This window comes from Aotus nancymaae, unplaced genomic scaffold, assembly GCF_030222135.1.
Source record: "Aotus nancymaae isolate 86718 unplaced genomic scaffold, 86718_ANA_hifiasm-v0.15.2.pri h1tg000076l, whole genome shotgun sequence".
In the NCBI taxonomy this organism is placed as follows: domain Eukaryota; kingdom Metazoa; phylum Chordata; class Mammalia; order Primates; family Aotidae; genus Aotus; species Aotus nancymaae.
Window position 1 is genome coordinate 3,724,809 of NW_026988491.1, and position 548,924 is coordinate 4,273,732.

The 548,924-nt window shown below is 47.4% G+C and overlaps 10 protein-coding genes, 3 long non-coding RNA genes and 3 other non-coding genes across 27 annotated transcripts; 7 read left to right on the forward strand and 9 right to left on the reverse strand.

Moving 5' to 3' along the window:
• Positions 1-3,789: 3,789 nt before the first annotated feature.
• On the reverse strand, positions 3,790-3,895 carry LOC135271363 (U6 spliceosomal RNA). The gene has a single exon (XR_010339461.1). It is a non-coding gene; the product is annotated as a U6 spliceosomal RNA (small nuclear RNA).
• A 6,341-nt stretch (positions 3,896-10,236) lies between these two features.
• Positions 10,237-181,150, forward strand: ZNRF3 (zinc and ring finger 3). Its single transcript, XM_021666151.2, has 9 exons — positions 10,237-10,539; positions 111,676-111,801; positions 166,808-166,882; positions 167,303-167,434; positions 168,769-168,879; positions 170,689-170,856; positions 172,361-172,463; positions 173,185-174,927; positions 177,230-181,150. The coding sequence occupies exons 1-9, from the start codon at positions 10,237-10,239 to the stop codon at positions 177,271-177,273; spliced, it is 2,805 nt and encodes a 934-aa protein (XP_021521826.2). The 3' UTR covers positions 177,274-181,150.
• On the reverse strand, positions 148,388-154,829 carry LOC135271302 (uncharacterized). Its single transcript, XR_010339417.1, has 4 exons — positions 154,745-154,829; positions 154,443-154,515; positions 149,060-150,446; positions 148,388-149,021 (listed from the first exon to the last, which is right to left on the reverse strand). It is a non-coding gene; the product is annotated as an uncharacterized LOC135271302 (long non-coding RNA).
• A 1,077-nt stretch (positions 181,151-182,227) lies between the features above and the next one.
• On the reverse strand, positions 182,228-196,264 carry CUNH22orf31 (chromosome unknown C22orf31 homolog). 2 transcript variants are annotated; one of them, XM_064367878.1, is made up of 3 exons: positions 196,198-196,264; positions 184,134-184,559; positions 182,228-182,775 (listed from the first exon to the last, which is right to left on the reverse strand). In XM_064367878.1, the coding sequence occupies exons 2-3, from the start codon at positions 184,437-184,439 to the stop codon at positions 182,335-182,337; spliced, it is 747 nt and encodes a 248-aa protein (XP_064223948.1). In that variant the 5' UTR covers positions 184,440-184,559; positions 196,198-196,264; the 3' UTR covers positions 182,228-182,334. The 2 variants fall into 2 exon arrangements, with proteins under 2 accessions (XP_064223948.1, XP_012320315.2); XM_012464892.2 differs by lacking the exon at positions 196,198-196,264 and adding an exon at positions 185,185-185,226.
• KREMEN1 (kringle containing transmembrane protein 1) lies at positions 195,535-265,671 on the forward strand. Of its 2 annotated transcripts, none has more exons than XM_021666175.2 (9): positions 195,535-195,631; positions 218,833-218,995; positions 223,375-223,466; positions 241,981-242,105; positions 245,497-245,650; positions 256,686-257,018; positions 257,938-258,147; positions 259,577-259,661; positions 261,452-265,671. In XM_021666175.2, the coding sequence occupies exons 1-9, from the start codon at positions 195,535-195,537 to the stop codon at positions 261,618-261,620; spliced, it is 1,428 nt and encodes a 475-aa protein (XP_021521850.2). In that variant the 3' UTR covers positions 261,621-265,671. The 2 variants fall into 2 exon arrangements, with proteins under 2 accessions (XP_021521850.2, XP_064223947.1); XM_064367877.1 differs by having other exon boundaries at positions 257,938-258,096.
• LOC135271368 (U6 spliceosomal RNA) lies at positions 253,425-253,530 on the forward strand. Its single transcript, XR_010339467.1, has one exon. It is a non-coding gene; the product is annotated as a U6 spliceosomal RNA (small nuclear RNA).
• Positions 265,672-308,481: 42,810 nt separating the features above from the next.
• Positions 308,482-357,088, forward strand: EMID1 (EMI domain containing 1). Of its 4 annotated transcripts, XM_021666168.2 has the most exons (16): positions 308,620-308,720; positions 317,340-317,453; positions 317,929-318,032; positions 327,327-327,410; positions 328,827-328,888; positions 332,675-332,795; positions 333,112-333,162; positions 333,247-333,336; positions 333,858-334,004; positions 334,977-335,066; positions 335,212-335,264; positions 335,753-335,815; positions 335,921-335,965; positions 341,021-341,065; positions 352,839-352,929; positions 356,315-357,088. In XM_021666168.2, exons 1-16 carry the CDS (start codon positions 308,620-308,622, stop codon positions 356,440-356,442), a joined length of 1,389 nt encoding a protein of 462 aa, XP_021521843.2. In that variant the 3' UTR covers positions 356,443-357,088. The 4 variants fall into 4 exon arrangements, with proteins under 4 accessions (XP_021521846.2, XP_021521845.2, XP_021521847.2 ...); XM_021666171.2 differs by lacking the exons at positions 333,112-333,162; positions 352,839-352,929 and adding an exon at positions 351,790-351,874 and having other exon boundaries at positions 308,482-308,720; XM_021666170.2 differs by lacking the exon at positions 333,112-333,162 and having other exon boundaries at positions 308,482-308,720.
• Positions 357,089-357,391: 303 nt separating this feature from the next.
• Positions 357,392-363,823, reverse strand: RHBDD3 (rhomboid domain containing 3). 2 transcript variants are annotated; one of them, XM_064367879.1, is made up of 7 exons: positions 363,589-363,823; positions 363,268-363,419; positions 361,321-361,510; positions 359,823-360,206; positions 358,231-358,393; positions 357,855-358,142; positions 357,392-357,765 (listed from the first exon to the last, which is right to left on the reverse strand). In XM_064367879.1, the coding sequence occupies exons 3-7, from the start codon at positions 361,466-361,468 to the stop codon at positions 357,588-357,590; spliced, it is 1,161 nt and encodes a 386-aa protein (XP_064223949.1). In that variant the 5' UTR covers positions 361,469-361,510; positions 363,268-363,419; positions 363,589-363,823; the 3' UTR covers positions 357,392-357,587. The 2 variants fall into 2 exon arrangements, with proteins under 2 accessions (XP_064223949.1, XP_012320363.2); XM_012464940.2 differs by lacking the exons at positions 363,268-363,419; positions 363,589-363,823 and having other exon boundaries at positions 359,823-361,412.
• A 267-nt stretch (positions 363,824-364,090) lies between these two features.
• On the forward strand, positions 364,091-394,048 carry EWSR1 (EWS RNA binding protein 1). 5 transcript variants are annotated; one of them, XM_012464935.2, is made up of 18 exons: positions 364,095-364,191; positions 368,024-368,060; positions 368,198-368,249; positions 369,540-369,663; positions 370,072-370,089; positions 374,258-374,441; positions 377,539-377,706; positions 381,122-381,333; positions 383,061-383,241; positions 386,007-386,044; positions 386,579-386,611; positions 386,929-387,047; positions 389,661-389,790; positions 391,433-391,555; positions 392,337-392,499; positions 392,838-392,935; positions 393,200-393,452; positions 393,648-394,048. In XM_012464935.2, exons 1-18 carry the CDS (start codon positions 364,179-364,181, stop codon positions 393,685-393,687), a joined length of 1,986 nt encoding a protein of 661 aa, XP_012320358.1. In that variant the 5' UTR covers positions 364,095-364,178; the 3' UTR covers positions 393,688-394,048. The 5 variants fall into 5 exon arrangements, with proteins under 5 accessions (XP_012320362.1, XP_012320358.1, XP_012320359.1 ...); XM_012464936.2 differs by having other exon boundaries at positions 386,010-386,044; XM_012464937.2 differs by lacking the exon at positions 370,072-370,089 and having other exon boundaries at positions 364,096-364,191.
• Positions 394,049-400,557: 6,509 nt separating this feature from the next.
• On the forward strand, positions 400,558-405,941 carry GAS2L1 (growth arrest specific 2 like 1). Its single transcript, XM_012464942.3, has 5 exons — positions 400,558-402,257; positions 403,613-403,720; positions 403,812-403,908; positions 404,001-404,172; positions 404,629-405,941. Exons 1-5 carry the CDS (start codon positions 401,625-401,627, stop codon positions 405,662-405,664), a joined length of 2,046 nt encoding a protein of 681 aa, XP_012320365.2. The 5' UTR covers positions 400,558-401,624; the 3' UTR covers positions 405,665-405,941.
• A 147-nt stretch (positions 405,942-406,088) lies between these two features.
• RASL10A (RAS like family 10 member A) lies at positions 406,089-408,880 on the reverse strand. Of its 2 annotated transcripts, XM_012464945.3 has the most exons (3): positions 408,206-408,880; positions 407,023-407,147; positions 406,089-406,707 (listed from the first exon to the last, which is right to left on the reverse strand). In XM_012464945.3, the coding sequence occupies exons 1-3, from the start codon at positions 408,422-408,424 to the stop codon at positions 406,440-406,442; spliced, it is 612 nt and encodes a 203-aa protein (XP_012320368.1). In that variant the 5' UTR covers positions 408,425-408,880; the 3' UTR covers positions 406,089-406,439. The 2 variants fall into 2 exon arrangements, 1 of the variants encoding a protein (XP_012320368.1); XR_001109369.2 differs by lacking the exons at positions 406,089-406,707; positions 408,206-408,880 and adding an exon at positions 407,394-408,169 and having other exon boundaries at positions 407,064-407,147.
• Positions 408,881-409,889: 1,009 nt separating this feature from the next.
• LOC135271303 (uncharacterized) lies at positions 409,890-413,369 on the reverse strand. Its single transcript, XR_010339418.1, has 2 exons — positions 412,849-413,369; positions 409,890-410,726 (listed from the first exon to the last, which is right to left on the reverse strand). It is a non-coding gene; the product is annotated as an uncharacterized LOC135271303 (long non-coding RNA).
• A 2,285-nt stretch (positions 413,370-415,654) lies between these two features.
• Positions 415,655-421,760, reverse strand: LOC135271231 (uncharacterized). Its single transcript, XR_010339346.1, has 3 exons — positions 419,595-421,760; positions 416,492-416,577; positions 415,655-415,856 (listed from the first exon to the last, which is right to left on the reverse strand). It is a non-coding gene; the product is annotated as an uncharacterized LOC135271231 (long non-coding RNA).
• Positions 421,761-423,132: 1,372 nt separating this feature from the next.
• AP1B1 (adaptor related protein complex 1 subunit beta 1) lies at positions 423,133-482,304 on the reverse strand. Its single transcript, XM_064367882.1, has 24 exons — positions 482,190-482,304; positions 480,118-480,243; positions 479,056-479,173; positions 461,086-461,149; positions 457,502-457,607; positions 453,948-454,083; positions 452,843-453,088; positions 450,776-450,966; positions 449,076-449,297; positions 446,168-446,288; positions 445,342-445,437; positions 444,262-444,377; positions 443,750-443,915; positions 437,631-437,729; positions 436,840-437,099; positions 435,990-436,191; positions 435,118-435,138; positions 434,367-434,510; positions 429,774-429,919; positions 427,295-427,424; positions 426,919-427,003; positions 425,885-425,971; positions 425,637-425,791; positions 423,133-424,158 (listed from the first exon to the last, which is right to left on the reverse strand). Exons 4-24 carry the CDS (start codon positions 461,120-461,122, stop codon positions 424,084-424,086), a joined length of 2,841 nt encoding a protein of 946 aa, XP_064223952.1. The 5' UTR covers positions 461,123-461,149; positions 479,056-479,173; positions 480,118-480,243; positions 482,190-482,304; the 3' UTR covers positions 423,133-424,083.
• LOC135271330 (small nucleolar RNA SNORD125) lies at positions 428,665-428,760 on the reverse strand. Its single transcript, XR_010339435.1, has one exon. It is a non-coding gene; the product is annotated as a small nucleolar RNA SNORD125 (small nucleolar RNA).
• Positions 482,305-503,767: 21,463 nt separating the features above from the next.
• Positions 503,768-537,203, forward strand: LOC135271230 (titin-like). Its single transcript, XM_064367880.1, has 29 exons — positions 503,768-503,791; positions 505,201-505,268; positions 508,167-508,315; positions 512,332-512,418; positions 514,055-514,119; positions 514,784-514,811; positions 515,321-515,388; positions 516,161-516,188; positions 516,704-516,771; positions 518,929-518,956; positions 519,471-519,604; positions 520,317-520,344; positions 520,859-520,926; positions 521,699-521,726; positions 522,241-522,311; positions 523,084-523,111; positions 523,626-523,696; positions 524,469-524,496; positions 526,395-526,465; positions 527,238-527,265; positions 527,781-527,848; positions 528,622-528,649; positions 529,164-529,297; positions 530,010-530,037; positions 530,552-530,619; positions 531,393-531,490; positions 533,613-533,650; positions 534,511-534,544; positions 535,969-537,203. Exons 4-26 carry the CDS (start codon positions 512,358-512,360, stop codon positions 531,462-531,464), a joined length of 1,299 nt encoding a protein of 432 aa, XP_064223950.1. The 5' UTR covers positions 503,768-503,791; positions 505,201-505,268; positions 508,167-508,315; positions 512,332-512,357; the 3' UTR covers positions 531,465-531,490; positions 533,613-533,650; positions 534,511-534,544; positions 535,969-537,203.
• The last annotated feature ends 11,721 nt before the right edge of the window (positions 537,204-548,924 follow it).

Consider the following 548,924-nt stretch of genomic DNA (forward strand, 5'->3'; position numbering starts at 1 on the left):
GCATACACTGTATATATAGTGTATATACAGTATATATCTAGACACAGTATGCAGTATATACTGTATCTATAGTATATACTATAGATGTGCAGTGTATATACTCTATATGTATATATACTGTATACATACATACAGTGTGTATATATAGACACATACTGTAAATGTTATCTATATACACACACACAAATACTGAAAATCTTTGCAGACCGTTGTGAAAGTATCTGTAGACTAAGAGTGGGCTTTCTTGATCCTCGTGGCTGTGGCTTCCAAGAGCCTTAAGGCTCTAGTTGACCAAAACCAAAGAAGGTGGCACTGGCTTGCACAAAGAAGACAAGGTTGTGTGATATCTCTCTTCCTCATCATGTCTGTGCTCAGTATTTAATTGTTGCCAGATAGCACCTCTGTATAAATGAGACCATGTAGGAGGCTGGGCACCTCCATGCTGTGTACTTTTGTTGATCTATTAGCTCGTTGTAAGTGCTAGGTCTTGGTTTTCTGATCTCTAAGGTGTCTTTCAGCAATAAAATGTGAGGCCTATTTGAATTCCATGTCACATTTGGAGATGACAGATTGGTCATCTTCTGCATTGTGAGTTATTTCTTCTAAGTGCCCTCAACTGAAATGATAAGGAGGCCAGACATGGTGGGTCAGGCCTGTAATCCAGGCACTTTGGGAGGCTGAGGTGGGAGGATCACTTAAAGCCAGAAATTTGACCACTTGGGCAACAAAGCAAGATCCTGTCTCTACAAAAACAAAAATAAGAACAGGCCATGCATGTTGGCTCATGTCTATAATCCCAGCACACTGGGAGGCCGAGGCAGGTGGATCACTTGAGGTGAGGAGTTCAAGACCAGCCTGGCCAACATGGTGAAACCCCATCCCTAGTGAAAAATACAAAAATTAGTCAGGCGTGGTGGTGCACACCTGCAATCTCAGTTACTCAGGAGGCTGAAGCAGGAGAATTGCTTGAACTTGGGTTGCACCACTGCATTCCAGCCCGGGAAATAGAATGAGACTGTCTCAAAGAACAACAACAACAACAAACCACACGCACAGACACAGACACACATGCACACACACACACACACACACACACGTTAACCAGGTGTGGTGGTGTATGTCTGTAGTTCTAGTTACTCAACAGGCTGATGTGGGAGGATTGCTTGAGCCCAGGAGTTTGAGGATATAATGAGCTACGATCATGAGACTGCACTCCAGCCTGGGCAACACAGTGAAACTGTGTCTCAGAAAAAATAAAATTAAAAATCAATAGTCTAGGTATTTGTTCATTCGTTCATTGACTTAATACACAGAGCCCTTCTTTATTTTAGGTTTCTGACTTTGGAATCTTTTTCATTTTTCTTGATTTGCAAAAGATTTTTTGAGAGGTACATACTAGAGTTGTACTATGTGAAACTATGTTTGGCTCAGCTGCTTTTAGCAAAGTTTGGGTTTCTTGACCCACCTCAATCTCAGTTTCTTTGGTTTGATGGTGCATATGTTGTAAGTGGGTGTCAACCTCTTATCACTACTGCTAGTCACTGAACTAGTCAGCTTTACTGCTGTATTTTTCAGGAGTCTTTTGTTACAGGGATGGATCCAAGTGCTCAATGGATGCAGCCAGTACCCTTCCTCTTATTTATCTCATCTCAGCTTGTCTCTCCTCCTTTTTCCTGCAGCAGCAACAGCAGCATTTTCTATGTGGTTGAGGAAAAAAGCCACAGTTTAAGTTTACATAATCCTTACAGTTTGAGATGCCAGAGGATAAGAAAGATCTCTCTCCCAAATTGGTGTAGATTAAATTTCAGGGAAGATTCTAATTGGTCCTGCCTTGGTCACATGCTCACTTCTGAACCAATGATCGTAGTTAGGGGAGTGGACTGCTTTGATTGGCTAGTCTGAGTCATATGCCCACTTGTGTTGGGATGCTGAGCTCTGTGATTGACAGCCCCCCAGAGACAGCATGGGCCAGGAAGGCGCGGTACTCCTAGTAAAGAGGAATGTTGAGTCAGTAATTCCTGTTCATTACTACTTCCCTGCAAGCTGATGTTGTTTCCCACTCACAGTGAATGGAGTGTATATTCTCACCCAAACTGTTTTCTTTCCTATTAACTCACCTCTGTGCTAAGCTCTGCTGTCTAATATTGTTGGACAAAAGCAAGTAATTGGCCTTTATTTCCTTCTGATGTTTTCTCCCAATTCTTTTTTCTTTATCTTCAAATAGGGACATGATCAGTGTAAAAGCAACCTGACTTCCCTATATTTTAAGGTCTAATGAGCCCTCATCCCTCATCAGCCTTTCTTGGCCAAGTAGGCATGTGATTACATTTCCACTTCAATTAAATGCTGCACCCTGAAGACAGATGCCTCTTGTGGTCAAGGGTGCTGCCCACAAATACAACCGTGTCCTATATATAGTGCAGTATTTATACTTCTGAGATCTTGGAACTTCTTCCTTTTCCTCACCTTAATAGCTTAGAAGTGATCATTTTACCACTTGGTCCAATCAGCGCCTACTTTGTCTAATTTCTCTTCTGTGTCTCTTGAGTCAAAAATGGCCTGTAAATGTATTCATTTAGCTCCACTGCAATACTAATCTTTAGAAATCTATTTCTAACATTTAAAAACTAGGAGACGCTACAGACAAATCTGGATTTTTGCTTCTTTTAAACAAATCAGAAGATCTGTGCATCTTGGGTCCACATTCCCCACAGCAATGACATGCTGGAGTGGCCCTCTGCACTGGCCATGCATTCCCCAGGCCACCACTCCCAAGGGTGTTCCCATTTGAAGCACTGTTGTCATTTACCATCTCACTTGCTGGTTATTTTTGCTTCCATTTGGCCCACTTCACTCAGTCACATTCCCTGCCTGGCCCCTGGAGCGCTGTTGGAGTTTGTGACTCCAGGTTGGGCGGTCATTGCAAATCAGGGGCAGGTTGAAGCAAGGTTTAAACCACTGATGAGTTGGGGCCTAGACTGGCTTTCTGCCTCAAGGCTCAAAGTAGACACAGATTGATGGCATACTTCAAAGGCCAAAGAGATACTTCTGAGAGTTTGAAAGAACTGCTGCTACTTGTCTATATAACATCTATTGTGCCTTTCAAGAGAATTATATGATGTTTAAATACAATAAACAAAAGTTTCCAGAAATAGATATAAATACTGTAGAAGAATGCTAACATATCTTACATCTGGATCACCTTAAAGAAGCAACATAAGGTTCAAAGTCTTAAGATGATTTTGTAAAATAGTGATGTGTACTTATATTTTATTAAAATCTTTTATTGACTTCTTTATCTGTCCCATATAGTAATAAATGTTTGCAGATGGAAGGAAGAAATGAAAAAATAGAGAACTACTGGTGCAGTGGCTCCGTCTCAAAAAAACCCACAAAAAACAAAAAACGAAAAAAGAAAGGAACTACTTGAATGCAGAGATTGGTTAATCCATTTTTTTAATTTAGTTTTTTTTTTTTTCTTGAGACGGAGTCTCACTCTGTCACCCAGGCTGGAGTGCAGTTGTGTGATCTCAGCTCATTGCAACCTCCGCCCCCAAGGTTTAAGCAGTTCTCCTGCCTTGGCTTCCTGAGTAGCTGGGACTACAGGTGCATGCCACCACGCCTGGCTAATTTTCGTATATTTTTAGTAGGGGTTCACCATGTTGGCCAGGCTGGTCACGAACTCCTGACCTCAAGTGATTCACTCGCCTTGGCCTCCCAAAATACTGGGATTTCAGATGTAAGCCACTGCCCCTAGCCCATTTTTTTCATTTTCTTTATTTTTAATTAAAATATATGGAACGCTTCAAGATTTGTGTGTCATCCTTGCGCAGGGGCCGTGCTAATCTTCTCTGTGTCGTTCCAATTTTAGTATATGTGCTGCCGAATCGAGCATTTTTTTTTTTTTTTGAGACCAAGTCTTACTCTGTCACCTGGGCTGGAGTGCAATGTCACGATCTCAGCTCACTACAACCTCTGCCTCCCGGTTTCAGCGATTCTCCTGCCTCAGCCTCCTGAGTAGCTGGGACTACAGCCGCCTGCCACTATGCCCAGCTAATTTTTTGTATTTTTAGTAGAGACGGGGTTTCACCATGCTAGCCAGGATGGTATCGAATTCCTGACCTCATGATTTGCCTGCCTCAGTCTCCCAAAGTGCTGGGATTACAGGCATGAGCCACTGGACCTGGCCCCCACCACCGTATACTTTAAATAATCTCTAGATGTTATAACACCAAGTGCAATGTAAATGCCATGTAAATAGTTGTTATGCTATTTTTGACAAGAAAAAGATCTGTATATGTTCAGTACAGACACAAACATCCATTTTTTTCTTGAATATTTTCTATTCATGGTTTATTGAATCCATAAATGCAGAACTCACAGAAATGGAGGGCCAACTTTTTCGAGAAATGTAAGTTTCCCTTTGTTCCTTGCCTCCCAGTCACCCAGATGCCTCTCCAGAAACAACCGTTAATTAGTTTCTAATGTCTCCTTCCATATATATGTAATGTTTGCAAACCTTCACATGTATCTGTTGTCTACTCACCCACCCCTCTTCTGTCTTAGAATTCCATATGCATCTGCATTTATTTAGCACAGATCCAGTCTCTTGTTTATGAATTTGAAATCCCTGAACTTCCCTATTTAGTCATATAAATAGAGTTTTGCTGGTAGAAAATTTCTTGAAGCTTTATGTGGTTTTTGGCCTAAGTCAGTGAGATTTGCCAAAGGTTTGGCAGCTTTAACCAATGCTGATGCACCTGTTCGCAGTTACTTTCTTCTGAGCTGTGTCTGATAAGGAAAGGAATAAGCTAAATTACACCCAGGATGATCTGCTAGGGATGTGCCACACAAAATAATGAATGTGCTTCATTTCTATCACTTGGCCCAGCTTGCGGATCCCTTCCTTGCTCTAGCTGATGGGTCTTATCTCTTATTTGAAGTTATTTTCTATCTCTCCTTGCTGCCTGTCAGATTTGGGTGAAACTTCATTCCTTAGTGAATACTTCCTTTCTGAACAGCTTCACACTGCTGAAAGATGAATCACGCTACCTCTGTGTTTCTGAACTATATCTTATTAACCCTATGTTTCTCTCTCTCTTTCTCTCTTTGAGACAGAGCCTTGCTCTGTTGCCCAGTCTGAAGTACAGTGGCACAATCTTAGCTCACTGCAGCCTCCAACTCCTGGGTTCAAGAGATCCTCCTACTTCACCCTCACAAGTAGCTGGAACCACAGGTGCTCACCACCATGCTTGGCTAATTTTTGTTTTTAGAGATGGGGGTCGCTTTATGTTGCCTAGGCCCCTTTTCCTTTTTCTTTTTCAGAGATGGAGTCTTGCCATGTTACCTAGGCTGGATTTGAACTCCTGTGCTTAAGGGATCCTCCTACCTCAGTATCCTGAGTAGCAGGGATTATAGGCACATACCACAGTGCACAGCTTTCATATTTTTCTTTTTCTTTTCTTTTTTTTTTTTTGAGACAGAGTCTTGCTCTGTCGCCCAGGCTAGAGCGCAGTGGCATGATCTCGGTTCACTGCGACCTCTGCCTCCCAGGTTCAAGTAATTTTCCTGCCTCAGCTTCCCAAGTAGCTGAGATTACAGCTGTGTGCCACCATGCCTGGCTAATTTTTATGTTTTTTAGTAGAAACAGGATTTCACCATGTTGGTCAGACTGGTATCAAACGCCTGACCTTGTGATCCACTTGCTTCAGCTCCCCCAAAGTGCTGGGGATTACAGACGTGAGCCACTGCATCCGGCCTTTTTTTTTTTTTTTTTTTTGAGATAGAGTCTTATTCTGTTGCCCAGGCTGGAGTACACTGTCGCGATCTGGGCTCACTGCAACCTCTGCCTCCTGGGTTCAAGCAATTCTCCTGTCTCAGTCTCCTAAGCAGCTGGGACTATAGGCGTGTGCCACTATGCCTGGCTAATTTTTTGTATTTTTAGTAGAGATGGGGTTTTGCCATGTTGGTCAGGCTGGTCTTGAACTCCTGGCCTCAAGTGATCAGCCCTCCTTGGCCTCCCAGAGTGCTGGGATTACAGACATGAGCCACCATGTCTGGCCTCATCTCTTTCTTTAAGCAGAATTTTAAAAATCAAAACTGGTTTGTTTTCTGACCCTTGTGTGGGTTTGCATCGCAGTTCTTGAGGAAAGGATGGTCAATCTTCTCCCCACTCAGAATTTATTTTGGTCCCATGAAGCCCAATGCTCCAATGCAGCTGTTAACAATCTGCCCCAAATGTTTGCAAAATGGGAGGGATACACATTGATGAGCTTATCACTCATTCATTTAGTCATTAATTTATGCATCAAATATTTGTTGAGTGTCTACTCTGGGTCAGGCAGCCTCGGCCTAAGTCGCCAAACAAAATAAAGATCTCTGTCATTAGAGGGCTAGTTCTCTGGCATGCATGCATGTGGGGTGTGGAGGATAGACAAAAATATATAAACAATTTATTTAGTATGTTACAAGGCGATAAATGCCACAGGGGTAGGGGAAGGCAGGCCAAGGGAGGATAGGAGTGGATGACAGGGGGCACATTGCAGTTTAAAATAGTATAGTCCCTGTTGAGGGTGTGAAATGTGCACTAAGACTTCAAAGAGCAGAGGATATCCTTATGCTGTATCCTGTGTGTGTGGGGGTGTGTGTGTGTGTGCGCGCGCACGCACGCACTTGCATGAAAATACCACTGAAGACAAAATTTTTTTTTTTTTTTGAGATGAGTTTAGCTCTGTCATCCAGGCTGGAGTGCGGTGGCACAATCTTAGTTCACTGCAGCCTCCGCCTCAGCCTCCTAAGTAGCTGGAACTACAGGCGTGCACCACCATACCCAGCTAATTTTTGTATTTTTAGTAGAGATGGGTTTTCACCATGTTACCCAGGCTGGTCTCGAACTCCTGACATCAAGTGATCCACCTGCCTCAGCCTCCCAAAGTGCTAGGATTATAGGCGTGAGCCACTGTGCCCAGCTAGAAATTTTTTTATCAGCTAATTTGAGATATAAGCCGGGCGTGGTGGCGTGCATGCCTGTATTCCCAGCTACTCAGGAGGCTGAAGTGGGAGGATGGCTTGAGCCCAGGAGCTCTGGGCTGTAGTGCGCTATGCCGATTGGGTGTCCGCACTAAGTTCGGCATCAATATGGTGACCTCCCGGGAGCAGGGGACCACCAGGTTGCCTGAGGGGTGAACCGGCCCAGGTCGGAAATGGAGCAGGTCAAAAACTCCCGTGCTGATCAGTAGTGGGATTGCACCTGTGAATAACCACTGCACTCCAGCCTGGGCAACATAGTGAGACCCCGTCTCTACAAAAAAAAAAAAAAAAATGAGATATAATTCACATACCAGCCAGGTGTGGTGGCTCATGCCTGTTAATCCCAGCACTTTGAGAGACTTAAGCAGGAGGATTGCTTGACCCTAGGAGTTTGAGTCCAGTGTGGGCAACATAGTGAGAACCTGTCTTTACAAACAAAAATTAAAAATTTAGCTTGGTGTGGTGGTGTGTATCTGTAGTCCTAGCTGTTTTTGAGGCTGAGGTTGAAAGATCACTTGAGCCCAGGAGGTGGAGGCTGCAGTGAGCTGTGATGACGCCATTGCACTCCAGCCTGTGTGACAGTGAGACCGTTTCTAAAAGAAAAAAAAATTCATATGCCATAACATTTACCTTTTAAAAGTGTACAATTGAGTGGTTTTTAGTATATTTACATAGTTGTGCAACCATCACCATTATCTAATTCCAGAATATTTTCATCACCCTCCAGAGAAACCCATTAGCAGTCACTACCCATTCCTGCCTCTCCCCATCCCCTGGCAACCAGTAATCTACTTTCTGTCTTTATAGATTTGCCTGTTCTTGGTATTTCATATAAATGGAATCATGAAATATGTGGGCTTTTGGATCTGGCTTCTTTCACTTAGCATAATGTTTTCAAGGTTCATCCATGTTGTAGCATGTATTAGTATTTCTTTTTTTTTTCTTTTTTTTTTTTGAGATGGAGTCTCACTCTGTTGCCCAGGCTGGAGTGCAGTGGCACAATCTTGGCTCACTGCAACCTCTGCCTCCCAGGTTTAAGGGATTCTCCTGCATCAGCCTCCTGAGTAGCTGGGATTACAGGCACGCACCACCATGCTTAGCTAATTTTTGTAATTTTAGTAGACACAGGGTTTCACCATGTTGGCCAGGCTGGTCTCAAACTCCTGACCTCAGGTGATTCACCAGCCTTGGCCTCCCAAAGTGCTGGGATTACAGGCATGAGCCACTGCACCCAGCCAAGTATTTCATTTCTGGATAGATAATATCTCATTGCATGGATAGACCACATTTGGTTATTCATTTATCAGTTGGTGGTGGGTGCCTTTGAATTTTAAATATTGCCAAGTGTCATCCATGAACTATAGAGATTTGCCCTCCCCCTTAATTAAGAACTGGATGGAGGCTGGGTGTGGCACCTGTAGTCCCAGCTACTCAGGAGGCTGAGCTGGGAGGATACTTGGGCACAGGAGTTCGATACTTGGACACAGTGAGCTGTGTTCACACCACTGCACGCCAGCCTGTGCAACAGAGGGAGACCCTGTATCTAAATGAAAGAAATAAAAAGATCTTGTGGGGGTAATTGTCAGGACTGATGGTGCCCTGTTGCAGTCAGCACCAGTTAGGCTCAGTTTTGGAGAAACTAAAAAGCCATTCCTTCCAGAGTCCCGCTTTCCCAGGTGCCTCCCTCCTGAGCGGAAGCTCTGGGTGGTCCATATGTGGTAATACAGATCTGTGGGTTTTTTTCAAGTGTGCTTTCTATTGCACATTAAAATTTTTTTCAGCTTTAAAATATAACCTTGGTAAGTTGTTTACTCAAGAAAATTCTCAATGAGTTTTCTTTCTTTCTTTTGTCTTTTTAACATTTTGGGTGTGGTAGCAAGTAGAAGCAGATTCATCCTAACCAAATATTTGCAAATATCTGAACAAAGCTGTTCTGGCCAGGGAAGGAAGATTCTACGGAGGAAGTGAGAATTGGATCAGGCTTTTCAAGGAGGGGTTCAATTCTCAGAGGACTAGATGAGGAAAGAAAAGACATGTTCTAAAAAGGGGCAGGGAATTAAAAGTTTATTTTCTGGGTGACTGGGAACCTCTGAGCCCTGGAGCACGTGCTTTAGATATGTTAGTTTGGCAGCCAGCAGTCTGTGCATAGAGGGTAATAATGATGTTGGACTCCTCTGGCTGCACGAGGCGAGGCAAAGTTTCCAGACTTTTTTGGGGTTGGTGTCTGAATTACAGTTTCTGGGGCTGCAGAAAGATGAACTCCATCAGAAGGTCCTGAAGGTCTTCCTCACTCCTTCAGTACAGACTTCAGACAGAGAAGCTGTCTAGGCGACACCTAGAAGATGTCTAGGCGACACCTGTGCAAGAACCGGACACGACCCAAGTTGCAAACTACCCCCGACTGCCCTGGCCTTCCCCGTTGGATCCTGGAGGTGGGGGTAGGAATAGAGCGCCCGGAGCGGGCGATCAAGCTTCCTGGAAACTGTAAATTGGGGCGGGGGAACCCGGAAGGACGGGGCCTTTCAAGACCAAATGGCCCTAACTCCCGCACCGGACCAGGACGCACGGCGCCTCCGGAGGGGGCGCGCATCGCCTGGAGCAGGTTGCCGTCCGAGTTCCCGCCGAACTCTAGCAACCGCGAGAAATGTCTGCCGTGGAGGGCGGAGCGCGGCGGGGGCGGAGCGAGGACGAAGGGGCGGAGTAGAGACGACGGGCGGGGGGCGGAGCGAGAATAATGGGGTGGAGCAAGACGGCGAGCGAGGGCGGAGCAAGGACGATGGGGCGGGGCGCAGACCGCGGGCGGGGGGCGGAGCTGGGGTAATGGGGCGGAGCGAGGACAAAGGGGCGGAGCGCAGATGGAAGCCGGGGCGAGGAGGGGCGGGGCGTGTTCGGTCTTCGGGCCCCGCCTCTAGCCGCAGGCGCGCCCGCCCCGCCTTCTCACTCCCCACGGCGGCGGCTGCGGCGGCTGAGGGCGGGGAGGGAGGGGAGAGCGGGTCACGACGCTGCCAGGGCGGGGATAACCCCTCACGTGGAGCAGATGAAAGGGCCGCGGCGCGACGGCCGGGGGAGCCGAGCAGAGCCTGCGAACCACAAAGCCGCCGCCGCCGCCGCGATGGGGCTGTGAGGCGTCCGCCCGCCTTCGGTCCTCAGCCGGCCAGCGACTATGCCCGGCCGCGCCCGCCCTCCGCGCCCTCCCGCCGCAGGACCATGAGGCCGCGCTCGGGCGGGCGCCCAGGGGCCCCGGGCCGCCGCCGCCGCCGCCGCCTCCGCCGCCGCCCCCGCGGCCTCCGGTGCCGCCGCCTGCCGCCGCCGCCGCCGCTGCCGCTGCTGCTCGGGCTGCTGCTGGCGGCCGCGGGGCCCGGCGCGGCGCGGGCCAAGGAGACAGCGTTCGTGGAGGTGGTGCTGTTCGAGTCGAGCCCAAGCGGCGACTACACCACCTACACCACCGGCCTCACGGGCCGCTTCTCGCGGGCCGGGGCCACGCTCAGCGCCGAGGGCGAGATCGTGCAGGTAGCTGCCCGCCGCCCGGGCCCCTCGCCGCTGCAGCCACAAGATGGCTCCGGGGGCTGCGCCCGCCGACCCCGCCGCGGGCTGGCTGACTGGCGGGCGGGCGGGAGGGGCGACCAAGAGGCCGGCGGCATCCCTCCCCTGCGGGCGGGCCGGCGGGCGGGACGCGGCCTCTGGGGCGCCGCTGCGGGGAGCAAGCGCACGTGGGGGCTCGGGCTCCCTTGAGTCCCGGAGCGGGAGGAGGACCCTGGGCCCGGCACCCACGCTGGGGCGGCTTCCTTGACCGTTTGGGTTTTTCGGTCTGCCTCAGGTGCAAGTCCTGGGAACTACCTGTTGAATGCCAACTTTGGAAAGACAAGTGATGAGGGATAGGTGGCTCGTTTCAGGTTGCAGGCTTTGCTTTCCATCCATGCATATTCTTTTTGGGTGCGGCCAGGTTTGTCTGAAGGGCTGCATAACATTGGGTTCTTCCCCGGAACCTGCCGCCCGCCTCACCTGGGCGCCGCAGACCCTCCTGCGGGTCTCTGGACAAGCAGCAGCAGGCCTGGAAGGAGGCGGAGCTGGTTGAGGAGTGGGGATCGGGGGTTCCACGCGTGGAGTGGCGATTGAAGGCAGCCCTCGCTGCGTGCCTCACATTATAGAGGGTGGGAGAGATACCTCCTGCCCTTCCCTCAGCCAAAGACTAATGCGAAGGGGCTGCAAATGGGGAGACGGGGTCTTTCACTGACAGGGCCTCCACCTTGGACCAAGTGAAAGAGATCGCATTCCGAAGGAAGCTAGCTGGGGAGAGCTTTGAGCTGTGCATACTCTTTGGAGGAGGGTCTCCCAACTGAAGCTTCTGAGGTGGTTAGCTGGGTGGATGTCTTACCGCTTCCTTGGCCATGATTTTATCAACCTGTTAGACGGCCAGCATACTTAACGGCGGTTAATATGCACACCTCGGATGGGGGCGATTTGTAAAGGTTGGCTTGTCTTTGAACCTTTGGGGTGATCGAATGTCTGCAGGGCCTAAGCTTTGTGGGCCTTCTGTGCTTTACTCTTGGGTGAGTTATGAATGAAAAGAAGGGGACTGCATGGAATGATTTGCATAGCAGCCTGCAGTGTAGACAGCCTCTTCCGTGGTGTCCTTTTCCCTCTTTGGGTGCAAGCCCTGCCTGCATAGGACAGGGAGAGTTGTGCAGCTTGACTCCTTAGGGGTGTGCCTTTACAAAACTGTAGGAGGCACCCAGGCCCATGCGATGTATCAGCAGCATTGCCTTAGCGGGCTCTTATCCCCATCTGAAAACTTGTGTGGGGTAAATAGAAGAGGAAATCCCTTCATTGAACCCTTTGACTATCTATGTTATAATGCTTTTAGACTTAAAAAAGTTATAATTATGATCTTTATAAGTTTTAGAGATGATGCTTTGCTGAAGAGTCCTGAACATTTCAGTCACCACCTTCAAGGATAGTTTGAATCTTAAGTCTTGCTCCTTGCAACTCCTTGTCTTTCTTTGAGGCTTTCATTGTGCCCTGATGGTTTTAGAAATGTTTGATTTATAGCCTTCTAAAAAAAAAAAAAGATGTTTTAGCGCGGCACTTGACTTTTTGAAGGAGACTTTTGAAGTTTGCGATTTTTATCTGCAGTGTTTTAACGTGTCACTCTTTCTCAACAGTAGTTTGCTGAGTGAGCTATCCATTATGAGTAGTGTTATGCTTTGGAGATAATCTTGGGTTCACCATTTAATACAAAATTAGCAGTTTAAACACCATTTGTAACTGTTTTATCCTTGTGAGTAGAGAGATAATATGTGAATTTGGTAGAAAGAACCTATTCTCTTTTGAAACTTTTTGAAGTGCTTATCTAACTCTTTTGTAGTCCATTAGCCTAGCCAAAAAAAAAAAAAAATTAAGTCAACAGTTGTTAAGTAAAGTGACTTAAATGGTATTTAATAAGTTTACCTGTTAAGCAATCACTAATAGGTGTCCTTAATTCCCTTATAACTGCAGTAATGTTGGTGAGTTTATCTGAGCTGTCTGAATAGTCATTTCATGGTGCACCTCGTATCTTTAGTAACTTTATTGTGGTGGCTGACTTGTTGAACCTCTCTGTTTCTGCAGACAGAGTGGTGTGGCTTTCAGGGATGTGTGTATACAAAGGCTAGTGTGCTTTTATGAGTTCTGCAAATACTGTTTGATTGAAGGAACTGGTGTGGACCTTGTCTGGCAGCCCTTAAAAAGTTTTTTTGTAAGGAAGGGTGATGTTTTAGGGCCGCTGAGAGGGAATATAACGTTTTCTTTTGGTGAGAAATGAGAAAGCAGAAGAAATAAATTAGTGTCCAACTTTGGATTAATCATGTTTTCTGAGTAACACAAACTTTTCAAGACCTCCTTTTATTTACTATCTTTAAAAAAACCTCCTTTTGTTTACTATCTTGAAAAACCTTTATAAGCTTTAGAGATGATGCTCTGCTGAAGATTCCCAAACATTTTATTCATAGTCTTCAAGAATCGTTTGAATCTTAACTCTTGCTCATTGTGACTTCTTGTCTTTCTTTTAGGCTTTCACCGTGCCCTGGTCTCACAATCTCATTGAACTTTTCAAAACCTTCTTTTATTTGCTATCTTAAAAAAATAGTGGCCAGGTGTGGTGGCTAATGCCTGTAGTCTCAGCATTTTGGGAGGCTGAGGCAGTAGGATTGCTTGAGCCTAGGAGTTGGAGACCAGCCTAGGCAACACAATTAGACCTGGTCTCTACAAAAAAAAAAAAAAAAAAAAAAAGCCAGGCATGGTGGCATGCACCCAGCTGCTTGGGAGGCTAAGAGGTGGGAGGGTTGCTTGAGCCTGGGAAGTTGAGGCTGCAGTGAGCTGTGATTATGCCATCGTACTCCAGCCTGGACAACAGAGTGAGACTCTCTCTCAAAAAAAAAAAGAAAAGAAAAGAAGAAAACCAAAATAGTGTGATTTTCTGCTTAGTGTTTTACTGTCTCAGAGCAGAGTTCATTTTCCTATAAGTGAAGCTAAATAGTAACTATAGCGTTGTTTCTGTTATTTCCATTGGGGTTCTGTAGCAGTATTGTTTATGGTTTAGGGGAGAAAATACCTGTTTAGGAGTCCCTCTCCTTTAAGAATTCTAAGATGAGAAATTGGTTTGTATTACTGATTTTTCCCCTTCTTTATTATATGCCAATGAAAAGTGTGTGCGTGTGTGTGTGTGTGTGTGTGTATGTGTATGTGTGTGTATAGTAGATACCTTATCATAGTCTGGTTTGCCCAGATAATTCTAACTAGAGTACCTGTTCTGGCATTTCCATGGGTTAGGGTAGGGGAAGCCTAGTTAAGAATTGTGTCAGTTTGTCTGTCAGTGTCAGAGACAGAGAGACAGAGAGAGAGAGAGAGAGAGAGAGAGCGTGAACGCGCGCGCACGAGAGAGCACGCTTGCAAGAGGGAGGGAGGTAGTAATTCAAACCTTAGGATTAGTCATCAGGAATCTTAATTCTTCTCTTGTGCATTTTAGGTTTAAATAACTATCCCAAGGTCACCAGTGTTATCTGAATGAAGAGATTTTTTTTTTCAATGTCTCCACCTCTGAAAGTTGTGGTGAAAATGATTTGTGGGTATGAAATGCTATTACTTTTATTACCTTTTTTATTTATGTAGTGTTAAAGCCCATTTGCTTGTAAGAGTGTCAGGCATACAGTTTGAATGCTGGAGAAATTAATTACACTTCTCCTGTAGTTATGAAGTGTGGGACTTTAAAGGGTTCTTAGACATATCGATATATATTTCATCTTTGAACCAATTTGTTGCTGTTAATGAGATCATTATCTGAAACTTTCAGACTTGGCTGTGCAACTCTCATGGTTGGTGATGTTAAATAAAGGCCCGATTAAACACTGGCTAGTTGTATGTGAATTGGTTAAACAAACAAAGAAAATTTGCATTGCTAGAGATGAAAGATTGTTTTAAAGTGGAAATGCATTTTTTTTTTTTTTTTTTTTGCTTGAAGTCAAATATTTAGAAAGGCTTGAGAAATTCATTTGTAGAAGGAATCTGAATGATAGTTTCTGTGTAACTTTAAATTCAGCCTTCCCAGATCATAGGTTAAATGTTGAATGAACTTGAAAACAGAGGGAAGCTGAGGACATTTAAGAACTAAGTCAGTTCCTTTAGCTATTAGGGGTGGGAAGAGAGCTAGGTGGTGGGTTAAAAAGGCCGATCAAGGTCCTTAAATATCCAGTGTTAAGTAAAGGTATCACAGAGAGTAATTTTAGGAAACTATTTCCTCTGCTTTGTTTTCCTGTCAGTGTGCTTCTGCAGTTTAGCATTTGATCAAACACTTTCTTTTCATGTCCATTTTAAGTTAACAGGCCTGCCTCTAAAAATTGACTTGGTCTAATAGAACAATTGTGTGCTGACAGCTGACCTGGATTTACACAGAAAGGGATTGCCCACTGTCTTCTCAGATGGGCCTTCATAGGTTTAAACCAAGCATTTGATACAGGGGGAAAAATTGGGGCTATATTTTGTGACATTATAAATTCTTAGAGCTTCTTATTTTCCATTTTGTTCCCTGAGATCTCATGGGAGTTATTAGTACAATTCTGAATAGGGATGAAGATGGGAGTGGGAGTTCAGTGTAGAGCTGTAGACTAAAGGGAAGGCAGTGATGGTTTCCTCTTATGTATGCGGAGGAAAACATCAAGCATGTTATGTTTTGGTTCATCTCATCCTGGCATTAACATGCATTTAGCAACTATTGTTAACCCATTTTACAGAGGAGAAAAACTGAGGCTGAGAGAAGCAAGTTGACTTCTCTGACTTCACATGGCTAGCAAATGACAAAACCTGGATTGATTGAAACCCAGGTCTGCCTGGCCTGCTTGTTCTTGTTTTTGCCAAATAAATATAACTTGGCCAGTTAGGATTTTGACATTAATTCAAGTCTAGTTTTTAACAACATAATATAGGGGTTCTTAACCTGAGAGTCACAGACTTTCAGAGATAGTCTATGAACCTCTGCAAGTATATGCATATTCTTGTCTATGGGCACTTACAACTTTGCCTCTTCAAGGGTTCTATGATGTGCCCCCCCCATCCCCCCTCACCCCGAGGAAAAAGGGAAGCTCTAATCTAGTAGAGCATCGAATAGTCCATTACCAAGAGTTTGAGTGGGGATCAGGCTGGCAAGTGTTGTAGGGAAGTCTACAGGTCTGGGAGCCTCCATTGAGCATATTTATTTCATAGACATCTATATCACAGCCCTATTCTGTACCAGACACTGTATTGCTGTTGGAGACAGACACATGCATGGATAAATGACAATTTTTCCTAAACGGTTTTTCCACCGAACTGAGCACTTAGGCCCTAAAGCATCCATTGTCTATAATGAATTAACTTCCCTCCTGTGCACTGTGCATCCTTGGGAGAAGTGAGAATATAGTCACTCAAAGACTTTTCTGCATTTATATGGCAAAGTGCAAGAACGCGACACTCTGAATGCAGGATGTGGGAAAGCAGAGCATTGATGTGTTCCTTTGCACAGTTCATTGAAAAATGAAACGGAGCACTTGTTGCTGTTGAAATGCCTAAAGAGCGGCTTCTCACACCTTCCCTTGTGGACCTGAACCCCATGGGGGTAGCTCTATTTTTGCTCATTTGTGGATCCACCCCCTGGGTTTCCACTGCCTGCTATGCATGAGACATTCAGTATTTATTAAATGAATGATGAAGAGTGGAGATCAGGCAGGCAGTTGGTTTTATGGATTATTTATGCTTTAATTATGAGAACAACTTCCTTTGGCTTGGCTAGTAAATTCTGGGATTATCTTTCCTTTTTGGTTGTTACTACCAGAAACTTGCTTGGCGGGAAAGGATGGCTCTCTCTGGTTCCCGTAGACCCACTGGTATTATAATACCAGCTTGTATGAAAGTGATCTGTGTGGAGTGTTTGTATTCCAAGGCAGGATACCTGGCATAAGAAAAGTCTAAAGGTGTTCTTTTCCTGATGAAACTGAGTATTGACAAAGCCTTAAAGTAGATAGGTTATGGAAGGAAAGACTCCTGAATTTCCAGTGTCTCTGGGAGTAACAATAAGGAGTTGGCATTCAGTTTCATCATTAACCTAAATATATGCCATGTGAAAAACTTTTCTTTCTTGTTTGCTTGCTTGCTTTCTGTCTTTCTTTCTTTCTCTCTGTCTGTCTGGCTTGCCTTCTGGCTTTCTGACAGGGTCTCACTATGTTGCCCAGGCTAGAGCACAGTGATATGATCATGGTTCACTGTACTCTTGGACTCCTGAGCTCAGGCAGTCCTCAGGCCTCAGCTTCCCCAGTAGCTAGGATTACAGGTGTTTGCCACCACACCCAGCTAGTTTTTAAATTTTTTATAGTTATAGGATCTTGTTATGTTGCCCAGGCTGATCTTGTACTCCTGGCCTCAAGTGATCCTCCTGGCTTGGCCTCTCAGTACTCTGGGATTACAGGTGAGGGCCCCCATATCTGGCCAAAAGTTTGCTTCTTGCTGGTGTTTTCCTAAGTCTGGATAATTTAGACTTCTAATTTGTGAGAAAAATGACATTTAAATAAATCTTCATAATCAAAAGAACCAGATTCAGTTCTTTAATGTATTAGAAAGGAGACTGAAATCCAGAGGAGTGCTTTGCTGAAGGCCACATGATAAGGTAGAGATGATCCAGGATTATTATTTGGGTCCCCTGACTCCCAGGCATGGAGCCCTTCTGTTACCCCTGGCTGTACCCTGGCTGAGTGTAGCAGGGAATACCAGATACAGGGCATGCTTTGTGATCAGATGTATAATTGAGGAAAGCCAGGCATTCTTAAATTGTATATTGGGTTTCAGAGGTTGCTTTTCTCCTCTAATTAATTTAGATTTTGAGTCTCTGAGTCTTCCTCCCTGTCAGAGCTTTTAAAAATAGCTACTAATGATCAAGTGCTTACTGTGTGCCAGGCACTGGGCACCATGCTTTGCTCACATTTAACAGACAAGGTAGATGGCATGTGCCAGGTTTTCAGATGAGGAAGCCAAGCGCAGAGAGGTAAAGTCACTTGTCAGAGTCACTGAGCAAGTCATTAGTGCAGCTGAGGTTCAAATCCTGGTCTGTCTGATTCTAAGCCACTTCTGTTTTCACAAGACTGCTTCACTTCACCCTTTTTATGATGAGGTTATAGGAACTGATGTGGAATTTAGAGTTGAGTTTAAACCCAAAATGATTGACCAAGAAATAAGTCTATGACTTCAACTGAGAAAATCCCCTATCCTTACAAAGATGTCTTTCCTTCCTTTCTTTTCTTCTTTCTTTCTTTTTTTAAATCACAGAAGTCTCATTCTAACTTGTTTTTTCCATAAAGAGCCAATCTGCCAAGTTTGGGAAGAGGGACCAGTGACTTGAAGTATACAACTGTCACTCGATGGCACTTCTGTTATTTTCAGCTATTGGGTAAGCTGGAAAGGCTGTAGTTTTCTGGCATTTAAAGGGATTTCTGGTGTGAGACACACCTCCTTCCTGTGGCTGACTTTTATAGCAATTTGGGAGTCTGCACGTCTTTCTCCAAAGAGGTTGTGTCCCATGTCCCATGTTTGTGACCTTTCTTACTTTGCACAGGCCCATTGCCTCCTCCTGGTTGTTAAAACTTACTGTGAGTGCTATATTCCTCAGTTGGCAAACATTCAGTGGTGCCCCCTGTCTATCAGATCCTTTGTGGGGGCAAGGCAATGAACACATGAGTAGGACTTGGTCCCTGCCTGCAGGCAGCTGAATGTAGGTGGCCAGACAGCAAGCAAATGGTGTTACCTTACAGTACAGTGGGACATGTCCTGTCTGGTAGGAAACAGCCTGTAGGATGCTGAAGAACACCTGGGAGAGGGAATCTGGACCTGGTGCTAAGTTTAGACCTGAGCAGCCTATTGTCTGTCACTGTATGAGCATTCTGGCCTTCCACCTCATTTTTACCTACCTTTGAGGTTAAAGCTGATAACCCCTTTGAGGAGAGGTGCCTTTATACCTTTCTAACAGCATAGCAAGGAGGTAAAGAGTAGAGCTTCTTTGTTCTATTTGTAGCTTGAATGAGATGTTTTAAAATCTGACTTTCAGTGGCTCTGTTTACTCATGGATAGTGTCAAAAGAATAAGGTCAGCTGGCCCATTGTGGTTCAAAGGACAGCATTTTATTTTTATTGCCCTTAAGATGTGTTGTAAGACTTGATATTCATTTCTTTCTCTCCCTAGTAGCCATTATAATATAGTTGTTTAGAAACTCAGTATAGAGTTGATTCTGTGAAAATAAAGTTTGATCCTAGAATTTTGATGGGAAACCGTATGTTAGAATGGGGACTTCTGGCCTCTTGGTGCAGAAGTACCTGCATTTAAAAAAATAAGAGTGAAATAGTACTCAATTAGGTGTGTGTAAGGTCCCATCCAGGATAGTAAGAATTTGATTACAACTTAATTTTCTACTTGAGTTAATTTAAATATGCTATCTGGTCAGCAGACATTTATTGAATATCTTCTGTAGATACCGTATAGAGAAGAAATGTAGGTTTTATGCACCCATGATATATTTAGTGCTTTTCAGATGTTATTTCTCTGATTTATTCCAGAGAGGTCAAGGCTGTAGTGAGCCTTGCAGGTAATGGTGTGAGCCACTGTGCCAGCCTTGGTTATTTTCTTTCTTTCTTTTTCTTCTTCTTCTTCTTTTTTTTTTTTTTGAGACAAGGTCTAGCTCTGTCTCCCAGGCTGGAGTGCAGTGGCGGGATCTTGGCTCGCTGCAACCTCTGCCTCCCAGGCCCAAGCCATCCTCCCACCTCAGTCTCTCCAGTAGCTGAGACTACAAGAGCACATCACCACACCCAGTTAATTTTTGTATTTTTTGTAGAGATGGGGTTTCTCCATGTTGCCCAGGCTGGTCTTGATTTGTGAGCTCAAGTAATTCACCTGCCTTAGCCTCCCAAAGTACTGGGATTAATGGGCATGAGCCACGTGCCTGGCCTGTCTTGGTTATTTTCATAGGATTTCTAGAATTAGGTTCACTGAGTTAAGTGGTATAAACAATTTTGAGGCTTTTGCTACATATTTTTAGATTGCTCTACAGGAGTGGTCTAGTTTATACTCCCCTACCAGGTTACCATGTATGTTTCCACACAGCACCCCTGCTCACAACAGATAGTATGTTTTGCTTTATTGCCCAGGCTGGAGTGCAGTGGCGTGATCTTGGCTCACTGCACCTTGAAATCTCAGGCTCAAGTGATCCTCTTGTCTCAGCCTCCCAAGTAGCTGGTACTACAGGCATGCACCACCATGCCTGGCTAATTTTTTTTTTTGTAGAGATGGGGTTTCGCCATGTTGCCCAGGTTGATCTCAAATTCCTGGGCTCAAGCAATTCACCCATCTTGGCCTCCCAAAGTGCTGAGACTACAGGCGTGAACTGCTGTGCCTTGCTGTATGTTTCTTAAAAAAATAAAATGTCATGAAAGTGAAAGGCTATATATTCCTATCATTTAGCAAATAGGAAAATACTGACTTTTTTTGGTCTGCCATGGGGATCTGAGTTTTGACTAATGTCTGCACTGAAGGGAAGGTACCTGGCGTGGCATCTTGGTGCCTCCCTTGTAGGTGTATCAGAGCATGATTCAGGAGCAGCAGGTTGCCCTTGTGTTCTGGGCAGGAACACGGCGCCTCTCTAGGCAGATGGCCATGCTTGGAGGCCTCACGGGGGGGACCACTGTGCTTTCATCACACCCTGTGGCAGCAGATTGTTGCCCAGGAGGGTGCTGCTTCAGTTGCTGGTTTCTGACCTGCCTCTTTCCCGTAGAGCAGGCTCTCTGCTTCTGAACAGGCTGGATTTAGAAAGGACAAATGAATCTGTCCTCGAATTCGGAGTGACATTGTCAGTTGGTGGTGGGCAGAGATGCAAGTTGAGCCAAACACCAGACTCTCAGGGGTGCATCTAAGCAGCTTCCAGGTATTTTGTTCCATCTCTGTTAAAAATCAAGAGATTTTACAGGAAAATGGGCTCTTCTCCAAAAAAAATTAAAGGATCTCACAACAGTGGGTCCATAGTCCCATGTGGCAATAGCCTGCCATAATGGAGTGCCAGCTGCCCCCTTCAGCAGGGGCACAGGCCCTCCAGTCACAAGTCCTTTTTGCATTACCCGAGCCCACTTCCCACACTGACACTTACATTTACCGATGCCTGGCCCTGTAGACATTGGAGTTGGCTATCCTTTCTGTCTCTGGAAATTTCGAAGTTGAAAGCTTTTAACTTATGCTTGGTGAGTCTCTTTTCTCCCCTTCCTCAACCAACCTGAGTGTGGGATGTTCATCAGTGGACCCCATGAGTCTCAAGTTATGCTACTGGGGAAGGCCTAGTCACCCCTGATGTGACCAGAGGGCTCTTTTTACTTTGGTGTAGGTGTTGAAGGCTTAAGTCTGGAGCCATTGGCCTGTGCCTTCATAAAGATCTTTGCCCCTTTTCTCTTTTTGGTTCCATGGTTTCTCTTAACTCTGAGACTTAACTATGCTGAAGGGCACCTTGAAAATGCTGTGACTCGGCTCTCCTTTTGCATTGAGGGAACTGTGGGCAAGGGCCTCTAGCCTTTGATCTTAAGAGCTGGGATTAGAACTAAGATCCTGGGGTTCTCTGGGGGTGGTCTTTCTGGAACGGCATTCTACTGTGATGGTTGAGTTCCAGAAAATCTTCCATGTGCCTGGTGCTTTAGGTTTCCTGGTGTACTTTCATTTCCAGTATCTTGGTTCATCCTTTCATTTGGGAGAGCCTTTTCTGGATTCTGCCCCCGGAAGGCTGTCTGCTGTTCAGATGGTCTGAGACAGAGTCTTGTTCTGTTGCCCAGGCTGGAGTGCAGTATTGTGATCTCGGCTCACTGCAACCTCCCCACTCCTGTGTTCAAGTGATTCTCTTGCCTCAGCCTCCTGACTAGCTGGGAATACAGGTGCCCACCATCACATTTGGCCAATTTTTATGCTTTCAGTAGTGACAGTGTTTCACCATGTTGGCCAGGCTGGTCTCAAACTCCTGACCTCAAGTGATCTGTCCGCCTCAGCCTCCCAAAGTGCTGGGATTACAGGCATGAGCCACTGGGCCCTGCTGAAAATGCCTTTCTTTGTACCTAATTTGTATACTTTTCCTTAAATGCATTTGATATCGTGTGTTTAGCACCTTTATGGGATTTCTGAAATATCGCTGGGTAGCTGGAGACTTGACATCTTTTCAGAAAGTGCCTCAGTCTTAGAGTAGGTGGTGAGCGACAACTAATGGCATGTAAAGAATGTTGCAAGGTTGACTTGAAAAGCTACTTCAAAATTTGAATAAAGGTAGCTTGTGGCTGAGTTGAAGAGAAATGGTGGTATCTTCAAGACAGTGCTTGACTTGCTCTGCCCCTTGCCAACTTCCCTTTTCATGCCTGATGTTGCCCAAGCTGTTTCCCTGTCTCTTATTCTCTCTCTTTTGGTTTGTATTTATTTTTCTTTCTTTCTTTCTTTATTTATTTTGAGACGGAGTTTCGCTCTTGTTACCCAGGCTGGAGTGCAATGGCGCAATCTCGGCTCACCGCAATCTCTGCCTCCTGGGTTCAGGCAATTCTCCTGCCTCAGCCTCCTGAGTAGCTGGGATTACAGGCATGCGCCACCATGCCCAACTAATTTTTTGTATTTTTAGTAGAGACAGGGTTTCACCATGTTGACCAGGATGGTCTTGATCTCTTGACCTCGTGATCTACCCGCCTCGGCCTCCCAAAGTGCTTTGATTATAGGCGTGAGCCACCGCGCCTGGCCCCTTCATTTATTTTTAAAAGAGACTAGGTTTCACTATGTTGCCCAGACTGGACTTCCACTCTCGGGCTCAAGCGATCCTTCCATCTCAGCCTCCCGAGTACCTAGGACTGTGCAGGCATGTGCCATTGCAGTAGGTTCTCATATTCTCTTTCTTTCCATTAGTTCTTCCCTTCCCTTCAGATTCGTCCTTCTAAAGTAATCTTTAGTCATATCAGTCTCTTGATCAAAATCTTTGGTGGTGTTCTGTTGCTTACTACTGAGCTGAGTAAAGAGGTGACCTAGCTGTCACAGTCTCTCATTGTTGCCTCTGGGACGGGGCCTGTGTGTTGCTGCCCTTGTTCCTGAATGGGTCCTGGGCTTTCTTCTCTCTGTGCTTTTCTTTCTTATTTTTTTTTCTTTTCTTTTTTGAATGGAGGGCAGAGCCTCACTCTGTCACCCAGTCTGGACTGTAGCGGTGTGGTCTTGGCTCACTGCAGCCTCCGCTTTCTGGGCTTAAGGAATCCTTCTGCCTCAGCCTCCAAAGTAGCTGGGACCATAGAAATGTGCCACTACACTCTGCTAATTTTTGTATTTTTAATAGATACAGGGTTTCACCGTGTTGTCCAGGCTGGTCTTAAACTCCTGAGCTCAAGTGATCCACCTGCCTCACCTCAGTGCTGGGGTTACCAGTGTGAGCCACTGCATCCTGCCTGTGCCTTTCCTTTTGGATTGCCTACTGGAATACATGCCTTCACCTCCATATTTTCGACTTGCATCTTTGCTTTCCACTATCTTTTTCCTGTCCTAACTCCTCTCATCTGCAGCCAAACTTTCAGTTCTTTCCATGAAGCTTTTTCCTGGGTTCCACCAGTGTGTTCCTTTGAACCAGAGCACTCCATCTCCTTATTAACTTGCATGTAAATTATTTACTGAACTGGAATTAGATCATACTACTTTGGGATAGCATAGTGAGAGGGATGTGAAAGGGATGTTAATGTGGCCAGCAGAAAAAAAGACTTGGCTTTTTTTTTTTTCTTTTTTTTCAGATGGAGTCTCACTCTGTCACTCAGGTTGGAGTACAGTGGCACAATTTTGGCTCACTGCAACCTCCACCTTCTAGGCTCAAATGATCCTCCCACCTCAGCTTCCTGAGTAGCTGGCTGGGACCACCGGCACACATCACCACGCCTGGCTAATTTTTTGTATATTTGGTAGAGATGGGGTTTTGCTATGTTGCACAGGCTGGTCTTGAACTCCTAAGCTCAGATGATCCACCCACCTCAGCCTCCCCAAGTGCTGGAATTATAAGCATGGGTCACTGTACCCACCCAAGACTTGGCTTTTTGAGGGAGAACTTTCTATGATTGTTGCAACTATTTGCAAGCGGTTTTCAGACATGGGTGTGTCCTAGGATTATTCCAGGTAGTTGGGATAGTCCAGACTCTCAGAATAATTTCACCTTGCCTGTGCTTCCTGGAGGTCTGGAGAAAGGAGGTGGTATGAGGAGGTGACACCCTCTAGCTCCTTCCAGCCTGGCTTGTGCCTGCCCTGGGAACATTGTTCAGAACACACTGGAGAAGAGAATATCACAGCCTGACTGTAGACTTCTGGGGATGGGTTTTATTTAAATATGTAAAATATAATTTTTTTTGTGTCACTTAAAACACTGAGACTTTTGGAGAAACAGCAGAAGTTGTATGTAGCTTCAGAATGACCCATCAGAAACAAGTGTATATGAGTCCTTACTTAAATTTGTACGATACTGCTTCCACCCAATTTTTTTCCCTTTGGGAGCTCTGGCATGGGCCTTGATCCTGTGTTTAAGTGCTGTATGGGAAGCAGAATTTAAAAGGACTGTAGTAGTATTTCTAAAGAGACTAGCAAGCTACATGTGAGAGAATTTTAGATTTCAGTTTAGCAAACATTTGATTTTCTAGTCTTTATGGGGCTGACTGTAAGCATTTGGGAAATTATTAAATTATTGCTTAGTTTTATATATGTTGGCATGTTGAAGTTTTTTTTTTTTTTTTGTTACTGTTGCTGTTTTTATGGGACAGTGGTGATTACGTGGGCATCAGGACCTTCAGGAGTATTCCAGAATATGTGATATGTCATATTTCACTTGTGCTAGAGGGTTTTCAGGCTGCCTTTTCATGTATGTTCACTCTAGAAATGCTCTAATGCCCATCAATAAATGTCACCTTCATCCTAGGAATTAAATGAAGAGATAATACGTAGTTTTGAAGTTTTGGTGTTATTAGGTTTAAATCTCTAGGACACATATAAACACACTTGTGGTATTAAATGTGCCGGGTGGGTGATTTCAAGTTCCATTGGCAGTGGTAATTTTTGCATTTCCTGACTCTTGTGTTTAAATTTGCAGTCTCAACATTGCATCACCATAGTTTTTCACATTTAATGAATATTTATGTTGAGCCGAGTTCTATACGAATGTGGTGGTTTCTGACTTGATTATAGCTTGCTGTGTACTGTGGCCAGGAGTGCCCTACAGACAACAGAGTTGGCACATGTCTCAGCATGCCAAGCCCCGGCGGATGTGGTTAGGGACCACGGTGACTGGGGCACTGGTTGCCATACCAACCTTGTTTTTGGAAGGGGAAAGCTCTGAAACAGCAATGGGATGGGGACAGAATAGTTTTGAATATTCCAAGTAAAATTTCCTATATGTTTCCTGCAAGAAGATGCTGTAGAAAACTATAATTCTTATTATATGCTCAGATAGCATTAGTTAATTTTCTTTCTTTCTTTCTTTCCTTCCTTCTTTCTTTCTTTCTTTCTTTTTTTTTTTTGAGACAGTCTCACTCTGTTGCCAAGGCTAAAGTGCAGTGGTGTGATCTTAGGTCACTTTAGCCTCCACCTCCTAGGCTCAAATGATCCTCCCACCTCAACCTCCCAAGTAGCTAGGACCACAGGCATGCACCACCACCATGCCCGGCTAATTTTGTTTATTTTTCGTAGAGATGAAATCTCACTGTGTTGCCCAGGCTGGTCTTGAACTCCTGGGCTCAAGTGATAGTTAATTTACTTTTGCAAGGCTGTTTTAATTGTCCTCTTGCAAAGGTGTAGAAGTTATATGGTGGGCCTTTCATGTGTGAATTTCTTCTCTACTTGTTGGAGGGTAAACAGGGATCTTCTGTCTCTTCCTATTACAGACCCCCTTTTCTCAACTCCTGCCAACCTCCCTTGCCCTCTGGTATAACCTAGTGATGGCTGATTAGGGGAGGGAGAAGGGAAAGAAAAATAGGAAGGATAAATGGGGGACTCCTCCCCTAGCTCCTTATCTACATTCCTCACTTTCCCCTACACCAAGAAGAGATTTCCTTGCTCCTCCCTATTCTTGTATATAAGCAAAGACCACAGTCGAAGGTGCCATCACCCATAAATGGGATCTTGGGATGTCCTGTTCATAAGCTTCGGCAGACAGAACCGGGATGAGAGGAAGGAAATGTCCCTGGCATCTCACACTGGAATGTTGTTACCTCTTTGCAAATGGTGCCTTGCACGATTAATGCTATGGTACTTGGTGTTGTGCAGTAAAATGTCTGGAAGGGAATTGATAAGGTCTAGTAAGCCAGATGGAAGCCCATAATGGCAGAGTGGGATGTGACTTGCGGGTGGCATCTGCTGTTCTAGTGCCTCTTCACCCCCCCACCCCCCAAGAGGAAGTCTATTCTCTGTCACCCAGGCTGGAGTGCAGTGGCTTGATCTCAGCTCATTGCAGCCTCTACCTCCCAGATTTAAGTGATTCTTCTGCCTCAGCCTCCTGAGTAGCTGGGATTACAGGCGCATGTCACCACACTCAGCTAATGTTTGTATTTTTAGTAGAGATGGGGTTTTGCTATGTTGCCCAGGCCTTTTGTGGTGCAGAAATAGCACTGCTATTTTGTGGGTATTCCTAATCACCAAGTTTTAAGTTAACTTTTTTTTTTTGGAGACTTAGTCTTGCTGTGTTACCCAGGCTGGAGTTCAGTGGTTCGATCTTGGCTTACTGGAACCTCCACCTCCCAGGCTCAAGCAATTCTCTTGCCTCAGCCTCCTGAGTAGCTGGGATTACAGGTGTGCACCACCATGCCCAGCTAATATTTGTATTTTTAGTAGAGACAGGTTTTGCTATGTTGGCCAGGCTGGTCTTGAGCTCCTGACCTCAGGTGATCCACCCACCTTGGCCTCCCAAAGTGCTTGGATTATAGGTGTGAGCCACTGTGCTTGGCAAGTTAAGTTTCAATAACTTGGTGTGGGTATAAGTTCTCTTTAGTTCTTCAAACTACAACGTTTAACCAACTGTATTTAAGAGCAGTAGTTTTCCACTTTGCTATGCGACACCCAGCATTTGCCAGGCCTTTTTTTTCCTTTTTTTGAGATGGGGTCTCACTCTGTTGCCCAGGCAGGAGTGCAGTGGTGCGATCTTGGTTCACTGCAACCTCCCCATCCTGTGCCAAATGATTCCCCACCTTAGCCTCCTGAGTAGCTGGGACTGCAGGCACCCTGCTAATTTTTGTATTTTTCACCAAGTTCCTTAAGCACGTTGTAAACTTTGTAGAACAAATTGGTTCTGGGTTTCCTTTGATGATGGGAGAGACTGCAGAGTGCTAATTGTGGAGCCAGACAGCTTGGGTTTGAATATGGACTTTGCCAGTTACCTGCTGTGGAAAGGTTGTTTTGCCTCTCTGGATTTCAGTTTCTGCATCTGTAAAATGGAGATAAATTTTTCCTAGAGTTGTTATGAGGATTACTTGGGTTACTCTCAGCATGCAGTTTGTGTTTAGTGGGGATGAGGTTGAAGAAGATACATAATTTCATGTGTCTCCTCACATATACCTAACGTTTATGTTGTAGTTCCCAAGTGGTTGGAAATTCTTATTCTAAAATGGTAGCTTATCAAAGTTAAAGGAATCCAAAAGTGCCATTTACTGAGAAGAGAAGTGATCATACCATGAGAATTTTTTTTTAACATGCTTAGCGCCTTTCTACTTGCACCTGTGGTCCCTTCTCTCCTAGTGTGAGGTCCATGGGCTCCCCAGACTGGCTGTTTGCAAGAGGTAAAGGCTGCTCATTTCTCCGATTCCTGGTCCTCCATTTCCTGGGAGGGATACTTTGCTGTAGCTTCACCTGCTCATCCCTGCTCTCTACAGCTAGATCATTGTCCAGGCCTTAAGCTCTGTCAGTCGGGCATGTGTGCACACACAGACACACACACGCACAGCTGGATGTAAATTCTGAGTCCAGTGTGTTTCCAGGCCAGCCTGACTGTTGTTCCGGGTTGCTCCCGAGGAAAGGAGGGTGACTGTTTGCGCCTCAGGATCCAGCTGGATGTGTGAAATGCTGTGTCGATGTACTAAGGGTCGATGTACTAAGGCTGTGCTCTGGGGGCCTAATTACATGGGACCTGTGGCAAGCACAGGTGACTTCAGTGCTTGGTTTGATCCAGTGTGTGATTTTGCCAAAGCAAATACTTTATTAATCTTAACCCCCCCAAATTAGACACATGGACTTTTTCTAAAAATGGGAATGATTGGAGAGCTTTATGTTTTTTTTTAATCCCCTCCCCCTCCTGACCCCCCCACCCCGGCCCCCGACCAAGACTGGGCTCTGCATTCCTCTCCTTGAATGGAGAAGGTGAGTTCCATCACTGACTACCTCCTCCTCTAACATTCCTGAAACTGGATAATAGAAAGATGCCCCTTTCTGAAGGTGTGTGTTTTCCCCAAGAGGTTCTGCTCCTTCCTACATCAAGGCCAAAGGAAGGATTTGCCGTCTTAATGGAACTTTTCCTAACTGGGAACTCGTCCTGGATTCCTTGGGATTCTGATCCAGAATTTGTATAGGAAAAACTGTTGGGTGTCTTCCTGTGGTGACCTTGAGTGTGTCTGGGAGGCTCAGCCAGAATTTCTTGTGTGGCCTGTGAGTGAGCTAGCTAGCAAGCCAGCGAGGTCAGTGGGCCTTCCCGCTCAACACCCTGTCTCTCTCCTCAAAGTGTCTTGGGTAAAGGGCATACTCACAGGGTGGCAGAATGAATCTGGCATTAGAGAGTGAGCTTGTTCTTATCTAGTCTAAACTGGGGAAAAAAATTCCTGTAAATAAGCAAGCAACCTAACTTCACCCCAGAAAACAACTCCTAGTTAGCCTTGGCTCCTCTTCACTTGGCCTCTGTCTTTAAGTCTGAGTGACCTGGTGGGATCGATCAGCTTTGAAGTCCTAAGGTGCTATTTTAATACTGTTCTTTTACGTTGCAGGTTTCGAGACCAATTTAACTAGATTCTGGAGGGAGCTTACATTACAGCATTCTTAAGAGCTCGAACAATCTTGAAAGAGTTAAACTCTAATTAGCTCATTCCTAAGGTATTTAATGCCCTTATTAAAACTCAACTGCTCCTTCACTTTTTTCTTTAGTGAATCAGATTTCTTGAGGAGCTGAGCCTTCGCTCCTCAGATCACAGGCTCACATGTTGAAGCTGGCAGTGCTAGAGGCTAGTTCCTATCTGTGTGACAGCATTTTTAATTTAACAGGACCGCCTTTGATGTTCCCAAATATTTATAGGCAGCTTTAGATCATTTCAGTGTGTGCTTTCTTTTTCTTCTCTCTCTTTTTTAACTGGAGCAAAAGTTCTTCCTCATGCAACAGCTTTCCTTTTATCCTGTTTAGTTTATTTTTGTTTCCTTTGCAGCTTTGGTGAAGGCTCTTTGGCTGCATTCACAACACACATGAGATTGACCCTTCTTTTTGCTTCTTTGGTAAAGGCTACCTCTCTGTATCATCCTGCCTGCTTGAGATTGCTTAAGGCACTTCTGTTCATTCCTTGACTTTCTTCAGGCTGATTTTTTTTTCTAATCTGGCTCAGGAATCTGTTCTTTGGCTGACCTGAGAGCTTTCAGGCTATCATGGAGACCTGGGCATTGTGTGAAGGTGTCTTTTTTTTGAGACAGGGTCTTGCTCTGTCACCCAGACTGGAAGTGCAGTGGAATGATCATAGCTCACTGTAACCTTAATCTCCTCAAGTGATCCTCCTGCCTCAACCTCCTGAGTAGCTGGGACTACAGTAGCATGTGCTACCACTCCCAGCTAATTTTTTTTTTGAGACACAGTCTTGCTCTGTCACCAGGCTGGAGTGTAGTGACGGGATCTCGGCTCACTGGAACCTCCACCTCCTGGTTCAAGTGATTCTTCTGCCTCAGCCTCCCGAGTAGCTGGGACTATAGGCACGTGCCACCACGCCCAGCTGACTTTTGTATTTTTAGTAGAGTTGGGGTTTCACCATGTTGTTCAGGATGGTCTTGATCTCTTGACCTCATGATCCGCCTGCCTTGGCCTCCCAAAGTGCTGGGATTACAGGCGTGAGCCACAGCACCTGGTCAATTTTTTCATTTTTTTGTAGAGATGAGGTCTCGCTTTGTTGCCCATATTGGTCTTGAATTCCTGGGTTCGAGCAATCCCCTGCCTTGGCTTCCCAAAGTGCTAAGATTACAGGTGTGTGCTGCCTCACCTGGCCTTGAAGGTGTCTCCTTATGGATGACCAGGCTGTAATACCCTACTGTGCTTGCCTGCATTGACATTGATGGGGCCTCAGCAAGTTGTGATTTCTAATGTATCTTTTGCAGATACTGTTATAGCTGAAGCAGGAAGTTCAGATAGACAGAACTCTCTCCTGATCATTTCAGGCTTGCTCTGTTTGGCTCTGCTAGACTTCTTGGCTAAAAATAACAGAGAATCAAAGATTTTTGTCTCAGGGATGGAAAAACAGGGTTGGGATGTATATTTGTTAAACCATTAAGAAAAAGAAAAAGGAAACTTTGTACCAATTAAAACAAATGGTAGAACAGAGGACAGGCTTCTTCCATCCTGGCCTCTGGGTAAACATTCTGCTTGTGAAACAATCCAGATTATCAAATTCTCAGCTGCTGTTACTGACCTGGACCTGGGAGATAGAAGGCCAAAAGATTTCATGGCTTCTTCCATCATTGCTGGCTGTGCCTCCTACTACATGAAAACCTTTTAGTGCTGAAGGTCTCATAGGTGGTTGATGAAATGTGTGAATGAATGAATACTGTGTAAGACACTATTCTCGGGACTTTATACTGTTTTTCTTACTAGATCCTTAAGAGGATTCTGAGCGATAAGACATTTCATATCTGTTTTTTAGATGAGGACACTAAAGTGCAGAGACATTTACATAGCTAGTGAATGGAGAAGCTGGCCTGGAGCTCAGGACTGTGTGTTATAGCCTCACCATTAGGTAGTTGGAGGCAGGTAAATCCAGTGGCAGTCTGCTAACCTCTTAGAGCTAAAAAATCCTCTTGAGGCTGAGTATGGTGGCTCACGCCTGTAATCCCAGCACTTTGGGAGACCAAGGCAAGTGGATTGCTTGAGTTTAGGAGTTTGAGACCAGCCTGGACAGCATGGTGAAACCTCATCTCTACAAAAAATATATAAAAATTAATCAAGTGGGGTGGTACACATCTGTAGTCCCAGCTACTCAGGAGATTGAGGTGGGATGATTGCTTGAGCCTGGGAGGCAGATGTTGCATGCAGTGAGCCAAGATGGCACCACTGTCCTCCAGCTTAGGTGACAGTGATACTCTGTCTCCAAAACAAAACAGAAAATTCCCAAGGCTAAAATCCACTGTATGTAGCATTCTGGGAGTTCAGAGCTGACCAGGCTCTGGCTATGTAAGGGGCACAGTGGTGGAGAGCACATCCCTGGGGTCAGATAGGCCTGGTTTGCATCTCAGCTCTGCCACTGCCAGCTCTGTGACCTTGGCCAGGTCATCCAACCTCTCTGAACCTCTGCTTCCTCATCTATAACATGGGACAGATAGCTTGTACCTCCAAAGGACTGTGAAAATTAGATTATATATATATAAGGTATACATTAAGTGCTTAACATGTGTTCAGTTGGTGTCTGTTGCAGCCACAGAATTGTCACTCTCAAAGGTTTTGTAGTCCTGCAAGAAAGCATCAGGTAAACCAGCTATTAGAAGACAACTTGGCAGCTACAGCAGAGAGACGTGCTGGTGCTGACTAGGAACCCAGGCAGAGCCACTGGCTTGGGTTTTTATTTTCTTTCATTCAGCAGATACGAATTGAGTGCTTACCCTGTGCTGGCAGAGCCACTGGATCACACTGATTGCTGCCAGCTCCCCGTCGCCCCCCAATTTTCTCTTTCCCTTAATGGGAGAATTTGAGCTAAAATGTTAATTGCCACCTGAAGAAAGATTTTCACAGAGTCATTTTCACGGAAAATGCCAAGGTGCCAAATGGCACAGCCATATTCCATTTGACCATTTATCTTATATGGCCTTGTGCTGTCCTTCAACTCTCATTTTAATCTTATCTAATTTCCTCTAATTTTTCTGATCCCTTCTACATGAGAACTTTACGGTCCTTGAGAATGTACGAGCGACTCACTGAGGGAGCAGGTGGTGGCCGCATGGGTCCCCACAGTGCGCAGATGGTGTCCGTGCCTTTCATGGTCTGGTTCCTTGGGGATTTGTTGATAAGATTTTGCTTTGATTTGGTTTTCCAACCCAGCACCATATTCAGATTTGATTACTGGCACTAGCTTTTTTCTCTGCAGAGTTTCATTGTCTGAGTCACCAACTATCTTGAAACATAAGTCCCATTCTCCACACCCCCCTACCCCTTTGCAATCAGTGGGGATGGTTGTATGGTAGAACTTTTTCCCTGCCCACAGCACATGGCACAGAATGGTGTCAGCATACTTTCACTTGCTGAGTTGATTGGTAACATATTTAATCTAGAACTAAGATACAATTGAAAAACATTTGTGGTTGTCTTTGTATAGTTACAAACCTCTAAAATAGATTTGAGGTCATTTCTATGTCTTTCATTTTTAATTAGCAAGCAGGCTTTCAGTGGGAAGTGGGTATTTTCTAAATGCGCTATTGATTTAAAGCTAACATGATGCTCTACTTTTGGACCATAAAAATAATGTTAATTTTTGATTTGGCTCTGGAGGGACCACTGGAGTGGGTCATTTATATTCAACTCTGTTATCTATGCTTTCTTTAAATAGCATATTTAATTTCACATTAAAACTAGCTTCTGTTCAGCTAAAACAACAACTGAAAAAATGGTTCAGAAGAAGGCGAAATGACAGAGAAAATGCAGCGTGCAGTGGAAATTGGCTGCAAGTCATCTCCGTAAAGTGATTGAGAATGAAATGAAGCCCAGCTTTCTTTCCAAATAACCCTCAACAACCCTCTATGTTAACTTAATTTCTCTTGGGAGTCTCAGTGGCCTCCTTTTGTCCTTGGTGTATGTTGCATGCCAATCATGCTGTGGAAGAGTAACGTCTAGAAACACATCTTGAACCAGTGTTGGGCTGTGTGCAAGTCACTTTTGGTGGGGATATGTGAGAATCACTAACTAGCAACCTTTAGACAAAAAGAAGTCCAGTAGGTTTGAATTAGTGCCACTGGGGTCTGTATGTGGTGATATTTGCTTTTTTTTAATGATCCTTATGGAGCATCATTTACCCCATGTCATATGGGGCATGTCCCTCCCGTTCCCTGGATGTCAAAACTAAGAACAGAAGCAAAATCTATCCTGCATTGGCTCTCCCCTCTTTAGGATTAGCTGGATTGCTGGATGTGCAGTCAGTTGGATGCAAATTAGCTTTTGCTAAAGAAAAAGAAGGCCTACTAAATTAGTAATACAGTGATAAGACCTGTGCTTTTAGTTTGTGTTTTTTAAAGCAGTGATTAGATTCGTCTGGGTGGAGAGCAAAGATGAAACTATTGGTCTAGTAGAGACCATTGGCCCCCCAGATGGCCTGGTGTCTCTCCATTGGGTTTTTTAGGCACACTTGTCTGAAGAAACTTTTTTGATTTTGAGCCACTTTTTAGAGCTTCCAAGCCCTTCCTGATCTTAACTGTTTGTTGCTACCTATGGAAAAGTTGCTCTTTGGGAATGGACATAAACTTGGAGCTAACAGCTTTTGTGCATGGACCTCTCCTGGGGCCGTAGTAGGCCTGTTTACTAACCCTTCTGTAGACTCTGCCTTCGGACCAGGATGATTTTCATTGTATTTTTTTTTTTTTTTTTTTTTTTGGTCAGAAAATAATCCAACCAAAACTTGCCCTTGCTAATACAAAGTGACTATGCAAATCAGGTCTGCATGCTTATGTTCCTAGAAATGCAGTTAGGTGAAAAGAAAACAGTGCCTTCCTTTAGCCCACGTGCTTTCCTCATTCATACAATGAATCTGATGAAACTTGATTTCACCCAGACTGGAGTGCAGTGGTATGATCTTAGCTCCCTGCAGCCTCCGCCACCCAGCTTAAGAGATCCTTCTGCCTCAGTCTCTTGAGTACCCAGGACTATAGGCGCATGACCACCATGCTTGGCTAATTTTTTTTTTTTTTTTTTTTTTTTTAGAGAAAGAGTTCCACCATGTTGTTCAGGCTAGTTGCAGACTCCTGGGCTCAAGCAATCCATTCACCTTGGCCTCCAAAAGTGCTGGGATTACAAGTGTGAGCCACCATGTCTGGTCATGCCCAGCTAATTAAAATTTTTTTTTCTAGAGACAAGGGTCTCCCCAAGTGATGGGATTCCAGATGTGAGCCACTGCACCTGGCCTGATTTGTATTTGGGAGCCTCATTTTCTCCATTAGACTTTTTTTTTTTTGAGACTGAATTCTGTTCTTGTCGCCCAGGCTAAAGTACAGTGGCACAATCTCAGCTCACTGCAACCTCTGCCTTCTGGGTTCAAGTGATTCTCCTGCCTCAGCCTCCTGAGAAGCTGTGATTATAGGCACCCACTGCTACACCCTACTAATTTTTAAATGTGTTTTTGGTAGAGATGGGGTTTCACCATGTTGGCCAGGCTGGTTTTGAACTCCTGACCTCAAGTGGTCTGCCCACCTCAGCCTCTCAAAGTGCTGGGATTACAGGCATGAGCCACTGCTCCCAGCCTCTCTATTAGACTTTGGATCTGGAAGATAGTAAGAAAAACAGCAAAGTAACTTAGTTCAGTCCTCTCCTTGTGGATATAAGCAGTCTTGAACTCTTCATGATGGTCCACTTTGTTACTGAATTATTGGGTATGAAAGTGAGGACTGTAACAGGCTTCGGATGTTTCAAGGTGTGTCTGGCTGTGGTTTGCTTTCTGAGTGTCAGCCTTAATGTCTTCTTATTTTCTGGCAAGTATTGATAGATATGGCACTGGATATTTTCTGAATAGTGTTCACAGAATCACCGAGTGAATGCCAGCCTCCTCCTGCGTGTCTGTTGAGGGAGGGCTTATGGTCCAGTGGGAAAGTCAGATGTATCCCTGAGATGGTGACAGTATAACATGCATAGGCTGAGTGCCAAATGCCTGGGGCCCAGAGAAAGTGCCTAGAAATCAGAGAAAGGTCTTGGGGGTGGACCTCCAGCTGGACTCGTAAGGAAGACTGGTGTTTGGATTTGCTCCTGCTGGCTCTTGCTGTGGGGAAGGTATTTCTTGCTGAGACCCAGGCGAGGTTGGCAACTAGTGGAGCTTTTTCTAGTTTGTGTAGACCTGGAGGCTGCCTGGCATAGAATGTGCCCATGGCAGGGTGGGGAGAAAGGAGAGGCCAAGTGAGGTGTGGCTGGGAGACAGGAGATCTGCTCTGCTCTCTGGTCTGTCATTTAAGTGGGATCTGTCAGAGTCGGCCTTTCTGAGCCTCAGTGTCCACATCTGCACACTGGGCATAGGGCTGGATGAGATTCTTGGAGGGACTCGAGGATCTGCAGCTGTGCCTCTGAAGGATGTCTGGAGATGGAAACAGGAGTGAGGAAGAAGCACCCTAACTAGGGAATCGGGGAGGGAAAGAACTTTGGAGGGCAAGTTAGGGGAGGGATAAGAGAGGCTTTGAATGCCAGAAAAGGGTGTTTGACTTTTATCGTAGAGACCAGTGGTCCCACAGCCAGAATATAGGTGATGTCTATGTGCATGGTCACATTTTGGTGACGCGATTTCCTCCTGCCCTGTGGTCCTCCAGCAGCATGGTATGTAATTGCAGCACTCATTGCACAGCAGTCAGGAGGTTCATTTGGGGGCAGTTTTCCAGCAGTCCCTCCTCTCCTGAGAACAGCCTGGAATGTAAGGGAGTAAGTGATGTTCTAGTGACAACCTTGAATTTACTTTATTAAAGATAAATAAATCACATGCCAACTCTGGCCTTTAGCTGTTATTAGTAACAAATTGCTCTCTACCCATACACTTGACCATTCATGACACCTTGGAAGAAAATTGCTGTGTGGCATTTGATCTTGGTTAGCACTTTTTTTTTTCTGAGAGTTTTTTTTTTTTTTTGTATATCATGAGCATGTAGAAACTTCTGGGGAGCAATTCCTCGGCTGCTTTTCAGGTCCTGCCCCTAATCTCTCAGTTTGGGTTCTATCTGTTGACTGCCCTGGGTTTCAGAAGGGAGATTGCAAGTGTGCTATCTTGAGCCTGGTCCTTTAGGATTAGGCAATAGAGTGATAGGTTGGTTTGGACATTTCTGGTTATTGACAGGCCTTACTGTGGCTTCTCCCAAATGAATGAGGAATATATTTTTCTAAATCCAGCCAGTGAGCCAAATGAGCCACACTGGGATAAACTTTGTTTGTTTACAAATTATGTAAGAGAAGATCCCAGCCATTAAATTCTTCTGAGCCAGAATTCCTACCCCTCTTCAAAGTTGTAATCAAACTAAACAAACACTTTCCACAGGAACTAACTCCCTCCTGAGAAACAGGAGCAGATGCTCCTGGGAGGCCTTCAGCAACTTTGGAATGTTTAAAGTAGAAATATGTAACCAAGGTGAAGTTGTTCCAGAAACATTGCCTGCCCTAGCCAGAACCAAAGCACGTGTCAGCTTTTTTATTAAGGGCAAGAGGTGCAGATTGGACTGGGCCAGTCCAGGCAGAATTTTCTCTAGAATGTTTAATTTTTGGTTTTCATCTTAACCCTGCTTCTCATAGTATCAGCTCCTTGTGACCTTTATTCCCTTCTGCTTAAGTAACTTTTTTTTAGCTTGATCTTATCTCTTATCTTTTAGCTATGCTGGATTACATCCAGGAGGAGCCCGCCTCTTAAAGCACTCAATTATTGCTTCTCTGTTCCTAGCAAAGATGTCAGCTGTAGCACAAACACTCCAGAGGAGGGAGGCTGAGGCTCGCCTTACCTTCATTATTGTCTGAATAAGATAGGGAGAATTGCCACTCTCCAGTTATTTGGGAGATCCACAAAGACTATCTATGTAGACTCAGGGACACAGTTTTCTTTTCTTTTCTTTTCTTTTCTTTTTTTTTTTTTTTGAGACAGAGTTTCGCTCTTGTTGCCCAGGCTGGAGTGCAATGGTGCAATCTCAGCTCACCGCAACCTCCAACTCCCAAGTTTAAGCGATTCACCTGCCTCAGCCTCCTGAGTAGCTGGGACTACAGGTGCCCGTCACCATGCCCATCTGATTTTTTGTATTTTTAGTAGAGATGGGATTTCACCATGTTGGCCAGGCTGGTCTTGAACTCCTGCCCTCAGGTGATCCGCCTATCTTGGCCTCCCAAAGTGCTGGGATTGCAAGCATGAGCCACCATGCCCGGCAGGGACACAGTTTTCAAATCCTTGCTGATTTGAGTCTTTACTGAGTGGCTTGATTTATTTTGGCTTGGGAAGTTGTGGATTTTTAGGACATCGGGTACACTTGTATTAAAATAGATGTATACTTTCTAAAGCCAAATGCAGATTTCTCTGGAGTATGCCCAAGATGTGCTTTTCTCAAGGCATCGCCTGAAGAACAGCAGTTCTGCACAGTGTTCTGTGGTGAAAGGGTTCTGCGAGGACCTATGCTATGTATTAATGGTGGGGCTCAGTAGTTGAGAAATACTGTTTATCCTAGTTTTCTCTTAGAGATATATTCTGCACAGTAGTGAATTAATGGCTCTGAGAAATTCTGTTGAAGAGCAGTCTTTCACTTTATTTAATCTGGTACTTCCCAAACATACTTTATCACAGAACTTTTTCTCAGAGGCCTCAAGGTGCTAGGGGACATGGAGTAGCAGGTAGCCAGTATTAGGTTGGTTTAGGGTCTGCACTGGTTCAGTTGGTGTCCTGTTAGATTATGAGGATGGAAGGCCAACACTATGTTAATTTCCAACTTTCCACAGGGCCCTGGGATACACCACCTAGAATGAATGACCTGAGCACCTTTGAACTGTGGTAGGACTATTTCTTCCATTGCAGCTTTGATTTGTGGTCTTCTCTCTAATTGGGTGATAGAGTATAGGGAGTTGTATAAAAGAACCGAGAAAGAGTGCTTCTCTTTCAGGAATTTAATTTCTACTGGAATGGGAAAATTCATGAAGTAGTTAAACAGTACCAGCATCCAAGTGGGTATGAAATCATATCAAAGTGAGTCCAGCTCCAAGCAGCCTGTCTTGTAGACATTTTGTAGCCTGTCTTGTAGGCAGGTGGGGGCTGCAGGAAGCAGGGACAGCCTTTATTGTGACTTTTCTTACCACGCCGTGGGGACTGTGATGGCAGGCAGATTAAGATAGTGGAGTCCCCCAACCCCTGCAGTCCTAAATGCCTCTTTGTTCACTTCGCCTCTGTGTGTAACAGATGTACTATGTGTAAAAATCTAAATCTTAGACTCCCCATGAAGTAGACATTTTAGAGTTGGATGAAATGCATAATAAGAACTCCCTGTGGTACTTCCCAAATGTATTTGATCCCAGAACTCCTTTTTCTCAAAAGACCCAAAGTACTGAGGAACATTTGATTTCTTCTGGAAGGGGAATTCCCTCTGGCTGATCTGCAGGCCCCCTCTGCTGGGTTGGCATCTTGGATTTGGGGGTAGCCACCCTCCACGACTATTAGGTCTTGAGTTTGGCTGTCTGGTTTTGGAGACCTGTTGCCTTGGAGGTGCTGGGTTGAGTTGAATGGATGTGCATTTTCCAGGTTAGTTTACCTTAGTTAGTGCGGCTCTGCTGACTCTAGTTGCCCATAGGAGGGATGTGTGTGACATGAGCATGGCTGAGATATCCCTCCATTGAGGTGCTAAGAGGAAATTGAGATGAGGAGTTTAAATTCTTCTCCAGCTATGTGTCATATTTCACAGACTATTGACTTAGAGCTTTTTTTTTTTTTAACTTTAAAAATTGGAGGCCAGGTGCGGTGGCTAATGCCTGTAATCCCAGCACTTTGAGAGGCCGAGGTGAGCGGATCACTTGAAGTCAGGAGTTCAAGACCAGCCTGACCAACATGGTGAAACTCGGTCTCTACTAAAAATACAAAAATAGCCAGATGTGGTGGCGCATGCTTATAATCCCAGCTACTTGGGAGGCTGACGCAGGTGAATTGCTTAAACCTGGGATACTGAGATCGCGCCATTGCACTCTATCTTGGGCAACAAGAGTGAAACTCCGTCTCAAAAAAAAAAAAAAAAGAAAAATTAGGGTTGACCTACCTGATGGATATTATTGGCAGCTGAGCTCTGTCTAGCCTGGGACCTGCAGCCATTTGCCTCAGTAGCTTTCGATGAGACCCCAGGCTCTGCTGTGCGTTAAGGGTAGGGCTCAGCCTCAGTTCAGGACCTATCCCCTGTCACGCTCCCCAACCTCAAAGGGGAGGCATTCTCTTTTTGCAGATGCTGATTATCAGAACTTGTTCTTCCTTTCACTGAACCAAATTTCTTCTGCTCCTTGGTTCTGGTTCTGCCTTCTAGAGTATATTAAGTGTCCTTTGGTTGCCATAACAAAGTACCACTGGCTAGGTGGCTTCAATGACAGACATTTTCTCAAGATTCTGGAGGCTGGAAGTCCAGAATCAAGGTGATGGCAGGGTTGATTTCTTGTGAGGCCTCTCTCCTTGGTTTATAAAGTGATGGTTTTTCTGTGTTTTCATGTGGCCTGCCATCTGTAACTGTGTTCAAATTTCTTAAGTACACCATTCATATTGTATTAGGTCCCACCTATATGACCTTGCTTTAACTTGGTCATCTCTTTAAAGACCCTGTCTCCAGATAGTCACATTTTGAGGTACTGGGGGTTAGGACCTTAACATATCAATTTTTGAGAGACAGAACTCTGCCCATAACACAGAGCCATTAAGACATGATGGCCCTCCAGATTTTTGAAGGTGGTTATCTTGTCACTCTCCCCCGAGCCACCAGTAAAACCAGTAAAAAATTTTTTTTCCTGGCTGAGAACCCCCACTTCTTTTCGTTCTTCATATGAGATGGTTTTGAAGTCCCTCATAATCTTGGAATCTTCTGGACTTGCTTTAGTTTTGGAGGGACAAAGTGGAACACCTTGGACTACTCGTGATATTATAGATAGAATTCATTCTAATGTTTGCCCTGCCAAACAATTTTAATGATTTCTGAAAAAGATTAAAAGGCTAAAAATCTGCCTGTAAAGTTTCAGTGGCAACTTTTAGATATTTATCTTTAATTTTGCCTGAATAGGTCTGACCACTGACACACGTGCATGGGCACAACCCCTGTACCCCACCCCACCCCATGCATCCAGTGCTAACTCTATGTCTTCTTTTGACTTAAGCATTTGTATTAGAGTTAGTAAGTGCTCAAGGTCTAAGTTTCTTCACCACTTTTCCTCCCTTCATACTTTTTTAGTTGTAGGAAACCTAGTTGGGAGGGTTATTTCAAAAGAATAAATGAATGTAGAGATTTTAATTTTTTTAATTAAATTAAATTTTTTGGAGACGGGGTCTTGCTTTGTTGCCCAGACTGGAGTACAGTGGTGCGATCATGGCTCACTGCAGCCTCCACCTCCTGGGCTCAAGCAGTTCTTCCATCTTAGCCTCCCGAGTAGCTGGGACTACAGGCAGGTGCCACTATGCCTGGTTTTGTGTATATTTTTTGTAGAGCCGAGGTCTCACTAGGTTGCCCAGGTTGGTCTTGAACTCTTGGACTCAAGGGATCAGCCTCAGCGTCAGCTTCCCAAAGTGCTGGGATTATAGGCATGAGCCACCATACCTGGCTGAGATTTTTATTTTTTAAATGTAATTGCTGTCTGAAGAGCCTAGAAGTAACTCAGTCACTGGAGTATAACTCATTTTAGGTTCTTAGTCTCATGCCAACCTGTAATATAATTAGATTTAAAATTATTAGATATCCTCTTCACTTTTGGAATTTGTTTACTATTTGTTGCCCTTCTGCACCAAAACTTGTGTCAAAAAAGCTCATCTGTTTAGTTCTTTGCATTTTCAGCACTTAGCAGAGTGAAGGTTAAAAAAAAAATTTGTTGAATGACTAAAGGCATCCTCTTAATCATCTTGTGTTTATTTAATCAGGAGCATCCTGTTGTGTCTTTGGTAGAAATGGCAGCTTGGGGTTTAGGGGTTATTATGGCCACTGTCCCTTTTGCTTTTGAATTGTAGAGCTTTCCACAAAGAGACCCTCAGTGCTGTTCACTCTTCTGCTAAATTGTGGTCTGTAAGTCTTGATTGATAGTTTCGACAGGCTTTCTCTCCTTACCTTAGTCTCTTTAGATGGAGTGTGATGCTCTTGGAGTTCCTTTCTTTGAAGATGCTTTGACTATACCGCCCAGGATTTCCAAATTGTAGCCTTTAGATGCCTAAAGCCCTGGCCCCACACAGCTGTTAGGCCCTCTCTATTCTGGAGGCCCGACAACATTAAAAACACCAACTATTTATAGCATACTTTTCAGTGTCAGTAAATTATAGGATGCCCTTGCCAGTGGATGGGGAGAACACTCATCTGCCTGCCACTGTGTGATTGCCTAGAAGTGTCGGCCAGGTGGCAGGAGCTCAGCCCCACCTGAATGCTTCCAGGTCCTCACCTGGCACTCCCACAGCAAACTAAGGCCTGCCTATTGCCCAGGGTTCTAGTAGAGTCCATGTCCTTTGTGATGGAGTGGTTGGGGACAAACAAAAGACACCTAGGTAGTGTGCTCTTGAGAGAAGCCCATTCTGATCTAACTGCCAACTCCCCAGGTGGCTGTGTTGTCAGCCGTCTGTGCACAGAAGTTTGCTGCATCACTGGTGAGCCGGGGAGTATCCTGTGTAATGTCCACTTAATCTTACTAGGAAGGATCCCCCCATTTCAACAAGGTAACGAAGAATGTTGAATCTAAATTTGGATAACTTATATTCTCTGTAGGGTGAAGAATTTGAAGGGCATATAAAACCTCTTGTAGCTGAGTGCTTGTAGTCCCAGCTACCCACAAGGCTGATGTGGGAGGACCCTTTGAGCCCAGGAGTTTGAATCCAGCCTGGGCAATAGTGAGACCCCCACCTCTTTAAAAAGAAAAAAAGCTTTTAAGAAGGCCAAAAGGGCCTAGGGTCTTTATCTTCCCTCAGCTGCCCCTTGGAAAAGATCTCCTGGCCTGCCATTCAGAGTACACAGTGAGGGGAGGCCCCCTTCACAGGGCACTGTTTAGAACAGGCTCAGTCATTAGAACACTGCTGAGGGCGTGCTGTCCCCTGGCCACCAAGCCAAGTTGGACTTTTGGGGTTAGGTTTTGTGGTGGTAGCTTTTGGGTTCTTCAGTTCTTTGCCTGGACTGAACAGTGAGCAGTGCTAAAGAGGCCTGTTCTGTTAGCTGGAGTTTCCATTGAAGTGCTAACTGCTGGATCCTTTGAACCTCTAGCCTGAGAGGGTATTTATAACCAGCTGTTTGCGTGCTTAGAGGCACTGAAGTCCTGCCTTTCTGTAGTGGTTTAAGAGCTGTGCCCTTGGTGTGGGCTGAAAGGGCAGGCCTGCCGAACTGTGGGGACTCAAACGCCCAACTCCCCACGACCTTGTTTGCCTTCCCCCTGCCCTGCCAGACCAGCGGCCCTTTTAGGGTTAACTTCTCTGCTTTGGAAGCAGCTGGCCAGTTTACACTCCTCCCTGGGCTGTACAAAAATACTTCCTTTGAAGTGTTAGGAGAAGCGGTGAAGGGTAAAACCTGGTGAAGAATAAAACCTGGAGTGGGGCTTGAATGTACTTCTCTTCCAGGGAGTTTGCTGGGTGACTGAGCCCCACAGCCTTCCTTGTAATCTGTAGGACTGAGTGGTTCTCCTCACATAGTTACAGCTTGGAGCCTAGTTGCAGCTGGTGTGTGCGTATGTGGGTGCCTGTGTGTATGTGTGTCTGCGGTGTGCATGCGTGTGTGTGTGTGTGTGTGTGTGTGTGTGTGTGTAAAGTATTTCTCCTCAAGAGAGATAGTTAGAATGCAGCCACCAAGCTTTCCTGGTGGCTGGAATCCCTTTGAAGGCACTTTTCCCTGGGGCGGCTCCAAGTGGGGGTGGTATCCTGGGGTACATGAGAAGCTGCAGGATTTCCACTTGGTCCTAAAGCGGCCAGCCCTGTTCTTGCTCCTTACTGTGGTAGGAAAGCTGCCACTGATCCCGTCTCTGATTCAGGTCAAAGCACAGCAGCCTAAAACAGCACCAGGCTCGGAATCAATCGTGCTGATTTCTCTTAACCTTGAGTTTCCCATCAGTAAAGTGGGGCTAGTGGAAATACAGGATTGGGGCACCTTGAGAAAGTGCAAGACACTTCTCTAATATAAGGCCTGCTGTTGAGCAGAAATGGCATTTAGGATAAAGAAGCCAAAGAGAAGAATGCCAGAGCAGAAATGAGACGGAACAAAGCTTGAATGTCTTCTTAATCCTTGAGTATTTGCAGCCAAGGAGGGGTTGGGGCGAGATGGGAGGAGAGGCAGCTGTTATTTTCTAGAGAAGAATGCCAACCTGTTTCTCCCCACAGAGGGGGCCACACAAGTTCTTTCCGAACTGGGGTTTGTAGTCCCTTCTTTCCTGGAAAATGCCTTCATATGGATTTCTTACATCTTATTATACTACTTCCTATCTCCGTTAGACAGAAATGTCCCTTAGACAGGTCTAAAATAATACCGTAGAGCTAACATTTATTGTTGGCTTTTGCCAGGCATTGTGTTAAGCACCCAACATTAATGATCTCATTTATTCCTCAGAACAGCCCTATGCTGGCAGCTGCTCTTATCCTCGTTATATAGGTGAGGAAAGGGAGGCTGGAAAAAGTGAAATGACTTATCCAAGGTCCTCTTACCTACTGATACAGGTATGGAAATACAGACCTGGTTAGGCTTTTAGCCCCTTTACTCTTAATAGATGTAAGTTAAAATAAGCGATGGAGGGTGAAATTTAATTCTGTGCCCCAAACCTGGTCATAAGCTGTTTTTAGGGAAAGAGGTGGAACATTGAACTCTGTTCATTCTGGCTGTTTTGACCCATGTTATGTTCCTCAGTGGACTCTTTATTTTATTTTTAATTTTTGAGTTGGAGTTTTGTTCTTGTTGCCCAGGCTGGAGTGCAATGGTGCAATTTTGGTTCATTGCAACCTCCGTCTCCCAGGTTCAAGCGATTCTTGTGTCTCAGCCTCTGAGTAGCTGGGATTACAGGTGCCCACCACCACGTGCAGCTATTTTTTGTATTTTTTTTTAGTAAAGACAGGGTTTCACCATGTTGGCCAGGCTGGTCTTGAACTCCTGACCTTGGGGGATCCACCTGCCTTGGCCTCCCAAAATGCTGGGATTATTGGCATGAGCCACCGCACCCGGCCATTTTATTTTTTTGTTTTGAGACAGAGTCTCACTCTGTTGCCCAGGATGGAGTACAGTGGCACAATCTTGGCTCATGGCAACCTCTGCCTCCTGGGTTCAAATGATTCTCATGCCTCAGCCTCCGGAGTAGCTGGGATTACAGGCGCCTGCCACCACAACCTGCTAATTTTTGTATTTTTAGTAGAGACAGGGTTTCACTATGTTGGCCAGACTGGTCTCAAACTCCTGACCTCAAGTGATCCACCTGCCTCTGGCTCCCAAAGTGCTGGGATTACAGGCGTGAGCCACCGCGCCTGGCCAGTGGACTCTTACTGATCAGTTATATTTCAATACATGTGAGTGTGTTTTGCCTCGTGGTTACTGAAAAGAAGCTTTTCTTATTTCTCATTCTCTGTGTTGTCTTTACAACAGTGATGTCTTTTCCCTTCTTATTAGAAAGGAGGGAAGATGGTTGCCTGTCTCTGTAACTGCAGGTTTGTTACCGTTGAAGGTCTTGATGTTGGGGATTGATGGGTAGCCTGTACCCCTTGAAATCCTTAGCTGTAGGCTTTGGTCTTTCCCCAGCCTAGAACCAGACTTGGCAGTTACTTCAAGGGGCTTGAGATCCTGTGCTTGACCCTCCTCAGTTCACAGGGGAAACCAAGGCCTGGGAAAGTTTGAGTGCTTTGCCTCCAGTCATACATGGGGCTAGACGCAGGGCCAGGCTGGCAGGTTCCCAGCCCACTGGCCACATGCTTCTCTTTTTCACCTGAATTTCAAACAGGAGGGAAGATGAAAGAAATAGAAGTGACCAGTCAGAGGAGTAGGAGGGCTCTCATTTGCAGTTTCTTTTGATCTTCGCCCCATTGTTTAAAAAATGCCCACCAAACCACAACTGGTAGCATGAGCACATGGTTCCCTCTGGTTCATTGAGGGGCAGTTATTTCTCTTTTAAGCGGAAACCCCACCCCTAGTGGTCTGTTTCACTTAGGGCCCCACACCTCCTCTCCCCTTCTGCTACTCGGCTGCCAGATGTCGTGCTCCCCTTCACAAATCTTTGAGAGCTTTTTACTGCTTGTAGGATGGAGTCTAACCCCGCCTTCCCCCAAAATTCTAAAGCCCTTGACATTTTGTGCCCAGTCTATCTTTGCAGTTTGGCATCCAACCACAGAGCCCCTTGCCTCTAGTCAAAGGGCTCCTCCTAACGGGCTTTGGCCTTTATTTGCATCTTTGCCCACATTCTGTCCATCTTTCAAGGCTGCTGCCTCCAGTAAGCTCTGTTGGAGTAATGCAGCATGCAGTTGTCTCTGCTGCCTCTGAATCTGAAACAATCTGGTCTGGCCACTCATTTGACACTTAATATTATTTTGTGTTGTTTAATTTGTAGGTGTGTCTGTCTCCATGACTAGATTGTAAGCTCACTGAGGTCAGTGGCATACCTTCTGTACTGCTTTGTATTCTCCTCTGAACTGCTTCGTATTCCCCCTTACTATTCCTTAGGGCCTAGGTTGGATGCTGTGCAAAGATCTGGGACTGAAGTCATCTTTCTAACTGTTAACAGGAATGGAAGAAATGAGTTTCCCCAAGAAGGAATAAAATGATGAACTAGAGATACTTTTTTAATGGGATCTGTACTACGTTAGGATTAATATATAGGTTGAGTATCCCTTATCCAAAATGCTTGGGACCAGAAGTGTTTCACATTTTGGAATATTTGCATATACATAATGAGATGTCTTGGAGATGAGACCCAAGTCTAAACATGAAATTCATTTGTTTCATATATACCTTATTCACATAGCCTGAAGGTAATTTTATACAGTATTTTTAATAATTTTGTGTATGAAACAAAGTTCCTGTTAAGTACTTATGTGTGGAATTTCCACTTGTGGTATCATGTTGGTGCTCAGAAAGCTTCAGATTTGGAAGCCTTTCGGATTTCGGGTTTTTCCGTTAAAGATACTTAACCTGTACTTCAAATTAGGTTACTTGAATGAACCAGGGAATTTTAGTGTTTTTTTTTGTTTGTTTGTTTTATTTGTGCAAAATTTTGCTGGCAAACAGTTTATAGCGAAATTTTTGACCTAGACCCCTTTAAGATGAAAGTAAATAAATGCATCTTATTTAAAATTTGCTGTTGTTGCTATTTAGCACCCTAGATGCTTGTTTACTTTTTTACTTTGTTGTTCTTACAACTTTTTCTCTAAGTAATTTATTTGATATCTATTCACACTGTTACAATTGTGTTCTTAAATATATTTCCGCCACAGCTGTGGGTAGAATCATGCTCATGTCCCAATACACCTTTTTTCTTTTTGGCATTTTTTTCCCTTTCTTACTCCTGAGTTAAATGTGTAGCAGAAAAGGTGTAAAGACACAGAGGCAGCATGAATAGTACTTCGTTTTTAAAATGTGGAAACTGGCTTGAAGTTAGGTGACTTATCCAAGGCCATACATCCAGTAAGGAGAAAAATTGGCCTTGTGACATAGCCCAGGGATGTGCTGTGCCCTGTGATGGCCCCATATGTTGGTGTTGGGAGTTCAGTGGCTCATCAAGTGCCTGTAGTTCTTGAAGGAAAGGAGTTGATAAAATGGAGCAACCTGGAGTGCTTACTGCAGGGGCTATTTCTAATCTGATTTTTGTGAGTAATGGATTTTAAGAGTAGGTTCTTATATTTCCTCCCAGTCTGGTGTGTTCATGGGTATTCTTCTGGAGAGATGGACTCTATATCCCAAAACTGGTGAAGATCTCCTGATAGAGGTGCTGCTAATGCCCCTACCTATGCAGGGATTGTACTGGAGAAGCTGCCTCTGTGGCCTGTACCTGCTGGAAGCTCCAGTGAGCTGGGCACATTAGAAAAGTCAGATGTGATCTACCCTCCCACCCACCTGTCTCAAATGGCTTTTTTTCCTTCTTAAAAGTCATTGAGGAATAAACTTTAAAAATAGCAAAGGGTTAGAGGTTCCTTTTTTTCAAGCTCTTATTATAGGAAATGTTACTTACATGTAGACTCCAATAGAACATGTTATGTACACGCCATCCCTCCATATACTCACCATCACCCAAAATAGTTGTCAACGCCCCACTCCACTTGTTTCACTTACACCCCCACACCACCCCTATGTTATTTTGAAGCAAAGCCAGCCATATCATTTTTTACCCCATAAATATTTCTAAAATATCTGTAAAAGCTGCTTTTTAAAAAACATGATCCCAAGGCTATTCCCACAAAGGGCAGCCCCATACTCCCTAAGAGCTGGTGTATGTGTTTGGCTGCCCATGCACTGGCAGCCAGGTCTGGAGGTTGGGTCTGGGGTGGAGCCCAAGTGGGTGGGGGATGAGTGGGCGAGGCCGTGGCTCTGCTGGCCGGGTAATCATGAAGATCTCGGATCCTGCAGTGGGCGCTGTGATGGTATCGGCTTTGCCCCGGGCGGGAACCACAAGATCAAAGGCGCCGTGCACCGGGGCGCTTCAAAGCTGGTGGAGCAGCCCAGATTGATGCCGAGAATGAGAGCTCTCTGCTGATGTAATCGTAGCCTGTGAGACAGGTTCTTTTTTTAAATTTAAACAAAGACACCCCTTGTTTGTTTAGCGAGGTGAATGAAGCATGTGCTGCAGAGGGCATGAAGCATCTGGAGGGCTCCACTCTGGCCTGGTGGGTCCATGGTAGGGCAGGAATGCTGCAAGTGACTAGAATTTTCAGGTGGGCTTGCAGATTTTCCATGAAAGACAACATGTTTCTGTTAAGAATCGTTCATTTTTTCTCCCTTTTTCAGGATAGTCAGGCCTGTTTCCAGATGACTTTCTTGAAATACTGAAAGTACTTTCCTCTGGTGGGGTTGTCAGGCTTTGGAACACCTGGTAAACCAGCTGGGAATTTAGATCAAAAAGTAGGTAAGCTGCCAGGGCATGGTGGCTCATGCCTGTAATCTCAGCGCTTTGGGAGACTAAGTGAGAGGATTGCTTGAGCTCAAGAGTTCAAGACCAGCTGGGGCAACATAGTGAGACCCTGTCTCTTAAAAAAATTTAGCTGGGTGTGGTGGTGTGTGCGTATAGTCCTGGCTACTTGGGAGGCTGAGGTGGGAGTATCACTTGAGCCCACAAGTTTAAGACTACAGTGAACTATGATTTCATCACTGTATTCTAGCTTGGGCAGCAAAGCAAGACCTTGTCTCTAAATAATAATAATAATAAAAATAATTTTTAAAAAGTAGGTAAGATGGCTGTCTTTGGTCAGTCTTTCCTTGGGTCTAGAAAGGAAGCTTAAGGCTGGCAGGCAGATCTCATCCTATTTGAAGGAGAGAGGGGTCTTCAAGAGTATGTCTGAGTGCCAGGATCACTACCACTCCTAGCCTGAATATTCTCCCAGTCTCTATAAAAATCATAGACATATGGCTGATTTTTCTGGGTGTTCCCAATTAAGCTGGTATCCCTGCCTTTAGTGGTTGATCAGTACACAAATCAGTGAAATCCTATACTATACATACCTCCATGAGTGAAATCATGGTCCTATTCTGTTTTCTTGCTTAGTATGTCTTGCTGACTGATAGATGAAGAAGCCTGCCAAACTGAGCCAGCTTGTTGGATGTTGATTTCCTTCCCAAGATCTTCTCTACATCAGAATTCAGGGTCAGTGGGGTCTGAGGCACTACTCAATTTAAGGTCATGGTGACTAAAGCCCTCTTCAGCATCTTACAGGTGTTCCAACCAAACCCAGCATGTGTAAAACCAGATTTCTCTTCTCTCCACAAACCTATTTCTGTTGGGTTCTTTTGTTACTCCAGCTAAAGTGTCATTTTAGACTGTATCCTAAGTGAGATGTCCCCTTCTCTGACCCCATGATGCACGTTGAATTGTCTGTAAACGCCTGGAAAGCAAGACTGGAAGGTTTTTTCCTTCCCTTTTAAACTACAAACGAGGTTTCCCCCATCTTCTATAAAAGCATCCCCCAATATTGTGAAGCACTTCAGACATGCAGGAAAAGGGAGAGTTTTGCAGTCAACACCCATATACCCACTACCTATATTCTACTGTTAACATTTTACTATACTTGCATACTTGCTTTCTCACATTTTTATCTATCTGTGCATGTGATGGGTTTTTTGAGAGAAGGTTTTATTCTGTTGCTCAGACTGGAGTTCAATGGAGCAATCATGACTCACTGTAGCCTCAACTTCCTGAGCACAGGTGATTGTCCTGCCTCATGATGGGTGTTTAATATTTGACAGCCAAGCATATGGGGGCTGAGATGTTTTAATAGATATGACAGAGTATGTAAGGTTTCCTTTTTAATTCGGTTTCTATCACTTTTAGATCCAGGTCTCCCCTTCTCTCCCTATCCACCTCCCCCCCGCCCCACTCATCCCATCCCTTGGCTAGGAATAGCTGTAGAGATCTTACTTCTTTATTCAGACACTCTGTGGAGAACCCAGGAAGTTGCAATGCCTGGAGGACCCACCTGGGGCATGGAGTTTGCTGTGGAGACTCTTGTGTTTGAATGACTTGCCATCCCACATTTCCTAAAGCCTACTGCCACTCTTCATCTTGTCCCTCTCTTTGCCTTCTAGTGCTGTGGCCTTGTGGCTACTGTGAGCATGTGCACATTTTGTTCAGAGACTGTACCTTTTTGCGCAAATGGAGTGGGGGTGCTACTGTAGAGCATGGAGCTAGCCACCTGGGTGGAACTTCTGCTGGGTTTTAAACAAATTGGTTTGAAAAAAAATCTCTAGTCTAAACAATATTTTGTTTTTTTTGATTGATTGATTTTTTAAAGAGATGATCGGGGCCGGTGGGGGGTCTTTCTGTGTTACCCAGGCTGATCTCGAACTCCTGGGGTCAAGTGATCCTCCCACCTCAGTCTCCCTGGTAATTCCAGCATATTTTAATTCCAGTTGGGATTGTAGGCATGCCATTGTGCCTGGCTTTTTTTTTTTTTCTTTTAAAGACGACTAGTCAAGTGCAGTAGTGAGAATAGGGGAAAGAGTAGAACAAAGAGTTCGATCTGTAACTGACTGTGAACAATCAATTGAGATAACTCACTACCTTCGGCCTAGCCTTAATTTTATTTTTTAAAATGAATAAAATGGGCCAGGTGCTGTGGCTCATGCCAGTAATCCCATACTTTTGGAGGCTGAGGAGGGCAGATCCACTGAGGTCAGGAGTTCGAGACCAGCCTGGCCAGTGAAAACCTGTTTCTACTAAAAATACAAAAATTAGCTAGGCATGGTGGTGCATACCTGTAGTCTCAGCTACTTGGGAGGCTGAGACAGGAGAGTCTCTTGAACCCGGGAGGTGGAGATTGCAGTGAGCCGAGATCGCACCACTGCACTCCAGCCTGGGCTACAAAGAGCGAAACTCAAAAAGAAGAAAAAAAAAGTGAATAAAACAAGTGGATGGGCGTGGTGCCTTATACCTGTAATTCACATACTTTGGGAGGCTGAGGCGGGAGGATCACTTGAGGTCAGGAGTTTGAGACCAGCCTGGCCAACATGGTGATACCCTGTCTGTCTCTACTAAAAATACAAAAATTAGCTGGGTGTGGTAGTGCATACCTGTACTCCCAGCTACTTGAGAGGCTGAGGTGGGAGAATCGCTTGAACCCGGGAGGCAGAGGTTGCAGTGAGCCAAGATCATGCCACTGCACTCTAGCCTGGGCAACAGAATGAGACTTTGTCTAGAAAAAAAAAAAAGGCCAGGCATGGTGGCTCACGCTTCTAATCCAAGCACTTTGGAGGCCAAGGCAGGAGGATCACCTGAGGTCGGAAGTTCAAGACCAGCCTGACCAACATGGTGAAACCCCATCTTAAAAAAATAAAAGAAAAAAGAAAAAAAAATAAAGTTACTTTTCTTGAGATTATCAATGTAACTTGAGTTTTAGCTGGTGGGGGCATTCCATTGGATAACAAAGTCACCTTATCTGAGATGTTGACCCTTTCATAGAAAGGCTTTAGCTCTCACTTGTAAATGTGCTCAAAGGATCTGAGAAGCCTAGAATATTTTGACTTATATATTAAATGAGTATGTTTTGCAAAGTTAAGATGAGCTACAACTCTTTGCACTTATACTGGCTTTCTATGAACTGTTCTTTTGCTTTGCTTTGCTTTGCTTTATATCCCCCTCCAAAACAAACTGATATGTGATTGTGTATGTGTTTGTATGTGTGTATATGTATGTGTGTTTAAAGTCTTTTAGAGTAGAAGCAGCATTCATCACCTTCATTGTTGTGAACAGGAGCTGGACAGGTCTACAAGCTAACTTGATTCTTAGAACAGACTAGAGTCGTAGACTAGATAAGCTCTTTATCACATGGCAGTGTATTTTAATTCCAACCTGTGGCTTCCTTGCTTACGGGGCTTGAGCTCAAATAGACTTCTCTTTTACTGGGAGTGTATGTGTGTCTGTATGTGTGCGTGCATGAGCATGCATCCTTAAAAGCATTATCTGATTTTGCAGTGGGCTCCCATGGCTTCCAGGATGCCAAGAGCTCTGTGACTCGAGCTACTTGGGTAGTGGGTCTGCTGACTGTGCCTTTTGTGCCAGTGTGTGCCTATTGTATTTTACCGTAGCTATAGAAGGCAGCTGCACAGGCGTTAAATAATGAACCCAAGACCACCATCTCCAGTTTGATTCTGTTGAGAGACCATTTTTTGTACAGTCTAGAGCCAGTGATAATTGCAAGTTGGTGTCTCCTAACCTTCTCTTTTGGTCTGTATTTAATTTTTGCCCAATCTTTTTAAAATTTTATTTTTAAAGTTTTTAAACCCACAGAAAAGTTGAATGAATGGTTGTGTGTGGCAAAATGTTAACACTCTCGATTTGCATACTCTCTTACATACACTTAGTTTTGATTTTCTTTTTTTACCCACCTTTTTACTCAATTTTTCTTTTCTTTTTTTTTTTGAGACCAAGTTTTGCTCTTGTTGCCCAGGCTGGAGGGCAATGGCACAATCTCAGCGCACCACAACCTCCACGTCCCAGGTTCAAGCAATTCTCCTGCCTCAGCCTCCCAAGTAGCTGGGACTACTATTGTCCTGGTGGATCCATGGTAGGGCAGGAATGCTGCAACTGACTAGAATCTTCAGATGGGCACGCGCCACCACATCCAGCTAATGTTGTATTTTTAGTAGAGACAGGGTTTCTCTATGTTGGTCAGGCTGGTCTTAAACTCCCAACCTCAGGTGATCTGCTTGTCTTGGCCCTGCAAAGTGCTGGGATTACAGGGGTGAGCCACTGCTGTACTCACTTTTTAAAACTGCCTTTTTAGGCTAGACTATTTGAAAGTTGCCAACATCATTACATTTTACCCCTTAAACTCCAACATACACACATCTGCTAAGACCAAGGACATAACCCTAACTGCTGTGCCATTATTATACCTCAGAACTTGACATATTTAAATTTCTCTAATTGTTCTGGAAATTCCTTTTATAGCTGATTTTTAAAAATTCAGGGCCCATGCAAGGTTCCCATAAGGTATTTAAAAGATTTCTCTCACAGTTCTACTACCACAGTAAACCAAACCAATTTCTTTTTCATTTCTCTGTTCTTTAAAAATGAAACTTTGGACAGATATTCTTTAGTTCACTTTTCTAACAATCCATGAGATAAAAAAAGAACACTGATCAAGACTGTGGTGCCGTTTCACCGCATAAGTACAAATTGTGGTCTTTGAAAGTTCTTGCTGAGGGATTTGGAGTTTTATTAAGAATACCAGGAAGCCAGTGGCCTTTGAGTAATGTTTGAAACAAGAGGAAAGAAATCAGTGATTGCTTTTGTTTGTTCAAAAGCTGATTTTATTGATGATATAACAGTGTCTGTAGGTCTTGGGATTCCTTTTTCCTTACTGTAGATGAAGTTTCTCCACCTTGGCACTGATGCCATTTGGAACTGGGTAATTTTTTGTTGTGGCTCCTGTCCTGTGCATTGTAGGATACTGAGCCACATCCCAGGCCTCTACCCACAGGATGTCAGTAGCAAAACCTCCTCCCAAGTTATGACAACTAGAAATGTCTCTAGACACTGCCAGATGTCCCTGGTTGGGGGCAGGGAGGGGCAAAATTGACCTTAGTTGAGAACTATTCTAGAAATTCTTTAGGACTTACTTGAGTCAAAAGTGACAGTGTTAGGTGATAAATTTCTGCAGAGGGACATTTTCTTTGATAAGAAGCCCTGTCCCAATTTGAAAACCCAGAAGTGTCTAAATGTCCACTGGCCAAGGGATTGAAATCAGTTGGCAGATGACAACTGTGTGTGTGCCTTTTCATGATTTTCACACTTTAGCGGAAGCCTTGTTATCTGATACTGTTGGGACCTGTAGGTGGTTGGGTAATTGAAAAAGGTCTGTTAAGCTGAAGCAGGGAATGATTTAAAAAGAGTCATCATTTGAAATTAAGTTTCAATTAAAGCTTATAAAAGGGCATTCAAGCTCAGGCCTTTGTGCATAGGACCACAGATTTGCACTCCTTCCAGTCTGTCATTAACCTCAACATTGATGTATCATTTGCAACATTTCTCTCAGTTAATAAAAATAGAAATAAAAAAATTTAAAAAGGAAAAAATGGAAATGTACATTTCTGTTGGGTTTTTTATTTGTTTTTTCAAAGCAGAGCAAATACTTATAGATACTTGTAAAGCTATCAGGAGCTATCTAGAATTTTGCTTTTTTTCTTGTCTTCAATTTTGCTTTTGCTGTTGTTTGTTTTTGTAGTTGTTTGCCGTCATTTAATCTTTCCTTCCAAAGTATATTCAACTTAGTTTTCATAGAATAAAATTGTGTATTTTGCATTGTTTAATATTAAATTCAATTACATAATTATAGGAGGTGAATCTGTATAAACAGATCTAGAAATGCATATAGTTCAGCTGGTGGGAGCAGTGGTATGTGGTGGTACTAGAGAGTAGTTTCCCAGCTGGGAGTCTGCAGTGCGTGCAGATCGAAGTTACAGGTCTGCTAATAGCCCCTGCCATATTCTGAAGTTCATGGAAAGGCCCCCAGAGGATAGTTCCGATTTGGGAGTTGGAAGATTGGGTTCAAGCTGCGGTTCTGTGGCTTTCTCCATGGTTTCGGGATAAGCCCTTCAGTAGCCACAAGCCTCGGGTTGCTTATCTGTTAAATGGGAATGATAAATGATAAATGCTTGTCTTGACTATGGAACAGGTTATCCTGCAGGTTACATGCAGGCCACATAACAGGAAATGCCTTTATAAATGTTCCATGGCACACTAGTATGTTATTAATGAGCTGGGTATTGCCGAGCCTGAGATGTGCACTTCTGGGAATGTGTTGGCTATTCTTTGCCCTTTGAGCACAGAGCACTTGAGCCTCACAGTGAGAGATCTAGGTCAGAAGAGGAATGGAGGGGGCCTTGCTCAATGCAAATCTATACCCACTGTTGCAGAAATAGCTTTGGGCTCCTGGCATGCTGAAGGTGGAGGCACATTGCATGGCTAGGTCTTTGTCATAGATTTTGTTTGAGTGGAGATTACTGGCTTCTCAGTGATAAACCCAGCGAGCAGGCAGTGGGTGAGAGTACCAAAGGTTTGGCCAGAGTGTGAGAGGCAGCCAAGGTTCTCATCACAAGTCCCTCACCCATGCTTTGACTTGTATACAAAATGAGTGACATCATGAAGATTGTGCCACCCTGGAGGAAAAGAAGTAATCATTTCAGTGCAAAACTTTAGGGTCTTCTGGAAAGTAAGAAAATCTGTTTATTTTTGCCAGTATGCCTCCTTTGTTCTTCCAGTGATTTGTCAGCAGGTTGACTAAGATTAAAGCTATGTGCTAGTCTTGTGCCATTGAATGGTTAGATGCATCTTGCACTGATGTTCATATCTTGAAGGACCCTTTGTTGTGGAATGTCATGCGTTAGAGAAACAACCTGTGTAAAATGGAGCAGATCCAGTTGCTTTTTGTAACCTTGCTCCCTGGGCCCCAAAGGAAGCTAGAATCTCCCAGTTTTGGCTCAGTAGGTGAAGATGTTACTTTGTGAGTACTTGTATAACCTGAAGAAGACTGAAATTGCATAGCAATTCTCATGAGGGAAACCCTGGGATTATTGGCCTAAGTCTCTTTTCAGTACAGCAGAAATTCTGCTGTAAGACTGGCATTACTGTCTTGATAAAAGGGGAAACAAAGAGGTTACTACTTTTTTAGGGAACCCCATCCATCTGGTGTCCACACACCCATCTGTCCACCTACCCATACGTCTGTCCATCTATGCTACAATACAAGATACTGTATAAGGTACTGGGAATGTTGCAGTGGAAAACACAAAAACCTCTGCACTGTGGAGCCAGCGTTGTACTAGACAAACCAGGGTCCTAGCACATTGTCATCCTAGAATCAGGAAGACTCTTCCTGCCCAGTTCCACAGGGCTAGAAATGTAAAGAGAGTGTGAGTAACAGCTAAGCTTTGGTCTTACTCAGCTAAAGTTTGGCCAAATGGCAAAATACAGGTGAGGTTCCTATGGACAGAGAAGGCAGACGGTATAATGGCGACATGCTGAGCTCAGTGATGCATCACTGTAGACAGCTTGAGAATACTAGGCATGGGCCAGCTTGGGACAGAGGCCATGGAAGAGACAGGTATGGTGTGTGGCACCTGTAGCTGAGGCTTAGATGACAACCTTACTCCTGCTGAAGCATGGAGAGGACCTGTTCAGCCACACCTGTGGACATCACTGAGGGCCTGTTTGTAACCAAGGTTGAAAGCATTGAAGCAGAGGTCTGCGTGATAAGTGGGAGGTGGAAGAGCTGATGGCTTATCTTAGCTGGGGAGGCTTCCCTCTCCTGGCCTTGGTTTCCTCACCTGTAAAATAAGGCCTGTATCTCAAAGGTCACCCAGGTTAAAAAAAAAAATCTTAATTTTGTTGAGTAAGAATGTAACCGGGTGCCTCTTTGATCTTTGATCAGTGATCCGCATGAGTGGAGGGAACCTGACTTTTCCTGGTGCCCGCTGCCTTTGGAGTGAGTGCAAAATGTCCATTTTGCTGATGAGGGACTCCCTCTTGGCATGTACAGAATCTCAGGCAGTGTGAGAGTGTAGTAGCCACCCAGCAACATGGGTCTTTGTGTGCATGTCCTTGTGATCTAACACCTTGCTGTTACTCATCTTGATCTAAGATACATTGCCAGTCTGCCCTGCGTTGACTCAGCTGAGAGGCAAAACTGGGCAGAAAAGTGGGCTTCTGCAACTGGAACCCCGAAAGCCTGGGCAGAGCTTACCCATGTTGCCTTGAATCCTTGTCTTGGGTGTTACTGGCCATGGTTGCCTCCCCTTAAGAACTGTCACAGAAGAAAGTCACCAAATGTCTGTCTGCTCATCAGGAGCTTTGCCAAAAGGCTGAGAAGAGATTCATCAGGAGCTCTGTAGCCTTCTCGATACCAGCAGTAAATCTTTAATACATGTCTTCTCTGAGAGATACTGTCTGTTCTCTCTCATCTTCCCCATGGCCCCTTCCTCTCCCTTCTTCTACCTTAATGAAAGAGCAAAACGGCTAATTATATGGAAACAAAGGTTGCCAAGGTTTATATTAGGATGAAGTGTGTGTGTTCCACCTATGATAATGACCAAATCTTCCAAAGTACATCATCTGACATTTTAGAATACAGACTTCCCTTTCATAGCAAACCTGTATTTTAATAGCTTGTGGTTTTAAAAATATCATCTAAACTCATGAACTAACTCATTCTTCTCAATTATATCCCAACTCTACCATCATCTTCTCTTTCTTCTCCTTAACTTCTCTGGAAATTATTGGAATCTGCTTTTAAACACAGGGGGATTGTATATTGTAGTTGTTTAAAAATGAATCAATTTAAGTTTTTTTTTTTTCTTTCTTAAGGACATTTAGAAGGATTAATCAATTTAAGTTTAAGCAATATGGTAATTCAGAGCAGTTTTAGGTGTCATTGGGATTTTTTTATAAAGAGCATTCCTGAGCCTGAATGAAGCAGTCAGTTTTCCTGATGAGCCCTGACCCCATTACATTAAAGTTCCAGTCTCCTGGTGCTCATGATAATGATTAAGGAGTTAATGTTACCTCTGCCATGTTTAAACATTAACCAAAGGGCTTCCTCTGCTATTATCTGTTATCAACAATTACTTGGAACATTTTCTGGCAGTGGAGCTTTGTTTTTCCTCCGAGGAGATGCTAGAACAGGATGAGAATAGACATTAGGCCACATCAAAGGAAGATCCTTGATTATATCCAGAGAAACTCCGGCCTTGTGGGTACGGAGAGTTTGCCTCCTTAATATTTTGTAAACTCCTATCACACCTACCCCCACCCCTCCATGTACTCTCCCTCTCCTCCCCTATACTCTCCCTCTCCCCCCACACACTCTCCATCTCCCCTACACACTCTCTCCCCCCCACACTCTCCCTCTCCCCTCACACACTCTCTTCACCCTCCACACTCTCCATCTCCCCCCAACACTCTCCCTCTCATTCTCCCTTTCCCCCCAACACACTCTCCCTCTCCCCCCGACACTCTCCGTCTCCCCCCAATACTCTCCCTCTCTCCCCTCAACACTCTTCCTCTCCCCCAACAACATGCTCTCCCTCTCCCCCACACATGCTCTCCCGTTCTCCACACTCTCCCTTCTCCCCACACCCTCTCCCCTTCCCTCCCTCTCCCCCACCCTCTCTCTCACCTGGGTCTGGGGAAGAGGGATGCAGTGATTATTTCACTGTATCATGGTGAGTGGTACCTCTTTTCTTATTTCGGATACTCAGTGGAGTTCCTCGATGGAGATGGAATGATGGTGGGGTGCACTTAAACACAGCTGAGTGCTTTCTGCTTAAGGACCTGATGTGTTAATGCTTTTCAGGTCATTCATATTTCAGGGGAGGAACAAAGGGGGTACTGCTCTACTGCAGATGTGTTCATTTGGTTATTAACAAAAGGCTGGGTGACCCAGAAACTTAAACCCTGAGAACAAAAGTACTTTCCAGCTTCCAAATGGGAAGATCTTGGAGACTCGAGTGGCTCCTCTGGAGTGCTTTCTTTACCACCTAGCTGCTTTGGAGCTGTCCATGCCTAATAGCTTCTCAGGCTAGAGGGCCCCATAAAATTTTAGCCTGTTTCTATATAGAGTGCTTTGGAGTGGCCGTTTCTCTCTGCCTCTTATTTACTCTCAAATACCCTTTAGAAAAAGAGCTGATGAGGTGCATTGAGACTTGGCATCAAAAGCCATTCATTGATAGCCATCGCTCAGCTCTCTTAGTTTTAAATTTTGTTAAACAAAAAAATGGTCTTAAAGAATTACTCCCGTTTCCCCTGAATGTTGAAATAAGAAAGAAAAGAATTACTCCTATAATGCATGAAGACATGCTCATTAAAATCTAAACAGCAAAAAAATATATTGATTAGGTGGGTGCGATAGCTCACACCTGTAATCCCAGCACTTTGGGAGACTGACCCAGGCAGATCACTTGAGGTCAGGAGTTCAAGACCAGCCTGGCCAACATGGTGAAACCCCATCTCTATTAAAAATACAAATATTAGCCAGGTGTAATGGTGGACACCTGTAGTCCCAGCTACTTGGGAGGCTGAGGCACAGGAATTGCTTGAACTTGGGAGGTGGAGGCTGCAGTGAGTGAAGATCATGCCACTGCACTCCAGCCTGGGCAACAGAGTGAGACTCTGTCTCAAAAAAAAAAAAAAAGTATATTGATTAAAAAGGGGAAACCCTCCCATCCTGTTCTTCCTGTAGATACCACTGGGACCAGCTGGGTTTCCAGTTTTTTTTTCAGTGCATTTCTCTATAGTCATACATGGTTTTGCATAAATGGGATTATCCTATATACCTGTTACTTGATTTGCTGGCCCAGGGCTTCTCTGAATGTAGGGTACACTAGATGTATGATAATACAACCCCCTCATGGCTTATAATTCAGCCACTTAGTATAAGCTGCTGAGTTTCACTTATCTTCTGGAAGCTTCCGGCATTGCCCCACTTTCTGGATATGCTGTGGTTCTGGATTTTTCCTTTTTTTTTTTTCCTCCTAAAAGGGCTCTTCTAGAAAGGAATTTCAGAATAACTTGATTCTTTCCATCTGAGACACAAGCACAGAGACCCCTTAATGGAAGGTTTTTAAGGTTGCCTGTGTGCCTGTTCTTTGCCCCTAGAGGTCCCACTGTGAGTGCCCCAGTCACATGATCCACTCCGGCCTTATTAGGCCAGCCCACCCTGGTGCCCATGTGGTGAAGCATGCTCGTTTGTCAGGTTTCCAGGCATCCCTCTCTGCTCTTAGCCCTGTTGTTCTGTGGCTTTGCTTTCTGGGTGCTCTGCCCATGTCCTCAGTTCATTTCTGTCATTCCAGGTTCTTTGCCTGAAATATCCTTACTGGACTCCACTCCTTGGGGTCAAGACCTCTATCTTTATGCACTTGGAGGCTGGCCTGTCTCTGTTGAAGTGATGTGTGGGTAGGGTGCCCACACCAACATCCCTGACACAGATCTGGTCAGCCACCTCGGATCAGCCTGCTACCTCCTCCCATCTTCTCTTTGATTTGTTCAAGTCTACTATTGACTGAAGAAAATTATTCTCTACAGTTCTCTCACTGTGGTTTATGATATAATCCATTTTCTTAAATCTCACATAGGATAACTTTCACTAGCAGCAAGGTAATCTCTTAGGGTCTTATCTAGGTGGCTCCCCCACCCAAATTCCCAACCATTCCACTAATCCAGAGGGTGGGGAGAGGTGAGTATATGATGATTTCACTTCCATAAGTGCTGCCTGTACTTCCCATCTGTCACCATTAGGATATGTTGAACCCCTCTGGCAGTCTTTTCTAGTGCCCTCTGTGATGCGAGGGGAGCTCAGGGGTGCAGAGGGAACATAGGGTAATTTAGGAAGCAAAGCTTCCCATGTTCTCCTTGGCACAGGTTTCTCTGTGTGGTCACTCTTTCCCAACCACCATAGTTTTCTTTCACCTTGGGGCTTTTATTATGAATCTCCACTTACTGGTGCTCCTAAGATTTTGCAAAGGTCTTTCAGCCATAGGTCCCTAATCAGGGAAAATGTTCTCCTCTCTGCACTCCAGTTTTATTTTCCTTATTCTCTGGCTGAGAGACCTGATGGGACTCAGCTATTCCCCAGATCCAGAGCCCTGGCCACCTTTCCAGCTTGGTCCATCTCTCACCTCTACTTATTCAGCCTGGGTGTCGTGGGCCTCATGCGCACCCAACATGCCACCATGTGTGGTCTCCTGCCTTGACAAGGTGTGTCCCCTGCCCAGAAGTACATCAGCTGGCAGCCCTGATGCCTTTCAGCTCCTAGTGCCCTGGCACCTCTCCTGAGATCCTGAAGTCCACTTGCTGGCTGCTCTGGCAGAGCAGCAGGCTCCTGGGAGCACCTGGGAATGTGGCCCTGGGAAGCGCGCTGAGTAGCTGCTTGGTGGTAGGTGGGTTATTTCTGATCAGTTTATATTTGCTGTACTCCAGCCCACCTTGGTTTTTGCATCCACAGAGTAGAAATAAATTAAGTAGCTTTAAGAAGTAGTGATTCTTTTTTAAAGGTTGGATTTCTGTGCTTTTCTCTACCAAGGTTTTTATAGTTTTACTAATAGACAAAAACAGTCCCTTGACTGCCTCTGAGACTGGAGCTGAAATAAAAATTCTATGCATCTTCTACAGTAGCTGGGAATCCTGCACTGTCCAAGGAGTCTCAGAATGTAGTAGGAGGGGAAGAAGCCAGCTGGGGATTGTAAATCTACCTGGACCATGAAACAGGATCAAAGAAGGGCAGTGAGCAGCCATCCCAAAGCCTCATGCTTGTGACTTAACATGACACCTCATTCATCTGAGCTGCTACTCTATCCAGGTTTAGGATTCTTTTTAAATTGTGCGGTTGAGTCTCTATCTTTTAAACTCTTAGTTGTCATGCCCTGGCTGGTGCTGTTAATATAAAATTGAGACTGGAGGCCATATATTTGAAGATGAAGACGATAATCTGCTGCCAACCTACCTCCCTCTTACTATATATATATATATATATATTTTTTAACAAAAGGGAAAAAAAACAACTCATGCCAGACTTGTTTGTCTGAGATTTATCACTGTAGGATGCCAGAAGCCCCCATGGAAGCTGGCTTTGGCGGTAGCTGGAGCTGGGGACTGGACAGAACAGGTCAGTGTGAGCTTGGGAACTAGACTGCGCCTGCCTCCTGGTACACATACTGTGTTTGGGCATGCGTCAGCTCTTAAAATGCTGCTCATCCGTCAACATACTGACCCCTTTTTCAAGTTTCATTGTTCTATTGTTATGACTATAAAAGTGGCACTTGTTACAAAACCAGTTTTTGTGATCTAGAACAGTGTTCTCAAACTTCAGTCTGCATCAGAATCATCAGGCCCCACCTCTAGAGTGTCTGATCAGTAGCTCTGGGGTGGGGCCTGAGAATTTGCATTTCTAACAAGTTCCCAGATGCTGCTGCTACTGCAGCTGATCTGGCAACCACCCTTTGAGAACCACTGATCTAGAAGGTACAAGGAAATAAACATCATCTTACCACTCAGGAGAGAACCACTGTCAACATTTTAGGGTATAATGAATATATTCATACATGTATGGACATATTTTTAAAAACAATGATTGTTTTGTGCTGTACATAGTGGTTTTTTTAAGAAAAAAACAACTTTTTTTCTTTTGGAATAGTTTTAGATTTGTGGAAAAGTTACAAAGATAGAACAGAGGGCTCCTGTATACCCTGCATCCAGTTTATGTTACTGTTAGTATCTTACACTATTATGGAATATATGTTAGAACAAAGGCGCCAACATTGATACGTTACTATTTTTTCTTTCATACATTACTATTAACTAAACTCCACATTGTTATTGCTTTTATTGAAAATACATGAATGTATTTTCATAGGATTCAAATATCAGAAATATATGATGACATAGAGCCTCCTCACTCCTACCATCCCACTTCCTATATATTTCAGAGTATTTTTTATATATTTATATACACATGTATTTATGTATGTACACACAGCCATCCATCTTATTTTGGGACATGCTTTTTTCATTTAAATATGTCTTGAAAGCTTTTCTACATCAGTATATCTTGATCTGCACCATTATTTTTTAATGGACTACACATTGTTTTGCACCCCTTTTAAAATATATCTTATCTCTTAATCTAGCAGATTAAAGGTGAGGTCTGGCACACTTCCCTTTTATCTTAAATTGAAGGTTAGAGATTATTTGCTCTTCTTTGTCAAGTACTTAGTGTGTTCCAGGTACTGCCAAGCACTTAGCATACATTATCTAACCCAGTTGTCAAAACAATCTTATGAAATAGTTATCATTATCCCTGTTAACAGATGAGGAAACTGAGGGTCAGGGAGGTTAAGTGAGCAAAACCTTTTGATGACTTTCTAACTGAAGCAGACTCTGGTATTCTAGGTGCCATGAGCCATTCAGCTAAGGGTGCACATTGCTTAGTTTATGGACTCTTCCTGTGTGTCACACCTAGCACCAGAATATGAAGGTGAAGAATATTCTTGGGGAACTCACAGTCTCATAGCTGAGGGGAGATGTGTATAAACAGAAGATTATGTGATAAGTATTACATTAGAGTTTGTACATTGTAAGATGTAAGGTGGGTTTTGGATGCCTTAAAAAAATTTACTGAAAGTGAGGTATGTGCTTGGAACCATGGCAGCATAGATGGAAGTGTAGCATCAGATTTGGCAATCAGACCCAAGTTCTAATTCTGAATATTATTGTTTAGCTGTGTGACTCTAGAGAAGGCATTTAACATCTCTGAGTTTTTGTTATGGATATCTCAAAATAGGCCAGGCACAGTGGCTCATGCCTGTAATCCCAGCACTTTGGGAGGCCAAGGCTGGCAGATTGCTTCAGGCCAGGAGTTTGAGACCAGACTGGCCAACATGACAAAACTCCGTCTTTACTAAAAATACAAAAATTAGCCTGGCATGTTGGTATGTGGCTGTAATCCCAGCTACTTGGGAGGCTGAGGGAGGAGAATCGCTTGAACCTGGGAGGTGGAGGTAGCAGTGAGCCAAGATTGCACCACTGCACTCCAGCCTGGGCAACAGAGTGAGGCTCTGTCTCAAAAACAAACAAATAAACAAAATCCTCAAAATATGCTTCATATGGTTGTTAGGGTTAAGATTAAATAAATACATATAAGAACTAGCTATTCTGCTTAGTAAATATATACATATAATGTGTTTAGTATATTTAGTATAAATGTATAATCGCTGCCACATCAGTTGCTGAGTTGAAACCTGTCTTTAAAGGTCCTTGGAAAGTTCCAGATAGAAACAAGGAAAGAACCAAATCCTCTGGGATTTTTTCTTTTAGACCAAATCCTGAAGCCCTGAATTTCCCTGTGCCCCCGTCTATGCATCCTCAGCATTCTCTTAATGAGCCTCACTCCCATTTACGTGTTGTCTTATTTGTACCATCTCTCCTCTGCAACTACAGTTCCCTGGAGGGCAGAATCTGTGGTTTTCATTCTTGTGTCCCTTGCAGTTTAATGGAAGCACATTAAATATCAGTTGGAGAACAAGATGCTGTAGAAAGGGCTCACATCCTACACCCCAAGTCAGGTGGAGCTTACATGTTACAGTTTTTGAAGGGTTTTTTTCACCTCTTCTAACTGTCCTTCCCTACTGGTTTTTTAGACGTTAGCCTTTGACACCCAAACTTGAGTTTAACACAGAAGGGCCATTTAACATTTTATTCAAAAAGATTTTTAATGAATTATATCTTGATATATGAGTAGTCTTCATTATGAATTAACTTAATCCTCAGGTCTTTCACTGGGAGGAAAGATTTATGGTGATATTTTCCCCCCACTTAGAAAAGCAGAACAAAACCTCAGCAGTCCTATGTCTTATATAGCCCGGGCAATTATTACTGACTGTCACAGGTTAGATGCCCGTTCTTTTCTTTTCCTGCTCATGCTTGGAGGAGAGAGCATTCTGGCAGGGCTTCTGGGCCAGTGAAGTTGGAATAATACCATAAAGAAGTTTTGGTTGAAGACAAGGCTAAGTGAATTAAGGGAAAGATGAGTTTCTTTGCTGTGTAATGGCTTGGAGAAGTTTCTGAGTTTGTCCTAGGAAGATTGGTGGTTAAAACATGTTCCATGTCAACCTGAACTGTCTAAATAGTAACCTTGAGAAGTATGTCAGTGCTATTTTTTTCTCCTTCTGGAAAATCAGCTAAACTTGTTAGAGTATATGAAAGTCCACTCTCCTAGATTTGAAGAGCAGAATTCTTTTTGGAGGGCAGTAACAGAGCCACACTAAGTTTCTGCTTTTTTTTTTTTTTTTAAATAGGAGATTGCTCCCTCTTAAGAGAGCCAACTATTTAGAAAACTTAATCACAGGTTCTTCTTCCATTCACACTTAATCTGGTCATTCAGAGGCTGTTGTCCTCCCTCCCCTTCAGAGACTGCAGCGCCTGACCTGGGGCCACGGAGGTCTTCCTCCTCAGCCTTCAGAAGGTTCAAAGGGCGGGAGTGAGTCTGATTCTTTGGGTAGGGGGTTGGGTTGGATCTTTAAAATTAATTTCTGGGTGTGAACTGTAAAAGAGACGAAGCAGTAGGGATTTACTCTCCTCCATAATTTACCATGGCAGCCAGAAGGCTGATGATTTCAGCCCCACCCCACCCCCAAAGAAAATTATAAAAATGATCAAAATGTTATAGAAATTTATTTCATAGAGGTTGTTCATTTTATAGTCTATTGTTCCTTTTTAAGCACTTTGGTCACCCCCCTGATTCCCCCTTTTTCTTTCCTCCCCCTTTTTGGCACTTCGGTTCCCTAGCGTGTATAGTGACCAAAGCCAAGGAGCTGTAGAAAGTTTTTCTTCATGTAAATAAGCACGCACATCTCTCCTATACTTCATTTTTCTCTGGCATTAAAGCAGGGAGAATAGAGTAGTGGACTTGGAAATCCTATCACTGCAAGAATGGTTGGCTTAGATGCCGCTGGTGGTGGTAGCAGCCAGGGAGGGTTATCAAGAGTGCTTTGCGTGCTGCCTAGGTGCACCTGCTTGTTTATTACATGCATGGTTGTGAGCTATCTGGAGTAGTGCCAATTAATATTTTTATTGATTTGAATTCAGAGGAGGTTTTGGGTCTTAATTTTAATTTATTTATTTTTCATTTTAGAAATTCAATTTCAGCTTCACCCTACTAAAATCCTATATATGCCATTCTAAGCTTGCCAAACTGATAAAATAAGATGATTTTATTACTTTTATTTTTTAAAAATTTCCCATTTTTGCCTTTTCCAGTTGGCCGAGGAAAAATACAGATAAAATCTTGGCCTATTGAAGAGCCATTAAAATGCTTTATTTTTGTTTCTAACCTGGGATGTTTTATATCTGCAAATTGTGGCAAAGCCATGCCCATTGATTAAAAACAGACTGCACGGCTGGGCCCCATGGCTCACACCTGTAATCCCAGCACGTTGGGAGGCCGAGGTGGGTGGGTTACTTGAGGCCCACAGTTCAAGACCAGCCTGGCCAACATGGTGAAACCTCGTCTCTACTAAAAATACAAAAATTAGCTGGGCATGGTGGTGTGTACCTGTAATCCTAGCTACTTGGGAGGCTGAGGTGGGAGAATCGCTTGAACCTGAGAGGTGGAGGTTGCAGTGAGCTGAGATTGTGCCATGTACTCCAGCCTGGGCGACAGAGCAAGACTCCAACTCAGAACAAAACAAAACAAAACAAAACAAAAAAAAACAGACTCCACAAGTCTTTGACTTCTGAGTGTTTAGGCCGGAATAACTCTCTAGTGCCATTTTAGTTTTGTCCTGCACGTGGGATGTGGTTCTTTGATGCATTTTCAGGCCTGAAGCCCTTGTATGTTTACCTCTAGCCTTGTGAACCTCTCACCTGTTTTAGCAAATAATTTTGAGCAAATCATACCTTCTTTGAGGATCTGAGAAGCTTCTCAACAAAGCTTGTTGAGCTATGTGATGTGACACAGACATAGAGAGCCTGGATGAGGCTGTACAGATGTGCCCAACTGCCTGACGGCCTGACTTCTCTGAAAACATACTAAGACCAACAGGCGGACTGTTCTTTTTTTTGGATGAGAAAAAAGACCTGGCGCTTTTGTATAGCACATCAAACCTTAGTAGCAACCAGAAACTAAGTGACAGTGCAAGCTTTTAGCCCCTTTCCTTCTTGTCCCTAGACCTTAGTAGTTGTAGCTTGTCAGTAGAAAGAATTTCAGCCTGGGAGTTGAGAGAAACTAACTGGGCTCCAAATGAGCTGAGTGACCTCGGGCAAATCTCTTCGTGTAGCCCAAGATCTTTCTCCAGAGTGAGAGAATGGAATTTGATTCTCTAGCAGTCTCTTACCCAGGAATCCTGCATGATTCTTAGGGGCCTGTGCTACGTCTGGGGTTGGAGATCTCAGATGTGAAAGAGACTATTTGAGGTGTCCACTTAAAAGCTGCAAACCCTATTGACACTTGCGTCTTTCAACTGGAAAAATGAGAGCAGCTTCTACTCAAATTAAGAGGTGCCCTCAGATTCCCTTATTTAAATGCTGTGAACCAGTGATAAGTCCCCTCTTCTATGTGATTGGTGTTGCCCTTTTGGGATAGGGACATTTTGGACCAAGGATTTAGAGATTTTTTTTTACCGAGACCGGATAGTGCATGTACTAAGATGTTCTTAAAGCTGGTACTTTTCCCTTTATCACTATGGCTGCTACTTCCAGAGCTGTGGGCTTTATCTGACGTCTTGCAGGTATGTTGAAAGATTTGACTAGCACTTAAAAGATATGTTCAGAAAATGCTATTTTCTGTATTTCTTCTTTACCCTATTTCCCCCTTATTGAACAGTGCAAAACTACCAGGTTTATGTTCCACTGGGCAGCTGCTGCTGGTCTGATGTTTTCTCTCCATCCCTCCTCCTCCTTCTGTCTCCCCTCCCCCGGAGGTCCTCCCCCAATGCCCTCCGCCCATTCTCGCTCAGCTCTGAAGGGAGCTGTACCTTTGTGGTTCTTCTGCAGCTGTTGGACTTTGATGGGGACATGCTTGCTGCCTCTACACTTGCTTCCCTTAGCAACCGATCCTTTGACGATGACCTCTTGCTGTTTGCCTGTTGTCTCTCATGTTGGATTATAGATGAGAGATTTACCAGGCTGGGGGTAGAGGCCTGCTGTTAGTACATTTCTTTTAGGGTTCCCAGCGTCTCTTAGCCTGCGTTTTCTCTCCCTAAAATATGAGGTTTGGAGAGGATGCGTGTGTGTGTGTGTGTGTATGTATGTATGTATGTATGGTGGGGATATTAGTGCTGAATCAAACAGTTTTAAGTTCATAGGATAGTCCTAGTCGTGAGCTAATTTTGAAATAGATGCCGTGGTGGTTACTGAAGCTACTTGATTTACTTCTCATTTTTATTATAATGTGATTAACACACATAGGAGGGGGAGGGGTGCCATTTGTTCCTCTTTACACTCCCCAAGTGTTTGTGTGTTGGCACTAAACTTGTTTCCTGGTGTAATCTGAGCTCTGAGAATTGCCAAATTACCTAAATCTCCACACATTTTAGCACCTTTATTTTCTCCCAAAGCATTAAGTTTTTGCTTCATTTCAAGTAGCAGTATTCCCAGACATGTGGCCTTTATCCTACATGGACAGCTTATGATGTCCTGTGTGCTACTAGTATGTGCATTTCTGTTTAGCTTGGTGGACTTGCCTTGGACAAAGTAGGGACAAGGACGTTGTGGGACAGCAAGAATTCCAAAAGAACCCTGGATTAAGGCCAAAAAGAAAAAAAAAGCCATTTTAAAGCTACCCAAAGAGCAGAGTCTAAAATAAAATTAACAATCGTTTTTATAAAAGGTTACAAGAAAATAGACACTTATATACTGCTGGTGGAGAGGGTTGCTTGTAGCGGTACAGTGTGTCAAGACTCTTAAAAATACTCATACCCATTGACTTAACAGTTTTCTTCTAGGAGTTTAGCCTTAAAAAAAGTCGAAGATGGGTAGGGCATAGTGTCTCCTGCCTGTAATCCCAGCACTTTGGGAGGCTGAGATGAGTGGATCACTTGAGCTCAGGAGCTCAAGACCAGCTAGCAACAGAGTGACACCCTGTCTCAAAAAAAAAAAAAAGTCAAAGATGCATATCTCAAGACTTACGTGTAAGGATGTTTACTAATATGTTATTTGTAATAGAAAATTACCACCAGTGAATATCTAACAATAAAGCACTAGCTACATGATAATACTTTTGTTCTTACTGTAGAATACTGTGCAGACATCTAGATTGTTTGGGAATACTTAATGTCAGGGGAAAATGCTTATAAGTGAAAAACAGAATTCGGAATATAAAGCAATGAGTCATATGATCCTAATTAAAAAAGAAAGAATGGGCACGGTGGCTCATACCTGTAATTGAAGCACTTTGAGAGGCCAAGGAGGGTGATGGTTAAAGCTCAGGAGTTCGAGACCAGCCTAGGCAACATGGCAAAACCCGTCTCTATTTAAAAAAAGAATTGTGTGGCATACACAGAAAAAGAATAAAATTCTATCCCCATTTGGCCTCTTTGGTGATGGGATTTTTGGTGCTTTCATTTTCTTCATATTTCAATTTCTTCAGTGTTTAGCTATCACAGATTGTATATCCTTAGTCTGAAAATCTGAAATCTGAAATGCTCCAAAATCTGAAACTTTTTGAGTGCTGACTTGATGCTCAAAGGCAGTGCTCATTGGAGCATTTCAGATTTTCAGATTAGGGATGCTCAACTGGTCAGTATAATGCCAATATTTCAGAATCTGAAAAAAGTCTGAAATCCAAAACACTTCTGGTCCCAAGCATTTCAGAGAAGGGACACCCCAGCCTGTAGCTTTATAAGCTGAGAAAGTTTTTGTTTTAATTGACTTCACCCCCCAAAAAGTATTTTGAGAATATTTTGACTAAAGCTAAGGGCTTAATAGATGAACCAAGAAAATGCCTTTTCTCTGTGTTTCTTGTTGTTGTTGTTAGAACATGTTTATGGGTTTGTGTTTTTTAAAATTAAAGCCACCTTTTTTCTTTGTGTGAGAGATAGCTTTGGGGTTTTAAGTTGCAGTGTTATCTGAAGGAAGTTGTGTCCCTTAGCAGGAACCCTGTACCATAATGTATCATTTTTCTATAATCATGTAATGATGCCCGACTTCAAAATGACTTACTAGTATTTGGAATTGGTGTTTGGACTGGTCATTTATGACAAAGTCCAGGTGGACCGTCCATTTGCTAAATATGGACAAATGGCGAGGGTCTTGGGAGCTTTCTCTTTGCTGGTGGTTGAAATCACTAGTTATGGATGCGCTTTACTTGGAAATGTTTGCAATTTGGGGAGAATGAGAAGTGTTAGCAGATGATGGTTCTGTGAGCAGGTTGTCTAGGAGCATCAGGTGGGAGGAGAGTGTTTTGGGGACTTACGAATGGGTTTCATTTGTGTTTGGCAGTAGCTGGTGATGACTGTTGATAGTTGAAAGATCTATGTTCTCTGTTGAGGAGTACTTGACTATGAAGTTGGTTAAGTCAGGGGATGAGTAGCTATGAAATCACAAGCTAACAAGCCTTATGCTTCCTCAGACTTCACTGTCACCAATTGCTTGGGAAACCTGTAAGAATGGGGGGAAGAGAAATTTAGTATCTACTTCCTGGGCAGGTATTGAGAGGCTAGTACAAAATGTTGGAGTATGGGTAAAATTAGAATGCCGTACTTATATTGGGCCCATCATTTGGGAGAGACTAGTGAGGGTAGAGTTGGTTCTCTTAAGAGGGTTTATTCTGTTTTTTTAATTAATTTATTTATTTTTTATTGTGCTTTAGGTTCTGGGGTACATGTGCAGATCATTCAGGATTGTTGCATAGGTACATACATGGCAATGTGGTTTGCTGCCTCCATCCCCCGGTCACCTATATCTGGCATTTCTCCCCATGTTATCTCTCCCCAACCTCCCCACCCCCACTGTCCCTCGTTTAGCCCCCCTCAACAGACCCCAGTGTGTGATGCTCCCCTCCCTGTGTCCATGTGTTCTCATTGTTCAACATCCACCTATGAGTGAGAACATGCGGTGTTTGATTTTCCGTTCTTGTGTCAGTTTACTGAGAATGATGCTTTCCAGATTCATCCATGTCCCTACAAAGGACACGAACTCATCGTTTTTGATGGCTGCATAGTTTTCCATGGTGTATATGTGCTGCATTTTCCCTGTCCAGTCTATCATCAATGGGCATTTATTCTTTTAACACTCTATTTTGAATCCTTTAAATAAGCACATATGGGAATGCACAGGTAGATATAATTTTCTTCCACTGATAACTTGCTATCAACCATGTATTACTGAATAGTATTTCATTGTGTGGATATACCACATTTTATTTATCCACTCTTTAGTCAGTAGGCATTTGAATTGTTTTCACTCTGTTCATTAACACTGCTGCTTTGAATGTTCATGTACAAATTATGATGGACATGTTTTCATTTCTCTTGGGTATATACTTAGCGGAACTGCTGTGTATGGCCATTCTATGTTTTGTGTCTTGAGGAATTACCAGATTGTTTTCCAACATATCTATACCATTTTACATTTCCCATCAGCAGTGTATGAGGATTCTAATTTCTCTATATCCTATTCTTTTTAATATGACTATCCTGTATTAGTAGGTATGAAGTGATATCTCATTATGGTTTTGGTTTGCACTTCCCTCATGCCTAATGATGTTGAGCATCTTTTCTTGTACTTATTGGCCGTTCATATACCTTCTTCGGAGAAATGTCTATTTAGATCATTTGTCCATTTCAGTTGGGTTACTTGTTTTGTTATTGAATCATGAAAGTAGTTACACTTTTAAAATGTTGGATCACAAAGAGATTTACCATCTGAGAAGTTAGAATTGAACATTTAAAGATATTTTAAAATTTATTTAAGAATGGTTAAAAACACATTACATGTTAAGGAAAATAACATTTTCTTTTCTTTTTTTTTTTTTTTTTTGATGGAGTTTCACTCTTGTTACCCAGGCTGGAGTGCAATGGTGTGATCTCGGCTCACCGCAACCTCCACCTCCTGGGTTCAGACAATTCTCCTGCCTCAGCCTCCTGAGTAGCTGGGATTACAGGCACACGCCACTATGCCCAGCTAATTTTTTGTATTTTTAGTAGAGACGGGGTTTCACCATGTTGACCAGAATGGTCTTGATCTCTTGACCTCATGATCCACCCGCCGTGGCCTCCCAAAGTGTTGGGATTACAGGCATGAGCCACCGCGCCCGGCCGGAAAATAACATTTTTTATTAAAAAAAATTTTTTTTAAAAAGATGTGGTCTTGCTCTGTTGCCCAGACTGGAATGCAGTGGCACAGTCATAGCTCCATGCAGCCTTGAATTCCTGGGCTCAGGTGATCCTTCGGCCTCAACTTCCCGAGTAGCTGGGACTACAGGCATGTGCCACCATGCCTGGCTATTTAAATTCTTTTTTTTTAAGAGACTGAGTCTTGCGTTGCTGCCTAGGCTGGTCTTGAACTCTTGGCTTCAAGTGATTATCCTGCCTTGACCTCTCAGAGTGCTGGGATTTCAGGTGTTAGCGCATCTGGCCAAAAATATCTTTTTGTTTTGGAAAATATAGTGAGAAGAAAGGCCTTGTTTTATATGTTTGCAAATCTCTTTAATGCCTGGCTTAGTAAGACAGTTGGATTCTTGCATCTACTTCTGTACCTAGTCTGTTGCAGTATGCTTTGGTTGAAGTATATGAAGAAAATCTAGCCTTACACAGATAAGTACTTGGAACAGGGAGGAGTATTTTATAGCCTGTTAAGATATTAATAATTATGAGTGTTATTTGATACTGTATATAAACTGGAAAGGTTATTTGCAATTTAGAATCCGAAACCATGTCAATTAACTCTCCCTACTCTTTCACTTTGAAATTTATTGGTCTCTGTTGTATTTTGAATGGATCTATTACTAATGAATGATTTTGTATTATCATCTCATGCATTGGTCATTTAGAAAATATTGATTCGAAGGCTCACGCGGTGGCTCCGCCTGTAATCCCAGCACTCAGGGAGGCAGAGGTGGGAAGATCATGAGGTCAGGAGTTCGAGACTAGCCTGACCAACATGGTCAAAATTTGTCTCTAAAAATACAAAAATTAGCTGGGCTTGGTGGCACGTGCTTGTAATCCCAGCTACTCAGGAGGCTGAGGTAGGAGAATCTCTTGAACCCAGGAGGTGGAGGTTGCAGTTAGCCAAGATTGCACCATTGCACTCCAGCCTGGGCAACAGAGTGAGACTCTGTCTCAAAAAAAAAAAAAAAGAAAGAAAATATGGATTCACTTGATCATATGGCTCTTCCAAATACTAATAAGTTTCATTAAAAATTCACATTTAATTTAATAATTTATTTAGGCAGAGTCTCACTCTCTTGCCCAGACTGGAGGGCAGTGGCACAATCTAGGCTTACTGCAGCCTCTACCTCCTGAGAGTGTGCCACTGTGACTGGCTAATTTTGTATTTTTTTTTTTTTTTTTTTTTACTTATGGGGTTTCACCATGTTGCCTAGGCTGGTCCCAAATTCCTGAGCTCAAGCGATTTTCCCACCTTGGCCCCACAAACTGCTGGGATGACAAGCATGCACCACCACACCCAACCAAAAATTCATATTTGTTCCCAATAGGAAAGTCTTAGGATTCTGTCAGACTCATAGTGGTAGATACAGATTTCCCGAAATTCTGATTTTTGCTTGAATGTTCAAATTTTATCATTGGCAAAAAAATATTATCAATTGTTTCCTTGAAGTGGTGGGCTCATTTCATTCATTTTTGAGAAAATATCTACCCTGCACCCATATATATAACTGTACTTAGTTACTCTTTAAGTAAAAATGGTGTTCCGTGAAAAAAACTGACTAGTTTGGCTTACAGCTAATAATCACACAAGCATTTTGTCTTGAGGCAACCATTGTGCTTTGGTATGCAGCAGAAGTGCTTTATGCGTACTTACCATTTCGTCACATAGAATATTTTTTTAAAATGTACTCAAGGGTTGAGATTTAATAAAGTTAATAGTTTTTTTTTTTTTTTTTTTTTAAGTTAATAGTTTTTATTGCTTCATCTACATTGTTTCATCAACATTCTTAGGGAAACTTTTATTTCAATTCCGAGCATACAGTGATCAAGGGTGCAGTTTGGTGTCACTGCTGTGATTCTTGCAGCAGTTTTTCCCACCATTGCTTTTGTACCTGAATCAGTGCAACTGTCAGCAGACTGTAAAAGGCAAATATTGTCTTTGTGTTACTACGAAAAAGGTTTTGCCCTCACAGATTACCTGGAAAGATTGAAGGACAAACCCCCGACCACCCCCGCTCACCCTCCCCACCCTCCACCTCGCCCTGGACTTGTAGATGGGATGAGAACCACTGGGCTAGACAGCAAGCATTTAATGGAAATGGGGATAAAATTGTTTTGAAGGTGCTTGCTTCTCTGTTATTTGAGACCGGTAGCATAAACTTGCATGGTGATAGCAGGAAAATGTGTATTGTGTTGTGTATCTTGTTGCATTGTTCTTTCCAGTCATTGGCAATATGCAGAATCACAAAGTACTAACCACTGAGGCTCCTTTGAAAATAGACCACTTCCTCATTTTCTTCTTTTCCTTTTTTTTCTAACAAGAAAAACACCTCTTCACCACCTACCTTGTCAGATGTGCTGTTTCCCTTATTTCCTGTTTTGAATTTTAAAAAGGCAGTAGCTCTTTAGGGCCTTCCTCCAAATCTCTGTTTCTGAGGATACTCCTTATACTGAGAACCCTTGACTGATGTCTAGTTCAGGCCCAGACTGGTGGCTGGCAATGACCTGATTCTTGCCATGTAAATCCTTACTGAATGGCATGATACTCCAACTTAGCAGTTCATGGAATTGTAAGGTGAGCCCAGTTTCCCAGCCAATTATGACTCCATCTAAAGCTGTAGCTGGGCCATTAATGTATTTTGCGCCTTGTCCTCTTTTATATCTTGCCAAACTCTGAGAGTCTACTGTATAGCCACTGGCAACAGGCCTCTGCCAAAACAGTCTATGAATGTATCATTTTACACTCATTTTTCCTTGTTTCCCCTGTGATGGCACCTTGCCTGTGTTTCTCCCACATCTTTCCACCCACTTAAAAAATTATTCATTTAACTTTTTACTTTATTGTGATATTATAGACTTTTGGCTTCTGTTGTTACTTAGTGTGAAAGAAATGCTGAAGAATGGAAATGCTAATATCTTCTTATAGCGCTCTTCCTTTTTCAACCACCAGAGGTTCTCCTAAGAGCCCTCTTCTGAGTTGAATTGTGTCCCCCCAAATTTGTATGTTGAGACCGTAACTCTCAGCACCTCAGAATGTGACCCTATTTGGAAATTGGGTCTTTAGGGAGGTAATCAAGTTCAAATGAGGTCATTAGGGTGGGCCGTAATCCAATATGACTGGTATCCTTATAAAAAGAGGAAATTTGGACGTATGCACACACACCAGGAGTGCACCAGGTGAAGATGGAGGCAGTGATGATTCCACTAGCCAAGAAACACCAAAAACTGCCAGCAGCCCACCAGAAGCTAGGGAGAGGCATGGAACAGATTCCCTCATAGTCCCCAGAAGGAGTCAACCTTGCTGACACCTTGATTTTGGACTTCTAGTCTCAACTGAGAGATGACAAATTTCTTTTTTACCCAGTTTATGGTACTTCATTAAGGCAGCCCTGGGAAATAGATAGGGACTCAAAGCTGACTGCTATCTCCCATGGCCCTGTGGTTCTTTTGCTTACCTTGGACCTTTGTTCTCCAGCCTTTGTTACACCATGGCTGGTCTTCCAGGGTGACCTGTGTGCCTACTGTGAGGTTCCTCCTCAGAGCAGTGCTCTGTGACTTCTCACATTAATGAAAAATGCAAGGTTGAGGACTGTGTTTTCTGGAAGGATGGATAGAGATGGTTTAGGAACCCAAAGACAGGCGACTCCATGTACCTGCTCCCATCCCGTCTGGCCGAACCTCTTCCCCTGCATTGATGAGAGGTGTTAAAATCTTACTGGCCTCCACTTGCTCCTCTTCCCTGTGGAGCAAGGAATACTGAGCCAGTATGGGTATATCTGGCTTTCTTTTCTCCAATTGCATTCTCTATGGGACCCTCCTGTGGGTTCCCAGCTGACCGCCGGTTTGTACCACACAGCCAGGAGAAGTGGCCAAGAAAAGCGAGCTGCTGGAATGCTCAGGGCCCCGAAACATTACTCTTCGTGGTAGTTTGGTTCTTGCCAGGATGTCCTTGTAAAACTTTTATGAAGATGTTGTTGTACTTGCATTGGAGGTTGAAAATTGCTGTTAACCTTGCTAAGTCCCATGTCCCCCAGGAATGTGGAACGCTAAGGAAATGCTCTGGCCCTCCCTTCTGGAGGAGCGCTCCACTACAGCAGCTGCTTGCACAGAAAGTTGAGCTGGCTGGCTGGATTAAGGGACATCAGCTAGGCCTTTGTTTAAAAATATTTAAAATATGTTTGAACCTCCCTTTATCAACAAAGAACAGTTTCTTTCAGCAGAGAGAAGTTTTTCATTTCCATTTTTTTTTTTTAAAAATCTTTTTTTTTGGTTCTTTTGTATGTTAGCAACTTTGGAAAAGTGTTCCCATTCACAGTTTGAAAGCCAAATATAAAAGGCATCGCATCGTTATTTTCTATTTTGCTTAAGAGAAAAGAGCAGTTTGCTTCTATTAAGAACATAATGTTTATGAAGATAATCTTCTGGCTTGAGTTAATTTTTTTCTGGCGCTGAACTTTGACAGTTAAAAAGCAAGAACGTGTTTGTGAATGTATTTAAAACATCTCTGGAATTAGGAGTTCATGGAAGTGTATTAGGTAATGAGAATGAGCTTTGGAAGGTACAAAGAAATGAAAGAAGTTCTTGTGTTTGAGTCTGCTAGTATGAGAGCCAGGAGTATTAACCTACTGAGGATCCTTGGCTATTAGGTCTTTCGAGTTAAGTTTCAGAATAAGGTAGCATTTTTCTAAAATAAAATCCAGGTTTTCCCTTGCCTGCCTTTGTGATGATCATAGTGTGTATCAGGTTTCTGCTTAACTTCAGATCTTCTTTGGGCATCTTCCCAGTGTTATTAGAAACCTGAGATACTTCCCTACATACTTGCAGGAGGAGCCAGCATGTTGCACAACTCCAGGGGCCCCATTCATCTTAGAGTGTGCGGATTAGACCAGGGTGTCAAGGGCCCTAGGCAGTGTGCAGCACTATGTGCAGGTGCTAGCAGGGAAGGCGTGGTAGGTGAAGGTTCCTGTTTCTTGGGTGCATTAATATGGAATGATTTTTTGAAATGGATTCTAGCCATACCCCTGTTGTTCTGTGTTTTTAAACCTGATCATTCATCTTGAGGAGTATTTGGCCAACTCTAGGTACAACTTTTCCTCTAGCTCCTCAGCCACTGCTTAACAGGGTTGTGAGGCCACAGCCTGTGAGAGATCAATCTGAGAATTATTAGTTGTCTCTTAAATTGTTTTAAAATTACTTGTAGGTCAACCCTGAAGTTTAGGAAAAGCGTGTGCTTGTGTTTCTCCTGTTTACTCCTTTCTCCTCCAAGTGTTCTTGTCCTTCAGTTGTCTCAGGAGACTGGAATATCAGTAAAGAACATGAAAGGGACTTTAGTTAAACATTAGAATCTTTCAAGTTTCAGGGCTTTCACCTGAGCTTAGTGACATGACACTGATGACCCAAGGTTCCATTATATCCTGCAAGGATATTTCTCTAAGGCCAATTAGGCATCAATCATTAATCAGACACTTTATGAATGGCACTTATATTAGGTTGAATCCTATGACCTTGGCAGTTTTGTAGGTCAGAAATGGTTGGATATTGGCAATTTCCCATGGTTTTACCTGGAGTCATCTGGAGAGGCCATGTAGCGTTGTGCTTTAGAACAAGGACCTAGGACCTATATGTCTTGTGCTAGACTGAAATTTTCACCTTGGCAATTATATGTATGTGACATTGGACAGGTCACCCACTGCCATTGGACTGACATTGATTGCTCTGAAGATGTGGTAATTGTGGTTCTACATCCTATGATTGTTTTTAAGATTAAATATGGGCCAGGCACGGTGCCTAACGCCTGTAATTCCTGCACTTTGGAAGGCTGAGGTGGGTGGATTACCTGAGGTCGGGAGTTCAAAGCCAGTCTGGCCAACATGATGAAACCCTCTCTACTAAAAGTACAAAAAATTAGCCTGGCGTGCTGGTGCGCACCTGTAATCCCAGCTACTCAAGAGGCTGAGGCAGGAGAATCACTTGAACCCAGGAGGCGAAGGTTGCAGTGAGCTGAAATTGCGCCACTGTACTCCAGCAGGGCCTGGTACATGGCTCACTTTGTGTGTTGTTTTTTCATGACTTCTTCATTCTTAGGACCTTCACACCTTCACAGTTTCTGCCACATCTGTGTGCCTCCTGTGTAGTCATTGTCTTGGTCAGCATAGGCTGCTATAACTAAATACCACAGACTGTGTGGTTAAACAGACATTTATTTCTCATAGTTCTAGAGGCTGGAAGTCTGAGATCAGGGTGCCAGCATGATTGGGTTCTGGTGAGGGCCCTCTTCTGGCTCACAGAGCTGTCTTCTTGCTGTGTCCTCTTGTGGCAGAGAAAGCGTGAGTGAGTGAGCAAACTCTGGCATCTCTTCTTAGAAGGGTTCTAATCTCATCATGGCCCCACCCTCATGACCTTATCTAATCTTGGTTACCTCCCAAAGACCCCATCTCCAAGTGCATACTGGGGGAGTTAGGGCTTCAAAATATGAATATTGGGGGGGACCCAATTCAGTCCATAGCAGTTATTTAGTGTTTTTCTTTAAAAGTGACAATTTTAAAAATAGGAATAACTTATTTTTTGGTTCTTGGATGCTTTTCTTGTTTTTGTATATCATCTCTGAAATTAGAATGTCCTTTATTTTTTTTTTGACTCACTCTGTTGACCAGGCTAGAGTGTGGTACATGACCATGGCTCACCATAGCCTCTACCTTCTGGGCTTCAGCAGTCCTCTTGAGTAGCTAGGACTACAAGTGTGTGCCTCCATGCCCAACTAATTTTTGTATGTTTTATAGAGACAGGGTTTCATCATGTTGCCCAGGCTGGGCTCAAGAGATCCTCCCACCTCAGCCTCCCACAGTGCTGGGATTATAGGCATGAGCCACCATATGTTGGGCACTGTGGGAGGATATCATAAAATCCGTGGCATGTCCTGTTTTAATTTTTTTCTTGTCTACTAAAAGATATAATGGCTGATGGCATCATGGATTTGGTGGAAAATGGTATTTTGGTGGGTTTTTTTTGAGGCAAGGTCTCACTCTGTTACCCAGGCTTGAATACAGTTGTGCAATTATGGCTCACTGCAGCTTTGACCTCCTAGGCTCAAACAATCCTCTTGCTTCACCCTCCAGAGTAGCTGGGACTACAAGCACATGCTACCATACCCAGCTAATTTTAAAAAAATGTTTTGTAGCGATGGGGTCTTGCTTCGTTGCCCAGGCTGGTCTCGAACTCCTGGGCTCACTCAAGTGATTCTCCTCCAGCCTCCCAAAGTTGGGATAACAGGGATGCGCCACCATGCTCAGCCCCTTTAAAAAATGGTGTTTTTTAAAGGAAATATTATCAAGAGTTTGTGCTAGTTAACGTTTTTCCAACTCATATTAAAATGAATAAATGTCTTGTTTTAAAAAGTCCTCCTGTGTGCCACCTCACAGTCTCTGTGGATCAGTAGTGGACTCCTGGCCTATCCTTTGGGAAACATGAATACAGTGGATGGTTTTCGAATCATGTTTTATGGAGCAGCCTCTTCAGCCAGCGTGGCTCTGCTTTGGTTGGTTTCGTGCACTGAATTTACTTAAGGTTTGGATTTTGGGAAGGGCTTTCACTACTAAAGAGGTTGGAAAAGTACACATTTTGGGAGGCTGAGGTGGTAGGATCCCCCAAGCCCAGGAGTTCAAGACCAACCTGGGCAATATGGTGAGACCCTGTCTCTACAAAAATTTAAAAAAAAAAAAAAAAAAAAAAAAATTGCTGGGCACGGTGGCTCATGTCTGTGGTTCCAGCTGCTTGGTTGGCTGAGGTGGGACAAGGCTTGAACCAAGGATGCTGGGGCTACAGTGAGCCAGGTTCTCACCACTGCACTCCAGCCTGGATGACAGAGAGATCTTGTCTCAAAAGAACACCACAGCAGTAAACCATCTTCTCGTTTGCCCCACTAACATCCTGTTGAAGTCCCACAAACTAAACGGGATCGGGAGTGTGGAGGATTATCCCCTCTAGGAGCAAGTTGCCCCATCTGGTTGTGAGAGAAGAGGTTCTGTTACCACTGGAGCATGTTGGGTGCTGCAGAGATGGCTGGTGACTGGGATGTCTGGCCTGGCAGATAGAGCCTTCATGGAGGGAGTGTGCTCATTGCAGGCTGCTTTCTTTCTGGGATGGGAGTAGGTTAGTAATGTGATGTGTGGGGCCTTCCCTGAAATAGAAGGCACTGGACAGGCATGTAGTATGGATAAGGTATAGAGGGTGTTGGTTAGTTCTGGCTCATACCTACCTGTAGACGTTCCTTGTAAGGTGGGCGTGTCTGGCGGCATTTTTTAGATTTTCTGAATGGCCTTTTTTTCTTTTCTTTTTTTTTTTTTTCAAGCTGCAGCCTTTAGCATTAAATGAAACCCCAACAAAGGGCTTTCATAACTCTTCCTCCCTTCTCTCGTCCATGGCTGGTGTTTTTTTGTGTGTTTGTGACTGACATCGCAGCACGGAGTATTTGGAGAAGCTAGTTTTGCCTTTTCTCCTACAAGAAGAGGAGTTTGTCTGCAAAGAAAGGGGTCTGCAGTCCTTTGAAGCCACCTGGTCTCACAAAGACCATTTTCTTGTCCCTTTTTGTACCTTGAGCTGAGCAAAAAATCACTTAGTTGCCAAAAGCAGGTCAATGTAGAGGACTTCATGCACTCTTGCTTTGACTTCATCTGCAAGAAAGCTTGGGAGCAAGCAAGGCAAACTCTTCTTCTTGAGACTTCTGGGTGTGGCATGGCATCCTGTCGAGGAAGGGCTCCATTGCCTCATGCCATGGGTATAAACAGTCCCAGAAGGCTTTGGAATCAGCCTGGGTCAATTCTGGAGGAAAAATAAGGCCTAATAAGCATGCCTTCTTTCCATCCCAAAATGTAGCCATAGGGGTCTAAGCAGCTGATTTGGATCCAGGGCCACCAGGAGTCTTGGCTGGCCAGCATATCTTGACTTGTTAAAAAGGGGGATTTGAAATCAGTCTAGAGGAGATAACATGCCTATTGGGCAGAATGCAGGGCTTTTTGTTCAAGTCTGTCTCCATTTGGAAGTCGAATGACAAAGCAGTGTAGATTTACACAGAGCATCTTTCAGTCTGTTAGAACCTTAAGTTTTATGGTTTCAAGCCAGGACAGTGCTTCCCATATTCTGTCTTTGTCAAGGGGTTTTGCAGTCCTGAGATTTTACGGTTGTAGCACTGGTTATGAGATAAGACTCATATTTACAAAATTCTAAACTGAGGATTATCATCTAGAACCACTCCACAGTTGGATCCTTGGGCTGACTCTTCACTGTGTCACTCACAGTGCCTGTCACAATGCATGTATGTTACCAAGTGGATGTTCAGTAAATTTATTGAATGAGTTTCTAAACTTCCAAATTGCTTTCTGATTGGATAATAATGATTGTTATTTTTGAGACCTTGGCCATTATACTGAATCCAGTGAAGTTTCTTGAGACTGTACAATGATTAGGGGTGGGAAATAAATGTTTTGTGCTGTTTTAGATCTGGAGAATTTTGTGGGAGTGAAGAAGAGTCAAGAAGGATGCTTTGAAAAGCATGACTCTTCTGTCCAGTTGTTAACGGGGGAACAATGAGTTTTGTCTTTTCTGAAACTTAGTAGGCACTTGGTCTATCAACAACTATTTGAGTAGTCTAGTAGGTAGGCAATAAAGCAGTGATCGGTAGATTTGGAGATGAATAAAACAGTTGGTTTTACTTTCACTCCCTTCCTTTTGGGGAGGGAAAGGTATATGATACAGTGATTAAGAGCATTAACTGAGGCGGGGGCAGTGTCAGAGTGCCTTGTTTGAACGTGGGTCCAGCTGACTCTGTGTTTCTTTGGGTATATGACCTCCTGAGCCCAGGTTCATCAGCCCATGGGGCAGTAATCACTCTCCTGCCCACCTTACAGGGAGGAAGTGTGAATGTGACCTGAATCATGGGTTGTAAAGACTGAACACCGGAAATGATTGCCACTGATGGAGAGAGGGTATAAGAGTGGCCCTTTTGGAGCCCAGAGGATACCAGGAGCCTCAAGCTCATGACTGGCCTCATTTGGTTCTCCTACCCTCCTTGTGTACCAATCACCCAAGGAAGGTGAGTCATTAGACTTCATTAGACATACTTCCCAGTTCAGCTTCTCTCTTAGCTCAGAGTAAACAAGTGACTCTCTGTTTAGAATGAAATGAATTACATCTGGTACTTTTAGTCCTTGCGTCTTAAAGCGAAGATTAGATGGTACTCTGGAGGCTTGGCAAGATGAGACTGACTTTATCACCAGCAAAGAATAGAGTCACTTGGGAGGGAGCACCCGTTCTGGTATGAAGTAACTCCTGATAACAAGTGCTTCTGAAAATTAACCTTTTGTACACTCTCATCTTTCTCAAGGAAAGGCTGAATTGCTTCTCAAGTTTGGTTCTGCAACTTTGGGTGAGAATTCTGGTTTTGTTGCAAAGCTAGAGCTCAGAAACAAGAAAGTACAAGTCAATTTTTCCTGGAGAAGAGGGCAGGCAGCTCACATGAGCATCTGACCCAGCAGCCCATGGCTCCCTGTGTGGGAAGTGTCCCCTTAGCTGTGGAACCCAGGCATGTAGGTGAACACCTCACCGTATGACTGCCACATCTTACGACTGCCCGTTAGCTGCTGTGTCCCCTTTTCTCCTTCTCTTTTCTTCTCTTTTTGGAAGAATAGTCTTGTTCAGGTGGGAGATGAACCTCTGGCCTGGGAAGACCTCTTTCAAATCAGAGTATGCCTATCTGTGGCTTAAGAAGTTACTCATTCACCAAGGCACATGCTTGTGTAGAAGTAACACCATCATATTACTATAATAATATTAAGTAGAACGTATACAAGTACCATTTTTGTAAATAAAAATCAGGAAATAGTAACCATTTCATATGATAATTCCCAGTAACTCTTGAGAATCCAAGTTGTGATTTCTGTCACATAGACAGGTATGATGGACTGAATATTCATTTCCCTACCAAATTCATGTGTTGAAGCCCTAACCCCCATGGTCACAATATTTGGATCCATGGGAGGCAGTTAGAGTTAGATGAGGTCAGTTGGGTGGGACCTTCACGATGGGCTTAGCACCCTTATAAGAAGGGACACTAGGGAGCTTGCTTTCTCTTTCTCCCCTTGTATGCACAAAGAAGAGGTCATGTGAACATGCAGGGAAATGGTGACCACTCCGCAAGCCAAGAGAAGAAGCCTCAGAGTGAAACCTGCCTCGGTGGCACGTTGATCTTGGACTTCCCAGCTCCAGAACTGCGAGAAAATTAAGTTTCTGTTGTTTAAGCCCCCCAGTCTAGGGTACTTTGTTATGATAGCCTGAGCAGACTAAGATACTTAGTTCAGATAGAAAGTGAGAAGCTAATTTGAGTATGTTCTTCTTCTGTTCTTGGCCTGTTTTCTTTGGTCTGGGCAAGTAATTTTCAAGGTATTCTGTGGAGTTCATCTTCATCAGAATCACTTGGAAAGCATGTTAAAAAACCAGAGTCTGAGTCCCAGCCCCAGAGATTCTGATGGGAGTTATATGTGTGGCTGGATGGTGCATTTTTTGTTTGATCGTTTGTTTTTTTCTTTGAGGTAAACTTTACATGGAGTGAAATATACAAATCCTAAGTATACTATCTCATGGGTTTTTAATAAATGAGCCCCTTGTGAAACCCAACCCCTGTCAAGATAGAGAACAACGTGACTATTGGCCCAGAAAGTTCCCTGGTGCCCCTTCACAATCAGTCCCCACTGGGGATCTTTAATGGCATCCCAGAGCTGCTTGTTATGGTGGCAGTAGCTAGAGAGCCACTGTTAATTAATTTGAACAAGAATGCAACCGAGAAGTTTGATGTAGCGGGGAGGTCTGGGACTGCCATCCTGAAGTCAAGGTTCTCAAATCCTGTAGCTCTTGGCTCATATTGATGGGGGCCATATTTTTAAAAAGGGATAGTTGGGCAACTGGTTAGAAGGAAATTGCAATGAGTTCACCTTTGGGCCTATCTTACTGCCCCCTTTTGAAATTGGGGTGTTTCCATTTCTGGATGGGAGGCTGCATTGTTGTTCTGAGTCTCAGATTGGAGCCCATTACCTGCCAGGCTCCTGCTCATTCTTACCTCCTCTTGGAGGGATCCCCTGCAATTCCAATTCCACTAGTAGGGTTTCCCAACTGCTTAGTCTTCCCTAGCTGTTCCCAGTTATTCTAAGTGTAGAAGCTACATCATCCTTGGCTTCTGCCTAATGGCTCACTTGACTGCATCATATCACTTCACTTCCTCATGTTGCTGTTTATCTTTTGTAACATAAAGTTTTATTATTATTTGACATACTATCTCAGTCTGTTCCTTTTGCTATAACAAAATACCTGAAACTGGGTGATTTATACATAATAGAAATTTATTTCTCACAGTTGGGGAGGCTGGGAAGTCCAAGATCAAGACACCAGCAGATTTCGTTTCTGCTGAAGACTCACTTTCTGATTCCAAGATGGCACCTTGTGGCTGTGTCCTCATGTGGCAGAAGACAGAAGGGCAAAAGAGACAATTCTCCCTCAAGACCTTTTATAAGGGCACTAATCTATTCATGAGGGAAGAGCCCACATGTTTTAATTGCCTTCCAAGAGCCCCCACCTCTTAATACTATCACCTTGGGGGTTAAATTCCAGTGTGCATTTTGGAGGGCCACATACATTCAAACCATAGCACATGCATTATCTCATTTAATCCAGACTAATGGTTGACATCCCACCTTCCTGTTGGGGCAAGAATACATGTGATAGTTGGGCTTAGAGTGTCAAAAATCACTTAGTGTCAAACATTAGTGACAACTAAGTCTCAAAAATCACTCAGAGCTGGAGTGATTAGTGACAACTAAGTGTCAAAATCACTTAGAGCTGGAGGGTTCTGGAAAGATCATGTGGAGGCAATGGTGCTAGAGCTGGACCATGAAGAATGGATGGGGCAGAGAATCGGCAGGCAGGAGAATGGGGGATAAGGACCTCCTAGTGACTTAGGTGAATTTAGTATGACATCTTGCTTTTATGAAATAAGTAGCATTTGATACTCTTTAGTCTACTTCACTTTTTCCTTCTAACAATTCTGTGAATTAGATGGGGCAGGTGGTTAAATCCTATTTACTGTTGAGAAATTGAAGTCCAGAGAGAAAAAATAATGCTTTACACCAAGACACACAGTGAAACTAATGGCAGCCTGACTTCTCACCCTTGCTATTTGAGTCCCTCATGTCACCTGACCACCCACTGGTATCTGACCCCAAAACACCTTCCTTGCTGACTTCCTGTGGTGTTTTATTTTGTTTTGCACAGCATGGTGCTGCTATTAAAAACCAAATCTTTTAAAAACAACATTTCCTCAGTAGCATCAAACACATTCATCTTCTTGATTCAGGCTGGTCCTGACTTTAATTTGATGCCTTTATGATAACTTGAGAATAGGGTTAGAATACGTGTAGACTTTCTTTCTTGAGAATCTAGGGAAGTATTAGATTTCAGAGTCTGATGTTAACCCAGTGGTCACCAGCCTAACGTGATTATTTAAATTTGAGTTAATTAAGTACAACTTAAAATTCAGTTCCTGTTTGCATTTATCACATCCCAACTGCTCAATAACAACATGTGGCTTGTAACTCCTACATTTTCTGTATAGAAATAGAACATCGCCATTATTGCAGAATGTTCTATTGGACAGCTCTAGGCTAAAGCTACTGTCTCAACTAAGTGACTTCTCTGTAACCTCTGACCCTCTGTAACTTCTAACCTCTAACTTCTCTGTAACCTTTGGCCTTACAAGGTAAGCTTGGAGTGCAGAGGGGTGCAGTGAAGTTGTCTGTGATACTGATGCTTGTCTCAGGCTATGCTGTAATGTTCCCTGGGTCATCTCTCCAAAAGACACAAACAGTCACTTGTTTTTCAGAGAGAACCTCTGATTCTAGCTATTATGCTGACTCTTGTAGAGGTGCTATAGGCAGGCCATGATAGAATCTAGAGCCAGTGTGTTTTCATTTCTTCCATAGTTATAGATGGAGTGCTCCATATGTCATTGGTCATTTACACAGTTGTGTGTGTCTGCTTTAGTGTCTGCCTATGAAGATACATGCCAGTATTTGCGGAGGGATGCAGAGGCAGACAGCTGCAGCCCAAAAAGCTCTTGTATGAAGGAATGAGCTGCCATATTGATGCTCTGTCCTTAAGAACGTTCTCTGTTGTGGTTACTGATCTCTTGCTGGAATTTGGTAGGTACATTCTTTGAGTTTGCAAGAATAAAAGCCTAAGTGCAGCGTTAAGGGTAGGGGACTGCTGTTAATGCAAATGCATTGAGGGAAGTCGTTTTATGCACAGTGGCTTGTACTGTGACATCCTTTTGAAAAGACAAAGCAAAGAAGGTTATTGTATGAGTTCACCATATACATGGCCTGACTGGATGGTAAAACTGTTGAATGGAAGGTTGAGTAGATTAGAGTATGCTGCCTAAAGACAAAAGGGCTCTGGCCAGGGGCCCAATACTACTATGAACAGGTTGCAAATAATGGTGGCCTCACAGGAGATACAGTGAAAGGGGAGTTGGGTGGGACTGGAGCTAACTCCATTTGAGGTCAGCAAGACCATGTAATGAAGCAGGAAATGCAACACACAGAGTGCATGAAAGCAGGACACAGTGATGAATCCCGAGTGGGCAGAGGCCCCAGAGAGGGAGATGGTGACTTGGGTTCTTTAAGGGCTCACAGCTGTACCCACAGGCTACAGATTCACCTCATTCCATCCCCTGCTTCTCTGTAATTGCCCTGGTGAGTTTTCAAATGAAGGGAAAGAGCCAAGAGCTCTTTAGGAAGAGATGCACTAGACGAAAATCACCTGATTAAAAGATTGCTGTTAATTGCAGGAGAGGGGGATAGGGAGGGAAAAAAAACCACAGACTCAAGCATTCAAAGCAATAAATTATATGTTAGACTTTGCCACCAAATTTGACCTTGGGCAAGTCACATAAGGCCCCATTCTCTCTGATCCTGGAGCAGGGGGAATGCCTGCCACCTACCTACCTCATGGGGGTTTTGGGAAGATTAATGAGATCATGTCTGAGCTGTGCTTTGGGCTCCTTGGAGACAGCCACTGTATATGAGGAATTACTAGCACAAGCTAGGACAGTTTCTTGCCCTTTTTTAAGATGGAGTTTCACTCTTGTTGCCCAGGCTGGAGTGCAATGGCATGATCTCAGCTGACTGCAACCTCTGCTTCCCGGGTTCAAGCAGTTCCCCTGTCTCAGCCTCCTGAGTAGCTGGGATTACAGATGCCCACCACTACGCCTGGCTAATTTTTGGTATTTTTAGTAGAAACCCTGTGGTTTCACCATATTGGCCAGGATGGTCTCGATATCTTGACCTGGTGATCTGCCTTGGCCTCTCAAAGTGCTGGGATTATAGGCGCGAGCCCCTGCGCCTGGCCTTTTCTTGGCCATTCGTTACCTCATTAAGCTACCTGTGCCTGATTACATCTGCTCATAAAAGTTCCTGCTCAGAGAAGAGTGGACTGGGAAGGTCATAACCCAGGCTGGGTCTTTCCTTTTCATTAAAGACATTCCCTAAACCCACACTTATCAGCAACAGGGCACCTTGAAAGCTTAGTACAGTGCCCAGCATCTAACACCAGAGATGGATGGTTAAAAAGAAAAGAAAGAAAAAGATCTTGTAGACTTTTTGAGCTTCTGTGCTCTGTGTTACTGCTACCAACCCATGCACATTCTAGTGCACCTAGGGGAGTTGACTGCCAGGTTGCAGGGGATGAGGGACAAGCTCCAGGAGTCTTCAGCTACTCAGTCTAAAAACTGAGTTTTTAGCTGTCAGATGGATGGACAGGTTTCTTTCAGTGTCAAATTTTAAGGCAACCAACTAAAGAAACCAGTGGCTCCAAATTCACATACCAAGAAACCTGTTTTTATTGTGTTTCTAAGTGAGGGCAAGACCATGATGTGTGAATGTGTACTATGTATAAAAGACACAAAAGATTATATTCAGTATGGATCTCTATCCTTAAAGGTCTTCATCCAGTTAGATAAATTTGACATTTATTCAAAGAAAGTTCACTAGCTTTGATATATAGATCAGGGGAGAAGTAGATTAGGGGATCTAAGCACTTCAGGTCAAAGGATTCAGAGGCTGAGCCTGGGCCAGGGGCAGAGGGGTGAGGGGAACAACTCAGCTACCACGTCCTTGAATGTATCCAGAGGCCATCCAGGCAGAGGCTTGAACCACAGCACACAGGAGGCTTGGCAGGCGCCTGTGATCCTCCTGGAACAGGAGAGGACAGGAAGATCATAAGGTACACTTCAAGGCCATCTCCCACTCATCTGCTATCTTCTGGGAGACTGTCATGAGACAGTGTCTCATCACCTCCCAGGTTCTGATGAGGATGAACTTCTGTACTCCATTAGCCTCAGAATAGAGTTGCAGAAGGTAAAGCTGCTTAGCTGCTACAGTCTCCGGTAGACTCCTCAGTAACAGGGTATCCCTCAACTCACACTGCAGTCATCTGGCCCCTTCTGTTCCAAGGTCGTACCTTTTTGGTGTGAAGGAAAAAGCCGTGGGGAGCTGGGACCTTTGGCCACTCTTTCTTTTGCAGTCTGTGTAAGTAATAAACTACCTGAATCCAAAAGTGGCTTGTGATACCTTTACCAGCTGAATTAGTAAGGCCATGTGGCCTTGCCTTGCCCTGCATGCTTGATAAGAGGATGTGCCCATCTCTCACCTCAACTGCGCCAAAGCTTTAGGCCAGAAGGACAGAGCTGCTTCCTAGGGCCTGTCCAAAGATAAGGGAGCAGGACTGAGGGCAACCAGCAAAGCTTTCAACTCAAGCAGACCAGTGCCACCTGGCTCAGCCATCCTGTCACAGCTGGAATTCTTTCCATCTTTGTATCAGTCACACACGAGGACACTAATACTGACATAAGGTTGTTGTTAAGATTGGGGATTATGTATGTTATACTTCCATAGCAGTACCTGACACAACTACTAAAACAGACAATAACAGCCACTAACGTTTATTGTGTGCTTGCCAGCACTGTTCTACTAGTTTTATAGGCTAGCTCATCTGACCCACACAACTACCTTTGAAGTAGGTATTCTTGTTTTATATAGATGAGGAAGCCAAGACAAAGAAGTTTAGAAATTTGCTCAGGGTTACACACAAGTTAGTGGCAGAGCTGAGATTTAAATCCAGGCAGCCTATGAGCCTGGGTTCCTAACCACCCTGCCTCAGTGGACATCAGACATGTTCCCATACTTTGTTGCTGAAAAGAAATTAACATTTTATCCAGTCTAAGTGCTGAGAACATTTCCGGTCTCCCATATCTTAGTATCTGGTTGAGCTTGAGTAGAAGGTAACAATGAGACAAGGACTGGCAGGGATCTAGATAGAGAAGACTCTAAAAGTAATGGGTGATCTGGCCCACAGGTGGTAGAGTATGTACTTGGTTCATAGTTAAGGAGAAGGACAAATTTCAAAAGCTCTCTCATAAGTCAAAGACCCCAATTTAAGAATATGCAAGTGTTGGTAATACATTTAGTGAAATGCTGGACAAATTAAGCTAGATGTAGCAGTGGACATGAAAATGCCAAATTCAGGATGGTGATCACATTTTGCAGGAAGAGGGAGAGAAATACTACTTTTTAGGCTAATATTTGATGTATTGTTACTGTTTTATACCTCAACCCCTTGATTTCTTGAAAAAGTATAAACTTGATGACTTTACTGCATAATAAATCCACCCATCGCACCTGCATTGCAAGCAAGCTCTACCCACTCCATAAATTGGTGATCTTCCCACTACATCTCCTGTCTTCTTTCAGATATTTTCCCCAAAGCCCTGATGGGCAAAAGCCTAATTCTGCCCTTTGTAAAGATCTGAGGTCCTTATCTAACTAAAAAGGAAAAACATTAAAAACTAAATATTTAAAATTCAACAGAGTGAACAGAGTGAAAACTACTGACTATGGTTGTGTGTCGCATATGACGTTTCGGTCAACAACAGACCACATATACAACAGTGGTTACTTAAAGATTAAAATGGAACTGAAAAATTTCTATGACTCAGTATTTTTTTTATTTTTATTGTTATAGTATACTATATTTTTATTGTTATACTATACTATATTTTTATATAGTATACTATATATATAGTACATATATACACACATATATACTATATATAGTATATAATATATAATATATATACTATATTTTTATTGTTATAGTATACTCTTCTACTTATTAAAAAAGAAGTTAGTGGTAAAATAGCCCCAGGCAGGTCCTTCAGGAGGTATTCCAGAATAAAGCATTGTTATCATAGGAGATGACAGTTCTATGTGTGTTACTGCACCTAAAGACCTTCCAGTGGGACAAGATATGGACCTGGAAGAAGTGATATTGATGATACTGACTTTGTGTAGGCCTAGGCTAATGTGTATGTCTTAATTTTTAATGAAAAAGTTTAAAAAGTAAAAAAAAAAATTTAAATAGAAAAAAGCTTATGAAATAGGGATATAAAGAAAAAAATTTTTGTACAGCTGTACAATGTGTTTATTATTAGAGTGTTATTAAGGGTTATTACAAAAGTTAAAAAAATTAAAAAGTTTATAAAGTAAAAAAATCACAGGCCGGGCACAGAGTGAATTTATGGATTTAATACATCCTGTTGAGACTGGGTGCAGTGGCTCACGCCTGTAATCCCAGCACTTTGAGAGGCCAAGGTGGGTGGATCACTTGAGTCCAGGAGTTGGAGACCAGCCTGGGCAACATAGTGAAACCTTGTTTCTACAAAAAAGATGAAAATTAGCCAGGCGTAGTAACACACACCTGTAGTCCCAGCTACTCAGGTGGGACTGATCATGTGAGCCCGGGAGGTTGAGGCTGCAGCGAGCTGAGATCGCACCACGGCATTCCAGCCTAGGTGACAGAGTGAAATCCTGTCTCAAAAAAAAAAAAAAAAAATGTTTATGTGTATACACACACACACACACATACGCACATATATATATACTTATATGTATATGTATCTCTGGTGGAGCAAAGCGCTCTGTTTTTGGTCTGAAAACTTATGTTTTATTTCACTTCTGGAAAGTTCATAGCCTTCATCTCTCTGAATAGGGTGGTCTGCCACCACTCTAGTACTCTTCCCTGGATACCTATCAAAGCTGTGTTAGAGGCTTAGGTCTGCCCTCTGTGTCGCTCATTACTTTTTTTTTTTTGAGATGCAGTCTCATTCTGTTGTGATCTCAGCTCACTGCAACCTCTGCCTCCCATGTTCAAGCAGTTCTCCTGCCTCAGCCTCCTGAGTAGCTGGAATTACAGGCACCCACTACCACACCCAGCTAATTTTTGTATTTTTAGTAGAGATGAGGTTTCACCATGTTGGCCAGGATGGTCTTGATCTCTTGACCTTGTGATCCACCTGCCTTAACCTCCCAAAGTGTCAGGATTACAGACGTGAGCCACTGTGCCCAGCCTTATTTTTATTCTTCTACTGCATTCTGAGTGACTTACTCAGCTTGTCTTCCAGTTCACTAATCCTATCTTCATCTTTGTCCAGTCTGAATTATTATTTAAGATTTAAATTTCAGTGTCTGTTTTTTATTTCCAACATGTATACATTATTTTTTTTAATATCCATGTATTAATATTTTCTTTCTGCCTGTTGTGTTTCATATTTCCTTATTCTTTCTTACAGCCATAATTTTGTTTTTCATATCCCATAATTTCTAAAACATATTTAAAAGTCATTGTCAGCCCAGGCATGGTGGCTCACGCCTGTAATCCCAGCACTTTGGGAAGCCAAGGTGGGTGGATCACCTGAAGTCAGGAGTTCAAGACCAGCCTGGTCAACATAGTGAAACCCCATCTCACTAAAAATACAAAATTAGCCAGAAGTGGTGGCACACACCTGTATAACAGCTACTCTGGAGGCTGAGGCAGAAGAATTGCTTGAATCCAGGAGGCAGAGGTTGCAGGGAGCTGAGATCTTGTTACTGCACTCCAGCCTGGGCAACAGGAGTGAAACTCCGTCTCAAAAAATAAATAAATAAAACAAAACTCATTGTCAGACTTCCCTGTTTTCATTTAATCTCAGATAAGTTAACCCCCCAGTGTTAATTTTGTTGGCTCTCTTCTTAAGTTAGTTTTCCTTTGGTGTTTTGGAAATTGGGTTTGCAAACTCAGAGTCAGAGTTAGTTGGAGGAAGTGGTCTTCTCTGTACCATCGCTCCCCTAACAGCTTTGTGGTTACTTCTCCAAGGATCTTTAAGCAGGTCTCATATTGACAAGTCAGAACCCCCCAGGACATAGAGACACAGATAAACTTCAGTCTTCATGCCTCCAGGTGGCCTTAGCTCACATGTGAGCTGTAGATTGTACATGCTTCTTTGTAACATCCTAGGCTTCACTGTGAGCTGTAATTGTCAGATGTTTTCAGTCTTCTTTCATAGCTGGGGCAGCCTAGCCCAAACCTTGGTTTTAAGTAAGGACAGTGGCTCCCATCCCTCCCCACTTGGGCTACTTTTAGTTTCCAGTCCACCAGAATAGAGTTCCTAGCACCACCACCTACTTTCATTCAGACTCAAAGCGCAGCAGGACTGTGGCTTCAGCATTCATCTTTGCTTTATTCTGTTCTGTTCTTCACTCCCCACCCCCAGATATGTTTATCTTGTTTTAAAGTGTAATGTACACCTTTCATTTTATTTTTATATTTGATGTTTGGAATGGAGGGGAGGGAAACTGAATCAAAAATAAACTTATACTCTGAGCAGAAGGTGATATGTAAAGGAGGTAAGGACAGAGTCAAGCCTAGGGGGGAAATTATTCCAGGCAGAGGGAACAAGAGCAAGTGCAAAAACCCTATGATAGGCAGGTCTGGCATGTGGGTGGAACAGAAGGGAGGCCAGTGTAGCTGGATAGGGTGAACAAGAAAGAGACTGGCAGAAGAGAGAGGAGAAAGGTCATCGCAGATCAGACACCCAGGGTTTTCCAGGGATTCATAAGTAGCTAGGAAGCCAGTGGTAACTTACACAGAGTAGTCACCTGGTGTGATTATATTCTAACAGGATTGCTCTGGCTACTGTATTTGAGAAAAGACTGGGGAAGGGGCAGTGTCAGAGAGTGGAGTTGTTGAAGGGAGAGCAGTTAGGAGCTCTGGCAGTAACCCAGAGGAGAAGTGAAGGGGTCTTGGAACAGGGTGGAAGTAGGGGAGGTGGTGGAAAGTGGTTGGATTCTGAATAGATTTTGTAGGTAGAGCCAGCAGAATTTGCTGAAGGGTTGGATGTGGGTAGGGGAGAAAGGAGTTAAGGATGACTCCAAGGAATGAAATGCCATTACTTGAGAAGTGGAAAATGACAGAATAGGTTTGTTTTGGAGGAAGCCCAGTTTTAAATAGTGAAATGAAAATTAGGTCTTCTTACCTGACTATAAAGATATGATGATTACTGTAAGACTCAAAAGAAGACTGAAGACTTATTCAGAATATAGAAGGAACTCTGAAAATTCAATAAGTATTCAACCCAATTAAAAGCAGGTAAATGGTTTGAATAGAGACTTTACAAAGAAGAGATAGGGATGGGAAGTAAACACATGAAAAGTTGCTAAACAACGTTAGGCATCAGTAAATGCAAAATAAAACCACAATGAGATACTGCTACATGGCACTAGAATGGCTAAAATTAAAAGGCTGATAATAAAAAGCGTCAGTGGAAGCGGAACATTGGGAACTCTCATACCTTACTTTTGGGAATCCAAAATAGCACTGTTCCTCTGGAAAACAGTTTGGAATTTCTTACAAAACTCAACATACACCTACCATGTGACCCAGACATTCCACTCCTAGGTATTTATAAAAGAGAAATAAAAACATTTGTCTGTGCAAATCTTCTACTCAAATATCCATAGCAGCTTTATTTGTGATAGTGAAAAAGTGGAGACAATCCAATGTCCATCAACGGATGAGTAGATGAAAGGTGGTGCACCCATACGGTGGACTACTACTCTGCAGTAAAAAGCAGCAAAACACTGGTAAATGGATGAACCTCAAGAACATGATGCTGAATCAAAGGACACAGGGTTCTTCCCTTCCCCTCAAAAAGAGTACGTAATTCATGTTTCCATTTACGTGGAATTCTAGAAAATACAAACTAACTTACTTAGTAACAGAAATCAGATCAGTGATTGGGTATGGGCTGGAAGAAGAAATGGACCACCAGGGAACAAGAAGCTTTCAGGGATGATGAAAATGTTTTGGATCTTGATAGTGGTCATGGTTTCACTGATGTCTACACTTGTCAAAACTTACTACACATTGTTATCTGTAAATGATTAGTTTATTGTATGTAAAATACCTCAGTTAAGTCTGTGTTTGTTTTTTTGGGTGTGGTGGCGTAAGCCTGAAGTCCTAGCGAGTTGGGAGGCTAAGGTGAAAGGATTGCTTGAACCCAGGAGTTTGAGGCTGCAGTGAGCTATGATGGCGCCACTGTACCCCAGCCTTGGCAATAGAGCAAGCTCCTGTCTCAAACAATTTTTTTTTTAAATTTCTGAATTCAGGCTATGAACGATGAGAGCATTCTTAGAATAAGAACTGTACTGTGGAGCGCTACAACCCAACCAAAAGTCACAAGAATTCCAGTGCTGACCACTTGATTATCACCAGCAGCCTCAGTTATATAGATGGGCTTTTAATTCATAAACAGATGACCCGGTGAAGAAAAAGGAAACTGTTCTTCTGATTCAGGTCTGGCTCAGAACTAGGCATTAAAAATCCAAGGACCGGCCGGGCACGGTGGCTCAAGCCTGTAATCCCAGCACTTTGGGAGGCCGAGGCGGGTGGATCACGAGGTCAAGAGATCGAGACCATCCTGGTCAACATGGTGAAACCCCGTCTCTATTAACACAAAAAATTAGCTGGGCATGGTGGCGTGTGCCTGTAATCCCAGCTACTCAGGAGGCTGAGGCAGGAGAATTGCCTGAACCCAGGAGGCAGAGGTTGTGGTGAGCCGAGATTGCGCCATTGCACTCCAGCCTGGGTAACGAGCGAAACTCCATCTCAAAAAAAAAAAAAAAAAAAAATCCAAGAACCTAAGATACAGTGCCCTTTTAAGACAGCTGGCATGAAAGTGGTTCTTTTCCGTGCCTCATAAGCCCTAATCATGGTAGAATAAAGACTGACATCCCACAGGATGTAAGACTTGTGTTTATTAAGGACATTGACTTGTGCGATCTCACTCAGGTGGGGCTGGCACCATTCTTACTTTACAGATGAGGAAACAACCTTGGGGAAATAAAGTAATTGCCTGGAGTAGTGGAGCTCAGCTGCATTCTTTTTTAAAATAAGAAAATTTTAAGAGATGGTTTCTCTGTCATTCAGGCAGGAGTGCAGTGCACCACAACAGGTCACCTGTCACCTTGAACTCCTGGGCACAAGCAATCCTCTCACCTCAGCCTCCCGAGCAGCTGGGATTACAGGTTTATACCATCACACCTGCCTTATTTTTTGTAGAGACAGCGTTTCTCCGTGTTGCCGAGGCTGGTCTCAAACTCCTGGCTTAAGTGATCCTCTTGTCGTGGCCTCCCAAAGTGCTGGGATTATAGGCATGAGCCACTGCGCCCAGCCTGTTCTTTTCATCACATGACTCCACTGGTGATAATTAGAGTCTTGCCCCACTATATTTTTCCCTTTCTCCCCATTTACCCTTTATTTGCATAATTCCTTAATAACAGCTTTATTGAGATATAATTCACATACCATATAATTCACCTATATAAAGTGTATAATTCAGTGGCTTTTAGTATATTCAGAGTTGTACAGCCATTACCACAATCTATTTTAGAATATTTTAATCACCTCAGAAAGAAACCCTGTACCTTTAGCTCTCACTCCCCTGTCCTCCCATTCTTCTACCTCCCCAGTGCTAAGTAACCATGAATTGACTGTCTCTGTAGATTTTCCTATTCTGGGCTTTCATATAATAGAATCATATAAGATGTCAACTTCTGCGACTAGCTTCTTTTACTCAGCATGTTCTCAAGGTTTATCCCTGTTGTAGCATGTATCACTACTCTGTTCACTTCTGTGGCCAAATAATATTCCGTGGTGTCGGTTAACCACACTTTGTTTCCGTTCATCAGTTGGTGGACATTTACATGGTTTCCACTCTTTGGTTATTATGAATAATGCTGCTATGAACATTCATGTACAAATTTCTTTGGCCATGTTTTCTTTTCTCTTGAGTATATACTTAGTAGTGGAATTGCTGGGTGTCATATGGTCTCTCTATGTTGAAGCCTTTGAGGAGCTGCCAGACTGTTTTCCAAAGTGGCTGCTCCATTCTGCATTGCCATCAGCAGTGTTTGAGGGTTCTAATTACTCCACATTCTAGCCAACACTTGGTATGATATGATATCTTTATAGTGTTGATTTGCATTTCCTTGATGGCTAATGATGATGAGCATCTTTTTATGTGCTTGTTGACATTTGCATATCTCTTGGAGAAATACGTATTTAGATCCTATGCCCATTTTTAATTGAATAATTTGTCTTTTTATTATTGAGTTGTAAAAGTTCACATATATTTTTTTCTGTGGGTTTTATACTTTTAAATTATTTACTTATTTTTTTAAATTTATTTTTAGAGACAGGGCCTTGCTGTCTCCAGGCTGGAGTGCAGTGGCGCCATCATGGCTAGTGCAGCCTCAAACTTGTGGACTCAGTCCTCTTGCCTCAGCCTCCCAAGTAGCCAAGATTACAGGCATGAACTGCCACACCTGGCTAATTTTTAAAATTTTTTATGGAGACCAGAATCTTGCTATGTTACTTAAATTGGTCTTAAACTCCTGGGCTCAAATGATCCTCCTACCTTGGCCTCCCAAAGTGCTGGGATTACAGCATGAGCCACGGTGCCTGGCCTTTTTTACACTTTCTTGATGGTGTCCTTTACAGCACAAAAGTTTTTAATTTTGATGAAGTTGATTTTGTCTATTTTTTCTTTGGTTGCCTATGCTTTTGGTGTGATATCTATTGCCCTACTTTTTGCATGCCAGGTACACGGGCCTCTTTGTATCTAATCCTCAGAAATATAAGCAGAATCAGCAGGATCAGGACTGCCCTTCAGATGAGGTTATGTGACTCTAAAGTCACACAGAAGAGGCAGTACTGGGATCCACCATGGTTCAGTGTGGCTCAAAGCCCTTGTTCATCATAGCACATCACAGCATAGCATAATCAGGGAGCGGAGAATCAGAGGCTCTGCCTTAGGCCCTTCACTAAAGTGCCTGCTCTTAACACTGTGTTGAGAATCCCCTACTCAGAATGGTTACTTGGCACATGTTGAATTATTTATTCCATTTTTGTTTCTATGTTTTTCCAGTGAAAGAAATTTTTAAAAAGAAAAAGGAATGAACTTAAAATCTTGATTGAAAGGTAGTGAACCTGCCTCTCAAGGGCTTGCCTTCCTTTTGCATTCAGAAAACTACTCAAGGTTACAACAAACCAATACATCCCATTGGTTCCTTATAAGAAATTCCCCAAATATCAGGAATCCTGGTGGGAAAGGAATGCATCTGTTTGACAATGCATATTACTACTTAATATTGCCATTTGTTACTTTTAAACCGTGTTATACATAGAGCCAATTTATGGGAAAAGCCCTGGTTAGCTTCAAATTTTGGTCACCTGTCCTGTCAACAGATGCATATACATTTTATAATTGTTTCCAAACTCCTGATTAAACATTACAGTAAAGGAAGGCTCAGGTTTTAAGTACTGTTCCTTGCCTGGGGTCCAGCCACAAGGTCAGTACTCAGCAAATGTTGGTTTGAATGAGTAGTAGAATCCAAAAAAAGAAAAAATCTTGTACTATTCTTACTCTCCAGTCCGTTAACCTTGAAAATTCTTTGTTTCCTTTTAGTTTTTCTCTAGATACAGATGTGATTTTTTTTATTTTTTTTTATTTTTTTGAGACAGGGTCTCACTCTTGTTGTCCAGCCTGGAGCGCAGTGGCCAGATCTTAGCTCAGTGCAGTCTCAACCTTCCATGCGCAAGCAATCCTCCCACCTCGGCCTCCCGAATAGCAGAGACCACAAGTGCATGCCACCATGCTGGGCTAATTTTTTAATTTTTGTAGAGACGAGGGCCTTACTGTGTTGCCCAGGTTAGTCCCAAACTCCTGGGTTCAAGTAATCCTCCCACCTTGGCCTCCTAAAGTGCTGAGATTATGGGCAGATATGATTTTTAAATCTGCACATTAACTTTTCTTAAAATTTCATACTTCGAATACTATGTTATCTTCATCATTATCCTTATTGTGGTACATATATCCCATAAATTATAAACATTGTTTTGTTTGATTGTTTGATTATATAGTCTTTGGGAGAACTTTTTTTTTCTTTCTAAGTTTTCACGGTTTAGAGGAGGGCTACTTAAAGATTTCATCATTTGAAGTTACTGCTTTGGCTGGGTGCAGTGGCTCATGCCGTTAATCCTAGCACTTTGGGAGGCCAAGGTGGGCAGATTACAAGGTCAGGAGTTCAAGACCAGCCTGGCCAACATGGTGAAACCCTGTCTCTACTAAAAATACAAAAATTAGCTGGGTGTGGTGGTGCATTCCTGTAATCCCAGCTACTCGGGAGGCTGAGACAGGAGAATCACTTGAACCCAGATTGCAGTGAGCTGAGATCACGCCACTGCACTCCAGCCTGGGCAACAGAGCAAGACTCTGTCTTTAAAAAAACAAAAGAAGGGGCCGGGCGCGGTGGCTCATGCCTGTAATCCCAGCACTTTGGGAGGCCGAGGCAGGTGGATCACGAGGTCAAGAGATTGAGACCAACCTGGTCAACCTGGTGAAACCCCGTCTCTACTAAAAATACAAAAAATTAGCTGGGCATGGTGGTGCATGCCTGTAATCCCAGCCACTCAGGAGGCTGAGGCAGGAGAATTGCCTGAACCCAGGAGGCCGAGGTTGCGGTGAGCCAAGATCACGCCATTGCACTCCAGCCTGGGTAACAAGAGTGAAACTCCGTCTCAAAAAAAAAACAAAAAAAAACAAAAGAAAAGCAGACCTCGGGGTCTGTTCGAAAATTGAAATTGTTGGGGGAAAGACATAAGAAGCTTGGGCATTGTCTCATTGCCAGACCGTTTCCCCCCAAATCGAGCCAATTTGCAGCATGACCAGAATGTGTTTGTCCCAGGGGTTTAGCAGCTGTTTTACTTGGCTGATTTTGCTCTTGTATTCATCACCAATAAGGTGGATGGTGATTCTGTTTTCTTGCTATAAATTAGTTGTGTATATCCCTTAACTCTCGGCCATTTCATTCCTTGCTGTGTATCTTCGTTCTGTACCTGCTCATATGGAGAAGTTTTAAAAATACATTTGTACTTTCTGCCCCCACTGTCACCATCTAGTTCACTAATTGTCCTAAAGGAATTGACTTAGCTCATATTGCTTCATCATTTTTCACAATAACTTAAGGATGACCGTACTAAGTCTTTCTCTCCTTTGCTGTTCCCCATCCGAACAGGATTTATTAATGATTTTTAAATATATCTTTATGTAATTCCTAGTCCATGTCATGTTAAGATCTTATAAAAACATAAATGAGGCAGAGGTTGCAGTGAGCAAAAATCATGCCACTGTACTCCAGCATTGGCAACAGACTGGGACCCTGTCTGAAAAAAATCAATAAATAGACTGGGTGTGGTGGCTCACACCTGTTATCCCAGCACTGTTGGAGGCAGAGACGGATGAATTACTTGAGCCCAGGAGTTCAAGACCAGCCTGGACAACATAGCAAGACTCTATCTCTACTAAAAATACAAAAATTAGCTGGGCATGGTGGTGCATGCCTGTAATCCCAACTACTTGGGGGACTGACGCAGGAGGAAGTCTTGTCTGCAGTGAGTCAAGATTGCACCTCTACACTCCAGCCTGGGTGACAAAGTGAGACCTTGTCCCAATAAAAAATAAATAACTGTAGCTTTGGAATTTCTTTTTCACTTATTTTCTAGTTTCAGTTCAGCATCATGTAGTTTGAATGATTTGTTGTTTGATAGTATTGCATTTCATCTTAATTTAGTAACTCTTTGGTGTGTTTAGGCACCTAATCCTTTTCATAGTAAGAATGATCAAGTGTCCTTTATTAGTTAGTTGCCTTGCAATTTGAAGTAAAACTGTGTCAGTGAATTTCTATGTAGAGAACAATACTTGTCATCTGGTAGGCACATGAGTCACTTTAAGAATGAATTTAGCTTTGGGAGGCTGAGGCGGGTGGATCACGAGGTCAAGAGATCGAGACCATCCTGGTCAACATGGTGAAACCCCGTCTCTACTAAAAATACAAAAAATTAGCTGGGCACGGTGGCGCGTGCCTGTAATCCCAGCTACTCAGGAGGCTGAGGCAGGAGAATTGCCTGAACCCAGGAGGCGGAGGTTGCGGTGAGCCGAGATCACGCCATTGCACTCCAGCCTGGGTAACAAGAGCGAAACTCCGTCTCAAAAAAAAAAAAAAAAAAAAAAAAAGAATGAATTTAGAAGAATTAATTTAGCTTAAGGTTTCTATAGTCTGCTGGATACTTTTTAAAAATTTTAACTTACAAAGCGCCTATTTGAAACTAGCAAGTCATTCTAAGCGAGGGTTTGTAAAGTCAGACATGAGATATGCATGGGCCGTACATAAGTTTCAACATAATTCTCTGACGAAATTCCAGGGCATGGGAGATACTCAAGAGAGACGGTGGATTTGAAATGCTTGCTGCTTCCCCTAGTTTCTGACAGGTCACTTCTCAGTTGTTCATTTGATACAGAGAAGTCAAATAGGGATAGAAGCTCTTCTTGTTTTTTCTCAAAAAAAAGTGATACCCACTGGGGGAGACTCTAGCTGAGTGTTCTGAAAGCCAGAGTCGTCAGCTGAGAGAACTCCGCAGTCCTCAGGCAGTTCCCGGCTGGAATTCTCTATGAAACAGCAGCAACAGCCAGCAGCTTTTTGGTGTCTGGGGCAGTTTCTGACCCATCACAGTTACCCTCATTGCTATGACAACAGGGAGAAAAACTGTATTCAGGTTCTGATTCTAGATCCAGAAAAAGGTTTATAGGCTGTTTGTTCAAAGAGCAAAAGAATTGTCCGTTTCTTTGTATATAGAAGAGGAAATAAAAAAATCCTTAGGATTGAAGAGAAAAATGGGTGGGGTTGTCCTTCTATTCCTTCACATAAATTATAAGTCTTGGTTCTAGCCACCACACCTTTTAAGAAAAGGTCTGGGACTGATGTGAAACTGTACCACAGCGACACCCTACCCTAGCTGACAGTGGCAAAAGAACAAAAGGAAGAAAGTTTCCCTTTTAAATCCCTAGGAATTTTTTGATGAGATAATATTACAGAGTGAAATGTCTCGTCCTTCTATTAGTTTAGTGTTTGGCTCCTGTGTAACAGTAACCCACTTAGAAGCAGGCGGCTCTTTTGAAGTTATTTTAAACTCTCAGCCTAGTGTAGAGATATTGTAACCTTGGATAAAAGCACCACTAGCCCTAGTTTCAGTTTTGCCCTTTCAGGCATGTGGAAAGTGTACCAGTATATCTCAAGAATTTTGTACTGAAAGCTTCTTAAAGAGCTGGTCTTGGTTTCAAAGTTTGGCTTGATGTACCATACTCAAGGGAACATAGTCTTTTTCTCCAGATATTTAACCTTGTCTGACATAGGCCTTTGGCTTCAAAGTTCCCCTAGCTTCTTTGTCCATTAATAAAACATGAAACCACCTGAAACCATGATAGTCAATCTCGTTGGGCTCTGAGAAGTTGAAGAAAGTTCATCTTCATATTTAAACATAAAACTAGTTGTTTGATACCCGGTACCAGAGATGGTCAGGTATATGCATTGCTTGTTTGTAACATTTTGCCTTAGTAACTATTCAGAAATGCAAGTGGGATGTTCAGTGCCTCTTCTAAAGGTTATATTGTGTCTGGGAGAAAATTGGAGCTTCTCAGAACAATCACCCTGGTTATTGTGTCTGCTGTCTCTGTAACACCCAAATCTTTATCACACTCTGATGCCACTTGGGAGCTATTTTTGGTTGTGAAGGGTGCTGGTTCTTTCTCTTACCATGTCTCCCTGAATCATCCCCAGCCCACGTCCTGGATGGCTCCCAGAATAGCCATCTCAAAGTCTCCCTTCAGATGTCTGCTCCCCAGTGCAGGGAGCTTGTGGGGGTATCTTTTGGGCCTGATGAAATCCTTCCCTGCCTTTTCCAGTGAGGACCCATAGAATCTACTGGAATACTTGGAGGAAGGGACTTGTTATTTCCAGTAGTGCATAAATTTTTTGATCAAAATAGTTCACATATCTGTTTATAATAAAGACAAAACATACATCATGGCTTATAATAAAAAAGAGCATTATCTTGTTCCACCTTCACCACCCCTGATTGCTATTCCCAGAGGTAACTATTTTCAATTCTTTAGTGGCTTCTTTTGCTCTTCATCTCTGTGAATCTTTCTAAATTTCTATGAGTAACTCTTTTAGTCAACTGCAGAATAATTTGTTTACCTCTTCCTGTAGAAAAAGATTTTTTCGCTCTACTCTTCTCCTTCCCCCGTTTCTCATTCCTGCATTCTTCCAATATAGTTATATCACAATCATTATTTAGAATGAGGTTTGCTTTTTTTTTTTCTTTTTGCTCTCTGTTGCCAGGCTGGAGTGTAGTGGTGTGATCTCAGCTCACTGCAACCTCCATCTCCCAGGTTCAAGCGATTCTCCTGCCAGCCTCCCAAGTAGCTGGGACTACAGGTATGTACCACCACGCCCAGCTAATTTTTGTATTTTTAGTAGAGATGGGGTTTTACCATGTTGTCCAGGGTGGTCTCGATCTCTTGACCTTGTGATTCACCTGCCTCAACCTCCCAAAGTGCTGGGATTGCAGGTATGCACCACTACGCCTGGCCTAGGTTTGCATTTTTATGGCTATAAGTATTCTCTTTCATGCCATGTAGGTCATACCCTGATTATGGGCTACGAGCCTGCTTTAACTTTTTCATTTTTTCTGGAGTTAGTCATTGCTCCCCTCACCCTGGCCCTCCTTTACTTTAGTTTGCCGTAACTATCACTTGTCATCCTCTTGTTCAGAACTGTAAAACTCTTCTCAGTACCTTCTAACCCACTGGGTAATGATTCATGTTTTTGTTGTTTTGTGTTTGTTTGGCTCTCCTGTAGCCTTACCCTTCTGGTACCATCTGGACCTGTCATTCAACAAGCTGCTTGCAAAGTCATTGTCCTGGGATTTCTTTTTCTTTCTCTAGTCTGTGGGAGTCCCTATGCTTGGATCCCATGCCTGCCTTTTCCTTAGTTTTATTTCCTTGTTTTGTTGTGGCTGACAGCAATGCCTGAGCTTGGACATAGCTGGGAAAATTTGAGACTTGCTTTTTTTGGGGAGAACATCTTCTATTCTCCCTCCCCTTCTTCTGCCCGTACAAGGTGCTGTCATGGTGAAGGGCAGCAGTGTTGTGGTCTCTGTGTGTAGAAAGCAGTAGCCACCCAGAGTGCTTGGGCTGCTGTGGCCTGACAGCAAGGCCGAGGAGGAGCAGCCATTGCTTCTAAATCCATTGCCAGTAAATAATTTTTGTCCTGGGAATGTCTTTGATGACAGTAGTCAATAACTGTAAGAGGTAGGTCTTTCAGAGTTCATGTAGCAAGTTGATTAAATCCTGACCTGTTTGCCCTGGTCCCTCACTTAGCAGTGCAGAGACCCAAGTGACTCACCAAAACAGCAAGAGATATGGTAGCAGGCCTGCTTCCAGGCCAGAGGCCATTTGTTTAGCCAGCAGTCATTTATTGAGCACCTGTTGGGTGCAAGGCTCTGGGTAGGGTGAAAGAAGAACTTCTCAGTAAGACTGCCTTTCTAGAAGTAGGTGCCCATCTTAGCGGGGAGGCTGTAGGAACCAGTAAGCACCATACAAAGCATCTGAGAAACAAGAAGTATTAGTGCATTCAAGAAAGCTCAATGGAAGGGGTGACATTTAAGTTGGTCTTGAAGGGCAGAGAATTCTAGGCAAAGGCATAAAATGCAAATGAACGTGACAGGTCTAGAGAAGGTGAAGGAGAACTAGTGTTACTGTGTTGATGTATTTTAACTCATTTAATCCTTAAGTATGTCTGTCTCTGTCCATATCAGTTAAGGCAGATGCTACAGTCTCCATTTTACAGATAAGATCCATATGGAAAACAGATAGGGACATAGAGTATGGAAGTACAGGCACTGGAGACTCAGAAGGATGGGTGGAAGGGAGTAGATTATGGGAAATTACTTAATGTACCATGTACATTATTCAGGTGATGGATACACTAAAAGCCCAGATTTCCCCATTATACAATATAGCCATGTAACAAAAATTGCACTTCAATTTATACAAATAATTTTTAAAATCAAGGTTTATAGAAACCAACTCATCTGCCTAGGTAATGTGCCTCGTAAAAGGCAAAAGTGAGATTTCAACACAAGATTGCATGATCTCAAATCTCATCCCTTCCTTCCCAAAATAGCCCTTGGAACAAAATAAGGAATGAGAGGGTAAGAGCCACAGTTATAATAGTCTCAAACTCATGATAAAGGAGTGAGTAGGCATTTTTCCTTCAATTGACTTAAGCAAGATGTTGAGTATCCCAAAGTTATTGCACAAAGACCAAAAGTAGCACGAAATCAAAGTTATAACCCAGGACATATTTTCTGTTACATCCTTGGACTTTCATTGTAGCTTATTAATTATTTGCATCAAGTTCTTCTGTGGATCTGCCCCAGAAGTTTTGCTTGTCTTCTCATTTCAGGCCATCCTTCCCCTTCGTATTCTCTGTTCGATGGAGTCTTTGTCAAGTTCCAGTCTAAGCTTAGTTTCCATATCTATTTGATTTTTTTCTCATGCTTTCATTAGTAGTTCTTTCTGATGTTCTTGAGTTCTTACACACAATTTGTCTGTTTTTAACTTTCATAAAAATAGTAAGGCAAAAACTTACTTACAAAAGTAAGTAAATAGTAAGGTAATAGTAATGTCAAGCATCTGACTAGGAAAGCCCTACCCATCCAAATATTTTAAGAAAATAAACTGAGAAATGCCTGTGACTTTTAAATGCTTAAATGCTACATTAAGTTCAAAGTTAACATGCTTGAACACCATACACTGAAGTATCCTATGATGAATGTTGAATGATTAGGCATTGAGAACCACACACAGGTCTTGTATGTAGTCACTGCCTCTACGTCACTGGCTGGTGTCAGCATGTGTGAATAACGCCTGGTTTTTACCTGATGACTGCAGGGATGGTGTAGAAGCGGTGCCTAGCCAAAACTCTGAGAGAGTATAGGAATTTCTTATGGAGAAGGTCCTTATTCTCTATAGATGATTGTTATCCAGATAAGGACCTTGGGATATTTTAAAATTAGAGGCTAATCATTCTTTTTTAAAAAATTGAGGCTGGGCACAGTGGCTCACGCCTGTAATCCCAACACTTTGGGAGGCTGAGATGGGCAGATCACGAGGTCAAGAATCGAGACCATCCTGGCCAACATGGTGAAACCCTGTCTCTACTAAAAATACAAAAATTAGCTGGGCATGGTGGTGCGCACCTGTAGGCCCAGCTATTCAGGAGGCTGAGGCAGGAGAATTGATTGAATCCGGGAGGCAGAGGTTGCAGCGAGCTGAGATTGTGCCTCTGTATTCCAGCCTGGTGACAGAGCGAGACTCTGTCTCAAAAAAAAAAATTGAGGCGCAGTCTTGCTATGTTGGTATGTTGGCCAGGCTGGTCTTAAACTCCTGGATTCAAACCATCCTCCCACCTAAGCCTCTCAGTAGCTGGGATTATAGGTGTGTGTGTCATTATACCTGGCTTAGGCCCTAGTATTTCTTAGGAGATGGTAGAAATAAAGGTTTCATTGGGGCTGTATCTTGAAAAATAAAAATGAAAGTAATGGTTTATTTTTAAATTTAAATTATAATTGCAGGCTTGTACTGATTTTTGAGAAAAAGAATGAATCTGTGTGGGCAGTGTTGGGATATTCTCAGCTAAATTGTGTAAGACTGTGGATGTGGCATCCTTCACTTATATTTGACTTCAGCAGCATAATCATCAAGAGTTGTTTTCTAGCCAGGTGCGATGGCTCACGCCTGTTATCCCAGCACTTTGGGAGGCTGAGGCAGGTGGATCACCTGAGGTCAGGAGTTCGAGACCAGCCTGACCAACATGGTGAAACCCTGACTCTACTAAAAATGCAAAAATTAGCCGAGCGTGGTGGTGGGCACCTGTAATCCCAGCTACTCAGGAGTCTGAGGCAGGAGAATTGCTTGTGAACCCAGGAGGTGGAAGTTGCAGTGAGCCAAGATTGCGCCACTGCACTCCAGCCTCGGCAATGGAGACTCTGTCTCAAAAAAAAAAAAAAAAAAGGGTGTTGTTTTCCAGGTGAGAGGACTCTCATTTTTTCCAAAGGTCTCCCTTAATCCTTTGATCATTCTCTGTGGAAGCTCCCATCCGTGTTTCTTCTTCTTTAATCCTTAACTAGATTGTTTGCCATTGGCTTTGAGTAGAATCCAGTTGTTGACTAATAGGACTTTTATGGACTCCGTTAAATTCTGCATTGGTTGCCAATTTACAGTTTTAGTTTGCAACTTATCTACATAGTTTAGTTACTATATCATCTGATATTCCAACAATCAGCAGGAGTTTGCTGTTGGATTAAATATGAGATTAAAATGTGTAAATTGGTCAGGCGCAGCAGCTCACACCTGTAATTCCAGCACTTTGGGAAGCTGAGGAGTGGAAGGATTGCTTGAACCTAGGAGTTTTGAGACCAGCCTGGGGAACATAGTGAGACTTTGTCTCTACCAAAAAAAAAAAAAAAAAAAAAGTCAATAAACGAGGTGGCAGGATTGCTTGAGCCCAGGAAGTCGAGGCTGCAGTAAGCTGTGATAGCACAACTGCACTCCCACCTGGGTGACAGAATGAGACCCTGCCTTAAAAAAAAAAAAAGTTAACATAGTAGATGTCCAATTAATGGGAAACACACCTCTTTCCCGGTCCCATAAAATGCAAACAAAATAGTATGTTCATTTGCATTTTATGCCTTTACCTAGAATACTCCATCCTTGGGACAGGTCAGTTCACTAAGGAATATTTTCACATGAATTTTCTACATATTTCACATAAATATCATAACTACTTCTACTTCCCTATAAAAGTATCTCCTGAGCTCATAACTTGGAGCCCTTGGGAAAATTTCCACCCTTTCTTAGGGTGGAGATGACTGGAGGCCTGGGGTGGGAGTGATTTCCAGAAGCTGATAGTGTCATCAGGGGCAAGCTGACAGAGACCTGAATCATATAATATGGCATTCAGTAGGTGGGTCAAAGGAACCTGTTAGATTAAATTCACAGACTTGCACTGGAGATGTAAGCTAGAATAAGGAGCCCAGGAGAGAAGGAATTTAGGGTAGAAATGGGAAGGTGGAATGGATGGCGAGGTAGGTTTTTTATCCTCTGAGATGCAATCTTGGTGGCTTTGTTACCCTCCACAAGAGGGTTAAAGCATCCCTCCCACTGGCACTTTAGAAAAATTCCTTTTGGTTTTAAAGGCTTTCATTGTTGAGCTGCTAACATTCACCCCAGCGTTGGGAAGATTTGATAGAGGAGTTTGGAGGACAGTGGGAAGGAATGACTGCTTAGGAAGGGAGAGATCCTGGCAATGAAGTGCAGCCCAGGGTGCTGGCCTGACAGCCTGAGGGGACCCTGATGACCCTGAGGGACCCCTGGGTGTGTTTGAGGCTTACATAGTTCAGATTTCTGCATGCCTGGACTCGCTCTCCACATGCCTTTCCTGAGGCCGTGTGTTCTGCTCCTCCAAGAGAGTAAGCCTCCAGCCTGGTCAGGCCCACTTCTGCCTCACTGGCTGCAGCGGGTCAGATCTCGTCTTTGGCTCCAGCTGCCTCTTGGTTCCCATTCCTTGTCTTCTCCCTGTCCTTCACATCTGCTGCTTTCCCAAGTCTCACCTTTTCTTCAGCTGCCCTCGACTGCCTCTCCATCTCTTTCTACCATAGCCTTATGTCTTTGCATCATGGATGTTAAGCACTTGCAGACATTTAGCTTTGCCTCACATCATGTTTACTGTAGCTTTATTGTCATGCGTGTGTATGTGTTCTCGCTAACTTAGCATCTCTCAAAGTGTGTCCCATGAAATCATGTGATCAGAGTAAATGCAAAACAAGTTTATAAACAAAGGGTAGGCAATGGTTGTTTTAGCAAAGGTTAAAAGCCTTTTTAGACCATAGGCCACTGCAGAGCTTTAATTGACACATGTGGATCCTGAGTCCCTATGAAGAGTTTCTCAGTGTTACTTACTTATTTAAGAACCTGTTTTTCATCTTGTGTGGTAGGTAGTATTCTGCAGGACACAGTTTCCTGAAGGACTTCTGTAATTCATGTAGGCTCTGGAAGGGTAGAAACTGCATTGTCCTTCACTGTGAGATCCCCATGTTAGCTGAGGGCAGTGCTAGGCAGGGCGTAAGTCATTCCTGAGTAAGCTCTTAGGAGAGTTGCTTTTTTTTGAGATGGAGTTTCATTCCTGTTGCCCAGGCTGGAGTGCAATAGCGCAATCTTGATTCACTGCAACCTTCACTTCCCAGGTTCAAGCGATTCTTCTGCCTCAGACATCCTGAGTAGCTGGGATTACAGGCATGTACCACCATACCTGGCTATTTTTTTGCATTTTTAGTAGAGATGGGGTTTCACCCTGTTGACCAGGCTAGTCTTGAACTCCTGACCTCAGGTGATCCATCCACCTTGGCTTCCCAAAGTGTTGGGATTACAGGCGTGAGCCACCATGCCCAGCTTTTTTTTTTTTTTTTTTTTTTTGAGACCGAGTCTTGCTCTGTTGCCCAGGCTGGAGTGCAGTGATGCAATCTTGACTCACTGCAACCTCTGCCTCCCAGGTTCAAGCGATTCTCCTGTCCCAGCTTCCTAAGTAGCTGGGATTACATGTTCCTGCCACCATGCCTGGCTGATGTTTGTATTTTTAGTAGAGACGGGGTTTCACCATTTTGGTCAGGCTGATCTCAAACTCCTGACCTTGTGATCCACCTGCCTTGGCCTCCCAAAGTGCTTGGATTACAGGCATAAGCCACCGCATACAGCCAGTTGCTTTTTTCTTTTTTTAAATCTTTTAAATTGTGAAATTCATATAAAATTCACCATTTTAAAGTATGAAATTCAGTGGCATTTAATATGTTCATGATGTTGTGCAATCTTCACTACCATCTAGTTGCAAAACATTTTCTTCACCCAAAAGGAAGCCCTGTACCCACTGAGCAGTCACTCCTCGTTTGCCCCCTCCCTGTTGCTCTTACCAACCACTAGTTTGCTTTCTGTCGATTAATTTGCCTCTTCTGGACATGTAATGGAATCATACAATATGTGGTGTTTTGTGCCTGGCTTCTTTCTTTAGTAAGGTTTTGATATAGATGCAAGGTCTCAGACCCGGATGATACCTCTGCTCCTCCAAAGCAATATTTTATCATTGGCCAAACCCCATAAATGTATAAGTAACCAGCCGGGCACGGTGGCTCACACCTGTAATCCCAGCACTTTGGGAGGTGGAGGTGGGAGGATCACCTGAGGTCAGGAGTTAAGACTACTAGCCTGACCAACATGAAGAAACCCCATGTCTACTGAAAATGCAAAAAAATAGCCAGGTGTGGTGGCACATGCCTGTAATCCCAGCTACTCAGGATGGCTGAGGCAGGAGAATCACTTGAACCTGGGAAGCGGAGGTTGCAGTGAATCAAGATCGCACCATTGCACTCCAGCCTGGGCAACAGGAATGAAACTCCATCTCAAAAAAAAAAAAATGTATAAGTAACCCAAAGCAGCCATTCATCTGGCATCCTCCAAGTTGTGTGGCCAGGTTAAAAATAACCTGGAATACTAGTTCCCATTACCATGATTTGACCTGGTACTTTGGGAAGCTGGCTTGAACTATGGTGGAGTGAGCTGGGTCTAGAGCCCTTTCCTGGAGGTCAGAGGTGCCTGAGCTGTTGACATAGTTGGTTCATCTGTCTTGCTCATCCTTTTTCTAGTCAGAGGTCTCAGCATTTCAGACTACTCATTGTTTAATAACTGTCGAACATTCTTGAGTGGGCTGAGTTCCGCAGGGGCATCCTGGGGAAAGGTTGCACCACCCATGGCACCGCAGAACCTCCATTGGCCCTTCAGGCAAACTCTGTGAGCCTGAAGGCTCATGCAAAATTGGACAAGACAGTGTCTCGTCCCAGGGCTCTCTGTCTCACATCTTGGAATTCCCAAGGGGTGGGATATCTCTCACCCACTATAAAGACAGCTGCTGGCTGCCCCTTGTAGCACCCTGTGCTCAGCAGTGATGACCTCTCACCTGCCTTATGAGCTTGTGCAACCCCTTTCCTGTTGTTTCATTGAATTGTCAAGGATCTCTCATCTTTGGCGTGCACCCTTTGCCCTCTACTCATTGCTATCTCTGGAGTCCAAAAATACCACTACTGAAGAGAATTACCTGCCTGCCTAAAATAACGTCTTTCAGTGCACCATCTTCTGCCTAAGAACCTGTAATACCATCGTGGCGTCCAGACTTTCTCCTGGTTTTTGAGCCCCTCTCTTTCCTTCTCAGTGTAGACAGTGACCCTTCCTACTCATCAAACTGGATAAATTCTTCTCCCTGTTCTACATCATCTCTTAGCAACTCCTCGCCAAGCTTGGAACCGATTTCCCTCTCTCATTTAGCCTTGATAAGTCTAACTCTGCCTTTGAAGCTCACTTGAGACTCAGCTGCTGCACAAAGCTTCCCCAACATTCTAGCAGCTCTTGCTGCCTGCACTAAACTCATGTTACACTTGAATACCACAGGGTTTAGAGCTGGAAAATTTTTTTTTCTAAGGATTTTATCTCTTAGTCTTCCCCCTTTGGATAGTCAGCTCTCAGAGGAAGGAAGGATAAAGTAAACAAGTGGCATGGGAAGGATTGTGAATCCAAGGGCCTGGTCACCTCTGGGTATGCCACTTGCTGCCTGTACTTATCTTGAATTTTTGTTCTCATCTGTAAAACAAGTAGGGGATAAGGTGGGCATATTAGTTTCCTATTTGCTGCTATAACAAGTTTCTACAAACTTAGTAGCTTAAAGCAACACAATTTATTCTCTTACAGTTCTGGAGGTCAAAAGTCCCAAACGGGTCTTCAGGGCTACATTCTTTCTGGAAGCTTGAGGGGGGAATCCATTTTCTCATCTTTGCCAGCTTCTAGAGGTCATCCTCAGTTCTTGATTAATGGCCCCCTCCTCCATCTTCAAAGCACATCAGCCTCTGCTTCTGTCATCACATCTCTTCTCCGACTTTCTCATGCTTCCCTGTTTCCCTTAAAAGGACCTTTGTGATGATTGTGTTGGGCCAACCTGGATAATTCAGGGAGTCTCTCTATCTCAAACTCAATCACATCTGCAGTCTCTTGCTATGTAAGGTGACTTATGCACAGGTTCTGGAGATTAGGACATAGATATCTTGGGTGCCATATTCTGCCTACAGTGGATTCTTAGGTCTCTTGTGTTTCTAACTTGTCATGACTCTAAAGACGTATTTCTTTCACTTATTTAAGAGCTTAGCACACACAGTGCTAGGCTTATCAACTTCTTGATAAGTTATGTTTATCCCTGAGGATTTCCTCTTCTCAGATTGTTATTAGGGATTCTAGGGCCTGGTACCACTTAATAATAGAACTGTGAGCAGAAAGCTTAGGGTTGTTCTGGTTTGACTGCACTTTTACACACAGCAGTTTGACACTGCCTATCTACCCATCTTTGATTTTGAAATTTTGATTTGCAAATTTTGCTTTGCAAATTTTGAAAAGACCTCAAAGAATTTTATCTGTTTCCCAGTAACCAGTGGTAGCCTTTAAGCAGCCTGTTAATTACACTGGTGATTTCTGTTGTATTTCTAGTAGTCTCTGCATAAAGTCGGGGATGTGTTTCCAGATCCTCTTGTGTAAGTTGAAGTAGACATGTTGTTGAGGTCTAGAAGCCAAACAATCTTGGATACTAACTTAGCTAGTCTCATCTGTAATTGCTACTTAGTGTTAAATTTATGGTATTTCACAGCAATTTAGATTGGCATTTATATGGGAATTGTGCTGTTTTCTTTCCCTCCATCCTATTGGGCAGTTTCCACTTTGGATCACCATCACTTACAAGGCAGTAAAAAAGCTTGCATGACATACATTTATAATGGCTCAATTGTGTTCTTCCCAGTGCTCAGCTCATTGTGCTGAAATACGATTCCCCTTGGGTTGAAAAACTGTCCCGCTCTTAAAATTTCAAGTTTTGAGGTTACTTTTGGCTGTAGTAGCTGAGAAATACACAGTGTGAGTCAGGCAAAAGTGTAGCTTGCCTGCTGAAGTTTTCTTTCCATTTTATCTCCTAGATGCACCCACTGGGCCTATGTAATAACAATGACGAAGAGGACTTGTATGAATACGGCTGGGTAGGAGTGGTGAAGCTGGAACAGCCAGAATTGGACCCGAAACCATGCCTGACTGTCCTAGGCAAGGTAAGCACCGGGCCCTTGGATTCACCGCATTTCTGGTTGGTGTTTTCCACTCTTCCATTTCAGCATTCCTCAAATAGCTGATTATGGAGAAAAGCCATGCCGGCACAGTGCTCTTTCCCAGCTGAAGTTGTATGACGTGGGGACTGAGACATGCCTTGCAGTGGCCCAGGCCAGTGTTTACAAGCCCAGACTCTGAGAGAGACTGCCAGTCTCAGAGTGGGCTCTACCTCTGGTCCACTGTGTGGCCTTGGGCAAGTTGCTTTCCCCCCAAGGAGTCTCAGTCTCTTGTCTGTGAAATGGGTTAATAATAGAGATACTTTATCTTATACTCTGGGCCAGATGTTTCAGAATTCTGAGATTTGGGGGATTTAGAAAGGCATTAAGGGGTATAGATTTTATATTAAGTAACCTCCAAGGGACCTGGGGAAGCACTTAGTAACCAAACACATTCTCATTTGTATAGCAAACCATAGGGATCTTCACATTAAGTGGGATAACTACAATCTAAATAGCCTCGTGTTAGTTCACGGCAGCTTTGCCTCCAGATGAGTTCAGGTCCTTTAAGTTTTGTTGCCGAATAAGTTATGGAAAAATGTTTGGGTTTTAGAGCTTTTTTTGGTTTCAGAATGGCAGACAGCAATTATGGTCCTGTATTAGAACTTACCTCATAGGTGGTTAGGAGGTGAGAGGAGATGCAAACGCCTCACACAAGAGTAAGTCCTCAGTAAACGTTTGCTGCCATTGGCTACCATCACTCCATTTAGAAGGACTGAAAAAGACTTTTTAGCCAAAAAGGTCAGCATTACTTTGACTGCAGTATAAGATATAAATTTACTTTGGAAAGCCACTCATCAACAGTCTTAAAATATGAGAGGTAATAGCCTGTTTTAAACTGGATGATTTTGTTTAAACTGCCTCATTTTGTAAAAAGGAAAGGTTCAGAGAAGGCGATTTGAATTTTGATTTTGTTGGGAGAAAGGTGTTCTCTCCTAAGGATAGTAGTACTTGCTGGATATCTTTTGTATTCTCAAAAGCTACCATTCTAGGTACCTTGGGGAGAGAGCTGGGACAAAAAACTGTCCTGGTTCCTGACCTCTGAAGGTTCTCTTGGGAAATCCAGGAGAAAGAAGGGGTGGTTGTGAAGCAGAGTGCTAGAGAGGGAGCCTTTCCCAGACTTGAAGTAGCCCCTGCCAGTGTCTCCTGAAAGACCTTTGACCTCAGGTACCCTTACAGGTCTAATCTGTTTGTGTTTTTTGCATCCCTCTTGTCTTCTGAATAATTTCAAGTCATTTGTCAAGTTCTCCTGCCCTTCATTGGAAAAAATAACCCCACAGGAATTATTAGCTGTTTGGTTTACAGTTCACAAAGTTGAATTGAGGTGTTTTAGGTGGCTCAGGCCCTGATACTTCATCGTTTAAATAATTGGCCAGAGTTGCTTAATGGTGGTAGGAGATCAATGACCCCCTTGAGAATATTTTAGTGTTTTCCTAGGAGAAATGCCAGCTACATCTACAGGGTAGGAACAGTGCTTTCCTTGTAGGTATTATACTCCTAATATAACATTTTCTCCTGTACCTTAACTGCTGCTATGCAGGAATCGGTTCCTTAGCTTCGTTTGCTTTGCCCCAATCTGATGGGGCTCCATCTTTGTGTCTCTTGCATCTATAATTGGGTTGGAACAGGGATCACAGGGTTACCCTATAGTTCTCCCATGGTTTAGCAGTGGGGGAACTTGTTGAAGTCACTCAGAGAACCCAGCTATTTCCTCCTCCGCCTGGAACAACCATGTAGTGGTTTTACTTGGATAGTTTTGTATGATTTGGCCTGCTGGCCCGTGAAGCCAGGGGGAATAAAAAACCCTAGGCATATATTGAATCATTAAGTGCTTCTTGAGTTTATTCATTCACCAAATATTTATTGAATGCAGAGGCCCAGAAACTGAGCGTGTGGTTCTACCTGCTTGCAAGCAGCAACCCCCACTGTTTCTCTGGGAAAGGCTGGTGGCAGGCAGCATTTACACATGGTTAGTCACTGCAGTTTGGCTTCGAGTTTACACCTGAATAAAATCATTAGTACAAAAGCTTGGGCCAAAGAAAGGCGGTTTCACATTTGTTTAAAGCCTGGTCCAGTGTGGGAGGTACCATGAATCAAGATCTCTCTGTTTCTCTCTTCATCCCTTTCTTGCTCTCCTGCTGCCCCTCTCTCTTTCTCTCATCATCTTCTTAAAGTGTGGTTGTTCTCAGTCTCAATTTCATTAACTACGACAACTGCGTTTTCTTGTTTTCTGAGCTCCCAAGGGCTGGTAGCAAAAAACTAGGGTAAAGGAAGGCGAAGTGATCCCCGTGGGCAGCTTAGTCCCTGCAGACTTCATGATTTTCCATCCATTTCTTGGCTCTTGGCTATGGCAAGAAGTGGGCAGTAGAGAGAGGCAGAAAAGGCATAGGCGGAAAGTTCAGCCAAGCTAGGTTGGGGGTGGGGGCTCCTTCCTGTGGATGTTGAAACTTGATGAAAACCCACGAAGGGAGGACTCTGTCCGCTGCAGGTGGGCCAGGCATTCGGAAAAGCCTGTGGGAGAATAGGGGTGGCCTAGACGCAGGCTAACCCCTCCCCAGGACCCACCCACCCACTCACAGACAATGCCACAGGGCAAACCTTGAAATAAGAGAGGAATGTCCTAAATGAAAACACGTAAATGCCTCTCCAGGAGTTCAAATAAAGTTTCATTTTAAAAGCAAAAGACATAAACTTGTCACCTCAGTTTATTACTGAGTGCTTTTGAACTTCTCAGAAAAGAACGCTATAAACTCAGGAGAGAAAAATGATTTATGATCCCCTCCTTCTCATCTTTTCAATTCTGTGGGAGGAGGTACCGACAGGATCAGCTAGGGAGGCAGAGTTGGGATGAGGGCAAGCCCCCGGGGGAGCAGCAGGCCAGGGCTCCAGGCCAGGCCCTACCTCAGACCAGGCATGGGCATATCTTTCCAGCTTTCTGGGCCTCTCTCTTGCACTTAATGTGAAGAGGCTGTTCTGGGTTCCTTGTACTTCTAATATTTTGAGCTCCTGAATCATCTTTAAAATCTTTCCTTGATATTCTGATTTGGAGAGTCTAGGTACAGCATTGAAAGACAGACTCTGTTACCTGTGACAGTTTAAGTCCTAAGAAGTTAAAATATAATAAAATTGACATTTCTTAGAGTTTGCTATTAAGTAAAGGTTTTGGCCAGGCACAGTGGCTCACACTTGTAATCCTAGCACTTTGGGAGGCTGTGGCAGGCAGATCACTTGAGGCCAGGAGTTTAAGACCAGCGTGGCCAATATGGCAAAACCCCGTCTCTACTAAACATACAAAATTAGCTGGGAGTGGTGGTATGCTCCTGTAGTTCCAGCTACTTGGAAGGCTGAGGCAGGAGGATTGCTTGAACTTGGGAGGCGGAGGTTGCAGTGTGCTCTGATTGTGCCATTGTACTCTAGGCTGGGTGACAGAGAAAGACCCTATCTCAGATAAATACATAAATACATACATACATAAATGAAAGTAAGGGTCTTAAATCATCCCCAAAGCACAGGAGTCTACGTTTATGCCCGGGAATTTTAGCCCTTTAATTCAATTAGGGTTTATTAAGCATCTTACGGAGCTCCTAAGAATTTTGAAGGTTAGCTTCACCGGTGGAGAGTCTCATGGCAGGGAACACCAGAGGTGCTGGTGTTTCTAGAAAAGCCTAGTTGGCTCTGATTCTGTAACTTGAGGCAGAATAAATGCCTCACAACCACCAACCCATGTTAGAGAAGATTCTTAGGGAGAATTTTGGAAAACAGCATGGGCTGGGCATGGTGGCTCACACCTCTAATCCTAGCACTGTGGGAGGCTGAGGTGTGTGGATTGAATGAATTCAGGAGTTTGAGACCAACCTGGGCAACATGGCAAAACACCATCTCTACAAAAAACACAAAAATTAGCCAGTCATGGTGGCACGTGCTTGTGGTTTCAGCTACTTGGGAGGCTAAGGTGGGAGGATTGCTTGACCCAAGGAGGTCAAGGCTGCACTGAACTGAGAGTGTGCCACTGTGTTCCAGCCTGGGCAACAGAGAGACCCTCTCTCTCAAAAAAAAAAAAAAAAAGAAGAGCATGATCAACAGGCATGGCCTAGCTCTCTCAAGGCTTAAGAGTACAATGTGGGGAAGTTTCTTAATTTTTCTTAAATGACAAGAAAGGGAATTTCATGTCACAGAGACCCAACCTTGGCTGACTGACCTCGGAAAGGGTACTTTAGTTCTCTGTGCTTTCTTGTCTGTCAGTGTTGTGAGGGGTCTGTGAGATATTTGTGGAGCACTTAGCTCAGAGCCTGGCTTATGGGAAATGCTGGATGACCACATAGAAGTCAGCCATCACGTGTTGAGTGCTTGCCAAGTGCTGAGAGCTTTACCTGTGGCGTCTCCTTTAATTATTAAGGCTAATTTGAGATCCTATCCAGATTTCCATTTTACCATGAGCAAATCAAGTCCTAGAGAGTTCTCTGCATCACCTGAGATTGAACGGCTCACAAGAGCCAAGATCTGAAATAAGACCCTTCTGCTGCATTGATGTTGGTTTCTTCTCTTTGCCTCCTTTTGTCTTCACCAGTTTTTCTAGATAAAAATGGGATGCTCATCTGGGCACGGTGGCTTGCACCTGTAATCTCAACACTTTGAGAAGCTGAGGCAGGAGAGTTGCTTGAGGCCAGAAGTTCAGTGAGACCTCCTCTCTGCAAAAAAAAAAAATAAATAAAAGCAAAAAAAAAAAAAAAAAAACTGGGCATGGTGACATGCGCCTGTAGTACTATCTACCTGGGAGGCTGAGACAGGAGGATCGTTTGAGCTAAGGAGTTTGAGGCTGCAGTGAGCTATGATTGTGCCATAGCATTCCAGCCTGGGTTATAGAGTGAGACCCTGTCTTCCCACCTACTCACCAGCCTCTTGTAAAAAAAAAAAAAAAAAATCAGATGCTTTTCAGTAGTCACAGGCTTAGTTAAAACTGTTAGTTCCTGGCTGGGTGCCCCCAGCACTTTGGGAGGCCAAGGAGGGTGGATCACGAGGTTAGGAGTTCAAAACCAGCCTGGCCAACGTAGTGAAACTCCATCTCTACTAAAAATACAAAAATTAGCCAGCCATGGTGGTACTTGCCTGTAGTCCCAGTTACTCAGGAGGCTGAGGCAGGAGAATCACTTGAACCCAGGAGGGAGAGGTTGTGGTGAGCCGAGATCACATGACTGTACTCCAGCCTGGGCAACAGAGCGAGACTCCATCTCCAAAAAAAAACCCAAAAAACTGTTAGTTTCACATAATAGAAACCTAGCCTGAGCTCTGTTGAGCAAAAAGATGAATTTGCTCTGAGGATTCTGGGCTATGTCACAGAACCCATGACTGGGGTACTGATGTCCTTTCACAGCAGCTGACTTCAGGGCTTAGATGCTAGTAGCCTTTTCAGGTCTCTTCTCCACCCATTCATCTGCTTTATTCCTCACCGCCCATTTGGCAGGAGACACAGCCCCCGAGTATCCCTGGGCCTGAACTCTCTGGGTTTTAAGTCTGAAAGATTCCAGAAAAGGGATTCATTGGCCCATCTTGGATCAGGGGCTCATCCTTAGGCTAGTCAGCTGTGCCCCAGGGGCTGCCCTGCCATAGGTGGGGAGCAGGAGGAAGATGTGTTCTCCAGAAGAGACCTGGCTGGGGGCAGTGCTGGGCTGCCATCCTCATAGCAGGCCCCTGCAGTCACTAAGTCATGTATGTGATCCTGAGCTTGTGGGTGACGTCCTCAGTCTATCCTGAGTCATTCAGAGAGGGTTCAGTTGGAAGGAACTCATGATCTATATGTACTACATGGAGTCAAATTCTCTTCTTCCCCTGAACACAGAGAGTAATTGTGGTGAGTGAAAAGTGAGTTCACGTGGACTGGAGGAGTTGGGCAGGTTTTACGGAGGGGGTGCTGTGTGAAACAGAGGTAGGAGGAGAAAGGATGAGGTGGGAAAAGAGTCTCCAGAACAGGGCAGACGAAAAGGGAGCAAGACATTTTTCAGGGGGCATTGAAAGCTGCTGGGGAAGGAAGAGGCTCTCAAGTTAGAGTTTGGTCTTCATTCTCTAAATAGTTGGGAGCCACTGAAGGCTTCTGACAGAAGGGAGGTGTTATAGGATCTGTGTTCTGGGAATGTTTGCTTGGCAGTGGTATGTAGCCTGGTTTGAGAAAGATCAAGTTACCCTTTGCCACTGGATGTTTTGAGGAACCCAGTCGACCCAGATACCGATTCTTTTAAATGCTTTGGTGGAGCTCAAGCCAGTGAAATTACTGAGGTACGAGGAGAGCTGGTTTTCACTCCTGGCTCTTCTGATAAGCAGCGCAAAAACCAAGGTACAAGGAGTGGATGGAAAACTAAACCATATGGTCAGCCCACTAACCCATGTCCAGCCCTTAGTGTCTTGGGAACATCTATGCAAAGAACAAATACAGACTCTGGTAACCAAAATGACTGAAAGACAGAGAACAGAGTCAAAGGAAGCTTGACTTTTCAAGGTGGCTAGGGGAGGGGGAGCATGTAAGGGTTAAGACTTGGTTTATTCATCATACTAACCCAGGTTTCAACCCCAGTTCTAACTCTTTTTTGAGACAGGGTCTTGCTCTGTTGCCCTGGCTGGAGTGCAGTGGCACAATCATGGCTCACTTCAGCCTCAAACTCCCGGGCTCAAGTAAACCTCCCACTTCAGCCTCCCAAGTAGCTGGGACTACAGGTGTGTACCACCACTCCTAGCTAGTTTTAAAAATTTCTTGTAGAGACAGAGTCTCAATATATTACCCAGGCAATAGGCTCCTAGGCTCAAGTGATCCTCCCGCCTCCCAACCCTTCTAAGCTTCGTGAGCTCCTGCAGTCACTTAACCCATCTGCATGTTTAGATGGGAACAGTCACTAAAGGAGATAATGTATATCAAATGTCGATCACATTTCTAGCACAACCAAAAGCACTAAATAAAGGTTGTGACTCTTACTGTCCATCGTCTCTTCCTTTTGCTCTCCCTCCCTTATTATCCTTCAGTTGTTTTATCACTCAAAGTGGTATTACTTAAGGAGTCAAATCCATAGAGACAGAAAGTAGAATGGTGGTTACTGGAGTGGGGTAATGAGCAAGGGGTGTTGTTTAATGGTTGTGAAGCTTCTATTTGAGAAGGTGAAAAAGTCTTGGAGATGAGTGGTAGCATGGTTGGATGACAGCGTGACTATGCTTAATGCCACTGAACTGTGCACTTAAAATGATTACAGTGGCAAATTTCATGTTATGTATATTTTATCACAGTTTAAAAAACAATGGTATTACTTAAATCATTTTATAATATATGGAAGTTCATGGCAGTGGGTATTAAAAAAATAAGCAATTTTTTCCTGAAGTGATGGAGCATAGTTGCTCCGGGAAAAAAGTGGATGACATTACTGAATCCTGGGGGAAAGCAAACCCTGCATCCCATGGAATATTATTCCCAGCCGGGCGCAGTGGCTCACGCCTGTAATCCTAGCACTTTGGGAGGCCGAGGCGGGTGGATCACGAGGTCAAGAGATCGAGACCGTCCTGGCCAACATGGTGAAACCCAGTCTCTACTAAAAAAATACAAAAATTAGCTGGGCATCGTGGCGTGCACCTGTAGTCCCAGCTACTGGGGAGGCTGAGGCAGGAGAATTGCTTGAATCTAGGAGGTGGAGATTGCAGTGAGCTGAGATTGTGCCACTGTACTCCAGCCTGGCACCTGGCGACAGAGCAAAACTCTGTCTCAAAAAAAAAAAAAAAAAAAAAGAATATTATTTCCAAGGAATGTTATGGATAATCTAGGTACAATGAGGACAGAGGCCAAACCCTTCTTTGTGCATCAGGCTACCCTGGGGAAATTTTCTACTTGTTTTTCAAAGAACAACTCCCAAAATAGAGAATTTTGGGGAAGGGAAGACAAACTTTTATTTGTATCCTCTCTTCATGACAAAGTGGATGGAGGACAGGAAAATGAAACTAACTGAAATTCAAAGATGTTTGAATTTCTTCACTAAATAGTAGCCAGAACCCGATATGTACCACAGTGATGGAACATAGTTGGTGCTTAAAGGAAAAAGGACTCAGGAAGAATCCAGGAAGGGGGCAGTCATCGCATGGTGGTGAATAGGTTTTGCCAGATCTCTCAGAATTAGGCTTTTGTTTTCTGGCCATTGTCTCACTGGGTTCTCTGATGAAAGTTAAAGCTCATAAAATTACAGTGTAGGTGTTAATCTAGCATAGCAGTTCTCCAAGTGTGGCTAGGAGCTGGTAGGGATTCTCAAGGTCCTTTCCAGGGGGACCCACAAGATCAAAACTACCTCTTTTTTTTTTTTTTTTTTTTTTTTTTTTTGAGATAGCATCTTACTCTGTCGCCCAGGCTGGAGTGCAGCAACACTATCTTGGCTCACTGCAACCTCTGTGTCCCAGGCTCAGGTGATCCTCCCACCTCAGCCTCCCGAGTAGCTGTGACTACAGACACATGCCACAATGCCCAGCTAATTTTTCTACTTTTAGTAGAGATGGGGTTTGGCCATGTTGCCCAGGCTGGTCTTAAACTCCTGGGCTCAAGCAGTCTACCTACCTTGGCCTCCCAAAGTACTGGGATTACAGGCATGAGCCACTGTGCCAGGCCAAAACTGTTTTCATGTAATGTTTAGTTTATTTTTATTTTTTCGAGGCAGGGTCTTAATATGTTGCCCAGGCTAGTCTCAAACTCCTGGCTTCAAGCCATCCTCCTTTCTTGGCCTCCCAAAGTGCTGGAATTATAGGCATCAGGTACTGTTCCCAGCCTGTTTTCAAGGTAATGTTGAAGTGGCATTTGCCCTTTTCACTCTTATTCTCTCACAAATGTATGGTGAGGTTTTCCAGAGGCATCATTGTGTGTGGTGACTTCATCACTCTGACAACTAATGGAATGTATGCTTGCATATTCTGTGTTTTAAAGATTTCTCAGATTATAATTCCTAATTTGATAAATATCAATAGATATAACCTAATCCAAAGTTCTTGGGGTTCTTGATCATTTTTGAGAAGTGTAAGGAGACCTGTAATCTGAGTTCATTGAGCTGTCATTATGGTCTCACTCTAGAGATCATCTCAGAGAGCTTGGTTGAGGTAGAGAAACTCTTATAAAGTTAGTGGAAATGAGCAGGAACTAGAGGACAATACAGGGAGTAAAGGTGAACTATTCTGTTCTGCAGTACTGGAGCCAAAAGAATGTTGGTTCTGAAGTGATAGTAATTTGAGTAAAACCAGTGGGTTGCAGTTTTTCACATTTAATAACAACCAGACAATGAATCTGAAGAACTTCAGTGAAGAAGATGTCCATATCTTTGCTGCTTGCATTGGGATATTAACCTTCAGCCTTGACCTAGAACAGGGCTTAACTTGGATAGGTCTTTACTTCAGACAGGAACTTGGGTAAAGCTACAGAGTTGTTTACAAGCCATATAGCTATTGGGGGGCTAAGGGGCCATTTCCTTCCACATGCCATTCTCATCTGGGGTTTTGGTCACAGATATGTATTTCCTCGGATACCTGAGTGCCCTGGGCTTTAACCTGAGTCCAGCTTAGCACTCCTGTGTGGTGAGATTCTCAACTCAAGGGGGACAGTTGGGCCGGAATCCTTGGGTCTGATTTGCTGTGGGAAGGGGGGAGAAGAGGCTAATCCCATGGACCCAGAGGCAGCTGTTCCACATCATAGGCATTGGCCTTGCCAGGCCTTCTCTGGTCAGTGAAACAAGTAGGTATTTGTCACGTACCTGAGCACAGGGTACCGTGACTATTGCTTATTGCCATGACATCCCTGGAAGCACTCTGCAACTATTTGGGACTGACCTGTATCATACTTTCCCTGGTCTTCTTATCACATTGTTTCCAAATGCGGGCAATTTTCACCCCAGGGGACATTTGGCAATATCTGGAAACATTTTTGGTCTTCAAAAATGTCAGGGGTAGGGGGTGGGAGTGGGGGTGCCTACTGGTATCTAGTGGAATTCCTCTTCCTCCTTCATTCTTTTCTCTGCCCCATTGCCTGCCATGAACAACACGTTCCTGGTAGCCTTTGTGCTGCGGTTCCGTTGGGAATTGGTGCTCTGGCACATTCGTCTTTCCATCTGAGGAGTGAGAAGAGCTTAGATGTTAAAGCCCAATAGCCGTGGTGCAAGTGATAGTTCTGTTCAGTAGGAGCTGGGTTATTTTGGGCCAGTTATCCTCTCTCTGCCTTTGTTTCTCCATACCCACCTCTGTAAAGAGAATTTTGATAATTAAAAGAAGAATCATGTGGCTTAGTGCAGTGGCTCACGCCTATAATCCCAGCACTTTGGGAGGCAAGAGGATTACTTGAAGCCAGGAGTTCAGATCAGCCTGGGCAACAAGTGAGACCTCATTTCTGCAAAAAACAAAAAAAATTACTTGGGTGTGGTGGCACATACCTGTAGTCTCAGCTACTCAGAAGGTTGAGATGAGAGGTTCATTTGAGCCCAGGAGTTTAAGGCTGTAGTAAGCTACAATCACACGACTGAGAGTGAGACCTTGGATCTTAAAAAAAAAAAAAAAAAAGGTATGTGAAGTTCTTGGAATATGTGAATATTCAACAAACATCACTATCAATTTCTAAACATACTCCTATGAAGCAGACGGAAGTCCCCTTTTCTAAAGTGAGCAAGATGGGCTTCTTGTTGAGGAGGAAGTTTGGAAAGCTCTTCATATTTATTTTAAGGAGCACTTGGGTATCTGTCGCCTACAATTGATTAAAAATGAATGCAAGCAAGAAACTTAGTAAAGGAAATCAGATTAGAAAGAAAAGATTGGTGTGATATAAATGGAAAAACTCAGGGAATACCAGTTTTCTTCTAAGGTCATATGTATGATTTGAAAATCACAAAATTTTAATTTGATGCTTTTCATTTACACCTAAATCTTCCATGAACCTCTTGGTTAAAAGGCTATATTAAGCACAATACTTTTTAAAAAAATTAGATCAGAGACATTTTTAGCTATAAAAGGCTAACTGAAACCATTATTTCGGATCCTCTGGGAGGCTTAGGAGAGTTTTAAAGATAGAGTGAGTGAACAGAACAAATAACATGTCTGCCAAGCTAAGGAGCACAGGCGGCTGGCCACTTCCCAGGACTGGGGGAAGCCTAGCTCTAAATACTCCTTCCTCCCTGCCACTGTCCCCATCCATTGAACCAGGCTTTTGATACAACAAGGATCACAAATGAGGCTAAACCAGAAAACTAGAGATGGTATGACTGGTCAGCTGAAAAGCCCATCAAAAATAGCATTGACGCTGGGCGTGGTGGCTCATGGCCTGTAATCCCAGCACTTTAGGAGGCCAAGGCGGGCTGATCACTTGAGGTCAGGAGTTTGAGACCACCCTGGCCAGCATGGTGAAACCTCGTCTCTAATAAAAATACAAAGAAAAATTAGCCAGGTGTGATGCTGGGTACCTGTAATCCCAGCTACTCGGAAGGCTGAGGCAGGAGAATCGCTTGAACCCGGGAGGCAGAGGTTGCAGTGAGCCAAGATCCTGCTGCTGCAATCCAGCAAGAACAAGACTGTCTCAAAAGAAAGCTACTGAAAACAAATTAGCCAGGCATGGTGGCACATGCCACCTAGCTACTTGGGAGGCTGAGGTGGGAGGATCGCTTGAGGCCAGGAGTTCGAGGCTGCAGTGAGCTATGATTGTGCCACTGTACTCTAGCCTGGGTGATAGAGCGAGACTCCTGACTCTCAAAAAAAGCTACAGAACTTGTCTACTTTTGAGATGCCATTTTGAAGGATAGAAGAAGTGTCAGTACCAGGTCGGTTGGCCAGACTCTCTCATTCCTGGAGACAAGCCCAAAAGTCCCATCTGCTTTCGTTCTCAAATAGAGGGGCCTCGTATACACCTGGCCATGCATATATGTTATGCCAACCACAACAGTGGGCAGTCACTCGAGTGCATTTCAGATTGCTGGAGCTACCGTGACAGTGACTGCACATGATTGGTTTTCTGTCTACCAAGCTCCTGGAAAACCTAGACATTTCTGGAGCTTCCCCTCCCTCTCAGTGTACTTGTATAGCACCTGTGCAGGAGAGTACCACACCCCTCACTGAGTGCAGAGACAGAAGGAATGGGAACAGCAGAGAGAGCTTGTCTATGAGTCTTGGTCACAAGACCTTCTCAGACTACAGAGAAGTGCAATTACTTTTCTTCTGTCCTTTTGTGCTTCCAAAAGCACCATATTTTATTTGATAAAAGGTACAGGGGACCATGCTGCTTTTGTAATATTGTTTTCCAAATCAAACATCAGGCTCTGTGGTCTGACTAATGCTTTTATGTACTGAGTATTAACTTTGAGACAGTCTAAACAATTCCTTTGGGGATACTGAAATACTTTAAATTTTGCATCATTTTTGCTAGTTGTAAAAATAATAAAAGCATTTCAGCACATTCCAGTTGTTATGAGCACGGTTGGATTAAATAAAATTCTGGTCCACCTGAAGAACGTGGGCTATTTTTTATGGTATATATAAAGGTACGTGGCCTTTACTATTTCACATTAATGTGTTGCTGTAGGTTTTCACAAATGTATCAATTCATAAAAGAACCTCAGAGAAAAGAATGTGAAATATGCAAGGAATTTTTGTTACTTTGGCTTGACTTAGAAGTTGAATTTTTAAATGTTTTAGCTTTAAAAGCTTCCTTTTTCATCTATTTGTAAACATAATCAGTTATTTTCTTGGTGTTTTCTGATTTTTTGAGTTTTAATTGATAAAATATTAACATTTTTATAATCTAATTGTAAAGATATAGTTAAAATTTATAGCATTAACAATTTTACTATTTCAGTTACTGTGTTAGTCCATTTGCTTTAAGGAATAGCTGATACTAGGAAGTTTATAAAGAAAAGAGATTGAATTGGCTTATGGTTCTGCAGGTTATACAGGAAGTGTGTTGCCAGCATCTGCTTCTGGTGAGGGCCTCAGGAAGCTTACACTTACCACAGAAGGCAAACAGGGAGCTGGTGTATCACATGGCGAGAGTGGGAGCAAGGTAGAAGTGGGATGCTACCAGGCTGAAGTGCAGTGGTGCAACCACAGCTCACTGCAGCCTCGACCTGCTAGGTGATTCTCCCATTCAGCCTCCTGAGTCGTGGAACTACAGGCACACGCCACCACACCTGGCTTATTTTTAGATTATTTTTTGTAGAGACAGGGTCTTGCTATGTTGCTCAGGTTGGTCACGAACTCCTGGTCTCATGATCTTCCCGCCTTGGCCTCCCAAAGCTTTGCTCATTTTTTAATTGGCTAATTTTTCCTTTCGTTATCGAGTTTATTGAGTTATGAGTTATTTATATACTCTAGACATAAGTCCATTATTAGCTACATTATTTACAGTATTTTCTGCCATTCTGTGGGCCTTTTCACTTTTTTGATGATATCCTTTACAGCACTATGTTTTTTAATCCTTTTTTTTCTCTATCGCCCAGGTTGGAGTGCAATGACACCATCTTGGCTCACTGCAACCTCTGCCTTCTGGGTTCAAGCGATTTTCCTGCCTCAGTCTACCGAGTAGCTGGGATTACAGGCACACGCCACCATCCCTGGTTAATTTTTGTACTTTTTCTTAGAGGTAGGGTTTCACCATGTTGGCCAGGCTGGTCTCGAACTCCTGACCTCCACTTATCTGTCAGCCTTGGCCCCCCAAAGTGCAGGGATTACAGGCGTGAGCCACTGCACCTGACCAAAAGTCTTTAATCTTGTTGAAGTCTGGTTTATCTATTTTTTCTTTGGTTGCTTGTGCTTTTTGTGTCATATATAAGAAACTATTGGAAGGCACATTCTGTCACTGAGATTTGCCAGTTGTCCTTACTGTAGTATTTTACATGGTGATACATTTAAGGTCCATCTGAGATTCCTAAAAAGATTTAATTCCCTTTTTCCCTTCAGAAGCTTTTAAGTTGTTAGAGGGTCTGGAAGTGTTGGTCTGTCTTCATCACTTGTCCTTATCCTTGCCTGCCATAAAGCAAGATCCCTTGATTTCACCTGGGATGTCTGAGCCACAAAAGTCTCTATATATCCATCGGCAAGAGGATGGTAGATCCTTATGTATGCCAATGATCAGGATTCTTTCAGTTCCAGGTCAATAGCAGAGTGGCTGGTTAAAAATGTGGAAAGATGGGAGAGCCACTGCCTAACCTCCTCCCGTTTTTAGCTAATGATGGTTCTGGAAGAGACTGTTTCCTACAATCCCAGAAAGTATTTATGAATGTAAATGCTGCTGCTGACCAGCCTCAGGGAGGGCCCAATTTCTTATGGGGTTAAAGTTATCTTCCATCAAGTCTAAGTAAGAGAAGATAAAAGCCTATCAAAATAAAGGTAGTAGAGGTGCCATTTTGAAACCTAATGCTATAGAAAGGATGTAGGCAAGTGACAGCTGTCAGTAAGCTTCCCACCCCTGCTGTGCTTTCAGTGCATTTCAAAAGAGAACAATTCCAACGTTCCATTTTAGAATGTTAAAGATCTAAAAAATATTTCCAAATTAATTTTTCTCTCAAAGGTTTGCTGATGTGCACCAGACTGAAAATAATTGCCCTAACTGATGGCCAGGCCCTTGTTTTCAGAAGTGGGTGTAGGTGTCTTTGTGAGGTGGGTACCCTTAACCAGGATCTGTGCTCCTAAGAGCAGCAGCAGCAGACAGTGCAAGGACCTTCTATTGAATTCTACCCATAAACCACAGCCTGTCTGGAAGGTCTGACTCCAGGCCACTCAGCCTTGGCAAGCATGTGCTTCCGAAAGTGCCTGGCAGAAATGGGAGCTGATAGACAGGCGCACATGGCAGGGGGAGATGGTTGTGCAGTGGCTTCACAATAACTAGACCAGAGACTGTTTCCCACGTTCTTTTTCATAACGCCAGAAGCACCAAGGAAAGGAAAGAAAAAAATTGCATTTATTTTTGGGTCTCTTCTATCACATGAAATTCATCTGAAACAGTTCACATTTTGTTTGATGTTTTAGCACACCATTTTTTTCTGTTATATTCCGTTTCTCTGCAGATCTCTAATGCAATTGGCTTTTATATCATGATTATGTTTTAAAAAATAAAATAAATGGAGTTGACTACCACACGGAAATTTTACTTGGCATGGAAATTGACCTCCCTAAAGGTCAAAATAGAATCCATTTGTTTGGCAAAAGGATTGCCTGTAAAATTGCTTTCAGCCATCCACACTACCCTCTCTCCCTGACAAACACAAACACACAAAAGACAAGTTGGTGTACACCCAGATCTTGGGAAGTGACTGAATGCTCATGCCTGTAATCCCAGCACTTTGAGAGGCCGAAGCAGGAGGATTGCTTGAGCCTAAGAGTTGGAGACCAGCCCGGCCAACAGAGTGAGACACTGTCTCTATAAAATTTTAAAAAATTAGCCAGGTGTGGTGGTGCACGCCTGTGGTCCTGGCTACTTGAGGCTGAAGCGGAAGGCTTGAGCCTAGGAGGTGGAGGCAGCAGTGGGTGGTGATCATACTACTCCAACCTGGGTGACAGAGCAAGACCCTGTCTCGAAAAAAAGAAGGGACTGAATTAGATAAAGCTGGATCTCTTATCAGCCCCCTGCACACCCCAATCCCTCTGTCTTTGCTTAGGTTGGGCTCTCTTTTATGAATAGAAAATAAGAAAATTGCCTGTTTTGGGCAATCCAGGTGTGTTTCAGAGATTTGGAGTTAAAAAGTCAAGTAAATATTTTGGCAACCCAACAAAGGTAAGAAAAGAATCATGCACCTAACGGGCTTCTCGAATTACAGGCTTGTCCAAACACTGCCTTCCTCAAGAGACGCTGGTCAGGGACGAAGCCTGCCCTGCTGTCAGCAGCAAGGCCCGACTGAGAAGTGGGCTTGCTACTCTCGCTGCTTCTGGCCCTGAGCCAGATAGGACACTGTTTGAATTTGATTCAGTCTGACCCAAGAGAAAATAACACTCTTCAGCAAGTGGAGGATCTTTCCTCCTTAACAGACTTTAGTCAGATTGCTTCCTCTTCCTTGCTGAAAAAAAACCCAGATAGCTTTTTCTCCCCTGTTAGATTGGAATCCTGAAGTTCGGAGGCACAGTATCTCAGATACTCTCAGATAACAAGAGACCTTTTTTCAGTCAAAAGACACTTTTTTCATCTATCTTGAGGGTTGGGAGGCAGACAACTATGAAAGAAGACCCAAAAGTAGCCGGGCACTATTTTTTTTTAGGCTCAGAATCTGGGCATCGCAAGTGTACCCCAAGCACGCCAGTCTAGGTGGCCCCTCTGTCACCTGGTTTAAGAACAGGCATCTCAGAAGGAAGGAGCTCTGACCGGCTAGTGGCATGTCTCCTTTCAAGTTGTGCTTTGTGTCTCTTCAGCAGAAAGGCAGACATCAGAGAACTGCCTCTCTTCCTCGCCCTCCTCCAGTGGCTTCCCCTGGATCACCTTGGCAGGGCCTCATCCTGAGGAGGGCGGGCAGAGGAGGAAGGAGGGCGGGTGGCGGCTGCAGTGGCGGCTCCTTTGATCACCTCCCGCCCGGTTCCAGTCCCCGCTGCCAGCAGGCCAGCCAAAGGCCCGGCTCTACTGATCTGATGAGGTGCTGAATAGGACCCGAGGGGCAGGGACAGAGCAAGAAGAAAGCTTCGGGAATGAAAAGGAAACCCCGTGAACCTGCTCGGCTTCATTGGCCGGATTTTCCTACCAGGGAGCCGCTCAGTTCCTGCCAGCCAGGGACTGCCTGCCCCTCACTCTGGCCCCTCTTGTCTCCGCTTTTCAGACCTTGTGTGTGTTTTGTGTTTGAATCACGGCTGCTCTCCCTGGTTCTCAGGCTGGGAACCCACTGCGCCTGTTTCCATGGTCACTGGGAAGCTCTTAGCGCCATGTGCTTCAAAGAGAACCTTTCCCCTCCCAGCACTCGCTGCTGCCTGCCCCAGGCGGGCTCACAATAAGCGGCTCCTCCAAGCCAGGCCTCTGACCCTCGCTTGCCAGGAGGAAAACCTAGCCTTTGCCAAGCGAGGCTGTGCAGCCTCACAGAAATATTCCTCAGCAGAGTATGCAGATGCGCACATACTAGTGGCGTGTCAGTCCTCACGTGCCCACTTGTAGATTTTTATGAGATGTAGAGATTATAGATTGGTGAGAGAGTGTTAACTTTCCTCACATCCCTCTGTTTAGGAACCTTTCTGAAACTGAAGAAAAGAGCAAAGCCTAAGACCCTTGTAGGAAAAGAGATGGGCTTGTTTTAGGTAGGAGGAGAGGAGGAAGAAGACCCGTGTCTTTTGGATCAGCAGAGAACCGAATTGAAGCAGGTGGCTCTGGGCTTCCTGTCCCTGCAGCTGGAGTGGTGAGGGTGGTGCCTGTTCACTCTTCCAGGGCCAAGGATGCCCGAGCAGTTGCCCACCAGGCTTGACATTTGGCTGCGCTTATTTGTTGAATAATGCAAGGGAATGAAGCCTCTCACATCTGACTGGAGAGTCAGTGGTCTAGTGATCTTAGAGGGCTGCTACATGATGACACTGGAATTAAAAGGTGACTGTCCTCTGAAGACCTTACATTTTAGATGCAAAGCCTGCTCCCCTAGGTTGGAGCTCATAATATTAATAATCTGCCTTGGGCTTATTGCACTACATAGAGCATGTATGGGAAATTGGACACTTCTCCAGTATTATCAGTGATCGAGGTTCTTATACCTTCAATTGGGCTCTTTTAACCCCTGATATTCCCTTTCCTTATCATTCCTGGTTCCTTGTCAGTCTCCAGGCTGGCTATCCCTTTCCTGCTGTTGGAGTGTGGGTGGCTCCCTGCAGAAGACACTCTTGAGTAGTTCTGCTACATGACTTTCTGTGTAGTGATGGGAATTCCAGGGCCATTTCAGATATGTCCTTTATATTACTAGAACAAAATGGACCTATGTGGTATTAACTCTAATTCTGTAACTCATCCTTCTGGAAAAGATTTGTAAACCTTGCAGAGTTGAAGCTTCCACAGGTATACCAAAATCTGTCTTCACTGGCCACGTGTAGCATTTTAAGTGAAGGTTTTGAAAAAGTCTTAGCCCAGGAGCCGCAGCATCCCAAGATGCTTTCCTGTTAGCACATGCATACACAGACCTAAAAGTTAGTACATTTGGCATGCCTGTGAAAAGCAAACTGAAGGAGAATGCTGGCTACCATAAAACAGGTGTCATGATTGCATTCCTACTGTGTATCAGGTGTTTTCACACTTTGTCCCAAATCTTTACAGTACCCCAGGAGAGAATTGTTATTAGATGATCATTTTGCTGCCAGTGCAGAGATGAGGGCACAGAATAACTTGAGTAACCTGTATTGTCATACAGCTGGTCTGGGCAAAAGTGGGTGGGACCAAAGGCCCCTGGCTCCAATGGATGGTCTTCACAGGGGTACTTACCAGTGGTTGTGGGATTACTTTAAATAGATTCTGCGGGGGGAAAGTTTGGTTAAATTTAGGTACCTGGTTTCTCATCATTTGGGTACTTGGGAACCTAATAAGTGGACAAAGTGTCTCACTGAAATTATCTTGTTCAGGCCATACACAGTGGCTCACATCTGTAATCCCAGCACTTTGGGAAGCCAAGGCAGAGGAATTGCTTGAGGCCAGGAGTTCAAGACCAGCCTGGGAAATATGTCAAGACTCCCGTCTCTACAAAAAAATTTTTTTTAACTAGCTGGACCTGGTGGCACCCACCTGTAGTGTAGCTACTCAGGAGGCTGAGGCAGGAGGATCGCTTGAGCCCAGGAGTTTGAGGCTGCAGTGAGCTGTGATTGCACCACTGCACTCCAGCCTGGGCAACAAAGCAAATCCTCATCTCTGAAAATCAGATCTCTCCTATAGCTTTTAATTTGCTACCAATCTTTCCCTTTTGTAATATTTTTATCATAGCTCCCCTTTTCTTTTGTTCATTTGCCCCTTTCATAGAAATTTTATTTCTTTCCTTTTTGCAAAATTACCTGAAATTGTACTTTTCTCATTTGTATTCTCAAACAATGAGGAAGGAAATGAGAGAGGTTGGCACAATTAATCTGTGTTCAAAAATGTCATCATCACTGTGTCTCATTTGATAAGCAGATTGTATTTTTACTAGTGAGAGTCAAAGATCCTGAATAGTTCAGAGTCTGGCCAGGGCACCACAGCCACACATTTCAGAGCACTGGGCCGTGGCTGTGAAGTCCCCAGAGAACGAGTTTGCTGATGACCCTGTTTGCGCTCTCCCTGACAGTGATGGCTTTGCTTATTCCTTGCTCTGAGCCAACTCTCCCAAGATTCTTTTATCTAAGATGACCTGCAGAAATTAATGGTGGCATGATTTACTTTGACTGTTTTAGATGCCAGATGCGTGTCTTGAAGAGACTAGGAAAGAGACTTCAAGGCTGAATGAATAAGTTCTGTTTTCCTTAATAGGGAAAGGGAGGAGATGGCCTAGGACTCATTCACACCTGTGCATGTGGAGAGCACATTGGTGATTGATCTTGACTTAATTAGTGGTTTTTCAGGAGATTATTGGTTTTTCATTGGTAACACCAACAACTATACTTGTTGGCAGCTTTAACCAGAAGGACTAGGGAAAGTTGGACATCCCGTACCACTCACAATTGATTCTCTAATGCAGTTCTGTTGTTTAAATTCTGTAGCTGTGGCTGGACACAGTGGTTCGTGCCTGTAATCCCAGCACTTTAGGGAGGCCGAGGCAGGCAGATCACAAGGTCAGGAGATTGAGACCATCCTGGCTAACATGGTGAAACCCCGTCTCTACTAAAAATACAAAAAATTAGTCAGGCATGGTGGCACGCGCCTGTAGTCCCAGCTGCTCAGGAGGCTGAGGCAGGAGAATCACTTGAACCCGGGAGGCCGAGGTTGCAGTGAGCTGAGATCGCACCACTGCACTCCAGACTGGGCGACAGAGCGAGATTGTGTCTCCAAAAAAAAAAAAAATCTGTAGCTGTGATAATCTAGGTAGTCAGTTACTCTTTTTTGTTGACTAAGAAGATTTATACTGCTGTTGGGCTAGGGTTTATAATTTAAGATGTGGACATGTCCAGGATGTTAAATTCAGCTTGTGTCTCAGAACTAGAGCTAGCCAAACATTTTTTTGCTATGGTTGCCCTGATCCCTTGACGTTCAGCAACCAGCTTTGTAATGCCCACAGCACTCCAGCCTCCCTCCTTGGTACGGCAGGGCCACTGTGAGGAAGGAATCAGGACAGGATCCTTCAGATCTTGGTTCAGATCCTTCAGACTCTTTTTCCTAAAGGTCTTTCTGGACCAATAGTGTGTCAGCAAGGATGGCTTCACAGAAGAGATGAAACTCAACTTTTAAGACTGGCTGGGTTTGGAGTAGGGAAGAGATGAAGAAAATTCCAGGAGTAGGGCAGGCAGGAGCAGCAGTAACATGTGGCATATCCCAGAGCCAGTCAAGAAGAGCAACTTGACTGGGCCTGGTGGTTTAGTGGGCAGGAGGAGGTCCCCTTGATAAGGAAGGCATTTCCAGGGAGTGCATCAAGAGCCATGCAGAATAATCTGTCACAAGAGTAGAGTTTAAAAAAACAAATTCAAAAAAAGAGGCATGCAGAAGAGTAGTGTGCAGTGGAGGGAGGAAACAGGATGTGCTTAGGCCTAGAAATAGATTGCCACTCTGGTCATTTCCATGATATTGCTGTGTATTACTGTTTTGTAGAAATTTAAGTAAAAGAGAGGAATAAAGCTTTGTAATGTATTAGAGACCTTAAAACTTAAAATCCAAGAGGATTTTTATATAAATGAACTAACTTGGGACTTGGTAAAAGTTGCCCAGTCAACATAAAAAACAAACAGGCCTCTAATTTCCGCCCCCCTCTGTGGTCCTCTTTCTTTCACCTTGAATCTTCTCTCTCTCTTTAAAATTGTGATTAAATATACATCATATAAGCTTTATCATTTTAAGGACCTTTAAGTATATGAGTTCAGTGGCATTAAGCACATTCACTCTGCTATGCACCCATCATCACTGACCATCTCCAGAATGTTTTCCTTTTCCTAAACTGAAACTGCTTACCTGTTAAACACAGACTCCTCATTTCTGCCTCCCCACAGCCCCTAGCAACCACCATTCTACTTTCCTTCTCTAGGAATTTGATTACTCCAGGTATCTCATGTGAGTGGAGTCCTTTTTTTGTCCTTTTGTGACTGGCTTCTTTCACATGGCATGATGCCTTCAAGGTTCACTCTTGTTGTAGTATGTATCAGAATTTTATTCCTTTTTATGGTGGAATTATATACATCTCATTGTATCTATATACCACATTTTGGTTATTCATTCATCTATCTATGGACACTTAGGTTGTTTTCACCTTTTGGTTACTGTAAATAATGCTACCATATATATTCTGTGTATTGATCCCTTATCTGATATATATGAAATGTTCTTTCTCATCCTGTGACTTGCCTTTTCATTCCGTTGACAGTATCATTTGATACACAAAAGTTTTTCTCTTTTTTTGTTTGTTGAGACAGAGTCTCACTCTGCACCCAGCCTGGAGTGCAATGATGCCATCTCAGCTCACTGAAACCTCCACCTCCCAGGTTCAAGCAATTCTCGTGCCTCTCAGCCTCCCAAGTAGCAGGGATTTCAGGTGCCTACTGCCATGCCCAGCTAATTTTTCTATTTTTAGTAGAGATGGGGTTTCACCATGTTGGCCAGGCTGGTCTCCAACCCCTGACTTCAAGTGAGTCACCTTGCCTGGCCAAAAGTTTTTACTATTAATGAAGCCCACTTTATCCATTTTTTCTTTTGTTGCCTGTGCCTTTGGTATATCTTCTCTTTTTTATTTGCTTGCTCCTTAATTCATCTTCATCTACCTTTTTTTGTTTTAAACACATAGAAGGTTACACAAACATATCTTCCTACTCAGCATTGGTTTATAATTTACTATTGTCCTGAGAATTTCAGAAAGGAAAAGAATTCTCGCTTCCCTGGCTAGCCTCTTGGAGTCTTGATGTGCAAGAAGAAATGCTGTTGTGAATACAAAGAATGATGAGGAAGTGTACAAAAGTTGCCCTAGGCTGGCTGCAGGGGTCCAGCAGGCTGGCTACACTATTCTGTGGTCAACCTCTTACAAATGGGGTGCTCCTGTGCGTCTCCATGGCCAGCTGCCACCAGCCCCATGGTGTGAATGGCAAGGAAGTAGGGACTGGCGGCTGGCTGAACTCCAGGATGCAGCCTTGGCTGGCAGAGAACCAAAGGCCGAGGGGGAAAAACACTCTTGTGTATGAGAGAAATAATGCTAGCTCCAAAACCTATAATTCACAAGTTTAAAAAAAATTTTTAAATATAAAAGATTTTTCAACCAAACTATGCTTTTATCTTTAGGTTCTGAATGGGAGATTGTTCACACAGCTAAGCTGACTGCAGAAGCCAGGCCAGTTAAAACAATATGCAGGCAGCTCTCCTCCAAGTAACCAGAAACTGTTGGCTCAAAGGAGCCTGAACTGAGGAACCAACCTGCTGGGAGACGTTTTCCAAGCAACAGCCTGAATGTAAATCCTCCCGCTGGGGAATGGCACTTTGGCAAATGAAGACCCTAATTAGAGATGGAAGGGTTTCTATTTTGTTTTTCTTTAATCCTTACCCTGGGGCCTTTGCAGGGCCACCATGTCTCTGCTTGTGTGCAAAGAAATTTCCAGCTTCTCTTTGTAACAAGATCCTCTTTTGGGAAAGAAGCAACAAGCCGACAATGTGGGCCCACCACAGCCGGGGGACCCCGCAACCAGCCTAATCCAAAACAAAAGGCTTGGTCTGGGCTGGAGCAGCTGGGTCACCTGGATTGGCCAAGTCGTTTGAAGTTGCTGGCCAAGTTGGGTCTTATGTTGCCCCTGCCCCATGAGACACTCAAATCCGTGCTTAGAGTGCAAGTGAAGTTTCCTAACTTCCAAAGGAGAACAGCAGTGTGAACAAAATGCAAAACAGCAAGGGAGAACTGTAGCTCTGAGACACTAGGGCCAAGGTCCAATTGAAATGGGTGCAGAGCCCTCTTCTCAGCCTTCCACTTGGGTCTTCACTATTGGATCTAAACAGTGAGGCAGAGGGACTATACTCTCTTTCAAATTGATCACCTTAGTTCTCAGAACATCCAGAAGTATTGCATGTGTGGAGAACCTGCCCACGCCAGTGTTGTTTTGTTGTGGGTGCATCATTGACTTACCCAGTATCCTCAGGGTCTTAGAACTGATGATTCTGCTCAATATCATTTCTCTGTGGCCCTGGAAAGGCAGCTGAGTAGAGCTTTTTGGGCACAAAGTATTGAGCTGGTCAGTGAATGATAGAATCAATTTTAGATAGTTGTGGATAACTGAAGTGAAAACAAGGATGTACCTTTCAGCATCCTTCACATTCATAGGTATAGGAAGGGCCCCCATCGAGGGCTGTTAACTTACTTGTTAAATTCACTACTTACTACAGGATGCTTGTGTCTAAGTGACTTCAAAAACTTGTGAAGGGGAATTACACATTTTTTAGTCTAATATAGAAAGGATGCTTCTTCCTAATCACAGCTCCATGCTGAGTCTCAGGCAGGGCTCTGTCCAGACAGAATCATCTCTAATATTTATAATTCTGTGAGCTGGTTGATACACTACACTGCTTTAAAGATGAGTACATTGAGACTCAGCCGGGGCAGGAGCAGGGGGAGTGCTAAGCCACGGACACTAGCCATGCCTCTGTCCCAGGTTAGCTCCAGACCTCCTGCTCTTTTCATCAGTTCTGTCCTTTGAGTTACTTTTTTTTTTTTTTTTTTTTTTGAGACGGAGTTTCGCTCTTGTTACCCAGGCTGGAGTGCAATGGCGCGATCTTGGCTCACCGCAACCTCCGCCTCCTGGGTTCAGGCAATTCTCCTGCCTCAGCCTCTGCGTAGGCAGAGTAGCTGCGATTACAGGCACACGCCACACAGCTAATTTTTCGTATTAGTAGAGACGGGGTTTCACCATGTTGACCAGGATGATCTCGATCTCTTGACCTCGTGATCCACCCGCCTTGGCCTCCCAAAGTGCTGGGATTACAGGCTTGAGCCACCGCGCCCGGCGGTCCTTTGAGTTACTTAAGCCTACTGATGGTAGACTACATGACAGACTGACAGGTTCCTGACCAACAGTCTGCCCCTACCCCCTCATTGTTGGGAAGCCCAGTGCTGTTGAAGAGCTGCCCATTCCTGGTTGCCACATACTAGACAAATATGTCCGCTGCATTTATTTCCCAGAAGTCCTCAGCTTGCTCATGCTGTCTAAAGTTAGCTTTCAGGGAATCCCAAGATGTTTCTTTTTCAGCTCTCTGCTTGTGGTCAGGCCGCTTCAACTTGGGAGAAAAATGGCCCATTCTGTTTGTTGTTGGGCAAAATGATGACTATGAAGAGTATCCCTTCCATGCCAGTAACTTCCCCTGTTCTGGCTTCTCAGTTTAATTTTCAGTGAAGCTTCTAGAAACCACTTAAAGTCATTGGGAAACAGTAACATCCAGGACTATAAAGAAAACTGGGTTTGTAGATGCAGCATTGATCCCTCTAAAAAGATAAGGCAAGACAACACATTACCCTTTTGTCTTTGATTTTATTCCTTGGTTCCTTGGGACGTGTGCTGATAAAATGGGAAGATGCGGTGGCAAGTTTTACCCTTTGTTATTATTGAAAAAATCTTTGCCAAGTTACACTTACAGATAATTTAAAGCTGTATCCAACCAAAATGGTGTTAGTAGAAGTGTTAGCTGATAATTTGGATGTCAGCTTGCACTTGTACCTAATGAACAGCTTGACTCATTCCTGGCTAAATTTATGACAGTGTTTGAAAGGGGACTCAGATGTCAAGAACCGGACTGTATCACAGATTTTTAGATTACCTGTATAGGCCATAAAAGTGTGATTATATGGAGTAAATTGAATAATACTGGATTTTTGGCAATGCTGCTTCATTAGCATGAGGCACTGGATGGGGTAGGCCTAGAAGCCTGGTTAGGCTGAGCGCGATGCTCTAACATAAGCAACCACGGGCTTCACAGAATATTGGTGGTAGCCTTTCCCAGGATGGTCTTGCATTGCTAATAATGTTTAAAATGTCTGTGTTCAGAGAAAAACATTATGAAAGTCTTAATAGTCTCAATATTATCCCATAAATAGCTTTTCCCTGGATTTTTCCATCTGTCCTGGTCATTTCTGTGTCACTGCTGTAAAGTCATACAGCCATTTCAAGTGTTGCTGTGACAACAGTAAGAATCCCAGCCAAAATCTTGTCCTCAGGAAGAGCTGAGACATGTCACTCTAATTGTCACTGATGGTTTTCTTGCTTTGGGGTCGTGTCTTATCCCTTACCCCCTCATTTAGTGACATATTTGGTGATATTGAGTCATCTGAAGTCACTTGTTTATGCCCTGAATGTCTCTGCTGGTTCCCTGAGTGGCTACAGACCCCTGGCCTGCAGGAGTCGTAGTACAGGCTTGGGTGATGTGATTCCTGATGTAGGTGGGACCCCCTAAACCAAGAGCAGTTCAGCAGCTGCAACTGCTCAGAAGCTAGGCTTACAGACCATCTCCCTGCCACTCCATGTCTGAAAGAAAGCAGAGATGCTTCAGCCTCCTGGCTGCACTTAAAGGTAGCCTGGATGCAGTGAGCTTGACTAAGTATTTCCCTTTTGTAGCTCAGTGTAAAGTACAGACTCTGTTTTTTGTATTTCATTCATAAGCACTGCTGATACAGTACTTATTAAAGTAGATAAGTTCACAGCCCTCCTGGGGCTCCTGGTCAGTAGAGGGGACACAGAGATAACAAGCAAGTAAACACAAACACAACAAACAGGGCAACCGCAGATTGTGATGCAGCTGCAAGGCCAACAAACAGAGTGAGTGGGGCATTTCTCTGCATAGGTTGCCTTGAGCCAAGAGCTCAGAGTCAAGGTTCCTGAAAGAAGAGAGGGAAAGTTTCCCACCCCCCACATCAGAGTTTGCCTGCCTCCGCTCCCTCATCTGTTCTTTGACACATCTGCAAGCTGGGGTGTGCTCTGATGCTTCCTGCCATTCTGTCACTTTCTAACCCATCAAACAGCACTTTGCTACCATATAAGTATTAGTATCTGCCTCCTGTCTGCTAAATAATAAAATGAAGGCACTCAAGTTTTACAGAAGGTTGGCTGCTTTATTTTAGGTATCTCGTTAAATATTCTCTACTTGACTATTGTGTGGCAGTTGCTTTTAAATCCTCTGAAATTTGCATAATATGCTATGTGATACAAAAGGATGCATATGTAAAACCTTTATTTTTCTAATAATCGCCTATAATTTATCAGTTTGAATTGTTTTAATGTTTAGTGTAGCCTAAGAAGTCCAAAGTTTAATTGAAATTCAGTTTTGATTTTTTTTGCTTTGGGTTAATACTCTTACTTCCAGGCTGGGCACAGTGGCTCATGTCTGTAATCCCAACACTTTGGGAGACCAAGGTGGGCAGATCACCTGAGGTCAGGAGTTCAAGATCAGCCTGGCCAACATGCCAAAACCCCATTGCTATTAAAAATACAAAAATCAGCCAGGCATGGTGGCACAAGCCTGTAGTCCCAGTTACTTGGGAGGCTGAGGTGGGAGGATCACTTGAACCTGAGAGTTGAAGGTTCCAGTGAGCCAAGATTGCACGACTGCACTCCCACCTGGGTGATAGAGCAAGACTCTGTCTCAAAAAAAAAAAAAAAAATTCTTTCTTCCAGATTTCTTTCCCTCTTCCATGGTTTTAAGAAGGGAAGGAACGCCAGTAATGATGGCTCACACCTGTAATCCCAGCACTTTGGGAGGCCGAGGTGGGCAGATTGCTTGAGCCCAGTAATTCTAGATCAGCCTGGCCAACATGGTGAAACTCTGTCTCTACAACAAATACAAAAATTAGCAGGACGCAGTGGTATAGTCTGAGCTACTCAGGAGGCTGAGGCAGGAGAATTGCTTGAGCCCACAAGGCAGAGGTTGTAGTGAGCTGAGATTGTACCACTGCACCCCAGCCTGGGTGATAGAGTGAGACTCTCTCAAAAACAAACAAACAAAAAGGTAGAGGAGGGTAGGAAGGAAAGGAAAGGCCAGGCATGGTGACTCATGCCTATAATACCAGCACTTGGGGAGGCTGATGCGGGAGAATAACTTGAACCCAGGAATTCGAGACTAACCTGGGCAATATAGTGAGACTCTCATTTCTACTCCCCTCAAAAAACAAAAATGAAGAGAAGGAAGGAAAGAAAGAAGGAATAAAAAAACTGATCAAAACTGAAACTGGCTTGGCTGATAAGAGTTTTATCTTATACTCTGAAATGAATAATGTTGCAAGAGATCAAGTGATCATTACTAAGTGATGCCTCTGGTGCTAGTGAAGATTGTTATCATAGTTCATGCAGACCTGCACAGTGCATTGACCTCATGTTCACATGAAGATCTAAAGACCAGACCAAAGAAGTATCCTCTCAGCCCCTGGCAGGTGCATTCTGGGAGGTGAATTGGTATATGACCACCTTGAAGAAAGGTGAAAGCCTAGAGACAGGTTGTAATGGGTTAGAAATTTCTCTTTAGAAAATAGTGAATTAAGGAAACAAGGTTTTGCTAGGGCAGAGGGTGGGAGCTCTAGCAAATAAAAGGTTCTACCAGAACCCACTTACTTTGTTCTACTAAGTAAAGTCTTGCTAACACTGAATAATTATAATAGAGAAAGCCTGAATGAGACCATCCTTTTACTGGTTCAATAAAGGTTAATTTAAGGACCCAGTGGGACTTGACAGAGCTTGAATTTAGGGATTTTTGCAGATTACCTGTTAAAGCCATGAAAACAGAAGTGTATTTGTTCTTTAATATGTGTATGACCTCTTAGTATTTAAGAGTGATTACTGATTAACCAGAGAGTTTCAAAGGAGATGTTTCCATATTCAGATTTAAAGAAGTTGCCAGCAGCTGAGAGAGCTGGCTTATGTTGGGATGAGCTACGAGCATAGTAGGGCTGCTGTGTTTCAGAGCATTGTTCACCTGGAGAAACTTCTTCCTCTGTCAAGCACCTGTAGCATCCTAGGGGTTGTGCCCAGTGTTGCACTAAAGCCACCTCTGCAACATGTTTTCATTCAAGAAACGAAGTGGGAAGGAAAAGTAACACTTGCCTAGAAAGGAAGGTTGTCTGCTTCCTATATTCTCTATGAAATTCAGACAGCAACTCTTTTTCCCCCACAGATGGCATTAAGGACAGAGCCATTGAGTGTCAGAGACAGGCTCAGCCTCTGGAGCCTACTTGTCTGTTTCCATTTCCAAAGGCGGGATGTTTTCCAGGCAGAGATCTGTCAGTTTTATGAGGGCCAAAGATGCATTAGCCACATAGGATACACCTGTGTAGTATTTTAAAGTGTAAATTAGTTGCCAACACTTGAATTGGAAGATTTAATATAAAAATCCACATTTCTGATCAGGCACAGTGGCTCACACCTGTAATCTCAGCACTTTGGGAGGCCGAGGTGGGCAGATCACCTGAGGCCAGGAGTTTGAGACCAGCCTGGCCAACATGGTGAAACCCTGTCTCTACTAAAAATACAAAATTAGCAGGGTGTGGTGGCGGGTGCCTGTTACCCCAGCTACCTGGGAGGCTGAGGCAGGAGAGTCACTCGAAACCCAGGAGGCACAGGTTGCAGTGAGCCGAGATCGTGCCATCACACTCCAGCCTGGCAGACAAGAGTGAGACTGAGTCTTAAAAGAAAAAATCCACATTTCTACCTTCTCTTGAAAAATCAGAAGGTCTGGCAGTGCTGGTGCCCCATTCCTCCTAGTAAAGGAAGCCCCAGCTGCCTGGAAGTCGCCCCCATCAGGCAGGCGTGCACTGTCCAGTATGCCACGGTGCCCACCACTCTGCTGTCTTCCTCACACTGCAGCAGCACATCCATTGCCACGAAGCTTACATGTGGCCCCTGTGGACAATTGAGTTTGCGCTCTGTGTTGTGTGATTTTTAAACTGCAGTGAGGAAGACCATCCAGGTTGTGTGTGGAAAGTTGAGCAAATCAAGTGTGAACACAGACAAATAATTTCTGACAGTCAAACAATAAATACGAAGAGGGACCAGAGAAAGGTTGAATTAGCAGACTTGTATACTCTGATTGTGTCAAGCACTGTAAGACCAATTTAGGGTGACCATATCTTTTGTCATCCAAGCCGAGACACTTTTGAGAATGGAAGGGGATGCTATTATTATTAATTATGGTGGGAGGAGAAATGTAAACTGGGGCTGTCCTGGGCATGCTAGGAAAGAAAATGTGGCCACCCTAAGCCTACGAATGGGACATGAAAACAGAAAGCTTACATTCCATCAACCAGGGTGAGTGGAGAAAATATTCAAAAGAGGGGCTCACACAGAGGCTACACTGGTATGGAAATGGTTATAGAAAAATAGGGCAAGGTTTTGCAGAGAAAAGTGCCTTTTAGATGTGTCCTTAAGCATGGGAAGGACTTTGAGAGGTAATGAAGGGTCCAGGAGAGCAACTGAGGTAACATGAATAACCTGTGCAACAGCTGGAAGATGTTTGCTGTAACTTTTCAGAAATGGGGGAATTGTGTGGGTGGAGCATCTGGTGCTTAGAGGGCAAATAGTGTGGGCACGGAGGGCAGACTGGTAGACTGGATCCAGACTGGACCTAAAGGAGAGTCTTGAACATGATAAGGAATTGAGACTTGAATCTGAGGATGAGAGGACAGCTCAGGGCATCATGTATGGAATGAACTGGAAAAAGGTTGGAGACAGAGAAACTGCTGCATTACAGGGTAGCAGGGATGCAAAGGGAGAGCCCACTTGAGAGTGATTCACTGTGGAGACGGATGTGGAGAGAGGAAGGGGAAGTGGTAGAGAGAGGCGAGGAAGAAGATTTGGGTTTCTAGATTTGCATGATGGTGATTCCTTTAACCCAAGACAAGCAATGTAGGTTTGGGAGAAAGTTGGCGACTCTGACTTTGATCACGACTAGAGCCCTGACTTTGACTTTGAACTGGAGCCCTCTGAACTCTAGCCCCAAAAAGGGTCCTGGGTAGAGATGAAGGTTGAGAAGTCATTAGATAGGGGAGTGTGTATTCAAACCAGGAGTCTGGAATGAGCTTGTCCAGAAAGAGTATAGAGTAAGAAGAGAAAAGGGGCCCAACACAGGACTTCAAGGAAAACGAGTGAGTGGGACCATGTAAGAGTCAGTAAAGGGAACCTGAAGACCTCAGAGAGAAGAAAACAGAAACAGGCTTAAGAGCACAAAGCAATGTAAACAGGCTGGTAGAATAGCACTAGTACAGACAACAACACGGGTGAGGTAGAATTGCATTGTGTATTCATTTAGCACAGGTGTATCAGTTAGCCTTTGCTGCATAATAAACTGCCCTTAAAACGTAGCACCTTAAAAACAACAATCATTTTCATTGCTCATGATTCTGTGGGTTAGCTGAATAGTTCTTCTGATCTGGGTCAGCCTGGTTGATCTTTGTGGTCAGCTGGTGGTTCCTCTGGGACTGAGTGATCTAGGATGGCTTCACTCACGGGTTTGGGGCCTCACCTAGGACAGCCGGGCCCTCTTAACATGTGGTCTCTTATCCAGTAGACTAGCCTAGGCTTCTTATATGATAGTTCTCAGGGTTTCCAGCAGCAAGAGAGGGCAAGCATAAACACCTATAAACTATTTGATCTCCACAAGCACTTTTCACGCTTCTGCTGGCATTATATTTGCTCATGTCCCATTGGCCAAAGTGACTCATGTGGCCAAGACTAAATTCAAGGGGTTGAAAAATAAACTCAATTTCTTGTTGGAAGGAATCATAAAATATTGTGGCCATTTTCTTTACTCCAAGAGGTGTGAATGTCTTGTGACACTTGGCAGGAGAAGATATTTGATACTTTGTGTCAATCATGTAACTTCCTTCCAGTTGAGCTAGGAAAGATTGAAGATTACAACAGAACAACTTAAATTCTGAAGACCCATTTGTTATATATTACAGAATTATTTTAGTTCTGTTCCATCTGAAAGGTGAAGGTAGTGCAGGGAAAAACAGTACCACTTGCATTCATGACACAAAGCTAAAGCGATTACTAAAGAAATTGATAATACCCAGTTCAAAATTCAGAGAGTCCTTTTTATCAAAGCAGTACTGTCTGATTTGCAGCAATTAATACCTTAGTGCCATGATTTATTTAATACTAGGTCAATGATTAGTAATCATTAATTGGTGCCTACCATGTACCCAAACTACACCAAGTACTTTACACCCATGAACTATTTGATCCCCTCAAAACCCTATAAAGGACAATCACTGTCTCAGTTCTACAGATGAGGACACTAGGGATCAAATATTAAATGTTTCACCTTAATTCTTGCCTGAGGATATCAGTAAGGGTGATAGAACTGGAAATAGGACGCAGGGATTTCCCTCAGGCCACTGGGCTCCCTTGACTGTGGGCAGGATTAGCAAGTATGCACTCCACTCCTCCACCTTGATTATCCTTATCTTGATGAAGTACAGTTGTCCCTTGACATCCATAGGAGATTGGTTGCAAGACCCCCCCACACACACACCAATGGATACCAAAAGCCATGGGTGCTCAAGCACCTTATATAAAATGGCGATAGTATTTGCATATAACCTATACACATCCTCCTGTAAACTTTAAATCATCTCTGATTACTTTATGATACCTAATACAATGTAAGTAAGTGCTATTATTAATAAATAGTTGTTATAATGCATTGTTTAGGGAATAAATGACAAGAAAAAAGTCACATTTAGTACAGACTTATTTATTTATTTATAAATCTTATTTATTTATTTATTTATTTATTTTTTCAAGACAGAGTTTTGCTTTGTCACCCAGGCTGGAGTGCAATGGCACGATCTTGGCTCACTGCAACTTCTGCCTCCCGGGTTCAAGTAATTCTTGTGCCTCAGCCTTCTGAGTAGCTGGAACTACAGGTGCACATCACCATGCCCGGCTGATTTTTTTGTATTTTAGTAGAGATAGAGTTTCACCATGTTCCCCAGGCTGGTCTCTTAACTCCTGAGCTCAGGCAATCTGCCCTCTTCAGACTCCCAAAATGATAGGATTACAGGTGTGAGCCACCTTGCCTGGCTGCAACCGTCCTTTTTCTTTCCCGAGTATTTTCCATCCATGGTTGGTTGAATCCACGGATGCGAAACCCACTGATAAAGACATTCCACTGTATACTCATGTCTGCTGACCTGGGGTCTGCCTGACTCCCAGAGTCCAGCCGGGGTCTGTTCTGATGGTCTAACTTACCCATTCATCCAGATTTCATTGAGAAGGGCTTTGTTTTAAAATACCGTAATCCCAGCTACTGGGGAGGCTGAGGCAGGAGAATCACTTGAACATGGGAGACGAAGGTTGCAATGAGCCGAGGTCATGTTATTGCACTCCAGCCGGGGAAACAAGAGTGAAACTCTGTCTCAAAAAAGAAATAAATAGAATACTGAGTCAGTTTTAGTAGATACCAGAAGGAGGTATTAATTTGCTTGGTCTGCATAATTTTTAAAACTGGCTTTGGAACTTTCCTATATTAACTAAAATTAAATGCTTTCACATGGTAAAAGGTTGTGTCAAAATAGTTTTGCTTTGAAGTAATAAGGGGCAATAATGGAAAAAGAATAGTTGAGGATTCTCTCCTTGTTTTAATTTTTTTTTTGAGACAGAGCCTCTTTCTGTCCCCTAGGTTGGAGTGCAGTAGCACAATTTTGGCTCACTGCAACTTCCCTCCCGAGTTCAAGAGATTCTCCTACCTCAGCCTCCTGAGTAGCTGGGATTACAGGCATGCACCACCACGCCCGGCTAATTTTTGCATATTTAGTAGAGGCTGGATTTCACCCTGTTGGCCAGGCTGGTCTCAAACTCCTGACCTCAAATGATCCACCCACCTCTGCCTCCCAAAATGCTGGGATTACAGGTATAAGCCACCTCCCCCAGCCTTGTTTTAATCTTTATTGAAGTGTAATAGACATGTGATAAACAGCACATATTTAAAGTGTACAATTTGATAAGGTTTGACCTACACACACACACACACACACACACACACCCATGAAACCATCACCCCAGTCAAAATGAACGTATCTGTCACTCCCCAGAATTCCCTCAGTTCCCCTTTAAAGTCCCTGCCTCCCTTTCCTGGCTTCCCTGCCAAATCCCAGACAACTACAGATCTGCTTTCTCCTACTGTACACTAGTTTGCATTTTATAGAATTTTACATGAATGGAATCATGCAATATGTACTGCTTATTCTGGTTTCTTTGACTCAGCATAATTATTTTGAGATACATTCATGTGGATTGTGTATTATATCAGTAGTTCATTCCTTTTAAGTACAAAAAGAGAACACTGCTTTCTTTACTCTGATCTTGGGCCAGGACGATTGAAGTTACCTGCAAATTGTACATTAACCAACTAATGGCAGTGAAAAGTTAATCTGTAACTTCATCTGTTAGCTGTTAACATGACCCCCAAACCTAACCTCCTCTTGATTATCAGATCCTGATCCCAGACACACTTTCTCTTAAGGCTAAAACTGAAGTAGGACTGCAGACTTGGGGAGCCTGGTATTTCTGAGTCTTGGTTGGTCCCTGCCCATCACTGGATCTGGTGTAGCATGTTCTCAGGATAGCGTGAGAACAGGGTTAGGTATGTGACTGTGTGTCCAGCAGTTAAAAACCCTGACTTTATATTATTTTGTGAAGTTTCAGATTGGGGAAAAAAACCCACAACCCTGACTTTAGTCAGCTGTCCGTCTTATAAGTTTGAGTTATGCAGATGTCCCAATCCCCTTAGAGGCAATCTCAGTAGGCTGGAGAATTTATTGTTGTTACAGAAGTACTCACTTTAAAATTTATTAAGTAAACTCAACTGGTATATTTGAAAATATTTTAATTTACCCTTCTTTTCAAGATTCCATTTCCCTTGTAAGCTGCCATACACCTGCCTGCTAGCAGGTCCTTTATAGTCAATTTCCCTGTAACAAATCACAGTGTTTTGGGTATAAATTTATGGGGTACCAGTATGATTTTGTTACATGGATATATTGCATAGTGGTGAAGTCAGGCCTTTTAGTGTAGCCATTACCTGAATTATGTATATTGTGCCTATTAAGTAATTTCTCATCCTCCACCCCCCTCCCACCTCCAACAAATTGGTTTTTAAAAAATTCTTTCTTTAAATGCTTGGCTTCAAATCTCCTGGTATAGGAATTCTGTAACTCTGATAAAAATTGCTTGAAATAATTCACAAAATGTTTATGTGTTTACTAGTAGACCCCGATTAAATATATTTTAAAGTTATTTTTGAAAAACTAACATTGGAGTCCCCTAAATTCTGATTTATTTCCCCCAAAACAAAAAATCTTCAATATTATAAAACTTAATGGACTTGACAGAAGTGGGGGCAGGGTTGACAGGAAGCAGTTGGCTCTGATGGAACACCCTCCCCTGCTGCCAGCACACTCTGACCTCAGGAAAGTCATGCCTCCTTTCCAAATCTTGGGCATGGGACTAGCTGTGCTTTCATCCCACTCCAGGACTGAGGGACATTTGATTCAGATGGACCATAGTCAAGGTCCCTGTTGCCTAAGAGACCCTCTTTGTCTCCCCGGCATGAGGACTGCAGTGACTTTCAAGTGGTCTACATTGGCTCCCAGGAGTGGAGAGCAGGCTGTTTCCCTTGCATGGGATACATTAACTCCCAGGCATGGAGAAGTAGGCTCGGTTCCCTAGGGTGGGCTATATTAGCTCCCACGAATGGAGAAGCAGGCCTCAGTCTCTCCTTGGGTGTGCTGCATTGTCTCCCAGGAATAGAGAAGCAGGCTCAGTCTCCTCTAGTGCACCACATTGACTCCCAGGTCCAGGAGAAGCAGGATCAGTCATTTATTCCATGTGGGGTCATCTGGCCAGAACTCTTCCCTCCAAAGGGAGTGGTTTGTGGTCCCTCTTCTGGATTTGGCTCACCAGTCTTTCCAAATGCCCCAGCCACCTGGTAGGTATGCAGTTTGATTTATTTAGCCTCAAAATACCATCCAGTACTCCATGCCTGCCTGATAGCTGGGTGCCTCTTGAGCCAATGTTGGCATATTCTACAATTACCTGCTTATTCGTGGGGTTACATAGTGCTTGTAGTTATAGCTCTCTTCACTTACCCACAAACCAGACTGCCAAACTCCTGGATCATAAAACAAAGTGTAAGCACCCTGGATCATGACCCAGCTCTTTTCCTGTTCTTCTTTTGAGACTTCCCTAACAGGAAAGGCTCTGGGTAATTGATAGAGATTATCCCTGATTCCCTTAATGTAACCTTTTTACTCTTTCCTTTTCCTGGGATTAAGCTGTTCTTTTGCAAGAAGTCCTTTTCTTTTTTTTTTTTTTTTTTTTTTTTTTTTGAGGCGGAGTTTCGCTCTTGATACCCAGGCTGGAGTGCAATGGCGCGATCTCGGCTCACCGCAACCTCCGCCTCCTGGGTTCAGGCAATTCTCCTGCCTCAGCCTCCTGAGTAGCTGGGATTACAGGCACGCGCCACCGTGCCCAGCTAATTTTTTGTATTAGTAGAGACGGGGTTTCACCATGTTGACCAGGATGGTCTCGATCTCTTGACCTCGTGATCCACCCGCCTCGGCCTCCCAAAGTGCTGGGATTACAGGCTTGAGCCACCGCGCCCGGCCAGAAGTCCTTTTCTTAATGACACAGTCATTCACCTATTATTGACCAAAGGAAGCGTTCCGACCCAGCTCCACCTTTCTGTGGTTCAGAGTCCCTCGAGTCTCCTTCATTATAACGACTTTTAAAGGCATTAACTGTTTTTTTCTTCAATTTTCTGCACTGTTAAAGGCTGTCAAACTATACTTTAATCTGTCTTCTTGAAACAGTAATTGCCCCTGTATTTGTTGGTGAATATAAGTGTTAATATTGAGTAGATGTTTTAATATTTGCTGAGGGTTCCCAGGCAGTGTGGGTTGCTACTGAGGTTTGCTGTTCACAGGGTAACAAGCTGAGGTCTGATACAAAGTGGAGAGGCATAGGTCCAGTCTTCTCCCTTTCTTCTTCTTGGAGTCCTGTGATGCTCCTCTCCTTCAGGGCACTTACCTCTGGCTGTGCATTTAGGATCCCTAGTATAACTACTGGAACTCCATGAGAAGAGACACTAGATCTTTTAGGACTAGGTTCTTTTGGTATACCTTCATGATATATGCTCAATAAGTATTTGTGAAATTAATGAAGTTTTGCCTGGAAGCACATAGCCACAAGACTGGGCTTTGGTGTAGGGGTTAGGGAACCTCTTCCAGAAAAAAATAAAATTTCAGGTAGTAACCTAAAAATGTCAGTAAACCATAGTGACTGCTTGGATGCTGTGTGCCAGAAACTAAACTGTGGGCATGACAGCTGCTACCAAAAGAGAGGGTAATCACTAAATAGTTGTTAAGTTTATGTGATGGTCATGTGAATGGATGATAATACCAACCATGTAACCCTATGCTGCCTTTTTTTTGTTTTTTTGAGAAAGAGTCTCGCTCTGTCACCCAGGCTGGAGTGCAGTGGCACCATCTTCGCTCACTGCAACCTCTGCCTCCCAGGTTCAAGCAATTCTCCTGCCTCAGCCTCCTGAATAACTGGGATTATAGGTGCCCACCACCACGTCCGGCTAATTTTTGTATTTTTAGTAGAGAAGGGGTTTCACTATGTTGGCCAGGCTGGTTTTGAACTCCTGACCTCAAGTTTTCCACCAACCTTGGCCTCCCAAAGTGCTGGGATTACAGGCATGAGCCACTGCACCCAGCTTCTATGCCACCTTTTGCTAACCTTTCCCCTTCATGCTACTTGGTGTGTCTGCTGCTTCCTCCAGCACGTTGGATATCCAGCTGCTGGCTGGCCTTCTCTTCCTCTTCATTCTGGCAGCTTGGTCTCCATGAAGTTTTTCCTGACTATACCAGCCCATGGCACACATCACCCCTGTCCTGCTCCTCCATTGCAGAACTGTATTGTACATCCTTCAAAATAATCCTACCCAGTTAAACTCTTAATCCATTTGTTGCCCTTGTTGGTCTAGTTCCCTTTTTTTTTTTTTTTTTCCATGGAGTCTTGCTCTGTCACCCAGCCTGGAATACAGGGGCATGATCTCAGCTCACTGCAACCTCCATCTCCTGGGTCCAAGTGATTCTCCTGCCTCAGCCTCCTAGTAGCTGGGATTACAGGTGCAGGCCACCAGGCCCAGCTAATTTTTTGTATTTTTAGTAGAAACAGGGTTTCACCATGTTGGCCAGGCTGGTAAACATGGTGAAATCCTGTCTCTACTAAAAATACCACAGGTGATCTGCCTGCCTCAGCCTCCTAAAGTGCTGGGATTATAGGCATGAGCCACTGCGCCCTGCCTCTAGTTCCATTTCTTTAACCTAGTGGATTGCAAGCCCCTCACTGCTTTGCAGCCTGAATGGGGCATTAATGGGATTGTGAACATAGGACAGAAAGTAGTATTAATAATTGTTGCTGTACCCCAGATGCCTGGTAGGGATGCTTGAAAGCACCTTTTTTCTCCAGCTAGCATCAGCTTTTGGGCTGAGGAAGGCTAGCTTGATGACTCTGCCACTTTTCTCCTTCCCCCTCCATCATCAGCACCATTGTAATGACTATTTATTGAGTACCAGGACTGGAATGCATTTGGAAGAAATAAAAGTATAGATTTGACACAGCCTTCATTCTGTTAGCCTATAGAAAGGTGATTATGGCACTTGTTATTTGAATTAGACCCGAAAATATAGGACATTTTTGGGTCTAATTCAACATAGGACATTCTGGGTTTAACTTATGTTTTATAGCCTAACTCATGACTGCTATGGCCAGTATCCCTTCTCCCACACCCCCAGACCCCATCAGTAAAATTGTTTCTAATGGCAGAGCTATCACCACTTATCGCAGAGAAGTGAATATTAGTTGGGCAGTTGACATACAAGTTCTGTGACTTGGTTAGCTCAGTTCAGACTATGTTTGAGGGCTTACTTCAAGAAAGCGTGTGTTTGTTTTTGAAAAATAGGACTTAAACCTGAAAATGGTGTCCTTGAGATTCTCATCTTTCTCCATTTTTATCCTGTTATCTCAGAAGACCCATCTAGAACTTGCATCAGTTGGTCTATCCTACTCAGGGTAGAGGCTCCTGTGCAAGAAGATCCTGGGGACTCCTGTGGCGTAGGGGCCAAAGGCCTGGACCCAAAGGTCAGGAGGACTTCTACCATGAACCCCAAAAGCTTGCTCCATATAAATGATTGCTCTTGTGCCCATGGCCATGTCCCCCCCACCCCCCTAGCATCTTCATGCCTGCTGGGTTCCAGGTGCCATGCCAACACCTGGTGACCAGAGGCTGCCTGTGATCATTGTTGTTTAGAGGCTTTGAATTGTGAGGGATCCAGACTTCTGCTTTGGGGGTATCTTTCCCCAGATACCACAAAAAGCTCAATTGTTTATTCCCTTGAAAAGACATTTCTCTTTAACAAGCGCTTTCCTTAAGTCTGAGTTAGAGTAGCATAAGTGTACAGAAATGTAGCTGAGAAAGGAATTGGGCCATTCTAGAAGGGGAAGAACAAGGGCTTGATGGGTTAGATTAAGAAGCACATTCCCAGCTCACCATCTCTCCCTCTCTGACTGCCTTAGCATCTTGGTCTGTGGTTACCCATCTTGGCTGCACTAAGAATTGGCCTGAGGAGCTTTCAGACCTACAAAGGCTAGATCTACCTCCGGTCCAGTTCCCCTCAATCAGTCTCCAGGGAGGAGTCTGCCCTCTTATTTTTTAATAAGCTCCCCCAGGCATTTTGATATACCACTGGGCTGACAGCCACTAACCACCCTCTGCCAGACTCATGCCATGGCAACATTTCTTGGCCTAAACTGGGATGTCCCTGCATGTATATGAAGTGTAGTGTGGTCATGTCGACTTCCAGAAGCCTTCAGGAGATAGATTCAATGTCATCCCCATTGCACAGATGAAATAAAACAGAAAATTCATCACAAGTTCACAGTCACAGAGATGGGTTGGTGAGCTAGGATTTCAGTCCAAGCAGTGTGAGGTAGCCCCTTTTCTTCCTGCCCTTCCACTCTGGCAATGCTAAAAAGAGCCTGGGTTGGCCAGCTTGGCTTTGGTAGGGTGTCATCAAACTGACTGCACCCAAATAAGAATAGTATGGCTGAGGGGGCCATGTGACTGCCCTTCTCTAGAGAAAGGGGTTTGATTCTGTAGCTGTTATAAATGATTTTGGTTTAAGGTGAAGAGATAATGAAACTTTCCTTAAACTCTACTAATACAAAATCACGCAAAAGATGTCAGTACCATAGGGTACACAGGGGACCATTTTGCAACAACTTAGGTCCTTAAGAATAATTGGCCGGGCGCGGTGGCTCACGCCTGTAATCCCAGCACTTTGGGAGGCCGAGGCGGGTGGATCACGAGGTCAAGAGATCAAGACCATCCTGGTCAACATTGTGAAACCCCGTCTCTACTAATACAAAAAAATCAGCTGGGCATGGTGGCGCGTGCCTGTAATCCCAGCTACTCGAGAGGCTGAGGCAGGAGAATTGTCTGAACCCTAGAGGCGGAGGTTGCGGTGAGCCGAGATCGCGCTATTGCACTCCAGCCTGGGTAACGAGAGCAAAACTCCGTCTCAAAAAAAAAAAAAAAAAAAAAAAGAATAATGAAGGATGAAAGTTGTAGTGTTGGTGAGCTTGCACTGGCTAATATGGCAATTAATATAACCCCTTTGGATGAAATAGTCTTTGACTAAATAGACCTCAATTTTTAAGCAGGTAACCCTATACAAAAGTAAGAAAATGTTCCACCCTGCCACCTCCCAGGGAGGGCCAGATGTGATGTAGTGAATGTGATAGGCAGCGAGGGGAGAAAAAAAAAATCCTTCCTTATGTTGACTACATGAGCTGCATGACATTTGTAAAGAGATATTTCAAGAGGAGGGAGACCAAATGGGTTAGGATAAGAGCCATCTGGAATTTCCTTGTGTTACCAGGAAATATAATACTTACATAAGCTATTAATGGAATGTTTGGAGGTTCAGCATTCATGTTGATATATGTGGATGTATCTCCATTACACTTGACTTTAGAACCCCCTGGGACAACATGAGTATTTCTCTGGCCTGGGATTATGGAGAGAGGCTTAGGTCAAATGTAAGCTCTTCACTTTGTGGCTGAGTGACCATAGGCAAGTTATGTAACCTTTGAGCCTCCAGCTGTAAAATGGGGATCAACACCACCTCCCTTGCAGACTTGCTCTGCAAATTCAGTACCATTTGAAAGCACTCAGTGCCTTGCCTGGCACATGAATAAGCACTTTCCTTACCTTCCCTCTTGGAGTCTCAGTACCGCTCCATGACCAAGCAAGGGGGACCATGCTTTAAGGCCCCCCTTTTAAACCTTCTGGACACAGGGTGAGGAGTCCAAGGGGAAGCCCCCATCTAAACCATTCCCAGCATCCCTAAACTCCCTTTAAATGACCTTGTGGTGGCTTCCAGCACTTACAGACCCTCTTCTAGGACCATCCTCCTGGAGGCACTGTGCACTGGCAGCATGCCTTTCTTCCCAAGGATGTAGACACAGCTTGGCCTGGGGTGTTCACCTGCATGTGTACAAACCCCCTCAAAGTGCAGGGTGGGCGAGGGGGTCAGCTTTCTCCACACTGACACTCTCTGGTGAGGAGCACCAAGGAGTTAGAAAGCTTGCCTGGAACCTATGTTTTAAGTTCTTATGAAGGTACATATGTCAAGATAGAAGAGTACGATACATTTTTTTTACTGGTTAGTCCTTGTCCCTTGTCCTGTGAGTGTTAGAAGCAAGCCTGCTTCTAGCATGCAAAAATGCTTTCATCCAAATTACTTTCCTCTTCATAAAAAGAAGAAAATTGTGTAATCAAAATCATCTTTTGCCTTTTCAATGAGTTTACCACCCGATTCAGCAGTTTTCTAACACCTTCCCTTGCCTCATTGTAAGTGTTGCCAGAGGGTGTTGGTTAGGTGGCCTCTAGTTCTACATCAGTCCAACCGAATCAGGAGAGGAGTTTTAGCATATGCATTGGACAGTCATACCAGAGGCCGTGTGCGATTTTAGCTTAGATTAGTGGTTCTCTGCCCTGCCTAAATTTTAAAATAACTGCGGAACTTCTTAAAAAATATTGCTGCTGGGGTTTCATCCACATAGATCAAATAATCATCTCTAGGGGTAGGTCCTGGGCATGAGTTTGTTTTTTCTTTAATTTCCCCAGTTGCTTCCTCAGTGAGACAAGGTTGAGAAGCACAACTGCCCCCGTGAGGAACTCAGCCTTCAGAGAGAGCCTGCCGGCCACCTCTCATCCTCCAAAGAGAGGCTGTAGGGTGTCCAGACTATGCAGGCACTGTGGTTGCTCGTTAAGCCTGATGCTGCCACCTAATTAACAGTTGTTTATATTAATTAGTTTCCATATGCATTGAAGGGGGGTGGTCCTTTTTGAAGTTTCTAGTTGCTGACTATGTAAGATTTGGCCTGAAGTGGGACTTCTGGAAACTCAGCCAAGATAACTGGCTTCCAGATTCTTCCAGAAGCTTATCTTCCAGGCATAGACAGGTAATGAAACAACCCAACTGCAGCTTTTCCATAACACCTTTCACCCCACAGTATTGATGGAACAGGAGGATGTGGACAGGCTTTCCTGGGTTTTTGGTGCTCCTTGTCAGGTGTTAAAACAAAGAGGATCTTTGTGTTTCTTGGAACTGGCCTAAACGTCCATGTTTAAGATTAAGATCTAGGGAAATACATTTCCGTTTGACACCCACTAGTTTCTGATTGTGAAAAGGGTACCAACCTGTGTAATGGCGCCGCGATACGGCCGCGGACTCCAGCCTCTTCAGTCGGGTTCCTTTAATTAGGAGAAATTAAGTGGGGCTGCTACATATTTTGAGAATAAGTAACACTGTTTAAACTTAGGCAGCCTTAACCACTAACTTAACCGCTGAATTCTCGCTGCTACATGTCTCCTAAATAGATCAGCATAATCTTAACTAGGACTTAAAATGCATCATCTTCGTTCCGGAACTCCGAACCTGCAGCCGACGGGAGCCTTTGGAAGCTTAATGACTTTAATTACGGCGAGAAATATCTTCTCCCAGTGGGGAGGGGCGCGGCTAGTGGCGAGAAGGGCACTTTCTCGGGTCAGAGAAGGCCGGATGGCAGCCCGCCTTGAAAGTCCTGGCCCGCTGGGTTGGGGGTTCGGGGGTGGGGAAGCAGTGCTGCTGCAGGGTAGGAGGGACCCTGTGGGGCGGTGCAGGAGGGGGGAGGAGGAGGGCTCCTGGCGAGGGGAGGAGCCGCGGGAGGAGGGATGTTGGCCTCAGGGCCTCGAGTTTTGAGCTGTGTTTGTGGCTTCAGCGCTTTGATCTCCTGCCAGGGAAACCTGGAAGGTCAGGCCGGGCTGCAGCCAAGCCCCGGAGCGAGGAGCCGGTGGGTGGAGCGGGCAGCACTGCGCCACCCACCCTCACCTCCCAGTTCCCAGGGCAGCCCTGGCCTCCCGCCTCCCCCTTCCCCTTTACCTCTTGTGTGTTGGTCTCCTGTAGGACTTAGATTAAGGGGCTCCAAGTCGTGAAAATAAGCCAGCCAAATGCCCTGCAAGTTTGACTTAGTAAAATCATGTAGGTTGTATATACTTTAAAAGAAACCAGATTATTTTTTTAAGCTGTGTGCGTCCCTTTCCTCCACCCTCCCCACCCCCACCCTAGTACAAATGACCCAAGAATCGCAGGTGATTCCCCCTGGTGGCTGAGTGTTAGGTTCTAGTTTGCCTCCCCACTTCTACCACAACCCCCCTCCCTTCCTGGCACCAGGATTTTCTCACTGGTTACCCATGTGCTCTGGTGTGTGACCTCATTTCCTATGGAATGAAAAGTTTCTGTCGGAAAACAGGGCCCTTGGTGAGACAGACCTTGGGAGCCCCCTTGCCCAGAGAGAATGTCCTGTGTCATGCAGTGACTCATGCTTCAGAGAACAGCAGCTGACCAGAATGTTCAAGAGCCTGGTGCCTGGGTGGTCACTACCAAGTGAAGAACTCGAGGAGGAGGAAAGGAAAAAGTGAGGAGTGAGGATTTAAAATCCACTTAGCGGCCTCCAGAGGGAGGGGTATAACAGGACTCAAAGAGCCTGGGCTCTCTGGATGGGGTAGGACCTGCCAAGAGGGACCTATGGGCGTCAGGCGTGGCCAGTCCCTTGTACCAGCTGGGTGCTCTCCATCGTGTTAACCGCCCTTTTCCCCTCCCTGACCGCAGGAGCAGGCCCGGCAGTGGCAGCAACAGAAACAGGGCTGGTTCCTGCCGCCTTGCATTTCAGCAGTGACATGTTCCAGGCTCTGGCCTTAGATGGCTGTGTCTCTCAAGCCTATGCTTTGGGTCTCTTGTTACCCCAAATTAGGCACCATTGAGTTGTAGATTTTGAAGCTGTGGTAGATTTTGCCACCAGTTCACCCAGAGAGCCAAGCTCTAGAGCTTCACACCAGGTAGGGAAGGCAGCCAAACCTGCACTTTCCTGGGGTTGGGCCCCTGTGTGGTGTGGCTGTATCTCTCCAAAGGTTGCAGGTTGTACTCCATCAGTCTTTTAGGCTGGAGGAAAGTCAAGGCCCCCTAGTGATTAATGGGAGGAGGCTGTAAAAATTCACATTTCCATGCAGCCTGTTCTTGTGGACATGGCCAAGGGTAGTCATCTGGCCAGCTTTCTTTTGGTAAAGGTGCTGAGGGAGGCCCCCATTCCTGCTGAATGGAAGGAACAAACACTGCAAGTGGTTGGGCTTGTTTTCTGAGAGCTTTGATATCCAGAGATGAGCACACACGGAGGCCTGGGACCTGGTACAGATCCGCAACAAGGCCAAGCCACTTTTAGTGCCAGGGGTCGAGGTTGGCCAGAGGAGACACAATGTCTGCATTTGAACTGACAACCAGTAAAAAGGCTGTCAGAAAATGCTACAGCAGAAGATGGTACCAGTAATAAGAAACCGAATCCTGAGAATCTAAGGTGTGCAGAATGTTGTGTTCCAAGAAGACTTGGTAGAAAGCAGGCCTTTCTCAAGAGTCAAAGGGTGGAGACAGGTGGCCTGCAGTGAGCTGGAATCAGTGCTTTCAGTAGCAGGGCCCAGAGTGTTTGATGCTAACCCCTAGGGCAAAAGCTGATCTTTTAGGTTAATCAACAAACATTTCTTGGCCATTTACCCTGTGCCAGGCCTTTTGCTGGGTTCTGGGAATTCAGCAGGAAAGAAGTCTGACACACTGGCTGCCCTTTAGTGAAGGAAGCATTTAAAGTAAACAATGACAGTGTGACATCATAAGTGCCACAGTGGCAGAGCACAGCATAAGGCCACTGGGCACCGATGCCTGAGGGAATAACACCTGAGCAGAAAGAGAGAAGCGATAAAGATGAGCCCCATGTGTGTGGGGTGGGGAGGGTAATGTACTACTCATGGCTGGTCTCCGATTGCCCCAAATTAGGCCACCACTGAGTTTGGAAATTTGAAGAGAACTAAAAGCAGCTCAATCTAGGCTGGGTGTGGTGGCTCATGCCTGTAATCCCGGTACTTTGGGAGGCTGAGGTAGGTGGATCACCTGAGGTCAGGAGTTCAAGACCAGCCTCACCAACATGGCAAAACCCCATCTCTACTAAAAATACAAAAAATTAGGCCAGCTGCCGTGGACATGCCTGTAATCTTAACACTTTGGGAGGCCAAGGTAGATGGATCACCTGAGGTTAGGAGTTCAAGACCAGCCTGACCACCATGGAGAAACCTCGTCTCTACTGAAAATACAAAGTTAGCCAGGTGTGGTGGCACACACCTATAATCCCAGCTACTCGGGAGGCTGAGGCAGGAGAATCACTTTAACCCAGGAGGCAGAGGTTTCAATGAGCTGACATCGTGCCATTGCAATCCAGCCTGGGCAACAAGAGCAAAACTCCATCTCAAAATAAATAAATAAACAAATACAAAGAATTAGCCAGGCATGGAGGTGCATACATTTAATCCCAGCTACTCAGGAGGCTGAGGCAGGAGAATTGCTTGAACCTGGGAGGTGGAGACTGCGGTGAGCTGAGATTGTACCGCTGCACTCCAGCCTGGGCGACAAAGCAGAGACTCCATATAAAAAAAAATAAAGAAAGAACCTCAGTCTAGTTTGTTTGACTTAGGAGTTCAAGTGTTGCCACTAATTGCAGCACAGTCATTGGAGAAGGATGGTGCAGGTCAGATCCATGATTGAGATCAGTCCCTCTGCTACTGCATAGAGACTGCTGGGGAGGGTGCGGGGGGCGTGCAAGATGGGCTGGGTTCAGGAGCTCCCAGAGGAGAATGTTGTTGGGACTCATGTGAGAAATCTGGTGTCCTGGACAGGGTGGCAACAATGGGGATGAACAAAAACGACAGATGGATTTGGAAGCCAGAATCAGCAAAATGTGGTAAGCCATTGGGCATAGGTGAAAAGGCAAAGGGCTGCAGTTTTGACTTGGACCTGTGGGTGGGAGAATGGAGGAGATAGTGTACCTCCTTGAGGAGGAAGCCCAGGTGGTAGGGAAGTAAGGATTGTATGAAGAGCAGGCCCATGGCAAGATACCTTGCACCCACATCTACCTGAGCAAGAAATGACTCACAGATGCCCAGGACAATGTGCTCTGCTCTGGGAATAGCTGCAGACGTAACTTGGGGACCCAAACTGAAGCAGAATACTGATGCCAAGTCCTGAGAACCAAGCCCTGGGACTCTGGTGCCATTTCAGATTCTCCATGAGCATGGTTTCTGCCCCCTTCCATCACACTACTTATGTGTAACTCTGTCAGAGAAGAGCCCCAAGTGAACACTCACTTGGATAAGAAGGGAAGAGACCTCAGTGTCCTCATGCTGCTGCTTGCTAAGCAAGATCTCTTCACCCAGGACAGCAGCAAGTGTGCTATGACAGACAATTCCAGAAGGTCCTGGCTTGTGTCTTCCTTGGGATGCCTGGCACACAGCTGGCTCTCTTCAGTAGTTGTCAAGTGGAACTGTATACTTGAATGTTTCCATACTGATAACCATCTCATTTAAATTATGGGTGCATATGCCATTTAGTAATTGGTTTCCAAATGAAAATGTAGGTCTTCTGTCACATCCTTTAGCCTTCTACCTGTGAGTTAATGTGAGGGGGAGTGGGCTAAGGGGATGATACGCCTCTCACCTTGGCATACCACGTGTCATGGAACACTGAGTCCTAAAGCCTGCTGCATGGAAGGGAGAGTGTTAACAGGAGTTGCTGCAAATAGGATTTGTATCTGAAAAAATCCTAAGATGCTGGGTGAAATAGGAGCCTCTAGCATATTAATGATGTAAATGTCAGGGACAGCTCTGGAATATGCAGCATTTCTCAAAGGACACTGACCAGGAAAATTGTTCCCTTAGATGCACCTTGGGAAAGGCTACCATAGAGATATGAGGCAAATGAACCCATGTTCTTAATTTCTTACCCATTTGCCCTTGGAACTAAATGCACATGCTCTTCCTTATGACTCTCCTGGCCTCTTCAGAGAGGGCTCTACCAACACCACGAGCAGGGTGTGTGCTTGGTGAGGACAGAGGTCTGTGACCATGCTTGCTGCTTGCTGCTGTATGAGGTCCCAGGGTCTAAAACACATAGCAACCAGGTAATAACTTGTGGAACAACTAAATTAATAAATGGTTAATGCAAATAGAATTTGACTGTGTTAATTTGAGTATGAACCATCCCCAGGGCAGTCTGCTTTGTTAGGCTTTTTTTTTTTTTTTTTTTTTTTTAAATAAGAGTCTTGCTGTATTGGCCAGGCTGGTCTCAAACTCCTGGCCTCAGGCGATCCTCCCACCTCAGCCTCCTAAAGTGCTGGGATTACAGGTGTGAGCCAACACACCCAGCCATGTTAGGCTTCATGGGGCGTACCAATGTGGTCAATAAGGCCTCCCTCCTGGCTCCTGGAAGTTTCTGTTAGTCTCCAAGGGTATGCCTGGCACCCAGGCAAGGCATTTATATATAGGACTCTATACCCTTTGACTCAGCAGGACCACTTGTAGCTATTTTGAGGACAGATGCCACCAGAATATGAATACAAGGAATAAATACAGTACTGTTTATAACAGAGAAAACATAGAAATCCACTACATGCCTGTCAGAAGCTCTGACAGGAGCTCTGAATAACCATATAATGGAATGATACGTATAGATGACAGGAAGAATGAACATTTTCCCATATCAATGCATATAAATATTGTTGAGTAAATTGTTAAGGGGGGAATAGAGTTCAGAACAGTATATGTCCAATGTATTTATTCAAAAATTTTTTTTAAACAGATGGGGTCTATGTTGCCCAGGCTGGCCTCAAGCTTGGGCTCAAGCAATCCTCCTCAGCCTCCCAAGTAGCTGGGATTATAGGTACTTATCCAGCATATTTTAAAGTACATTTTGGTGTGTGTTTTATTGTTTTTATTGTTTTATTGTTGCCGAGATCCAGGTTTAAAAAAAATGGAGGATATAAACCACACTGTTATGTTAAAAGGCTGGGATATAGGGAGTAACAGATGAGTTATTTTTTGCTTTCAATTTCTGAGTTGTTTTAAATTTTTCATATCACGCACATATTACTCTTATAAATAGCAAAAATTCTAAAGATGATCGTATTTTCAGGGGAAATGCATCACAGGAGTGGTAAACAACAGAAGAGAAACCCTAAGATATTGGAGCTTAGAGAGAGGTGTCTTACCTCTCCTTTGGCTGAGGAGAAGCACCATTCGTTTTATGGAAAAGGCTGCACAGGAACTTGATGTTGAAGGATTAGTAATATTTGTATTAATACGATCAACTCATTCTGGTTCATTCTAAAGTGTCTTTCTGCCTGTGAAGTATCATCATCTAGAGAGTTATTCTCAAACTGATTTATTTCTCCTTCCCACCCAGCTCATCAACAGGCCACCTAACCCAGAAATTAAATCTGTTGACAAATTTACCTGCATTGTCTGTGCCAATCTGTCTATCTTGTCATTTATGCAGATAAATAAGAGTTGGATGGGTATGTAAGGAGGGACATTAAAATTCAGTGTGGATTTTATTGAGATTCTTAATAATCTCTGTATTCTTTGGCACAGGGCCTATGTCCTGTGGAAACTAGAAATGAAAACCAGTATCTATTCAAATGTAGTATTAATTAATCAAATAAACCAATACAGTATTAATTAAAATTTAAAAAACTGGAACAACCCAAATATCAGAAATACATGTGTAGAGTATAGAAAAAAAAAAATCACAGCCATTTAAAATATTTACAAAGAATTTTTTAATAACTTAGAAGTTTATGATAAATAAAAAAGCTAGAATGCAAAATTGTATAGGCAAATGCAGAAATGTATAGGTAAAATGCAAAAATGTAGAGGCAAAAAAGTCTGCTTGGGGCTCCCAGAAGTCTGCAGCTTTCTGTAAGAGGTTGAAGACACGTCTTCATGTTAGTGCTAACAGTCCAACTTACGTGGTTATCCTATGGTCCGGAATGTGGGACAAATGAGATTTTTAGTCAACTTTTGGGTAATTTCCTATTAAGTTGGATTCTGTCACAGTTTTCCTACAATAAAGGGTAGGCATTAGGGATACCACATCCAAGAGCTTGACAAAGGAACAGGTAAACAGGTAAAAAATGGAATCTGTACCCCAGAGACTCCAGGGAATGGGTATGGGGCGTGGGTCCAAGCCCCAAACCAAGTCTGGGTATAACTAGTCACACTGGGGAGAATGCCAGGTCCATTCCTGAGTGGAATTCCTGGTAAGTGGTCGGCTCTAGACTTTGCGTTTTCCCACCCACAAAGTGGTAATGGGACAGTTCTCATCATTATTGGTACATTTGCATTGGGACCTTCTAGACTCAATCTAATAAAAGCACATCTTTATAAGAAAACCACGTCACATTGACAGTTGGGTAGCACTTTCTTTTTATCAGTAGTAACCCAAGTATGGTACCAGGCAGACTTGCTTTCATTTATAATAAACATTTATTGAATAACCATAGGAATGGTAAGTGCCAACCACAGTAGGGCCCTGTCTTCTAGAGGTTGAATTTTGTACTTTGCAAGTGTATTTTAAGGGCGCCAGCAAACTCTTTTGCTACTTGTCTCAATGGCTAAGACATCGTCTAGTCTCGGGTCCTGCAGCCCTGGGAAGGTAAATAAAGGACCGTGGCAACCTTTATTCAGCACTCTACACTGGGTTACTGGTCACCTGCTGGCTGGTGCCAATTTGCCCTGGCCCCAGCAAAGATGGAAGTAGCAAAGGTGATGAAGGATGTGAAGATACCCTTGTGGGTGGGGATAAGGGGAAGGGCACACAGAGGTCAGCAAGACAAGGCCTTTGGCTGTTTCTGGGAGGCCTTGCCAAAACTTCCCACCTGTGTTCTGCTGCCATGCCCTTCTCTTAATCTTGCACTCCAGGCTGTGCAGTTTAGGGATAACGGCCCTCTCCAGCTACAGGCCAGTTTACCAGTGATGTTCATGCAACCATATTCACCAGGCTACATCTTTACCATCCTTTCTTTGAAAGGGCCCCATCTTCAGAGTTTTGGACGTTAAGTATGTGACTTAAAGATCCTAAAGATAGGATTTCTGGTGGTCACAAGACTGTGAACTCCTAACTAGGGTCTAGGTTTGTTTTGAAATAATCTGGTCCATACTTGAGTAAGTAAAATGATGAATGATCTAAGAGAGTGATTGGTTCAAGGAATATGCTTCATCAATTTTTAAACTCAAAATACAGGGCAAGGGGCAAAGTATGACCAAGTAATATTCTGTTTCTGGTTTGTTTTTTTTTTTTTTTTTTTTGAGACGGAGTTTCGCTCTTGTTACCCAGGCTGGAGTGCAATGGCGCGACCTCGGCTCACCGCAACCTCCGCCTCCTGGGTTCAGGCAATTCTCCTGCCTCAGCCTCCTGAGTAGCTGGGATTACAGGCACGCGCCACCATGCCCAGCTAATTTTTTGTATTTTTAGTAGAGACGGGGTTTCACCATATTGACCAGGATGGTCTCGATCTCTTGACCTCATGATCCACCCGCCTCGGCCTCCCAAAGTGCTGGGATTACAGGCGTGAGCCACTGCGCCCGGCCTGTTTGTTTTTTTTAAAGGGAGAAGGGGTGTGTGTTTCTTTCTTTTTTTTTGAGATGGAGTCTCGCTCTGTAGCCAGGCTGGAGTGCAGTGGCACGATCTCGGCTCACCGCAACCTCTGCCTCCCCGGTTCAAGCAATTCTTCTGCCTCAGCCTCCCGAGTAGCTGGAACTACAAGTGTGTGCCACCACGCTCAGCTAATTTTTGTATTTTTAATAGACACGGGGTTTCACCATGTTGGCCAGGATGGTCTCGATCTCCTGACCTCGTGATCCACCCGCCTCGGCCTCCCAAAGTGCTGGAATTACAGGCATGAGCCACCATGCCCAGCCTGTTTTTTTTTTTTTTTTTTTTTTAAGACAGGGTCTTGCTCTGTCACCCAGGCTATAGAGTGCAGTGGCACAATCATGGCTCACTGCAGCTTCAACCTCCTGGGCTCAAGCAGTCCACCTCAGCCTCCCAAGTAGCTGGGACTACAGGTGAATGCCACCATGCCTGGCTAGTTTTTAACTTTTTTGTGGAGATGGTCTTGCTATATTGCCCAGGCTAGTCTTGAACTCTTGGCTTCCAGCAATCCTCCTGCCTCGGCCTCCGAAAGTGCTGAGATTACAGGCATGAGCCACTGCACCTGGTCTGTATTTTTTTGAATCTCCTTTCAGAACAGTATAGTAAAGGTATCCTTTTCTAAATATGGGTTATTCATGGCCTATTGTAAATCCTAAGCTGGCTTCTGACAGGCAAGTTCCCAATAGGATCTTAGCTTGGCTCCCCTCCTCTCCAGTCCTAGTATGTGCAGGAAATACAAACTTATTTAAATAGTAGTTTACATTAAATATAATTTTAAAAGTAAATCACCTGTGCGAGTGAAGCATTTTCTTAAACAAGATATGTGTCCTTAGATCCCATGCATTAGCCTGGTTGTATTGGAAGTCAAGGAGTAAATGGAATTTAAGCACCTTAGAGATATGTATATGTACACACATACACACATTTGAGACAGGTTCAAACTCCTGGGCTCAGGTGATCCTCCCGAGTAGCTGGTATTACAGGCACTTGCAGCTGCAACCAGCTGCCTTATATATTGTCCTGCCCTCTTCAGTGTAAAAACCAGAAAACATATCACGATGTCCTAGATTTTGTGAAAAATGTCTTTTGTGTCTCTCGACTGGATCATGCTTCATGATCCTTGAGACCTCCACGTTCTGGTGGAGCAGGGAAGCCTGAACTTTAAAAGGCCACGTGGCTAAGTGGCTTCCCTGAGGCCTGCCTCTCCTAGGAAGGCATTCCCTACCCCAGATCCTGCAGCCTTTCATCCCACGGCCATTACACTTTCCAGGTGCACCCGCATCAAAGCACAGGTACCGTGCTCCTGATCTGGACTTACCTGAATTGCACGTTCCCCAAGGGCGCTGTTTGATGTGCTTGATTGTGGAATGAAAGCCAAATAAAGGAATGAGAGGGCCTGTTTATTTCCTCATTTTTAGTGCTTTTCCTCAGGGCCCTTCTATGTCTGGAGAAGGAATTTATGAAAAAGCCTGGGATACCACCTAAGCGGAAAACACCAGCATCTATTTACAATTACATTAACTCTGGCATCCATGAGCCATTGGCCTCAGGCAGAGGAGTCTGTGTCCCTAAAGAGCTGTATGGATAGCCAGCGCGGTGGCTCATGCTTAAAATCTCAGCACTTTGAGAGGCTGGGATGGGAGGATCACTTGAGCCTAGGAGCTCAAGACCAACCTGGGCAACATAGACCTTATCTCTAAAAAAAAAAATTGCCTGGCATGGTAGCATGCACCTGCAATCCCAGCTACTCAGGAGCCTAAGGCAGGAGGATCATTTGAGCCCAGGAATTTGAGGCTGCAGTGAGCTATGACCACACTACTCCCACCTGGGTGGCAAAGCGAAAGCCCATCTCTGATAGAAAGATAGCTCTATGGTGGAGGAAGGTGATGCCACCCTGACCTCACACTTTGTCAGCTCTGTCATCAGCATCCTCTCTTCCTGGAGGAGGGTGACAGGTCCATTGCAGTTCCGAGTTGCTCTGACAGCCCACTGCTTCTCAGTTGAGTGGCCAAGACTGGGAATTTGGAAGGGACCTAGTCATAACATAGGTGGCCTCCCCGACCCTCCCCCACCCTTTTTTTTTTTTTTTTTTTTTTTTTGAGCCAGAGTCATACTCTGTCACCCAAACTGGAGTGCTATGGTGTGTGATCTTGGTTCACTGCAACCTCCGCCTCCCAGGCTCAACAGATTTTCCTGCCTCAGCCTCCTGAGTAGCTGGGAATACAGGCACGTGCCACCACATCCGGCTGATTTTCTGTATTTTTAATAGAGACAGGGTTTCTCCATGTTGGCCAGGCTGGTCTGAAACTCCTGACCTCAGGTGATCCACCCACCTCAGCCTCCCGAAGAGCTGTGCTGGGATTACAGGCATAAGGCACTGTACCCGGGCATCCTCCCACCCACCCCTGCTTTTTTTTTTTTTTTTTTTTTTTTTTAACATGGGAAAACTAAGGCTGAAAGGGATTCAGTGACTTGTCCACTGTTAGCAGCATGCCAATGGCAGGGGCAGGAATAGCTCCCAGGATTCACGCCTGACTCCTAGCCTAGCCATTTGGTGATGAAACGGTGTGGTGGACAAATCGGCAGAGACTTTAAATGCATTGAATCTCCCTTCAAAAAAAAAGAGTCCCCTGCAAGACAAGGACTGATTGTCTAGGGTGCCAGAACTTCTTAAACTGCCAAGGAACTTGCAGTATACTGAAGATTTTACTGAAGTTGCTTTTGGTACTGTTTGGAAGCAATTGGTTTGTTGTAAAAGCTATGTGGTGAGACTGCCCTCTAGTGGGCCAGTGGAGCCATTGGTCTAGCTGTGTTCTGGGCAACATTGCATTCTCACCCCATGTTAATGTAGGGTGATTATTCCTATTGAAAGGAATTTCAATTTTATTTCTCAAGCACTCTGGCCAATAGTAACTCTATTGATCTCTAAGCAATAGCCATCATTTGCCCATCTTATAGAAGGCTGGTTTTGCCCTCTATACATACACACATTAGAAGTGTCTTACTTCCCTAACAAGATTCAGGCTCCTAAAAGCCAGGGTGGGTATGTATGTATGTATGTATATATACATGTATTTTGTGGCGACAGGATCTCACTCTGTCACCCAGGCTAGAATGAAGTGGCGCAATCACAACTCAGCCTCTACCTCTTGGGCTCAATCAAACCTCTTGCCTCAGCCTCCCGAGTAGCTGAGACTACAGGCGTGCCCTGCCACACCCGGCTAATTTTTTAGAGATTGGGTCTCGCTATGTTGCCTAGACTGGTCTCGAACTCCAGCCAGGCTATATCTTAAGTCTTATTTTTCCACAGCTTCTACCTTGCTGTCCCCTTAGCTGGATATGGAATTAGAAGGTTCTTTGGGATGGAAAGGAATCCTCCCCCAAAAAGAATCCCATCACTTCTCATTTGTTCCTAAAACATTCTAATCTCATCTCTCTGATCAGTAGTTCCCCAAGTGGTTGAATCATCTGAATCCCCCAGAAAGCATACAGAACTCAGTTTCCTGGGCCTGACTCCAGCCCTGCTCAATCAGTCTCTGTGGTTTGAGCCAGGAAATCTGCTTTACAAACTTCCCAAGTGGCTTTTGATGTGTATCCAGGTCTGGCAGCCAACTGCTTCAAAGCCCCATTTATAATTATTTTTCACAGCTCCCACCACAGACAGTGTCTCCAGAGGTCTTCAGCTTGTGTCACTTATTAAAATTAACCATTTTGAGACTCATTCAGAAATATTCAATATTCAGAAATATTCTAACTGGGTGATAGGGGAAGGAAGAAGGAACCACATGAGATGGGCCAAAGGCATTTGCTTTGGTTGCCAGTGGCTCTGAAACAGGAAATACTGAAACCAATACCTCTATACTGACTGGGCAGGTTGTTGATGTGTAGGTTGTTTTCAGTATTTGGGCTGGATAGGTATACAAAAGTTTGTTAAATAATCAATTTCAATTATGTATTTTCTCCTATTCTTTTTTTTTTTTTTTTTTTTTTTTAAAGACAGAGTCTTACTCTGTCACCCAGGCTAGAGTGCAATGGCACCGTCTCGGCTCACTGCAACCTCCACCTCCTGGGTTCAAGCAATTCTCCTGCCTCAACCTCCCAAGTAGCTGGGACTACAGGCATGCACCACCACACCCTGCTAATTTTTATATTTTTAATAGAGACAGGGTCTCGCCATGTTGGCCAGGCTGGTCTTGAACTCCTGACCTCATGACCTCATGATCTGCCTGCCTCAGCCTCCCAAAGTGCTGGGATTACAGGTGTGAGCCACTGCACCCAGCCATATTTTCCACTATTCCAAGTCATCTGACCTCACGAATACCATACAAGGTAGGTGAAATTGTCCTCTTTAAAAAAAAAGTTTTTAAATCGACAAAATAATTTTACATATTCATGGGGTACATAGTGATATTTCGATAAATATAAGGTATAGTGATCAGATCGGGGAATTAGCATATCTATTATCTCAAACATTTAGCATTTCTTTGTGTTGGAAATGTCTTCCTTTTAGCTATTTGAAACTATATACTATTGTTAACTCTACTCATCAGTCCCCTTCTTTATAGATGGGAAAATTGAGAGTTAGGGAAGTGAGGTAACTTGCCTGAAGTCACATAAGTTGGTAACTGTCAGATTCTGCATTTGATTACAGGCCTGATTGTCAAGGCCAGCTTTGGAAAGGTAAGAGGACCAGAGGGCCAACCTGCTCTTTTTTACTCTGGCAGGCCAAGCGAGCAGTACAGCGGGGAGCCACTGCAGTCATCTTTGATGTGTCTGAAAACCCAGAAGCTATTGACCAGGTAAACTCCTCAGGCCATGCCAATGCTGCAGCCTCCTTGAGAAAAGCACTTCCTTTAGTGAGCTTGGCTTGTCCTGGTCATGTCACTGTCATCTCAGGGCATTTGCTCTTGTCTTCTGAAGTTAGATGTCCACATTTGGACATAATCTCCAAGGGAGATGTACTGGGAGAGGTTAACAGCCAGGAATTGGGGCACAGGGGGCATTTTCTAAGACCTTTCTGGGCCTTCTGCTTGCCCAGTTCATCCCCAAACAAGCATCATTCTCAGCCTTGCTCCTCTGTGAGCTCCAAGGCTGTAATGTTGGAAGAGTTGGAGAATTCCAGACAGGTATTCAGTGTTCCCTCCCTGCAGCCTTTCCTTCTCTCTACTGCTTTTCAAAGTAAGCACACCTTTTAACCAGGGCCCTCTCTTCTTCCTTAGCTGAACCAGGGCTCGGAAGACCCGCTCAAGAGGCCGGTGGTGTATGTGAAGGGTGCAGATGCCATTAAGCTGATGAACATCGTCAACAAGCAGAAAGTAGCTCGAGCAAGGATCCAGCACCGCCCTCCTCGAGTGAGCCTCTGCACTGTTTGACCCACACTCGGGGCCTTCTCTGCTACTACCTGTCCCTTTATTTCCCTTGGGCTCTAGACTTTCATTCCTTACTCTGTCTAAAATGCTGGCCTACCCCCAGGTTCCTGGAGGTTTCGATCAGCTATTGGACTCAAGGCCAGGGAGAAATTTTACTCATGGTCCTTTAGAGCAAATTTGAAAAATTCTACCAGAAATAGATGCTTTTGTACTAAGATGTCTCTGGCCTCTTCCACCTGACATTCCCTCTTGGCGATCTCTCACCTTTTCTTTTCCATCCCATCTCCCTCTGCAAACTGAGGAGGATTGAAGGGATGGGGCACCCAGCACTTGGCCTCCTGTGTCTTTGTACTTCCATCTGACTTAGACACTAGAGAAGGAAGTACTTCCTTCTTCCTGTAGAGTAGTTTACCTTATTGAAACTACTCAAGTTAATTTGAGTGTGGAAAAGTTAGCTTTCAACTGGGATTGAGTTTGATGGCTAACGAATAGCACACTACTGGCCACTAACTCTTAACTGGCCTCTTCTGCTCAAACCTCAAGCTGAAGAATTCTAGGAACCTTGGGCTGGTGCCCTGTATTGATATTATTTCCTCCTCACCAATATTGGGACATTCCCATGTAGGATGATTCTTTCCCATGCACGACATATCCAGATACGTACAGCATCGACTTTGCAAAGCTCTATCCCCATTGGCCAAATGCACATCCCAGATAAGGTGGCTTCGAGGTTTTGGGAGGTAGTGTGCTATGAGGAAAAAGGTAAGAACTAAAACTAGAGGGAGTTTGCAGACTGACTTGCTGGCTTCATTTTAAAGGAAAGAAAAAAAAAGAGCACTTTGGTAAATATGACTCATTGTAGTGGAAGCTGATATTTGTGGAAGCAGCATACAATTTTCTGAGTTGTTGTAAACCATTAATTATATGGTTAGTAATCGCTGTTCCCTCAAAACATGACACTCACTCTTTTGTCCTATAAATGTGATTATTTGTGTTTATTTGGAAGTCCTTTCTTACCAGTTACAGCCAACTTTGCCGTATTCCACAGGGAGCCAGGCTTCACCAACAGAGTTCCCTTGGCTCTTGGGGGGCCTGGCTGAGATCGCCGCAGGCCTCCCCCAGCCACACCGAAGGCAGTACTTGAGCCTAGGGAGCACACCATGTGCGTATGAGTAGAATCTCAGGAGTTTCCTGCAAACTGAGGGGAACCTCACCCTGGTCACCCCATCTTGATCCTGACCAAGCCAAGTTAACCCATGTGCCGATTACCAGGCTGGAGGGAGGCTGTGACTCACTGTGTTTGTGTTCCATTCCAGCAACCCACTGAATACTTCGACATGGGGATTTTCCTGGCTTTCTTCGTCGTGGTCTCCTTGGTCTGCCTCATCCTTCTTGTCAAAATCAAGCTGAAGCAGCGACGCAGTCAGGTAGTGCCTCTGTGTGTAGCCCATGAGCAATAACCACTGTTGCCCCAACACTGGGGAAAACCAGGACTCTCCTCACCTTATTTTTTGATGGTGCAACATGGAGCCTCACAGCCGTGGACTCTGAGCTCCACAGCCTGTTCCCAGTGGCCTACAAACACCAAAGATGGAAAAAAATAAGAGCAAACTAGGCCAGGCACCGTAGCTCATGCCTGTAATCCCAGAACTTTGGGAAGCCAAGGCAAGCAGATCACTTGAGCTCAGGAGTTTGATGACAGCCTGGTCGACATGGCAAAATCCCATCTCTACAAAAATTAGCTGGGCATGGTGGCGTGCACCTGTAGTCCCAGCTACTCGGGAGGCTGAGGTGGGAGGATCACTTGAGCCTGGGGAGCAGAGGTTGCAGTGAGCTATGATCACACCACTGCACTCCAGCCTGGGTGACAGAATGAGACACTGTCTCAAAAATTTAAAAAAAGAGAAAAGAAAAACATACAGCCCAGTGCCTTCTCTGTTCTAAAAGGGCTAGTCCTACAAAGGCTGAGCATTGGGAATGTCTCCAGCCAATGTTTTGAAGGAAGTGTTTCTTTTATTTTTTTATTTTTTGAGACAGGATCTCACTCTGTCACCCAGGCTGGAGTGCAATGACGTAATCTTGGCTCACTGCAACCTCCACGTCCCAGGTTCAAGTGAGTCTTGTGCCTCAGCCTCCCGAGTAGCTGGGATTACAGGCACCCTGCTAATTTTTGTATTTTTAGTAGAGACAGCGTTTCACCATGTTGGCCTGGCTGGTCTTGAACTCCTGATTTCAGTTGATCCGCCTGCCTTGGCCTCCCAACTGGGATTACAGGTGTGAGCCACCATGCCGAGCCCAAAGGAAGTGTTTAAATCAATGTTAATACGTGTTGTATACACTCCACAGGTCTAGAAGATATGTGTTGTGGCAGTCTGAGTTTTGAGTGCTTTCTCAGAAGTCTATTCTGGCACAATAGAGGCACGTTTGCCTGTCCCAGAGCATCAGTTGGCGCCCTAGAGCCTTGGCCCTCTGATAGCATCTGTGGTCCAGCAGCAACAGCAGCACCTGGAAGCCTGATAGAAATGCAGAGTCTGAGGCCCTACCCCAGACCCACCCAGTGTACCAGGCTTTCCAGGTGATGCTTGATAAACAGTAACTGCTATAGCACTGCAGCCACCACATCACTTTGTGCTTGTAGGAAGGAGAGACTCAAGGGTGGAAGGTGGTGAGAGGATAAGCAGAGATATGGACCCCCAAATGTATGGCAGGGTCATGTCTCAGGGGAGAGATGGTGGATCCTGGCAGGCCATCTGTAGAGAAGAGAATCACCAAAGTTCTCATGAGGGTTGGGCGACCACTCCCAACATGGTGATGGCTTGTGAGCACAGCCTATTTGCCAGGTGCTAAGCACTTACACATTGTCTATTTACTGTCACCACTTCCTTCAACAGAAAGAGGAGGAACCTTTGGTGTAGAACAGGTTGATAACTCAGGGTCTGGCAGAGTTAGGAGGCAGCAGGTTTAAGTAATTGGTGGAGACCCCTGCCTTCAAATCAGAGAGACTCCTGCTAGTCTTGCCACTTGGGAAAAGCCTAGGTTGATGTGGAGGCTCCACGGGTCTGGAGAATGTGTGCTGTGGCTGCCTGAGCTTTGAGCGACTTCTCAGAAGTCTGTTCTGGCACGATAGAGAAGTGAGAAGTGTCTTCCTGACCCAGTGAATCGAGTATCACGTCCCTGGGGTGAGTGCCACTGTCATACATACTGGACCCTCACACAGACCACATTTTACTGTGCAGAATTCCATGAACAGGCTGGCTGTGCAGGCTCTGGAGAAGATGGAAACCAGAAAGTTCAACTCTAAGAGCAAGGGGCGCCGGGAGGGGAGCTGTGGGGCCCTGGACACACTCAGCAGCAGCTCCACGTCTGACTGTGCCATCTGCCTGGAGAAGTACATTGACGGAGAGGTAATGGTAGAGGCAGGCCCGTCCTGGGTGGGGAAAACTTAGGCAGGTCAGCAGAGGTGCCCAAGACTTAGAAAGGACTGGGCCCCATGTCCTGTCACACATATCAACTTTTAGAGTCACTCTTCAGAAAATTCTGAGACTTGACTTGATACTTGACTGGGTGTTTTTACTTACAAAGAGACAAAGGATTTGATATCCCTCACTTTTTTTTCTTGTAGCTTTTTGAGAATTTTAGGTCTAGTACCGTGCCTATAGTCCTAGCTACTTGGGAGGCTGAGGGGAAAGGATCACTTGAGGCTAGGAATTTGAGGCTACAGTGAGCTATGATTACACCACTGCATGCCGGCCTGGACAACAGAGTGAGACCTTGTCTCTCTTGGAAAGAAAATTTCAGACCTTCAGAAAAGACTAGTACCATAGATGATTTATGTCACGGACCTAGAATCACCCATGATTAACATTTTGCTGCATTTGCTCGCTCTCCCTCTCCCTAGACAGATGCATACATACACATATTTGGGGGTCAGGGAGCAAACCACTTGAGAATTTCAGACATTTGATGCCCCTTTGCTGAAAATCTTCCACTGCTGCATAGACTGTTGGATGGAAATGGAGTTTTTGCAGAATAGAATAATAGATTCTTGGATGGACTCTGGGTTCTTATCCTGGTCTTGGTGGATTTTTGCTTTGTGATCCTGGGCAAGTGACTTCATTTTCTTGTGACATGGGCCCAACACTGACCAGCATTCCAGGTGATCATGAAGCTTCCATGAGAAGATCCAGGTAGACCTTTTGTCATTTTATCAGGCACAGTGTTAGGTGTGAGATGGAATATTATTGTGCTGGACAGGTCAGAAAATGGAAAGACAAAGTAACACAAGCAAATTTGGAAGATGCTTAGGCTTAGGAACTCTGGAGGTGGTTCTGTCCCAGTAACCCCATCTCTCTAGATAGGCTGCTTTTCTTATAAACCATGTGCTGCCATGACGAGGTTCAGGGTCCAGTAAAGGAGGGGACAGCAGAGCTTTGCCCCTTTGCTGCCCCACCTGTCAATCATGAGTCCCAGGCATCTTCCTTTCTACTCATGCCCATTTGGGGTACCCAGGGTCAGCCAGCACCTCAGAGAGGGAGCATATCTTGGGGTATACCCGGCCCTCTCTCCATACCCCCAGGGCTCCCATCCTCACTGGCACAAGGCCTTGGTCTTCCCTGTATGGAGGCACAAGGGTACGAGTGTGCATGCCCTCCTCCAGCTACAGAAAAGACGCCTGCCTCTGCATGTTCCCACTCCTTTAACACTGAGGACTGTGACTGGGGCTGGCTGCTGGCAGTTTCCTTCTCCCTAGAACACATGGGTGGGCCCTGCTTCTAGGGAACTGAGCTGACCCCTACCTGGAGGTGGGGAGGAGAGTTGGGAAGGGCACTGGCATGGTGTGCGGGGCTCTGCAGGAGGGCACACCTGTGAGGCTGAAGGCAGACCTGTGTCCCCTCTCTTCCTGCCCAGGAGCTGCGGGTCATCCCCTGTACTCACCGGTTTCATAGGAAGTGCGTGGACCCCTGGCTGCTGCAGCACCACACCTGCCCCCACTGTCGGCACAACATCATAGGTAACTGTCACCTGCCTCAGCCACTGCTGAAGAGTCAAGTGAGAGGACACTGTCCCTACCAAGCACCTAGCTAGAGTGTGACACACACTGCAGGCTTGGAAGTGAGCAGAGCCACCACAGCTCTGTCCTCTGGACTTGGAGGCCTGGCAGCCTTGAGTTTTGGAGGTTGGCTGCACAACCCTTAGGAGACCCTGGCATTAAGAATTGCCCTGAGTTCAAGTTTGGGCTTCATGTTAAGCAGCTTCCTGACCTTGGGCAAGACATCTGGCCTCTCCCTGAGGCCCCTAATCTCTTTAGTGTCAATGACAGTAATGGTGTTTGCCCACACCCCGTACCACGGGGGTGTTCCTAGGACCACAGAGACGATGAGTGTGCAGTGGCCGGCTTGTGCTGTTGCTCCTATGTCACTGTGTCATTAAATAGGGATGGAGGAACGCTGGCATCTTGGAATCCGATTCTTTGCAGACTCCTGTGGTGCCCTGTCAGGCAGAGCAGTGGGGAGGTGAGAACGGGGCCCTTACAGGAAATGGGCCATTTCACACAGAGAGGCAGGTCAACCTCGGCTGCTGCAGATGAGTTTGGGGGCAGGGTTGTGAGAATGGGCACCTTGGCAGGTGACCAACTCTGCTGCTTCAGCCTTTGCCCAGTTTAAAAATCCCCTCTAGCCCTTGACACCAGTATGCTCAGCCCTGCCTACTCTGTTTCCTCCACCTGTCCCCAGAACAAAAGGGAAACCCAGGCGCGGTGTGTGTGGAGACCAGCAACCTCTCACGTGGTCGGCAGCCGAGGGTGACCCTGCCGGTGCATTACCCCGGCCGTGTGCACAGGACCAACGCCATCCCAGCCTACCCTACGAGGACAAGCATGGACTCCCACGGGAACCCCGTCACCTTGCTGACCGTCGACCGGCACGGGGAGCAGAGCCTCTTTTCCCCTCAGACCCCCGCCTACGTCCGCAGCTACCCACCCCTCCACCTGGACCACAGCCTGGCAGCTCACCGCTGCGGCCTGGAGCACCGGGCCTACTCCCCAGCCCACCCCTTCCGCAGGCCCAAGTTGAGCGGCCGCAGCTTCTCCAAGGCAGCTTGCTTCTCCCAGTACGAGACCATGTACCAGCACTACTATTTCCAGGGCCTCAGCTACCCGGAGCAAGAGGGGCAGCCCCCGCCTAGCCTCGCGCCCCGGGGCCCGGCACGTGCCTTTCCTCCGAGTGGCAGCGGCAGCTTGCTGTTCCCCACCGTAGTGCACGTGGCCCCGCCCTCCCACCTGGAGAGCGGTAGCACGTCCAGCTTCAGCTGCTATCACGGCCACCGCTCGGTGTGCAGTGGCTACCTGGCCGACTGCCCGGGCAGCGACAGCAGCAGCAGCAGCAGCTCCGGTCAGTGCCACTGTTCCTCTAGTGACTCTGTGGTAGACTGCACTGAGGTCAGCAACCAGGGCGTGTACGGGAGCTGCTCCACCTTCCGCAGCTCCCTCAGCAGCGACTATGATCCCTTCATCTACCGCAGCCGGAGCCCCTGTCGAGCCAGTGAGGCGGGGGGCTCAGGCCAGGGGCCTGCACTGTGCTTCGAGGGCTCCCCGCCACCCGAGGAGCTCCCGGCGGTGCACAGTCATGGTGCTGGGCGGGGCGAGCCTTGGCCAGGCCCTGCCTCTCCCTCGGGGGATCAGGTGTCTACGTGCAGCCTGGAGATGAACTACAGCAGCAACTCCTCCCTGGAGCACAGGGGGCCCAATAGCTCTACCTCAGAAGTGGGGCTCGAGGCTTCTCCTGGGGCCGCCCCAGACATCAGGAGGACCTGGAAGGGGGGCCACGAGGGGCCATCGTGTGCCTGCTGCGGCGAGCCCCAGCCCTCCCCACCCGAGCCTAGCGCTGGAGCAGCTGGCAGCAGCACCTTGTTCCTGGGTCCCCACCTCTTAGAGGGCTCTGGCCCCGTGGGTGGGGAGCCCCTGCCAGGAAGCTCCCAGGGCCCGTACGGCCTTCATCCCGACCATTTGCCCAGGACAGATGGGGTAAAATATGAGGGCCTGCCCTGCTGCTTCTATGAAGAGAAGCAGGTGGCCCATCGCGGCGGAGGGGGCAGCAGCTGCTACACTGAGGACTACTCGGTGAGTGTGCAGTATACGCTCACCGAGGAGCCCCCGCCCGGCTGCTATGCAGGGGCCTGGGACCTGAGCCAGCGCATCCCCATCATTCCAGAGGATGTGGACTGTGACCTGGGCCTGCCCTCGGACTGCCAAGGGACCCAAAGCCTCGGCTCTTGGGGTGGGACACGGGGCCCAGACGCCCCACGGCCCCATAGGGGCCTGGGAGCAACCCAGGAAGAGGAGCGGGCTCTGTGCTGCCAGGCTAGGGCCCTGCTGCGGCCTGGCTGCCCTCCGGAGGAGGCGGGTGCTGCCAGGGCCAGCCTCCCCAGTGCCCTCCAGGACATTCAGGAGTCCAGCACCACGGCCACTGAGGCTGCAGGTGAGAGAGCAGGAAATGGCGGTAGGCCAGAGCAGGAGTTTCCATCATGGTCGTCTTCTCTCTTAGGCATTTTCTGAATGACTTCCTTTGGCTTTAAACACCATCTGAGGCTGAAGACTTCCAAGGGTTACTCCTCAACCTGGCCCTCCCTCGGAGTTCAGACCCATTGAGCCCTCTGCTTGCATGACCTCTGGATGTCTCCCCCATATGCCTCCAGCTGGTCACGTCCACAGCAGTGCTCTCATTCCCTCCTCTGCCCTGCTGCCCACCCGTATGCTCACACCAAAAACCTAGCACCAGTTGGGCATAGTGGCTTGTGCCTGTAATCCTAACACTTTGGGAGGCTGAGGCAGTGGACCACTTGAGGCCAGGGGTTGGAGACCAGCCTGGCCAACATGGCGAAACCCCTTCTCTACAAAAAAATACAAAAATTAGCAGGATGTGGCAGGCGCCTGTATTCCCAGCTACTCAGGAGGCTGAGGCAGCAGAATCGCTTGAACCTGGGAGGTGGAGGTTGCAGTGAGCCAAGATTGCACCACTGCACTCCAGCTTGGGCGAAAGAGTGAGACTCCATCTCAAAAAAAACTAGGCCCTGTCTCTGTGCCCACCTTGCCCCTTGCGCTTCAGCCTCCTGGGCTTCTCAACCTGTCTGTGAAAGACCCCAGTTGCTTGTTTTTACCTCAGTCCATGAAAATGAATTCCCAGAAAATGAAACTTAGCAAAAGACATGCAAGATACAAGTCCAGATTTTTTATTGTTAAATTCAGCAGACATCAGATACCTACAGGATTTCCAAACGTGCTGCCTCAGTAATGAACTGTGTAGTCTGGCACCTCTGAGTAGCACTGCAACAAGATCTACCTGCAAAGTACATCCCAAATGCATCTACCTCTCTTCACCCCCACTGCTGTCCCCTCAGTCCAGCCCCATTTTCCTCTCTTCAGGGCAGAGGCAGTATAGCCTCTGACTGGTCTGCTGTCACTGGTCTTGCCTTCTATTCCACTTGGAGCCTGAGTGGCCTTTGGTGAAACATAAGTTGATGTCTTTGTGCTAGAAAACCCTTCAGTGACTTGCCATTACCTTTAAAATCTTAAAAATGTTAACTCCTGGCCTAGTGCTTTGGAAGACCAAGGCAGGAGGATCACTTGAGGCCAGAAGTTGGAGACCAGCTTGGGGAACTAGAACGAACCTATCTTAAAAAAAAAAAAAAGGCATTGTGACACATGCCATTAGTCCCAGCTACTCGGGAGGCTGAGCCCAAGAGATTGAGGCTCACCAATCTGCACTCCAGCAGAGTTAAGATCTCACCACTGCACTCCAGCCTAGGCAACAGGCAACACAGCAAGACCCTGTCTCAAAAATAATAATAAATGTTAGCATCTCACCCAGTTCTGTGTGATCCAGCCCCTGCCAACCCATCTGATGAGCTCCTGGTTCACTCTCCTTGCTTGCTGCTTTCACCCACTGTGGTCTTTGTCCCATTTTCCCCATGTGCCAAGCTCATTCCAGCCCCCAGACCTCTCCACTACTTTTCTTCTCCAGATCTTAGCTTAAGCGACACTCCGGCTCCCTCTGAGATCACCTGCATACCCTCTGTTCATTTCCTGTCATCCTTTTGCTAAATTACTTTGTCTCAAGGTCTGTAAGCTCTGTGAGGGGGTCCTTCTGCTTTTCCCAGGGCCTGACACATACTGGGCACCCAGTTAACATCACTAATATATTGGATTTTCATGCTACCTAAGGGCTTCTATTTTTTTATTTTTATTTTTATTATTTTTATTTTTATTTTTTGAGACGGAGTTTTGCTCTTGTTACCCAGGCTGGAGTGCAATGGCGCGATCTCGGCTCACTGCAACCTCCGTCTCCCGGGTTCAGGCAATTCTCCTCCATCAGCCTTCTGAGTAGCTGGGATTACAGGCACGCACCACCATGCCCAGCTAATTTTTTGTATTTTTAGTAGAGATGGGGTTTCACCATGTTGACCAGGATGGTCTCGATCTCTTGACCTCGTGATCCACCCACCTCGGCCTCCCAAAGTGCTGGGATTACAGGCGTGAGCCATCGCGCCCGGCCCCTAAGGGCTTCTAGAAAGCTCTCTACATCCAAAAGAGAGAGGCTGGCTCTCCAGAAGGCACCTGTGCTCTCAGCACAGATGGAGCCCCTCTAGGAAGAGGAGCCTGCTTCAGCCCTTAAGCGTACACAGGCCTGCCACACGCTGCAGATAGGGCCACCTGAGTCCCTTGTCTGGTCTCATGTGTGGTGCCAGCTCCCTCCCCTGATGATTGTTCTCTTTCTTTCCCAGGACCGAGATCTCGCTCAGCAGACAGCAGCAGCCCAGGAACCTGAGTTCAGAAGGAACTCTTACCTGCAAATTCGGAATTGTGTGGAGACTCCAAACTGACTTCCTTCAGAAAACTAAAACAAAAAATTTTTTTAGCTTTGACAAACACACAAAAGTGGTAATAAAGAGAGCCCTCCTTCTCAACCCAAAATGTGAGCCCCCTGTGGCAAAACCACCCCCTGCCCCATTAACAAATCAACAGACAAAATTCTCCGAGTCCGTTGCCTCTTTTGATAACATGTTCTGTTTTGTAAAGTGTGTGTGCTTGGAGTTCCAAGGTGTGGGATTGAGTTCTGTTGTTTTTTTTTTAAGATATTGTATGTAAATGTAAAAAGTTATTTAAATATATATTTTAAAGAACCCTAACCGCCAACTTTTGCTGAAAAAGAAAAAAAAATCACTGCTGCATTAAATGAACCACATCATGTGTAGATACTGTTGTCTCCCTGGAGGGAGCTCAGGCCTTTGAAAAGCTCAGGGCTTCACCTGCCTTAGAAAATGAACCAGAAACTTGAAGTAAAGCTAGTTGATATGGGTACAGGCTCTGAGGAGCAGTGTAAAACTGCCTCTTTCTTTCTCGTGGCAATCCCAATGTACACGATGTCAGGTCCCCGACGCCATGCCTCTCCAGCCCACGCCCTTAGGCAGGTGATGGAAGCAGCTAGGAATAGGGTGTACAAGAGCTGCAGCCCTGCAGAGCCTGGCCAAGCCGCTGCTATGAAAGTGATGGGGACGATTCTGCCCAGTGTCCTCGATCTGTCCCCTTGGGTCATGGTCCCAAGTGAAACAACAGAGTTCACATCTCATAGTAAGGGCATGTTCTTGGGGCCCTTGATCTGAACTCTGACCCTCAGGGCAGGGAAGAGGAGGCTGTCCCCCTTGGTTGTCCTGACTTTGGAGTCCTTTGCAAAAATATATTGGGCTCCCTGCCACTGGCTGCAGAAATGGCTTGACGGGGTGTGTGGGGGCAGACACCCAGAAGGAATGTACTTTTGTGGCCTTGGTGTCCGATGGGGCTGGGGGAGAGTGCTCTCCACTGACCCAGCAGCACACCAATGTGCAGTGCGTATTCGCCTCTGTGGGGCAGCCGCACCCCTCGGCTGCTGCTTCCTTGGGCTGCCTTTCTGGGGGCACGTGCCCAGACCCAGGAGGTCTGCACTGAGCTCCATTTGAATGATACCTTTCCTATCCCATTTCCCCACGGAAGCACTGCTTCAGGGTTATTCAGTCTTCTGCCTCATGGCTGAAATTGCTCATTTCGCCTGCAGATGTCTACTATCCTATCTACCTAATGCACTATTATGTATTGATTCTCCATGAGACAGAGAGAGAGAGACTATCAGATAGTTTACATCCAAAGGGTAGGTTTTTGTATATTTTTCCAGCCTTTTTTATTAAGGGGAAGGGGAGAGTTTAAAAACCCAAACCGCTGCGGTTTTAAGGTGTTTCATTTTTAAAAGGGAGAGAGAATCTATTTAAAGCTATTTCAGATCAGGGATTGTCATCCTTTTTTGTCCAATGTATTCCTTGTTCTTTAAAAATAATTTTTTTATAGGAAACTAATGATATTAGCCCTTGTGTTCACTAACTCTTCTGGTCACTTGTATTTGTTCATTCATTCATCAGATGTGTCGCCATCTGAAAGAATTGGCTCATTGGGTTTGCCAGCTCACTTGCGGAATAGGAAACTTGGGACCTGACCCCCTGTAGGTAGGAGGACAGGGACCGCCTGGGTTGCCAGGTGACAGTGCTGGTCCTTCTCTAGTCAGTTTCACAGGAAGTCAGCTCAGAATATTTTGAACGAGAATCTCGATCTATCAGAATATATTTTTCTTAAAAACCTTAGCGTATGATGAGGAAATTTACTTATCTCTGGTTAGGATTTGACAAATTCCAACATAAAATGATCAAACTATTTGCCATCGAGGGACTCACTGGTGAGATCTGTCCTTCAGCCTCTGGGGTACAGTCCCTTAGGGGTCTGCTTCTCAGACTGTGGCCCACACACCTGTTGCTGAGGGTGTGAGAAGCGCCTAAGCTGGTGACATGTGATCTGGGATGCTTTTATTTCTTGGGCTAGGAGTAGCAGCTGCTAAGGACAGCAGCTTGCATTACATGGTTTTAGGGAAGCGGGGTCTGGGTTTTAATATGAGCTGCAAAAAGCAGCTTCTCGTTGAGATTTTTGTTGTTGTTTGTGAGGTTTTGTGTTTTGTTTGTTTTGTTTTTAATGCCTTTGAGTGCATATTATCTTCCTCATCTGAAACCTAACTCCCAAAGTGGCTTTCTTTAGCCCTGGCTGGAAAACCACTCCTCAATAGCCTTAAGCAATAAATAGATGAGTAGAGAATGTGGCTTCCACTGGGCTTATTAAAATAAGTGTGTCTAGTTTTCTTTTCTTTTCTTTTCTTTTTTTTTTTTTTTGAGACAGAGTGTCACTCTGTCACCAGGCACCAAGCTGGAGTGCAGTGGCGTGATCTCAGCTCACTGCAACCTCCACCTCCCGGGTTCAAGCAATTCCCCTGCCTCAGCCTCCCGAGTAGCTGGGACTACAGGCGTATGCCACCATGCCCAGCTAATTTTTTTGTGTGTATTTTTAGTAGAGACGGGGTTTCACCATGTTGGCCAGGATGGTCTCGATCTCTTGACCTCGTGATCCACCCACCTCGGCCTCCCAAAGTGCTGGGATTACAGGCGTGAGCCACGGCGCCCAGCCTCTAGTTTTCACTTGAACAAGTGATAGCTGCAGATGGCAAAAGAAACTCATTTAATTTTTGTAGCTTACAGGTGGTAGAAACAAAAATGCAATTTCAAAACCTTAAATACCAACCATTGTCTTTTAAATTTGTGTTGGCTTATCAGTCAGGGGGATCACCATAATAAAAAAACCAATGATCTTATTTTGTCACACATAAATCAAAAGAAATGTCCTCTTTGAAGCTGTAAGACTCCACCAATGACACACACCCTTTTTGGTGGACTCTGAGTGGTATGTAGCGCTTTTATAGCCATGGAAACTGGGAGTATCTCATTTTACACTGAGAACCCCTGCCTCCAATCCCTCCAAGTTGGGGTGTGACCGTTGGGCATGGTCAAGTGACCCAGCCCTGGGTGTAGGACAGCCACGTTCAATGTACAGTTCTAGAACCAGCTAAAAATGGAAGTTTGGGTGTTTACCAACAAGGTACCTCTTTATGGACACAGCCCCAGTAAGCTGGCTTTAACTCTCAGCCCCTTCCCCCTCCTAACCCAAGCCCTTTTGTAAAATAAAGCCCCATCTGTCCCACTGCTCACATCCTTCTGTGCTGCTAGTTTCTACTCAAAGTTCATGCAGGACTAATGCTTTTAAAATGAGGTCTAAATAATTAATCTAGAATATCGTTCTTTAAACAGAACTGCCTTTTTCTACTCTATGTAAACTTTCTATGGTGTTGGTCTAACGAGGCACTATTTTTAATTTTTTTAATTTCTCCCATAGCACTTAAAAGAGATTTTGTAAAGACTTTGCTGTAAAGATTTTGTAATAAAATGGTCTAAGGGCTCTTTTTTCCAACATTACCATTTTAAAAAAATGTTTTAAAAGCTAGAAAACAACTTATGTATATTCTGTATATATATAGCAGCACATTTCATTTATGGAAATACGTTCTCAGAATATTTATTTACTAATATATTTATCTTAAGCCATGTCTTATGTTGAGAGTGTGACATTGTCGGAATAATCATTGAAAATGACTAACACAAGACCCTGTAAATACATGATAATTGCACACAGATTTTACATATTTGCAGACCAAAAATGATTTAAAACAAGTTTTAGTCTTCTATGGTTTTGTAACAAATTGTACAAATGACTGTAAAAAAAATACAATTTTATCAAGTATGTGTTATATCTTGTCATTGCTCTGTTCGGTAAAAGTCTACAGATTCAACGAGGGGAGGTTTGCAGTATTTTTAACTTCAACTTGCCCATTGAAGCATTCATATAACTTTGTTAATCTAGAGTGCAGGTTATTGGGGGTTTAGGCAGTGTCACAGGAGAGAATCTGTTATAGGGTGTGTGAGTTTATATCCTTGTGAGAATGGTAGGCTTTCTGTTCAGTCCTATGTAGAAGGAGCTAGGGAAAGTGATAGTAATCAAGCCTAGCAGTCCACTTTTTAAAAATAGGGACCCATATGGCCAGGCACAGGAGTTCATACCTATAATCCCAGCTATTCAGGAGGTTGAGGCAGGAGGATCTCTTGAGGCAGGAGTTGGAGACCAGCCTCAGCAACATAGTAAGAAAAAAAAAAGCTAGGCATGGTGTGCACATGCAGTCCTAGCTACTCAGGAGGCTGAGGCAGGAGGACTGCTTGAGCCCAAGAAGTCAAGACTGCAGTGAGCTATGATCATGCCACTGCACTCCAGCCTGGGCGACAGAGCTGTCTCAAAAGAAAAGGAAGGGAAAGAAGGAAATAGGGAACCATAGCCTGAATTTAAAACATCTGCTTTATCTGTCAAGCCTTTTCCTACCTGGAAGACTAAGAGACCCTCAAGGCCTTGGAGGAAAAATACTCCAAGCATCTACCCCTCAAAATTACCAAATCATGGCTGGGCGTGGTGGCTCACGCCTGTAATCCCAGCACTTTGGGAGACCAAGGCGGGTGGATCCACCTGAGGTTGGGAGTTCAAGACCAGCCTGGCCAACATGGAGAAACTCCATCTCTACTAAAAATAAAAAACAAAATTAGCCGGGCTTGGTGGTGCATGCCTGTAATCCCAGCTACACGGGAGGCTGAGGCAGGAGAATCACTTGAATCCAGGAGGCAGAGGTTGCAGTGAGCAGAGATCACGTCATTGCACTCCAGCCTGGGCAACAAGAGTGAAACTCCATCTTGAAAAAAAAAATTACCTAATCATGAGTGGAGAGGCACCCATGGTCTTGAGCGAATCTGGTACCTCTTTGTCTGTTTCCCTGAGAGGGTGTTGCTAATTTGTAAAGCACTCTGAGATGACACGGAAGGTGCAAAATTGTGTTTATTTCTCAGATCTCTAGCAGAGAATACCCTAATCCCATGAGTTCCTGTTCCTACTTTTTGCTCTTGAATTTGGGCTGTTTCTCGAGTACAGGCTCCTCGTGGACACCCGGCCGCTTCCTGCCAGGGAAACAGTCCTTCTGAGCACCTTCAGCGATGGCACCTTGATTGCACAGAGCCTCCCAGAGCTTTTGTTTAATGGCCTTGCCCAGCTCCAGGCTGTACCTCTTGGGGGTCCCTGAAGGATTCCACAGCATTGGCTCCACCACAGCATGGTACAGAGCCCGGTAACCCTCTGTGGAGAGACCGTGGATGGTTAGCATGTCCTCCGACAACTGGTGTCTCCTGTGGGTTTCCGGAAGCAACACTTGGCCCTTCCAGGCTGCCGTCCCACTGTCCTGGGGTAGTGCTTGGGTGGCAGCCACATGTTCAGCATATCTGTCCTCAAGATCTTGGCGGACTATTAGTTTTTTCTCCTTTGAAGTTTCTTTACTCTAGCCAGGAAGAAAGCAGAGAAGTGAAAGCTAAAACTTGAGAGGGGAGCTCAGAATAATTATCTGGGATTTGTGTCCCAGAGTCTTGGTTACAACAACAACCAACATTTGTCTAGTATGTTCTAGTTTACTGAATTCCTTTATGTACATACCACTGCGTGTGTTCTCCAGAACCCTGTGAGGTCAGCAGGAGACAGCTTTAAAGACAAAGAGATTGGAATTGGTTTGCCCAAGGCCACACAGCTAGAAGGTTAATAACCACAGCTGTCATCTATTGAATGCTATGCAAGATCCTAATTATTTACCCTCTGCCAGCCTCTATTCAAAAGGCTTTTAAATGTATTAACTTATTTAATCTTCACAAAGCTCTATGAGGGAAGGGCCATTATCCCACATTTAATATGATAACATCAAGGCACAAAGAAATTAGGCCCGAGGTAGTCCTCAATTATAGTCAGAGTTGGGATTTGAACCCTGATGGCCTAGCTCCAGGGTACACTGAGCTCTACTGGCCACCATGGGGTAACAGACCTGGACTCCAGTCAGGCCTCCAGAGGCCAAGTTCTCCATGTGGACGCTCACAGTCCAGATCTATAGCTGACCACCAGTGTGTGTGTGCGTGCACACAAACACATACTACCCATATCCTAGCCTTCCTTCTCGCCCTTATTTTTTCCTTCGTGTCAAGTCTGTGCTTATGAAAGCCATCTCATCCTTCTCTAGAACTAACCATAGTATAAATAATAGCATGACTGCGACATCCGAAGCATTCTTCCACTCTTTCATGCTGCACCTCTGCCCTACATTCTGTCTTCAACTTTAGGATTTCCTTCACTTGGTGTAGTTTTTTTTTTTTTAATTTTTTTTTTTAAATAAAGACAGGGTTTCACCATACCAGGCTGGTCTTGAACTCCTGACCTCAGGTGATCCACCTGCTTCGGCCTCCCGAAGTGCTAAGATTACAGGTGTGAGCCACCACGCCCAGCCTGGTTTTGTTTTTTTGAGACAGGGTCTTGCTCTGTTGCCCAATCAGGAATGCAGTAGTGCAATCACGGCTCACTGCAGCCTCAACCTCCTGGGCTCAAGTAATCCTCCCTCCTTAGCTTCCCACGTAGCTGAGATCATAGGCGTGTGCCATCATGCCTGGCTATTTTTTTTTAGTAGAGATGAGGTCTCCCTATGTTGCCAGGCTGGTCTTGAACTCTCTGAGTTCAAATGATCCCTGCTTGGCCTCCCAAAGTGCTGAGATTACAGGCAGTAGCACCATGCCATATATATGTCAAGTGTTAAGTGTTCTCTGGTTTTACCTTTTCCCTCCCCCACCCATTACATTTTCCCCACCACTGGCCATCATCTACCTCTCTGATGCCTCCTGCAGGCATCCTATGCCCTGCTGACAGCTTGCTCTTGGAACTGATGGAGTTTCTTCTCCTGGCCCGCTGGGTGGCTTTCATCACTGAATTGTCCTTGTGTTTTAATCTCTTTGAGAGTTTTGTTTCTCCAAACTTGCATGGTGCTGGGCAGCACTTATTCTTCAGTTGCCGCCTGAGTACAAGCTTACCCAGGGAGAAGGAACTGGCAATTAATGGGTTCCTTCCAACTTCCCAATAAGTGGTAGCTGGTGCTGGGGCATTAGTGTTCTGCTTTGCACATGTTCTGGCCATCCAGATGTTGGTGAGAGCCGGTGAGTCCACATAGCAGTCCTGAAGCCTGGTGTTTAATAAGATGGACTGTCGGAGTCCATAGATGGGGATGCTGGGGTCTCGTCTCACATGGATTGGGTGCTAGAGTTATAAGAGGGAGAAATGAATTTTTAAAAGACTGTTCTCCAGCAGAGAATAAAAGGTCTATTTTGAAGGCAAAATATTAACATCTTTTATAGGCCATTCCTTCCACCCAGTTCTTAGAAATCTTACTATATGTCCTCTCCTTCTCACCAAAGCCTTTTATACCAAGTAGGGAGGAGACAGTAACTCCACAAGGTTACAGTAATATTCAGCCTCTCAAAGAACATAGCATGCTGGGACAGGAAGCAGGGGGTCAGGGAGGGTTCTCAAGGAATCGAAGACAATTCCTGCCTGCTGGAAAGATAATGAAGACAGGGTCACTCAGGACTTCCATGTGAGCTCTAGACACTCAACCATGCTGCAACACAGACATGACAGCAGGTAAGTTCTGCCAAACCCTGAATACGCTTTCTAACCAACGGCCATGCGCCAAGAGCCCATTCACAGGGAAATCAGTATACTCTGGGGACCATAAAAACAAGACGAAAAGGTAAACGATGCTGGCCTCCATTTCCTGGGACCAGCTAAGAACAACAGAACAATTTGGATAGATTAGAATCACATATTTAAAGAGAACTGGCTTTCTAAGAAATGTCATCTATAAAAAGTAAAATCACCTTACCATATTTCAGTTGCCTTAAATTTTATTTTCACTAGCTTAGTAGGGGGAAGATGTATGTATTTTCTCTTCCCTTTTTTTCTCTCTCTTTTTTTGTTTTGTTTTAATATTTCTAATCACCTGTCTTTCTCTGCCTCAGTCAGTATGGGCAAATTGCTGTTCGTTTAGATTTGGGCTCAATGCAGGCAGCTTTGAGCCATTATCCCTAGTATTTGTGATGTCACTTTGGTTTGTGATGTGGGTGTGAGTGGGTGTTACATCATCAGATTTTATAGTTAAATTATGTGGGAAGATGTTCTATATGGTTTTGCTTCTAGCCTCAGAAATTTCTGAAGTTCTCATTTCCCCTAAATGGCTTGGGTGAATTTTGAAGATCTTCACGTTCTTTTTTTTTTTTTTTTTTTTTGAGACAGAGTTTCATGTTTATTACCCAGACTGGAGTGCAATGGTGTGATCTCAGCTCACCACAACCTCTGCCTCCTGAGTTCAAGCAATTCTCCTGCCTCAGCCTCCCAAGTAGCTGGGACTACAGGTGCGTACCACCATGCCCAGATGATTTTTGTATTTTTAGTAGAGATGGGGTTTCACCTTGTTGACCAGGATGGTCTCAATCTCTTGACCTTGTGATCCACCCGCCTCAGCCTCCCAAAGTGCTGGGATTATAGGCGTGAGCCACCGCGCCCGGCCCTTCACGTTCTTAAGAAGCATGTTTTGCAGGAAATGTAGTCAAATATGCTGATCAGATTTGGGGATACAGGTAGTGAGATGCAACCCTACATGTGCAAAAGTGCCCTCCTTCATGCACATAAAGAAAGCACTGTTGAATTCTCAGAATAGCTGCCAAGGTTAGGGACCAGAAATGAAAGAACATGTTCCTGCAGCCCTGAGCATCTTTCCCTGCATGTCTCTCCTGGGAAGACTACATGGTTTCTGGAATGTGGTTTTATTTGACATCCCATGGCAAATGCAGTAATTAGAGCTGTTAGCAGTGTCAAGGGCTTGAAACGAGAACAAAGCCGCCTCTTCCTGGGAACTCTTGGGCAATGCCTCACTCCTTATCAGGTGCTCGTCCTGTTGGTGGGTTTGATTTTTTTTATTTGCAAAATGCCTCGGGAGGCTCCCTCGTGAGGGGGAGGAGAGTGAAATGATGGAAAAACAGAGTATGAATCTGGCAGGGGCTCCTGGAATCGCATGTGTTGCCTGCTTGAGTTTTTAAGTGTTGTCCCTGGGGTGAATCAAAGCCTGCAGGCAGACCGCACCACAGGCTGTGAACCACCTCCAGGCCTATGGCAGCTGGACCCACAGACACTTGGGAGGACAATGGCGCCCTTTCAGTGGTGAGCCCTGGCCTCACCTCCTAAGAGCTGGGTCAGTTTTAGAGCAGAGCTTTGGAAAGGGTTTGTCTTTGGGAAGAGTTTGCGAATGTCTGGAGACTGGGCAGGCAAGTATCTTTTCAAAGCTGGTGAATCGGAAAAATGGCACCAGGCTCCTGGGCTACCTGGAAATTACCATCTGTCTTTACTCTGCAAAGCAGGGACGGGGGAAAATGTCAAGCAAAAAAGGCATAGTAGGAATAGCTCACCTGTTTCTCTTTTCTCCTTCCCCATCTTGAGTTTGGCTTTTCTGCACCTCCTCTTTCCAGACACTCATCTGTTAGATTTACTTTGCTAGGTCTTTTACTCAATGACTCTGCTAGGTCTTTTACTCACTCTGTCACCCAGGCTGGAGTGCAGTGGCGAGATCTTGGCTCACTGAAACCTCCACCTCCTGGGTTCAAGCGAATCTCGTGCGTCAGCCACCCAAGAAGCTGGGATTACAGATGCGCACCACCAAGCTCAGCTAATTTTTGTATTTTTAGTAAATACAGGGTTTCACCATGTTGACCAGGCTGGTCTCAAACTCCTGACCTCAAGTGATCCATCTGCCTTGGCCTCTCAAAGTGCTGAAATTACAGGCATGAGCCTGTGCCCGGCCTAGCCTCCTTCTTCCAGCACAGAGCTGTTCACAGGGGCAGCACTTGATACATACTCTTCAAGTTCTACCAGATTTGGCCTCTCCCTTCAATGTAACTCACTTCAATTGACTATGCCACAACAGGTAACCCTCAACCTTCCTTAGAACTAACCCAGGGTACCTTGGTCTAAGCTATTTCTCCTATGTCAATAAAACTAATATTTATTGAATGCTTCCTGAAAGCCAGGCACGATTCTAGCCACTTTACTAGCATCATGTCATGAAATGCTACCAAGAGTCCTATGCATTTGGATTGTTCCCTGTTTTACAGATAAAGAAACTGAGGCACAAGTTCCTCAAGTATCATGCCCCAAGTAACCAACAAAGGCTGAACCCAACCAAGGTCTATACTGCCCTTGTTCTTTTTTTTTTTTTTTGTCTGAGATGGCGTTTCATGCTTGTCACCCAGGCTGGACTGCAATGGCACGATCTCGTCTCACTGCAACCTCCACCTCCCAGATTCAAGCAATTCTCCTGCCTCAGCCTCCTGAGTAGCTGGGATTACAGGCATGTGCTACCACACCCGACTAATTTTTGTATTTTTAGTAGAGATGGGGTTTCACCATGTTGGCCAGGCTGGTCTCAAACTCCTGACCTCAGGTGATCCACCCGCCTCAGCCTCCCAAAGTGCTGGGATTACAGGTGTGAATCACCACGCCCGGCCCTACTGCCCTTGTTCTTAAGCACTCACAGTTATCACCGTGATGTTTGGCCTCTGCTGGTCAGCTCATCCATCTACCATACCCAGGCCCAGTTCTAGTCCTGTCATGAGAATTTCTCTAGGCTCAGGTGAGAGTCTGCCTGTGCTGGCATCCCAGATCCATCTTTCAATAGGCAAGTGAATTCATACTCCTGAACTTTGATTTCCTCAGCTGTGAAATAGGCCTAATCATAGCCTCTACCTAAGGATTATTGTGAGGATGAAGTGGGACAATGCATCTGAAGTACTAGCACTTGGCATGGCTCCTGGTATGTAGTAAGCACTTAATAAATATTTGCTTTTTTGTGTTTTTGTTTTTGTTTTGAGACAGGGTCTCACTCTGTCACCCAGGCTGGAGTGCAGTGGTGTGATCATGGCTCATGGCAGCCTAGACCTCCTGGGCTCAAGCAATCCTCCCACCTTGGCTTTCCAAGTAGCTGGAATCACAGGCATGTGCCACCATGCATAACTAATATATATATATATATATATTTTTGGCGGGGGGAGGGGGTAGAGATGAGGTCTCCCTATGTTGCTCAGCCTGGTCTGGAACTCTCGGGCTCAAGTGATTCTCCTCGGCCTCTCAAAGTGCTGGGACTACAGCTGTGAGCCAACACACCCATCCCATATGAACGTTATTTTTTATTTATTTATTTTTGAGATGGAGTCTCACTCTTTCACCCAGGCTTGAGTGCAATGGCATTATCTCAGCTCACTGCAACCTCCGTGTCCCAGGTTCAAGCAATTCTGCCTCAGCCTCCCGAGTAGCTGGGATTATAGGTGCCTGCCACCACACCCGGCTAATTTTGGTATTTTTAGCAGAGATGGGGTTTCACCATGTTAGTCAGGTTGGTCTCGAACTCCTGGCCTTGTGATCTGCCCGCCTTGGCCTCCCAAAGTGCTGGGATTGCAGGCATGAGCCACTGCGCCCAGCCTCCATGCTTTGTTAAAGGGAAAGGGAAGCAGGTAGCTGAAGATAAGATAAGGAAGTGGTTAGTCTTTAGCAGAGATTGTCCCATCGAAGGTTGTTTAGAATGATAAAGTCAGGATAGAATGATATTTGGTCCAGGGTACTAAAACCATGGCAAGAGTTTCCATCACAGGTGCCAGTACTTGATCCGGGGACTCGGGGTTGAAGCAGTAGGGCTTCCATGTTGCTGAAAGACCTGTTCCTTAGCTTGATTCTCCCATGAAGCTTCTTTATTCTGCTGAGCTCAGTCTCACCTTTATTTTCCACTCATCATTTGGGGCTGTGCTTCCTGACATATCTAAACCACCACTTCTATTTGGAAGCACATCTGTCCTTCTTTGATGTCTAGCCAAACTTTCCTCACAGTATTTTTAGCACCTATAATCTTCCTTCTTTCTTTTTTTTCTTTCCTTCACTACTACCTTTCTTCTTTTCAGCTTCTCTTAGCTTTTATTCTCTTTCTGGTGGATCAGCCAATAAAGAAGAAATTGAGTCAATTTCTATTCATTCTTGTCTTCCGCCTTTATGGCCCTGCCCCACCCAAGCAATTCTAGTGGAATTTAGTTGTTTTTAATTTCCTCAGATGTTTTTATTTTAACACCCAAGCAGTAAGCTTCCATACCCATGTGGGAACATATCTGAGGTTCATGATGCAGAAGAAGAGAAACACTTTGGATGAGAAAGAATTTGAAAAGATTCCTGAACTATAATGCAAACTCCGAGGACCAATGATTTAGACCGCATGTGCTAAATATGCACCAATAGTGGGCCAAGTATGTGAAATAATGGTGTCCTGTCTCCCTTCCCACCAATTCTCACCTGAGTCCTGCAGATGCCTCACGCTTCCTCATTTCTAACCCAAACCCTATCATGAGTCTTCAGAGGTGCCCACCTGAGTGCCCCACAGACACCTCTAACTCATTATGTTCAAGACCAGATTCTCTCTCTTCCTTCAACCTCATTAGAACAAGCAAATGACTGCCTCTCTTGAATTTCCCATCACTAGTTGTCTGAGCCAGAATCCTGGGAGACCGGCTTAGTAAGGATATAGAGCAGACCTAAGCCCGAGGCTAAAGGAAAATCGGGAATACAGATCCTATCTTCATTTAAATTTGGGATACTCTGTTCATAATGGATTTTTTAAATTCATTTAAACTTTAAAAATTATTTTTAAAAATTGAATTAAATATTAATTATTAAATATATTTATTAGATATATAAAATATCTATTAAATAATATTTATCTTGATGACTGGGTTTTTTACTGTGTTTTCTAAAAATCCTCTTAAACTCTGTGCCTGAAGCAAATACCTCAGTTGCTTCATTCCAATCCCAGCTCTGGACCACTCTACTGAGCATTTGGTGACAGAACCCTATTATTATATTTTTTATTAATCATTATTATTAATTTTCTTTTTTTTTTTTTTGAGACGGAGTCTTGCTTTGTTACCCAGGCTGGAGTGCAGTGGCATGACCTTGGCTCACTGCAACCTCCACCACCAGTGTTCAAGCCATTCTCCTGCCTCAGCCTCCCAAGTAGCTGGGATTACAGGCATGAGCCACCATGCCCAGCTAATTTTTGTATTTTTAGCAGAAATGGGGTTTCACCACATTGGCCAGGCCAGAAACGGGGGTTTACCATGTTGGCCAGGACTCAAACTCCTGACCTTAGGTGATCTGCCAGCATTGGATTCCAAAAGTACTGAGATTACAAGCATGAGCCACTGCACCCAGCCTATTATTATTCATTTTAGAGACAGGGGCTTGCTTTCTTGTTGCCCAGGCTGGAGTGCAGTGGCTCTATCCTGATTCACTGTAACCTCAAGCTACTGGGTTCAAGTGATCCTCCCACCTCAGCTTCCCGAGGTGCTGAGATTACAAGCGTGAGCCATCACACCTGGCCTAATGACAGAACAAGGAGGCACCAGGTACAGTAGCAAGCACTTGTAGCCCCAGCTACTGAGTCATCTGAGACGAGAGGATTGCCGGAGCCCAGGAATTGGAGGCTGTAGTGTGCTGTGATTGTGAACATTCACTGCACTCCAACCTGGGCAACATATCAAACCCTGTCTTTTATTTTTTTGGACAGAGTCTCACTCTGTTGCCTGGGCTGGAGGACAGTGGCACTATCTGCTCGCTGCAACCTCTGCTTCCCAGGTTCAAGTGATTGTCCTGCCTCCGCCTCCTGAATAGCTGGGGTTATAGGTGCATGCTCCCACTCTTGGCTAAATTTTGTATTATTATTATTATTTTTTTTGTACAGATGAGGTTTCACCATGTTGGCCAGGCTGGTCTCGAACTCCTAACCTCAAGTCATCCACCCACCTTGGCCTCCCAAAGTGCTGGGATTATACCGCACCTGGCCTCAAGACCCTGTCTTTAAAACGAAAAAGACAAGGAGGTGGCTCAGCCTGGTACTTACGAGGGTAAGACTGGGGTCCCACTGCCTGGGTTCAAGGCCCAGCTCTACCACTATGTCACCTTTGATCAAGTCATTTAACCTCTCTTTGTACTGGGATGGGTGTGGGGCTGGTAAGAATGCCTCCCTCATAGGCTACTGGGAGGATTTTCTGAAATGCAACCGTACAGCCTTAGTAAAGTCCTCAGTAAACGTTTGCTATTGCTGTCACTATAAACAGGCCCCCTCCTCCAGGGCTCTCTCCATAAAATGACTGCCCTTTGAACAGAAATCATGCCAACTGGAGTTTCAAAGACACTAGAATGACCCAAACTCCAACAGTGTAGGTTGCCCAGCTTCTTGGCAAATCCTGCTGCCTTCAGAGGAGGAAAGGTGCCTGAGTTGTACAGAGTGCAAACAGACAGACAAATGGACACCAACATCTTTCTGGAGGCCCAGGAGCTGCATTCAGTGTCCTCACTCTTTCCATGAAATAAAGCTGCTAAACACCCCAGGCATGTAAAGCAATGAAATGAATATCCCAGGTCGCTCCCTGCCAGAGGCCAAGACCACATAGCAGAGCAAAAGACCTTGAGCTGTTAAGCACCATGACCTAGACACACTGGGCTGTATTTTTAGCCTCTTGTGCACTGTTTCCATCACCTGTGCTGGGCTTTCAGCTGGAAAAGAGCAGGTGGGGGTGGAGAAGGCTAGAGGGATGTTTCTCACCGCAGCCAGTGCCAGGAGGAGCTCGTACACGATTTCCAAGTCCTGTTGTGCAACATGGCCAACTTCATGGGTGTGCAACCTGTGTATCGACATAGGTCCCCTTGCTTGGAAGGGTCCCACACATGCTTTATCTTTTTCTTTTCTGTGAGATGGAGATTCGCTCTTGTTGTCCAGGTTGGAGTGCAATGGTGCGATCTCAGCTCACTGCAACCTCCGCCTCCTGGGTTCAAACAATTTTCCTGCCTCAGCCTCCCAAGTAGCTGGGACTACAGGTGTGCACCACCATGCCCGGCTAATTTTGTATTTTTAGTAGAGACAGGGTTTCTCAATGTTGGTCAGGCTGGTCTCAAATTCCTGACCTCAGGTGATCCACCCACCTCGGCCTCCCAAAGTGCTGGGATTACAGGCATGAGCCACCACGCCCGGCCCATTCTCTTTTTTTTTTTTTTTTCTGAGATGGAGTCTTGCTCTGTCAGTCAGGCTGGAGGGCAGTGGCATGATCACTGCAACCTCCACTTCTAGGTTCAAACAGTTCTTCTGTCTCAGCCTCCTGAGTAGCTGGAATTACAGGCACCCACCACCTCACCTGGCTACTTTGTTGTTTTTTAGCAGAGACGAGGTTTCACCATGTTGACTAGGCTGGTCTCAAACTCCTGTCCTTAGGTGATCCACCTGCCTTGGCCTCCCTAAGTGCTGGGTTTACAGGTGTGAGCCACAGCGCCCGGCCTGTCATGAAATTCTTAAGTTCGGACAAAGGACATACATTTTCGTTTCTCACTGTGCCATGCCAATTATATGGCTGGTCCTAGGCAGTGCACATGACAGAGAGAGCCAATTGGATGAGGAGGCTGCAGCCAGCCCCGGAGGGGTGCCTTCCCGCAGTAGGCAGGACAGACCAAAGCTACTATCACAAATGTTTTCAGTCTCCTGGGTGCCCTTCCTATTTTCTCCTCTGAAACCCAAATGAGATGCAGAAGAACCTTGTAAACTGTAGAGAACTGTGCCCTGCTTTGCTAAAGTCTTTCTCAGGCATCCTATTTAAAGTAGTCCAAAGGTTAGCCAAGTGTGGCGGCAAGCCTCTGCAGTCCCAGCTACCCAGGAGTCTGAGGCCAGAGGATCGTTGGAGCCCAGGAGTTGGAGGCTGCAGTGAGCTATGATCTCACCACTGCACTCCAGCGTGGGTGACAGAGGGAGACCCTGTCTCCAGAAAAAGAAAAAAAATCCATAGAGCTTTCGGTTAACATCACTTTCTTGTCTTTGTAGTACTTTTTGTTCTCTGGAATTTGCGTGTTTTCAGGTTGACTAGAATGTATGTTCCAAGAGGAAGCTTTGGTCTTGATGACTGTATCCTCAGCCCTTGGCATGTTCCTCGTTGAATATTTGCTGAACAAAGGAAGGTTCGCCTTTATTGAGTGTTTGCTTTGGGCTGAGGACTTCACCTGCATCTTCTCTTCATTTCATTCTCTTCAAAGGCACTGCTGTCTGGGAGGGCACAGAAGTACCAGAATAAGAGTTCTCAGGTCTTGTAGAGAAGGTGGGAAGGGCCCAAAGTGGTGGAACAGGGTAAAGCTGGACAAAAGTGGAGGTCATCGGTGGGACGTGGTGGTGAGGGTCCCCAGGACAGAGGCTGGCTGGGTGAGGGGATGGTGGGTGCCCCTAATCTCCAAGAAGCCCAGAGGATCCTTGAACTCGGGAATGACACATGAAAACAATGACTGAACAAGATTCTTCTTGCTACGGCGCTGAGTCGTGTGGGTGGAGAGGGACAGAGATTGAGAGGCCTCGTGGGAGGTAGCTGCGCCCTTGGGGCCCGGCTCTGCGAGCAGCCGTGGGTGGGGAAAGGAGTTTGGGGGACGCGGGCTCTGGGAGTGGGCGAGGGGGCGGCGCCCGGGGGTTGAGGGGGCCCAGGGACGAGTGTACCCAAGGCAGGCAGGGGAGCCCGCGGGGCCGGTCCCGCCCAGCAGCGCTCTGGGTGCGGCGAGTCTGCACACTGGGGCAGATTTTTCTGCCGCCGCGCCGGGCGCAGGTCTGCACTTGCAAGCCCGGGACCAGGGACTTGAAAGCGCCCGGCACGCTGCCCGGACCTGCCCCGCCGGGCGTCACCGCCACGCTTTAGGCGGGAGCCGTAGGAAAATCCCCTCTGCCTGGGGGGAGTGCAGGGGAGGAGCGCGGCCCACTACCGACCCCGGGTGCGGCAGGGGAAGACCTTGCCGGGGTGGAGGATGGTGGTGGGGTGGGCAAAGGGCCTACCACGCGGAGGACGAAAGTTTAAGCAAGCCACGAGCTCTCTCATCCCTAACATCCCAGGCTGTAGAATAAGCAGCCCTGTCCGGTCCATTTCTGGACTTCGCGTTGGGCATTGTACTTGCTTCTATTTCATCGAATCCTCTGAAGGCCTTTTATTATTCCTATTCTGCAAACCGCCGAGCCTCAGATCAGGAAGCTTACCCTAGTTGGCGCTGGCTGCGTGATGGGATACGGAACCAGGGGTCAGTATGTGACTGCAAACTTGGGGTGAAGAACGGAATTCAGCATTTGCTGAGCTCCTACTGTGCGTGCGTAGAAGTTTCCGAGCTTTCATGCTTTTTTTTTTTTTTCTTTTTAAACACAGGGTCTTGCTCTGTTTTAGTGCAGTGGTGCGAACAAGGCTCACTGCAACCCGGACCTCCCAGGCTCAAGCGATCCTTCTGCCTCAGCCTCCTGAGTAGCTGGGACCACTGATTGGTGTTTGTTGTTTTTTTTCCTGTAGAGATGGGGGTCTCGCTGTGTTCCCCAGGCTGGTCTCGAACTCCTGGCTCAAGAGATTCTTCCATCTCAGACCCCCAAAGTGCTGGGATGATAGGAGATAGCCACCGCGCTGGGCTCCAGGCATTCTTATTTAGTGCAACCGCTCTGGGGAGTAGTAGCTGTTATCACCTTCATTTAACAGATGAGGAAATTGAGATAAAAGCTATTTTTCCTTCAAACCTGCCCAAGGTCTTACAGGTGACCGAATGGGATGTGAACTCTCCAAAGCATTCCTTTTTAATCATTACGATGAGCTAAGCAAGGGAAAACAGTTTGCAAACTGCTGTTCTAATTATTGCCGCTGTAGCTGAGCCCACGCGCGGGTCACGACCCGAGTGAGGGTGGAGCAGGGGTCACTGGGAGCCCGGCCTATTTCAGCCCCGCCAAACAGCTTGGTGACTCGGAGGCTAGGCCGAGGCCCCGCCCCTCACCTGCTGATCCCACCCCTGGATGGGACAAACAGAGCGCTCTGCGGGGCGGGCCCAGGTGTGGGGAAAGGTGGGCGGGGCCTGATGCATGAGTGGCAGGAGCGGCGAGCGGCCGGGGCGGGGCGTGCGTGCGCAGTGGGTTCCGCCCCCTGGGCCTCTCCGCGGAGCCGGGCGGGCCCCAGGCTGCAGGGGCGGTGGCGGCGCTGAGCGGGGCGGGCCGGGGCGGGGCCACACTCGGGCCCCGTGTCCCGCTCCCATGGCCGCCCCCGGCTCCCCGTGCTGCCCCCTTTCCCCCGGGCCGCGCCCCGGGGCCCCGCACTGACGGCCCATGGCGCCGCCCGCCGCTCGCCTCGCCCTGCTCTCCGCCGCGGCGCTCACGCTGGCGGCCCGGCCCGCGCCCAGCCCCGGCCTCGGCCCCGGACCCGGTGAGTGTGAGCGACCCCCCGCCGCCCGCCCTGCCCGGAGCCCACTCGAGGAGCGACCAGGGGACCCCTCTCCCGCCTCAGGACCTTCCGGACCCCTTCCCCGAGCCCCTTGGCGACGCCCCTCAGGCCGGGACGGTCCTTCCCTGAGACCCGGGCTCCCCCCGCCAGGCCCCTCAGCGACGCCCCCGGGCCCGGTGCCTTCCCCCGGCTGCAGGACCCGGTGCTCCTCAGCGACGACCCTCAGCCTAGGACGCCCTCTCCGCCTTGAGACCTCCAAGCCCCTCCGCGACGCTCCCTGGGCTGGGACATCTCCTCTGTCTCGGGACTCAGGACGCGCTGCTCGAGTCCCTCAGCGACACCAACCAGACCCGAACGCCTCCTTTCCCCGGTACCTCCTGGGATCCCGCCCCAAACCCCTCAGCGACTCCCCACTGGCCGGGACGCCTCCTTTCCCCGGTACCTCCTGGGATCCCGCCCCAAACCCCTCAGCGACTCCCCCCGGGCCAGGACGCCCCCTCTCCCCGGTACCTCCTGGGTTCCCATCCCCAAGTCCCCCATCGACGCACCTTGCACCGGGATGGCTCTCCGGCTACAAGAGGCTACACCCCCGTCTCCAAGACCCTCAGCGGCATCCCTACCCCGGGCCAGGGTCCCCTCCCCGAGCCTCACTACGACGCCCCCGCATCCCCCCGTTCTCTCCTCCCTCCTACACCGGTGGAACCCGGCGCCTCCCCGCGTAGAGCCGAGTGGAGGCGGGAGGAGCCGGCGCTCAGCCCCTTTTCCCGAGTCCTTAGCTGCACCCGCTTGGGCGGACATTGTAACTTCTGCCTCGCTAGGAACGGGATTGACTTGCTCGCCCTGCTAAAGGCAGGTTAGGGTCCTGGGACGACCCTGTACCCAGACGGGACGGGACGTGCCCTCTCTCCTCTGGGCCACTTTGAACGTCCGTATGACTCAGGTGATGGCTCAGCAGGGGGAGAGGAAGAAAGGAAGGGGTGATTGGAAACTTCTCCCCTCCTGAGCTTAGGGTGCTCTTCCTGAGGGTGCAACTCCGAGCTCCGTGTTTCGGGTTACTCCATGCCTTAAACAGGCCACTCACTGCCCAGGCCAAGCCCAAGGCCAGGTCTTCCTGAGGTGGGGCCCTGGACCAGGATGAAGCTTGGACTTCACTTCACTTCCACACACAACCTTGTAGCTGAATCCTTTCTAAGTTGAAGAGAAGGCAAGAGGGAGTTGCTTGGCGCAGTTACATTTCTCTGCAGGTTGTTTGGGTGTTGAGTTTAGGACGTTTGTGAAAGGGATGGGAAGAGTTTATTACCCGTCTGCGGGAGTAGGAAAACCCGCCTGTGGGTTCTCCACCCAACGTCGCAGACTGATGTTGAAAAGATGGGATTTTGCTTGTGTAAGAAAACTCAGAGTTGCCTTGTTTACTCATTTGCTTGGATTAGCGAAAAAGCTAGGACTTGGTGTTGTCACCGCATGACTTTGGGCCATGCCTTCAGCTCTCTGAGCCTCAGTTTCCTCGTCTGTAAAGAGAGGATGATAACTTCTTTGCAGAGTGTTGTGAAGATTAAATGATACACTGTAGGTAACATACCCACATATAGGAGGCAGTCAATAAACATATTTCAATAATACTTTTATAGGGCCTCACAGTTCATCAAGTGCCAGACACCTCATTTACCCTGGGAATGCTAAGAGCTTTCTGTCTGATTAATTTCTGTAAAAGGCAAAGCTTGGCTTTAAATTGGTAGAACTGGGGTCTCCAAGTGTTGTAAACCTGAGGCTCGGTACGTGGTTTCTGAGTGATCACCACCTTTTATGGGACTTCTACAGTATGATCATTTCTACTGTTGTGAGGAGTGAGGGACATTCCGAGAGCCAGGATATGTCAACATAACTGTAACCTAGTAACCCCTTAGCTCAACTTTGCTATCTGTGTGGTCAGGATTTAATGTCCCCTACAAAGAGAAATGTATGGGTGGAAATAGACTGCCTCCCCTTCTGGAAAGGGCAGAGTCATAGCTCTGAAAAGCATCAAGTGAGCCAACTCTGCTCATGCTTGTTGGAAGGTATTCTTTTCCCAAGTATCTTTGCTTTTTTAAGGTCAAATGCAGCAGCTCTTAGGAAGTTTGCACCCAAATCTTGGTGTGCTTTTATTTAAGAGTCTGGGGTAGGGGCAAATAAGCATTGTGAAATGATTTGTGATAAGTGGTCCAAGTTCCCAGTTCCATGAGCCTTGCCAGCTTGGTGTCTTACCACCTGGTAAATCAGTGCTTTTTTTTTTTTTTTTTTGACTTTCCCTGTTTAGTTGCAGAAGCAGTTTTAGGGAGATACCACATGGTCTTCAGCAACATATCCCGTCTAGATCCTACCCACTAGCTTTTAAAATCCTTTCCAATAAAACACACACACACACACACACACACACACACACACACACACATTTTACTCTGAGGATATGCCAAGCTTACCATTTTATATTTTTTGATACTGTAATTTTCTCTAAAATTTTGTGGATGGAAAAAATTATTTCAATATTTATATTTTGCACAATTTTGTAATATTTAAATTACTGGTGGTTTGCATTTTTGAATGCTGACTTTATAAAAACAGTTAGCTCATTCCCCATCAATCCTACTTGTAATTACAATGTGTAGCCAACCCCAAATGATCTCCCTTCTCTTCATTCTTCCTTTAAGATTCTCTTCCTTCCTTCACAACTCATAAGAAGGAAGATAGAGGGTAATGGAATCTAGATTTTCCTTCAAGGAGGAGTGCAACTAGGGCCATAGGGTTGATGGGTTCTCTGTAGTGGGTCCCATCTGGAATTTATGGAATTTATGTTCTACTCAAATTGGGTGTTTTACTGCCTTTAGGGTCTATCAGATGTGCATCAACAGAGCTTCTCCTCTCAGGTTATGTTTACTGTGAATACCTTCTATAGGTTTATAGATTGATGCCCATTCTCCTTTAACTCCTCATCTGGAATGTGTCCCACTAGCCAGTAGTGTGTTTGCCATAAAACCTGTGAGTTCAGTTAACAGCTAGAGCATCATACTGTCTACCAATTCTTGGCCCTCTTGGGGGCTTCATTAATGTAATAGAATTACCTGTAAACAACATGGGGGCTGAATCAGTGAAGGAGTGAAGGGTGCATACCAGTTATTTGTATGCTCTGAGTATTTTAAGAAACACCATTTCCACCTGGTATCAGAGACCTCTGATATTTTTGTGAAAATATATTTTGGCCCCTAGACAAACTGTTTAAATCTTTGAGGCCAGGCGTGGTGGCTCACACCTGTAATTCCAGCACTTTGGGAGGCCAAGGCAGGAAGATCACTTGAGGTCAGGAGTTGGAGACCAGTCTGGCCAACATGGCAAAACCCCATCTGTACTAAAAATACAAAAAATTAGCTAGCCATGGTGGCAGGTGATTGTAATCCCAGCAACTTGGGAGGCAGGAGGATCACTTGAACCCCAGAGGCGGAGGTTGCAGTGAGCCAAGATTGCACCATTGCACTCCAGCCTGGGCAACGAGAGCAAAACTCTGTCAATAAATAAATAAATAAGATAGGCAAAATGAGCCCTTTTATAAATCTTAAAGCAAAAGAGCATTCCATTTAGGCTCACTACTCATAAACAGAAAGTTGATGCACTCAATATAGATGTTATTGATACACTCATGGCTTAGCATAGTTAGACCAAAAGCATAAATGAGTAACATAAAATATATTGCTTTAAATAGCTTCACAATATACAGATTAGGGATTTTTGGTGATGGGGAATATACCATCTTTAATTTAGAATTTTTGAGTCTGGAATGTCAGCTGATGATCTAGGTCAGGTGTGGGCAAACATTTTTTGTAAAGGGAAGACAATAATATGAGATTTGTGGGCCTTATACTATCTCTGTTGCAATTATTCAACTCTTTAGGGCAAAAGCAGCATAGACAAAAAGGTAAATGACTAGGCATGACTGTGTTTCAGTAAAACTTTACGAACACTAAAATTTGAATTTTCTATAATTTTTTTTTTGTTCATTTGTTTTGAGATGGAGTTTCTGTTTGTTGCCCAGGCTGGAGTGCAGTGGCATGATTTTGGCTCACTGCAACCTCCACCTTCGAGGTTCAGGTAATTCTCCTGCCTCAGTCTCCCGAGTAGATGGGATTACAGGCATGTATTGCCATGCCTGGCTAGTATTTTATTCTTTGTAGAGACGGGGTTTCACCATGTTTCCCAGGCTGGGAATTTCCTATAATTTTTATGTTAACAAAATATTGTTCATTTGATTTTTTTCAAAACTAATATTTTTTAAATTATTTATATATTTTAAGTCTCAGCTTGTGGGCCATACAGAAACAGGCAGTGAGCCACAGGCTGTGCTTTGCCAAGTTCTGCTCTAGGTCCATGTCTTTTGATTTTTTTTTTTCAGTATTCACTGATCTAGAAAAGGTGACAAGGAGGCTTGATTTTGGTGAATGAATGAACCTTTTACCATTTACTGTTAACTAACTTTGAGATACATATGGGAGAAATGATTAAAATGGTAAATTTTACGTTTTATTTTACTCAATTTTTTTTTAAAAAGATACATAAGGGAGAAGTTCACACACATACATTTGGGTCTTTAATAAGACTTTTAGACCAGGCTCAGTGGCTGACACCTGTAATCCCAGCACTTTGGAAGTTCCAGTTGAATGGATCCCTTGAGCCCAGGAATTTGAGACCAGCCTAGGCAACATACTGAGACCCTGTCTCTATAAAAAATAAACAAAAATTAGCCGGATGTTGTATAGTTTTAGCTATTCAGGAGGCTGAGGTGGGAGGATCACTTCAGCCTGGGAGGTCAGGGCTGTAGTGAGCTGAGATTGTGCCACTGCACTCCCACCTGGGCCACAGAGTGAGACCCTGTCTCAAAAAAAAAAAAAAAAAAAAGACTTTGAAAACGCCCTAAAGAGAAATTCAGTGTGGTTCAGTGTGCACTACATAAATAGTGCCTGCCTTGGAACTGGCCTATGGTCTGTTCAACTATGCCTGCAGATGTTGCTTAGAACAAACCATTGAGAGGTCCATTTCTCAGAGGAAAGCCCAGGCAGCAGCAGGTGGCACCAGCCCTGAGACAGAAAAACAGCCAGGAAAAAAAAAAAAGAAGACAAACTTCTGTCACTTTGCTAAGCAGTTAATTTTTATTTCCATGGTTCTATTGTCATATTTAAAGTGGTTTTAAAAAACAACAATGTGCTTAGCATGACAGATTATCTTGTTTTAATTAAAACATTTCTGAAAAAACAAAACATTCAAACATACCAAGTTGATTGTGCTTGTACTGTGGAACAGTTAATGCAAAACACTTGAGAAAGGCCGGAAGTTTGGATCTGTAGCTTTTGCCTGAGCGTGTGCCGCCTGAATAAGGACAACATAGTAGGAAGTGTATGTGTCCCTTAGAAAACTACCTCTATAGGTTTTGAAGTGAGATCCAGACCCCTGACGCCACTTGGCTGGTTACTTTCTGGCCGGCTCACTGTGTAGCCTCCTCATTGGTGAGAATGATGACTGACATTCCTTCCATATTCAGTTTTACCTTGAGAATCCAGCTGGAACTCGTAAGTATCAGTCTAGGAGGAGCAGTCTGAGGTCACTCTTTTTCCTCTCTCTCTTATCTTCATAGTCTGCCTCCCAAGATGGCAGCGCTTCCCTCAGCCTTCACCTCACCTCTGAGATTTTGTCTGGATTTAGACTGAGGAGGGAAAGGAAAGAGGCCATCGTAGAAAAATGTCAGATGGGTATCCATACACCTCACAAATTACTGCTTCACAGAAATGTGACTTCTCCTCCTCTAAGGGAATCCTTCCCCTCTTTTTAAATGCTCTTTCTAGGTAAACACCTCCCTAGCCTGGAAATGTACCAGTTTCAAGAGGAATGATTTGGGGTTCTAGGGAGTACCTTGGCAGACAAAACGTTTTAGGCCACCTCACATGCTAAGTTGCCTCTCTCCCTGCATTTATACAACAGGACCCTCTCAGAGCTGCCCCTCTGCTGGGCCCAGCTTCCCTTGCCACGGATTTAATCCCTGGCAAGTAGCCAAAGCATTAAACTTTTATTGTTCAATTTGCCACAAGGGCAGGGCCCTGCTTCTAGTGGGCTGAGGAGGCTGCAGCCGCTTCCAAACCCAAGTGTCACACTACATTAGCAACTGCAGACTTTGAGGGCTGGATTTCTTTCAGTTTGGTTAGATTCTTGGTTAGAACCAGAACAGTATACTCACACTCAAAATTTTAAAGCTAGAAAATAGTAAAAACAGTGTAGGCAACTTTTAAAGATGATTCAGAGTGGTTGTAGCTATCAGCATGTATGATTGACTCTGCATGGTTTCTTCTTCGCTTCCAAACAGACATATTAGATGCCTGTGCATGTGCCTTAGTGTCCTAAAGTTGGATGAAAACATGGCAACCAAGTAGTTCCCTACTAGACTAGTGGGGATTGCTAACCAATCCCATCACAGTATGTAAATTACTTGCTGCTGTTCAATCTATAAAAATTCATCTTCAAAGAAAATTATTGGGCTGGTAAAAAATATTTTTAATAATGACCACAGAAGCCATATTTGTTTTTCTTTGATGTTCTTCCGAAGACCCTTCTGGTTCTAATCAGATTGTTCCCACATAAAATACAGTGGAAATCTACAATAATAAAATCCCTATTCCTATGTCTATGGGGAAATAAACAGGATGGGGACTGTCCTTTTAAGGGGCTTTCCCCTTTCCTTTCCCCAGACTCAAAGCCTCTATTACTGGTGGGTGTTTTGGCATCAGTTAAGGGCCTTCAATCCTTCCCTCCCTCCATGTTTTGCTCTTTCATTAAAGTGTTTCTGTTGTCTAATTATATCCTTTCAATCAAATTAGAGACTGTAGCATCTGGTGAGGGCTGTAACTGCTGCCATCTGCACCTCGTATATACAGGCCTTTTCAGCTGAGAATCACTCAACTTCCAAATGGCAGGAAGAGATTTGGAAAAAGTTTAGTTGGAGGGGAGATTAACTTAAAAGGAATGTCTTCAAAGGCTGGGTGTGATGCCCTGCTTGCTGTGATGTGTGCATGACCATGCAGAGCTTCATTGGCTTGGCTCACCAAAGATTCTTCTCTAGCGCTTCTGGCAGAGGAAGGGTTTCTGATTGTCTCAGCTGAAATGACTAGACCGTCTTTGTTAGGGGCTTGGAGGGGCCAGGGGCTGAGCTGAGAAAGTCTCCCTTGAGAACGATCTTTAGTTATATGACCACCAGTTAATGGATGTGACACTTTCTGTTTATTTGACCATTTCTTCTAACTCAGTGATTTCAACTGGAGGAAATTGTGCCCCCAGGGGGCATTTTGCAATACTTGGAGGGAGGCATCTTTGGCTGTCACAGCTAAAGAGGTGCTACTGGCATCTAGCAGGTAGAGGCCAGGGATGCTGCTGCTAAACATCCTAGAACACACGGGAGAGCCTCTACACCAAAGAGTTATCCAGCCCAAAATGTTAGTAGTGCTGAGGTTGATAAACCCCATCCTGATTGTATTATTCTTTTGTCCTTCTTTTTACTGTTAGTTGCCTACCCAGAAACAGTTGATACTGATCAGCATCTTTTTTCACTCTTAAGAAAGCAGATTCTGGCCGGGCGCAGTGGCTCACACCTGTAATCCCAGCACTTTGGGAGGCCGAGGTGGGCAGATCATGAGGTCACGTGTTCGAGACCAGCCTGGCCAACATGGTGAAACCCCCATCTCTACTAAAAATACAAAAATTAGCCAGGCATGGTGACATGGGCCTGTAGTCCCAGCTACTCAGAAGGCTGAGGCAGGAGAATCGTTTGAACCCAGGAGGCGGAGGTTGCAGTGAGCTGAGACCGCGCCTCTGCACTCCAGCCTGGGTGACAGAATGAGACTCCATCTCAAAAAAAAATAAAAAGCAGACTCTTCATTATCCACATCTAACCTCTTTAAGCATTTCTGTGGACATTGTTTCAGAAACCTTAATGCAGGAAGGGGGTCTGTGATTCACTGTATCTTTTTATTCTCTCTAGAGTATAATTGTCAGATAAATTATAGGATGCCCGATTAAGTCTGAATTTCAGATAAACACCAAAGGATTTTTTATAAGTCTGTTTCTTGCAATGTTTAGGAATACTTGTCTTAAAAAAATTCTTTGGTATTTATCTGAAATTCAAATTTAACTGAGAATTCTGTTTTTATTTCTTAAATCTGGCAACCCTAATCGAGCTTCGTGGAACACTCCATGAAACTTTAAACCTTTGACAATCAGAATTAATCTGTTGGCCACTGTCTGCTCTTATTCTGATTGGTCCAAGTGACCGGAGATGATAGTTTCGTTTATAAATCAGTGTTATACTGAGCCTTTCCCTCTGCCCTAAACTGTCTCCCTGGCTAGAACTTATGAAACCCATCTCTTGAGTCATATTTTTATGTTGGGAATGATTAGCAAGTGCTTATCAAATCCCTACTGTGTGCTCAGCATCTCTGATTAGGACTTATCCCTATGCCAGTTGACAGAAGACTGCGGTATTGTTGCTTCAGGTTTTACCTTGAAAATGTACTCTAGCAATATATGGTCTACCTGGTATCAGCTCCTCACTCAGGAGCTCTTATATTATTTGTCTATCCCATATCAGCCAAGGGAAGCTGAAAAGCCCAGAGTCTGGCTTCCATGGAGTGTATTGGCTGCCCTCCAGGACTCTATTATTGGGGAACTTTCTTGCCATCTGACATTAAGCATAGGTCATAGGCATTGCTAACAAAACTTGTCTAGAAGCTGGATTATATCAGTTTATCTCCATTTCGTCTAATTGAGAACTTCAGACAGTATGGAAAAAGGTTGCTCACGTGATAGTGAGGCAAGGTGTAGGTTTGAGCTGGGTGCCTTCTGCTTAAAGCAAACTAAGAATATGAAATTCATATTTTTATTTTATTTTATTTTATTTATTTATTTTTTTGAGATGGAGTCTCGCTCTGTAGCCTAGGCTGGAGTGCAATGGTGCAATCCTGGCTCACTGCAGCCTCCGCCTCCTGGGTTCAAGCAATTCTCATGCCTCAGCCTCCCAAGTAGCTGGGATTACAGGCGTGTGCCAACACACACAGCTAATTTTTGTATTTTCAATAGAGATGGAATTTCATTATGCTGACCAGGCTGGTCTCGAACTCCTCGCCTCAAGTGATTCTCCCACCTGGGCCTCCCAAAGTGCTGAGATTACAAGCATGAGCCACTATACCCAGACACCATCCATTTCCTTTAAATAGCAGAATCCCCTGGTTTAAATCACAAATATTTGATTTCCTTGATTTACATAAACTTTCCTAGAACTTCTCATAGGTATTGCTAGGTAAGTTTTGAAGCTGGCCTAGAGGAACACATTGGTGAAGAAACTAGGGCACCCTGAATGTACCTGTAATGGAGTTTTCCCCTAGCCCCTCATTCACCAGCTTCCTTCATTCAACACACATTTTGCCAGGCACCTTCTATGTGGTCTGTAGTTGCTGAGGATACGAAGGTGAGTAAGATGATCAAGAAGCTCACAGTCTATTGGAAACAGGGCCATGTGCTTCTTGAGCAATTACAATTCAAGGTAATCAAATCCTTTAAGAGCTGTGGCAGCAGGCACCGTGTGACTTGTTTCAAAACCCCTGGTTTCTCTAGAAGTTAGTGCTACCTATTGTAGACCCTGAGCCTTTTGTCTTTTTATTTTCTTTAGAGCTGGCATATAATGAGCCAAGGTATTGTCCATCAGCAAGCGGGACTTTCAGCTTTAAAATATCTCAACATTTCCTGTATCCTTATGAGAAAACTTTTTTTTTTTTTGAGACAAGTTCTTGCTTGGTCACCCAGGCATGGTTACAGCTCACTGCAGACTTGACCTCCCAAGGCACAAGAGAGCCCCTTGCTTGCCCCAGCCTCCCAAGTAGCTGGGAGGCACCAAACACTACGCCTGGCTAAATTAAAAAAAATATTTTTTGGCCGGACACAGTAGCTCACGCCTGTAATCCTAGCACTTTGGGAGGCCGAGGCCGGTGTATCATCTGAGATTGGGAGTTCAAGACTAGCCTGACCAACATGGAGAAAATACAAAATTCTGGGTGTGGTAGCACATGCCTGTAATCCCAGATACTTAGGAGGCTGAAGCAGAAGAATTGCTTGAATCTGGCAGACAGAGGTTAATGTGAGCCAAGATAGTGCCATTGCACTCCAGCTTGGACAACAAAAGCAAAACTCGCTTCTAAAAAAAAAAAAAATATAAATATATATATATATATATATATATATATATATATATATATATATATGTAGGGACAGGGTTTCGCTATGTTGCCAAGGCTGTGAAAACTTTCTAGTATGAAATTTTATTTCAAGATTCTGGAAGATATTTATAAATAGATAAGGTAGATTTATTTGTATTCACATATTATATTGAGAGGTAAAATGCTTTACATCACCAAAGTATAATAGAGTATATTCTATTGATATTGGAAGTGAAATCCATCAAGGTGCTTTGGTTAATAAGGGAAATGTTTTTCTTAGAGTTCTGCTGAGTCTGTGACTTCTGACTATTTGAATGAGTCCATTCTTTAACTGAGGTTTAATCTCTCTCTACATATTATAGACCTGAATGCTGATAGGTTAATGGACTTTTTTTTTTTCTCAAAAAGTATCTTTTGGGCTTCAGTTTGATGGTTGTGATACTAGAAAGGGGTCGTTCTCTAGTCCCCAAAAGAAGGTTCTTGGATCTTTCATAAGAAAGAATTCAGGGGCTGGCTCAGTGGCTCACGCCTGTAATCCCAGCACTTTGGGAGGCTGAGGCAGGCGAATCACTTGAGGTCAGGAGTTTGAGACCAGCCTGGCCAATATGGTGAAACCCCATCTCTACTAAAAATACAAAAATTAGCCGGGCATGGTGGTGGGTGCCTATTATCCCAGCTACTCGGGAGGCTGAGGCAGGAGAATCGCTTGAACCTGGGAGGTGGAGGTTGCAGTGAGCTGAGATTGCACCATGCACTCCAGGCTGGGTGATAGAGCGGGACTCATATAAAAAAAAAAAAAGAGAGAATTCCAGGCGAGTCCATAGAGTAAAGTGAAAGCGAGTTTATTAGAGAAGTAAATGAACGAAAGAATGACTACTCCAGGCCGGGCGCGGTGGCTCAAGCCTGTAATCCCAGCACTTTGGGAGGCCGAGGCGGGTGGATCACGAGGTCAAGAGATCGAGACCATCCTGGTCAACACGGTGAAACCCCGTCTCTACTAATACAAAAAAAATTAGCTGGGCATGGTGGCGGGTGCCTGTAATCCCAGCTACTCAGGAGGCTGAGGCAGGAGAATTGCCTGAACCCAGGAGGCGGAGATTGCGGTGAGCCGAGATCGCGCCATTGCACTCCAGCCTGGGTAACAAGATTGCGAAACTCCGTCTCAAAAAAAAAAAAAAAAAAAAAAGAATGACTACTCCATAGGTCCATAGGCAGAACAGCCCCAGGGACTGCTGGTCGGCTACTTTTATGGTTATTTCTTGACCATAGGCTAAACAAGGGGTAGATTATTCATGACCTTTTGGGGAAACGGGTGAGGAGTTCCCGGAACTGAGACTGAGGATTCCTTTTTCTTTTATTTTCTTCTTTTTTTGAGACGAAGTGTTGCTCTGTCTCCCAGGCTGGAGTGCAGTGACGCGATGTCGGCTCACTACAACCTCCGCCTCCCGGATTCAAGCAATTCTCCTGCCTCCGCCTCCCGGATTCAAGCAATTCTCCCAATAGCTGGGACTACAGGCGCCCACCACCATGCCCGGCTAATTTGTATTTTTAGTAGAGGGGGTGGGGGTTTCACTGGGTTAGCCAGGATGGTCTGGATCTCCTGACTTTGTGATCCGCCCGCCTCGGCCTCCCAAAGTGCTGGGATTACCGGCATGAGCCACCACGCCCGGCCCAGGTTCCTCTTTTTTTGGACCATATAGGGAACTTCTGGATGTTGCTGTGGCATTTGTAAACTGTCATGGTGCTTGTAGGAGTGTCTTTTGGCATGCTAGTATATTATAATTAGTGTGTAATGAGCAGTGAAGATGACCAGAGGTCGCTTTTGTCAGCATCTTGGTTTTGAGGGGGTTTGGCTGGCTTCTTTACCGCATCTTGTTTTATCAGCAGAGGCTTTGTGACCTGTGTCTTGTGCTGACCTCCTATCTCATCCTGTGACTAAGAATGCCTAAAGTGGGGATGTAGCCTAGCAAGTCTCAGCCTCGTTTTACCCATCTGCTATTCAACATGGAGTTGCTCTGATTCAAATGCCTCTGACTATTGTATGGGTTTATAACATGGTAAATGATAAATAAAAATTCCTCAAGCACTAATGCGTATTCATGATGACTGTTCCTGGCAAAAACACACATGCTTCACAGTGACAAGCATGGCATGTTTTCCAGTGGGTCCTGCCTGGGTAGGAGTGGAGCATATTCAAGATGAGAGCCAGATGGGAAAAGAGTGCTACCCAAGCCACTGCATTCTGGACCTTCTCTGCCTTCGTAATTATTTCTTTTTTGAATTTTTATTTAACAAATAAGGTCCCCTCTCTGAAGCATTTTCATGGTTCTTCTGAATTCAAACATCTGGTTTTATGTTTACTGTAAGTTCAGTTTTTCTTGGAATGGTCTTTTAAGTAATTAAATATTTCATCTCTTGGTAGAGATAAATGGGAGATTCAAATAGAAGACCTCAAGTCCCCTTCCAAAAGTATAAATTCTTTAGTTAAAGTAACTTTGAGAGGCATGGCCTTTCCTTCCATACTGTTTTGAAGGACACCGTCTCCTTAAAAGGAAAAGAAGATCTAAAAGGTATTTTAATGAAAAGCTAATACTTAAGACATTATAGTGATTTTTGTTGTAGTAATTCCACTTTGGGCAAAAGTGCAGCTTGTTCTATGGTCATTTGGCACTGTTAATACACAATCCAAGAACATGATAATGAATGTCAATTTTTACTTTAGATGACTAACTTTATGGCTGAATTTGTTTATAGTTCTTGAAAAAAGGCTAAGGTAGATTAATTTCAAAATAACATGTTAGTAACTATTTTCAAGATGTTCTTTGAAAATTTTTTATTATGGGAAACTTAGGACACAAATAGAGAAGAGAATGTAAGGAAGTCTCACGTATCTGTCTCCCGACCTCCACGATTATTAACCATGGCTAATGTTGTTTCCCCTATACCCTCTTCATTCTCCTGACTATATTATTTTGTAACCAATTTGAGATATGTCACCTCATCTGTAAACATTTTAGTATGTATCTCTAAATGCTAAGGATTCCTTTCAAAAGCGTAGTAACAGTACCACTATTACACCTAAAATAAACCCAGTAATTCCTTAATGCCATCAATTACCCAGTCAATGTTCAAATTTTCCTGGTTGTCTTACTAGTATTTTTTACACTTTAGTCAGGATCTAACAGGATATATTTAGATAATATGAGTCCTAAATTTCTATTAACCCTTAGATTTCCTCTTTTTTCTTTTCTTGCATTTTACTTATTGAAGACGTAATTTCTTTTTTTTTTTTTGAGACGGAGTTTCGCTCTTGTTACCCAGGCTGGAGTGCCATGGCGCGATCTCGGCTCACTGCAACCTCCGCCTCCTGGGTTCAGGAAATTCTCCTGCCTCAGCCTCCTGAGTAGCTGGGATTAGAGGCATGCGCCACTGTGCCCAGCTAATTTTTTGTATTTTTAGTAGACATGGGGTTTCACCATGTTGGCCAGGATGGTCTCGATCTCTTGACCTCATGATCCACCCGCCTCGGCCTCCCAAAGTGCTGGGATTACAGGCGTGAGCCACCGCGCCCGGCAAAGATGTAGTTTCTTTTAAGCAAGAAGAATGCCTCAGTAGGCTGGGCACAATAGCTCTTGCCTGTAATTCTAGCACTTTGAGAGGCAGAGGCAGGTGGATAGAGTGAGACCAGGGGTTCAAGATCGGCCTAGACAACATAGATCTCATATCTACAAAAAATTTAAAAATTAGCCAGGTGTGGTGCCACATGCCTGTAGTGCCAGCTGTATGGGAGGCTGAAATGGGAGGATCACTTGAACCTGGGAGGTAGATGCTGGCCACGGTGAGCCAGGATTGCTCCACTGTACTCCAGCCTGTGTGACAGAGCAACACCCTGCCTAAGTGCCTCTCAGAGGGAAGACCCACATGGGAGGTGAGTTTGTTTGTTTGTTTACCATAGAATTCTTACTTCCATTAGAGAAACATAAAATGAGACAATTTTAAGCCTGGAAGAGATTTTTAGCCATTAGTTCTTTCCAGTCATATCACCTCAGACTTTTGAACTTGAGTTTCATTTTGTTAGATCTTGAACTTGAAATTGTAGACATTTACAGTGAAGGGACATTGAGATAATCTGGCTCAACCCTCCTAATTTCACAGATGAGGAAATCAAGGAAGAAACTGAGGCCCAATGACATGTCTGGGTGGTTTGTTCAAACCATAATGTCAGCTGCTTCTCTGATATATTTCCCCTTTATTGCACTGATTTCTCCATACGTACTATGTGTGTACGGGGTTGTTTTTTCCCTAAACTGTCCTCTTTGTAGTCTAGATCTGATGACATTCCTCTATGTAATTGTAGAAATCACTGGTCTTGGAGAGCCATTTTTGAAGATGGGAGTGTGTCCTCTCATATCCTCAATGGTTTTGGGTTGGAAAAAACTGGGAACCCCTGCCTTCCCAGGGCCACATGCCCCTTTACTACAGGGTTTCACATAACTGAAGTAAGCTTTTCCATAGTGCTTTTGAGTATCTGAGGGCAAAGGGTAGTCTGTCCAGGAGCTTTGAAGTGGTGCAAGTTCCCACTGGGCACCAATCTGTATTTGAAACCCAACAGGGCAACAGGTGTGTTCTGTGAATATTTGACAACACTGTCATGTTGCCCTCTCTCTATATATATTTTTTGAGATAAGAGTCTCACTCCATCATGCAGGTTGGAGTGCATGACCATGGCTTACTGCAGCTTTAACTTCCTGGGCTCAACTGATCCTCCCACCTCAGCTTCCCAAATAACTAGGATTACAAGCACACACCACCATACCCAGCAAATTTTTAACTTTTATTTTTATTTGTAGAGATGGGGTCTCCCTATGTTGATCTCAAACTCCTGGGCTCAACTGATCCTCTTGCCTTTGCCTCCCAAAGTTCTGGGATAGGCATGAGTCATACCTTCTAAATATTAAAAAAAAAAAAAAAAAAAAAAAAAAAAAGCATTTCCACCTAACCCTTAGATTTCTGTAATCTATCTACCTACCAAGTTTCATAGACATTTTTTAAAGAACAGGATATTCTCATTGGAATGTGTTATCTGCTGTCTTGCTTTTAAGATGCTGTAATTGAATTTAATGTGTATTGATTCATGTTGATTTCAAGCCAGGCTAAAACCAGCCAGATTCTTCCAACATAAGATCAGTAGAAGTGCTAAGTGGTCCCACAGAGAACAAAATTCTCTCATAGAATTTTGAGAGAACAGAGACTTAACTTTGGTGGATAAAAAAAAAAGCAATGACTCTCACAAGCATTGTTAATAGAGATCTAACTAGTAATTCTACCAGAAAACCAGGAATATTCTAGATTCAATATGAGAAAAGTGTTATATTTCTCAGTAGTGTGGTTTGGGATAAATTAAGAATTAACTAGTTATAGAGCTTTATAGAAAGCATATTCTTCAGCTTTATTAAATCTTACCAAAGATTAGGATGTCTTTTAGATTAACTGCTGTTTTCCTACCACTATCTTATACATGACAAGTTATTATTATTATTATTATCATTATTATTTTGAGACAGAGTTTCGCTTTTGTTGCCCAGGCTGGAGTCCAATGGTGCGATCTTGGCTGACTGCAACCTCCGCCTCCTGGGTTTGAGTGATTCTCCTGCCTCAGCCTCCCAAGTAGCTGGGATTACAGGCATGTGCCACCATACCTGGCTACTTTTATATATATATATATATATATATATATATATATATATATATATTTTTTTTTTTTTTTTTTTTTTTTTTGAGACGGAGTTTCGCTCTTGTTACCCAGGCTGGAGTGCAATGGCACGATCTCGGCTCACTGCAACCTCCGCCTCCTGGGTTCAAGCAATTCTCCTGCCTCAGCCTCCTGAGTAGCTGGGATTACAGGCACGCGCCACCATGCCCAGCTAATTTTTTTGTATTTTTAGTAGAGACAGGGTTTCACCATGCTGACCAGGATGGTCTCTATCTCTTGACCTAGTGATCCACCCGCCTCGGCCTCCCAAAGTGCTGGGATTACAGGTGTGAGCCACCGCGCCCGGCACTTTTATATTTTTAGTAGAGATGGGGTTTTAACCATGTTGGTTAGGCTGGTCTCGAACTCCCGACCTCAGGTGATCCACCCACTTCGGCCTCCCAAAGTGCTGGGATTACAGGCATGAGCCACCCTGCTTGGCAACTGTTAATTATTTTAAAAGAATACCTTGTAGTTTAAGCATCAACTTTAAAGCTGCAGAGCAGGTATTATACAACCTGGCAGTTTTTTCTGGGACTCTATTAACTTGTATTTTTTTCACTTATGATTAGTATAAACATTCAATTATGTGATTTTAGTAGCATAAATAAATGAAGATGTATTTTTATAATATTTATAGCTGAAATTTTGATTAAGAAAAACCTACTTGCTCCTCTGTATCTTTTTCCTTTACTGCTTATCCACTGAATGCTCGGATTCAACACAGGAGTCAAACCATATACCATATATATATGTTCCATCTTGATGGTAGCCTAACTTTTTTTTTTTTTTTTCCCCGAGATGAAGTCTTGCTCTGTTGCTCAGGCTGGAGTGCAGTGGCGTGATCTCGGCTCACTGCAACCTTCACCTTCTGGGTTCAAGTGATTCTCCTGTCTGAGCCTCCCAAGTAGGTGGGATTACAGGCATCCACTACCACACCCAGCTAATTTTTTTTTTTTTTTGTCTTTTTAGTAGAGACAGGGTTTCACCATGTTGGCCAGGCTGGTCTTGAACTCCTGACCTTGTGATCCACCCGCCTTGGCCTCCCAAAGTGCTGGGATTTCAGGTGCGAGCCACTGCGCCTGGCTGATGGTAGCCTAACTTTAAACAGAACTGTAGTAGGGTGATGTGCTCGTATAGTCATGTTATATTGCCTTTTATAACTAATTATTTTGTGGACCAGAATAACGTACGTTCACACGTATATATTTTGCGATGGGGTCTCACTGTGTCACCCAGGGCATAGTGCAGTAGTGTGATCTTGGCTCACTGCAACCTTCGCCTCCCAGGCTCAAGTGATCCTCCTACCTCAGTCTTTTAAGTAGTTGCAACCACAAGTGCACGCTGCCATGCTTGGATAATTTTGTATTTTTGGTAGAGATAGAGTTTCGCCATGTTGCCCAGGCTGGTCTCGAACTCTTAAGCTCAAGTGGTCTGCCCGCCTAGGCCTCTCGAAGTGCTGGGATCACAGGCGTGAGCGACCATGCCTGGCCTCAGAATAACCTATATTATCATGATGCTTATAATATTTCTAAGCTTATATAAAGTTTGATTATTTTTATACCTTTACGATTGTACAATAATAATTTTTGGATACCTACCATGTACTGAGTACTTTACTTACACACCTTCCAATTCTTCTAACTGCCCTGAGCTGTAGATAATCAAATCCCTCATTTTACAAGTCAGGAAACTGAGGCTCAAAGAAATTAGGCAGGTGCTTGTAGCTTGTAAACTGATAAGCTGGGGTCTGGCTCTAGAACATATGCTTTCTGCACTGTACCACATTGTTGCTAGAGGTTGTGTGTGATAAAGAAAAACAAATTACTGAAAGAGCTTTCCTAGCTTTTCTCCTACCTCACAGGCTGTACTTTCTCAGTCATCATTGCGAAGTGTGATATGTTGGAGGACCCCAGGGCTCAGCCCCAGATGTCAGGGCTGATACACACAGTATCCTATTCTCTCTACACATAAGTGCTGGGGACCATATTTCTAGCTTTAGCCTCAGCATTTTTTTCTCAACTCCAGACTCATGTAGCCATTTGCTTACTCCACATCTCCACTCAGTTTTCTGAAGATGTCAAGCTTAACCTATCCAAAACCAAACTGTTGATTCTATCCCAAAACACTCTGACCTTCCTGAGCCCTCCCTATTATAGTAAATGGTATCACTTCTCACCTGGTTGCTCAGGCCCCTTTGGTGTTCTGTGTGACCCCTCTGTCTCTCAGACCCTGTATCCAAACCCCCAGCAAATACTTTTGCCACTACCTTCAAAATATGTCTGGAATCTATCTACTTCTCACCACCCCACAGCTGCCAACCTAGTCCAGGCCATGCTTCTTTCTAGCCCATCCTTCTACAGTAACTACCTACTTTTCTCCCTGCCTAGTTCCTATCAATGGTTTTTCCTCCACCCAACAGCTAGTCAATTCTATTAAAAGATAAGTCACAAAAATAAATAAATAAAAATAAAAGATAAGTCACATCATGTCATTCCCCTGCTCAAAGCCCTCCAGTGGCTTCCCCTTACACTTACAAAAAAAGCCAAAATCTCATTTATCTAACCCTCAAGATCTTACACATCCTGGCCTTGCCTGCCCTTTCCTACTCATTCTTCTACTTCAGTCAGATTAGAGGAGCAGCTTTGTAGCTCCCCAAACCTGCCAAGCATATTGCCATTTGCAGGGGCTTCGCATTTGCTGGACCCTCTGCCAGTTACAAACCTCCCACCTCATTCACTGGGTTTGCTTCCTCCCTTCATCCACATCTCTGCTCACTAGGCCTTCTCTGACCCACTCTAAGAGAGAACCCTCCCCATTCCATATCCCTCCCTTTACTCTGCTTCATTCCTCCTAATAGCACTTATCACTATCTGATGTTAATTTTGATCAGTTTATTATAAGTATGTAAGCTCCATGAATACAAGATCTTCGTTCATCTCTGTAGCCCCAGTGCTGTCAACAGTGCCAGGCACATAGTATTGAATAAATATTTGCTGAACTAATTAATGAATAATTTCCTAGACATTAGATCTCTTGCCTTCACTCATTCTCTTTTCACTGAATACATAAACAGTTGGCCTGTTTGTGTGTGTGTGTGTGTGTGTGTGTGTGTGTGTGTGTTTCTTATTCGTTTAAGCCACTCCTTGCTTATTTAGCCAAAGCTTACATCAGTTTCATAGCAGTAGAAAATAAGGGAGGCTGGGAGCTAAATGACAGAACTTAGGAACACAAGGAAACAATAGACACTGGGGTCTACTTGAGGGTGGAGGGTGGGAGGAGGGAAAGCAGCAGGAAAGATAACTGTTGGGCACCTGGGTGATTAAATAATCTGTGCAACAAACCCCTGTGACACGAGTTTACCTATGTAACAAACCTTCACATGTATGCTGGAACCTAAAATAAAGTTAAAAAAAATTAATATAATCACTATAGAAAACAGTATGGAGGTTCCTCAAAAAAATTCAAAATAGAATGACCATATTCCAGCAATCTCAGTTCTAGGTATATATACAACGGAAATAAAATCACTATTTTGAAGAAAAAAAAATAAGGGAGGTAGGGTCTTATTTACCTAATACACATCCTAGTATCTGATGAAATCAAGATGCACAGATGACTTTAAATCCAGAGCATTTTGCAGGGTGTAGTGGCTCACGCCTATAATCCCAGCACTTTGGGAGGCCAAGGAGGGCAGATCACGAGATCAGGAGTTTGAGACCAGCCTGGCTAACATGGTGAAACCCTGTCTCTACTAAAAATACAAAAATTAGCTGGGCATGGTGGTGGGCCTCAGGAGGCTGAGGCAGGAGAATTGCTTGAACCTGGGAGGCAGAGGTTGCAGTGAGCTGAGACCACAATATTGGACAGCCTGGTGACAGAGTGAGACACTATCTCAAAACAAAAAAATCCAGAGCTTTCAGGTTTGTTTTCCTTGCTTTTCTCCACAATTGATAAGTACTGGGCAAGGCTGGTCAAAAAACAATCACAGAATGTGTTACACTGCCTCAGTTTCCCCAGTGTAACTGAGAACAAGATTGGGTCTAAGAGGAACAGACCCAAGCAAACAAGCCTGCACTTTCCCACTTCCACTCTCAGATGCCATCATGTCTTCATTCATAAAGACAGTCATGTGTGTGGATTCTTTTTATTACACATCTGCCACATTCTTTTGTATTACAAACCAAGTCATCCAAGTCTCAGGACCCCCTCCTGCCCCGCAGGTTGCTATGTATAGCTAAGACCTTCCATTGATATATTGAGTTGCATTTCTGGCTGCCGGATCACTCCTTACACTTTTTAAAACAATTTATTTTTATCCTATATATTTAAGGGGTACAATATGATGTTTTGCTATACAAGTTCTGATAGGAGAAAAAGATATATTAACACATAGCGATTAAAATTCTAGCAATTGGCATTTTAGAAAAAGACGTATTAAAACATAGCAATTAAAATTTAGCAGTTGGTTGGCTTGATATTCTTAGAATCATCTAGTCTGGCGGTTCTCAAACCTGATTACTTAACAGAACCACCTGAGCTCCTTTTCAAAAATACAGGTTTCAGGTCCTACTTTAGCTCTGGGGTTGGAATAGGGCTCTGGTGTGTCTGGTATCGTAGATCCCACACACATTCTCTGTCTCTCTCTCTCTGTCTCTCAGATCACATATATTCCTTGTGATAGTAAGTGTTGTGAAGCAAACAAGGGGTAGAAAAATAGGAGTAAAGATGATGGGAAGGGCTTTCCGAGGAGGTAGTATTTAGTCTGTGATGGGAAGTATTAGGGAAAGAACATTTTGGGCAGGAAATAGCGTAGTGTACTCACAGAATTAAAAGCAGACTAGTGCGTCTGGAGTACAGCAAGTGAGTAAGGGAAGAGCTCTGCTTCAGTGGGAGGAAGGGGCTGAGACTGCATCACAGAGGCCTTGCAAACACCGAGGAAGAGTTGGTTTTGTTCTGAGTGTCGTCATTCTCTTAAGAACTATGGGAAATGGACTGTAAGAGAACAGAAGTGGAAGCTGTGAGACCCAAACCATTCTCTGATGATAAAGGGAACTATACTGTTGGCATCAAAGATGGAGAGGAGAAGGCAGTTTCAGGGTATAAGTTTTAAGAAAGTCAACAGGACTTGCTGATGAATCGGAAGTGGAGTGAGGGAGATAATGGGGAAACAAGGATGATGCAAAAGGGGTTTCATAAGAGGCAGCATAGGGTGTGGTTGAGTGCTCAGTTCCCTCATCTGTAAAATGGGGTACTAAGGTACCTCTCTGGGTTGGTGGTAAGTTGACATTTGTAAAGCACTTAAACAGAGCTTGGCACATGGTAAAACACTGTGTAAATATTAGAAGTGATTTGGATGATGTTTATTCATCCAAGGTCGCACAGCTGGTCAGCAGCAGGTCCAGGACAAGAAACCATGACTTAGTCTCTTGGTTTAGTGCATTTTATGCTGCACTGAGCTGCCTCTTTCAATTACCTTTGAACTTATTTATGCAGACTCTTGGTTGAGGGTTTGGCCTCATGGTACATGAAGAGTTGCTCTTATCATAACACATGAGCTTTGCACCAGACATGATACATTGCTAGGGTTGGCCAGATGCGGTGGCTCACGCCTATAATCCCAGCACTTTGAGAGGCCAAGGTGGGCGAGTCATTTAAGGTCGGGAGTTTGAGACCAGCCTGGCCAATATGGCGAAACTCTATCTCTACTAAAAATACTGGCTGGGCATGGTGGCAGGTGCCTGTAACCCCAGCTACTAGGGAGGGTGAGGCAGGAGAATCTTGAACCGGGGAGGTGAAGGTTGCAGTGAGCTGAGATCACGCCACTACACTCCAGCCTGGGCAACAGGGCAAGACTCTCAAAAAATAAAAATAAAATAATAAATAATAAAAAAAAAAATTGCTAGGGTTTTTTGCATAGCTGGACATTCAGATTATTTTGGCTATCCATAAAATGGTGCCATTCCAGACAAAACACAGGGCCTGTATGGTCAGAGGAAGAGGGTACTAGAAGAAAGATGTTCTGTGGATAGTTTGAAGTGTTAAAAGAAATATCTTCCAGAATGTGCTCGTGTTGTTCACATGCTTAGAATAGAGTAGGCACATGGACAACACTAAGAGATGGCATTAAGAGTCCTTAATACCGGAAGTTAGAGGTCAGTGCATGCCAGGAGAAGGAAAGAAATACAGCTGAGAATGCTAGTATAAATCCCCCAGATTGTCAGTTTTCTAGTGATATATCTTTAAAAAGTGTTTGAAGTGCTTCTATCTGTCAGTTTCAACTAAGCTACTTTCTAAAAATTGTTCTTTGTACTGTGCTTGTCTCCTGAACCTCTTCAAGTTTAATGCATGCAATATGTGGGTGAAAATCCTATCAGCCTCAGTTCCTATCCCCCAAAGTCTGAGAAGCAGATTTTAGAAACACATTGTTGCACCTTCGAGGATTTGTCATTTTATTAAATTGGACCTGAGACGATTTTCATTGTGCCTTGTAGAAAGAATTTCAGAAAGAGGTGAGAGAAAATGCCAACTCAGCCCTTCCTCCCTCATGTTGACTGTCTGTTTTGTTGCACCTCTATCTCAAACAGCATAGGGAGGACTGTTCTTCATTACCAGGGAATGTGAGTCATTCCCAGATTTGTGTGATTGGGATTCCAAAGCATTGCTGTATCCGATGGTCTTATTAAATCCAAGTGTCAGTGCAGCTTTTCAGACTGTAGGGGAGAGCTCAGTTACAGCTGGTGACCTGGTTCTAGTTACCACACAGAGAAACTGGCGAGAGCAGTGACCCCCTCCGAGTACCCAGAATTCCACATGGATGGCTGTTACCAACTGTTCCCAGATTTGGGGGTTTCCTGGTTCACTTCATGGGCTTCAGTACACTTCAGCTCTCTGTTTAGATCCTAGTTGGGATCTGTATGCTTTACAGGAAAATGTTCTACTGTCTGTAGACAAGCTAGTGCCAAGATTAGCCTGGCTTTTTGAGGGTACCTAGTTCAGATTTATTTAGCCCCAGAAGTGTTAACTGCACTGTGTCCAGGATCTAGCAAGACATTATCCATTTCCAACTTGGTCCAAACAAAACAAAACATCAACCAAAGAGGGAGGAAACTATGAATGTTGCCAGAAAATTAGTTTGCTCTGTCTTTTCTTTCTCCTAGAGTGTTTCACAGCCAATGGTGCGGATTATAGGGGAACACAGAACTGGACAGCACTACAAGGCGGGAAGCCATGTCTGTTTTGGAACGAGACTTTCCAGCATCCATACAATACTCTGAAATACCCCAACGGGGAGGGGGGCCTGGGTGAGCACAACTATTGCAGGTAAGATGGGGCCACGCAGTACTTTAAAAAGACAGATTTATATCTGGTCTCTTCTTCGAACTCCTTTCATCCCAGCTCACAACTTGGGAAAGACTTTTGGTCACCTCAGAGACTTATTTTGTCAGCTTTTAAAATATTTCTCCCACACTTTACTCACACACACACACACACACACACAAACACAATTTGCCACTCTTTTCAACACTCTTTTCACTCATTAACATGCTTTAATGCTGGTTTTCAAAGCTCTGCTTTTCTGTCTGATCACTTCTTGTCTCTTTGGGAGGGTTTTCTCAGTTAGCCCTACCACCAGTGGACAATACACAGTTAGAAGAGCAGCCTACGCTACTGAGAATGTCATGGCCAAACAGCACCATCTGTGACCCAAGCCTCCTGCTTCTGAGCAAAGGAAGCTGCCTACATTATTCTACCTCCGGCCAGCCCAGGATAACCTTGCTCTGGGAACAGCTGTATCCATCAGATGTGTGTGCTGTTTACTTCCTTTTAGTAGACTAAGTGTTTCTTTGCTTTTCACCTCCTGTCTGATCCTAGCAGGGAATCTTAACTTGACATCCGTGGTACTTCAGATGTGTATTCACAATTCCTGGGGATGATCTATAGCTTTGATCAGCTTCTCAAAGTCATCTGTGATTGAAAACAGGTTCAGAATCACTGGTATGTAGGGCCCAGAAAAAAGATTGTAAGCACTTCTGGTTACACATTTGTGCTGCTTGTGCCCAAGATCCTGGTAATGAGACTCATGGTTCAGCAATGCACTGAATTTAATTATTATTAGGACAGGTGCAAAGGCAGCCTCTTGAGCCCTTGGGACAGGAAAAAAATGATTGTTGAACTATACACCATGTCCCTGGTTCTACATATGTTGGGATCTCAACCATGGTGCTATTGACCCAGCTGAGCCAACATACATTTTCCTGTATTGTGTGGGCCACAGTGTTTACCTTCTGCCCTCTACATACCTTTGCTAACACTCTAGGGACCTTGTAGTTGTCTCAAAGTCACCAGGCCTTTAGTCTATGTTCTCTTTATCCCCATACCTTCAGCACTTCCTTTCACCTCTGTCCTATCTTGTATCAACTGACCATTCCCTCCTAGTCGCCATTAACTTATTTTGTGTGTTATGAAAGTGTTAAAAGCTTGTTCTTTAAAAAAACTTCTCAAACACTACAGATGTATGTTGTTTAAATAGTTAAAGTTCCCCATTTTACCCATTTTTCTTGAAACCCTCCCCACCAAGTCCCAAGTCCCAGAGACAATTTATGTATTTGCCATGTCACATTTTGCTATCTGTTGTATTTCCTTGTTAAAGTTACACGTGCTCATTAAATAATTCTTTCATATTTTATTTTCAAACTTATACATATTTTTTTCATTAATTAAAAAATTAGTCTCACCCCATTTTTTATTTATTACCTTACCCTAGGTTTTCTATTTATAGGAATAGTTGGGTTGGGTTGAGAAGAGTGTTTAGGAAGAGAAACAAGTATTTGGTTTTTGTCTTTCCATAGTTACTTATCTTCTTTTTCCAAAGTGTCTCTTGGTAGTAGGCTGTTGGTTTATTCTATTGCTCTGTTACTTCCTATCAAACAAATCTTAGAAGAGCTCCTGTTTTTAAGTCTGACTTTTTTTTTTTTTTTGAGATGGAATCTCGCTTTGTCACCCAGGCTGGAGTGCAGTGGCATGATCTTGGCTAACTGCAACCTCCACCTCCTGGGTCAAGCAATTCGCCTGCCTTAGCCTCCTGAGTAACTGGGATTAGAGGCCTGTGCCACCACGCCCGGCTAATATTTTTTTGTATTTTTAGTAGAGATGGGGTTTCACCATATTGGCTAGGCTGGTATCAAACTCCTGACCTTGTGATCCACCTGCCTCAGTCTCCCATAGTGCTAGAATTGCAGGTGTGAGCCGCTACACTCAACCTTAAATATGACTTTAAGGTAAATTTTAAGTTTCCAGTGAGGCCTAATTTATGTGAAAAAACTTTTCTTTCTTATGGATTAGCACCCACTTCTACCCACAGGCTCCTAGAAATGCACCCATAAACTTCCATTAAGAGAGCAGTGAGAGCCAGGAGGGCCAACCTTTCTCCTTAGCCCTGGGCAGCCATCACATCAAACCCTCTCCTTTGATTTGATGGAATGCAGGAGACCTGAACTATTTAATACCAGTTTATACTTTGGAAAAGGGAGGCTGAAATTGTGGATTATTACATCAAAGAGTCCAGGCCTTTTGTTTTAGCACTGCAGCAAAGTCAAGGATGAATTTGCTTGTTCTTTATTAAGCTATTCTGATGCTTTTCAGTATGGCTTTGACATTGATAATAAACAGTTGTTTTCTAAGGGCTTTACCAAATAAATACTACATCAAAGCTGAACACTGAATAGAGGAGGAAAATGACAGTGAAATATTGTTTAAAGAAGGGCTTTGTACAAGTTCTCCTACTTTGATTTCTCAGCTGACACCCGACACCATGTTTGTCTTGTGTGACTTTTTCAGACCCATCACATTAGAGATGTCTGAGAGTTGGTGAGTGATGGGAATGCACTTTTCTGGGCTCAAAGTAACTGGCTTAGAAGGAAAGCAGAGAATGGGGAAGAGCGGAGTTGGTGCTGGCACCTGCCTTTGGGCACAAGAAATAAAAGGACGCTTTGTGCTTTGGGAAAGCTTATCTTCCAGGCCACACGGTAGGCTTAGCCCGCTCTGGCCTGATAGGGTTTGTTCCCCGGCTCCTGCGGGTCTTTATGCCCATTTCCGGCCTAACCAGAGTGTCAGGTTTCCAGTGTTCTGAGTCTAAATAAAAGGGGCTTGGAAAGCAGTGGAGTCTATTCTGTGTGTCCAGTAGCCCCTGCCGTTTTATTTGTCTGCTTCAGTAGTGTTGCTTGTTATTGTTATGGCATCTGTGGGTTGAAAAGACCTTAAAGGGTATTTATTCCAGGCTATTCTCATTTAGAAATGTGAAATACATCTTTAAAAATATCTCCATATCAGAAATTGGTACCGCATGACAGGATCACAAGTTCTAACTGAAACTCTGGCGCAGTTTTCCTCAGTATTCTCTGAGGAGTCAGCATTTTGAGGAAGGAATAGCACCCATTTCTAGCAAATGTGAGCCTGATCCTGATGAAAGCTTGTCAGTGGAGTCTTTATTAAGTGAATTGTATTTTACTGTTTAAAAATTACACCATTGGAGTATTCACTATCGAGGAAACAATACCAGAAAAGAAAAAAAAAATGAAATCACCAATAGTTCCAGTGTCTAGAGATACTTTATAAGAGTTTGGTGTACATTCCTCCTTAAGTACATCTTTTCAAAACATGGGATTGTGTCATCTATTGGGTTTTATAACTACCTGTTTAAAAAAAAAATCTAATAAGGCTGGGCACAGTTGCTCACGCCTGTAATCTCAGCACTTTGGGAGGCCGAGATGGGCAGATCACTTGAGATGAGGAGTTGGAGACCAGACTGGCCAACATGGTGAAAACCCACCTCTACTAAAAACAAACAAAAAAATCAGCCAGGTGTGGAAGTGTGCACCTGTAGTCCCAGCTACTCGGGAGGCTTGAGGCAGGAGAATTGCTTGAGGCTGGGAGATAGAGGTTGCAGTGAGCCGAGATCACGCCACTGCACTCCAGCCTGGGTGACAAAGTGAGAGTCCATCTCAAAAAAAAAAAAAAAAGTCTAATAAGGCATTGTGAATATATTTGCAAATTAATAAGACTGGTTTCTATACCACATTTTCCCTAGCTCCCTAGTATTCCCTTCTATGGATATACTATTTATTTAACCAATCCTTTATTGTTGGATATTTGCTATTTCCACCTGTTTTTTATATTATAAAAGTGTTTTGCTGAACATCTATATAGGTAAGATTTCCTTAGAATAAATTCCTAAAGAGGAAATTGCCAAGTAGAGGGTTTGCATATTTCTAGGGCCTTTGGCTCTAATTACCAAATTGCTGCTCTGACTGGTTGTGTCAGTTCGCATATTCATCAGCAGCACTGAGAGTCCCTGTGCTCACTCAGCCTTGGAATCTCCATGTTCACAGTCAAGGTGCCAGTGCTATTTGGCATGATGTGTGCAGTGGTCATTTGTCCTAGTTAAACTATAGTGAATTTACCTAAACATATATTACCTTTGCTCACTTTCCTCCATACTCTGAAGTATATGTCATGGTAGATACGTTTGTTCTTGTAATATTACCATATTTTCCTTTTTGACAAGAGATGGCACTGAGATACAGACCAAGTATTAGAAACAATACAGAAGCAAAGCATTTCCTTTTCTGTAAAACTGAAAAGCAATGAACCAGCTGAGTTAACACATCAGAAATCATCAATTTAATCCTTTTCCCCAACAGAAACCCAGATGGAGACGTGAGCCCCTGGTGCTATGTGGCGGAGCATGAGGATGGTGTCTACTGGAAGTACTGTGAGATACCTGCTTGCCAGAGTAAGACCGCAATACCCAGTGTGATGGTTTACAGGACTGAACACTAAGAGTGCAGAGAGGGAAGCCCCTGCCTGAGGTCAGGTAGTTCAAGACAAGCCTGGCCAATATGGTGAAACCCCGTCTCTATTAAAAATACAAAAAAATTAGGTGGGCGTGGTGGCCGGTGCCTGTAGTCCCAGCTAGTTGGAAGGCTGAGGCAGGAGACTTGCTTGAACCCAGGAGGCAGAGATTGCAGTGAGCTGAGATCATGCCACTGCACTCCAGCCTGGTGACAGAGTGAGACTCCATCTCACCAAAAAAAAAAAAAAAAAAAGCCAAAAGAGCTCAGTGCCTACAGCTGAAGAAAAAGACAGTGCATTCATAACCTGCAGACCTAGTACTCACCTTTTGTAATTTAAATGCCCAGATGTCAACACTGCCTGGCAGTTAGGCCTTAGCTTCACTGTCCTTCCAACCTGAGTGTGCCTTAATCCAGTCCCCAAATTGAGAAAACAGTAAAGAACAGAAGAATGGGCTTTTGCTCAGTCTGCTTAATCAAATTTTTAAAACAAAAAACATCTCATTTGCCTCTAGTTATGTAAAGAAGAAAGAGGCAGAGGGAGAGGAAAGCAGATTTTCCTCGGTCCATTTGTTCAACACAAAGATGGTCTTTTAGTACCAGCCTGTGTCATTCTCTTGGGAGTGGTAAAGAGGGGGGTTTCAATCTGGGCACTTTTATTTGGAAAGATAATCTTCAACTTGCATTTCTAAAATACAATCTGGGCCAATAGTAACTGATTCATGTGGTCATTGAAACCAGGTTCTAGAGGAGAGAATTATAACAAAATGCTACAAACAATTTAGTATGCCTCTAATTTGTAATATTTACCATATATACTTTACTGTTCCAGAAAAGGAAAATTAAATATTATTTCAGTTTTTCTGTGGCCCCTTGATAACTCTCTCAAATCTCTAAAGCTGGCCTTGAAGTGGTCTGGGCAGAGAGATTTGTAGAAGTTGGGAATGAGAGCTCTATAGTACCTGCTTTCTGGGGATAGAGGATGGGCGGTGTCTGGCTTTGGTTCTTTGGAAAAACCTTCAGTTTACCCTGTGGGCAGCAGGGCTCCCCATCAAGCCGGACCTCAGACATTGAGTCTGGCAGAATATTGTGCTTCTAGCATGTCTGATTAACATAGTTGAGCAAAAATTCTTGTACTGTTCATAGCAAGAGACATTGGTAATTGCCTGGTGGATTTAACCAAGATACAGCCTGCCTATTTTAGGCCACTTTTGTCCTATTTCTGGATGTGAAGTCACAATTTTCATGAATAATACTAACCCTCTGCATGAAGCCTGCTATTCATGATTAGCATTGAACTTGTCATACAGAAAAAGGCCTGTGACATGATCATATTCCTGGAAAGTTCATATCTGAATATAACAGACCCAGCAGGAGCCAGGGGGAGTGAATGTGTAGGGACAAAGCAGAATGTGGCTGAATGGTGGGCCATTGTATGGAAACCAGATCTCTGCCCCTTGTGTGTTATGTGTAGAGCTACAACAAGCAGGAGGCAGACCTGAAGTGCGACTCAAATGGGAGCAGAGAGAAATCTGAACTGTACTCTTGACCTGCAGAGCACGGATTAGAACTTACCGTTAAAAGAACAACTCGGAAGTAATTGGATTTACCCCTGAAACTGCTTCTGCCAGTATGTTTCTCAGAAACCCCAAGTTCTTATTGCAGCCAGGAGAAATGCAGACTTCAAAAGCAAATTCCAATGTTATCAGGTTTATGTCTCTAGATCTCACGCTTTAGATCTCTAGGGCCTGTTGGTTTGACTATTGAGAACTATTTTTTGTTTGCTGAAAAACATTCTCCCCACCAATTTCTACAAATCCAGCTATAAAAATTCATCTTTGAAACAGGGAAATTTGAATACAGACTGAGTATTAGATTATATTAAGGAATTACTGTCAATTTTATTAGCTACAATAATGGCATGGTGGTTAAGTCCATTAAAATTACAGATACATACTGAAATATTTGTGGTTGAAATGGCATTATATTTTGGATTTGTTTGAAAACAATCCAGCCCCCCCGAAGAGTGACTAAGTGAGGGTGAGAGAAATAGATGAAACAAGAATGGTTTAAAAAAAAGTGGATATTTGTCGATGTTGGGTGAGGGGTTCTTTATTCTTCCCCACTTTTGTGTATGTTTGAAACTTTACATAATACAATTTAAAATTAATTTTATAATATTTTAAATATGAAGAATACATAAACACAGCATTCTGAGTATCTAGATTCAAATATGTAACATGATTAACCTAAATTGTAATGCTTTTCTTTTTAGACAGAGTCTTGTCCTGTCATACAGGCTGGAGTGCAGTAGCAAAATCTTGGCTAATTGTAGCCTCTCCCTCTTAGGGTCAAGCAGTCTTCCCACCTCAGCCTCCTAAGTAGCTGGGCCTACAGACATATGCCATTACACCTGGATAATTTTTGTATTTTTTGTAGAGACAGGGTTTCGCCTTGTTACCCTAGTTGGTCTCGAACTCCTGAGTTCAGCAATTCTCTTGCCTGGGCCTCCCAAATTGCTGTGATTACAGGTGTGAGCCACTGCGCCCAGCCAATTGTAATACTTTTACACATAACCCACAGGTATATCTGATGTCACTGTTAAAGTTAGTTATTAAAGTTATAGTTATTGAACTTGTTAAAACTATTAGTTATTTAAGGGCCAGGCACGGTGGCTCATACCTGTAATTCCAGCACTTTGGGATGCCGAGGTAGCAGATCATGAGGTCAGGAGTTCAAGACCAGCCTGGCCAAAATGGTGAAAGCCTGTCTCTACTAAAAATAAAAATAAAAAAATTAACTGGGCATGGTGGTGCGTGCCTGTAATCCCAGCTACTTGGGAGGCTGAGGCAGGAGAATTGCTTGAACTGGGACCTGGGAGGCAGAGGTTGCAGGAAGCCGAGATTGCATCATTGAACTCCACCCGGGGCTACAGAGTAAGACTTCATCTCAAAAAACAAAAACAACCTATTAAAGCTAATAAATAAAGTTTAAAATCACAAGAACTTGGCTGGGCACAGTGGCTCACGCCTATAATCCCAGCACTTTGGGAGGCCGAGGCGGGCGGATCACGAAGTCAAGAGATTTAGACCATCCTGGACAACATGGTAAAACCCTGTCTCTACTAAAAATACAAAAATTAGCTGGGCGTGGTGGCACACGCCTGTGGTCCCAGCTACTTGGGAGGTTGAGGCAGAAGAATCGCTTGAACCCAAGAGGTAGAGGTTGCAGTGAGCCGAGATTGCGCCACTGCACTCCAGCCTGGCGGCAGAGCAAGACTCCATCTCAAAAAAAAAAAAAAAAGTTATTAGTTGTGCCAAATGACATTTCTTAAGCTCTGACCATCTGTCAGGACTTGTACAAAATGGGGGACACAAGGATGGTATGTTCTGCAGCCTGTGGGGAGCCCTCAGTCTGGGACAGAAGACAGACACATGAACAGATAAGCATATGCAAATTACTCTATAATAAATGAGGCGAGCAAAAGGTTGGGAACACCCAAGAGGGGCATCTGTCTGGCATGGCAGGGAGGCAGGAGCTATTGTCTGTCAAAGAGGGCTTCTGGAAAGAGAAGGGTCTTAGTTTAGGGCTTCTCCACTTTAAATTATATCCAATCACCTGGAATCTTATTACAGATTCTTAACATTAGGTCTAGAACAGGCCTGAGTGTCTACATTTCTAACAAGCTTGTGGGATGCCAGAGCTGCAGGACTACACTTTTAAGTAGCAAGGTTCTAGATGTTAGGGCTGGGTGTGGTGGGGGTAGTGAGGGCATTGGAGGCAAAGGAAACAGTTTGCACCCGCATGTGCGTATGTGCGCACGTGCACACACACACGCACACGCACTGATGAATGCCAAGCAAGTTGGTGCTGCTGAAACATACATTTTAAGGAGAAAGGGGCAGGAGATAAGGTCTGAGAAGTAAACAGGACTAGATGATGTCAGGTCTTATGGTCTGGGTATGAAGCCTGGGCCTGATCCAGGAAGATGGTGATGAAGCTGAGGTGAGGGCTGAATGTCTGAAGGAGACATTTCCCCATAGTTCCTTAAACCTCTATTAGGGATTTGGATCAAGATTGCCCGCTTTTAACCTATAAGAAATTCTCTAGTGATTGTATCATTCACACAGATTAGCCCTAAGAGGATGCTAGCAGTCACATCTCTGCAATACGTGTGGAACCTTAGGTCCATCTCAGCTGGTAACCTCACTGGCTTGGGTTTCTTTTAACTAAATAATACCTGGACCTGTTAAAAATAGATTTCAGATGTTAGTATTTGCCTTACAAAAATCAGCCCTAAAAGTAGGATGTGAAAGCTTCCTATTATGAACCCTGATAAGACTTTTTAAAATTGTGTGTAGAGTTTGAGTAAAAAGCCAAGGGCGCTGCGGCAGTGGTGGTCAGGGCAGTTTCTCAATTATAGAAAATGTTTTGTTTCTGTCAGCACTTTCTGTGTTTCAATGTCAGCACTGCTTTTTAGTATGTTTCAGCTATTGCTGAGTGCCTACTATGTACAAAAAGCCACTTATATTCACATTATCTTATTTAACCTTTTCAACAATCCTATGAAGCAGGCGGCATGCCTACTCTCCCGCCTCCATTTCTCAGATAAGAAAATTGAGCCTACATGGTTAAGTGATTTGGTGAGGATTATACTCTGAGTCAAACAGGATCTTTGACTAGGACAAGACCAGTGCCTTTTCCTTCTAGTACTTGAGAACAGTCCCATTTCCTTTATTTCCTTGAAAACAGGGGCTCTGGGATGGATTTGGGCTACTGTTGAGGTCATTCTTCAGAATTTTCTTTGTCAATTGTTTGGGAATTAAAGTTTGAAATTCTGATAGTATGGTGAATTATTAAGATTGCTTTTGTGACATTGTGGAAACCAAAGGATTAACTCAGTGGCGACAGAGGGTCTGCAGTTCATGCTGTTAGCTCTAAGTCATTTTCTTTTCTTCTTTGGCTTTGGGAAATCCCAAGCCCCAGGAGTAAAGCAGGCTGAGACAGGATCTGGGAAGCATTTGCTGCCCAGCAGAGCCGCTCTGCAGTATGCTGGGCTATCTCTGTGGGTGTTCCCAGACCAGCTGTTTTCAGCTAGGAAAGGGCTCCCCTGGGGTTGGACCCACTGCACAAAACAGTTCATCAGCAGCTTTGTCCGGGCCCTAGGTTCTCTCCCAATACCATGTTGTCACTGCTGTGGGCTGAAGTTCACCTTCTCTAAAGTGGCACATCCCTATGTCCCATTTATACTTTTTGGGTTTTTTTTGAGACGCAGTTTTGCTCTTGTTGTCCAGGCTGGAGTGCAGTGGCACAATCTTGGCTCACTGCAACCTCCACCTTCCAGTTTCAAGCAATTCTCCTGCCTCAGCCTCCTGAGTAGTTGAGATTATAGGCGCCTGCCACCACACCCGGCTAATTTTTGTATATTCAGTAGAGATGGGGTTTCACCATGTTGGCCAGGCTGGTCTCGAACTCCTGACCTTGTGATCCACCCGCCTCGGCCTCCCAAAGTGATGGGATTACAGGCATGAGCCACTGTGCCCAGCCATGTACCATTTATACCTTACAGCTAAAGTGAAAACTCCCAACTTTCGTTGATAGCCAAAGCGGTATTGAAATGAACATTAATAGTCTGGGCAAGGTGGCTCACGCTTATAATTCCAGCACTTTGGAGACTGAGGTGGGAGAATACCTTGAGCCCAGAAGTTCAAGACTAGTCAGGGCAACATAGGGAGACCCTGTCTTTATAAAAAATTTAAAAATTCACCAGATGTGGTAGCATACGCTTATGGACCCATCTTCTCAGGAGGATCGCTTGAGCTCAGGAGGTTGAGGCTGAGCTCACATCACAGACACCCTTGTTTTGCTTGATTGTACTTTTATTTGTGGACGAGTGCTGTTGGAATTTATGGGGGCTTTACCCTGTCAAGCCACTCCTTGGTAGCCATTAAAAAGAGCTATATATTTCAACAATCTTTCCCACACCTAGTACAGTGGGAATTGTATAAGTGCTTCCTAAATATTCTTTCTTGGTTGGGCGTGGTGGCTCACGCCTATAATCCCAACACTTTGGGAGGCCAAGATGGGCAGATCGCTTGAGCCCATGAGTTCGAGACCAGCCTGGGCAATGTGGTGAAACTCTATCTCTACGAAAAATACAAAAATTAGCCAAGTGTGGTGGGCATATGCCTTTAGTCCAGCTACTTGGGAGGCTAAGGCAGGAGAATTACTTGAGCCCAGGAGGCAGAGGTTGCGGTAAGCCTAGATTGCACCACGGCGCTTTAGTCCGGATGATGGGAGTGAAACCCTGTCTCAAAAAAAAAATTCTTTCTTGATGCCATGAAATCTTATCTCTTCCTCTCTTCCCATAAGAGACAACACAAGCTGGTGGAAAGATGAAAAGAATGTGGACATCTGAGTCATACCCAGTTAGGTTTGAATCATTATCCACTTAATAGCTTTAGAACAATGACTCTCAGTTGTGCCTGGGTTTCCTCATCTGTGCCTTCCAGGGTTATTTTGAAGATTAAATGAATAAAGTGCACACACTACCCCAAGTCCTAGCACATATCAGGTAGACATGAATGTACCAGCAGGTATTGTGATGGTATGCTTTTCTCAGGGAATGGACTATCGTTAGTATATCCCTGTTATCTAATTCCTAGAATACATTATTCATAACCTGCATTTTATTTCTGCCCATCCGTTTTTTATCTGGCTGACCATGGGTCTTAATACCAGGTGTCAGCTGCTGCAGTGGCTGTTCCCTGTGGCCTGCTGCAGCACTGAACTCAGGGAACACAAGAGGAGCCATGTTTCTTGGTTTGTTTGTTTGTTTATTTGTGACAGGGTCTTGCTCTGTTGCCCAGGCTGGAGTGCAGTGGCATGCTCATGGATCACTGCAGCCTTGACCTCCCAGACCCAAGTGATCCTCCTACCTCAGTGTCCCAAGTAGCTGGGACTACAGGTATGCACTACCATGCCCAGCAAATATTTTTACTTTTTGTAGAGATGGGGTCTTGCTGTATTGCCCAGGCTGGTCTCAAACTCCTGGACTCAAGCAATCCTCCCACCTCTGCCTCCCAAAGTACTAGGATTATAGGTGTGAGCCACTGTGCCTGGCTCCCACGTTTGTTCCTACAATGCAGTTTTATGGTTTCAGATCTGGCATGTACTCTGTTATTTTTTGGTTTTGCCAGTGGGTATTATCTAATTTTCCATTTAAAAAATATAGACTTTCTGAACCAAATGGATATTGGTTCAGTGACAGATGCAAATGTTCTAAAGCACAGTTGTGTAAAGCACACTAGTGACTTAAAAAGGAAAACTCATTCAAACTGATAGGGATGCCTTCACTGAAAATCTTTATACCAGCACTTGCCTGTAAGGAACATACATAAATGTAAGAAATAGCCCCTCAATCTTGTGATGTAATTGGGAATCTGAGTTATAAACCTAAGAGAAAATTGCAGATGAGCACACCAATTATATAAATAAGTGTTGAATTATGAGGTAGAGTGTTGTGAGTTTTGAAGACAGGACGACTCAGTATTGTGGAAACTGGGAAAAAGGTGGCTGGTGGCTGGTGGCTGGATGGGTCAGGGAATAGCAGGACAGAGGCTTGTAGGAAGCACAGACTTGATTTGTGTGGGTTGGGATCCAGGCTTCCTGAGTAGAGGAGTGGACAGAAAGAAACCAGGTCAGACCTAGAAAGCAAGAGTTGATTAGATGTGACTAATATGCTGAAAGCCCTAGTTTAAGAAGAAAAGCAAGCCCAGTGTCATTTAAAGGACAGATCAAAGGAAGAAAGTTTGGGAAAGAGAGGATGGGTGTAGATTTCTAAACTCAGGAGATAAGATCCTGAGCTGTGATGGCAGCAGTGAGACCAGACAGGAAGGATTAAGTCCAAAATATGTTTAGGAAGAACACAGAGTTTGATGACAAATGGAATGTATAAGGGATGAAACAGCAGGAAGAGGTTCCTTGCCTGGGATATTTGTGGTGTCCCTGAAAAAAAGTCCAAGTCAACAAACAAGCTTTTCTTCCCAGGGACACAGCGGTTATCTTTCCTCTTGAACTGGGACTGACCTTTTACCAAGTAAGCTGTACTAGTTGTTTATTGCTGTGTAATGAGCCATCCCCAGTCCTATTGGCTTAAGCACCAGTAGTTATCATTTCTCCCAGTTCTGTGGGTCAACTGAGTTTCAGCTAAGCGGTTCTGCTGCTGCTGTCACCTGGGCTCAGTGACGTGCCTGCATTCAACTGGGACCTCTGCTGGCATTCAGGGGGGCTTCAGACCTCTATCCAGTGTCTTCTCTCCACAGCAGTGTATTCAGACTTCTTATATGGTGACTGGCTTCCAAGAGAGAAGAAGCAGAAGCTGCCATTCCTCTAGAAGGTGTGAACTCAGAAGTCCACTACATTCTATGAATCAAAGCAAGTTGCAAGGCCAGCCCTGATTTAAGAAGTGGGGACATCTAATAAAGTGGGAGCAACACACATATACAGGGAGGGTAGAAATTACTAGAGCCTTTTTTGAACTCTACCATATTAACTCACCAGAAACTAAGTTTCAGAGAAGGAACTCACACAGGAGGGAATTACTGCTGTGATATGTCCTGGCCTTACGGGATCAGGATCTTTAGGAACTCTTACTACCTCCCGCTAAGGGCAGAATTTCACAGGGGAAGAAAAGGCTGTGCTTATTTATTTATTTGGATGTGTTGCTCTAAAACTCAGGGGCACAAGTAAGACTGCTTGAAGAATCAGAGTGACCGAAAAGGAAGTTTATGTTTAGAAAGTTATAGTGGTAGGGTGGGGCCATATTGTGAGAAGGAGTTGGACCAAGATGGCAGCTGTCAGATTTGGAATGGAAGTTGAAGATGAAGTTTAGTGAGCTTATGGTCACGGGTCTGAGGGTGTGGATGAATCTACACTTAACCTGTTGATGCTTTGAAAGAAGTATTCAAATAGATTGGTCGTTGAATAGGATACCAGCTGCTGCACTTCAGGTGTACATAGTTTTTGTTTCCATGGAGGGGAGAAATCAGCTACTGAAGCACCAATGTGGGGTCCTTGAAGCAGAAGATAGTATTGACACAGGGTTAAATGACATTTAAAATCAGCAGAGAAGCACTTTGGGAGGCTGAGGTGGGAGGATCATTTGAGGCCACAAGTTTGAGACCAGCCTGGACAACATAGCAAGACCTCATTTCGACAAGATACACAAACAATTAGCCAGCCATGGTAGTACACACCTGTAGTCCCAGCTACTCAGGAGGCTGAGATGGGAAGATCACTTGAACTCAGGAGTTCAAGGCTTCAGTGAGTATGATTGCATCACTGTACTCCAGCCTGGGCAACAGAGTGAGAGCCTGTCTCTATTTAAAACAAACAAAAAATCAACAGAGGAATTGTATCATTTCTGAAGAAGCAGATTGTACTTATAAGAAAAAAAAAGGAGTTCTGCAGAGCCTTGGGAAGAGTTTTCTAAGACAGAGGACAAGAACTTAGCTTCTGACTTCTTAAAGCAAATATCCCAGATCTGGTCAGAGCAGTGGAATAGAAAACACAATAGTCAGTGCTGATTCTTAGTAAATTACCAAGTGAAGATTTGGATTCAAACTGAGCTTTTGCTATGATGGGCATGCCTTCTGTCTTCAATAGGAGTGATTTGGTTACCAGGACTAGAACTCACTCAAGCTAACTTGAGCAAAAGAAATCTATTCAAAGACCATTGGGATATATCACAGAACCCAACCCCGGTGTCCCAAGAAACTAGAAAGAAAGCAGGCACTTTCATCATCTCTTTCTGTGGCCACTTCGTCTCCCATCTCTGCCTCCCTCTCAGCTTGTTATCCATTCTTCTTCCTCTTTGTGGACCAGCAGAATTGGCTCACTCACCCACTCACATGGCCCAAACTTGAGTTTGGTTGCCTCAACTCCTACTTGACAGATCTCTACAATTTCAGTGCCTGCATTCACTGAGTGGATCCCAATTCCAGCTTCCTAAGAAAGAGAATGTGGTCGCCCCAGTGTGTGAGGCAGCTGTGGCCAGAGGATGGAGCCCTTTGTCTTGGTCCCCAACCAGCAGCAGTTTTGGGAGCAGATTCTCTGAGAAGCAGCTGTGGGTAATAGGTGGTTCTCAGAGAAGGGCTGTCAGCCATGGAGGCCCCCATGGAGGTGTCAGTAGCACCTTCACAATGAAGCCACAGTTGTATTCAGATGTAACAATGTTTAGTGAGCCTGCCTGATTGCTTCCCAGTTGTTTCTTATGATAGTAAAAGAATAATAGTTCCTGGGTTAATGTGAATGGAGGACCATCTCTCTTTAACTCCTCTAAAATTTTTATCTTGAACATCTGAGTGTTTGTAATTAATGTTCATGAGTTTTGAAGCCTCAGCTATGATAAACAAGGGGTCCATTTGTAAAGATAATTTTTTAAAAATTGAAAGTGATGAAGCCTCTTTGGTAAGAGGAAAAATGCATGAGCAAGCCACAAGGACTTCAGAGTAGGCTTGAAATGAAAAAGGAATCTGAGGACAAATATCCTTTTTCAAATTGACTTTTCCTCCCTGCTTCTGGGAAGAGCTAAGGGTGGGACATGATCTAGAAATCCACTCAGTTGAGTAGTCATGCTTTTGAAGACAACATGACGTGTCTTCTCTGGCTAGACTTCGAGCCACACTTTCCAGGACAAGTCAGAGGGCAGTGGCCCCCTCAGAGGCTGACTGTGACCTCAGAGGCTTCCCTCATGGTACACAGAGTGTTGAAGGACTAATGTGTTTGAGAATTCAGTCTTGAATCTCAGGGAGTCACTTTCATTTAGTTGCCCAGACTGGTCCTATAAGAAAGGAGTCAGAGACATGGGTAAAAAAAAAAAAAGAAAAACCATGGAATGGGAGCCTGCAACCCTGGAGCTTACCCTGACTCTCCAGTTCTGTCTTATGTGTCCCCATACAAGGCCCTTAACCTTGTTAGACTGGTTTCTTCTTTGGCCAATAGGAATAATATCATCTGTCCTGGTCTTCCTGAAAGGGCTAGAGCTTCCTATGAGCTGACTTATGTGAAAATGCACTTTATGCTATACAGATGTAAGAGATTAATATTTTAATATCTGGAATCAAACCATTTTCTGAGGTGGCTGCCTTTGATTTTTGTCTTTTAAATCAGTCTATTTTATTTTTCTATTACTCAGCAAGTTGTTTGTGTGGTGAATGATGAAAGCATTATTGTATATAATGATAATAAACACTATTTATTCAGCACATTCTTTTCTGCCAGGCCTTGTGGTATTTACTTTATTTACATTATCTCATTTTATTTCTCAAAAGAACCCTTTGAGGTCTGTATTGATTCTCATTTCGCTATTGATGAAACTGAGCTGAGAAAGGCTGTGATGGAGAGGCCAAAATTTACCCTAGGGTTTGTCTCATTGTAAAAGGCCAGCTGCTCCTGGACACATACATGATGGTAGCACCAGTGCCCTTCAGAACATTGCCAAGTCCTAGGAAAGGGGCAAGCAAAACCCACTCCTGAGCCACAGTGTGGATGGCAGAAAGTGAGGAGCATAAAGGCCCTCCCTCTTTTATTTTTATTTTATTTATTTATTTTGAGATGGGGTTTTGCTCTTGTTGCCCAGACTGGAGTGCAATGGCGTGATCTCAGCTCACTGCAACCTCAGTCTCCCAGGTTCAAGTGATTCTTCTGCCTCAGCTTACTGAGTAGCTGGGACTACAGGCATGTACCACCACGCCCAGCTAATTTTGTATTTTTAGTAGAAGTAGGGTTTCTCCATGTTGCTCAGGCTGGTTTCAAACTCCCGACCTCAGGTGATCTGCCCGTCTTGGCCTCCCAAAGTGCTGGGACCATGCCCAGCCCCTTCCTCTTTTAGAAGCTGCATGTTCTATTTTTTATACAGTTTTTATAAGCTCCACAGTTTTGTTCTAAGCCTAAGAAGCAGCAAATTAAGAAGAGGATAAGCAAAGACTGCAGGCACTGACAGTAATAAGAAGTAGATTCTTTCAGAGACCCCTTTCAGTTCTAATGTTCTGAAGTCACAGCAGCCTTGACAGCAAACAACTGTTTTAGACTAAATGTTTGTTTCCCCACTCCCTCCCAGCCCCCACTATTCTTATGTTGAAGCCCTAATCCTGCAGTGTGATGATATTTGGAGATGGGGCCCTTGGGGAGGTAATCAGTTTAGAGGAGGTCATGAGAGTAGGACTCCCATGATGGGATTAGTGTCCTCATAAGAAGAGGAAGAGAAACCAGAGCTCCCTCTCCTTCTGCTATGTGAAGAGACAGCAAGATTTTGGTCTACAAACCAGGAAGAGAGCCCTCATCAGGAACTGAAACTGCCAGTATCTGGACCTTAGACTTCTCAGCCTCCAGAGCCATGTCCATTGTTTCAGCCATCACCCTATAGTATTTTGTTATAGCAGCCTGAGTTGACTGAGACAGCAACCAAGGAGACAACAACTAAAGTCAGACATTGGAACATAAAAAAGCACACCAGTCTGGGGCCATGTTAAAGCATATTTGATGACCTCAAGTTACCAAGAAAAATTTAAAGTAGGCTAAATTGTGTTAAATTTGTTTAAGAAAGATCTAATGCAAAGATTTCATCCAAAATGAGTAAGATAAAATGTTAAGTTTTAAAGTTAAGCTTTATGGAAAACTCGGTTATCCGGAATGATGTTTCTACATAGCCAAAGAAGACTGTGAGAAGAATGGAGTCAAAACCAATTGTTCCTAGCTATAAGTGGATGTCATTATAGTGCTTTCCACTTTCACTCTACCCTGTTCATTCACTCTGCCAAAGAAGTACCTTTATCCACTCTAATGGCATTCGTAGAAACCTGGATGGGATTGACAACTATTATTACAAGTGAAGCTACTCAGGAATGGAGAACCAAACGTCGTACACTCTCACTCATAAGTGGGAGCTAAGCTATGAGGATGCAAAGGCATAAGAATGACACAATGGACTCTGAGGACTCAGGGGGAAAAGGTGGGAAGTGGGTGAGGGATAAAAGACTACAAATTGGGCCGGGTGCGGTGGATCACGCTTGTAATCTGAGCACTTTGGGAGGCTGAGGCAGGCGGTTCACAAGGTCAGGAGATCAAGACCATCCTGGCTAACATGGTGAAATTCCATCTGTACTAAAAATACAAAAAAATTAGCCAGGCGTGGTGGCATGCACCTATAATCCCAGATACTCGGGAGGCTGAGGCAGGAGAATCACTTGAACTAAGGAGGCAGAGGTTGCAGTCAGCCAGGATCGTACCACTGCATTCCAGCCTGGGCAACAGAGTGAGACTCCATCTCAATAAATAAATAAATAACTAGGCGGGTGCAGTGGCACATGCCTGTAATCCCAGCACTTTGGGAGATTGAGGTGGGCAGATCACGAGGTCAAGAGATCGAGACCATCTTAGCCAACATGGTGAAACCCTGTCTCTACTAAAAACACAAAAATTAGCTGGGCGTGGTGGCACGTGCCTATAGTCCCAGCTACTCAGGAGGCTGAGGCACGAGAATTGCTTGAACCTAGGAGGTGGAGGTTGCAGTGAGCTGAGATCATGCCACTGCACTCCAGCTCTGGCAACAGAGCGAGACTCCGTCTCAAAAAAAAAAAAAAAGATTACAAATTGGATGCAGTGTATACTGCTCAGGTGATGGGTGCATCAAAATCTCACAAATCACCACTAAAGAACTTACACATGTAACCTAACACCACCTGTTCCCCAATAACCTATGGAAATTTAAAAAAAAAAGAAGTACTTTTATCCACTCGTTCCATGATTTCAGTGGGTGAAGAAAGTGCTTGTTCATTCAGCATATAGTCCTAGAGCACCTGCTTTGTGACCTGGGAATAAAGGGTTGTGTGGAAGATACAGTCCTGCCCTTAAGTTGTTCATAGTTATTCAGGTAGAGAGACAAGTAAACAGGTGTTCAGAATCAAACTCAGCATAGACTGCTGTAGGACTACACAGCAGGGCATGTAACCGTCTTTCTTGTAGGGGACAGGGTGGGGAGGATGGGAGGGCTATGGGGCTTCCCAGGGGAAAGGATGTCAGGCTGAAATCTTAAGAAGGGAAGAATATTCTAAGCATAGGGAACAGCATGTGCAAAAATCCGGAGACCAGAGAGCAAAGTGCAGTTGGGAAACTTGCAAATACTCTACAGTTTGGCCTCTGTATAGAATGTGAACTAAAGGGTAGAGAGGTCATGGTGGAGGGAGAGGGGAAGGAGGAGCAGCACAGATGGGGTGGGTCTTTGTATACCGTGTGAGAAAGTTTGGACTTTATCTTAGGGGCAACCAGAGAGCTTTGAGGGTTTGGGGAAGGGCTCCACTTACCTCTCCAGCTGCTGCTGCTTTTCCCTTTCTCTGCCACCAGTCACGCTCACTTCTTGTAGTTCCTGCCAAGGCCACAATCTTTCTTGCCTCAGGCCTTTGCTCTTCTGTCTGGAATGTACTATAAAGATTATTCTGGTTGCAGTGTGTTAACTAGATTAGAGTAGGGTAAGCCTAGAAATGGAGACAGAATAGGAGTCTGATGCAGTGGTCTAAGTGACAGGAGACGGTGACCCAAACTGGAGAAGTGGCAGTGTGAACAGAAAGGCAAGGGCAGATGTATGTGATATTGTAGGAGGTAGAATTGACAGTGTCACAATTGGCAAGTCATTGCCTTGGGGGGCAAGTTTGATACCTTAGGCCGTTGAAATTCAAATGGGATAGAAGGGCAGTAGGCTTTGGTCTGATTCCCATTGATCTACTTCATGATGTGTTTCAAGACCTCACTGTCCCATTGGAACACAAACCACCTGGATTTGCTCAACAAATTAATAAAGCTTAGAGGTTCCAGCTGCGTTAATGCAAGCCATGACCTTGTTTATATCTAACCTTAACATATGATTATATGCCTTAGGCTCTCTGTAAACTAATACGTAATAACATGCTTACTTATAAGCATAATGGAATAAATGAGACAAAAATCAGAGTAAATGGCCAAGATGATCATCATCAAGTAGCTCTTATTAAGAACCGTTAAATGCCTGGCTCAGGTTTCCATGCACAAGATCCCTTTAACAAACTCAGTTTATATCATATGCTCTTGACTAGAGAAGCTTGACTCATTGCAGTTGTTTAAACCCTAAAACCCAGACATTCCCAAGCCAACCCCCGCCACCCGAACCCTGGACTCCTAGTGCATAGAGCTTTTCTGTTTACATTTGCTACTATAGAGATTTAGTTTGTTTCCGAAGGATGCATTTTAACTTTTGTGTGGTAAGCCACATTTGTTATATTTGAACCATGTGTGACGCAAGGGAGAAAGATAAGCATTTGGCTTAGAGGGGGAGGGGTGAATCTTTAGGTTAACAGAGGTACTTCCTGCCAATTTAAAATGAGCTGGTTAAAATGTGTGTGTGTGTACATGTACACATACACATGAATATATTTTTATATGCCCAAAAAACTAATGTGGATATAAAGCTTATTAAACTACACTATGCTGTTTTCCAGTCTGAAACATCAAGGAAAAAAAATGCTATCTCAGAGTCTATATGGCTGTCACTTTGGAATTGTATGATATATAACTCTCAGCTGACCTAGAAGTGCTTCTGAGACCAGGCCTCATGTGTGTTTTGTTGTATCTTCAGTTATATAAACCATGAGGAACAAATGGAGAAAAGGAAAGGACTTCAGCTGATAGATGGAAAACTAAGGTCCATAGAGATTCACTGTCCGTGACCCATGATGAATTGATTTCTTTACTCAATAAAGCTATAAGCTATATTTAGTATTATAAGGCATATTAATGATCTATTACTGCCTAACAAATTACTTCAAAACTTAGTGGCTTAAAACAACACAAGTTTATTATCTCATACATTCATTCCATGGGTCAGGAAATCTGGGGTATGACTTAGCAAGATCCTGCTTCAAGATCTCTCACAAAGCTGCAATCCAGGTGTCTGCCAGGGCTGGAGTCTCATCTGAAGGCTCAACTGAGGAAAGATCCACTTGCAACCTCACATAGTTATTGGTAGGATTTAGTTATTTGTGGACCATTGGGTGAAATTCTGTTTCTTGCTGGATGTTGGCTGAAGGCCACCCTCAGTTCCTTACCACACAGCCTCTGGCATGATATTGCTTCATAGAAATATATAAAGCCATAGGCTTAAAAAAAGAAAAAAAAAGAAATATATAAAGCAAGAAAACAATAGAAGTCTGCAAGCAAGATGAAGTCATAATCTTTTGTAACCTAATCCCAGAAGTGACATCCCATCAACTTTGCCACATTCTACTGGTCAGAAGCACATCAGCAGTCCAGCCCACACTCAGGGGGAGGAGATTATAAAAGGGCATGAATACCAGGAAGGGGGGATCTTTCTTAGGCAGTTTGGGCTGCTGTAACAAAATACCATAGAGTGGGTGGCTTAAACAACAGACATTTATTTCTCACAGTTCTGGGGGCTGGGAAGTCCCAGGTCAAGGTACTGGTAGCTCGGTGCCTGTTGAGGCCTTTCTTTCTGGTTTGCTGAGGGCTACCTTCTTGCTGCAGAGAGAGAAGGAGTTCTGGTCTCTTCCTCATATAAGGACAGTGATCCTATCATGGGGGCTCAACCCTCATAACCTCATCTAAACCTAATGACCTCTCAAAGGCCTCACCTCCAAATACCTTCATATTGGGAATTCAGGCTTCAGTATATTAATTTTAGGGAACATTGGGGGAAAGATCTTTTCCCATACATTCATACACTTCTCTTCTGACACCAAATGGATGGATTTGTCTCAAACCAGCCAATTCTCCAAGTCTCCAGACACCACCTGGGAGTCCTACAATTAAGTTATGGTATTACCTAACTCAGTCCCACAAGACTGCCCCCCACTTCAGATGCCAGTTACAAGGAGTGGGCCCCAACTTAGCTACAAAGTGGGAGTTCCCACAACCTCCTCCTCTGGTTTGAGAATTTGCTATAATAGCTCACAAAACATAGGGAAACACTTATACTTACCAGTTTATTATAAAGAATATAGGTGTGGCTGGGCATGGTGGCTCATACCTGTAATCCCAGCACTTTGGAAGGCTGAAGCAGGAGGATCTCTTGAGCCTAGGAATTCGAGACCAGCCTGAGCAACATAGTAAGACCCCATCTCAATTCAATAATAAAAAAATTAAAAGGCTATAGGTGAACTGCAGATGAAGAGATATATAGGGTGAGGTCAGGAAGGATCCTGTACACAGGAGCTTCTGTTCTTGTGGAGTTCACCATACCTGGCACAGATGTGTGTTCACCAACCCAGAAACTCTCCAAACTGTATCTTTTAGGAATTTTAATGATGGCTTCATTACATAGGCATGATTGATTATTAACTGAATTTCTAGACTCTCTCCCCTCCCTAGAGGATGTGGGGGTGTGGGACTGAAAGTTCCAAGCTTTTAATCATGGTTTGATCTTTCTCTTGACCAACCCCCATCCTGAAGCTATTGAGGAGCCTACCAAAAGTTGCCTCATTAGAACGAGAGATGCTCTGGTCAACCAGAAAATTCCCAGAGAGTTGCTCTGTGCCAGGGCAGAGACCAGGTGTCACAGGGCTTTGCAAACATCTAGTGCATAGCAGAATCATTGAAGTCCTTTTTTTGAAAGGTGTCTACCAGAGTTCGTACATATAATCTAGCTTTCTTTGTTCTCAGCTACAGCTTTTTCTACTAGACCAAATCATCTGATGTGTGGCTGTGAAACATTAATATGCTCGGTGTGGTGGGCTGAAGAATGGCCCTCCAAAGATGTTCCCTTGAGCCTCCAAAGATTATCCCCTTGAGCCTCCAGGAGGAGCTTGGCTTTGCTAAGTAACACCTTGAGTTTAGCTCCATAAACCCCACTTAATACTCCTGACCTCCAGAACTGAAAAATAATAAATTTATGTTATTTTAAGCCACTAGGTTTGTGGTAATTTGTCCTAGCAGCTTTAGGAAACTAATATACTCACCAAAAGTCCTTGAGGAAACCCACTTGTGGAATTTTTTAAGGAATTGGGGGCTTACATAGAAGATATAGGATAATGGGCTTCTGAGGGCTTTTCCTACCCTCTGGTAACTCTGAAACATAATTTACATTATTGGAGTCTTTCTGTTCTTAGAAAATTGTTCCTAGTTCTCTTCAGTACTAAATCCTATCAATATTAAGCAGTTTTTTTTTTCTTAAGTATTTGGTTAGTTAAAGATAGACCTAGGTCTCACCTCCTCTTCAAAATAAAACAAAAACATGGTATTTATCAGAGGACACTAAGGCTTCCATTTTTAAAGCTGGTTGCTTATTGTTTATTTGTACCTCAGGAGTGGAAATACTGGCTGAGATGAAAGTACTTACCACAAATTGCTTTTCCTTCTTGGTGTTTCACAGCCAGATGTTGTGACATTCTTTTGTTTTTCTTTTTTCTCTAGTGCCCGGAAACCTTGGCTGCTACAAGGATCATGGAAACCCACCTCCTCTAACTGGCACCAGTAAAACGTCCAACAAACTCACCATACAAACTTGCATCAGTTTTTGTCGGAGTCAGAGGTTCAAGGTGATGACTCTGTGGCCAAGTAACTATAGAAAAATATAAAGCTGTACATGCATTTTGCTGAGATAACTTAAAAATAAGTGCTAAATAAAATAAGCCAGACACAAAAGACCACATATTGTAGGATTCCACTTAAATGAATTGTCTAGAATAGGCAAATTCATAGAGATAGAAAGTAGGTTAGTGGTTGCCAGATGGTGGGAGGCGGGAGGAATTGGTACTAACTACTAATCAGTACAGAGTTTCTTTTCGGGGTTACGAATGTTCTGGAATTAGATGGTGGTGATTGCACAACACAGTGACTATACCAACAACCACTGAAATATACACTGAAACAGTGAATGTTATGTGAATTACGTTTCAATTTTTTAAAAAGCTAAAACAACTAAACTTCTAGAAAAATAAAATCCTAAAATATTGGGTTAGACAAAGATTTCTTAAATTGGACACAAATCATTTTTAAAAGTTGGTGAAAATATTATCTTCAAAAAATAGAGTTAAGAATATGAAAGGCAGGCCACAGACCAGGAGAAAGTAGTTGTTAAATATATATCTGATAAAGGACTTGTATGCAGAATATATAAAGAACACTTACAGCTCAACAATAAGATAACTTGATTTTTAAAGTGAGCAAAAAATTTGAAGAGACATTTTATCCTCTAAAAATATATAGATGGCTATTAACCACACAAAGAGATGCTCAGCATCACCAATATTTGTCAGGGAAATACAAATTAAAACCACAATGAGATACCACTGCACACTACTTCAGAATGTCTGAAGTTAATACTTAAAATACTAAGAACTGATAAGGATGTGGAGCAACTGAAACTCTCATAGACTGCTAGTAGGAATGTAAAATGCTACAGCCTCTCTGAAGAAAGATCTTAAAGTTTCTTTTAAAGTTAAATATGCATATACCTTAAAACTCAGCAATATCACACCTGGATAGTTACCCAAGATAAATTAAAACCTGTGTTCACACAAAGACTTATACATGAATGTTCATAGCAGCATTATTCATAATAGCTCCAAACTGTAAATAATCTAAACATCCATTAACTGATGAATGGAGAAACAAAGTATAATATATCCATACTGTGGAATACCACTCAGCAATAAAAAGAAGAGACATATTAAGACATGCTGATACACACCACATGGATGAATCTTTAAAACAGTATGCCAGTTGAAAGAATTTAAACACAAGACTACATACCGAACTCAAAATGGATCCTAGATCTAACTCTAAGATGTAGAACTATAAAACTTCTAGAAGAAAATATAAGAGAAAATCTTCATGACCTAAGTTTAGGCAAAAAGTTCTTACATGAGACACCAAAAGCATGACCCATGATGAAAAAAAATTGGTACATTTTAATCTGGACTTCACCAAAATTTAAAGATCTTGCTCTGTGAAAGATACTTTTAATAGAATGAAAGACACACTATAGCCTGGGAGAAAATAGTTGCAAATCACATATGTGACAAAGGACTTGTATCCATAATGTGTATAATTTAAAAAAAAGCCGAACAACTCAACAGTAAAAAAACAAAACGAACAAAAAAAAAAAAGCAATTTAAAAATGGGCAAAAGACTTGAACAGCTACTTTGCTAGAGAGGATATACAGATGGCAAATGAGCACATGAAAAGATAGTTGTCTGGGCATGGGTGGCTCACGCCTGTAATCCCAGCACTTTGAGAGGCCAAGGCAGGAGGGTCACTTGAGGTCAGGAGTTTGAGACCAGCCTGGTGAACATGGCAAAACCTTGTCTCTACTAAAAATACAAAAATTATCTGGGCATGGTCGTGCACCTGTAGTCTCACTTAATCAGGAGGCTGAGGCATGACAATCATGTGAACTTGGGAGGCGGAGGTTGCAGTGAGCCAACATCATACCACTGCACTCCAGCCTGGGTGACACAGTGAGACTCCATCTCAAAAAAAAAGAAAAAGAAAAGGTAGTCAACATCATTAGCCATTAAGGTAATGCTAATTAAAACTGCAATGAGATACTACTACATACCTATTAGAATGGCTAAAATAAAGTATACTGAAAATAACAAGTGCTGACAAGGATACAGAACAAGTGGGACTTTCATAAATTGTTGGTGTGGATCTAAAGTCATTCTGTCTATAGTCATTCTGGAAAAGTTTGGCACTTTTTTATAAAGTTAAATATATATCTACCATATGACCTAGAAACTCCATTCCTAGTTGTTACCCTAGAGAAATGAAAACTTATATTCACATAAAAATCTCTACACAAATGCTTATAGCAGTTCTATTCATAATCATGAATAACTAGAAACAGCCCAACAGATAAACAAGCTGTGATACATCCGTACAACGAACTCTGCTCAGCAATAAGAAGGAGTAAACTATTGATACAAACACCAGTTTGGATGAACCTCAAAGACATTATGCTGACTGAAAGAAGCCAGTCTCAGAAAGATTACATACTGTATGATTCCATATATATGACATTCTCGAAAAGACAAAACTATGATAATGGAAGATGGTTCAGTGGTTGCCAGGGGTTCTGGGGGAGGGGGCCTATAAAGCAATAGTGCAAAGAAAATTATCGGGGTAATGCATCTGTTCGGAATCCCTGATTGTACTGGTGGTTGCACAAATCTTTTTTTTTTTTTTCTTTGAGACAGAGTCTCACTCTGTTGCCCAGGTTGCATGCAACAGAGCAATCTCGGCTCACTGCAACATCCACCTCCCGGGTTCAAGCAATTCTGCCTTAGCCTCCCAAGTAGCTGGGATTACAAGTGCCCACCACCATGCCCAGCTAATTTTTATGTTTTATATTTTTAGTAGAGACGGGGTATCACCTTGTTGACCAGACTGGTCTCTAACTCCTGATCTCAAGTGATCCATCTGCTTCACACTCCCAAAGTGCTCGGATTATGGGCGTAAGCTACCATGCCTGGCTGTGGTTGCACAAATCTATACAAGTGTTAAAATGTACAGAATTATATACCAAAATACTATGTAGTAATATAAAAACCAAATTGTAAAATGGGGCCTTGAGGGTTAGCCATAAAGCACTCACTACCTGACACATAGTAAACAGTCAATAAAATGTTTAGCTGTTACTCATGTTTGAAGTTTATAAGATTTTCTCCCTCTTAAAACTTACTTAAGTGCAGTAGAAACACAAACATTAAAAAGGGATGCTTGCTGACAGGAAAATACAGTGGTGGCTACGTACTTATTGGTCAGCTTGGAATTAAGTGTTACAAGAGTCGAAGAAGCAGGAGGCCCCAGGGGAAGGGTCCCTGGGAAGATGAAGCTGACTGCTGGAAGCCCACCCTGCCAGGCTTCTTCCCACCATCTGACATCCCTAATCATGCTTACCGTGTGCTGCTTCTCTGTTGTGGCAGTTTGCTGGGATGGAGTCAGGCTATGCTTGCTTCTGTGGAAACAATCCTGATTACTGGAAGTACGGGGAGGCAGCCAGTACCGAATGCAACAGCGTCTGCTTCGGGGATCACACCCAACCGTGTGGTGGTGACGGCAGGATCATCCTTTTTGATAGTGAGTATGCCCTGTGCTCATCACTGCCCAAGGCACAGGAACCCTTGGACCAGAGCAAGGAGCCTGCCCACCCTCCCTCCCTTACATGCGTTCATTCATTCACTTGGCAATGGGCAATACTTGTGACTACATCCTGGGAATATAGCACAATGCATGAAGACTAGCCCCAGCCTTGTAGAAGGGAGAACAGACACTTAACAAGTGATTAGCTACAGTCATGCCAAATGGTTTGATGCAACATGGCCTATTGTGTGATACTTACACAACCTGGAAATTATAACCTTTCCATAGACACTAATATAACAATTCAGTATCAGCTTTATTATCCTCTTGCTTTAATATAATTTCCAAGCCCTTTTTCCTTCTTTTTTATTGGCATTTGGGATTTACATCTTATTGTGATACACCTGAGAAGAGAACATAGCTCTAAGTTGTTTTTCCAGGCCTGGCATTGGGTTTGCCCTGACCCACCTTCTCTCTAAACTGCCGAATTTGTGAGATGCTGGCCAGGGGCCAAGTGTTTTCAGAATGGGAGTGGACCCAGGGTCTTGACCTCACCAACATCGTGTTCTAACCACTGAGCCAACTGATTCCTCGTCGTAATCCACCAGCATCCACTCAGTGGCAGTGAGACTTTATGAGAGTTACAGCACTAGTGCAGCACCAGATTTCAAGATAGTGGAGGCAGACAAAATAAAAGGCTTGAGATTACCAAGAAATACTCCAGTGTCTGTGGTATCTTTAACCTTTAGGCTAGAGGAGGTACACTCCTGAAATCTCAACCAGGTAGTGTGGCCAGTTTTGAGCAAAAATGTCATATGGTCTATTAGTTTCCTAGGGCTTCCATAACAAATTATCACAAACTGGATGGCTTAAAACAATGAAAATTCATTCTCTGACAGTTCTGGAGGCTAGAAGTCCAATATTGAGGTGTCAGCAGGGCTGTGCTCTCTCCAAAGTAGCCTTCCCCACTTCTGGTGGTTGTGGGAGATCCTTGGCATTTGTTGGCTGCACCACTCCAATCTCTGCCTTCTCCTTTGCATGGCCATCTTCCCTCTGTGTGTGTCTGTGTGTGTGCGTCTCTGTGTGTCTCCTTAAAAGGAACCAATCATTGGATTTAGTATAGGCTCATCCTAACTCAGTTACATAACATTCACAGGGACCAGGTGTTAGGACTTGAACATATCTTTCTGGGGGACACAGTTCACCCACTATATATGGTGACTGTAAAACCCAGCCCAGGTTTGTAACTGAGCCTTTTGCATGTTATAGCTTAGACATTGTCTAAAGTGTGTTTGTATTTGGGGTGGGAAGATGGGGGAAGGATTAATGAACAGAACTCACAGTCATTTGGTTTTTTTTAGCTAAGTGTGCCCATTGGAGATTGCCAGTTGCTTCCTATACATCCTGTTATGTCCAGACCAATGCTTAGTTTGATACCTTTGTTTTGGCTAAAGACCGAACTTTGGCTAATGATTAAGGAATCTTGCTAATGCTTAGTTGGCAAATAATTATGCACTGCACATTTGTTTAACCTTTTGTTCTAGAGTTCATTATTGTAAGATTCTCTGCCTTAACACTCTAACTCAGGAGAGTAAGTTTTCTGAGCTTGCAAAATGCCTGGTATATTCTTAAGTGAAAAGGAAATAAACATTTTTTGTGTACCTAGTATGTATGAAGGCTTTCTCTAAATTATCACATTAGGTCCTCTTGGCACCCTTCTGAAGTAGGGGTTATTGTGATTACTCTCATTTCACAGAAGAGAGCCTTATGACATGGACAGGATAAATAACTTGCTGGGATTCACACTGCCAAGAAGCCACTAGAGAGGTGCTAGAGAGGAAACAGGAGTAGAGTGTGAGGGTTTACTACCTGTTTTTCTACTTTAAATAGAATGCAATGTCAATTAAAAAATGGAAAATGAGTGTTCACAGATATATGGAGAAATTGGAACCCTCATACATTGCTGGTAGGAATGTAAAATGGTACAGCTGCTTTAGAAAACAGTCTAGCTGACTCAAGAGTTCTGACTTTTTTTATTATGTTAAAAAAAAGAAAACAGTCTGGCATTTCCTCAAAATGTGAAGCAGAGAATAACTGTATGACCCAGCAATTCCACTCTTAGGTATATACCTGAGAGAAATGAAAACATGTTTCCACAAAAAACATACATACCAATGCTCCTAGCAACATTATTCATAATAGCCAAAAAGCAGCAGCAACCCAAATGTCCATCAGCTGATGAATGGATAAACAAAGTGGATATCCATTTGATGGAATATTATTCAACCACAAAAATAAAGTACTGATGCATGCTACAACATGGATGAACCTTGAAACCATTATCCTAAAGGAAAGAACCAGATGCAAAGGGCTACATATTTTATGATCCCATTTATATGAAATGTCCAGAATAGGCAAATCTACATAAACAGAAGCCAGATTCCTGGTTGCCAAGGGCTGGGGAAAGGGGAAGAATATGGAGTGACTTCTTAATAGGTACAGATTTTCTTTTCACGGTGATGAAACGTTCAGGAATTAGATAGGGATGATGGTTGTACACCATTGTGAATATGCTAAATACCACTGATTCATATACAGATGGTCCCCGACTTAAGATAGTCAATTTAGGATTTTTCAACTTTACGGTAGGTTTATCAGATAATTAAATGCATTTTTGACTTAAGATATTTTCAATTTACAATGGATTTATTGGGACATAGCCCCATTGTAAGTCATCTGTATTTTAAAATGGTTAAAATGGTAGATTTTAGATCAAGAAAAAATAGAATATAGGTTTTATATGACAATCTTTCATTTAGCACATTTTCATTGTGCATCTGCTGTGTGGCAGATAAAATTATGTTTTCTTTAGTATAATGCCTTTACTGGGGGTGTCAAGTAGAAATAATTTGGATTAAATTTTAAATGCAGCACTGTAGAAATGATCCCTAAAGTATGTATGAAGTAGCATCTTTGGTACTACTAGGAAATAGTACTGGTCCTCCCATAAAAATGCACTAAAATGAATTAATTACAACAAAAATTATTGCTATTTTTTTGAGTGCATGCTGTGTGCTAGACTTGATGCCACGCGCTTTTGTGTATTTTATGTTATTTAATCCTTGTAGCAGCCCTGTTGATAAGAAAACTATGGATCAAAAGATGAAGTCATTTGTCTGTGCTAGTAAGTGCCACAGCCAGGATTCAAACCATGGTTTGCCACATTTGAAATTTTTCTATTTTCAGCAGCTAAAAGCCCTTTTATTAACAAAGTAAAATAGATTATAATAATGGATCCAGTTTTATGCTTTAAAGGTATATGAATAAAGTATTCCCAGTTCTCATTATTACCACATTGGCCCCTTGTGCAGCTTTCCAGAAGCTGCCCTTTCTGGCCTGCACTTGCTCAAGGACTAAGAAGGCTGGCATTCTGAGAGGCTGCTCACGGCATCCTCCAGAGGCCCAGATGTGTGTGGACTACAGGAGCCCTGACAATAGCCAGTTCTGTAACTCACAATGCAGCACTGTAGAAACATTCTCTAAAGGTGCATCTAGAGGCCGGGCTTGGGTGCCCAGGCCTGTAATTTCAGTTACGTGGGAGGCTGAGGCAGGAAAATCACTTCAACCTGAGAGGCAGAGGTTGCAGTGAGCTGAAATCACGCATTGCACTCCAGCCTAGGCGACAGAGTGAGATTTCATCTAAAAAATAAGGTTTGTCTGGTAGAGAGTGAAATAGTTTGCATAGCTCAAGTACCGCCCCTTATGACTCATTGAACAAGGCTGAGCACTTTGGATGGTGACCACAGACTGTTCCATGATTTGGGAGGGTGAAGACGTCTCCCTAAAGATATTGGCGAAGTTAGATAGTGAGAAATGACCAGGTTACAGTCTATTTCCCAGAATATGAGGCCCTGCTACCAGTGTGTCTCGAATCTGGGTCTCAGTCAGTGTGTCAGCGAGGTCTTCCTGTCCTCTGCTGATTAGAGGAATACCCAGGCTCCTCTGCACTAGAAGCACTCAAGCTCTGTTTACTCTTCGGGAGAGAGATGACGGGGCTAGCGAGGGTGGGGGGTGAGGGGCAGCTGGCAGAAGCTGTCTGCTTGGTCATCATTGCTACATGAAGTAATTTGTCACAGATTCTCTGGCTGATTTTTCAGCAAGCTCTCATGGACTTGGAGAGGTCATTGAGGTGAGCTGTGTGTTGTGTGTAAACACAACACTGACGGGGGCTTCAAAGCCTCTGTTACCCCTCGGATTATAATTTATTGAATTAACAGAACCAAATAGAAGAACATGTAGGTCAGAATCAACAGTGGGTCACAGGGACTGCCCAGGCTGGCCTCTTGGGACTCCCTCAGCTTGCAGGCCCTGAAGGGAGGAGTCAGTCGTCTGGATTGGGCCTCATTTTGTAGCATTAGTTGAACACTTATCATTGACAGGGCCCTGTGCTATTCAGTTTACATCCATTGTCTCCCTTATTCTCACAGCACTGTGAAGCAGGTACTGTTATGCTTATTTTACAGATGAGAAAACCGAGGCTCATAAAAGTTCAGTAATTTGCCCAAAGTCCCACAGATAAAGATTCTGTCTTCATGGAACTTATATTTTAGTGGGAAGGGAAGAGATTAATTATGAAAATGATTGAGGGTCTAAGGATGGGTAGGGTCTGGCTCCTGGGACTGTGTTAGCAGCTGTATTTCATAGACTCTAAGATGCCTCAGTTCTGAGGTGCAACATTATTTTATACATCATTAAGGGAAAAAATTTCCAGTTTAACAATGGCATGCATTGAGTAAAAGATACATCCCAGTTTTAAAGATTAAAACGTATCTGTTAGAATTGATGAAGTATGGTACCAGCTGTTTTTCTTGGGTATCAAGAAAGAGTGGAATCTTTCCATCCTGAGTGGGATCTGATTCATGGCCGGGACCCATGTGGTTGAGGTTTGTATCCTGAGACACGCCCATTATCATTTCTGTCTAGAAGCCAAGCACTCAGCTGGGGCTCAGGGAAGCTGCCTGTCCTGACTGGTGCCTGAGGCTTTTTCCCAAAGAAGTGGACTCAGCTAGCATTGAGGAGGAGCAGGAAGATTGAATAGAAATCACAGAAGGCAGGAGGACACCAGCTCCCTGCCATGGAGGGCTTGCCCAAGTCTATCCTGGGCCCTCCACTCATCCAGATTGTATATGTCAGGCTAATCTCTCCTTCAAAAAATAAGGTCTTGACTACTGTATTTCAAGTTTCCTGTTGGATTATCACTGATTTTTAATAATCTATCATAAGTATCATCTGTTTATTCTCAAAATTGCTGAATTAGATGTGCTGTCAGCATGGAATCCAAAGTTTTAGGTTTAAGGTCTGCCCTTGCTATTGAAAACTACCAGTTTAAGCTGGATACTTTATTCTTTCAAATAATAGTAAAAATGGAATAGCCAACACTTACAGAGCTTATACTGTGTGCCACATCTTATACTAAACCCTTTATAAGCATTACTCATGCTAATTCTCATGACCCCATGAGAGAGAAACTATTATGATTTTCATTTTATAGATTAATAAACTGAAATACACAGAGGTTCAGAATCTGCTCAAATTCATAGTTATACATGGTGAAGTCAGGATTAGAACTCAGGAAGTCTTTCTCCAAAGCTTATTTATTTATTTATTTACTGAGTTTCGCTCTTGTTGTCCAGGCTGGAGTGCAATGGTGTGATCTCAACTCACCGCAACCTCCACCTCCCAGATTCAAGTGATTCTCCTGCCTCAGCCTCTTGAGTAGCTGGGATTATAGGCACGCACCACCATGCCCGACTGATTTCATATTTTTAGTAGAGACAGGGTCTCTCTATGTTGGTCAGACTGATCTCAAACTCCCAACCTCAGGTGATAAGCCTGCCTTGGCCTCCCAAAGTCTTGGGATTATGGGCGTGAGCCACTGCACTCAGCCTGATTTTTTCTTAAATTAGGTTTTAATTTTAGGTATAATTTACATGCAGTAAAAATCACCTTCAGTTGTATAGTTCAGTGGGATTTGACAAAAATCTAAGCAATCAAGATTAGGTCATTTTTATCATCTCAGAAGTTCCCTCTGCTCCTTTGTGTTCAGTTCCCTTCTCCAACCCAACTCCTCAGCAACAACTGATCTGTATTCTGTTCATATAGTTTTGTATTTTGCAGAATATCATATAAATGGAATCACAGCGTTTAACCATTTGTATCTAGCTTCTGGCTTCTGTCCCTTAGAATAATGCTTTATGATTCACCTATGTTGTTGCCTGTATCAGTCCTTTCTATTGCTAAGAAACATTCCTTTGTACAGATGTATCGAAACTTGTTCATCCATTCACCAATTGATAAACATTGGTCCATCTATGATAAAGCTGCTATAAACATCCAAGTACAGGTGCTTATGCGGACATATGTTGTCATTTCTCTTACATACCTAGGAGTGGGATTGCTGGATCATGTGCTAAGTGCATATTTAGCATTATAAGTCAATGCCAACTATTTTCCAAAGTGGATGTGCCATTTTGCATTCTCACCAACAATAGTAAGATTTCCATTTGTTCCACATTCTCTCCAGCTACAGATACTTTTGTGCGATCTGTTTTTAAACGTGATCCATTCTAGTAGGTATGTAGTAGTATCTCATTGTGGTTTTAATTTGCATTTATCTAATTACCAATGATATTGAACATCTTTTCATATTTGTATTTGCCATCTGGTATATTCCTTTGCCCTAAAGAAATTCCTTTAGCAGTTTCTCTACTATGGGTTGACTATCAATGGCTTCATTCAGCTTTTGTTTTTAAAAGCTTTATTTCACCTTCATTTTTTGTAGTAATTTTTGCTGGGTATTGATTTCTGTGCTGACAGCATTTTTCTTTCAGTACTTCAAAGATGTTGCTCCATATTCTTGTGACTTGTATAGTTTATAGAGATGTCTGCTCTATGTTTACTCCCCTGTATGTAATCTTTTCCCCTTCCCTGCCTGCCTTCCAGATTTTATCTTTGTTTTTGGTTTTCAACTTTTTTTTGTTTTTGTTTTGTTTTGTTTTGAGACGGGGTCTTGTTCCGTCACCCAGGCTAGAGTGCGGTAGTGCAATCATGGCCCACTGCAGCCTTGACATCCTGGGCTCAAGCAATCCTCCTGCCTTAGCCTCCTGAGTAGCTGGGACTACAGGCATATACCACCATACCCAGCTACGTTTTGAATTTTGTGTAGAGACAAGGTCTCTCTATGTTACCCAAACTGGTCTTGAACTCCTAGGCTCAAGCAATCCTCTTGACTTGGCCTCCCAAAGTGCTAGGATTACAGGCATGAGCCACCATGCCCAGACTGGTTTTCAACGTTTAACTATGATGTGTCCAGGTGTGTCTTCTTTGTTTGTTACTTGGTTTCTTTCTTCTTCTTCTTTTTTTTTTTTTTTGCTTTTGTTTTAATTTTTAATTTTTTGTTGGTTTGCTTGGGTTTGCTGAGATTCTTGAGGCTGTAGTTTGTTACCTTGTATTGATTTTGGAACATTTTTCACCATTATTTCTTCAAATATTTCTTCTGCTCCATTCTTATTTTCTTCTTTTGGCACATCAGTTACACATATGTTAGACCATTTGATATTGTCCTATAGCTGTTGGGTGCTCTGTTCTCTTTGTTTCATTTTGTTTTCTCCTTTGTTTCATTTGGGGATAAAGTCTATTGACCTGTCAAGTTTATTGATTCTTTCCTCAGCTATGTCTAGTCTGCTGATTAGCCCACCAAAGGAATTCTTCAGTGGTTGTTTCAGCAGCACATATACTAAAATTGGAACAAAACAGAGTAGATTAGCATGGCCCCTTGCAAGGATGACATGCAAATTCATGAAGCATTCTATAATTAAAAAAAAAAAAGAATTCATCACCAATATTATTTGATTTCCAGTAGAGTCTTTTTTTAAAAAAAGAGACAAGGTCTCACTCTGTCACCCAGGCTGGAGTGCAATCGTGCAATCAAAGCTCTCTGCAGCCTTGACCTCCTGGGCTCAAGTGATCTTCCTCCTTCAGCATCCTGAGTAGCTGGGACTACAGGCACACACCACCATGCCTGGCTAATTTTAAAATTTTTGTAGAGATGGGTTCTCACTGTGTTACTCAGGCTGGTTTTGAACTCCTAGCCTCAAGAGATCCTCCTGCCTTGGCCTCTCAAAGTGTTGGGATTACAGGCATTAGCCACATGCCTCGCCTCCAGTAGATTCTTTACTGTATTCATCGTGTAGTCTCTGTCTGATAATTCTAGCATCTGGGTCATTATTGAGTCTAGTTCTGTAGATTGTTTTATCGCTTAACAATAAGTCTTTCCCCCTTCCCACCCTTGCTTTTATATGTATGTTGTAATTTTTTTATTGACTGTCATACACTATGTATAGAAGAACACTAGGGACTGAGATAGTGTTTACACTTGGGCAGATCTGCATAGTATAGGGACTGAGCCAGACTGTCAGAGGTTGAGCTGGGTTGTTTCTGTCACTACTCTCAATGCACATTAGGCTTTAAATTCCTCCTGCTATCAGTTTGTGCTTAGTGTGAAGCCTAGGGTACCCATGTGTTTTCCTCAGTAGTCCTGTTCCATCCTCAGCTTTGAGGTGTTCTCACATGCCTGTGCCAAAGAGGAGCTCTTTCTCCACCCTCCCTCAGTGGTAGGCTATTGCTGCTTGTTACCTGGCTGTACTCATGGTGAGGTCATGGGGCTAGTTCTTGGTTGTCCTGCCCTGTCCTCAGTCTTAGACAGGATGTGAAAAGGCCACCAGCCTGAGGTCTTGTTAGCATTCCCACACCCTTCTCTCTCTGGCAGCCAAACACTGCCTTGTGTCTGTGGTAGATCTTGGAAAAGAGAATTTCCTGCCTTCCCTCCGGGAGTAGTAGAGCTCTACTTTGCATTGGCTGCAGGATCTTGGGCTCAAGAGGGCTCAAGGCGGGCCAGGTGTGGTGGCTCATGCCTGTAATTCCAGCACTTTGGGAGGCTGAGGTGGGCAGATCATGAGGTCAGGCAATCAAGACCATCCTGTCCAACATGGTGAAACCCTGTCTCTTCTAAAAATACAAAAAACTAGCCGGGCGTTGTGATGTGCACCTGTGGTCCTGAGTGTTCCGGAGTCTGAGGCAGGGGAATCGTGTGAACCCAGCAGGTGGAGACTGCAGTGAGCCAAGATCACCCCACTGCACTTCAGCCTGGCAACAGAGCAAGACTCCATCTCAAAAAAAAAAAGGGCGGGGGGCTCAAGGCAACCAGGGACCAATGGCTTTTGCTTCTGCTCTTCCTCCAGAAGCAGCGGATCTTCACTTGGTTACTTTAACAGGAAGAATTTCTCCCTCCTTCCCCCAGAGGCAAACAGATTTTGCTTCTGCCCGTTTTCAGTGGCCCTAAGAGTAAGAGGATTTGCTTTTCCTCTCCTAGCAGCTGAAGGCTTTTACTTTCTTTGAGAGAAGAGTCCCCTCCTGCAGGTACAAAGAGGAGGAAGTGGGCAATATTTCATGCTTGTCCCCCAGCAGCCTGTCACCTCCTGCACACTCATGCCACACAGGGGAATTGTGGTTTGCTGCCCAACCCTAGTTACTTGTGAGAGCACTGAGTGGAGTCTGTGCAGAAAAGCTCGCAAGTGAGTGCAAAATGCCCATTGTGTCTGGGACTCCCAGTTGCCCTAAAGCTGAGACACTCACTCACTCTCAGCCTTTAAGAGTTTGTTAAAATTTTAGTGCTTTCTGGTTACTTCTCTGGCAGTCACCTCTTCCTTCTGTCTTCTCTCAAAGACGAAACTATTTGTGTGGCCTGACTCTCCTTGGTGGGCTTTTGATTTTGTAGAATTAAGTTCCCCTGGTTGTCACGAGACCTCAGCTTTCTGAGTTTTAAACTTTTTCTCATTGTTAGGCTAGAAGCAGCATTCGCTTGTTGATGTTGTTTTGAGACGGAGTCTCGCTCTGTTGCCCAGGCTGGAGTGCAATGGCGTGATCTTGGCTCACTGCAGCCTTTGCTTCCTGGGTTCAAGCAATTCTCCTGTCTTAGCTTCCCTAGTAGCTGGAACTACAGTCGCACACCACCATGCCTGACTTATTTTTGTATTTTTAGTAGAGACAGGGTTTCATGATATTGGTCAGGCTGGTCTCAAACTCCTGACCTCAGGTGATCCACCCGCCTCGGCCTCCCAAAGGGCTGGGATTACAGGCGTGAGCCGCTGCACCCAGCCTGCTTGTTATTTTCTTCTTCCTAAAGGGAAGAACTCCCCCAAAGCCTGCTTTTTAAATCCTAGCCCTATACTCCCTCCCAAGGAGTTTAAGTTCTAAGAGGTTGTTTAGATTTCACAGTGTAAGACAGGAAATCCCTGCATCCCCTTTCTAGAACCTATCAAAAACAGGAGTCCAGAGAAATCAAATGTGCTCAGTACAGAGTGGTCAGAATCTAGCATGTTTCCTCACTGCATAAAGTCATTTATTGTGCCTCAGTTTCCCTGCTTGAAAACGTGGCCCCTCAGGGAGCATTGCAAGGGGATCGGGGATGCACGAGCAGCTGTAAAGCCCTTCTCTTTTGGCGACTTTACCTCATCGGGTGGCTCCCCTGCAGAGAGGCCTGAGTGGGTCGTGTGCTTTGTCTCATGTGCCGTCACACATTCCCGTCATACAGGAGCAGGTGGTGCTCTTTCCAGCCCTGAAACTGAGAGAAACAAGAGGCCCACGAGTGAAGTGCCGCCCCTGCCCTCACTTGGCCCTGCCAGTCTCAAATCCAGACTCTCTGACTCCAGCCCAGCCCCAACCTAGGCCACACCACTGTGCTGTGTGCTAATTCTAAGGTCTCTTGGGGGGAAAACATCTCCACAGTCATTTGTCCAGTCTCAGCAATTCATTTTGTGACTACATCCTGAAACATAAGACTGTCTGGTTTTATAGATAGAAACAATGTCCTAAATGGGATCCTGCTCATTAGGAAGCGTAGTGCCTTGGTGCTGGAAGCACGCCTGTGGCAGAGGCCCAGACTGAGGGCGTGGTGTCTCTTTCTCTCCTACAGCTCTCGTCGGCTCCTGCGGTGGGAACTACTCAGCCATGTCTTCTGTGGTCTATTCCCCTGACTTCCCTGACACCTATGCTACAGGGAGGGTCTGCTACTGGACCATCCGGGTTCCGGGGGCCTCCCGCATCCATTTTAGCTTCCCCCTATTTGACATCAGAGACTCGGCGGACATGGTGGAGCTTCTGGACGGCTACACCCACCGTGTCCTAGCCCGCTTCCACGGGAGGAGCCGCCCACCTCTATCCTTCAATGTCTCTCTGGACTTCGTCATCTTGTATTTCTTCTCTGATCGCATCAATCAGGCCCAGGGATTTGCTGTTTTATACAAAGGTAAGATATCCTTGTCTCCTTGGGGGCTATTCAGGGCCCACGTGCCTTGGGCTTCTGTTCCTCACCCTTGAGACATGGGCAGTTCCTGATTGGGCCTCAGGAACTACTGACTCAACTTGCAGATCACCCCCATTTCATAACTCGTTTATGTTTCACCGGACAGAAAAGAGGCGAAAACCTGTCAATTTGGCTATTTTAGTAAGTCTAATGACAGTTTTCACGGGAGGGTTAAAAGAATAAAGAAACAGAATAACTAAAAGGAACAACTGAGATTGGGACAATTGGAAGGTTCTCAAAAGGTCATCTGGTCCATCCTCCTGCCTCTAAACATCTTAGCTAATTCCAAAAGACTGGCTTGCCATCTTTCTTCAAACCCTGCCAAAGTGGAGCCACTCTCTGCCTCTGTAGTGTGAACACATGTATGCTGGGCACATATCTTTGCCAGGACACAAGAAACACAGAAGGTGTGTGAAACCTTGTCTTTGTCCTGGATAACAAACCTCAAGACAGGTTAAGGTAGTGTGTGCTCCAGGAGAACCATGGGAAGAGGCCTCCTCTGCAGGTGGGACAGTCTTGAGGAACAGGCAGGATTTGGATCAATAGGAAAGAAGAGAACCTTCCAGGCATAGGGAGCCATAGCTGCCAAGTGCAGGGGCAGAGAACCTGTAAAGCACACCCAGGTGTCTGAGATGAGACTAGCCATGAACTGTGAAGTTGACAGCTTCATCCTTCTGCCTCCTAAAGGGTGAGAGCCTGACAGGTTCTGTTTTGGCGCTGGTAGGACCCACCCATGGAGGGAATTGCACACAGAATGGAGTCAGAGAAGGAGGTCTTTTCTTCATCACTCATGCTCTCCTCCTGCACAGCTCTTTGTTGTCTCCATAGCCCTCTTCCCAGTTAATTTGTTTTTTTCTTCCAGCTATCAAGGAAGAACTGCCACAGGAGAGGCCCGCTGTCAACCAGACGGTGGCCGAGGTGATCACAGAGCAGGCCAACCTCAGTGTCAGCGCTGCCCGGTCCTCCAAAGTCCTCTATGTCATCACCACCAGCCCCAGCCACCCACCTCAGACTGTCCCAGGTAGCAATTCCTGGGTGCCACCCATAGGGGCTGGAAGCCACAGAGTTGAAGGTAGCGCTCTTGACAGTTATAAAGACAAAAGTACGTGGGTGTTTCTCATTCAAAGGCAGGTTGGGATATTGACTCTGACCCGTAGTCTGTCCTGGCTTTTGAGGGAAATTTTCTTATTAGCTTGGTTCCTTAGTCCGAAGGAAAAAGTGCTAACCTCCAAAGATTAGGCAAGTATGCCTTTTGTACATTGTGACTAATCAGCTAATCCCGTATTTTCTCACATTGAGATTATCTTTCTAGAGCCCCACATTGAAACTACCTACATCCATTGGCATTTGCAAGAACTCCATTCATTCACTCACTCACTCATTCATTCAAAAGATATATAAGTGCTTCAGTGGTGCCAGGCAGTGTTCTGGGCACTGGATTATGTAGTGAACCAAACACAATCCATACCCCTCTGTAGCATATAAATGAGAGGAGAAAGATGGAAAGCAAAATAAAAATCAGATAATGATAACAGCTATGAAGAAAAGCCATGCAGACCAGGCGCATGGGCTCATGCCTGTAATCCCAGCACTTTGGGAGGCCAAGGCAGGAGGATTGCTTGAGGTCAGGATTTCAAGACCTGCCTGAGTAACATCGGGAGACCCTAACTCTACAAAAAATTAAAAAATTAGCTGGGTGTGGTGGTGTGCACTTGTGTTCCCAGCTAGTTAGGAGGTTGAGATAGGAGGAGCCCTGGAGTCCAAGAATGCAGTGAGATATGATTGCACCATTATATTACACTCAAACCTGGGTGACAGAATGAGATCCTGTCTTAACAAAAAGAGAAAAGAAAAAGAAAAATTAGCTGGGCATAGTGGCACGTGCTATAGTCTCAGCTACTCAGGAGGTTTGCTTGAGCCCAGGAGTTTGAGGATGCAGTGAGTCAAGGAAGTGAGGCCTTTATGAGCTGGTAGAACTGGAAAGTACCCTCAGTGGTGACCTAGCCTGGAGGCTTTCAAACTGCCCCAAGTCCCTGCAGGACCCACCATAGAAGGTCAGGGAGAAGGGCCTGTCCAGCGCTTCCTGTGCTTCATTTGGCTGTGGATCTCAGTAGTATCTCATGGGTCACACATCTCATTCCTCGGAGGAGGAAGCTGAGGCCCAAAGAGTTTACATAACTCATCTGTGGTTGCACAAGGGTCCAGTGGCAGAGACAAAATGCATGTCATCCCTTTAGAGTCTGAGTCCAGTAGACTTTGGATCATCCTGCCTGCCCCTCTCTGAGAGTGACTGTAGAACAAAGGGAAGTATTCAGAACACCTGGGGCCCCATTCTTAGCCTGGCTCTCAGCTGCTCCTGAGGCTGGGTTTGCTGGCTGCCCTGCCACACTGGCCTGCAGGGAGCCCCTCAGCCAGACTTACTCACTTGGGTATTCCAGCAGACCTCCTTTCGAAAACCAACCACAACCAGGTCTGGTAAGCTCTGTCTTTTGCACTTGCAGGATGGACAGTATATGGTCTGGCAACTCTCCTCATCCTCACAGTCACAGCCATTGTAGCAAAGATACTTCTGCACGTCACATTCAAGTGAGTACAAGAGGGAGCTCCCTGATTTCAGGAAGGGGAAGGCTCAGAGTTCATTTTCTATGATGCTTCATTTGTCTGGGTACAACTGTACAATCAGCACATGATTCCAAAGCCTCAGTCTGAGGGAACAGAAGGCAGCAGACATTCCTCCTCCTCTGTAGAGTGAAATGTACAACTGGACAAATCTCATTAAGGTTTGAGGCATTTTGTTTGCTGTGTGTCCAAAGCATACAATTTCAAGGAGGATTGCAACATTGCTGGCTTCAAAAGCAACAATTTTCATTTTTTGGCTTGTGCAGTCCCTTACAGAGATCTTTATGCAAGAGTGAAGATATCTAGGACAATGTCATGCGTACTTCCTGATGCCTTCTAGAAATTGAGAGACATCCTTAGGAAGAGAATTCTCACATTTTATTAACTATTGCTTAGCAGTTATTTTAAAACAGTTACTGAAGAAACTTATGGAAGCTTTATCATTCAATTCTGACCAATTTGGGGAAAAAATAAATTTCCTTCCCTAATTTTGCTACTCAAGTCTAACAGTTCCAGCTTCCAGGAAAGGGGTAATTGTTAATGCTACTGATGTTTGTGTACTTAGAGGGGAGTTTGTTGTAATTTTTCCTAGACCCCCACTCTGTCTTCCTGTGGTTTCTAGTCCAGGCTCTTCTCATTTCACAGCGTCCTTGAAAATTTATGTCCACTAAAAGCTGTCTTTTTCCTCACTGTCTCACTTGCCCTCTGCTACAGACTTCTTATACATTAAATATGAGCTCTTCCATTGCCTCGTGAAGGCTGCCTTTGGCCACATTGGAACCACTTTACATAGTCACCTCCACCCTACACTTGAAATTTTTTAGTGGAAATAATGTCCTAATATATGTGTGTGTGTGTGTGTGTGTGTGTGTATCTGTGTCTGTGTCTATGTGTGTGTCTATGTCTGTGTCTGTGTGTCTCTGTGTGTGTGTCTGTGTGTATGTGTATGTGTCTGTGTTTTTGTTTTTTCCTGTTTTTAATATGCCATAAATATCTTCCTATTACCCTACCTTGCATTTCCTCCCCAAATTCTGAATACTCCCCACCCCCTCTACTTCATATCTTGCAAAAATCCCATACAGACACAGTTTGTGTCCATGTCTCTGTGTCTGTGTTTGTCTGTGTGTGTGTGTTAAAGTCACAATTCACATGTTCTGGGGAAGCCTCTCAGGCTCAGTCCTGACCACATCCTCTGTGGCAGCAAGAGAGCCGAATGCTTCCTACAGCATCCAGCATCTGGCAGCATGGCTGAGGCCCTAAAGTGCATGCCTGACTCTCCTCTGACATCAGCTGCAGCTTCCCTGCCAGGCAGCCATGGGGGCTGAACAGAGTCCAGGCCAGTGCCGGAGGTTAGATGGGTCTCTGCTTGAAGCAGAGAAGTTTTGCCTTTCTCTTGTTTCAGCTAGGTGGGCTTCCAGGTACATGGCATTTGAAGATAGTTCTTTTATTTAAAATAAAAGAATTTGAAAATTCATAATGTCTCAGGATGAACTTTTTCAGATTTGAAGAATTCTGCTAGGTAGAAAGCTCTTTGTTATTCTGATGTGGTCTCTGCTCTGCTGTACTTGGCCTCAGTCCCTGATGGCCACAGGCCACATTTCAGCTGCACCCTAGTCCTTCAGATCTTTAGAGGTAGCTGTGAGGTCTTTCCCAAGACCTTGCCCCACCCGCTTTCATAGGTACAGCATCTCATGAGATGATAGGTTGTTTGGAGTGCTTTGTTCTGATCTGTTGGAAAAATTATTTCTACTTGACAGAGCCCATCGTGTTCCTGCTTCAGGGGACCTTAGGGATTGTCATCAACCAGGGACTTCGGGGGAAATCTGGAGCATTTTTTACAAGCCTTCCACTTCGATTTCCATCTTTAAGAAGAAACTCAAGGGTCAGAGTCAACAAGATGACCGCAATCCCCTTGTGAGTGACTAAAAACCCCACTGTGCCTAGGACTCGAGGTCCCTCCTTGAGCTCAAGGCTGCTGGGGTCAACCTCTCCTGTGGTTCTTCTCTGACAGACTCTTCCCCGCCTTTCCCTCTGCCTTGGCCTCTTCGGAGGGCGCTCTCCTACAGACCAGGAAGAGGCGCCCTGCTGCCAGGGAAGGCAGAGCCTGGATTCCTCCTGCTTCATCAGTTGCACTTAGGAGAGAGACTCAAGGCCCTGGAGCCCGGCCCTCTCTCCATCTCTCTCTCTGATCTAGCTAGCAATGGGGGTGTCAGGACAGTGAGGCTGAGGTGACAGAGGTGGTCATGGCTGGCACTGGGCTCAGGTACATTCTAGATGGCTGTCAGGTGGTGGGTAGGTTTAGTTACATTTAATTTTTCTTGCTTCTTCTCTATTTTGTCCACATACAAATCAGTTTCTCCTGGTCTTTATGGTTTGGAACAGGGCCAGACAGGGAGAACTCTCAGGTACTCTTGGGAGTTGGTCTGGTCCCATACAAGTGTGGACTCCTGGACATTAGCGAAGTGTAAAGAGGGTGGTGTCTGTGCTGCCCCGGCAGCTTTGCTCTCCAGATGCTGGACTAGGATGGGCCTCCTCCAGCCTAGGAGGGTCTGAGAATAAGATCTAGTGACCCCCATTTATATCAAACATGATGCCTTTCACACATGGGCTTCTTTCTAGATTCTCCTTTCCATAGCTCATGGAGCTGCAGAGAAAGCTTGAAGAGCTTTGGTCGTAGAAAACATCCACTCATTTACTCATACAACCAATTCTCCTGCAGGCTTTTATGGGCACTCAGTAAGTATTCAGGATTGGGCTGATTGGCCTCGCCCCTGAGCAGCTCGTAGTCCTTTGGAACCTGAGCCAGGCCTTGGTCTCTCCATGATTGGCTCAGCTAACTCTCAGTTCAGAACAGAGAGTATCAATCTTGTGGTTTTGCCTTTAGGCAGTACAATATGAGACATGGGACCTGCGGTCCTTCTTTATGGTGTCCCCTGTGTTAAAAGATGAAAAACACCCCCAGGGCCATCTGTGCTCTCTGCCCCTTCTATGGGGACTGAGTGGGGTTTAGAATGGCTCAGAAAGGAGAGCGCTCTTGTCCCCAGCCCCATGCCACCCTGTCCCTTAGACAGGGAGGTGAACTTCAGAGATCGGTGCTAGGACAGTGTGGATTTGGGAATTGGAGATCCTCCAAGGATCAGCCGTGAGATTGAGAGCTACAGCTGTAGTGGCTGCCAGTTGGGAGAGTAAGTGCTATCGCTAATTTAAAAGTCCTCGCCATCCGGAAGCAGGCTTTGTCGACAGCAGCTGAGAAAAGCAGCCGGTGCCTCTGCTGGCCAGGCCTAGGCCCTCATCAGAACGTGCCTCTCCCCAGTGCACTCGGGCCTCGGTGCTTGCTGCACCTCTGGCCTTGGCGTTTCCTCTTTGCAGCACTTTGCCTGCCTCCCCCAAGCCCTGAGCCCCTGCCTGGGGCTCTTACTGAGGGTCTGGCAACACATCTGCACCTGCCACTCCTGGGAGGACAGAGGGCCACACAGGAAGTATCCACAGGGAGAGGTGACACTAGCCAGCCTGAGTTCAGGAGAGACGCTCAGAGCTTCAGGTGGAGAGGCCTTCAGAGGAAGGAAACCGGGCAGTGTGTCACAGGTAGGCAGGGGCAGGACTGCCGCCCCAGGCCCCATGGGAGTCCTGCTGAGGGCACAGAGCTGCCCAGTACAGCCTTCATGCTTTGATCTGGAAAGAGCAGCTGTCCGCAGGCCTCTGTCTCTAAGAGGCCTGTCACACAGGAGGACCTCTGGAAACATACCCACATGTGCAGTCTCCCTGCCAAGCTATTCGTGCTGTTTGTGGAATCTCCTCTCAAACACAAGTGTCAGGTGTGTGTCATCCCAACAGGTCCTGTGCTGTGAATAGATCCATGTGCAGCACAAAGGGAATGTGGCATGTGGCCCCAGGAAGAGGTCACCTGGCCAGGGGGCAGTTGTTCAGTTGCCCAGGGCTGACACTGACCACTGGTCTTTGGGGTGTCCTACAGCCCACCTGCCCACCTTGCCCTCCTCACATCTCAGTCAGGGGAGGCCCTGCCCAAGCCAGTGTGCTGTCAGAGCCTGCAGCGGGGGCGGCACTTCCTCGGAGGGCCTGGGAGGTGCTGGGGATGCCCCAGCGCTGCTCTTCCTGCCTGGCCCTGCCATGGCCCAGTGCCTTCAGGATCAACTTACCGTCCGTGGAGCAGCCCCGGGAAACCTAAACCTGCCTCAGGTCAGCGGGGGCAGGGGGGCTGCAAATCATCCCAGGCTAAATCTCCATGGGCCCTGGGTCCTGCCGCAGTCTGGCCATGGCCTTAGTTAGAACCAGTTAGAAAGTCAGCAACACCCCACAGAAGGCCACTGCAGCTAAGTAAGCACCTGAGAAAGAAACTGTCCCAGAAGAGATGATGTGGGCTTCCAGGAGCACGGAGGAGGTGGCACTTAAACTTTTAGGAAACTCCCTAGACAAGATAAAGTAGCCGTTGGAGGTGGCGGGAAGAGGGTAACCCTGGGAAAGTAAATGTCAGAACACATGGCAGAAGCCTGTGGGAGAGGCGGGGGAAGGGCTTTGGGGACCACTGTGGATGGAGCTCTGAAAGCACCCTGCCCAAAGCCTCTCCTGAGGTGACAGAGCATGGGAGGAGGCTGCAGGGGCACTGGGCCTGCATGCCATCCTCACCCCTGTTCCCCACTGGCGCCAGGCCCTGCCTTCTTGGCACGTGTGCCCTCACCCGCCAATCTTGTCACTCCCCATGGTTACTGTGTCTCAGCCGGCTGTGGCCCCTAGTTTCTAGCAGCATTTCTCAGTGTTCTTGGCCCTTCTGAGAAGGCAGGCAGGAGGCACACAGTGCCCTGTTCCTCCCCGTTTGTGCAGTGGCTTGCAAAGCAGAGAATAAGTAGGAATGAACCCAAGTGCCTTCACCCACCCTGTCCCCCATATCAGGACAGGCTTAAGGCCTTTCTGGGTGTGAGCAAGGAAACCAGGCTGCTGTAACTTCAGAAGAGTGGGCTCTGGCTCAAGACTCCAATCAGCCAGAAACCCAGAGATCAAAGCACTAGTAAGTTCAGCTGTCCTGGCCCTCGGGCAGAACCCACGGGTGTGCCTGGGTGTGGCTCCACCCACATGCCCCACTGTCAGCCCAGGCAGGAGCCCTCCTCCAGGCCATCACCCAGCCCCAATGCATCCCAGCACTGCACACTTACTCTTCACGAGCACTTATACGCTGATGGCCTCTGAGACACTGTCTCCCGGGTCTGCTGAGACCAGGCCAGGTCTCCAACGGGCACCTCCCCACCCCACCACCCAGTCACCTGGCACTATTAGGTTTCAGATCTCCCATGTGGTGTTTGATGTCGGCTTTTGTTCCTACCCTGGGAGTCTGGATTGTTTCCTCTGGTGTCTTTGTTTACCTTCCTCACTGTTCTACCTCCTGGCCAGGTCTCAGCTTAGCTTCCCTGGTATGGGGTGTTTTTCAAGCCTTCCAGCCACAGCTATCTCCCTCAGGCTGGATGGCTCAGGGGTGACAGGGCTTTACCCTCTACCTGCAGACCCCTGGTAGGCACATCTCACAGGCTTTCGTCTTGCTGAGCTGGATATGGAGGCAGAAGTGGGGCGTGGAGGACAGTCAGAGGGAAATCTGCTTCAAAAAGGAAGGGTCTTTAGACACACAGACTGGGGGGGCCCTTCCCCACCTGTGGGGAGTTGCCGTCGTGGGGCTCATGCACGTCAAGACCTTCCCACATCCAAACTCACCTTCCAGCAGGGATTTTGACTTTGGATGACAAGGCTTTATTTGTAAATATGCTCTTAATATGCAACTTTGAGAATAAAATAGAAACATCATGTATTTTAAAATATAAGATGAAGTGTGACGCACTGTATACAATTTAATATATATTTTTAGGATTTTGTTATTTAAGAAAGTGGAATGTAATGGTACTTTTACAAAAGAGAAAAAAATGTTATTTTTACTGTATGGAAAAAAATAAATATTCTCATTGTTGTAGAAACAGTGATGGGCCCTACGTTGTCATTCCCATGGGAGTTCCCCAGAGACTGTGGGACGAGAGGAGGGTGTCTGTGGTGGGATTCTTACCTTTCCTCGAGCGCCAGGCTCACCTTTTGCTCACTTTTTCCTAAGTGCCTCCAAATTTCTTCTAGTCTTGTCACAGCTTTGACCCAGAGCTGACCTTCAGCTGGTAAGACCTGAAAGATTAGGAATTCCAAACCAGTGCACTTCAGCGCAGAACCAAGGAGGGACAGGACAGGAGAGGGGCTCTGCCCTCAAAAGATCTGGGCTCAGGCCGGCCTGGAGCCAGTCACTCTCCTCCTCAGCCTCAGCCTCCCCATCTGGAAAGAGGAATGGAATCTATTCTTCAGAAGGCTAGGAACATGCTTATGTAATTTTTATCCCAGGTGGAATTTACCTTGCCTCTCAGAGCATCCAGTTCCTCCTCTCCACCCCTTCTTGCCACACCTTTTCCTTTTTAGTAAGAGTACTAGAAGCTCCATGTATGAGCCACCCACCATGCACCAGGCACTCCGCTTCAGGTACTTTGCACATCCTCCAGTTCTTTGCCATGGGTATCACTTTCCCTCTTTTGCAGATGAGACAGGTGAGGTTTGAAGAAGCCATGAGGGACAGTAACTGGGAGCACAGCCCTAGAGTCAGCCCTCCAGGATTCAGCTTCCTTCATTCATTCTCTATGAGGCCAGCGAGGGTAAAACAGGGAGCCTTTGAAGGGTTTCAGCGGAGGAGTGACATCAGATTCCCAGTTTAGAAAGCTCTCCTCCTTGCATGTGGGGAAACAGATCAGAGTAGGGTAAGACCGAGGGCAAGGAAACCAGTCAGGAGACTCTACAGGCCCAGCCAGGAGATGCTGAGAGCATGCCTGGGCCCCCACACCAGTACTGTGGAGAGAGAAGCTGACCGCACCCCCAGGGCAGGGGCACGTTTGTGGGGCTGGGTAGCTCAGGCTTACATCCCAACTCTACCACTCACCATGTGACCTGGGGTAAGTAACGCGACCCTGTGTACCTGTTTTCTCACCTGTCAAATGTGGGCAGTTACAGTACCTGCCTTTATGTGGCATTGGGCTATGAATTATTATTACCTGCAGTATGTTTTCCATCAAAGGTAGATGGTCCTTTCATTCTAGAATAGAGGTGGGGGGTAAGAACAAGGAGGTGTCTGGGATGGTGCTCGTGTATCCTAACATGGGTGCCTGAGTGGAGAGAGGGGCCATTCTTTTACATAAGGAACGTAAATGGCGCCAGGTGTGAGAAGAAACCTGATGAGCTACTTCTGGGGGCTAAGTCCACTGCGGTCCCTGTGGGACACTGAGGCAGAGCTGTTTGGCAGCTGTTGGACAGACAGCCTGAACCCCAACCCATGGGAACATGAGCACAGGCGGCATCCTCAGGGTAAGTGTCGGGGCCACCCCTCAGAAGGCTGCAGGGGACAGTGTCCTGGGATGCACTGAGGCAGTGAGGGAGTGCCTGGCAGGACCAGGGTGGACTCGCCTGGAAGCCAAAGAACCCACGAGCAAAGCTGCTTTTTTTTTTTTTTTTTTTTTTTTTTTTTTTTTTTGAGGCAGAGTTTTGCTCTTGTCACCCAGGCTGGAGTGTAGTGGCATAATCTTGGGTCACTGCAACCTCCGCCTCCTGGGTTCAAGCAATTCTCCTGCCTTAGCCTCCTGAGTAGCTGGGACTACAAGCGCCTGCCACCACGCCCGGCTAATTTTTGTATTTTTAGTAGAGACGGGGTTTCACCATGTTGGCCAGGCCAGTCTCCAACTCCTGACCTCAGATGATCTCCCTCTCCTTGGCCTCCCAAAGTGCTAGGATTACAGACGTGAGCCACCTCGCCTGGCAAAGCTTCTAACCTGACCAGCACACACAAACTGCTGGTGCTTTGAGTCCCAGTTCCAGATTCTCAGGAGACAGTTTAGCCAGGTGGTCTCCCTCATCCAGCCAGTTTTTGCTAGGATAGGGTTCTCGGAGAAAAGAAAGGACAGGCCAGTCCCACTAAAGAATATTACCACTGCCATAGACGCAGACGTGGCTCTCGGTGTGATGCATTTGACCACTTGCCTGGGAATCCCTACGTGATCTGTTAAACTGCAGGTCCCTGGGCCCCACCCCAGACCTACCACATCAGAATCCCTGGAAGCATGGCCTTGACATGGAGTCTGCGCCCTTCATTTCACCACTGTTCCCCACCCTGGCTAACTTCTGCTTCCACCCCGAACACAGCTGCAGCTGTAGCAATGTGATGGCACCTTTAAAGGTCAGCCTCACTTGAGTGTTTATCTTCATGGGGCTTTCCTTCTCTCTCCCAGAAGCTCTTTCCTTCCATGAAGGAAAATATTTGTAATGGCAGGAAATGGCTGGTGGAAAACAAACGGGGTGGCCTTGCTGGTGAATTTCCTAGAGACAAATTAGGCTTTAGGCTGCCACGGAAAAATAAATAAATGCAGCCAGAACGTGCAACTGTCCTATCTAAAGAATCCCTTTAGGGCGATGGGTCAGTGACGACAGGATGAGACCCCCAAACACATTTGAGTGGACTCTGGGGACCAGTGACCTTGACCTGTGTTCTGAACCTGAGAGACGCAGATGTTGGAGAGCCCATCACTCCGGGAGCCGGCACCAGGGCAGCACCAGCCCCATCCTTTGTCGGGCACTCAAAAGCTTTTCTTCCTGTGAAGGGGAAAAGCAGTGGACAAGGGTGACCTTGTCTCCAAGCTTGGAAGTCACATGACCAGATCTCTCCCCTCTGGGCCATGCGTGCCTGAAACTGCAGACAGTCTCTGGGGTTCAGAGAACTGGGAAGCTTTTGTTCCTCTGTGGCGAGGTCGGGTCCCGATGGGGGATTGTTTTTGCTCAGCTGAAAGGGACACTTTTAGGGATAGAATATTTCAACCTCAAGAAGGAGCAACATTTGCTTGTAGCTGGAAGTCTTCATTTCTGGTCTCCAGCTGTTGTCTGGAGCCACCAGGCCTCGGCTGAATGGGCCAATGCCCAGCAGCTGGGGGCGGGCAGTGACTGCCGGGCTGGACAGGAACCAGTCTGTGTGCAGGACGCCCATCTCCAAGACAGCCTGGCTGCAAGGACACCCTGTACCCTCCCGATGGTGGTTGCTGGGCTTTGGAATAAACCTGTTAGCTCTGGGTGACTAGGCTGGGAAAAGGGGCTCCACGAGAAGCGTTTCAGGGGGAAAGTAGGCCTAAGCTTGAGCTCCAGAGTACTACCCCTCTGAGGAAAACACCAAACGCTCCGAAACAGCCAAGGCTCTTGCAATAGTGAAGCTGCAGATCCCATTTGTTTCATTCTTAATACCATTGTCTCTGTTCAAATGAGGTCACTGAACTTCTAAAAACATCACTGAGAGACCCGCTTCTTTGCATATTGATTATGTGAATGCTTAGTGGACTTGCCTTAGTTGCTAGTAACAAAGATACAGATTAAGAGCCCTCAAGGGGTATTCAGACCTTAAATTCACCAAATTCAGAGGCAGCTTTTTCTGAATCTGAGTGAGCTGAGGAAAGCACTTTTGAATGTGCAAGGACAACAAGATTAATAATCACTACCATCTCTGTAGTACCTACCGTGTACCAGACGCTGTGCCAAATGACCAGCAGACATTACCAAATTCATCTTTGCAGCAACCCAACAAGGAGCCCGAGGGTCAGAGAAGGGGTCCAGCCAGGAGCCGCCAAGGTTCGGACTCAGCCTGGGACCACTGGCTCCAAAGCTGGGGGTCCTCATTCCTGTTGAACTGCAGGCCCCTCAACACAGGCAGTGGGTGGGCCCCAAAATAGCTCATCTTTAAGGATGTGGCCTCCAGACAGCCCAGGGAAAGTGCAGATCCATTTGCCTAGGTCAAGGAAGGAATCAAACCTACACTTCTTTACCTATTTGATGACACAATCCCCTTTGAGGACTAGGGGTTGGAATGGAGCCTCTTCCCTGAAGAAAGACTCCATCCGCCAAACTGCAGAGGTCCAGAGACCGCTCCCCCTCCGCCCCCTGAAACCCTTCCATGGATCTCAGGTTTAGAATCTCTCTATTAAGGCATGAGCATGATTATTTGAAAGTTAAAAAGAGGCCAAAAGGGATAACAGTAATAGTAATAATACTACTAATAACAGGATACATTTTACTGACCACTTATGTCAGGAGTCAACAAACATTTTCTGTAAAAGGCTAAATACTAAATATTTTAGACTTTGCATGCCCTATAGTATCAGATCCATTGACCAGAACCACAGGCCCCACTTTGACCCTCAAGGACTCAACAAGCCCTGGAGCCATCAGGGCAACTCCCTGAGGAGTGAGGGATAAGGGGCCGCCAAGCTCCCTTTGTTATTAGCCACAGACAATATGTAAACAAATGGGCATGGTTGTGTTCCCATAAAACTTCATGGAAACCGAAACTTGAAGTTTATATAATGTTCACATGTCACGAAATGCTACAAAATGCTATTCTTTTGATTTTTTTCCCCCCAAAATTAAAAAATGTAAAAACCAGCCAGGCGTGGTGTCTCATGCCTGTAATCCCAGCACTTTGGAAGGCCTAGGTGGGTGGATCACTTGAGGTCAGGAGTTTGAGACTAGCCTGGTCAATATGGTGAAACCCCATCTCTACTAAAAATACAAAAATTACCTGGGCGTGGTGGTAGATTCCTGTAATCCCAGGCAGGGGAATGGCTTGAACCTGGGAGGCAGAGGTTGCAATAAGCCAAGATTGTGCCATTGCACTCCAGCCTGGGCGACAGAGCAAGACTCTATCTAAAAAAAAAAAAAAAAAAAGCATAGGAGTCAGAACTTGAGCCCACTCCAAAGCCTGTTTGCTTTCCTAAGTGACAAGATGGGTGCATTTAAATTGTAGAGGAAGAGAAGGTGACAGTGAAGCAGGAAGGAAGACCCAGAGCAACGGCAGTCTCGTGAGCCCTGGGAATATAAGGCAGAGAGGCTCCGTCCTCCCGCAGTCCTTGCTGAATAGTCTACACTGCAGGGGAGGGCGGCTGGTTTCCTGAGCCATCCCTCCAACCCCCTGGCTCCAGATCCAGGACAGATCCAGGACAGCTGGTGGCCTTCACATTGTTTTGCGTCTCCCAGGTTCTCTTAATTATAACCAATTTGCCACCCTCAGCAATTCCTTGTTGCCCTTTGCTAATACGCATGAGTTGGAACCGTCAGCCACACTCCCAGCCAAACGCGGCTAAAATCACTTCCCTTTCCCATGTAGGGAGTCCTCCTGTCTCTTAGAAACTCGTCTTTCTTCTCAGTCCTGTGAGATGAGCGGGCGAGGCCTGCCCTTCTTTGAGCTGACTTACTTGGCTGGGATCTGACCCCCAAATCTCTTAGGAAAGCAGGAGACAGAATCTGCTCAACTTTCTTCAGCTCCTTGCCCACTCCCCCTGGCTGACCCTGGGGCTTTGGTGCGCTGCCTGCCAAGGACAACCTGTCCTTTTTTTTTTTTTTTTTCGGTAAAGACGGGGTCTCACTGTGTTGCCCAGGCTGGAGAGCAGTGGCACCGTCACAGGGTAAACTTCAAAACTGGGATCCAGCCTGGGAGGCTACATGGGTCCTTGGCTTTGAGCAGGAAGGAATTCAAGAGTGAGCTGACAGAGTAAAATGAAAGCAGGTGTATTTCTTACAAAGTAAAAGAATAAAAGATGGCTACTCCATAGGCTCCAAGATGAGCTGCTTGGAGTATACTTACAGTTATTTTCTTGATTATATACTAAACAAGGAATGGATTATTCATGAGATTTCCGGGAAAGGGGTGGGGAGTTCCTGGAACTGAGGGTTCCTTCCTGTTTTAGACCACATAGGGTAACTTCTTCCAGACATTGCCATGGCATTCATAAACTATCATGGCCCTGTGGGAGTGTCTTTTAGCATGCTAATGCATCATAATTAGCATCTAATGACCAGTAGGGACAACCAGAGGTCACTTTCATTGCCATCTTGGTTGTGGTAGGTTTTGTCTGGCTGCTTTACTGCATCTCATTTTATCCACAGGGTCTTTGTGATCTGTATCCTGTGAAACCGCTCCCACTGACCTCCTATCTCATCCTGTGACTAAGAATGCCTGACCTCCTGAGAATGCAGCCCAGCTGGTTTCAGCTTCATTTTACTCAGCCCTTATTCAAGATGGAGTTGCTCTGGTTCCAATGCCTCTGACAGCACAATCACAGCTCACTGCAGCCTCAACCTCCTGGGTTTGAACAATCCTCCCATCTCAGCTTCCTGAGCAGCTGGGACCACAGGCATGAGCTGCCATGTCCAGCTGATTTAAAAAAAAAAAAATACTTGTAGAGACAGGGTCTCACTATGTTGCCCAGGCTTGTCTTGAACTCTTGGACTCAAGTGATGCTTTCTCTCATCTTGGCTTCCCAAAGTGCTGAGATTATAGGCCTAAACCACCATGCTGGCTCCTTTATAACCTCCATTTATTCATCTAGAAAATAGATACAGGCTCGGTGTAGTGGCTCATGCCTATAATCCCAACACTTTGGGAGGCTGAGGCAGGAGGATCACCTGAGGTCAGGAGTTCAAGACCAGCCTGGCCAATGTGGTGAAACCCCATCTCTACTAAAAATACAAAAATTTAGCCAGGCATGGTGGCTCATGCCTATAGTCTCAGCTACTCGGGAGGCTGAGGCAGGAGAATCGCTTGAACCCAGGAGGCGGAGGTTGCAGTGAGCTGAGATCAAACCATTGTACTTCAGCCTGGGTGACAGGGCGAGACTCAGTCCCAAAAAAGAAAGAAAAAAGAAAAGAAAAGAGATACAGCAGTAGTTTCTCACAGGGTTATTGTGAAGATTAAATGAAATAATAAAGGTACAATATTTAGCTCAGTGACTGGCCTGTGAGTCCTCAATAAATTTTAACGATTTTTATCAGTAAACTAGGGGACCACCAGGAGCAGGGAGGACTCCAGAAGAGCCCTGCCTTTCACATTGAGAACCCCATTTATCAAACTCCAAGTTTATAATACACGAAGTAGGGGCAGTTCCCTCCTTAGAAAATAATTCCTGACTTGGTTCCTTCAAGTAGCTGGTTTTCCCCAAGACCTTCAATATGTGACCCCATTTAATAAAAGTATCTACTGACCTTCACTTTCTTAGGGACCTAACTGTTGGGTGAAAATACCCTTTTCTGCCGACTCCCTGCCTGCAGAGGATTTTTTCACCTGTTGCTTCAGGTAAGGGAACAAATGAAAAATTTTAATGTCCTCATAGATCCCCCAATGCTGCAGGTGGGCAAACAGGCTAAGGCCCTTGGCCCAGCTGGCAGAGGTAAGAAGCTGCCCCCGCCATTTCCCCACTCGGCTCCCGCTGCAGCAGCCATCCCGGCGCAGGCTTGCTCACCAGCGCCGCCCTGTGGTAAGATCGGAGATCTGCGGAAGAAAGCCAGCCCTGAACCGCCGACTGCACGCAAGCCCTTCCATTACTGCTACCTGGATATTTTCCGGGCGCGGTGGTGCGTGCTTATAATCTCAGCTACTCCAGAAGCTGAGGGGAAGGATCCCTCGAGCCCAGGAGTTCAGAATTAGCCTGAGCAAAATACCGAGACCCCTATCTCAAAAAGAAAAAAATAATGTCACAGGTTTCCTGACCCTAAACCTGGACATTAGCCCAGGTCTCACTCTCACCAAGCCCTCTAAAGAACTTATTTCATCAGAGAAGTGATCATATGAATTATTCTACCTCCATACTATGAAATCGTACGTCACCATGGAAATTAATGTGTTGTATACGCCAAAAGCACTGACAAAAAAAAAAAAAACAAATTAATGTAGTGCTACTACAGATACTGTATCAGAATATCTTCAGTGAAAAAAAATCAAGTCACAGAATAAAGCATAAGTGTAATTTTTTTTTTTGTCACGTGTATGTATGTGTATACAAAGGCACCAGCAAAGTCCTCCGAGGTCTGTGCCAAACTCTTATCATGGTCACCTTTGGAAAAGGGAGGAAGAGAGGAGGAGGCCAGGTGCAGTGGCTCACACCTGTAATCTCAGCACTTTGGGAGGCCAAGGTAAGTGGATCTCTTGAGCCCAGGAGATTGAGACCAGCCTGGGCAACATGGCAAAACCCTGTGTCTACAAAAAATATAAAAATTAGCCAAGCATGGTGGTGTGTGCCTGTAGTCCTAGCTACCGAGGAGGCTGAGGTGGGAGGATCACTTGAGCCTGGGAGGTTTAGGCTGTAGTGAGCCATGATTGTGCCACTACACTCCAGTCTGGGCAACAGAGTGAAACCCTGTCCCCCAAGAAAAGGAAGACAGGAGGTGAGGACACTTAGATTTTCACATTTTATTTGATGTATTTATATGTGGCTTGAATCTTTTACATTTATGCGTTACATGTGCAAGTTTGAAAATAAAATGCACGATGATTATTTAAAAATTTGGAGGCCGGGCACAGTGACTCATGCCTGTAATCCCAGCACTTTGGGAGGCCAAGGTAGGTGAATCACTGAGGTCAGGAGTTCAAGACCAGCCTGGCCAACATGGCAAAACTCCATCTCTACCAAAAATACAAAAATTAGTGAGGTGTGGTGGCGTGCACTTGTCATCCCATCTACTCGGGAAGCTGAGCCAGGAGAATCACTTGAATCTGGGAGGCGGAGGTTTCACTGAGCTGAGATGGCGCCACTGCACTCCAGCCTGGGCAAAAAGAGCAAAACTGTCTCAAAAAAAAAAAAAAATTGGAAAGCACACAAAACAAAAAGAACAACATAGTCTCTCACTGTCACACTGCTCAGCAGAAGCACTGTCAAAATGCCGGTGTGAGTGTTTCCAGCACACGCTAGGACCACTGAGGAACACTGCTTCCCCTGCTTTCCCCGGGAGGGGGCCTAGCCAATGCTGCTGGACTGGACATCTGTCCTGCTGCCCAGCATCACCCAAGCCACAGCCCTGCCCCACCCTGAGTCACTCCTGGAGACACCTCCTGGTACAGGGAGTCTCCCAAAAGCTTCTGTGGGCCAGCAGAACACTCAGCTCCCAAGCCACAATGTCCTTCTCTTTGTTAACTACAAAATAAACATCTCTAGACCCCCTGGGCCACTTGCAATACAAATGTTTATGCCTTTGGAAAGAGAAAGAAAGACTCTTGCAAGTTCTCCCTGAGCCATGGGTGCCAAGTTAGTAATTAACCCTCAGCAACTGAGGCGTCTGATCTTCCGCCAGCCGGTCTGCAGCAGGTTGTGGGAGTGATTGATTGGGCCTGGGCTGTAACTTGGTGATTGGTGGAGCTTCCAGGCCTTGGAATGCTCTCTGCAAAAGACACTGGCTGCCTCTTAAACTCTAAATGAGGCCGGGGGTGGTGGCTCACACCTGTAATCCCAGCACTTTGGGAGGCCAAGGTGGGCATATCACCTGAGGTCAGGAGTTCAAGACCAGCCTGGCCAACATGGAGAAATCCCATCACTGCTTAAAAAAAAAAAAAAAAAAAAAAAAAAAAAAATTAGCCAGGCATGGTGGTGCATGCCTGTAATCCTAGCTACTTGGGAGGCTGAAGCAGAAGAATCACTTGAACCCAGGAGGCGGGGGTTTTGGTGTGCTGAGATCACACCATTGCACTCCAGTCTGGGCAACAAGAGTAAAACTCTGTCTCAAAAAATAATAACTCTAAATGAGGTACTAGGGACCCACCCCCAAGAAGGCCCCCACACTGCTGCACGCCATTCCAGATGAAGGGCTGTAAGAAGCCCTCACATTCATCAAACCACTTGAGGGGAGCTCCAGGACATGCACGCAGAGCTGGGAGGAGCAAGGCTGCTGAGTGGCAGGCATCGGTCATCTTGACATTGACATTCACTAAACACCCTAGGACCAGACTGCCTGCTCTACTCTACACACAGTGCCTTATTTCCTTTGACTCTCCCAGCAACCCCATGAAGTAGGTATAGTTCTATTCCTGTTTTATAGATGGGGAAATTGAGTCTTGGAGAAATAAAGTCTGTGCTGCCATCACTTAATCCTGGGTGGATAAAGTCTCTTCTGCAGACAAAAGGTGTTCCTTGCCCAAGGTCATCCTGCTGGTAAGTGGAGGCAAAGCTGGACTGAACCCTTTTTACAACTTTGTAGCCACACTTGCCCATCGCCACCTATTCATATTGGAAAACTACTTCCAGAGGGTTATCATCTTCAGGCTTCTACAAACGATGCCAAGCTCAGAGGAGGTGACCAGTGGGGGCTCCATGTGAAGATCACAGTGAGATCTTCCCTTGGGTGTAGTCAGAGAGAGTGAGGGGACAGCTTTCATCGGCCCCCCAGGACCAGATTTCCATCATGAGAGGCTGGGAGATTGCCTTCTTTCCAATGGGGGAGCTGAGGTCCTGAGAGCAGAATTCATGTCCAAGGCCCCACCATGACTTTGTTTTTTTATTGTTGTTGTTCTTGTTTGACGGAGTCTCTCTTTGTCACCCAGGCTGGAGTGCAGTGGCACGATCTCTGCTCACTGCAACCTCCACATTCCAGATTCAAGCAATTCTCCTACCTCTGCCTCCCAAGTAGCTGGGATTACAGGCATGCACCATCACGCCCAGCTAATTTTTGTATTTTTAGTAGAGATGGGGTTTTGCCATGTTGGCCAGGCTGGTCTCTAATTCCTGACCTCAAGTGATCCACCTGCCTCGGCTTCCCAAAGTGCTGGGATTACAGGTGTGAGCCACAGCGCCCGGCCCTCACCATGACTTTGCCTCTGTGGCCAATGTTATGTCCGTGGCTGCATGGAGCTTCCTGAAAACATGGAGGCTGGTGGCAAGGACCCACCTCAGAAAATAGGGAGAAAGCTAAACCCCCTAGATGTGTTCCCTGAGCCCTTGGCTGGGAGAAGGGCATCATGTAGTTTCTAAGAGAGACTACAGAGTATAAGGGAATGCTTCCATCTTACAGCTTCACCATCTGTGTCACAAACGGGCAGGTTGGGGAGCAAGCATGGCAGAGGGACATGGCCTAGGAGTCCTGTACTTCATTTCCCCTCACTTTTCATTGGTCGTTACAGGTCATGTGATCTCACCTGTATGCAAGGGCCACTGGGAAATGTAGTCTTCCAGTGCGCCAGGACGTACACTGTCCTAATTTCATTGTGTACAATGAAATTAGTAACTATACAGCTCATCTCTGCCACACTATTCAAAAGCTTGTAGTCATGTAAGGGCCTAGACTGCCTTGAGATTGTTGCTCAGCACATGAAAACATGAGGCTGGAGAAGTGGGCTGGCCCAGTGTGAGAAACACACGGTACCGATTTGCAGTCTAGCCCCATGTGATCCAGGTACCTAACATGCAGCCAGCCATGGCAGGAGAGAGACGAAATGAGGCCAGAGCAAGAGGCAGAGTCCCCCAGATGAATGTCAAGGGAAACCCAATAGCCCTGAAGACATCAAGGGAAGGCCACGCCAGCCCAGATTCCTGACTCCCTCTGCAGAAAAGAGGATGTGAGAGGGCACCGGGGAAGGAAAAGGGAGAGCAGAGGAAGGGAGCCGACATGGCGCATGGGGAATTCCAGAGAAACTGGGCCTGGAGGGCTGGAAAGGTCACTGCCACCAGCAGGGCAGCTTCATAAATGTGCAGCCTCCATAGTCACACAGCGCTCATCCTCGGGCCCCACATTTGGCCCTAGTTGTCACCGTCTTGAAATTCTTAATAATTTTCCAAAGGGCCTCATATTTTTATTTTGCACTGGGCCTCACAAATTACAAAGCCAGTCCTGAGTCCAGAAGGGATCAGCCTTGGTTCCAGATGACCCTACCTCCAGGGCATGGATATGGCTGATGGTTATTTGCCAGCCTGGTGGGAGACCAAGGCCACAGGAAATAGGTCTGGAGGATGATGGGCAGAGGTGGTCAGCTCAGGAGTGTTGATGTTTTGTTTTGTTTTTCTTTTTTGAGATGGAGTCTCACTCTGTTGCCCAGGCTGGAGTGCAATAGTCTGATCTCAGCTCACTGCAACCTCCACCTTCTCGGTTCAAGCAATTCTCCTGCCTCAGCCTCCCAAGGAGCTGGGATTGCAGCAGCTGCCACCATACTGGGCTAATTTTTGTATTTTTAGTAGAGATGGGGTTTCCATGTTAGCCAGAGGTGGTCTCGAACTCCTGACTTCAAGTGATCTGCCTGCCTCAGCCTCTTAAAGTGCTGGGATTACAGACATGAGCCACAGCACCCAGCCAAGTGTTTTGTTTTTTTGTCTGTTTTTGTTTTTTTGAGATGGAGTTTCACTCTTGTTGCCCAGGCTGGAATGCAATGGCACAATCTTGGCTCACTGCAACCTCCACCTCCTAGGTTATAGTGAGTGATTCTCCTGCCTCAGCCTCCCTAGTAGCTGGCATTATAGGCATCGCCACCATGCCTGGCTAGTTTATATATACATACATATATACATATATATATATTTTCTTTTTTTAGTAGAGGTGGGGTTTCTCCATGTTGGTCAGGCTGGTCTCAAACTTCCAACCTCAGGTGATCTGCCCGCCTTGGCCTCCCAAAGTGCTGGGATTACAGACATAAGCCACGCCACCCAGCCAAGTGTTTTGTTTTCTTTTAGAGACAGGATCTCACTTCGTTGCCCAGCCTGGTCTCCAATACGCGCGCTCAAGTGATCCTTCCTCCTTGGCCTCCCAAAGTGCTGGGATTTCAGGCAGGAGCCACTGCACCTAGCCAGTCCAGGAGTGTTTGGCTCCTTAATGTTCTCAGGTATAAACATTCAGGAAGCACAGGTTTCAGACTCTACTTGCTAGGGAGCAAGACTGATCAGAAACAGGTGCTTACTGGCGAGATATTTTTCACAGAGAATGATGAGCTCTGCAAGTGATGTGATGATGAGGATGGCAGATGGGTGGATGAAGTTCAGATGCCCATATAGGAAAATGGGGGCATCAGATTAAAGCAAGAAGGAGGCTAACCTCAGGGGACTCTACTTGTATATATGAAGAAACACTTAAGGAGACCTGGACTTTTTTTTTTTTAAGACAAGGTCTTTTAGCCCCACAATAGTGGGAGACTTCAACCCCCCACTGACAGCATTAGACAGATCATCAAGGCAGAAAATTAACAAAGAAATTCTGGACTTAAACTCAGCACTTGACCAATTGGACCTATTAGACATCTGCAGAAAACTCCACCCATCAGCCACAGAATGTACATTCTTCTCATTCGCACATGGAACATACTCCAAGATCAACCACATACTTGGCCAAAGAGCAAGTCTCAATACATTCAAAAAAATCAAAATCATACCAGCCAAACTCTTGGACCACAATAGAATAAAGACAGAAAATACTAAGAAGATTTTGACCAGGTGCGGTGGCTCACATGTGTAACTCAAGCACTTTGAGAGGTGATGGTGGACAGATCACTTAAGGTCTGGAGTTCGAGACCAGCCTAACGAACATGGTGAAACCCTGTCTTAACTAAGAATACCAAAAAAATAAAAATAAAAAAATTTAGCTAAGTGTGGTGGTGGGCACCTGTAATCCCAGCTACTCACTAGGCTGAGGCAGGAGAATCACTTGAACCTGGGAGGCGGAGGTTGCAGTGAGCTGAGTTCATGCCACTGCACTCCAGCCTGGGCAACAGAGCAAGAGTCTGTCTCAAAAAATAAAAAAATAAAATAAAAAAAGAAGATCTCTCAAAACCATACAATTATGTGAAAATTAAATAACTTCCTCCTGAATGATTTTTGGGGTAAACAACAAAATCAAAGCAGAAATCAAAAAAATTCTTGAAAGAAAACAGAGATACAGCATACCAAAATCTCTAGAATGCAGCAAAAGCAGTGTTCAGAGGAAAGTCAATAGTGCTAAATGCCTCCCTCAAAAACTAGACCTCAAATGAACCATCTAATGTCATACACAGAGGAACTAGTAGATAAACCAGAACAAACTAACCCAGAAGATAGAAGAAATCACTAAAGTCAGAGTGGAACTAAATGAAATTGAGACACAAAAATTCAGGCAAAGAATTAGCAAAACCGAATATTGATTATTTGAAACGATAAACACGATCAATACACTGCTAGCTAGATTAACAAAGAAAAACAGAGATCTACATAAGCAAAATCAGAAATAACAAACGTGAATTACAAGTGACTCCACAACACAAAAGAAATACAAAAGATACTCAGAGACTATTATGAACAACTCTACACACACAAACGAGAAAATCTAGAGGCAACAGAGAAACTCCTGGAAAGACACTGTCTCCCAAGATTGAATGAGAAAGAAATGGAAAGACTGAACAAACAAATATCACGTTCAGAAATTGAGTCAGTACTAAAACACCAGCCAAAAAAAGCTTTGGACCAGTTAGATTCACAGCCACGTTCCACCAGATGTACAAAGAAGAGCTGGTACCAATTCTACTGAAACTACTCCAAAAAATCAGGTAGGAGTAACTCCTTCCTAACTCCTCTCCCAAAGTGCTGGGATTACAGGTGTGAACCATTACATCCAGCTGGGATTGCTTTTCTTGTTCCAAGGGGAATGCTCTAGTGTTTGCCTGTTCAGTATGATGTTGGCTGTGGGTTTGTCCTAGATGGCTCTTATTATTTTGAGGTATGTTCCTTCATTCTATGAAGCCAGCTTCACCCTGACCTCAAAATCTGGCAAAGAAACAGTGAAAAAAAGAAAACTTCAGGCCAATATCCCTGATGAACATACACACAAAAATCCTCAACAAAATATTAGCAAACTGAATTCAAACAGCACATCAAAAAGTTGGCCAGGCGTGGTGGCTCACACCTGTGATCCCAACACTTTGGGAGGCCGAGGCGGGTGGAGGTCAAGAGTTCAACACCAGCCTGCCACTATGGTGAAACCCCGTCTCTACCAATAATACAAAAATTAGCTGAACGTGGTGGCACGCACCTGTGTCCCAGCTACTCAGGAGGTTGAGGCAAGAGAATAGCTTGAACCCGGGAGGTGGAGGTTGCAGTGAGCTGAGATCGTGCCACTGCAGTCCAGCCTGGGCGACAGAGCAAGACTCTGTCTCAAAAAAAAAAAAAAAAAAAAGCATGAATCAGTAAATATGATTCACCACATAAACAGAATTACAAGCAAAAATCCTCATCCTAATAGATGCAGAAAATGCTTTCAATAAAATCCAACATCCTTTCATGATAAAAACCCTCAAGAAACTAGCCATCGAAGGAACATACATCAAAATAATAAGAGCCATCTAGGATAAACCCACAGCCAACATTATACTGAACAGGCAAACACTAGAGCATTCCCCTTAGAACAAGAAAAGCAATCCCAGCTGGGCACAATGGCTCACACCTGTAATCCCGGCACTCTGGGAGGCTGAGGTGGGTGGATCACCTGAGATCAAGAGTTAAACAAGACCAGCCTGGCCAACATGGTGAAACCCCATCTGTACTAAAAACACAAAAAATTAGCTGGGCGTGGTGCCAGATACATGTAATTCCATCTACCCAGGAGGCAAAAAATCAGTTGGACCCGGGAGGAAGAGGTTGCAGTGAACTGAGATTGTGCCACTGCATTCCAGCCTGGGCAACGAGAGCAAAACTGCTTCAAAAAAAAGAAGAAGAAGAAAGAGGCCGGGCGCAGTGGCTCACGCCTGTAATCCTAGCACTTTGGGAGGCCGAGGTGGGTGGATCACCTGAGGTCAGGAGTTCAAGACCAGCCTGGCCGTCATGGTGAAACCCCATCTTTAATAAAATAAAATTTAAAAAAAATTAAAAAAAGAAAGAAAGAAAGAAAGAAAGAAAAGCAATCCCATTATTGGGTATATATCCAAAAGAAAACAAATCGTTCAACCAAAATGACATGGGCACTTGTATGTTCATCACAGCACTATTCACAATAGCAAAGACATGGACTCAACCTAGGTGCCCATCAATGATGAATTAGATAAAGAAATCGTGGTACATATACACTGTGGAATACTACGTAATCATAAAAAAGAATGAAATCATGTCCTTTGCAGCAACATAGATACAGCTGGAGGCCATTATCCTAAGCAAATTAACACAAGTGCATAGAACCATAAACATTGGGAACTGATACGGTCTGGTGCTGTGTCCCCACACAAATCTTATCTCGAATTGTAATCCCCACTTGTAGAGAAGTGATTGGATTACGGGGGTAATTTCCCCCATGCCTTTCTCGTAATAGTGAGTGAGTCTCGCGAGACCTGATGGTTTTAGAAGTGGAATTGTTTCCCGCGCTCTCGCGCTCTCCTGCCATTGTGTGAAGGTGTCTGCGTCTCCTTTTGCCTTCAGCCATGACTACGTGTCCTGAGGCCTCCCCAGCAAACTGCGGAACTGTGAGTCAATTGAACCTCTTTCCTTTGTAAATTTCTCAGTCTCCGGTATTTCTTTATTTCTTTTTTTTTCTTTTTTTTGAGACTGAGTCTCGCTCTTGTCAACCAGGCTGGAGTGCAGTGGCACAATCTCGGCTCACTGCAACCTCCTCCTCCCGGGTTCAAGCAATTCTCCTGCCTCAGCCTCCTAAGTAGCTGGGATTACAGGCGCCCACCACCACGCCCAGCTAATTTTTGTATTTTTAGTAGCTATAGGGTTTCGCCATGTTGGCCAGGCTGGTCTCAAACTCCTGACCTCAAGTGATCCACCTGCCTCGGCCTCCCAAAGTGCTGGGATTACAAGCATGAGCCACCGCTCCCGGCCTCAGGTATTTCTTTATAGTGGTGTGAAAACAAACTAATACGGATACTCAGGGATATAAAGATGGCAACAGTAGACACTGGGGGCCACTAAGGAGGGAAGGGAGAGAAGGGGGCAAGGGTTGAAAAACTAACTCTTGAGAACTATGCTCACCACCTGGCTGATGGGATCGTTCATATCCCAAATCTCTGCATCAGGCAATATACCCACGTAACAAAGCTGCATATGTATCCCCTACATCCAAAATAAAAGCTGGAAAAAAAGACAAGGTCTTGCTATGTTGCCCAGGCGGGAGTGCAGGGCTTACAGGCTGAAGCATAGCGCACTGCAGCCTCAAACCACTGCCACCTCAGCCTCCTGAGTAGCTGGGATTACAGGCATGCATCACTGCACCCAGCTGAGGACCTTACATTGTAAAAAGAACAGTCCAGATGTAAGAGACTTACAAAAGCAGGAGATAGATTAACTAGTCCGAGATGAAGATGGCTATTGACTGTGATGTAGGGGCCTTTTTGAAGTCAAAGAGGAATCCGGATGCACCTGGCAAACTGATGGGACCAGTCCTTTGTTGCATTGGCTGGAACGGTTGAAGGAGAGAAGGACCCTGGCCTGATGGTCTCGATCTGGTTACAAAGCATGATTCCAGAGAAGAAGGTTGAGGAGTAAGAGGGGCTTGCTGTCATTTATTGAGCACTTCCTGCATTCCAGGCATTGGACTACACGCATGCATTTGTTATTCTTTGCCATGTAACAAACTATCCAAATATGTAGCAGCTTAAAACAAGCAACTATGGTTATCCTCAGTTTTTGTGCATCAGGGATTCAAGAGCAGTTTAGGCCAGGCGTGGTGGCTCACACCTGTAATCCCAGCACTTTGGGCTTAATAGCCCAGGAGTTCAAGACTGGCCTGGGCAACGTAGCAAGACCCTGTCTCTACAAAAAAAGTTGAAAAAATAGCCAGGTGTGGTGGTGTGTGCTTGTAGTCCTCAGGAGGCTGAGACGGTAGATTCCTCTAACCCAAGAGTTCAAGGGCACAGTGAGCTGTGATTGTGCCGCTGCACTCCAGCCTGGGTGACAGAGCAAGACCCTGTCTCAAAAAGAAAAGTAGTTTAGCAGCCTCAGAAATCATCCTTTGTCATTTTCACAGCATCCAGTTGGTACAGAGGTCAGCCCTATTCAGTGTGGGAGGTGACCGTTACCAGGGCAGGCATCCAGGAGGTGGAGCTCACTGGCCACTCTCTCATCTTGGACGCTGCCGCCCACCACGTGGTACTTCATGATCCCATTCAATAATCACAACAGGCTAGTAATAATTGTTCCCCTACTCAAAAGAGGGAATTTTGCTCAAGACCAAACAACTACAAAGTAGCAGCTGTTGGATTTGAACCCCACTGAGCTTGACTATGTTGGAGCTCTATGGCAGGCAGGGGTGACAGGAGCAAAGACTGTCCTCCAAACCCCGTTAGACACTGGGCTTCAGACAGCAAGACATTGTGTTTCCCTCCTCCAGCCAGTCCCCAGGGGGATACACATCTTCTCTCAGACTCTTGCACAGGCCATGGGGAACTTTGGCCTTGGGAGGGCACCAGTTAGCAGTGGGGAGAAGAAAGAGCTGCCTCCCTCCTGTCACTCCCCATTTTGCCCCAAGATGAGGGGCTGCCATTCAGAATGGGTCCAATTCCAGGACAGTAACTGGGTCATATTTTCTGGAGGGCAGGGTTACGATCAGATCTGTCCCCTCACCACACACACACACACACACACACACACACACGTGTGTGCACACATCCACATAAACCCGTGCAAGCACACAAGTACCCATGCACATCACCCGCCTGCACACACACCAAACACATGCACACACATCCACATACATGCACACTCTCCTCCTAGTCCTCTGCTTCTGAGTGACCAGATGGCTCATTTTTTCTTTCCACAAATACTTATTGAGCACCTGCTAGGTGCCTGGCATGGTGCTGGGTGCAGGAGACACGGCATGGAACAGAGACGTGGTGTCTGCTCCTGTGGAGCCTGTGGTCACGTGCTCTGCTAGACAGCTGCCTTTCTGGGGGTCACTGCTCCTCACATCTGCTGGGGCTCATTCATTTCTTCCATGTGGTGTTTGGGCACAGGCATGGGGAGGTCCCCCTTGACCTCGAGCCTGAGCCTCGAACTCTGGCCCACTTTACCAGAAGCCCAAAATCAGGAACTGATTATCTGCTTGGTTAGTCATGTTTTAGAACCCTGAGAGCATGTTACAACCTGCAGAAGTTATAGACACTCATCCACTCTCGACTCTCTTAGTCACAATGAGATAGAACTTTCAGAAAATCAAGAGACCAAGATCAGGCCAGGCGCGGTGGCTCACACCTATAGTCCCAGCAATTTGGGAAGCTGAGATGGAAGGATCACCGGAGCCCATGAGTTTGAGACCAGCCTAGGCAACACAGTGAGAAGCCATCTTTCAAAAACAAACAAAAAAAATAGCCGAATGTGGTGGTGTGTGCCTGTAGTCCCCACTACTCAGGAAGCTGAGGCAGGAAGATCACTGGAGTCCAAGAGTCCGAGGCTGCAGAGAGCCGTGATCACACCACCGCACTCCAGTGTGGGTGACAGTGAGACTCTGTCCCCAAAACAAAACAAATCAGAAGAGACCAAAATCAGTCAAATGCTTCCTACTGTCCTCTGCTTTCCTGCCTAGGGCTGTACTTTCAGACACCCCTCATTGTGCTTCCTGCCTTTCCAGGCAATTCAGGACTCTGTAATGATATCACTCACCTGGTCTCAGGGGCAGCCCAGAGGCATCTGACTGCAGACACAGCCAGGCTCCACGGGCACAACTGTGTGGCAACTTCAGAGGGCAGAAACGGTAGGCTCTCTCTGGTCCAGCGTGGTGGTTCATGCCTGTAATCCCAGCACTTTGGGAGGCTGAGGCAGGAGGATTGCTTGAGTCCAGGAGTTCAAGACCAGCCTGGGAAGCATAGGGAGACCCCATCTCTAAAAAAAAAAAAAAAATTAGCCAAGTATGGCAGTGTGCATCTGTAGTCCCAGCTACTTTGGGAGGTTGAGATGGGAGGATTGCTTGAGCCTGAGAGTTGGAGGCTGCAGTGAGCAGTGATCATGCCACTACACTCCAGCCTGAGTAACAGAGTGAGAGCCTCTCTTTTAAGAAAAAGAAGAAAAATCCTAGAAAATGCAAAATAATCTATAGTGACAGAGTGAGAACCTGTCTCAAAAAAACATTTTATTAGATCTGTGACCCTATCTGCCAAGCCCTGCCATCTAAATTAGATTCCTATTTTTCTCTCTCTCTCTCTCTTTTTTTTTTTTTTTAATTGCATTTTAGGTTTTGGGGTACATGTGAAAAACATGCAAGGTTGTTGCATAGGTGCATACGTGGCAGTGTGATTTGCTGCCTTCCTCCACTTCACCCATATCTGGCATTTCTCCCCATGCTATCCCTCCCCAACTCCCCACCCCCCCGCTGTCCCCCCCACTCCCCCACAACAGACCCCCAAACGTGGCACATATACACCATGGAATATTATGCAGCCATTAAAAATGAGGAGTTCGCGTCCTTTGTAGGGACATGGATGAAACTGGAAACCATCATTCTCAGCAAACTGACACAAGAACATAAAATCAAACACCACATGTTCTCACTCATAGGTGGGTGTTGAACAAGGAGAACACATGGACACAGGGAGGGGAGCACTATTTTTTTTTTTTTAAGACAAGGTCTTGTTCTGTCGCTGAGGCTGGAGCACAAGAATGTGATCCATCATGGCTCACTACAGCTTCAACCTCCCTGACTCAAGCAATCCTCCTGCCTCAGCCTTCTGAGTAGCTGGGACCACAGGCATGTACCACCATACCCAGCTAATATTTTATTTTTTGCAGAGACAGAATCTCACTATGTTGCCCAAGCTGGACTTGAACTTTTGGCCTTAACTGATCCTCCCGCCTCAGCCTCCCAAAGTGCTGGGATTACAGTGTGAGCCACTGCACCCAGCCTGTTACGTCCTTTCAGACACGCTGCCTCATTCCTTTTCACGAAGTGCAGTCACGCGGTTATCTGACCATGGGTTTGTGTAAGTCTGTCTTTGAGGCTGGTCGTGCTGGCTCCTGCATTTCCAACACAGAGGCCGAGCTTGGGCTCGGAATAGGCGCTCTGTAAACATATGTGGGATGAGTGAGGACATTCCCTGGACGATGCCTGGGATGCCCAGGCCACAGAGCTGCCATTGAATCTCCTGGGGGTTAAAGTCCTCCATGTGCCACTCAGCAGGAAAAATTCAGAGCTGACATTAATTCAGACCCCACATACATGATTCTTACTGAGTTAGACACCAAGACAATCTCGCCCTTTGTTGGGACTGTGGGAGTCTTAAGTACGCCTAGAGAGAAGCCAGTCTAAAATCAGTCACTTTTTGAAACCATCAGCTTGAGAAATTAAGGATTCTGTCAGCGTGCCCTGAATTTCTCGGCCCAGCAATTAATTCCTTCTAGATTAAAGGATTGTTGTGCTTCTGATACATTATTATGCGGAGTGAGCTTGCTGTGAATTTTAAAACTTTAACCAGAATCCTCATTAACTGGGACCTTTTTATCTGTGTGCAACTTCTAGAAGAGGCCAGTGGTTGGAAAGTGAGCTGATGCATCCAAAAAAAACACATTTCGGGGGGTGTCCTGTTGCACATTCAGTCCAGGCAGCTGTTCTCCTTTCTAATGGGAACAGGGCCATTTACTTACAATGTACCCGGTGCAGGCTGGACGTTGTACATTGCACCACTGAATCATCACCTGCTCCATCAGGCAGCCGCTGTCATTAGTGTCTCCAGCATACCGGTGAGGAGACTGGGGTTGAGAGGGGGGTCCCGGCTCAAGCCACTGGGTGGCCAAAGTCTTTCTGACCTCGAGGCCCCATGCTTGGCTCCCAGATCCCGTTGCTTTCCCTTCTCCCTGGATGGTGAAGACCACTGTGCTGAAGGATGACCACATGGCCGTTTGGGCCACCATCCAGCCAAGCACTATTTCATCTGTGCTGGGCATGAGGTTCCGCTGAGGCCGAGGGAGCAGGCCCAGTCGTGTGTGAGGCTGACCCAGGGGCCAAGAGCTCCATCCTCTGGGAGCACGCACTAGGTTCAGGGCCAGGGAGGTCAGCCTCTGCTGTCTATCGTGGGCAGGCTCTGTCCCCTTCTTAGCCTCAGTCCTCTTCCTACCATATGTCTGGGAATCTCAGCTTCTCTCATGCAGAGTTCAGCCTGGCTGGGTTTTTTGTTGTTGTTGTTTGTTTTTGGAGACAGAGTGTTACTCTGTTGCCCAGGCTGGAGTGCAGTGGCACCATCTCAGTTCACTGAAAACTTTTCCTCCCAGGTTCAAGCAGTTCTCCTGCCTCAGCCTCCTGAGTAGCTGGGATTATAGGTATGTGCCACCACACCCAGCTAATTTTTGTATTTTTAGTAGAGATGGGGTTTTGCATGTTGGCTGGGCTGGTCTCAAACTCCTGACCTCATGATCCACCCGCCTCGGCCTCCCAAAGTGCTGGGATTACAGGTGTGAGCTACTGTGCCCAGCCAGCCTGGCTGTCTTAATGGCAGAACCTGAGCCCAGATGTAGCCCTTTGAGGGAGAGACTTCCAGGCCCTATGTCGGATGCTTGCTAAACCATCTCCAAATGAGCCTGGCTCTCCCGGCATTGCAGCACTTCCCACTTTGGTTCACACAGGTTTATATACACACAGCGTTCATGCACACAGCTACTTCCTTACCCCGCATGCCCGGAACCAGTGCTCCCCAGCCCAGTGTGCACCCAGGCCCAGAGCCAGGCCATCACTGCCACAGTGGGTTTCCCCTAGGGCCCTGGGATCTTCTAGAAACCTTAGAAACTCAAAAGGGGTCAGGATTCCAGGGGTTCTGGTATCCCTAAGTAAACTGCCCCTTTCAAGCTTCCCAGAGAAAGACTGGGGGAGCCAGTTGGCCCCGGGGAACAGACCACTACTCATTGCTGGCGAGCATGTGGAGAAATCAGAACGCTTGCACGCTGCTGGTGGGAATGCAAAGTGGAGCAGCTGCTGCAGAAAACAGATGGCAGTTCCTCAAAAAAATTAAATACAGAATTACCCATGTGACCCAGCAATTCCACTTCTAGATATATATCCGAAAGAATTAAAAGGAAGGTCTCAAAGAGATCCCTGTACACCCGTGTTCATAGCAGTATTATTCATAATTGCTAAAATGTGGAGAAATTCAGGTATCTATCAGGGAAGAACGGATAAGCAAAATGAGGTCTATCCATTCAATGGAATATTATTCAGCCTTGAAAAGGAAGGCAATTCTGATACAAGCCACAAAAAGAATGAAGTTTGAGAATATTATGCTGAGTAAACTAAGCCAGTCACAAAACAATAAATACTGTATGATTTCACTTATGTGGCATATCTAGAATAGTCAAAATCATAGAGACAGAAAGTAGAATGGCAATGGCCAAGGCCTAGGGAAAAGGGGTAATGGCAGTTATTGTTTAATGGATACAGAGCTTCAGTTTTACAAGATGAAAAGCGTTCAGGAGCTGGACGATGGTGATGGTTACACAACACTATGAAGGCATTTAATTCCAGTGAATCGTACCCTTAACAATGGTCAGTTTTGCCGGGTTCAGTGGTGCAATTACGCCTGTAATACCAGCACTTTAGGAGGCCAAGGTGGGGACTGGGGAATCGCTTGAGCCCAGAAGTTCAAGACCATGCTGGCTGACAAAGCAAAACCCTGTCTTTACAAAAAATACAAAGATTGGCTTGTTATGGTAGTACACACCCATAGTCCCAGCTACTTGGGAGGCTGAGGTGGGAGGATCGCTTGAACCTAGGAGGTCCAGGCAGCAGTGAGCCATGATCTCACCACTGCACTCCAGCATGGGTGAGAGTGAGACCCTCGTCTCCAAAAAAGGGGAATCTTTGTTATATTTTGTAATGAGTGAAATGGTAAAATTCCACTTAAATGAGATTCTTGGAGTGGTCAAAATTGTAGAGACAAGTAGAATGACGGTTGCCAGGGGCTGAGGGATGGGAGAGTGAGGAGTCAGCATGGGACCGGTACAGTTTCATTTGGGGAAAGTGAAAAAGTTCTGGACAGTGGTGACAGTTACACCACAACACGAATGTACTGAGTTGTGTGCTTTAAAATGGTTAAAATAAGTAAAATGGCCAATTTTCCAGCCTGGACAACATGGCGAAACCCTACCTCAACAAAAAAATCGAAAAATGAGCCAAGCATGGTGGCACATGCCTGTAGTCCCAGCTAACCCGAAGCCTGAGGCAGGAGGATCACCTGAGCCAGGGGAGGTCGAGGCTGCAGTGAGCTATGATCACCTCACTGCACTCCACCCTGGGTGACACAGTGAGACCCTGCCTCAAAAAAACAAAAGTCAATTTTACATTATCTGTATGTCACCAGAACTTGTAAAAAACAACACCTGTAATCCCAGCAATTTGGGAGGCCAAGGTGGGCGGATCACAAGGTCAGCAGTTCGAGACCAGCCTGGCTAATATGGTGAAACCCCGTCTCTACTAAAAATACAAAAATTAGCCTGGTGTGGTGGTTGGCACCTGTAGTCCTAGCTTCTTGGGAGGCTGAGGCAGTAGAATTGCTTGAACCTGGGAGGCAGAGGTTGCAGTGAACCGAGATCGGGCACTCCAGCCTGGGCGACAGAGCAAGATTCCGTCTCAAAAAAAAAATTAAAAATCTGAAGTTCTTATTCATTAAGCAGCCTGCTATTCTCATGATCCTAGTAAATCCTGGCAGCGACATTTTGAGGTACATTCTGTGATTGTCCTCAGTTTTCAGGTAAGAAAGCCCAGAGAGGAAGGTGACATGAGCAGCCTGAGGTCACCCAGCAAGTAGCAGGGCCAGGATTCCACCCAGGACCGCTGACTGTGCCTGGCCACAGAGGGAGTGGCCCCCTTTCCTGACGGCTCCCCGCAGATCCCACTCAGATTCTTCTGCCAGGGGCCAGCAAACAGGATCCAGACGGCGGTTCCCTGAGTCACCAGGACAGGGCCTAACTTGAAACCCCTCTGCCAGGATTTCCAAATGCATCCCAGATTTCTGTCCCAGAAGCGTCTGGTACCCTCCTGCTGGGGCAGTGGGGGGCCGAGGAGCAGCCAGGCCTGGCCATGGGCCTGGGCAGTGACTGGGGGCTGGCAGGGGGTGGCACTGGCCTCTTGTCCATCCCCTCGGAGGCCCCGAGGGATCCTGCTGGCCCTGGGAGGCCCAGTTAGCTCTGACAGTGGATTCGTCTTCCTCCTACCTCTGTAACAAAGCCCCAGCACCTGGCTGGCTTAAACAGCAGACACTTATCGTCTATTTTGGTGCTAGAAGTCTGAAATCAAGGTGTGGTTCCTTCTGAGGCTGAGAGGGAGGGTCTGTTCCAGGCCCCTCTCCCGGCTTCAGGTGGCCTCCCGCGCTCTTTGGCATGTTGAAGGCCATCTTCTCTCTGTGCCCTCTGTGCGCGTCTGTCTCCGTGTCCCATCTCCCCTTTATATAAAGACACAGCCACACTGGATTAGGGCCCACCCTCGTGACCTCATCTCAACATATCATCTGCAAAGATGGCATTTCCAAATAAGATCCCATTCACGGATCCTAGGGCTTAGCACTTCAGGATCTTTTTGGGGGGATATAATTCCAACCATAACACCTCCCACAATGCTGTGACTCTTCTCAGCTGCCCAGGAGGCCAGCGGGGAACATTCTGAGGGTTGGCGATGTTTGCAAACAGAATGTCATTTCACATACTCTCTATGGTTTTATGAATGGCTAAGTTGCCACCACGGGCTGAGTGCTTGCTTGCTGTGTGCCGGGCACTTGACGTATACTGCACAGTCCTCAGTGGCAGGGTGGCTGCTATCATCCCATTGTGCAGGTGAGCCTCAATGGGAGGAGTCACTCACTCAGAGTCTTATGGCTGATTATTCACATCTGTGGGATTCATCCCACCGCCTGTCTGAGCAGAGGCCCTGAGGTTTCTGTAACTCCTCCCATTCCTGAACACATTCCCATCCTGTGTTTCTTCCTTCGACCTCAAACAACTCGAAGTTGGAGGAATTAAATGCAAATGCATGCAGTTGGAGTAAGAGACACTGCCTGGGAATTCAGGCAGAATAGGTGTGTGGGGGTGAGGGGGAGGTCCGTCCATCCGTCTGTCTGTCCGCCCTCCCTCCCTCCCTCCCTCCTTTCCTTCCTTCCTTCTTTCCTTCCTTCCTTCCTTTCTCTTTCCTTTCTTTTTTGAAACGAAGTCTCGCTCTGTTGCCCAGGCTGGAGTACAGTGGTGCAATCATGGCTCACTGCACCCTGGAACCCCTGGGTTCAAGCAATTCTCCTACCTCAGTCTCCTGAGTAGCTGAGACTACAGGCACATGCAAACATGACTGACTAGAATGGCAGCATACCTGAAGGCAGGAGGAGGGTGTAAAGGTCAGACGAGGCTAAACTTACTCTTCACTTTCCACCTCTTCCCATCTTCCTTCCTCAGAATCTTGGGGAACACCTTTCTCTCACCTTTAAAAGTAAATTTTTTTAGAGAGACAAAGTCTTGCTCTGTCACCCAGGCTGGAGTGCAGCCGCATGATCATAGCTCACTATGGTCCTGTCTCCTGGGCTCAAGCAATCCTCCTGCCTCAGCCTCCTGGCTAGCTAGGACCATAGGCATGTGCCACCATGCCTAATTTTTAAAAATTTTCCTTTTGTAGAGATGAAGTCTTGCTATGTTGCCCAGGCTGGTCCCAAACTCTTGGCCTCAAGCAATCCTTCCACCTTAGCCTCTCAAAGTGCTGGGATTACAGGCGTAAACCACCTCGCCCGGCCCTTTCTCGCCTCTAAGATCTGAAGTTCTGTTTGAATGTGTACATGTGGGGTATGTGGGTGTTGAGAGTGTGTGTATGAGACAGCTTTATTGAGACGTAATTCAAATACAAGGCCAGGCACAGAGGTTCACACCTGTAATCACACTTTGGGCAGCCAAGGTGGGAGGATTGCTTGAGACCAGGAGTTCAAGACCAGCCTGGGCAACATAAGAAGACCTCATCTCCACAAAACAAATTTTAAAAATTAAAAATTAGCCAGGCATGATGGTGAGTGCCTGTAGTCCCAGCTATCTGGGGGGCTGGCATGAGAGGTCAGCTTGAGCCCAGGAGGTTGAGGCTGCAGTGAGCTATGATTGTGCCAGTGCACTCCAGCCTGGGTAACAGAGCAAGACCCTGTCCCAAAAAACAACAAACAAACCGTAAAATTCACTCCTTTAAAGCGTACAATCCAACGGTGTTTAGTATATAACTGAGCTGTACAATCATTACCACAACCAACCTTAGAACATTTTCATCACTCCAAAAAGAAACCCCATACCCAGCTGGACATGGTGGCTCGTGCCTGTAATCCCAGCACTTTGGGAGGCCAAGACAGGTGGATCACCTGAGGTCAGAAGTTCGAGACCAGCCTGGCCAACATGGTGAAACCCTGTCTTACTAAAAACACAAAAAAAAAAATTTGGCCAGGCACGGTGGCTCACTCCTGTAATCCCAGCACTTTGGAAGGCTGAAGTGGGCAGATCGCCTGAGGTCAGGGATTCAAGACCAGCCTGGCCAACACGGTGAAACCCCATCTATACAAAAAGTAGCCAGGCATGATGGCGGGTGCCTATAATCCCAGCTACTCAGAAGGCTGAGGCAGGAGAAGCGCTTGAACCCGGGAGGCAGAGGTTGCACTACTGCACTGCAGCCTGGACGACAGAGCAAGACTCCATTTCAAACACAAATTAGCCGGGCATGGTGGTGGGCTCCTGTAATCCCACCTACTTGGCAGGCTAAAGCAGGAGAATCACTAGAACCCAGAAGGTGGAGGTTACAGTGAGCCAAGATCATGCCATTGCACTCCAGCCTGGACAACAAGAGTGAAATGCCGTCTCAAAAAAAAAAAAAAAAAAGGAAAAGAAACCCTATACCCAGCTGGGTGTGATGGCTCACGCCTGTAATCCCAGTACTTTGGGAGGCTGAAGTGGGTGGGTCAAGAGGTCAGGAGTTCAAGACCAGACTGGCCAACATGGTGAAACCCTGTCTCTACTAAAAAATACAAAAATTAGCTGGGCATGGTACCTGTAATCCCAGCGACTTGGGAGGCTGAGGTAGGAGAATTGCTTGAACCAAGACCCTGGAGGCAGAGGTTGCTGTGAGCCGAGATCGCACCACTGTACTCCAGCCTGGGCTACAGAGCAAGACTCCATCTCAAAAAAAAAGAAACCCTTTACCCATTTGCAGTGATTCCCCATTCTCCTGCAGCCCCCACCACCCCACCACCAGCTCCTGGCAACCACTTTCTGGCTCTGTAGATTTCCCTATTCTGGGTACTTCATGTAAGTGGAATCATACACCATGTGGCCTTTTGCGGCCGATTTCTTCCACTGAGCATAATGTTGTTAAGAGGCTCACCCACGTTGCAGCAGGTGTCAGTGATTGATTCCTTCTGAATGATATTTCATGTCTGTCCATTCATCTGTTGATGCCCATTTGGGCTATTGCCATTTTTGGTTCTTACAGATAATGCTGCTGTGAACACTCAGGTGCAAGTTTTTGTATGACCCTATTTCCATTTCTCTTGGGTAGGTACCTAAGAGTGGTGAATGTGTTGTTTCATTTTTTTATTAAAAAAAAATTTTTTTTTGAGACAGGGCCTCACTCTGTCACCCAGGCTTGAGTGCAGTGGTGTGATCTCGGCTCACTGCAACCTCTGCCTCCCAGGTTCGAGTTTTTCTCCTGTCTCAGCCTCCCAAGTAGCTGGGATTACAGGCACGTGCCACCACACCTGGCTAATTTTTGCATTTTTAGTAGAGATGGGGTTTTACCATGTTGGCCAGGCTCGTCTCAAACTCCTGACCTCAGGTGATCCACCCACTTCAGCCTCACAAAGTGCTGGGATTACAGGTCTGAGCCACTGGGCCCAGCCAGTGAATGTGTTTTTTACATTAAAAATAAGGTATGTTCTTTTTCATGTATAATTTCTTTCTTTTAATGCTTAAATATTTTTCAATTTGTTAAAGGGCCATGCTGATCGTCTTTGTGTTGTTCCAATTTCTAGTATATGTGCTGCCAAAGCCAGCACGTGTTCTTAATTACAAAAGTAATTCGTTAGAGATCACCAGAGTAACAAATTGGAAACAAGAAAACATTTCTCACCTTTAAAGTCTGTTCCGTTTGAATGTGTGTGTGTAGCTTTATTGAGACAGAATTCAAATACCATACAAGGCCAGGCATGGTGGCTCATGCCTGTAATCCCAGCACTTTAGGTGGCTAAGGTGGGAGGATCACTTGAGCCCAGGAGTTCAAGACCAGTCTGGGCAGCATAGGCAGACCCCATCTATACAAAACAAAATTTGTTTTAGTTAGCCAGGCGTGGTGATCCACAACTGTTGTCCTAGTTACTTGGGAGGCTGAGGCAGCAGGATCACTTGAGCTTTGGAGGTTGAGGCTGCAGTGAGCCAAGACTGTGCCACTGCACTCCAGCCTGGGTAACAGAGCAAGACCCTGTCTCAAAAAAATAAAAATTTTAAAAATGTTCAAAAAGAAGATATTGGCCGGGCGTGGTGGTTCATGCCTATAATCCCAGCACTTTGGAAGGCCAAGGCGGGTATATCACCTGAGGTCAGGAGTTCGAGACCAGCCTCACTAATATGATGAAACCCTGTCTCTACTAAAAATAAAAAAGATTAGCTAGGCATGGTGATACTTGCGCCTGTAATCCCAGCTACTCAGGAGGCTGGGAGGCTGAGACAGGAGAATCGTTTGAACCCGGGAGGCAGAGGTTGCAGTGAACCGAAATCATGGCATTGCACTTCAGTCTAGGCAACAAGAGCAAAACTCTGTCTTAAAAAAAAAAAAAAAAAGAAGATATTGAGGCCGGTAATGGTGACTTAAGCCTGTAATCCTGCACTTTGGGAGGCTGAGACGGGCAGATCATCTGAGGTCAGGAGTTCGAGACCAGCCTGGCCAACATGGTGAAACCTCATCTCCATTTAAAAATACAACAACAACAACAACAACAACAAAATATATATATATATAGACACACCCTTAATGTCCCCAAAGAGATCTGGTGTGTCCCGCCCTGCAGATGTGCGTTTGCTAACGTTTACTTTCATGGCATGTGTGAACGGAATCGTGTGAACGGAAACTGACAGCTCCTGCCCTGTGCAGATGGTAGCCTGTATCAGGCCCCTCTGATCCCACATGTGCCTATTAGTAAGGACCCATTCAGTGCAGATTAGACATAAAACCAGCTTTGACTTCAAAGGACCAAGCAGCTAAGAATAAGGGAAAGAGGGAGGATTTTCAGCGATCGGGGGGTGCGGGGAGCGGTGGGGAAAGAAACTCAAAGGGCTGGAAACTTTCTTTCTTTGGCAAAAAAGAAGGCCAAAAAAAAATCTTCCAAACAAAACAAAACAAAACAAAACTCTGGGAATCATTATATTAAGATGGATGGATTACGGGTGATTTGTTTTAAAAAAAACTGTTTTAATGACATTATGTTGCTATTATAATGTTTTACTACTAAAAAAGATTCTAAGAAGCCGCTGAGGATTATTGATGAAAAAGAATGGTTTTATAAAACTCAGCAATTCTTAGGAAGAGTACAGCCAAAAAGGCTTTCTTACTCCTTTATAGTTTCTTCCAATAACTGGCTCACCAAGACGGAGGTTGAGCAGGCAGACAGCTACAGACCTAAGGAAAGCTATGACCGTCTCATCTGCAAGAATCAGAGTGGCTTGGAGCACAGAGGAAAAATCAGGTAAGAAAAGACATAAAAGTTTACTCTCTTCAAAATCATTGTTAAAAAAATTCGAAATTGTTGACTATTCATGATTTGCAAGAAAGGCTGCACCTAAATGTTTTTGTTTTGTTTTGTTTTTTTAATTTTTATAGTATAAAGACAAGGTCTTGTTCTGTGACCCAGGCTGGAGTGCAGTGGTGTGATCATGGCTCACTGTAACCTCGAACTCCTGGGCTCAAGTGATCCTCCTGCCTCAGTAGCTAGGACTACAGGCCACCATGCCTGGCTCATTTTTAAATATTTTTTGGGGCCGGGGTCTTACTACATTGCCCAGGCTGGTCTCAAACTCCTGAGCTCAAGTGATCTTCCTGTCTCAGCCTCCCAAAGTGCTGGAATTACAGGTGTGAGCCACCAGCCCGTGGCCAGTGTTTGCTTTTTCACATATCTCTCTGTGTAAGTATCCAATCTCAAATTATATTTTCTCTATTGCAAAAATAACTCATACAAGCATCCCTTCTTACAGAATGATTGATCCTTCTAATATGTAGGCTCAAGTGTTTTAAAAAGAGTTCCACTTACTCTAAAAAGTACTATGAAATAGAAAAACATACTTGTCTACTCAGAAGCACAGTCCGAGGCGGCAGAATGACTGGCACAGAACCTATTTTCCACTCCTTCACCCAGTGCAGACATTGTGAACTGATCACAGCACTCTTCTCCACCCATCTAAAGACTGTCTCTCTAGCCTCTCTATCCCTTTTTATTCTTCAAAAGGCAGCTTCTAGGAGTGGATCAGAGCTGGCATCCAGGAGGGCGTGTGTTGGGTGAGGGAAAAAAAAAAAACAAACCTCATCTCTGTGCAGGCGCAAAACTAAGACGCCACCCAGTGGCGGAGCTTTCTAATTGCAGGCATAGTACTTAGGACCAAAGCAAGACAACAGGGCAGTCAATGAGTGAATGAATGAGTCTAGTCTTCTGTAAATACTTCTTCCCTCCTAGAGAAGAGTTTTGAATTTTAACATGAGTTTTCTTTACTTCAGCCCAGAAGACTGGCTAATAGAAGCATTTCAGGTGACAGTTGGTAGCAAAGGGCCTTTAGAAAACCTCAGACTCTGCTGGGCGTGGTGGCTCATGCCCGTCATCCCAGCACTTTGGGAGGCCAAGGTGGGTGGATCTCTTGAGGTCAGGAGTTCATGACCAGCCTGGCCAACCTGGTCTCTACAAAAATACAATAATTAGCCAGGCATGATGGTTGGTGCCTGTAATCCATCCCAGCTACTCAGGAGGCTGAGGCAGGAGAATCACTTGAACCAGGAGGCGGAGGTTGCAGTGAGCTGAGATCGCGCAATTGCACTCCAGCCTGGACGACAGAGTGAGACTGTGTGTCAAAAAAACAAAACAACAAAACAGAAAACCTAGATTCTTTCCCCAATATCCTCTTTGCCAAAGGCCAACCTTTCTTGCTGTCCCAGGCCTCGCACCCCCAGCCTGCCCAGATTCCTCACTCTGCAGACTACATGCAACATGTTTTGGATGCAACCTAGATACTATTTCCTGATCAGTCTGTGCCAGGCACTGGGCAAAGAAATCCATGGGCCTCATTTAGATGCTCCTCATAGCAACTTGCCCTGAGACAAGTGCCCTATCCCCATTTTCCAGGTGAACACTGAGGTTCAGAGAGGGGAAGCAATTTGGCCAAGGTCACTCAGTGTCTCACTCAGGGACAGGTAGGACTGAAATCTTCTCCTGGCCACGCTCAGCCTACAGGCTCCACATCGTTAGCCCCGTGCTGGGCTCCTCTTCGACACCAGGCCACCCTTCTCTTGCCAGAGGTGTCCAAGACAGGTCAGCTGTGCCCCAGGAATGTCCCACCAAAGCTGGGCATAAGCAGCCCAAATGGGCCAAGGGGCGCCTGTCGGAAGGGGAAGGGGACAGCGTAGGGCCCCAGGGCTGATCCTGGACCTGCACTATCCTGGCGACTGCCCCAGGGTTCCACAGCCAGAGTTTGAATCTGGCTGCTGCTAGCTGTGCAACAGTTTGCCACCCTCCTTGGCCTCCCTTTCCTGTGCCAGCTCCCTCCTCCAGGGGCAGCTGTGATGATGCATTCAGTCACTCAGATAAAGGCTCAGGGATGCCACGGTGGGGAGCAGGGCAGTGGTCACCCTTTATCTGTGTCTAACGTTGTCTCCCTGTGTGCGTGCATGTGCGTGTGTGTGTCCCTGTACTACTGTCTGTCTCTCTATCTGTCTTTCCCTCCCCCTCTCTTCCTTTTCCTTTCTCCCAGGGGTAAAGAGAGGACACAGGACACAGCCAAAGTCAGCTTTGTGAGGCCCCAGTTTGCAGACACAGGGCAGATCCTGGCTGCCTGCCAGCCCACCTCCTGGCCAGGCTCCTATCTCCCCTACTCACAGCCCTGAATAGCCTCCACTCAGGTGTGTCCCGAGCAACTGGGAGCCCTGGGCCATGCCTGCTGAGGACAAGGACACTGGGTCCTCAGCAGTGGGATCCTGGGAGAGCATGGAAGGGGTCATCTCCCTTAGGAGCCACCCCCATGGCCTCCTAGGGGCTGGGGCCCCAGTCAGAGGAGCTCCTGAATCAGCCCCAACACTTGTGGTTCCTCTGCCCCATCTTTCTTCCTGGAGGTGGAAACCTACATGGAAACCTCCACACAGCACCCAGGAGCACTCCCCAGCTGCAGACAACAGCTCCTGAGACCTCAGGCAACATGTTTTAGATGCAGCCTAGGTACTCCTTCCTGATCAGGCTGTGCCAGGCACAGTCTGAGCATAGGCAGCCCAAAAGGGCCAAGGGACGCCTGTATGTCAAGGGCTGCTGTTTTACACACACCCCACACACATACCACACAAACACACACACACCATAGACACACACTCACAGACATACAGACACATATACACAGACATACAGCTACACACAGACACAGACACAGAAACACACTTCATTTTTAGGGCAAAGGGTGACTATGCCATGCATACTTTTTGACACTAATTTTTTTCAAACAGTGCAAAGGGATTCACAATGAAAACTAACACCTGAGGCCAAGGTGGGGGGATCACTTGAGGTCAGGAGTTTGAGACCAGACTGGCCCACATGGTGAAACCCTGTCTTTACTGAAAACACAAAAATTAGCCTGGTGCAGTAGCATGCGCCTGTAGTCCCAGCCACTCGGGAGGCTGAAGCAGGAGAATCTCTTGAACTCAGGAGACAAAGGTTGCTGTGAGCCAAGATTGCACCACTGTATTACAGCCTGGGCAACAGGGCAAGACTTCATCTCAAGAAGAACAAAAAAAAACCTACCCTCAGTCCCTCAGTTCACCTTCCTGAAGGTAGTCAGTTTCTTGTGAATCCTTCTGGAGAAAGTGAATGCATAATTCAGATATGAATATTTATGGGTATATATTCCTGCAATTTCCCCCTAAATGGCAGCATCCTTTACTTACAGCTGTACTAACATCCTTCACTTAACAGGTGATCTTGGAAACTAGTTCCATATCAAAACACTTAGATCTCCCTTGTCTTTATGTACATACGATTCACACATCATAAAACTGACCCTTTGATGTGTACAATTCAGTGGTTTTTAGTGAATTCAGAGCTGTGCAACCATCACCACTACCTGATTGCAGGACACTTTCATCATCCTAAAAAGAAATCCCACACCCATGAGCAGACACCCCTGCATCCCTTGCCCCAGTCCCTGGCAACCACTAATCTGTCTTCCGTGTCTATGGATTTGCACAGTGTGGGTGTCTCTTATGAATACAATATATGGCCTTTTGTGTCTGGCTTCTTTCTCTTAACATAACGTTTGCAAGCTCCCTCCATGTTGCAGGTTCGTATCAGCACTTTGTTCCTTTATTTATGGCTAATATCTGTTGTATACATATACCACATTTGGTTTAGCCCCTCTTTCTTTTTAACAGCAATGTAGTATTCCACTAATGGGTGTATTTAATTTTTTCTTTTTTTCTGAGACAGAGTCTCACCCCACCACCCAGGCTGGAGTGCAATGGCACAATCTCATCTCACTGCAACCTCCGCCTCCAGGGTTCAAGCAGTTCTCCTGCTTCAGCCTCCCAAGTAGCTGGGATTACAGGCACATGCCACCATGCCTGGCTAATTTTTTGTATCTTTAGTAGAGATGGGGTTTCACCATGCTGGCCAGGCTGGTCTCAAAATCCTGACCTCATGATCCACCTGGACTCAAGCAATCCTCCCGCCTCAGCCTCCCAAGTAGCTAGTGCCACCACGCTCAGCTAATTTTTGTATTTTTTGTAGCGATGAGGTCTTGCTATGTTCCCCGGGCTGATGTACATTAATTCACCAGTCTCCTGCAATGGGCATTTCGGTTGCTCCCAGTCTTTTGCTACTACAGATAGTGCTACCATTGATTTCCTTGTTTTCTTTGCAAATATACCTGTTAAGAAACTTCCTTGATGTGGAATCGCTGGGTCAAAAGGGTATATACTTTTTGGTTTTATATATTTACCGTGTTCCAAAGAGGGCACACAAGAAGGTAACACTTGCCCCATGCCCTTGCCAACCCATATTAGCAAAATTGTTAAGTCCTTACCATCAGCTTTGCATTGTGATTTTCATTTGAATCCTTTTTTTCTCTCTCTCTTTTTTTTTAAGACATGATCTTGCTCAGGTGTGCACCATGCCCAGCTAATTTTTAAATTTTTTTTGTAGAGATGGGGTCTTGCTATGTTGCCCAGGCTGGTCTTGAACTCCTGATCTTGACAAATCATTCTGCCACAGCCTGCCAAAGTGCTAGGATCATAGGTGTGAGCCACCACACACAAGCACATTGCTTTTCTTTTGAGTGAAGTCTTTTGATTCTGAGTTAGTCATCTGTTCACAACTTTTTTTCATTTATCTATTGAGTCATTGATCAAATGTTATTGATTTGTAAGAGCTCTTTATATGTGGAGAAAATTAGCCTTTTTATCTGATTTAGATGTTGCAAAATTTTCCACAATTAATCATATTACAGCTGACATTTAAACAAAATGGGAATTAAGGCATGATCCCCCTCTTGCACAGTCAAAAATGTGCATGTAACTTTTCATTCCCCAAAAACCTTACCACTTATAGCCTACTGCTGACCAGGGGCTTGATCACAAAAACAGTCAAGTAACACGTATTTTGCATGTTATACATATTATATAGTGTATTCTCACAATTAAGTAGGCTAGAGAAAAGAAAATGTGGCTAGGTGTGGTGGCTCCTGCCTGTAATCCAGCATTTTGGGGGGCTGAGGTGGGAGGATCATTTGAGTCCCGGAGTTCAAGACCAGCCTGGGCAACATAGCAAGACCTCATCTGTTAAAAATATGAAAAAAAAAATTTTAACAAAACCGTTATTAAGAAAATCATAAAGAAGACAAAATATATTTGCTATTAAGTGGAAGTGGATCATCATAAAGGTCTTCATCCTTGTCTTCATGTTGAGCAGGCTGAGGAGGAGGAGGAGGAAGAGTAGCTGGTCTTGCTGTCTCAGGGGTGACAGAGGTGGAAGAAAATCCACATATAAATGGACCCAGCAGTCTAAACCCATGTTATTTAAGAGTCAGCTGTGCTTTTGTTCTATGCAGAAATTGTGGCCTGGTGCAGGGGCTCACAACGTAATCCCAGCATTTTGGGTGGCCAAGGCGGGCGGATCATCTGAGGTAAGGAGTTTGAGACCAGCCTGACCAACATGGTGAAACCCCATCTCCACTAAAAACACAAAAATTAGCCTGGCATGGTGGTGAGTGTCTGTAATCCCAGCTACTCAGGAGGCTGAGGCAGGAGAGTCGCTTGAACCTGGAAGGCAGAGGTTGCAGTGAGCCAAGATTACGCCACTGCACTCCAGTCTGGATGAAAAAGCAAGAGTTTGTCTCGAACAAAAAAAAAAAAAGAAAAAGAAAAGACATTGTTATGCACAAGATACAAGATGTATCTTGTACGCCTTCTGAAGTTGTACGTGCCCTAGAACTCTTAGAAAGGTTATAAAAACGGCTCAGCATCTATGCCTACTTATGATCCGTCAGGGGAACCAGACAAATCAACAGATGTCCCCAGCCCAGAATGCCGTGAGTGGTGAAGCCCAGTGGACACGTGACCCAGTGCTGGGCGTGTGAGACATCCTTCTGGAGGTGGAGTGGGGATGGTGTCTGAGCTGAGACTGAAGGGTGAGCTCAGGCAGGGTGAGCAGGCAGGCATTGGCAGGCAGAGGGGACAGGGCGGGAAAGCCCTGCAGACAGACGGAGAGCACAGGGTGGGCTAGGGAACTGAGATGTGTGGCATCCCAGGGTCTGGGGACAGTGGGAGGACAAGAAGCCGAGCCACCCTCAGTTCTCAGCCTGAGGGGAGCAGGAAGACTGGAAGGTTTTCCTCCCAGAGTTGCTTGGCTCTTTGTACCTTTGGGAAGATCCTGAAGGACTGAAAGCATCATAGAGGACACAGGAGGCTACTGAGGAGACCGATGCCACATCCCACAAGGAGGCAGAGGCTGGATGGGATGGAGCCAAGGAGTGGACACAGGGAAAGAGGACCCAGACTTAGCCCTGCAGGGCTGGACTGGACGGTGGGGCAGGGACAATCTATAGTCAGGTCCCCCTCCCCCTGTATAGCTGTCCATCCACCTAAGACCCCCCAGGACCAAGCCTCAGGTTAGGAATGCATTCCCCCTGGGCCCAAGGGCTCTGTCTGCCTAAAGGGGCTGCCCACAGATGATGCATTCCAGCCCCAGGCAGCCCAAAGCCCACGGGCAGCCATTGCCAGGCGTATAGATGAGCGATGGAAGGAGGATGGGCTCCCCACCCTTGGGGGCATGGGATGGGGGTCTGAGGGAGGCCTGAATCTGTGCGGTGCTGAAAATGAATGAGGCTCGGGATGGTGGAGGGGCTGGTGCATGGTGCTGCCCCCTCTGCCAGGCTCCTACAGGAGCTAAGACCAACAACCTAGGATCCTCTTCCCAGAGATTCCCTCTTTCTGTGTCTGTCTGTCTCTTTTTCTGTCTCTCTGTCTTTCAATCTGTTTCTTTCTATGAAAGATGAAGACATCTCTCTAGATCACTTCTCCCTCTCTCTCCCTGGCTACCTGGCACGCTCTCCTCTTCTGAGAGTCTCGCATTATATCTCTCTGTCTCTGTCTCTGTCTCTGAGGCATTCTCTTTCCTCTCTCCCCACCACTCTCATTCTCCTGCTTCTCAGCAGCACCACCCCCTCCCCAGAGGTAAAAACCATTCATCCTGGGGCTGTCAGGCGGGGGAGCCCACATGCTCATGGCCCAGCAGGTGCCACCCAGGACTGGCAGGCCTAGCGGGCAGCTCCAGGGCCTCTGCTCTGAGGGGCTCCTCTGGTCTGCCCTTCCCTCCTGCCAGATCCATCCAAACGCCGGGGCTCACAGCTGCCACTTCAGATGCATCCAGCTGGGTGTGAGCTTTACCTCACTGGGCTGGGAGACTAACAGTTTCCCACGCAGAAGGTCTTAGGCCATGTTCCTAGGCTGTGGTCACCAAACATTTCTCTCACCAGCCTGGAATTTCCACTACCAACGATTTAGGGTTTAAATGGCAGGAAGCCCTGTTAACTCCCCCTCCTCCCAACATTAAACATTAAACACATCAGTCATTCACATTCTAGTAGGAACGAGCCAACAGCTCTTCCCTCTCCCCCTAGTTGGGTGAATGCTGCAGATGGAGATACTGTTCATCCATTTTTGTAAAAGGAGATGAAAGAGAAGCAGAGGAAGGGACCTGAGAGAAGGCAAGGACAGAGGCGAGGGGGCAGAAAGGGGAGGATTTAGGAGAAATTGCCAGAGGAGCGAAGGGAGAAGAAACGTTGCCAAGGAGAAGGCTCTCATTTGTCCATCTGTTCACAGTCAACAAAGCGGTCGCAGGAAAGCCTCCAAGTCCTCACATCACCCCATTTTCCAGATGGAGAAACTAAGGCCCCAAAAGAAGGGACTCTAGATCACACAGAACATCCAGGTCTCTAAACTTCAACAACAGGCACCCCGTCCTGCCACGCTTGCTCATGTCCGACCATGTCATTCTGCTGTCCTCACCCTGTACCCCCGTCAAAGATGCAAGATGGGAGATTCCAGAGGACAGGAAGGCCCTCCCGAGCCCTCATTCATGACTTTGTGACAGCTTCCTTCCTCCCACCCCTCCCTTCCAGCCCTAGTCCCAGCTCTCTGGGGAAAGAATGAGCTGGGTGAATGAGAAGGGCAGCTCCATGGAGCATAAATAACTCGGCTAGGCAGCTGCAGGCTGTCCAGCTCTCCCAGAGCCCCGATTCTGGCCCTGCAGGGTCCCCCCAGCTCTGAGAGCTGGGGACAGGAGGGCCAAGCTCACTGATCAAAGGTGCAGAAGCTCACTGGGAAGGCCGAGCCCTTAGGCCCTGTCCTTTATCTGGTTAGCAGCTTTGAAGGCTGTGGCCTTACACGGTCCCTTCCCTTTCATGGCATCCAGGCGCTGCCCTGGCCATCAGGCCTGGGCCCCTGGGGGCTGCGGCCATGGGCTCTGGGTGTCCCTCAGGCTGCTTCCTCACTTATGGAACAGGCACGATATGGGAAGAGTGTCTGGGCTCCCATGAGCTAGTGTGCACAGGGCTGATACGATGGGGCACCCCCGAGCTGGAGAGACAGTCCTGTGGGACAGAGCGGGAGGAGAGTCCCTTAGCTCCAGCCCTGAGGGACTTCACAGGGGAAGGAGGCTGCAGCCCAGGTTGTTTGTTAAGAGGATAAAACATTTCCTGTTTGGACTAGGCCTAGATGGATGTGTCAGTGAATCTACCCCAGATGGGCTGTTTCCCGGATCCCATGCCCTGCCCCGGGAGGGTGTCTGTGTGTGTCCCCGTGGTCCACGTGGGCATGGGTCCAGGTCTGGGTATGTGTCCATGCGTTCTCTCTGGCCTCATCAGCCCCAAGATGGGACCCCAAATCTGAGCCAAGTTATCTCTTTCCCCAAAGAAGCCCCCTTCAGGGCTCAGTGGGGGGTGGGGTGGTAGTGGCAGTGTGGTCTGGTGGGTAAGCTCATAGGCAGGTGCCCATCACTCACTAGCCGTGAGCCCCACACCTGGGGACAATAAGGCTGCCTCCCGGGTGGTGGAGAGGATCGCAGCAGACAATACAAGCAAAATGCTTAGCACAGCGCTTGGCGCACAGTCAGCGCTCGGGAACGGAAGCTGCTGTCGTTACTGGCGGTTGTGGTCTGGTCTTGGCAGTGAGAAGGACCGGGCTCCCAGGGGGGAGGCCCCGCCCACAGGGACAGGCCCTGAGACCTCAAGCCAGCCGGCCCCTCTCCTCTCAGTTTCAGCAAACACTGAAACCTCAAATGACCAAAACCCCAGGCCCCCGTGGCATTTCCTGCCTTTCCACTCAACTAGGAAAGAGGACCAGAAAGCAGGCTGTCATCCACCAGGAAAGTGAGCCCTTAAACGGAGCTTCAGCTGCACCCCAGGGCCACCAAAGGGAGACCTGAAGCTTTCACACTTTCCCAGACGCTCAGACTCTTGAGCCAGAGGGACCTTAAAAAGGTCCTATGTGAGAGGGTCGCTTGAGGCCAGAAGTTCGAGACCAGCCTGATCAATAGAGCAAGACCCTGCATCTACAAAAAAATATAAAAAAGGCCGGGTGCCGTGGCTCATGCCTGTAATCCTAGCACTTTGGGAGGCTGAGGTGGGCAGATGACCTGAGGTCAGAAGTTTGAGACCAGCCTGACCAACATGGTAAAACCCTGTCTCTACTGAAAATACAAAACATTAGCTGGGGGTGGTGACGTGCGCCTGTAATCCCAGCTACTCGGGAGGCTGAGACAGGAGAATCACTGGAACCCCGGAGGCAGAGGCTGCAGTGAGCCAAGATCACACCACTGCATTCCAGCCTAAGTGCAGAGCAAGCCTCCATCTCAAAAAAAATAAAATAAAAATGAGCCAGATGTGCTGTCACACACCTGTAGTCCTAGCTAATCAGGAGACTGAGGCAGGAGAATCGCTTGACCCCAGGAGGTTGAGGCTGCAGTGAGTCGAAATCGCACCACTGCACTCCAGTCTGGGTGACAGTGTGAGACCCTGTCTAAAAATAACAAAACGTAAAGGTCCCTTGCCTTGTTTTTTCAGGCAAAGAAATGAGGTTCAGAGAGGGGAAGTGACTTGTCTCAGGTCACACAGCTCCCAGAGGTTGCTCTGGAATTGACATGCAGGCCTGCGGGTCATGGAGCTTCTGGGGTGGTAACCATCAGGTCACACAGCCACAGGGTCTGTCTATAGTGATAAATAAATACCCTGGACCCAGGAATCCCAGCCTCAGCAAGCATAGACCCCTCTCTGATGTGAAAATGTTGACAACAGCTTTTACCAGGAAAGGAAATTCTGCAGTGGCCCTAGTCTGCCACAAGTTTGGTGGCATTGGTTAAGAAATGTGGACACCATTAATGATGATAGGAGCATCTCGGACATGTAAACAGACCTAGCAGTGCCTCCTCATCCTGTGGCGCTCAGCGGGCATCCCAGACACCTCTCAGTCCCTCCAAGGCTCTGTCCGGTGCTTCTCCTTCCTAAACAGCTGCCTGTTTGAGCTTCCTAAACAGCCCATAGCACCCCGTGGGGTGATGGGTTTTGATCTGGGATCCTTGACTGGGGCTTCAGACAGGACTGGCATCCTCCTGGGGGCAAGGCCCCTCAGGAGTGACTGATTATCAGGGTGTTAAGTCATTGATCTAGCTGTGTCAAAAACAAAGGCTAACCACAGAGGTATGAAGCTGCATTTCTTGGGGGTCAGAGAGATGGCACAGGAGATGCCCTAAAATTTCATGTGAAAAGGAGAGCAGCAGCTCCCCAAGGGGAAAGCATTGGCACCATGGTGATGTCATTGCAGGGAGTGGGAACCCATGGGGGACCATGTGAAACGGGAGAGTGGGTGACGGCATTACCATGATATCTCAATCTTCCCCACATTCCTGTAAGGAACGTACAACTGTCCTCCTTGCAAAATAAAAACTGAGGCTCAGAGAGGGGCAGGACTTGCCTGACCTAACTGAAGCAGAAGTGGCAGAGGCAGGATTTGAACCCAGCTCTCACTACCTGTCCCTTGGGACAGGGCATCCCTTCCTCTGTGTGGACACATTGGTGATGGATCCCCCGTCCAGCCTGCCTGCCTGCCTATGGTGGCCTATGCTGCCTGCCCCTGGTGAGTCCAGGAGGGGCAATGCAGTGACTGGCAGATCCTTTCTGGGGAGTGTTTCTAGCAGGGACTATGGGTCTGGACAAGCCATAGCAGGAAGGAGCCAAGCTGGGCAGGGGCTTCCCCAGCCCAGGCCTATCTGCTGGTCATCTATCCAGGCAGAAGGCGGGGTTAGAGACTGTCCTGGGAGGTTGGGGGTCCGGGTCCCCTCTGATGAGAGCTCTGGTCCCTCCCCATAAACACACTCCTTTCACAGACACATAACACACATGCACACAAATCCACATCATGCATACACACACATCCATCATACACACATACCACACATGCATGCATCCCCCCCCGCACACACACACTATATTTACATATACTTTTGTGGGATATAGAGCCCTTCCCCCAGAAGCCCATTCATGAAGAAACCACTCAACACCAATTCTTACTTTGTTACATATGGTGAAATCAGTGCTGTGGTTAAGAGCTGATACTCTCTGAAGTCAGGAGATCTAGGTTCAAATCCTGGCTCTGCCAAACCCCTGCCAGGGTGCTTTAGGTAAATGACAGCTCCTCTTTGTGCCTCCGTTTCTCCACCTGTAAAATGAGAATAAGAACGGACCCTGCCCTTATGGGGTCAGCCCAGATCTCCTCCTAGGGAGATTGTGAGTGCCTAGGCCTCAGTTTTCTCTTCTGTAAAATGGGTATATTGTGCCCAGCTCGACGATCAGAGTGGCTTGAAGATTCACCTGAGACAGGATGTGAAGTGGCCGCTGTGAGGTGCCCAGTACACATGGTGCGCACTGCTCAGGAAGCTTTACTTGGAGGGTTGGATCCTGCAAAGGTGTTGAAAAAGGATGAGTCCCGGTATCATTCGCTCAGGTGAGGCTGGTTGGGGTCCCGGCTGCTTCTGGGACCGTGGCCCGGGCCTCAGTTTCCCAGTCTACATCCTGCGGGAGGACACCTCGGAGCTGGCACCCCGCCTCCCAAAGAGCCCCCCGGGGCAAGGCGCAGGGCGTGGAGCTCAGGTGGACACCTGGCAGGCCTCCTGATGGGGGCGCCCGGGCCCCTCCGGGCTCCTTCCGGGTTGGCAGCGGCGGCGCAGGGGGCGGGGGCCGCGCCGAGGGGCCGGGCGAGGCAGGGTGCGCGCGCCCCCACCCCAGCCCGCCCTCCCGCCGCCGCGCTGGGAACCGGGCTCCGCGCGTCCGGGGCGGCTGGCAGCGCGGGCAGGCTGACGGGTCGGCAGGCTGGGGGCGGCGACAGCGAAGGGCCGCGCGCGGAGGGCGCCGGGCGCAGCATGGGCGGCCCGCGGGCTTGGGCGCTGCTCTGCCTCGGGCTCCTGCTCCCGGGAGGCGGCGCTGCTTGGAGCCTCGGGGCAGCCCAGTTCTCCGGACGCAGGTAAGGGCTCCCCGCGCCTTTGCGCCCAGCTGGCCGGGGGTCCCGGAGCGCACACGCCCGCGCCTCCGAGCAGGGCCGGGATCGGGAGAGCCACTCAGTCCCCAGCCTTAGTGCCGGCCCGGGTGAGAGCAGGGACACCGCCATCCTGCGGTCTGGCTGAGGCTCCCGGAGTGCGGGGTCCCCCATTCCATGTGTCAGAGCTTGCCTCCTCCCTCACTCCCTTTCAACCCTGGGGCCCGAGAGGAGGGGGAAGGGGCTCAACGAGGGTGAAGCCTTGGCCCTTCTGTCGCCTTGTCCCTAGGGCCCCTCCTCCTGCACTTGGAAAATGTCCATGACACCCCCTAGCTGACCCTTTGAGGACCTCTCTCCCCTTTTCCCTGTTCCTGGGACCCCCTCTCCCCTTTTGTGTGTTCCTGTTTTTTTTTTTAAGTACCCAGGCTATTTCTCTCCTTCTGAGGAGGATCTGGGGTGGAGTCTCACAGCCCAGTGGGTCAGTGTCAGAGGCTCCCCTGGGACCTGGCATTTTGGACAGAGACAAGGGGGAGCACTATCTTCCTGCTGCTCTCCTACCAGCAGGGACCCTCCTCGCTCCTCCGCCTTATGGAGGAGCTCCCAGAACCTGACATGGTGGGGCCCACTATTGTATATAGTGTCCTCATTAATCCTTCAAGGACCGAATGAGGTAGGGAAAACTCCCCATTCAACGGATAAGCAGACTGAGGTCCCAGGGAATTGGCATCATGTTTTAGACTCATGGCCTAGTCACTGAAGAGCTGGGTTGCATATCTGCCTTTCTGTCCTTGATGATAGTGTTTGAACCTGCCCTGGCCCCTGTTCTGGCTGCAGCCCCCGGCAGGGTCCCCTCTTAAAGGCCAGCCGTCATCCAAGGCAGACAATGTGGTCTAGCCAGGCCTCTCCAGGCCTTTTCATCCCATTCAAAGGCCTGCGCGGCCCCCACCCCCTACGGCCTCAATTCTTTAATTCTTTTCAGAAATTCTCCTTTCCCAGTGGTCAGGGGCCAGCATGCCCCTGCTTGGCTAGCAAGAGTGGTTGACATGGGCAGGGCTGGAGGACAGAGGTGGCTGAGGCATCAGAGGCCAGAAGAGCAGTTGTCTGAGCCAGGGATGGAGGTGTGGCAGATGTCACAGCCACCACCTATTGTGTGCAGACCACAGCTAGCCTGGGTCGGCCCCTTTACCTGCATTATCAGCTCCAGAATCTTCCCAGCTGCTTGGAGGCATGCTTTTTATGATTTTGTTTCATGGAGGAGGAAGGTGAGGCTCAGAGAGAGAACATGACCTGCCCAGAGCACGGCTGTGCCGCCAGGATCCCAGATGCTAAGAAGACAGAGTATGAACTCAGAAATCCACTGTCATGCTCAGGATGATGGAGGCGACAGCTTAAGGCCCAGACTGCCCTGTGGCCAGTCCAAGGCAGGGCTTCCCGGTCTGGGCTCCTCACCTCCCAGGGTCTCCTGGGTGGGAGCAGGTATCTGGTAGTCACTGAGGACTGTCACCCATGTGTTCGCAGAAGGCTGTTACAGTAGCCTGAGCATCACGAAAGCCCTGCGGGCAATGCTATTGCACCCACTGTACAGATAAGGAGATTGAGGCCTAGAGAGGAAAAGTGGCCCCTCAATCCAGGCCGATTTCCAAATTCAGTGGCTTTTTCTCCCTAGCAGCCCTCTTGGAGGAGGGAAGAGGTTGTCGGCTTGGAGGCACCAGGAAAGGTTTGTAGTCGTGGTTAGGAGTTAGGGGCTCTGGCCTCAGACAGAATGGGGACAGAATTCCTTACACCGTTATGGACCTGATGTGTGACCTCAAATGGGTCACTTCCTGGCCATGGGTCTCAGTTTTGCTCTCCATTTCCTTCTTTCCTTGTGGGAAGGACCAGCACCGCACCTCACCTGCAGCCATTCTATCAACCATGTCACATGGGGGTAGGGACGTGGAGCTTGAGAAGTCTGGACTACAAGGACCTCCACTTGTGGCCCCGTCCCCGCGTTACTGGAGACAGAATGGGGATGTCATGCCCCATCAGCCCTGCCACCCACAGCCCAGCACCCCAGGCACCCCTTGGCAGCCAAGGGACCAGAGGCAGAAAAGAGGCATTGTCCTGGGGAAGGGGTGGCCTGGGAAGGCATCCAGGGGGCCGCCCCCAGCCCCAGGAATGCGGTGACACTTGGAGACCCCTGGAACGAGGGTGCCCAAGGGCTATGCAGAGCTGCTTTGGCTTGCCCCTGCCAGCCCCCCATTCCCTGCTAGAGCTGCTTCCTGCCCTGCTGAGGTCCTTCCGAGCCTGGAGCCTCCTTCCTTTAACCGCTCATCGCAGCTCTTCAGCTGAGGGTTCAAGCCATCACCAGCCCAGACCTCTTTCCCCTGCAGCACCAACTTCCTTTGGGCAAATCCTAGGGTCAGGGAGAATGGAGGGCTCTAAAACAGAGGGGAGCTGCCCAGCCTTTCTCTAGGGGTCTCCAATCCCAGCTGATGCCCACCGGGGTGACCTGTGTAGGTACTTTCTCTTGGAGCCTCAGTTTTTCCTTCTGTCAAATGCAGAACCTGATAATCCCTATTCCAAGGGGAAGACCTTGTGAAGAAGATCCCCTTGTGAAGGGGACACTATGCTGGTGTCCCCAAGCCCCAGGCAAGCTCCAGGACCACAGCTGCGGGGTGTGGGGCCCATGTCTGGGCCTTAGCCCCACAGTCCAGGAATAGGAATGAACAATAGCTGTTAGCGCTGTGCTAAGGGCTTTGAGTGAAGCCTCCCCTCCTGGAGGAGATTCTGCTGTCCCCATTTGCAGATGGACAAAATGAGGTCCAGAGAGGGTCAGGGCCTTGCCCAAGGTCACCGATTTAGGAAGCAGCAGAGCCAGGACTGGAACTTCGCCCCCACTGCGGGGCTCTGGCTCTCATCACACCACCCCCGCCCTCCAGGCTCCTTTCTTTCCTCTCCTTTTCATCACGGCCCTTGGCCCCCGGCCCGCTTGGCTGCCTCCTGCAATTAGCCCCTATCACTGTTCCGGATCGCAGCCCTGGGACCTACAGAGACAAAGTCTCCTGGGCCCCTCGTGGCAGGGGGTGGAGTGTGGGTGTAGGTTGGGGGGCCCTCGTGGGGGTGGCCAGTGCCAGGCTGAGCTGGTCTGGCCTGTTTCGCCCCTCCTAGAGGCCTCTGGGGGTCTAGAGGTGCTGAGTGGGCAGAAGTGGAGGGCCCAAGAGGGAAGTGCCACCTCTTCCCAGCACCTGCCCTCACCCACCCCACTGCGCAGCCTCTTCCAGCTCTTGGGCAGCTTGTCAATGACCACATCCCAGGGAAGGAAGACCCAGGGGCTGCAGGGATGGAGCACATGGGGATGGGTCCCTTCATCTGTGGAAACCTCGAGTCCTGGCTCTTCTGTCCAGAGCTGCTCCCTGTTCTCCATCATTCAGTCATTCAACAAACATCACTGAGTGTCCTCAGGCTGAGCCCTACACAAACTTGGTCCTAGCTCATACCCTCCCCCAGCACCTGCATGAGCGAGTGAAGACCAGGGCTATTGTGAGTGGCTAATGGGTGCCCTGGGAGATACCCAACCCCTGCCTGGGCCTTAGGGCTGAGACCCAAAGGATGAATAAGAGTTTGCCAGAGCAAGAGGGAGGGGCTTTCCAGGCAGAGGGATCCTCATATGCTAAGATCAGAGGTGGGAGAAGGGGCCGCGTGAATGTGCAGGAGAAGCGAGCAGCATAAAAAGTGAAGGACAGGGCTTGCGGGGCCACGGTGTGCTGTGGACTCTACAGTGGGTGTTGGCAGCATTAGGTCTGTGCTTTAGAAAGAGCCTCCTGCTACCCCTGGAAGGTGGATAGAGGAGCAGGAGGGTGGCAGGGCCAGGCTGGGTCCCTGTGGAGGAGCTCAGGCTGATGCTAGGTGTCCTGGGACTGGGGTCCTCAAGGTGGGGGATGGGGTGGTTATGGTGATCCCCAGGTCGGGGGCACAAGGGACTAAACTCGAACTCCAGCTGGCATGAATGTCCTCTCCTGTCCAATAGGTCTGGTAGCCGGCCACCAGCTCCGTGTCTCCTAAGGAGAGGATTCAAGCACTGTCCAGATTGTGGCAACCGGGCAGGGACCCACATGGGGAAGATTTTTTTTTTTTTTAAGAGAAAAGGTGTCACTCTGTTGCCCAGGCTGTAGTGCAGTGGCATGATTATAGCTCACTGCAGCCTCAAACTCCTGTGCTGAAGCGATCCTCCCACTTCAGCCTCCCAAGTAGCTGGGACTACAGGCACGCACCAATGGTGGAGATTTTAATTAAGGAAGAAGAAGGAAAAAAAATTGTTTTTTTCTCTAGCTCCCTTGTTGTAAAAAGGACAGCTCTGGCCATTGTGAACCGTCACAGGCCACCTCTCCTGGACTAGTCCAGGGGCTGGGCATTTGGGGGTGGTGTCCACGTGTGTGCCTGTAGAGATATGTGTGAGAAGAAGTGCCCTGCTGGGCCTGCCTTCACCTGTTTGTGTGCATGTGAGAATGTGTGTGTGTGTACACGTGTGCACATGTATGCATGGGTGTACATGAAAGAGAGCACTGTGGGTCCCTGTGTGGACATGTGCAGAGATCATAACTTCAGCCTATCTGCATCCAGGTGAGAGGGCGTGCATGTGTGTGTGTGTGCGTGTGTGTGGGTGTGTCACTGTGTGTGCAAATGTGAACACATTTGCAGGGAGGAGGTTTGACTGACTGTGTGCCCCTCTGAGCCTGCTTTGGTCTGTCTATGTCCATGTGACAGAGCTGATGAGTGTGTGTGTGAATGCGTGAGGCACACAGCCTTGTATCTGTGGGTATGGACTCGTGTGCAGGGAGGACAGTCATTTCTGTGGTTAAGTGTCCTCCCGGATTTGCCTTAGCCCGTCTGTGTGCATGTGTGTGCGTGTATGTAGCTGTGTATTTATGTGGACCTGGTGTATGCGCATGGGCACACATGTGTGCATGCATTGTGTGTACATATGCCTGTGTGTCTGTGTGCACGTGTTCACAGTGTGCATATTTGCCCCGTGTGTCTGTGTATGCATGTGTGTGTGCAGGCACTACATGTTCATGTTTGCGGCATCTGCTCACTGGCATAGCATATTCATTCTGTGTCCCAGCGCCCTTTCCTGCCTCCTGAGCTTCCAACTGTCCTCTGTCCAGATTGTCCTCTTCCTCCCTCCCTCCTTTACTCACGAAGCCCCTGGGCCAGCCTGGGAAGTGTCACATAGGCCACAAGCAGCCTATGAACCCTCTTATCCTGTACACCAAGTTTTATGCATATTTCTGGAGAGGAGCCACAATTCACAGCAATTTTCCAAAGGGGTCTAGGCCCTTACTCTCCATATAAAACCCTAACAGGTTCAAAACCACAGCTCTGGTTTTTGGTTTTTGGTTTTGAGACAGAGTCTCTCTCTGCCACCCAGGCTGGAATACAGTGGTGCGATCTGGGCTCAACTGCAACCTCTGCCTCTAGAGTTCAAACAGTTCTCCTGTCTCAGTCTCCTGAGTAGCTGGGATTATAGGTGCACACTACCATGCCCAGCTAATTTTTGTATTTTTAGTAGAGATGGGGTTTTGCCACGTTGTCCAGGCCAGTCTCAAACTCCTGATCTTCAAGTGATCTGCCTGCCTTGGCCTCCCAAAGTGCTGGGATTATAGGTGTAAGCCACTGGCCCAGCCTTTTTTTAATTTTTAAAAATTTTGTATAGAGATGGGGTTCTTACCATGTTGCCCAGGCTAGTCTTGAACTCTTGGCCTCAAGCAATCCTCCTTGCCTCAGCCTTCAAAAGGGCTGAAATCTTCACCTACTCATTAGGAGAAACACTTCTATCCTGGGGTTGAGAGTGCAAGCTCTGGAGCCAGGGGGACTTGAGTTCCAACCCTGACTGTGCCGCCCATCATGGGTGCCTGGGGCACGTCCTGGACTCCAGAGCCTCAGTCTTCCCATCTGTAAAGTGGGTTTTTTTTTAGACGGAATCTCACTGTTGCTTAGGCTGGAGTGCAATGGTGTGATCTTGGCTCACTGCCACCTCTGCCTCTCAGGTTCAAGCGATTCTCCTGCCTCAGCCTCCCAAGTAGCTGGGATTACAAGCTCCTGCCACCAAGCCCGGCTAATTTTTTGTATTTTTAGTAGAGACAGGGTTTCACCAGGTGGCCCAGGCTGGTCTCAAACTCCTGACCTTAGGTGATCAGCCTGCCTCAGCATCCCAAAGTGGTGGGATTACAGGTGTGAGCCATCATGCCTGGCCTAAAGTGGCTTTTTAATAGAGTGAGAATTTAACTGAGCTAATACATGGAAGGCTCTGGGCACAGCTCCTGGCATGCAGCAAGCATGATAAACGTAGCTACTGTTAGTGCAGGAGACGGAGCAGATGGAAAGCCCTCCTTGCTCCCAGAGGTGGCAGTTTGAGAAAAGTGTTTAATTTTTTTCTAACTTTATATACACATATCTGTATATGTGCAAGCATGTATAAATAGTTGACTTTCTGTCTCTCTCTTAGTGTAATAGAAATGCAATCACTTGCTGGGCACGGTGACTCATGCCTGTAATCCCAGCACTTTGGGAGGCCGAGGCGAACAGATCACCTGAGGTCAGGAGTTCGAGACCAGCCTGATCAACATGGAGAAACCCCATCTCTACTGAAAACACAAAATTAGCCAGGCATGATGGTACATGCCTGTAATCCCAGCAACTCGGGAGGCTGAGGCAGCAGAACCACTTGAACCTGGGAGGCGGAGGTTGCCATGAACCGAGATTGTGCCATTGCACTCCAGCCTCAGCAACGAGCAAAACTCCGTCTCAAAAAAAAAAAAAATGCCGTCACTGTATATTTATTGGTCTTTGCCTATTTTTTTCTCCCCATAACGAGGTGTGATAACTGGGTCTCAGGTCTGCACACAGAGACCTTGGGCTTTGTCACAGCACCTCGTTTTCCATGTCTGGTGGCTCCATAGCTGTTGAGGCTGTTCTCAGTTTTGTGCCATTTCTGTGGCACCATGGCAGGCACCTGTCACCTCTGCATGGGATGGCACCTGTCACCTCTACATGGGATGGCTGGCCAAGCGCTCTTTGAGCTCCTGCTGCTTCACAGGCCAAGCTGAACCGTCCCTTCTCCCAGCCTTCCCGCCTCCAGGGCCCTATGTAGGCTGTTTCCTCTTCCAGCACTGATTCTGGTGTGGCACAGAAAGATGAAGGGAATTCCACAGGGCCCTAAATTGAGTTAGTTACCTGGTCCTGGCCCAGGAGTTTCTCCCGTTGGGCTGGGGTGGGGGCAGGGCAGCAGTGAGCGGGGGCAGCACTGTGGTCAGCATGGGAGTCTCTGATGGCCGGGACATTCCAGATGCTCAGTGGCCCTCAGCCCTGCACAGGGTCACAGGCCCTGTGCTTTTTGCAGGGGCCAGGGAAGGAGGGATGGTTTCAGGTGACCCTTCTCAACCTGGGTCCCCCACCCCTCCCAGACTTTCTTCCTGCCCTCAAGCCTGGGGTCAGCATGTTCCCAGGCTGGGGCCTTCACAGAGCCACAGACCGTGGCTCAAGGAGATGAGGAGGAGGTGGGAGCTGAGGCCTCCGGGATGGAGTCAGCCATCCACACTGCTGGGTTCTATTCCTGCTCCTCCATGCACCAGATGTGACATGAGCAGTTGTCTTCACCTCCCTGAGCCTCAGTTTCCCCGCTGTAAAATGGGGTGGGGGTACCTTCCTGGCTCACCATTAGATGTTAGTGAAAATCCCCTTAGCATACAATAAGTACTCAATATGTGCAGTGTACTCTGAGTATTAGTTAGTGTTTGGAGAAGTCAGTCCTCTGGGCTTGGGGCATTGATTGCAATCCCAACCATCCCGCAGAGGGGACACGGGGATGAGTGAGACAGGGCCTCTCTTCGCATGCCGGCTGATGGGGCAGGCACGAATTGGCAGCTTAGTTCAACATGACAGGCGTGCAGATGCTGCGGGAGCCAGGGCAGGACACCATCGGGTCTGCTCAGGTCGGGGCAGAGATGGGAAAGGATGGAGGGAAGAGGCCACAGCACCTCGGGGCTTTGAAGGTAGGAGGTGCCACGGGGAGAAGCAGAGGAAAGGACACTCCAGGCAATGGGCCCAGCACCAGCAAAGGCCTGTAGCAGGTGTGGGCACAGGAGATCCTGAGGGCTGGGGAGTTGGGTAGGCAAGGCAAGGGTGTAGCCAGGTTTCCATTCTGTGATACTCCCTCTAGGGAGGGACGGAGGGGCAGAGGGAGAGCCCACTCACTGCAGTTGTCCAGGCAAGAGGCACGCGGTGATGGCAGTCTGGATGGGTCAGAGTTGGAGAGGAGGGAAGTTGGGGAGGGAGAGCTCTGGGGAAGATGCCCCGCTACCATCTTGCCGCCGCCTTTCGTGTTCATTCCACAAGACCTCCCAAGAGCGCTCAGCACGGCCCCACCCCCAGGGCCATGACATTCACCCCTCAGCCAGAGACTCCCACCAGCCATTTGGGCCCGGATGACTTTGCAAGCTCAGGAGTCTCCTGCCTGGGGATTCAGGGCTCTTGAAGAGAACACGGACATCCTCACCCATCTTCCCAGAGTCCCTGGCAGGGGGCCCTGTGTGGTACCTGAGTTTCCTTTCTTTGCGTCTGTTTCAGGAACTGGTGCTCCTATGTGGTGACCCGCACTGTCTCATGCCACGTGCAGAATGGCACCTACCTTCAGCGAGTGCTGCAGAACTGCCCCTGGCCCATGAGCTGTCCGGGGAGCAGGTAAATGAGGTGGAGAAGGAGCTGATGGCATTCTAGGTGGAGGCACAGTTTGGGCAAAGGCCTGGTGGGGGGACTGCATGGGGAGTGCAGGGTAAGGCTGGACCCCAGGGTGGGTGGAGCAAAGGCAGCATCAGCCTGTCTCCTTGTGCCGTTGGAACACCCTGGAGGGCTTCCTGGTGGAGGAACACACCATTCACCTGCATTCCTTTACTCAGTGAGTATTCACTGGTGGGCTCAGGGCAGCCCAGCTGGCAGGGTCTTCCTGTCCAGCTGGTATCCAATCTCCGATCCCTGTGGCAAGGTGGTGGGGGGATGGAAGGGCTGAATCCCAAAATGTAGGAGGAGAGAGCCTCCAAAGGGACCTGGAGGCAGCAGAGGATCCTGGAGGCTCTGGGTTTGTCCCTGTGGGTGTCCAGGGCAGTGGGAGAGGTTATGGAGGACCCTGTCTCAGCTGGCCACCTGGGGACTCTTTCAGCTACAGAACCGTGGTGAGACCCACATACAAGGTGATGTACAAGACAGTGACCACCCGTGAGTGGAGGTGCTGCCCTGGGCACTCGGGGATGAGCTGCGAGGAAGGTAGGACTGCCCGGCCGGCTCCTGGAGCCCTGTGACAGCAGGCCAGGTGCCTCCCTGCAAGTGCGTGGAGCCGTGACCTGTTACAGAGTCACACACAGGGCCAGCTGCACAGAGCCTGGCTCATCAGACACAGTCAGTGCTTGTTGTCCCCCGCACGGTGAACACTTGCCTCTCGGGAGACTCTGACACATGCTGGGTAGCTCACTCACATTTTAAGTCATGCCATCCCAAGTCTTTCCTCCAAACTTGGGGAAAGCCCATCCAGACACTTCCGTATGACACGATAACAGACGTTACATGGAAGTAAAGAGCCATTTTAGTCAGTTCAGTGGGTCAAAGAGGAAAGAATGGTTACATCTGTCCTGCAGATGAGGAAACCGAGGCTCAGGAAGGGGAGGGGCGCACACCTCTGTCTGCCTGGCTGCACTCCCCACCCCGCCCCCTACCCCTGGGCTCTAGGGATGGGAGAGCTCGGCAGGGCCCCTTGTGTGTGGCGTGTCCCAGGCTCAGGGACTCCTTTCACCACCCCACCTGCCTTCACTGTGTGTATCTCTTGGTTGCTCAGAGAACCCCTCAGGGGCACAGAGGCGGCAACATGGGCTCCCAGCAGCCTGGGTGCACTCTCCCCTGCAGAACCCTCTCCCCTCCTCCAGGCACCTGCCCCTCTGCTGAACAGCCCAGGCCCCTCCCACCCTCACTGCCTGGCTGAACTCATGAGCAGCAGATTTTTGGACACCAAGAGCTGTGTTTCCAAGCATGGCCCTAAAGAGGATGGGCTGGCCCAGAACCATCCTGAGAACCAGCCCAGAGACAGCTCAAGAGACAGAAGCATTCAGGGGTCCCAAAGCAGCGCATGCACATGGACACGAGCCTCAGGACATACCACAATTCCAGAAACACAAATGTGCGAAATGTAGCCTCTGGCTCAAAGGAACATGGTGCTTCCAGAAGCCACGGCTCACAGGTGTTTCTTGAGAGATTTGCATACTTCACCTTCCCCGGGACCCTCAAGAGCCCAGTTCACAGTTGGGGTGACTGAGGCCCGGTGAGGTGGAGTGGAGTGCTCAGAGTCACACAGCCATGGGGATGGGGGTCAGAAGTCACCACGCAGTGGGGAAGGGAGGGGTCTGGCAAGTTCTGACATGGGGTAGAGGAGTCCCCAGTGAAGCTGGGGAGAAACCAGGTGGCTGGAGGGAGAGCCAAGACGCCCCATGCCAAACACCTCTGCCCAGAGGCAGCCACAGGGCCGGTGTGGGAGGCTGGAGCGGGTGGACGGACATCTGAAGGGGAGCCAGGAAGCACCCTCTTGTCGCTGGTGGGAGGGAGAGGGGAAGGCAGGTGTGGTTGAGAGGCAGGAGAGCCAGCCAGAGGGGCAGCTGCCAAGGAGACCACAGAGGAGCTGTGATGGGGAGGGGCGAATCCCAGCGGCATGGGGGCCGCCTGGGCCCAGGCAGGGCCTCCCCAGACAAAGGCCATTCTGTCCCTGGCTCCCCTCCCAAGGGCAGACCTTCCTGGTCTTTGGGGCCTTCAAGGAGTGGATGAGGGAGAGGACAGGTGGGGGCAACACCCATGCCCTTGAATCTAGCCGCTGGAGGCTGTGCATCCAGGAGCCAGGCCAGGGGCTAGGGGGCTCTGCTGATGCGAAGGCATGAGGCCAGGCCAGCTCCCTCTGCAGGGCCTTCAGATCCCAGTATAGGGATGGGATATTTGAGATTTCCTGGGCCGGGCCAGCTCTGCCACACACCAGCTGCATGGCCTTGGGCTGGGGACTCCCCGTGCATTGTGCAAGCCATTGTGTAAGGGTGCTGGGCTGGGGGCGCTGCACTCCAGGCTGCATTCTTCTCCTGCCCACTCGGAGGGAGAGGCACCATCACTAAAAGGCACCAAGCTGCTGTGTGTTCCTGCAGCAGCCTGGGCTCCCCACACTCAGCCTCAGTGTCCTCACCTGTGAAATGGGCAGGATATAGGCGTCCGCCTCCCCAGGTGTTGCCAGGATGAAATCTCAGAGCCTGTGGAGGAAAAGGAGGTGGGTGAGTGGATGCCTGTGCCCGACTGTTCCAGAAAACTCTGCTGGGGTCCTGGGAATGGGGAGCAGGGAGGTTCCTCACACAGTTGGGTTCAGGCTGGGCCCCCCAGCTGCTTCTCCTGCTGGTGCCCGCCCTTGTCACCTGCCCAGTGCTGTCACTTGACCCTGGAGCCATAGAGCTGCATCATCAGGGCCAACAGGGCCCTGAGCAGCCTGGGGTGGGCCAAAAGAGGAGAGGGAACACCTGCCATTCCAGAATCCAGCCCTAAATCAGCTGCGCTCTGCTGTGTGACTTGGGGCAAGTCCCTTCCCCTCCCCGAAGCTTGGCTTTATCTGGAAGTCACCCAGCATGGAGAAGTAGCATGCATGCTCGGCTCGTGGTAGGTGCTCCACAGGTGTCTTCCTCTCCCATCCCGTACCCACCCCCCACTGTGCTGGGGATCCCACGGCGACCTGGCAGACACAGTCCTGCCTCCCCCTCCTCTGAGGCCCCCCTTCTCAGCCAGCTTCTCAAAAGGGGACTTGAGTCTCTCTGAGGCTGGTGGGCTTTAGTGAAGGACTTCACGGCGCTGGTTTTCTGCAGAATGGGGGTGTTCACTTTATGACCAGTGAGGATTTGTTTCATTTGACCTCCATGGCAACCTGTGGAGAAGGGGCTAGAATGGGCTCCATTCTATAGATGGAGAAACAGGCTCAGAGAGGTGATGGGACTGGCTCGAGGTGGCTCAGCAGCTGAGAGCCAGGATGGGGACCTGTCTGAGCAAGCTTCTGCGCCTCCAGGCCTCAGGAGGTGGGTCTGGCAGAGGCTGTCACCTGGCTGCCTCTCATCAGAAACAGTAGGGCTTATTGGAACAATAGGTGAGGAAGAACCAAGGCCAGAATGCACCAAGTGGACCAGGCAGGGCTGGGCAGGTGGGCGCACTGCCAGGGCCATGTCAGCCTCACAGTCACCTTCCCTGGGCCTGAGCCTGCGCCTGACCCCCTGAGTGCCTGGGCCAGTGGGCTCTGCTGACAGGGGCTGCTGCAGCGACCCCCGTGTCACCCTGCCTCTTGAGGCTTCCTGCAGACAGATCAGCCCCACTGTCCAGATGATGAAAGTGAAGTTCAGAGAGGGTGTGGGACTCACACAAGGTCACACAGCAAGCAACTATTGTGGCCAGGTTTCTCCCCAGGATGCCAACCTGAGTTCTATGGCATCCCCTTGCCCCAGACCCTCCTGCAATAATCAGGACAAGGGGAATGAAAGCTGCCACCGTCCTCCGTGCCGGGCACTGCAAGGCATACCCCCCTGCAGGAGCCATCATGGTACAGAAGGCCCAGATGTAGAAACTGAGACTCAGAGAGGGGAATACCTTGTCCAGGGGAGCAGCCTGTGAGCTGAGGAGCTGGACTTAAACCCGGCCAGTCTGACTGCAGTCAGGGGTCTTTCCTCTGCAGCAGTACTGGCTGAGGATGTCCCCAGGAGCGTGTTCACACAGTTAGGATGCTGTGAGGCTGGCGGAAGCCAGTCTCAACCCCAGCCCCTCCCAGATAGAAAGATAGAGAGGCTGGGCTTCCTCCCCTCCCTCTCCACGGGCCCCATAGAACTGGGTTGCCTCTGCTTCCCCCTCATAGGTCCCACTGTCCCCAACATACATATTCCTTCCCCACCCATGGTTCCTCATAGCCCTTGTCTTCCAAGATGGGAAACCAGAGAGGGGACACATGCTCGAGGGTGATCACAAAATAGCCTAAGAATGGGCCAGGCACAGCGGCTCGCACCTGTAATCCGAACACTTTGCGAGGCCAAGGAAGGGGGATCACTTGAGACCAGGATTTCAAGACCAGCCTGGGCAGCATAGCAAGACCCTATCTCAAAAAAATAGTCAAAAAAAATTAGCTGAGCGTAGTGGTGCACCAGGACTACTTGGGAGGCTGAGGTAGGAAGATCGCTTGAGCCCAGGAGCTTAAGTCTGCAGTGAGCTGTGATCCTGCCACTGCACTCCAGCTTAAATGACAGAGCACGATCCTGTCTCTAAAAATAAAAGAATATTTTAAATAGCCTAAAAACAGACTGAGGCTCCAGCCCAGGCCCTTCCTGGGCTCTTTGTTCTCCTCTACCATCCAGGGCTGGGCACTCCCCACACTCATCTCTTTTATCCTACCCAGGTTCCAGGTATGGTGGTGAGTCAGCTTTTGCTTTGCAGATTCAGAATCCAAGGGCTGAACACTGCAAATCCACCCACACCACCACCGAGCCACTCCCGCTCCTGTCTGGGAGGCCTGGCAGCCTCCACCTCCCTGCCAGCCCATCCTGCACCCCCAGCAGCACGGCTGCCTCCTCCACTCTCTCAGCCCCTGCCCACGTCCCCTGAATCTCACCCTCCCTCTGTTTGACCCCCCTGCCCACACCGGCTTTGTCTCCCATACTCAGCCTTGGCAGTGGCCAGCAAGTCGCTGCTCTGCCTGCAACCCTCTGGATGCTCCCACCTGGCTAGGTTGACCCTCATCCTGCCACCCTGACTTCCACATCCCTAGTGCCTGGCGCGGGCCACATAGAAAGTGAGTGCACAGGAACTGAATAGGAACTTTGCCTACCCTGAAGAGGGGGCCGGTCTGGACATAGACTAACCCTTTCCGGAGGCTCCTGATTGGGCTGGAGGGTTCTTGGAGCTCCCAACCCCAGCTCTGACCCTAACCCCTGGCTCTGACCACCGGAAGCAAATATTTACATCTGTAAAGTAAATTCTTCGCGGGAGACCTGGGCTGGAGCTGGGAGGGCTGCCTCCCCATGGCCTGTGGTCACTGAACCGAGCAGAGCAGATCTGGGGGGTCGGTTCTGAATGAGGAAGCCTTTCCTTTGGCTCCTCTCCAGGGAGAGAAAGTCATGAAGGTAGAGCCTAGGGATGCCCCAACTTTTCATACCCCTAATCCCCAACTTTTCACATCCCTACTCCCCAATTTAGGGCACGGTTGAAATCCCAGACCCCCTCGTCCCTGCAAGGACAGAGCAGGAAGCCTCTCCTCTCTGGGCCTCAGTATTCTGTGTCATGAGGGTCCCATGAGAAGGGGCACAAAGCCTCAGCTCCGGCCTGGCACTGGGCAGAGGGAAGAAGAGCCGCTTGTGGGGCCCAGGGCTAGGAACTACAGACAGCACTGGCCATGTGGAGGTCAAGACAGGGAGTGATGAGCTTCAAGGGGGCTTGAAGGTGGGTGCACTGACCTGTTTGGGAAGGCTTCCTGGAGGAGGTGGCATTGGTGCAGCAGCTGTAGAGATTAGGAGAAAGCACGGGGTGGGAACATGCGTATGTGTGTGTGCATGCGTGTGTGTGTGTAGGAAGTGGCCCACAGTCAGACTTCCAGAGTGGAGCTGGCGTTTGTGGTCCTGGGACCAGGCTTCAGGGCCCCCTGGGAGGACAAGGTTGAGGCTGGGGAGGAGCCCTTCAGTAGGGACCACCAGGCTGAGATGAGGAGGGTCTCAGCCCATGGGGGCCTGTTTCAGGGCCTCTGACCAAACACCAATGGGAGTGATGTGACATTTTTGTCCGATGGCAGGTCTCCCCACAACCGGTGGCTTCTTCCTTACTGGAATTTTGCGTGCTACAGGGCCATTTTATAACCTATATCCCTTCAAATGTTCCTGTCTGTTTCTCAGAATTTTGAGGGAGTTTTTGGATAACTTTTTATGAATCTTGAATCCAAAGCCAAAATTTTCTGGTCTTTTGAATAGTTTCATTATTTCTTTAAACTCTTTTCTTTTTTTAATTTAAATTCGCAGTGACTTTGAGCATCTGATGTCTGTGCTGCTGGTCAGACCATGTTTTTATTTGTTTTTCTAATTCTTTCTGGCCCCTGGAGAAACATCAAAAACAAACTGTCTGAAAAAGAATTTCCAACCACAAGTTTACAGATTCATAACTCAGGGACACTCTAGTGTGACATGAAAACATTTATGCTGATTTTATTTGATTTTTTTAGATAGGGTCTCACTCTTCCAGTGCAGTGGCACGATCACAGCTCACTGCAGCCTCAACCTTCCAAGCTCAGGCAGTCCTCCACATCAGTCTCCCAAGTACCTGGGACTACAGGTACACACCACCACACTCAGCTAATTTTTAAATATTTTGTAGAGACAGGGTTTTGCCATGTTGCCCAGGCTGGTCTCAAACTCCTGAGCTCAAGCAATCTGCCCACCTCAGCCTCCCAAAGTGCTGGGATTACAGGCATGAGCCACTGCGCCTGTCCCATTTATGCTGACTTTCTTTTTTTTTTTTTTTTTTTGAGAACTCTCACTTTATCACCCACATTGGAATGCAGTGGCACAATTTCAGCCCACTGCAATCTCAGCCTCCCAGGTTCAAGCAATTCTACTGCCTCCGCCTCCCAAGTAGCTGGGATTACAGGCATGCGCCACCACCCCCAGCTAATTTTTGTATTTTTAGTAGAGACAGGGTTTCGCCATGTTGGCCAAGCTATTCTCGAGCTCCTGACCTCAGGTGATCCACCTGCCTCGGCCTCCCAAAGTGCTAGGATTACAGGCATGAGCCACTGTGCCCAGCCTATGCTGACTTTCAAGACAGTTGTGTCCGCCTTTTATTTGGTTTGCTTGCTCAAAATTTATTTTCAGTTGGTGATTCATGTATTCATCCACAAAAGTTTTATACATGAGGCCCTACTGGGTGCTGGGCACTTTTGTAGGCCAAGCACAAGAAAGACAGACAAGGTCCCTGCCCTAGTGGGGCTGATGTTCCAGCCAGGAGGCCAGATGACAGGCAGTGGCCCGGGAAACCAGGGCAGTTAATAACATGCTAGAAGGTAGATAATGCAATGAAAAAAGAAAAGAAAAGAAAACAGTTGTAGAGTAGAGGGACGGGTAGAAGCGGGAGGGGAGAGCAGCCAAAGCTTTATCACAGAGGAAACTCACACATCCCCAGGGTGGGAGAGATGGCCGCTTCCTTTGGTCAACTTCCCAAAAACAGTACTAAAATGACATCACATCTCCACCCAGAAGCAGAAAGAATGAAGAGGGGCCGGGCGCAGTGGCTCACACCTGTAATCCCAGCACTTTGGGAGGCCGAGGCGGGCGGATCACGAGGTCAGGAGATCGAGACCATCCCAGCTAACATGGCGAAACCCCATCTCTACCAAAAATAGAAAAAATTAGCCGGGCATGGTGGTGCGTGCCTGTAGTCCCAGCTACTTGTGAGGCTGAGGCAGGAGAATCGCTTGAACCCAGGAGGCAGACGTTACAGTGAGCCAGGATCACGCTGCTGCACTCCAGCCTGGGCAACAGAGCGAGACTCCATCTCGAAAAAAAAAAGAATGAATGAAGAGGGCTTGGTGAGGCCATTCTTCTCAGGCACCAGTGCTCCTGCTGAACATGGAGCCTCCCTGCCAGGTGCCATGTTCCCTCCCACCCACCAACCACAAAAAGAAATCTGGCCCTGGAATCAGGCTGACCTGGGTTCAAATCTAGGCTGAGACCTTCCCACAGACAACCTCTCTGCCTCATTTTCCTCCAAGCAGGGAAGTGGAGCTGAGTGTGATTCAGTCATCCACCTTTATCTGAGCATGGGGGACAGAGAAGAGGTAGCGCTGAGCTGTCCTGTGCCTCAGTTTGCCAACTGGAAAGTGGAGACGATACTAGCACCCACTCACAGTTAAGACTGTATATGTGAGGCCGGGTGCGGTGGCTCATGCCTGTAATCCCAGCACTTTGGGAGGCCGAGGCGGGTGGATCACCTGAGGTCAGGAGTTCTAGACTAGCCTGGCCAATATGGTGAAACCCCATCTCTACTAAAAATACAGAAATTAGCTGGGCGTGGTGGCAGGCACCTATAATCCGAGCTACTTGGCAGGCTGAGGCAGGAGAATCACTTGAACCCAGGAGGCGGAGGTTGCAGTGGGCAGAGATTGCGTCACTGCACTCCAGCCTGGGCGACAAGCAACAAGAATGAAACTTCGCCTCAAAAAAAAAAAAAAAACTTTGCCTCAAAAGAGAAAAAAAAAAGACTGTGTATGTGAAGTTCTCAGAAGGTGCCAGACCCGGGGTAGACGCTAAACAAGAGTTACCTGTTCTGATTCTCACCTTCCTTGTAGGATTGAGCCAGGCTCTACAGGGTCCTTCACATGGGCATGGTTCACAGTGACGTCTCCCCTCCCCAGGGAGTCCCCAGTGCTGACCCCAGTCCTGGGCTGGCAACCCACCTTCCTCCATCCTGGTGAGATTAGCCCCCTGTGCCTGGGCAAGTCACAGGCCCTTGAGGAGGCCCTTGAGGAGGGTGTGCTGGGGGTGCAGGCTCAGTAAAGGCCCCACAATGGGACCCAGAGCCGGGCCTGGCAGCCTCCGCTGGGGGCTGGCCAGAGGGACCCGTCTGGTTTGAGTTCCCGGCGCCTCTCGCTCCCTGCATCAACCCGCAGCCCCGCTCCGAGCTGCCAGGCCTGAGCCTTATTTGGGGCTTGTCTCCCCCCAGACAACATTTCATGGCCTTAAAAGGAAGGCCTGGGGGCTGCGGGGGGCAGTTGCCAGTGCTGGCTCTGCAGTGTCTCCAGCTGTGTCCCTGCCCCTGGTTTGGCCAGTCCATCCCTCCAGCTGTGGAGAAAACCAGGCCCCCAAAACCGGACCAGACAGGGTGGCTGGGGAGGGGGGTCCTCCTTGGGTAGGGATGGCAGCAGGGGCTGACCCTGGCTCCCCTCACCCTCCCAGGCAGCCAGCCTCCCTCTGGTTTTAATTTAAAACCAGGGCCGGATCCACTTCAGTCTCCTCTTACCAAGCCAGGCAGGGAGAGTGTGGATGGCGATAGTCATGGCAGCTGTTTATTGAACACCTAGTGTGTGTGCACAGCGGGCCCTTTGCACACGTGGCCAACCTCAGGCCTCACACCAGCCTGGAAGGTTTAGAGGCCTTAGAATCCCATTTTACAGATGGGAAAAATAAGTCCGGAGAGGACAAGTCACCCAGGGCAGTAAGTGTCAGGGCTCGGACCCAGGCTTGTCTGAGCTCTAAACTCTTAGCCCATGAGGCTGGCTGGGGTCACTGGGGAAGCCCTCAGCCTCATCCATGGCTCCTGCCCCATTGCCAGCCCCTCTCCCAGCCCTGTCAGCTGGTCAGCCTTGCTCTAGCTCAGCCCAGTTCATGCTATGTGACCCAGATACATTGCCTGTCCTCTGGGCCTCTGTGTCCTGTGCTGAGGGGAGTAGAGATCCCTACTGGGGCTACAGTGGTGGGCAGAGGGGCCTGAGGAGGCAAGGGTCACAAGCCAGCAGGCCTCTCACCCTCCATTTCTCAGTTGCAGGTTCTTCTGGCTCCATGGAGCCCATGTGGTCGGGCAGTACCATGAGGCGGATGGCACTTCGGCCCACAGCCTTCTCAGGTGGGTCCTGGGGCAGCTTCTGGGGTTCCCCCTGGGCTGAGGGAGCCCTGGAGGGGCTCAGGGCAGTTTGGTAAGTGTCCTACAAGCCAGCAGGTCTGGCAGTAGAGGGTCAAGGACAGTAACCACCTCCCCACCCCATGCTCCCCAGGCTACAAAAGTTGCTTTGAGGGGCAGAGAAAGGACTCCAGAGGGGTCCTCCCAGACACCCCGAGACTCATGACCCCTGGACTCTTGCAGATGCCAGTACAGTCCCCCGGTTTCCTCTTTTTATTTAATTGGCGCTTTTCTGCGTGTCAGCAGTGTGCGAGGCCCTGTGCCAGGCGCTTTCCATCAGCAGCTCGTGTAGACCTCACAGCTGTCCACTGCCCTCCCATTGTCCCCCTGCCTTTTATTTTTTTTGAGACAGAGTCCCTCTGTCGCCCAGGCTGGAGTACAGTGGCACAATCTCAGCTCACTGCAACCTCTGCCTCCCGGGTTCAAGCGATTCTGCTGCCTCAGCCTCCTGAGTAGCTGGGATTACAGGTGCGTGCCACCACGCCCAGCTAATTTTTCTATTTTTAGTAGAGATGGGGTTTCACCATATTGGCCAGTCTGGTCTCGAGCTCCTGACCTTATGATCCAGCCACCTCAGCCTCCCAAAGTGCTGGGATTATAGGCGTGAGCCACCGTGCCCGGCCCCACTGTCCCCTTTTTAAAGAGGAGAAAGCTGAAGGTCTCTGACCTCCCTGCCCTGCCCTGCCCCAGGCCCCATGGCTGGGAGTTGGGGGGCAGCACTAGGACTAGACCCCAGATGTTGTGCTTGTTAGGCACTCACCCCTCCCTGCTCTGAGCTGTGGCCTCAGGCGTAAACAGGAGTGACACTCCCATGAGGAAGGGAGACACTGCTGGCGCAGCACTTCTGGGGGCCAGCAGCTGGGAAGCTTCGTAACTGGCCGGGGCTGCTATGAATGACTCATGTCATTCTTGTGAGTCTCACCCAGGAGGCCCAGGGGTGCTGGACGGTGGATCAAGGGAGGCTCAGAGGATGGCACCTCTGAGGGCAGCCCAGTCCAGACTGAGCTGGGTCAATCCCTATAGCCGGCCATCCCTGGTCCCAGCCCTGCCCAGGCGGGAAGCAACAGGATCTTGTGCCTCACCTTCTGGGAAAGGGGTCATTTTGGACCCAGAGGCTGCCAGGGGTCGGGTCCTGCTGTGGGAGAAGCAGGCCACTCTGGAGGCTCCAGCGCCAAAAGGAACTCACAGGGTGAGGTCCTCCTGGATCCTGTAGCCCCTCCCTGGCCCAAGGCTTCCTCATGGGTTGGGGTCATCAGGTATCTGACTCTTCCCTCTGTCCCACCCCCTGGGACAGAGACTTAAGGGCTCTGAGGGGAAGCCTAGGACCCTCAGCCCTGGCCCCAGCTTCCTCCCTCCCCACAGGTTGTCTCAACTGCAGCAAAGTGTCGGAGCTGACGGAGCAGCTGAAGGTGCTGGAGGCCAAGGTGGGTGAGCTGTTCCCTCCTGGCCCCTGCCCCAGGCCAGGCCTGAAACCACCACCCAACCCTCCCTGCCTCCTTCCCCAAACCCCATGCTCACACCCTCAGTGGACCCACAGGAGAGCTCTGAGCCCACTCGACGAGCAGCGTCCCCTACCAGGCATGTCCTGGTCTCCTCCAGTGTTCCTCCTTCGGAAGCCTGCTCACAGATTGTGCCTCAGTTTCCCCATCTGTAAAGCAGAGGGAAAACTAGCATCCACTCAGTAAAGACTGTGTATGTAAAGTGCAAGTCACCCCCAGCCTGGCCTGTTCTTCCTCCAGGAGACCAGGGGGCTGCATCACCCTCCCATCCAGATCAGCAGACACAGCCCAGAGATCCTGGTGGGATCTCCTGCCTGCCCCATCCCCTTTCTCTAACCCCGACCCCCATCCATAATACTATCTTCCTGGTTTCAAAACCAAAACATCTATCACGCATGTCAAATTCTTTCCAGATAAAATGTTTTGTATTTTGGGTTTGGTTTTGTTTTTTTGAAACAGGGTCTTGCTCTGTCACCCAGGCTGGAGTGCAGTGGCAAGGTCTCAGCTCACTGCAACCTGTGCCTCTTGGGCTCAAGTGATCCTCCTCCCGCCTCAGCCTCCCGAGTAGCTGGGACATAGGTAAACAAAACCACGTCTGGCTAATTTTTTAATTTTTGGTAGAGATGGAGTTTCTTCATGTTGCCCAGGCTGGTCTCGAACTCCTAAGCTCAAAGTGATTCGCTATCTTAGCCTCCCAAAGTGCTGGGATTACAGGCATGAGCCACTGCACTGGCCATAAAAGTTTTTTTTTAATTAAAAAGTACAGCTGGGCGTGGTGGCTCACACCTACAATCTCCACACTTTTGGAGGCCGAGGTGGGCGGATTGCTTGAGGCCAGGAATTCGAGACCAGCCTGGCCAACATGGCGTAACCCTGTCTCTTTTAAAAATACAAAAATTAGCCTGGCATGGTAGCACACACCTGTAATCCCAGCTACTCTGGAGGCTGAGGCATGAGGATCACTTGAACCTGGGAGGCGGAGGTTGTAGTGAGCCGAGATTGTGCCACTATATTCCAGCCTGGGCAACAAAGTGAGACTGTCTCAAAAAAAAAAAATTAATTAAATTAAATTAAAAAGTACGACATTCTAAATTTAGAAACATGAAAAGTGTGAAAGAACAGCCAGCAAACCATTCTCAGCAGTTGCTCATGCCCCCAAAGGGTGCAACTGTTGACATTTAAACATGTTTTCTTCCAGATTTTCTAAATACATAGACATGCACACACTTTAGTGCCTGTTCTTTGTTCTATCATTCCCTTCTCTGGAAATTTATCTTTTGTTTGTTCATTTTGTTTTGATTGAGAGACAAGGTCTTGCTTTGTCACCCAGTCTGGAGTGCAGGTGTTGCAATCTGTGGTGAGTTGGAGCTCACTGCAGCCTCCAACTCCTGGGCACAAGCTATCCTCCTGCCTCAGCCTCCTGAGTAGCTGGCACTACAGGCATGTGCCACCACACCTGGCTAGTTTTAAAAAATTTTTTCAGAGCGGGGTCTTGCTATGTTGTCTAGACTGGTCTTGAACTCTTGGCCTCAAGGAATCCTCCTGCCATGGCCTCCCAGGGTGTTGAGATTACAGGTGTGAGCCACCATGCCCAGCCTGGGAATTTATTTATCTTAATGAGATTATCAGATGCAAAAATGTTTACCAATAGAGAAATTTGAAAACTGGGCAGCAGAAGATATGGTTGCGTGATTGTGGAGAATTCACTAGGTGGACATTCAGCAGCCATTTAAAATACTTCCCTTGCCTAACATGAAAAGATTTCTCTAGGCTGGGCTCAGTGGCTCACACCTGTAATCCCAGCACTTTGGAAGGCCAACACAGGAGGATTGCTTGAGGCCTGGAGCCCGAGACCAGCCTGGGCAACATAGCAAGACCCCATCTCTACAAAAACTTAGCTGGACTTAGTGTCATACGGCTGGCACAGAGTCCCAGCTGTTCAAGAGGCTGAGCAGGAGGATCACTTGAGCTCAGATGGTCAAGGCTGCAGTGAGCTGTGATGGCACCACGGCACTCTAGCCTGGATGGCAGAGCTAGACCCTGTCTCTAAATTAAGAAAAGAAGATACCCCTGATTTATCAAATGGGAAAACCAAGCTTCCAAATAGCATGCACTGGCACCTGAGTTACAAGGCACAGGGTTCTAGGAGCAGTTCCCTGAGCTCCCTCCCAGGAGAAGCCCACGTAAGAGGCAGCTCAGTCCCACATGATAGGACTTGGTGATGGGAGTGCCTGGTTCAGGGTCTGCCAGAGTTTCATCTTTTCTCTGGACAGGCCCCCAAGATCCCCGAGCCCCTGGTATGTGGTCATCTGGCCTCTCCTTTGTCCTCAGCAGCTGAGGGGACACCTCTAGCTTCCCAGAGCTTCCTCACCATGGGACCCAAAAGTGGACTTTATTACACCTCCAGTTTCTATTTCATGTCAGACTCTTCCAAACTTCCTTCCAAATTTAGTGAAGGCCAGATTCAGCGGCTCACACCTATAATCCCAGCACTTTGGGAGGCTGAGATGGGCAGATCCCTTCAGGTCAGAAGTTCGAGACCAGCCTGGCCAACATGGTGAAACCCTGTCTCTACAAAAGTACAAAAGTTAACCAGGCATGGTGGTGCATGCCAGCTTCTTGGGAGGCTGAGGCAGGAGAATTGCTTGAACGCAGGAGGTGGAGGTTACAGTGAGCCAAGATCGCGCCACTGCACTCCAGCCTGGGCAACAGAGCAAGACTCCGTCTTGGGGAAAGAAAAGAAGTTTAGTGAAACTCTTCCCAGCCATACCCTGTGGTGCTTTAACAAATCAAGAAAAGCTTCTTATTATTTATGTAGATAAGCATGGAAAAAAACTGTTTGTCCCAGCAAGCACCATGACAGTCACAAAGCTCAACTTGGATGGCAATAATGATATCAATGACTTTTCCATAATGTGTGTTATGAATTGTGCACTTTGAAAAACACTTTCCTTGCAAGTTCTGTACCCCTGTGAGCCTGGGGCTCCACTCCCAGCTGGGCCTCGCTGGTTATGTGCCTCCTGCCCCCGACACCAGGCCCCTTAGCTGGCCTGTCCCTAGTGAGACCCTGGCTCACGCCTATAATCCTAGCACTTTGGGAGGCTGAGGCGAGATGATCGCTTGAGCCCAGGAGTTCAAGACCAGCCCTGGCAACATAGCGAGACCTTGTCTCTACAAATAATTTTTTTTTTTTTCTGAGATGGAGTTTCGCTCTTGTTGCCCAGGCTGGAATGCAATGGCGCGATCTTGGCTCACCGCAACCTCCGCCTCCTGGGTTCAAGCAATTCTCCTGCCTCAGCCTCCTGAGTAGCTGGGATTACAGGCACACGCCACCATGCCCAGCTAATTTTTTGTATTTTTAGTAGAGACGGGGTTTCACCATGTTGACCAGGATGGTCTTGATCTCTTGACCTTGTGATCCACCCGCCTCAGCCTCCCAAAGTGCTGGGATTACAGGCATGAGCCACCGCGCCCGGCTCAAATAATGTTTTTTAATTAGCCAGGTGTGATGGTGCACACCTGTGGTCCCAGCTGCTCAGAAGTCTGAAGCAGAAGGATCGCTTAAGCCCAGGTGGTTGAGGCTGCATGAGCCATGATGGCACCACTGCACTGGGCAACAGGGCAAAACTCCATCTCAAAAAAAAAAAGAAAAAGTAGGGAGGGGTCCTGGTGAGACCCTGGTACCCACCCCGTCCCTGTCTTCCTCTCCAGGTGGCCATGCTGACTGTCACAGAGCGGCCAGTGCCTCCGACACCAGCTACCGCTAAGGACCCTGTCCCACTCTGGGGCTCCCCTCCTGCCCAGGGCAGCCCCGGAGGTGGAGGCCTCCGGGGTGAGTGTCAGACTCAGACTCCCCTGTGGGAATGAGCACTGGATTGGGAATCAGGAGTGGGATTCTGGTTCCCACCCTGTGGCTGACTCCCAGCTCAACCCTCTAGTGGGCCTCAGTCTTCCCATTTCCGATTTCTTAGACCTGCCTAAGAGGATCGGCTCCTGGGACTCCCGAATGCTGCAGTCCCTGGAGACCAAGCAGCCTCAGCAGACCCTGCTTGGAGGTTGGGGGGAGCTGGGAGTGGGGATTCTGGATGAGCCTCCCTCCTCCAGGCCTAGCAGGGACACTGACCACTGCCTACCACCCCCCATGCCAGGGCTGCCAGGAACTATAGAGAGTGTGAGGGTCCCGCTGCTTCCCCGAAATGGTAGGTGCTGGTTGGGGGGCTGGGACTAGGGTGGGGGTCAAGAGCAGATCTGGAGCTGCCAATCTGATATGCTTTACCCCCCAGACCAAGGCGGTGTTCGGGGGCTGCCTGGGCCCATTGGCCCCAAGGGAGATGCTGGCAGCCGGGGCCCAATGGGGATGAGAGGTCCACCAGGTGAGTGCCCGCAACACTGCCCCACAGCTCCTCTGGCCATCCCCCATACCAGGTGGACCCTTCCCTGCTCCTGACATGGCCAGGATGGCCTGCTTGCCTCTTCATTCAACACCCCGCCAGAGAGTGCCCCGCCCATGCCTGGGCTCCATGAAACCTTCACTCAATCCACATTCCCTGGGCACCTACACTTAGCAGGCTCTGAGCTGGGCACTGGATGGAGTCAGACATGTCTCTGCCCTCCTGGAGAGTGGGGCTGGGCAGAGAAGCAACAATGCTCACCCCATGTGACCAGGGTTCCTATGAGGGGTTTTGGGGGTTTGGGAGCCCCAAGGAAGGAAGACCTAGGCTGGACGCGGTGGAGGACTGGGCGCTGTGCTCGTCCCCCTGTTAGACAACCCGGGAGCCTAGGCCTGTGGACTCTGGGGCCCTCTCTTCTGCCAACTGTTCCAGGCTGCCTTATCCTGTTCCTTTGGGCCTCCCTGCCTCCTGTATACCCATAAATCCCTGCGATTCCATTATAGGTCCACAGGGCCCCCCAGGGAGCCCTGGCCAGGCTGGAGCTGTGGGCATCCCTGGAGAGAGAGGACCTCCTGGGCCACCAGGGCCTCCTGGTCCCCCTGGGCCCCCAGCCCCTGTTGGGCCCTCCCACGCCCGGATCTCCCAGCATGGTGAGTCCCCCTGGGGTCCCAGCAGGTGGAGGTGGGGGTGGAGTAGCCATCAGCACAGTGCCTGCTACTATCTGCCAGGCGTCTTCTGTGTGCTAGCCCTGCTCATGGTAGGCCACATGTGACCCAGTCCTCCAGCAGGCGCCGCTGTCCTCCTGTGTTTACAGATGGGGAACACAGAACCAGAGAGGGGAGGTGGCTTGCCAGGGTCCCACAGCCCGAGCATAGGGGAACAGCTTCAAACCCGGGCTGCCTCCAGAGCCTGTGCTTAGAGCCGCCAGTATCAGGCCCTCCCGAGCCTTGGAACTGACTGGAGTCCAGTTCTCAGAGCACTGGGAAGCGAGACACCTGGCAGCAGGAAGCGAGCCCTGAACTCCCAAGGCCATAGGCCCAGCCCCTTCTCCAGGCCCTGACGCCTGTCCTTGACTTCTTCCCTTTGGCAGCCCGGCCTGACCTGCACATGCGCTGCCAGGGGTCAGAGTGTGGAGTGCTGGGTTTCAGCCTCTTCTCCATTGTGTCTTTGGTGCACAACCCAGCACACCACTCATTCATTCTCCCATCCCAGCATTCATTCCATCTCACTATCCATACAATGGGGATAATGACAGAGTCAGCCTCCCAGAGCTGCATAACACCCATGTACAGAAGTCTGGCAGACAATAGATGGTGGATAAATGGTAGCTTTTATTGTCATTCCCATTTGACAGGTGACAGTAGTGTCAGAAAAGTGGAAGGCATTGCTGGATGTCATCAGCTAGATTACAGTGGGGTTAGAACCCACATCTCCCTGCCTCTTGGTCTTATGGGACCAACACTCTCCGCACGTCCTACCCTGGGAGCAGGTGCCCAGGTGGCGCCAGCCATGCTGCAGGCTGCCCCATAGGGCAGTGCAAGCTGTCTTGGCAGAGGTGGCAGGTGAAGACTAACCACCCCACTCTACCCAGCTCTGCTCACTCGTCATCTTTGCTCACCCAGGAGACCCATTACTCTCCAACACCTTCACTGAGACTAATAACCACTGGCCCCAGGGACCCACTGGGCCTCCAGGCCCCCCAGGGCCCATGGGTAAGTTGAGTCCAGGCCTGGGGTAAGGGGCGGAGTTGGTAGATGGCAGAGGGAATAGGGTTTGTGGCTATCAGGAGGGAGCTGATGGGGGACTCCCTGAGATTGTACTTTGCTCCGGCCCTTAGGACATCCTGTCTTTTTCCAGGTCCTCCTGGGCCTCCTGGCCCCACAGGTGACCCTGGGAGTCCTGGACACATAGTGAGTAGTTCTCCAAGCACTCTCACCCATGTGTCTGTCTATCTTTCCATCCATCCATACATCCATACATCTGTCCATCATCCACCCTTGTATCCATCTATCCATCCATCCACTCATCCTTCCATTCATTCATTCAACAAGTATTTATTGAGCACTTAATATGCAAACCACCTTCCATAAATCTTATTCAATCCAAGTAATGAGAAACATGTATTGTTACTGCCTAAGACCAAGAAAAGTGGAGGTTCTTACCCTAGGGCTATGGCCAGCACGTGGCAACATCAGTGAGTTGAGGTGGGACTGTCCAACTCCAGGGTCAAATCTTTTAATGTTGAGCCGTATGAACTGCCTGCTGTGTGCTGAATGTATGGTGAAGAACCCAGAGTCCCAGACACAGCTAGAGCACCCTCCCCAACACCTCTGTCACCAAGTCCCTGCCCACTCCATCCTGCCCCAGCACAAGGCTGAGGCCCTGTCTTGTTGCTCAGGGACCCCCAGGCCCCACTGGACCCAAAGGAATCTCTGGCCACCCAGGAGAGAAGGGCGAGAGAGTGAGTACCCAGGTGGCCCCAGGTGGGGGAATTCTGGGGAGTCCTGAGGGCCCCAGGTCAGAGCCCCCAACAGCTGATGCCATTCATCTACTCCCTCCTACACAGGGACTGCGTGGGGAGCCTGGCCCCCAAGGCTCTGCTGGGCAGCAGGTAAGTGTTGCTGTCTGTCCTGCAATCATCCCTGAAGGATTCCATAGTCCCGCTCCTCCTCTGACTCCATCCCCTGCAACCAGAGCTCCTGACCCTCCCAGTCTTGTCATCTATTTTCACATGCTCCCTGTCTCCGGGATGCATTGTCCTCTTTGGATCAGGCTGCCTCTGTCTCTCTCGCTCTGGCTGTCTGTTTCTCTGTATCTATCTTTCCCTCCGTATGTCTGTCTCGTTGACTCTGTATTTCTTTTACACTCTATCTCTCCAATTCTGATTGTAGATCTGTTCATTTCTCACTTTAATTTGGTCAATTTTGCTTTCTGTATATTGAGTCTTTGTGATTAGGTGCATACACATTTAGCATTTTAATGTCCCCTTGGTCATTTGATATTTATGAAATTAATATCCTTGTCTCTGATAATACTTGTCTTGAATTTACTTTGTGTGCTTTTACGTAGCACACCAGCTTTCTTATGCTTGGCGTTTTCGTTTTATATCTTTTTTAAATCCTTTTTCTTTCGACCTGTAACTTTAAAGTGCGTTATGGACAGGACAGGTGCGGTGGCTCACGCCTGTAATCCCAGCACTTTGGGAGGCCGAGGCAGGTGGATCACTTGAACTCAGGAGTTCAAGACCAGCCTGGGCAACATGATAAAACCCTGTCTCTATATAAAAATATGAATATAAATGTTCTTAAATGTAAAAAAAGTACATCATATGACTTAGGTCTTGCTGTTTAAAAGCACTTTGACAGTTGAGTTAATTTCTATTTAATGATATGTATGCTTATTGATATGGTTCTGTTTAAGTTAACCATCTTGCTATTTATGTTTTATTTACTCCTTTTGCTTTGTGTTTCTTTTTTCCCTTTTCTTTTCTTGTCTTCTTTTGGATTGAGTACTTTTTAATGATTCCTTTTTTCTATTTTAGAGATAGGGTTTCCCTATGTGCCCAAGCTGGACTCAAACTCCTGGGCACATAGTGAATGAAGTGTCTTAAGTGATCCTCCTGCCTCAGCCTCCCAAGTATCTGGGGCTACAGGTGTGCGCCATTGTGCCTGACTTAAAATCTTCTCTTTCTAAAATTAATTAGCTTTCTAGAATCAAAGTTCTTCTTGCTTTCTTTTGATTAGCATGCTATATCTTTTTTCATCCTATTACTTTTTTTTCTTTGATTCATGGTTTTTCTCTGTCACCCTTGGAGTGCAATGGTGCAATGACAGCTCACTGCAGCCTCAACCTCCCTGGCTCAGGAGATCCTCATGCCTCAGCCTCCTGAGTTGCTGGGACTACGGCATGTGCCACCATGCCCAGTTAATTTCTGTGTTTTTACATTTAATCTCTTTTGTGGTTATATTTAAAGTCAGTTTCTTGTAGATAACATATGATTGGTTCTTGTTTTTTGGCCCATTCTAACAATCCTTATCTTTTTTTTTTTTTTTTCTTTCTTGAGACGGAGTCTCGCTCTGTCGCCCAGGCTAGAGTGCAGTGTCACTATCTCGGCTCACTGCAACCTCCGCCTCCCAGGTTCAAGCGATTCTCCTGCCTCAGCCTCCCAAGTAGCTGGGACTACAGGCATGCACTACCACCCCTGGCTAATTTTTGTAATTTTAGTAGAGACAGGGTTGCACCATATTGGCAAGGCTGGTCTCGAACTCTTGACCTTCTGATCCGCCCACCTCTGCCTCCCAAAGTGCTGGGATTACAGGCGTTAGCCACCAAGCTGCCACAATCCTCATCTTTTAATTGCTGCATTTAGGCCATTGGCATTTAAAGTGGTTATTGGCGGGGCAAGGTGGCTAATGCCTGTAATCTCAGCACTTTGGGAGATCGAGGCAGGCAGATCACGAGGTCAGGAGATCGAGACCATCCTGGCTAACACAGTGAAACCCCGTCTCTACTAAAAATATAAAAAATTAGCTGGGCATGGTAGCACACACTTGTAATACCAGCTACTCTCGAGGCTGAGGCAAAGAGAATCGCTTGAACCCAGGAGGCAGAGGTTGCAGTGAGCTGAGATCACACCACTGCACTCCAGCCTGGCGACACAGCAAGACTCCATCTCATAAATAAATAAATAAATAAAGTGATGATTGAGGCCCAGCACAGTGACCCACACCTGTAATTCCAACACTTCAGGAGGCCAAGGCAGGAGGATCACTTGAGATCAGGAGTTTGAGACCAGAGTGAGCAACAAAATGAGACCCTGTTTCTATAAAACATTTAATAATTGGCTGGACGTGGTAGTGTGCACCTGTATATTTAGCTACCTGAGAGGCTGAGCTGGGAGGATTGCTTGAGCCCAGGAGTTCAAGGTGACAGTTATGATTGCTCTATTGCGTTCCAGCCTGAGTGACAGAACCAGACCCTGCCTCTAAAAAATAACTAAATAGACTGTGCACAGTGGCTCACACCTGTAATCCCAGCACCTTGGGAGGCCGAGGCAGGTGGATCACTTGAGGTCAGGAGTGCAAGACCAGCCTGGCCAACATGGTAAAACCCCATCTCTACTAAAAACACAAAAATTAGCCAGATGTGGTGGTGCACTCCTGTAATCCCAGCTACTCAGGAGGCTGAGGAAGAAGAATCACTTGAACCTGGAAGCCAGAGGTTGCAATGTGTAGAGATTGCGCCACTTCACTCCAGCATGGGTGACAGAGTGAGGCTCCATCTCAAAAATAAATAAATAAATAAGTCAAATTAAAAATAATAAATGAAGTGATTTTTTAATATAGTTGGGTTAATAGCTAACATATTTGTTACTATTTTCTATTTGTTGCCCTTGTTCTTTGTTCATTTTTGTCTGCCACACTTTTTCTGCCTTTTTTTGGTTTTTATTTATTTATTTATTTTGAGATGGAGTCTTGCTGTGTTGCCCAGGCTGGAGTGCATGGTGCAATCTCAGCTCACTGCAACCTTCACCTCCTGAGTTCAAGCGATTATCCTGCCTCAGCCTCCCAAGTAGCTGAGATTACAGGCGCACACCATCATGCCCAGCTAATTTTTTTTTTTGTATTTTTAGTAGAGACAGGGTTTCATCATATTGGCCAGGCAGGTCTGGAACTCCTGAACTTAAATGATCCACCCACCTTGGCCTCCCAAAGTGCTGGGATTACAGGCCTGAGCCACTGTGCTCGGCCTATTTTATTTTTTTAGCAGAGTCTCACTTCGTCACTCAGGCTGGAGTGCGGTGGCATGATCTTGGCTCACTGTAACCTCTGCCTTCTGGGTTCCAGTGATTCTCATCCCTCAGCCTCCTGAGTAGCTGGGACTATAGGCCTGTGCCACCATGCCTGGCTTAGTTTTGTATTTTTTAGTAGAAACAGGTTTTCTCCATGTTGGCCACGCTAGTCTCAAGCTCCTGGTCTCAAGTGATCCTCCTGCCTCAGCCTCCCAATGTGCTGGGATTGCAGGTGTGAGCCACCTGCTTGGCCCTTTTTTTAGTTTTAATTGTGCATTTTCTGATTACATTTTCTCTTCTGTCTTAACATGTCAATTATGCTTTTTTTTTTTAACCCTTTTGAGTGGTTTTATTTTTTATATTTATTTTTTTCAAGACAGGGTCTTACTCTGTCACCTAGACTGGAGTCCAGTAGCGTGATCACAGCTCACTGCAGTCTTGACGTCCTGGGCTCAAGCAATCCTCCCACCTCAGCCTCCCGAGTAGCTGGGACTACAGGTGCACACCACCACACCTGGCTTGGTTTTTTGTTTTGTTTTTTCATTTTTAGTAGAGATGGGGTCTTGCTATGTTGCTCAGGTTGGCCTCAAACTCCTGGCCTCAAGCTGTCCTCCCATCTTGGCCTCCCAAAGTGCTAGGATTACAGGCTCTCTCTGTACTTTAGTTTAAATTATTCCATTGGCCTATGTTCAAGTTCATTGATTACTTCTTCTGTTGTGTCCAATCTTATGTTAATTTCATCTGATAATTTTTAATTTCCAGTATTATCATTTTGATTTCCAGGATTTCCATTTGATTCTTTTTCACAATTTATACATCTCTTCTAAAATTCTCCGTCTTGTCACCCATGATATCAATTTCAGTAGATTCTTTAACATATTAATCAGATATTTTAAACTCCTTTGCTAATTCTAACATCTAGGTTGGCTGTGGATCTATTTCTATTGACTGATTTTTCTCTTGAATATGGGTCACATTTTCCTGTGTCTTCATGTCTAGTAATTTTTTTGTTGCACATTGGACAAAATAGATAATCTATTGAAAAGACTCTAAATTACGTTATCCTCTGAAGAGTATTGAGTTTTATTCTAGAACAGTTAAATTATTGATGGGTCATCTTGTTCTTTTAGAGGCTTAGTTGCAGGCTTTATCAGAGAGAATCTTTGGTTTTGCTCTTAGTCCTAGGAAAAATCCCTTAATCCTGAGATAGGGTCTTTATTCCTAAGGCATGGCCATTCTAGAGTTTCATTAGAAAGGCTTATGTGTTCACAAGCACCTCTAACTTGATTGGACTTGAACTCTAAACTCTTTCTCCTATATGGTGGGCAATTTTTGACATCTTTACTCAGTTCTGCCAATCTGTTGGTTCTGCCCCACTGGGCTCTTTGGAGTGTTGCCCTGTGATTGGGCAATTCAGGGACCATCCATGCATTAGAAAGTAACATTTGTGCAGATTGAGTTCCCCAACTTGTGGCTCCCTGCTTCCCAGTATTTCTCATCAATTTCTTGCTTCTCTGACAACCTCAACCTCTGACTCCTCAGGCCAATAAAACTGAAACTTGCTGCTTGAGCTCCGTTTTGCTAGGCTAATGGGGCTGGGGTGTATCTTCTGAGGAAAAGCTGTAAATATATGGATTTTACCGAGTGCCATTCCCTTCTTTTAAAGGTTGAATATTCTCCAGTTTCTGGCTGCTTTTTGTTACTTTCCGTTGCCTTCAAGCAGTTGGTTTTTGCTTTGTATCCAACACAAGCTACTCTCTGTCTGTTTCTCTAAGTTTCTCTCCTTCTTCCCCCACCTTTTCCTCCCTCTTTTTTCCCCTCCCTTTCTGTCTCCTTCCCTTCCTCACTGCTGCTGTCTCTTGTCTTTCCTTGCAGGGGGAACCTGGCCCCAAAGGAGACCCTGGTGAGAAGAGCCACTGGGTAAGCTCTGGCCTGGCACTGGCCTCTCCCTGCCTTCTCAGCCCTAGGTGCTCAAGAGATGGGGTACTCCCTCCCCAGGGGGCACCCTATCTACATCCCCGCTACAGCCTGGTCTCCCGGGCAGAAGCCTTGGCCATTCTCAGCCCCAACTCCCTCCTGCATCTTGTTGTTCCCAACCAGGCAGGGCCAGCCCCGTCGGCAGACCCCATGCTCTCTGTCTTGGTCTCTGTCCCTCTCTCCACCTTCCCTCTGTGACCTTTCTAGGCCAGGGTGGCTCTGCCTGTTTCTTCTGGATGATTTGGTCTGACCCAGGCCAGACTGCATCCCCTGCCTCCATAGCCCCCTCTCAGCAATGGCTGGGCATTTGCTCCCTTGTCTGCAGAACAAAGGGAAGCGTAAAGACAATATCTACACAGGACGAAGGGACAGGGGACCTAGGAAGGGGGCCTAGAAATGATGAGGTACATAGGAGCCACATGGTAAAAGGGACGGGGAACTAGACACCACCATACACATCAGAAATTCACGAAGCCTGTGAAGAGACACCTCAAAACCGCTCTGTACATGTTTGATGCGGTTAATGAGGCCAGGTGACCTAGACTCCTGTATACTTAAAGGACCTATAGTTTACACAAGGTCCTAGACACCATCACATACGTGGGAGACCCATGAGGGATGAGAAGAGAAGCCTAGAAGCTCTCACATACACATGAGACAGAGTAAGTGAGAAGTGGGAGGGACATAAGGGGCAACTAGAAACCACACACCCCAAAATCTCATGATTAATGTGGGGATCCTAGAAACCTTCACAGTTGTCCAGGGCATGGTGGCTCATGCCTGTAATCCCAGCACTTGGGAGGCCGAGGTGGGCGGATCACTTGAGGTCAGGAGTTCGAGACCAGCCTGCCAACGTGGCAAAACCTCATCTCTAAAACACAAAATAATACAAAAAATACAAAAATCGTCTAAAAATTTTGGACTAAAAATATAACAATTGTCCAGGCATAGTGGCTTACGCCTGTAATCCCAGCACTTTGGGAGGGTGAGGTGAGCGGATCACAAGGTCAGGAGAGCAAGACCATCCTGGCTAACACAGTGAAACCCCGTTTCTACCAAAAATACAAAAAATTAGCCAGGTGTGGTGGCATGTGCCTGTAGTCCCAGCTACTCGGGAGGCTGAGGCAGGAGAATCACTTGAACCTGGCAGGCGGAGGTTGCAGTGAGCCAAGATCATGCCACTGCACTCCAGCCTGGGTGACAGAGCAAGAGTCAGTCACTAAATAAATAAATAAATAAAATAAAAATTAGCCGAGCATGGTGGCACACACCTGTAGTCCCAGCTATTCAGGAGGCTGAGGCAGGTGATTGCTTGAACCTGGGAGGTGGAGGTTGCAGTGAGCTGAGATTGTGCAGCTGCACTCCAGCCTGCGTGAGATTCTCTCAAAAAAAAAGAGAAAATAGAAACCTTCACAATCATTGGAGATCATTGCAGGGAAGGGATTTTTGGGTCAGGGCCTAGAAATCTACTCACCCAACAGACATGTGGGGGAAAGATGGGAGGACCCTAAAACATACCATACCCAAAAGCCTGACAGCACAGGGATCTGGAAACCATCACTGACTGGGGAGACATTTGGAAAATGGACAGAGCGGAGGCAGACACTCCTTCAGGAGAGAGAAACAATAGAAAGCTCTTTTGGGGGGTGGTGTTATGACTCCCCCTCCACATGCAGTCTAACTGGGATACCCTACTTCCTGCCAGCCACAACTTAGTGAGGATGTGGGTGGCACCCAGTGCCTGCCTTGCCCTCTCAGTTCTTGATTGTGGGGTCAGTGATAGATACAGCCGTGGGAGCCCCCTCACCTGCACGAGTCTTCGCCTGTGTCTCCCCATGACTTCTGGGGCCCTGCTACTTCTCCAGTTAGCCTCTCCTGGCCCCTGGTGCCCCGAATCTCCTCCTACCCTATGCCCATCCTCCGTAGCTCCAGAGCCTCTTAATCCTGTCAGTGTGGGCCGGGCGCAGTGGCTCACACCTGTAATCCCAGCACTTCGGGAGGCTGAGGCAGGTGGATCACTTCAGGTCGGCAGTTTGAGACTAGCCTGGCCAACGTGGTGAAACCCTATCTCTACTAAAAATACAAAAAAATTAGGTGGGCATGGTGGTGGGCAGATGTAATCCCAGCTACTGGGAGGCTGAGGCAGAAGAATCGCTTGAACCCGGGAGGCAGAGGTTACCGTCAGCCAAGATAGCACCATTGTACTCCAGCCTGAGCAACAAGAGCAAAACTCCATCTCAAAAAAAAAAAAAATGCTGTCAGTCTGGGCATAAGCTGAGCTGTGGTCAGGTAGACCCATGCAAGCCCGGCCTCTGCCTCTCCTAGGCTACTTGCTGGCCTCTCCCAGAGGCCCTGGGTCTAGGGACACATTTCCCACCCCAGCCTAGGTGGGGTGGGAGGGATTGGGCAGTCCCATTCCTTCATGAGAACCCCAGCAATATGCCCTGGCCACTCTAGACCAGTCCTTGAACCCAGAATTCCCTGTGGTCCCCCTCAAGAGGTAGCAGGGCTCCTGCCTACCCACCTTCCTGCACCTCTGCTACCTGCACTTCTGCCCCTGCTTACTGCCTGCCTGGGAGGGACCTGCCGGGCTGGTGGTTGCATGAGGCTTTGGGGACTAGGAGAACAGCTCTGTTGGGGACAGGCGGCAATGAGGTTCAGTGCTGGCAAGGTCCCCGAGGGCTCCTATGTTCACTTCACCTACCAGCTCCCTTAGTGCAGCTTGCAGAGTTCTCGCTGTGGCCCAGCAGTGACACCTGGTGGTCATGGTGGTGCACTGCCGGAACTGGAGTGACTGCACTGGGCCTGCCCACCTGGATTAAAGCTCTCAGCCCTTATTCAGACAGGGAAACTGAGGCCCAACTCTGCAGAGAGAATCCTTAGCAGGACGGGAACTGGAGCCCTGACTTTTTTTTTTGAGACAGAGTTTCGTTCTTGTTTCCCAGGCTAGAGTGCAATGGTGCAATCTCAGCTCACCGCAACCTCCGCCTCCTGGGTTCAAGTGGTTCTCCTGCCTCAGCCTCCTGAGTAGCTGGAATTACAGACATGCGCCACCACACCTGGCTAATTTTGTATTTTTAGTAGAGATCGGGTTTCTCCATGTTGGTCAGGCTGGTTCTCGAACTCCTGACCTCAGGTGATCAGCCCGCCTTGGCCTCTCAAAGTGCTGGGATTACAGGCATGAGCCACTGCGCCTGGCAGAGCCCTGACTTTTAAGCTCCTAGGGCTAGAGAACCAGCTACCATTCCCCAAGTATCTCCTCCATGGGCGCCAGACCTGGGGCTGGGTACTGTGGACACAGATGCAATTCAGACACAGTCCCCACCCTCAGGATGGTCACAGAGAGGTGGGGAAAAAAAGACCTATAATCAGCAGCTACAAGACTGTTGACTTATAACCTCTTTGCACTTTAGCATCCTCCCAGAGGAGCCAGGTGAGGCCTGAAAGGTGCATTAACCAGGCACATGGTGTCCAGGCAGAGCTGGGGGTACGATAGGTGCAAAGGCCCTGTGGCAAGAGGGACCCTGGAGTATTTGAGGAACTGCAAATACTTGGAGTGGCATTGTGACAGGCAGAGAGTGGGACAGAGGCCAAAGAGGCTTTCAGGACGTAGGAGGCCACATTCAGGAATTTGGACTTTGTTCTAGGGCAGTGGGGAGGTACTGAAGGATCTAGAAGCAGGGTAGTGGTGTGGTCAGGTTTTTTTTTTTGCAAAAAATCCCTCTGATTGCCATGGTAAATGAATGGGAGAAGCAGAAAGAGAGAGAGTAGGTAGGGGGCTGTTGTGGTCATCCTGGTGAGAGGCAGAGCCGGGCAGGGGTTGGGAGCCAGTGAGGACATAGCCACTGATGGAACAAAAATACACTTGTGTGCTAGTTTGGCTGTGAAAGGGAGTGAGGGGTCAAGGGAGACTTGAAATAGCAAAAGAGAACCAGGAGAAGCAAGCAGGCTGAGTTTTGTCTGTGGACCAACGGGAGGAGTCTATGTTATAGCCAAGGAGGGGTGTCCAGCAGGCCCAGACACAGATCCGGAGTGCAGAGGGCAGCCCAAGCTGGAGGAGACTGGGTTGTCATCAGTGCAAACATCAGGCCACCTGTCTGAGGGTGCTCCAAACGGTGGATTTTAAAAACACTTTTCCCCAGATTTTTCTTTTTCATTTTATGTTTTTAAAAATACAGACAAGGCCGGGAGCGGTGGCTCACACCTGTAATCCCAGCACTTTGGGAGGCCGAGGCGGGTGGATCACGAGGTCAAGAGATCGAGACCATCCTGGTCAACATGGTGAAACCCCGTTTCTACTAAAAATACAAAAAATTAGCTGGGCATGGTGGCGCGTGCCTGTAATCCCAGCTACTCAGGAGGCTGAGGCAGAAGAATTGCCTGAACCCAGGAGGCGGAGGTTGCGGTGAGCCGAGATCGCGCCATTGCACTCCAGCCTGGGTAATGAGCGAAACTCTGCCTCAAAAAAAAAAAAAAAAAAAAAAAAAATACAGACAAGATCTCCCTATGTTTTCCAGGCTGATCTCAAACTCCTGGTCTCAAGTGATCCTCCTACCTTGGCCCCCCAAGGTGTTGGGATTACAGGTGTGGGCCACCACACCTGCCCTCCCCAATATTTTTATTTTTATTTTATTTTTTCCTTTATTTATTTAGTTTTTCCAGACAGAGTCTCTCCCTATCACCCAGGCTGGAGTGCAGTGGCTTGACCTCAGCTCACTGCAACCTCTGCCTCCTGGGTTCAAGCAATTCTTGTGCCTCAGCCACCTGAGTAGCTGGGACTACAGGCATGCCCCATGCCTGGCTAATTTTTGTATTTTTAGTAGAGATGGGGTTGTGCCATGTTGACCAGGCTGGTCTTGAACTCTTGGCCTCAAGACCCACCTCGATCCGCCCTCCTCAGCCTCCCAAAGTGCTGGGATTACAGGTGTGAGCCACTGCACCCAGCCATTTTGCAATTTTGATATACAGAAAAGTTGGTACAATGAATGTCATTCTTCCCCTCCTATAGATTGACCAATTATTGGTACAGCCATGTGTTGCTTGCTGATGGGGATAGGTTCTGGGAAATATGTCAAATAGGTGATTTCATTGTGGCATAAGCATCATACAGTGTACATACAGAAACCTAGGTGGGATAGCCTATGGCACACCTCAGCTGTATGGGGTAGCCGATTGCTCCCAGGCTACAAACCTAAACAGCATGTTACTATGCTAAATGTAGCAGGCAACTGTAACACAATCTTATTTCTGTATCTAAACATAGAAAAGGTACAGTAGAAAAAAACAAAAATTAAGAAAAAAAAAGGTACAGTAAAAATGCACTATAAAAGCTTTTTGTTTTTGTTTTTGTTTTTTGTGGGAGACAGAGTCTCACTCTGTCGCCCAGGCTGGAGTGCAGCGGCAAGATCTCGGCTCACTGCAGCCTCCACCTCCTGGGTTCAAGCAATTCTCCTGCCTCAGCCTCCCGAATAGCTGGGACTACAGGTGCACGACACCGTGCCTGACTAATTTTTGTATTTTTAGTAGAGACGGGTTTCACCATGTTTCCCAGGATGGTCTTGATCTACTGACCTCATGATCTGCCCACCTTGGCGTCCCAAAGTGCTAGGATTACAGGTGTGAGCCACCATGCCTGGCATTTTTTTTTTTTTTTTTTTTGAGTCAGTCTTGCTCTGTCTCAAGAAAAGCACAGTGGAATACAGTGGCATGATCTCAGCCCACTGCAACCTCTGTCTCCCAAGTTTAAGCGATTCTTGTTGCCTCAGCCTCCCAAGTAGCTGAGACTACATGCGCACACACCACCATGCCCAGCTAATTTTTTGTGTGTTTTTAATAGAGACAGGGTTTCACCATGTTGGCTGGCCAGGCTGGTCTCGAACTCCTGACTTCAAGTAATCCGCCTACTTCAGCCTCCCAAAGTACTAGGATTACAGGTGTGAGCCACCGCATCTGGACTTTTTTTATTTTTATTTTTTAACTTTTTAAATGTTTTTACTAAAAACTGAGACACAGACACAGACACGTTAGTGTAGACCTACAAAGGGTCAGGATCACCAATATGACTGTTTCCGCCTCTTGTCCCACTGGAAGGTCTTCTAGGCAGTAACACACTTGGAGCTGTCATCTCCTGTGATAACAATGTCTTCTTCTGGAATACCTCCTGAAGAACCTGCCTGAGGCTGTTTTACAATTAACTGTTTTTTTTTTTTGTTTTTTTTTTTAAGACAGAGTTTCACTCTTGTTACCCAGGCTGGAGTGCAATGGCTTGATCTTGGCTTACCGCAACCTCCGCCTCCTGGGTTCAAGCAATTCTCCTGCCTCAGCCTCCCGAGTAGCTGGGACTACAGGCGTGCGCCACCATGCCCGGCTAATTTTTGTATTTTTATTAGAGACGGGGTTTCACCATGTTGACCAGGATGGTCTCCATCTCTTGACCTCGTGATCCACCCGCCTCGGCCTCCCAAAGTGCTGAGATTATAGGCGTGAGCCACCGTGCCCGGCCCAATTAACTGTTTTTTAAACAAGTAGAAGGAGTACACTCTAAAATAACAATTCAAACTGTAGTATATGGCTGGGTGCAGTGACTCACACCTATAATCCCAGCACTTTGGGAGGCCAAGGCAGGAGGATCACTTGAGCCCAGGAGTTCCAGACTAACCTAGGCAACATAGCCAGACCTTTTCTGTACAAATAAAAAAATTAGCTGGGCGTGGTGGCACATGCCTGTGGCCCCAGGCACTTGGGAGGTTAAGGTAGGAGGATCACTTGCTGGGGAGTTCAAGGCTGCAGTAAGCCAAGATCACGCCACTACACTCCAGCCTGGGTGACACAGCAAGACCCTGTCTCAAAAATAAATAAGTACCATATTATATTTATTTAAGTATAATAGCATAGTAAATACTAGGCAATGGGAATTTTTCAGCTCCATTATAATCTTGTGAGACCACCATGGAGATTTGCAATCCGTCGTTGATGGAAACCTCAATACATGACACATGACTGTATTGTGCTACAGTTCTGTCATTCTCTCTTGTATATTTATAGATCTTTTTTTCAAATTCATTTGAAAGTAAGCTGCAAAACCCAGCACATTTCCCCTAACATTGCAGTGTGCACCTTGAATGAATATGGACATTCTCCCATATAACCACGATACCACTGTCATACTTAAGAAAGCTAACATTTATTTAGTGAAATGATGCCATTTAATATGTGACTTACCTGTATTTTACCAGTTGTCCCCAAACGCCTTTTTTTTTTTTTTTGAGACACAGTCTCTGTCGCCCAGGCTGGAATGTAGTGGTGCGATCTCAGCTCAAAACAACCTTCGCCTCCAACTCCCAAGTAGCTAGGATTACAGGTGTGCACCACCACACCTGGCTAATTTTTGTGTTTTTACTAGAGACAGGGTTTCGCCATGTTGGCCAGGCTGATCCTGAACTCCTGACCTCAGGTGATCTGCCCATCTCAGCCTCCCAAAGTGCTGAGATTACAGGTGTGAGCCCATGGTGTCTGGCCCTTAAAATGCCTTTTATTTCTTTATTTTTATTTATTTATTTATTGAGATGGAGTTTTGCTCTTGTCACCCAGATTGGAGTGCAATGGCGCAATCTCTGCTCACTGCAACCTCTGCCTCCTGGGTTCAAGCGATTCTTCTGTCTCAGTCTCCTGAGTAGCTGGGATTACAGGCGCCTGCCACCACACCTGGCTAATTTTTTTGTATTTTTAGTAGAGGCGGGGTTCACCATGCTGGCCATTCTGATCTCGAACTTCTAACTTCAGGTGATCCATCCACCTCAGCCTCCCAAAGTGCTGGGATTACAGATGTGAGCCACTGCATCCAGCCTTTTTTTTTATTTTTAGATATGGGGTCTCACTATATTGCCCCAGGTAGGCTCAAGTGATCCTCCCACCTTGGCCTCTTAAAGTGCTGGGATTATAGGTGTAAGCCACCATGCCAGGCCCCCTGGCTTTTTTTGAGACATATTCTTGCTCTGTCACCCATCCTGGAGTGCAGTGGAATAATCATAGCTCACTGCAACCTCAAACTCTTGTGCTCAAGTGAACCTCCCACCTCAGCCTCCAGAATAGCTAGAACTACAGGTGTGTGCCACCACACCCAACTAATTTTTTTCTCTCTTTTTTTGAGATGGAGTCTCACTCTGTCACCCAAGCTGGAGTACAGTAGCACAATCTCAGCTCGCTGCAACCTCTGCCTCCTGGGTTCCAGTGATTCTTCTGCCTCAGCCTCCCAAGTAGCTGAGATTATAGGTGCACACCACCACACTCAGCTAATTTTTGTATTTTTAGTGGAGATAAGGTTTCACCATGTTGGTCAGGCTGCTCTTGAACTCCTGACCTCAAGTGATCCACCCACCTTGGCCTCCCAAAGTGCTGGGATTACAGGACAGCCACCGTGCCCACTCTTAATTTTTTAATTTTTTTGTAGATATGGGGTTTTGCTATGTTCTCCAGGCTGCTCTCAAACTCCTAGCCTCAAATGATCCTCCCACTTTGGCCTCCCAAAGCAATGAGATTACAGGTGTAAACCACTGTGCCTAGCCAAGATCATTTTTAGATCCTGCCCCTATAATATTTGAAGGGGGATTACTTGGCATGCAGCCTGTGGTGACCCTGGGACCTCCAGGCTGAAATGACCGTTCAGTGGCCTGAGGGTCACCCAATCCATGTGATGTGTACAGGACGGCTGGATCACAAGGGTTAGCCCCAGCAAGCAGGCTCACTTACATTGGGAGCCCTCTCAGTTGTTTAGATGGTTTTGTGAGAAGCAACAACCTTAAAGGGTTGGCTTGTAATTACACAACTATGCATATTGTCCATCCCTTCGCTTATCTGTACTGAGTAAATGACACCAAGAGAAACTTCCAGATGTCGTCAGGGCTGGGATAGTTCTATTTGTCATCCTGGTGCTCTGAGAGATCTACATTCTGGAAATAGCTTTGGTCTGGACTAGGAAGGAGGAAGGAGTGTGGGAGTGTGAAGTGTTGTCAAGATTGTGGACCAGATGCTGGGGAAGGAAAGGATGCAGATGGGAAGGAAGAGATGAAGTCTCTGGCATGAGCCCTGGGCAGCAGCTGGCACCACTTGGGGAGTGGGGAGCCCCAGAGCTAGTGGCCTTGGAGAAGGGGCTTTGTAGGCCCACTGCCACATCCCTGGGGCCTAGGAGCCAGAGACAGGGAGAAACAGACCTGTACTGCAAAGAGGAGAGAACTGAGCTGAGGGCGACGCATCAGGATGTGCCAGAATGTGGGCCTGGCATAGTCTAGGACCTGGGAGGGGTGAGCACTGTTTTCCAGGCAGGAAGCCCAAAGTGCAAAGAGCTGGGGAAGGGGCAGAGGCCTGAGCCTCAAGTTTGTCAGCATTTTAAGTGCAAGTTCTCCAAAAGCAATGTAACTCAAGCCTTGTCTAATGTTAATATTGATGGTCCTCATCTTATGACGGTTCAAATTACAATTTTTCTTTCTTTCTTTCTTTTTTGTTTTTGAAACAGAGTCTCACTCTGTTGCCCAGGCTGGAGTGCAGTGGCATGATCTCGGCTCACTCCGTCACTCCATCCTCCACCTCCTGGGTTCAAGCAATTCTCCTGCCTCAGCCTCCTGAGTAGCTGGGACTACCGGAGTGTGCCACTGCACCCAGCTAATTTTTGTATTTTTAGTAGAGGCAGGGTTTTACCATGTTGGTCAGGCTGGTCTCGAACTTATGACCTCGTGGTCCACCCGCCTTGGCCTCCCAAAGTGCTGGGATTATAGGTGTGAGCTACCACACCCGGTCTCAAATTACAATTTTTCAACTTTACAATTGCACAAAAGCAATAGGCTTTCAGTACATTCCTCAACTTACTTCCAAATAGATCCATCGTAAGTTGAAAATATTGTATGTCAAAAATGCAATTTTTTGGCCAGGGATGGTGGCTCATGCTTGTGATCCCTACACTTTGGGAGGCTGAGACAGGACTTGAGGCCAGGAGACTGAGACCAGCCTGGGCAATGTAGTAAGACCTTCATCTCTTAAAAACAAAATGTACTTTTGACTTGCGATATTTTCAACTTACACTGGGTTTATTGGGATGAAACCCCATTGAAAGTCAAGGAACATCTGGATATTCATCTGGGCATGAGTGGAAATACTGGTAACTAGCCTGAGCTCACTGATAGGAGTAATTAGGGTGAGGCTAATGTGGCGATTTAAAGCAAAAAGTGAATTTAAAGAATGTGAAGTAAATAAGCATATAGGTGGCCAAGGGATATGGCAGGAATCATACAGGTATTGGGAAAGCAGCTAGTGCTGGGTGACAGACGTTACAGGACAGGAGGGCACCCAGCAGCCTCTGGGACGGCCAGTTCTGTCCCTGCAGATTTGCTCCCCCTGCCTTCAGTGCAGCGGGATTTGCAGCAGTGTCGGAGAGCAGCCAGCTGGGATCCAACGGGACCTTCTGGGAGGTCCTGCAGGGGTTGCTTCTTTCTGCCTGTCTTGTCCCCACTCCTGTCCTCTCCTGGTCTTGTTTTGGCTGTCCGTGGGCCCTGGGCTGTGGCAGGTAGTGAGGGGCTGCAGGTGCATGCCCTGGGTGGGGCATGGGCCACCGACAGGCTTTGCAGGGTTCCCTCCCCTGCCCCCTTCACGGCTGTATCTGTCTCTTTCCTCTGCAGGGGGAGGGGTTGCACCAACTACGCGAGGCTTTGAAGATTTTAGCTGAGAGGGTTTTAATCTTGGAAACAATGATTGGGCTCTATGGTGAGTAGAGACAGACAGACGGACAGACGGCCCAGCCCCTGCCTGCTGGTCTTCCCCAAGCCCTTCTGGGGTGGATCTGGCCTAAGCTGGGTCATGAGGCTGGAGAAGGTGCCTGCCCCAGGCAAGCATGAACCTGAGAGGCCATGACCACCCATCCCTCACTGGTTCCCTCCTCCACAGAGGCTGGGGTGCCTTAGAAACCCGGGCCCTGCCCCTGTGGTCAGACCTGGGCCTCTAAGCATTATGGGCAGTGTGGTTTCCAGGCCTGCAGGGAACCAGAGATGACAGATTTCAAGTTTGGAAGAAATTATGGGCAATGGAACCAAACTCCAGTCCAGCAGTGAGATTGTGGGCAAAAGAGTTAGACTCCGGCAGTGCAAGGGGAAATGGGTAATCAAATCACAGCTCAGGGCAACAGGAGGATTATAGGTAATGGATCCAGACTCTAGTCGGCCTTCAGCTCTAGAGAAATCATGGGTAACAGTCAGCCCCCAAGACAATAGGTCATGGAGCAAGGCTCCTGAAGGGCAGGGGACTATGGATGACAGAGCCAGGCTCAGGCCTCAGGGGACTCTGGGTAATACACCACCTACCAGTTCTGACCTTCCTCTCCCATAAGCCCCCAGAGGCTCTTGCAAGGCAGGCTCTCCTGGCCCCAGGTGTCCCCTTTGCAGTTTTCCCTTTGGTCCTCCCAGCCTGTTCTGTTGGTCCCTTTAGGGGACTAAGAGCCAGACAGTCACCCCAGGCATTCACCCAGAAACTCCCCACCCATGTGGTCACTCAAGGAGCCAGGCCAGCCCTGTCCCCACCTTAGGAGGGGAAACAGAGGTCTCAGTAGAGACTCACTCCCAGGCTCCTGCCCTGATGCCAGCTGGCAGTGCCCTCCTACCCTCCCCGCTTGGCTTCCCAGCCCAGCCCTCGGAGGCCAGACTCGCACTGTCTGCTCTTCTCCATCTCCCATCAGGCTCCTAGCTTACAGAGCTTCCTGCAGCAGCAGGCTCAGCTGGAGCTCCTGGCCAGACGGGTCACCCTGCTGGAAGCCATCATCTGGCCAGGTAATGGCAGGGCGGGCAGGCAGGGGCAGCCTCTTCCAGGAAGGGTCTGGGAAGGGCCTGGGCATGCAGAAGGCACCTCCCGATGCTTGGCCCAGGCCAGCGGACACTTATTCTTCAGCCAGCCGGCCAGCAGATGGTGCCTGGTAGAGAGAAGGCTCTGGTCACTGAAGTGAATGAGCACCTGCTCTGTACCAGGCACCTTGTTGGGACAGGCTCCACCAGATATAGCCCTGCCCTTGAAGAGTGTAGGGTGCTGGGGGGCTCAGGAGAACCCTGACACTGGTAGAGAAACCCAAGGTGAGCTACACTGCAGGGAAGGGAGTACAGGAAGCCATGGGAATACAGAAGTGCCTCTGGTCTGGCCTAGAAGAGGTTGGAGGGGGGTCAGGGAGGTCTTCCTGGAGGAGGTAATATCTAAGTGGAGACCTGAAGGGCAAAGATCTGGGGAGAGTGAACAGGCAGAGAAACAGCATGAGCGAAAGCCAAGAGACCAGGAGCCTAGAAGCAAGAGAGTCCAGCAGGGCCCAGATCAAGAAGGTCCTAGAAGGCAGCTTGGGGTGACACAGGAAGTGGTTAAGACACCAGTAGGCAGTACCCCTCCTTGCATCTGGCTCCTGGGAGTGAGGCTGAGAAGGTCTCTCCCCATGAAACTGGAGCCTGTGGCTGGCCCTGGAGAAAGGAAGGGATTGGCCACCCGAGGGGCTAGGCTCTGTTCCTCACCTGCCCAGCAGCTCCATCTCACAGCCCGGTGAGCACATCAGTGCACAGAGGCCTCCACATCATGTCCAACCTCGCATCTATTTTAAAGACTGAGAGGCTGCGTGTGGTGGCTCACTCCTGTAATCCCAGCACTTTGGGAGGCCGAGGTGTGTGGATCACCTGAGGTCAGGAGTTTGAGACCAGCCTGAGCAACATGGTGAAACCCCATCTCCACTAAAAATACAAAAATTAGCTGGATGTGGTGGTGGGCACCTGTAATCCAAGCTACTTGGGAGGCAGAGGCAGGAGAATCACTTGAACCTGGGAAGCGGAGGTCACAGTAACCTGAGATCACTCCACTGCACTCCAGCCTGAGAAACTTAGGTCCCAAGCAAGAAGGAGGGTTAAAGTTAGAGCCCAGCCTCCTTCATCCAGCAAAACCATAGGGAGCACTCACTGAAAGCCAGGCTGGGTGGGCACTGGCACTCTGAAGTACAGACAGGTCCCTGCCTTGAGGAACTGCCCATAAGAGGCAGGGAGCCTTATCAATAGAGCTGTGGGGTTGGGGAGCATGGAAGGATGTGGATGAAGAACAGTCACTTGTCCCTGAGGGTGGAGAAGTCTTCTTGGAAGACAGGACTCTATGTTGGATCCTGGAAGATCCCAATGAGTGTGCCAGGTGGGGAAGTGGGCGGGGAAGCCCTGAGAGTCCTGCCTGTGCAGAGGCCCAGAGGCTGGGCCTGCTTCCAGAGCCCCTCCCACAGTGCTGCATGCTTCTCTAACTTCCAGAAACTTCAGTGCCTGGCTTCCAGACATCCTCCTCTCTTACAGAGAGGGGCCAAGGACCAAATCTCAGGCTCTCAGCACCTTTTTAGGTACCCTCACCCTCTCTCTGAGGATTGGGGCAGGAGCTAGAAGGGACACATTTGGGTCACCGTGACTCTGGACCTGTCCTTGCCTTCAGCCAGCTCTAACTCTGACAGCCCAGGGAGAGAAATGCCAGGCACCTCAGAAGGCCCACACCCACTGCCAGTGGCCCCTCAAGCCAGCTAGGGTCAGGGCTTGGAGAGACAGGTCGGGGGAGAAGGAGATGGGACAGGGAAGAAGGTGGAACCCTCCTCATTGGCCCAACATACACAGCAGGTGCTACTGAAGACCCAGATGGAGTTCGTGTTTAGGTTATAGTCAATAATTATAATAGTATCAGCTGCCACGTGTCTGGCCCACCTGGGTGGGATTGATCATCTCCAATCTGTTAGAGTAGTAAGCTTGCTAGGTAAGCGATACTGTGGCCATTTTACAGATGAAGAAACAGAGGCTTGGTGGGTTCTTGTGACTGCTTCAGGGTCACAGGGATAGGAACGGTCAGGCTAGGGGTCCACTTCAGGTCTCCCCTCTAAAGTGCTGGCTCTTTAGGCTTCATCAGCAAAGGTTTGCTGACTCCGCTGCTCATCCAGGGCCCCAAATTTGATTGTAGCAAAGTCACAGGGACCAGACCTACAGGAGACCTGGGTCGAAACAACACCAACCTCGTGACCATAATAATCCAGCATTTCCTGCAAAAACCACTTTCCAGTCCTGGTCATGGTAAACACATGTATCACAAGAGTGTGAAAACAGGACTATTATCCCCATGTTCCGATGAGGCTCAGAGGTTCTGTGACTTGCCCAAGGCCACATAACTGTGGTAGAGTGGGACCAGGACACAACCCTAACTGGCACTGGGGCCAGTGCTCTGTGCCACTCCCTTCCCACGCTTCCTGACTTAGGGCATGGGATGTCCCTTTCAGTGACCACACATGCCTGTCTGCTCCAGGAGCCCTCATCTCAGCCCAGAAGTACACGGGAGCCTGGGCAACACAGGGTCAGGGCACTGGCAGTCATGATTACAAGGGGATAGCCCACTCCCTGGCAGTGCCCTCAGTGGGAACCTGGTGTTCACCAGAACCCAAGTATCTGTCCTATTGAGGCTTAGCCAAGTCCTCCACCGAGGGCTTCTCTTCCCTGAGTGTCCATCTCCCCTAGAAAAACAGCCTATTCTGACCTGCCTGGCCTGCTCATTTTGCTTTGGGAAGGGCTGAGATGATAGTCACAGAAGGCTTCCTGGAGGAGGTGGTTCCTACCCTTGGTTTTAAAGGATGAGTAGTTTTCCAGTTCCATCTGGAACTGTCCCTGTTTTAGAGATGAGACAACTGAGGCCCTGACAGAAGCACATCTTGCCCAAGGCTGCACAGCAGGTCAGTGGCAGAGCCTGGCCACCTAAGCCCTTTCCCCCAACTGGTGGCTTAGCCCAAGTCTGTTCCCTAGCCTCAGTTTACCCAGCTACCAAATGGGGATGATTCAGGGCACACCTCCACCCCAAAATGAATAGAAAAAATAACCAGCCTTTATATGCAGCATTCACTGCATGCTAAACACTTCCTAAAGGTGGTGAGTCTGGTTATTTCCACTTGACAAAGCAGGAATCAGAGGCCCTGAGTGCTCTCCTTGGGTTGGGGGCTGGTAAGTCCTGGGAGGAGGCACTAACCAATCTGCAGACCCCCTTTCCCACAGCTCTGCGGCCAGACACCAGGACAGATTACACCTGGCAGAGGGTGCCCAGTTCTGCCACCTCACAGCGGGCCAAAGGGAGGTGGGCACCTCACATGAACCCCCCTAATGTGGCCTTTTTTCTTCCCTTCGGCAGAACCAGAGCTGGGGTCTGGGGCAGGCCCTGCTGGCACAGGCACCCCTAGCCTCCTTCGGGGCAAGAGGGGCGGATATGCAGCCAACTACCGGATCGTGGCCCCCAGGAGCCGGGACGAGAGAGGCTGAGGGCAGTGGTGGCCCCTGGGGCAGACCAGGCCAGGCTTCCCCTCCTACCTGGACTCAGCTAGCTGCCTCCAGGGACCACCCATCCATATTTATTAATGTCCTCAGGGTCCCTTCTGCCATCTAGGCCTTAGGGATAGGCAGGTCTCAGTCCTGGCACCTCGCACATGTCTGAGGCTGAGCAGGGCCTGAGAGGTGAGGCCTGGGCCTCAGTTTCCCTCTGTGAAGTGGGGGGATGTAGGCCTTCAAGGAGGGGTAGAGGTACAAGGCTTCCTCTCATCTGCTTTCTGAGCATCTAGGCCCAAAGGCACTGAGGGAGTCAGGAGCTGGGGCTCAGCACATGCAGGGATGACAAGGTGGGGGGGCAGTCTCCCTCCCCCTCCTCCCCAACTAAACCTTGGGGCACCCTCCTGCATCCCTCCCTCCTTGTTGTCCAGTGCTGGGTTCCCACCCCAAGGTCAGGCTGCCCAATCTCTGACTGGATTGCCGGGGACTCCTTGCCTCAGTTCTCCCCTCTGAGCCCCCAGCCCCTCCTGCGTCTCAGTTGGGGGTGGGGGCATGGAGAGGAAGGGGCCACCTGCTCCCACAAATGCTTTTCACAGACACCAGGAGGTAGATGGGTGTTGGCCAATAAAGGCCCCTACCTGATTCCCCGCAGGCTGGTCTCACTGTGTGCTTAGATGGGGGCAGCGGGGAAGAGGGTGTGATGGGAGGAAGGCTAGAAATGGGCAGGAGACAGGCAGTGGAGAACGCTCTGCGCTGGAGGACGAGCCTCCTGGAGGAACAGGCTGCACGGTGCAGGAGCAGGAAGCCTGTGTCTCTGGACATCAGGGAACAGCTCTCCCACAACTGGTCATTCATTTGGTGCTCATTCATTGATTCATTCATTCATCCCTTCATCCCCCTGATGCCAACACAGAAGAGTCAAACACAAATGCTGCCACCAAGGAGGTCCGGGTTGAAAAACAAACTGGTTTTTATTCTAAATGTGTACTAGGGCAGCATGCTGGGGGGCCTCTCCTGCCTCCAGAGGTGCCTCTGCACCCCACTGTGGCCCTCAACAGACAGAGCAGGGACTCAGGCTACCCACATGCAGCCCAGCCCCTTGGCACCCAAGGGCCTGCTTGTACCCCCACTCTCTGCCTGAGCTAGGGAGGCCCAGGACCTTCGGAGTGGGCAGGCCCACCCTTCCCCTGGGTCACCAGGGCCTCAGTGCCCACTTGTCCTCCAACCAGCAGTGACACAGCACCCTCCACGCGGCCTGTGGCTGCCAGCGCCACCACCGCCTGCTCCGTGGGGAAGCCCATGCGCTCCAGCTGCTGCAGCCTGTGGGGAGTGGGGAGACAAGTTGGAAGTGTCAGGGCCACCCATGGCCCCTACACCAGGGGACCCCACCTCTGCCCAACCCACCTTACCGCAGAGAGGAGACAGAGGACTTGGACAGCCATGGTGGGCTCTGGGGCCTCTGGGATGGCCCGTCAAGAAGCGAGGCCTGGATCCCCTCCTGCAGCATCTGCTCATCCAAGGCCTCCCACGTCGGAGTCCCTGGGGAGAAGCTGGCCCCAGCCCAGTCCAGGCTTCCCTCTGAGGAGCCCTCCCAGGTGGGTTGCACAGGCCTCAGACCTGGTGAGGGCAGGACTGAGCCTTCACAGTGGGACCAGAGGTCAGAGGAGGCCACATAAAGTGGTCCAGGAATGGGATGCCTGGAGGAGTGGGAACAGAAGAGGGCCTGAATGCCAGCCCTGCCACATCACCCACCACCCGGACTGGTGTCCCCCGCATCACCCTTACCTCACTCCAGCAGGATGGGTGACAGGCAGCTCGGCCAGGCTGCTTGGGATGGGAAGGAGCCTCAGGGGCCAGCACCCTGCCAGGGTCCTGCACAAGATGCCCTCTTGCAGCGCCTGCAGCCGCCGCTCCGAGGGATCCAGCCACCGGAAGGCCCCAGCTGCGTCTGTCTGCCCGGGGCAGGGCGGCCGGTCAAGGAAAACCAAAAGCAGCCAGGGGTGGGCCCACGCCACAGGCTAGGCCCCATGCCAAGTGTGCTGGCCATTCCCTCCCATCTCCTCACTGTGGCCCAGCATGGGATAGCGTCACCCTGGTCAGCAGCGAGGCTCAGAAAGGAAAAGGGATCTGCCTGAAGCTACTCAGCCAAACAGAGCCAGGTATGCATCAGCCCAAAGCCTGGGCTCACCCCTGCCCCACTCCGTTCCCAGAACCCTGTGCACCATTTCAGGCCCACCCTTCCTGGAAGAAGGTCCCATTGACACACCTGCTCTTGCCTTCAGACAGGCTTGGATAGTTCATGTCCCCGGTCCAAACAGGCTCCTCCCCCAAAAGCCAGAGAGCAGGGGCCAGTAGTACTTTTCCCCCACAAGTATGAAGCATCTTAGGGCTAGACGCAGTGGCTCACACCTATATAATCCCAGCACTTTTGGAGGCTGAGACGGGATGATCACTTGAGGCCAGGAGTTCAAGACTAGCCTGGGGAACATAGACCCATCTCTACAACACATTTTTAAATTAGCTGGACATGGCAGTGCACACCTGTAGTCTCAACTACTCAGGAGGATGAGGTGAGAAAACCGCTTGAGCCCAGGAGTTTGGGACTGTAGTGAGCTATGATGGTGCCACCACACTCCAGCTTGGGTGAGAGATCAACTCTTGTTTCTAAAAATAAAAAGTATCTTACGAGCAGAACACCAATAAATAGTGTTCTAGCACTGTTTTTTTTTTCCTTTTTTTTTTTTTTTTTGAGACAGAGTCTCCCTCTGTTGTCCCAGCTGGAGTGCAGTGGCCTGATCCTGGTTCCTTGCAGCCTCTGCCTCCCAGGTTCAAGCAGTTCTCCTGCTTCAGTTTCCTGAGTAGCTGGGATTACAGGTGTGTGCACCACACCCAGCTAATTTTTATATTTTTAGTAGAGATGGGGCTTCACCATGTTGACCAGGCTGGTGTCAAACTCCTGACCTAAAGTGATCCACCTGCCTGGCCTCCCAAAGTGCTGGGGTTATAGGCAAGAGCCATTGCGCCCAGCCAGGCTTTTAACTTTTTTGTTTTTTTTGCTCCAGGTGGTTTGGCTATTCTGGGTCTTTTGTGGTTCCATATATGTTTTAGGATTATCTTTTCTATTTCTGTGAAGAATGGCATTGGTATTACAGGGACCCCACAGAGCCCTTTACATTGTAATTGGCACCTCTACCACACCATGACCCCTGAGGCCCCAGCTCAGAGCATGTCCCAGAGAAGGACTCAGAGAAGCTCCTAGAATGTGTGTGCACGGCTTCCTGGTATTGCTTGGGCCTTAACCCCCTTGTGCCACTTCCTTCCCAGGCATGCACAGAACCTGCACACCCCCACAGGCCCTGGGCTCAGGCAAAGGATACAGGCCAGGCCGGCAAGGAGGCCACAAAGGAGCTGCAGGAAGGGTGGCTCAGAGCTGAGCAGCGGGGTCAGGGCAAGCAGCAGCCACGGCGGCAGCCACGATGGCAGTGCCCCATGGGGCCGTCTAGGGCTGTGTCCCTCCCCAGCCAGCATGCCCAGGTGGACAGGCATGTATCCACAGCCGCCAGCTGCACCAGATACCCCTAGGACTGCCAGCAGCACTGCCAGCAGCCCAGAAGCCAGGGCGAGCAGGGCCGAGGCATGCAGGAACCTCAGTGTACCCAGGTGGCACTCCTGCTGCCAGCCCAGAGTGGGCAGGAGCAGCAGGCTCAGGAGCAGGCCCGGCAGGGCCGTGTGGCCCAGGGCATGGGTCAGCAGCCGGTGCACTGGGAGAGAGAAGGGACTTATGTGCCAGGTTAATGGCTCCAGCATCCAAGGCTGTCCCAGGTGTGCCAGGTTGAAGGTTACCCTACACCAGGGCCACCCGCTGAGCCCACCTCCCCTCCCCAGGAGCCAGTCTACCCACAGCCACCACTTAATCATTGGTGAAGGGGACCAAGGACTTCCAAACACTGCGGCTGCGCCTCCGTGGCATGAAACTGAACACGCCGGACCTGCCACTCGGTCTTCTCACTAACAGCGCGCTCCTGAGCACTCACTATATCCCAGACACCATGAAGGTACTCTGCTTCCACATTTACTGAATCATACCTGGCTGAGAGCATGAGACTGCCTGCTTCAATCCTAGAACTACCCCATTCCCTCAAGCTGTGTGACCCTGGTCAAATCACCTAACCTCTCTGAGTATCATCAAGGGTCCTCAAATATAAACTGGAGGAATTGTTATTGGGAAACAAGTGCTCAGTTGAGGTCACTCCTCAAACCCCCAACATCTCCTCCTTCCCATCCTCATGCTTAGCTGAAATTCTTAGTTCTTTTCTTTTTTTTTTTGAGACAAAGTCTCACTCTGTCACTCAGGTCGAAGTGCAGTGGCATGATCTTGGCTCACTGCATTCTCCGCCTCCTAGGTGCAAGTGATTCTCCTGCCTCAGCCTCCGAAGTAGCTGGGATTACAAGCACCCACCACCATGCCTGGCTAATTTTTGTATTTTTAGTAGAGACGGGGTTTCACCGTCTTGGCCAGGCTGGTCTCAAACTCCTGACTTCAAGTGATCCACCCTCCTCGACTTCCCAAAGTGTGGAGATTACAGGCATGAGCCACTGGGCCCAGCCTTAGTTCTTATTTCAAGAAAAAGTGGCCAGAAAGGGAAATCAGAAAAGCACTCCTACCCACAAGTTCCAGCCCACCCTGCCGAGTTATCTGCCCTCCCTTCTTGGCTGTGGATGTGCTGGGCATGCTCCTGTCTAAGGCCAAGCTTCCCCAGGACACTGGGTCCCATTCCTGCTTAACCTCTGCAGGGCTCGTGCTGCTCCTGCCAACTGGGCCGAGGCCCTACACCAAGTTTCCTGCTTTCCAAGGTCCATGTGGCTGGCCCTCACCCTGCCAGGGGTCCAGCAACAGCTCCGGGGCCAGGACGAGGCTGGGGCCGGCCCCCAACAGCCACAGGCTGCTCATCAGCAGCATCAGGACTGAGGAGGCGAGAGGCAGCGACGGGAACAGTGGGCCGCGGGGGCCCCTGGCATGCATAGCTTGGTTGAGGGTGGTCAGGGGTGGTCCTGGGGCTGTGTGCTGGGGGGTAAAGGAAAACAATAACAACAGTTATTATTGCAGCTGTTATCTCACCAATACCCTCTAAAGTACCTTATCAACAGCCCTATTTTACAGAGGTGCAAACAGGATGGAGAGGCAGGCACAGCAGCTTGGCCATAGTGGAGCTCAGACCCTAAACCATTTGCTCATGAGCCATCTTGCCATTCCACTCACCTATGTTTAAAGACTCGCAGGGGACAGGCACAGAGACTCCTGAGTCCTGATGGGCCCTAAACTCCCAAAAAGAGGTGTACAGCCCCCTCCCCCAGGGGGAATTCAAGGCCATGTCTAACCCTCTTCTGTCCTCTCCCTTCACCTCAAGCTACTATCTCCCTCTTTCCTCCCTCCCCTGTGCCCAGCCTTAAGGCTCCAGATGGTTTCAGTTGCCCTTGACCCCAGGGTGGGACCAGCCAATGGGCAAGCAGACTGGGGAAGGGGTGGGGCAGAAGGGCAGAAGTTCCACATTTTGAGCCCTACTTGGAGAGCTGGGACTGAGACATCCCCTTTGAGGGCGAGCCCATCCACGGTAAGCTTCCTTCTGCATCCTCACTGGCACAGCCCCTCTGGCTCTAGCTCCCCTTTCCACAGGAAGGGCCCAGTATGCGCTCTACCTCTTTCTGCTCTGTGTCCCTAAGCAAGTTTCCCAAACTCATCTTTTTACAGATGAGTCTCATTTTACAGATGAGCCTCTCCTTCCTCATCTGTAAAATGGGACTTCAGAAATTCCTTTCCTCAGAGGATGATGAAATAAAAAGGAATAGGCTAAGGCAAGCCCTGGCCCACAACTCTTGCTCAGTAAACCACAGCAATCCCTACTAATCATGGCAGGCATCGGTAGCCATCAACCGGCCCATGGAGATGGCCTCAGTTTTGGAGGTGGCTGCTCCAGCCTCTCTGGTGCCAGCTTTGGCCCTCAAACATGGCCTTTCCCTGCCCACCAAAGCAAGGCCTTTTCCTCTATGCTTTCCTCTTGCACCCAGCCTGTCCTCCAGGGCCTGTAGGTCTTCACCCCTGGTCAGGCCTCTTCATCCCAGGTCTCCCACTGAGCTGATTCAGGGCAGGAAGCAGGATCCCAGAGAAACAAGAAGGCTGCCTAATCTGCTCCCCTGCCAAGGGCATTCTCCACATCTACCAGTTTCCTGTAGGAAAAATGTGGAAAGCTCCTCTGCCTGCATTGTCCTTCCCTCCACTTCGCAAGCAGGCAAACTTCTATTTCACCCTTTGAAGCCCAGCTCAAATATGCCTTCCCCTCCTCTGGCCCCCCAACATCATGGATCTTATCCTTATGAGCATAGCTTGGCCAGTCTGTCTCCCTAGGCAGGTGGTCTGAGCTCATGACTCCTCTGATCCATCCCCAAATTCCCCAAGGTATTTACAGCACATAGCCAGTGCTTTATACGTGTTCACAGAAAAAAGGACACTAGCTTGGCTCCTAGTCCTGTTGAAGGATTTGAGGGCATCACGGGTCTTGGCATCCATGTAGGGGGCCAGGCTTGAGGTCCAGGAAGGTGGGCAGGGGCCACCCTTGCCTGGAGGCAGGGTTTGGGCCCAAGGCACCCACCATAAACCTCCTCCTGCATCCTCACAACCATTCCCCCTCCCCCCCTCCCCGCTCTGGGCACCTTAGCAGGGGTGAAGGGCTTGCTCATGGACACTCGGAACTGGGACTTGAGCCCCCTGGACCTCACTTTCTTCAATCTATGAAACGGGGCGGTGCACCACCAGGCCCTGCCTACCTTACTGGGAAGTCAGGAGGGCAGAATGGAAAGACAAGGACGGAGATTCTTCCGGGTGGCGGATACAGTAGGGGTCCTAGGGTCTATCTGGTTCGAACTCAGCTGGGGAATTTGCAAAGATACTCAATAGCCTTGGGCCTCAGTTTCCCCTTCTGTAAAAACAAGAGTATTGGATAAGAAATGATTGAAGGGCCTGCTCCACCTCGACTGCTACCGGAGATGGGATCTCGGGGCCAGGAACTGCGTTCGAGGCCTCCCACTCAGACGACCGGCCTCGGGCCCCTTCCCCGCTGGCCCGGGCCACGCGTCCAGGGTACTCACTGCGGAGCGCGCCCCGCAACCCCGAAAGGCCGGTCGGAGACCCCGGCTGGGAGTAGGGACTGTACCTCCCAGGCGAGACTCGGGAACCCTGAACCCATTCCGCGCACACCCGGCCGCGTGACCCCGGCCGACTGGCTGGCGCGCCACCCAATTCCCCGAGGCCCGCGGATTAGTCAGCAGTTGTTCTCGCCCGGGTCCCTTCCCCCAGCCCTCCCGCCGATCTCCGTCTCCCTGCAGGGCAGACTCTTCAGCGACGGTCCCTAGAGCCAGAGGACGGAACCATTCCAAACAACCTGGCCTCGTGCAGAGAGCCTCTCCGGTTTCACATTGAGACCCGCTCAAGGGCGCTCTGGCCCCTTAGGTGCTATTTTGGCCCGAGCATCACGTCCGGCGCTCTTTAGAGAGGATTGGGACAAGGGTTGCGGACGCGAAGAACGAGACAGCGGTGGTTCATCCCTCCTGACCCCACCCCCATGGCCTGGCCCGATGGTCGCGCCCGAGGTTGCGGGATTTGCGCCTGCGCAATGCGGCGCCTAGAGGGAAAGCGAGAGGGAGACGGACGTTGAGAGAACGAGGTGGAAGGAGAGAAAATGGCGTCCACGGGTGAGTGTGGGGGAACTGCGGTCGCGCCAGCGGTAGCCGGAACGCCCAAACTGGGGGCCGTTCGCCTCTAGGCTTGGCTGGGAGGACTGAGTGGAGTTGCCGAGAGGGGTTTGAGGTACCCGCCGCGGCCCGAAGAGCTCGGGGTACCCGCGTTTCTCTCCCCTCCCCCCACCGGGCGGGCCGGTTCTGGAACCTTCCGCCGCCCGCGGCGCGCGGGGGGCTCGCGGCGGCGGGGGCGCGCGGGGCCCGCCTTGGCCTCCATTGTGTGGCGGTTCTCGCGCCCTGCGCTCCGGGCCTCCCGCCACGTGGGCGGGGCCTGCGGCCTTCGAGGTCCTGCGTGAAGAGGGGCATTTGACCAGGCCTTGAGCCGGTCACTGTGAAACCGCCGGGGGCGCCGCAGGCCGCTGTTACTGTGAGGCCTCTCTCCCCCGTTTTCAGGGTTTCCGGAGAAACCAGGAAATAAAGCAAATAAACAGAAAAGATTTCTTGGATTTGTGGGCCGAGGGGTGCCGGCCTATGAGCGGGAGCCTCGTCATTCTTAAGGCCTGGTCGGCTGGGGCGTCTGGCGCTGCCGAGCTGCTCCTTCGGTGGCTTCCAGCCTCAAGTCGAACTTCTGCACGCCTGGCTTTACACAGAATGTGCTTCCGTCTTGTAGGGTCCCAAGTTTGCCGCTTTCTTGGGCTTCTCCATTTTTATCGTTATTTATTAATCCACTCCCTCCCCTCCCCCAAAACCAATTAAGTAACTTCCCAGGGCCCTTTTTCTGCAGACGCCGAGGGATATCCGTTGTATAATAAGGCCAGCCTGGATCGAGAGATGAGAAATGTTACCGGAAAGAAATTTCTGGCCTCTCTGACCTAGGAGGAACAAAAGGCCGAGCCTGCATTTGAATTGCGCTTCAGCAGTGGTCTCGCACGTTTATTCGCCGGCGTTAGGCCGGCAGGCCTGTTGATTTCGTAGGTCGACAGGGGAGAGGGAAAAGAGGCCGGTAGAGGACTTGAAAGCAAGCCCCGAGTGGGAACTCCAAAATATGAGTAGAGAGATCCTTAATGGAAGGAGCGTTTAGGAGTGTCGTCTAGCCATCACCTGCATTTCGCAACCTCTGGGTACGCTAACCCGCGGAAATTGGCTGGGTAGAGCATATTTGCCTCGGCGGGTATTCTCAGGCCGTCTGGCTCCAGGCCTTAGAGACAGTGAGAGGGAAGACGGGAAAGAAAAGCTCTGGGCCCCCCAGAATTTTAAGAGTCCAGAATTTAGCAACTTAAGGACTGTTTAAGAATTCTCTCCATCTGTGTGGTCAGTTAAGTGTTGGCTGTTCGTGCCAGGGTACCAAGGAGTTCCCCTAGAAGAGAGGACTCTGAAATACCACAGTCTAACCTCATGGTAGGAAGTGGTGTCCTAGGTGCCCTTTCCACCCTTTTCTCTGCAAAAACCTGAAAAGGCAAAACGTGTGCGTTGACGTTTTTGCATGGCTGGGCATGTCTTTATTCAGTCAACTTTGTTCAAGCTTTGTTCACTGGTAACTACCATATGCTGTACTGTATTACAGTTGTGGTTTATGTGAGGTAAACACCTTAGGCTTTCCTGGAGGGGGGCCTTCAGAGAGTCACATAAGTAATCTGGACCTCAGTTTCCTTTCCTGTAAAATACGGAAGTTAGACTAGACCTCTTAAGCTTTCAGCCCTTCTGATCTTCCATCATAAGCATTCCATAAATTTGTCCCATGCTGACTTCAACTCAGGTAATGTGAAACTCTAAATCTGCAGCTTCCATAGTGACTGCTATAAAGTGTTAAACCGTTGCCTTGGGTTAATTAGAGGTTTTCTGTCCTGGTGTGTATCTTGTAGAAAAGTATATGAAACATATATCCAGTGCAACAAAGAATTACAGTGCAAACTCCCAGCAATCTAGAACCCTCATCCCCCAATCACAGTGAAGTGATTTTTAATGAAGTCTGTGGCTCACTTTTGGGGATTAAAAACAAACACAGTTGATTGCTGAATAATCTGACCAGTGTGTAATTGTATTAGATTGGTGCAAAAGTAATTGTGGTTTTGCCATTTAATGACAAAAACCACAGTTACTTTTGCACCAACTTAATAGCTTGTTCGAGGTCCTGTGATGTTTGTGTGGTCTGGGGAGATCAAGTTCATGAAACAAATTTGCTACCCCCTAGAGTCCACCAGTTAGTATAGGGCCGTATCCTCTGGTTTCTCACTGATACGAGGTCATTAGTTCCATATCAACTTTGCCAGTTTTATGTTTTACATAACTGCTCTTGTGTAGAAGTCATCTTGCAAACGTTGAACTTGCATGTCAATGATTTAGAATTATTTCTCAAGCAAAGACCTCAACAAAACGTGGGTTGAAATATTTGATGTTAAATGCGTCATTGCTGTGATGTTAAATGTTTCATTGCTATGTTTACTCTGTAGATGCCACATGGAAGAAATGATTTGCATTTAGTTTTAATGTCACAGAGCGGGTATGACTTGTAGTGCTATTGAAAATACCTTTAAGATTGTTGTGAACACATTTGTTTTTTCATTATAGGTAGCCTTTGGGCAGTTAATTCGATCTTCTTGGTGATTCAGGGTTTTGAGTTATGAATGTGTACAAAGGAAAGAAAGTAGTCCAGTTAAGTATAGAAAGGTAGATGGGTAAACCAACATAGAGAGGTGGATTCAGCAGAGTTCTCTCAGGCCAGGCCAAGGTATTGTGAGGCTGACTTTGGATTGCATGAAGTGGATGCAATTGTTGGTTTTGGATGAGGGACTACTTTCTGATTGGAAAATAAAGGACCCTTTTTTTCATCCTAATGGCAGTACTGTCTTCAAACAGAACAAGATATATATTCCTGTGGAAAAGGGAAGAATTGGGCAGAATTTTCAAAAACAATTACTTAAACTACCTTTTAAAAAAAAAACACTAAACTTATCTACCTTTAATTCAGTAGTGCTCTGAATACATAACTATTTTCTGTTTGTTTTTACTAGTTGTAGACACCTCAGTGGACCAGAGTTTTTAGTCCCTTTGGATGCATGTTGTAAATTTCATAGGAAAAGCAAAATTACAGGGAGGTTTACTTAAATAAGGGATGAAAATAACATTTTTTTTTTTTTAAGTTGAAATCATTTTGAGTTGTATGAAAGATGGTTCTCTTCTTTGCCAGTGTTCAGGATTCTGCCTTAACTGTGCTTCACCAGGATTTATAATGTGTCTAGCTTTTGAGTTACTGCACAAATGTAGTTCTGACACAGCAAACCCTTTAAAACACTGGACTGTGGTGACTGTCTTGTCTGCCATTACATTTCACTGTCGTTGAGCTAGGGAATGATGGTCTAACTTGCTAAAGTGAGGGGAATGAAAACTAATTTTTGAGGAGAGGTAGCTTCTAACGTAACCAGTCTAGTGTTAAACTTTGTATTATTGTTGCATGCCTCCTTTTTATATGAGGGTAAGAACTTCTGATCCTGTTAGTAGATCTTGTTGTCAGTCTGAGATGATGATCATCATCCTGTATTTCAAATGACAGCCGGGATTGTTGGGGGGATGGGGGTTGTGGTCATGGGAACATGCAAAGTGTCCCTGCCAAATCAGCTGATCTTGACCTCATTAGCTCATCCCGTAGTCAAATGTTCTGATTTTAACTGACTTAGACATTTTTTTCTGTTAGGTGTTGAGAGATAAGGGGGATTCATTTGGACCTGGGTTGGCAGGTCCCCTCTACAGTTTAAAGATTTCCTCCTGTCTCATGAATTCCTTCCCCCTTTTTTCTCTTCCACTTGTTTCTGCTAATTTTCCGCTATTTTTTCTCCTCATTTTCCTCTAGATTACAGTACCTATAGCCAAGCTGCAGCGCAGCAGGGGTAAGTCAGTCTTTTATAACCATATTTTGTCTGTGATTAATATTTTTAGAGTATGGAGCCTTCTGTAATTGTAGAGGATGTGGTGGTATTTGAATGTTCTCTATTATATAAAGTTATTGTATTTAATTCTTTTGCAGCTACAGTGCTTACACTGCCCAGCCCACTCAAGGATATGCACAGACCACCCAGGTAATCTTTAAGATAATTATGTGTAGCTGCACCTCCAAGTAAAATGCTGCTCTCAGTCATCCAGTAAAACAAATGAGTAATGTGTTTGTAATAGTAAAATACCCAGGCATTTTAAACTTCCACAGTTGGAGTACGAAGGACTCCATTCTGCCATCATAAATGAAACCATTCAAAAGCTGCTAATTGGCTCTCTATAACTTTGTGGTATGATTTCTCAAGTTAGGTGCCTTGTTCCATGCTTGGTCCTTCTTCATTATGTTTAAATTTAGTGTATTTATTCATCATAGCAATTCTGCAAAGGAAAATGATGCTATGGCCATTGTAGTGTGTAGATATTAAGTAACTTGCCAGTGGTTGCACTAAGTTAAGTGGTGGGTTACCTCTAAAAACTGGCTACCTAGCCAAAGAGCTCCTAAGCTCTTTCCAGTAAAGAGTCTGTTAAAAAGCCTATGCCAATAGATTCTAGAAATTAGCCTTCTAGTGTTCTCAAGATCATGTTGAATTCTGAAATGATCCATGCCATAAAATGGATACTAATAACTGCCATGGAAACATGTTCCAGGACAGGCAGAGTGTGATGTCTCTGGTAGATCCTACATAACTGGTCATTTAAACAAACATAGAGAATGATCATGCCAATATCTGAAAGAACAGCTCATTCCTTGCCTGATTTTAAGTGTCATTGATGTCTACATTCAAAAGAGAGTACTTCTGGTTCACTTTCTTTTGAAGTGGTGTAATAGTTTTAAAGCCTTTGTGTCAGGCTGAAAATCTGGTTTTAAATTTCTTCTGACAGATTTTAGTCCTCCTCATTGCTTTCTCTCTGTTCATTTTGTCGTCTTAGCATTTGTTTCCAATCACTACAACTGTGCTACGCCAAGTGCTGGCAGTTAATACACCTGTGCCCTTATTGCTCTTCCCTTGAGAGTGTCTTGTTAATCTCATGTATGGTTAACTGAGTTTTTGCCTGATTATCTTTTTTTTCCCCCTTTGAGAAGCTGTGAATGACATTGCCTACTTATCTAATGAACTTTTTTGTAGCTAACTTTACCATAATATGAGTGAATTAGGTAAGGGATAACAAACATTCGTGATATTATGATTATTTGTCTGGTTTTTTTTTTTAATCTTCTAGAAAGCAATAATTTTGATTTTGGTTCTCCAGTTTAGAAACTTAAGACATCAGTCCATTTTACTGCTAACAATTTAGAAACTTAGACATCAGTTCATTTGATTGCTAAATACAAAAGTTGATATATGAAATTCTTGCGTTCATTTTTTTTGGAGCAGGCATATGGGCAACAAAGCTATGGAACCTATGGACAGCCCACTGATGTTAGCTATACCCAGGCTCAGACCACTGCAACTTACGGGCAGACCGCCTATGCAACTTCTTATGGACAGCCTCCCACTGGTAAGGCCTGCCTTGGAGAGATTTTTGGGTCGTATTGGCTAGGGCATTGGCTAAGAAGCTTGTTAGTCATACTTTCAGATGTATATTCTGGTCCATACCTTGCCATCTGGGGAATCCTTTATTATTAGGAAGAGGTATTTTTTTTTTCTTCCCTTCCCTTATAGTCTTCAGAGATCTCTGATACAATGTGGGTGGGATAAATTCTAAGAGAGAGAAGAACTTTTTGTTTAATACAGTATATAAATAATCTCACAACAAAATGGAGACTATGTAAAAGATTGTGCTAATGCTAAATACTGAATAAGAATGAGCCTTCTTAAATTGAGCTGCTAAAAAATCAAACTGGTTTTCACATGTTTGCTTCATCTGATAGTGTACCCTCTACTTTTTGTTTTGTGCTTTCCACAGTAGAAGGGACCAGTACAGGTTTGACTATCCTGCTCATTCTTGCATGGGAAATGCTTTCCATCTTGTCTAACCCTGTAATGTTAACCCTTTAGGTGTTTTCATTTGTTTAATCCCCCCAAACTTTCTAACATCACACACAGCAAGGTGCTAATGAAAAACTGCTTCAGGTGCCATTTGCAGATCCATGTACTATTCTTTATATGATTTTGGGAAAGGTTTTCTTATTTAATATTACTTTGTTTCAAGCCTTAATAATAGTTGTTTACCTTCCCAAGGGTATTTCAGATGATTTCTCCCCAGCTGATTTTCCCCTGTTCCCTGAAGGATAGATTGCATGATCAGATATATTTAGAGGAGCAGACTGCCACCCTGCATGTATCATGTTTGTCTATTGGTTGGTTTCTAGTCCAGACACATTTTATTTTGTTTTAAGTGTTATGAATTATTTTAATCCATGGTATGTCTTGAATATATATGACAGCATTCCAAGAAACTAAAAAATAAACCATTCTAAGAATTAGAAGAAATTGTATTCTGATACTGAGGTTGGGTGGGATACATGAAAAATCTGTGGTAATTTTTTTTGTGTTTAGTGCTGTGAAATGTTTCAGGCTCTCTACCTTCCCTTTTACTATTGCTATTGTAAAAGACTGTTTAATAAAGTCCTAAAGGTGTCGGAGCTCTTACTTTCAAACTATCTTTGGTTCTCCAAATTATATATAGTCTAGTTAAGGGGAAAACCCTATCTGTAATTTATCTCATTGAGTACCAGTGTCCTGATTTTCATGTGAGGTACTTTGTAACCCATCTAGGGTGTTTCTAGAGTAGGATGGGAAATGTATATCTAAACTTTCTGGTGGTGGTAATTACAGCTGTGGGAAGAGCTGGAACTAAAATTGCGCAGTTTGGATTTTTCGGCATAGAATTTTGAAATTGTGAGATAAACTTCATGTATTAAAGCTATTACTTTTTTAAAAACAAGTATGATGTGAACATGTGGCTTAGATCTAGCCTTTGGAATCCTTAGATCATTTTACTGGGATGCAGTGGAGTGATTTATAAGCAAAGTAATGGTTCTCTAGAGTCATGTATCATATTGTCATTGGTTGAGAAAGCTCCATCATGATTGTGGGCCTGAAAAGTACAGGTCAGTCTAACATAGAGACTAGTAGCTCTGATGAGCTAGATTGTACTTAAGACTATTTGTATAGAATTCACAGGGCCGGGCGCGGTGGCTCACGCCTGTAATCCCAGCACTTTGGGAGGCCGAGGCGGGTGGATCACAAGGTCAAGAGATTGAGACCATCCTGGTCAACAAGGTGAAACCCCATCTCTACTAAAAATACAAAAATTAGCTGGGCATGGTGGTGCTTGCCTGTAGTCCCAGTTACTCGGGAGGCTGAGGCAGGAGAATCGCTTGAACCTGGGAGGCGGAGGCTGCAGTGAGCCGAGACCGCGCCACTGTACTCCAGCCTGGGCAACAGAGTGAGACTATCTCCAAAAAAAAAAAAATCAACTGGATAATCATTGGAGGGAATAGATTAAAATACACTGTTCTCGTCTAGGATTTTTTTTTTTTTTTTTTTAAGAGAGAGAGTCTTGCTGTTGCCCAGGCAGAAGTGCAGTGGCACAGTCTCGGCTCACTGCAACCTCCACCTCCCAGGTTCAAGCGATTCTTCTGCCTCACCCTCCCGAGTAGCTGGGATTACAGGCATTCACTACCATGCCCAGCTAATTTTTGTGTTTTAGTAGAGATGGGGTTTCACCCTGTTGGCCAGGCTGGTCTCGAACTTCTAACCTGAAATGATTCATCTGTCTTGGCCTCCCAAAGTGCTGGGATTACAGGCATGAGCTACCGCACCCAACCTCTTCTAGGATTTTTAAAAATTAAACTTTAGAAGAAAGCTATATAAACGTCAGTTCAGTGGAATTCTTAAAAACTTTTTTACTGTTGAACAAAAATTTTGGTTGGTCTGTATAATGTTTCTTACCACCTTTTTCCTTCAAGTTGTCAACACATAGTAGGTGTGTTTTCTTTTTTTTTTTTTGCCATTGGTCTTTTTTTGGTCATTAAATCATTTTGCTTTGTTGGTTTTTGTTCATCTTGCTTGGCTGCTTTTGTGGGTACTACAGATTAATTAAAAGATTATTTGTTAACCCAGTGTCTCTTGCTATAATCCTTAGCATGACAAGGCCCTAACTGTTGCTGTATAGTTTTATAACATGAGTTATTGCCCCAATCACTTGGAGTTTTTTGTTTTTTTTTAGTTGCCCTCTTTGTAAGTCTTACAGATTCTCGTGTAGCGGGGAGTAATCTGTGTACAAACAGTAGGGTAGATGGTATGAGATTTTAGTTAAATTTAAATAAATGAATGCCTTACATGGTTGACCTTAGGACTCTGCCAAAAAAAAAAAAAAATTATTAGTTCAGATGAACACACCAACTCAAAAACTTTTATTGCTTGGGACTTCCTGTTTTCTGAAACTATGTATACTTTCATATACATTTTAACCCAGCAGTTTTGACAGGGAAATTACTGTCTCTGTGTATAATTAAATTCAGAATTTCCTTTCGGTATTTGAGGTGGAGAAGAAAGAGTGTTTTCCTCTGTGCTACAAAAGATGGTTGTACAAAAAGAAGCTGATAATTGTTTTTGGCCAGTATGTGAGGGCACTTTAAAGCCCTAAATCTTAACTAAAATGAGCAGTCTTGATTCAGTATTTATTTTAAATATGAAAACTTTATTGTGAGATATTAGTGAGATTTACACTTTTTGTGTGTGATGGATATAAATGCTGGTATTTAGACCAAACTTTTTTTTTTTTAATAGGGTCTCTCTGTATTGCCTAGGCTGGATCTTGGCTTACTGCAGCCTTGACCTCCCAGCCTTAAGCAGTCCTCCCACCTCAGCCTCCCAAGTAACTGGGACTAAAGGCTCACACCACCATACCCAGCTAATTTTGTTTATGTTTTGTAGAGGCAAGGTCTGTGTTGCCCAGTATGGTCTCTAACTCCTGAAGTCAAGCAGTCCTCCCACCTTAGCCTCCCAGAGTATAAATCATAGCTTTTTAGTGCATGGCTTAATTGTGCCCATTAACCATGAGAAAGAAGAGCCCAGCACAGGGAATGATTGTAACACCTCTTACAGGAAAGGGACTCTAGTTAGGAACTGCAGACTTTAGGGGTTTTGGTCATGCTTCACACCCACGTCCCAAGGGAAAGGCATGGGTCCTGCCTCATCTGGCAGAGGCAGGAGCTAGGGAGAGAATACGTCTTGCTTTGCAGCATACCTGTGAGAGAGCAGGTCTTTTCTGATACCTGGTTAGTGAAATACTGAAGGGGAAGGGGAACTCTAGGGTTTACCTCCAGTAATGCTGAGCAGGAAAAGGCCCTTTTGCTTGTGGTAGGTAAGTAAGAGAGGAATGGAGCTGAGTAACTTGATAACCAGGCAGGAATCTCATTTATGATGTGAAAACATTAGCTTTTAAGTATTTGTTTGGAGCAGTATCGAAATTTAATTTTAAATAATTTACCAAAAAAAAGTTAAGATAAACTGTGTTAAGCAACTATAATTTATAGTATATCTTTATTATTGGTGTGCTCAAGTAATTTCTAGTTTCTTTAAGCTTGTGCTTCCCATGATGTAGTGCTTGGGACCAAAGTAAAGTGATTAAATTAATTACTGCCCAAATTACAGGTTTTAGTGCTAGAACTAGTACCTGGGTCATTATTTTATAATTATTTTAAAATGCTATGTCATTTCCCTTTTACCTTTTCTTCTGGGATATTTTATTCCTGCTTGAGAGTATTTTGGGGTATGTAAGTTTGTTTAGAAACTTACTAAGAAGGCCAGCTAGCAAAATAAGTACAGACTTGGCAAAAGCAGACTTACTTCCTATTCAAGAGGAGGCAGAAGGAACCCCGTTTTCTGTAGCATGACATGTCATTTCTGTTAGGTGTGGGTTTAGAGCAAATGAGATAGTTGCTTTACCAAAAACTAGGTACATTCAGAGAACTTAGGCTTTAAATACTAGTTTGTTGCTACTCTGGCTGAAGGGGGTGTATTTAAAGGGATTCAATATCATGGTGGTTTTAAGTAAGTGGTTTATAAATTGTTCTGATAATAAATACCTAGGCAGATATCTGAGGGGGCCTGAAATCTGATGCAGCTCTCCTTTGTTCTAGGTTATACTACTCCAACTGCCCCCCAGTACAGCCAGCCTGTCCAGGGGTATGGCACTGGTGCTTATGATACCACCACTGCTACAGTCACCACCACCCAGGCCTCCTACGCAGCTCAGTCTGCTTATGGCACTCAGCCTGCTTATCCAGCCTATGGGCAGCAGCCAGCAGCCACTGCACCTACAAGGTAAGGCCACAGTCCGTTTAATGTGTCAGTCTCACGTTGGAGGAAAAGAGAGCAACTATGTTCACTTAGGAGAATCTATGATTTGAGCCTGGCCAAGATGGTGAAACCCTATCTCTACTCTACTAAAAAAATACAAAAATTAGCTGGGCATGGTGGCATGCGCCTGTAATCCCAGCTACTTGGGAAGCTGAGGCGAGGAATTGCTTGAACCTGGGAGGCAGAGGTTGCAGTGAGCCAAGGCATGCCACTGTACTCCAGTCTGGGTGACAGAGCAAGACTCTGTCACCAAAAAAAAAAAAATCTGTAATTTAGTTCCTTTTTAATGGTTGAAAAGCTTTCACATACTCTCAGATACTCACTGTTGTTAAAGTCATTACAGTAACTGATATGCTAGAACATACCACACAAGTATTCTGCATTTAACAGTGAAATTGGCTGGGTGTGGTGGCTCACGCCTCTAATCCTAGCACTTTAGGAGGCCAAGGCAGGTGGATCATTTGAGGTCAGGAGTTCAAAACCAGCCTGGCCAACATGGTGAAACCCCGTCTCTACTAAAAATACAAAAATGAGCTGGACGTAGTGGCGCATGCCTATGATCCCAGCTACTGGGGAGGATGAGGCAGGAGAATCGATTGAACCTGGGAGACAGAGGTTTCAGTGAGCCAAGGTGGTGCCACTGTACTCCAGCCTGGGCAACAGAGCAAGACTCGTCTCAAAAAATAAAGTGAAATGGTGCCATCCCAGGGCCAAAATGAGGAATGGCACTGAAGAGTTGTCTGGTTTCAGAATGACCCTTTGGGGTAGGAGAAGGCTGTTGTTTTTAAACCTAGAAGAAAATTATTTGCGTGTGTGTGTTTTTCTTCACAATAGCATAACTGATACATTTGTACTTTGGTGTTTTGTCTTTGGTTTCATTGACTCTGTAAATGGGTAAGTCCTTTCTCTTTGGGAAAAACGTGGTAGTTCACATGGACAGGAGGGGAAGGAGAGCATCATGTGAGTCAAGAAATGGTCGTATGACCTAATTGTCTGGAAAGGGCATAACCATATCCAAGAAATCAAACATTACTGCCTCAGCTTAAGCAGTTGATTACATTATATAGAGGCTTGATAATCTAAATACTACAGGCAAATAAAAATTCTCAATTGGGTACCCTGCTATAGGGTGAACAGAACTCATACCCCATGACTGGTTAGCAGGTAAACAGTATTAATTATTACTTAACAGATTTTAGTTCTTTGCTTTAGACAATCACTTAGGTGGCTTCTGTACCCAGTCTTCAAGGTACATTGAATTCTGGTTTGAAAGAAGACATTTTAGGGGATAAAATCAATTTCTAACCTAGACTTATCTGCTCTAGAGGGAAGAAACGAGCTCTGACACTCTTGAAATTACTTCTAAAATGCGCAGTGAGTAATCAGAGCCACTTGGTAGGCAGCCTTTGCAGTAGTTACGTTAAACTAACTAAAAATACTCTGTTGTCCAGGCTGGAGTGCAGTAGGCTCATTCCTGGAAGGGGCTCATTCCTGGAAGGGCCTCCTTCAGAGTGTTATCAGATATAAGTCCCATTTGATACTAGATGCAACAGCATATCCAAGCCATATCTGGAGGGTTTTATATATGAATTGGGTTTTGATAAGGCATCCTTTTTTTTCAGTCGTTACCACTTTATAATAGCTGTCTATCTTGTAATCATTGGCAGCTATTCCTTTTCCCCACTGGAAAGAGGGGCGTGGGACCCATTTCGGCTCGGGAGAACTTAGTACTTTACATCCTCTCTTGTCTTCCTGGTTTTCTTGTTTGTTTTTGTTTGTTTTCTGAGATGGAGTCTTGCTCTGTTCAGGCTGGAGTGCAATGGTGAGTATGCCCGCCTCCCAGGTTCAAGCAATTCTTTTGCTTATTTAACAGGGATATTTACTTCCAGGTTCATCCAAGCAGGGTTTTGGCAGGGGTCTCTTTGCCTTACTCTGGTGTTTCCATTACAGAAACTTTAAGCCAAAGTTGGATTAATTTTTGGCAGCCCAGTTTAGGAAATGTTTTTTCTGGTTTGTTGGTTGGTTTTTTGTTTTGTTTTGTTTTGTTTTTTGAGACGGAGTTTGCTCTTGTGGCCCAGGCTGGAGTGCAATGGCACAATCTCGGCTCTCTGCAACCTCTTCCTCCAGGGTTCAAGTGATTCTCCTGCCTCAGCCTCCTAAGTAGCTGGGATTACAGGTACCTGCCACCACACCCGGCTAATTTTTTGTATTTCTAGTAGAGACGGAGTTTTCACTTCGTTGGCCAGGATGGTCTCGAACTCCTGACATCAGGCAATCCAACTGCCTTGGCCTCCCAAAGTGCTAGGATTACAGGTGTGAGCCACTGCCCCTGGCAGTTTGTTTTTTGAGATGGTGTCTCTCTGTCGCCCAGGCTGTGCAATTTTCACCCCAGCAATCCTCCCATCTCAGCCTCCCAAGTAGCTGAGACCACAGGCATGTAACACCATACCTGGCTAATTTTTTTCTATTTCTGTAGAGGTGGGGTCTCCCTGTATTGCCCAGGCTAGTCTCAAACTCCTGGGCTCAAGCCATTCTCCTGCCTTCGCCTCCCAAAGTGCTGGGATTACAGGTGTGAGCCACCATGCTTGGCCTAGTCTGTTTTTAATAAATGAGAAACATAAACCCACAAATTCTCTAAATATATGATGCCATGGACTTACGTAAATGTTACTCTAACCTAAAACGTAATTACATTATTGTTAGTTTCTTGTCTTCAGCCATCCTCTTAGAAAAAGCATGTATTTCCTAACAGATTACTTCTCCCAGATCACCTAAACTGGTAGCACACAATATCGAAATGCTCTTTTATAGCTCTTACTGTGATGAATGGAGATATTGATGTCTCTTCTATGGATACGATTGATTCTCCCCCTTCCTTAGCGTTGTTTTCCACAAATATAGTGGGACTGACACTGGGTTTGGTAGTTTACTTTAGGATTGTATTTATTTCCAAGCTTAATCGTAACATTGCTTATTGCTCATAGATGTGTAGCATTCTTTGTGTTTGGCAGACCACAAAAAAAGGTCACTTTTTGATTTTATTTTTTATTTCTCTTCTTAGACCGCAGGATGGTAATAAGCCCACTGAGACTAGTCAACCTCAATCTAGCACAGGAGGTTATAACCAGCCCAGCCTAGGATATGGACAGAGTAACTACAGTTATCCCCAGGTACCTGGGAGCTACCCTATGCAGCCAGTCACCGCACCTCCATCCTACCCTCCTACCAGGTCAGTCTACTTTTTGTGGTAAGTAACAAAACAGTTTCTTTCAGGTTGTTGACCAGCTTGCTTTGACGTCTTTAGGTAAGGTATATTATTTTGACTGTCCCAGTGATAAGTGGTCTGACCATACTTAGTTACATTAAAGCCTCAGTTCTAGGTTCCTATAGTGTTGCCTGGCAGCTAATAACTATTCTCTCTAAATACAGACAAACATTTTTTACTACTCTTTTAAGTTCTTCCTTTAAGGTTCTTCCTTTTGCTGTTTTTGGTTAACTTGGATGAGAAGCAGAAGTATATGAAAGCATGTAAACAGAACCATAAGAGCCATCTTCTCCAATGCAGTTAGGATAAATAAAGTACAGGGCATTATAATTCACCTTAATCATTTTGTATTTTACCTCATGCATAAAGGTTAATTCAGGCACTAACATTTTAATGTTTGGAGCAAGTCTTTTTATTTAATTAATTAATTAATTAATTAATTTTGAGATGGAATCTCGTTCTGTTGCCAGGCTGGAGTGCCGTGGCGTGATCTCGGCTCACAGCAACCTCCGTTTCCCAGGTTTAAGCAGTTCTCTTGCCTCAGCCTCTGAGTAGCTGGTACTACAGGCACATACCACCACACCCAGCTAATTTTTGTATTTTTAGTAGAGATGGGCTTCACCATGTTGGCCAGGCTGGCCTCAGGATCCTGACCTCAGGTGATCTGCCCACCTTGGCCTCCCAGAGTGCTGGGATTACAGGTATGAGCCACCACGCCTGGCTCATTTATTTATTTATTTTTAGACAAGGTCTTTCTCTGTTGACCAGGCTGGAGTGCAGTTCACAGTTACAGCTCACTGTAGCCTCAACGTCACGGTCTCAAGCAGTCCTCTCACCTCAGTCTCCCAAGTAGCTGGACCTACAGGTGTGTGCCACCACTCCCAGCTAATTCTTTTTTTTTTTTTTTTTTTTTTAAGAGATAGGGTTTCGCTCTGTTGCTTGCCCAGGCTGGTCTTGAACTTTTGGGCTCAAGCAGTTCACCTGCTTCAGCCTCCCAAAGTAGTGAATGGGACTACAGACAAGAGCACCTGTCCCATTTTGGTGGGTTTTTTTTTAGTAGCAACAAGGTTTCTTGGCCGGGCTGGTCTTGAACTTCTGACCTCGTGAGCCACCACACCCAGCTGGTTTTTTTAAAGTAGAGGAAGAACTGCAAGTTTTCCTTTCTGAGACAGTCTCACTCTGTCACTCAGGCTGGAATGCAGTGGCATGATCTCCATTCACTGCAACTTCTGCCTCCCAGAGATTCTTATGCCTCAGCCTCATGAGTAGCTGGGACTACAGGCACATGGCTCCACGCCTGACTAATTTTTGGTTTTGTTTTGTTGTTTTGAGACAGAGTTTCACTCTTACTGGCCAGGCTGGAGTGAAATGGCACAATCTCAGCTTACTGCAACTGCTGCCTCCCAGGTTCAAGTGATTCCCCTGCTTCAGCCTCCCAAGTAGCTGGGATTACAAGTGCTAGTAGAGACAGGGTTTCACCATGTTGGCCAGGCTGGTCTCCAACTCCTGGCCTCATGTGATCCTCCCACCTTGGCCTCCGAAAGTGCTGGGATTATGGGGTTACAAGCATGAATCACCATGCCTGGTCTGTAAGTTTTCTTAAACCATGTTTAATTAGATGTGGGTTTTCAAATTGTTTGAATTGTTCCCTGAAACTTACTTTTGCTACAAGTAGCAGGGTTTTTTTTTGCACTTATTCCTTTTTTTTTCTTTCTGAAACAGACACGAAACAGGTTTAGGAACAAGTAGAATTGACTGGGTTTTTCTCCATACAGCTTGGAGCAAAAGTGGACAGGGCTTACAACTCTTCTTCCACAGAGCAGGTTCGTACCTACTGTGTTGAGAGCAGTTAATCTGGCAAGTTGGATAGGTACACAGTGAGAGACTATTGAATTCATAAAGCTGTGGTGAGGGATGTGGTATGTTAGAAGCTTAGTTTATTTATGTTTGGAGACAGAGTCTTGCTCTGGTTGAGGCTGGGCTACAGTGACACAGTCATAACTCACTGTAGCCTTGAACTTCCTGACCTAGTTTAATCAGACTTAAAAATACATGTTCTTACTGTTTCTCATCATGATTTGTCAAGCTTAATACCAGTTTGGTTTTTTTTTGTTTGTTTTTGTTTTGTTTTGAGACGGAATTTCGCTCTTGTTGCCCAAGCTGGAGTACAGTGGCATGATCTCATCTCACCGCAACCTCCACCTCCTGTGTTCCAGCAGTTCTCCTGCCTCAGCCTCCAGAGTAGCTGGGTTTATAGGCATGTTTTGTGTTTTTAGTAGAGAGGAAGTTTCTCTTTGTTGGTCAGGCTGGTCTCAAACTCCCAACCTCAGATGATTCACCCACCTCAGCCTCCCAAAGTGCTAGGATTACAGGCATGGGCCACTGCGCCCAGCCTAATTTTATTATTATTATTATTATATATATTTTTTTGAGACAGAGTCTTGCTGTCACCCAGGCTGGAGTGCAGTGGTGCAATCTCGTCTTACTGCAACTCTGCATCCCAGGTTTAAACAAATCACTTGCCTCAGCTTCCCGAGTAGCTGGGACTTACAGGCACATGCCACCATACCCAGCTAATTTTTGCATTTTTTAGTAGAGATAGGGTTTGACCATGTTGGCCAGGCTGGTCTCAAACTCCTAACCTCAGGTGATCCACCCATCTCTGCCTCCCAAAGTGTTGGGATTACAGGCGTGAGCCACTGTTCTTTTCACGTTTTATTTTTGTGAAAGAATGTATCTGATTAGTTTCTCTCATGTAATTGACATAACAATTTAAATATTTATCTTTCATACAGTACCTTCATTCTGAAGTTTCCTTATCTATTCTTTATTAATACTTAGATTTTATACTCAGGTATATCTGAAAGATTGAAAGTAGCAAAAACAGATCTTCAAGAGAAAAACTACTATTTTTGTGTTTGATACCCTTATCCCTTCAGGATTGTTAACTCTAGATCATTGGCAGGCAGGCTTGGAACTAAATGCCTCACTTCACTTTCTCTACATTTTCTCAGTCCCCATTTCACTCGGTCAGCCTTCCCCAAGTGCATTAATACAGGAAGTATCTAAACTCCCATATTTGCCTTGAATATAGTTGAAAATGACATTGTTTTAAATGGTAGTAGAGATTAAGAGGAAACTCTTTAAGGGTTGTACAGATGGTTGTTATAATGATTCCCCTTCTCATTTAAAGTTTTATTGTTCTGAATACAAAAATATTTGCTGATTTGAAATTCAAATTGTTGATGTGTAGAAAGTAACTGCTGTTTTATGGATGTCTGTGTCACATGCTGTGAATGTCTCTTTTATTTAGGGGATTTGAAATAACAAGCCGCCTCTCCTTTCTAAAAATCTTTTTTTTTTTCTTTCTTTCTTTCAGCTATTCCTCTACACAGCCTACTAGTTATGATCAAAGCAGTTACTCTCAGCAGAACACCTATGGGCAACCGAGCAGCTATGGACAGCAGAGTAGCTATGGTCAACAAAGCAGCTATGGGCAGCAGCCTCCCACTAGTTACCCACCCCAGACTGGATCCTACAGCCAGGCTCCAAGTCAATATAGCCAACAGAGCAGCAGCTACGGGCAGCAGAGTGAGTTGCTAAGAGAGAAAACCAAATAAGAATGATTATGTTTGGAGTTTTTTGTGGATTTTTCTGGTTTTGGTTTTGTTTTTGTTTTTGAGATGGAGTTTCACTCTTGGCACCAAGGTTGGAGTGCAGTGCTACCTCTGCCTCCTGGTTTAAGTGATTTTCCCGCCTCGGCCTCCTGAGTAGCTGGGATTATAGGTGCCCACCAGCACGCCCAGTGAATTTTTGTATTTTTTGGTAGAGATAGGGTTTCACCATGTTGGTCAGGCTGGTTTTGACCTCTTGACCTCAGGTGATCTGCCTGCCTCAGCCTCCCATAGTGTTGGGATTATAGTCATGAGCCACTGCGCCCAGCCATATTTGGAGTTTTTGAACAGGGGGATACTGTAACATAGTTTACTTTTGGAATCCAGGATGCATCTTTAGGGCATGACATTCTGACAGCTAGAGTAAAGATTTCAGTGCTTTTTTCCAATTTAATTGTTTTTAGTATGCCTTGCCAAAAAAGAAAAGAGATAACTGTAATTGATCAGAAAAAAATGTTTTAGACTGTTAGCCCTGCTGTCTTTGGGGAGGTTGTATGCAGTGAGTAATTCCAACATTGTCTTTGGCCTCCCTGTCAGTCATTAATGTAAAGTGAGCAGGCAGCTATTGCAGGCTACTACGATTTTGATAGTCAAGTAAAAGCTGTTTTTTGGTTGCTGTTTTTTTTATATCCATTAGTGTGGGGGAAAAGGCCAGGCACGGTGGCTCACACCTGTAATCCCAGCACTTGATGGGAGGCCAAGGTGGAAGAATCACTTGAGGCCAGGAGTTTGAGACCAGCCTGGGCAACACAGTGAGACACCTTGTCTTTTTTAAAATAAATAAATATTTTTTAAAAAAGGGAAAGGGGAAAAATACTCTCAGAGAATATTTACAGTTCTTTTGTGTGGAGAGACGTAACCAAAAACATAAAATTATTTTCAGAATTTAGTTTGTGCCAGGATTGCTGCTCTTTTTAAATTACATTCCATCTATGGGGATATCTTAACAACTGAAAGCAGTAGTGTGTTGCTTTATGGAGCTCAGCCCCTAGCAGTATGCTAAATCTCTGAGAAACCTGGCTCTGTTTTCATTTCTTGAGTATAGTTCAAAAGAAGCTGCTTTTGGAGACATCTTAGGATACAGAACCCTATAAACTATATGTTACCCAGAGGGCTTTTCTTACTATATAAGGTTACTTCAGCCATTGATGAACCGGCAGTTTTCATTGAACTTAAAAGAGCCTGCCATTTAAGGGGTGCTTTATCATGATGTAAAGAAGATGGCGCCTTAGTTAGTGCCTTGCAATTGAGGGTTTTGTGGTTCCAGGAGAAAGTACATCAGGGGCCAGGCACAGTGGCTCACGCCTGTAATCCCAGCACTTTGGGAGGCCGAGGCGGGTGGATCACGAGGTCAAGAGATCGAGACTATCCTGGTCAACATGGTGAAACCTCGTCTCTACTAAAATTACAAAAAATAAGCTGGGAATGGTGGTGCGTGCCTGTAATTCCAGCTACTCAGGAGGCTGAGGCAGGAGAATTGCCTGAACCCAGGAGGCGGAGGTTGCGGTGAGCCGAGATCGCGCCATTGCACTCCAGCCTGGGTAACAAGAGCGAAACTCCGTCTCAAAAAAAAAAAAAAAGAAAGTACATCAGGCAGTGGTGTAAATGCTGGTTCCTGGCTTACAGATGTGACTCTTTCCTCAGGTTCATTCCGACAGGACCACCCCAGTAGCATGGGTGTTTATGGGCAGGAGTCTGGAGGATTTTCCGGACCAGGAGAGAACCGGAGCATGAGTGGCCCTGATAACCGGGGCAGGGGAAGAGGGGGATTTGATCGTGGAGGCATGAGCAGAGGTGGGCGGGGAGGAGGACGCGGTGGAATGGGGTAAGAGCAAACCTTTTCTCCTTTTACCTAATTTTGTTTCATCCATAGGATTTTCAATGGAAAGAAGGGACTGAAAGACATAAATTAATTTCTGCATTTCCATGGACAATCTGTTGAGCTCAAGCGATCTTCTAAAACATGGAAATGTCATCTTTGTGGCATTATTAAGTGGCAGTTTATTTTCTTTCCCTGCCAGTATACTTTGTTGGGTCGGGGAGAACAAAGAATGGTTTTGAAACCAGAGCTTTCAGTTCCCTTCATGGTTTCCAGAGGTGAGAAGCCTCTGTGGGTAATAGATTTGGGATGGAACACACACAACCCTTCTAATGACCCTGAGTTTTTGACTAATTGCCTTTAAGTGATTGTGTTGAAATACCTGGTGTATATACTGCAGAAAAGGAATGCAGCTATTTTCCACAATGTTTGTCCCCAATTTCTGTTTGTACTCAGAATTGTTGAACATAATAATGAAGATCTTGGTTCCATAATCCTTAAACTATAGCCTGAGGTGCACCTGATACATAGAGTTTGGATGGAACACAGAAAAATCCAATAGCATTTTGCAGAGTAATGTATGTAATTACAGGCTTACTTCCTACTGGAGATTTTGAAAGTCTAAATCGGTTTGACCATTTTGATTGATGGCACAATCTGGTTTAGAAAACTTTGTTTAGATCAATGACATAACCCTGCTGCCTCTGCCTGCCCTTCCCCTCCCTTCTCCCGTTCCCTTTTCCCTATCTGGTGTCTGTACTTTGATGAAGGTGAGCTGTATTGGTGGTTAACATAATCCAGAAGGCTTAGTTCTGTGTGTGTTCTGTCCCTAATAAACTAGTTTAAAAAAAAAAAGTTATGCAGAATGTTAGATATTTACATTTGGTATGCCACTATTCTAGGAAAAATTAAATAGCTTTTCTTTTTTAAATAGAATGAACTTCAAAATTAAGTAAAGACCTTTAACTTTGATACTAGCACGTACTCCTCACACTCAGAGATACTGTTTTGCGTATTCTGCATAACTTTAAGAAAGTCTTTAGTGAAATCTTTATTGGAAGAAAGTCATTTGATAACATGCAAAAATTAATTAATGATTTGGTATAAAGTAAAATCTTATGATTTGGAAAATATTCTATTATAAAGGTTTCACTTCTTTTTGGATGTTTTAAAATAGACATAGACACTTGAAAGTACTATCATCACGTCTCAAATCACCTAGAATTCCTAGTATTTTTAAATTGCTAAAACAATTTCAAGTTTATTTAAATATTCCAGAAGATACAATCCTAGTAATTGTGCTAGACTTTGCTAGTAGAGGGGGCCCCTCTTTCCGTATGAGAAGCCTCTCTCAGAGCTGTAGAAGAGACCATGGCTTTCCCCATAGGTTTTTCAGCAGACTGTGAAGTAGTCTGTCGGATCCTGTGGGGATAGAACAGGGGCATTTCCCTCGTCCCCTCTTTTTATTGTGGTGTGGTGATGGTTTTCAGTGTCTTCTACAGGTAAGGCACTCAATGTTGTTAACATGCCCTTTTTCATTGCCTCAGTATTTTGATATTTTCATTGGCTGTTAAACGTGGAAACTTTTTAACATGCTTTGTCGCATTTATATGCTACAGGTTACAAAGTGAGAGCCTTGTATACACTTCAGTACTTAAAAAGTACCCGTACTCAGTACTCAGCCGGCAGCATAATGAAAAGTGGGACTAGACACGGTGTCCATATGGAGAGGAAAAATATACATAGAATATTTTTAACAAAATGTATTCATTGTATAAATGGAATCCTTCTGTAACTTTGGTAACTGCATACTTGTTGTTTGGTAATGAACCAGAGGAGGTATAATACTCTAGAATTGTGTAACATTAAAGTGTAAACTTTTGTGTTTAAAGAGAGAGAACATTTTATGGTGTGTACTTATAAAAGGAAACAAAGCTGCATGCAACAGCTTGAAATTGTATATTCAGGTATTAAAGGTGCAATACTGGTTAGAAAAAACTCAGGGCCTCCCACTGGGGAGCTGCCTTTTTTTAATTCTAAAGAAAACAAAGTCTAACCCAAAAAGTCCAATTCATATTTCCCCTTCCCCTCTTAAAAATAAGTAATTTTACATGGCTGTAGTCATTATTCTAACTGATATGTCTATAAAGTTGCACCCCCAGTCCGTTGAGCCTTGGTATTTGTTGTAAATTCTCCTTTCACAGCGATTGTTAAATCTATTAGTGCCCTGAGATGTATGGCTTTATGCTGAAGATTGGCTGGATGCGTCCTCTGATGTGTGTTGTAGGAATTTAATGTGGTTGTTTCCTGCTTTATTTTACTGTGACTTGTTAGGAATCCCGGGGCTTCATTTGGCTCTCCTTTGGGAGAGGTTGAGGGTGCACCTTTATGAACATGGAAAGGTTTATCACAGCAGTTAACCCCCACTTGCTCCTCCCCTCTATACCAAGCTCTTCCGGTTTTTCACCTGATGGGGTGGGTGTTTGGGATCTGTTTTTTCTTCCTAATTTGCCAAGTATTGCACTATTAATACCAGCCCCCGAAATGAAAGGAACCAATCACACTGGTGTGTACAATCAGACAAGCAAGGTTGTATATTGAGGAGATTTGAGCAAGCTGCCCTGAAGAAAGGCATAGTGACAAGATGAGAGAGATGCATTGTTTGGAGATGTGTTTAGCCAGTGCCCTTCTTCCCCAAGAGCCCCCCCAAGGCTCAGAGCGGTACTGGCTTTTAAAGGGAAAGGCCTTCATTTCTTCGTTTATCCCCCCAGCAGCGCTGGAGAGCGAGGTGGCTTCAATAAGCCTGGTGGTAAGTTTTTGAGTATTACCATAGATAGTGTTTAAAAAAAATGAAGTCAGTTTTTAGAAAACTATAATTTTTTTATTAGTTTCATAAGCGGTTTAAAAATGATCTATACAAAAGAGACTAATGGGTACTGCCGGCATTGTCTTAGGGGTAATAAGGTTAACCTATGGTTACAAAACAAAGGGTAACTTGAAGTATTGAGTAACTGCTTCTGTAATATGGGGGAGAATAAATTTTTAAATTTGGTTTATTTGGAGGAAAAATTTTGACTTAAATTTAACACTGATTTGGCACATAAGCATTGAGAGTGTATTTGGTTAATGGTTTAGAAGAAAAACAGCAAAGAAAAAAGCAAACCCTAGCAAACCTTTCACAAACGTTAAAGAGGCACTGCTCCATTTTAGCAGTGCGGGTCATTTTGAATTTAATGAATCCCCATCAAATGGTGGTATAGTAGATAGCTATGTGTGTTTGTAAGGTTTGTAGCTTGCAAGACGTGCACTAATAATATTTTATATGATCTTTCCTGGTTGGCAGGACCCATGGACGAAGGACCAGATCTTGATCTAGGTAATTTTGAATTCTTGAACTTAATACTGTGCTTTATAAATTAATGATAGCAGAGGTAAATGCATGCTTAGAGTTCAGCAGCCTGATAGACCAGTGTGATTTTCTTGCTGTCAAGGACAGTTTGGGGTATCCTTTATTGTGAGCATCTACTCATACTTGCCTTAAGCAAAGTAAACCAAAAGTTCCATAGCATTCTTAGTACTTTTGGTAGTTTTCTTAGATTTATGATGAATACCCTTGGGCAGTAGTGACCAGGTAATTAAGAAACCCCTGTAGATACATGATAATAACTCCTTCTATCTTGTTTTCTCTGGAAGGCCCACCTGTAGATCCAGATGAAGATTCTGACAACAGTGCAATTTATGTACAAGGATTAAATGATAATGTGACTCTAGATGATCTGGCAGACTTCTTTAAGCAGTGTGGGGTTGTTAAGGTCAGTAAAAGCATAACCAGGTCATCTGGCAGAACTTCAAACCACAGAGCATTTTAAAGAGATTGAATTGATGTTGAGAGTTGTTTTTTAAGGTTGTTTTTGCCTGACTTTTTTCTGGATATCTTACGGTTTGTTCCTTAAAGAAAAAAAAAAAAGCCTTTATCTCCCCCCACCGAGATTTGAGACAGAGTTTCACTCTTGTTGCCCAGGCTGGAGTGCGATGGCACCATCTCGACTCATTGTAACCTGTGCTTCCCAGGTTCAAGCAATTCTCCTGCCTCAGCCTCCCAAGTAGCTGGGATTACAGGCCTGCACCGCCACATCTGGCTAATTTTGTCTTTTTAGTAGAGATGGGGTATCACCATGTTGGTCAGGCTGGTCTTGAACTCCTGATTTCAGGTGATCTGCCCAGCTTGGCATCCCCAAAGTGCTGGGATTACAAGCATGAGCCACCATACCACGCCTTCTCTTCCCAACCCCTGGGGACAGAGTCTTGCTCAGCCTCAGCCTCGCAGGTTGAAGCGATTCTCCCGCCTCAGCCTCCCAAAGTGTTGGAATTACAAGCGTGAGCCACTGCGCCCAACCTCAAATTATTGTGTCTTTATGCTAATTCTTAATAGCTAGTAGTGCATATTATTCTTCAGGGATTTTGACTTTTTCAGCTGTTGCTCTTCTGTATAGATTTTTGAGTCAGTTTATGAACCTTATAAACTTCAAAACCTTAAAACTCCCAATTGGATATTTACTGAATCTCTGAAGCAATTTTAGGAGAATTGGCATTTTTGTAATACTGAATAATCTTTTTTCCCCATAAAAATTTTATATCTCCATTTATTATTTATTTTACTTCGAGACAGAGTCTCACTCTGTCACTCAGGCTGGAGTGCAGTGGCGCAATCTCGGCCCTCTGTAATCTCTGCCTCCCAGGTCTTCTTGCCTTATCTTCCCAAGTAACTGGAATTATAGGTGCCTACCACCATGCCTGCCTAATTTTTGTTATTTTTAGTAGAGACGTGGTTTCACCAGATTGGCCAGGCTGGTCTTGAAATTCTTACCTCAAGTTAACCACCCACCACCACTGCCTCCCAAAGTGCTGGGATTACAGGTGTGAGTCACCATGCGCAGCCTATTTAGTCTACAATAAAGACTATCAATTTTCTTAAAGGTCTTGCAGATTTTCTTAGTTTTACTTCTAGGTTTTGTTTATTTTCAAGTTGCTATGGTTAAAGGTCTTTGTTAAATGACACTGGTTGTTAACAGTTGTATAGAAATACATTTGATTTGGCCAGGTGCAGTGGCTCATGCCTGTAATACCAGCATTTGGGAGACCAAGGTGGGCAGATCACCTGAGGTCAGAAGTTCGAGACCAGCCTGGTCAACATGGAGAAACCCCATCTCTACTAAAAATACAAAATTAGTCTCGTGTGGTGGCGCATGCCTGTGATCCCAGCTACTTGGAAGCCTGAGGCAGGAGAATCGCTTGAACCCAGGATGCAGAGGTTGCAGTGAGCTTAGATCGCCCCATTGCACTCGAACCTGGGCTGCAAGAGAAAACTCTGTCTCAAAAAAAAAAAAAAATACAGTTGATTTTGGTATTTTAGTAAATCTTCCATAAGGAGATTAATCCCTACTTGTAGGTATGTGTGTGCACAGATACCACACACACCCCAAACATAAAATGCTTATCCTGGTTAATAAAGTAGTATTTACCATCAAATTTTTGAAAATAAAGATGTTAAAATACATTCCCAGGCTGGGTACATTGGCTCACAGGTGTAATCCCAGCACTTTGGTAAGCTATGGCAGGAGGATCCCAAGGATTGCTTGAAGCCAAGGAGTTTTGAGACCACCCCAGAAAACAGAGACCCTCTCTCACACACAAAAGCATTTCCACATTATTCATACCACAATTTTGCTTTATTTCCTTTTCTTTAAGTCAGAGGCATCCAGACATATATCCTGTTATAATTTTTTAAGCCCTATAAATAGATTGCTCAAGTGTTACTGGATATATAAACAATTACAGACTAAATGGATCGTGTGCATATTTAATGCAAAAAAGTACACATGATAGATTATTGCACAAGGTGGCTCCTTGTGCAGTAATTCAAGTCAACCACATCTGATATTCAGCTGAAAAACTTTCTAACTGGAGGAAGTAGTGGCTGTGTTAGACTAGCCAGCAATCCCTGTAGTTCACTAACAGCCTGTACACTGTACTTGATGGTTTAAGGGTAATTTTCTTTATGCCAGTCATGTGTTATGTGGTGGCATCAAAGCCTGACTACCCCTGTGAGGTAGCCGTGCTCACTAGGTACCTGTCTGGGCATAGAAAATGCTAGGGCGCCGAACAGGCACCAGGAGAAGATGGCTAAGGAAGGAATGGGGCCTATCCTGTTAGCTTACTTTGTAACATTAAGTCTACTTTGGTTTTTATGATAAAACACAGCAGGGTTAGAGAAGAAAATAAAATTCTGAAAAACTTAGAGAAACAGTGACATTCTAGTAATTTACTACATGTGAAAAATTGGTGCTTTTCCTGGATTTTGCCTAGATTTTTTTCTCCCAAGTAGTATATTCTAGTCATACCTAACTCTACTGTTCTGTGTCTAGATGAACAAGAGAACTGGGCAACCCATGATCCACATCTACCTAGACAAGGAAACAGGAAAGCCCAAAGGCGATGCCACAGTATCCTATGAAGACCCACCTACTGCCAAGGCTGCCGTGGAGTGGTTTGATGGTAGGATGTACTCATTGGCATTCTTCATCTCCCTGCCTATGGAGTATGGCCAGAGGGAGGAAATTGAGAACCATAGGAGCAAGACCTTCCATCTGTTCCGGGGGGGCGTGGATTGCCAATCTCCCTTCAGTAGTTCTAGGACCCAGTCATTGACCCTGGATTCAGATATTCCTTTATTTTCGGGCATTAGTATTACAAATCCACCTTGGTTAAAGTGGCAAACACTTCTCTAAGCACGGATTATCAGAAGATAGAGAAACCCTTCGAGAGGGTTTTAGGCCGGGCACGGTGGCTCATGCCTGTAATCCCAAGATTTTTGAGAGGCCGAGGCTGGTGGATCACAAAATCGGGAGTTCGATACCAGCCTGGCCAACATAATTAAACCCCGTCTCTACTAAAAATACAAAAATTAGCCAGGAGTGGTGGCACATACCTGTAGTCCCAGCTACTAGGAAAGCTGAGGCAGGAGAATTGCTTGACCTGGAGATGGAGGTTGCACTGAGCTAGATTGCACCACTGCACTCCAGCCTGGGCGACAGAGCGAGACGCCATCTCAAAAAAACATCTTGGCCAGCGTACATTTTGCGTATAGATAAATATATATATTTATATAAGGCCTTGACATTAATGCTGGGATGTCGCTTCTGACAAAACCAACTTGAAAGCGTTGAATGACTTGGCCAGGTCCAGCGGCTTGCACCTGTAATCCCAGCACTTCGGGGGGCCAGCGCAGGTGGATTGCTTGAGTCTGGGGGCTCAAGACCACCCTGGGCAACATGGCAAAACCCTGTCTCTACAAAAATTAGCTGTTCAGGAGGCTGAGGTAGGATCACTTGAGCCCGCGGAGTTTGAAGCTACAGTGAGCTGAGATCACACCACTGCACTCCAGCCTGGGCAACAAAGCAAGACCCTATGTCAAAGAAAGTGTCAAATAACAAGTCCTGGCTCTCTTTTCTTGGCCATGCAGTCAGCCCCCACTAGCTTAGTTTTCTCCTTACAGTAGACAGTGTTTTTTGCCTTTTTTTTTTTTCTGGACAGTCTTCCCCTGCAACCTCCGCCTCACAGGTTCAAATGAATCTTGTGCATCAGCCACTCATGTAGCTGGTAGACCACAGGCACGCATCGCCATACCCAGCTAACTTTTGTATTTTTAGTAGAGACAAGGTTTTGCCATGTTGGCCAGGCTGTAGAGAGGTTTTTAAGTATTATAAGTGTGGCCTTTTTTTGGCCAGATATGATGGCTCTTGCCTATAAGCCTACCATTTTAGGAGGCCAAGGCAGGAGGACTGCTTGAGCTAAGGAGTTCACCAGCCTGGGCAATATAATGAGACACTGCCTCTGCAAGAAATTTTATAAAATTAGCCAGGCATGGTGGTGCGTGCCTGTAGTCCCAGCTACTTGGGAGGATTGTTTGAGCCTGGGAGATTGAAGCTGCAGTGAGTTGTGCCACTGCACTCCAGCCCTGGCAACAGAGCGAGACTCACATCTCAAAAAATCCCTTTTCTGGCCTTGCCAGTAAAGATCTTAGAGAACAATGCAGGAGGGGCAGACCCGATTCGTCTGGGGGTCGTCATTTGATGTCGTGGAGTTGGTAAACAGCAAGTATAGGGGCATTAATTGATGTTTTGTTGTCTTGTTCCAGGTAAAGACTTTCAAGGGAGCAAACTTAAAGTCTCTCTTGCTCGGAAGAAGCCTCCAATGAACAGTATGCGGGGTGGTATGCCACCCCGTGAGGGCAGAGGGATGCCACCACCACTCCGTGGAGGTACTCTGTCTAAGCTTCTATGTTGCATTAAAAGGTTTTAAGTACACTTCATGCCCTTGAGAAACTTGATTACTAGAGTGAAGACGATCCCATTAGAAATACTAAAGTTGTATGTAGAGTTTGAGAGCTAACAGTGAATGTTGGTGGGAATAAAAGGAAGAGGCGAAGAACATGGGAAGCTGAGAGCCACTCTGCCTATCAACTCCAGGCTGCCCTTTGTTCTGCTTTGGTTGTGTCTGTATAGACATGCCTACCCCTACCCCTTACAGAATTGTGGGAGCTCAGCCAGGCATAGTGGCTCATGCCTGTAATCCCAGCACTTTGGGAGGCCAAGACAGGCAGATCACCTGAGGTCAGCAGTTCGAGACAAGACTGACCAACATGGTAAAATCCCATTTCTACTAAAAATACAAAAATTAGCCAGGTATGGGGCACATGCCTATAATCCCAACTACTTGGGAGGATGAGGCAGGAGAATTTCATGAACCCTGGAGGCGGATGTTGCATTGAGCTGAAATTGCACCACTACACTCCAGCCTGGGCGACAGAGCAAGACTCAGTCTCAAAAGAAAAAAGAATTGTAGGAGCTCTGTTTCTGTAGAGCACGGAACACGTTCCTCACAGGGAACGAACGGGCTGGGCTGATGCCTGAGCCACACGGAAATATACGGCACGGGTGATGGGGAAATGACAACACTGGTATCTGGGTTTACTTAGTGATTTTTATTTCCCATAGCAAATCTGGTGCTACAGAGAAATGACTTGCTGTTTCTTGTATTAGGTCCAGGAGGCCCAGGAGGTCCTGGGGGACCCATGGGTCGCATGGGAGGCCGTGGAGGAGATAGAGGAGGCTTCCCTCCCAGAGGACCCCGGGGTTCCCGAGGGAACCCCTCTGGAGGAGGAAACGTCCAGCACCGAGCTGGAGACTGGCAGTGTCCCAATCCGTATGTACTTGTCTTGGCAAATTGATATCCTTCGAGTGAAGCCACCCTTCCCGCACCCCATCCCCACTCTAGAGCGGATTGCTCTGTCCAGGGTAACAGAATGATGACCCTGATGGCTGGTTAGGGTCACCAACCAGCCATGCTCTGGATGCTTCAGAACCTTCTGAAGATAGATTTGACCTGTCCTGTGGGTGCACTGCTGCCTGAGGCTGTGCCTTAAAGCCTGGGTATACATAGATCCTCTTGATAGTGAGTGTGTACCTGTTCACACACCACCTTTCCTTGTTTATCTTCTTTAGTTCTTTTGGTGATTTCTGCTGTGATGTAATTGTATGCAGGGGTTGTGGAAACCAGAACTTCGCCTGGAGAACAGAGTGCAACCAGTGTAAGGCCCCAAAGCCTGAAGGCTTCCTCCCGCCACCCTTCCCGCCCCCGGGTAGGTGCAGGTTTCATGAGTGTCCCCTCAGCTTCCTGGTGCTAAACCTCTTTTCTTATGGGCTTGGTAAACTGCAGCTGCACTCTGCTTAAGAACCTTGGGTTGTCGTCATGTCATTTCTAAATTGTCAGCCAGATACTGACATTGAGTGAAATGTCTGGTTTGTTTCTGCCGTGAGAGAAGGAAGCAGAGCAGCTTCCGGTGTGTCCTCAGCATCTCTGCAGCCACCCACTGACTGCTGTCGCCCTGCTTTTCTCACCTCAGGTGGTGATCGTGGCAGAGGTGGCCCTGGTGGCATGCGGGGAGGAAGAGGTGGCCTCATGGATCGTGGTGGTCCCGGTGGAATGTTCAGAGGTGGCCGTGGAGGAGACAGAGGTGGCTTCCGTGGTGGCCGGGGCATGGACCGAGGTGGCTTTGGTGGAGGAAGACGAGGTGGCCCTGGGGGGCCCCCTGGACCTTTGATGGAACAGATGGGAGGAAGAAGAGGAGGACGTGGAGGACCTGGAAAAATGGATAAGTAAGTGCTGGTGAAAAGCATCTGCGGGCTGCCAGGCACAGTGAGAGGACAGCCCCTGCCAGCTTGGATGGAGCATGTCCCCATGGCGCTAGGAAGCTTGTGACAGTGCTCGGGAGGAGTCAGCAGGGGGCACCTGGGGCCTTGGGAAGGGCTTCCCCTTCCCATTCTAACCAAAGGGCCCACTTTGCCTTGCAGAGGCGAGCACCGTCAGGAGCGCAGAGATCGGCCCTATTAGATGCAGAGACCCCGCAGAGCTGCATTGACTACCAGATTTATTTTTTAAACCAGAAAATGTTTTAAATTTATAATTCCATATTTATAATGTTGGCGACAACATTATGATTATTCCTTGTCTGTACTTTAGTATTTTTCACCATTTGTGAAGAAACATTAAAACAAATTAAATGGTAGTGTGCGGAGTTTTTTTTTCCTTCTTTTAAAAATGGTTGTTGTTTAACTAAGACTTAACAATGGGAACCCCTTGTGAGCATGCTCAGTATCATTGTGGAGAACCAAGAGGGCCTCTAACTGTAACAATGTTCATGGTTGTGATGTTTTTTTTTTTAAATAAAATTCCAAATGTTTATAAACAGTCATCCTTCTCAGCCTCTGTTCCACAGTCACTGCATGTCTGCTGGGAACGTGCTCCCAACCAGGAGAGGGGTGCCTTCCACATAATAAACAGTTTGTTCAGGGGTGGTGTGACATGGAAACACAGCCTCTGTCCCTGACAGCCTCTCAAAAGACCCACTAGTGTCCAAAGGTTCAAGGAGAGATCCAGGTTAGGGAGGCACAGAAGACTTGCCATGGGATCAGAGGTGAGGAACTAGGAACATCTCAGGGGCTGCTGCCTCAGGCAAGGGACAGTCTTGCTCAGGTGGACTAGGATGGGCCCTCATTCCCAGCACTTCTGGACATGGATCACGCGCACCGCTCTTTGTCTGTACGTTAGTATTTTTCACCAGTGTCTCTCTAGTCATTTCCTGTGCTAATATGTATTTGATTCCCTGCATTTGAAAAACCCTCCCTTAACCTGCCATCATCCACCTCCCACCATCTAACCATCTTCCTGGCCCTTTCTACAGGGAGGTGCATGGACAGAGCCGTGTCCACCTCCTCCCTCTCTGGAACCCACTTGATTCTTTGCCTGCACTGAAACAATTGCTCTCAAGTCACCACCACCTCTAATGTTGGCAAATCAGTGGTCATTCCTTTTGTGTTCTCCATCTCTTTTTGCTTCCTTTTTCTCCTGTCCCTAAGTGCAGGAGGGCCCCAAGGCTAGCATGGGGTTCCCCTCAGCCCCCCACTGTCTTTCCTTCCACTGCTGTGGCTTTAGCCCTTTTTTCCTAGGGCCAACTTGGCTTGATTGCATGATGGGTGTAGAGCAGGGCTTGCTCCTGCCCCATCCTCCCTCCACCCCAGTTCAGCAAATTCACGAACTTGCCCGAAACCTTGGCGTCATCCATGACCCATCCTCAAACCCCAGCCCCCAACTCGGCTCTTTTCCAAATCCGGGACAATGCAAATCCACCCATGGCCCCTGCCTCCCTGCTTCTCCCCTCCCTATTTCCAGCTCTTCTTCAGAAGCCAGATGAAGGTCTGTGGTTTTTGTTTTGTTTTCTTTTGAGACGGAGTTTTGCTCAGTTGCCCAGGCTGGAGTACAAGTGGCATGATTTCAGCTCACTGCAACCTCAGCCTCCCAGGTTCAAGCAATTTGCCTCAGCCTCCAGAGTAGCTGGGACTACAGGCACCTGCCACCACATTTGGCTAATTTGTATTTTTAGTAGAGATGAGTTTCACCATCTTAACGAGGCTGGTCTTGAACTCCTGAACTTGTGATGCACCCACCTCGACCTCCCAAAGTGCTGGGATTACAGGCATGAGCCACCGCACCTGGCTGGTTGGTGGTTGTGGCTGGGTTTTGTTTTTTTGTGTTTTTTCTTTGAGACGGTGTCTAACTCTGTCACCCAGCCTGCAGTGGCGCCATCTCAACTCACTGCAACCTCCACCTCCCAGGTTCAAGCAGTTCTCTGCCTCAGCCTCCTGAGTAGCTGGAATTACAGGTGCTCGCCACTGCACCCAGCTAATTTTGTATTCTTAGTAGAAATGATGATTCACCATCCTAGCCAGGCTGGTCTTGAACTCCTGACCTTGTGATCCACCTGCCTCAGCCTCCAAAACTGCTGGGATTACAGGCATGAGCCACGACACCCTGCTTGTTGCTGTTTTTTGAGATGGTCTTGCTTGCTCTCACCCAGACGAGTGCAGTGGCACAATCACAGCCTTGACCTCCTGAGCTCAAGCGATCTTCCCACCTCAGCCTCCTGAGTATCTGGGACTACAGGTATGCACCACTACACCCACTAATTTTTTTGATGTTTTTGTAGAGACCAGGTCTCACTTGCCCAGGCTGGTCTCAACTTGGGCTCAAGCAATCATCCTGCCTCAGCCTCCCAAAGTGCTGGGATTACAGACGTGAGCCACCGCACTTAGCCCAGACCAACTTGACATGGGAGGTCATCTCCATTCTCAAAACCATTTGGTGGCTCCAAGCATGCTTGCCATGCTCCCAAAAGACACCTGGGTTTCCAGCTGCCCTGCTCTGCCTTGCTCACCGGTCCAGCCAGCACTGTTCCTCCAAGGGGCCAAAGGTGCTTTCTGCCTTGATGTGTCAGAGCCAAGGTGCATGCACACCTATGAGGCCCAAACTTGACCAGGGCATCACTGGGCCCCTGCATCGTGCCAGGCATTGCACTAAGTACCTCCGCGTGTTTAATTCCTAAGTAACTTTCAAGGCAGGTAACATATGACACCCACGTGCAGATGGGATGGGAATATCGAGGTCAAGGGAGCACTTGCCATTGAGAGGCCAAGTTGAGCTAAAGGTGGTCACCCTCCAGACCCCAGACATTCACCCTCCCACCACCCCACTGTACACAGGCACCTGCTTCTGAAAGGGTGGGTGCTCTGGCAGCAAAGAACATGATCTGCAGCTGCCAGCACTAAGGGAAGACCAAGCAGCCCTCTCTGGAAGGGTTTGATTCCTGGATGCTGCATAGGCTCCCCAGGAGTAGCCTTATGTCCCTGCCTTGAGAGGGGTTTGTTGCTGGCACTAAATAGCCCTGGTAGAGATGTTTACAGCAGGCAGGACTATTTTTCTCAGCCCAGAGAAACTTTTGGACTGCTCTGGGCACAGATGCTCTCAGGTAGTGTGGATTCTGAGCCTGTGTCAAAGGGCTGAACGAAGCCGGCTGGTGCCAGGGCATGAAGGAGGTGGGCAGGTCAAAGAGCAGAGCAGGTGGAGAAAAAGCCTGCCCTATACCCCACACCCTGCTCAAACTCCCCAAAAGCACCTAGACTAAAAGTTTCCAACACAAGCTTGAGGTCCCACCAGGCCACACTGCACAGGCCTCAACAAAAGTGGTAGGGTCCATGGGAAGACATCTGTGCTCACAGGGAGTGGCTTCCTTGCTCGATGGGAAGGAGCACAGGACTGCAGCAGCTGTGGAGCTGAGGACAGTGTCGTCTGTGACAGGGACGACAGGTGGCCTTCATGCTGTTCCCACCTGCCCCACACCTGACAGATCTGCTGGGCGCAGGGCCGGCCATGAGGACAGTGTGATGCAAGCAGGTTGGAAAAAGCCCACTTGGTTTTTCCAGTTTTGCATCTCTCTTGTGGAGAGCACTGGAGGCAGCTCAGGGTCATCTGTCCCACAGCCAGAGCAGAAGCTGACCAGCAGGAGTCCTTGGAGCCAAGCCCACATCTGGATACAGCAGCCCAAAGCCTCCTGCGAGTCCCTCACTCATCCCAGGCTGTGCTCAGAGCCTCAGTCCAGACTAGAGAACTTTGAGTTCTAATCCAGCCAGTGCTGGAGGTTCCTGGAGCTGCCTGGTAGCAGGGCTGCAGCCCACAATGAGGGTTTTGCTTGAAGGCTCCACAACCATCATCTGACTAGCTGCAACCAAGGCCAAGCAGGCTGCTGGCTGGCACACAGCAGTGGGTGTAAGAAACTGGCCATGTGCCCTCTGGCCAAAGGCCAGAAGGAGCCCACATGAGAGCCACAGCATTCTGTGCAGAGGTCAGTGGCCTCAAGGGTCTGTGCAGATGGGCTCAGGGCCCCTATAGCCCAAACCTCCCTGTCCCTCCAGCAGTTTCTGTGGCTTCTCTTGGTCCTTCAAAGAACAAGGGAGATCGTGTAGAATCTGAGGCTTTCCCAGAGGTGGCCCCATGGGCCCTGGGCCACCACATGACAGAGGCGGTCAAAGCTAGGGCCCACCATGCCCTGGGCCAGGGGTCTGACCACCCCAGTGAAGTCTGCACTGTGGCAGCCACATGTCCTGGAATCAGGTATGGGAGGCTATGTTCTACAACAGACCTCTTATCACACCACACAGCTCATGGGAGAGAGGGAGAAAGGAATCTCTTTATCATCCCTTCTCCCCAGAGACGAGGACTTGCTGAGCCAGGCCATACTGAGCTGGGTAGTGGCATTATTTTTCACAACCACATGATGTGACTACTACTACTGTCCCATTTTACAGATGCTGCCACTGAGGCTCAGGGAGCTTCACCATCCCACCCAATGACCAATGGCAGAACCTGGGTTCAGTCCAAATTCACCTGTGTCCAGGGGCCCGAAATGCAACAAGGTAGGTACAAGCAAGAATCAAATGACTGCAGAGCTGCTGGCTACACACATACTTGCCTTCTCTGGGTCTCAGTTTCCCCAAATTGTAAAATGAGAACACCTAAGAGTATCATAGCTCATTGAGGTATTTTGAGGATGAAATTGTTTAGTGTCCACACCCTGATTCACCCCTACCCCAAACCCTCCTCCATCTCCAGCAGCCCTCCCCTCCTAGGTGTTAGCACGTCCGCCCTCCCAGTGCTCAGCCCTGGGAGTCATCCTGGACTCCTCTGTCCTCACACTCAACCAATCCCACAGCACATCAGCTCTACCCTGACAATATGGCCAGAATCCAGCACCCTCTCACCACCTGAGGTTTCCTCTGAGGCTCCAGCTCCTGCCCTGGCTGCCACAGCAGTCCTGGCAGCCCCAGGGAATGTGAAAACCTAAGCCAACCTCCCCTGCCGTAAATCATTCCAAGGCTCCTGTGCCCACAAGGCCCTGCTTGATCGGTCTGGGGCCTCTCTAATCTCTCTACCTCCTCCCTCGCCCACCTCCCTGCACTCCAGCCTCAGCCACCTCCCCAGTCTTCTTGAGCAGGCTGGACACAGGGCCACCTCAGGGCCTTTGTACTGGCTGTTCCCTCTCCCTGAAACACTCTCCCCCTCCAGGTAGCCCCGACCTTCCTCCCTCACCTCTTTTCCTGATAAGGGATTTTATTTTTTGAGATGGAGCCTCACTCTGTGGCCCAGGCTAAAGTGCTGGGTGCAGTGGCTTACACCTGTAATCCCAGCACTTTGGGAGGCCGAGGCGGGCAGATCACAAAGTCGAGAGTTCAAGACCAGCCTGGCCAGCATGGTGAAACCCTGTCTCTACTAAAAATAGATAAAATTAGCGGGGCGTGGTGGCGTGTGCCTGTAGTCCCGTCTACAGGACTACAGGAGGGTGAGGCAGGGGAATTGTTTGAACCCGGCAGGTGGAGGTTGCAGTGAGCTGAGATTGCACCACTGCACTCCAGCCTGGGTGACAGAGCAAGACTCTGTCTCAAACAAAAAACGAAAATAAAGAGGCTGAGTGCGGTGGCTCATGCCTGTAATCCCAGCACTTCAGGAGGCTGAGGTGGGTGGATCACCTGAGATCAGGAGTTTGAGACCAGCCTGGCCCATATGGTGAAATCCTGTCCCTACTAAAAATGCACAAATTAGCTGGGCATGGTGGCAGGCACCTGTAATCCCAGCTACTCTGGAGGCTGAGGCAGGAGAATGGCTTGAACCCAGGAGGCAGAGGTTGCAGTGACCTGAGATTGAGCCACTGGACTCCAGCCTGCGTGACACAGTAAGACTCCATCTCAAAAAAAAAAAAGGAAAGAAAAGGTCACAAGAACTCTGGGATGATGCCTGTGAGTGGTGTCTGGCACCAAGAGTCCTGGCTCACAGTAGGTGCTCAACAAATGCTGCTGATCCTAGGACGAGGGCATTCCCATAATCGTCATGTTCAAATCCCAGCTCCACCAGCTGCTCTCCTGACCAGGCACCCCAGTTGGGCACGAGTGTCCCTCACAGAGGTGACACACCAGTCCGTTCAGGTCAAGGGCGCAGAGCAGGCCCGGCAGCACACAGTAGGAGACTTACTAGAGCTCTGAGCCTGGCTGCGGTTGGCGGCGCTTCCCTGCAGGCCGGCCCCGCCCGTGCAGCATGGCTGCCGCCCAGACCCGCCCAGCGTCCCACCCAGCCCAGCCGACAGCAGCAGGGGGCAGGATTTCCCGCTGATCTCCACGTCCGTCCTCTGCAGTTTAAAAAGCGCCCAGCGGGGCTTAACCCTCCCACGTCCGGCCGGCCTCCGGTGCCTCTGTACCTTGTTCTTTGCAGAACCCCGGCCTTGGCCCCCTGCCTACTTCTCTGAGTTCCAGTATCCTCATCTGTAAAATGGGTTCCCCTAACCTCAGGGTCAAAAACGAGCATTCAGGGAGCACAAGGAGCCCTCGCAGCCCTGGCCGAGTGGGCGTCAGTCACCCGGGCCATCCTCCCCCTCCCCGCGGCGGTGCCAGTTATCTGGCCTGGGGAGGTCCACCCGGGAGGAGGTGACTTTGCAGCCCCCGGCTGCTATCGCTTCCTGACTTCATCTTGGGAACAGGCCGTGCTGTGCGTCCGCTTGGGGAGCCCACCGTCCGGGGAGGGGGGCGATTAAAAGGTCCCAACCTCCTCCGCAGGAGACCAAAGAGGGTGGATGGGGCCGTGGGGACTAGGCTGGGTGGGGGTGAGGCGCCTGCGCTGGTCGCAGTCGTCTGGGGGCCCTGGGGCCCTCTGCGCCGAGGGCGCTCGAAGACCCAGGGCTCCTAGCCCTATCGCTCCGGGAGACCCCAGCTCCTTCCCAGCCTGCCCCGCCAGCCCGGGGAAAAGGCGGCCCCTTTAAGAGCACACGGCCCCGCCCGCCCGCCCCCTCTGGGCCGGATCCGAATTCCAGGGAGGCGGGGCGGAGACAGCGGCGAGGAGGAGGCTGCGGCGCGGGACGGATCGAGCTGCGGCTCGGGCGGCGCCTCCCTGCGGCGGGCCCGGCCCGGCTCCGGCCCCCGCCGGGGCGATGCTCCCCGGGGCCGCGGGATGAGCCAGGTGAGCGCGGGGACCCCCAGCACTCCCTGCCCGATGCGCACGGACGGCGGGGCCGGGCAGCGGCGTCCGCGGCCTCTGTTTCCTGGGGCTGTGTGACCTTGGGCGGCCCCGTGCCCTCTCTGGGCCCAGGCCCGAGCACCGGTGGGGCCTGCGGAGGCCGCTCGGAGCCCTGGCGCCACAGGCTCCGGCCTGTGGAGCTGGGGAGGCTTCTTGGAGGAGGCGGGGCCTGGCCCTGCCCCGGGTTGCCGAGACCAGCCACGCTGCACCGCCTGGGGTCCTCCATCCATGGCTCTGCGACCTTCACGAGCTCAACCCTTTCTGCGCCTCAGTTTCCTCATCTGTAAAATGGAAATGATGTCTCCGCGCGCTCAGCCTTAATGCGGTCATGCTGTTACTGACACTATCTGCTGCTGCTATGTCGTTGTTCATGATGGCACAGCCCTTATGGAAGGGGGGCCAAGGGAGGCGCGGGGACCTTCCCACAGCGTGTGGGGTGGGCACCAGCCCTGAGCCATGCAGATAACCCACTCTGAGGTCAGGACCTGGGTTCCTTTTGTGTCCACTGAGGGCCCTAGCCTTTGTCTTCACCTCTCTAGGTCCCAGCCATTCACAATGGGCACCTCCCTGCCTGAGAGAGGCCCCAGCCAAGCCCCAGTTTCCACCCCAGAAAGCCACACAGCAAACACTTGTGAACCCTAGGTTTATAAAAATTATCCCATAGAGTCCTATGAGGCAGGGAATGGTACTGTACCCATTCGCAGATGAGGAAACTTGAGGCACTGATGTTTCCCGGAGCCAACATGGAAACCAGGCATTTGGCCCAAGTGACAGACTGGTGCAGGGGGCCAGCAGCTTAGTTTATACTGAGTGCTTGCTGGGTCCTCACAGCAATCCTGACCTGTGTTCCTGCCCACAGTGACTCGGCTGGTCCGGGCATGGCGGACCCAGTGGCGGGCATTGCGGGCTCGGCGGCCAAGAGCGTGCGGCCGTTCCGCTCCAGTGAGGCCTACGTGGAGGCCATGAAGGAGGACCTGGCCGAGTGGCTCAATGCCTTGTACGACCTGGGTCTCCCGGGTGGTGGCGATGGCTTCCTGACGGGGCTGGCCACGGGCACAACCCTGTGCCAACATGCCAATGCTGTGACCGAGGCTGCCCGCGCATTGGCAGCTGCGCGCCCAGCCCGAGGTGTGGCCTTCCAGGCGCACAGTGTGGTGCCCGGCTCCTTCATGGCCCGCGACAACGTGGCCACCTTCATCGGCTGGTGCCGCACGGAGCTGGGAGTGCCGGAGGTGCTTATGTTTGAGACCGAGGACCTGGTGCTGCGCAAAAATGAAAAGAGCGTAGTGCTGTGCCTGCTGGAGGTGGCGCGGCGTGGGGCCCGCCTGGGCCTGCTCGCCCCACGCCTAGTGCAGTTTGAGCAGGAGATTGAGCGGGAGCTGCGTGCTGCACCCCCAGCCCCCAACGCCCCTACTGCTGGGGAGGACACCACTGAAACCGCCTCTGCACCAGGGACTCCTGCCCGCGGCCCCCGAATGACGCCCAACGACCTGCGCAACCTCGATGAGCTGGTGAGTCCCCCAGCACCAGGTATCAGGGACCCGACAGCACCGCCAGGGCCTGCGATCTGTCCCTGAACCTCCCAGGGTCCACCCAGAACAGCCTGCCCCACAAAGAGTGCCCATGTTGAGCACCAAACCAAGGAACGTAGACCTGACCCCAAGGAAATGAACGGGTAGCCCACAGAGAGGGAGGTACTGGGGAGATCATGCAGCCCAGCTGAGCTTGGGATAGGATCTGGGATCCTGGCACGATCTTCCCTCGCTTTGTGTGCTGTACCCCAACTGAGCTTGTGCATTCCTTCTTCTGGGGGGCTGCATGATTGGGGCACTTCCTTGGTGCCCGCCCTGCACTCAGTCTTAGGCAGATGTGCCCACAACTTCATGGAGGCTTGAGGTTGAGTGTGCTGTGATGCTCAGTTGATATGAGGTGCGGAAAGCCCTAGGCAAGGTGCCTGGCACACAGTAGGTGACCCTGGGGGCTCTGCAGATCTCCCCATTCCCCAGGCACCCCTGGGAAGTCTAGCCGAGTTGCTTCTGTTGCTAGGAGTGAGGGTCCTGTTGGGAGCTTCAGGATTCATTCTAAGCATAGAAGGTGCCAGGCCCTGCCCCCAACTCTCTCGTCTCCCAGGATCTGGGTGGCCCCTGCCACCCCTGGGGCTGGACCAAGAGTTTCCTTCTTATCAGAAAGTCAGGACTGTGATGTGCCTGCCTGGGAGGCGGATAGCGGATGGCCATGGGCAGAGCCTGGGGCCCCACCCCCTGTCCCGGGCCAGGGTCACTCAAGGCCCCACCTGCTTATTTCCTCTGGCGGCGGGCGTTGCTGCTGCTGTGGGCGGGAAGGCGGGCGGGGAGGCGGGCTGGGCGCCCACATAGCCAGCCTGGCAGCTCTGGCTCTGGGGGGACCGTATGTGGTGTGTGCTTACCCAGCCAGTGGCCTGTGTGTGTGTCCCACGTGTCTGTGGTACCCCTCCACATCAGTGCCCACCCAGGGGACTGGGGCCCACTGCACCTGTGTCCCGTAGCCTGCCTGACCTCCCTGTGGACCCCAGCCTTCTTGTCTGGGAAGTGGGTGAAGGGCAGTGAGGATAGGCTCTGGGGCTCCCCCAGGCCTCTGGCATGTTCCTTACCAGGTCTCAGACCCTGGCCTGACCACAGCCCCCTCATCTCATCCTGGGTAGCTCCCTGGGCCCAGAGAACCAAGAAGGGGGAACTGGTCACATGTGGAAGCTGTACCCCCATCTGGGGCAACAGTCTCCATCCCCACTTCCCCAGAAGGCCTGACTTCCTCCTGACCCTGGAACGGCTGACATTAAGCCCCAGGAGGAGGACTTGACCTCTGACCCCTACCCTCTCTCTGGCCTCAGGTGAGGGAGATTCTGGGCCACTGCACCTGCCCAGACCAGTTCCCCATGATCAAGGTCTCAGAGGGGAAGTACCGTGTGGGGGACTCCAGCCTGCTCATCTTTGTGCGGGTAAGGGCCTGTGGCCACCCCAGTGGGCAGCAGCTAACGGGGTGGGCTGCCGGGCCCCCAGGACACAGCCATGACCTGCCAATGCCTGCAGGTGCTGAGGAGCCATGTGATGGTGCGAGTGGGTGGCGGCTGGGACACGCTGGAGCATTACCTGGACAAGCACGACCCATGCCGCTGCTCCTCCACTGGTCAGTGCTGGGGCAGGGCTGGGCGTGGGCGGGCAGCGGACTTCCCTCTGTGGCTCTGTCCCTCACATGCTGCCTGTCGTCTCTCCCTGCAGCTCACCGTCCACCCCAGCCAAGGGTCCGCACCTTTTCTCCACAGAGGGTGTCGCCTACCCCCAGTCCCCGCCCTGCTAGCCCCGTCCCTGGAAGTGAGCGCCGGGGTTCCCGGCCTGAGATGACTCCCACTAGCTTACGAAACACAAAGGAGGGGCCCGAGACCCCGCCCAGGTGAGATGCAGGAGGACGAAGGGTGAGGGGTCCAGCGGGTAGGGGGGCATCAGCCCTGGTCTGCATGGGTTGCCTATGCGCCAGAGTGACTCACACCCTGGGAAAAGTTCCCGTGGGTGGGGGCGGGCTTGGCTTCCCATCTCCACGGCAACCCAACCAAACCAGCAACACAGCTGGGCGGGCCCTGTGGCTGGGCAGCCGCCAGTCCAACCCCTGCTTCCTCTGGCCGGTCCTGGGAAGGGGGTGTCTACAGCCCAGGAAACTTCTTCTTCCGTGGCTTTTGGGGCCATGGGTGGCTGGAGGAAGCTGCTCACTTCTCCCTGGAAGTCCCCAGGACAGATCGATGCCCCTGACAGCCCTGTCCACCCGCCACATGCCCTGCTGTTCCTCTCTGCCCGTTCTGAATGCCAGTCTTTTTGTGGTACCCCATCTCTCTCTCTTGTCCCCCTGCCCCAGGCCCCGGGATCAGCTGCCCCCCCATCCCCGCACCCGCCGCTACTCCGGGGACAGTGACTCCTCAGCCTCCTCTGCCCAGAGCGGTCCCCTTGGTTCCCGCAGTGACGACACAGGCACTGGCCCCCGGAGGGAGCGACTCAGCCGGCGGCTGACTACAGGCACCCCGGCCTCTCCGAGACGGCCTCCTGCCCCGCGCAGCCAGTCGCGAGATCGGCCGGATCGGGGTCGGCCCCGGGGAGCCCCAGGAGGCAGGGGAGCTCAGCTGTTGGCCCCCAGCCCTGCCCGGCGGGCCCGGAGCCAGAGCCGCGAGGAGCAGGCAGTGCTGCTGGTGCGCAGGGATCGAGACGGGCAGCATTCCTGGGTCCCAAGGGGCAGGGGCAGTGGAGGCTCGGGCAGGAGCACACCCCAGACTCCCCGTGCTCGCAGCCCTGCAGCATCCCGGCTTTCCCGGGTCTCCAGCCCCAGTCCAGAGTTGGGCACCACACCAGCCAGCATCTTCCGCACACCCCTGCAGCTCGACCCACAGCAGGAGCAGCAGCTGTTCCAGCGCCTGGAAGAGGAGTTCCTGGCCAATGCCCGGGCCCTTGAGGCTGTTGCTAGCGTGACCCGCACTGGACCAGCCCCTGACCCAGCTCGGGCCCCCGACCCTCCAGCTCCTGACTCTGCCTACTGTTCCTCCAGCTCCTCCTCTTCATCCCTCAGTGTCCTGGGTGGCAAATGTGGCCAACCTGGGGACTCTGGCCGGACGGCCAATGGGCTGCCCGGGCCCCGAAGCCAAGCCCTTTCCAGCTCCTCCGATGAAGGCAGCCCCTGCCCTGGCATGGGGGGGCCACTAGATGTATCTGGGAGCCCCCTGGCTGGCCCTGAGCCCTCGAGGACCTGGGCACGGGGTCGGATGGACACACAGCCAGACCGTAAACCCTCACGCATCCCCACGCCTCGGGGCCCCCGCCGCCCCTCTGGACCCGCGGAGCTTGGGACCTGGCATGCCCTGCACTCAGTCACCCCAAGGGTTGAGCCAGATTCCTGGATGTGATGGACCAGTTCAGCTGTCCCCAGACCCCATCCCTTTTCCTTTGTGGCCTTAACCCCTCTGCATCAGGGAGCCCCCTCCACCTCGAGTACCAGACCTCATGGGACCAGACCCCTTGGGACCACATGGCACAATGGGACCTCTGTTGTACATTCCGGTTGGGGGATGAGCGTTGCTATTTAATTACTAATATTGAATGCCTTAGAGGAGGCCGGGGCAGCCCGGTGTCCTGAAGACCTGTGGCCCAGCAGAGCCTCTGATAGTAAAGTTTTGCTCCAGCCACCTGTCTGCTTCTTGAAGACGCCGCCTTGGGGCCATTCAGACCCTTTTAAGGACCCTGGAGTTAACTGCCTGGAGGCCAAGCCTGGCAGCTCTGACCTCTAGGCTTAAGGCTTTACCCTGCCCGGCCCAGAAATCCCAGGTGCACTCGAATTATTTTCCCTTTTATTATCCTGCGATAGGTGTGGCATAAAGAATACGTCCAGTGAAGCTCCAGGAGCAGGCTGCGTGTTTCCAGTCAAATTCATAGCCAAGTCCTTTCCATCTAATGAGACTGTGACCCCAGAAAGGACTGATTATCTCCAAAGGAGCCTGGGACCTGGTTGGGTCCAATGAGGTTCAAAGAGGGGTCCGTCGCTTAGGAGACTGGGTCGGAGCTTTCCTCATCCAATCAGGGCAGAGATTGCCTGTCCGAGTGAAGTTGGGCGATCCTGTCCAATCCAGCTCCCTGACTGCCCAGTCACAAGGTGGGGCCCATGGATGGCATGGTCCAATCAGGTCACATGAGGCTGCAGCGTGCCGGATGCAGCGCCCCCTGCAGGCGCAGGGCCGGGTGTGCAGGGCGCGCGCGCACCAGAGCGCAACGCAGCAGCTCGCGGAAGAGACGCAGCACGTGCCAGTTGTACTTGGCCGAGCACTCGAGGTAGCCGCAGCGCCAGCCCCTGCGCACCAGGGCGGCCAGCGCGCGCCGTGGTCCGAAGCGCAGCCGCTGCCGGTCCCGCTTGTTGCCTACCACGAGAATGGGCGCTTCGGGCGCGCCCGCCGGCCTGAGGGCCGAATGGAAATGAGAGACGCGGTGCCAGAGACCCCACCGCCGGAGAATTCCCCCAGTGGGTATACACACGCAGGCGCATTTCATTCCTACGGCCAGAGACCCCCCTCCCCCGACGAACTCCAGGCCCGTGTGGGCCAAAGATCACATACAGCTGAAGACCTTTCCACTGGCGAAGGCCTAAGACCTGGCCCACGACGTCGGGAGGCCCTACACACTCTCTTCGAGCAAAGGCCCAGCTAGACCTGCCCTAGCTCACCACCGCCAGACCTACCCTAGCTCCCCACCACCAGTCCTACCGCGCCCCCACCTGGTCTCCGCGATGCGCTGCCGCAGGGCCTTCACGTAGTCGAAACTGTCCGGGCTGCAGATGTCGTAGACGAGCACGAAGGCGTCCGTGTCCTGCAAGCTCCAGTCCTTAGAGTCTGGCCACTCCTGGGGACGGGAGGCCAGGGTTTGCGGGAGCCTCCTTTTCACCCTCCCGCTCTCGAATCCTCTGCAGGAGCCTTGGACGCTAAACCTACAGTTCATCCTCAGGCCAACATCACCTCCATCCAGACCTCTGTGCCCCTCCCCCAAGCTTCCCGGGCCCGGTCTCATGACCACCAGGATAAAATTTTCCAAATCGTGCCTGGAGCCTGTCAGCCACCCTCTTTCACCCTTGGTCTCCCCTCTGCTCACCCCGAATCTTCCTCTTTTCAGCTTTCCCCAACTCGGCTCAGACCACTCTCCTCCCCAGACGCTCTCAGTGCTTGCCACTGCCTCTAAGACTTAATTCCAAAGCCCTCGGCCCGAGCCTCGTGGTCCACCACGCCCCCAGACTGTCAGCTGTAACCGCTTATGCCCCTGGCGGAAGCACCTGCTGGTCTTTCCACCTGGAATGCTTTTGCCGTTTCCTGTTCTCAGAACTTCACTCGGTCTTCCAGGTTCGGCTCAAATGCCACGCCCTCCAGGAAGTCCTGCTTAATCCTGCCTGCTGTTTCCTCTTCGCCTCTCTAGGGTCAGAGGTCTGTCCCCGACTATGCACAAATTACTAAACGAGCCTTCCCTCCAGGGCACAGAAATGTGGGGGCAGAGAATGACCCCCCCAGCCCTCGTAGAGAGTAGAAAGTACACCCCTGCTTCTGGCCCCAGTCTCTCCCAACTGTATGTAGCTCTGCTCAAGGCCCCAGACACAAACCACACTCTCAAGGAGACACTGCCATGCACCACCACGAGCTGCTCCACACCCCCAGAGGAGGCAGGCAAAGGTGGAGGCGCTCACAGGAGCAAGGGAACGCCCCTGGGCAAAATCGCCCGGCCTCCAGCCTGGGCTTGGGCGTCTCCAGGTCGGCGGGAGGGGCTGAACGGCAAGTATCCCAGGACGCACACGCATCCTTCCATCCCGGACCACAGCTAGGCTCCCGAGGCCTCCACGCGGACACGCACGTGTGCACCGAGCACGCACACCCCTCACACTGTCACACACCCTTGCCCGCTCCTCGAGCCGCTACCTCCGAACCCCCGGGGCTTGAACCGGGGTCAGCGACATCGCCGTCGCGGATGCTCAAGTCGTAGACGGCGCCGTCGAGCAGCACCGCGGGTCGGTAGAGGCGCGGCCCGTCCGTGGGCCGGTGGCGCTCGGGATAGTCACCGAACAGGAACTGGCGGATGATGGCCGTCTTGCCCACGCCCGGGGCACCTAGAACCGCCACCCGCAGGCTGCCCCCCATGGCCGGCCGGCGCTGCCGCTCCCTGCGCCGGAAAGCCTCATGGGCCGGCGCTGCGCCGAGTGCCCCCCGGCCGTGCGCCCTGCGCCCTGCGCGCCCTGCCCAGTGCGCCCTGGCCCCGCCGCGTTTCTCGTCGCCCCTCGGAGCACCGAGACCGGAGTGTGCAGACCCAAGGCCGGGGCTGGCGGAATGAGGGCGGACAGACAGCGGAGTGGGCAGACAGGTGGCGGGCGCGCGAGCGGCTCCGGCGGGTGCCGAAGCTTGGGAGAGAGCAGACCCGGCGCGGTGCTCAGACACCGCCTCCGCCCCGCAGCGCCAACCCAGGCGCCGGCGGCCGCGCGGGGCCCCGAGGTCCGCCTCCCTTGCGGCGCGGGTCCCGCAGCGGTGCGGGGCGCGGGGTGCAGCGCTGCCTCCCGGAGCCTCTGTGTCTCTGTCCTTCTCTCGCTTCCGCGCCCGGAGCCGCCGCCCCAGCCGGCGGCGCGAGCGAGCGGGGCCTCCCGGAGGCGGCGATAAGGTAACCGCCCGCCCCTCCCACCTTCCCCCACCGCCCGGGACGCCCCTCCCAAGAAGGGCCGCAGGAAGGTGACTAGGGGACAGAGATCCCGGAGAGGGTCCACCCGTTCCTTACCCCTCCGCGTGTCCCGCTCTTCTCACCCGCTCCAAAATAGAAACCCCTTCCTACCCACGGCCGCGGCCGCTCCTCCAAACACTGCTCACCCCACGCTGGCTCCCGACAAACCCCGGCCCCCGGAGACAGGCCGCCCGGGGTCCGAATGGGGGGGCGGCTGTGTGACCTTGGGCGAATCGCCGCACTGCGCTGGGTTTGGGCTCCAAATCCATCACAGGCAGACACCTCAAGAGGCTCTGACCCTTTCTTTAGAGCCTACTATGTGCCAGGCCCTTTACTAAGCTATTACCTACGTGATTCTCGATCCTAGCCTCGGCCTGGCATCCCCGGTTGAGAGAAGAAACAGGCCCGAGAGGGGAATCCGCAAGGTTAGAAGGTCAGTGAAGGGCCCTTAAAGTCACCTCTGAGGTCCCGCCTACCTTCCTCCTGCCCATGAGGTAAATGGCCCACACTAGACAATATTCAGACGGCCGTCCTCGAGGGCAAGTGGAGACAGAGGGTGCGAAGAGCACACCGAGTCACAGCTGCTTAGCCCCAGATCCCTGTCCCAGCAAGGCTGGAGCACCCCCATCACTAAGGCCATGTTTTCTGCGTGAGTTGCAACCCATAGTAGCTCCCCTCAAAGGGGTGCAACCTGCAAAACAGATGCCCAAAGCCCAAGTTCCCCCTCCCTGGAGCTAGTGGAGAAGCTCCTGCCCCATCACAGCTTGGAAAGCCTGGGTTAGCCCAGCCCCCCATCCTCTGCCTCTGCTCTCCTCCCGGCTGTGTGGGGGCTCCCACGTCTCTGACCTGCACATGACAGTGCTCACGAAATGGCCAAAAATGCACAGATATCATCTCTGCACTGACTAAAGAGTTCATTTATTCATCTCAACAAATATTCCAAATCTTATTGCTTGTCAGGAGGCTGAGATGGATTTTAAAAACAGACAACAGAAAAAAACAAATGTTCTTCCTTAGGAGAGAGGGTTCTAGAACACATGGGATCTAGGAACTGTCAAAGCACAGACAATGTACCCACCCCAGCCCAGGGGAAGTAGAAGAGCTAAATCCTGAAGGAGGAGGAGGCACATCCTCCAGAGAGCCCATCCATCTTGACAACCAGAAAGTGTCTCCAGGACAATGGCTGTGCTTTCATCCTTCCATGCTGGATCAGGGGCTGGGGTCCACTTTCACTCCTCTCCTCAGCCACTAGGGAGCTCAGAACCACCTCTGTCCAGTATTCCAGGTCTTTTAGCTCAGTGAGTGGAGACTGCTGGCTTCATCTTTCTTTCCTACCATGATATTTCCCTTCACTTTATGTCCCCTTTCAGGTTGTAACTTTTCAGACTTCTGGGTTTTGTTGTTTGAGATAGGGTCTTTCTCTGTCACTCAGGCTGGAGTACAGTGGTGCAATCATAGCTCACTGCCTCCTCGACCTCCTGGGGTCAAGTGGTCCTTCTTGCTTCAGCCTCTAAAGTAGCTGGGACTGCAGGTGCACACTATGACATCCAGATAATTTGTTTATTTTTATTTTTTGTAGAGGTGTAATCTCACCATGTTGCCCAGGCTGGTCTTAAACTCCTGGCTTAAGTGATTCTCCCTCCTCAGCCTCCCAAAGTACTGGGATCACAGGCGTGAGCCACCATGTCTGGCCAAACTTTTCAGGCTTCTGGGTTTTGTGAGCTGCTTCAATTCCTTTGGGGAATAAGGCAAGGAATAAATAAGAAGGCACTCAGTAACTCAGTAGTGTGTGGAGCGATCAGCAGGATTTTTTTTTTTTTTTTTTTTTTTTTTTTTTTGAGATAGAGTTTCCCTCTGTTGCCCAAGCTGGAGTGCAATGGTGCCATCTCGGCTCAAGACAAACTTCCACCTCCCAGGTTCATGCGATTCTCCTGCCTCAGCCTCCCATGTAGCTGGGATTACAGGCATCTGCCACCATGCCAGCTAATTTTTGTATTTTTAGTAAAGACAGAGTTTTGCCATGTTGGCCAGGCTGGTCTCGAACTCCTGACCTCCTGATCCACCTGCCTTGATCTCCCAAAGTGCTGGGATTACAGGCATGAGCCACTGCGCCCGGCCCAGGACGTTTTTTTGTTTTTTGTTTTGAGACGGAGTCTTGCTCTGTCACCTAGGCTGGAGTGCAACAGCACGATCTTGGCTCACTGCAACCCCCACCTCCCAGATTCAAGCAATTCTCCTGTCTCAGCCTCCCAAGTAGCTGGGACTACAGGTGCATGCCACCATGCCCAGCCAATTTTTGTATTTTTAGTAGAGTTTCACTATATTGGTCATGCTGGTCTTGAACTCCTGACCTCAGGTGATCCACCCGCCTCGGCCACTCAAAGTGCTGGGGTTTCAGGCGTGAGCCACCGCACCTGGCCCAGGACGGTCTTTTTTAAGGTCTTCTCAATGCTAGGTGCACTCCTGCCCACCCCTGGGTGTTCTTCCTCTGGAAAGCCTTCCTTGCTTCTCTTTCTGACACTGCAGACAGAGCTGTGTGTGAGGCGTCTCTGGTACCCATGTGTATTTTTGGATGGCAAGGATAAGGGGCACTGTTTTTTTTTTTCTTTTTTTTTTTTTTAAGAGACAGGGTTTCTCCATGTTGGTCAGGCTGGTCTCGAACTCCGAACCTCAGGTGATCTGCCTACCTCGGCCTCCCAAAGTGCTGGGATTACAGGCGTGAGCCACCACGCCCGGCCCTGAAGGGGCACTGTTGACTGGGAACATCCTGAGGCTCCCACCAAGCCCTGCAAACCCCACAAGCATGTCACGTTCCCTAGGAAACTCTCACAGCAGCATTCCTAGCAGCAGTGCCCATTTATCAAGGGCCTGCGATGTGCCAAGCCTGAACCACAGCCTCACGCTCAGAGGCTCCCAGGGACGCCATGATTGGGCCACAGTTGCCCAGCAGGAAAATGGCAGCACAGGGACCGGAACCTAGGCCTTGGCTTCCAGAGCTGGCTTTCTGAGAAGCCTAGCTTCATCTGGACCCAAAGAGCTCTAAGGAAGTGCTCAACTGAAGCTCCCTACTGAAGCCCCCCGTGGGGATGGACTTGAGGGAGGCCTCTAGGAGACCCCTAATCCACAGGGCCTGAGCTGAGCCCTGATGGGAGTGGGCAGCCCTGTGTGAGGCTTTCCGAAGACTGGCAGGCTCAATCTGCCTGTCTGCCTGGGATGTGGATTTCAGGGTTCTCTCATCATTCCCCTCACTCCTTCCCAAGGAAAGGCTGTGGGGCTCCTGCCTGCTACCCCTCTCTAATCCCTATTCCCCAGGGGCTTCCCAGGCGCTCCTCACATGCCCCCATCCAGTGCTCCAGGAACCACTCGCCAACCATGCATCTGCTCCTTTAGCAGATGGGACTGGCACTGGGCACAATGGCCAAGGTGGTCCTTGCTTGCCCTCTGTGGCAGGGAGAAAGAGACAGACATGCAGCTAGGCAGGGACAGGTGAAGACAGGAGCCCTGGGCTGGTTCAGGCCTGGGGAGATGAGGAGGTCTAGGGAAGCACCAGCCTGGTGAGAGGTGAGGGGCTTATACACATGGTGGGGATGGCTGAACAGGGGCAGGCACTGGGTGGGGAATTCTGCTTCCCCCAGTTCATTGTCCACAGCCTCCTAACACCAGCCACCTAGCCTTCACCCATATGGCTTCTTCCCAACTGGGCCTGATTCCAGCCCATCCCTGGAGTCAGGCACCACAGACTGTATCCAGCTCCTGGGGGTGTTTGTTGTGGACTCCTCTGCTGGGTCATGCCAGTGACCACTAAGTATGATCTGTCCTGGCCAGGAATCATGGCTCCACACCAGCAGTAACTCACCTCCTGCAGCCACGAATGGGGGTCACAGCTCACATGCTTGGGGTGTAGTGGGTCCTTGGACATCGTCATGGTGACTCCCACTGATCGCAGCCAGGCAGCCTCTTGAAGGCTGGTCTTACAGCCATCAGGACACGAGGTGGCCGGGCAGGGCTGTGCTTCCAAGCATCTGAAGCTTTCTTCACTTGGGTTTGAAGCTTCCTTCTAGGTTTGTGTCAGCTGTGCAAGTTACTTACATTCTCTGCACCTTGGGCTGGGTGCAGTGGCTCACGCCTGTAATCCCAGCACCTTGGGAGGCCAAGGTGGGAGGATTGCTTGAACCCAGGAGTTCCAGACGAGCTTGGGCAACATAGTGAGACCTCATCTCTATAAAAATTTTAAAAAATTGGGCCGGGCGTGGTGGCTCACGCCTATAATCCCAGCACTTTGGGAGGCCGAGGTGGGCGAATCACAAGGGCAGGCATTCGAGACCAGCTTGGCCAACATGGCAAAACCCCGTCTCTATTAAAAATACAAAAAATAAGGCCGGGCGCGGTGGCTCACGCCTGTAATCCCAACACTTTGGGAGGCCGAGGCGGGTGGATCACGAGGTCAAGAGATCGAGACCATACTGGTCAACATGGTGAAACCCCGTCTCTACTAAAAATACAAAAAAATTATCTGGGCGTGGTGGTGCACGCCTGTAGTCCTAGCTACTTGGGAGGCTGAGGCAGGAGAATTGCTTGAACCCGGGAGGCGGAGGTTGCGGTGAGCCAAGATAGCACCATTGCACTCCAGCCTGGGTAACAAGAGCGAAACTCTGTCTCAATAAAAAAAAGAAAAAGAAAAAAAAGTACAAAAAATATACAAAACTTAGCCGGGTATGGTGGCGGGGGCTTGTAGTCCCAGCTACTCCAGAGGCTGAGGCAGGAGAATCACTTGAACCCAGGAGGCAGAGGTTGCAGTGAGCTGAGATCATGCCACTGCACTGCAGCCTGGGTAACAAAGTGAGAATCCATCTCAAAAAAAAAAAAAATTAATAATTAGCTGCGTGTGGTGGTGTACACCTGTGGTCCCAGCTACTTGGGAGGCTGAGGTGGGAGGATCACTTGAGCCCTGGAGGTCAAGTCTGCAGTGAGCCATGATCACACCAGTGTATACCAGCCTGGGCCACAGAGCCAGACCTTGTCTCAAAAAGAAGAAAAGATCCTGTCTCAAAAAGAAGAAAAGACACTGTCTCAAAAAAAAAGAAACAAAAAAACAAAAAAAATCTTCTGCTTCTCAGCTTCCTTCTCTGTGAAGGGAATATTAATTGTCCTGACTTGTGGGATGCAGTAAGATGATACAAAGAGAATAAAACAAGACAACTTGTTAAATTTGGGAAGACAAAATGTATACATATAAAACTTCCATTTTTATATGTAATAGCTACAAATACGAAATCTAATGGAGGGATATGTGTGTGTACATGGGTAAACAGGTACACATGTTTTCTAGCTCTGTCAGCTGAGAGGGCCTGGAAGAAGTGACACCCAGTGGCAATGAATACATCTGGCACCTAGCTCTTGGTTTCTTTCCTTTTTATTAATAATTAATTAATTAATTAGGCCGGGCGCGGTGGCTCACGCCTGTAATCCCAGCACTTTGGGAGGCCGAGGCGGGCAGATCACTAGGTCAAGAGATCGAGACCATCCTGGCCAACATGGTGAAATCCCGTCTCTACTAAAAATACAAAAAATAGCCGGGCATGGTAGCATGTGCCTGTGGTCCCAGCTACTCGGGAGGCTGAGGCAGAAGAATCGCTTGAATCCAGGAGGCAGAGGTTGCAGTGAGCCGAGATTGTGCCATTGCACTCCAGCCTGGCAATAGAGCAAGACTCCGTCTCAAAAAAAAACCAAAAAAAGAAAAAGAAAAAAAATTAATTAATTAATTTTTTGAGACAGAGTCTCGCTCTGTCGCCCACGCTGGAGTGCAGTGGCACAATCTCGGCTCACCGCAACCTCCGCTTCCCAAGTTGAAGCGATTCTCCTGCCTCAGCCTCCCGAGAAGCTGGGACTACAGGCGCCTGCCACCAGGCCAGGCTAATTTTTTGTATTTTTAGTAGAGACAGGGTTTCACCATGTTGGCCAGGATGGTCTAGATCTCTTGACCTTGTGATCTGCCCGCCTTGGTCTCCCAAAGTGCTGGAATTACAGGCATGAGCCACTGAGCCAGGCCTAATTTATTTATTTATTTTTGAAACAGGGTCTCACTCTGTCATCCAGGCTGGAGTGCAGAGGCACAAACATGGCTCACTGCAGCCTCAACCTCCAGGGCTCAAGCAATCCTCCCATCTTAGCCTCCCTGAGTAGCTGGGACTACAGGCACACACCACCACACTCAGCTAAATTTTTGCATTTCTTTGTAGAAATAGGGTTTTGCCATGTTGCTCAGGCTGGTCTCAAGCAATCAGCTTGCCTGAGCCTCCCAAAGAGCCAGGATTATAGGTTTGAGTCACTGCATCCAGCCGCTCTTGATTTCTTTTTTCTTTTTTTTTTTTTTTGAGACGGAGTTTGGCTCTTGTTACCCAGGCTGGAGTGCAATGGTGCGATCTCGGCTCACCACAACCTCCGCCTCCTGGGTTCAGGCAATTCTCCTGCCTCAGCCTCCTGAGTAGCTGGAATTACAGGCATGCGCCACCATGCCCAGCTAATTTTTTGTATTTTTAGTAGAGATGGGGTTTCACCTTGTTGACCAGGATGGTCTCGATCTCTTGACTTCGTGATCCACCCGCCTCGGCCTCCCAAAGTGCTGGGATTACAGGCGTGAGCCACCGCGCCCGGCCCGCCGCTCTTGATTTCTAATACTGTTCTCCAGTGAAAGGAACCTGACCCCTTAGAGAGATGACTGCCTTTAGGGTTGGGGCAGGACCAGTATAAGATGATCCTGGAGCGTCTTATGGTGGCAGAAAGGAAGGAAGTGGTCAAAAACAAGGATGGTGGTATGTCACAGGGACACAGGAACCTTCTGGAAGGGGCTCCTGGTGGCCAAACCTGGAACAATTCAAGCAACAAAGTAAACAATGTTGTATGGGATTAAGCCCAGATTATAAAATAAACATCCATGAGTCTACACCGATATAAACGACTGCATAAATAAATGTGATCATTCAGCTTGCTTGCTCCCAGGAAAAAATGTCCATCTGAGAAGAAACAAGTCTTCCTTACAGAATTCCAAACATCCTCACGTAACTACTCCCCGAACCCCTTTCCAGAGTGTAGGCTGCATTAAGTGATTTGCTTCCAAAGAATACAGTACAGAAAGGGGGCTGGCTGGGTGCGGTGGCTCACGCCTGCAATCCCAACACTTTGGGAGGCCAAGGCTGGTGAATCACTTGAGTCCAGGAGTTCAATACCAGCCTGGGCAACATAGTGAGACCTCATCATTACTAAAAATAAAAATAATAATAATAAATAAAATTAGCCAGGTGTGGTGGTGCATCCCTGCAGTCCCAGCTACTTTGAGGCTGAGGTGGGAGGATCAATTGAGTGCGAGAGGTCAAGCCTGTAGTGAGCTGTGTTTGTGCCTCTGCACTGGAGGACAGAATGAGACCCTGTCTTAGGAAAAAAAAAAAAAAAAGGAGAAAATAACTTCACAGTAGAGAAACCTGCAAACATGCAAACATTACCTTGGCCAGGTGATCCAGGCAAATGTGATGGTTAGCATGTCACCCTGATATGCTGGAACAGGAAAGTCACCTGTGTGGTATTCTTCCTAAAAAAAAAACATAATCCCAGGCTGATCATGAGAAAAACACCCAACAAACCCAAACTGAGGGACTGTCTACAGAATATATTACCAAGCAGGACTCCTTGAAACAGTCAAGGTCATGAAACACCAACAATAGCTGAGAAACTCTCACATATATAAGGAAACATGAGCACCACGTGGAATGTGGGTTTCTGGAACAGAAGGACACCAGTGGAAAACTAGTGAAACCTGAATAAAAAATGAAGCAGACTGCCAGGCACAGTAGCTCACGACTATAATCCTAGCTAGCACTTTCGGAGGCTGAGGCAGGAGGATCACTTGAGGTCAGGAGTTTGAGACCAGCCTGGCCAACATTGTGAAACCCCACCTCACTAAAAATACAAAAATTAGCTGGGCATGGTGGCACATGCCTATAATTCCAGCTACTCAGGAGGCTGAGGCAGGAGAATCGCTTGAACCCAGCAGGCAGAGGTTACAGTGAGCTGAGATCATGCCACTGCACTCCAGCCTGGGCGACAGAGTGAGACTCTGTCTCAAAAAGAAAAATAACTAAATGGGTGCTTTTAAATTATATAAGATGTAATTTATGTTACTTTATATTACAAACATATATTACTTCTATATTCATATATATTTATAAATACATGCTTACATTCTAAATACATATGGGAAATAATGGAAGAGGGTCCATTTACAAAATAAGTCAACATAGAAAATACTCAGGACTACATGTAGAACAAATGTGTGTGCAAGAAAACTTAAAATATTATAGACAGAGAACCTGAATCAATGGGAAAGCATCTACTCCTGTTCTTTACATATAAAGATCCAATATTATTATTTTATTTATTTACTTTTTTGAGATGGAGTCTCACTCTGTCGCCCAGGCTGGAGTGCAGTGGCACAATCTCAGGATATTGCAACCTCTGCCTCCCAGGTTCAAGCTATTCTCCTGCCTTAGCCTCCTGAGTAGGTGGGATTACAGGTGCCTGCCACCAGGCCCGGCTAATTTTTTGTATTTTTAGTAGAGATGGGGTCTCACCATGTTGGCCAGCCTGGTCTTGAACTCCTGATCTCAGGTGATCCACCCGCCTCGGCCTAAGAAAGTGCTGTGATTATAGGCATGAGCGACCGTGCCTGGCCAGATCCAATATTATTACTGACATCATTACAAGAAGGTCAGTCTCCATAAATTAATGTAAACATTTGATGTGGGCCAAATAATATGATCAATTTTTTTTTTTTTGAGACGGAGTTTTTCTCTTGTTGCCCAGGCTGGAGTGCAATGGCATGATCTCAGCTCACCACAACCTATACCTCCCAGGTTCAAGCAATTCTCCTGCCTCAGCCTCTCGAGTAGCTGGGATTACAGGCATGTGCCACCACGCCTGGCTAATTTTGTATTTTTAGTAGAGATGGGGTTTCTCCATGTTGGTCAGGCTGGTCTTGAACTCCTGACCTCAGGTGATCCACCTACCTCGGCCTCCCAAAGTGCTGGGATTACAGGTGTGAGCCGCCGTACCAGGCCAATTTTTTTTTTTTTTTTTAAGGACAGACTAGTTCTAAAGTTTAAATAGAAACAAGTGGGAATAAGAGGGTATAAGAAGTTATCAAAATATGGCCGGGAGCTGTGGCTCACACCTGTAATCCCAATGACTTGAGAGGCTGAGGCAGGATGAGTGCTTGAGCCCAGGTGTTCAAGGCTGCAGTGAGCTATGATCGTGCCACTGCATTCCAGCCTGAGTGAGAGTGAGACCCTGACTCAAAAAATTTAAAACATGGTTGGGTGCAGTGACTCATGCCTATAATCCCAGAACTTTGGGAGGTCGAGGCAGGTGGATCACTTGAACTCAGGAGTTTGAGACCAGCCTGGGTAGCATGGGGAAACCCCATGCTTACAAAAAACACAAAAATTAGTCAGGCGTGATAGCTCTTACCTGTAATCCTAGCTACTTGGGAGGCTGAGACAGGAGGATCACTTGAGCCTGGGAGGTGGAGGTTTCAGTGAGCTGAGATTGCACCACTGCACAACGACCTGGGCGATAGGAGTTAGACCCTGTCTCAACAATAAATTATAAATGAATTAAAATAAAAATCGGCTGGGCACAGTGGCTCACGCCTGTAATTCCAGCACTTTGGGAGGCCAAGGCAGACAAGGTCAGGAGTTTGACCAGTCTGGCCAACATAGTGAAACCTCATCTCCACTAAAAATCCACACAATTAGCCGGGTATGGTCGTGTGTGCCCATAATCCTAGCTACTCGAGAGGCTGAGGCAAGAGAATCGTGTGAACCTGGAAAGTGGAGGTTGTAGTGAGCCGAGATTGCGCCATTGTACTCCAGCCCAAGCAACAGTGCAAGACTCTGTCTCAAAAAAAATTTAAAGGCCGGGCATGGTGGCTCACGCCTGTAATCCCAGCACTTTGGGAGGCCGAGGCAGGTGGATCACGAGGTCAAGAGATCGAAACCATCCTGGCCAACATGGTGAAACCCTGTCTCTACTAAAAATACAAAAAATTAGCTTGGCGTGGTGGCACATGCCTGTAATCCCAGCTACTTGGGAGGCTGAGACGGAAGAATTGCTTGAACCCGGGAGGCAGAGGTTGCAGTGAGCTGAGATCGTGCCATTGCACTCTAGCCTGGGCAACAAGAGCTAAACTCCATCTCAAAAAAATAAATAAAAATAGCCGGGCATGGTGGCTCACGCCTGTAATCCAAGCACTTTGGAGGCCAAGGTGGGCGGATCACCTGAGGTTGGGAGCTCAAGACCAGCCTGACCAACATGGTGAAACCCCGTCTTAAAAAATAAAAAAATAAATAAATAAAAATACAAGTTATCAAAGCATGAATAGACAAATTCTCTGATATAGAACAGAGTCCAGAAAAATACCCAAATATATGTGGAAATTTAGAATATGATAAAAATGGCATTTCAAATCTGTGGGGAAAAGATGAATTATTCAGTAAATGGTGTGGAGACAAGTGGGGAAGCATCTGGGGAAAGGGGAAGTTGGATCCCTACCTCATTCCTACAGAAAGCCCAGATGGGACAGGATTGAAATGCAAAAGCCAAGAGCAGACAAGTGCTAGAAAGAAAAAATTAAAAGAAAATTACACCTTAAAAAGCCCAATTTCAGCGTGGAAAGTAAAAAGCAATAACAAAATAGGGACAAATAACGTTAAATCAGTAAGAAAATGATCAATAATCAGATAGAAAAATGACAAAAAAAATGTGGACAACTCACAGGAAGGGACACACAAGTGGCTCAAAAACACATGCAAAGTGGCACATTGAAAACTTGGGAAGGGCCGGGCGCAGTGGCTCATGCCTGTAATCCCAGCATTTTGGGAAGCTGAGGCAGGCGGGTTGTTGAGCCCAAGAGTTTGAGAACAGCCTGGGCAACATGAAAAGACCCTGTCTCTACAAAAAAATAACAAGTTTTCTGGGTGTGGTGGTGTGCACTTGTAGTCCCAGCTACTCAGGAGGCTGAGGTGGGAGGATCACTTAAGCCTGGGAGGTTAAGACTGCAGTAGCCATCAATATACCACTGCACTCCAGCGTGGGTGACAGAGACTCTGTCTTAAAAAAAAAAAAAAAGGTTGGATGAGGTGGCTCACTCCTGTAATCCCAACAATTTGGGAGGCTGAGGTGGGCAGACCACCTGAGGTTGGGCGTTCGAGAGCAGCCTGGCCAACATGGTGAAATCCCATCTCTACTAAAAATAGAAAAATAATTAGCTGGGTGTGGTGGTGTGTTCCTGTAATCCCAGCTACTCAGGAGGCCGAGGCATGAGAATTGCTTGAGCCTGGGAGACAGAGGTTGCAGTGAGCTGAGATTACGCCATTGCACTCCAGCCTGGGCGACAGAGCAAGGCTGTCTCAAAAAAACAAAAACAAAAACGGAATACCATACAGCTGTTTAAAAAAATAAAAAGCAGGAGGACACTCTCTATAATGGGCGAATAATGGAAAAACCTCTGCGACATAAGCCCAGCATGTATTCTGTGCTACCATTTGTATATAAGAAGGGAAAAAATCCACATTAGGCACCGTTGAGTCTCTTTGGAAGTTACATTGGTTTCCTTTGGGGAGGAACATGAGGGAAAAGGGTGGATTTTTATATCTATCTTGTCTTTCACATTTCGACCCATCTGAATGTGTTACCTTTTCAAAACCAGAGCTAAAACAGAAAATGCATCTTGTGTATACCCTCCATTCAGCAGTTCCGGGCTGGATCCTACAGCTACATCCCTGCCTATGAGCAAGGGTGTATGTGGGAGGTATTTGAGGCAGCATTGCTTAGGCTGCAGAAACAGCCTGAATGCCCCACAGCGGGGACTGGCTATTCCTCACACAAGGAAGGCTGAGGGGGTCTGTCTGCTCGTACTGATAGGGAAACAGCTCCAGAAATGACTGTCAGGTCAGAGACGCCACAGGCTGGCAGTGTCTAGGTGTGCTATCATTTGTTTAGTAAATCTCTACATGGATTTGCTTATACACATGCGCAGAATATCCCTGGGTGAAAATCAAAATCTAGCGACAATGTCTGACTTTAGGAAGGAAACTAAGGACTGAGGACGGGGTGAGAGGGAGAACTTGAATCTCTGTCTGGGTGACCTCGCCATGGTCCTAATTACTTGCTCCATAAAAACAAACACAAACCACTAGCTGAAGATTAAACAGTGTGAAACCAGGTCCCGCAACAGCCTTAGCAGTGTCTGGCGCACAGGGGAACCCATCAGCTCTTGGGTATGTGTTGGACCCTCCAGAACTAACTGGTTGCTGTTGTTGGATTTCCTGATTGGCTGGGAAGGTTCAAGACACTGGGGAATCCTCCCAAGAAAAGCCAGGGAAGTTCCCCAAGTTGTGGATGCCAAGGCCTCCGAGAGACGAGGTAGGGAGGCCTGAGCGCGTCAGGACCAGGAAGGCCACGTGAGGAGGGAGGCCACCTGTGATGACCCTTGAAAGTCAGGGAGGGACAGGGAAGCTGAAGGGCACAGGCTGGCTATGTCCTAAAGCACTTTTCCTAAAGGCAAAGCCTCAAAGGAGCATCCTGTGTGCCTGCTCTCCTGATGCAGTGGTGCAGGGGACTGGGAGCATGAAGGCCCTCCCTGCCTCAGTTTCCCCATGTGTGGCTTAAGCCTCTACAGTATATGCTGGGCACTGTGGGGGTGAAAGAGGGCCCAATTGTGGTGAGGCACCACTCACAATCACCTGAGGCTTGAGCAGACTGATTAAAACCTGAGGTGTCCAGGGATGGATGGTCCACTTCTCTCACCGGCACTCTTCACCCAGGTGGCTTGTCCTGGGCCTCCGGTGGGGACACTGATCCCACAATTGCACTCTCCTGGCCTTGCAATGGAGGGGTGGGGAGGCGAAGTGCCAAGTCCCCCGAATGGCTGAGCTGGCAGGCCACAGGAGTGGTGGCAGCTGCTCCGCAGGCAGAGCACGCAGGTGTTGGGCTCAGGGGAGGCAAGTAACATGGCAGGGTGATGGTACCTGTCATCAAGGGTTCACCAACCTCTAATCCCATGGCAGGACAAGGACTCCAGCTACATTTGGGGACTCTCAGGCGAGGCAAGAACCAGGGTTGTGCAGTCAAGGGCCTTGGTTGGTTCTAGACTCTATGGAGGGGCCACCACAGGGGACACACCTTGAACCCTTGACCCTGGGGTCCCCAGCGCAACACAGTGGCACTTCAGAGGTCTGAGGTGGGGCAGTGGAGGGCCAGGGGTCCCTGTGATGCCTGGAAGAGGGCAGGCTGTCTTCACCCAGCTTCCGGCAGCCAGGAAGGCAGCGGTGTGTATGAGGTGGGCAGTGTGTGGGGGGCTAAGTGTACATAGAACATGAAGGAGCGGCTGGGGCTGAAACGGGCTGAGGGGCAGCTGGGCTGCTCTTCCTTCAGAAGCAGGCTGAGGCCCATCAGCCAATAGGCAGCTCGGCCGAAAAAGCCCCACCCAGGGTCTGGCCGCCTTTGCCTGGGAGCCAGGCCAGTGCCAGGTCTGGGGCCACACAAGGTGTCCTCGGTGGTGGCTGGCCTGGTCCATGTGCCCACCCCCTCTCCCACGGCTGCCCTGATCATGCCCCCTGGAGCCTCCCAGATGACAGGGAGCTGGAGAAAACCACAAGGGGAGCCAGCATCACAAGGCAAGACAGACTCAGCTCTGGGGAGGAGGGATCAATGGCAGGAGAGGTACCAGGGACAGCAGCAGACCGCAGCAGTCAGTTTGCCAAGGACAGGATGGAGGGAAGGCGCTGTCCTCAGAGTACCATGGGAGAGGCCACGGCTGCGCACACAACTGAAGCCCTTGACCCTGGGGTCCCTGCAGTCCAGCACTCCCGCCCAGAAGAGCCTCGGGCCTGACACACTGGCCGGGGACACACTTGATGTCATTCTTTTTATTCACTTTCTCTTTCTGAAAATAAAAGTAAACATACAATATATATTTTCTGATGATGTATATTAGATCTAGTTACTGTAGGGTCAGAAAACCATTCCCAACCACTTGGAGGCAGCTTTCAATCCTGATATTCAGTGGAGGGGAAAAAAGTGTCCATGATTGCCAAAAGCCAAATCTTTCTTTATTATTAAACAGCAGTAACAGGAAAACCTAATGCTCTTTCAGACACAACTGAAACCTGGGAGGCCAGGAGGAGGGCAGCAGACACTACAGAGAAACCCCGAAGAAACCCAAACGGAGGCGCACCCACTCGTCCAGCCCCATCCCTCAGCCCGGTCTCTGCTGCAGGAGTCGTGGGCTCAGAGGTGACACTGAGGAATGTATCGTAGGCAGTGACCATCCTTGGGGCAGAAGTGGGGAGTGGGGGATGGTGCAGCTGCCAGGGGTACAGGAGCCCAAAACGGGCTCTGGGAGCTTCTGCCTGGTCTTGACCATGCAGGTCAGCCTCGGGAGGCTGTGGCCCAACTGGCACAGCTGCAGGGCACCAGCCTGGTGGCTGTGGGTGGGTCGTGCAGGCCCTGGGCTCCTCCCAACCCAGCTCTGCCCCTCTGCCGGCACTTACAGCCCCTTGAGCCCCAGGCCCTAAGCAAGCAGCTCTCCTGGTACCAAGGGGACCCCTCCCTGCACACCTAAGCTAGGTTGGCAGGTCCATCCCATGAGAGGTGGCAGCGGGGGGCCCTTTAACACCAACCCAAGAGATCAAGGAGCTAGGGGCTGTGAGTTGGAGGGGCAAGCTCCAAGCTCACCCTTCAGACACAGCTTCTGCGGCCGCTCTGGCTGTTTCCTTTGGTCCCCTCCTCACCTGACCCCACATGTCACAGCCACAGGAGCAGGGGCATCCTGGAGCACACGAGTGCACTGCGCTCTCACCCCAGGAGGGGGTGGTGCCCCAACCCAGGGATCTGGTGGGTGCTGCCATCAGGATCAGAGAGGCCCCTCGGTGGCCAGGAGCCCCGCCTGGTCCCTCCTGTGAGGAGGAAGATGTGCTGCCAACCCCAGGGGGTCTTCAATGGGGTGGGCAGGAGGCTGCGGTGGGCACTGGCTGGGGCCTCAGTTCTTGAGGATGGTCTCATAGGCCTGGTACACATGCTGGGACACTTCTGGAGCTCGACACTTCAGGGACAGCTGTAGGGGAAAGAGGGGTCGGGGGAGAAAGCGCTCATCCCTGGGGCTCCTCTCAGAAAGGAAGGGGGTGGGGAGGAGAACGGGAACCAATGGGAGAGCATGGCGTGCACACAGCCTGGCAGCAGCTGCGCCTGGCACAGATGTGAGGGAAAGCAGAGGGGGCGGCTGTCGCAGCCAGCCGGGTGTGGACCAAATATACTTGCAGCCCACACACCTGCTGTCAGCCCAGTCACCAGAGCCCTGCTGGCGAGCAGTGTGAGTCACGAGCCGGAAGCTGCCAGGGAGTGCCCGGCCCCCACCCTGAGGGCTGCCTGACCCCCCGGAGTCCCTGGAGGTCTGGGGTCCTCAGGACTGAAGCCTGACAGAAAATCCTGAGGGGTGCAGAGTGCTGCGGGGGAGCCTGGAGGGGTGCTGGGCTCATTCCTGGTTTCCTGCGTAGGAAGCAGGCATGGTAGAGACTTTGCCTCCACTCTGTGGACTGAGCGTGAGATCACAGGCAGAGGAGAGAGAAGCCCCCACCCATCCACTCTAAAGCACTGATTCTGCAGGGTGCAGTCGGGAAGTGGGAACAGTGGAGTTCCGCAGGTCAGCAGCAGCCCACGGGGCTCCTCCTGGCCTCCTAGGAAGGGCTCTGTGCACACTGTGAATGTGTGGAAGTGGGGTATCAGCACCTCAATTGGGGCCACCTGGCTGGAGCCTGCCAGGTGAGGTGAGGCCAAGAGACGAGGAGGAGACATGGGGTGCATGGGGGCCAGGACAGGAGCCAAGGCTGGGGAGGGCAGATGAGGAAAGAGAAAGTGATCTGCTAACCTCTAAGTCCTGCACCACGGGCACCAGCAGGGAAGGTGACATGCAGCAACCAAACATGGAGACGGAAGTTATCACCACCGAAGCCACGCTGCAGCCCCCCACCAACCAGCGCTGCCAGCAGGGCCCAGGAGGGGCAGTGTCTGGAGGACCATGCCTGCCAGAGACTCAGGGGTGCAGGGAGAAGCAGAGCATGGGGCTGTCTAGGGCCCTGGAAAGGCAGCGCAGGCCTCCAGGATAACTGCATGCCCCAGGGAAGCCATTCCCTGACAGGTCTGCCTCAAGGCCTGGGAAGCTCCGGCTCCTGGGAACCAATGTCCTCCCAGCCGGACATGCAGGCACTCACAGGGCAGGGCCCGGGCCTGTGCCCAGCAATGCTACTTCCCAGTCAGGGGGTGCCCAGCCAACTGCACCACCTCCCAGGGCCCAATTTTACACAATCTTCTAGTCCAACTCACTGTTTCTGATACCCAACTGGTGTCTTATCTGGGTAACTTAACAGTGTTGAGTTGGAAGCTTTCTAGAAAGGTCCTTCCCAGGGACAGAACTGATTCTGGTTCAAGCCAGGCTTGAAGGGACGCTTGGACCACGTCCTCCACCAGAGCCAGCCCCTGGCCTGGGAGGAAGAGGAGGCTCCAAGGCTGCAGGGTGGCGGGTGCTGGGGCTCTCACCATACAGTTGGGGTTGCCCGGCTGGATCCGCAGCTCCGCCAGCACCCAGATGCCGTTGGTCAGCTTCAGGGACTGGTAAAGCATGTCCTGGCCCTCCACGTTCCTCTTGGCGACAGTGAAGATGTTGCTGCTCTGCAGCTTGCTGCTCGCAGCCTCTGTGGGGTCACATGGCCATGGGAGGCCCCACAGTCAGTGTGGGGGGCCTGGGTACAGGCGAGGGGCTGGGGCTGGGGGCTCGGAGTCCTCACCTGCATTGAGAGGACAGTCTCTGATTTGGAACTGGGCCTCATTCTCATTGGGAATATCCTTCCATGTGGCCAGGAACATCTGCCGGTCTGTGGGGTGAGCAGTGTGGGGGTGAGAAGTGGGCCCATCATAAACCTGTGGGCCCTCTGCAGCTCAACAGGAAATGGTCTGGCCTTTATGATGCCACCTGAAAGCCAACGACAGGCACTAGCTGCTAACCTCTAAGTCCTGCAGCACGAGCACCAGCAGGGAAGGTGACATGCAGCAACCAAACATGGAGACGGAAGTTACCACCACTGAAGTCACGCTGCAGACCCCCCACCAACCAGCACTGCCAGCAGGGCCCAGGAGGGGCAGTGTCTGGAGGGCCATGCCTGCCAGAGACTCAGGGGTGCGGGGAAGCAAAGCATGGGACTGTCCAGGGCCCTGGAAAGGCAGCGCAGGCCTCCAGGGTAACTGCATGCCCTCCTGCTTCCCTGAGCACACCCTCCACTCTATGAAGGAGGCCTCGGTGCTGCTTCCAAATGACCCTGGCTTCCTGCGCCTGGGCCTCAGTTCTCCCCTCCCCACCCCCACACGCCTTCCTCCTCGGCGAGCTGCCTGCTGGGTAGTCACAGCCTCCGTTCAGGGCTTCTGTGGCAAGCAAGAGATGACATGGGCCAAGGGCTCCATGCAGCCAGGGGCAGGGTGCGGGCCGTCCGTGTGCTGTGATCAACACCTCGGGGGTTCCAGCCAGGGCACAGAGGGGGTTACCAGGCGTGGGGCATGACCTGGGCTCTCTGCAGCCTGTGGGACAAGGCTGAGGAGTGAGCAAGAGAGCCTGGGAGTGAGGTGAATTCCATGTGGCACAGCCCACCTGTCAGACCAGAGCTGGCCCTGGGTGTGCCCCTCACTCCAGGCTCTGCAGGGAGCAGTGACTCCTGGACTCCACTGTGGGCAAGGCAGTCCATCCGGGCCTTGGTAAAGGCACCACCTTGTCAGGTTCCCAAGCCACAGCCCCATTTCAGGCACCCCAGGGGGCTCCCTCATGACTCACCCATCTTCCCATCCTCCACAAACAGAATGTGCAGTGGGTACAAGGTGCTGAAGTAGAAGACATCGATGTTGTTCTTCACGGCCACCTAGGCACAAGGGGGTCCCCAGTCAGTCCCTGGGGCTTAATACCATAACCTCTGAGGCCCCAGGAAGGGCGTTGCTGAGCAGATTCTCTCCCAGGCCACTCCCTGGTAAACATACCCCTCGTCCCCTGACCTGGGCCTCCCCAACACATCTGCAGCTAAGAGCTTGACTCTGCAGACACAGCCCTCTACTGACCCCGGTGGGGCCTGGCTGGTGGGTGGGGTAAGTGGTGGGTGGGGTAAGGGCTGGTAGGTGGGGTAAGGACTGGGGTGCCCGCCCTGCCCGGAACGCACCTGCAGGTTGTTCAGAGGCTCCATCTTCATGACCGAGCCCACCGTGCTGAGAGGCAGGGAGATCTCCACTGTCTGGTTGGGGCTGAGTGGCGCGTGGACCTGGAGGGGGGCGGCGGGGGCCAGGCCAAAGCTGGGGAGAGAGGAGCCCCGCAGGGATGGCAGGGGGAGCAGGTGCTGATGCAGGGCAGGTGAGCTCCTTGGACTCAAGAGCTGGGCTGTGGTCGGCAGGGAGCCTCTCACCATGCCAGCCTACCCACACTCCGGGCCCTGGACAGAAGGATGGGCTCCCAGTCCCCCTCCCCCAGATGGCCACGCGGACAGGAAGAAAGAACCCTAGGCCAGCTGCTCTGCCCCAGCCCGGCTGCAGGCCTGAAGCCAGCTCTGTTCCTCTCCTCTGGGCCAGACAGTGGTGGGCCCAGGTAAGCAGGCCTTGCCCTGTCCTGCCCTCAAGGAGCTCTGTCTAATGCCAGGGGCCTGGAGGGTAAGCTGCTTCTATCCTGAAAGCTCTGAGACCACTCAAGTCTCTGTTGCCAATCCCCAACTCCCAGGAGGGATCCGACTATCCCAAGCAAGATGCTAGATTTTACCCTCTTGGTCAAAACTGGCCAGGTCACACAGTGGCCACAGAGAGATTCAGGAAAGCCCTGCTTCTCTGCAAACCAGCACAATGGCAAATTAGGAAGATTCTCATGGGTGTGAGAAATGCCGGCCCCAGGCTCTTGGAAGTTTGTGCCCCCAGGGCATGGGAATAGGGGCACGAAGGGAGTGCTCAGTATACCCAGGCTGTGTATTCGATATTATACCCATTCCTAGCCTCATAAAAACAGCCAGGTACACTTCTTCCCATCTCTAGATGCGGACACCGTCTCAGGGAGGGGCAGGCTTGGGTCAGACCCCATAGAGTGATCAGCACTGCTAAGAATCAGTTTCAGTTGCCTGACCCCAGCCTGCGCTCTGCCCAAGAAACCATCAGGCCTGGCTGGGACACAAAGGGAGACCACTTAGGGAACCTCAGGCCTGCCTGGCAGCCCAGCACACCAGGCTTTCCTGGGAGCTCCACTACTGCCAGCTATGTGACCTGTCCAAGGAGCACAGGTGTCATTACCTACTAAAAAGAGGTGATGGCAGTGACTTTGCTGGGCCATCAGGTGGCTCAAGCGAGACAATATTGCCAAAGCCAGTGGCACAGGACTTGGTGCCCAGGAGGCATTCAGCACACAGTAAGCTTGCTAGAGGTAACCAGTGGGACCACCTCTCAGAGCCTGAAGCACTTCTGCGGCCTCCAGGGTAACATGAAGGTGAGTGGCAGAGCCATTCCCCAGCCTTAGTCTGCCCCAGGGTCAGGACCTACTTGGCCCCCAGCCTCCCCTGGGGAAGCAGCCCCTTCAGTCAACTTCTTAGAGGCTCAGTTTGCTCATCATGAGCGTGCTCAGGAAGAAGAATCATCAGGAGGGGCTGCCAGGGGTCCCCAGGAAGCCCTAGCCTCAGTGGTTGGGTCCATAACAGTGCCAGACAGGCAACCTTCCCACTGACACCGAGTGTAGGGGACCCAGTGGGGAGGGGGTTGGAGCATCTACTGCTCCCAGAGGCCCCATCTGACACTTTTAATCCTCTGCCATGGTGGGGGAGGCTGGCAGGCAGGCCCACTCCCCACCAGCCTTCTGAGAGCTGGTCCCTAAGACAGGCCCCCCCGCCCGGCTATGTGGGGTGTTTGCCAGAGGTGGGCTCCTCAGCTGAAGCAGGACGTTCCTGTCTGTAAAACACTCCTTTGGAGAGTGGAGGCAAAAATAAGGACGGCCAGGTGTGGTGGGTGACCCACAGTCCCAGCTACCTGGGAGGCTGAGGCAGGAGGATCACTTGAGCTCAAGGGTTCAACCTGGGCAATATCCTGAGCCTCCACCTAAAAAAAAAATTAAAACTAAAAGGAGAGACGCCCTTCCCCATTCTGCCTGGTACTTTGGAGTCCATATGAAGAGGCCACTTGGGGGTAAATATCCCACTGCTTGGCTGGGTGCAGTGGTTCAAGCCTGTAATCCCAGCACTTTGGGAGGCTGAGGTGGGAAGATTGTCAGCTCAGGAGTTCGAGGCCAGCCTGGGCAACATGGAGAAACCCCATCTCTACTAAAAACACAAAAAATTAGCCAGGCATGGTGGTGTGTGCCTGTAGTCCCAGCTACTCAGGAGGCTGAGGCAGAAGAATTGCTTGAACCTTGGAGGTGGAGACTGCAGTAAGCTGAGGAGGCTCCACTGCACTCCAGCCTGTGTGACAGAGTGAGACTGTCTCAAAAAAAAAAAAAAAACAACAACAAAACCCAGTGCTTTAGAGAGTTCTGGCCCAAGGGATGGTGGGGAACATCCTCCAGAAAAAGGGCACCACCCTCCCCCTGCTCCACCCTTGCCTGCAGTCCCCAGAACAGACTCCAAGTGGATTCTCTCCTAGGCCTCCCCTTGAGAGGTGTGCTGGCCTCAGGGAGCTCACCTGTTGCGGTTGAACTGGATGGCAAAGTCGGTCATGACCTGCAAGGCCTTGTTAGTCAGCTGCAGGTCCATGGAGATGGAGCCCACCTGGCGGGTGAAGGTGCCTGAGATCTCTAGCCCCTTGGCCTTCATGGCTGGGAGCCAGACCTGCAGGGAAGAGGGTGTGGAGGGGGCAGGTGGGTGCCTCTTCCCCCAGCCCAAACTCAACAACCCACCTGAGGGTGCTTTTTCTCTTTCCTGCAGGCATCTCCCAAATCTAGCACCCCTACCTTTACTGCTAGGGGATGACCAGGTGCATATCAGGAAGAGAATAATCCCATGTCCCACCTAGCACACCGCCATGACACAGCTGCCTCTCAGAGCAGCTCGTGGTGGGGAGGCGCTTGGGCGCTCAAGGGCTATTGTGAGTCCTCAGAGGGGAATGGAGGGACCTCTTGGGAAGTAGGGCTGAGGAAGGCCATGAGCCAAGGACAGAGCTCAGTGCCCAGTGGCATCCTGGGGCTCAGCCACAGCTGGGCCTTGCTGGCCGTCACCACCTGTCCTCCCTTGCAGGAGGCAGGGCTGGCCTTCGGCCGTAGAAACTGGTCTGACCAAGGACAGTACCTAAGAGGACCCGTCGCCTGGCTGGCCTTCCGCTGCTTGCCTGCCCTTGTCATTTGAGTCTCAGCTCAAGAACCACCTCCTCCGGGAAGCCGGCCCCCAGGCTCCCTCGACCCAGTGATGTTATAGCAGATACATATTAACTTGTGTCTGTCTCCCCTGTACCCAGATAGCTCGCTGAGGGAAAGGCTCTATTTTTCTGTCTTTACCTCCTTGGCTCAGAGACTGGTGTGAAACCAGTGTTTGGGGAGTGTTTGTTTGCTGAGCAAACAGCGTAAGTTACAGCCCCGCCCCAGGAAGACATCCGCCAGCAGCATCCTGGGGACTCACAAACACCCCTCAGGCGGTTACTCTCCTGTGGATGGCTTACAGGCCCCTTGGGGTCAAAAGGCTCAAACCCCACCGACAGCTTCCGCAAGCGCATCCAGTGCCAACGAAGGTTCCCACTGTCTCTCAGGTTGCCAGTTTCAGAAACTGCAGAAACATTAGGCACCAGCCCCCACCCCACCCTAACCTCCTTGCGGCACTCACGCAACCCAAGTCTCGTTGAAGCCACCTCCTGTATCTGCCTCCAGGGCCTCCACTTCTCTCCATCTCCAGAGGCACCACCAGCATCTGAGCTCCCACCAGATGTCCCCAGGTAAGACAGCAGCTGCCAGGTGGCACCCCATTTCCACCCTCTCCCCCTTTCCACAGCCACTGAAGTCATTTTGTGAAATGCAGATCTGATCATGGCACCCTGAGAAACCCCTTCCAACCCTGCAGTGGCCTCCAAGGGCCTTGGCCTCCACAGCCTGGTACCCATCTGCTCCTCAGGCTTGGCTTGCCCCCGCCCCTGGGACCTCACACCCGTTGTTCTCTCTGCTTTGAAAGTGCTTTCGCACCGCCATCCTGCTTGGTTAACCCTGAGCACCTTCTGTGCCCCCTGGCCAGATCTGTGAGGACAGAAAGCAGCCTGCTTTGGCTCTCAGCTGTGCCATGGCAGCCGAGAGTACTGCGAGGCTGGCTGAACCTGACCTGGGGCATGGCTCCCTCATGGACCACTTCCCTGGGCCCCCCATTGGGCCTCCTTTCCCCGACCCTCTCTCAGTTGTCCATGGCTGGGGATGGGGACTGCATTGCTCTTGGTCATTGTGGGTTCATGGTGTCTCACACAGGTCCTAGCAGAACAAAATTCAATCTTTACTGGATGAACCAATGAACTATCATCTCCAGCTGACTCAAATGCTTGAGGTGCCCAAAAGTTCTGATGCACAGCCAGCCTCACTGCCTTAGACCAGCAGGGTTGGCCAATGTCTTTAACCCCACAGGCGGGGTGTGGAAATGCGTGAGGAATGAACAATTCCAGGTGGCCACAGGGCTGTTGGGAAGATGTGGATACCTACTGACTGATTCTGAAGGGAGAGTGCACCCACACCCTAGAACCCTCCCATGACCGAGGCAGTGGGGAAAGTCCTGCCCATGTCATAAGGACTCCTCCTCCAGGGAGCCTGACCTGCTGACTTGACGATCCCATCCCCTCTCCTTTCCAGCATGCTCTCCTATACTCATCTGACTCTTCATAAAGACAAAGCAGAGATAACACTTCTAAGATGAGCACATGGCAGGGCATGGTGGCACATACCTGTAATCCCAGCACTTTGGGAGGCCGAGGTGGGTGGATCACCTGAGGTCAGGAGTTTAAGACCAGCCAGGCCAACATGGTGAAACCCTGCCTCTACTAAAAATACAAAAAAATTAGCTGGGCATGGTGGCGGGCGCCTGTAATCTCAGCTACTTTAGGAGGCTGAGGCAGGAGAATCACTTGAACCCAGGAGGCGGAGGTTGCAGTGAGCCAAGATCATGCCATTGTACTCCAGCCTGGGTGACAAGAACAAAACTCTGTCTCAAAAAAAAAATAAATAAAATAAAATAAACACACAAGTCTAGTGCCATGCCAAAGGCCAGCTCTAGGCTGTCTATTCCGGGCAGCTCTGCAGTGCCTGGCAAGGGCTGGCACCCATAGGGTTACAGGAGACTTTGCTGTACTTCTGTCCCTTAGTCCTACTTTCTATGCCTGTGATATCAGGCTTCTGGTGAGTACGGGTTGGCCTCATGCCTTGGCACAGCCAATCCAGGTAGTAAGTCAATTGCACATGCTTTACATCATACCACGATCCTACGCTCCCTTGGCCCTGCTGGCCCTGACACCCCACACGTGAAGGCAGGGGCATAGGTGGTTCTCACACTCTGTGGGGCCACCATCACGTAGGGGTCTGGAGCAGAGATATCAGTGTCACCTGCTTTCACTTCCAGACTCTGTCACCAGCTATGTGACCTTAGGCAAAAGCACTCGGATTTTTCAACCACGAAATGGGAGGAAGAGCCACAAGGGGCTGCCGGGAAGAGGACATGCTGGTGGTGGCTGTGGAATGCTGTGCCGTCCCTGCACGAAGTGTGCAGCTGCAATGTCAGAGCTGCTGTCTGCTGTGGGCCTCTCAGTGCCCAGACCCTGCCAGGGGCCTCCAGTGACCACCACTGCAGGTGCAGCTGGCACATGGTGGGAAAAGCCAGCTCAGAGAGGGGCAGGATACCTCAGAAGAGAGAGGGGGGCTCTGGCAAACACAGCTTCTGATCTGAGCGCAGTGAGGGAATCAGGCCAGGTTGGTTCCCTCTGGCAGCTTCCTTGACACTGACGACATGACCCACACTGAGCGCTCCTAAGTGCCTGGCCCGCATGTTCTCACACCCCAGACTCAGCTCTCCTTCCCTCAGCCCCGGCTCTTCCCTCCCAAGAAGCTCTCAAGTCTGGCTGCTGTTTCCACCCACAGGATGCCCTCGTTGTCCAGCTGCAGCAGCACTCCTCCTCCCTGCCACAGAACCCCTGCCTCGGTGCTTCTGCCCCACCCCTCCCTGCAGACGCAGCCAGCTTTCTCAAGTGCAAATCGGACTGCTTCATCCCTCTGCTCAAAACTTTCCAATGGCTCTGGCTGTGCCAGGATCAAGAGCAAATGCTCAGCCTGGCCCTGACAGCCTTGCCAGCTTCCTCCCTTACTGATCCCCAGTCTAGCCAAGGAGTCTCGGTGTTGTGCCCGAGGGGGCACAGTGGGCATCTGTGGGCACCTTCAGGTGGCACAACGTGTGGTGCGCCACAGTCAGGGATGCTGGACGTTCTGCCACGAGACAACCACCCCACAACAAGCAACTGTCCTGCGTCCTTCAGTATTTTCTGCATGGTTTCAACATACCCTGAGACTTCCAGGAACACAATTCTCAGGAAAATCGAGGGAAACCTGTTCCTTGTCTTACTTAGAACCTCACTGGAAGGCAGTGACCACTTCAGAAACGAATGGCACCACTGGCCAAAACATTCACGGGGTCCAGGCTACAAACACCTGGGCTGTGGCAGTCACGGTCACAGTGACTCTGCCCTGCAGCAAACACCTGGCAACTTCATGTCTTCTGGGGTGAGTGGGAGGGCGTGCCCAGGCATTTATAAACTGATACATATACTTGTATTCTCTTCCTTTTATGTCTCCATGCAGTGAAAGCATCTGAGTATTTCTGGAATGCTGTGTGTAGGTAGGTTACACAGCCCACCAATTGCATTTAAGGAGAGGAACAGTGAAAACATAAAATGTCTATGATGACTAAGGGGTGCTGGGTCTGATGGCACCAAGAACTACTGCTCCCAGCTGACAGGCCTCTGCCGATTCCCTGGCAGAGGCCGGGGTCTCCCTTTCCTCCAGGCCTTGCTACAGGCTGTTCCCTTGGCCTGGAGCGCCCCCTACCCACTTTTGTTCAGCTAATGAGTTTCTGCGACCCCTCCTCTGGGAAGCCTTCCTAGACCCCCGCCAAGCCTGACTTAGCTCCTCTTCGTCAGTGTCCCCATGGCCCCCGGCTTCCCTCATCAGCGCTGGCCTGAGCCAATTCCACAGCCGAGGCGATTTAAAGGAGCCCACATGCCAGTCTGACTTCTCTCTGCTCCTGCCAAGAAAGAAGGCAGGTGACTTACTGCTTTGGGGGCCACATATGATCCTGACAGGGTGCCCACGCCACTGGTTAGGTCAAAGAGGTCGCTCAGGCCACTGCCGATGGGTGCTCCAAGATTGGCTGGTACTGCTGCTGTTGGAGGTGCCACAAAGTTGGTGCCGCCAATCTGGAAAGGGAAGAAATGAGTCAGAGGCAGCATCAGGGGCAGGGACATCAGGGGCTGGGAATGAGTACAACCTGGCTCTTTAGAATACACCGGGGGCCGGGGGCAGGGCAGCCTCCACATCAAGTCTAAGTTACAGAAATGAGACAGAGAGAGGTGGGTGGAGAAGAGAGGCTGAGCCCTCCCATGCCCTGCAAGCCTTGAGCCTTAGCAATAATCACTGGGAAAGGGCTGGGGACACTCCCAAATTGACACTCAGCCCATGGATAAAAGGAGGTCCCAAGACACACGGCTGGGTGGAGACACGCTACGCAGACGGGTGCTCTCCCTCCAGGACATCAGAGAGGAGTTGTGGGACTGAGGGCTGGCAATCCCGGGGATGACAAGGCGATGTGTCATGGGTGGTGAGGACTGGGCAAGAATCCATGGCTATGGGGCCCAGTGGCAGCTGGATGCCAGTTGGTCAGGGCAGAGGCTGCCAGGACGCTGGACCAAGGCAGTGGCTCAGCAGGGGGTGCTGCTTTGACATCACCCGCCCCTTGGGATGCTGCGCCAGTGCTTTTGGGAGGAGCAAGGACGAAGGCTTGGTGACGCAAGGGTTGAACCGTACCCCTTCAGGCTCATCCCCCATCTCCAAGCGGAAGCAGGCAGGTGAAGAGAACAGGCAGCCACATGCAGAGAGAAAAGCCAGGAAGGAAGACAGAGAGAGACGAGAGAAGGGAAAGAGGGAAGAGATGAGTCAACTGTAGCTCCATCCGAGAGGAGTGTGGTGTGAGGCTGTGCCGGGGCCTACGAGAGGCCCAGACCTGTCTCTATGAAAGGCACCACCCCTACGTCTTCACCCAACACCCTCCCATCCTGCACCACAGCCCCTCCTGTCTCACCCTAGCGGCACTGATCGCCGGGCCCCTGCCCTCATGCTGCCCCTGTGGGGACCTGAGCCGAGCCCAGCCAAATGAAGAGGCTTAGCCACCCCCAGTTGCCTGAGGACGCCCAGGGAGACACCCAGGTCAGTCTCACCACTCCCCTCTCTCCCTGACCTCCCATGCCCTCTCAAATAGGCCTGGCTGGGCTGCTATTCCCAGCTGGGGCAGCATGAGGGTAAGTGGACACAAGTCTGATTCCTCAAAGCCAGGAACACTGTCGCCTTACAGGGCAAAGGCGACTGTGACGCCAGGATCAGGGCAAGGGCTAGGATGGGCTCCCTGCCTGGGGTCTCCTGGGACTCCAAGGTCTAACAAGGGAGTGGAATCCTGTCTGTCACTCAGGGGCTGTGTCACCTTGGAGGGAAGGCTGCCTGGCCTCTCTCAGCCTTGGCCTTCTCATCATAAGTAGGGAGCTCACAATTGCCTCCAACGGCAGATGGTAAGGACTCAATAGAATGTATCGGAGGCACCTGGCTGGTGCCTGGCCTGGAGGCATGTTCAGTGACTGCGCCTCTGAAGACCATTGTCAACATCATCCAGAGGGTCCACGACATACCAGGCTGTCAAGGCCACCGCCAAGAAGGTCCACAGCTCCCATCTGTACCGAGGAGGTGGCCAGGGGTGGGCCGCTCACCGGGGGGCCGAGGTCCAGGTTGAGGAGGTCACCCAGCAGGTCGCCCTGGGCGGGGATGACATCTGGCTGCTCCCCGGGAGGTGCTCCGGCAGGGGCTGTCTCAGGGCTCTCTGTGCTTTCATTCCTGCCAGGACACAGAAGGGAGAGAAGGTCAGTAGGGTGGAAGCATGAGGATGTCTCAGCAAGGTCAAAGAGACCCCAGCCTCCAAGCGCCTCCCCCAGAACGGGCACTGGGTCTCTTCACTATCCCCAACAGGGCTGTCCACACGGCCCCCCTGCTTCCCCATTCCCACAGCAGACCCATCTTTTAGGCCCTCCATGAGGATGAGTGAAGGGAGAGGGCCGCCTGCTTCTATCCCTCAGCCCATGCTAAGGAGAAAACTGGATGCCAGCGCCCTAGGACGGTGCCGCCAGCTCACATCAACCACCTGGGAGCAGCAGAGGAGGAGGTTCGGACAGGGCGCTGGAATGAGACGGAACTGGTCTGAGTCCCAGCGCTGTTGGCTGTGGGGTCCTGGACCAGTCACTCAAGCTCTCCTTGTCTGTTGTTCCCATCTGATGAATGGGGACATTTGCTCTTAGAGCTGTCGTTAGGATGGAATGAGGTCATCTAGCAAATATCTCATGTACAATAAACATCTGCTAAAAGGTGGTCAGTTTTCCTCAGACCCAGGCCTTGCCGGGGGACAACACACCAGGCCCGAGTGCCTGTGCTGCTGAACTGGGGAAGCAGGTGCGAGGTTCAGGCCCACGACTGGCCACTCTCACTCACGAGGCAGTGCGGGGTGGCAGGCTCTTGTGCACGATGCCCCGGCCCCCTTCCACAAAGGCACTGGGAGGCTTATGGTAGACGGAAGCCAGTGTGCCGATGTAGCAGATGAGCTCGTCCAGCAGCGTGGGCTCGATGAGGTCTGTCTCTTCAGAGATGAGTGGCTTCTCCGCCAACACCACCTCCTTGGCGGCCACCGGGTCGGTGGAGAGCAGGCGCCAGTAGATGTAGCCACGGTCCCGCAGGTCCGGGTTATCTGAGTCCTTGTGGGCGTGAGGAGAATCCCATGAAACTCAGAGCAGAGCAGAGCAGCCAAGTGAGGAGGAGAGGGAGACCTTCCTGCAGCCCCATGATCCAGGTGGGACACGGGGCTGGCCAGTGGGGACAGGAGTCCTGAGTGCTCCCACGAGCCTGCGCCTACAGGGCCGTGCGCGGGCCCCGGGCTCATTCCCCATGGTGCTCTACTCCAGCCTGGCCACTCCTGTCTCTACTCCCAACTGCCTTCTGTGGCCTGCCCTTCCCGCCCCTATGCACAGACTCAGGTTTCCACGGGCCCTCTTTCTCCTCTCTCTGGTTTGTCTCAACTTTACTACTTGACCGCCCTGAACTTTAATTTGTGTTCTAAGCTCCCTGAAGGCAGGGAGCTTGGGTTACTCTGGGGCGGGCAGCCAGTCCCACCTTCAAGATACCAGTCTTAGGAGTGGGCCTGACTTCCAGGTCTAGTTGCTGGAACAAAAGCTCCCCTGCTTCAGTGAGGGCTGTGCTGGGTACGGCGGGGAGGCTGGGGCACCCACCTGAGTGGCCAAACTGAGGATCTGCTGCACCAGCTCCTGTGTTTCTGTTGGCTTCTTCAGGAAGAGTTTCACGATGGCGGTCAGCAGCTGCAGCTGGACCTGCAGGGAGGGAACAGCAGTGACGAGGAGGACGTGTGGGCTTCACATGGGGATAGTGGGAAACCAAAAAGGCTTGAAGAGGAAAAGGGCGTTCAAAGTCCCTGGAAGCCAAGCACAGCAATTCTAGGTTTGGGGTTGTCACGGCACACAGGCAAAGGGCCGCCATGGGTGTTGGTGCCGCTGACCAGCCAGACCTCAGCATCACTCACTCAGAAAGGAGCTGAGCAATGGACTATCCAGCAAACCCAAGCAGGCTGGGGGCTGTTACCCAGCCCTAGGGTTCTAGAAACCTGTCGGAGCTCTAGACGCTACAGCACTATGAGAGGCTCACATGTGTGGCTGGTATGCTTCTTATCAGGGCCATCTGTCAACAAGTGGTGACAGTACCATGGAGGCCCAGAGAGACTGCCATCAAGGAGCTGTGCTTCTATCAGAGGGTGGGAACCATTCCTGGTGGCCCTCCACCAGCCCCTGCCGCACACTTGGACATCCCTGAAGCTGGCCTCATCCTGGCCAACACCGCTTTGCCCTTCAGATCTCATGCCAACTCTACCTCCAGACCCCCGATGCTTCTGCAGCCTCTTCCACCTCTCACAGCACCACCAGTTGCTGGCTGTCCTGTGCAGTGAGCTCCCTGTGGGTTGCAGTGAGGTCTGTCTGGCTTACTGCTGTGTCACTAGTTACTGCTCGATCTAGTGCCTGCTGTATAGTAGGCACTTCAGAAATACTTGCTGACTGAAGAAATATCTATGCGAGAACAAGTCTCTACACATAATCCCTCCTTAGTCATGGCCTCATTTTCGCCAGTCCTAGGACAAGAGGGCAGCCCGAGGCTCCTGGAGTCAGGGGCAGTGCAGGAGCCCACATGCTGTGCCAGGGACAGGTCTGTGGCAGGAGGGCAGGAGTGGCAGTGCAGGAAGCCCAGCAGCAGCCGTGCTGGCGGCATCTCCGGGACCTGCCCAGCAGGAGGGCACTTGTGCAGGGAAGGCTGAAAGCGGCAGGTGGAATGGAGGACATGTGGCCCTCCAATTCTGGGACGAAGCAGAGTCTTTGCAATTTGGTTACACGTGGGCCAACAGCAGTAGGCTGGCTGTTTCCAAGGCAGGAGGCAGCCCAGCATCTGGCTTCTAGACTCTAGCCCCTGCCTGGGCGGCCAATGGGAAGCCATTCATCGCCATCTGTAAAGGGGAGGTGTGGCCTACTTTAGGGATTCTTGTGAGCTTTAAAAATGGCTTGCCTGGAGCTGGAGTCAGATCATACCTCATTTGAACTCCAGTTCTATCACTTCCCAGCTGGATGACCCTGGGCAAGTCATTTAGCTTCTCTGAGTCAGTTTCCTAATCTATAAAACAGGCATTACACCTCACAGGGTTAATGGAGAGTGGATGAGACCACAAATGTGAAGCAGCATTATGTATTCTGCTATGAAACAAGTGTCATTATCACAGTCATTATCACCACTACTACCATCACACAGCGACTCTTGAAAAAGTTTTTCCCAATCCAGTCAGCTGGATGCCTGGAATTTTCCTCACTGTCAGATCTGCCGTGGTTATACCTCAGACTGTATTGCCAGAGGGTGCTCTGGCCAGGTGCCCAGGGCCCTGCTCAACAATCCATTCAAGTTCCCCTCAACACACTCAAGCCATTAGCCTGCATATTTAGGGCAGACTTCCTGCAGTGATGTCATTACCCCGGCCATTCAGACAGGGTACGGCAGGACAGGACAGGACCAGACGCAGACTGGGCTGATATACCACCCTGGCCAAGACTTTTTTTTTAGGCAGAGTATCTCTCTCCCGCCCAAGATGGAGTGCAGCTGGGTGATCTCAGCTCACTGCAACCTCTGCCTCCTGGGTTCAAGTGATTTTCCTGCCTCAGCCTCCCGAGCAGCTAGGATTATAGGTACGCAGCACCATACCCAGCTAATGTTTGTATTTTTAGTAGAGATGGGTTTTCAACATGTTGGCCAGGCTCGTCTCAAACTCCTGACCTCAAGTGATCTGCCCACCTCAGCCTCCCAAAGTGCTGGGATTGCAGGCGTGAGCCACCGTGGCCAGCTGCTGACCAAGACTGTCTAAGTCTGCTGTCCATGGCTAGAGAGGCCTAGGAGCCAAGGATGAGGAGGTTCCATGAGACAATCTAAAATGAGTTCCTTAATTGCAAAGCCTGGCACAGTGGTGCACGCCCATAGTCCTAGCTATTCAGAATCCCTTGAACCCAGGAGTTCAAGGCTAGCCTGGGCAACATAGTAAGACTCCACCTCTAAAAAAACAAAAAACTCCAGATCGTCAAGCACTAAACAAGTATTCTTTTTTTGTGAGACAAGCTCTGTTGCTCAGGCTGGAGTGCAGTGGTGTGATCTTGGCTCACTGTAGCCTCAACCTCCCAAGCTCAAACGATCCTCCCTGTTAGGCCTCCAAGTAGCTGGGACTACAGCTAAACTACCACACCCAGCTAATTTTAATAGAGATTAGGTATCACTATGGTGCCCAGGTTGGTCTCGAACTCCTGGACTCAAAGATACCTCCTGCCTCGGCCTCCCAAAGTGCTGGGGTTACAGGCGTGAGCTGCTGTACCCAGCTAACAAGTTTTTTTTTTTTTTTTTTTTGAGATGGAGTCTCACTCTGTTGCCCAGGCTGGAGTGCTGTGGTGCCATCTTGGCTCACTGCAACCTCCACCTCCCAGTTTAAGCGATTCTCCTACCTCAGCCACCTGAGTAGCTGGGATTACAGATGCATGCCACCACACCTGGCTAATTTTTGTATTTTTAGTAGAGACAAGGTTTCATCATGTTGGTTAGGCTAGTCTCGAACTCCTGATCTCAAAGTGATCCATCCACCTCAGCCTCCCAAAGTGCTGGGATTACAGGCGTGAGCCACCGCTCCTGGCCCTAATAAGTATTATTAAAAGAGCTTTGAACTATGTCATGAACCAAAGACGCAAAGTGAACAGGCTACTGAATTACATCACATCCCCACAGCTACCGTTTACTGTGTTGGGAGTGGGCACTTTACACACAATGTCCAACAGTCTTTGCAATCACTCTGTACTAGAGACAAGGAAATGGGTTTGGTGAGTTCAAGTAACTGTGCTCCAGGCCACACAACAGGGAGGGGCCTGGATCTCAAACTTCAGAGCTCTGTTTTTGTTCACAGCACCAGACTCCTGGCTTATCCCTCCCTGTCCAGCTTCTCTCACCCTGGCTTTTCAGCAGGCTTAGCTGCAAAAGACTGACCTACTACAGGGGCAGACGCACACCCCTACAGCAGCGGTTCCCAACCTTTGTGGCACCAGGGATCAGTTTTGTGGAAGACATTTCCACAGATGGGAGATGGGGATAGGGAGGATGGTTTCGGGATGAAACTGCTCCACCTTAATCATCAGGCATTAGAGTCTCATAAGGAAGGCACAACCTAGATCCCTCCCATGTGCAGTTCACAATAGGGTGTGCGCTCCTATGAGAATCTAATGCCGACGCTGATCTAACAGGAGGTGGAGCTGAGGTGGTAATGCTTGCTTGCCTGCCACTCACTTCCCACTGTGCAGCCCGGTTCCTTACAGGCCACAGTACTGGGTACCGGTCTGTGGCCCAGGGGTTGGGGATTCCTGCCCTACAGGACATCCTCACAGTGATCCCAGGCAGGACTTGACTGCAGGGGCAGAACCCAGCACAGGCAGGCTATGCTTCTGAGACAGAGAGAAGAGACTGGTGTTGCAAGCAAAGGCAGTCTGGAGGCAGGTGGCGGTGGGGGGGTGCCGGTGGGAATTAGCACTATGATTCTGAGATGGACATCTGTTGTTTTTGCTCACCCAGCATCTATTCTGTCTTCTGGGAACAGAAACACTGGCTCCCCTTCAGAGCCTCGCCCTCCTTTCTGTCCCTTTCAGTCCACACAGACTGGGATCGGTGCCTGAGAGACCTCGCCAACCAGAGTCACAGTGCCTGGCTCAGGATAACGCAAATAGGTCCTGGGACTTTTGCTGGAACTAATGAGGAGAGGGGAAAAACTCTGTCCATGGGAATTACTGTGTTGTAAGGACATAGCCTGGGACTGTTGACTCCTTACAGTTCCCACTCTTGGGAGTCTATCCACAGCAGAAGATAGCCCAGTGCCACCATCCGAGCACCCTCAGCCAGGAGCGCCGGAAGGGAGCATGCTACTGGCACTTGCCAGCTACCGGAACCGGTTTGTCCCCTTTAGGCCTGGACTAGTTTGCTTTGAAACCAATTTGGCCCAAACCAATACTACCATGAATGAGTGTTTATTATGGGCTGGGCATGTGTTAAGGACATTATACAAAGCATCCTAATTTAACTTTCATAGCAAGCGGATTAGGGAAGGTCTAATGATTTCATTTCACAAATGAAGAAACTGAGGCTCAGAGGAGGGGTATGGACTCCGTGATCTCTCATACTAAATCCTGCACTCAGATCTGCTGGGTTACACTGCCCCAGTTGGGCAGCAAACATTTCTGAGCTCTCAAACAGACTAACAGACTGTTCCCAGGTAACTGAGAAAAGGGAATACAAATGACAAGCAGACACTCAACCTCATTCATAACAGAAATGCAAACAGAACTACAGTGAGGTACCCCTGTTAGCTATCAGGCTGGCATAAACAAAGCAGAGGTGGGAGAAGGCAATGACACAGGTTACGCACAGCAGACTATTTAAATGAGCACAAGACTGGACAAATAAACACCCACCAGGAGAGGCTGGTTAAATAAAGCATAAATGAATGAGAGCACGGTCTGTGGATGTATTTGTAACAGAAAAAGGCAAGGCCCTGAACAATTTGAATTTGTTTAAAAATAAATGAGAGGGCAATGTAGATACAGTTGATTCTCACTACTTGGGCAGTCCATGTGTGTGAATCTGCCTACTTGCTAAAATTCACTTGTAGCCCCCAAATCAATACTCGTGGCGCCTTTGCAGTCATTTGCAGATATGTGCACAGCCATGAAAGCTTTGAGTTGCCTGACACACACATTCATAGCTGAGGTCAGATAAGGCAACACTTTGCCTTCCTGTTTCAGCTCTCATCCTGTAAACAAGCATCCTTCCCACCGCCTATTTAGTGCCATGTTTTTCACATTTTTGAGCTTTTTGTTGATTGCCTTGTTTAAAATGCTCCCAAGTATACTGAAGTGCTTGCCTAGTGTCCCCAAGTACAGAAGGCTGTGATGTGCCTCAGAGAAAACACATGTGCCACAAAAAAACAAAATATATTAAAAAAAAAAAGAAAACACATATGCTTGATCAGCTTCACTCAGGCATGAATTACAGTATTGATGGCCATGAGTTCAATGTCAATGAATTGAAAATATATATAACTAAGGTGTCTTTAAACAGAAACACACATTTAAAAAGGTTATTAACTGATCAGTTGACAAAAACATTGTGTCTAGATGCTCACAGAAACCAAACTCCGTATTTCTCCCAGGAGCTGTGGTTCAGTACTTGCTAATTCAGTGTTTGCCATGACTATGGAACAGAAGCACCAGGAAAACTGAGAATCAGTTGTATGGATGTGTTAGCTGTGTGTGTGTGTGTGTGTGTGTGTGTGTGTGTGTGTGTGTGTGTTTAGGAAGGGTGGGTGCATGTGTATGTGTCTGTCGGTCTACTGGTGTATTCCGCAATGATCTCCTGAAGTTTCCTAAGAAATTGAGAGCAGTGGTGACCTCTGGGAGGAGAATTTGTGGCCTGCTTTTGTATCTTTTCAATTTTAAACCAAATCAGTGTATTTCCTACTGAAATATGAATATGAAAACATAACCAAGAACTTTTGCCTGCCTTCCATGCACACCCCCACAGACCGCCTCATGTGTCCCCCTGACTTGACTGTACTGCAGTGAGGAGGAAAAGGGGTGGTGCCCATCGTCCACACAGCACTCATCTGTCTGTCTGTGCTGTTGACCAGGTATTAGGAAGGGAGAGTTTCATGGCAGTATGGGCCACAGCGGGGCTGAGCTGCCAGTCATGACTCACTCACACCCTGGCTGGCTTGCTGGCTCACCTGGGTGCTCTCGTCATGGAAGCCCTCAAGGAAGCTCTCCAGCAGCTCATCTGCATTGTCGATCCGCTCCGCATACTCGCCCACAATCCAGATCATGGCAGCCCGGGCCTCAGGCTCATCCAGTGAGTCCAGGTTCTCACACAGCGTGGCAATCACACTCTCATACCTGGGAGACCAGGGCACAGCCAGTATGTGAGCCCCGAAGGAGAAGAGGCAACCTGGGGAAGCCAGGCAGGGGGCAGGAGGAAAAGGGAACTGCCTCATAAGACCCCAAGGTGGCGGGTAAAGGAGATCTGAGTTTCATTTGTCACATATTAGCACTTATTTTGGCCTGGGGAGCAGAGGACGGGCAGTGTGAGTGAAATAAGAAAAAACAAAGTGTTTCTTTTGAGAATGCTGCTTGTGGCAGAAAAGTAAGGAAGAGGAGAGAGATGACTCCTTCCTGTTCCGCCCTGCCATCCCCGTCCCCAGCCAGAGGCAGATGCCCTCTCCCTGGGAGGGTAGGCACGCACTTGTTGGGGTACTTGCGGAAGATGTCCTTGATGACCACGATGGCCTCCTGGACCACGTAATTGACCTTGGTCTGGATGAGGTCGAGCAGCGTGCTCACACAGCGCTCCGCAGATTGCTGCACGGGAAGAGGAGAATGTGGGCCAGGTCCCCACACCCCATTTCCAATAGAGCCTCTGATGACCATGCCGTGGCCGAGGGCTCCAAGTCACTCCTCAAGCACCTTCCTCGTCATAGCGGGAAAACAGGAAAACTCTCTCCCCAGAAAACAGGGGAGAACCAAATCATGGTCCTAGGATGGCAGGGGCATGGGGAATGAAACTGAGGAGAAGCCAGAGGCAGAGCTTCTGAGAGCAAGGTGACTACCTGCAGTCCAACCCCACCTCTCTTTTTTATTTGTTTCAGAAAGGGGACTCCTGTGACCAGAACGCTCACAGAACCTCTGACTGTTTCTGCCTTTATTTTCACATGCTGCTCCCATGGCCTGCTCTGAGGGAGATTTCTCAGGATGGCATCACAGGCTCCAAGGCGAGCACGCCTCAAGGGCATAGGTGGCGGCTGACCAGCTATCCCAGGACCCTTTAGTCACCAGTGGACCCATTTAAGGAAAATCTGGCTTAGTGGTCAAGGAACATCTCCACAGACAGAGAAAGGAAGGGGATAAAATGCCAGGACGCTGGGACGCTTGGACACAGGGGCACGTGAGCAGCTGAATGATGACAGTATTTGCCAAAAAATGTTCAACAGGCAGGGCCCTTGCCCAGAGCTCTGTGAAGTGAACGCTAAGTCCACCAAGGTCACCGCTGGCTTGTGGCTGCCCCAGCATCTTGGCAAACGCTGCAGCAGAACCCTGATTATGACAGGTTAATTTGATCGGCAGCAACTCCAAGGCCTAAAGGATCCTACAGAGTGAGAAGGAACCCCACCAGATCTGCACAATACTCGCCATGGGGGCTGCGGTGGTAAGCCTCAGGCCTTTCCAGACCACAAGCAAGCTGGTAGATTCTGCTCGAATCAGACTGGTTTCCTGGTTTCGGCTCCCTTTCCCTTCTCCAGCCAAGGACAGAGTCCCAGGCCCTCACCTCCACCTTGATGGCACAGCGGCCAATGGCACGCACAGCCTTCCGTACGAAGTCCACATCCACTTCTGTTGCATACTCTTTCAGCTCCGCCAACACCTGTGGTCCAAACAGAAAAGATGGGGTTGGCGGGGGACCTGATGGGGCAATCTGTTGGAACACTCCTGGGCAGTGAATATACACAGACTCCCTAGGAGAATGGGATTCTGCCTCCTGCTCCAAGTGGAAGGCCCAAGGGAGGGAGAGAGCTGGCAGGTGCCTGAAAAGGAAAGCAGGGCTGGACAACCTTATTTTGGGTTGATGTAGCTAACATATCCAATACCACTTTGTAAGGGATGATAGGTGATAATAGAGAGAAACTTTTAGTTTTGCTCTTGTTGCCCAGGCTGGAGTGCAATGGTGTGATCTCGGCACACCGTAACCTCCGCCTCCTGGGTTTCAACTGATTCTCCTGCCTCAGCCTCCCGAGTAGCTGGGATTACAGGCAGGCACCACCAGGCCCAGTTAATTTTGTACTTTTAGTAGAGACGAGGCTTTTCCATGTTAGTCAGGCTGGTCTCAAACTCCTAATCTCAGGAGATCTGCCAGCCTCGGCCTCCTGAAGCACTGGGATTACAGGTGTGAGCCACCACGCCTGGCCGAGAAACAGTCTTTAGTAACAAAAGCATCAGTTCTTTTACTTGCTTACTAAATCCCATGTCCCATGCTAAACTCTTCGTAAGATCAACTGTTCATGGTGAGACTGGTCCGCTGGCCCAGAGCCCACAGTTTGGTAGTGGTGGAACTGTCTCACACCAAGCCCGTGCCCTAATCATCACATGCTGCTAACCTGGGCAATGTTGGCCTGGGAGGCCAGGCGGATCATGATGTCCAGCTTCTCCAGCTTCACGTAGATAGGGTCATTGTACTTCACGAAGAACACCTTCATCTCATGCTTCAAGATCTCAGGCCTGGTGGTGGGGCAGGATGCCCGGAGAGCAAAAAACATGGCATAAGCCCCGTGAGAAAACCCCCTCCACATTTGCTGGGACATTTCTGGGATCTGAGATGGAGCCTGATGTTTGTGAAGGCAGAGTCACTGCCATGGCTCCTGAGCAGAAGGCCCACCAACCGGCCTGAGCGAGGCTCTGACTGGCCCCTGTGTGCCTGAGCACATCACCGAAAGGGACAGGGAGCACAGTGAGAGACTCCAGAGGCAGCGGGTCTCACGGGACGGGCTTGGGCATCAGACACATCTCAGCCCCAGTCCCGGCCTGTGACCTCAGGCCTGTTTGCTCACCCATGAAATGACATTGACACTGGACAGAAACACATTACCACTGCAGGTCTGGGACTGCTAGCCTCAGAAGGCCTGGCGCGTGGCAACTTGGATTTTGGAAGTGTTCCACCATTCCCTGAATGATAAAGGTATTTACCTGTGCCTAGACCATTATACAAAGAATATAGTTTATGCTGAACATGTGCATCCCTCTTGTGAGTCTGGACTTTGGGTAGGTGCCCCTAATAACAAGCTTGGGTGCCAAGTCTCAAATAGGCTTCCCTGGGCAGAAACGTTGCACACACGATGCCACATTTTGCTGGGGGAGGAGTGTGCTCTGTGTGACTCCCCATGGCAAGGAGCAGGTACAAGGAGGCCTCTCACAGATCCTCCAGACTCCGCCTCTGTCCTTCTCCCCTGTGACCCAGTCGGGCAGCCCTGCTCTGCTGCTGATAGATCTTTGCTGTGGGTACAGCTATATGCTCAGTCCTGGCTGGGCGTGGTGGCTTGCACCTGTCATCCTGGCACTTTGGGAGACTGAGGCAGGAGGATTGCTTGAGCCAAGGAGTTCAAGACCAGCCTAGGCAACATAGCAAGACCCTGTCTCAAAAAGAAAAAATATATTTAAAAAATATATGCTGAGTTCTGTGAGTACTGCTAGTGAATCCTGAGCACGAGGGTGGTCTTGGGACCCCAACACGGGCACAAACCTCATCAGCCTGCTGTGAGATCTAGCATGATCGATGCCTGCCTCAAAGAAGCATTGCTAGGCAGGAGCTGTCACGAGCTGGGCCCTTTCACATGTGTCATTGTTCCTCCCTCAAAGGCTACATCCTTCTGCCTTCTGCCAGTATCACCCACCACATTTTTCCTGGACAAGGAAACTTCAGAGAGGAGAGTCTGGCACTAGGTCACATGGCCAATGTCAGTAAGGATGGCAGTGGGACGAGAATCACCTGCCTCTGACTCCTATTCATATGCCCTTCCAGAACAGAAAGGAGGAAGGAAAAGGTATGAGGACAGACAGTGAGGAAGGGGAAAGACAGGACAGAGAGAAAGGAGGAAACAGTACTCTGTGCTGCTGTGCACACTGCGGAGAGGTCCTGGTCAAGCAAGGAGCCTTTGTCGTGCCCCACGGGAGAGGCAAGACCCCGAGATGGGTAGCAGGAAGATGATTTCTGCAATTAGGACTTGGCAAAAGCTGCCCAGCCACATCTCAAGACCAGGGCAGGGCATGTCTCAGTGACACAGACTTCTTAAGAGATTTACCATGTTAAATATAGCACAGGAAACCCTGCACGCTGATCTGCTCTACTAGTCACTACGCCGCATTAAATTCGTGACCCAAGGGCATTGGCGTATAAAGACCCATGCTGCAACCGGGAAGCCCGAGTTTCATCCCTTGGTTTAGGAACTCAGAAGGCTTTCCCATCTTTACCTCCCTAATATCCCAATTCGACCAGTATCTCTAGGTCCCCCAGAGAGTACTAAGACCCAGAATGATGCTACGACCAGGAGGATGTGCTATCTTTTAAGAGAAAATGACTAACGAGGCCCCAGTTCTCTGTGTAGCCCCACTCCCAGCCACAGGGCCTGCTGTAACATACAAATCATCAACAGTTGCTACAGTCAAGTTCCCACTGCTGACTGAGCCATGTGACCAAGAGCTGCGAGGAGAACTCAAGGTCAATCCCACTCCCCAGAGCTGCAGGGCTCCGCCACTCAGAGCCACTTCAGAGGAAGAAGGGGATCATGCCACGAACCCCTCAGATCCAGCACCGCTCAATGGTTTTTCTGCTCCCGCCTACCCTCCACTACCAGACTGCGTGCCCTGGGTGCAGCAGCTCACTGCTGCAGCCATTCTCACGGGAGGAGGGAAGCGGGCAGCACAGCATTCGGAGTGAGTCCGATGCACCCCTCCCCCAGGCCTCGAGTTTGATGCAAAGTCCAACAGTTCCTCAACTTCTTATAGTCCTCCAACCTCAGAGAATTTGACTAGAGCTATGGACCCTGTCCCCAGAGAAATGCACACAGATACACGAAATCTGACAGCCCATTTCAGGACGGCTCTGTGGACTGTGAACCCAGTATCTAGTTTAAGCACCAAGCTAGTCGTTACACAGCCTGCTTCCTGGTTAGGTTAAGCCAGGGCTTCTCAACCTCGGCACTGCTGACATCACGGGCTGGACAGTTACTGTGAAGGGCTATTCTGTGCACTGTTGGATGCTGACCAGCACTCCTAGCCTCTGCCACTAGAAGCCAGTAGCATGCCCCCCTAGCTGTGAAAACCAAAGTATCTCCAGACACCGCCATATGTCCCTCAAGGGGCAAAGTTGCTCCTTTGGTTAAGCTGTTCTGGGTTAAGCTATTTGAGACTTCCTGCGTGGTGACAGGTCAGTTTCCTTTGAGAGCCCCCATTCCCAGCAGAAAAGGCTCCCCGAGGGGTACGCATGGCACTTTTGTGTAGTGACCTCAGTACCTTTTCTGCACGATGAGATTGATGTTGCGCAGAGCCACGTACTGCAGCTCCGGCTCGGCCGACAGCAGTGTGACCAGGGGTGGGGCCAGCTTCTTGAGAAGTGTGCCGTAGTAGTCCAGGTCCTTAGACAACATCTCCATGAACTTCATCAGCACCTTCACAGCAGAGAGCACCACAGCAGAGTTGGCGTGGGAGAGCCTGGGTGTGACCCGCTCACAGATGCTGGGGTCCATCCGTTCCAATGAGGCAAACAGGAAAGACAAAGTGAAACATCCTGCTTTTAGTTCTCAAACCAGTATGTCCAGGCCAGGCGCGGTAGCTCACGCCTGTAATCCTAGCACTTTGGGAGGCTGAGGCAGGTGGATCACTTGAGGTCAGGAGTTCGAGATCAGCATGGGCAACATGGTGAATCCCTGTCTTTACCAAAGCATATACAAATTAGCCAGGCATGGTGGCGAGCACCTGTAGCCCCAGCTATTTGGGAGGCTGAAACACGAGAATTGCTTGAACCCAGGAGGTGGAGATTGCAGTGAGCCGAGATCACGCCACTGCACTCCAGCCTGGGCAACAGAGTGAAACCCCGTCTCAAAAAAAAAAAAAAAAAGCACGTCCAGCCTAAGCAAAATTGTGAGACCCTTCTCTACTAAAAGTAATTTTACACACTAGCTGGGTATAGTAGTACACGCCTGTGGTCCCAGCTACTTGGGAGGCAGAGGCAAGATTGCTTTGAGGAGTTCGAGGCTGCAGTGAGCTATGATTGTGCCACTGCGCTCCAGCCTGAGTGACAGAGTGAGACCCTGACTTAAACAAACAAGCAAGCAAACATGTTTTTTGTAGGAGAAAGATCTAAATCTTGGTTCTGCTACCTGCTAACTAACCCCCAGCAGGTTCAAATCACTCTGGGCCTCAGTTTCCTCATCTATAGAATCAAGATAATGATGCCTACTTCACAGGATTGCTAGGGGCTTAATGAGATAATGCATGTAAAGAACAAGGCCGGGCGAGGCTGCGGTGGATGGATTGCTTGAGCCCAGCAGTTTGAAACCAGCCTGGGCAACACAGTGAAATCCTGTCTCTACAAAAAATATAAAATTAGCTGGGCATGTTGGCACACATCTGTAGTCCTAGCTACTTGGGAGAATTGACTGAGCCCAGGAGGTTGAGGCTGCAGCTCCAGCCTGGGGGACAGAGATCCTGCCTCAAAAAAAAAAAAAAAAAAGAATAAGCACAGTGCTGGCATGTAGTACATACTGTATAGATGCCAACCCCCACTTCATTCCCTTTACCTCTCTAAGCTGCAGCGCCCTCATCTGGAAAATGGGGGATGATGAGAGTTGCATTAAAGACTCTGTAATGTATGGAAAGCACCTGGCAGAGCCCCAGACACCCAGTGAGAATTCAGTGAGCAGTGGCTCTGGTGCTACCCATCTCCTGAACTCAACGGAGGTGCCCTGGACTTCTGTGAGCTCCCAGGCCAGGCCGTGTCTGTGCCCTCAGCAGACACTGAGCTGACTGCCCCAGGCAACTCTCCTGCCTGCCTTGCTCTGGAGAGGTGGGAAGCAGGCAGGCTTCCCTTTAGGTGTGTCTGAGGGTGGGTTGCGGGGCAAGGCCCTAGAAGGGGCCCACTAAGGCCTGCGGACCAATGCCTGGTTGGAGCCCCTGAGGACCCTGATCTGGCAAGCAAAGGGCAGCCTGCTCACCTCTGGGCCTCACGGTCATCCTTGGGCGTATAGTTGGCCAGGCAGTCCAGGATGAAGATCTGGCCCCACTCGGTGCACTCATTCAGGGCTGTCAGAAGCTTGTTGATGGACTGTGGGTTCAGATCGAGCAGATTGCTGCTGGGGTGAGACTCCGCGATTTCTGAGAGCGCTGCTACTGCATTGGCCACCACCTGGTTGAGAGGGTGAAAGTGGCAGAGGCTGGGGGTGCTGATCACAGGCCAGGGGGCAGTGGGGCTGATGATGCGGGCTGGTCAGAGGTCAAATATCCTGAAAGGAATATGACTCGATGGGCAGGCTCTGGAGCTGCAACGAGACGCACTCCAAGCAGTCACCCTGCTGACTCCTCTGCAACCTAGCTCAAAAACAAGTGTGCCTGCCATTTAGAAAAACAAGAAAGACTTAGCTCCAAGTGCCTAGTCATAGAAAGCATTTCCAGCTTCCTAACACAGCACCCCTGTGTACCAGCAACAGCGGCTCACTTCAATGCTTTTCAGCTGTGCTTCTTAGAGCTAAGGGATTCCTTCGGAGTTCCTCGAGGCTACTGGGAGTGGATGGGGGCTGGAGAAGAGGGGCTTGCCAGGTGAAGCTCCAGGCCCGCAATCCATTTCCACTAGAGTAGTTTTTTTTGTTTTCTTTTTGAGATAGAGTGGCACTCTATTGCCCAGGTTGGAGTGCAGTGGTGTGATTTCAGTTCACTACAACCTCCGCCTCTCGGGTTCAAGTGATTCTCGTGCCTCAGCCTCCCAGTAGCTGGAATTGATTACATACATGCACCACCAGGCCCAGCTAATTTTTGTATTTTTATTAGAGATGGAGTTTTGCCATATTGGTCAGGCTGGTCTCAGACTTTTGACCTTAGGTGATCCTCCCGCCTCAGCCTCCCGAAGTAATGGGATTACAGGTGTGAGCCACTGCACCCAGCCTGTTTTTTTTTGTTGTTGTTGTTTTTGAGACAGAGTCTCACTCTGTTGCCCAGGCTAAAGTGCAGTGACACAATCTCAGCTCACTGCAACCTCTGCCTCCTGGGCTCAAGCAATCCTCCTACCTTAGCCTCCCGAGTAGCTGGGATTACAGGCACACGCCACCATGCCCAGCTAATTTTTGTATTTTTAGTAGAGACAGAGTTTTGCCTTGTTGGCCAGGCTGGTCTCAAACTCCTGACCTCAGGTGATCTGCCCACCTTGGCCTCCCAAAGTGTTGGGATTACAGGTGTGAGCCCCCACATCTGGACTTAGGCAGCTGTTTTTAAGTGTGTTCTGCATTGTTTCTAACTTTTCCCTGTGGCCCGTCCAGGGCTCCAGTGCCCATCCCTGTACTAGCCACTCAGTACTGTGTGTGGCAGTTGCTCAGCATTTCTGCTCAGAGTGGGATGGCTGGGTTTGTGCATTCATATTATTTTTTACTTTTTCTCTCTTTTTTTTCTGTTATACCACTACTGTTCCAGCATGTGCATTCTTCATTTTAAACACGCCCTGACAAACTGCCCTCCAAACTGCTGCCACCATCATGGGTAAGGAGACTGTGGGGTTCCATATCCTGCTACATCTGGATGTCCCGTCTTCCAGGCTATGCTACTTCAAAAGGGTGACCCTCTACAACCCAGCAAAGATGGGGGGAAGGGAAAATCACCCCACATGCAGCATTGGTCTTGGTGAGAGGACAGCAACACTAACAGCGACTAGAAGGGGAAGGAGGGCACTAGTATTGATCACACACCCACTGTGTGCCAGGCCATGCCAGGCACGTCACCTTCACAGCACTCCTGCCCACTATGTAGAATTAGATCCATCTCACTGATGAAGAAGACAGTCCTGGAAGCCTAGGCAGTGCTCCAGGTTGTGCAGCTAGTCAGAGGGTGAGAAGGGAATCCAGGTCCAGCTCCCTCCAAAGAGGATGCCTGAACCACCACAGGCACATGAACAACTGGCACCCCAGCCAGGCTCTGACTTCTACGTACTCAGGACTGCCTGGTGAAGGGTCAAGCCAACGTCTTCCCAAGCAACCCAGGAGGCGGTGGAGGAGGCACGGTGGGTGGCAGTGGCTTACCATGGGGTTAGAGTCGGAGATGAGGTCTTTAAGGGTGTCCAGGAAGCCCTGATCCTCCACCAGCTGGGCGTTGATGTCGTGAAGCTTGGCCACGCACACAGCTGCTGTCTTGCGCACGTATGGATCCTCATCCTTCAGGCACTTCCGGAGAGGCTCACACAGGTACTCTGTGATCTTGTCAACGCGGATGCAGCCCATGGTCCGCACCGCCAGGGCTCGGATGAGGGGGTTGGGGTCCTCACAGTCCTGAGGGGAACCAGCCATCGGCCAGGGCAGGGGTGGGATGAGCCATCTGTGCTTCATATTCTCCCTGGCCTGTAGCTCTGAGCCCTGCTAGGCTGAGCAACATCAGATGGCTGCTGTGGATCTCTACCAACTACAGCCAACAGCAGCGAAAGTAAATGCTATGTAACCAGCACCCATGCCAGCTCTGCACATCATCTCCTCTTATCCTCACAGTAAAAATACAATACTGGTCTCATTTTATTGATGATGAAACTGAGGCTCTCAGGAAGGCTTGGAGCTCATCCGAAGCCACAGAGCAGAGCCGTGATTCAAACTCACATCCACCTAGCATCACGGCCCTCGATTTTTCCTCTGGCCACAGAAGCCTCATTTCCCCATATCTGAGCATGGACAGGACTCAGAGGAAACTAAGGTTCTAAAGGTATGCAGATTCACAGGTAGTAAACATTAGGAGAAAATGAAATTAAAATAAAGGTGCACAGAGCTGACAATTCAATCTGAAGGACAGAAAATGGAGTAAGCAGCAGTCTAGAAGGGGAACAGAGAAGCTCTCAGACACCTGCTAATTCCTGTCCTGGCAAAGCATGCACAGCAGGGCCCAATCAGGGTGGTGAAGGGGTCGACAGGCCTTGCAGGACCTCACACAGGATGAGTTAGGCAGCGGCCTTGGCATCTGGTTTTCTGGGAAGTGGGAGCCCTCTGCTGGAGGAAGAGGCCTGCAGGCTGGGCGGGCACGGGCAGTCCAAAAGTCTGAATTCCATCCAGTGCCACAGGGCACCACCCCAAAGAGACTGAGGGGAGATAGAGCCTTAAGCACCCCATTCCCCCATACCCCCATGCCCACCAAGCTTCTGCTCACCTTCACAAAGGTGTTGACGGCCATAATGGCCATGTCAGGCTGACTCTTGGCATAATTCATCAGGTAGAGGTATACCAGCTTCTTCAGCTCCAGGTTGTCCGTCTGCATGCAGTTCACCACATCAGGGAAGAGGGCACTGAAAGGTCAAAAGGGTGTCAGCAAGGGAAAGGCTGAAGAAAGAGGAAGATTTTCAGGCTGCTAACTAGTGGGTGGGAGGACGGTGGGTAGGAGAGAAAGGAGAGACACACTGGATGACTTCCTGGTAAAAGGGAGGGTATCGGATGTGCTGTTAACAATCAGCACCTATTGGTAGAAAGAGAATCCCAAAGGGTAATTTTAAAAGCAGAAAAAGGGCCGGGTGCAGTGGCTCATGCCTGTAATCTCCGCACTTCGGGAGAGTGAGGCGGGCGGATCACAAGGTCAGGAGTTCGAGACCAGCCTGGCCAATATGGTGAAACCCTGTCTCTACTTTAAAAAAAAAAAAAAAAAAAACTAGCCGGGCGAGGTGGTAGGCGCCTGTAATCCCAGCTACTCGGGAGGCTGAGGCAGAAGAATCACTTGAACCTGGAAGGCGGAGGTTGCAGTGAGCCAAGATCATGTCACTGAACTCCAGCCGGGGTGACAGAGTAAGACCCCATCTCAAAAATAAATTAAAAAAGCAGAAAAAGTCCTTGGTTCTTTTCATACAGTTCAAACATGAATTCTGGAGCCCGCCAAACCCAACACTGCCTCTTGCTAGCTGTACGATGGAGAAATTCCTTTGTCACCTGCCCCCTTGCCCTGAGTCTCAATTTCCTCACTTCCAAGGAAGGTGCAATAGAAACTCACTTCACAGGGCCTTTATGATAACTGAATGAGACAACATACTTAGGTATCTGGTCCTTGTTATCTGGGAGGTGCTGAGTAAATGAAAATGACCCTTTCTCCCTCTCTGATACTTAACGTGGCCCTTTACATTAGGCTGCTGGTTCTGGGGGGTTGCAGGGAAGTAGGATGGCTCACGCTGCTTTCACCGCAAGCTCTGACACCCACTAAGAACCAGCACAGCATGCATGGAGCACACACCATACACCAGGCTTGGTGCTAAGAGCTTTACATACTTGATCTCATTTAACTCCCCTAAGAAGTCAGGGGATGATCCCCATTTCACAGAATACTGAGGTTCATAAATGTCAAATAACCTGCCTGGAGGAGCCAGGCTCCTGGAGGAGGAACAAGGTTTGTGCTCATGACCACTGGGTGGAACCCTTTTCAACGTGGCACACCTATGGTCCCAGAGTCACAGGCCTTAAAATATGAAATTTGGTTAGAGAGCAATTTTCTATCTTGGAATCATCAGATCCCCTCTCAATTCTCATGTGTTTACAGGCAAGGACGTGTCAACACAGAGACTTAAGAAGTCAAAGTGAACTTCCTAAGCCCCAACAAGCAGGAGTCCTGCCAAAGCCAAAATGGATGTATCACCTTGGAAGATGACACACCAGGAAGAATGGGGAGGAGGAAGGAGGAAAAACTGCTGATGAGGACGACTCGCTCTTTGGGGCCAGTCATATCTACAAAGCCAGCTCTTCTGAGATGGAAGAACAAAGATGTTTCTCCTCTGTGAGGAGGCGACAGTGGTGTTCTGGGTGAAGGAGAGCGGCTTTGTCCTGGAAGAAATCTGACTTGGAAGGAGGCCCAGCTGTCCAGCAGGCGCCTGCTCCCTTTGCAGCTCTGGCTTCCAAAGGGCTCTCTGCAGAGCTGCTTTCCAGAGCTGCTGGCAGGAGGTCCTTGCTGGGGGTTGATCCATGCGAAAGTCTGGAGTAGTGGGAGCCTATCTTGGGACCTGGAGGGGAGCTGCTCTACATCAGCACCTAAGCTACGAGGCACAGGGCTGGGTACCACGAGGGCATGGGTGAAAGCAGCCTGGATTTGGATTTCAGAAGAACTGGGCTTGAGTCCTAGTTCTGCCATAAACCATGTGACTCTTAGGCAGTCGCTTTATGTTTTTATTTCTTTGGCAGTAAAACCGTCATTACCTACAATATGGGAATTGTAAGGAACTACTAAGAAAACAAATCTGAAAATGTTCTGTGCAGACTCTCAAATACTGTGCAAATATTAAGCTGTTATAAAATCCAGTACCTGCCTTTGAGATTTTGCAATCTGGTGAGCAGGTAAACACAAGTACACAAAAGAGAACAGTCTCCATTTAGTGCTGGGTGATGGGAACCGAGAGCAAATGCTTTGAGTTTGAGGTAGTGGGCTGGCAACAGGGAAAGGCAGACCTTGATTGGGTTTTTAAAGATGGGAAGACAAGCTGGGTCACTGGGCACTCCCACAGGGGAAGCATGAGCCAAGGTGCATCAGCCATTCTACATACGACCTGCTCCAGCCGTCAGGTGCAACAGAGGTTACAAACAGGTGACAAATTAGAGCAATCCAATCCGGCACGTGTGTTTTACTTGCACCATACAGTGTTGGTTTAATATTATTTGGCTACTTAAGACAGGGAGATTTAAAATTAAAAATACAGCTTTCCCATTCTCTTTTTTTTTTTTTTGAGACGGAGTCTCACTCTGTCACCCAGGCTGGAGCACAGTGGTGCAATCTCAGCTCACTGCAACCTCTGCCTCCCAAGTTCAATCAATTCTCCTGCCTCCGCATCCCAAGTGCTGAGATTACAGGCGCGCACCACCATGCCCGGCTAATTTTTGTATTTTTAGTAGAGATGGGATTTCACCATATTGGCCAAGCTGGTCTTGAACTCCTGACCTCATGATCCACCCACCTCAGCCTCCCAAAGTGCTGGGATTACAGGTGTAAGCCACCACGTGCGGCCCAGATTTCCCATTCTTTTTAAAAACCAGAAGACCTGGCCAGGTGCAGTGGCTCACACTGTAACAGCACTTAGGGAGGCCAAGGCAGGTGGATCACAAGGTCAGGAGATAGAGACCATCCTGGCCAACATGGTGAAACCCTGTCTCTCCAAAAAAAAAAAAAAATTAGCCAGGCATGGTGGTGGGCACCTGTAATTCCAGCTACTCGAGAGGCTGACGCAGGAGAATCGCTTGAATCAGGGAGTCACAGGTTGCAGCGAGCCGAGATTGCGCCACTGCACTCCAGCCTAGCGACAGAGTGAGACTCTGTCTCAAAAACAAACAAAAGTGCACACACAGACACACGCATGCGAGCACACGTGCGCGCGTGCCCATACATTCACACACGCACACCCCCCCCCCCGCCCCCGAAGACCAGGCCACACTGAATCCTCTTCTTTAGCCAGTAGTGATCCTCTGGAGTTTCTGAGAAGGTTCATGCCATACTCACTCCATCGCCTGCTTTTTTTCCCACCTATTCTAGTTAACTGACTCCATCACCACCTGACCTGTCAGTACCAGGGCTTTCCTGTGTAAACAAAACCTTCTATTGGGCAAAAAAGTTTTATGAAGGGAGCTGTATGAGGGGAGACATGGATCCCTAGACAACCTAAAGGAGAGACTGAAGTGGACCCAAGCTATAAACCCTCCCCTGTCAGCCAGCTTCCAGCTGCCACCAGGCCTACTCCTGCATACCTGACATCTTTGCCCACGGTCATCGATGCAATCACTTTCTTCACTGCCTCCTTCTTCTTCTCCTTCTTGTCACTGTTGAGCTCTGCCTTCAGCTCGAAGATTTCCCCTAAGGAAAGGAGGCAAGCATGAGTGATCCCTCCCTACCCTGCCAGGGGATGATTCCCTACACTTAACTTCCAAAAGAACTGGAGGGAGGCATGTCAGACATCCTATGCTGTTGGCTGAGGGCAGCTTCAGGCCCCTGGCCTCAGGTGAGACAGGCAACAGTGAGGGACAACTGTTAGGACAAGAATTAACAAGATGAAAGCTTGCAGGCCCGGCACAGTGGCTCACACCTGTAATCCCAGCACTTAAGAGGCTGAGGGTCACTTAAGACCAGGAGTTTGAGATTAGCTGGGGTAACATAGTGAGACCTCATTTATACAAAAAAAATAATTTTAAATTAGCTGGTGTGGTAGCACGTGCCTGCCGTGCCAGCTACTCTGGAGGCTGAGGCTGGAGGATCATTTGAGCCCCTCTAGGTTGAGGCTGCTGTGAGCCATGACATCACTACACTCCGGCCTGGGTGACACAAAGTGAGACCCTGCCTGTCTCAAAAAAAAAAAAAAAAAAAAAAATGCTGAGAGGCCCTGCTGGATTGAAGCCACAGGAACCATGAAAGTTACAAAGGTTCTGAGGAAGACAAAAGCATCAAAAACATGACAGCAGGCTCTGCTCAGCCAGAGAGCTAAAAACCCAGTGGAAAGCAAGCTGTTGTCAGTTACCCTCACTCAACCAAAGGCCCTTAAAAGCCTCAGTGCAATAGAACCTGAGTACTTAAGGCTTGCAGGGAGAGGGCAGAATTTGTTGACTCCCACACTGAGGCCTTTCCTGTTTTCTTCAAACCTCTAATTAAAACAGCTTGCTCAGGGTTTCACTTCCTGAGACACAAGGGGTTGCTCAGCTCTGAAAATGGGAATTCAGCTGCTCCATGAGAGCTCAAGCATGTAACAAATTGTTCTGAAGAATTTGATGATGTGAAAAAAACAAATGAGGAAGTAGACTTGTCTGGCCCTGCCATGGACAGATAGTCAGGACCCCAATAACAGGTTAGGAGGGCAGATGTTATTTCCTGAGCCCTTCTCTCTCTCTCTCTCTCTCTTTTTTTTTTTAAGACGGAGTCTCACTCTGTCGCCCAGGCTGGAGTGCAGTGGTATGATCTCGGCTCATTGCAACCTCTGCCTCCCAGGTTCAAGCAATTCTCCTGCCTCAGCCTCCCAAATAGCTGGAACTACAGGTGCACACCACTACACCCAGCTAATTTTTGTATTTTAGTAGAGATAGGGTTTCACCATGTTGGCCAGGCTGGTCTCAAACTCCTGACCTCAAGTTATCCACCTGCCTCAGCCTCCCGAAGTGCTGGGATTACAGGTATGAGCCACCGCGCCCAGCCATCTTGAGCCTTTCTCTAAACCCAGTCAGTGCCACACTAACTTGTTCCCACACATGTTCTTATAGGAATTAACTCTCACAACTCTGCATTTCCCTGCAGTGAGCAAATGGAAGCTGTGAGAGGCTCAGTAATGCATATACAAAGCCGGTAGGTGGTAGGGCTGAAACTGAAAGCCCTAAGGCCCATGTTCTAAACTCCTATGCTTGGCCCACCCAAAATACTCACTTTGCTTTCCTGAACCTATTTCCTTGTCTCTTTGGCTGGGGCACTGAAGCCAGGCATCTCTCTCCACACATCTCTCTTCCCAAAAGAAATCCACTAAAAAACCCCACCCCCAAAATACAAAAATTAGCGGGACATGGTAGCATGCCTGTAGTCCCAGCTAAACTAAAATACAAAAATTAGCAGGGCGTGGTGGTGTGCCTGTAGTCCCAGCTACTTCGGAGGCTGAAGCAGGATAATGGCTTGAACCTGGGAGGTTGCAGTGAGCAGAGATCTCGCCACTGCACTCCAGCCTGGGTGACAGAGTGAAATTAAGTCTCAAAACAACAAAAAACACCGAAAAAACCCACCTGAGACTCCAATATTCTCAGCACTAAGTTCACCCTATGGCTCACCAGGCTTCACAGGACTGATCCCTGCATACCTCTCCATTGCTTTCTATCTTTTTTTAATTAGTTGCCTAGGCTAGACTCGAACTCCTGGGCTCAAGTAAGTAATCCTCCCACCCAAGCCACCACCTGGGGCACCACTGTGCCTGGCTCTAACCTCTTCTTGCATCACCCTCCTCGGTAACCCATGCCCACTATTTCCCTTTCCCTGAATGTATCACAGGCAGAGCACTCACTCCTTCCCCTTCCTACTCCCCATCTATCTGGCCAGCTCCATCCAGAATTCTCCCACAGCCCTCCCTGGACCCACTACTCTTTAGTGTGGTTACTACTCTATAGACTGTCCTTCCTGCTCAAGCTGGAGCAACACCAGGTCAGAGGCTCTGTCTCTTTTCCACTGCATATGGTACGTTCTCAATAAAAAAAACAGCTAGACTTGACCAGGTGCAGTGGCTCATGCTTGTAATACCAGTACTTTGGGAGGCCAAGGCGGGTGGATCACCTGAGGTTGGGAGTTGAAGACCAGCCTGACCAACATGGAGAAACCCCGTCTCTACTAAAAATACGAAATTAGCTGGGCATGGTGGCTCACGCCTGTAATCCCAGAACTTTGGGAGGCCAAGGTGGGTGGATCACTTGAGGTCAGGAGTTTGAGACCAGCCTAGCCAACATGGTGAAACCCTATCTCTACTAAAAATTCAAAAAATTGCTGTGTGTGGTGGGCGTGGTGGTACCCACCTGTAGTCCCAGCTACTCGGGAGGCTGAGGCAGGAGAATCACTGGAACCCAGGAGGCAGAGGTTGCAGTGAGCCAAGATTGTGCCACTGCACTCCAGCCTGGGTGACAAGCATGAAACTCCATCTCAAAAAAAAAAAATGTGCCCTTGGATAAGGACAGATACATGGAGACACACACACACACACTCTTTCTCTCTCTGCTGCAAGGGTGCTGATAGGATAGGAAAAAAAACTTTTTTTTTTTTTTTTTTTTTTTAGATGGAGTCTCGCTCTGTCGCCAGGCTGGAGTGCAGTGGTCCGATCTTGGCTCACTACAACCTCTGCCTCCCGGGTTCAATCGATTCTTCTGCCTCAGCCTCTTGAGTAGCTGGGACCACAGGTGCATGCCACCATGCACAGCTAATTTTTGTATATTTAGTAGAGAAGGGGTTTCATCATGTTGGCCAGCATGGTCTCAATCTCTTGACCTCATGATCTGCCTGCCTCGGCCTCCCAAAGTGCTGGGATTACAGCCATGAGCCACCGTGCCCAGTCAAAAACATAATTAGTTTAAGCCATGGGGAACCAAAGGGCACTTTTTTTCCCACACTTGGAGCTAATGTTCTTCCCTTTCTGAGCTCTAAAAGGAGCGATCAATTTCTTATATCATCAACAGTTCAATTTTTTAGATCTAAGAAGCTCTAGGCCATTTTTGCCATGTTTCCAGGACTTCATTCCCACCCCTACTCCCTACAGCCACAGGAGGAAAACAGAAGGGACAGAGAAAGATTTGTAAGACAAGGCCCATTATTAAACATATAATACCTTTCTTGGTTGTGGTGAAATATTTTGAGTCAGTCATTTTGGTCCCTTATCTGTGGCCAGACTCCTGCAAGATAAAGAGAGGGGTGACTTTCAGTTATGTTCCATTCCATCTTCAGTTATGGTGTGCAGAGGGAGGAGAAGGATCCAGAACACATGTAGTATAGGAAAATAGCTGCTTATCTCTTTCCTGGGCAAATGAACTGTCAGATCATGGCAGATTAGACTTTGAAAAGTAATTCTGAGAATCTATCAGCTTTTTTTTTTCTTCAGAGATGGGGTCTTACCATGTTGCCTGGGCTGGTCTCAAACTCCTGGCCTCAGGCAATCTTCCTGCCTTGGCCTCCTAAAATGCTGGGATTACAGGCATGAGCCACCACACCTGGTCTCATCAGATTTTTGAATGTGCCTCTTCTAGGAATCTTTCCCACATAAATACCTGCACAAGGATGTAAGGGCTTACAGCAGCAGCAGCCCCTTTGTGGGACCCATTTTGCTCAGCACCGTCCTAAATGCTTTGCACATGTTAACTCATTAGAAGCCTCATCACAGCATCATCGAGGCACTATCTTACCCTATAGAGTCAAATGAGATTAGAAAATGCCAAGTTTAAAAGGCTAGGGAGACTTCTCTCCATAACTTTTCTGAGCTTCTAAAATAGTAACATGTATGATTCATCTCCAGAAAGGGCTATCATCTGTATTCTACAGCAGTTCCCAAATCTATCTGCTCAATTTTCTTAAAGGCTCTCTCATCAGGCACAGTGGCTCACCTGTAATCCCAGCACTTCGGGAGGCAAAGGTGGGTGGATCACGAGGTCAGGCATTCGAGACCAGCCTGACCAAGATGGTGAAACCCTGTCTCTACTAAAAATACAAAAATTAGCCAGGTGTGTTGGTGTTCGACTATAATCCCAGCTACTCAGGAGGCTGAGGCAGGAGAACTGCTTGAACCTGGGAGGTGGAGATTGCAGTGAGCCAAGACTGCACGCCATTGCACTTCAACCTGGGCGACAAGAGCGAAACTCTGTCTCAAAAAAAATAAATAAATAATTTAAAAAAAGGCTCTCTCAGGACATCTAGTGCAAAAAAGCTCACAGTGTGAGGTACTAGGATAATACAATAGGGGGCCAGGATGGTGGCTCAGCCCTGTAATCCCAGCACTTTGGGAGGCCGAGGCAGGCAGATCATGAGATCAGGAGTTCGAGGCTAGTCTGGCCAGTATCTACTAATAATACAAAAATTAGCTGGGCTTGGTGGTGCGCCTATAGTCCCAGCTACTTGGGAGACTAAGGCAGAAGAATCGCTTGAACTCGGGAGGTAGAAGTCGCAGTGAGCTGAGATTGCACCACTGCACTCTGGCCTGGGTGACAGAGTAAGACTCCGTATCATCAAAAAAAAAAAAAAAAAAAAAGACAATGGGGGGCGTGGTGGCTCATGTCTGTAATCCCAGCACTTTGGGAGGCAGAGGCAGGTAGATCAGCTGAGGTCAGGAGTTTGAGACCAGCCTGGACAACATAGCGAAACCCCATCTCTACTAAAAATACAAAAAAGTAGCTGGATGTGGTGATGGGCACCTGTAATCCCAGCTACTTGGGAGGCTGAGGCAGGAGAATCGCTTGAACCTGGGAGGCAGAGGTTGCAGTAAGCTGAGATCACACCATTGCACTCCAGCCCAGCGGACAGTGTGAGACTCCATCTCAAAAAAAAAACAAAAACAAACAAACAAAAAAAAAACCGTGTCCTAACATTTCAAAGTGACCACAAGGGAATTACATTAAAAAAAAGACAATAGAACAAAGAAAGTACTAAGCCTCCCTCATTCATTCAACAAACATTTACGGAGCATCTACTGTGTGTAAGGCCAGTTGCCTCGCCGGGAGCTCGGACGCACACCCCTCCCCGCTTTTTTCTGAAAGTTTGGACAAGCCCGGACGAGCTTGGGCAAGCTCAGACATGCTCGGGCATGTTCCCTTCTCCCATGCTCGCACAGCCTGGCCTTCCCTTAAAGAGCCCAGTATGCTAACAAGGTCTTGTAACCCTAGCCTCTTGCTAGCCAATAGCAGTTGAGTCTTATTGACCAATAGCAGTTAAGTCTTAATAGCCAATAGCAGCCAAATCTTAGCCAATAGCAGCCAAGTCCTGTATGCAAACTAAGCCCTGTAACCATACCCAATGGTAGTTCTGCTTTACCCACACCCTGCTCTCCCAAACCAATCGAGCTATTTCACTCCCTATAAAACCCCATGTCTGAGAGGAGTCCGTGCGACTTCTCCGGCCCTTCTTGTCTGACCGCAGAACCTCACCCGGAAGCCCAAATAAATTCCTTCGCATTGGATCTTCCCGTGCTGGCCTCAGTTTCTTCCCTTTAAACTCGGCGAGAACAAGCCTTACACTATGTACCTCAGAGTTCTTCTGGGGAACAGATCAAAGATAAAAGAAGTTAAACGGGAACCAAGTTACCCTAGATACAAGGCTTCTGGGTTTGTTCTAGGATTTATTAAGAAGCTATCATTTACTGAGCCCCTATTAAAGGCAGGGGCTTCACCCACATTATCTCATTTAATCGTGTCTATAATGTAACTGCTTTTAATCCCATTTTATAGATGATGAAACAGACTCAGGGATGTTACATAACTTGCCCAAGGTCACGTGGCTTGTACGTGGCTAGGCTAGGAGACAATCTCAGGTCTACCTGAGCTCAGTCCCTATGCTCTATTGATGAAGGAATTCTGCTTCCGTCTTCTGACAAGGAGGACAGTTCCCTGATAGTGGCTAAAAACTCAGTAAAAAAAAAAAAAATTGAAGCTGGCACAGTGGCACACACCTGTAGTCCCAGCTACTCAAGAGGCTGAGGCACAAGAATCACTTAAATCCAGGAGGCAAAGGATGCACTGCGCTGAGATTGCGCCACTGTACTCCAGCCCCTGCAAAAAACATTCAGACTTTCAAGTACAGCCTTCCAATCCTATCTGTAGTTTTATGTGCTATAGAAAGCCACACAATGCCAAAAAAATAGACATTTGAATGGAGAAACCCCACTTCACTTTGTCCCTTTTGTTGCGTCTATGGAAGGGACTCAAACAACCCACCAACATCTCCTTTCAAGTCATTACTATACAGGGGTGAGATGAAAGTTACTAGTGCAATGGATGTGAGGGATCAGGAGTCATTTCACAGTCTCTGGAAACCATGCCAACATAGCTCCTCCTCTCCAGCCCAATTGGATTTTTCCAAATTAAGCGTATTTATGGCAGGATGGCATTGAGCAAGCCTCCCAACTGAGAGATACCATAGATTTTGTTTCAGTAATCAATGGGAAACAAATATGTACTGTCTTGGGGTCACTTTAAATCTTTTGTGGATCCTGTAGGAATAAAGGCTTAACTGAAAAAACAGTATAAAGAAAAAGGCATAATTCTACTTTCCTTTTGCTTTGCAAAGATGAAAAGGGAGGATGGCACTTTTCTGTGGGAGCTGCGGGAAAGAGCAGAAGAGCCCACTGTGCCTGATGTTGCAAGTCCACAGTGGGGACTCTAACTTGCTGGTCCTCCCAGCATGAGTCAGGGCTCTAGACAGATCCACAAAGGCAGGCCCCCGCATGGGCCAGGCTCACAGCTCCCATTTGCCCTCCTCTTTCATGCCTGGCCCAGGCTCTGCATACAGCAAGTATTCAATTGATGGTTGTTGAAAGAAATGAAAAGGGACCACTGAAAATCCCCGGGAGCCTCAGCCTGCTCTCTGGCAGCCCTGTTACGTAACTAGTTAGCGTTTGTTTCTGACAGGAATTTACTGACATTAAATACGATTTGTTCTTTTTTTTTGCACACACATAAAGCCATTTTCTCAGAGAAACCTCACCAACCTAGGGGTTCTTTGGGGAACTCTGAAATAAGCAGGGAAATCAGATAATGGGATTTCTGCCTTACAATAAAGATCTGCATAGTTCCAGAAGTCACAGACTTGAGAGCATAACTGGCAAAAGTATCCAAAATAATAGGAGAATATCATTTCTCGAGGTTGAATGTAAGAAGAGGGATAATTGAAGGCAAAAGGGGCTAAAACTCACAGGCCACAAAGAAACACAGAAAGTAACACAGAAACCACTCGAATATTAAATCTAGAAAGAAATAAAAGTGGCCAGGTGCAGTGGCTCACACCTGTAATCCCAGCTTTTTGGGAGGCCGAGGTGGGCAGACTGCCTGAGCTCAGGCCTGGGCAACATGATGAAACGCTGTCTCTACTCAAATACAAAAAATTAGCTGGGTATGGCAGTATGCGCCTGTAGTCCCAGCTACTGAGGATGCTGAGGCAGGAGAACTGCTTGAACCCGGGAGGTGGAGTTGCAGTGAGCTGAGATCACACCACTGCACTCCAGCCCGGGTAGCAGAGTGAGATTCCATCTCAAAAAGAAAGAAAGGAAGAAAAGTAAATAAAACAAAATATCTTAGCTATCTAATGTCAGAGCTGCTCGGAATTTCTTGCCTCTCCAGCAGAAAAAGCTGTCAGGGGCTTTCCCCTCCCCTGCAGGCCCAACACAACATCAGAGGGCCCTAAATTCCCAGGACCCAACCTGCTGGTGACAGATCTGTGCCATATGCAACTGACCAGGAGGAGAAAAGGGTGAGAAAGCTTCTCTTTCTGGGGATTTAAAAAAAAAAAGTGACAGAGCTGCAGGGTAGCTAGTCAAACCACAGCTGCAGATACTCCAACAGCGTTGAGCTTTCCGTGACATTCTTCCTTTTACAGGTGCTAAGCAACTACTCACAAACTTAACTGCCACTCATTGTGCTGGTGCTGGCTGCAGCTTTTTTCTGCAGTATCTGTTTCGTATATCCCTCTGCAGAGGGCCCGATGGGACTGATGATGCAGAAATCGTATCCCTCTGAAGTTGTTTCATATGCAGGAAATTAGAGAAGGAAGGGGATGCGGAGAAAAGTGAAACACTTTAGAAAGCCACCCCAAAGCACAGATTAAAAAACAAAACAAAACACCTCACCTCACCGTGAATGATCCCCTACCTACAGCTTACTGATGTACTGAGGGCAGCAATCTCCTCATGTCGTTTCTCCATTGTCAGCATCTAATGCTGGTACCTGGTCTTGAAGTTGCCTCTTGGATGTCAGTGCAAGAGAGATTTCTCATTCTCTCTGCAGGAATGTAAAAAACCTGACAGTTCAGTCCTAAAGGGGCTCAGACTGGTAGATATCATGGGAAAGACTGGTGCTTTTCCTGGCACTGCTGAGCTGTTATCATATACTGTATCCCTATCCCATGGAGGCCAAAGGGCTGAGACCTTGCTCTCTGATGAATCTGATCGGGCACATGAACTACATTTGAAAGCAGGCAGCAAATTTAGAGAAGAAAAAGCTTAGGGTTTGGATTCCAACTTTGGAAGCGTCAGGGCACATTTTAAAAGTAGTAATTACAGGGAATTTTTGGTTCAGAAACTGCTATGGCCAGTATGAGTCACTTTTGCTAAGGAAACAGCATTCTGGGCTGGGATCCCCTCAATTTCAGCATTTACAGGCCAAAGAATGGCTCAAGGGGATGGGCACAGTCAAAATTAAAAGAGGGGCATACCTGGAACAACTGGTTTTGCCCTTGAGGAGCCGATGCAGCTGTCCCCTCTTAATATTTCTCACACCCACATCTGAAAGATTATGACTTTGATGTCACATCCCAGAACCAGTTCTGGTTAACTTCACTTTTTAGAATTAAACAAAGGGAACTGAGGCTGGGTGCCGTGGCTCACGCCTGTAATCCCAGCACTTTGGGAGGTCGAGGTGGGCAGATTACCTGAGGTCAGCAGTTCGAGACCAGCCTAACCAACATGGTGAAATCCTGTCTCTACTAAAAATACAAGAAAAAAATTAGGCGTGGTGGCAGGCGCCTGTAACCCCAGCTACTTGGGAGGCTGAGGCAGGAGAATCACTTGAACCCGGGATGCAGAGGTTACAGTGAGCTGAGATTGCAGTATGCACTCCGGCCTAGGTGACAGAGTGAGACTCTGTCTCAAAAAAAAAAGCGGGGGGGGGAATAAGCAATAAAGTCTAAAATACAGTAGTTTTCTCTTATGTTTTCTAGATGTATAAAGAAGTCCTTGGTGAGACATTTGGAAACACTGGCCAGGGACAAAGATGTAACGTGATCTAAGAGAGGGAAAATGACGTCCTAGGTCCTAAGGAAAAAAAGGGAAGAAGAAAAAATATTCCCATCTAAAGACTCTGGGTTTTAGCTGCTGAAGTTAGGGTTAGGTTTAAAGGGAAAAAAGTTCTCAATATTTTTCTTTTTTTTTTTTTTTAACATGAGCAAGGATTTCAGGAATCAAATCTCAATATTTTTCAAATTTTTGTCTTCACATATCTAAATATAATTTTAGGAACAAGAAATATAGATTTTCTTTTTGTGCTTTAAGATAATAAAATGAATTTATTTTAAAAACATAAAACCAGGTCCTTTGAGAATGAAAAAGAGAAACATAAGAAAATGAGTACTGAATATAGTATTTCAATTTTTCTCCAATGTCTCAAAATTAGTAACAACCTTTAAAAGGAAAGTATGCTGAACTGAGTCTACTTCATCTCTAGAATTCAATTTCCCTCTTTAAAACGGGGAGATAAAAAAAAATAAAACGGGGAGATCAGGCGGGGTATTGTGGTTCACCTGTGAATCCCAGCACTTTGGGAGGCCAAGGCAGGCGGATTGCTTGAGCCCAGGAGTTTGAGACTGGCCCAGGTAACATGGGGAAACCCCGTCTCTACCAAATTAGCATGGTGGTGTGCACCTGTAGTTTCAGCCACTCAGGAGGCTGAGGTGGGAGGACTGCTTGAGCCTGGGAGGAGGAAGGTTGCAGTGAGCCAAGATCGTACCACTGTACTCCAGCCTGGGTGACACAGTGAGACTGTGTCTCAAAAAAAGAAAAAAAGAGGGGAGCGGGGACTGCTGTACCTGCTGCTCTATGTATCTCACATATTTCTTCTGACAAGGGCTAATGTGAGAATGAAAGCATGTTGACAAGAAAAAATATAAACATCATAAATATCACAAGATTTCATTCATACGAAGCTCTAAGAGGCAAACCTAAGCTATGGTGATAGAAGCCAGGTCAGTGGATGCTTCTGGGTAGGAAGGACTGAAAACAGGCATGAAGGGCCCCTGGAGTAATGGAAATGATCTGCATCTTGATGCAGATACTGGCCACATTGTACACTTAAGAGTCAAGCATTTCACTTGGTGTAAATTAAACAAATATTTTTTAAAATGTGCTGGGCACAGTGGCTCATGCCTGTAATCCCAGCACTTTGGGAGGAGGCCAAGGTGGGTGGATCACCTGTGGCCAGGAGTTCGAGACCAGCCTGGCCAACATGGTGAAACCCCATCTCTACTAAAAATACAAAAATTAGCTGGGCATGGTGGTGGGCGCATGGGAAGCTGAGGCACAACAATCGCTTGAATCCAGGAGGCAAAGGTTGCAGTGAGCCAAGATCGCACCACTGCACTCCAGCCCAGGAGACGGAGCAAGACTCGGTCTCCAAAAAAAAAAAAAAAAAATTGTTTTTAAAAAATAACAAAATAGGCCAGGTGAGGTGGCTCATGCCTGTAATCCCAGCACTTTGGGAGGCCAAGAGCCTAAAGACATATGAGAAACATACACACAAAAATCTGAATCACATTGCAGACAAGGCCTATTTTCCTACATAAAAAGTGACTACAAATAGGAGAATGGCAGAGGATGTGGACAGTTCACAGGAAGTGAATTAATATAATGGTTCAAGCTTATTTATAAGAATAAGTTATAAGGGAACTTAGAAACTGAAACTACAGTGAGACAGCACCTGTCAGCTGCTGAACTGATAAAGACCCAAGAGTCTAATAACACCCCATGTTGGTGCTGATGCGGGTAAATGGGCACTCTCATTTGAGGCTAGTGACAGTCTGAAATGCTATAATCTCTGAAGCAAATTGGTAACAGCCATTAAAATTGCAAAGGTCCTTACCCTTTGACCCAGTAATTTTGCTTCTAGGACTTTACATGTGGAAAACTACATAGATCCAAAATTATTCATGCAGTATCCTTTCTAATAGCAAAATATTATAAATACCAATCCACAGGACTGGTTTAAAAGATGATGGCACAGCAGAGCTGAGCACATCTGTGGCTCCAGCTACTCAGGAGGCTGAGTGGCGAGTATCGTTTAAGCCCAGGATTTGAGGCCAGCCTTGGCAACACAGTAAGACCCCCAACTCTATAAATATGTTAAATGATAGCACAGCATACGGACATATGGAATACTATGTATCCATGCAGAAGAATGAGGCGGTTCTACATATGCTTTTATGCAACCCTCTCCAAGATATTAAATGAAAAAACAAGATGCAAAGTACATGTAGTATGCTACTATTTCTAATTAAACATACAAATATTAATAAAACATAAATATCTGTGTATTTACAAATACATAGGCTATCCTGGAAAGGATAAACAAGAAAAGTCAATAGCAGTTTCCTCTAGAAAGGAAGCTGGGTAGCTGAGGAATAGGGTGAGGGCCTGATTTTCCATCACTTACCTTTTTTATAACTTGGGTATTTTGTCCCCTGTACATGTACCTCTTAGAAACACAAAACAGTTTAGAAAAAATGGTATATCTATTCAAAATACATTTCCCACCCTGTGCTCCTTCTTCAGTCTAGGCTTAAACATTGCAGAGGAGCCTCTTCTGGACTTGAAGTGGCAGAGGCCTCCCGACATTAGACCTGGTTGTATGGTAAGGCCTGTAATCCCAGCATTTGGGGAGGCAGAGGCAGGAGGATCACTTGAGGCCAGGAAATTAAGACTAGCTTGAGTAACATGGCAAGATTCTATGTCTACTGGAAAAAAAAAAAAAAAAAAAAAGAACTTAGCTGGGCATGGTAGCATGTACCTGTAGTCCCAGCTACTCAGAAGCTGAGGCAAGAGGATAGCTTGAGCCCAAGAGGTCAAGGCTGCAGTGAGCTATGATTGCACCACTGCACTCCAGCCTGGGCAATAGAGCAAGACTCTGTCTCTTAAAATAAAAAAAAAAAAGTATCTCAGATTTCCCCACAGAGCTCCTCCTCTAATTTGGGACCTGTACTGTTGAATGCTGTCAACCTGGTGACTGCCACCATGCCTGGCACATTCTAGGAGCTCACCAAATGTTTGCTGGCAAAATGAATGAAAAGACAGGTTCCCAGAGAAGCTAAAAAACCAAGGACCCAAAACAGATCAAGATGAGAGAGCTCTGTGACAAGTGCCAGACAGTGATGACTGGGCAGACTAGACTGGGAACATAAGGCTTTGCAGTTAACAGGGCAAGGCTGATCCAATAGTGAGATGGCTGCCGGGAAATCTGGCCCTACTACCAACAGCTGTGTGACCCTGGGAACCTCCCTGCATCTCCCGGCCTGCCTTTCTCCAATTCTCAAACAAAAGAATACAATTAATCAATGGCTCTTCAAGTCCCTCTCCACTCTTAAACCATTTCAAACAGATAAAAGTGAAACTGTTCTGGTGGAAGGAGGGGTGGGAGGCCTAGAGCCTGGCTCATTTCACTATGCCCAACTCTCCCATCCTCACCAGGGCCCTTGAGACATCCCGTGATTCTATGGAGCAAAGCTTGAAAACCAGTCTACTGAATGACAAGTCCCACCCACATCTCACATTCTATGATTCTCTGCTGGATGAGGGACCCATTTCCCCACCAATGAGTGTTCTTCCCAGGTGTCAAACACCAGGAAGTAGAGTATGATCATTCTAAGAGCATGACATAAGATGTTTCCAAGGGGAAAAAAAAGAGAACAAATTCAGAATACAGTTAAGGCCAGCAAATCTCATTTGGTTTTCAATAGGAAAGAAAACAGTAAGAAGCCAAACAACAAAATATTAATTTTTCCAAATGGCCAGCCAATGTCAGGGGAAGGACTTTTCTAGTCTTGGGGCAGTGATTCATGTCAGAGCAGCCCATGCTCTTCAAACAGATGAGAAGTGTGAGTTGGTGGTGCCAGCACAAGGCATTGCACACTCTTGGCACTCAGTGAATTAATGAAGACCATCAGTGTGGTGAGATGAGCCAAACAAAAAGCTTTAGGAAACGAAAAGGGGAAAGAGACATTTCACAAGGTCAGCTCCAGCTCCATGTACTATAACTGAACTCAAGGATATGCAGGTAGGGAAAACTGATCTCTGAAGGTCTATGTTGGTGGCTTCCAACTTTGGTGCTGGAACTGTCATTGTTCAACACTTCCCTGATGGATGAATAGCTGTTCAGAAACCTGCTCCATGGCACATGTTAGCTCAGGGACAGTCAAGAGGAAGTTAGGGGAGAGTGAATAAAAGGGGCTGGGGTGATGCCACTGTTTCTTCTTCATTTGGAGCAGAAAGGCCAAACTTTATTCATTCCATGTGCTTTGTTGCTTTGGTTCTGTTTCAAGGGAAGAGGTTAATTCATTTGACAAATATTTCCCACTCTGTGCCATGCCCTGGACTGTGTATGCTCCCACAAAGCTTAGAGTTCATTAGAGATTATGATGCTACTCACTACTCATCATTTGTCTGACAATTTCCTTTTAAAAAGGAAAAGGGATCGAGCACAGTGGCTCACGCCTATAATCCCAGCACTTTGGGAGGCTGAGGCAGGAGGATCACTTGAGGTCAGGAGTTTGAGACCAGCCTGGCCAACATGGTGAAACCATGTCTCTACTGAAAATGCAAAAATTAGCTTGGCATGGTGGCAGGTGGAAGAATAGCTTGAACCTGGGAGGCGGGGGGGTTGCAGTGAGTCGTGATTGCACCACTGCACTCCAGCCTGGGCGACAGAGTGAGACCCTGTCTCAAAAAAAAAGACATACTTTTTTGGACTATACTTACAGGTAAATACTTAAGTTCACTTTACAGACAGGGAAACAGGTAAGGCCAGCTGGAAGACTAAAAGGTGATTCAGCAGTTGAGAAACCAGATTTCAGACTTTCTCTCTGAGAAAGTGGTTACTGAAGATGTCAGTAACCACTGACATCCAGTGTCAGGGCTTTGCATATCATCAGACTTTCTCTCTGAGAAAGTTCAGTGGTTACTGAACTCAGATGGACAGGCTCTTTCAAGTCAGTTCAATAACTATGAGAAAATAATCTGTGTTCTTTAGGCTCAGCATGAAATTTGGAACAAAGGTGGCAGTGGTAGTAGTAATGGCAAATGGATGTGCACCATGTGACAGACACCATGTAAAGAGCTTTAAAGTTAGTCCTTGTGATTCATGAAGAAGTTTACAGGTGAGGAAATTGAAGCCCAGGGAGGTCAAGACATTTGTTTGGAGTTACACAGCTAGAAAATGGTAGTGCCAACATGCTCCACTGTTGCCCCCTAATAAGGTCACACATGCCCCACTCTGTCCAACAAAGCAACTAGCTGCTCCTCTCTGAATTAAGCCCTGGAAGAAACATACCTGCTCTAGGCTAAAGGGTACATGAAATGGGTTGCCACACCTCCCTGCAGAGTCCTCAGATGTTGAATTACAGGTTATTTTAGGGCCAGCCCATCCAGTTTGGACAACAGGGAATGTCAAGTTTTGTCATGTGCCTAGTAAAAGCCTGTCTGGATGAGCTTGCCAAGTTATGTGCCTCTTGGGATTTTGATGAAAACTGATTAGTCAAAATTAATCTCCTGGCCGGGCACGGTGGCCCACACCTGTAATCCCAGAACTCTGGGAGGCTGAGGCAGGCAGATCGCTTGAGCCCAGGAATACAAGACCAGCCTGAGCAGTGTGGCGAAACTCCATCTTTACAAAAAAAAAAAACCAACAATTAGCCAGGTGTGGTGGTGCACAGCCATAGTACCAGCCACTCAGGAGCCTGAGGTGGGAGAATTGCTTGAGCCCAGGTCAGGGCTGCAGTGAACTGTGAATGTGCCACTGCACTCCAGCCTGGGCAACAGAGCAAGATCTTCTCTTAAAAAAAAAGAAGTCACTCTCCTGAGGCCCATTAGCAATTAAAGACTTCAAAATGAAAAGAAACTAAAGGCAGACAAATGTCACATGCAAACATTCTTATATTGGCATTGAGTCTCTAGAACCTCATTCTAGACTCAGGTGCCAGTTCTCAACTCATCTACAAGCAGCAATATGTGGAAAGACCTGCTGTGAAGAAAAAGAAAAGTGGTGGACACGGTGGTTCATGCCTATAATCTCAGCATTTTGGGAGGCTGAGACGGGCGGATCACTTGAGGTCAGGAGTTCGAGACCAGCCTGGCCAACCTGGTGAAACCCATCTCTACAAAAAATACAAAAATTAGCAGGGCGTGGTGGCGCACACCTATAGTCCCAGCTACTCAGGAGGCTGAGGCAGGAGAATCGCTTGAACCTGAAATCGTACCACTCCACTCTAGCTTAGGTGACAGAGCAAGACTCCATCTTAAAAAAAGAAAAAGAAAAGCTTCTCTGGACTTGAAAACAAAATAGTAAGGCATCTTCTGAACAACACTGAAATTAATCAAGATGAGGAGAAGGAGGCCAGAGACCACAGCACAAGGCTCTTTGTGATCTTGGTTTTCCCATCTATGTAATGGGAACACTTTCTGAAGATCTGTCAAATCAACAGTATAGAGCCCCATCCACTTATGCCTGGAACTGTGCCTCACACAGAAGCACACACAGTAAACAAAGGACGTCGTTTCTTGCTGAGCTCTTACAGATTGAGAGGCCAAGTAAAGAACTGCAGGCAAAGGGCAGAGTGATCACGCCTCCAGAGGAGGAGGGTTCTGAGACAGGTGGAGCAGCAAGCCAAGTTCTCTTTGATGGAGGGGCTTCGCTGGTCATGAAAAGACAGGTCAGATTTAGAGAGGCAAGAGTAGAGGTGGCACAGAGACACTGCCATTGTGACAAGGGAGGGAACTGAAAACAACTAAATCAACACTAGCTGGGGAACAGGTTCTTGCTGAGTGATTTACAACCCTTCTCATTTAATTCTCATCATTAAAAAAAAAAAGAGGAATTAGAGACACTGAGAGATGAGTGATTTACGTAAGGCCAAAAGAAGTCTGTGAGCCTCCCTGCCTGGCTGAAGGAAAGGACTTGGAAGGGAAAGGAGCTGATGAGGTTAGGGAAGGAAGAACGAGATTCAGAAATGGTCCTGGATGCCATATGTGTTGGGTCCTGCCAGCAAAAGACCCAATGGTCATGTCAAATGACAAGTCTCATGCTGATAAGCATTTGACATGGCTAACCAGTCCCTCCTCCCCGAAATACTGTCTTCCCTCAAATGCCAGGATGCCACGCTCTCTGCCTGCCCTCTGTCTGTGCCTTCTGTCTCCTTTGCTTATTCCTCTCCCTCTTCTTCAACACTGTGTGCCCCAGGGCTCAGGCTGGTACCTCTTCTCCTCTCCATCTATGCTATTTTGCCTCTTTGGTGGTGTCATCCAGTGTCAGGGCTTTGCATATCATCCACATAGCCCAATCTCTGCCCAGAACTCCCAGCACACATGTCCAAATGTCTAACTGACATCTCAGCATCACTGTGGATACGGCTAGCAGGCAGCTCAAACTTAACGTGATAAACACTGACCTCCTGCTTCCTTCCTTTCCCCAGCGGGCTCACCCTGCAGTCTACATCATCTAGTTCCTGCCAGCACCATCTTTAACAGGTCCTCAGGCTAAAAACCTGAGTCACCTTTAACAACATATTCTCTCTTAAATCTATCGGCAAATCCTATTGTGGATTCCAAGCTTCAAAATGAATCTAGAATCCGTGAGCAGCTTCTCACCAGCTCCATCACTACCCCCCCAGCTCCAAGCCACCATCACCTCCCATTGAGAGTGCTAACAAAGCTGCTCCCACACCGCTCTGCTGCCACGCCATCTCAGCAACAGCCAGAATGATCCCTTGATAATCTAAGTAAGACAGCAGCACCCCTCTGCTCAACGTCCTCCAACGGTTCCTTATCTTACTCTAAGTAAGAGCCAAAGTCCCTAGCATGGCCTCATAACCCACAGGCCCTGAAAGAGATGCATGCCCTTCTCTCTCACACATGCATCCTGCTGGCCATTACCCTTTGAACTCTTCTCCCCACCATTCCCTCAGCTCCAGCCGCACAGGCCTCTTTACTCCTTGAACACAACAGGCATCCACCCCAGGGCCTTTGCACGTGCTATTCACTTTGCCAGGAAAGCTCTTTCTCCAGACAGCCTTATGGCTCAGTCCCTCACCTCTTCAGGTCTTGGCCCAAATGTCATCTTCTCTTTGAGGCCTTATTTGACCATTTCATTTAAAAGTGTACACCCCTCCCTCAATAATCCCAACCACTTCCTAACCCTCTTTTCTCTTTTTCCCTTAGAAGTTCTTATTACCTACACATTGTAAATTATACTTATGTTGTCTATTTTTTCTCCTCCCATAAATTCCATAATGTAAACGAGGGTAAGGATTTTGTCCACTTTGTTCACTATTGTATTCCTAACTCCTAGGCTGGTACCTGGCAAACAGCAGGTGTTCAATAAATATCTGAATGACCAGTGCTCAACTCTCTTCTTGGGGAAATTTCATGTTTTATAAACCAACCTCTGCTAGAGCAGCTTCTCAATGTTCCATTCACTGGGTTAGCCAGGATCAGAGATACATCTGCTCCGACTGTCAAGCTATTCTGACTACACTGAAATTGAACATGCAAGATCCCTAGCCTGTTTGTAGCCAATAAATGGAAGGTAAGTGAATAAATGATGAGAGAGAGAAGAAAGGGCAAGGGCAGAAAATCAGGTGGCAACATTTCCAGTGGGAGAAATGTTCAGTGAGGCCAAGTCACTGTCACCTTCTCCCACGGTACCAGCGCAGAGTGACAGCTGCAGAAGGTGGGGGCTCTAACACAGGATATGACACAAGCACCAGGTCCTTGCCTCCAGGCCCACATGCCTTCGGTGTTCCTCTAACAGCCAAGCTCTTCACTATCTCTACACTTGCTGATCCTTCTGTCTGGATTATCCTCTCCTATCTGCTCCAATTTATCCTTCAAATCTCAGCTTAGATGATCTCACTTCAAAGATACCTTCCCTTCCAGCGTGATACCTCTGATGCTTAAAAAAAGAAAGAAAAAGATGCCTTTTGTTTTGTTTTGTTTTGTTATAGACAGAGACAGAGTCTTGCTCTGTCACCCAGGCTAGAGTGCAGTGGTGTGATCATAGCTCACTGCAGCATCGAACTCCTGGTCTCAAGCAATCCTTCTGCTTCAGCCTCCTGAGTAGCAGGGACTATAGGCGTGTGCCATGCCCAGCAAATCTTTTAAAGTTCTTTGCAGAGTCTCACTAAATTACCCAGGCTGGTCTTGAACTCCTGGCCTCAAGTGATCCTCCCACCTCAGCCATCCAAGTAGCTGGGATTACAGGCATGAGCCATTGCACCTGGCTATGCATGTACAATCTTAAGAAGGTATTTCTCAGTCCACTTCTCAGGAATAAGATTTCCTGAGCATCTTTCATGTACCAGAAACACTTCTATATGTTGGGAATGCAGCAGTGAAAGAAACAGACAAAAATCCTTTCCTTCATTGAGCTTACATCCTAATGGGGGAAAGAGACCATAAGCAAGATAAATAAGATACATAACATCTTAGAGAGTGATAAACACTATGGAGGCAAAAAAAGAGGAGGGAAGAAGGATAGGGAGGGGAGAGGCGAGGAAGGGAGGTTAAAATGTAACTAGGGTGGCCATAGAAGGCCTCCTTGAGAAGGTGACAGGTGATACTGTCTGGGGAAGAGCCTGCCAGACAAAAGAGATGGCCAGTACAAAGGTGAGTATGTGCCTGGCATGTCTGAGGAACAGTAGGGAAGTGAATGTGGCTGAGTGAGCAATGAGGAAACAGCAGGCCAGGAAGTCACAGGAGAATGCAGGGCCTTCTGAGCAAGGGTGAGGACTCTGGCTTTTACAGAGTGAGCTGGAGCCACAGGAGGGTTTGGAGCAGAGGAGTCCTGACATCGGATTTATATTTTAACAAGCTCTGGCTGCTATGTCTTCTGTTTCCCTCATGGCTGATTGGTTTTTCTAATAATCACATTTTTTCTCTTCTTCTTTGTCTGTCTCTCTCCCATTAGAATGAAGTAAGCAACCGGAGGGCAGAGACCATATCTGGCCTGCTGACCTATCAGCATAGGCCAGCACCAGGCACTAGCAGGCTTCGATAAATACTGAATCAATGCTGGACTTCAGAAGTCTCCATCCTCAGCGTCCCAGCAGCCGGCTGCTCAACACGCAGAGATCAGGCAACGAAGACCACCACAGTAGCAGACCCAAGGCTGGCTCTACTGACATTGTGTTATTCCACTCTCAATATGCTTAAGATCCTAAATGTAAGGAGGGTGTGGTAAAAAGTATCTGCCACCCAAGTCTATGGAACTCAGCTATTGAAATGCTGAAAATGAACACTGAAAGTTCAGTTTTAAAGCTTCTGAGACCTGACTTTCAAATCTACCATCTTCCAGCTCAGAGTCCACAGGGTGGACTGTAGTAACTGGGTAACCTGGAGGATCAGTGACTAAGGCATCCCAGTAACTGATGAACTCTGGGCCTTGTGGGGTCAACCCAGAGTTAGGCCACACTCCTACCATAAGTAGGAGAGGCCTCCCTTCCTGTCAGAAGTCAGAGGTTAAGCCCAAGGCTAAAGACCCAGAGAGCATGAGGCATAGAACCATAGCCAAGTCCTTCCTCAGCTCCACTATATAACAGCGGACAATCTAAGTACAAGGAGTGGGTAGGGGAAGGCAGCCACAGCAGGTATGGCAGGGGCTCTCCCAGGCTCCACAGAGCAAACAGGCACAACTGCAGCACAAGTGTAAAATGGGAACTACAATGTTATATGCCTGAGGGGTTTATGAGGGTAAAACAAGTCAATATATACCTAGCCCTTAGCAGTGCTCAGCCCACAACATGCCTGATAAATGTTAGCCACTATTGTTACTATCAAGAGAGGGTTTACCACCTCCCTGCTCCATACCAGATTCCCAGGTGTCTGGAAGCCCTGAAACCTCTGGTGACTGGCTGGTGGTAGCAACTATAGTTTGAAAGTAGTCTCAGCACTGATCAGATTTCTCCCTGTCTCTATGAGGTGACTTGAGGATGGACAGGAGATAATGTAGAAGTGCTTTGAATCCCTTAGGAGCCAAAGAATCCTAACAATTCAATGCAATATTCATTCATTCACTCACTGGACATCTGCTGAGCACCAACTATGTACCAGATATCTCACTAGGTACTGGAGACACAGTTAAGGGAGGTCTTCATCGAGGATTAAGAGCTATTTACTGGCTAGGCACAGTAGCTCATGTATGTAATCTCAGCACTTTTGGGAGGCTGAGGTGGGCAGATCAGGAGTTCAAGACCAGCCTGGCTAACATGGTGAAACCCCATCTCTACTAAAAATATAAAAATTAACCAGACATGGTGGCAGATGCCTGTAATCTCAGCTACTCGGGAGGCTAAGGGATTAGAATCGCTTGAACCTAGGAGGCGGAGGTTGCAGTGAGCCGAGATTGCACGATTGCATTCCAGCCTGGGCAACAGAGAGAGACTCCGTCTCAAAAAAAAAAAAGAAAGAAAAAAAGAGCTATTTACTTAGAAGAGAGCCAAGTAAACAATCACAACCCACTGTGACCCTTGCCACAGGACATCAAAGAGGGGCATCTAGCTCAGGCCTAGGGGCGATGATCAAATGGGAAGCACCAGGTAGCACTCCAGCTAGGAAGGTACAGTCAGGGGAGCAGGAAATGGTGTTCAGGCAGAGGGAATGGTGCAAAGCAAAGACAGAGAGGTATACAGACTTGGGAGGCTGGGTGTGGTGGCTCACACCTATAATCCCAGCACTTTGGGAGGCCCAGGGAGAAGGATTGCTTGAGGCCAGGGGTTTGAGACCAGTCTGAGCAATACAGCAAGACTCTGACTCTACAAAAAATAAAAATAATTTGCCAGGCACAGTGGCACTCACCTGTAGTTGTAGTTACTTGGGAGGCTGAGGCAGGAGGATGGTTCAAGCCCAGGAGCTGGAGGCTGCAGTGAGATATGATAGCTCCATTGTACTACAGTCTGGGTAACAAACCAAGATCCTGTCTCAAAAAAAGAAAAAAAGAGTTGGGGCTTGCAGAAGTAGCAAGCAGCTGAGGTTGACTGGAGCTTGGCAGAAGGTGAGTGTGGAGCAGGAGAGATGAAAAAAGAGAGCGAAGCAGGGGTCAGAGTCCAAAGGGCTTTGAATGCCATGCTAAGAAATGTGAGTTTTGGCTTGAGGGCAATTAGGAGCCACTGATGAGTTTTCTTTAAGGATTCCCCAAATGCCCTATTGACATTTTTTTCTCAGGAGTATTTGTTCCTCTCTATGTGAAGAGATAAAGAACGGAAAAATCTCTTCTGGGCTGTGATAGTATCAGTGATCTCTCTTAGGCAAAAAGACCTGTTGAGAAAAAGAAATGTCTGCAAGGCATGGATGTCCCCTCAACCTTCAGAAACACAGCAAAGCGCAAAGCCCAAGCATGCTGCTTACTGTCAGCGCAGCAGGCTTTGGTGCCAGAAATGGGCAGTTTCTAGGAAGTGAGCAGTTAAGGCATACAAGAGCATCAGGAGATAACTAGAAAAAGATGCAAGTCCAAGCTCAAAGCCAGAAGGAATAACAAGTTGAACTTGTTCTGAACTACTTTTGGGAAGTGAAACAAGAAGGGTAGAAGAAGTCCCGGGTACATAAAGGTCTCTGTTTGCAGAAGGAAGTAACACTCCAGAAGCCAAGGTTGACGGCCTTTCTCAGACACAGGCCCCCAGCAGGCATCAGCTGGCCTAGAGTCAAAGCACCCAAAATAACAGGCCCTGCACAAATTTTCCCATCTACCCTCACACAAACCAGGGATGGGGGAGTAGGAGAGGACTGCCCGTATTATTTCAGAGCTGAGGTAAAGGAGGGCCAGCCTATGAAAACCATCCAGGTCACGGTGCCAGGAAGCTGCTGAGCTGGGGTCGAACCCAGGGCTGACTGATTGGGAGTCAGGTGATCTTTCCATCATACCTCTGTGCTCTTGAAGCAGCTCAGGGTGAAGCCTCCACTTGATCCACACTCAGCAGATGATCTCCACACAACCTCTGAGGGATCTGACTCTTTGGGAACTACTGAAGCTGCTCCTCATGACAGTTTCTAAGAGGTCAGAGGAGAATGGTGAGCTCACCTCAGGACAGAAAACCAGATGCTCTGCGCTCTGCTCATATGCCTACTGTCTGCGACAAGTTGCTTCATCTCAAATCCTCCCTTGGAAGGATGGGAATAAGGTGACACTATTAGTTTCTGTGACTTCAATGGAACTAGGAAAACAGATCATAGGGCTTAAAAAATGTATCAGAGTAATATTTATATACAACTGTCTTCAGAAGCATATGGAAGCCTTCATGGGTTTATTCACAGGTTCCTTCCCCTAGGAGTAGACAGGGAGGTAGCAGGTCTTTCTCATGTTGATGTCAGAGAAACTGAGGCGGAATTGAAGCAAGCGAATATCCACAAAGGAATGGGACTCAGATTCACACGGCCTAGTCCTCTAGCCACCAAACCATCTTACCACCTCCCAAGTAAGAGGTGCTCTGCTCAGGCAAGAAGTCATGAGGCATGGGCCAGGCGCGGTGGCTCACGCCTGTAATCCCAGCACTTTGGGAGGCTGAGGCAGGTGGATCACGAGGTCAAGAGATCGAGACCATCCTGGTCAACATGGTGAAACCCCGTCTCTACTAAAAATACAAAAAATTAGCTGGGCATGGTGGCGCATGCCTGTAATTCCAGCTACTCAGGAGGCTGAGGCAGGAGAATTGCCTGAACCCAGGAGGCGGAGGTGAGCCGAGATCGCGCCATTGCACTCCAGCCTGGGTAACAAGAGTGAAACTCTGTCTCAAAAAAAAAAAAAAAAAAAAAAAAAGAAGTCACAGGGCTTGCGTATGTCTAAGAAAGGCAAAGATTCTTCCTCTGGGTACCTTCTTCCAGAAACTAGGACCAAAAGATCCCCTAGAGGTCATGTGGTTCCCCTCTCTTTACATCAAAAAGAATGCAGTTCAACCACTCTGAAGAGAAGTTCTGGATCGTCTTCAAACAGTTTTCATGGATAGCCTGTTTTGTGTCTCACAGTTCCCAAAAGTCAGGAAAATCTTAAGACTCTCGCCCTGAAAGGCATCACTACTAACAGCCTGCAGGATTGTTTTATCCTAAAGAAAGTGAATCAGATGCCTCTTCGGAAGATCAGAAAGGAAGCAATAAGGCTACATCCTGACACAAATCCAAATAAACACAACGGCAGCTAGAAGTCTTAAATAGCCCCTACACCCCAACCTTACTCCAGTCTTTCCTTTGTCTCTGTACTTGCAGGTCCCTGAGAACCTGGGCAGGAAATCTGACCTTGCTTCTACTACCTGAATGACCTTACATGTGTGATTCAACCTCTGTGTCTCAGTGTCCTCGTGGATAAAATGGGGATATTTAATCCCCACAAAGGTTGCTGTGAAGTTTAAACGTGGCACTGTAGAAGTGCTTAGCACAGTGCCCGGTATACGGTAGGCGCTCGATAGCCACTAGCAAGCATCTCCCTCGTTATCTGTAGCATTCACAGGTGACCCCCTTCAGTCAACTTGTCTTAGAGGCTCCAACAGACAAGACCAAGCCCGTGCTTAGCCGGGAGCGGGCGGCATGGAACCGTTTTCTATTTTTTTTTTTCTTTTTGAACCTTGGCAAAGAGATAACGCCCTGAACAACAAAGAGGCCTCAGGATGGCCATGGGGGTGAGTCTGAAAGAGGAAACCAGAGCCCGAAGAGTTTTCCCTCCGGCTAGGGGCGGGCTCCTAGGGGCCTAGGTCTAGGAGTCTGCCTGGCGGGAGCCCCAGGTGGGGCTGCGGATCTGGAACGGTCGGGGAACACGCCGGCGGCTAAGTGAGCGAGAATGAATGAACGAACCCGCAGCCCTCCCCTCTCAGGCTAGGTACGCCGCTTGCGCCCCGTGCAGCGCCGCGTCCTCTTCATGACCTCTGACCCCGCAAACCTCTCACCTAGGACCCCCGACTCCCCGCCCCACTTCTTCTCCTGCCTCGCCCGGGTCCCCGCTTCCTCACCGGCAGGTCTCAATGGCTCCCGGCGTCACGGCCCGGTTCAACTTGGGACCAAAATGTCCGCGGCCTCCACCTCACACTCTCCCGGCGCGTCCGGGCTGCCGGCGGCTCGGAGCCCAGCGGCTGTCACCTGCCTGGCGGAAGTGAGCTGACTGCGCGCGGGCACTTCCGGTGGATGCAAGGCCTGAAGGCGGGGTCAAGGGTACAACCCCGGCGGGGGTGGTGCCCGTGGGGCGGGGCAAGAAAAGGGGCGGAACCACCGGTATTAACCCCTCGGCAGCCGCGGCGCTGCTATGCTGCAGTCTCCGGCAGAGCCCTTGGGAAACGAGCACACTAATTCAGCGTGATGCGGGCGGGCAAGGTGGTAGGGACTTTGAAGTCCGTCTTCTGCGTAAAGACAGCAAATCTGAGGTTCTAAGAAGGGCAGGGTTTTGCTCAAGGTCGCTTACTTTTTTTTTTTTGTTTGTTTGAGACAGGGTCTTGCTCTGTCGCCCAGCTAGAGAGTGCAGTGGCTCTAAGATCTGGGCTCACTGCAAACTCCGCCTCCCAGCCTCAGCTGATCCTCTCACCTCAGCCTCCCAAGCAGCTGGAACCACAGGTGAGCAGCACTATGTCCGGCTAATTGTTTACTGTTTATTTATTTGTTTATTGTAGAGAGTCTCTCACTGTATTGCCGAGGCTGGTCTCGAACTCTTGAACTCAAGAGATCCTCCCACCTGGGCCTCCCAAAGTGCTGGGATTACAGGTGTGAGCCGCCATGCCCAGTCGACCTTCCATTCTTAAGGTCAGTGACCTTGAGCCAGACACAGTGATTCATACCTATAGTTCCAACTACTTGGGAGGCTGAGGTAGGAGAATTGCTTAAGCAGGGGAGGTTGAGGTTACAGTGAGCTATAATTGCACCACTGCACTCCAGTCTGGGTGACAGATCCAGACCCTGTCTCAAAAGAAGAAAAAAGAAAAAAAAAATAACCTGCAATCCCACTGACCTAAGACAATCACTCTTAATATTTTGGTGAATATTCTTCCAGACTTGATATATCATTTGTTTTGTTGTTTGTTTGTTTTGAGACAGGGTCTTGCTCTGTTGCCCAGGCTGGAGTGCAGTGGCGTGATCTCGGCTCACTGCAACCTCCACCTCCTGGGTTCAAGTAATTCCCCTGCCTCAACTTCCCGAGTAGCTGGGATTATAGGCAAGTGCCACCACGCCCGGCTAATGTTTTCTATTTTAGTAGACAGCGCGTTTCACCATGTTGGCCAGGATGGTCTCAATTGCCTGACCTCGTGATCCACCCACCTCAGCCTCCAAAAGTGCTGGGATTACAGGCGTGAGCCACCATACCCGGCCTACTTTTCTTTTTTTCTTTTTACTTTTTTTTTTTTTTAAGACGGGGTTTCACCATGTTGGTCAGGCTGGTCTTGAACTCCCGACCTCAGGTGATCCGCCCGCCTTAGCCTCCAAAGTGCTTGGATTACAGGCGTGAGCCACCGCACCCGGCCTAATCTTTTTTAATATTGTCAAAAACTGCTTAACAAATAAACTTGCACAGCTAAAGCTGTATGTCCTAATATAGATATTTCTTGTTTTATATTTAATATAATTTTATATGTTTAATCAGCCTCAAAGCTTTTAAAACTTGTTATTTTGAAATAATTATAGATTTACAGCAAATTGCAAAAGTAGCACCAAAATAGAGTCCCATGTACCCTTCACCCAGCTTCCCACAATGGAGAGAGACATTTTATATATCTGTGGTATAACATCAACAAAAGGAAATTGGCATTGGTAAAATACTATTATCTAAATTACAAACCTTATTCCATTTTAAAATCCTTTTTAAAAGTAGTCAGGGAACAAACAAATGGCATTTTGTTTTTGGCCTCAACACGGAATTTATTTTCTCACAGAGCTGGAGACTGCGAGTGTAAGGTCAAGGTGTTGGCACGGTTGCTTTCCTCTGAGGCCTCTCTCCTTGGCTTGCAAATGGCTGCCCTCTTGCTACGTCCTCACACGATCTTTCCTCTGTGTGCCTAGAGTAATTTTATATGTATGTATGTGCCATGCAGCATGTGTGATACGCAACTCTCTGGAGGAACTGCCTTTCTCTGATGATAAATGTTGGTAAATGCCACCCACCTCAGTGGAAAACAGAATTTCACTGGGAATGTAACATGGGAAGAGAAGAATTAGCCAACAAAACAAACCAACAAACCTAAAGGTATCAAGCTGGAGAGATTACGTGCAAGTGGCAAGTTCGTGATTGAAGGAGTCAGAGCTTTAAGATTTCCAAGGAGACAGAGGTCACAGCACCGGGAGGCTCAGGAAGAAATTCCCGGGGAAGATGGCATTTGTGCTGTCTTGCGGAATAAGAACAGAGCAGCATAGGCTGCAATCCAGGGAGAACTGTGCCGAGGCAGGAAAACCTCACAGGCCCCGTGTGCAAAGGAGCCAGATGTCTGAGTCCTGCAGAAAGCATTTCCCAAGCCCCTGGTCTGAGCCAGGCCCTGGGCTGGGTGCTGGATAGTCACATGGGTGAGGCTAAGGCCTTGCCCTTGCTGAGTCTACATTTTGGGGAAAAGGGGTGACGGAGGAGCAAGTCACAAGTATGACTGATGCTGTGACAGGAGACATATTGGGAGGCTGTGGAAGTCCAGAGCTACAACTGAAGTTCCTTCGGGTTAGAGGGACTAGGGGACACCTGGACAAGTAGAGGGTTTTCTGGGTTTTTTTTGGTGAGACAGGGTCTCGCTCTGTTGCCCTGGCTGGGGTGCAGTGGCAGCGATCTCGGCTCACTGCAACCTCTGCCTCCCAGACTCAAGTGATTCTCCTGCTTCAGCCTCCCAAGTAGCTGGGATTACAGGTGCCTGCCACCACGCTCGGCTAATTTTTGTATTTTTATTGGAGATGGGGTTTCACCATGTTGGCCAGGCTGGTCTCAAACTCCTGACTCTAGGTGATCCTCCTGCCTCAGCCTCCCAAAGTGCTGGGATTATAGGCATGAGCCACTGCGCCTGGCTTTTTTTTTTTTCTTTTCCGTTTTTTTTTTTTTTTTGAGACAGTATCACTCTGTCACCCAGGCTGGAGTGCAGTGGTACAATCTTGGTTCACTGCAACCTCTGCCTCCCAGGGTCAAGCAATCCTCCTGCCTCTGCCTCCCGAGTAGCTGGGTCAGCAGTTGCGTACCACCATGCCTGGCTAATTTTTATATTTATAGTAGAGATGGGGTTTTGCCATGTTAGCCAGGCTGGTCTCAAACTCCTGCCCTCAAGCGATCTGCCCACCTTGGCCTCCCAAAGTGCTAGGATTACAGGCGTGAGCCACTACACCCAGCCAAGTAGAGGGTATTTAATCAGGAACTGCAGAACAACAGTGAATGTTTATGAACACGTAGTGTGCCAGGTAGTGTGCAGAAAATCTCATTTGCTCCTGAACTCAGCCCCATGAGGAAGGGGTTGTTTTAGCTCCATTTCATCTTGGGGGGAACTTCAATCCTGAGAGCTTAAATCAAATAGCATGTGAGTCACAGGGCTGAGGGCCTGGTCCCAGAGCCCCACCTCTCATGAGTCCTACTCATTCACCTAAAATATAATTGTCACTCACACCTGAGCCAGGCACACTGGGGATACAACAGTGAACAGGGCATGGCACAATCCCCCCTTGGGGGCTCACTGTTGAGTATGGGAGAAAGACAAATAAAGGGACAATTATAACTCAGCACGATAGGAAGCACCACAGAGGCACAGGGGATGCAGGTACCAAAATCAGCCTGGGAAAGTCAGGGAAGGCTTCCTGGAGGAAGTGACACCCAACCTGAACTGTGAAGGATGAGACTACTACTAATAGTTAACTATCAACCAGGCACTGTGTGAAGCTCTTCTGCATGTTAACTCATTAAACTCTCCCAACAATTCCATGACAGTCTCCAAGTAGAGATAAGGAGAAGACCAGTGGGTAGAACTGATTTCTCCCCTACTTCCATGAGGGCCTGGACCTTCTCTCCCACAGCTCCGTCTGGCAGGAGAGCTAAAAGCGTAATACTAGTAGGAGGAAGTACAGCTCAATGTCAAAGGTTGGATAATTACAGCTTGCAGAGGTGGGTGACAGAAGCAGGGAGGGGGGATCTCTAAGGGAACTTCCCTCTGCCCCATCACTAAACCCAGCTAGCCACACTGCCGGAGTCGTCCACACCATCAAAGGCTGATGTGTGGCATGTGTGGCTGCCCTGGTCCTCTGAGACTCCAGGCCCAGCAGGAGCTCCTTGTCCCAGGACGGGGGGAGCACAGCCCATGGTAGCCAAGCCCACCTGGAGAGAGAGAGTGTGAGTGCGCCTGCTTCCTCACAAGAAATACACACTTGCTAGGCTGGGCATGGCTCATGCCTGTAATCCTAGCACTTCGGGAGGCCAAGGTGGGTGGATCACCTGAGGTCAAGGGTTCAAGATCAGCCTGGCCATCATGGTGAAACCCCATCTTAAAAGAAAAAAAAGAAAAAGAAAGAAATACACACTTGCTGACAATAATACCACCTCCTGGTTAGTTATTTTTATTTTCATTTATTTTGAGACAGAGTCTCACTCTTTTTGCCCAGGCTGGAGTGCAGTGGCAAAATCTGATCTCACTGCATCTTCCTCCTCCTGGGTTCAAGCAATTCTCTTACCTCATCCTCCAGAGTAGCTGGGATTACAGGTGCCCGCCACCATGCCTGGCTAATTTTTGTATTTTTAAATAATTTTTTTGAGACAGAGTTTCGCTCTTGTTTCCCAAGCTGGAGTGCAATGGCACAATCTCAGCTCACTGGAACCTCCGCCTCCCAGGTTCAAGCGATTCTCCTGCCTCAGCCTCCCAAATAGCTGAGATTACAGGTGTGTGTGACTATGCCCAGCTAATTTTTCGTTATTTTTAGTAGAGATGGGGTTTCACTATGTTAGGCAGCTGGTCTCAAACTCCTGACCTAAGGTGATCCACCCGCCTCAGCCTCCCAAAGTGCTGGGATTACAGGCATGAGCCACCGTGCCTGGCCTGTCCAGTTCTTTGGGTCTCAGTTTCTCTTCCCTGAGAACTCTGCATCCACCATGGGCCAAGCATCTTTGTATGTCCTGGACATCCATCACTTCATTTAACTCTCACCGTTCTCGATAGGCAGATGCTAAGATAATCCCATTTTACAGATGAGGACACTGAAGCCCTGAGAAGTTGTGGGACATTCCCAACTTCCCATAGCAGCACTGGGCAGAGCCGGGAGGCAGGGCCTGGACTGATGACGGCAGGGCCCATCCTTTCTTCTCCACTCATCCCTACCTACCTCATGTGGTTTCATCCGATCCCAGGAAGACTGAGAATTCGTGCGGTCTCGTGAAATGACCACTGTGACCCCTGCCACTGGCATTCTGTGACCCTCAGCAAGTCCCTTCCCCTTTCTGACACCCAGAATCTCAGAGCAACGTCCTTACCGTCCTCCCTCCGCAATGAACGGGTGCGTAAATACAGGAATTATGTATTCTTGCCCTCTGTGCCCACTAGAGAGCGCACGAGTGCCACTAACCGCCACCGTTCCTTTCAAATGCAATCTTTGTGCAGGACAGGCCGCTATGCCTTTCCGTGCACATTCCCAGCCTTTCCACACTCTTCTTCCTCCGTGATTACTATTCCTCTACACCAGTCTCTGCTTGCTGGTTTTTGTTGTTTTCATCCTGTAAATCTCTAAAAGTTGCCATAGAGACTTTCTTTTTCTTTTCTTTTCTTTTTTTTTTGAGACAGTCTCGCTCTGTCGCCAGGCTAAAGTGCAATGGCACGATCTCGGCTCACTGCAACCTCCGCCTTCCCGGTTCGAGCGATTCTCCTGCCTCAGTCTCCCGAATAGCTGGGATTGTAGCGGCGCGCCACCACGCCCAGCTAATTTTTGTATTTTTAGTAGAGACGGGGTTTCACCATGTTTGGCCAGAATGTTCTAAATCTTTTGACCTCGTGACCCGCCCGCCTCGGCCTCTCAAAGTGCTGGGATTATAGGCGTGAGCCACCACGCCTGCGCCACAGAGCCTTTCTAAAAGGAGGCAGGAGATGGCTTTGTCCACAGCCTCAGGAACACCAGCCTCCATCTGCTTGCTGAGGGCAGAGCTTGCTGAGGGCAGGCAGCTGCCTATCCCTCCCTTCCTATCCCTCTAGCCCAGGCCCAGCACAGCCCCCAGGGCAGAGGGGCCTAGAACCTGCCAGGGACCCCTGCCTTTGCCCCCAGCTCTCTTTGCTGCAGATGTCCTCCATACACCATCTCTGGTCTTCCCAGCAGCAAATTCCTGCTGAGCCCCTCCTAGCTGCACACCCTCTTGACGGGCTCTTGAACCTCTTGACAGGTTCCCTCTTGACGGACTCTGCTCATTCAGGTGCCCTTGTGCTGAACTACCCTCCATGGATGCATCAAAAAGCCCAGGCCCTGCCGGGGGCGGTAGCTCACTCCTGTAATCCCAGCACTTTGGGAGGTCCAGGTGGGCGGATCATCAGGTCAAGAGATCAAGACCTTCCTGTCCTATGTGGTGAAATCTCATCTCTACAAAAAATACAAAACTTAGCCAGGCATGGTGGCATGTGCTGGTAGTCCCAGCTACTAGGGGGGCTGAGGCAGGAGGATCACTTGAACCTGCGAGACGGAGGTTGCAGTGGGCTGAGATTGTGCCACTGCACTCCAGCCTGGGTGACAGAGTGAGACTCCATCTTAAAAAATAATAATAAAAAGGAAAAAGAAAAAACCCAGGCTCTCAACCCCACCTGGGCTCTTATCTTCAGCTGTGGGACCTCAGTTTCCAGTCTGAAAACTGGGGCTTGCTATGGTTGAAAGCACATGTTGGCAGTCCCCACTGCAACAATGTTGAGAGGTGGGACCTAGTGGGAGGCGTTTGGGTCATGAAGTCTCCACTCTTACGAGTGGATTAAGGCCAATCACGGAAGGGCTGGAGGCTGCGCATTAGATCTCTGGCGCTCTCTCTCACCCTCTCCCTTTCTGCCATGGGATGATGCAAGGAAGCCCTCACCAGATGCTGAGCAGATGTTGGCACCATGTCCTTGGACTTCTGGACTTCAAGAACCATCAGCCAAATACATTTCTGTTTCTTATAAATTACCCAGGTATTCTGTTAAAGCAGCACAAGACATACGAACATAGGTTGATTGTGCCTCCTTGCAAGGTTGCTGTAGAGATTAAATTGTAGAACTAGTGTACAGTGCCTGGCACCTATAAGTCCTCCTTAAATGGAGCTACTATTTCTATTAATTAAAAAATATATAGAGGCGGGGGGAGGTCTCACCATGTTGCTCAGGCTGGTCTCGAACTCCTGGCCTCAAATGATCCTCCTGCCTTGGTCTCCCAAAGTGCTGGGATTACAGGTGTGAGCCACCACAACCAGCCTATGTTAATATTAGTTCAGCTAGCTGGGCTCCATGGCTCATGCCTGTAATCTTAGCACTTTGAGAGGCTGAGGGGGTGAACTGCCTGAGCTCAAGAGTTTGAGATCAGCCTGGGCAACACGGTGAAAACCCTGTCTCCACTAAAATACAAAAAATTAGCAAGGCTCGGTAGCATGCGCCTGTAGTCTTAGCTACTCGGGAAGCTGAGGCAGGAGAATCACCAGAACCTAGGAGGCGGAGGTTGCTGTGAGCCAAGGTCACGCCAGCTGCACCCCAGCCTGGGCAACAGAGAGAGATTCTGTCTCAAAAAAAAAAAAAAAAAAAAGAATAAATTTGTTCAGCTCAGCCACTTCCTGGCTGTGGGTCCATCAGCATATTACTTAGTTTCTTTACCTTAACTTCCCCATCTGGAAAATGGCACGAACACCCTACTTTATACAGATATCCAGAGAAACTAGATGTTTTCTGGGTGGGTAAGGTAGGTAATGTTCTTCGAACAACTAGTCAGCACTTAATAAAGAGTAGCATTTGTGATTATTAAAGGCCATTAACTAGGGCACAAAGAAGATGTCAATAATTAGCTGGGCATGGTGGCACATGCCTATAATCCCAGCTACTCGGGAGGCTGAGGCAGGAGAATCGCTTGAACCCAGGAGGCAGAAGTTGCGGTGAGCCGAGATCCAGCCATTGCACTCTAGCCTGGGCCACATGGTGAAATCTTATCTGAGATTACAGGCATGTGCCACAAGGGCAAAACTCCATCTTTAAAAAAAAAAAGAAAAAGAAAAAGAAAAAACAATGTCAATATAGTAGAAATTGTTCATATATTATTTCTTGACTACAATTTAAAAACTGGAAATCAACAATGAAATCAGAAAACTGACTTCATGCTAGCAAATTACAGTCTCTCTTTTTTTTTTTTTTTGAGATGGAGTCTCGCTCTCTTACCTGTGGCTGGCGTGCAGTAATGCAATCTCAGCTCACTGCAGCCTCTGCCACCAGGGTTCAAATGATTCTCCTGCCTCAGCCTCCTGAGTGGCTGGGATTATAGACACGTGCCACCAGGCCTGGCTTTGTATTTTTAGTAGAGATGGGGGTTTCACCATGTTGGCCAGGCTGGTCTCGAACTCCTGACCTCAGGTTATCCGCCCACCTTGGCATCCCAAAGTGTTGGGATTACAGGCGTGAGCCACCATGCCTGGCAAAACAGTCTTTTTAAAACATCTGAAACTCCTGGGTGAGTGGTGAATTCAACATGTTCATGTAACTCCACTCCTTTCTGAAATCTCACTAAAACAACAATAAAGGAATTTTTTTCTTGAGACGGGGTCTCCCTCTGTCACCCAGGCTGGAGTGCAGCGGCGTGATCTCGGCTCACTGCAACCTCTGCCTCCCAGGTTCAAGTGATTCTCCTGCCTCAGCCTTCTGAGTAGCTGAGATTACAGGCACCTGCCACCAGGCTTGGCTAATTTTGTATTTTTAGTAAAGACGGGGTCAGTCTGGTCTCAAACTCCTGATCTCAAGTGATCCTCCCGTCTCAGCTTCCCAAAGCACTGGGATTACAGGCGTGAGCCACTGCGCTCAGCCAACTATTCTACTTCTCTCTCCATGAATTTGACCCCTCTGGGTACCTGATACATGTGAAATTATACAAGAGATCGTGCCATTGCACTCCAGCCTGGGCAACAGAGTGAGACTCTGTCTCAAAAAAAAAAGAAAGAAATGTAATCCCGACACATGCTACACCACGGATGAACCTGTTTTTTTTTTTTTTTTTTTGAGATGGAGACTTGCTCTGTTGCCCAGGCTGGAGTGCAGTGGTGCAATCTCGGCTCACTGCAACCTCCACCTTCCAGGTTCAAGTGATTCTCTGGCCTCAACCTCCTGAGTAACTGGGGTTACAGGCACATGCCACCACACCCTTCAATTTTTGTATTTTTAGTAGAGACATGGTTTCACCATGTCAGTCAAGCTGGTCTCAAACTCCTGACTTCGTGGTCCACCCACCTCTGCCTCCCAAAGTGCTGGGATTACAGGCGTGAGCCACCACACCCAGCCTGAACCTTCTTAAGTAGTTCCTACAATCACATCAGTTCAACATCTGAGACAAATCTCATCATCTGTTTTTGAGACAAAGTCTCACTCTGTCGCCCAGGCTGGAGTGCAGTGGCACAATCTCAGTTCAGTGCAACCTCCGTCTCCCAGATTCAAGCAATTCTCTTCCTTAGTCTCCCGAATAGCTGGGATTACAGGTGCCTACCACCATGCCCAGCTAATGTTTGTATTTTTAGTAGAAACAGCGTTTCACCATGTTGGCCAGGCTGGTCTTGAACTCCTGACCTCAGGTGACCCACCCACCTCCCAAAGTACTGGGATTACAGGTGTGTGCCACTGTGCTCAGCCAAAAAAAGTTTTTTTGGAGACATGGGATCTCACTTTGTTGTCCAGGCTGGTCTTGAATTCCTGGGCTCAAGTAATCCCCCTGCTTTAGCCTCTCCAAGCACAGGATTACAGATGTGTGCCGCTGCAGCCAGCCTAAGGTTTCAATTAGTAGCTGTGTGACCTTGGGCAAGTCACTTCACCTCTCTGGGCCTCAGTTTACTCATTTGTAAAAATGAGAGCTATTTGGAAGAGGCCGCTTTGCATATTACCAGGGACCTCAGTTTTAAAAATCATCCATTTTCTTTTTCTTCCTTTCCTCTCTAGATGCTCCCCTCCAGCAATGCATGCTTATCTAATTATGCTTTTGCTTAAGAAATCCCAAAAGCTCATCTTTAAACAAACCAGACCTGGAGCCCCCATAGCAGAATCCTCCTGCTTAGAGGCAGTGGTGGATAATTAGTCCACCACCAATGGGCTGAAGTCAAGATAACAGCAACCAGACCTTCAGATGGGCAATTCCCTGAGATAGCCATAGGAATGAAGACACACAGACCGTGCACCACGCACCGTTCCCACATTTTCCATAGCAAGTTTCCCTTTAAAAACCCTAGGGTTTTATTTATTATTTTGAGACAGAGTCTCGCTCTGTCACCCAGGATGGAGTGCTGTGGTACGACTTGGGCTCACTGCAACCTCCGCTTCCTGGGTTCAAGTGATTTTCCTGCCTCAGCCACCCGAGTAGCTGGGATTACAAGTGCATGCCACCACACCTGGCTAATTTTGTTATTTTTAGTAGAGACGGGGTTTCATCATGTTAGGCAGGCTGGTCTTGAACTCCTGACCTCAAGTGATCCGTCTGCCTTGGCCTCCCAAAATGCTGGGATTATAGGCGTGAGCCACCACGCCCCGCCAGTTTTCAACTTTTTTTTAATTTTAAATTTTAAGATGGTCCTTCAGAACACCAGTTCACCATTGTCTAGGCTTGCTGGCTATTCAATTAAAACTGCTTTTGCCAGGCGCAGTCGCTCATGCCTATAATCCTAGCGCTTAGGGAGGCGGAAGCTGGAGAATCACTTGAGCCTGAGTTTGAGATCAGCCTGGCCAACATTAGCAAACCATCCCCAAAAAGGAAAAAAACCAAAAACCAACTTTTCCTCCAACCAAGCCTCACCTCTCGTATCCTGGCTTTCCAGCAGCAAGCAGCCGAACCTGGGTTCTATGAGATAATAAATGTGAAGGGGGAGGAAGTGATATTTATTTATTTATTCAATCATTTTCATAACATTAAATTCACATATGCAAGGAAGCGATGTTCTGGTTTTTTTTTTTTTTTTTTTTGAAGCAGAGTCTCACTCTGTCACCCAGGCTGGAGTGCAGTGTCTCAATTTCAGCTCACTGCAATCTCCGCCTCCCAGAGGTTCCAGCGATTCTCATGCTGCAACCTCCTGAGTAACTGGGACTACAGGCGTGCACTACCACACCTGGCTAATTTTTGTATTTTTAGTAGAGACAGGGTTTCATCATGTTGGCCAGGCTGGTCTCAAACTCCTGACCTCAAGTCATCCACCTGTCTTGGCCTCCCAAAGCACTAGAATTACAAGCATGAGCCTGTATGTTCCAAACATAAGCCCAACTCTTCCCTCCCTCCAGGGGTCCCCGTGGAGGCTGGGCACACAGTAAGTGCTCAGAAACAGGAACCAACTAGCCCAGAGGATGGAGCACCCCCCACCACCCCGGTGATATCTGCCTCAGTCCCTGCCAAGCCATGGCTGAGGGTAGGGCCCAGAACCAGAATGCTTTCCTGGGCCACTCACTGTACAGCAGGACATCAAAAGTCAGAAGGCCTGGCCTGGCCATGGGATTTGGGGCAAATTACTTGCCTTCCCTGAGCAAACGGAGGTTTGTTCCTCCACCTGCACAGTGGGGATAATGGTCGCTTCCCCACCTCTCCGGCTGGAATAAATGGACAAAAACCCGAGAATGAAAATGCCAAGTGAAACACAGCTGTCTATGCTGAGAACAGCTGTGCTCATGACGGTGCATGTGGAGGGGAAGAATGGCTTGCAGCCGCGGTGGCTGGCTTGCTTGGGGAGCCCAGCCCTCGCCTATCTCAGTACCCCTCTTCTCCAGCTGTGGCACTGGTCCTGCCGTCATAACCTCAGCAGCAGCTGCTCCAGGTCAGGGGCCCCTGAGTGTCACAGGATTGCGGACCAGAGGCCGGCATGGGGCTGTAGCATGGAGTACCCACCAAAGAGCCTCCAGAAGCCCAGAGGGCAGTTCAGGGCCACCTCCTTGGCCTCACCGGGGTAGCAGAGTTACCCGAACTTGGGCCAGGTGGAAATACCCACCGCACACTTCTTTGTTGAGTAACTGAGAAGGCACTTACCTGGAACCTTGGTTTCCAGCCTCTGAAACCCACTAGATAATGGGACCTCCCATGGGCTCCCCTCTAGAAGATATCATTTTGGTTTCCCCAAGCCCTGGCCTCCTATCCGATCCATCACCCAGGAGCCCCTAAGTTGGCTCATCCTCCTGGCCCCACCTGCCTGGGTACCAAGCAGATGCTGTTCTCAGAGGATGCTGCTGGCATCTGTATAGGGTCCCTGAGCAGCAGTGTCTGGTGGGGCACCCCCGAGGGGCAGGGCTGGCATTTTCTCATGTCTCCTTGGTCCACATCATCAGGCTGCTTCTGAAGCTGCTGTCCTTTTGCAGCCAGAGTCAGGGGAGACCCTTTAGAGTAGAGAGGTGCTGCCTCTCCAATGCTAGCAGAGCCAGGCTCACGAGTGGGTTGATGAATGAGTGAATGAATGACACAAGGTTGGGTGCCCCTTTCCAGATTTGGCATTTAGATTTTAGGGACTCAGGGACACTCAACAGAACTGAGAACCCTGGAGTAGGGTCCTGCCACCACTCAGTGGTTGTGGAACCTTGGACAGTTCTCCCAAGCTTCAGTTTCCTCTTCTGTAAACCAAGGAGAGCAACAGTCCCTAAGCCTCTACCTCCTGGGGCCAATGTGGGACACTACGAAGATTAATGAGCAGAGCCTGGCGCTATTATGATTACCCATCCACAGCCAATGCCTACCTTCCTGAGCCACCTGGGCTCCACCACGCAGGTGCTAGAGGTGGGTCTGGAGATGTGAGATGCTGAGCTGCTCTCCAGGCGGACTGGCATGCAGCCTGGTGATGAGGCTTCTGTTGGTCCAGCTGGATCAGGACCCAGGGCAGGGAGCCAAAGGTGTAGAGGCCCCTGGCCAGTTCTGGGCCTGGTCCTGTCTACCCACCAACCAAGAGTGGAGCACAGCTGCTGGCAGCTGCCTTTTTTTTTTTTTTTTTTTTTTTTTTTCTGAGGCAGGGGCTGGAGTGCAGTGGCACAATCTTGGCTCACTGCAACCTCCACCTCCCAGGTTCAAGCAATTCTTCTGCCTCAGCCTCCTGGGTAGCTGGGATTACAGGTTCCCAACATCGTGCCCGGCTAATTTTTGTATTTTTAGTAGAGATGGGTTTTCAACATGTTGGCCAGGCTGGTCTTGAACTTCTGACCTCATGATCTGGCCACCTCGGCCTCCGGAAGTCCTGGGATTACAGGCGTGACCCACCATGCCCAGCTTAGCAGTTGCCTTTTATCACCCTCCCATCTCCAGCTTACCCCTATCCAGCCTCCAGCCAGAGGGGGCCTTCAAATACAGCATCTGACCAAGGTTGGCCCCTCCCTGTACCCTTCTCAGAAGCTTGCTCTGTCCAGCTCTTAACCTGGCATGATGACCCTGTGCCCCTGATGACCTCTGAAATCTCTCCTCTTTCCCCTCGTCCCTCCCACCCTGAGTGCCAGCCCAGGGACCTCCTTGCTGAATTGTTCCTGTCACTCTCCACATTTCTGCTTTTGCCTCTTCTGTACTTTACAGAGGCTTACTGGTTCCTCTGGACTCAGCTTAGCTGCATCTCCTCCAGGAAAGTTTTTTTAATTTTGGAGAAGGGGTTTCTCTATGTTTCCTGAGCTGGAGTGCAGTGGTGTGATCGTGGCTCACTGCAGCCTCAAATTCCTGGGCTCAAGCAATCCTCCCACCTTGGCCTCCTGAGTAGCTGGAACTACAGGCATGTGCCACCATGCCCAGCTCCTCCAGGAAATTTGTGCTGCCTCTCCATAGGCTTCCCCATCACCCTGGGCATTCGTCCACTGAAACAAGCCCTTTTCACCCTCTGCAATGACTTTTGGTGTGTGGTTCTGAATCACAGCCACCATTTACTGAGGCTTGCTGCATGCCAGGCACTGAGCTGTGTCGTCACAAACATTATCTTTTGACCGGGCGCGGTGGCTCATACCTGTAATCCCAGCACACTGGGAGGCTGAGGCAGGTGGATCACCTAAGGTCAGGAGTTCGAGACCAGCCTGGCCAACATGGGAAATGCTGTCTCTACCAAAAATACAAAAATTAGGCTGGACGCAGTGGCTCATGCCTGTAATCCCAGCACTTTGGGAGGTCAAGGCAGGCAGCTCACTTGAGGTCAGGAGTTTGAGACCAGCCTGGCCAACATGGTGAAACCCCGTCTCTTCCAAAAATACAAAAATTATCCAGCATGGTGGTGCACACTTGTAATCCCAGCTACTCTGGATTACAGGAGAATTGCTTAAACCCGGCAGGCAGAAGTTGCAGTGAGCTGAGATTGCACCATTGCACTCCAGCTTGGACAACAGAGCGAGACTTCATCTCAGGAAAAAATAAATTAGCTGGGTGTGGTGGCACGTGCCTGTAGTCCCAGCTACATAGGAGGCTGAGGCAGGAGAATTGCTCAAGCCTGGGTGGCAGAGGTTGCAGTGAGCCAAGATCACACCACTGCACTCCAGCCTGGTGACAGAGTGCGACTCATCTCAAAAAACAAATCAATTCCCACAACTATCCCACAAAGTATCATTACTTCCCCCATATTACAAAGGGAAACTGAGGCCCAGGGAGGGAAGGGGCTTGCCCAAGACCACCCAGCTGGCAAGAGTCAGAACCTGGCTGCCTGGTTCCAAAGCCCATACCCTCAGCTGTCATGCAGTACAGCCTCTGCCTATTCTGAGCTCCTCAGGGACGCAGACAACATCTTTCTGGGTGCCACTTCCCATCATGAGAAATGTTTGCCAAATGAATCATGAATGGTTGTGCAGAAGAAGGTGCACTCCAAGAGGGCGCAGAGTATACTATTTTATTGCTGTGACTCAACAATGTCCAAAAAGAGCCAGGCCCACTGGATGCCCATTAGACATCTACTAAGTGGATTGAAAAATGGTTTGGGCCGGGTGCGGTGGCTCACACCTGTAATCCCAGTATTTTGGGAGGCTGACATGGGAGGATCATTTGAACCTAAGAGTTTGAAACCAGCCTGGGAAAGATGGCAAGACTTGATCTCTACAGAAAACTTTTTTTTTTTAATCCTCCATTACCTGAAGCATACAGAAAAATTTTAAACAATTAGCCAGGTACAGTGGAGTGCGCCTATAGTCCCAACTACTCTGGAGGCTGAGGCAGGAGGATCGCTTGAGCCTGGAAGTTCAAGGTTACAGTGAGCAATGATTGCAGCATTGCACTTCAGCCTGTGAGACAGACTGAAACCTTGTCTCAGAAGAAAATAAGTAACTAAATAAATAAGCATTTTAAAAAATTAAGAAAATGGTTTTGGGGCTCAGTGAGGTGGAGGGACTTGTGGGACATCCAGATGGAAGGGCAAATCTGAAAGCTGGCCCACAGGCCAGGACTAAGGATCAGGGAAGTCACAGGTGGATCCAGGAGAGTAGATGAGGCACATGAGGCAGATGGGAGTGGGGGTGGTGGGGTTGAGTGGGGGACAGGAGACCAAGAGAGGACAGCAACCCCCCATCATCCTTGGGGGATATGTTCCAAGACTCTCAGTGGAGGCCTGAAACCATGGATAGTACTGAACCCATATATACTATGTTTTCTCTTATACATCCATACCTGTGATACAATTTCATTTATAAATTAGGCACAATAGACCAGGCGCAGTGGCTCACGCCTGTAATACCAGCACTTTGGGAAACCGAGGCGGGCAGATCATGAGGTCAGAAGATTGAGACCATCCTGGCTAATGTGGTGAAACCCTGACTCTACTAAAAATACAAAAAATTAGCTGGGCATGGTGGCATGCACCTGTAGTCCCAGCTACTTGGGAGGCTGAGGCAGGAGGATCGCTTGAATCTTGGAGACAGAGGTTGTAGTGAGCCAAGACTGCACCACTGCACTCCAGCCTGGGTGACAGAGTGAGACTCTGTCTCAAAAATACACACATACATACATACATACGGCGCAATAAGAGATGAACAACAAGAATAACAAAAAAGAACAATTACAACATCATCACATTCATATTTCCATTCACAGGTTTGTTCTTATCGTAGGTCTTAGCAACCTCAGCACACAACTTGTTTATTTTTTTCCCACAAATTCAACTTTTTTTTTTTTTTGAGATCACGTCTTACTCTCACTGCCCAGGCTGTAGTGCAATGACACAATCTCAGCTCACCACAACTTCTGCCTCCTGGGTTCAAGTGATTCTCCTGCCTCAGCCTCCTGAGTAGCTAGGATTACAGGCATGTGCCACCTTGCCCAGCTAATTTTGTATTTTTAGTAGAGATGCGGTTTCTCCATGCTGGTCAGAAACATGGTTTCTCCATGTTGGTCTCGAACTCCAGACCTAAAGTGATCCACCCGCCTTAGCCTCCCAAAGTGCTGGGATTATAGGAATGAGTCACCTTGCCCAGCTGCAAATTTAACTTTTATTTTCGTTTCAGGGGTACATGTACAGGTTGGTTCTATAGATACATTGCATATTGCGTGGGCTTGGTTTACGGACTGTTTGATCACCCAGGTAATAAGTACGGTACCCAATAGGTATTTATTTATTTATTTATTTATTTTGAGAATGAGTCTCATTCTGTTGCCCAGGCTGGAGTGCAGTGGCATGATCTTGGCTCACTGCATCCTCTGCTCCTACGTTCAAGCGATTCTCCTGCCTCAGCCTCCTGAGTAGCTGGGACTTCAGGCATGCACCACTACACCTGGCTAATTTTTGTATTTTTAGTACAGACAGGGTTTTACCATGTTGATCAGGCTAGTCTTGAACTCCCGACCTCAGGTGATCCACCTGCCTTGGCCTCTCAAAGTGCTGGGATTACAGGCATGAGCCACCGCGTTTTTTTTTTTTTTTTTGAGACAGGGTCCCACTCTGTCACCCAGGCTGGCATGCAGTGGCATGATCACAGCTCACTGCAGCCTCGACCTCTTGGGCTCAAGCAACCCTCCTGCCTTAGCCTCCCGAGTAGCTGGGACTACAGGTGTATGCCACCACTCTCGACTAAGTTTTTTAATTTTTTGTAGAGACAGTTTCATCATGTTGCCCAGGCTGGTCTTGAACTCCTGATCTCAATCAAAACACCCGCTTCTGCCTTCCAAAGTGCTAGGATTACAGGCATGACCCAGCCAGGCCCTAACAGGTAGTTTCTCAGCTCTACCCTTCCTCTCACCCTCCACCTTCAAGTAGGCCCGTTTCTATTGTTCCCTTCTTTGCGTCAGTGTGCACTCAATGTGTGGCTCCCACTTTTGAGTAAGAACATGTGGTGTTTGTTTTTTTTGTTCCTGCGTTAGTTTGCTTAGGATGATGGCTTCCAGCTCCATCCACGTTGCTGCAAAGGACATGAAGACATGATTTCATCCTTTTTTACTTTTTTCCCTAGAGTGCTCAGTGTATTTTTTTTCTTTTTTTGAGACAGAGTCTTGCTCTGTCACCCAGGTTGGAGTCCAGCGGCATGATCTTGGCTCGCTACAACCTTCCCTCCTGGGTTCAAGCGATTCTCCTGCCTCAGTCTCCCAAGCAGCTGGAATTACAGGTGCCTGCCACCACACCCAGCTGTTGTTTGTTTGTTTTGAGATAGAGTCTCTGTCACTGAGACTGGAGTGCAGTAGTGCAATCTCAGCTCACTGCAACCTCTGCCTCCCAGGTTCAAGCAATTCTCCTGCTTCAGCCTCCTGAGTAGCTGGGATTACAGGCGTGCACCATCATGTCTGGCTAATTTTTATATTTTGTTTTTTTTGAGACAGAGTCTTGCTCTGTCACCCAGGCTGGAGTGCAGTGGTGCCATCTTGGCTCACTGTAACCTCTGCTCTCAGGTTCAAGCAATTCTCTGCCTCAGCCTCCCAAGTAGCTGGGATTACAGGCACCCACCACCACGCCCGGATAATTTTTTGTATTTTTAGTAGAAACCGGGTTTCACCGTCTTGGCCAGGCTGGTCTTGAACTGCTGTCTTAGTGATCCACCTGCCTCAGCTTCCCAAAGTGCTGGGGTTATAGGCATGAGCCACCGCGCCCAGCCTAATTTTTGTATTTTTTAGTACAGACGGGGTTTCACCATGTTGGCCATGCTGGTGTTGAACTCCTGACCTCAAGTAATCTGCCCACCTTGGTGTCCCAAAATGCTAGGATTACAGGTGTGAGTCACTGTGCCCGGCCAACTCCTGACCTCAGATGATCCACCCAGCTCAGCCTCCCAAAGTGCTGGGATTATAGGCATGAGCCACTGCGCCTGGCAATTTTCTTCTTCTCTTTTTCTTTGAAACAGTTTTGCTCGTTGTCCAGGCTGGAGTGCAATGGCGCGATCACGGCTCACTGCAACCTCTGCCTCCAGGGTTCAAGCAATTCTCCTGCCTCAGCCTCCTGAGTAGCTGGGATTATAGGCATATGCCACCATGCCCAGCTAATTTTGCATTTTTAGTAGAGACAGGGTTTCTCCATGTTGGTCAGGCTGGTCTCAAACTCCCGACCTCAGGTGATCCACCCACCTCGGCCTCCCAAAGTGCTGGGATTACAGGTGTGAGCCACTGCACCCAGCCAGGATCTGGTTTTGAGAAAGGATAAATAATGGTAGTTGAGCTAAAAAAAGAAATGGTGAATAAAACAACAGCTTAGGGTGGTCAGGACTTAGAAATGCCTGTGGTAGACCCCACCATGGAAACTACAGGTGTTCCACCTGGACAAATTTATACGCTCTGGGATGCACTCAGACACCCCCTGTAATGCCTGCTGAGATGAGTTCTGAGTATATGCTTGGCACCTGCTATACACTGAGCTGGCCTTCCTGACCATCCACCAGTCCCATGCCAGGCTCTATCTGATGCATTTCTTTTTTTATTTTATTTGATTATAAACCAACTTTTGAAAATATCTAATGCATTTCAACACAAAGAAATGTGCTGAGCTAACCAAGGCTACTCAGCGTTGCCTACTGCCCCTTCAGCTCTCTACCTTGGCACTCTCTCTCCATCACTCCTGTCACTGGCTTATCTGGGCCCTGCCTCCCTGGCCTGGGTGGTATTAACAGCTTTCAGCGGGCTTCTCTGCCACCAGCCTCCCCACCTTCCTGGCTAAAGGAACCCAACCAGATGCCCCTCCTGCTTACGACCCTCTCATGGCTGCTGGGATCCCTGGATAAAATGCGAAGCCCTCTCTAAGGCCTCAAGGTCCCTCAGAACACAGCCCTGTGCCCTGTCTGGCCTCATATCTCTGCCATCCCTCCTGGAGCCAATCCCACCATGATGAAGACAGTCAGCCCCACTGAACTGCTTGCTGCGTCCCCACACATATCACCCAAGTAGAGGCAGGCCCTGCCACTTTGGAGTTCTGTGACATAGGCCCACAACATTTACTGCTCTGTGCCTTAGTTTCCCCATCTGTAAATTGGAGGTAATAACAGAACCTACCTGGCAAAGTTGCAGGGAAGGCTTCCTGGGCTGACGCATGTGAAAAGCCCAATAGGGTGTAAGCTCTCAGTACGCTGGGGCTGCTGTTATTAGTAACTCTATTATCACTAGGCTGGTGCCTACTTGTCAAGGTTTTGAGGGAGAACAATAGGAATTAGTATCAGGAGGCCTGGCGCAGTGGCTCACGCTTGTAATCCCAGCACTTTGGGAGGCCGAGACGGGTGGATCACGAGGTCAAGAGATCGAGACCGTTCTGGTCAACATGGTGAAACCCCGTCTCTACTAATACAAAAAATTAGCTGGGCATGGTGGCGCGTGCCTGTAATCCCAGCTACTCAGGAGGCTGAGGCAGGAGAATTGCCTGAACCCAGGAGGCGGAGGTTGCGGTGAGCCGTGATCGCGCCATTGCACTCCAGCCTGGGTAACGAGCGAAACTTCGCCTCAAAAAAAAAAAAAAAAAAAAAAAAAAAAAAAAAAAAAAAAAAGAGGGCGTGGTGTATCTGCCAGTCACTAGGGAATCCGAGACAGCGCTTCCCGTGGAGCCCCGGCAGAAGCATGGCGATGTGGTCGGAGTGAGCGGAGCGAGCAAAAGCGGTGGCCAGAGGCCGGCGTGTAGTCCCAGCCGGCAGAAGCGGCCGCAGGGTCCCAAGCGGCAGAAGCGGACGGCGGCGCGGTCCCGGGCGGCAGAAGCGGACGGCGGCGCGGTCCCGGGCGGCAGAAGCGGACGGCGGCGCGGTCCCGGGCGGCAGAAGCGGACGGCGGCGCGGTCCCGGGCGGCAGAAGCGGACGGCGGCGCGGTCCCGGGCGGCAGAAGCGGACGGCGGCGCGGTCCCGGGCGGCAGAAGCGGACGGCGGCGCGGTCCCGGGCGGCAGAAGCGGACGGCGGCGCGGTCCCGGGCGGCAGAAGCGGACGGCGGCGCGGTCTCAGCCGGCAGTAGCGGCCGCGCGGTCCCAGCCGGCAGAAGCGGACGGCGGCATGGTGCGCGGTCCCAGCCGGCAGAAGCGGACGGCGGCGCGGTCCCAGCCGGCAGAAGCGGACGGCGGCGCGGTCCCAGCCGGCAGAAGCGGACGGCGGCGCGGTCCCAGCCGGCAGTAGCGGACGGCGGCGCGGTCCCAGCCGGCAGAAGCGGACGGCGGCGCGGTCCCAGCCGGCAGAAGCGGACGGCGGCGCGGTCTCAGCCGGCAGTAGCGGCCGCGCGGTCCCAGCCGGCAGAAGCGGACGGCGGCATGGTGCGCGGTCCCAGCCGGCAGAAGCGGACGGCGGCGCGGTCCCAGCCGGCAGTAGCGGACGGCGGCGCGGTCCCAGCCGGCAGAAGCGGACGGCGGCGTGGTGCGTGGTCCCAGCCGGCAGAAGCGGACGGCGGCGCGGTCCCAGCCGGCAGAAGCGGACGGCGGCGCGGTCCCAGCCGGCAGAAGCGGACGGCGGCGCGGTCTCAGCCGGCAGTAGCGGACGGCGGCATGGTGCGTGGTCCCAGCCGGCAGAAGCGGACGGCGGCGCGGTCCCAGCCGGCAGAAGCGGAGGGCGGCGTGGTGCGTGGTCCGAGCCGGCAGAAGCGGACGGCGGCGCGGTCCCAGCCGGCAGAAGCGGACGGCGGCGCGGTCCCAGCCGGCAGAAGCGGACGGCGGCGCGGTCTCAGCCGGCAGTAGCGGCCGCGCGGTCCCAGCCGGCAGAAGCGGATGGCGGCATGGTGCGCGGTCCCAGCCGGCAGAAGCGGACGGCGGCGCGGTCCGAGCCGGCAGAAGCGGACGGCGGCGCGGTCCCAGCCGGCAGAAGCGGACGGCGGCGCGGTCCCAGCCGGCAGAAGCGGACGGCGGCGCGGTCCCAGCCGGCAGAAGCGGAGGGCGGCGTGGTGCGTGGTCCCAGCCGGCAGAAGCGGACGGCGGCGCGGTCCCAGCCGGCAGAAGCGGAGGGCGGCGTGGTGCGTGGTCCCAGCCGGCAGAAGCGGACGGCGGCGCGGTCCCAGCCGGCAGAAGTGGTGGCGGCGTCCAGAAGTGGCGGCGCGGTCCCAGCGAGCTTCTCGGAGAAGCAGTGGCGGCTTCCATGTGATGGGCGAGCAGGAGGCAGTTCTCCGCGGTAAGTGGCGGGGCATGGACCCCACCGGGAACCCTCCGGGCCTCCCTGCTCCTTCCCCGGCGCTCGCTTTTGGGCCCTGACTCCTTGTGGGCTCTGGGCCCCAGTAGTCTGTGTGGCGGTGGTTGTGGGGTCCTGGCCGCCCCAGCGTGCTCATCCTGGCCGGGAACGGTGTGCGACCCGTGTCCAGCGTATAGGAGCGCCTGGCCCAGAGGCCGCGGTGAAGCGCGGGACCTGGGACCCTCCGAGCCCCACGGGCCTCTGAGCTGAGGTCCAGGGTTATTTTGATATCTCAGGACCTTTAGAAACAGACCTCGCTAGAGCACACTAGAGCAGGGTGCATCTGTAGTGTCAGTTCTTTGAGGAGTCTCCAGGTATTTAGCTGTTTTCCGTGGTGTATTCTGATTGTCATTTTCATTTTCAGCGTATGAGTTCCCTTTTCTCCAAAACCATACCCGCATTCCTTTTTTTTTTTCTTTCTTTGGAAACAATCTCGCTCTGCCCCGGCTGGAGTGCAGTGGTGCCATCTGGCCTCACTGCAACCTGCACTCCCGGGTTCAAGCAATTTTCCTGTCTCAGCCTCCTAAGTAGCTGGGACTACAGGGACCTGCCACCACGCCTGGCTAATTTTTGTATCAGTAGTAAAGACGGGGTTTCTCCATATTGATCAGGCTGGTCTCAAACTCTTGACCTCAGGTGATCTGCTGCCTCGGTCTCCCAAAGTTCTGGGGTTACTGGCGTGAGCCACCGAGCCTGGCCTCTCCTATTTTTAAAAAACTTTCTAGGAATATTCAATAAGTGTGAGATTATCTGTGTGTGGTTTTCAATTAAACCACACACAGTTAGTTAACTTTGTTGGATAGTTAATTTTGAGGACTTTTTATCTGTTGTTCGATTTTATATCGCAGAATTTTCTGTTCAGGTCCTTTGCAACCTATTAGATTCTTTTGCTACTTTGTAGTGTTTTTTGTGTACACCTTAGATGACAACTCACGAATTACATGATTACCTGAAATTTTTGCCTAATCTATAGGATGCTTTTTTTATTTGGAAAGTAGTTTCTTTGCCGTGCAGAAACTTTTCAGGTTGATGTAGTCCATGTTTATTTTTGTGTTTTATGCATGTAATTTTGGTCACCCATATAAGAAAATACTTACCAGTGACAAAGCATTTAATTGTCAATGAGGTGTTTCTTCCAGGACGTTTCTTTTTCTCTTTGCAAAGGTGAACAGAGATTCAAGTGACCCAGGATATATGCTCAACCTGTGTTTTAGTTAAAAACGTTTTGTGGTTTATGGTCTTTTGTTCTGGTCTTCGGGGTTTTTTTTGTTTGTTTGTTTTTTGCGGGGAGGTGGGGTTGATTTTCATATATCATGTAAAATAAGGGTCCTGTTTCTCTCTTCTGCATCCAGATACCATTTTTCTCAAAGGTATTCATTGAGCAGACTCTGCCTTCCACATTGTGGTGGTCTTTATCAAAGTGAGTTGACTATGTCCATATTTGCGTTGATCTTGTTTTGTCCTCCCCATTTTTGTCCACAGTTCTAAGTATTGTTTTTATCCAGGTACCATGTATCTGCTGCATAACTGCAGCTTGGCAGTGTGATTTAATATCGAGGATTGTGGGTCCTCACTTTGATTGTATTTCTCAGAATTCCTTTAGATACGAATTGCTTTTATGGTTCCCTGTGATTTTTAGCAATATGTATTTATTTCTCTTAACTTTTTTTTTGGCAACATAAAGGTGCATAATTAGGGGTACATTTTCACACATATAGATTGGGTAATGATCAAATCAGGATACTTAGGATCTGTATTCCTTCATAAGGTATTATTTTTGTGTGGAGAGAACACTCAAAATTCTCCTTTCTTGTTCTTTTGAAAAATATAATATTGTTAACTCCAGTCACCAGGCTGAGGAGGAGAACACTCAGATTTATTCCCTTAAGCTTAAGAAGAGAACTTTGCTTCCATAACCAATCCCTGCTCCCCGTCTATCTCCTAGACCCTGGTAACCAATATTGTGCTTTCTTTTTTTTTTTTTTTTTGAGACCGAGTTTCACTGTTGTTACCCAGCTCCGCCTCCTGGGTTCAGGCAATTCTCCTGCCTCAGCCTCCTGAGTAGCTGGGATTACAGGCACGCGCCACCGTGCCCAGCTAATTTTTTTGTATTTTTAGTAGAGACAGGGTTTCACCATGTTGACCAGGATGGTCTCGCTCTCTTGACCTCGTGATCCACCCGCCTCGGCCTCCCAAAGTGCTGGGATTACAGGCATGAGCCGGGCAGTTTTTTTAAGTTTTAAAATTATACTATTTACCCCTAGCACCAAGATTGTAGTCTCAAAATAGTCTCAAAATGCCATTGCCCAGTGAAAGAAAACAAGCCTTCCTGGAGAAAGTGCTGATTCCTCCAGGCGCGGTGGCTCACGCCTATAATCCCAGCACTTTGGGAGGCTGAGGCAGGTGGATCACGAGGTCAAGAGATCGAGACCATCCTGGTCAACAAGGTGAAACCCCATCTCTACTAAAAATATAAAAAAATTAGCTGGGCATGGTGGCGCGTGCCTGTAGTCCCAGCTACTTGGGAGGCTGAGGCAGGAGAATTGCTTGAACCCAGGAAGCGGAGGTTGCGGTGAGCCGAGATCGCGCCATTGCACTCCAGCCTGGGTAACAAGAGCGAAACGCCGTCTCAAAAAAAAAAAAGAAAGAAAGTGCTGATTCCAGGTCTAGGCCAGAAATGTGTAAGGAGCCTGGAACATATTGTCACTCTGGATAGCAAAGAATCCATCAAAGATTATTAGGATGATTTCAACATGTCTGAAGTGGCAATCTGAAGGGACTCCTTCTAACCAAAGATAGGACATTTTGTACATTATAAGGATGATAGTTGCAGTGAATTGAGATATATCAGATATGTTTGAATGTCTGCATTCATAATGATCCTTTTGAAAAAATAAAAGTGGGCTGGCACAGTTCCTCACGCCTGTAATTTCAACACTCTGGGAGGCTGAGTTAGGAAGATCACTTCATCCAGGAGTTCAAGACCAGCCTGTGCAACATAGGGGGACTTTGTCTCTACAGAACATTTTAAAAATTACTCAGGCATGAGGGCCCATGTCTTTGGTCCCAGCTACTCAGGAAGCTGAGATGGGAGGGTCACCTGAGCCTAGAAGTTTGAAGCTGTAGTGGCATGCCTGCTTCTCTGCATACCAGCCTGGGCAACAGAGCTAGACCCTCCCTGTCTAAATTAATTAATTAATAGAGGTGGTCACCATTGAAGGATATAAATGAAACAGCCCATCATTTTGAAAAATGGTAAACAGAAGAAATCAAGCCATGAACTGGCGTTTTCTATATAAGTTGTACAAGTGAGTAACACAGTTTATAAGAAGCAGCATCTCTCTTTTATATTTACTTCATTTTTTTCTTCATGCAAGGCCCTTCTTAGGGTAGCAGTATCTCTTTCTGGAAGTATGGCAGCTCATAAACAAAGAAGGAATGATACAACAGTACCTTCATTGTTCAATCCGTAATTGATCAATGGCCATTAGCATCACCAATTTAAAAAAAAAAAAAAAAGATGTCCAGAGAGTACACACCTCCTCCCAGAAGAAACTAGCACAGTCTTTTTGTCCTGACCCTCAAGTCCAACCTGAATCTGACCAGGTCTTGAGATCAAATTACTAATTTATAAAAACTAGAACAAAGTGAAGAGCTAGTTAACCAACATCACAAGATACAATTAGCAAAATTCACAGTATGAGAAACAGCATAATGAGAATACACTTACTGTAATCCAAACTGTGGGGAAACGGCCTGGTTTATTCAATAAATGGACTGCAAGGGACAACACAGAGATCAAAGTGGGAAGCTGTCAGGATAACCTAAGAGGTGAATCAATCTTTGAAGGGACATTTCTGAGTACTTTGAGGCATAGAGTGAAAAATGGAATATCTCAGGCAGCCCAGGGTGAATAATGCAGTCACTAAGAGGGGCAGGGTGACCACAGGTGGCCAGCAGCAGGGATGGGCATTGTGAGCCATTGGTTCAGGTCATGGGGCGTGGCATTGTGAGTCACTGGCCTGTTTGTGGATGGCATCAGCTAGGGCCAGCAGCCTTCAGTTGGAAGCTGGTAGTGGGAGGAGGAGGAGCTCCGACTACTCTCGTGGAAGTGTTTGTGCCCTTGGCGCTTGCTGTGTTGCTTTTTTTCTTTTTTGTTGGTCTTTTTTTTGATTTTGTATGTTGCTTTGTTTTGTTTTTTTCTTTTTTTTATTTTGTGTGTTGCTTTGTTTTGAAGGTCCCCTTGTAGGTCACCCATGGGGAATACATTTAGCTGTTGCCTAGGCCCCAGGGCCGGCCTCATTCGTGTCTGTCGCAGGCAGAAGGTAGCGCCTTATTGTGAATCTGAGACTCAGTCTGAGGCAGCTGTAGCACTATCATCCACCACTGCAGAGCCTGCCACGTCAGATTCCGGAGTGGTGAAGGTCCAGGACGTGCAGCCCATCACCAACTCAAAGAGGCGCAAAGGTAAAGAAGCCACGGGTGCCATTTGCTCTCTGGCACATCTCTGGCCACCACCTCCCCCACCTGCTTCCCATCCCCTCACCCCAGAGACATCCTCAGCTTCCCACTCCCTCCTGCCTATAGCCAGCTTTCCCAGGGCTGGGCATGGGGGACAGAGGCTACTCCTACCTCTTGTCTTTGTTGCTGAGCCTTCTTGCTTGAGGCCTTTTTGGTCTAGTCTCTCCCTCTCCTTGATGAAAATTCAAATACTCCGGTTTTGGAGTCTCCATCCCATTCTCTAGCCTTACCTATCCAGCTACTATGGTACCTCAGTGAAGGAGCCGGTTAAAGGCCCAATCGTTTCTTTTCTCCTATTCGATAAGGAAGCTAATAATTGGGATAACTCAGACTCAAATATTTGGAGACTTCTTAAATTTAAAATAGAGTTTGCCATGGAAGAGATTATATGGTGTTCTTAATAGATGGTTTTAAGTCACCTTGACAGAAGCAGCTTTATTTCTTCCAATTGTAATTTGAAAACCGAAGGAAAAATTGAGGGACATGCTTAAAATGACTGCAGAAGGTATGAAATGTTACTGCCAGAGCTGTAAAAAAAGTTGTTTTGGTTTTGGTTTTACCCAAAAGTTCAGCCTTGGAGCTCTGATTACTTTAAAATTCCCACTTTGACATGAATGTCTCTTCAGCCCTCCTCTAGTAACTTCACGGGCTTTGTTTACCTCCTTGTTCTGAAAGACAAGTAGAGCTAGCTCATGGTTACAGGTTCCAAAAGAGATGAAATGACTTCAGACTTGAATTTGTAAGGTAAAGATTTGAGAGTTAAAAGGCCAGACCCTGCCTGTGGGAAAGAGTTTGCTTTCATGGCTCCCCTTCCTAGCGGATGGGAAAGGGGAGGAGAGAGGAAACATTTCTTTCATTTTTTTTGCTATGGTCAAGTTGAAGACGAAAACTAATATTTGTAAGACAGGAGAGGAGCATTTAGTTACAAAATCAGTCAGACATTTGGGTATCACTACATTTGTTGAGCAAATGAAAGCTACCAGACTCAGAAAACCAGAGATGCTGATGGAACTGACATTAGTAACCAGGGTTTTCTATTGAGTTCAGCGCCCAGGGTGACTTCCAGTAACAACCACCCTCCCCTCCACACACACACTTTTCTCAGGACTGGAAAGCTCAGGCAGCCCAGGATGAATACTGCAGTCACACAGGGGCAGGGTGGCCACAAGGTGGGCAGCAGCAGGGATGGGCATTGTGAGCCATTGGGTGGGGCTGTAGGGTGGGGCATTGTAAGCCACTAGCCTGACTTGGTTGTTTCCTGGTAACCAGGTGACATAGGCTTTTTGGGTGATAGGCATCAGCCAGGGCCAGCAGCCTTCAGTCTAAAATCCTAGGATTTTAGAAATAGATGAATCTAGCTACAGATAATTCTGGGTAACCAGTTCCTTGAACAAAAACTAAGTCCACTGAAATCGAAAACATATCATAAAGACATGGAAATATGATCAGCTCATTTCTTTCATTTTAATGGCAGAGATTTTATTAGTATGGAGGAAATGTCTTATAGCTCTTGTATTTAAACTTCAGTTTGGCTCTTACTTTCTTTCACAGAATAATTAAGCCTCACAATGGGTGTGCCTTTGTAACAAGGAAGTGCTGTACTCCCTTTTCAGAATATTGTGTAATATTCCATACCGTGTGGTAGATGAGGTAGTGAGAGAACAAAGTGAGCCTTTACGTTATTCTTCAGGATGTAAAACATGTTTTCATGTACATCTTATCGGAACCTTCCAAATACAATAAGGCCTGTGTATATTCTCCCTATGTTGCTGATACAGAAAGGAAGGCTTAGAGATCTGAAGGGACTGCGTGAGACAGCTACTGAACAGAACTGAGGTTCTAAGTCGTCAGAGTAGACATGGAGGGCATAGTGATGCCAAACTCAGTTCTTAACTTGACAGACTCCAGAATGTCTTACATTGTAAGGTCTACACATAACTTAGACCTCTCTTAGAACTTACTTTAATCTTGATTAGTTCCTTTTGCATTTTATTTTACGCAACTTACAGCCAGCATTTACCTCTCCATTTTTCCTCCTAAAGAGATGAGTCCTCACTGTGTGGCACAGGCCGGCTTCTGACTCCTGGCCTGGGCTCAAGCACTCCTGCTGCCTCAGCCTGTAGGAGAGCTGACAGTACAGGCATGCGCCGTCTCTCCTGGCTCTACCTTCTGTCTATACATTTATTGAAATGGATAAGGATAAAAGTAGGGGTAACAAAATGGCCTACATTTACCAGTCAAATCAACAGTTTAATAAATGTTGAAGAGTTTCTTCTGCGAACTGATTTGATGCTGAGAATGCCCTGGTCGGGAGAAGCCGGCCAGAGGGCAGGTCAGGCCCCACACATTAAGCACAGGATGCGAGTAAGAAGTGTTAAGTCAGGGCAGTTGAGGAAAAAATAGTTTGTGAGCACAGAATTTACCATTTTATTTGTATGTGCATGACAGTAAGTTTCTGTATGTCTCTTCAAATGTACTTTTGTGGTATTCAGTAAAGGGATAACAGAAACCTCTATTTCAGTGTTTATTATTTGGCCAGGCATGGTGGCTCATGCCTGTAATCCCAGCATTTTGGGAGGCGAGGTGGGTGGATTACCTGAGGTCAGGAGATCGGGACCAGCCTGGCCAACATGATGAAACCCTGTCTCTACTAAATATACAAAAAATTAGCCAGACGTGGTGGCACGTACCTGTAATCCCAGCTACCTGAGAGGCTGAGGCAGGAGAATCGCTTGAATCCAGGAGTTGCAGGTTGCAGTGAGCCGAGATCACGCCAATACACTCCAGCCTGGCTGAACAAATAAAACAAGAAAGAAACATGTTCAGAACACTCAACATAAAGTATAGACACATTCAGAGTTTGTTGTCAGTATCTTTATTTCAGAAAATTATGTATCACTTTTCTTGGAAAGTGATAAATTCCTACTTAGATGTGAAATTGAATTCTTTTGGTGACTTAGACAAACATCACAGCAACCAGTGCTCCAACCATTCTGTGGCACAGTAAACAGTCATTTAAAGTCATCAGGTAGAGCAGGGCACACTGCTGTGGAAAGACATGCTGGAGTGCTCTCTAGGTGGCAAGTCCTGTTTCAGAAACTCATGCCATAAATGATGCTCTGCTTCATTGTTCTCTTCTGAAACATTTCAGAAGAACATGATATCTTGAAGCCATTTCAAAGAGATGTTCTAAGAACCCAGTATAGATCTCAGACAGACTCAAACATATTTCTTACCTCAGATCTGTCACTCCTCACTGTGGTGACTCTGGGCAAGTCACTCAAAAGTCTGCATTTTAATTCACTGAATTGGAAAATATGGGTTGTAGCCCCTTCCCTGCCTGTCCCTTGGGGCTAATGTGGGGATCAGGGAAATCGCAGATCTCTGTCTTGAGCTGGAAATCATGTGGTCATGGAAACTGTGAAGTCACTTTCCATCCTATCCTGCACAGGAGACATGCAAGCTCCCTCTCTGTATTCAACCTCTACCAAGTATCTGGATTATTCTTCCCGACTTCGACTGAACACCTTAGGGCATTTACAAAAACATGAGTCTTTTTAAGTCTTTATCTGCATTTCATCCTTCTAGGCGCTATAGACCTTAGTAGGTCTATAGCATAGACCTACTAATGTTTCCACATCTCAGAATAGGGAAGAGAGGCACAGATGGGTTGATATCCCTCTCCCAGGTATGTGCAGATTCTAAGTAGGATTTGAACCCAGCTTTTTCTTGGTAACTTGGATCTTCTGCTTTTCTATATTGTCTCATCTGAATAAAGGTATCTGCCTGCACAAACAGATCTTCCTAGAACCCAGATCTAATTCAGGTAGCATTGAAAAGCAGTCGGTGAAAACTAGGATCAAAAGTTTAAACTGTGAATAAGTTTTTACTAATTTCTCTGTGGTCCTCTGCCAGCAAGATGTCAAGCACTGTCTTTATAATAATACATTTCTACCTTGCAGGTTTGGCTGGCCGCGCCAAGAGCTGGATGTGTAAAACATGGAATAAAAAACGGAAGTGTAAGAAAATTTGCTCCGTTGAAAATGAAGGTAGGGTAGAAATTATATCATTAAGTTTATTGAAGCAAATAATTCCAGTTTACTCGTCCAGTGTCCCATATTAGAGAAACTCAGTAAATGCTATGTGATGTTCTTCATTTATTTCATTTGTGCCCATTTAAATGCATTAAATCAATGGTGGGTGATGCAACTACAGGAGGAAAGTTACATTGACAACTTAGTTTGTTACTTAGTTTTTTACAAACAAGTAAAGTTACATTGTTTGTTTGTTTGTTTTTGTGAAAAGGTCTCATTTTGTCACCCAGGAGTGCATTGGTGCAGTCACAGCTCATTGCAATCTTGACCTCCCCATGTTCAGGTGATCCTTCTACCTCAGCCTCCCAAGCAGATAGCTGTAATGCACATGCCTTTATACCAAGCTTTTTTTTTTTTTAATTTTATTTTTTTTGTAGAGACGGGGTTTCACCCTGTTGCCCAGGCTTGGTTCGCTTTTGATAGTAAAGGACATCTCAAATGTTTAGACATTTGCTTTCAATTTGGGCAGTTATGAATACAGCAATTATAAACCTTCTTGTGTCTTATTTGGAAACATAATTTTTAAAATGTAACTAAGGCAATACTAAAATTATGATTACTTCCTTGTATGGTAAGACTACATGTTTAAAAAAAAAAAAGACTACATGTTTCTTTGTAAGAATTTTGGTAGAATTTACCAGTAAAATCATCTGAAGGTAGTGTTTTTGTTCTTTTGAGAAGATATGAATTATTGATTCAGTTTCTAGAATAAATATAGGCCTATTCAGATGATTCATTTATCCTGAGAAGACTTCTAACCTTCTGAAACAGATCCAAAAAATTAGCTCGTTTTGTATAATGTATCCAAATGTGATACATTATTCTGTGATACATTATTCTGAACTATTCCTTTATTATGTTTTTTTTATTTCACTCCTCTTGAACTGATATTATTACTACATTGCAACTTCCTTCTTTCCTTTCTGGTTAGACAAGGTAGAGGTTCATTTTCTCTGATGACTTCCTGTTTTTCATTCCATTAATTTCTGCAGTCATTATTTATTTTTCCTCTATTTGACATTACACTGCTGTTCCTCTTTCATTGCCGAAGGTGGAAACTAGATTATGAATTTAGATTTTTTTCATTGTTGACACAGCATCATGAATGTTACTCACTGAATATAGTATCATTAAAATGCACACTTAATACTTAAAATAATAAATATATATGCTTTACTACAATTAAAAAAAAAAAGCAGGTTAGATGATAAATGTAGTAGCAGCATATGTAGATCCACAGAAGTTAAATAATCCTGTAACATTTCCTAAAACGTGGGGGTTTGCCTGGACCTTCACACGGGCAGCAGGTGTGATGAGATGCTCTCGCTGAGCCATACAGTGCCTTTCTGTATTAACCAGTTCCTAGACTATTTCACACTGATGAGGTTGCCGTAGCTAGGAAGCCAAGGCTCTTTGATTTCTTTCTGCCCCTCTCCTTTGCCTTCCTTCAACATGGACTGAGCAGCAGCTCAGTCCATGCTTGTCAACAGCCCACCTCCATACACTGCAGCTTCAGTCCACATCCCGCAAGCCTCCTTGTGGGATTCCTCAGCATCACCAGTGCACTGACTGTCTCTCTGTGTTCTCCTAGCTCCTGTTCAAGACCCAGAGGAGTATACAACTGAAAGGATGCAGGAGGAGATGTCACCTGACATAGTAAGATGCATTTCTTTGTCTTGAAGAGAAACGTCTTTTTCTGGGGCTTCTAGAATGTCAAGTGAATATCATTTTTGACTGCCATTGTGAATCAGGCCTCAGCTGTCATGGACTCTAGCTACCAGTCACTGGAATGTATGACCTACTGAAGCCTGATTGATGATGTCACTCAAAAGATGACATCACTTACAAACTACTAGTGGGCATATTTCTCAGTAGCAACGTTTTCTTCTTGATTTGGCAGCCAACATGGACTTGCTAAATATTCCATGAAAACCCACTGCCTTGGTGGCTCACACATGGAATCACAGCACTTTGGGAGGCTGAGGCAGACAGGACCAATATGATGAAACCCCATCTCTACTATAAATACAAAATTAGCCAGGCATGGTGGCAGGCACCAGTGGTCACAGCTACTTGGAAGGCTGAAGCAGGAGAATTGCTTGAACCCAGGAAGCTGAGGTTCAAGAATCTGTCCAAAACTAAAGACAAAAACCTACTGCCCTTTCTCCAAGCATCCTCTGTGCTTCATTTGGGGGTCAGTGACTTGATCACTGTTTGATACCTGGCTTTCTAACACCACCAAGTGATTAAAAGACCTGCGCAGTCAGGACCCAGTATGATCTGATCCTCATGATGGTTTTTTTTTTCCCTCTTACCGCAGGAAAATGCTACAGGTGACTATCACCACCGTACGTATTCTTTTATTAACATAGCTTTTATCGGGATGTAGTTGACATGCAACCCAATTCACCCATTTAAAGTGGGTTATTCGGTGTTTTTACTATATTTATCGGCTATGCACCCATGTTACAATCTAATTTTAAAATCTCTTCATTCCTCCTCAAAGAAACGTCATTAGTAAGCACCCCTCTGTTTTTCCCAACCTTCCACCCCTGGTTCTAGGCAGCCCTAATATACTTCTTGTTTCTATATATAGTGCCTTTCTGTATAAACCGGTTCTTAGACTGTTTCACAGTGATGAGGTTGCCGTAGCTAGGAAGCCAAGGCTCTTTCATTTCTTTCTGCCCCTCTCCTTTGCCTGCCTTCAACACCAAGGAGAGTAGTCCAGCAGCAGCTCAGTCCGTGCTTGTCAACCGCCCAGCTCCATACACTGCAGCCCCCGTCCACATTCCCCAGAGCTCGTTGTGAGAGTCCTCAGCAGCACCAGTGCACTGACTGTCACTCTGTGTTCTCTTAGGTCCTGTTGAGGTCCTACAGGACTGCATACTGGAGTGCAGTGACGAGGAGGAGATGCCCTCTGACCTGGTAAGATGTAATTCTTCATCTTGAGGAGAAATGTTTTTTCCTGGGGCTTGTAGAATATCAAGTGAATATCATTTTTGACTGCCATTGTGAATCAGACGTCAGTTGTCATGGACTCTAGTGACCAGTCACTGGAGTTTGTGACCAACTGAGGCCCGATTGACAATGTCAGTCAAAAGATGGCATGACTTACAAACTGGTCGTGCGCATATTTCTCAGTAGCAACATTTTCTTGTTGAAAAATAATTTTGTATTTCCCAGCCAGCATAGACACTTGCTAAATATTCCAAACCCACTGCATTTTCTGCAAGCATCCCCTATGCTCCATTTGGGGCCCGGGACTTCATCAGTATTTGACGTCTGGTTTTTTGTTTTGTTAAGTTTAATTTTGTTTTTGAGACAGAGTCTCTCTGTCACCAGGCTACAGTGCAGTGGTGTGATCTCAGGTCACTGCAGCGTCCACTCGTTGCATTCAAGCAATTCTCCTGCCTGAGCCTCCCAAGTAGCTGGGACTACAGGCTCTTGCCACCACCACACCCAGCTCTTTTGTAGTTTTGAGTAGAGCTGGGGTTTCACCACGTTAGCAGGATGGTCTCAATCTCTTGACCTCGTGATCTGCGAACTTCAGCCTCCCAAAGTGCTGGGATTACATGCGTGAGCCACCGCGCCCGGCCTGCCATCTGGTTTTCTAATGTCACCAAGTGAATAAAAGACCTGTGCCAACAGGACCCAGCATGATGTAACCCTCAGGGTGTTTCTTTTTCTCTTATTGCAGGAGAAGCCTCCGGCCCAGTATCACCACCGTACGTAATCTTTTTCTTTTAAACAGTCACTGAGACGTAGTTGACATGCAAACCAATTCACCCATTTAGAGTAGGTGATTCAGTGTTTTTACTATATTTACAGGGTTGTGCAACCATCGTTACAATCTAATTGTAGAAGGTCTTCATTCCTCCTCAAAAAACCCCATTAGTAGTGACTCCTCTGATTTCCAGAACCCCCACAGCCCTGGTTCTAGGCAGCCCTAATCTACTTCCCGTTTCTGTAGTACACTGCCTTTCCGTATTAACCGGTTCTTCAAATGACTACTTCACAGTGATGAGGTTGCCGTAGCTAGGAAGCAAAGGCTTTTTCATTTCTTTCTGCCCCTCTCCTTTGCCTTCCTTCAACACCAAGGAGAATGGTCCAGCAGCAGCTCAGTCCGTGCTTGTCAACCGCCCAGCTCCATACACTGCAGCCCCCGTCCACATTCCCCAGAGCTAGTTGTGAGAGTCCGCAGCGGCACCAATGCACTGACTGTCACTCTGTGTTCTCTTAGGTCCTGTTGAGGTGCTGCAGGACTGCATACTGGAGGACGTTGACGAGGAGGAGATGCCCTCTGACCTGGTAAGATGCATTTCTTCATCCTGAGGAGAAATGTTTTTTTCTGGGGCTTGTAGAATATCAAGTGAATATCATTTTTGACTGCCATTGTGAATCAGACCTCAGTTGTCATGGACTCTAGTCACCAGTCACTGGAGTTTATGACCAACTGAGGCCCGATTGACGATGTCAGTCAAAAGATGATATAACTTACAGACTGGTCGTGCGCGTATTTCTCAGTAGCATCATTTTCTTGTTGAAAAATAATTTTGTATTTCCCAGCCAGCATAGACACTTGCTAAATATTCCAAACCCACTGCATTTTCTGCAAGCATCCCCTATGCTCCATTTGGGGCCCGGGACTTCATCACTGTTTGACGTCTGGTTTTTTGTTTTGTTAAGTTTAATTTTGTTTTTGAGACAGAGTCTCTCTGTCACCAGGCTACAGTGCAGTGGTGTGATCTCAGGTCACTGCAGCGTCCACCTGCTGCATTCAAGCAATTCTCCTGCCTGAGCCTCCCAAGTAGCTGGGACTACAGGCTCTTGCCACCACCACACCCAGCTCTTTTATAGTTTTCAGTAGAGCTGGGGTTTCACCGTGTTGGCCAGGATGGTCTCAATCTCTTGACCTCGTGATCTGCCCGCCTCAGCGTCCGAAAGTGCTGAGATTACATGCGTGAGCCACCGCACCCGGCCTGCCATCTGGTTTTCTAATGTCACCAAGTGAATAAAAGACCTGTGCCAACAGGACCCAGCATGATGTAATCCTCATGGTGTTTCTTTTCCTCTTATTGCAGGAGAAGCCTTCGGCCCAGTATCACCACCGTACGTATTCTTTTTCTTTTAAACAGTCACTGAGACGTAGTTGACATGCAAACCAATTCACCCATTTAGAGTAGGTGATTCAGTGTTTTTACTATATTTACAGGGTTGTGCAACCATCGTTACAATCTAATTGTAGAAGGTCTTCATTCCCCCTCAAAAAACCCGATTAGTAGCGACTCCTCTGATTTTCCGAACCCCCACAGCCCTGGTTCTAGGCAGCCCTAATCTACTTCCTGTTTCTATAGTACACTGCCTTTCCGTATTAACCGGTTCTTCAAATGACGATTTCACAGTGATGAGGTTGCCGTAGCTAGGAAGCCAAGGCTCTTTCATTTCTTTCTGCCCCTCTCCTTTGCCTTCCTTCAACACCAAGGAGAATGGTCCAGCAGCAGCTCAGTCCATGCTTGTCAACCGCCCAGCTCCATACACTGCAACCCCCGTCCACATTCCCCAGAGCTCGTTATGAGAGGCCTGAGCAGCACCAATGCACTGACTGTCACTCTGTGTTCTCTTAGGTCCTGTTGAGGTCCTACAGGACTGCATACTGGAGGACATTGACGAGGAGGCGATGCCCTCTGACCTGGTAAGATGTATTTCTTCATCTTGAGGAGAAATGTTTTTTTCTGGGGCTTGTAGAATATCAAGTGAATATCATTTTTGACTGCCATTGTGAATCAGACCTCAGTTGTCATGGACTCTAGTGACCAGTCACTGGAGTTTATGACCAACTGAGGCCCGATTGACGATGTCAGTCAAAAGATGACATAACTTACAGACTGGTCGTGTGCGTATTTCTCAGTAGCATCATTTTCTTGTTGAAAAATAATTTTGTATTTCCCAGCCAGCATAGACACTTGCTAAATATTCCCAACCCACTGCATTTTCTGCAAGCATCCCCTATGCTCCATTTGGGGCCCGGGACTTCATCACTGTTTGACGTCTGGTTTTTTGTTTTGTTAAGTTTAATTTTGTTTTTGAGACAGAGTCTCTCTGTCACCAGGCTACAGTGCAGTGGTGTGATCTCAGGTCACTGCAGCGTCCACCTGCTGCATTCAAGCAATTCTCCTGCCTGAGCCTCCCAAGTAGCTGGGACTACAGGCTCTTGCCACCACCACACCCAGCTCTTCTGTAATTTTTAGTAGAGCTGGGGTTTCACCATGTTGGCCAGGATGGTCTCAATCTCTTGACCTCGTGATCTGCCCGCCTCAGCCTCCCAAAGTGCTGGGATTACATGCGTGAGCCACCGCGCCCGGCCTGCCATCTGGTTTTCTAATGTCACCAAGTGAATAAAAGACCTGCGCCAACAGGACCCAGCATGATGTAATCCTCACGGTGTTTCTTTTTCTCTTATTGCAGGAGAAGCCTCCGGCCCAGTATCACCACCGTACGTATTCTTTTTCTTTTAAACAGTCACTGAGACGTAGTTCACATGCAAACCAATTCACCCATTTAGAGTAGGTGATTCAGTGTTTTTACTATATTTACAGGGTTGTGCAACCATTGTTACAATCTAATTTTAGAAGCTCTCCATTCCCCCTCAAAAAACCCCATTAGTAGCGACTCCTCTGTTTTCCCGATCCCCACAGCCCTGGTTCTAGGCAGCCCTAATCTACTTCCTGTTTCTATAGTACACTGCCTTTCCGTATTAGCCGGTTCTTCAAATGACGATTTCACAGTGATGAGGTTGCCGTAGCTAGGAAGCCAAGGCTCTTTCATTTCTTTCTGTCCCTCTCCTTTGCCTTCCTTCAACACCAAGGAGAATGGTCCAGCAGCAGCTCAGTCCGTGCTTGTCAACCGCCCAGCTCCATACACTGCAGCCCCCGTCCACATTCCCCAGAGCTCGTTGTGAGAGTCCTCAGCAGCACCAGTGCACTGACTGTCACTCTGTGTTCTCTTAGGTCCTGTTGAGTTCCTACGGGACTGCATACTGGAGTACAGTGACAAGGAGGAGATGCCCTCTGACCTTGAGCATGTATATTTTTATCTTCATCGTGAGGAGAAATGTTTTTTTCTGTGGCCTCCAGAATTTCAAGTGAGTATCATTTTTGGCTACGATTGTGAATCAGACCTCAGGTGTCATGCATTCTAGTGACCAGTCACTGGAGTTTATGACGAACTGAGCCTCGATTCATGACGTCAGTCAAAAGATGGCATAACTTTCAAAGTGGTCGTGTGCATATTTCTCAGTGGCAACATTTTCTTCTTGAAATATAATTTTGTATTTCCCTGCCAGCATAGACACTTGCTAAATATTCCAAACCCACTGCATTTTCTGCAAGCATCCCCTATGCTCCATTTGGGGCCCGGGACTTCATCACTATTTGATGTCTGGTTTTTTGTTTTATTAAGTTTAATTTTGTTTTTGAGACAGAGTCTCTCTGTCACCAGGCTACAGTGCAGTGGTGTGATCTCAGGTCACTGCAGCGTCCACCTGATGCATTCAAGCAATTCTCCTGCCTGAGCCTCCCAAGTAGCTGGGACTACAGGCTCTTGCCACCACCACACCCAGCTCTTCTGTAGTTTTGAGTAGAGCTGGGGTTTCACCATGTTGGCCAGGATGGTCTCAATCTCTTGACCTCGTGATCTGCCCGCCTCAGCCTCCCAAAGTGCTGGGATTACATGCGTGAGCCACCGCGCCTGGCCTGCCATCTGGTTTTCTAATGTCACCAAGTGAATAAAAGACCTGTGCCAACAGGACCCAGCATGATGTAATCCTCACGGTGTTTCTTTTTCTCTTATTGCAGGAGAAGCCTCCGGCCCAGTATCACCACCGTACGTATTCTTTTTCTTTTAAACAGTCACTGAGACCTAGTTGACATGCAAACCAATTCGCCCACTTAGAGTAGGTGATTCAGTGTTTTTACTATATTTACAGGGTTGTGCAACCATTGTTACAATCTAATTGTAGAAGGTCTTCATTCCCCCTCAAAAAACCCCATTAGTAGCGACTCCTCTGTTTTCCCGAACCCCACAGCCCTGGTTCTAGGCAGCCCTAATCTACTTCCTGTTTCTATAGTACACTGCCTTTCCGTATTAACCGGTTCTTCAAATGACTGTTTCACAATGATTAGATTGCCGTAGCTAGGAAGCCAAGGCTCTTTGATTTCTTTCTGCCCCTCTCCTTTGCCTTCCTTCAACACCAAGGAGAATGGTCCAGCAGCAGCTCAGTCCGTGCTTGTCAACCGCCCAGCTCCATACACTGCAGCCCCCGTCCACATTCCCCAGAGCTCGTTGTGAGAGTCCTCAGCAGCACCAATGCACTCACTGTCACTCTGTGTTCTCTTAGGTCCTGTTGAGGTCCTACAGGACTGCATACTGGAGTGCCCTGATGAGGAGGAGATGCCCTCTGACCTGGTAAGATGTATTTCTTCATCTTGGGGAGAAAGTTTTTTTTCTGGGGCTTATAGAATATCAAGTGAATATCATTTTTGACTATCATTGTGAATCAGACCTCAGTTGTCATGGACTCTAGTGACCAGTCACTGGAGTTTATGACCAACTGAGGCCCGATTGATGATGTCAGTCAAAAGATGGCATAACTTACAAACTGGTTGTGTGCATATTTCTCAGTGGCAACATTTTCTTCTTTAAATATAATTTTGTATTTCCCAGCCAGCATAGACACTTGGTAAATATTCCAAACCCACTGCATTTTTTTCAAGCATCCCCTATGCTCCATTTGGGGCCCGGGACTTCATCACTATTTGATGTCTGGTTTTTTGTTTTATTAAGTTTAATTTTGTTTTTGAGACAGAGTCTCTCTGTCACCAGGCTACAGTGCAGTGGTGTGATCTCAGGTCACTGCAGCGTCCACCTGATGCATTCAAGCAATTCTCCTGCCTGAGCCTCCCAAGTAGCTGGGACTACAGGCTCTTGCCACCACCACACCCAGCTCTTCTGTAGTTTTGAGTAGAGCTGGGGTTTCACCATGTTGGCCAGGATGGTCTCAATCTCTTGACCTCGTGATCTGCCCGCCTCAGCCTCCCAAAGTGCTGGGATTACATGCGTGAGCCACCGCGCCGGTCCTGCCATCTGGTTTTCTAATGTCACCAAGTGAAAAAAGACCTGCGCCAACAGGACCCAGCATGATGTAATCCTCACGGTGTTTCTTTTTCTCTTATTGCAGGAGAAGCCTCCGGCCCAGTATCACCACCGTACGTATTCTTTTTCTTTTAAACAGTCACTGAGACGTAGTTGACATGCAAACCAATTCACCCATTTAGAGTAGGTGATTCAGTGTTTTTACTGTATTTACAGGGTTGTGCAACATTGTTACAATCTAATTTTAGAAGCTCTCCATTCCCCCTCAAAAAACCCCATTAGTAGGGACTCCTCTGTTTTTCTGAACCCCCACAGCCCTGGTTCTAGGCAGCCCTAATCTACTTCCTGTTTCTGTAGTACACTGCCTTTCCGTATTAACCGGTTCTTCAAATGACGATTTCACAGTGATGAGGTTGCCGTAGCTAGGAAGCGAAGGCTCTTTGATTTCTTTCTGTCCCTCTCCTTTGCCTTCCTTCAACACCAAGGAGAATGGTCCAGCAGCAGCTCAGTCCGTGCTTGTCAACCGCCCAGCTCCATACACTGCAGCCCCCGTCCACATTCCCCAGAGCTCGTTGTGAGAGTCCTCAGCAGCACCAGTGCACTGACTGTCACTCTGTGTTCTCTTAGGTCCTGTTGAGGTCCTACCGGACTGCATACTGGAGGACATCGATGAGGAGGAGATCCCCTCTCATGACCTGGTAAGATGTATTTCTTCATCTTGAGGAGAAATGCTTTTTTCTGGGGCTTGTAGAATATCAAGTGAATATCATTTTTGACTGCCATTGTGAATCAGACCTCAGTTGTCACGGATTCCAGTGACCAGTCACTGGAGTTTATGACCAACTGAGGCCCGATTGACGATGTCAGTCAAAAGATGACATAACTTACAGCCTGGTCGTGCGCATATGTCTCAGTAGCAACATTTTCTTCTTGAAAAATAATTTTGTATTTCCCAGCCAGCATAGACACTTGCTAAATACTCCAAACCGACTGCATTTTCTGCAGGCATCCCCTATGCTCCATTTGGGGCCCGGGACTTCATCACTGTTTGACGTCTGGTTTTTTGTTTTGTTAAGTTTAATTTTGTTTTTGAGACAGAGTCTCTCTATCACCAGGCTACAGTGCAGTGGTGTGATCTCAGGTCACTGCAGCGTCCACCTGCTGCATTCAAGCAATTCTCCTGTCTGAGCCTCCCAAGTAGCTGGGACTACAGGCTCTTGCCACCACCACACCCAGCTCTTTTGAAGTTTTTAGTAGAGTTGGGGTTTCACCACGTTGCCAGGATGGTCTCAATCTCTTGACCTCGTGATCTGCCCGCCTCAGCGTCCGAAAGTGCTGGGATTACATGCGTGAGCCACCGCGCCCGGCCTGCCATCTGGTTTTCTAATGTCACCAAGTGAATAAAAGACCTGTGCCAACAGGACCCAGCATGATGTAATCCTCACGGTGTTTCTTTTTCTCTTATTGCAGGAGAAGCCTCCGGCCCAGTATCACCACCGTACGTATTCTTTTTCTTTTAAACAGTCACTGAGACGTAGTTGACATGCAAACCAATTCACCCATTTAGAGTAGGTGATTCAGTGTTTTTACTATATTTACAGGGTTGTGCAACCATCGTTACAATCTAATTTTAGAAGCTCTCCATTCCCCCTCAAAAAACCCCATTAGTACCGACTCCTCTGTTTTCCCGATCCCCACAGCCCTGGTTCTAGGCAGCCCTAATCTACTTCCTGTTTCTATAGTACACTGCCTTTCCGTATTAGCCGGTTCTTCAAATGACGATTTCACAGTGATGAGGTTGCCGTAGCTAGGAAGCCAAGGCTCTTTCATTTCTTTCTGCCCCTCTCCTTTGCCTTCCTTCAACACCAAGGAGAATGGTCCAGCAGCAGCTCAGTCCGTGCTTGTCAACCGCCCAGCTCCATACACTGCAGCCCCCGTCCACATTCCCCAGAGCTCGTTGTGAGAGTCCTCAGCAGCACCAGTGCACTGACTGTCACTCTGTGTTCTCTTAGGTCCTGTTGAGGTCCTACAGGACTGCATACTGGAGGACATCGATGAGGAGGAGATCCCCTCTCATGACCTGGTAAGATGTATTTCTTCATCTTGAGGAGAAATGCTTTTTTCTGGGGCTTGTAGAATATCAAGTGAATATCATTTTTGACTGCCATTGTGAATCAGACCTCAGTTGTCACGGATTCCAGTGACCAGTCACTGGAGTTTATGACCAACTGAGGCCCGATTGACGATGTCAGTCAAAAGATGACATAACTTACAGCCTGGTCGTGCGCATATGTCTCAGTAGCAACATTTTCTTCTTGAAAAATAATTTTGTATTTCCCAGCCAGCATAGACACTTGCTAAATACTCCAAACCGACTGCATTTTCTGCAGGCATCCTCTATGCTCCATTTGGGGCCCGGGACTTCATCACTGTTTGACGTCTGGTTTTTTGTTTTGTTAAGTTTAATTTTGTTTTTTTGACAGAGTCTCTCTATCACCAGGCTACAGTGCAGTGGTGTGATCTCAGGTCACTGCAGCGTCCACCTGCTGCATTCAAGCAATTCTCCTGTCTGAGCCTCCCAAGTAGCTGGGACTACAGGCTCTTGCCACCACCACACCCAGCTCTTTTGAAGTTTTTAGTAGAGTTGGGGTTTCACCACGTTGCCAGGATGGTCTCAATCTCTTGACCTCGTGATCTGCCCGCCTCAGCATCCGAAAGTGCTGGGATTACATGCGTGAGCCACCGCGCCCGGCCTGCCATCTGGTTTTCTAATGTCACCAAGTGAATAAAAGACCTGTGCCAACAGGACCCAGCATGATGTAATCCTCACGGTGTTTCTTTTTCTCTTATTGCAGGAGAAGCCTCCGGCCCAGTATCACCACCGTACGTATTCTTTTTCTTTTAAACAGTCACTGAGACGTAGTTGACATGCAAACCAATTCACCCATTTAGAGTAGGTGATTCAGTGTTTTTACTATATTTACAGGGTTGTGCAACCATCGTTACAATCTAATTGTAGAAGGTCTTCATTCCCCCTCAAAAAACCCCATTAGTAGCGACTCCTCTGATTTCCAGAACCCCCACAGCCCTGGTTCTAGGCAGCCCTAATCTACTTCCTGTTTCTATAGTACACTGCCTTTCCGTATTAACCGGTTCTTCAAATGACGATTTCACAGTGATGAGGTTGCCGTAGCTAGGAAGCCAAGGCTCTTTCATTTCTTTCTGTCCCTCTCCTTTGCCTTCCTTCAACACCAAGGAGAATGGTCCAGCAGCAGCTCAGTCCGTGCTTGTCAACCGCCCAGCTCCATACACTGCAGCCCCCGTCCACATTCCCCAGAGCTCGTTATGAGAGGCCTGAGCAGCACCAATGCACTGACTGTCACTCTGTGTTCTCTTAGGTCCTGTTGAGGTCCTACAGGACTGCATACTGGAGTGCAGTGACGAGGAGGAGATGCCCTCTGACCTGGTAAGATGTATTTCTTCATCTTGAGGAGAAATGTTTTTTTCTGGGGCTTGTAGAATATCAAGTGAATATCATTTTTGACTGCCATTGTGAATCAGACCTCAGTTGTCATGGACTCTAGTGACCAGTCACTGGAGTTTATGACCAACTGAGGCCCGATTGACGATGTCAGTCAAAAGATGACATAACTTACAGACTGGTCGTGTGCGTATTTCTCAGTAGCATCATTTTCTTGTTGAAAAATAATTTTGTATTTCCCAGCCAGCATAGACACTTGCTAAATATTCCCAACCCACTGCATTTTCTGCAAGCATCCCCTATGCTCCATTTCGGGCCTGGGACTTCATCACTATTTGATGTCTGGTTTTTTGTTTTGTTAAGTTTAATTTTGTTTTTGAGACAGAGTCTCTCTGTCACCAGGCTACAGTGCAGTGGTGTGATCTCAGGTCACTGCAGCGTCCACCTGCTGCATTCAAGCAATTCTCCTGCCTGAGCCTCCCAAGTAGCTGGGACTACAGGCTCTTGCCACCACCACACCCAGCTCTTCTGTAATTTTTAGTAGAGCTGGGGTTTCACCATGTTGGCCAGGATGGTCTCAATCTCTTGACCTCGTGATCTGCCCGCCTCAGCCTCCCAAAGTGCTGGGATTACATGCGTGAGCCACCGCGCCCGGCCTGCCATCTGGTTTTCTAATGTCACCAAGTGAATAAAAGACCTGCGCCAACAGGACCCAGCATGATGTAATCCTCACGGTGTTTCTTTTTCTCTTATTGCAGGAGAAGCCTTCGGCCCAGTATCACCACCGTACGTATTCTTTTTCTTTTAAACAGTCACTGAGACGTAGTTGACATGCAAACCAATTCACCCATTTAGAGTAGGTGATTCAGTGTTTTTACTATATATACAGGGTTGTGCAACCATTGTTACAATCTAATTTTAGAAGCTCTCCATTCCCCCTCAAAAAACCCCATTAGTACCGACTCCTCTGTTTTCCCGATCCCCACAGCCCTGGTTCTAGGCAGCCCTAATCTACTTCCCGTTTCTATAGTACACTGCCTTTCCGTTTTAGCCGGTTCTTCAAATGACGATTTCACAGTGATGAGGTTGCCGTAGCTAGGAAGCCAAGGCTCTTTCATTTCTTTCTGCCCCTCTCCTTTGCCTTCCTTCAACACCAAGGAGAATGGTCCAGCAGCAGCTCAGTCCGTGCTTGTCAACCGCCCAGCTCCATACACTGCAGCCCCCGTCCACATTCCCCAGAGCTCGTTGTGAGAGTCCTCAGCAGCACCAGTGCACTGACTGTCACTCTGTGTTCTCTTAGGTCCTGTTGAGGTCCTACCGGACTGCATACTGGAGGACATCGATGAGGAGGAGATCCCCTCTCATGACCTGGTAAGATGTATTTCTTCATCTTGAGGAGAAATGCTTTTTTCTGGGGCTTGTAGAATATCAAGTGAATATCATTTTTGACTGCCATTGTGAATCAGACCTCAGTTGTCACGGATTCCAGTGACCAGTCACTGGAGTTTATGACCAACTGAGGCCCGATTGACGATGTCAGTCAAAAGATGACATAACTTACAGCCTGGTCGTGCGCATATTTCTCAGTAGCAACATTTTCTTCTTGAAAAATAATTTTGTATTTCCCAGCCAGCATAGACACTTGCTAAATACTCCAAACCGACTGCATTTTCTGCAGGCATCCCCTATGCTCCATTTGGGGCCCGGGACTTCATCACTATTTGACGTCTGGTTTATTGTTTTGTTAAGTTTAATTTTGTTTTTGAGACAGAGTCTCTCTATCACCAGGCTACAGTGCAGTGGTGTGATCTCAGGTCACTGCAGCGTCCACCTGCTGCATTCAAGCAATTCTCCTGTCTGAGCCTCCCAAGTAGCTGGGACTACAGGCTCTTGCCACCACCACACCCAGCTCTTTTGAAGTTTTGAGTAGAGCTGGGGTTTCACCACGTTGCCAGGATGGTCTCAATCTCTTGACCTCGTGATCTGCCCGCCTCAGCCTCCCAAAGTGCTGGGATTACATGCGTGAGCCACCGCGCCCGGCCTGCCATCTGGTTTTCTAATGTCACCAAGTGAATAAAAGACCTGTGCCAACAGGACCCAGCATGATGTAATCCTCACGGTGTTTCTTTTTCTCTTATTGCAGGAGAAGCCTCCGGCCCAGTATCACCACCGTACGTATTCTTTTTCTTTTAAACAGTCACTGAGACCTAGTTGACATGCAAACCAATTCGCCCACTTAGAGTAGGTGATTCAGTGTTTTTACTATATTTACAGGGTTGTGCAACCATCGTTACAATCTAATTGTAGAAGGTCTTCATTCCCCCTCAAAAAACCCCATTAGTAGCGACTCCTCTGATTTCCCGAACCCCCACAGCCCTGGTTCTAGGCAGCCCTAATCTACTTCCTGTTTCTATAGTACACTGCCTTTCCGTATTAACCGGTTCTTCAAATGACGATTTCACAGTGATGAGGTTGCCGTAGCTAGGAAGCCAAGGCTCTTTCATTTCTTTCTGCCCCTCTCCTTTGCCTTCCTTCAACACCAAGGAGAATGGTCCAGCAGCAGCTCAGTCCATGCTTGTCAACCGCCCAGCTCCATACACTGCAACCCCCGTCCACATTCCCCAGAGCTCGTTATGAGAGGCCTGAGCAGCACCAATGCACTGACTGTCACTCTGTGTTCTCTTAGGTCCTGTTGAGGTCCTACAGGACTGCATACTGGAGTGCAGTGACGAGGAGGAGATGCCCTCTGACCTGGTAAGATGTATTTCTTCATCTTGAGGAGAAATGTTTTTTTCTGGGGCTTGTAGAATATCAAGTGAATATCATTTTTGACTGCCATTGTGAATCAGACCTCAGTTGTCATGGACTCTAGTGACCAGTCACTGGAGTTTATGACCAACTGAGGCCCGATTGACGATGTCAGTCAAAAGATGACATAACTTACAGACTGGTCGTGTGCGTATTTCTCAGTAGCATCATTTTCTTGTTGAAAAATAATTTTGTATTTCCCAGCCAGCATAGACACTTGCTAAATATTCCCAACCCACTGCATTTTCTGCAAGCATCCCCTATGCTCCATTTCGGGCCCGGGACTTCATCACTATTTGATGTCTGGTTTTTTGTTTTGTTAAGTTTAATTTTGTTTTTGAGACAGAGTCTCTCTGTCACCAGGCTACAGTGCAGTGGTGTGATCTCAGGTCACTGCAGCGTCCACCTGCTGCATTCAAGCAATTCTCCTGCCTGAGCCTCCCAAGTAGCTGGGACTACAGGCTCTTGCCACCACCACACCCAGCTCTTCTGTAATTTTTAGTAGAGCTGGGGTTTCACCATGTTGGCCAGGATGGTCTCAATCTCTTGACCTCGTGATCTGCCCGCCTCAGCCTCCCAAAGTGCTGGGATTACATGCGTGAGCCACCGCGCCCGGCCTGCCATCTGGTTTTCTAATGTCACCAAGTGAATAAAAGACCTGCGCCAACAGGACCCAGCATGATGTAATCCTCACGGTGTTTCTTTTTCTCTTATTGCAGGAGAAGCCTCCGGCCCAGTATCACCACCGTACGTATTCTTTTTCTTTTAAACAGTCACTGAGACGTAGTTCACATGCAAACCAATTCACCCATTTAGAGTAGGTGATTCAGTGTTTTTACTATATTTACAGGGTTGTGCAACCATTGTTACAATCTAATTTTAGAAGCTCTCCATTCCCCCTCAAAAAACCCCATTAGTACCGACTCCTCTGTTTTCCCGATCCCCACAGCCCTGGTTCTAGGCAGCCCTAATCTACTTCCTGTTTCTATAGTACACTGCCTTTCCGTATTAGCCGGTTCTTCAAATGACGATTTCACAGTGATGAGGTTGCCGTAGCTAGGAAGCCAAGGCTCTTTCATTTCTTTCTGCCCCTCTCCTTTGCCTTCCTTCAACACCAAGGAGAATGGTCCAGCAGCAGCTCAGTCCGTGCTTGTCAACCGCCCAGCTCCATACACTGCAGCCCCCGTCCACATTCCCCAGAGCTCGTTGTGAGAGTCCTCAGCAGCACCAGTGCACTGACTGTCACTCTGTGTTCTCTTAGGTCCTGTTGAGTTCCTACGGGACTGCATACTGGAGTACAGTGACAAGGAGGAGATGCCCTCTGACCTTGAGCATGTATATTTTTATCTTCATCGTGAGGAGAAATGTTTTTTTCTGTGGCCTCCAGAATTTCAAGTGAGTATCATTTTTGGCTACGATTGTGAATCAGACCTCAGGTGTCATGCATTCTAGTGACCAGTCACTGGAGTTTATGACGAACTGAGCCTCGATTCATGACGTCAGTCAAAAGATGGCATAACTTTCAAAGTGGTCGTGTGCATATTTCTCAGTGGCAACATTTTCTTCTTGAAATATAATTTTGTATTTCCCTGCCAGCATAGACACTTGCTAAATATTCCAAACCCACTGCATTTTCTGCAAGCATCCCCTATGCTCCATTTGGGGCCCGGGACTTCATCACTATTTGATGTCTGGTTTTTTGTTTTATTAAGTTTAATTTTGTTTTTGAGACAGAGTCTCTCTGTCACCAGGCTACAGTGCAGTGGTGTGATCTCAGGTCACTGCAGCGTCCACCTGATGCATTCAAGCAATTCTCCTGCCTGAGCCTCCCAAGTAGCTGGGACTACAGGCTCTTGCCACCACCACACCCAGCTCTTCTGTAGTTTTGAGTAGAGCTGGGGTTTCACCATGTTGGCCAGGATGGTCTCAATCTCTTGACCTCGTGATCTGCCCGCCTCAGCCTCCCAAAGTGCTGGGATTACATGCGTGAGCCACCGCGCCTGGCCTGCCATCTGGTTTTCTAATGTCACCAAGTGAATAAAAGACCTGTGCCAACAGGACCCAGCATGATGTAATCCTCACGGTGTTTCTTTTTCTCTTATTGCAGGAGAAGCCTCCGGCCCAGTATCACCACCGTACGTATTCTTTTTCTTTTAAACAGTCACTGAGACCTAGTTGACATGCAAACCAATTCGCCCACTTAGAGTAGGTGATTCAGTGTTTTTACTATATTTACAGGGTTGTGCAACCATTGTTACAATCTAATTGTAGAAGGTCTTCATTCCCCCTCAAAAAACCCCATTAGTAGCGACTCCTCTGTTTTCCCGAACCCCACAGCCCTGGTTCTAGGCAGCCCTAATCTACTTCCTGTTTCTATAGTACACTGCCTTTCCGTATTAACCGGTTCTTCAAATGACTGTTTCACAATGATTAGATTGCCGTAGCTAGGAAGCCAAGGCTCTTTGATTTCTTTCTGCCCCTCTCCTTTGCCTTCCTTCAACACCAAGGAGAATGGTCCAGCAGCAGCTCAGTCCGTGCTTGTCAACCGCCCAGCTCCATACACTGCAGCCCCCGTCCACATTCCCCAGAGCTCGTTGTGAGAGTCCTCAGCAGCACCAATGCACTCACTGTCACTCTGTGTTCTCTTAGGTCCTGTTGAGGTCCTACAGGACTGCATACTGGAGTGCCCTGATGAGGAGGAGATGCCCTCTGACCTGGTAAGATGTATTTCTTCATCTTGGGGAGAAAGTTTTTTTTCTGGGGCTTATAGAATATCAAGTGAATATCATTTTTGACTATCATTGTGAATCAGACCTCAGTTGTCATGGACTCTAGTGACCAGTCACTGGAGTTTATGACCAACTGAGGCCCGATTGATGATGTCAGTCAAAAGATGGCATAACTTACAAACTGGTTGTGTGCATATTTCTCAGTGGCAACATTTTCTTCTTTAAATATAATTTTGTATTTCCCAGCCAGCATAGACACTTGGTAAATATTCCAAACCCACTGCATTTTTTTCAAGCATCCCCTATGCTCCATTTGGGGCCCGGGACTTCATCACCATTTGACGTCTGTTTTTTTGTTTTGTTAAGTTTAATTTTGTTTTTGAGACAGAGTCTCTCTGTCACCAGGCTACAGTGCAGTAGTGTGATCTCAGGTCACTGCAGCGTCCACCCGATGTATTCAAGCAATTCTCCTGCCTCAGCCTCCCACGTAGCTGGGACTACATGCTCTTGCCACCACCACACCCAGCTTTTTCATAGTTTTTAGTAGAGTTGGGGTTTCACCATGTTGGCCAGGATGGTCTCAATCTCTTGACCTCGTGATCTGCCCGCCTCAGCCTCCCAAAATGCTGGGATTACATGCGTGAGCCACCGCGCCCGGCCTGCCATCTGGTTTTCTAATGTCACCAAGTGAATAAAAGACCTGCGCCAACAGGACCCAGCATGATGTAATCCTCATGGTGTTTCTTTTTCTCTTATGGCAGGGGAAGCCTCCGGCCCTGTATCGCGACAAAATTTATTATTTCTTTTTAAAACAGTCACTGAGATGTACCTGACATGCAAACCAATTCACCCATTTAAAGTAGGTGATTCAGTGTTTTTACTATATTTACAGGGTTGTGCAACCATTGTTACAATCTAATTGTAGAAGGTCTTCATTCCCCCTCAAAAAACCCCATTAGTAGCGACTCCTCTGTTTTCCCAAACCCCACCGCCCTGGTTCTAGGCAGCCCTAATCTACTTCCTGTTTCTATAGTACACTGCCTTTCCGTATTAGCCGGTTCTTCAAATGACGATTTCACAGTGATGAGGTTGCCGTAGCTAGGAAGCTAAGGCTCTTTCATTTCTTTCTGCCCCTCTCCTTTGCCTTCCTTCAGCAGCATTAGAGATGATCTTTGCAGTACGCTGTGCCTTTTCTGCCCAGGGAAACATCAAAACCTTCGGTTTGGATTAATAAGCACTCCTTAAGATTATGCACAAGCGATGTAGCGCTGGGCATTCAGTGTCATGTGTAATGAAAGGAAGGAATCTGTGGGAACATCTCTCTCACAGACAGTTACTTGAACTTAGAGAAAAAGTTCTGCTGTGTGCCAAGGGGAAATTGATAATCACCCTCCGAACTTTTAAGAGTTGGTATAGCATGTTTATGTTTCTGTCCTCTCTGTGGGTTTAAAGGGATCTCCCACGGGTGGATGGCAGAGTGAATATTCACTCTGGGCTCGCTGGTACATCTCCAGTCTCCTCGGAAGGCAGACAAGGAGTCTGACCTTGAGCACATTTGTAGACTCCACATCCCATCTCTACCACAGATTCTGAGATAAGGCTTCTTTCTCTCCAGTTCTCTAATTTTTGGGGAAATCAAGAGTTCCTTCCCACAGAAGATGGCGTTACACTATTCCCTGTTTTCAAAAATTAGGCTTCCATCGTTCTCTAAGTTGATATTTATAAGTTAAGTTCTGGACGTTTTATTCACAGATTTCTAAAAGTTGTGCAGGAAACTCCATATGATAAAATGCGTTGATAGCATATAATTCTATCCTTGCTACGGATGACATTTTTATCTTTGGAGGATCCTCATTTTACATAATAAGATACAAAACTAAGTGGGCACCCTCGATCCAGGCTGGGGCACCTCATTAAAGAACTGAGTTTGCTGCTGTCTATCATTCGCTTTTGTTCATGAGACCTTTGAACCACATAAATATTGCCAGCACCCTCTTTTGGGACCCTAAGAGAGGGTGAGATGGCACAAGTGCAGACATCCCTGGTTCCTCCCTGAAATTTCCCTGCTACCATTAATTATCTTCTTCCTTTTTTTTTTTTTTTTTTTTGAGACAGAGTTTCCCTCTTGATACCCAGGCTGGAGCGCAATGGCGCGATCTCGGCTCACCGCAATCTCCGCCTCCTGGGTTCAGGCAATTCTCCTGCCTCAGCCTCCTGAGTAGCTGGGATTACAGGCACGCACCACCGTGCCCAGCTAAGTTTTTGTATTATTAGTAGAGACGGGGTTTCACCATGTTGACCAGGATGGTCTCGATCTCTTGACCTCGTGATCCACCCGCCTCGGCCTCCCAAAGTGCTGGGATTACAGGCTTGAGCCACCGCGCCCGGCAATTATCTTCTTCCTTAAGGGACCTGCTCTGACTGCTAATGACTTGTTTAGACTTCTCCAGGTTTGAACTATTATACATAGAATAAGTCAGTATGTATTTCTTGGTGTCTGGCTTTTTTGCTCACATTATGATTTGAAATTCATTCATGTTCGTAAGTGTAACTGTAGTTCCTCCATTTCCTTGTTGCATACCATTCCACTGTAGTCACATATTACAGTTTATACACTCTTCTGTTGATTGATGTAGAATTTTCTTCTTTTGTTTTTAAATAATTATGCCTGTGACAAGTAATGTTGCTTTGAGTATTTTTGTCAGTGGTTTTGAAATAATACTGGCACTCATTTCTGTGAAGTAGATTGTTAGAAGGGAATATATCTTTTATTGTCATGGATAGTGCCAAGTATTTTTCAAAATGGTGATGCTAATTCATGCTCCTATAGCAGCATATGTGAGTAGACATTTCTCCAAATCCTTGTGAACTCTTAGTTTTATCTCTCCCTGAAAATTCTATCACTATGGTTAGCCTTTCATTTCTGTAGCATCTTACTTAAAATTTATAACCAAAAATTTTGTTTTGATCTAATGATGCAGGCCAGTAGGTTTGTGTACGCCCATCTGACCCCAGCCATGTAAGTAATCATTGATCAAAATGTCACTGTGCCACATGACTGTCTTAATAGCAGCTGCTTAAGTTATTAAAATGAAAAGGATAACTGATATACATTTGAGTCTTGGATACTATGTGGTCACTTCTCTATGTTGCCTCCTTGAAGCATCACAATCACTTTGAGGCATAACTGCTTTGGTTCTATTCATTATACAGATGAGGAATGCGAGTCTCCGTTAAGTAAATCATTCACGAGACACACCCACAGCTGGATCTCTCTAACACCAAAGGCTAATCTACAAACTAACATGCTATACTGCCTGTAGTGGTGAAGTAGACTGGCCGTAAAATGAAGTTTGCTTCCACAGCTGGGCGTGTGAGCTTAGTGGGGTTGGTGTTACCCATTGCTTGATGGGTTTGAGATTGGTGTTGCAGAAACCCAGATGGAGAAGCTCTTGGCTGAGGGAGTGAGAAATTAACTGAAAGGATAGATGAGTGCATTTGAAGGATCATGCTTCCATAGAGCATGTTGTTGAGCCTCTTGGAATAAGAACAGATAGAATCAGACAGAATCACCCAGTCCTCAGTTGTACCATTCAGTAAGCATCAGCATGCCATGAAGTGTGCTCACTGCTGTGTTTCGGGGACATAAAATCTATCCCAGGCCTCTGTGGCCGCCCATTCTGTCCTGTCCAATTAACCTCTGTTCTGTTCCATTGGTCTACATCTCAGTTTCGGTACCAGTACCATGCTGTTTTGATTACTGTAGCCATTGACTAAGTTTCTGATCAGGTTTTCAGTATTCATTGAGAGAAACAGAACCTTGTGCAAACAATCCACAGCACGACGTGCCCCTCATAAAGCTTTGTTTCTGTGTTGCAGGTAGTGCCTGTGTTCCCTCTGAAGTATGACTCTGGTAAGTATTCTGGAATTATTGTCAAGGAAAAAAAGCTGGTTTCAATGTGAAGTGCCACCCTGATTCTGGGATTGTGATAGGAATAAGCGTAGTGAAAGTGTTTTTTAAAAACTTGAGTTCCCCAGGGAAAAATCATGGCCAAATTTTGAGGCAGCAACTGTGCTCCCTTTTGGGTGGTACTGAGTTGGGTGCTTGATGATTGGTGGTGTCTTGTGTGAGGCTGCATCATGTGATGTGAATGTGTGTGTTTCTGTGCAGGTGAGGCTGTGTGTTTTCTCAGAAGAGATTTCCCATTTACACAGCCCATTCGCCAGTGTCCACTTCTAAAAAATAAAATCCAGCCCCACTCTACTCTTTCTGTACAGTGACTCCTCCACCTTCACCAGAGCCATCCCTGGGTCTGGTTTATTATCCTCACTGCTCGGAGAACCTGAAGGGCCAGGGGGTGGCCCCAGCTCCCGAGTTCCTGAATGAAAAAGTTAAAACACAAACCCAGGAGTGTGGGCCAGTGCTGACACTGGCAACTACTGGCATGCTCTTAGTCATGGGGTGTTCGCTGCCACACAGGGAGTCCAGCATTTGTGTATAAGCCCTAAGGAGGTCCCAGACACTGCCCATCGTTATAAAGTGGCCTCCATGGTCACAGAGCCCAGGGCAGTTACAGGCACATCTCCCCACAGACCAGCGTAGTTAACAGTGTGAAAAGCACAAAGATCCCCAGGTGTTTGGGTCAGCTCACAGATCGTTTTTTGTTTAATTTTTAAGATCGGGGAACCTGTGCAGGATGAGCAGGTTTGGTACATACGTAAATGTGTGTCATGAGGGTTTGTTGTACAGGTCATTGCATCATCCACATATTCAGCCTAGTATCAGTTATTTTCCTGATCCTCCCCCTCCTCCCACCGTCCACCCTCCAGTAGGCCCCAAGCTTACAAATTCTAAGAGAAGTGGGGGACCACACGGGCCAGTGTGGCCCACTTCAGTTGTGAAGTTAATTTGCTCAGCAACTGGCCAAAGCACGTAAGGATCGGTGATGTCTTTTAGTAGATTTAGTAATAGCTTCCCAAGCCCTAAAATGCTCAAACCCTGCCAGCTGGAGATGGTGAGGAGAGGGACAGGTAGGAACTCTGTGCAGCACTTGGTTGGTAGCCTGGTTTCCACCCCCTCGTGGCAACTCTCTTGTGCATGCAGGTTAAAGACCCTCAGCCTCAACCCAGCCTCCTCCATGAGGAGCCTCTCACTATTGGCCGGCTACTGCAGCATATGGCCACCAGCCCAAGTGAAACAAAACGTTGCTTTAAAACGAGTTATGTATTCATAATGTCCACTCATTGTTTTATAATCTCTGCTCTCTCTGTGGTTATGTCTTCCTATTAATTTCTGATATTAATTTTGTGATTTCCCTTTTTTCTTGATAAATTTAGACTTTTCTTGAAAACAACTGTTGGTTTTCATCCACGACTGGGGTGTCATCCACAGCTGGTCGTCATCCACGGCTGGGTCATCATCCACGGTTGGGGCATCAGGGGCATCATCCACAGCTGGGCGTCATCCACAGCTGAGTCATCATCCACAGTTGGGGCATCAGGGGCATCATCCACAGCTGGGCGTCATCCACGGCTGAGTCATCATCCATGGCTGGGTGCATCTTCTACGGCTGGGGCATCATCCACGTCTGGGTTCGTCTTCCACAGCTGGGGCATCTTCCACGGCTGGGCATCATCCACAGCTGGGGGCATCATCCACAGCTGGGGGCATCTTCCACGGCTAGGGCATCATCCACGGCTGAGTTCGTCTTCCACGGCTGGGGCATATTCCACGGCTGGGCATCATCCACAGCTGGGTGCATCTTCCACGGCTCGGTTCGTCTTCCACGGCTGGGGCATCATCCACGGCTGGGTTCATCTTCCACGGCTGGGTTCGTCTTCCATGGCTGGGCATCATCCACAGCTGGGGCATCATCCACGGCTTGGTTCGTCTTCAACGGCTGGGGCATCATCCACGTCTGGGCATCATCCACGGCTGAGTTCGTCTTCTACGGCTGGGGCATCATCCACGGCTGAGTTCGTCTTCCACGGCTGGTGTATCATCCACGGCTGGGGCATCATCCATGGCTGGGGCATCATCCACAGCTCAGTTTGTCTTCGACGACTGGGGCATCTTCCACGGCTGGGGCATCATCCACGGCTGGGCATCATCCACGGCTGAGTTCGTCTTCCACGGCTGAGTTCGTCTTCCACAGCTGGGCATCATCCACAGCTGGGGCATCATCCACGGCTGAAGCATCATCCACGGCTGAGTTCGTCTTCCACGGCTGGGGCATCTTCCACGGCTGGGCATCATCTACAGCTGGGTCATCCATGGCTGGGGCATCATCCACGGCTGGGTTCATCTTCCACAGCTGGGCATCATCCACGGCTGGATTCGTCTTCCACAGCTGGGCATCATCCACGGCTGGGGCATCATCCACAGCTGGGGCATCATCCACGGTTGAGTTCGTCTTCCACGGCTGGGGCATCTTCCACAGCTGGGCATCATCCACAGCTGGGTTCGTCTTTCATGGCTGGGGCATCTTCCACAGCTGGGCATCATCCACGGCTGGGGCATCATCCATGGCTTGGTTCGTCTTCCATGGCTGAGGTATCATCCACGGCTGGGTTCGTCTTCCACGGCTGGGCATCATCCACGGCTGGGTTCATCTTCCACGGCTGGGCATCATCCACTGCTGGGGCATCATCCACAGCTGAGTTCGTCTTCCACGGCTGGGGCATCTTCCACGGCTGGGCATCATCCACGGCTGGGTTCGTCTTCCACGGCTGGGCATCATCCACTGCTGGGGCATCATCCACAGCTGAGTTCGTCTTCCACGGCTGGGGCATCTTCCACGGCTGGGCATCATCCACGGCTGGGTTTGTCTTCCACGGCTGGGGCAGCATCCACGGCTGGGTTCGTCTTCCACGGCTGGGCATCATCCACTGCTGGGGCATCATCCACAGCTGAGTTCGTCTTCCACGGCTGGGGCATCTTCCACGGCTGGGCATCATCCACGGCTTGGTTCATCTTCCACGGCTGGGGCATCTTCCACGGCTGAGTTCGTCTTCCACGGCTGGGGCATCTTCCACGGCTGGGCATCATCCACGGCTGGGGCAGCATCCACGGCTGGGTTCGTCTTCCACGGCTGGGGCATCTTCCACGGCTGGGGCATCTTCCACGGCTGGGCATCATCCACGGCTGGGTTTGTCTTCCACGGCTGGGGCATCATCCACGGCTGGGGCAGCATCCACGGCTGGGTTCGTCTTCCACGGCTGGGGCATCTTCCACGGCTGGGCATCATCCACGGCTGAGTTCGTCTTCCACAGCTGGGGCATCATCCACAGCTGAGTTCGTCTTCCACGGCTGGGGCAGCATCCACGGCTGGGTGCATCTTCCACGGCTGGGGCATCTTCCACGGCTGGGGCATCTTCCACGGCTGGGGCATCTTCCACGGCTGGGCATCATCCACGGCTGGGGCATCATCCACGGCTGGGGCAGCATCCACGGCTGGGTTCGTCTTCCACGGCTGGGGCATCTTCCACAGCTGGGCATCATCCACGGCTGAGTTCGTCTTCCACAGCTGGGGCATCATCCACAGCTGAGTTTGTCTTCCACGGCTGGGTCATCATCCACAGCTGGGTGCATCTTCCACGGCTGGGGCATCATCCACGGCTGAGTTCGTCTTCCACAGCTGGGGCATCTTCCACGGCTGGGGCATCATCCACGGCTGGGACATCATCCATGGCTGAGTTCATCTTCCACGGCTGGGGCATCATCTATGGCTCTTTTGCTCAATCTGTATCTGAGCCCACAGATCCACATTAAACAATAATTTGAGTGCCACTTTTACAGTTTTTGTTTCCAAAGTTATTTGTTAATAATTGAATGAAATAGCTAACCAGAATTTTCCCCTTTTAATTATTTCTATTTCTATATAGAAAGAGTTGTTTTAAGAAAACAGATGCCTCTGCCTGTGTTTGTGAACAGGAGTGTTGGGTCTAAAGGCTTTCTCTGGTAGCTCTGCAGGAAGATTGCCCACCTCACCCTTGCTTTCTGTGGGTTCCAGAGGCTTCCATTTAAAGGAGTATCTCTCCCCACTCTGCCTCACCCAACACCAGCTCTCCTGTACCCCCTGGCTTTCTAAACGCCTTCTTCCACCTTCACCTCATTGAATTCAAGACTCTGGAAAATAGTCAAAAATTATAAAAAGGTGGGAGTGGGGGTGATCTGGAAATCCCTGCTATAATATTTTTAAAGGAATCTGCTGGAAACTATGTTTTAAAGCCATCCCTTACTTAGCACTAGAATAGCAAGCCATTCATTTTTTTAACAGAACTTTGAGATATAATTCAAATGTTTTTTATATGAACATGTGTGTATGTATAGATACACTATATGCATATGTGTGTATGTATACATATAGTTGTATATATATGCATATACACGTATACAGATATATATATAGTTGCATATATATACACACACACACACATACATATAGTTGTTTTAGGACACAAAAATACTGATCTTGAGAAAAAAGCATTGGTCTACATAAATATTCAAACTATCTGGCATAGCAAAAGTCCCCTTTAAGAAAATGACTTACAAAGCACAGAGTGACAGAAAATGCTCACAGCATGTATATGTGAAGAATGTGTCATGTTGGCCCCAGCTGTCAGCATTGCCAGTGTTGCTGCTGTCCTCGGTGCAGACAGCTGTGGCATTTGTTCAGAACCTTCGGATGTTGAGGGTGGCTGAGCCGGCCCTGCATGGGCCGCAGACCCTAAATTGAACAGAGGGGAGGGACTGGGTTAGAATCAGCATAGTGAGGAGGGCGGGTGTGTGGAGGAGAGCTGACTGTGGATCCCCTGTCTCCAGGTGAGGTGCCCCCTCCTCTGTACGGTGAGTGAGGAGGGTAAAGACAGGAGCCCTGGGTATGGTTCAGATGCGACTCTGCTTCCTGACACTCTGCTGTGGAGCCTGAGCTTTCCGAAGCCACCTTACATCTCCCAAAACCTTCAGGGAGCAGAGTCACTGCATTTAAATAAGAGCTGTGACCCGCCTGTTCCTGGGCCTCTCTGCCTTGAGTTCTCACAGCTGACCCGGTGGGGTGAAGGTGTGTCCTAGCAGTTCAGTGTTGCCACCCAAACCTACCCAGTGGGCTCCCAGATGACCAAACTCCCCTGGAGGCTCTGAGTCATTTTCCAGCTGGGAGAGGCCATCTCAGGAGTGTCCCTCACTGTCCAACACTGCCCTCAGACCCTAAAGCCTTCCTGTCTCTGACACACCGGGGCATCTCAGATGGAGAGCCTTGGCTGTCCTGATCCTCCTTTCTGAAGCTGCTCACGATGTCAGAGAGAGACCAGGGCAGCTGGGAATCCTAAATAAAGGGGGCATGGGTTAAAGGGAGGTCACTTGTTCCTGCCAGCTGTGCCAGCAGAGCATGTGTGGCACTTTCTATCTGTCAGTGTTTCCTGGGACCCAGAAGCACAGAGTTTACTCACACTATTAACACTCTCATCATCAGCCACCTAAAGGCCTCTCTCTCATATTTTTCTTTATCACCATTTCAAATCATATTTTCCTCCATCTCTGAGTCACCAACTCAAGTGTAAATCATGTGGTTCCCCTCCGACTTCCAAATCGTCTACAGATACTTAAAGAATTCGTAGTGTGTTTCCATTTCTTAAGCAAATAATTTTTCCTCTTTAGGCGTCATCTGGTTTATTTTTTACTTTTGCTAAGATTTAAACTCAGACTTAAACATTTAATTTCATCCATGTGTGCATATGAACCATTTCCATTACTTCCAACGGGTGAGCATTGTGTAAACTACACTTTAGTTATAAACCCTTGTGCTGAGCAGCCAGGTTGCTGCCGATACCACGTGACCAGTGAGGACTTCCTCCTGCGCATTTCCCTCCATCTCTGAACCACAGTGGACTAGCTGCATGGAGGATGCACGCTTAATGTTACTATGTGCTGAGGGACATCCTGCCGGATGGCTGAGCTCGTTAATATCCCAGTTGTAAGAGCTTCTGAAGCTCCACAACCTGACTGGCAATTTGTTTTATCTTTATTTTTAAAATTGCAACATTAGTTGTCTGCTCAACACTCACTGGTTTCATGCCTCACTCAGAAGTAACCACAATTCTAGGGCATCCACAGGAACCTATAGGTTTTGCCTGCCCCTGCCCCCGGCTGGCTGATCTCCAAACCCTCTCCCTGGCTTCCCGCTGAGGGGGCTTTGGCAGCTCCTGCCACTCCCATCCTGCTCCCCCCAAGCCCTTTTGCTTTGCTCTCTGCTCTTCCAGGCAGCTCCTCCCACACAGACGTGCTGGGCTCCACAGGGGTTTCTTTCACCTCAGGTGGGTTAAAACGTGTTCATGAGACTTTTACTCATCCACATTTTGCCTTCTCTAAATTGCTTCGTTGTGATATTTGTCCATTTTTAGTGACATTTCCATTTTGTCTGTCTTCTCTATTTTTTTTTTTCTGAAATCTGGATTGTCCTCGCTAATAGCTTTCCATTGTTCCATATTCCTCTGCAATTTTGCCTATTGGATCCTCCTCCTAACAAAGCACCTTAAATAGTCATTCAGGAACTCATAAGGTTATGTGGCTGATCAAAATCCTAGAAACCTCAGCAAGTTCAGCACATGAAAATGCACTCAATCCCAAGTCATTAGCAGAGTACACATTGAAACTAGTTTCTCACTCTTACACCCACCAGAATAGGCATGTTATCAGACACAAAAATGCAAAGGGTGGTGAGGATGTGGAGGAACTTGAACTGTCATGTTACTCTGGGAACATAGTTTCAACCATTTTGATAAATGGCTTTCTAGTGTGTACTACAGTCATCAGCACCTATGACCTTACAGTCTCACTCCTGCCACCTATGTCCAAGAGACATGTATGAGCCAAGGATGTTGGTGTCCACCTGGGGGACTTTACAGAAGCCTTGTTTCAAGCAACCATCATGAGAAACAGCAGAGTGAATGTAAAAAACACGGAGGTGTAAACTAGTGCCAACTTTCTACAATGTTATATACTGACTCAGCAGTACAAAATGACAAATGTTTCCTCACGTGGAACATGAGTGGAATTCACATATTCACATATAATTTTCAACCAGAAACAAAAGAGTACATACTGTAGGTTTGCATTTATATGATGTTTAAAAATAAATTTAAAATGTGTTGATCATGATCAGAGTAGGTATGTCCTGGGGTTACTGCTTGGAAATTAGCTGCAGAGGGACTGCCAGGGAATTTACATCTGGGTAGTGGTAGCAAAGTGTAAGAAGGCAGCAGTCTGCGCATGTCATATATGTGCACTGTGCCACGGGTAAAACAACCATCGCCTAAAAAGTAATGCAAATAATATCTTTCCATCATGCAAACATCCATACTCATTGTCTCCCTGTGAGTCTATCTATATTTTAAATAGAAGTAACTTCAATTTTGTATGTACAAGAACACGCTCACACTGCTCTCTCTTAACTGGGAAAATCATGAGAGCAAATTCTGTAAAAGACATGACAAGAAAGGTGAATTAAAACTGTTGCCAAAATCCAACACAATACATTAGGAATCTTGATTCTGAGGTTTGTTTTTTTAACGTTACTTTAAGTTTGGGATGCATGTGCAGAATGTGCAGGTTAGTTACACAGGTATGCATGTGCCGTGGTGGTTTGCTGCACCTATCAACCCATCATATAGGTTTTAAGCCCCACATGCATTAAGTATTTGTCCTAATGCTCTCCCTCCCCTTGCCCCCTACCCCTGACAGGCCTCGGTGTGTGATGTTCCCCTCCCTTTGTCCATGTGTTCTTACTGTTCAACTCCCACTTACAAGTGAGAACATGCAGTGTTTGGTTTTCTGTTCCTGTGTTAGTTTGCTGAGGATGATGGCTTCTAGCTTTATCTATGTCCCTGCAAAGGACATGAAGTCACTCTTTTTTATGGATGCACAGTATTCCATGGTGTATATGTGCCACATTTTGGTTTTGTAAAGGAAAGACTGGGGTTTTGATGTGGATATAAATGTGGTGGGATGAGGACAGGATCCCTACTGTTTAGGGTGCTGCTGGGGAGAGTAGTGAGGAGAGAGGGCCCTCAGGTTAGAGGAATGGACATTTGGTGAGAGAGGGAAGAAGGACCTGGGTGGTCCTCAGGGACAGTCCTGGGATGGGGTTCCCAGGCTGTAGCTGTGGAAGCTTCCCTCTAAGAGAAGGGACTCTGTGCATTGTCCCTTCAGGGCTCGGGATGAAATAGGAGTCTGAAGACGCTGACCTTTGGTTTGGAAGAAATTAACAGGAAGACAGGTCCACTCTGTGCTGGTGCAGCCACTGCCCATCCTCAGCCAGGCCTTAGTCCAGCTGCACAGACAGTGGCTCAGATCAATATTAAGTCAGGCGGGAAGCTTTATAAACAGTTCATCAAGCCACTGACACTCCAGCCCAGGTGCCCCTTATCAGATAAAGGGCATTAGCTGCTCACCCAGGGTTGGTCAAGTGGAGGGAAGCGAAGTGGTCATGTGACAGTTTAGAATGTTGCTCTCTAATACAGTTGGGTATCATCCAGTGGTGTGTGACTCACATCTGCAGGCCATCTCCTGGCTGCCATATGATATTGTCAACTTTAAATAACAAGTTTCAGGAAAAATAGTTAAACGTGGGGTTTATTTGAGCACAAACCTTGCCGACAGCCATCAGGAACACAGATTCCAAAGGGTGGAATTCTTGGGGCTTGTTTACATATATATAAGGTTTGGGAAGCTTAGCAGGGTTTCAACATATTCCCCACAAGGCTAGCACACAGTTACAGTAATCTCATTCGTCAACGCAGTATTTTTTCTGAGAAAGGCATATTTAACATTCCACAATGAAGATGTAAAAGGTGTTGGGTCTCTTACACGGTCTAGTCTTGAGTTAGGTACAGGACGATAAAGGACACAGCTAATCCATGACCCAGATCAGCGACTAGAAGGGGAGGCCTGGTCTGTGGTTTCTCCTGGCCAGTTACAGAACGTGGACAATGAGGAAGAGAGACTTCAAGATCTAGGAAGCTGAAGCTGTAACTTCCGCTACATGGCTCAGACCACAGTCACAGCTCTCTCAAGGCTCAAGCATCTGGGGGGTCCCAACAGCGTTTACATTTTATCTACTTTCACAATAGCACGTTATGCAGCGGCATAATGTGTCTCAGGTCTGTGTCCCTGGTTTTGGCTATTTGTGATGCCACGTCACACAGTGTCACAGTTGAGTCTGGCTCTTGTGAGTGATTGGCCAGTCCTGACCACAGGCAATAACAAAAGCTTTCCTTGGCAGGGCTGATGGGAGAAACCCCCTCCCACACCAGGTGTGGTGCATGGCCAGTGCATGGGCAGGCCCTGGCCGAGCGCAAAAGCCACATGCATGGCCTGCAGGATGGTCTCTAGGCTTGTTGACTGAGTGGCCCTGCAGCAGTGGCTGCCTTTTAAAAGATCTTATGCAGTGAGCTAAGCAAGGTCCCCGGGTGAGGCGTGAGCTGCCGAGAATACTTGAGCAAGCGAATCAGAATTGGAGTATTGGCGCCTCCTCTTTGTTCACTAGAGGTTTCTCTCTAGCGAGCTCAGAGATCGCTCATCAACCCTTGTGGTCCTGTGGCAGCTGATTTTATGTAGACCATCCTGGCTGGGCCACAGCGTGCCCAGATTGCACACTGTTACACGTGTGTCTGTGAGGGCATTTCCAGGTGCATTTAGCATGTAAGGCAGTGGGCAAGGCACACAGCCTCCCCAGTGTGATGGGCATCGCCCAATTCACTGAGGGCCTGAGTGGAACAAAGGCTGGGGAAGGAGAACTCACTTCCCTTTTCCCCGCATCACTACTGGAGCTGGACATCTCATTTTCTCCTGCCTCAGACTGCCATTTTCACATCTGCTCCTCTGGTTCTCAGGCCTGGGAGGGAGGTGTAAAGGTGCCGGATGGACAGACACCAGTCAGAGCAGCACAGGCCTCAGGAGGCGTCTAGGGCCTCCAGGCCTCTGGTCATGCTTCCTCCCAGGGAACAGCAAGGGAGATGGGGATCTTTATTTGTATTTCTTACTTTTTTTTTGAGACAAAGTTTCGCTCTTGTCACCCAGGCTGGAGTGCAATGGCATGATCTCTGCTCACTGCAACCTCCGCCTCCTGAATTCAAGCAATTCTCCTGCCTCAGCCTCCTGAGTAGCTGGGACTACAGGCACACACCACCATGCCTGGCTAATTTTTGTATTTTTAGCAGAGACAGGCTTTTGTTTGTTTGTTTGTTTTGAGACGGTCTTACTCTGTCACCAGGCTGAAATGCAGTAGAGATGGGGTTTCAGCATGTTGGCCAGGATGGTCTCGATCTCTTGACCTCATGATCCACCTGCCTTGGCCTCCCAAAGTGCTGGGATCACAGGTGTGAGCCACCACACCTGGCCGGGTTTCACCATGTTGGCCCGGCTGGTCTCAAACTCCTAACCTCAGGGGATCCGCCTGCCTCAACCTCCCAAGTGCTGGGATTACAGGCATGAGCCACCGTGCCCGGCCGGGTTTTACCATGTTGGCCCGGCTCATCTCAAACTCCTAAAAAACTCAGGGGATCCACCCGCCTCAGCCTCCTAAGTGCTGGGATTACAGGCGTGAGCTGCCGCACTGGGCCAAGACAGGGATCTTTTTTTTCCCCCCACACCCTACCCCTGAGACAGGGATTTTTACATGTGTGGTCCTCCCATGGCCTGGGAGGGAGAGAACCCCCCTGTGGGCAGATCATCCCTCTCTTTGGGGATACCCTGGTGTCACAGCCAGGCCCACAGGGTCCTCCAGCCTTGTCTGAATCTTTCATCGTGGTCTTTCTCTGCCTACACAGAAGGGCATTTCCCTTGGCCCAGGTCTAGTCTTCCATGCCAGGAGCTCGTTGCCAGGAACTGAAGAGTTTCCCAAAGGCTGACTCTGGGGCCAAGAGAAGGCCATGTCCCCAACAGCCTGGAGGTGCTGAGGGAACACACTCATCCATCTCACCCCGTGACTGCCATGGACTCCATTTTGTCTCCCTTTCCAATTCATATGTTGAAGTCCTGACCTCTAGTTATCTCAGGAGGTGACTGTGTTTGGAGGCAGGTTCTTTACAGAGGTGATTAAGTTAAACGACCTCAGGGTCAATGGGGTGAACCCTAATCCCACTCTCTAACTGGTGTCTTTATCAGAAGAAATTTGAAAACAAACTGTTAAATAAAGTTTAGCCTAAAACTACCTCCTTACGTATTTTAAGTTCAGCCTAAAAGTTTCTCTAGATGTCGTAAACTATAACCTAAATGGAATTGTAAACAGACTCTAGCCTACTTTTGTGCCAATCACCAAGTTTTTTTTGTTTGTTTGCTTTTTAATTTTTTTTTTTTTTTTTTAAAGACAGGGTTTCACCATGTTGGTCAGGCTGGTCTTGAACTCCCAACCTCAGGTGATCCACCCACCTTGGCCTCCAAAGTGCCTGGATTACAGGCGTGAGCAACCACGCCCAGCTGCCCATCACCGAGTTTTGACCAGTTAAATGTGGCCCACTGTTCAAACTGTGTTGAAATGAGGCAAACGCCGAGTCGCAGCCAATCCGGCTATTTCTGCCCCTCACTTGTTTTCTGTGGGTCACTTTCCTTTTTCTGTCCCTAAACTTTCTTTCACCACATGCCTGTGCTGGAGTCGCTGAGTCTACTCTGGCTCCGGAGGCTGCCAATTTGCGAATTGTTCTTTGGTCAATTAAAAGAAAAATGTCAGCCAAATTACATTTAAAAGAGTTGAACAAGACACACAGAGCTGTTTTTCTTCCCACACAACACACAACCTGACACAGGAAAACTCACAGAGAAACACAGAAAGGCACATGTGACACTTGAAGACAGATCCACACAAAAACCATGCAGCAAAGCCTTTTGCCACGTGTGTGCACACACACACACATGCACACACACACACACAGGCACCCATCCCTTTAAACCACAGGCTTGGTGTGCTTGCCCAGACACACCTGTGTCAGAGACCCGGGACCTGCAGCCCCCAACACACATCAGCCACCCCACACTAACCCAAGGTGTCACCAGCCAGCCGGGAGGACTTGGGAGGCCAAGTGAAGGTGGACAGTGGCCACAGAGCAAAGGCCTTCAGTGGATACCATCCGACTTGAAGAGCCATGGGGCCCACTGTGTCCACACACACACAGGGGACATACATATCTGTGCACCAGCGCCCCTATTCCTACACACCCATCCCTGGGGCTCTAGGGGATGAGACCCCTCCTTCCAGACCAGGCCCTCCCTGAAGACCCAGAGATGGCCCAGGAGTCCCCATGCCTGAGTGATCCATTGCTCACGTCCATGAAAAAGAAAAGGAACTTTGCCTCTGAGGAATGTGAGCTCCCTTTAATTATCAGGCCCAGAGAGGCACTGGAATGAGACAGCAGTCACATCTCACTCCCACTTGAGCTAAAGACCTCGTGAGCCACTTGCTCTGTGGGTTCCACGCTGATGCTGGTCGACATAAAAAGCCACATGCTGGACCCCGTAACTCTTACCCTGTCGTTCAACACTGTCTAGCCCATCACTAAGGTACTCTCTGGAAAGCAGTCAGAATTCCTGCTGACGTCATGTCAGCCCACTCCCTGTCCCCTTCAGTCTTGAAACACTTCCTGGTAATAAGGCTGAATGGCGCACTCCCAGGACCTTTGCGTCCTGGGCAGCTCTCACAGTCTTGACCCAGACAACCTCTCTATATGGATTGTTGGTTCCGTTTCTTTCTTTAGGTTGACATCCACATTAGGGGAGCGGTGTTGCTGGGCTGGGGAGCCTGGTTCAGGTCGGACGTTGCACCGAGGGTGGGAGAAGGGGCCTTCCTACATCAGCAGCCGGACAAGGCAGAGGAGCAGGTAACTCAGGCCCGGCCCGCTCCTGCTGTGGCTCACGGCGTCCACCCCACCTGGCAGACCCAGGAGGAGCTGGCGACAGGGGTGCCCAGCTGGCCACAGCACATATCATTATCGCGTGGGGCTGCCCTGTATAGGCCCCAGTCCTCACAGACGCCCTGCATGGACTGGGGGAATGAGGTCAGGGACACCGGTGAAAATCTTCAGGCAGGCATCTTCACCCAGCTGCTTATCCCACCCACAACCTCTGGGGGAGGGGACAGTGACCAGGCCCAGCCCCAGCTGGCTCAGCTCCCACAAGCTCGAGTCCCACCTCCAGTTCCTGCCACTCTGAGGGGCCTGGAGGGCAGGGTGCCCAGCGCATGACCAGCTCTGGGTTGTGGCCCACCCTCCACGGAAGTGGCCTGGCTGCTTGTCACTTTATTCACTTCTGGTTTCTGGCTGGAAGGGATCACAAACACAAAGGGTGCAGGGGAGCCTATCCTGCCAGAGACTGAGGAAACAGATCCTGGGGAAAACCAGAGACCACAGGGGCACTTCAGGGCGACCCCAGTCAGCTCAACGCCCCCTCCTCCCCATAGCCAATCACTAACCAACGTTCTCTCTGGAAACCAGTCATAATTTCTGACCCGGTCAAAGCAGGGTCTTCTCACAGAGCCCAGACACCCCACGGGCAGCTAAAGAGTGCCTGGTGATACGCAAGTCCGAGCGTGTCTGTGTCCCCAAGCACTTTCGTGTCCCCTGGTGTTCTCTGGACAAGCCCCCAGCAGCCTCTGTAATGCGCACCCCTGCCCTTCTCTCCCGCGCTGGCTGGCTTCCGCAGCCTGGCCGCCCTGGTCCTCACGCCCAACCACCTGACCTGGCTCTCGTAGGGCCTTTGCTGGAGCCGTTCCTCCACCCGAACCCTTCCTGTTAAAGCCTGTTCGTTGCCGGTTCAGCCCCAGACACCAGAACCCCCACCAGCCCCAGCCCAGCAGCTGGTCCGAGTAGCCGGGAGAGAGCAGTCTGGGCTCAGGGTTCGGGCTGGAAGCCTGGCAGCCCCGGGCGACCACGGCAGGCCCAGATGGGGACTCCGGCTCCGACTGTCCCGGCCCAGAGGCTCTAGTGTGGTCCTGTCAGTCTCATCCCCGGGGGCGCCACTGCTCGCCCCAGACCGTGCCTTAGACCCAGGTCCCGTGGGCTCTGGCCCGAGACCCCTCCCTCCAGGGGAGGCCGGTGATCCAACGTCGCCGACGCACCGGCGCGGAGCTCGGACCTCAGCCTGCACTGACTCAGCGAGGGCCTCTGGGATTCTCTGAAGTCCTGCGATATCCAGGAGAAGGAGTCTCGCCTGTAAGGTCGCGCGCGGAGTACACAGGTGCAAGCCCTGGCAGAGCGAAACCGTCCTCAGAGCCTCAGCGGGGGGCTGGGCACGCCTCTTTCTGAAT

Bases quoted from the DNA above. Each gene is read 5' to 3' on its own strand.
- ZNRF3 (XM_021666151.2), top strand. From the start codon at position 10,237: ATGAGGCCGCGCTCGGGCGGGCGCCCAGGGGCCCCGGGCCGCCGCCGC. The intron at 111,802-166,807 runs GTAAGCACCGGG...TTACTCTGGCAG, and splicing joins GCCTGACTGTCCTAGGCAAG to GCCAAGCGAGCAGTACAGCG. The intron at 170,857-172,360 runs GTAATGGTAGAG...CTTCCTGCCCAG, and splicing joins AGAAGTACATTGACGGAGAG to GAGCTGCGGGTCATCCCCTG.
- CUNH22orf31 (XM_012464892.2), bottom strand. The intron at 182,776-184,133 runs GTAGATGATGGC...CTTCCTGGCTAG, and splicing joins CTGCAGGAGGCATCAGAGAG to AGTAAAGAAACTTCAAAGGA.
- KREMEN1 (XM_021666175.2), top strand. From the start codon at position 195,535: ATGGCGCCGCCCGCCGCTCGCCTCGCCCTGCTCTCCGCCGCGGCGCTC. The intron at 195,632-218,832 runs GTGAGTGTGAGC...TCTTTCTCCTAG, and splicing joins CGGCCTCGGCCCCGGACCCG to AGTGTTTCACAGCCAATGGT. The intron at 257,019-257,937 runs GTAAGATATCCT...TTTTTCTTCCAG, and splicing joins ATTTGCTGTTTTATACAAAG to CTATCAAGGAAGAACTGCCA.
- EMID1 (XM_021666168.2), top strand. From the start codon at position 308,620: ATGGGCGGCCCGCGGGCTTGGGCGCTGCTCTGCCTCGGGCTCCTGCTC. The intron at 335,816-335,920 runs GTGAGTACCCAG...CCTCCTACACAG, and splicing joins CAGGAGAGAAGGGCGAGAGA to GGACTGCGTGGGGAGCCTGG. The intron at 341,066-352,838 runs GTAAGCTCTGGC...ATCTCCCATCAG, and splicing joins CTGGTGAGAAGAGCCACTGG to GCTCCTAGCTTACAGAGCTT.
- RHBDD3 (XM_012464940.2), bottom strand. From the start codon at position 360,363: ATGATTAAGTGGTGGCTGTGGGTAGACTGGCTCCTGGGGAGGGGAGGT. The intron at 358,394-359,822 runs GTATCCTTTGCC...CCGGGCAGACAG, and splicing joins CCTCCTTGCCGGCCTGGCCT to ACGCAGCTGGGGCCTTCCGG. The intron at 357,766-357,854 runs GTAAGGTGGGTT...CACTCCCCACAG, and splicing joins TCCTCTGTCTCCTCTCTGCG to GCTGCAGCAGCTGGAGCGCA.
- EWSR1 (XM_012464935.2), top strand. The intron at 387,048-389,660 runs GTCAGTAAAAGC...TTCTGTGTCTAG, and splicing joins AGCAGTGTGGGGTTGTTAAG to ATGAACAAGAGAACTGGGCA. The intron at 392,500-392,837 runs GTATGTACTTGT...AATTGTATGCAG, and splicing joins GACTGGCAGTGTCCCAATCC to GGGTTGTGGAAACCAGAACT.
- GAS2L1 (XM_012464942.3), top strand. From the start codon at position 401,625: ATGGCGGACCCAGTGGCGGGCATTGCGGGCTCGGCGGCCAAGAGCGTG. The intron at 403,721-403,811 runs GTAAGGGCCTGT...CAATGCCTGCAG, and splicing joins GCCTGCTCATCTTTGTGCGG to GTGCTGAGGAGCCATGTGAT. The intron at 404,173-404,628 runs GTGAGATGCAGG...CCCCTGCCCCAG, and splicing joins GGGCCCGAGACCCCGCCCAG to GCCCCGGGATCAGCTGCCCC.
- RASL10A (XM_012464945.3), bottom strand. From the start codon at position 408,424: ATGGGGGGCAGCCTGCGGGTGGCGGTTCTAGGTGCCCCGGGCGTGGGC. The intron at 407,148-408,205 runs GTAGCGGCTCGA...TCCCGTCCCCAG, and splicing joins CAAGCCCCGGGGGTTCGGAG to GAGTGGCCAGACTCTAAGGA. The intron at 406,708-407,022 runs GTGGGGGCGCGG...TTCGGCCCTCAG, and splicing joins CAGCGCATCGCGGAGACCAG to GCCGGCGGGCGCGCCCGAAG.
- AP1B1 (XM_064367882.1), bottom strand. From the start codon at position 461,122: ATGACTGACTCAAAATATTTCACCACAACCAAGAAAG. The intron at 444,378-445,341 runs GTGAGGGCCTGG...CTTCCCGTGCAG, and splicing joins GCTGTGCCATCAAGGTGGAG to CAATCTGCGGAGCGCTGTGT. The intron at 427,004-427,294 runs GTGCGTTCCGGG...CCTTGTGCCTAG, and splicing joins AGCCTCTGAACAACCTGCAG to GTGGCCGTGAAGAACAACAT.
- LOC135271230 (XM_064367880.1), top strand. From the start codon at position 512,358: ATGTGTAAAACATGGAATAAAAAACGGAAGTGTAAGAAAATTTGCTCC. The intron at 516,189-516,703 runs GTACGTAATCTT...GTGTTCTCTTAG, and splicing joins TCCGGCCCAGTATCACCACC to GTCCTGTTGAGGTGCTGCAG. The intron at 522,312-523,083 runs GTAAGATGTATT...CTCTTATTGCAG, and splicing joins AGATCCCCTCTCATGACCTG to GAGAAGCCTCCGGCCCAGTA.